A 569,931-nucleotide genomic window follows, 5' to 3' on the forward strand; every position below is an offset into this window, starting at 1 on the left:
ATAGTTGTATTGCTACATCGCCTATTTTATTCACAAGATTGCTCAATATATCCTTAGATATGTGTGGGTGACATCCTCCTCACAAGTATATATGTAACCTCTGAGACAGTAGACCATATGCATAGATACTCCTGTGGCTTCCTTTGATTAAGAAACTAAGTAGTTGTAGCTGTATCATCATGACACATGTATGTCAGTTGAGTGGATAATGAGGGAAAAGTCCCCTTCTTTGATGTACTACTTTGTGTTATTCTCAGCACCACTCCTGTGACCAGTAGCAGCAGGCATATAATCAACTTTGATCTCCACTTCTTTTACTTAATCATTTTCTGTCTCACCCTCTCTCGCACACATACAGACCCACACAGAGACATGCACCCTCATTAAAATTAAACCAGGTGTGATCCTCTTACTTTCTATTAGTAGTCTGCAAGTTCAAATTCAAAGTTAGATGTTGAAGTAACAGAAAACTTGTTTACGAGGAAGTGAAATTGCTAACATTTCAAGTTTCTTCTCAGGCTGTTATATTTTGAGCCAGTGGTTTTCCTGGAGCACCACACAAGCTAGCGCTACTCAAGAAAGGCAAGATAAGATCTGAAACACCTCAAGCAGGTGTATCAGTTGCTGGTTCACCTCATTTCCTGGCACATATAAATGTCTTAACACCTCCAAACATGAGTTAGACAGTGTCCCATCTTTGCCTCCATTGCCCATTCAGGCTTGCAAACACTTCCCCTTTGCTATGGATAGCCATTAATTTACTTCCCCTTGGGTCACACAGTCTATAGCTATTGATCAAACAGCCTCCCAGCGCTAATTTAGTGCCTGTGGTGACACATTCTGTCATGAGGGAAGCAGGAAGGCAGTATTGATTAACATACAGTTCTGCTAGGACCACTGCTGCAGCACTCCATGGCAAGGGCATAATTAACTTCCCAAAGCTCTTAGAGCACTGCATTCAGCTCTGCTCTCCTTTGCCTCGAGTGTTTCTGCAGCTCAGTGCATTGACCACAGAGACAGTTATCAGGACCTCAGCTCACAGTGGAGTCATTAAATCTAAACATGTGTACTGGTGATACTCGTAGACAGTACAAAGAAGCCATTTACTCAGTTCCATACTAACATATGCACATAGTCCCATTAGTGCATAAAGATGTCTCACCAAATGATTGCTAAAAGCTAATAATTTTGTCACTGAGGTGATTATAACTATACAGATATATACACACACACACACACACATATATATATACACATATATACACATATATATGTGTGTATATATATGTATATATGTGTATATATGTGTGTATATATATATATCATTATGAGCACAAGTACAAATAACAAGTGCTGTATGCAGAGATTTCTCAAATCTCATCTCGCATTTTTTTTTTTGCTGCTATGCTGCCCCCTAGTGACATTTGAGGTATTAATTCAGATAAACATTTGCACACTTCATGTTTTTACACAGACAGCACCCCAAAATCACAACATAGTACACATATGATTTTTTTAAGGAGGGCTTTAAAAAATAAAAAATAAAAATAAGAATGAAACCTGATATATTCAGCACATCACAACACATGGCTGCCCATCAAATATAAGCAAGACTTAAAACATTTCTGAACAAAATTATCAATTATTATTATCAATATTTTTAAGTTATTACATTAAAAGAGTTTTGCAATTTTTATGCAGATCATATTAAAATTCCAATTAATAAAAACTGTAAACGCTGACCTCTTGTGTTGACAGAATTTATATTTAATTTATAAAAACTTTGTAAAATGTATAAAACTACTGATAAAAGTCTTATCACCTTCTTTGTATTAGTTTAATTTCAGTTCATACGGTCCGTCATCATTACAGATTTGGTCTAAAAAGGCACTCTTTGAATAACTACCAAGGAATTCTGACATTCAGGCCTGTACTGTAGTGCACAAGCTTTTAGCCAATCTCATATGATGGCATCAGTGCAATATTGATGTGTGATTTACTTACCAAAAATATGTAATTTAATTTTTTCTACTTACAAAACAAGACAAAAAATTAACACCGTGATGTCACAGTCATTATCAGTGTTGCTGTTATTTATTTCATTTTTTTAAATTGTTCTCCCAAGTTCTGTCAATCAGGACGAAAAAGTGAACATTATAACTGACAAACCAAAATATTTTTAGCACAGAACGTCTCCAGAACACAGGACTGAACATAAGGTCATGACTGAGACCTCACAGAGTTAAATCAAGGCTTAAAGTTCCAGCACTTGCTGAACCATGTTAATTACATTTAGACTGTGCTCTAGAGACCCTGGATCAGACATTAAAAACTGTACTTTCCACTACAGTGCAATCTTAGAGATAAAGCTTAAAGATAAATTTCTAGTAAACGGAAATTTTTGGCTTCTCCTTCAAGAAAAAAATAGAAATAAAAGTCATAAATTATCAGCTGTTTTGGGGTCAAAACACAACCAACTTGAGTTACCAAATAAGTCCTTCCCCACTGAAGTTATTATAGACTTGTTACCTAGATTCTGTTTATAGCACTAGCTCAAAGGCCCCACTTATAACGTCTAAACTCTTGTGGGTTGCCAGCTTCAGTTTGGTTAAAAATATAATCAAACCTTCCTCTCATGGTTAGACCAGCTTATCCTTTATAGCAGAGGTAGGCAATACATTTTCTCAAGGGGCTACAGGAGTGGGACTGTGGATGGCCACACAAAATAATTGCAAAAAATGGCACGTTTCTGCAAAATGTCCACTTCAAACAGAGTGATATTTCTACTTTGGTTGTAGTTTAATACTTCATCTTCTTTTGTCTTGATCAGTAAGATTAATCTAGTCTGTTTTGGTCTTCTCAAGTGCATTAAAGTCAGGGTCAGTGGCTGACAGTTGAGTTAGACTTCTGTCTACAAACCCCTCTGAAACCCTAACACAATAACTTTACGTGTGCCTCGCTGGAAACGTGACTAGACTTGACATCAGCACAGCTGTTGTGACTGGCCTCTTCAGTGCTGTGAATTCCTCTGCATGTGCATTTTCTGCTGCTTTTTCACCGCATTTTTTTAATTTAAATGTGAAGGACTGCCTCATCAATGCCAAATGCAAGACCTTCATCTTAGAGCTCTGGAACGCCCTCGCCTTTCTTCATAAAACTAAAATTTCTGCTCTCAGGTCCTACATTTGTTTTAGCACTTTGCCCCGGCTGAGTCACCTGACAGCTGTGGTAGCCTATGTCACCTCTCCTCCAATAGTGCAACAAACTGTCAGTGATTCAGTACTCTTGCCCTGATGAAGTTAACTATTTGAGTTAAAATATCAACAAAATGGTTAATTTTTTGCAACATCTCTTGGTGTTGTTTAAGTCAGTGCTCACCAAAATATGTTGGTGCAAAATACCACCTCAGCTCCAGCCTATCCAAGCATGGAGTTACTCCATGTGCCACTGTCATAGTCCCTTTCATTCTGTGCAGTGCTGCCAGTTCAATTTAGTTACTGTGACTTTCAGGTATTTTGTTAGCACCCTTTTTTGTCCTTCAGTGTCTCTTGTGTCAAGTTAATCTTATTTCTCTGTCCAACGTGTCTTACTTCCTGTTTTATTTTGGTAGCTATTGCTCTCTGTGCTTTATATTAATTGTAGCTTTCCTCCAGTCTGTGTTCCCAACCTATACCTTCTGTATATATTTTTTCAGTCCTCCTATGACACATTACCTGTGTGAGCTGTGCGTTCCCTCACTCTGTATATTTCTTGCCTTTTGCATTCCCTGACTCACTCTTTGGAGTTTTTGACTTTGTACATTTTCCTGATCGACCTGCATTAAATACTCATTTTTAAGTTTGACTCCTACCTCCTGCATCTTGCATTTGGGTCCGCTTCTTTTTATTATTAGGAAATATTAGCGCAGCAACTCTCCAAACTTTGCTAAAAGGCTCAGATGTCTCTGCATCAGTCATGTGCTTGTATTTGCAAATGCTTTGTAAACCTTAAACACAGCAATATGCTCTCACCACCAACGCATGCAGCTTTACCTCTGACTTCAGTAAATAAATATTTACAAATCCAGGTCTCGTTAAAAAAAAACTATATTCTGCATCAAATATAATTTTTTAAAGAATATTCCTTTCAAAATAAAATTAACAAATTTTGTAAAAGAAAAAACTGTAAGCCATTCTCTGTTTGTTGGATGAAATGGGACAAACTGCGTGATTTATACTTTTTCACCTTTGAATCCTAAATTCTCCTTAAACTCTCACAGGCTCGACAGGGAGAACCAAGGGGTCAAATTTGGCCTGCAGACTATAGGATGTCCAGGTGTAACCTACTAATCCGCTGACCAGATCAATCAATCAATCAATCAAAGCTTTATTCGTCACATGCAGGTTGCCCTGCAGTGAAATAGGACCCCCCCCGACCTTACACATATAGCACAAACATCACATGGGGATACAGGTCAGAGATTGGTAGAATCAGAAAAAAACATTGAAATGTACACTACACTGGGGAAAGTACAAGAGGAAAAAAGAGACCCCTACTCATGCTATGCTTCCATGGTAGGACAGCATGAGAACAGGAAACAAAAAAACTCCTCTGCACAAGAAGCACATAAATGTCCACAGCACAACATTGTGAAGACATGACAAGCCACAGGGGTGGGTGGGGGTTGAGGAGTAATCCGAAGCGAACACAGCAGCCACCCTGCACAGCGCTACCATTCCAGCGCGGCACACAGACCCGCCGTGCTGCCCCTCCAGGAAACAAGCATCGAAGGCGTTTGGAAGGGAGGGGGGATGAGTGTGTGCTTATCAGTGTAAGTGTATGTGTGTGCGTGTCCAGAGTTCAGCGGAGACAGTGTCCTTCGCTCTATCAGGCTAAGTAAACAGTCTGCCAGCCAACCCAGGTGGCCTTCATGGGACGGGAAGAATAGTCATCACACAGTCGTTATCAGGGAGTTGTTTTGGTGGGCTCCAGCCTTGGGCCTGCAGCTGGCGCCGTGGTGTCCGAATGTTGAATATTGTTAATTTCTGTTTTGTGAGCAGCTCGAATTTTAGCACTCTGAGACAGGTCCCTCAACTTCGCGTTGAAGAGCTGCGAGCCTCCCCATGATGGTATCAAACTTCAGTTCCAAGGTGTTGTCAGTCTTTTGATTCTGAGACTTCACAACTGCATCACATCTGTCACACATCTATAGAACCTGTATTTTTCTGCTTTCATATTTGTAGGAGGAATATGTCTGCTTCCTGTTCATTGGACCAAGCCTTTTCAAACCCATTTCTTTTGTTGATTTAAAATTAAGTATTAAGTATTCAACTCATAAATGTAGTGACCTAAAAGGCTAAAAGGCTGCATCTACGATAGATCCATTATACACTCTTTAACCCCACAGACTCACTGATGTATACAATGAACCTTACAGCATAATGAACCAATCGTTTTAAACAATTACTCGCTCCTCAGCCACTCCTACCCAAAATAAAATAATTTTAAAATTCATCTGGTGAACAAAGCCACAGATTTTAGTTGCATTCTTTGTAAAAGGTGCAATGGGTGACTTACTGTATGGTTTTGAAGTCGCCTACAGGTTAAGTGGCTCGAGTTGTTAAAGTATAAATGCAGAGTTTGAGATAACAACAGCTCTTTGGATGTAACTGGGATTATAATAGAAATGGCCCAAAGTCTGCTTATTCCAGGCCTTGTATGTGGTCAATGTGTCAGAGGTGGCACCGAACTGAGTAATTTTTCAGACGCCAGGTTGTCAAGGTTTTGTTTTTCCGGCAGGTGAGCCATAACATTCAGGTCTATTGTCGGAGTCATAGCTGTTTTCAGTCTCTGGGGATTAAAGAAGGTAAGGTTTAAGCAATCATCAGTTTGAAAGTAATGTTCAAGCAAAGATTTAAATAAATAATCAGCAAAAGGACTATCCGTAATATCTGACTGTCACTGGAGCCACTAACCCATCACCGAACATTGCCCTTTTTATCAGCATGATTCAAAAGTCAATGGCCGTGTTTGTTCACAAACATTTTACCGCACTACTGTGAAAATGTGACACTAGTTCCCAGAAGATTAGGCAGACTGACTTTAGTCATGTTCTGATCCACCAGCAGGTCAACATTTGAACAAACATTTTAAAAAACAAATCTTTGATAATACATAAGTTTCTGTCACATCCAGGAACAAAGCAATGCCACTGGATTAGGTTTAAAGTTTGCTAATTAACATGCTAGAATAAAAAAAGTAAACATATCAAATAAATAAGCCAAAGTCTGTACAATCATATTTGCTTACCTGAAGAAGGGATCCTTTATTGTTATAGATCTCTTGTATTGCACCAAATGGGATCCATACTATAGAGACCAAAGAGACGCCCCAGCCAACCCATTCAGCCCACACTGGGTACTCGTACTTCCCATAGTGAGGAGGAGTGTACTGAATAATGCTGGAAACCAGTATGCACTATATAGAGAAATGAAGAACAGTCTTATTAACTACTTTACTGGTGGTTTTAGGTGCATTATTTAAACAGGACTCACCAGCACCAACATGGGGCAGAGCAGCAGCCAGCAGACTCGGAAGTAGATATTTGGACTTTTTCCTAGCATCCTCCTGATCATTAAGGAGATACGTGGGATACCTGAGAAAAAGAAAGAGTTTAATTATTTAACCCCTTCTTGCAAAGCGTTTTGGCAGGTGTCCACAAAAATATTAAAAATAACCCACAAAGCAAGCACAATCGAGCCAGATATGGCATGCCATCGCATAGACAGTGCCATCTATGCCAAGCCCAGCCCATATCTGGATGACATACATCTTATCATGCCAGAAGTCAACCAGCAGTGCCGGCTTGTTGCCAGATCTGGGCCAGACCTGCTTGCTATGTGGGTATGGCCTCCTCCATGTCTCCTGATGTACTGGCCTGTATCCTGGTAGCACCTCCATGCTCTGGACACTATGCTGACAGACAGAGCAAACCTTCTTGCCAAAGCTCGCATTGATGTCCCAGCCTGGATGAGCTGCACTACCTGAGCCAATTGTGTGGGTTGTAGACTCCGCCTCATGCTACCACTAGAGTGAAATCACCGCCAGCATTCAAAAGTGACCAAAACATCAGCCAGAAAGCATAGGTACTGAGAAGTGGTCAGTGGTCACCACCTGCAGAACCACTCCTTTATTGGGAATGTCTTATGCTAATTGCCTATAATTTCTATTCCATTTGCACAACAGCATGTGAAATTGATTGTCAGTCAGTGCTGCTTCCTAAGTGGACAGTTTGATTTCACAAAAGTGTGATTGACTTGGAGTTACATTGTGTTGTTTAAGTGTTCCCCTTATTTTTTTTAAACATAAACGAAAAAGTGAACTTCATGTGAATTTTACCAAAGATCCAACAGATGGCAACAACCTCAAAGAAAGCCAAGAACACAAGAGAAACCACAGCAGTGTAGTGGTCCATCAGCTGAAACACGTAGATACCTCCCTGTAAGTAAAAGACAGACCTACATGACAAAACAGTGACTCTTACCACATCCCCAAATGTGTTTCCCTGAGAAGTGTCTTACATACTGTACCTTGGTAATGTGAGGAATCCCCAGTACAAAGCAAACAAAGCACACAGCCAGGACCAGCAGCTCTTCTCTCTTCAGGAACGGCAGAACTTTGACTCCAAATTCATCCTTTATGTATGTCACAGCTACCTCAACTGTGGCAAACTGCAGAACAAAAGATTTAATACAAACTTAATGGTTATCTGCAGACCTTGGAGTTTTAAATCATAATCACAGTCATTCAGATGTCGTACATATTTCTCCTTGTTTAGCCTGTCTGTCTTACTGTCTGTGTTGTGAGTGGCAGATATGGCAATACTCAGCCCTCAGTTCTCTAGCACTCAGCCTACCAGCTCAACTCAGACAGACGAGCATTCTCCAGGCTTCTCAGCCTGCATGCTCTATCTCTCTTGATCCATCTTAGCTTCATCTTAACACTTGTATATTTACATTCAAGCCTTTTATATTAAAGCAAAAGTAGTATGGTAATAAAATATCCAAACAGTAAAGGCAAACCACAGTGAGGGTAAGAGACCTCTTTTGATACAAGTGTGCAAATGTTTCCTTTATATTCAAAAGTGCAAAAGCTAAAGTTTGATGTAAAAAATTAAGTGTACAGCGCTGCAGATGTTTAGATGTTTACCTGACTGTCCACGCCCAGACACAACAGCATGATAAAGAAAAGTGGGGCCCATAGCTGAAAGACTGGCATGGTTGAAAGAACTTCAGGGTACACAACAAACACCAAACCAGCACCTGAAATATAACACAACAGAGGACTTGTTGCTATTTTACAATGCAGACATATACAAATGCAGGATATCCGTTGCTATTCCAGCTTAAGTTGGCTGTGCTGTACTGAGCTGTACTTTAAATGTGTGTTATTTGGAGCATATTTTGAGTTCTGTTAAAATATAAACTGGGATCCATTCAGTGACATGCACATATTTCTTTGCTTGGCAAGAGTTATGAGATAAATATTTAGCTTAGCTCAGTTTATAGTGAAGTAAAGGGCTCAGACATGTTTAAGATAACCCTAACTAAAGTGTAACAAAGCACAACAAGGTCCTTCATTCATGACATGAGCTCCTGAACTCCCTGGAATCATATAGCTAGACAATAAGATTTCGCCTGCACGTAGAAATTAGCGGCAGCTTAAAGAAGCACACTGCAAGACTGTAGTTGGAGACTCGGGAGGACGAGAGAACAAAACTAGTGTACAGTGAAAAAATATTTGCCCCCTCTCTGATTCTTAATATGTCACTTATTTGCAACACTTGAATGTTTCAGATCATCCAATACGTTTAAACATTTGACAAAGATAACCCAACCCAAGGAGTGAGCCCAACTCCTGAAAAACATCCCCACACCGCAATCCACTAACCTTTACACTTGGCACAATGCATTCAGTCAAGTACCGTTGTCCTGGCAACCACCGAACCCAAACTCGTCCATCAGAAACGCAAAAGCGTGATTTGTGACTCAAGCGAACATGTCTCCACTACTCTAGAGTCGAGTGGTGCTGTGCTTTACACCACGTGGGCTAAAGCTCAGGAGGTAGCACAAGTCACCTACTGACCAGAAGGTTGGTGGTTCGATCTCCATCTGCTCCAGTTTCCATGCCAAAGATACTAACCCCATGTTGCTCTATGAATGTGTATGTGTGTTAGATAAAAAGCCCTTACATAGAAAAACCCATTTCATTGCCCCGTAGTTCTGTAGCGATGGAAAGTTAGCGACCCATTCTTTCAGTCGTGTTTGTAAAAGCAGTCTGAATGCCTAGGTGCTCGGAAGTTATTGGAATTCAATGATTTGGATGGGTGAGTGAATACTTTTGGTAATATAGTGTATCTAACCAGCACAAACTGCAATCAAGCATTCTTGTCTAAGGGGCACTTATTAAAAATTACAATTTGTGAAGAAAGTTCAACCAATTAAGAGCAAAGTGATTTTTCAAAGTGAATCAGACCTAAACATCTGATGACAGCTGACAGGAACAATTTGACATTGAGATCAGAGGATTTTATCTGAACACACGCAATCTGTCTTTAATAACTCACTGCTTGACTGCTGATGCTTAAATGTTGCTTAAACACTTAACAACACTTAACTAAATTCAACTACACTCTCTCACACAGGCATGTATACACAAGTTATGTACTCAAAAAGGGCACTTGAAAGATTTAGTACTGTTCATTAAGCTGAGAAAGTCTTGCAGTTTCGACTATAGTATGAAAACTGAATTTGCCACAGTGCAGTTAGATTACTCTACTTACAGCAACAGACACACAATTGTTTGTACAGGCAGTTGATGAATAGTACTCCTTATAGTGAATACAGTGAATTTTCCTTATATAATTAGTCGGGAGCCACTTTAGGAAACTGCATCCAGATGTGCACATCCTGAAATATGCCTTTATTTTCCATGGAAAGAAGAGACATGTTCCAAGGACAAGGAAAACAAACATCAGCTCTTAAAACAAGCCTGGGATCTGTCTCCAGTCTTGAACTATGATGATCTATCTCTCTTCTTTTTAAAGTCCTCAAGATAAAACAAAGCTACAAGTCTGATGTTGTTTTCAGCGACTCACCATCTGTAGCTATGTTGTCCACTGGGAGGTTATGTATATGAGACATGTAACCGAGAGCTGAGAAGATCACGAAGCCAGCCAGGATACTAGTGAAAGAGTTGGCCACTGATACAATCAATGCATCCCTGGTAAAGAAAAAGGACAATGTCTGTGAAATGTAGTTTATTGCTCTCGTGTTATTGTCAAGCTCGCACTTTATCAGAAATGTCTGAGACCTTCAGTGGTGCACATGCAGCATTAGCACCCCAGGATCTTTAACAGCAAAGCAAATTTTGAAAGAAAATACAATTTGTTCCATAAATAATTTAACTTTGTTCCCCACCTGCTGTTAGCAAAACAGCTATATAACCACATGCCCTCAAATCACAGGCAACCAAGACCACTGCTGTTCATCAAGGAAACTGTCAAGTTTACAGTAACATGCTGTGTCTGTATTAACTACAAGAAAGAGGGTGATACAGCATCTTTTAATTTACTGTGTATTGAAGTCAAGTGAACCCACACTGTTCTTTTTCAGCATTTTGTGTCCATCTTATTAAAAAATGACTGCTTTTTCCACTCTGTTTGAGCTTTTTTTAGACAGAGTGTTATGAATGCTTACCTGAGAATGTTGTTGTTGAACTTGTTGTAACTTGCCATTGAAATCATCGAGCCAAATGCTATTCCAAGTGAGTTAAACACCTGGGCAGCTGCATTAAGCCAAACCTGTGATATAGACAGAGGAGAGCCGAAGATTGATACGAGTATGGTTTCATTTGATTTGGATTTGAAGGCCATGGAAATGTATTTTCTTTATAAGCATCTTCCTGCAGAGGTGAACAGTCTTGAGTGAAATCAGATGAGAAATCTATACGTTGTGATTTTCAGCGAACAAAGTCATGTCAAACATCTTTGTACACTGCCTGCAGTTTAGGAGCTATTGTTGCTAATAACTAATTACAAACAATGAAACTAACCATAATACCCATTAACATGTGACCTGTTGTGGTGGTCTGTGGTGGCCTGCACTGGGGCGCTGGCAGCAGGACCCCTGATTGTTGTCTGTATGATGGACGTAGTGAAGGAGGACATGCAGAGGATTGGTGTGACAGAGGAAGATACTACAGATAAGGTGAGATAGAGGCAGATGATCCTTAAAGGACCCAGTCAAAAGAAAGAGAAGAAGAGATATTTGTCATGGTCTTCCTATCCTCACTGATTTTCTGCCAAGATTTGTTTCTTTTTCTCTCTCTCCCAATTCTACTTTTTCTGCATAATCCATCATACAACATGTAATCAAATGGAAAAGTCTGTTTTTAAAACTTGTTTTATTAGTTTAAATTTTTTAACTTTATGCATCAAGCAAAAATGTTATTATATGCAACATTCTCTGACTGGAAGAAATTTGTTTAACATTTAAACCTATTTAAACCTATTTTCTGCACATTCCAGCACACAAAATAAAATATTTTTTGTGTTAACACTTTTGTCACTTTTTATGGAATCAAACTTAAAGTAAGGTCAGTACTTCCACGCTTTAAACGCTGCACGCTCATACTCTCTCCTGCACTCGATATATTATCCATTGTTGATCTGCACACAGCTGTTGTCAGGAAGGTAGCACTCGCTTACATCACTGTCATGAGACATTCTCGCAAAAAACTCACGGTTTTAGTAACGTAGTAACGCAGCGTTCCTACGGGAAAGTAACGGTAATCTAATTGCAATAGTAATCCCTTATTTTACTCGTTACTTGAAAAAAGTAATCGGATTACAGTAACATGTCGCCCATCTCTGGTGGTGAGCCAGTCTGTCTGAGAGTGTTTGCTTTTAAAAATACATATTTTCTCTTCTTACAGTCATGTGAAAAACAAGGATTTCACAGGAATAACTACACCTATGATTCAATAGCTTGAAGCATCTTTAGCAGCGATAACTGAAGTAATTTTTTCTTTTATCAATTTCTCACATCATTGTTGCAGAATTTTTAACAATTATCATGTTAAGGAAAGACTATAGAGTTGTAGTTGTTTGGGTATTTTTTTGCAGCAGTTTCTACTAGAGATGGACCGATCCGTCTGATACTGACCTAAATTACTGGATCGGATATCGGAGAGAAATAAAAAATGTAATCGATCCATTAAATATCAAAAAAGCACTTCACAAAACTTATGACATGGCATATCTCGGCTCATAACCGTAGCACGTCGGAGCAGTGTGCCTCACGTGATAGAGCGGCTGTGGCGTGCGAGACCTGCCTCTCTCTCTCCCTCCCTCTCCTGCTGCTACTTCAATCATGAAACTGATTAATGATCAGCTGATCGGCTTTTCTGTCGTGAATCCGTCTCTCTTGTTTGTTTATCGCCCACTTCGCACCAGAAAGAGGAAACCAGAGGCTGAACAACAGCAGCACGTTTAAGCTTGATAATCTGTTGTTAGAATGTATTTAATATTACTTTCTACTCGAGGATCTTTTTCTACGTAGCTGACGGCTGGTAACTGTGCAGGGGCGGATCTAGCAAAGTTTAGCCAGGGGGGCCGATAGGGCATTAACAGGGAAAAGGGTGCACAAAGACATACTTTTCTTTCTTATTCTCATTTAAAATGTCTAGCTTTTAATAAATAATTATCCGAATCTTACACCCAAAGTTTTAATCTGATGTAAAATGTATAGAAGTCCATTACTGTATATAGTGACTATTAAGTCTAATATATATACCCTAGTAAGCTATAGTACTTTTTCCTTTGGGAAGGTACCATCTGTGCAGTCTGCAGTTCTGTTGAAGAAAGATGTTGAATCTATTTAATTATTCTTGAAAAATAATTGATTTCTGTGCATTTTTTTTCACCCTGCATCAAATTAAAGTTGATTATGTTGATTAAGTATCATGAGGTGGAGGGTGGTTCCCTATTTTTTCTTTTTTTGCTGGGAGTTTGCAACCCTATTAGTTAGGTTGCTTATTCTTTAAAATACCAGAATAGGGAGGATGGAGTAGGTTTAAGTTTATTAGATTGATCAGTTTTGCTGAACTATGAAATATTTTGGGTGCAGTGTATTTTTTGCATACAGGTATAACAGAATAGCTTTAGTGTTTGTTTGTTTTTAAACTTGCGTATGAACTTATAAAAAATGCAGCAAGATATTAAAAAAAACTTTTATTGATTAAAAACACACTATATCGGATTCATATCGGTATCGGCCGATATCCAAATTTATGATATTGGTATCGAACATAAAAAAGTGGTATCGTGCCATCTCTAGTTTCTACATGCTTTTCTTTTCAAATCACTGTATGTGGCCAAGGAACAATCTCAACAATCTCAACGTTTAAAGAGTCCATGGCTGAAATAACCTTTTCAGGTCGGGTCTGGCATGCTTTAAGATTGACCCTTGAACAGACACAAGTTAAAAGCCTACTCTTTCAAAAGGGACACTTCAAGCTTCAAAGAAAGAAAAAGGTGACTTGATTTGTTTTTGTACGCAGACCAGTACAAACTAGTACAAATTGGGTTTTGGTACCAATGTTTAACCAACATCCCAGAGATAAGTAGTCTCACCTTCACTTCAAACAGTTTGCTCCACACCGGTGTGACAAAATAGAGGATACCATTCTTGGCTCCAGGAAGCTGCACATTGTTGATGAGCAGGGCAAACAGGATGAAGTATGGAAACACAGCAGTGAAATATACTACCTATAGAAAAAATGGCAAAAAAACCAAATGGTGAATGTCAACTTGAAATCCCCCTAAAAAAAACCTTCATCACAATCACCATGACACAGCAAAAGTCATTTTTCTCACCTTTCCTGTGGATTTAACTCCTTTAAATATACATAAGTACACAATAACCCAAGCAAAGACAAGACACCCAAAGAGTTCCCAACGAAGACCACCTAATTCTTCAATACCGCGAGTCTTTTCCAGAAGTCTGTTTCTGTGAAAAGGAAAGAAAAACATGCGACTAAAGTATCTTCAAATACCCAGAAAATTCGAGATAACTGCAATTAGAACATATTAGTAAAGCCTGACCAGCATGCAGTACAATGCACTCACAGAGAGAAGAAAAAACTACAAAACATTTTGAGTTAAACAACAAAAACTGCTTTAAATTTGGTCAAAGACACTTTGCTAATGACTAATGACGGTTTTCAGTAACTTTAAGAAGAAGAACACAACATGATTTGAGCGAGCACTGCTTATACAGCACAAAAGTGCCATACAGAGTGAGCTGCAAGGAAGTGATGTCTTCTCACTCAAAGAACTGTTGGCTAGCAGACTGCAGGTGGGTATCATTGCCAGGAAAGCCACTCGAACAATTTCCAACAGCATTCCAGGTGTTGTTGCAGGACTTCCAGGGCAGAGTCTCCATTCCGAAGGAGTTGAATAAATAGTAAAGTGCCCAGCTCATGAGCACATTATAATAGGTGCAGAAAACGAAGGAGATAACAACTGTGGCCAGACCAACACCTGCAGAGTGACACGTGGGGATAAAGAGAGTAGTGAGAGACAGCTCTACAGGAGTCGTGCCAACTGTGGGAAAGAAGCTGTACGCGTTGCTTTATTCTCATACCCAAAGCATTACTGAGTGCCATATACTTGGGCCTGATAACAATGGCATATATCTTTTGTAGAACAACCAGAGAAGAGCCAGTATCATTAATAACCTCTGCCCAGTTTCCCCAATACACAGCCACAGACGAGACAAATTCCTGGGGCCTTTGAGTAGAAATTACGCCTTGTTGTTCAGCAGGTGAATATAAAAGACTACTGAGTGAGGTGAGATCAAAGCCATTCAGCAGATGTAAATTATTCAGTCTTTTAACACCTGTGGTTCTGAGCTGCGTGTCAGGTTTCAGACTGGGGCAAGTATATGTGTAAATACCAAATGCAAGTTTCAGCCTCCTCCTCAGGGAATTCAGAACAATGACTCGGTTAAAGAGCTCCCATCTGGAAGAGGTATACAGGGTCATTAATTAGCTGAAATATCAGCCCTTTTAAATACAACAAAAAAATCTGTTCATTTGCTGAGTCAGACCGTTTTATGTGTCGAGATCAATGGTTAGAAGACTATGCTGCCATCTTTCAGAATACACTTATTTGTGCGCTTTGGGAAAGTCACTTAAATGACAGCTAAAAGTCTGTAATTTAACACTTGTACAGTTGCTTTTCTTCATTTTCTAGTCTGTTTCCTAAATAGAGACTGTTGGTCATCTAAGCAAAGGTACTGAGGATTAAGAGACACAGTTTTGCACCTTGAGATTTCCAACTTTTGCACTTTTTTTGTCTGCCAGTTGTTTTTTTATGGACTTTTTGTGAATTTCTGCTGTTTATGTAAGATTAAACATTCACTGGAGTATTTTTTAACACTTGTGTCTGTACTTCTACTTAAGTAAAGAAAGCCTGTATTTCTGCCACCTCTGCACAGCTGCTGCTCATTGTCGAAAGGCTGGAATGCCACGCGCCACAGATCCATGTCTGTAAAATATACATGTCTCCATGTAGTAAAATGTGGAGGGGGAGGCAGCTGAATAACAGCTCTGAGCAAAGGAAAACCCTCTAATCTCCAGGATCAGTGCAAACCACTGCTTAGTAAGTGAGCTCTACTTCCTTTTGTTATCACCGGTTTGCCTCTTTCACACTAAATATTATTTCATATTATATTATTTCACACTGCCAAAAAATCTGAAACAGTTCAACTAAAGAAAAGCAAGGCAGAGTAATTAAAGTATTGCTAGGATTAAGGATTAGTGGATAACTCAGACATGGGTATATTTGCTATATTTGTGGGAAGCTGGGAAGCTGCATCATGGATCACAGGTACATGACAGTAAACTGCACTCAAATTGCACAGGTGAGTCATTCAGAAGAATATACAAAAAAAAGACTACCTGCTTTGGGCCCCTGTTTAGCACAGAGCATTAACCACGAAGAAATGAGCGATAAATCAAGTGAAGGACCCAAACGTTTTGACCGGGTAGATAATCTCTGTCCTTAAGGAGATAAGAAAACTATGGAGAAAAATCCTCAAGTTAGAACAAGAGAGAAAGCATTGTCATTTCACACCCACAAGTAGAGATTGTTGATGGCTGGTCTCTTGTTTGATTTAGAGGGATTTGGACAGACTGTTGGTCCTCTCAGAGTCCATACTTTTCATTTTCTGGAGATGTAAAACTGTGGGAATGTCTCAGCTTCTATATTTTTTTTAACAACAATCGAACTTTAAGGAATATACTGATCCACTTTATTGGCCTTTTTAATGAACTAATGCAGACTCAGAGAGAACATCTTCAGTCGCTCGTGATTGACTTAATTATCACGGATTTTACTGACGTCAACTTGATGGTTTGAAAGGTTCAATCATACCTCACAAAAGTTAAAATACATGCAGTCACAGAAGTTGAAAATTTGGCTAAACAAGTTCTCATCCATCAACATGAAAAAATATGAAAGAAAATAAAGCAGGATTTATTCAAACCAAAGCATTAAGACACCTGCATGCCTTCACCGTGGCTAAATATGGATAAATAATTTAAATATTTATCTGAGATCCTTTTTTTACTTTACACTGAATGGTAATGTGGGCTTCATGGCTGGAGGAAAGCAGAAAATCCACACATGAGGTCTGTCATGTTTTACATAAATTATTCCCGTTTTTCATGATTGTCAAGTTTTTAAAAAAAACTTGCTTCTGTCAGGGTGTGGCAAGATTTCAAACCATCTCACTCTCATACATGGGTTGACTGCACTTTGTGCTTGGTTGTCTTTATAAAGTGTGTTGCTGTTTGTGTTTCTTAACCCCTTTGCAGCTTTAACTCATCCTTGGCTGAAGACTTTTCTTTTTTCCATTTCTGTGTGTCGTCTGATTCATATGCTATGTTTTAATGTTGACAGCAATTATCTTTGAAATAAACACAGATATAATCTTGTGTTTTCATTGTGCTACAAATTTTAAATACATCAAGCTTGTCTGACCTCTTCTACAGTTACCTGGGTTGGTAGGGCAGTCCATTTTAGAACTCACTGTTTAGACTCTGTATTGATCAGCTGGAGTTTCTGGTGCTGTTGGCTAATAATTAAATATTTGTCTGCAAATATATGAGTTGGACTCTTGGTTTTGGATTTTGAAATCTATTATAAATGCATACGAAGAAAAAACGTGTTTTAAAGGTGGTCCAACAACAAAAATAAATAAGTCCTGGATAGTAACTTACCTTTCAACAAGGGACAGATTTTGGCGAAAGCATGCACAGGCCCTAAACGAGTATACTGCCCAACAGTAAACTCCATGAAGAGCAGAGGAATGCCACACACGAGCACCATGGTAAGATAAGGAATCAGGAAGGCACCTGAAGAAAACAAAATTTAGCAGGTTTACAGCTCTTCTGAATAAACCAGCTGCAGAAAATTCCAAATAAATACTGCTGCCAATGTCCAGATGACAATTGTAAGCTCACAGTGATTGTTTTATAGTAGTCATATATTTATAATAACTAAGTAAGTAACTGCTGAATATCCTCTTTAACAAAATCTAGACAGCTTCTACGCTGTTTAGAAGTTAGTGTTTGTTCCTTTGCTTGCTTGTTTTGCTGATCATTTATGGTCGGTGGTTCGATCCCAGGCTGCCTCCTTGCTGCATGCCAAATATCCTTGGGCAAGATACTAACCCCATGTTTGCCTACTGGTGGTGGTCAGAGGGCCCGGTGGCGCCAGTGTCCGGCAGCCTCGCCTCTGTCAGTGCGCCCCAGGGCAGCTGTGGCTACAATGTAGCTTGCCATCACCAGTGTGTGAATGTGTGTGTGAATGGGTGAATGACTGAATGTAGTGTAAAGCGCTTTGGGGTCCTTTGTCATGGTCCTGGGTCGGTGACCCAGCGCTTTAAGTTTATTATTATCATTTTCCAGTTCATCATGATTATTATTGTTGTTTGAGTTCTACGTGTTATATTCGGTCTGTATCTCTGTCTATGGTGTCACCCCGTCTGTTTGTGAATCTGTTTAGTTCAGGGTCTTGTCTGGTGTCCTGTTTTATTGTGAAGGTCTGTGTCATATGTGAGTGTGTTCAGTTTACGTTTCCCCTGTCTCGTCAGCTGTGATTTCTCCCAGGTGTGTTCCCCTCCTGTCTCTCATCCCTTGATTACTGCCGTCTGTGTATTTAAGCCCTGTGTTTCTCTGTGTCAGTGTCGCGTCGTTAACGTCTGTTCACCCTCAACTTGCTGTGTGTTCATGATTTCCAGTCCTCCTGCATCTCAGTTTAGAGTTTTGTTTGCTTTTGTGAGTTTTATTTTATGTTGAAGTTTTGTTCCAGCAATAAAGCTGCATTTTCAGTTGAAACCTCGTTTCCTAAGAGTCCTGCACCTTGGGTCCACCACTCCTGCCTGCCTGCCACACAGCCAACCATGACATCCTTAAGGACTAGAAAAGCGCTATACAAATGCAGGCCATTTACCATTTTACCATTTATGCAACAGAGTACAATTTCCACTAGAGGCAGAATTTGCTTGTATAATTTTTTTGTGATGATTATCAAAAAGCATACAGCTGATGCTCAGTTTCTATTTCTTAAATGCTGGTGTCAAATATTTTATTATGATAAATGATTATGATATTTTATACCAGAGCAATGTCATTTCAGCCCCAGATTTGAACGTTTCTGTCACTGTGCTTAAGGAACCCACGCACATGCATGTGCCACTTTTCAAATGTGCATGAGGAAAAATAGCAGGAGCTGTAATTGCGGGTGTAAAAGTTTGAACAAAGTGTATCTGAGCATTATTGACGAAATAATGATGAAAAAAAGCATAACTGAAAACATAACTAAAAGTAAATCTGAAATGTACAGAAAATGTATTTCTTTTATGTTTGTGCCCATTTCTACTTATTTATTGAAGTATGAAATATTAAAGTCACTAAGAGTTAAACCCTTTTTATTGTCTTTGCATTTTCTCATTCAATTTTATATTACCAGTTATTTTGAAACAAATAAAAAAAAATCCATAAAAAACAAATCAGTAAATAACTAAATAACCCTTGCTGACCACTTCAATGTTAATCTACTGTTTAACAGACTACACAGTCACTGTTACATAACTGAAGAATCACGATGAATGATGCAGTGCAGGTAACCAATCATATCATATGATGATTGTTAGGTATTTTAGTACCATGGGAGCATTTACTGGATATTGTTTTATAGTGACATTATACAGGAAAACTCTGTCATTCAATAAGGCCCCTTTGTTTTAGTTATTTTTCTCTTTGACCCAAGAATTGATGTGTGAGAATCACAGGCTGGTACAAGGTTGAAATACCACAGAGATCACTCCCTCAGCTACATTAGTTTCTAAATCTCTTAGGAGACGCCTGTTGAAGGCCAGATGGTTTGTTTCAGAATTCACTAATGAAAGAACTCTTTATTTCGTGCCTTGAAAATATGTCGCTGAGATAATCATAATTGTAGCTGAACTGATAAACTATACAAAAGGTGCTTCTTCACCCAAGGGCAGGAAGACGCTCCCTTATCTTGGTCTGTACTGGTTTAAACTGAGAATCTGCTGACTCGTGAATTTTTCCCTCTATATAAACTGTTGTACTTGAGAATAAAGTTGAGTCGATTTGGGAAGACAACCTGAAGCAGTCTCTGTTTTCTTGTTCTCCCAAGCTGCTCCCGAGCTCGTACTAACACGCTGAATGGCATGCTTGAATGTTACTTGAGAATATATTTGACTGTGTTACAGATTAAGGGACAATCTCTGCTGATAGACGCCCACGCCTCGGAGGAAGCCGATCCACGGATTAGGCCCTGGAAGCAGTTTCCTTCAATGATGATTTTTTTCAGTCCCGCCATGCAGAAGCCTAATAAACTAAAAAAAAAAACTGTAGCTGCTGCTATGTTTACGGTCTGCTTCGTGCTCCGTGTCTTTAGCACTCTTACCTCCACCGCTGTTGTAGCACAGGTACGGGAATCTCCAAACATTACCGAGTCCCACGGCGTAACCCACCGTGGACAGGATGAACTCCAGCCGGCCGCTCCATGTGGGTCTCTGAGCCTCTGCGGTCATCTCGAGATCTGCAGTACCTGATTCCCTGCTATCAGAGGTTTCCCGTGAGTTCTCCACACCAAAATCCATTGTAGCTTAGTGATGAAGGTAAAGAGGGTTTTATTAAATCAAGATGATTCGTGCTTTAATTTGTCACAACAAATAAGTTGACTAGATTTGGTGGAGTGATGTAAAGACAAGAGAAAAATGAACTTCTAGAGGGTCTGAACCAAAGATGTCTGAGGATAAAAGGGGATGATATGCGCTACCAAGACAGCAACGACATCCCAACAAGGACTCCTAACCCAGACAAGTGTCATGTATGTTAAGGCAAAGCCCACTCCTTGTGTAAGCCTGCCTTTTCACCCTTTTGCCGGTGTTGCACAACACCTGGCTACTGTCAAACAAGTGTGGGTGTTTTGGATTGGCCCGTTCCCTTTCTTTCCAAAATAAAGGTCCAGAATCCCACCCTTTTCGTAATTGACAGACACATAAAAAGAACCATTAACGAAGTCTTCTGGCTGGTATCAGCACAAAATAAATATGAATGTGATTCAAAATATTCCACATCAAATGAGGAGAAAGTTTTAAACAGGGAAAAAAGAACAAGCTGCCACCCACGTGGAGTACACTAGCCCAGACAGTGTGTCACAGATTAGTAGGCAGAGGACTCACTCGCAGGACTCTGAAGTTTAGAGAGAAGGTGAGGGTTTATTTGCAATGTGACACCAAGTGAGAATATATACATATATACAGTGGAACAGATAACGCGGGGCTCCAGGGAGTAGGGCGGGGTCCGAAGGGAAGGTCCAAGACGGGGGTACACACTCGCTCTTCTTCAACTTGATCCGTAACTCACTCCAAATGTCCACACCAAAAAGCTCACGCTCACTCACACACATCCACAGAAATCCAGACGGCAGGGAAGACGGGCAGGGAGTCTAGAAGGCCTGTACACAGAGAAAAAAAAACAATGTCAGGAGGAAACTCTAGGAGATCAAAGTGAACAATTTCCTACACTGACGCTAGGTAGTGTGACGATCCAGCGAGGAAGCAGCCTCTCTTGCCATCTTAAGTAGTCTGCCAGGATCAGTGTGAATGAGCCACAGGTGCGTGTTCAGGGCGGGTTCAGAGGCGGGGAATCAAGGTCCAGTTCCGCCCTGGTGGGAGAGGCTAAGACAAAAAATACACACACCACGACCTCTCCAGATCTTGAGAACCATGACACAGTGGTAGATCGTCTTGCATCCCTCTTTTATTTTGAAAGGAACCCGTTAACTCTATTCCTGCTCCCGCTCCGCTTTACTGGCCTAATGCGAGTTTGAATCGTATGAATAGATCACTGGCTTTGTTCGGTGTAATATTTACCATGTAGACCAGTTTCCTTTACTGGCATAGGGAAAAACTCATAAAGAGGGATTACTCTAGCCAATATAAAGTTGAATTGAAGGTTCTTTTAAAGTGGTTTTATTTATGGTCCTTTCTGCTCTTTTTACAAAATCTATATTGGATGAGTGTGTGCAGAGTTTTATTGCTTAAAAGCAAATACACTATTCTACTCTGTTCTATAGGGTTTATGTTCCGTAAACGTGTGCCACAAGCTGGTTGAACCGCAGACTGACCCGAAGACTAATTTAGCTGTCAAGTAGCAGCCAATCAGAACGCTCCCTGCTTGCACGAGGAGACTGTTGGTGGTTGTTGGGAAAAGGGAATGGAAAGAGAGCATTGAAGGACTGTAGCATTGATTTATTCCTCAAAGATGACGGTGTGCTTTTGTATGTGTATGCGTGTGTGTACATGTATGCAAGCATGCATGTTGGTAACCAGTAAGCAAATCCAAGGCTTGCTTTCCATGCGCTTAACTGCTTATATTGTGTTTCTGACAACCTAGCTTTGTCCAACTTTGCAACATGTCAGTTGGTTGGAATGGCCTCGTCGGATGGTTTCGTTCCTGTTTATTAGCTTGTAAATTTTGACATTAGAGCAAGTTCATATGCTTTGCACAGTTTAGGCGTTGCATTGCTTTTTTGTTGCATTGTTTTAATGGACAGCAGGCAAGAACTACCGTGTAGCACCCCACATTATATAGAGGCCTCCTTGTTGCGTTTGGGTTATTTGTTTTTAAAGTTGCAGTGTTAAAAATGTCATCACTAGATTTCAGTAGATTGCAGACTGCAGTCAGCTGTTCTGTTTTCTTAACCCTCACAATTCAAATACATACTTTTTGATGGCTATCTGTGGTGAATGTAAGCTGCCAGTCCCCTGTTTACCTCGGCTGTTAGTAGACTGCAAAGCTTTGTGAAAGGGGTAAATAAATGAGAAGAAATCAATTAGGAAAAAAATATAATGTTCATGCACATTTCATGGGTCAGAGCCCTGACTTCAGTGCAGGAGATGAGGCTTGAGGTGTGTTTTCTCTTTCCTTCACGTTTTCACTTTTCTGGTGAAGAGCTGCCCAAGATATGAAGGCAAGGTCTTTCATATCTTGAGTCTGAAAGTACAGCCATGAATTAAAACATGCCTCTGCATTATGTTTAAGTTCACTGGCAAAAAGAGAAGTTTGTGTCTAAATATGTTATATTGCATGTTTACACAGCAGATGTAAACTTGAGGTTACTCTATTCCGTAACCCCTGTTCTCTGATAACATGAGTGAGGTGTCTCACTATGGGGAACGCTCTCTCAGCGTTGTCCTCAGAAGCCTCTATATCATTACTCCAGCCAGTATTGGCTGGCAGTCGTGACGCTTGCGTCAGGGAGGGGCCACCCTCCTCCCTATAAAAGGGTGTGACGCAGCGTCACCCGTCATTCAAGATAAGCTCACCTCTTCCTCGCTTCGTGCAAGGAGGGTGATCTGGTGAGACACCTCACTCATGTTATCAGAGAACAGGGGTTACGGAATAGAGTAACCTCAAGTTCTCTTTCAAACATTCGTTTCGGTGTCTCACTATGGGGATATGCAGACTCCCGTATTGCCAGATAAGCCCATCTGAACGACTGACTGCCAATTTAGGAGGTCTTGTGGGGACCCACACTTAACACAGCGTGGGCTAGAGACGGTGCAGTGACATCCAACCTGTAAAACCTTGCAAAGGTCAAAGGTGAAGCCCAGCTCGCAGCTGCACATATCTCTTCTATAGAGACACCCCTAAAAAGGGCCCAAGAGGTTGCCATCCCTCTGGCAGAATGGGCACGAAGTCCCTCCGGGGGGGGCAGACCCGTGCTGGAATAAGCCAATTGGATCGCCTCGACAATCCAGTGGGAAATGCGTTGTTTGCTAACGGGCTTGCCAAGATGTTGTTTAGCCCAGGAAACAAACAGCTGATCCGACCTCCTGAAAGCCTTCGTCCTCTCTATATAGGTACATAAAGCCCTAACTGGACAGAGAGCATGTAGGCGCTCCTGTTCAGGGGAGGAGAAAGGAGGAGGGCAAAAAGCTTCCAGCTCCAATGGGGTGCATTGAAGATAAGGATTTTTGGGCACAAAGGCCGGATTTGGCCTGAGTGTGACTCTAGAGTTATCCCGCGTGAATCGGGTGCACTCTTTGTGTATTGACAGCGCATGAATATCACTGACACGCTTCGCAGATGCGAGAGCCAGGAGCAATGCAGTCTTCAAAGACAGGATTTTTATTTCCACCTGGTTTAGTGGTTCAAATGGTGGCTGTGAAACTGCCCCCAGCACCAGGGATAAATCCCACGTGGGAACGAGAGGTTTAGACACTGGGTGGAGCCGCCGTGCCCCTTTCATGAAACGGCAGACTAGCGGGTGATGGCTCACCGGGCCATCCACGAAGCCCACATGGCAGGCTGAAATGGCTGCTAGATATACTTTAATTGTGGAAAAGGCCTTTCCTTTATCTAACAGTTCTTGGAGAAAGGAGAGAATTGTTGTCACAGAGCACTGAAAGGAGAGAGTGTGAGACTTTCCACACCATTCCTCAAATACCCTCCACTTGTTCTCATACAATGATCTTGTGGAGGGGGCTCTAGCACTCTGAATAGTGGCTATAACACCCTGGGGGAGTCCTGCCGTACTCAGATTCAACCTCTCACGGGCCAAGCCCACAGGGCGAGGCGCTCGGGGTGAGGGTGAAAAATCTCCCCCCTGGCTTGGGAGACTAGGTCTCGTCGGAGAGGGAGAGGCCAAGGTTCGCTCCACAAGAGGGGCATGATCTCCGCTAACCAATGGGACCTCATCCACCTTGGGGCGATCAATATCATTGTTAGCCCTCTCTCTGTCACTCTGGTTAGAGTGGGAGAAATTAAGGCCAGTGGAGGGAACGCATAAAGCAGAGCATGTGGCCAGTTGTGAGCTAATGCGTCTACCCCTAGCGGAGCCTCCTGGTCCCTCAGGGAGAAATACAGTGGACACTGAGCGTTCTCCCTCGAGGCAAACAGATCGACCTGTGGCTGGCCAAAGCGGGTCCAGATTTGGGTCACCACATGTGGGTGTAGGGTCCAGTCCCCGTACTGCGGGTTTCCCCTGGACATTAAGTCTGCTCCCAAGTTCAGGGCTCCTGGAATGTGAGTGGCTCACAGTGACAACAGATTGATGCTGCTCCACATGATCAGTCTGCGAGCCAGCATGTGCAAAGGACGGGAACGTAACCCGCCCTGTCTGTTGATGTATGCCACAACAGTGGTGTTGTCTGTTCTGATCAGAACATGGTGGTTTCTCAACAGGGGAAGGAAGTGTATCAGTGCTAGAAAAGCTGCTAGCAATTCTTCTTGGGCACAAGAAAATACCTTGAGTAAAAGCCGCATTGGCTCTGCTCCTGGGGTATTTCTCGTACTGCTCCCTTTGATAGCAAGGTAGTTATTTCTTCTTGCAGGATCCTGGCTGATTCGCCTTTCGCAAGAGAGAAAATCACTTTGTGAAATCTGGGAGGGGTGGTTGCGAATTGCAAACGATAGCCTCGCTCTAATGTCCTCACAACCCATTCTGGCGCAGCGAGAGCTCGCCATCTCTCTATTCTTGCTGACAGCGGCCCCAAAGATAGGCGCTCCACAGTAGACGGAGCTCTGGCTCCCTCTTGTGGTGGAAACTGGTCCTTCTGACCAGACCCGACTGCTCATGCGCGAGCGGCCCTCGCTTGACCAGCGCTTATGGGGCCGGACACCACTGAGGGAATCAACCCCGGTGGTGTCTGGGTGCGTGGGGACATTATGTTTTTCAACATACTGTAACGTTCACAAGAACCAGACGGTTGGGGTCTCAGTTTGTCCGTTTATTCGGCACATAAGCCAGCGGGTTGTTAACTCAGGTGGAAGCGCTCTCGAACTACACCTCTCTTCAGCCTGGCACACACACAGAACAACCAGGTCCCCCCACCCCTTCCTGTACACCACCCTCACTACTTCCTGCAGCCCAACCAAACATGAATCTTAAAGGAACAACAACAGTGTGCAGAGAAAACCAACATGTCACTGTCCAGTAACACTTAACCATCGTTACACTGCCCCCCCAGCAATAAGTTCCTCGTCCCCGAGGGAACGACACAGTCTCTGAGGCGGGGCGGTAGCCTACGTTCCCTCCTTGACCTCCTGAGCCCCTGAGGAGGATGCGGAGCTTCGGGGCTTTGGGGTGAAGAGTCCGAGGGGGGGGAACGCAGCCCCGGTCGGGGGCCCCTCTGAGCAGGGTCATGGACGCTCTGTACACGTCCCTCTGGAAAGGAGGGGAGGGACTGTCCTCTGTAGGGGGCCATCCGGTCTCTGTGCAGCGCTACTATCCTCCCCCTAGGAGGCAACTGCACCCTGTAAACAACCTCCCCCACTCGCTCTAGGACGCTGCAAGGCCCCACCCAGCTGCTATCCAGTTTAGGACACCGTCCCTTCTTCCTCTTTGGGCTGTAGACCCACACCAGCTCCCCAGCACGGAAGTGCCTCCCTTTAGTGGTGATGTCGTAATTCCTCTTTTGGCGCAGGCCTGCCTTCGCCAGCTGCTCTCGGGCGTAGGAATGTGCAGAATCCAGCCGGTCCTGCAGCTTCCTTGCGTAGTCCCGGCCCGGTGGTGCCTCTGGCGCGTCCGGGGGTTTCCCAAAAGCCAACTCTGCAGGAGTTCTCAGCTCTCTCCCTAACATGAGCAGGGCAGGCGTACATTGGGTGGAGTCCTGCACTGCCGACCTGTAGGCCATGAGGGTAAGGGGAAGATGGTAATCCCAGTCCCGTTGGTGTTCTGAGGTAAGGATGGCTAGCTGCTGGGCCAGCGTCCTGTTAAACCTTTCCACCAGCCCATCGCTTTGGGGGTGAAGTGGGGTGGTGCGGGTTTTCTTAGTCCCAAGGCGTTCACACCTGGCAGCAAATACCTTGGACTCAAAGTTACGCCCCTGGTCACTGTGGAGGGTCTCTGCTGTTCCAAAGCGGCTGAACATCCCCTCCACTAATACATCAGCGACCGTCTCAGCCTCCTGATCTGGGATGGCGTATGCTTCCGGCCACTTGGTAAAATAGTCCATGGCCACAAGAACATAGCGGTTTCCTCTGTCTGTGCGAGGAAATGGGCCCATGACGTCCACAGCTACTCGCTCCATTGGGGCTCCTGCTGGTTGCTGCTGAAGCTGAGCCCGGGACTGGTCTTGTGGCCCTTTGTGTGAGGAACATGCATCACAGCTGCGGCAAAAGTCCTCCACATCCCTCCGCTGTTGACCCCAGTAATAGCCCTGGCGGAGGCGGCGAAGAGTCTTGGAGACCCCAAAGTGGCCAGAGCCAGTGCTCCCATGGCAGGCTCCCAGCACAGCTGACCTCAGCGACCTTGGCACCACAACCTGCCACCTCTCCTCCCCCGTGGCAGGATCCTTCCAGGCACGCTCCAACACCCCCTCCTTCAGCCTGAGAGCTGCAAACTTGGCCCACAGCCCCCTGGTACAGATGGAAAACCCAGTGACCTCATCCCAAAGGGGTTGCTCCCCCTTCTCCAGCCACTGCAGGACCGGCAGCAGGTCTGTGTCTTGTTCCTGCCGTGCCCTCCACTCCGCTGCATCCACCACCAGAAGAACCCTGCAGGCGAGCTGTGCTGCTCCGTCTATTGTCGTGAGTTCCCGCTCTATTTCCTCTCGCTTCTCACAGTAACGGCAGCCAGCTGCAGCACATGGGCGGCGAGAGAGGGCGTCTGCGTTAGAATGGTGCGTCCCTGCTCTGTGCTCCACGGTGAAATTGAAGGCTTGGAGCTCCTCCAGCCAGCGAGCCACCTGTCCCTCTGGCTCCCTGAAAGACATCAGCCACTGAAGGGCAGCATGATCAGTTCTGACAACAAATGCTGTGCCGCACAGGTAGTATTTAAAGTGTCTCACCCCCCGCCACCACAGCCAACAGCTCTCGTCGTGTGACACAGTAGCGCCGCTCGCTCCTGTTCAGGACCCGGCTGAAGTACGCCACCACCTTCTCCCCTTCCGGTCCAACCTGCGACAACACCGCTCCCAGCCCCACATTACTTGCGTCAGTGTCCAGGACAAAAGGCAGGGCGGAGTCAGGGGGGGCAAGGACTGGGGACTCTGTCAGCGATCTGCGGAGGGTGTCGAACGCCTGCTGACAGTCCTGGGTCCAGATGAAGTCACGGTCCTTCTGCAGCAGGTGGAAGAGTGGTGCGGCTATGGAGGAAAAGCCCTTCACAAACCTCCTGTAATAAGACGCCAGTCCTAGGAAGCTTTTGAGCTGTTTCTGGTCTGCTGGTGTGGGCCACTCGGTAATGGTGTGAATTTTTTCCTCCAAAGTGCTGATGCCCTCACGACCCAGCTTGTGGCCCAGAAACTCCACCTCCCTCCTCATGAAGTGGCACTTGTCGGGATGCAGCTTCAGGCCTGCAGCCGCCACCCTCTCCAACACTTGTCTCAGGGCATCCAGGGCAGCATCAAAGGAGCTCCCGTGCACTAGAAGATCATCCAGGTAAACCAGACACCGTTGCCGTGGGACGCCAGCCAGCACACTGTCCATGAGCCTCTCGAAGGTCGCAGGAGCGTTGCAAAGGCCAAAACTCAGGACTTTGAACTGCCATAGTCCCCTGTTAGTGCAGAAGGCTGTCTTCGGTCTGGATTCCGGGGACAGTGGCACCTGCCAGTAGCCACTCCGCAGGTCCAGGGTGGAAAACCAGGAGGACCCGGCTACTAAGTCGAGGGACTCATCAATCCTGGGAAGGGGGTAAGAGTCTTTCTTCGTCACTTTGTTGAGTGGTCTGTAGTCCACACAGAAACGCATCCTAGGACTTTTTTTCTTAGGCACCATCACCACCGCGGAGGCCCACGGGCTATCAGATGGTTCTATGATGCCCGCCTTCATCATTTCACACAGCTCCCTGTCTGCAGCCTCCTGATGAGCCAGGGGCAGGCGGCGGGGGCGCACTTTAATAGGCTGGGCATCCCCGGTCTCAATGACGTGCTCTACCAAGTGTGTCAAGCCAACATCACTTTCTTTCAGGGCAAAAATGTCACTAAACTCTTTTAGTACCTGCCATAGACTCTCTTGCTGCTGTGGAGTCAGCCCCTCACAGTTCTTTGACCAGATACTCCTCACTGCTGAGAGCCTCTCCTCCTCCTCCTCCTCCGCTCGCTGTTCTGCTGGCGGGTCTGCAGGGGTCTCTGCGGTGGAGGTGGACGCCGCGGCAGATGCTGTGCAGACCGGGGGAGGAATAAGCGGCACCTTCTTCCCATCAGGGAGTACGAGGAGGCCTTTGCCTAAGTCCAGTACACCACCAATGGCTCGTAAAAAATCCAGCCCAAGGATGCAGGCGTCCTGCACGTCAGCCACCCAGGCAGCATAAGACACACCGAGGTCCCCCACCTTGAACTGGAACACTCCCTTCCCTCTCATTGGGGCCAGATCACCGGTCACAGTCTTAAGTTGCACGTTAGTCGGTTGTACAGCAGCTCCGGTTGGGACAATATCGGGTCGGACCAGCGTTGCATTGGATCCCGTGTCCAGCAGGGCCGTACAGGACACCCCCGCAATCGTCACTGGAACATGGCAAAAGCCGCCAACCTGGGTCCAGCCCACAGTGATGGCCGCACCGGGTGGAGGTGGCGGTGGTGTGGGGATGTCGTTCTCCCAGGCCCGTGTACTCCCGCCTACATGGGCCCGTGGGCGTTTCCCTGAACCGCTGCAAGCTTGGGGCACTGCCTGATGAGGTGTCCGACTTGTCCACATCCCGAGCAGCTCTGAGGTCGGCGGTGTGGGCCAGCCCGAGGGGAAGGCGACTGCAGCGAAGCTGTCTGCACCAAACTGCACAGGCCCGCTGGCGTCTCCATCTGTTCCACAGGTGCTGACACAGCCCTCACCACGTGTGCGTCGTCAGCGCCCCCAGAGGATCCTGCAAGCATCTCCCTCTCCAACGCTAGCTCCAGGGCTGCACTGAGTGTGGCCGGCCGAGCAAGCTGAGTTTGCATGCGGAGCTCTTTAGGGCTCAGGGCCTGCAGGAACTGGTCCCGAGCTAACTCCGCCTGCACTGATGGTGGCATGCTGTCATACGCCCTCCGGCAAAGGCACTCGACTTCATGGGCCAAAATGCGGAGGGGCTCACCTGGCAATCTGCGTCTGTTGTGGAACTCCGACCTCAGCAGCACTGGTTGGTTATACTGCCCGAAGCGCCTCTGAAGTGCTCCGACCAGAGCATTATAATCTCCCCTCTGCTCCTCGGTCAGCAGCAGCAGGCATGCAGCTGCATCCTCACACAGGCACAAAGCCAATTGGAGAGCTTTATGTTCCTCAGACCAGCCAGCTGCAACAGCTAACAGCTCGAACTGTGCGATAAACACTTCCCATGGCGTCTTGCCGCTGAACTTAGGCGTTTTTATATTCGCTGCAGCTTGCTGGGCGCCGCCATGTTTGTTTACATCACGTGACGGCGCGCCAAGCGAGGTCGACTCCTTCCCGCCGGAATCGCGGCCGCTGTGCGAACAGTTCCCGAGCCTAGTCAAACCTGGAGAAAATCCAGCCTCGGCAGACAGCCGCAGCGCCGTTTCCCTCACTCCATGGGCGGGCGAGCGCGGACGAACCTCCCTCTCCTCCCTCTCCTCCGTCTCCTTCTTAATCCTGCCCGGCAACATCCTCGTCTCGTAACGGCAAGCGTCGCCGGCAACAGGGTCTCGGGCGTTCTGGGGTTCTTTTTTCTTTCTTCACTTCTGACACCAATGTAACGTTCACAAGAACCAGACGGTTGGGGTCTCAGTTTGTCCGTTTATTCGGCACATAAGCCAGCAGGTTGTTAATTCAGGGGGAAGCGCTCTCGAACTACACCTCTCTTCAGCCTGGCACACACACAGAACAACCAGGTCCCCCCACCCCTTCCTGTACACCACCCTCACTACTTCCTGCAGCCCAACCAAACATGAATCTTAAAGGAACAACAACAGTGTGCAGAGAAAACCAACATGTCACTGTCCAGTAACACTTAACCATCGTTACAATACTTTCTGTGTTTTTCACACATTTTTCCCGTGCCCTTGGCAACATGCCTGGATGCAACGGGTGAGTTTTTTTAATAAACAGTGTGTTTTGTGAGACAGACATGCTTGATTCAGCTGAACAGTGTTTCGTCGTCTCTTTTTTGAAATCCGCTCTGTGGGATCCAACTCGAGTCCCAGGCGCTGAAAGGTGGAGGCAGAACACACTTCTCCGAACGGGCTCCGGAACTGAGCCCTGGAGTGAACTTGGAGCCCGGGCTGGTCCGGCTCCGATCTCCCCGTGGGGGATGTTAGGCAGTCCGCTTCTTCTTGCGGTCCGACTGCTTGGCTGGTGGTGGGGCACCCTGAGCGGCAGCAGGCGGGACGTGTTTCTTGGGCCAGTGGGTCTTAGGGTTCTGCGATCCTAGAGGACCCTGGGCCGCGACCTGCGGGGCTGGGCGGCGAGGGATTTTAAACGTCGGCACGCCGGCTGGACGGCTGGTGACCTGAGCGAACGTGCGGCGACCGGGTGGAGGCGCAGCCTGGGTCTTCCTAGGGAGACACAGCTGCAGGGCCTCTCCCTCTTTCTTCTTCTCCTCGCACTGTCTTTGCATGGTGGCAACGGCGGTCCCGAAAAGCCCAGCGGGGTCGATGCTTTCGTCCAGAATGTCACGTTTTTCTCTGTCCGAAAGCCCCGACAAGTTCAGCCATCTTGCCCTCTCCTGTAGGACGATGATGCTGAGGGCTCTGCCCGCCGCTTGTACTGCTGCTCTAGTGAGGTGGAGACACTGGTCCGTAACTACGCCCAGCTCTTCCCACAACTCGCTAGCATCCGGGTTCGCAGCAGCCTGGTCCTGGAGCTCCGCCGAGTAGGCTAGCAGGAGCGATGAGGCGTTCAATGCCCTCGCGGTGGTGGCAACCGATTTATACGCCTTGTCAGCCAGGGAGGACTGAAGGCGTTCGGCCTTGGAGGGCAGGGACGGACCAGATGACATGGAGAGTTTCTGGTTCGGGTGGAGATGAGAAGCCACCAGATTCTCCACTGTGGGAATTTGGTAGATGCCCTTCTCTTTCATTCCAGCGCAGTCAAACGCCGCCGCTCCCTGCACGGGGTTGGGTGACGAAAATGGCTTTGCCCAGCAGCGTGTGACCTCGTCCACGCATTCGGGGAAAAGCGGCAGTACCTGCTTAGTAGTGCGCTTTGCTTTGGGGAGCCTTTTACCCTCGTATCGTGAGGTGGAGGTCTCCGTTGTCACCGCGGGCCATGGGATTGCCAGCTTTTCAGCTGCCCGTTTTGCCACGTCAAATAGCTCCATGCCGCGGGACTGTGTGCCGGGGTTATCACAATCGGCCCCTTGTGTCGCAGAATTCCGACCAGAGGGGGCAAAGAAAACGTCGTCATCCTCGTCCGAGACGAGATGTTCCGACGCTCCCTCAGAGGATTCGCTGAGTAGCTCATCATTAGCCTCGAGGGAATCAAGCATAGCTTCGCAGCTGACCTCGGCATCATCCACCAGCGGGAGGACGACATCCATCTCGTCGCCCCAGCTGGTGCCTGGTGTGGCGGACTCAGTGTGCTCCATCGGTGGGCCGATTGGAGACAGCATTGAGTCCTCCTTCGACAGGCTAGCCTGGCGGGCTAGCCTTCGGCGAAGGCTTTTTAGGGTGAAGCGAGCGCAGTGTTCGCATATACCCGGTGTGGAAATAGCCGCTTGGGCGTGTTGCAGCCCGAGGCACATCACACACGCGTCATGTGTATCTGAACCTGAGATTTTGCAACCGCAGGGGCAAATTCTGGGCAGCGGTTTGCAGTCTGCCATATTAAGGAAGCTTGGTGTAGCTAGCTTGGAATGGCTGGACGGCTAACGCTGATCCTTTTTTTTTTTTTGTTTCTTCTCTCGGTCGGGTAGCTATGGTGAGGTAGTATGACCTGGCTAGTGTGGTGGCTAGCGCTTGTGCTACTTGGCTTGGTGACCGTGTGTAGCAAAGACAGCTCTCCGACCTGGCTCTGTGGTGAAGAGCAGGCGACTCGAAACGCGAGCCGTGCTGGCGCCCGGTGACCAAGGTGTTAGCTTGCTCGTGTGGACAGTTAAGCTAGCACTCACGTTCGCAGTCAGGAGAGATGAGGTTTCTAAGAAGCGAGAAGAGGAAATTGAATGACGGGTGACGCTGCGTCACACCCTTTTATAGGGAGGAGGGTGGCCCCTCCCTGACGCAAGCGTCACGACTGCCAGCCAATACTGGCTGGAGTAATGATATAGAGGCTTCTGAGGACAACGCTGAGAGAGCGTTCCCCATAGTGAGACACCGAAACGAATGTTTGAAAGAGAACCTAGTTTATTATGTCATTTGTTTCTTGTTACAGAACCAACACACACAGAAGGAAGACCTGAAGTGTAGCTTGCTCCTATTTTTCAATACAAGAACATCTGCTTTTTAATTACCGCCCCCAGAAGGTAGAACTGCGGTAACTCTTAGAACAGGGTACTCCAAACAGAAGTGGCTTAATAATAGTGTTGTGTCAGGATGTGTATGGCAGCTTCATTGTAAGGTCCATCATGACTATTACAGTGTAACAACAAATACTGCCAAATATAATGTTTACCTTGTTTAAATAACAATGAATGGGCTTTCACGCAGCTGCATTCTAAAATCAAGAGCCAAAGACTTAATAATAAGCTTATCGTGAATATCGTCCTGGCTACTGTAAATTCTCCACTCTCAGTTTATTCTACCTTATCTCAGTTTTTCTCCATTACTTTAATGCACTGTTAACAATAGCCCCATTTTCATTAATATGCCACACAAATATTGAACCATGTCCCACGCTTCAAAACAGGAAATTAATGTTTCAGCCACAGTCAGTGAAACTGAGGAACTCATGACGCATTCATGTTCCTGCCTGTATACTGGCCCTTTTACGTAAACTGAAGATTGAAGACACAGTTCTACAGTTTTCCCAGTGTTGTGTGGCTTTATTTCGAACATGTTAAAATAACATAACAATAACAAAGAAAACAAAGAAACAAGCAGAAAAAAATCAATGTGACTGTACTGTACTGTACAATGGCTATTTCTGAAGACTACTTAAAAAATAACAAGAAAGCTTGGCTGACAGAGGCCAGGCTGTGCTGAAGAATAAATGTGGATATCAAGCTTGTTGAACTGCGCAAACTGTTTTTTGCTCATATTTCCATATATATTTGCACATGTTTCAATAAATCACTACACCTATTCCCCATTTTCCAAGCAAGACATAATGAAATGAGGTGCGGCATGAGATTTCACAGCACTGTACTAATACTGACAGATGTTACAGTGAATAAGCCACATTTTTTTTTCAATAAACAAAACTGTATAAATTTTAAAATCTTAGTACATACCAGCATTTGTGTTGAATGCTTTGAAACTAAAGCTCATATGTGATTTAAAGGGAAACTAACTCTTTAAATTCAATCGCCTAAAGGTCAACTATGAGTCATGAATCATGTTATTGTAAAAAATGCTTGAATGCTTGTCTTCTGAATTTGGAAGTGTAAATTATAAAAGAAATATTATTCTGCATGGAGCAGAGAAAAGCAAAGAAACAACACGCGCACTTTGCCAGTTTAATGTGTGCTTAAATCTTCTCATTAGGTCTAATACCCTTTCAGTAAATAACATTCATTGCTATTCTGCCTGTGTTGAAATGGTTTTAAAGAGATGATGCCTACTGATTTCAGATGTTGCAGTGAAATTATTGTTTTGCCCAGCCCAGTATTATCAGTGAGCCTTGGCTATATAACAGAAATAAAACAATTTAGAAGCACTTTAAAGGCTGACTTGTTCCTACAGTTAATCCCATGTTTTCCATTTAAATAGGAAAAGTGCAAAACACAAATTGTAAAGCAAACCATTACTGATGATATAGCAGTCATTTATCTTTTATAAAATTTTAAAATAATTAAATGGGAATTTTAAAACAGAGAAATCCTTTGATACAACTGTAGAACTTCAGGAAAGACACTTGTCTTGCGTCTTATTGTACTGTACTTACTCTTTTGCTTTAAGAATGCAATAAGATCTGATGATTATATTATCCTTAATATATTATGACGTCAACACTTTAAAAGCATCCCATCGTTTTTATGTCGCGACAATAACATACAATAACGTTTCATTTCTATCCACAAAAGCCTAGCAACCACATAGCAAATCGTTGTGTAGTGCGGTGATATTGGCAGTAGATGGCGCCACTGTTTTTCCTTTCGCGTTTGGGGCCAAATCTCAGTTTTCGCCTTCTTCCAGGTGCGGAGGTTTGGCCTTTCCGCTCTCCGTACAGGAATGTGAGCACTGCATTACGTCAGTCATCCTGCCAGCGGCGAGAGAACAGCTCCGTCCAGGAGGTCTCAGCTCACTGCTTTCTCTCTCTCTCTGTGGAGGATTAAAGGCGTTTGTGTTTTCTTCCTGCTGTGTTTAGAGGTGGGAATCTCGGACGGGGAAGAACGAAAGCGTGAAGCGGCTCATGACAACTCTCCTCTTCAGTATGAGGAGTTAGTGAAAAAACAAAAAAAGGGACCTGAATATCGACGACACTCTCGCGGAGTAGATGGAGGAACCAGGAGGTAAAGTGGTATTCCACACTGTACCTTTACATTGAAGTGATGCTACATTGCAGTGATGTAAAAGAGCACCATCTCTCTGTCTGAAGCGCTCAGCTCACGCAATGTTTTTACCTTTAAAAACTGGGCTTTTTGGAGACCGAGCGCAGCGGCGCGATTGTTTGCTCGCTCAAATCCAGATCCCAGTTAAACCAGTATTGCAATTTTCACATGAGGTTTCTGCGCTACACCTATTTACAGGGGAGGCTCGTTTCTTTCTTTGCAGATAAGTGTTACTGTGTGGGCTGTAGAGGAAAGATTCAAGACTCGTTTCAAATGAAAGTCCTCCAGGACACTTGGCACAACGCCTGCTTCAAGTAAGTGGCTGCAGATCCTGATTTTAAGGACCCTCATTACTGTCATGAGCACAGTTTTGTCACTCATACTCCGATGGCTGGAGACTGTTTGTGTATAAGGAGGTGTTAGCTCGCGCTGACACAGACAGTTGTTTGTGTGGTTGATTTTGTGTGTGTGTTTGTAGTTTACTCTGTTTGGATGTACTTACAAATGGACCTGTGGATAATCCCAGAATTTTCTGTTCTGTCGCCTAAACACAGACTCGTGTCTGTTTTCAACTGTTCTCCATCGTTTTTGTGCACAAAATGTCCTCTGTAGAATGTCATTCGGCAGTCCCAGCTGACAGATCGCCTCCCCAGGAGAACTTTGCCCCTTCTGCTCTTAAGCTTAATGATTGCCGCCGTGGAGATGATGTGAGCTCTCTGGTTCGTACAGGTCACTGACCATATTTTTGTGTGCAGCAGTAAACCTGCAGTTTGATGTCAACATACTGCACATGCCAATATTATATAACACACAGAGGGTTTTTCCCCATGGAGATCAGTTGAAGGTTGTTGTTTTTTCCCTCCGTGTTAAATAAGGAAGCTCAGGTTGTTTAACAGGAATGACATGCGGTATTTCAGCTTACTGCGGGATCGCAGTTGCATTTGCTGGGTTGTATTTAACTAACTTTATAAAACTGATCAGCCAAAGCTGGCTGACTGAATCTGTGAAATATTGCTCATTAGTGAATGTTTTTTTTCCCCTCTCTCTATCTCTGACTGAGAAGGTGCACCTAGCACACACAAGTACACCCAAAAATGTGTTTGGGAGTGGATCAGGGTTCCTCTGGCACTAAAAATAGAACACATTTAATATTTTCTAGGTTGACTGAATCTTACAGCTGAAAAAAAGGGACTCTTAAGCCAGTATGTATGTGGCAGTGTCCTTGCACAACCTTTGATTTCACTCTTTTAAAGCACACACTTCTCAATAACACACAAAGCCTATTTATCTCAGCAGCAAGGTTCCTGACGCAGCTGCGTTACTCACCCTTGATGCTTTCCCTCCCTTTGTTCTTTTATACCTTTTCACATTTTTGGAATTCCTGGTCATTTCTTTGTCTAATAACTTCCCTTCTTTAAAGTTTCTGCATATATGAAATATTTTTCTTGGGTGTTTGTTTTGTTTTTTTTCTAAGCACCATTGTAAGCTGATGCCATCGTCGCTCACATTCTTTGCAAGACATAACTCGTTAAGCAAACAAAAATAAAAATGTCCTTGCAGATGTGATACCCTGTGGTGGTCCCATTCTCTATTGTCAACATGCTGCCCCTCTGCCCTCCGTATACCTCCACCTTCTGTAACATTCTTGTGAGGTGGCGTCACTCTTGTTCCAGTAAACCTGGCAGTGTTATTCAGGCCTATAGGTAATGGCACGTTCAGCTCTGCAGCGTTCTGCATTCCTAGACGGCAAATCAGAGATGTGAGCTCTCTGTCTCAAACACTACAGAAGCCTTTGTGTTGTTGGCTTTTTTTTTTCTTTTTTTCTTTTTTTAGACAAAACTATTTCCTATCTTGTTCACTGCTTTCCACCTGCATAACTGCAGATCTTATTGCATTTTTTCTATGGTTAAAAATAGTCTTTCCCATACTGGGGAGAGTTGTTTAACCAAAAATAGAAGCCACAGCTAGATTTGTACAACGCTACTATTTTTCTTTTATGCCTTCATTTACATTTTGGTGTTGCCTCGTACTTATACATTATAGACTTTAAATTCAGTGAAATTCAACAATTGTTTTGCTTTCAAGGAAAACAACCCCCCCAAAAAGCCTTCTGCTTATGTACACGTTTACAGAGCACCGGGTGCACACGAGCATTATTTAGAAGATGTGGATGAGTGGATGTTTGCGCCTCATTTAGCCTACCTGTGAAGACATTGCATCTGGATGTGCTGTTGGAAGCAGGCCAGCCAGTGGAGGCTGTAAAGGATGCTTTGGAAAATGTGGAAAGTCTTATGTCCTTCTTGTGGAGGTTACTTAGGTACAAGCAGCATTGCAAGTACTTCTCCTGATGGCTGTGTCCTCTATTGGCATAATAAAAGTTGAAGGTGTTGACTTGGCCTCCAAATTCTCCATATCTGACTCCAGCCGAGCAGTTGTGGGGTGTGTCCAGTATAAACGGGTCTGATGGAGGCCCAATTTCACAACTTTGAGGACTTAAAGGAGCTGTGGTGAACTTGTTGGTGCTGATGCTGTTGCACACAGTGAAATACACCTTTGTCAGGCTTTCAAGGCCGCATGTAAAAGATCATCTCAGTGTCTATTTCTATCATTACTGCCACACTTTAACAAAGGACTCCAACGGCAATGGATATTTAAGGAAACAAGTAATGTTTACTGTGTAGTGTTTGTGCAGCCAACGTGACTGTAACCACCTGAGTTAAGTGCACACGCCCATTCAGCACCATGTATACGAGGAATTTAGGTGTTTTTATAAGCTTACTTGCATTACTTAATGTAGATGGTAAAAGGAACAAAGTGTACAATACAATTTTGTATATGAATGCTTTTTGTTCAGAACAAGTTTTTCTTTGTATGTTTGTTTTCTCTCCTCCACCGAGACACACAGTATGTTGTACATTCAGTATTTTTAAAGAAATACACCTTTTTTTTCTTCTTCTTTGTAACTATTGTATCTATTGAAGGGACAATGAGTGTTGATACCTCCAGTCGTTGTTGGTGCTGTGCTGACATTACTTGTCTGTGTGCTACAGTTTGACAAATACTGAATGTTTCAGGCTGATGGCAATGTCTGAGTGCTACAACAATCAAATGTGTATTGTGGCCTATTTATTTATTTTTAACTTAGTCACTTTATTAGTTACATCTTGTCAGTAATAGGTTGGACCTGCGTTTGTGTTCATAACTGCCTTAAGTCTTCATGGCATAGATTCATCTTCAGAGATTATAATCCACACTGATGTGATAGCATCACGCTGTTGCTGCAGATTTCTCAGCTGCACATCCATGATGTGACTCTCCCGTTCCACCACATCCCAAGGGTGCTCTATCAGGGTGAGATCTGGAGATTGTGGAGGCCATTTGAGTACAATGAATTCATTGTGATGTTTAAGAGACCAGTTTGAGATGATTTCAGCTTTGTGATATGGTGCGTTATTTCACTGGAAAAAGCTTTACTTTTACTTTCTTTTTTTTATTATTTTAGAATAAGAATTTATAATTATTATTGTGTGTGTTGTATATTGTAATATGTCAGGGGCAACCTTTTGGGAAATCTGAACAGGTACTAAAACAAAAGCACACAACCTTTTTAAAGCTGAAGACGCCGGACTCCATCAGGCAGCTAGTAATAACATTTTTACCAAAGCAACAAATTCTAAAAATTAGGCTTTTATTTGATTTTATTTTGTGTGAGTTTTCCAAGTTCGCAAAATCATTTCCGAATATTTTTTTCAATTTAAGTAGTTTAAGTTAACTAATATGTTTTTCACTTCTAGTAGTTTTTAGTTTTGTTTTAGTTAACTATAATAACCTCGTGTCAGACTACCATCCGAATGCTGCGGCAGAAACTGAGACTCATTAAGACCGGGCAAAATTTTAAAAGTTGGCACTGTAATTGTATTGCAGCAGAAACGAGTCAATAATAATATAATGCAGCATCTGTATTTTCTCCCACTCCTAATGATGTTTGATAACGTTATTAATCATTTAATGAAAATGCCAAATTTGTGTAATATTGTGTCACACCCAGACATCAGATGTTTGGCCTTTTAGTGCAGTTGTGACCACAGCAGCTTAGCAAGCGTTACTCATGCAATCTTGACTTCAGGATAATTGTTCTGCTCTGTTACTCCTCATCACAGCACAGTGTGATACACCAGGCTGTATCTTGTGTCCTTTTCTTTTATGTTGCTTTCATGTCAGAGGAAAAAGGTTTGTTTCCTGACACAAATATGGATCTGTTTCATGTCACGTCCTCTCTGCCTCAGAGCCAGCTGTTCCCTCATTCTCCACTTTTCTCTCTGCAGCACAGACACAAACATGTGGTCTTTCCTCCAAAGGACAGCTCCTTCTTAAGTAATGCCAGAAAACTCTGAAATATTTGGAGTCTGTGCCAAAGTCAATAATCCTGGATGAACTATACCTACAGTGGAGAGAACAACGTGATACGCGGGTCTCAGCTGAAGACTGGAGCCAGCACCAAAAGAATAAAAATGCGTACGATAAGCATTTAAAATAATGTTTTTGTCTTCATCGAGAATCTGATGCTTTTCATCTACTGTAACTGGCAAAATAATCATGCTGGGAACCACTCTAAACTGAAAGTAGTTGACTGTTTAATATTATAGCCGTTCCTCTACGCAGCCAGTATATTATCTCACATCTGCTGTTAGTTTTGTGCATAAGTTCGAGAGAAATCAATGCAGTGAACAGCTTTTTCTTTCCTGTTCAAGTCCAAATAGTCGACTGTCCTGACGTCTCTTTTTCACTGTGACTCATTTGTCTACATGTCATCACCAATACATCAGGATTCTTCTTCAGGTGAATGTGTAACCAAGGTGGAGAGGGGGGAAAAAAAAAGCTTGAGGAATCATTTGCAAAGTCGGGCAAAAGTGGCTCCAGAGGCTTCAGTAATCCGATCTCTCATAAAGTGGCTCATCCTGGTTCGGGCCCTGGCAGTTAAATCTGCTGCCATCATTTTTGCATAACCAGTGCAGCTTGTTCAAGGAGCGCTCAGTGCCTGCAGGTGCTTCCCAGTCTGCTGGTAACTTCAGCATTCTTCACTCTGAACACTTTGTCTCAGTCTCAGGCATTAACGTCCTCTTACCTCTGCCAAATATCAGTTTCGATTAGCAGCTAGTCATTTAACAGGAGCAGCAGTTGGCACTATTTATAATGGTAGTGCTAGCTTTTACTATCACGCTTTGTTAGACTGTTGAAGGAAGAGAAGTACAATGAGAGACACTCAGAAATCCTAAACCCCAGGATGGGTTTCTGAGCTAATGTGGCTAACGGCATGACTTGTTAGTATTTAATATGACCTACTTAAGAAAATGAACTGTAATCAAAAGCTGTATTATAGCCCAACTGGATAATTTGAGGACTTTGCCTCTGTAGAGTCTTATCTTGAGCCTGCTTATAGGTTGTTGTCCTGAATCCCATTAAGCACTGAATAAGGACTTGGCAGCTATAAAGGCACTGCGCAGTCATCAAGTAAGAAAAGTTCTCCCAAATCCAACATCTGCTTCTTCAAAAGTGGAGCATTTTTATTTAGTTAGTTACTTTTGTGATCCCTGCCTCTCTAACAGTGCAAGCCCCAGGGCATTTCAGCGACAAGGTATTCGTACTGTTGTACACCTTGTAAAACAAGGCATGTTATATGTGTGGAATTGACAATTGGCAAAGCGATCAGAATTTTTGTTACAGCTTTTCTCGTGTGATGCTTTTACTCAATTATTTTATTTTAAAGACAGTTCTTGAAAAAAAAGTTCCATATTCTTGAGACATTCATTGATAAATCAAAAATTACACTGAGATTCGTTAATATTTTTTGGTACATCACCAAGTATAAATGGTATAAAACACAGATATGGCACTGTGGTGTCACCCTTCGTTTTTGGACTCCACATTTTGAAGCTAAGCTGTAGCCATGTTTTTGTTTGTTTGTTTTTTTTAAGCCAGCTGTTACCTTTATACAGTTGAAGGGTGGAGTGCGATTCAGCAAACGTGGTTCACATGCTGCATTTATAAATTGTGTGGGTGCAACACAGACACACCTATCAGCTTATTAGTTCTAAGCAGTGGATTAATGTAATCTTACTCGCCAAGCAGGAGCACAAGCTTCTAGAATGAGCCAGCGAGCACGCAGCAAGCCATATCATTAGTCAGATAATCCATTTAAAAAGCTCCAATAGCACACACACAATGAAGAGGTTCAATCCAATGACCACATAATTTCCTCAGGGATTAATAAAATATTCTGATTCTGATTTCGAAGGTCTAGATGATGCTGATAACAGATAACTGAATTATATCCATGGATGAGTTCTAGAAAGTTCAGCCCCAATATGATTTTCAAAGCTGTGAAGTTTTTGTCACCCTTTTTGGCTACTTGAGGAGTTGCAGTTTTTGCTACTTCTGCATTCGCTGAATTTTTCAGTTCCAGACGTTGACCCTTGATTACAAAGGCAGAGTGAGGAGGGTCTGCCAAGTGCAACAGAGTTAATGGACGTTTCACAGGACGCAGCACGTACAAACAAAAGTCCAAAGTTTTCATTCTTTATGTTTCTTGAAATTTTAAAAACTGCTAGATTAACAAGCAAAACCGATTTTATTTATCCGTGTTTGCTTATTTTTGATTCATTTTTAACTTGTAGACATCAAAGTCACTTGTAGCACGTTTGCAACTGATTAAACTTCTGATTAAAAACGTCAATATTTTTGCAAGAAACTGTCCACATGGCGTTATCACCACAGAGTAAAGGTTTTAAAGTCAGCAGCATCATTGAGGAGGCAGATTTCACTGGCTGACTGCCCACGCTGCACCCCTAGGTATGTGTGGCTGCCCTGACCTCACAGGTGGTTTACTGGATGAGAATTTAGGGCAGTTTGGATTTTGTTTTTTTGGTTTGTTTCCTACGTTGTGCATGAGAAACTGTTCAAAAAACACACTTTTTTTTTTTTAAGAGATATTGCGGATGCTGAAGTTAAGATAAGAAACATTAGAAATATTGGAAAATCTAAATGCTTGGCTGCTTTTGTGCACAGTCAGTATTCTCTATCAGCATCTTTGGCTGGCTTTTCCCCTGCTGTGTCTCATATGTGTTGTACATCCAACATCCATGCAGTCAAACAGGCTTTTGAGACTCTGAGCGCCTTCATGTCATCATAGACATCTGCTTCACATTTCAAAATCCATTCTGAAATCTTTTGTTCTGCCTCCGTAACCCTGAGTGTTGGTTTTTTTCTGTCTCCTTAGATGTTCTGTGTGCTGTGACCACCTGACTAACTGGTACTATGAGAAGGACGGCAAGCTGTACTGTCGCAATCACTACTGGGAAAAGTTTGGAGAGCTCTGTCATGGTTGCTCTCTGCTCATGACTGGACCTGCGATGGTAAGTCTGCTGCTTTCATTCTTTTACTCCATTGTATGGAGGGTCTTTTGTTTTTCTTTTTTTAAGCTGTCGCTCAAAGACACTGGAATCTGAGCCAACACCTAATCAGCCCAGACTCCACTAATTTTACATCTCCAAGCACTCTATGGCCTGTAAAAACATTTAGATAACATTGTTAGTTGCTTTTGGCTGAGACAGCACATGTAAGCTCGGGTGTGGTATGTGAAATAGATGCACATCTCAGGCAGTCAGGATGCAATTAAAGGTGCGATCAGGTTGCATGTTTTTTTTTGGGAGGGGGTTGTGTCTTGTAAATCCAATAGAAGTTTTTACACAACATTGGCTGGGCTTCTTTTAATGCTTACATGACACGCTGACCTGGCCTGGCACTCAGCCCTCTTGTGTTAAAGACTTGAACATAACAGAGTTATCCATACTCTGGTGTAGAATGAGAATTACAACCCGCCAGATCGGTTTTTTTGCTCTTTGCGCGTCTGGTACGTTTTGTTTTTTCTTTTGGAGACTCTCAACACTGGGTCGAGACTGTTTGACCACTGCTGTTTGCATGTGATTGCCTGGCTTTCAGCGTCTGTCTTGCCATGATCTTATAACACCAGTTGCCAACCTTTTCCCTGCCTACTTAAATAATGCCAGAAAGCCCACAGACCATGTTAGTACGCTCTGTTCCTGTTTCTGCTTACTGCTCCAGATTAACGTGCGTTAAAAGGCAGGGGGCAGTGTTTTTTTGTGGCAGTTATTACATTTACAGATGAGTGATACTTCACATGGGCTGCTGCTGGACTTTGCAGAATGCGGTCTAGACTTTACTTGTGAATTACTTTCCCCCCCCTTGAGGCCCCATTATGTTCCCTCTCAGTGCAGAACTTCTCCACAGTTCTCTGTTAATGCATGCCACACTCTGCCACTCACATTATGATCCGTACTGATGGTATAAAGAACAAATGCGCCTGCTTTTTGGGGTTTGTTTCTCCACAAAGAGAAAATGTAATTGATCAACTTGCCTTTATATTTTTTATTAAAGTAAAGAAACTGACATCCATTAAATTTAACCTAAATGTCAGGCAGCATCGATTTTTTTTTTTTTATATATCTACAAATCAAAAACCTAAAACTGAGGTGGCCACAAATGGGGTCACTTCTCTAGCATGGAGCCAGGCTCAAGTTTTTCTTTTTGCCACCAAGCAACACACATAATGGAGTCCTCTATTTGGTTCTGGCATTCTGCTTCATCAACCAGCAAAGCCAAGTGTTTTTGGCAGGGCATAGCTGGCACCGGAGCCTCTCAGCCAGAAAGAAAATCATTGTGGTCCATCAGCGGAGGAGGGTCATGCAGCGCTGCTGCTTGTTAAGTATTCAAGTCCAGAACACTATTGTTTCTGTCCTGGTCCAGCTGATTGTTAGTTCATTGATTCTTTGGAGATGTTTTTGGAATTCAGAGCACCGTATTTATGATCAGTTTATGCAATCCCGCTTTTGTTTTCCACTGCCATATTTTTCTGCCCACAGCGGGGTCACCGTTAATTGTCCCTCACTTTGATCTGGCTTTGCCAAGTTTTTACTGCTCCGCACTGCTGTCTGAGCCTCAGGCAGGTTTGTGGCTGCTCTTAGTCACTGGTGGATTTTCTGTTCCTGGCTTAAAGGCAGGGAGGTACTGACAGACTCCTGATATGTCACAATGATTTGGCTGACATCACTTTAATCTCTCTGCAGCAGCAGGGAATCCTTTCACAGCACGAAGTTTCTGACTCAGAGCTGTGGCAATAATGTGGGAAAAATACTGAGCAACTCCCCATGTGCTTATTGCAAATAGCTGAGATAACTAATCCATAGTCTTAGGACTTTTGTTTGCATCAAAGACAAACAAATATCAAAGCTTTTGATTTATTTTTTCTATTCCAAAACGGTGAGAAAATCAGAGTTGCTGCTCTTCTGCTGGTGCTCCCTTTAAAGGTCACCATGGCAGATTATCTTCCTCTGTCACACCAACCCTCTGCATGGCCACCTTCATTACATCCATAGTTAAACCAAGCCCTGGCAGGGTCCGATATGTTTGATCTGGCAAACATTTTATGCCGTATACCATTCCTGACGCAACTCTCTCCATTTATCCGGGCTTGGGGCCAGCACTAGGAGTACCCCCACCGCTACCAAGCTCTGCTCACAGCTTGAAAGCATTAATATTGAAATCTAAAATCCCGTCCATTCTAGCACTGTTTTGAAAAATCTGTCCACACAAAGAGGCCACATCAGGAGCATGTCGAAACAAGAGATGATGATATAACCCTAAATTTCTAGAAATGTTCTCCAATCAGAAGTGACAAATAAGAACGCGGGACACAGGCTGATGGCAGAAAAAAGGGGTTAAAGGTGCACGGTTCTGAGGTTGCTTTTATTGTCCACTTGTAAACACAGAAAATCAGTTTCTCTAAATCTTTATCCTGGAAGATTTTTTTTTAAATCTCCTTTTTCAGTGACTTAGTCCATTCACAACGACCGTTTTAAGGCCAAAATGCATAAAACAAAATACCCATCCACATGTGGACGGGGCCTGAAACACATGGCTGTATTGGGCAGGTTTTGATAATTGGCGGTCTGGTCTAACAATACCAGGTGAATGTAATCTTTAAACCCTCTCAAGTCCCACTGATCCCCCCCCCCCCCCCCCCCCCCATTAACTTTCAATCGCTTTCACTTTATCCTCCTCGCCTCCTCCTCCTGTTTTTTCTTGTTGGGTACAGTTTCAGCACTTACTCCCATTGTTCCCAGGTCCACTATTTCAACTAGCGGGAAAACAAGAGCGCCATCCTCTTCCTGTTTTGGTTTCACAATCAAGCCTTCATTTTTGTACCTGGTTGTAGACAAAACTGTCCAATGTGTGCAAGATTGCTAGGCAAACACTTTAAGCCCAGGCATTTTTGTGCAATCGACTTGTATTTCATCACAAGTTAAAACCAAAACTTTGTCTATTGCCTATTTAATTACATAAATAGTCCTGAAATCAACATTTTACTTGTTTGCAAAGGGTAGACATGATCTCATCTTGCATGAAAGGGATGAAAACGGTGTGATGAAACTGAAGTCCTGCATGCATGTCAGAAAGGGAAATCGATGACTGATACTCAGGCAGTGTCGGTGAGAAGCAGCTGAAAGTTTCAGACCATTGAAAGGGAGAAAGCCAGTAAGACGAGTGTGTCAGATCCCCAGAGGGTGATGTCATAGCAGATTCCAGACAGGCTGAGAGTGAAGCAGGTGTTACGGCTATGTCACCGCTCACGGTGGGAGGGAGGAGGGCAGAAAACAACACGCAGCTCACAGCTCACCACCAAAGCACAACAGAACAAGACACCAGGCTCGTCGCGTTACTTCTGAATGGAGAACTAGCCCGTTTGTTTCTGCTTCCAGGTGGCTGGAGAACATAAGTACCATCCTGAGTGTTTTGTTTGCTTGAGCTGCAAGGTGGTCATTGAAGACCGGGACACCTACGCTTTAGTCGAGAGGTCAAAACTGTATTGGTAAGTCACCTGCACTGGATTTCTTTAAAGCTGTTTGTTGAGAACTGCTTAGAGCAGCAATTGTAGGGCCTTAACATACGTGTCTTGGTATGTAGGCTGATTTTCATAGTCTATAAGTAAAGGTTGTAAACTCATTTATACACCACTCCGACAGCCGTCCCATGAAAAATTAGCCAAGTGCTTCCAGCTAACGCCACCAGAGTAAACTGTTTTTATTTTTTTCATGCAGTGTCTTTAGAGTATTTAGTGAAGCCAGATATATTTTTACCTTCATGTTTAGAGTATTTTAAGTTTTTTAATTAACAATCATTTTCCCAGCATTCCTAAGCACTCAGATACATAGATATAGATAATGGGTATTTTATTGATCACACATGGGTAATTAGTGTACATAAAATAATATGTACACTATAAATCTAAGAAAAACCACAGCATAACTTCACTCATGCCTGATGCGGTTTCATCAGTGTGCCATATCTAAACTTCTATTTAACAGCCATAAGCTACACTCACGAGTGTTAAAACTTGACTATATTGGAAAATTGCTTTGATCCAGGAGTAGTCACAGCTTGGAGTCATATACTGTACCTTTTTTTTTTGGTCAGCTGCCTGTCCCACATGATGATATAAGACTTAAAAATTTACCCAGAATGCAGTGTTTGAATTTTTATATCCAGTGAGTTATCGCAAAAATGGATAAAGCAGCCGATACACCAAAGCTTGTTTCTGTAACTCTATGGCACTGATATTAAATTGGTGCAATATTGATAGTAAAGCAAAAAGCTGTTGAGCAAAGATTAGATTTTACTTTAGGTTGCAACACTTGGTTGGTCTAAACTAAACTTGATCTTATGTGTTTTTCAACCCTGGACATTTCATGTGGTTCTTCTGCTGCGATTCAGTTTTATAGTCCTTTAATTAAAAATCCTTGTCCCCTCTTTTTCTAGAACGTCTTACATTTAATTGTACTGGCCAATGCCAGGAATGTCTTAAAAAGTTAATGTTCACCCTCAAGTATGTTTGCTCACGATTAGTTGGTCACTTCTGCATGACTTCCTGTTACTCTGTGCCCTCCGAACCAAACTTTAATAAAATGTGCTTCTGCATTCTCCTGGTGTGAACAGCGGAAAGTGCTACAAGCAGGAGGTTCTCACACCCATGTTGGAAAAACGCTCGTACGACTCGGTCCTGGACTCCCTGCCCCACACGGTGACCCTCATCTCGATGCCTTCTGCAGCCAATGGGAAGAGAGGCCTCTCTGTGTCAGTGCTGAGGGATGTCAATGGCTCAGCGAGTGTTCAGGTCAAAGAGTAAGTGGGACCTCGTGATGTCTGACTCCATGCCTGTCCTCGAGGCTCTGTGGGAACAGCATGAGTAATGCTTTACGTAACGTTGATTATAGGTTGACTAAATAGCAGGTGTGTGTAAATAAGCCACTGAAAAAAAAAAAGTACTTATTGACAGATTAATAATATATGGGAGTTTCTCGAGTCCTGGTGTCCTGGTGGGCAGACAGGACCGGCTGTTTTTAAACCAGCACATTTATTTCATAGTCCTCACTTACTCATGCTGCTGCTGTTTTTCAGGGTCAGAGGAATGCTTATTAGTCCAGAGGTTCGAAATGCCATCCATGTTGGAGACAGGATTCTGGAGATCAATGGCCTTCCTGTGGCGACATTGATGGAGCAGGAGGTGGGCTTACATATTATCTCTGATACTTATGGAGTCATAAGTGAAGTCATTCAGCCAAAGCCGATTAGTTTCATCGTTAATGCAATTCCTTGAGTACACTTTCGCATAGCAATGTTGTTATACAATCGCTGCACATTTGATTTTTGACATTCTTCCCATTCCTCGATCGTTTTTACATAAGCTGGGAGACAAAGGTGTGTAATGACTGCACTTATAGGCTCATTCCCACAATCTCAGCGTTTTTGTGTTCGACTGGTTGGTTCCTTTTTAATATTTTTGTTATGTTAAAGATAACGAAAATATCAGAACAGAATTTCACCTGAAAAATAAAATAATGCATTAATGAAAAGAAATGCGCAATAAAAGGAAACTCATGTTGGGCAACAACATGAAGTAAGTGACATCATCATGAGCTTATGAATAGTTTGCTGCTGTTGAATGAAGACTAACTCACAGAACTTGATTTAGCTTCTTACTTTACTCGTACCATTAGCTGGTCATCTTTACCTGTCAGACTCTGCTGTGTCAAAGGGTGAACAGAGACACTATTATAACATTGCATGAACTGGGCTTTTAGTTTCCTTCTTCCTCGAACAAAGCACATGGTGCTCAACACTGGGATGGTTGTTCCCTTTAAACGTAAGCATATCTAGACACTCTGATCACAGTAACTTGGTCACTGCTGTCAGCATGCATGTCACATGTCCTGCAATTTATGTGGTGGGAGTGTTACCACCTACAGTGCTGGACTTGCGTCACACAGGCTGAGCCAGTACAAAAACTATGACTGCACCTCAGATTTCACCATCAGTTGTCATTTGGATAAGCAAATACCAGACTTAAAGAATTGACGTTGAACCAGGGCTCTTTGACTGATGCTTTTAAGCATCAGTTTTGAATATAGTTATAAATTATACTGGTATTTATTTATTTTTGCAGTGTTGTTTAGGAAGTTTTATTACATTGCCATCAAATCATCCTAAGGGTGAAGGATGATAGTTTACAGGAAGTAATTGTGGGATTTGTTGTTAAAAAGCCTGAAAATAGTGTAATTGTGGAAAATCCATTAACCCTAGTTAATAAATATATATATGTATAATCTTTTTTTTTCTAACCAGGTGGATGATCTTATTCACCGTACCAGTCACACGCTACACCTTCTAATAGAGTATGACCCAGTCAGGCATCGTTTGGACCGGCTAAGGCTGGAATCACCAGGGAACCGGCTAGGAGTCCCAGCCACCTCCCGCATGCGCATGTCCTCACCATCTGACACGGTGCTGGAGAGGACAGATGTGGTTGACGATGGCACACTGAAAAGGAGGTCTTTAAGGTATGTTACAACAACCAAAAAGCATGCAACTTCCATATTTTGGACTCTGTAATGAAGAAGAGATCAGGGATGCGAGTTATCATTAATGAGCTATGTTGTGTTTCAGGCGCAGTAACAGTATATGCAAGTCACCGGGACCAACTTCTCCTAAAGACCATCCATTTATTACACGAGACATCGGGCGCTCGGAGTCCTTGAGATCCTCCGCTAGCTGCTCTCACCGCATTTTTCGGCCATGTGACCTCCTACACGGAGAGGTCTTAGGAAAAGGATTTTTTGGACAGGCGATCAAGGTGGGTCCTTTACTCTTTTACTCCTGCCATCGAGCAAGTTTTGTGAACTTCATGTAATTCATGTGTTCCTTCTGTCGCAGGTGACTCATAAAGCCACAGGCGAGGTGATGGTGATGAAGGAGCTGATCCGGTGTGATGAGGAGACCCAGAAAACGTTCCTTAAAGAGGTTGGTAATCTGCAGCAGGAGCCTCTGATTAGTCACTGAGAAAGCAGAGTCCACTGTCTCTGTATGGAGCTGTTTATTAATACACACCACTAAAGGCACGGCACATGACCCAGTAGTTAACTCTTTGTATTTGTTGCTGTTGCCAGTGTCTTGTGGAAACGCATTAGCTTGACTTGTATTTTATTCAGTGCTTTTTATCCCACAGACTCTGGTGTAAATCAATTTGGGATCATCTGCTTATAATAATCTGGAGCTTTTTTTCTTTTTTTTTTCTGTCACACGTTTAATCTTCAGGTCAAAGTAATGCGAAGCCTTGACCATCCCCACGTTCTGAAGTTTATCGGCGTGCTATACAAAGACAAAAGGCTCAATTTGATTACTGAGTTTATTGAGGGCGGCACGCTGAAGGATTTCATCAGAGACATGGTGAGTCTAAAAAGCTGAAACACTCCTCACCCATAGTGAAGCAGAAAAACAGTGCCAGGAGTTATGTAGGGAGGGGAGGGAGGGTGGTGACCTGGAGTAAACTCTGCACTGATACAGGGCTCTGGACTCTATAATTGGCTGGGTTGCGTATCAACTGACCGGCACGTGGAGTGAGAAAAGTTATAGAAAGTGTTCTCAGGTGAAACTTGGAGCAGTCGCGCTCCGCCCCCCCCCCCACCCCCCACTGCCAACGCCTATTCAGCACACGCCCCACTGAGGAGAGTGAGGGTGCTTTGTCCCTAATGAGGCTTAAAGCATGTGGGGGAGGACTATTTTAGATTTAGTTTATTTTATAAAGGTCTAATTTCATTTAACATAGCTGTCTCCTACTTGGTGTAAAATCATTATATTTAACGCTGTTATGGTCTCTCAGAGAGCTTCTGTTTGTCTCATTGCTTTTTCTTTTTCCTGACTAACAGGACCCGTTTCCATGGGAGCAGAGGGTGAGCTTTGCAAAGGGTATCGCTTCTGGCATGGTGAGTTGGCCTCCTGCAAAGAGCTTACTAGCTGCTACTGTCACCTGACTGTATGTGTTCAAACAACCACATCTATTAGATATTAAGTGCCACAAATGAGCCGGAAAATGAAACTAATGAATTCAAAGAAAAAATGAAGTTGAAAAACTATAACCATTAAGCTACTGTGTAACAAAATGCTTAACATAGCTGTAGATCAACCGCATGCTGTGACAAAGTGCAACCCTTTTATTCATCTTGTAAAGATCTGATGAAATCCGCGTTTAGAAGATTTAAGCAAATGAATAATTTATTTTTGGATTTACTTTGGATTCTCTGTGCTTACTTGACATGACTTTCCCCCTTTTGTTTTTAGGCCTACCTCCACTCAATGAGCATCATCCACAGAGACCTAAATACTCACAACTGTCTGGTTAAACTGGTAGGTGGCATTTCATCTTCTTGGCATTATAAACCCTGTTCTCTCCTATCCTGGGTAACTAGAGAAGCCTCGCTTGTAATCATTCAACAGGACAACACTGTAGTCGTTGCTGATTTCGGACTGTCCCGACTCGTAGTAGAAGAGAAAGTTAAACCTCCACCTGAAAAACCTACCAATAAGAAGCGTTATAGACGGATTGATCGAAAGAAGCGGTACACCGTTGTGGGGAATCCTTACTGGATGGCTCCAGAGATGCTAAATGGTGAGTGGACATTAAAAAGGGGGGAAAAACAGGAATGAGAGCTTAATTTGTACCCATTTTGTAATTACATTTATTTATCTGTTATTTCAGGTAAACGTTACGATGAGAAGGTGGACATTTTCTCCTTTGGAATTGTTCTCTGCGAGGTAAGACGCTGATTTTTACTCAGTTTACTCAAAGTAATGGCTTAACGAGCACATTTTGGGGTTAGATGACAGACCTTGCATGCAATTAAGCCTTTCAAAGTAAGCACTGATGCATTTATGTGTGAAAGCATTGTATGCACATCACTATCTGTTTAATTGACTGCCTACTGTTTATCCTCCTTACTGTGATTCAGATCATTGGACAAGTCTACGCGGACCCTGAGTGCCTCCCCAGGACTTTGGACTTTGGCCTAAATGTTGGCAAGTTTGTGGAGAAGTTTCTCCCTGAAGACTGCACACCAGCCTTCTTTCCTTTGGCTGTAGCCTGCTGTGACCTCACACCAGACAACCGGTGAGCCACAGCTTTTGTTTTAATGTATTACAGATTTCATTTAACTTGTTATGAAAAGTTAATGTTCTGCAGAGTTGCTGACCGGTAAGGTAAAGTTCTTAATAACCTGAAAGAGTCAAGAGATGTGGCCATATGAGAACTGTATCTGCCTTCACTCGAGACGGTATGCGGCCTTTTAATGAAACTGGTTGTAGGAGGAGGAGTGAAACAAAAACCCTTTCAGATGCCATCTCAACCTGCTCGCTGAGAGACACGCCTCTGCTACCAGATTGCTTCCTCATGTTTTCTCTCAACCTTGTCAGTCTGGTTTTAGCCTCAAACCCCTCTCTGTGCCCTCGTTGACCATTCCTTTTTCTCCCTTTTTTTATTCCTCAGTCCACCTTTTCAGAAGCTTGAGGACTGGTTTGCAGCTCTGTCCCTCAATCAGGAGCTGGGAATCCCCCTGCCAGCCGAACTGGATGAACTGCATCAGAGCCTGAGTCGACTTTATTGGCCTAAAGACGGCTCTCCAAACCAGAGCTCCGATCAGTCGTTAACCCCAGTTGCAGCCTCTCCAGATTGCTCGAGCACGACAGACAATGGCACCTAGGACTTCTGCCTGTTCTGTCTGTATTTACTTTAGTGACACCTCTGACCTGCTGCACTGTGGATGTGTAAAAAGAGGAAAGTTGTATTGAACCCGAGCCGTATTAAAACTGGATAACCTGAGGTAGCTGGATCAATCTGTGTTTTTGGGACTTTAACCCTGTGAATACCAGTGAACTGCAAAGATAGTGCAAAAACATTTCAGAATTACAAGTGTTTACTAATTCCTCCTGTGCCACTCATTACAAAGAAGATTGTTCACTCTGTATAAAGACAAAAGAAAAACGTCCTCCTTGGCAGAGGGAAAGACTCTTTCTTTCTAAGGCGGAGGACTTTATGCTCCCACGTGACAACAGTTTTATTTTCTGTCGGGTTTCTTTTGGCTCTGGAGTTGTTGTTGCTGTGTGTGGAATGCACAGATCGGTCCTTGCCCAACAGAGGAGTCACTTCACTTCAGCGGCAAAGAAAACAAAGATCCTTGACAGTCTAGCTCATTGGCATGTTCAAATAAACAGGGCAGGACACACAAAAAAAAAATAGGTGTGACCTTGGGCAGCAAAGAAAGCAAAACACACCGTTGCTGCTGAGAATTCACACATGATGGCAAAGAAATGTTCAGATTATGTTTATTCCAAGCATCACTCATCTCATTTTTGATCATGGATCTGTGTACTGTCTAGCTTAATTATTTTAATTATTTTACCAAAATGTGGAACGAACACCGTGCAGATGTTTTATTTCTGTCGGGGGGGAAAAAAACGGGACAAAAGCTCTTTTGCAGTTTAGGACTGTTAATAATGATTGTCGGACATAATCATGCAAGAGCTGACTGTTTGGAAAAAGAAAAGAACTGCCTTTGTACAGGACTGGATATTTTCTCCACTGTATATAAGTATGTACATATTGTAGCACTAATTTGACGTCTTGTTTTTTTTTCTTCTTTTTTTAATGGGACTTCTAGATTTGTATATTTTAGACATTTCGTCAGCGAATGACATTTTGGCCTTTTTTGCTATCATCATTCAGGGTACTGACAACCAGCTGTAACCACTATTATTTATATTAATGTAGTGTTTCATAAATAAACCTTCTGAAAGTTGCATTTTTAATTGTCATTATTCAGGTGCGTGGCATCAAACGCACTGAAGAGCGACGACACGGGGCGCCTAAGTTTGTGAATGCAACAACTCGAGAATGAGGCGATGTATGATTTTCAAATTCATGCATAGGTGCAGCTGTGACCTCAAAGGCAAGGTCAGAGGTTAAGTTATCTAAAAATCTTGTGAATGCAGTGACTCAAGATGGCAGTCTCCTGGGATTTTCATTTACCATACCTGAATCTACTTAGGGCTGAGGGATACTGGTGGCCATCAGCATTTTATTTTATTTATTTTTTGTCTCAGAAATGTAGTTTAATAAGCTCATTATTGTCAACTTAGGTCTTTAGTTTTAAGATCTGCCACTGGTACTCCTACTCATGGCTGTTGCGTGATGATCTACAGGGAGTGCAGAATTATTAGGCAAATGAGTATTTTGTCCACATCATCCTCTTCATGCATGTTGTCTTACTCCCAAGCTGTATAGGCTCGAAAGCCTACTACCAATTAAGCATATTAGGTGATGTGCATCTCTGTAATGAGAAGGGGTGTGGTCTAATGACATCAACACCGTATATCAGGTGTGCATAATTATTAGGCAACGTCCTTTCCTTTGGCAAAATGGATCAAAAGAAGGACTTGACAGGCTCAGAAAAGTCAAAAATAGTGAGATATCTTGCAGAGGGATGCAGCAGTCTCAAAATTGCAAAGCTTCTGAAGCGTGATCATCGAACAATCAAGCGTTTCATTCAAAATAGTCAACAGGGTCGCAAGAAGCGTGTGGAAAAACCAAGGCGCAAAATAACTGCCCATGAACTGAGAAAAGTCAAGCGTGCAGCTGCCAAGATGCCACTTGCCACCAGTTTGGCCATATTTCAGAGCTGCAACATCACTGGAGTGCCCAAAAGCACAAGGTGTGCAATACTCAGAGACATGGCCAAGGTAAGAAAGGCTGAAAGACGACCACCACTGAACAAGACACACAAGCTGAAACGTCAAGACTGGGCCAAGAAATATCTCAAGACTGGTTTTTCTAAGGTTTTATGGACTGATGAAATGAGAGTGAGTCTTGATGGGCCAGATGGATGGGCCCGTGGCTGGATTGGTAAAGGGCAGAGAGCTCCAGTCCGACTCAGACGCCAGCAAGGTGGAGGTGGAGTACTGGTTTGGGCTGGTATCATCAAAGATGAGCTTGTGGGGCCTTTTCGGGTTGAGGATGGAGTCAAGCTCAACTCCCAGTCCTACTGCCAGTTTCTGGAAGACACCTTCTTCAAGCAGTGGTACAGGAAGAAGTCTGCATCCTTCAAGAAAAACATGATTTCCATGCAGGACAATGCTCCATCACACGCGTCCAAGTACTCCACAGCGTGGCTGGCAAGAAAGGGTATAAAAGAAGAAAAACTAATGACATGGCCTCCTTGTTCACCTGATCTGAACCCCATGGAGAACCTGTGGTCCATCATCAAATGTGAGATTTACAAGGAGGGAAAACAGTACACCTCTCTGAACAGTGTCTGGGAGGCTGTGGTTGCTGCTGCACGCAATGTTGATGGTGAACAGATCAAAACACTGACAGAATCCATGGATGGCAGGCTTTTGAGTGTCCTTGCAAAGAAAGGTGGCTATATTGGTCGCTGATTTGTTTTTGTTTTGTTTTTGAATGTCAGAAATGTATATTTGTGAATGTGGAGATGTTATATTGGTTTCACTGGTAAAAATAAATAATTGAAATGGGTATATATGTTTTTTGTTAAGTTGCCTAATAATTATGCACAGTAATAGTCACCTGCACACACAGATATCCCCCTAAAATAGCTAAAACTAAAAACAAACTAAAAACTACTTCCAAAAACATTCAGCTTTGATATTAATGAGTTTTTTTGGGTTCATTGAGAACATGGTTGTTGTTCAATAATAAAATTATTCCTCAAAAATACAACTTGCCTAGTAATTCTGCACTCCCTGTATGACAGTTGCCAATCCACGTGCATGGTGCTGACCTGTGAGTACAGGTCCCACTAAAGAACACCAGGTCCTCATGGAGTCTGTTTCTGACAGTTTGGTCAGAAACATGCACATCATCAGCCAGCTGGAGGTCATTTTGTAAGACTCCTGTTGTGCTCCTCGCGTAAAGGATTTAGATTCCGTTACCACCTGCAAGATTGTTCCCTTTCAGTGCACGTGTTGTCCCTTTTCATTTGTACCAGAGCAGGTGGAATGGATCCACAAAAGTTTAAGTTTTCTGATGTTTAACTGATTTTGTCCTATAAACAGTCAGCTAAACCTAAGCCTGTGTTGTGTTTAAGAACTGCCAGCAGGGGGAGCCAGTGCATAAAAACGTCCTTCCTTTGAACAAATCAGCTCTATTGTATTGTTTTCTTTATTGCAATAAATGTAAGAAAGAACATAGTGAGTCCAACACACCTTATAAGTTGTACTTTTAGCTTTTTTTTATTTTATTTCAGTCTCGGCAGTGAAAATCTGCATTCATAAAAATACAAGTTCTAAATCCAAACGCTGAACAAAAGTATTTTAAACACACTGCTACTATAAACAATGATCGCAGCCAGCGCACAGACACTTAAAATAACGGAGCAGCAGTAACTAAACATTACCAGTGATACGGATCCAGCAATAATCACAAAACAAGATGCTCTGGAGTGATTGGATCATAACAAACAACATAGTAACGCAGTGAAAACTACCATTGCAAAATCTTGATGATGTCTAACGTTTTTAATTATTCTCAAGCAGTCATTTTAGTCCTGTTTTTTTAAGACACAATAAAAGCCTCAGAAGGGGAAACGTACAACAGGCAACCATACACATGCAATCATGTTCTCGAGTGTTTTTATGTGAACACCTAAACTTTGGACTGTTTCTACTATCTACTCCATTCCTGTGTCAACTCTAAAGCATCGCAGCGCACACCTCAAAAGTGTCAATCTAATCTAGACCTCTTCAGCTACACTGCCCTGCACTGCAAAGACAGATTTTTATGTTTTGTTTTGTTTTCTAAACGCGTCTGGTCTGTGTTGCGGCAGTGCTATTTCGTCTAACTACTGTCTCTCGTTCATCCTGAGGAGACTCTGGAAAATTTCCTGTCACTCCTTAACCTGTGAAAAAAAAATAGCAAGTCTTCTTTTTCACGTCTTCCCGGGACCACCATCGATGTTTTCAAATCAAATTTACCTGTCGGCTGAACACGAAAAACAAATCTCCAGGAACATTATAAAGGAAATACATTCAGAAGTATCATGCTAAGGCAGTTTTTTGAGTTATAGGCCTTCCCTTGTCTTTAGTGGGCCTGTCTTACCTCACACTCCCTCATCCTGTCTCAAGAGGGAGACTATTTTTGGACCACATCTGTATCACAAGTGTGCACGCAAGAAAAAGCGGTCTTTATGCGCACAGGTTTCTTGTCTGTGCCTCCCCGCCAGCACAGCCAGCAGGTCACTACAAATCAAAATAAACCAGATATCCATCACATAATCAAACCTCCCTTGAAAAGCAAAAGGTTATGAACATTTTCCCCGTTCCAAACAACACCTCTTTACACACTGGTGTCATTACGTATTATTATAAACACTGACTTGATATTCGTATTGTTATTTAAGAGAATAGCCCTTATTCTCTTGGCTATCAAAAGTATCAGATATGAACATTAAAGACCTCCAGACGTGCTCATTAACAACAGATCCACTGTAATGGGTTTCTAGTTGTTAAGGCTGTGTCCACTGTGTGTGAACTTATCTTGTTTGTGCCTCACGTGTTAAGAACAAATACAGAAAGGACAAAGCTTCATTCAGTTCAAGTCTCCGGAGACAACACTGCCCCCTGCTCCTTTAAAATAGACATTACTCAGGGAGGTGGAAAGGAGAAACAGGGAGATGGGAGTGCTTTGGTCCATAAAAGAAAAGAAAAATCATCAGGAACTAGATGCCCGCTCATGCTCCAGGGGTACCGGCTTGCTGGGCCATGAGAGGGTCTCCGCCATCCGCGTCGTCCTGCACGGGAGTGGTCTCATGCTCTGCTGTGATAACAATGGTGTTTTCATCTACAAGCTCACAGGTGGGATTGGAGAAAGCCGACAGGGGCAGGGTGATCCTCTGCATCTCACGCTCATAGACCCGCTGCTCATGCTGCTTCTTCAGGTCCCGACCCCTAAAGGCAAACACAAAACATAGATCGGTTATGATATCTCTTTATATATAGTTAACCCTCAAAAGATGAATCTGCAATAACTGATTTTTCTAAATGGATTTTTGTTAATTAACAGTAGCATTTGTTCATTCTCCCTTTTAACTCTTAGCTATCATGCAAACAACCAATCACAGTCAAGTCTTGTTTTGTTTTCAGCATCATGAAAATATCTATCATTCGCATGCACTCAGAAGCCTTGTCGCTGATCCTACACACTGTATTTCTGGGCGTCACCCGAGGCAGCATATTCACGATAAGGGTCTTCAGAGAGCATACTGTACGTAGATAACACAGCCTGTTACACCAAGCGCTGCATTGTCAGCAGTGGGACAGATGGCCAGAGGAACCCAGAACTCACAAGCTGGCAGGGAGTTTATCTACTCCAAGGCAATGCAGCGACGGGAAGCAGCACGAGGTGACCTTCTGCTGATCTGAAGCCAAAACAGGCCAATATACGCCTATCTGCCTGCTCCTGTGCTGTCTTTGCTCTGCCTTGAAACACTTTATATCACCACAAAGTCTTTAGACTTCTCACAAATTTCCATTTCTTTTCAGGACCAGAGGGTTAGCGATACACGAGATGTAAAAAAAAGATTACTTGTACTTAATGCTACAAAATGAATCAGTGCACTCCTGGAGGTAATCCAAATGGATGGTGTTTGGGGTAGAAGGGAAGCCTCGAGGGGATTGGTTTCCTTGTCAATAAGCTATCTATTCCCACTGCAGGCTGTTTCCACTGGGATATAGTGTGCAATCTTTGCCTGGAGAAGTCTGGGGTGAAATCTTTCCTCAGCTCTTCTTTTAGGTGGCATAAGATAATGCAGAGTCAGTCAAAGACAGCGAATTGCAAAGAATGTAAGCATGTCTCCCACTCATCAAACCCATTACTGGTGGTGATGCTGCCAGTGTATGCTGAGGCCACTTATAAACCCTTTGACATAATATGCTTCTCCTCCTTATTAGTAATCACTTCCTAATAATAGAAAACGAGGACGGGGCAGCGCTAATCAGATAGGACAGCGCAACACAGATCCGGGAGGGCATTTTGTGTTTGCCAAAGGGAACCCGAGTTCCCTCTTTTGTAACATCGGGGCTAACGTTTTGCACGTTACATAACTGTACGCTTCCTGTCCCATTCAGCCCCTCCTGCTTAAAATAAACTGCAGGCATTTCATTTCATGCCACGTTTGCCCTCATGTTCTGTTGTGGTTTTTGTGAGAAAGCTCATAAAACTGCTGCCTTGCTTCTGAGAAGAACAACAGAGACCATCGGTAGGGAATCTGTTTAATAGTCGATGGCCTAAACTTAAGAGTACGCCGATGACACGTGATGTCGTGTGAATGAATCATTCCGGTATTTCTCCTCCACCTTTCAAAGCTATCAAAAACACTACAAGCCGGTTTAAACTGGACGATGCAACTCTGAAGGATCGCATTTTGGCTTTATCTCACATCTAAGTAGCTCACCATCCATGAACAGACAATCCTGAACATCCTCATGCACACAAATCCCTCTGATACTGAACCAGCTGGCCTGCTGTGAGTAAGATGCTCACCTCTTATAGAAGTAGCCCAATGTGATGCCCACTCCAAGGACGATTATAATCCCCATCATGATGATAGCAAGGACATATCCTGAAAAACAAAAGGAGAAGAGGAAAATGGTTAAAACAGAAGATACAGATATATAAGAAAGACTTTCAGCTCCTTTAAAAACTAAACTGTGTAATTTATAATTAAAACGTATTCAAGCTGCAGGTTTGTGCACAATGCCAGCATCATACATGTTTTTAAAGTACAAAAAAGCACAGCATACCAATAGCGCCAAGGTCCTTCTTCTTTGCTGGTCCTGTACGAACTCGCTGGCTGATCCCCATCACTGGCTGCAGAGCTGGAACATCTCCCCGCGAAGCTTTGGCTGGCTGAGCGCTCTCTGTGGAGGGAGTGGTTGCTTTTGTACTGAGGGATTCAGTCTTTGCTGGTATGGAAGAGTATTGTTCTAAACATACAGCAAAACAACCTTTTAGTGGTCTTTCCCCAAGTCATGTTTTGCCATATAACAGAAGTAATAGGTTGTTTTTTTTTGGCCATAAAAAAACTTTTTAGTATACTGAGGATGCTTGCTAATCTGTGAAGGCACTATTAATGCTAAACATTGCACAGTGACGTGTAATGTAAAAGTAGTAACAGTCGTTTTGGAGAAACATATGCTGCCATTCCAGAATGTGAAGTCATTGCATGTTTGAAAAGGCAATTCCAATGAACATCCTGCAAAAACTACAGCAGCATGTCTGCGTAGTAAAACACTCTGGGTCTGAACCTGGAGTTTTTCCATTTCCTACCTTTTATCTCTACTTTTACATGAAGTAGTTCACTTTGGCAACCCTAACCCAAGAATATGTATTTATGCTTTTAAAACCTAATATATAGTTTTATTCTTTAGTGTGTGGCGGTACTTCAATTTGACCAGAAGTGGACCATGTGGTGTCCAATTACTGCTGGTCCAACAACATTACCGCTGACGCAAAAACAGCGGTAATGTTGTGGCATGACGAAAGCTCTGAGATTTCTCTCAACAAACTGTTGGGATGTAAATCAATAGGGGACTGACGAGCACGTGCCTTTTGGGTTGTTTTTTTCCAATGTACCAGACACAAACAAGCCCAGCACAGCCAACTGCCACTCCAACAGATGACAACGTCTGCTCTTTAAATCTTTTGTTCCCCGTTTCCTCCACAGAACTTGTTTATCAACTCTGCCCCAGTTAAAGGGCAGGAAGTCATAAACTGATTCAGCCAATTAGCTGCTGTCTCCGTGGGAAAAACCTCTCCTCTGTGCCAATAAGCTCGGTGCTGGGCGTGGTCAACGGCTTTCCCCAAACAGAAGTTTGAGACGCGTGCGCTGGTGCTTTGTTATTGTATGACTTTTGTTGGCTCCCCAGAAGAGACGGAGACAAAGGTCACGCGTGATTCCTCGGAGTAACTTAACAGCGCCCAGCTGACCTACTACACTCTTAAAAGCAAGTCATCACTGATCCATCTGCAATGAGACTGGAACAAGTTTTAGACATGTGCTAGATGGAAACTTTGTTTTTTAAGTGATAAGAGTTTCCAACTTGGCTGCACACTTTTTGCATTGACTAATAAGTTTTACCTCAAGCTGAGAAGCTAGAAAACATCATTATTAGCAAAAAAAACAAAAAACCCCCATTTCTACTGCAAGGCCAGACAGTGCAGCTTATTTTTGGCCATGTTTCTACAAATGTCGAATTTGTTGTGCAAATGGAAGTTGTACTGTGCATACAACTCGTATAGTATTAATAATTACCGCTGTGTATAGGGTTTACCAACCTTTGCATGTCTCAAGTGCACAGGATTCTCTCTGAATTGCTCCATCTGGGCCAGCAATGTAGCACCAAGGCCTCTCAGAGGCGTCTGGGTTTCGGCAGTAATTGTGATCTCCAACACCTACGGGAGGAATGATAAAAAAAATAGCATGTGTCTGATACCATGCCTTGTAGAAATAAAGGCCAATCTCTACATGTCTGTCCCCACTGTGTGGATTCATTAATCATTAACACTACTTCATCACAGTACAATGAACGGCCTGGTATGAGCACAAACAAAGGAAAAGAGCAACTGGTGCATAAAATAGGCCACTTAACACCATCAACAGGCACAGATGCTGAAAATTCACATCTTTTATTGTATTTCACAGCCTTTCCTCTGATTTTGCCATGTCAGCACCTCAGCCAAGATGTTCCATGCTGTTTGTTATCCAGCACGGAAACTGTTGTGCCCAATAACTGTGGGCATTTCAAATCTGACTTCATTTTAAGGGGGGCATTAGATCTAATATAATTTTGTACCTTTTTCTGAATCTGGATGGATTGTAACATCATAGTCCCTTGTAGTATTGGTCCAGATTAGGCAGCTCAGACCTGAGGAGGAGTTCTGTTGTTCTCCTCTGTAGTCCACACCATGGGATCTCACGCAGTCTGAGCGAAACAGCAAAACAACAAGTGAGCGCAAGACATGAACTTATTTGTGCAAAGAAAACGAAAGGATAGAAAAATAATATAAACATTCACTCGGAGCACAGCTTTTAGAAAAACAAAAAAAGAAAGAGGAATTCAACACACACATACATAAAAATCAGTCTATAAAGCACAACTTTACCTTTTTGGTCTCCATTTGATGCCCTGCTCTCCACCAGAGCCACGCTCAGGAAAACAACGTGCAAAGAGAAAAACACTTTGCAGAGCTGACGGGCTGATTTCACAGACAGCATTTTCCCTCTACACCAAAAATGTATATATATATATATATTTCAATATATACAAAGTGTTTCCGATGGAGGACGAGCCTGTGCTGGATTCAGACACACTGCCCCTCTTGCTGCAGTCCCAGCCCTTGTTTTTGTCAAGACGAGCTCTCAGCTTACTTCGTAAACAGCCTTCTGCGGTGGTGGTGGAGGAGGAAGAGGTGTCCTTTGCAGTGCAAACCTCAAGGTCCTAAAGCCTCACCAGATTCCTATGCAACGCACACACACACACAATGAACATGCACAATGAAGAGCATACCCTGAAAAATAATACGTGCAGCCTTGATAAGAGATTGTTTTGCTTAAGCTGTGAGGAGAACTTATTCCCCCCCCCCCCCCCAACTATCAAGCCTCGATCCTGTTCCTTAACCAAGACTATTTTCCACACTTACAGCCTTTTCTCTGGTTTCCTATAAATAGCTGCTCTACTTTTCCATTTCCATGAAAAAAAAATTAAAAACTTTTCCATTTTTAATCCCTCTCCAACTGCAAGGTCTTATCTGGCTCTAACTACTTGGTGCATTTATCCAAACTCCCTCTTCCTGTTTCCCATGCTTCCTCTCCACCCCAGGAGGCTTTCTTTTTTTTTTCCCCCTCCCCCATTGTTTTGTTCTTTTTTAGGTGGATATTGTCAGAAGTTGACTCTGCTGAACCTAATAAAGCAGGGCTGCCAGTTGTCTCTTCCTGTGCACAGGGAGCTGTATGCTCAAAGCAGAGTGGAGGCCTGTGCCATTGTTGGCTGACTAATAAAGAGGGCAGCCAACCCGTGACTCAGTCAATGTTCACTCTGCCACTTTTCAAATATATGCTTACTCAGTTTTCAGGCAATCACCAGAGCAAACAGTGAACATGTGTGCCGTACGCTCCAGTACACTCTGGCCTCTCTGGATCTAATCATTTTGTCTCATTGAGACTATCTATGTCATAAACACTTGCACTTTTTATCAGCACGACTTTCTCCAGAAATGAGCTGCTGTAAAGAATTCTCCTAAGAAATTTCTCTCCATCGTGGTAAGGAATCAAAAAGTCAACATGACCATTCGATTATAGTTTCTCCAACCTGATGAGGAAGACTTCCTTACCTTCAGAAATGTGTCTGAGCCCTATCTGAAATCGACTAAATTATAATAAATATGCCTTGTTGGAGATTAAATGAAAGAAATCTGTGAAAACACATGTTGGCATTGTCTGCATTCATCTTTGTTCTCCTCCACAGAGACCTGCTGCGCTAAATGTTCACGTTAAAAGGCTAAACTTCCTGAAATGTTCCAGCTCATGCATATAAATTAAACAATTAAACTACTAAATCTGAGTGATCTGAAGCTTTAGGCTGTGTAAGGTTGACCATTCACATTGACAATCCAGATGCCTGTGCCTAATATTTGATGATTTAAAGGTTTGGAAAATGATAGTAAGCAGCACTAATCATATTAATGACTAACATTTTTCCAAAGTATCACCCTTAAAAAAGTTCTTGATTATATAAACTGCATAAGCTTTTTTTTTTTTTAAATCAAGATACAAGAAGCTGTCATTTCAGATTTCATATAAGATTTAAGTCATTATAAAAAGAAAACAAAACTAAGTGTGGGTATTTTCTCACTGCAAACGCAAAGATCAGCTGGGTCCCTGTGGTAGAACAGTGGAAAAACATGACGTCCAAACAGTGCAGTGCACACACGTCAGTATTTATTTACACATCACATAAAAGAGGCTTCGCATACATGGTCTTGTTTCACGTTGCCATAGTTAATCATTTCATTACCAAGGGCACGGGCTTACTGAGAACCCAGAGACTGTCAGTCACAAAGGCCGTCAGAGGCTTTTCTTGAAGCAGATGGTCATTTTCCAGTTTCATGCACACTTTGCCTCCAGGAGGAAATCTCTAACCATCATGACCTTAAACTCACTTCTCATACTTTGTTTTCAAGTTTAAGGGGAATAAAGGAGCGTTCAGTCAAAAAAAACACAATTAAAATAGCTTTTCATTAAAAGTACACTTTTATTTTCAGGCATGTGAAAAAGCTTTCAAGAGTTAAAATAACAAGATTATTAAAAAGTAGGAAAGTAAAGTGTGTTTAAAACTAAGGAAGGGAAGCATGGTTTTGTTTTTATCTGCAGCTGCAAGCTGTAGGCACTATTTAAACTCTTAAAGGATTCTAGATAGAATGATTATGTTTGTCCAAATATGGCCCCCACACTTGTGTTCTCCTGCTTCCATTATTTAAAATGAGCCGGTATCAACACGGCCCACACGGTTTCCTTTGAGGCTCACGCTAATCTCACAGTACTCAGGTGTGGATTTTGCCATGGCTCATAGAAGACACATTGCATAAGTTTAATCTACGAGCCATTAATACAAGCTTATAGTCATTACTGTTGCATAACCTAGATGCACACAAGTGCAGCGCTTCATATATGCACAGTGCAAGCACATATAGAGGTAGGTTCAGATACAAATAAACTGATAATGCTGCACTACTAATCATGTCCAATGACAGCATGTACACCCGCTTTGATGTCCCTGTTTATCTAATAACAAGAGCTGCCCATCTCAAACAAAAGCAGTGATGTAAGACTGCTCAAGTGTGCGGTCTATTGCAGGGCAACCGCCGGCTCTCAATCACATTCAAGTCCATAATCATCAGCCCTCATGTGGTTGGAAAGGGAACACTTATCCAGGCAGAAGGCCTCTAATGGAACAATAAAGCATGCACTGTATTCCCCTGGTGGGTAGCAGGCAGATAATTTCTCCAGATGCTGTTGCATTACATCACTGCATCACTCTGAGCCTCACTGCTGTCGATGCTCAGACACAGCAAACTTGTAGCTGGGAAACTGTTTATGGTGATCAAAGGCAGACCTGCTATTCTAGTGACTGTAGCTCTACAAGAAATGAACCAACCCTCAGAAAATGTTATTAAACTTTATTAAAAGGCATTGTATCATTAACATCCCTCTAGAGATTAGGAGGAGCAGCTGTTTTCTTTTTCTTCTCTTTTTTTTTTTAAGCATATGTTCAGTTGGCATGAAGAGCCTGGATGGTCTCTTTTCTGTAGAGCAAATATTATAATGTCCAGAAGTGGTAGCAGCTCTTACATAACCTTGTACTGCAGCATCAGGATCTGCAATACTCATTCACGCCTTGGGCCTTATACGAGTATGCCATCATCATCATTCTTCAAGTGTCTGCAGGTAATTTTATCCACAGCCACATCAGCCAAAAAGGCTCTGCTCATTGAGCGCTCTGTCGTAGTGGCAGCTCTCCAGCCACAGCAGCTGTCAAAGCAGAAGGAAAGTGGACACCGTTCTGAGTGAGTAGACTACAAACGTCCTGTAAATGCGTGTTCACGGATAAAGGATCACAAAGGTGTTGTATACAATTAGATGTTTTCAGTAGTCGGAGGAGGAAGGCAGCCCTGGTCAACAGGCCACACAGGGTGCTGTGGAAACGGGGGTCCACAAGGAGAGCCAGCCATAAGGGGGTCAATGATTCAGCTATAGAAAGAATAAATAATTGAATTATAACATTGAAAATTCACAAATATGCAAGAGTATGTATATGGCGTTTGGCATGCTAATGTGGCACCTGGCTGGACTTCTTTGCAGACTGCAAGGCCGTCTACCACCTGTGCAGCATTGTCCTGTGCCCATGAATTCAGGCTCCGTGCCAGAGAAGAGGATTGAGAGTACTTTTCAGCCATCTGTAGCAGGTAAGGCAGTACATGCACGGACATCACAGAGGGCTCTGCAAACACATTGGCCTCATCCTGCTCATACAGACTGGAACACCTGAGAGAGGGAGCAATAAGCCACACGCAGTTAATATGGTTATATGGTTACGTTTGTACAAATGCATTGATTCAGTGATGAAACGTACCCCTCCACCGAGGCATGTCTCAGCACAGATCTGAGGTCAGACTGAGGCAGGTGACACATCAGCACCTCCAGTGTGCCAGGAGCATCCCAGCACTCCTCTAGCAGCACATCCAAGAGGAATGGCAGAGCTTGATTGACCTGCACAAGGTAGACATTCCTCTGGCTTTGGCCTCTTCTTGCATGGTGGAGCACGGAGGCGAAACAAGCCGCTTTAATCCTCACCTCCTGGCTTTGGTCCTGCAGCAAGTAAAGGCCTGTGTTGATCAACCTAGGAGGGAAGATTCAGTGTTCTGAAGTCTTGCTCATCAGAGTGCATCACCTGACGACATGCTTTGACTTCCTTAATACCTGATCATAATGGGAACCAGAGTGCTGCATTCTTTCATTGTGTGGCTCATGAGTGGTGCTCCAGCCACACACAGAGCTTCAGCGCATGCTATCCTGAGCACTTCAGGGACATCTGGGGCCCAAAGGCATTCCAAAATACCACACCAGCGCTGGATCATGGATATCTTTAGACTGATTGGCAAAAGAAAAGAAGAAAATTAGGGCTGCAGTGAGACGTACTCCAATATGGGACTTAATAAAGAAATAAAGTGGGGCAATAAAATGTGTAAAAACCTGGATTGTGGCCAATGGGACAGCAGCAGGCTAGCAGCAGAGAAAGCCTGGGATAGAAACTCTGGCCCGCCTCTCTGGTCCTCCAGGTCCCTAAGCAGCAAATCCAGACACTCAAGCAGAACTGGCTCTTCCAGTGGGGCCAAGAGTACAACACGCTGGGATGAAGCGGTATCACCTCTGGCCATCACTGCCACCAGGGCTGCAAGGTAGCTCCTGCAATACTCCACACTGCGGCTCAACAACGCCTCCCTTAAATTTGCCTGGAAGTGGATTTGATTGTAAGACGTTCAGGTTCTTTTTTGTCTTTTAACAGATAATTTCTCTTTATTTTCAGTTTACTGAAAGCAGTGCTTATGCATTGTTACCAAATCAGATGAACAGGTTAAAAAAAACTGCTGGAAAATAAACACCAAACCACAAAAGAATCATCTTTCCCACTGTCTGCAGATATTCAGGATCTTATCGGATCTTTTTTAAAATGGGTGAGTAACACTGGCAGGAAACAATGCAGTTGGTTGATTTAGCGATAACATAACACACAAGTGATATAAAGGGAATATATCCTCAGCACGACTGTGCTAGAGTCGCCCTTTTTCCAAATTATAATAGTGTACGGGCACACCCTTTCTTTTGCCAGCTGTCAACCTCGGCTGGCATTATATTTAAGATTATCTTTGGCTCAAAGGTTTCCTCTCATTGTATTATAAGAAGGTCGTTACAAAAAAAGCTGCTCGGCTGGTTTTGGGAAAGTCTGCTTTCTCTGTGCTGCCTCAAGTGTAGGGAACAAATCACGTTTTACCTGCAGCACCCTCTGGACCACTTCTTTCAAGCCAGTCTGCCGCAAACTCTGCCCATCCAGGACCCATGCAACCAATGTGAGTCTAAGATCAGGGCTCGCTGAAGAGAAGTTCTCCCAGATTTTGCATGCCCACTGTTGATCTGCACATAGAAAGTGAATGGCTTTTTCATGGAAGGATGACATCCCAACCTGTGGAAACAGGTATAGACAGGCTCAATACAGAGCGGATTAGGCAAAAACAAAGAAAGACTTGTGGTAAAAGCAGCTGCAAATATATTTTCTGAATCAACTAGATACTGAGTGACTGAGATCAAGAGAAGAATCCTTAAAAAAAATTTAATTATATTGATAACAGTCACATTTGTGCTTATTTTATATAAAATGAAGGAGCTACATTTGCACCAGCCACATGTATCAGGCTTTGGAAGACCTTTTATGGGCCCAATAAACGGGTTAGTAATTCACACACCTGAAGACTCTGCTGAGGTGTTTGGAGGTGACGCAGGAGTGTGCTGCTGAGATCTGAAAGGTAGGTCTCACAGCAGAATCTTCTAAGAGCATCGACCACATCGAGATAGACTGCTCTCACCAGGGGGCAGCGTTGAGCTTCAGTCACCATCCACAGTGACGCTATTATCCTGCTCAGCACCTCAAACAGGTTATCTGAAGGGGTGCTGCTAATGGAAACGCAGCAGGATTTCAAAACCCGACATTCTGATGAATGAACAAAGCCCTTTGAAAGCCTGAAAGTGTGAGATGAAAGAATAAAGAGCTCTTTTAAGTCTCACCTGTTGCCGCAGAGAGCTCTTTCTAGAATAGCTTTGATCTGCAGCAGCTGTCCATGGAGCCGGTTGTGAGAGCACTGCTGCTGTGGACTGGGAAGTTGAGATGTCAGGTTGATGAGGATGTTCATGTACTCAGAGGGAGGAGTCATGGCAACCAGAGCCTTTGAGGCCATCATTCTCACACTGTAAATCGGACTGGCAGACAGCTGGAGTAAAGGAGGCAGGAAGTCTGACAAAGTTCTGGAAGAAAGGAGGAAAGCCAGGAGATTCACTTAATTAAATATTGCTCAATACAGAGATTTATTAATGTGCAACTAACATATACCAGAAATGTATAAATGAAACAAAATGCTGACCTATACAAGGAACATTTTGATGAATATACTTATTTTTATTCTTGTCAAGAATTCCAGCAAAATGAGATTGCTTATTTCTAAATGTTTTATTCTTGCTCTCAGTAGTTATGGTAGATAGCTATAGCTACATATTTACTGTGCAGACATGAGAGTAATATTGATTTTCTTATCTGACTTTAAGCAAAAAAGCAAATGTGAAAACTTCCTAAAATGCCTTCCTTAAATCGCTGGTCTTCAGTGACATTGTAAAGTCACTGTAATGTTTCAATCTTACTTCTAATCAAACTGTTTAAGAGAAATGTAAACATTACACACTCTTCTGAGTCTTGAACACCGGGCTGGAGTTGGGCTAGCAGAGTGAGAACAGGGTAGAGCGAGGGTTTGAGATGTAGCTTGGCCTCATTGGGTGGACCCTCGAGGTCTTGTGCCGACCCTCTCAGCTCGCCCAGGAGGAAGGGCTGGAGTGCAGGATAGTGGAAGAAGAAGGCAGCAGGAGACATAGCATGCTGCGTGGGGCCAGCCTCTTCAGAGGTCGACCGCTGGCCGAGCATTCGTGTGCAGAGAGAACCTGGAAACAGAGGATATTTAGGGCTGAACTTAATAGCCATATTCCTCAATAATCAAAATCGGTTTCTTCTTTAAAAGGAAACTGAGGTATTACATATTACATATATTTGTACAGATATTTAAAAATGGAGAAAACACAGTAACAGTCATGATGAAAAACTACAAATACATAGTAAAACTAAAACTCTAAATGAGTGAGTGTCTCACTGTAAAGTTGCAGAGCAGCGTTCCTCATGGCCCAGCAAGGAGAGCTGAGCAGAGTGAGTGACAAGATAGCTACATCTGACGCAAACTGAAGGATAGCTGCTCCCAAAGCCGTGCTCCGCACCAGAGCCTGCAGGGTGTGCACTGCACACACCTGTAAGAGGAAAGCACAATTATTCCACCACCTCTGCTGTTTTTTGTTTTGTCTTTTTTAATTACAAAAACCAACATCTTCCCTCTGTAGCTACGCACCTGTGGCAGGTCCAACGTTTGGTCCCAGTCATCATTTAGAGGAGTTCTGGCTGTTTCCAGCAAGGTTTGCATACTGTGGGCTAACAGTGGTCTTGCTTTACTCGCTTCTTCTGCAGACAAAATGCACAGGATCAGCATAGGCAACCCCGCAGCCCGCCGGGTCACAGATGTAGAACGAAGACACTGAACAACCTGCAGTCCCTGTAAACAGAAACGAGTGGAAAAACTCAATCTAAAAGCCAACAATCCGTGTAAAGCTTTCAACCCGGGAATGCACCATCACTTACTTTTTTCAGCATTTGGGCTGGGATATCCCTGAGCTCTGGATCACTGCTGCTCAATAGAGAAGCGCAGAACTTTGTGAAACCTATACAACATCCCTCTACTGCCCCCTGGTGAGGAAAAAATATAGTTTCATAAAGTTTAGAACATCCAGACTCAGTGCCTCTCAGTGGGCTCTATAAAACTTACCCAGTGACGGCATTTGAGAAGAATATTCTTGAATATTTCTGCAGCTTTGATTAGATCCTGTTTTGTTAGAAGGCACTTGCTGGGTTTGGATTGTGTGAGAATTTTCTCCACCAAAGAGCCTAAAAATATTCCTATTTCCTAATCAGAAAACAAATAATGCACATTTATCAAAGTGGTAAAAACATCTTCAACGTTCAGCAATCAGTTTGTGCATCTACATCTACAGCTATACCTTGAGGGAGACCCAGCAGCAGGTGAGAACAAGGCTGTGCTCTTCAGAGAGCAGGACACACTCCTCTCCCTCTGCCTGGCCACCTGCAGATGTTTGGGCTATCAGAGAGCTGATGGCATTTCCCATATCACAAAAGGAAGGCGGTGCATCTAGGACGAGACAGAGTAATTTCTCGAGAGGTGTAGAAATAAATCTCAACTAAGTGAGAAGTGTTTCTGCAGACTGTTCTGTTACCCTTCTCGCTGGCACATGCTTCCGGATCTCCGTAAAGAACACCGAGCAGCAGCAGAGAGATGTTCTCCAGCAGGCCCAGCACCTCCATGCTCAGACTGGGGTCAAGTGTGTCATATACACTGTTGGGTGTCTCAAGCAAACACCTCTGAAGAGCACTTAGAGCACCTGCAACCCAATTCGTGACAGGATTTAAAGGACTGAAACTTTTTTTGAGGTTTATCTTAAATGTCTCTCAGTCTCACCATGTATAGGCTTTTCTCTGGCAGCAAGCATCATGTCTGCCTTGGCTGTTAGATAGTGCTCCTCGAGCTCCTTCACCAGGACTTTAACCATGCAGAAGGCCTTTGAGTTACTTTCCCTACTGTTCAGCCTGCAGCCCTCACACTGGTGTTTTGATCTACAGTGACAAAAAAACGGAAATTAATTTTCTTCCTGGTGTCCCCAGAAAAAAAAAATGGCACAATGGATCCGATCGTCACACCACAGTGAATCTAAATAGTCCAATCAGAGTCCAAAATATACAACGAATAAATGTCATCAGTGAGAATGAAGCTGTTTTTAAGCAGTTTGTTCCAGTTTGATGTACATTACAATTATCAATGCTAAAAACAAAGCTCTGTTTTTATGTAAAACATTGCATGTCTGGTTTCATAATACTGTGTCTCCTTAGTTCATATTACCTGTGAATACAAACAAGTATTTTCAAGCCACAAAAGTTTCTTATATAGAAGACTAAACTGCACGCCATCCTTTCTGCACTGTTCTTCAATGAGCAGTGGCAGCTCTGTTTTGAGTGAGCTGGCTCTTATTAAGCGTGAGGTGAGAACAAAGCTTCTGGTACGTCTGTAAATTTTTAAAAAATCACATGTTCTTCTAGTGGAAATGTCTTTTTATTTTAGCAACTATATTACTAATCTGAGTTAACCCTGATTTATGTTTTTTCACAGAGTTTGGGTGTTCAGTAACTTCCCCTGCCAAAGAAATCTCACTACCTGTGAAGCATTTTCTAAAGTTCCTTTGTATTATCAGCAGGCAATGCAAACTGTTCCTTTGACTGCCAACTGCATCTACACAATCAGGAGTTTATGGACCTACAGCATCATTTAAAGAATCTTATCATTTCAATTCTCCAAAAGCAAGAAAAGTACTGTAGCATTGGAAATGCTACAGTATTGTGCAATAGTGACATATTGCAGGGGACCAAAACACACCACTCTCTAATAGACTGCAACTCTTAATTAATCAACAGCTTGTGCTTTGAATCCACATGCCAAAAAAAAGAAATATAATAAGAACGACAGCCTTTAGAGAGCAGTTCTTACTTCTGAAGGAGGATCTTCATCATCAGTGCTCCCATTTGGGCCTCCTGCACCCGGGGACTGCATAGAAGCTGTTTAGTTCTCGTATGCAGCACTTCAGTGAGATCATCTAGAAAACTGGGTGGAAAAAATCTCAACAATAACCCAGCAGCGAGCTCCCGAATCTGGGGGGGGGGGGATTCCTTATATTCAGCTTCGATTGATTTAAACCAATTAAAATTTCAAGGTAAGAAACGGCATCTCTACCTCATTTGTAGAATCTTCCAAACAGCTGAGAAGTACTAGCTGTTTCGTCCTGCAGAAGAAATCCCACTGTCCTCTCTGTCTGGCACAGCTAATGAGAGAACTGATATTTGCTGCAAACATGTTCCACAGATATCATTAAAAGCCAAAAAACAGGAGGGAAAAAATCTGTTAAGTGTAGAATATCAGCATCACATTTTCCAAACGTACCCGGAGGTTGTCCCTTCTTCCTGTCTGGGCTCCAGGTGTCTGTGCAGGTCTCCAGCACTGCTGAGAGCAACAGCAATGCCGTCTTCTTTCTCTGATAACTGTGTCCTGGTGCCAGATAGGTGTATGGAAGCTGACTCAGCCATTCCACAAATCCTATATGACATATGAAAAGAAGAAGTCACTCACCTACGCACTGTTCAAACCTGTTTGAGACTGCCTATCAATCAGAAGAAGCTGGCTTAAAGGAACGATCGCCTTAAAGGGAGGAGAGTTTGTTTCATACAGAGGACCACCTGACTGCCCTGGTGTAGGTTAAATGGGGATTATTTTGAATTGTGAATCATGCAAAGCTACTCTAGTATAGTCTAAGGACAAAAATGGGGAACTAGAAAGGTCTCATTCAAAAATGATGATTTTCTCACCTATTCCCTGATCTAAGAGATCCTGTGTCCTTTCCGAGTGAGAGGATTCTCCTTTCTTTTTGCCCTTCTGTCCTCTGACATATGCCAAACAGCCATCTCTGATCCGAATCAGAAATTTCTTCACTCCAGCCTGAAAATGTTGGCGAAAAGGCGAGGAGTCGCAGTTTAGATTCTGAGGTATGAACGTCCTCATGATCGCCATCTCCTGCGGAGTTGGTGTGTCTTTGGTCTTCGGGCAGCAGCAGAGCAGATTGAGAGCAGCAAGTCGTACTTTGTCATCTGCAGATCCTAGAGCTAGCTGGAGGGTCTCTAAGGTGGAACTACCCTGAAGGGCCCAGAGGGAGTCTCCAGTTACAGCTCGATAAGAGCTCAAGATGCAGGCCCAGGCGTGGAGGTGACCTGGGGTGTATGGGTCCAGGGAGGCCAGCATGTGGTCCACAGCAGAGGGGAACACCTGGAAGGTGCAGGGTAATAACTGCGTTGCACTGTTGTTCTGTAGAAGAGGCACTTCAGATGTCAGCGCCTCATGAAGGACAGATTGCCAACGCCGTGCCCAGTGACTCGCCAGATCCAGCTCCGCGTGTGAAGAAGAGCCATCACACAGCTCTCGCCTCTGCTGCTGGATCAGACTTTTATAAAGCTCTGACCCACACGGTGCCAGGTGATTGGTAGACAAGCACTTCAGGAGATGACTGGATATTTCAGGACACTGATCCAGCAGCTGAAGACAGGAAGGGCAAAAGAAAGACAGAAAAAGTAAACAAAGACATGGCCAATAATGACTAGCTCACAACCTTAATTAACACTGTAACTGCCTTTAAATTCTCACCTTGTCAGTACCCAGATACGGCAGCAAGGCGCACAGGCGATGATACTTAGCTTTGGCTTCCCAAGGTAGCTTCATTATTCGCTCGAGCAGAGTAAGATAAAGAGCCCTCTTTGTGTCACAGAACTGTTTACAGTCCATCTCATAGAGATCCAGCAGCAGAAAAAATGCACTGCGAGCAGTTTCTGACACCCCGTCCACCTGCAAACACACAGTACGACAACCCTGGCTGTAATATGACTTTATTATTCCAACATCAAAATGGGCTACAGGGCCAGACCTTTGCCACATCTGGGTCAGTCTGACCACTTGTCACTGTTTCTAATCCCTGCATATGCCCCCCTCAAGAAAACTGCTCTTACCATCACAAAGAATATTACCATATGGCCAGAGGGTGCCTCTCAGCAGCTGCAGGACTGTTTTGACAGGACTAACTGGGATATCTTTGAACATCAGGACTTGGAAATGTTCACAGACAGTGTCCTCTGCTATATAAAACACTGCATAGGCACTGTTACAGCAGTCAAACGGATCCGGGCTTATCCCAACCAAAAGCCCTGGATGACCCGGGAGGTCAGGCAGCTGCTGAAGGAGAGGAACATTGCGTTCAGGTCTGGCAAAAGGGATTACTACACCACAGCCCGATCCAACCTGAAGAGAGGCATCAGAGAGGCAAAGGGGGACTATAGGAGGAGGATTGAGGACCATCTGAACAGTAATACCAGCCGGCAGGTGTGGCAAGGCATCCAGCACCTAACCAACTATAAGATCAATCTCGGCGCTGCGGACGGTGACCTGGAGCTGGCAGAGGAGCTGAATATCTTCTTCGCCCGCTTTGAGACCAGGGTACCGGAGGTATTGGAGCCACAGCAGCAACACGCCACCCATAGCAGCACCACCCTCAGCCTGGAAGAGCACGAGGTGAGGCGCATGCTGCAGGCTGTTAACCCGAGGAAGGCGGCGGGTCCTGATGGTGTGCCAGGTCGAATATTGAGGGATTGTGCAGAACAGCTGGCTGGGATCTTCACCAGGATCTTCAACAAATCCCTCGCACAGGCGACTGTCCCACTCTGCCTGAAGTCCTCCACCATAGTCCCCTTGCCTAAGAAGCCCCACATCACCGGCCTGAATGACTACAGACCGGTGGCACTCACCCCAGTGGTAATGAAATGCTTTGAGAAGCTGGTCCACAGACACATCACAGCAGCCCTGCCCCGCAGCCTGGATCCACACCAGTTTGCCTACAGAGCAAACCGGTCCACGGAAGACGCTGTAGCCACAGCACTCCATGCTGCATTAACTCACCTGGAAGAGCATGGTAGCTATGTGCGGATGCTCTTCGTGGATTACTGCTCAGCTTTTAACACCATCCTTCCACACAAACTGGTGGCCAAGCTACAAGACCTGGGGCTTCCATACAGCACCTGCATGTGGATCAACAGCTTCCTCTCGGGCCGTAGACAGCGAGTCAGAGTTGGCCATCACACATCCTCAGCCCTGAGTCTCAGCACTGGCTCACCCCAGGGCTGTGTGCTCAGTCCACTGCTCTACTCTCTCTACACACACGACTGCACTCCTCGCCACCACAGCAACATCTTTGTGAAATTTGCAGATGACACCACAGTGGTGGGGCTCATTTCCAAGGGAGACGAGTCTACGTACAGAGACGAGGTGGAGCAGCTGACGTCATGGTGTAAGGCCAATAACCTCCTCCTCAACACTTCAAAAACCAAAGAACTCATAATAGATTTCAGAAGGAAAAAGGCAGAGATCCAACCACTATTCATAAATGGGGACTGTGTAGAAAGGGTGGCAAGCTTCCGCTTCCTGGGAGTCAATATAGAGGAGAACCTTTCCTGGAGTGTGAACACCTCCGAGCTGCTGAAAAAGGCCCAACAGAGACTGTACTTCCTGAGAATTCTCAGGAGGAATAACATCACACAGAGACTGCTGGTGTCCTTCTACAGAGCCACCATTGAGAGTGTTCTAACTTACTGCATATGTATTTGGTACACTAGCTGCACAGGGGCTCAGAGGAAAGCACTCCAAGGGATCATTAACACCGCCCAAAAGATCACTGGCTGCCCTCTCCCCACACTGGAAGTTCTACACAACGCCCACTGTTTTAAAAAGGCCCAAAACATCATAAAAGACACCTCACATCCTGGCCACTCCCTGTTCGAACTGTTGCCCTCAGGGCAATCAGAGCAAGGACTAATAGACTCAAACACAGCTGTTATCCAACTGCAATAACACATCTCAATACTACAAAAAAATGTCCATCACGCCACTCTTGTGTTAATCTATGCACGGCCTGAAGCATGTGTGTGGGAATGTATGTGAATGTTTTACTGTTACATCTTATTAGTATTTTAAGTATTCTTATCTATTTTATTTATTGAATTTTATTGTTTTATTTATATTTTGATATTGCTAGGGATGATGCAATGATCGGGGACCATTCTTCATTTCGTTGTTCTCGTGACAATGCCAATAAAGTTTCTGATTCTGATTTATTGAGCAGCTAATATGACATCAACCAAGACAGAATATAAACAAATTTGATTCCAATTACAGTCTATTTTAAGTCTTTTGTCTATCAGACATAAAAATATACAAGACAAACATGGTTACTAAAGAATTATAGAGGAGAGGAGCAGAATATGATAGGATATTTTTTCTGCTCCCCTTTCCTCTGCCTATCCTACTCCTGTCCTCTGTAATTCTTTCCATATTGCCAATTTTGTCTATCGAAGAGTTTGAATATTAAAAACGTCCCACTTCACTTAACAATAATAGTTCTGTTCTCACCGGGCTTTCTGCATTGGTCCAGATGAGGTGAATGAGCTGCTGCAGCAGAGTGCAGTTGTCAGGAAGAAGGCGAACACGTGTCGCCTTCCACAGATCAGCCAGACATTCTTTCACCTTCTTCAGCCATAAGTTTAACACTGCAACAACACCTCAGGTTTATGTAGGCCACAGAAGTGTTGCAAAGCATGAACAAACAGCTTAGGCAGCAACTCACCTTCGAAGGCAAAGTAGTGACAATCCAGCTTCTCCTCGCACAAAGTAAACACCAGAGGAAACAAACCGTGCAGCAGCAGGCGATTCTAAAGAGAAAAGTTTGGAAATGAAAGCAAACACAACCACAATGCATGCTCTGAGGTGGACTTCAGGTAGATTTACTTCTGGGGCGTCCTCATGTGAACTGAGCAAAATGTGAGGTCGACAGCAGGTCAGGAGACCTCTGCAAACAGCCAGTCTGGCCACTCCATCCTTCTCTGCAGGGTCGCACTGCACCCGGAGAACACCGACAGCCAGCAGCCAGGGCTCTGAGAAATAACAGGAAGTGGGAGCTATTCAGCAACGAGTGTCCACACACTTACAGTGTGCTGTAGAATCTGTGATAACACATTGTGTGCATAGTTTCTGATCAATTTTTAGACATAGTGCAACATATATTACATGTATTGGCAGATGTTCGCTTGGGTAAATATCTGTTCAAATTCCAGTGCTTGATTTGCTTCTACATTCATGTCACTGCTTCCATACCCAAGTGAGAGACCTGTAGCAGACTCCAGGCTGCAGCTCCTCCAGCTCCGTTCTCTGAGGCTGTGTTGATCAGCATGGCCACGGCGGTGCCGGCAAGAAGACGAGTGTCTCTGTTGCAGCACTGCACGACAGGACACAGTCAGCATTAAGCTGTAACAGCTGACATTTATCCCGTAAGTGAGTGATTAATTAATTCTTTAGAAACCTGTACAAGTATTATGGCCATAAGGGTCTGCAGGATCTTTTGCACTGGGGCTCTCTGTTCCTCATCCCACACCAGAGGAGCAACATCACTGGACAACAGCTGGAATATCTGCAAACACACCTGCAGAGATTACAGTTCTCCGGTCAGTGACAGAGGTCACGCAGTAAGTTGATGATGATCCACACTGCTCCTCGCATACCTTGACTGTAATGTAGCACAGCGGTCCATCTCTCAGGGATTCTTGCTGCAGTGCGACAGGGAGTAACTCAGAAACTTTGTTCAGCATGGACATGTACGACTCTCTCCACACCTCACGGCCAACAGTGCTGTCTTCCAGGAACATACAAGCTGCAGACAGTGTGTGTATATATATATATATATACGCACAGGAACAACAGTTAAACACAAGTTAAAGGTGGCAACTTACTAAAAATAAATGTAAGTTTAAATTTGTTCTGACCTCTTTGCAAATCCTCAAAACACAAAATCTGAAATGAAGACAAGGTCAAAGTTGGCTGCAGTCCTTTTATGGAAATGTGCGACAAACCAAAGCGAAGTGAGGACTCTGTACCTGGTCACTGTGGACTACGGAGTGGAAACACTCACGGGTCTCTCTAAAAACCAGCTGGTGGTCCACCTTTGCTAAATGTTGCAACATCTGTTAAGGAATAAAATAAAGGTGTAAATGTGCCTTTCTGTCTTTAAGCTGCGAACAGCCACATCGGACACAAAGTAAAGCCAACCTGGTCCACTTTGCGACAAGCTGTGGAGATGCCGACCATCTGCAGCTGCGTGGATATGAGCAGCCTGACGAGAAGTGTGAGATGGTCGTTTTCTAAACCAGACAGCTGTGCTTCAGAAAGTTGTCTCAGCAGCTGGACAGCTTCCTCCAAGCAGCGCTCCTTGCATCTCTTCACGCCGCTCCTGTTCACGGAAGCGCACTTATTCAGCCAAACTTTTCAGAACAGCATGCAGTGTTTTAGAAAATAGCTATGCGTGCCTGAGGTGCAGCTGCTACCTGGACGATTCAGACAGTTTCTGAAGAAACTGCCTCAGAGTCCGGCTGACGTTCTCAGCTGCTTCATTCTCGGAGATCACACAGTCCTGCAGACTTCTCAGCAGCTCTTCAAACCCCAGCATCATCACATCGATTCCACAGTACAGATGTGTACTGTTTCCAGACTCCCAGCGAGCACGTTGATTTACAGGTCACGTGACAAGACTCTTCTTCTACTATTTTTTAGAGCAGCTGTCATCGCAGACTTACAGCCACATGCTGCCACCTAGAGGCCGAAGTGTTATTGTTGCTATCCATAGATTTTCAAATTTGAAATGTACTGGTTTGCAAAAAAAAAACAAATAAGCAATTAAACAAAACAACAACAACAACAAAAAACCAAACAAACAGAAAAAATAGTGACAAACTTTTATTATTGGATTTTATGTGTAGTCTTGTTTTGTGACACACACAAGTGTGACACGTCTTTAATTACTGACCTTTTGCTAAATATTATATATACTGTCCTCAAATGTTGATCTATATATTGTTAATATTTTAAGTGTTTCTAGTTGATTTTGTGATGTTACTCATTATTCTGGTACTTTGTATCCACAGAATCGTGGGATGTATTGGCGAAAAATAAAATCAATCAATCAATCAATCAATCAATCAATCAATCAATCAATCAATCAATCAATCAATCAATCAATCAATCAATCAATCAATCAAATATAATGTAATATTTTGGTATGCTTTTCTTCACCAGAGGCCAGTGAGGTTCTGAGTGTATAGGTATAAATCACTCCTGACCAGATGATGTCGCTCTTTCCGTTAAGCGAGATCCTCTCCGGTCTCATCGTGGGCTGTGATTGGTTAAGGACGTTGCTAGGACATCACGAACAGTTTACAAATATGTCGACTTCCTGAGGCAAACCAAATGGCTAATGTGGTCGTATTATTATATTCTTCGTTCTTTACACATGTTTTACTCTTCGCTTGCGTGGCTTACACTCAAAACATTGTCGGTAAGACCTTATATTTAATTTGCTTTGAAATAGCTGACGGTACCTTCGCAAAACCTACCTGAGAAACGAGCAGTTGCTAATTTTTTAGTGAATTTTTGTAGCTAATATGTGACATAACTGTTTTGAAAGTTTTCCAGCCTTCCTTTGTGATTACAACGGGACCAGTGGTCACTGCAGTTTTGCTGGGAAACACCTCGGGTATCTCTCTTAGCCTGAGGACAGTTTCTCCATCCAACACAACAGGTAAAAGCTCCAGGACACCACATATCCTCTTTGGTCCACCAGCCCCCCAGCATCCCAGCATGGTCTGGCAGTGATATTGTTGTACTAGTTTAACTGCATTTTATAAATTCACAGCTTAGAAACTCGAAAAATGAGAAGAATTTAGCAGTAGTAGTTGTCGCGGTTCGAATTTTGAGGAAGAGACATACGAATGAAAGTCCATAGTGGGTCAACACAAATTATTTTATTAAAACACATATGTGGTGAAGATAGGCTCTGCAAAACATCAAGCTCCATCTTCCCCTTACAATAGGTGGGTGTAATATTTATACTTATGATGACCAGTACCTCGCGTCACTAAAACAGAACAGTTCCTCTTTCAGTTCCTCCAGATGCATCCTGTTATTCTACTTGTCCAGACTTCATCTGTGACCAGGCCAACTCCAGTGCAGCCTGCTGAATGCACACAGGCCACATGTAGTAAATTATACTGTAAACATGTAGGCAACCTTTCAATAGCTGAACTTTGCTCCATTGATCGGCCAGACATCGCGCTGCCCGTAGCTTCAAACCATTAATTAACTTACCCGAGCGTCAACCCTTTAATTATGCAATATGTGTATAACATGATTACAGTTGCACCTGCAATGAAAGATTATGTGCTTATGCTAACACCTGAAATACAGACTTTAATATAACCTCACCAGTTTCAATAAATGTGTCAATGAAATGATAACAATGATAAATCATAAATGATGCAACAATAATAATAAGGATTATGAATAGTGACAGTAAAATAATTTTGGATGCATTTGGTTGTTGTTGATGGTTTCCTTTTAACAGGAAACATTGGTTCTCCATCATGTGTAGCAGAAGAAACAAATTGGGTCCTCACAAGGGAGCAGCTGGGAAAGGTAAGAGACTTGTCCTGTCCTTTTTGTGGCATAAAATGGAGAAAATACACACCAGAGTTGTTAGAAGCATGAAGTTTATTTCAAATATTAATTAATGAATTGATCTGAGTTAAGAATGTACAGTGAACAGATGCAACAATGATGAAGTAAGACACAAGCACCTGAGTTAATTACAACAAAAATTTAATTTCATAAAGTTGATCCTTGGACATGCATTTTCTTCATGGTCTTGTTTGTCTCATTTGGTGTCCCAGACTGCAGTTCGAGTTCATCTAAGACTGAATCAAAGTCTGCATTTATGTGGCAACAATGATACAAACACAGACTGCTGTGAAAGAGCATTGTGCATCCTGGAAGCCCTTCAGGTGTCTGCCTGTGTGGACGGTACACCCCAGGCATCGCTGCTGATCCAGGCTAAGATACATGCCCTGTTGGTTCCTGCTAATCCAGGATCTGGTAATTCAAATGAATCTTGTGTCTCACTGTAATGTGCTTTCATTTAAAAAAAAAAAAATTAAAACAACAAAAATTGAAATCTCCATTTCAGATAATAAAACAGTTATTCCAAACCAAGTGTACCAGCCCCTGGGCCCTTGTCCTTGTGACCTGACATCCGGAGCGTGTGACATACTCTGCTGTTGTGACACGGTAATATTTTTTAAAAGACAGGTGTGGATGTCAGACAAATATTTTCTTCTGTGTTGATCATCAAGTGATTAATTTGTGACTTCCCCCTCAACAGGATTGTTCCAATGAAGATTTGAAGCTGTTCTCATCCCATTGTCTGCCAGGACCCTTTGGTGGGCAGGTCTCTCCTGCTCCAGATTATCAGTGTTCTGTGCAGTCCACAGGAAATTCCCCAGATTGGTTTCCATTTTTATGTGTCAACTCTCCCCCTGAAAACAACCCTTACCTTGGTCACTTTTACAAGGGAGACACAATGTGAGAAAGGTTTAAATATATTTCAGTCTTGCAACTTATCAAGGAATTTCATGTTTCATGTTATCATCATTTGTCTTTCACCTGTCTAGTGCACCTAAGCCTGGTCCATCATTCCAAAGTCCAGTTTTACCAGCTCCAGTCCCAGTTGATGTTTATATTCAAGGAAATCCAATTTTCACATTAAATGGCCAATACTTCATTGTTCCTCAGGTTAGTGTTAGCGTGTACAGTGGCCCCTCGTTTATCGCGGGAGTTACGTTCTAAAAATAACCCGCGATAAGTAAAATCCACGAAGTAGCCAACTTTATTTTTTACAATTATTATAGATGTTTTAAGGCTGTAAAACCCCTCACTACACTCTTTATACACTTTTCTCAGACAGGCATGAACATTTTCACACTTTTCTGTCTTGTTCAAACACTCTCAAAGTTCAAACCTTGTAGAAAAATAAGTGCAGTATAATAGAATGAAACCAAAGGGACCCGCAGGTGATGACATTTCGTCGACATTGTTGTGTTTGTTGGGGAGAAAACTTACAAACATACAGTACAGCACTTCAGAGTCACGCTGCTAGCGATCAAAGATTTATGTAAATTTGACAAGCTGAACGCACTTTGTACTGTACAGGAGTAACGCCACGAGATTGATTGACAATGGTCAGCTAATCGGGACACAGAACACAATACGTTGTAAAAAGACAAAAAAAGCACGCAAAATTGCACCTCAAAAAAATCCAAGAAACAGCAAGGCTGCAAAAGGTGAACCGCCATATAGCGAGGGACCAGTGTATTTAATGCCTTTTATTATAGGAATGTTTTATATGTAAGTATTCCAAAGCAGTGACAGCTAACACTTAATGTAACAACTGTTCTGTTCAACAGAAGGTCCTTGGACTTTGTGTAAACAATGCTCCTGTAGCATTTCTGAAAAATTTCAACTATGAGTGTACAACTCTGCTGCTCTCCTGTCCAACTGGATATCCTCTACAGACACTGTCAGGAAACCTAAGCATTAAAGTGAAGAATGGACAAGGAGGTAGTTTTTAAATATAATAAATTATAGAAAAGCTTTGAAGTGTTTTAAAGCTATCTGAATGTCGAGCTGTTTAAAAATGGTTTTGTTTATTCCTGTATTTCAGGTGATGTTGTGGTGGATGTAACTGATGAAGTGGCTGCTGATACGAGTCCATTTATTTCCATAATAGATGCAGTTGCCCCCTCAGGTATCCACATTACATTACTGCATTACTAACATAACTCAAATGTTTAATTGACCTTAATGTTGGCATGTTTGGGCATTTTTTTCAAAAGATGAGATGCTGGTTTGTGAAAATTTGACGTTAGCGCTGGATTACAAGTTTTACTGGAGAGAAAATGGCATCACAGGCATCACGCTGACAAGGACTATTGGGACTATCATTTTAAATAGTCGTGGTAAGTGCTATAACGCTTGGCCGTTGTTTAGCTTGACTAATGGTTCTGACTAATATTGTTTTCTTTTCCTGTAGTTTAAACTCATTTTTGGTACTCTCTTGTCTTAACAGCAACATTAAGCACAAAGTATTCTGCCACATTTCTAAATGGAGAATTTTCTGGCGAGCCAAACTCGGGCAACCCAGGTAGGACCAAGAGGAGGTTTTGTATAAAATAAAGTATTTACAGTGCCTGGGAATAACATGTGTACACATTTTTAATGACAGGTTACCAGGTGGGAAGGCCTGTTGTTGCTGGAATTGTGGAAGCTTTGGACAGCAACAAAGGCTTAATAAAACGGACATCAGTTAATGTTTGGAAACCAGGTAAAACCCATAAAGATTGCTGATTAGTAGATGACTGCATGTAACCTACATACTGCCATATAAAAAAGAAGGTTTTCACAGGACTCTGTGCATTTATGTGAAAAACTATCTCATGATTCAGGAGCATGCAGAGCCATTTTTAGTACCAAAAACTTGAAGTGATCATTTTCTTTATGACTTGATCAGTCTTTCACATCATTGTGAAAGAATTTTAGTCAAGCCTTCTGGGCTTTGTTTATACACAGCTCTCTTTAGTCCTGTCACAGCATTTCAATCAGGGTGAGGTCTGGACTTTGAATGGTGCGTTGCAGTTAATAAAAAGTCTTTGATTAGGAGCCTCTGGGTGCTACTCACCCTCTTCATTACTATGGAACTATTAAGGGGGCACTTAGTTTTCCACGGGATTTCACAGAGTCCTGTGAAAATGTTATTTTTTACTTGACTGTAAGTTTCAGTCCAAACAATTTGACTTACTGTACATTGAAGATAACCAGTCCTCTCCATTTTCTGATCTGGCTTCCAGTGAGTGATGGACTCTGTTCCACTGCTGGGATGAAACCGGTTCTGTTTGGAGAGAATTCAACATCAGGGTGTTTGCTGCCTGTCAGCCGGCAAAATCTAACTCAGTGTAGCCTTCTGAGGTCAGTGGCTTTGCATGATTACTTCTCTAATGTATATATGTAGATATATGTGTTTTTTAATATAGTTTCTTTCCTCTTTAGAGAGACTGTTACTAACCTACAGGCAGATTTGATTGCAGCCACATATGTGGCAAAGAGTGGAAACCCAGATTTTCTAACTATGGCAGATTGGATAAACATAAGTTGTAAGTACACAGTGCAAAGAAAGAATTTCCTTTTTAAAAAAAAAAAAAAAAATTGTCTACTTTTTAATTATATTAAACTCCTTTTTGCCATTCTTGTTCTGCCATAGTATTTTTTTTATGGGTCTAAATGTTTTTCACAACATATAAATTCCAGTTGTGACACTGAACTCAAGCACAGCAATGAAAAACAGCACAAGTACATGTTACGATATTCCGGCCCACCTGCATATCCATATTTGGAGTGTTACCACCAGCGTGGTAGAGGGTGTGCCTCAGAGGGAAATTCGTGCTTTGCAAGTCAGGTATGTATTAGAAGGGGCTATTGATTATTGCACATAATGAGTCACTTCATATAAAGAATTCTGTTCTGTTTTAGCAATAGCCCATCTAACTGGGCGCTGGACTGTGGTGGAGGTGCTATCTCTTCATGTGTGGACCCAGAGGAGCCTCAGTTGTTCTCCATCACCTCCTCTGTCACATTTATTGACATTCCTATCAACACCAGACCAGCGAAAACCAGGTGCCTAATCCAGCAGAAACAGTTTTTATACCAGATACAGATTAAAGGCCGATTAAAAACTTCCTGTGTACTTTGTTTCTAACAAAGTGTTGCTTTGTTAATTAATTTTTCCCTTAGGTTTTACATAAACTTCACAGAATATGACTGTAACAGGAATGATGTGTGTTGGCCTGAACTCGCCTTTCCCATCACCAAGTATTACACAGGTGAGAATTTGTTAAATTCTAGAAACTGTGCAGTGTTTTTACTCTTTCCTTTTGGACGTTATTTAATCAATTAGGAAGAGTCCTTACCCAGAGAATAATTCCTCTGTATTCTATTTGTGGTTTTAAAATAATTTTATCCATTGTTAGACCTAAAAGCTTAAACAAGAGCAACACAGGCTCTACTCCAAATTACAATGTAATATTCAGTGTAATTGTACCAAAATCAGTTCTAGATTAATAGGATTCTGGTTAAATGTATCTTTAAATGCATTAGTGAATAAAACTGATCCTGAGGTGGATAATAAAAAAAAAACTCTCATGTGTTTCACTTTTTCCCCCTAGAAACATTTCTAAAAGTTTGGATTACTGAGACTACAGTCAGTGACCTACTTTCCCTTTATCCTTCACAGGCGAGCCATTTTCTCAGTCGCTGGCTAAGGGCATGATCTTGGTTTTCTTCTTTATCGTTGCCTCAGTTCTTGGCACCCCGTGGAGACAAATCAGACAGGCGTGGAACAACTCTGCTCACTAAAACTCAGTGATGATGGTTTAAAGTGTCACTGAGGATAATGACACCTTTTCCTTAATAACATAGTAACTTACATGTTTATCCCTATGATTGTTGTAGGAGTATAAACTGTTGTATTTGTGAACCTTTTTGCAATAAAAATATTTTTCTATTACTTTCTCGTGCATGGGACTTGATTCCTGGTTGTTGTTTTTTCAGATTTCAGTTGTTCTCACATGGCTCAGGGTCATCACCCAGAAGCAAAATATTATTTCAGCGTCACACAGACAGGCAACAGCTGTAACACAGTTACTGTTCCTTAGGATTATAGACCTGGGTTTAAAGTTATTTACTATATTTTATAGTAATAGTAATTTAAATTACCTCAAAGTTGATGTCACAGCGTGATACTGAAATAAATCACCAGTTCAATTTAAATTAAGAAGCAGGAATATTAATAAAAAAAGTATTTATTTGTGAGACAATGTGCTGCTGACAGTATTTATTAATGTGGTATTTCATGCTGTAAGAGATAATCATCAAATCATTACTGAATGCCGCCTACAGGCCAATATTTATTGCAGCCACAGATGTGCATCAGATATGGCTTGTACATACTCTGTGACAGCCAGTTACCAATATATGTGCTAAGATTGCTAAAAATGCAAATGCATTGTATGAATAATGCAGTTCAATAGCCATTTTGGGGAAGTGCATATTCAAATGTAATTTTTAAGGAGGATTTCATTCTCTCAGTTTCTCTGTTTTTTCAGCAATACGTAATAAACTTCCTAATATTTTCAGTTCACTTCAGCAGCATCACAACCATGACTCCAAAATGGTTTTAGAAGAACCTAAATGATAAAATATAGATTTATTCTGTCTGTGAAATCAGATTTATGCGACCTATTTTACCTCCTGTAGAAGCTTGCTTCTGCCACTGAAAAGAAAGCCATCCACAAGTCAAAATTTGGGGTACAGTGCTGTGAAAAAGGATTTGCTGCCTTCCTGATTATTTTTTTTACTCATTTGTCACATGTGTTTCAGACCATCAAATAAAATTCAACTTTAGACAAAGAAAGTAAAAAACTTTCTTTTTCTCAAGTAAATACAAACTCTAGTTCATTCATAGAAAAAAGCTATCCAAACATACCTGGCCCAGTTCTAAATATGCCCTCAAATCTAATAACTGGCTGTGCCACGCTTGGCAGATCTTTTTTTTTTTTCAGATCATTGTCCTGCTGCTTAATCTGAGCGCTCTTGAGCTTCAGCATAGTAACTGATGGCTGGACATTCAGAGTTCATGGTTCCATCAATTACAGCAATTTGAACACGTCCTTAAGCAGCAAAGCAGCCTCAGACCATCACACTGCCACCACCATGTTGGACTGTTGGAATGTTGCTCTTTTTTTGAAATTCTGTGTTCGTTTTAAACCAGATGCAACAGCACTCAAACCTTCCAAAACGTTTTTGAGAAAACTTTTCTCAAAAGTCTTGGGGATCATCACCATGTTTTTTTTTGGCAAATGTGAGACAAGCCTTTGTGTTCTTTTTTGGTCAGCAGTGTTTTTCTCCTCAAACTCTCCCATGCATGCCATTTTTGCCCATTCTCTTTCTTACTTTAATCATGAACCCTGACCTTAACTGAGGCAAGTGAGACCTGCAGTCCTTTAGATGTCGGTCTGGGGTCTTTTTTGACCTCGTGAGTGTGTCATCAGCACGATCTTGGAGTAATTTTGGCAGGCCAGCCACTGCTGGAAAAGTTCACCACTGTTCCATGTTTTCTCCATTTAGGGATAATGGCTTTCACTCACTTAAGTCTTACAAATGGCCTTGTAACACTTTGTAGACTGATAGATGTCAAGGACTTTGTTTCTCAGCTGTTTCTTTAGAACGTGGCATGATGTGTTGCTTCTTGAGGTCTTTTAGTGTACTTCACTTTGTCAGACAGTTGGTCTTTTTAAGTGATAACAGATTCTGCGGGTGTGGCAGTAATCAGGCATGACTATGGCTTTTTGCCACTGAATCTAGCTTTCAAAATATTGTGGTTAATCACAGTTAATTCACGATTTAACAAGTGAGGACAATTACTTTTCTCATATGGCGAGGTTTGGATTGGGTTGGGATTTTTTCACTTAATAAATAAAAGCATTATTTAAAAACTGCATTTTTTATTTACTTAATTTGTCTTTATTTATCAATATTAAAATGTGATGATCTGAAACATGTAAGTGTGAAAATTATGCAAAAATAGTAAGGAGGTGGAAAATACTTGTCATTAATACTTTGTTATGTAAAAATGTCAACTTCCTCTGAAGTTTGAGTCTTTGCGTTTGGCTTTTTTTTTCAGTGGTGTAAACAACCTTCCATATAATTCTTGAAAGAATCCAATAAAAAACTTCTAAGAGGTCGAAGTTTTTGTCTCAGGTCATGAACCTTCAGTCAGCGTTCAGGGTTTAGCGTTATATTGACTGTGTTGTGCGCAGATTCCAGGAGGCTGCCGTCATTGGTCAAAGGTACACTGGGTGCCGTGGAAGTTGATCGCATTCAACAGTGTGAAGTGCAGTGACGTGAGTGTTACGGACGTAGGCTAAAACTTCGTAAAGTCTAAGACTTTTCGCCACGTACTAGGATTTAGCGGTCGTAACACTTATTATTTCTTAGCTTCACATTCAACTTTACTGAAACATTTTTCCCCATCCAAGAGTCAACAACACGGCACTTGGCTAGCCAGTTAGCTAGCTAACAGCGATAGTGTGCTGTAATGATAGCTATGTAAATCAGGAGTTATGTAAGGGAAGTCTAGTTTTATCACCTGAGCCACATCATGACAAGGGCTACGGACTACTCGACTGAACATTGCTAACATAAAATCTGGAGAAACAGCACCGTTTAGCTTGCTAACATTAGCCCACCCGCGGAAGAGGGGAATATCAGATAGAACTGTCACGATGGCTTCTCTGCTCCGTGGTGAAGAGATGTGTTTGGCCCAGCTGTTTCTACAGTCTGGGTCCGCGTACGACTGCATCAGTGAACTTGGAGAACTGGGGCTTGCAGAGTTCAGAGATGTAAGTACGAAAACAGACCGCTTTGAATCTGCTAGAAACAGTAATTCATCACTTAAAAAGTTGTAGCTGAATTTTTTGACAGTAATCTAAAAGTTCTCTACAGTCATCAAATAATGCAGTGACGTTTGCTCAGTACATAAAGTGAACGCGGAAGTCACCGGCATATGTCTTAATGCTATCAAAAATGGGATCATACATAGACTTATTGCACAGTTTTTTAAGTTTATTCATGAGATATGTTCAGAGTCCTGCATGAGAAGGTGCTAACGAACATGTACTTTTCACCTGTTTCAGCTCAATCCCACTGTTAACGCATTCCAGAGAAAATATGTCAATGAGATCAAAAAATGTGAAGAAATGGAGAGGATCCTCGGTAAGCATATGTTAGTCTTTGACATTTTAATAGTTCTTGGCTGCTTATGGTGGGAAGAAGATCTCCTCACTGAAGGTAAATCGAGTCATGGGAAATGTCAGCTGGTTGTAGATTTAGTTGAATGCTTAACTCGGTTAACCAAACCCTGGATTATTAAATTAGGAAGAGAGTAGCACACTGTCAGACTTGTCTTCAATTTCAGTGTTTTTCAAAGGCTGGTCACGGTGTTTGGAAGCGGTTATGATAGTTTCATAAAGTTAAAAATCGCTTGTTGTTTATAACAGGATACCTTCTGAGGGAAATCAAGAAAGCAGATATTTCACTGCCAGAAACAGATGTGAACCCAGCAGCTCCTTTACCCAAGCATGTCATGACTATAATGGTTAGTTACTATCTTATTATTATTTTTATCATAATCATCATTTTTAGTATTATTATTGCTGTCATGTATTGCTAAATATTACACGTTCCTATCGTTTCTCAGGAACAGCTACAGAGGCTAGAGATGGAATTAGGTGAAGTCACCAGGAATAAGGAGAAGCTGCAGAGGAATCTGCTGGAGTTGACAGAGTACACACACATGCTGCGCATCACACGCAACTTTGTCCAAAGAAATGCTGAGGTTAGTGTTTGTGTTGGCTCACCTCTTGAAAAACCCACATTCTCACTACGATGCCACATTGTTTTTCTTTCATGGCTCAGAAATTAGTGTGCTGGCTGATTTCATTTCAGTTGCCTTCTTTACCCTCCTGCGTCTTGTCTTCACTTATAGCGGGAGCCCTTGCAAGTACAGTATGAGGAGTTTCCCTTCCTGGAAAAAGACACATTGATGGACTACAGCAGCATGCAGAGGCTAGGAGCCAAACTGGGGTGAGGGATACATTTCTGTCAGCCTTATCAGTCAGCATTTTATTTATGTTATACAAAGTGAATGCTCCACATGAATGAGGACAGATGCACATTTATTTTCTTTCTAAATAGTTTTCTGTTTCCTTTTCTGTCTGCCGCTGCTCTTCTTACTCACAGATGCACTTTATACTTAGAACACCCACAAACAAACAAGCTATTCACAAAATGCTCTGAAACTGTGAGGCAGCTGTGGCTTTTTGAAAGAACTGATTAATGAAGCAAAAATATATTTAGACTTTGTAAAAACAGAGAGATAGTGTGGTGGGGCACAGATTTAGTTGAATGTGTAGTGACAATGAGGGCTCAAAGAAAAGGTGGCTAAACTTACAGTGCTAGTGCAGTCAGGATGTACTTGGTGTCATTCCCTTTATATTGATACATTAAATTTTTATTTATATTTAATTAATTTAATTGATCTTGATAGAGGATGAGGTCTGACAGCTGCTCGTTTGTCTTTTGCAGTTTCATTTCTGGCCTTATTCAGAGGGTGAAGATCGAGGCGTTTGAGCGAATGCTTTGGAGAGTATGTAAAGGCTACACCATCCTTAGCTATGCTGAAGTCGAAGAGTATCTGGAAGATCCTGACACGGTAGGTTAAACATGATTTGGATTCCAATTTACTTTTGTTATATTTTGTTATGTTTTACGGTGTGACGTAAAAACATGAGACAGAAAGAAACAAAAGAAGCTTCCTTTTAAAATTTTGCCTGTATCTTATTTCCTAACTAGGCTTGATTAAGGATATTTGACTTTGTACAACAAGTTAATGAACCAGGTTTATTTGATTTAAATCAAATTAACTGTAAGTTAGCTTTAATAGCACACTAAAAACTTTAGTACAAATTGATTTTAACATCTTTGTCCACATGTAATAATGAGAAAACATTAGGGCTGAACGATATATCGCATTTGCGATAATATCGCGACATGATCAAGTGCAATTTTCTAACCGCAAAGGCTGCGATTATACTCTGGACATGTCCAAATTCATGGGCTGCATCCTCCTGAGGCCGCATTTGTAGACCGATTACGTCACAGCGACGCGCCGAAGGCTGTCCAAATTACTACCATATCCCAGAATTCATAGCGCGGCCCAGCCAAACTCCAGTTTCCAGCAATGGCGGCCGCTACTAAGTTTTAAAATTACTCATACTAATCTTTCTGGGTCACAAAATAAACTTTTAACATATTTTCAGGCGAGAAAGTAGTTGTGTAAACATCAAATATCTGCTCGGTTTATCAAGATATCCCATATTTGCAAAAGTGCTTCGACGTTTTCAGAGGCGTCTGCTACCCACCAGCTCGACAGCTAGCCGGGAGCTCGAGGGTTACTGATGCGGCCGAGAACGGCACAACTCCCAGCACATCATTTTCAGATCACCGCGGAGTTTCGCTGCTCGGGTTAAACGTAATATATAAGTCACTTAGACAACCTAAAAATGTTATTGTTGGGCTTTTTTCAGTGTTTTGTTTGTTCGTGAGTAAATCGGTTTGGCTGAGATTAAAGTTATTAGATTAGATAAAATAAAACTATTAATCCCCAGGGTGGGTTCCTCCTTGGTTTTCACACAGCTGACTAAACGTCAAACAGAAAACTTATTAAACAGAAGTATGAGACAGTCGAGAATTTACACCAGTGTCTGGTTATATTTTAGATAGCAAGAAGCAGACGGCCGAGTTTATTAAACTTGACCGAGACAGCGGTGACGCTAATCAGAACTAGACCGTCCAATTTCACGCCTTTAAATTTTAAAGGCGTGTTTGTGTGTGTGTTTATACAATTGCTATTATGTTTGAACTTTATGTGTAATGTTACTGACTGCAGAGATCAGTAAGATGTGTGTATTTTTTATTTATTAGTTTTATTTATTTAATATTATTTTTTAATTGAATGACTGTCTAGTAGTTCACAGATGTCGAAAAACTGAGTGTGGTAAAGCCACTGATTTTGTTTATGTATATTTCTGCAATCTGCACATTGTACTGACTTTCATTTTAATGTTTACACCAGGGTTCCTTGTCAGCACTTTATGCTCAGATGTTTGTAAGCTAAAAATAAACTATTGTGTATGTTCAAATATACTGTTGTGATTGAAGAGGTTAAATAAAAATGTCAGTCATCAATTCATGCATCACCTCATGTCATCATAACAGAGGTCTGTCTTCCAGGAAAGAACAGTTTAAAATTAATGTAATATAGTATTGGCCATACTATATGATGTATTGCTTGTCTTTGTTTAATAATACAGAAGACAAAGACCTTAAAAAATAATCGCATATCGCATCGCAATCGCAATATTGGGGCAAAAAATCGCAATTAGATTATTTTCCATAATCGTTCAGCCCTAGAAAACATGCTTATATACCTAAGTAACTCTCCCGCTATGCACATTACTTTCATTTCATGGTAGAAATGGGAAATAAACTCCCATCTCTTTTTCTGTCTCCCCCCCTCCCTTGCTGTGTGCACACATGGTATTGATGTTATTAAATATTACTGAGAACAAGTCCGTCTTGTTTTGCTGGAGATCAGAGGATGGAGGTGGGAGAGTATCGTAGAGAGTTGTGAATCATGGATTTGCTCCTCTTGGTGACCTGCATGTGTGGTTTGGCAAAGATTTTATGTAGGATGTCCTGACTTCCTGACACAACCTTCCCAGTTTATCCAGACTCAGGACCACCCAAAGCTTAAATCCCAGATTTGTTATGGGACAAAATAGTAGATGACTCTTTTGAAGCTCTTAAGTATTCTTTACTAGTTGTTGATATAAACAGTGAGTGCTGTGATGTTGTCTATTCATAGTGAGAGATACCACTAATCCACTTGGGAATTTCCTCTGCTTGACCAGAGGCATGACCTCACTAATGGAATGTCAGATGGATTTTTACTGATGGAAGATCGGAAAGGCGTGCTAACGCTCATCACTAAACTCCACAAAAAGAGAGAGAGAGTCGTGCTTTTTCAAAAATTGGGGTTTTCAAGGTCAAAGAGCTTTCAGGTCATCAGCTGTATTTCCTCTCATTTTTTTTGGTAAACAACAGCTGATTGTACAAATGCATCTAAATCAGTTTTTTGTTTTCCTTAGATTTTTATTAAAGTTACATATATAAGTAAAACCTGAAATCCTTCTCATATTAAACTTGTATTTTTTGTGTCAGTGGTGTCTCCTTTATTTTTTTACACTTCCTTTTTCTGCAGGGTGAGCCTACCAAAAGTGTGGTGTTCCTGATTTCCTACTGGGGAGACCAAATTGGTCAGAAAGTGAAAAAGATCTGTGACTGGTAAATATTTCACAGGACTCGTTAAAAGGCTGGCATCTGTTTTAGACTCTATGTCCAATAGTAGTAAGCTATAAATAATGGCATACTTTTTTCTCTCCACAGCTACCACTGTCACCTGTACCCCTATCCCAGTAACAACGAGGAGAGGGACGATGTTGTGGAAGGACTAAGAACTCGCATTCAGGACCTGAAAACTGTATGTCTGTTGTTTGCTTAATTATCTGATCATACAAGTGTTTAGTTAAGGACAGAAAAAGTTATTATGTGTGACAAGAGAATACTCTTTCTTTATGTTATACACACGATTTCTGCTTTGAACTTCTTTTCACGGTCAAAGAACAAAATGAAATGGTTGATCTGTTTTCTGAACGATTAACCTGGCTGTTGTTCTTGTTAGCCAGTGAGCAAAACTGCACAAACAGCTCAGCTCCTAACAAGAGCATTGCACTGTGAATCCTTTGGTAGCATTAACCCACTGTGACTGAAAGATGGAATTCCACTCAGCCGCTGTAGCACATGATCAACATGAGGCCTCAGCTGAAACTTTATACATGCCACTCTCTCTTTATCTCCCCACTGCTTTGTCTTTTGCCTTTTTTATAGCTTTTTCCTCTTATATTCACACACAAACACTCACAAAGGTCTAAATTTGAACATGTTGTTCTTTTTAAATGTCACATACATCATCTTAAAATAAAATAAAATGTTTTGTAACTTTTAATCTCTCTCTTTTAAAAAGAAATTCTTAATAATCTGAAGCTATACATCACACTAACAGTCGTGTTTACCTGTTACTGTATCCAGGTGCTTCATAGGACAGAAGACTACCTGAGACAGGTCCTGATCAAGGCTTCAGAATCTGTCTACATCTGGGTCGTCCAAGTCAAGAAGATGAAGGCCATCTACTATGTTCTGAACCTGTGTAGTTTTGATGTGACCAATAAGTGTTTGATCGCAGAGGTGTGGTGTCCTGTCAGTGACATTCCTGCACTGCGGAGAGCGCTAGAAGACGGATCGGTGAGGAACTTCAGCCTGACTGGAGGCTTTTCTGTTTATTTAACCTTTGCTGTTGTTTAAAGGGCTTGGTTTTATTATGATAAAAGCAAATGCTGTGTGAGGCATCAGTCTTTGCCCCACTTTATTTAAAGAAAAACACATTTTGCGTTGCTTGGGTACTGAGGGCTCACTATTGATTCATTTTGCAGGTTGAGAAGTGTAAAAGTGTGTATTTGTGAAAAAGAACTACAAAGATGTGTTACTGTTAATACATGTTTATGTATAGATTTTAAAATACATATAAAATATAAGTTATTTAGAGCTGGCGCACTTTATAGATCTAAAAACGGTACATTATACTGTCTGTACGGCTTTTTAAAAATGATTTAGAGTTCTGTATATATTTCTTATATGTACATTTGTGGAGAAAAGCTTCTTGTAATCTACTTACATGTTACATGTGTAACTTCCCATTGATGTTTCAGAGGAAAAGTGGAGCAACAGTTCCTTCCTTCGTTAATCGTATCCCCACAACTGACACTCCTCCCACCCTGATAAGGACCAACAAGTTTACCTCTGGATTTCAGAATATTGTAGACTCCTATGGAGTGGGCAGCTACAGGGAAGTAAACCCTGGTAAGTGAGATTTGTACCTGTCTGTCTGTCTATCTCACACACACACACACACACACACACACACACACACACACACACACACACACACTCACACTCTCACTATGGGCCCAACTAATGTATCAAAACAGCACTTTATAATTCTGAATGTTTGAACGATTCTGTATTGAAAGTAAGAGCTGACGGCTACATCAGCACGCATTAAGCTAAGGGGGGCGGGTCCTGAGATATGAGGTGCCGTAAGGGACATTATTACTGAAACGCTCCCTCACACACTACTGAAACGCTCTCACACACACTACTGAAACGCTCTCACACACACTACTGAAATTTTAGCTCTCACACACACTACTGAAATTTTAGCTCTCACACACACTACTGAAACGCTCTCACACACACTACTGAAATTTTAGCTCTCACACACACTACTGAAATTTTAGCTCTCACACACACTACTGAAATTTTAGCTCTCACACACACTACTGAAATTTTAGCTCTCACACACACTACTGAAACGCTCTCACACACACTACTGAAATTTTAGCTCTCACACACACTACTGAAATTTTAGCTCTCACACACACTACTGAAACGCTCTCGCACACACTACTGAAACGCTCTCGCACACACTACTGAAACGCTCTCGCACACACTACTGAAATTTTAGCTCTCACACACACTACTGAAATTTTAGCTCTCACACACACTACTGAAATTTTAGCTCTCACACACACTACTGAAACGCTCTCACACACACTACTGAAATTTTTGCTCTCACACACACTACTGAAATTTTTGCTCTCACACACACTACTGAAATGCTCTCACACACACTACTGAAACCAGAGGCATTTCCGCTGAACAGGAAGTTGTTTCCTGACAAGGAAACTGATGATTTTTTTTTTGTAACGGTATAAACAATGAAAGGTGGTGGATTGGCCAGATGCTGGCCGTTGTGTAAAAATTAGTCCGTTGTTTGGTGGCGGATATGGCGGAGCTTCCCCAGGTTCAGTAACATTAGCAAGTGGTGGAGGCCAGCAGGTGGATGAGGGAAAGGGGAGGCAGGAGGAGGAGAGACCTGAGGCGGCCGCTGGTCCGACTGTCAGGTGAACTGAACTTCAGGTAAGAAGTTATGACCTGCAGTCTATCTGGGTCAGATATAAACCAAGTTTAGGTGTAGTTTATTTTCATTGTGCTGACTTTTTACAGTCAGTTACAATAACTCGTACTGCGTACTAGCTAGCATGACGGAGTTTCTATACAGCTGGGTGGGTGCTATGATGTTACTGATAGTAAACTTTATTTTATTCATAAGGTTAGTTAGTAGAGTTGCCAACCGTCGCCTAAAAAGACGGAATGGTCTTGTATTCAGAGAAAACATCACGCGTTTCGTGTTGAGCTGAAAAGGAGCACAGTTTGTCCCGTACTTCAGCTAGAATGGAAAAAAGACACAAAGCTGGAGTTATTCTGTCGTTACGCTGCACAGCTGCCTCTTCTTGTCTAATTCTCTCCCGTTTCTACTTCAATCATGAAACTGATCAATGATCAGCTGATCGGCTTTTCTCTCTTGTTTGTTTGTCGCCCACTTTGTGCCAGAAAGAGGAAACCGCTGGATCTCGCGCTAAACAACAGCAGCACGTTTAAGCTTGATCAGCTGTTGTTAGAATTTATTTAATATTAATTTCTAGTATCAGTTGATGTTTGCTGGAGCCACAGCTGTAAAGCTGCTGGTCATGATATCGGTTTGTATATCTGGTGAGAGGGAAACATGAGGATGAAACCAGGAGATGTCCTTACTGAATCATCAGAGCTGAACAGGTGATGGAGAAACAGGTTTACCTTTTAGGTGACATGAATGAGTTGAAGTTATGAACTGTTTCTGAGAGACAAATAATCCCAGGATCCTTTTCTAAGTAGCTGACAGCTGGTAACTGTGCAGGGGCGGGTCTAGCAAAGTTTTGCCAGGGGGGCAGGTAGGGCATTAACAGGGAAAGGGGGGCACAAAGAAATACTTTTCTTTCTTATTCTCATTTAAAATGTCTGGCTGTTATTAAATAATTATCTGAAGCTTACAACCAGAGATTTTATCTGACGTAAAATGTATAGAAATCATACATATACCAACAAGACTGTACATCACTGTCACAACAGCGTTTGTTTTCATTCAAAGGCTTTATGGCTTTAATACCTGGTGGGCTGGTCTCTAGTCAAAATGCCCGGGCCGATTTTTGTTTGTCCCAGTCCAGCCCTGGGCACGACACGCAGTGAATTAATCTGAGGTGCATTAAAAAATAAATGGCCGGGCCAGCGGTGCACATCGCAAATAAGCTCACATAGAAACATTAGTTGTGCCGCTTCTTAATGACGGTATCTTAGCTAACAACCCCAACTACCAGATTCAACTTGTAATTGGCTAAAAATAACTTGATGAGAGGGATGTTGTTAGCTTTCCACGTTCCGAAACTTCAAAAGCTTCAGGAGCTTTCCGCTCCATCAGCACCACGGAAATACACGGATACATCCGTAGACTTGAGACAGAATTCACAATACGTTTTTGGGACTTTCAGGTGTATGGACCAATGTTTTCTTTTCTGATCAAACCAGAAATCTTTAATGAGCAGCTGGATTTGTCTCGCATTAACTGGCCGAGTTAATGCCAGTTAATACAACATCAAAATGCAGCTGATTGAAATGAAAACCTCGACTCTGTGGGGGTCAAAGTTTGCAGAACTACAAACGCAGCTGGAACCCACAGCTGTGCGTGTTCATGGAGCTTGCATTTTCACCTGCTGGACATCACTACCTGGCAAGTTTAACTGTCTTCAGAACATTGCAGAGGCCTTATTGACAGTATTTGTTTCTACATATCTGTGTGAGCAGATTTTCTCTCACATGACTGTCCTCAGGTAGCTGTCTGAATGCTGGACACTCGGAGACCTGTGTCTGTGAGTGGGAGACCAGAGATCAGATTAACATGTGTATTAACAAACATGCCATATATCTACAAAGTTGTTCTATATAGTGTGTAACTGTTAATATAGAGCGTTATTAAATTTATTGCTAATGCAATCATATGGCACATTGACTTCTGAGGAAATTTTTAGATGGCACTCGTCATCAGAAAGGTTGCCTACCCCTGCATTACACTATTACCTAGGCAACCACAGCCTGAAATGGTCTGTGCGTGATAAGCAAATTGCTCCCTGTAACAATGCAGGCAACCTTCAGATTAGCTTTTTATGATATTTTAGATATAGCATGATTTATCTTAACTTAGTATTAGTAGTTTTAGTAGCTATTTTTCTGTTACTTTATAATAAAGAGATTTTAAAAATCCAAATGAGTAATAATTATAAAAAAAATAAAGGTTCCAATGATCCAAAAACCATTTAATAATAGTATAATAATGTATTTGTAATACTATAGTAACCTCATTATAATAAATATCTGTACTTTATCTAGATTAAAAATGGTAGTATGGTGATAATAATAGGGTAACATGCTCATAATTATAGCATAATTAATATAGGTTAATTATTATAGGCTCCTATTAGACTAATATGTTTAAAATTGCACTAAAATTCTTGCAAGTCAAAGTTGATAACTATCATATTTTATTGCAGAAATGATTATCCTTTATGAGTGAAACATACCCTTTTGTTTCAATGTTAATATTTATATGTGTAAAAATTGGTGGAAGAGTCACAAAATTATATGTATATATGTGTATATATGATGTGACTTCTTATGTTGAAATGCAGTTTTTACAGGTGTTTCAGTATAAATGAGGCCTTCAAAACAGTTTGTTGTAGCTGCAGTGACATTACTTTACTATCAAGTTATTACATTACAGTTATATTAATACTAATGCCTTTGTTGTCCACCCTTGTACTATCGTATTTATTTTTAAAAAGCTTTAAATGATCATTCACTGTGCTTTTTTCCCCCTTCTGCTTATTTTTAGCTCCATTCACAATCATAACTTTCCCATTCTTGTTCGCTGTGATGTTTGGTGACCTTGGTCATGGCATTCTCATGGCTCTGTTTGCTTTCTGGATGGTTTTGTATGAAAACCACCGCAAATTTAAAAACACCAGGAATGAGGCAAGTACTCCAAAGTTTTTTGAAAATGCCCTTTCTAAAGTTTATTTGTGTTGCATGGGTAAAAGCAGTCTCTCAGAAGTATAATTAAGTGATTTTAATGTGCACGTGCAGATCTTGAACACATTCTTCGAGGGGCGTTATATCATTCTGATGATGGGACTGTTCTCTATCTACACTGGGCTGATATACAATGACTGTTTCTCAAAATCTCTCAACATCTTTGGTTCTGGATGGAGTGTGCTTCCCATGTTTAAAGGAAAGTGGAAGTAAGTACCTTTTAATAAGAAGAACTTCATATAACAGGAAGTTTACAACTGTATCTTTAGAGATAAGATGAATATAAGATGAATTTTGTAAAATCAGTTTCACAATCACAGACACTACTACGGGTTTCATTTTTGCCCTACAGCAATAGTGTCCTCTGTAAGAATTGCCAGCTAACTTTGGATCCACATACTCCAGGTGTTTTTAAAGGGCCGTACCCTCTGGGAATTGACCCGGTGAGTAGACAGTTTTAAGAGCTAGCTTAAAAATATGATATCATGTCATATATATACTGATCAGGCATAACATTACGAATACTCACAGGTAGAGTGCATAACAGTGATTATCTCTTCATCGTTGGACCTGTTATGTTGGTGGGATACATTAGGGTGCAAGTGAACATTTTGCCATCAAAGTAAATGTGTTAGAAGCAGGAAAATGGGTAAGCATGAGGATATGAGATGACTGGGTCAGAGCATCTCCAAAAGTGCAGCTCCTGTGGGGCTTCCCCGGTCTGCAGTGGACAGTATCTATCAAATGTGGTCCGAGAAAGGAACAGTGAGAGCAACAGTGTTAGGCAGTTGGTCATAATGTTATGCCTGATTGGAATAATGGATTTTATCATTACTTTTTATGGTTTGGTGGTTTATAACGTGATTCATCTTAATTTTTGATATTTTGCACTTGAATCTTTTTATTGACGTGTGAAATTTAAATCCTGTTATTTAAAAAGGTTAAAGAAAATCAGTCACCAGGATGTTGTTGATACAGTAAACTGGATCAATTCGTAACTGATTAAACTCATTAAAAGCAGTCAGTTTGCTTGATAACCAATTTCACTCATACATTATCAGCCACACATTCTTCAATAAAGCAACATTTCTGGTGTCAGGGTTGCTGTTATTGAATCACTTAGGTAAAAGTAACCTTATTAGACACGCAACAGTAATAGTCTTATAATCCTCATGTTGGTAATGTATCACAGTAATAAGCAGAGCTACTTATTCTGTTTGCTCCAGTTAATCCCTGAAGTCACCAGTAATAACATGTCACCTTTCCTTTGTAAAGATTTGGAACTTGGCAACGAACCGGCTTACATTTCTTAACTCCTATAAGATGAAGATGTCAGTGATATTCGGGGTCATACACATGAGCTTTGGGGTAATCCTCAGCACCTACAATCATCTGTAAGTATTTACTGTTTTCATTACCCTGTGAAAGCCCTTAAAGAGCCAGTATTTCGCTTTGGAACAAGTTGTCATTTTAGCTGCTGGAGCTGGGAAAGAATAGAGACGTGTGTTCGCTCTTGTAGACGGCAACAGAACCTTTAGTTTTCTTGGCAAAAAATGTTTATAACTTATGCTCCTTAAGTAACATGATATCGTTTTTAATAGTCTGCCTTCTTTTTGTTTGTCAAAAAAACAGATACTTCAGGAAGAAGTACAACCTGTACTTGGTGTTCATCCCTGAGCTCGTGTTTATGCTGAGTCTGTTTGGATACCTGGTGTTCATGATATTCTACAAGTGGCTCGCCTTCTCGTCTGTGGACTCCAAAAACGCTCCGAGCATTCTCATCCACTTCATAAACATGTTCATCATGCAGGATGATAGTTCATTGAAGCCCCTTTACCCAGGACAGGTAAGCAGCTCCACTCTTTCAGCTGTGTGTTTACGTGCTTAATGAACACATTCAGTCTAGTGTTATTTAAAATATCCTACAGAAGTCCCATACCTTCATTATTTAAATTATTTATTTATTTCTTCCAGAATGGTCTGCAGATATTTCTGGTGATCATTGCTGTTCTCTCGGTGCCTGTTTTACTCCTGGGGAAACCCATCTACCTTTATTGGCTAAAAAATGGAAGTCACCGCTTGGTAATGTACAGGGTAAAGGTTTGAGATTCATGCCTGCATTTAAAAGATGTGAAAAACATCACCAAATATTTTTCCTTGGTGTAAATTTTCAAACACACTTAGTTTGTCCGTTCGATTTTAGGGATATGAGCGTGTGCGACGCAGCAGTGATGAAGATCTCTGCCTGATGAGGGCTCATGACATGGAGGAGGGCAGCAGTCACAGTGATCTGTCTACTAGTGAGGATCACCATTCAGAGGAGGTCAGTGTTGCAAACAGCTTGGTACCTTTTCATCTCGTATTTGCTCATAAGCAAACATTTTTACCAGTTGCTACATTCATTTATCTTTTTTATACAATAGTTTGACTTTGCAGAGGAGATACTTCATCAGTCCATTCACACCATAGAGTATTGCCTGGGTTGCATCTCCAACACAGCCTCTTACCTAAGGCTCTGGGCTCTAAGCTTGGCACATGCCCGTAAGTACAAGATCATTAATAATTATTATGTGTTCTAAAACAAAGTGCTTCTTCACAATGTTACAATGGACTTTGCTCTTAATTGTTACTTAATTTTTCAGACTTTACTAGGTTAGTCAAGTATCAAGTTGTGGCCTCTATTCCAGTTCCAGTATTTCTCACATAACCTGTTTTTACATTGTCCACATTTGTCCTTTCTAACATGCAGAGAAAATGATTAAATATGCAGGCTATGAGATGGCCACTCACTAGCAGTACATTCAGCAGACTATTAGCTGCCTTGTTTCATTTGTTGTCAGAAGCTTGCATGCACTCTTCATGGGCATGAAAGGCATTGTCATTTTTGGCTGTTAATGATTTCTTTGAACTCTAATCTTTTTCAAGGTTTCATAATTGTACAGGATACATTTTTAAGGACTTAAAAAAAACAAGAATAGTTTTGAATAGTTTGAATAGTTTGGCTAATCACACAGGGTCAAAAGTATACGCAGAGGCTTAAATATATACCTACGTCGCCACTAATGTTTGGTTAAATGTCCTTAAGGAAGCTGCGACTCAGTCAGAGGCTTTTTGTAGCCGTCAACAAAATTCTGGCGTAAATCTGGCAGAATATTTGACACTTCTTGGCAGAACTGGTGGAATTCATTTAAATGGGTCGGTTTCCTGGACAGAGCTGGCTTTTAAGCATAGTCCACAAATTTTCTATAGTGTTGAGGTCGGGGCTTTGGGAAGACCATTCCAGCAGCTTTATGTTAAGCTGTTTTATCAATTCCAAAACAAGTTTTGCTGTTTTCTTGGGATTATTGACCTGTTGGAACACTCATTGGTGTCCAGGTTCACCACCCATGACCATGACATTAATGTCCATGATGAGTGAGTGTAAAAAAATTTTCTTGACCTGTGATTTGCCAGAATTTTGTATTTCTCTAAATGGATGCTGAAGTAGATTTTATTATTTGCCATCACAGAGCTGTCAGAGGTGCTGTGGGCCATGGTCATGCGAATAGGACTAAGAATGGACACAAAACTTGGGGTTGTAGTCCTGGTGCCATTGTTTGGCCTGTTTGCTGTCCTCACTGTGTCCATCCTCTTGGTAATGGAGGGTCTCTCTGCGTTCCTTCATGCTCTTCGGCTACACTGGTAAGACAAAGCACTAAAGTACTGTGTGTGATAGGATCAATATGTTCTGAAGTATCTGTTTTCGTGTTTATAATTTCGGTTTCTCATCTTTTTATCCACAGGGTGGAGTTTCAGAATAAATTCTACAGTGGGACTGGCGTCAAGTTTTGCCCGTTTTCCTTCTCTCTCCTACCATCTTGCTTTGAGCAGGATGGGTTACTGTGAAGTGACTATTGAGAAATTGTCTTAGTTGGTAACCAGAACCAAAACAAGCCAACAGGGTTCTGTACTTGTGAAGACCTTTTCCAGAGGTATGATCAAATAGTTTGGATATTTATTCTCATTTTTTATTATTTACATTTCATGTAAAGAAATTTATGGCGAGATTCAGAAATTCGTGTAACTTTCGATTCTTTTGTGTCAGGATCATTAAGTTTCACTGCAGAGTGTTTTTCGGGTGAAATGTTAGCCTCAGATTTAACATGCAACTCATCAAATTTTTATAAGGTACAATTGTTAATGGTCATTGATGTCACTTGCATGGAGAGACAAATCTTCCAAATGCAGGATCAATATAGGAAAATGTAATGTATAAAATTTTAGTATTAGCCGACATTAGCAGTAATAAGAAAGCGAAGGGCCGTAACATTTGGCTACTTAGAAAACACCTTTGGGATAAATATGTTGGTAGTTTTGACCTTACTGTGGACATTTGTGATCTAATAAGATGGAAGTTTATTTATTACTTTGTGTTTCCTCATTTTCTTCTTCTTTAACAAGCTTTTGTCATTCATTTCAGCATCCTGGTTTATGTGTTTATATTAATTTTTTTTCCCCAAGGCGTTTTTGTTTTGGCAGATTTGGTTTCCACACAGTAGAGAGTGAGCCAACCTCTCATTTACATTGCTCGACTTTATTGCACTGACTGCCTTACCAAAATTACCACCCCACGACAGCATAATGTATCATCCTTAATGCCCAGCTTGTAGTACCAAAACAAAGCAAAGGATCCCTGACTTGTAACTTTTGAAAAGTGCTTGAGCAGGTGTGTGAAGGGATGTAAATACTTTTACAGATTAAACAAAAAAAAAATTACATATATATTTTGTAATGTATCAGAATTGCAGATGAATGTTAAGGAATGTGATTATTACTTTCATGCATTCACAGTGTTGCCTTTGCACCTCCTACTTACTGTATAGCTTAACATTCCTACCATGGAAAAGCTCACATCCTTTGACTCAGCTCTGCTGGTCACGAGCCTTTTACTTTCAAACATCCTTTGATGGGTGAAGATTGGAGGTATTGTACTCGTGCCAGGCACTAGTGTTTGCTTATTTTCTAAAAGTGTACTGTTTAGGATTGGTATTGGAGTTGGTAAAGGGAAGTTCTGTCAGTATGTTTTTCTTTTTCTTTTCAGTGGTTCATTGTAATGTCAAATCTTTGAGACAGAATTAGCAATCTTTGTTTTGTTGAATCAAATTGTTTCATTATTAATTGATTCGTTAAAGCTAAATTGTTAAAATATAGATTGAAGGTGTATTGTAATTTCTTATGATGCTACCCTTTTAATATCATGTATTTTCTGATCATACACTTCAGGTTCTAACTCTTTTACAACAAACGTCTGTTCTTTCTTAATGTCAATAAAATGTATTTGAGGTTTGTTTGTTTTTTCCTCTTCAAGCCCTTAAATGTCTTCCCTCCTTGGGTTTATACAAGCCTTACTGAAGGGATTCTGTCAGGTCATGTTTCACATCCATGAGTTTTATGTAATGTAGTTACAGATCCAAGGTATTGTGGCACTAACACCACTGACGTGGACCCGTGGTTGGTGTGGTTCAATAGGTAGCCTTTAGGGTCTTTACTCTTTTTTTTTTTTTTTTTTCACCACAAAGGAATAACGGGCGGATGGAATATTGTCGTCATTTGTGTGCATTTTGACTATTTTGCTATATACACCAGAAATTGAAATTGACCCTTACAGTCAAAGCTCCGGGAAATAATGCCTCTCACCATGTACGCCACGAGACGTTTGGTTGCCGAGGCAACGCAAAACACCGTTTACGGTGAGTTTCAGAGCTCGAAATCGCTGCCGACATGATGATGTTAACTAATGGTAAATAGGTGGATAAAATATTGTGGAAAAATATGGTGCACGACGATTTACGAGTGGAGTGGATCCTACAGCGGGTGTCTGCTGGGTTTAATTTAAGGAAATGTCCCGACTGTTTCGATGAACTGCTCAGTCGGAGAGATGGAGAAGAAGAAGAGAAAATTATCCGTTATTTGAACTTCGTCTCCGAGGAAGACTCTCCATCGTGTCTTCTGTTTTTCAAAACTGTTAGAGAGGAAGAACGTGAAGTAGAAGTTCCCGTCGGTAAGTCCTGGTGCTTGTGCCCTCACTAGGGCTATCAGTCACCCGCAGGTCAGAAAGCCCAGTGTCTCTGAAAGCTAATTCAAGTTTGCAAAAGTGAATAAAGTTTCGATGAACCCGTATCCTTTTACTGTATTGCTTTTGGGTTAATGTAGGATGTTTTTACTGGTACCTTTTACCATGTTTCAGCATACTCTCAGAAAGTTTATTACTTATGTACACTCAACAAAAATATAAACGCAACACCTTTGTTACTGCTCCCATTCCCCATGGGATGGACGTAGAGACCTAAAATTCATTCCAGATACACAATATAACCATCCCTCCCAAACAGTGGTCACAAATCAGTCCAAATGTGTGGTAGTGGGCACATCTGCCATATTGAGATAATCCATCCCACCTCACAGGTGTGCCACATCAGGATGCTGATCTGACATCATGAGTAGTGCACAGGTGTACCTCAGACTGCCCACAACAAAAGGCCACCCTGGAATGTGCAGTTTTTTGCGCTATTGGGGGTCTGGGGACCCAGAACCGGTCAGTATCTGGTGTGACCACCATTTGCCTCATGCAGTGCAACACATCGTCGCATGGAGTCTATCAGATTGTCAATTGTGGCCTGTGGAATGTTGGTCCACTCCACTTCAATGGCTGTGCGAGGTTGTTGGATATTCGTGGGAACTGGTACACGCTGTCGTATACGCCGGTCAAGCACATCCCGAACATGCTGAATGGGTGACATGTCCGGTGAGTATGCTGGCCATGCAAGAACTGGGACATTCTCAGCTGCCATCTGCCCTGAACAATGTGAACCATGATTCATCCGTGAAGCGCACACCTCTCCAACGTGCCAGACGCCATCGAATGTGAGCATTTGCCCACACAAGTCTGTTACGGCGACGAGCTGGAGTCAGGTCAAGACCCCGATGAGGACGACGGGCATGCAGTTGAGCGTCCATGAGACGGTTTCTGACAGTTTGTGCAGAAATTGTTTGGTTGTGCAAACCAATTGTTCCAGCAGCTGTCTGGGTGGCTGGTCTCAGACGATCTTGGAGGTGAACCTGCTGGATGTGGAGGTCCTGGGCTGGTGTGGTTACACGAGGTCTGCGGTGGTGAGGCCGGTTGGATGTGCTGCCATATTCTCTGAAACGCCTGTGGAGACGGCTTATGGTTGAGAAATGAACATTCAATGCACGGGCGACAGATCTGGTTGACATTCCTGCTGTCAGCATGCCAATTGCACGCTCCCTCATTGCTTGTGGCATCTGTGGCATTTTGCTGTGAGACAAAACTGCACATTCCAGGGTGGCCTTTTGTTGTGGGCAGTCTGAGGTACACCTGTGCACTACTCATGATGTCAGATCAGTATCCTGATGTGGCACACCTGTGAGGTGGGATGGATTATCTCAATATGGCAGATGTGCCCACTACCACACATTTGGACTGATTTGTGACCACTGTTTGGGAGGGATGGTTATATTGTGTATCTGGAATGAATTTTAGGTCTCTACGTCCATCCCATGGGGAATGGGAGCAAAAACAAAAGTGTTGCATTTATATTTTTGTTCAGTGTAATTTAACAACGCTGTGGACATTTGGACCGCAAGACAACATCTAACAATAATGTTTACATTACCAGAAAAGAAAACTGGAGATCCTGAGCCAGGTGGGGCAGAGAACACCACCGACTTCATTACAAATGATGATAGGGAAAGTCATGTGAGATCAAACTTTAAAACTGATATAATTATTAATGCATTATTGATTGAGAGGCTCAAGATAGTTAAGGTTTAACATATTTCTGGTTTGGTGATTTCAGAGGACTGAGATAAATCTGGTCTATCACACTGAGCTTCACGTAGCTGTCAACCAGTACCCACAGAGATTTTTGAAATCTTGTGTCTTCTACTTTCTCAGGAACACAAAGGGTGAGATGCCAGTTCCTCATCGTCATACTTAAACATGTTCAAGCCTCTTATTTGCTCTCTTTAGGGGTCACCACCCTGGATCACCTGGCTCCATTTCCCCCTATCCCTAGCATCTTCCTCTGTCACACCAACCCTCTGCACATCCTCCTTCACTCCATCCACAAATCCTCCCTGTGTTTTTGCTCTTTTCCCTCTTCCTGTCAGCTCCATATTTGACATCCTTTTCAGATTAAATCCACTATTCACTCTTCAAATTCATTCTTCTGCACATGTCCAAACCATCTGAGTTTTGCTTCTCTAACTTTATTTATCCTTCTGATGTACTTATTTCTAATCTTGTCACTTCTAATGTTCCATATAAAAAAGCAATAAACAAGATACTGTGTTGTTGTATTATAAAACAGAGACTATTGTTGAACCACTGGACATGAATGAGGTCAATATCATGATGCCCTCGCTGTTTGACATCGGCATGCATTGTGGAAACCCTCTTCAGGTGCTGCAAAGCAAACTTGCCCATGTAAGAAAAATAAGAAATACAACTGATCAGGAGCAACTTTTGTTAGTAGGACTGAAAGTTGATGTCACAGCAGCATACTAGCTTTTAATCTTATTATTGTATATGGAAAAACATCAGATTTTCTAATGAATATTTGACTGCATCTCCTCTCAGGTCTATATACCCATGCTTACTGCCAACCAAATGGCAGTAGCTGGAGCAGGTGATCAAAGTGAGGAAGTTTCTCATCAGGAGAAGATGAATGGGAAGAGTGAAGCAAATGAAACAAAGAGTTTAGTGAAGCCAAGTGGGCAATTTATTATTCGTGATGAGTTGCTCAACATAACGCATAAACATTTGGGACTGCTGAACACGACTCTCCAACACCTTCAGCTTGAAGGTTCGTTTAATTACTTGAACCAAGGGCTTGCTATTGTTAAAGGCAACTCACCATGATTTTTAATTTTTATTAGAGTATATAGATTTGCAAGCAAATGCTTTTTCTTCTCTCAGTTTCCAAGCAAGAGTATCGACTAGTACTGATAAATGTCTACAGGACATTAGTTATTTTTTATGCCCATTCACAAAAAGTGATTCAGTCTAAAAGCATTCTACATGTCACAGATGGGATTTTACTGCACATTCCTGAGCTGGAGTTGGAAGACCTGCCTTCGAATCCAGAGATGGTAGAAAGCTTGGAGCAGTGCTTGATGAACTGGCAAACGCAAATAACCATTGTTATTGAGGAGCAGAAAAACAAAAAACCACAGGTTTGTAATTGTAATTTCGTGTTCTGAGATTCAGTCCAGGAACTAAAGCAGGAGAAATAATTTTTCTGCTAAATTTATGCAATATTGTCAAGAATTTAAGAAATACCCATCGACCTAAAAGGAAAACTTTCAGTTAAAGAATGTCTCAACTGCACCTGGTGACATGCAGTCGCTAGACTCAATCATTCACTCTCCATTTTCCTCCAGGCGCCTGGTCCTTTGGCTGAGATAGCACTTTGGCAGGAACGTGCGTCTGTCCTTAATGCTCTGAGTGAACAGCTTAATCATGCTGCAGTAGGGAAGATCGTGGAGGTGGTGACCAAAGCAGGTGCAGGCATTGTTCTTACACTGGAGGGAGCGATTGCTGAACTTACTAAATACCGTTTGGAGTCAGATGAGAATTTACGCTTCCTCAAGACACTAGAAAGGCATTTCATGGTAAGAACATTATTGCTGACTATACAAAAGAAAGGTAGTTACATGAAACTAAAAGGTTCCATGAATCTATAAATTTTTTGCAAGGACAAAAGGAAAAGGAATCAAAAGAATGATTGTGGATCTGTTGTGTTAACTTCTCCTTCACTTTTATCAAAGCTACCATTGTCTGTTTCAGAATCTGGCTACTGGAGCAAATTTTGGTGTGATCTTGGAGACCATCCCTCCTTTAATGGAGAGCCTGCAAATTGTATGGATGATCTCCTACCACTATAACACGAACGATTGTATGGTCCCCTTAATGGAGCGAATTGCCTGGCAGCTGTGTGAACGTGTGACTCAAGCCATAGATGTCCACACGCTGTTCAAGTATATGTGGACCCATTTACATATTCTGAGACTTTTTAATTTATAGTAAAACCAAATTTATTGTTCAGTAGTCAAACAGAATCATTTATTCAAATGTGATGTTTTCTTGTGTCAGTATAATAGTGTGTTGTGCCTTAAACAGAAACAACAGGGGAGTTGCCAAATCCAAGGTCTACGAAGCTAAGCAGGTTTTAAGTCAGTGGAAGACATCCTACTTTGAGAGGCGTGCTGAAATTGAGCAATTGAGCAAGGCTTCACGTTGGGAGTTTGACCGTAAGAAACTGTTTGAGAAGACTGATTACATGGCTTCTGTCTGCCAGGATCTGTACAATGTTTTGCAGGTTGGTGTGAATATTTATATGTATAAAATACATATATAATTCATAAATACTGACCTCTCACACAATATCTGAAGATTTGAATGTGTAAAATAAACTTCAGATTTTTATTTCTCATGTGTTTGTGTTGGGTAGATTTTGGAGGAGTTTTACAATATCTTTGGCCCAGAGCTATTGAGTGTGACAGGTGACACAAAACACATTGATGAAGTGCACCGCACAGTGGAAAATCTGGTTGTGCCCCTTGAGGAGGCCGTTTTTAGTCCTTTCAACATCTCTAAGATGAGCAGCTGGAAAATGATCATGCAAGACTTCAACACGGCAGTTCAGGTGGGTTTCAGATATTGCAGAAGCTGTTTGGTTGTTCTAAATGCACAAAGTAATTAAACAGCTTGGACAAATATAACTGTGCAATATTTCAAGCTGAATGCGTGTGTCTGTTTAGGCTATTGAGGCAGAAGCGATGCACTTTATTGATGAGTCTTTTAAGACACTGCACTCTTCAACTGATGCCTTTGACATGCTGCTGAAGTTTAAACACATTCGCACCAGAGAGGTCATCAGTAACCATCTGATGAAAAAGCTTGACGATATCTTGGAGCAGTACTGCAAGGAGGTAATATGCTATTGAATAAAACATGCTGGCATCTATTTAACATTAAAGTTACTGTTAAAATCATTTTGAAGCTTCAGCTGAGGAACAGTCCACCCAAGACAATGTGACTTAAGTTGGTGAGCATGTGTGTATAAAATAATGCTACAGCTAACTAAAATCTACTAACAAATGACATTTATTCTTTATACCTTTGATCTGTCAAGCTTTGGCTAACTTATCCTTATAAAATCTCGACGTAAACGTTTCATAAAGGTAAATACTAAAGTTTTGTAATTTATGTGAGTGACACGTCATTTTGTTGGTGTGGTTGTAGGTGGACAGGACATGGGAAATTTTTGAGACAATGAAAGACAAACCACCGTTAAATAAGAATGAGCCTCCTGTGGCTGGGGCAATCAGATGGGCACGATTTCTATTCCATCGCATCAAATATGCCATCCTCCCCTTCTTGAAAGTGCCGGAGATGTTGGACTGTGAAAAGAACAAAGTGGTGAGTTATTTCAAAACGCTTTATGTCACCATTAATGTTAAACTGTTTATACACTAAAATGCTTTTTAAAACAACTTTCTGTGATTTTCTTTCTTTCTTTTTCTTTTCTTTCTGCTGTAGTTTGCTCAGGCCAGAGAGAAGTATGTAGAAGTGGCAGAGCAGCTGAAGGACTATGAGGCAGCAAAATATGAAAGCTGGATGGCGGAGACAGAACATAATTTGCCTTTGCTAATGAAAAAACCCATTTTGGCCATGGTTACCAGTAAAAACTCAACTCAAACAGAACTAGTATGTGTCTTTTGCTATTTCCTCATAACTGTTGTATCTTATATTGTGTGTTTGTGAAGGTTCTCTTATATTGTGTGTTAAGACTCTCTAAAATTCCCTGCATTTTTCTCACTTTAAGGACGTCCCGCCACCTGAAAGTTGCACACCAAAGGGTTTGCGATACATTGTGAACTTTGCTCCGGAGATCAAAGAAATAATTTCTGAGGCTTACAGTCTTGAAGCCCTGGGCTACACTGTGCCTGATCTAGCTCAAAATGTTGCACTTCAGGAAAACAAATTCATCAGGTGATGAGACTCACCCGTAACTGACTAGAAAACTCAAAAACCAGTACTTGATCTCCTTTCTCTCTTGAACTGTTTCGTCCTTCATCTTAGGTATGTCAGTGATCTGAGCAAGCTTATCAACCGCTATCACTCTGCATTGGACAGTTTGAATGAAGCACATGTCGTCATGCTGGCTCCACATATAAAAGTAGTCAGAAAAGGCATCAGTTTGGGATTCAAAAGACTCAACTGGAATTCCTTGGGTACTATTCATACAAAGGCTGACATCTCTGTTTATGCTTGCTGTCAGATGAAATTACTTTTGTATAAAACTGAAATCTGCTAATGTTTGGTTTTAGGCATCCCAGATTTCATCAACCAAAGCCTTCAGACTGTAACTAAGTTTGAGTTTGTCGTCAATCAGATTCATGAACATGAGAAGGCTATTGATTCTAAGTTGCAGTCCATGATGATGGCCAACTTACTGAAATTTCCATCACCAGATGCCTCAAACGACTTACCAGGTAGATGTATTAGAAGTATACTATTAGTTTACTGGAAATAAAGAATTTGTGCATACATTATTTTAATAGTTTCATATTTTTTCCTAAGCTATTAAGGGGTTCTGTGAACACATTGAGCGAGAGCGAGTCAAAACTGTGACGATGCTTGCCAAGAAGTATGCTGACATTGGAGTCCTTATAACTAGAATAGAACAGCTGAGTGTGGAAACCAGCACTGGCAGAGCCAAATGTATGGTAGATTATTACCAACACTGGGAACACAGAATACTGGACACTCTTACAAAGATGGTGCAGAGGTAATGAGTAATGGTTTTGAGCCTGCATAGATTGTGAGTGGTAATAATCACCACATTTCTAACAAGTAGAATGCTGTTAGTCTTAACCATTGCAACATCTGTCATGTTTGTTTTCATATTCAGAAACATTCAGGCCTTTAATATAGCGCTGATGGGAGATAAAGCTCTTTTTCAAATCACCGCCATCCTGTCTGCACCTAAGATTGTGTTGCAGCCCCAAAGCAACGAGATCTACCGCCTGCTCGTGCAGTGTATCACAGACTGTGTAGTTAGCACCAAGGTGGGCTCATCACAGTGTTTTGTTTAGTCTTTTTGTCGCTGCATTAAAAAAATAAATGATTTTCAATTTACCACTAATAATATATCTTAACTTTGGATTTATTTTTGTGTTCAAGCAATTTGTGCGTTGGATGCATGGGACCTGCATTAAGTGCCCTCCACAACATGTGGGTGCTGAAGATAAGCTGGTGACATTTAATTTCTACAGTGACGTGTCCCAGCTTCCTCAGATCAAGGAGAGCTGTGTAACTGTATCTCAGAACATCCAGCGTCTGCTTTTCTCCATCGATCAGTACCTTTACCACTGGAAGCGCTATCGGGTTCTTTGGGAAAAGAACAGAACCATTGTCAATGAAAAGTTTGCTGCAAGGAAGCCGTCCTTTGTCATGTATGATTATAAGCTGCAGTCCCTTGCTCGTATCAAGCAGGAAGTGATGCTCGAGCCTCAGTTTAAGAATGAGCACAGCGTATGCCTAAACCTGGAGCTTCTGGCCCACACTGTGAGCGAAATTGCTGAAGCCTGGATCAGTTCACTTGGTAGCTTACTCAACAAGCCTGCTAAAGAGGACATCTTTAACTTGAGAGATGAATTCATGGTAGTTAATCATAATACACAGTTTGTGTTTACAGTCTTTATCCTAAATATTCTTTGGCTTTTATGTGATTTATCTTTTTTGTGATTATTTTGTACAAAAGCAACTGTCTAAGAAGCTGAAACAGAGTCCTGACACTTTTGACGACCTGAAGTCTGTCCTTGGCACCATCTCAGCCATCAAGAACATGTCATTAGAAGTGGAGATGAGAATCACAGATATCCAGGAACAATACAGAACACTGGCCATGTATAAAGTGGAGGTACTGTGTCTTTTTACAGAGAGAGAGTGTGTGATCAGTTTGTCTGTCTGTTAGCAGTCTGTGCAACTCACTTTTAATTTTTTCAGTATGACTCCCTAGAATGTCACAATGATGCCATAATATTTTACAAAATCACACACTGCAGGGATATATTTTAAAATCTCAAGTTTTATAACTTATAGAAGCCAAAGACTTCAGTCATTTCTGTTCCAATCACATGGGTGGAAATAGGAAAATGTTCAATTTTAGTATGTAATGCTTCAAGGTTATGGGTTAAAGGTCAGGGTTCTGCAAATTAGGAAAAAGTTTATTTGAGTTCGGATCATATAGTTCTTTAAACTAAAAAAACATTTATTTCAATATAACATTATATGAATTCACAATGAAAAAACAAAACAAAAAATACTACACTAGTTTTCCATATTAATATTGATATCAGCACAAATGATCTATGAAAGCAATGCCGGTGACATTATTGGGGATTTCTATATTACCGATACTAACATCAGCATGGAGTAATAAAAAGAAAATAAAACATCAACATTTCTTTGTATAGCCCTTGCCCTTTGGGGGGAGGCTCTGAGTGCTCTTGTATAAAACCTCAAAAGTGATCTTGTTTCCCATTTTAAAAAGTTTATGTCTTATGTGCTTTAGGCAGGTGAGGATGAATGGGAGCTGGTGGCCTGCATTGGCCAGATGTGGAGTGACCTTTTCATAGAAGCCAGACAAGTAGACCGAAGTCTGAAAGACATCAAGAAATCATTTACTGTGGTAAGATATCAATCCCATACAATGTTCTTAAACCTAAAAATAAACAGAAATGTTCTTGTCTTACATTTATGATTGCCACACTTGTCTCCCATCCACACACCCAAAGATCACAAAGGAGAATATCGAAGAGTTCAAACAGGAGTTGTCTGTGTTTGCCGAAAGCTTCAACATGCATGGTCCTGGAGCTGTAGGAGATGATTTGGAGAAAGGTACTTGGGCACTTAGATGAATGCTGCTGTTGCTGAGTAGAGAATAGTAGTGCATGGTAAATGTTGAAATGTAGTGGAGCAACAAGCCCGTGTCACTTTTATTTTTGCAGGACTGGCCATTATGGGAAAATACGAGGCAGATCTTGCAAAGATTGTAGCAGGTCAACAGGAAATAACTAATGCTGAAAAGCTGCTGGACTTGTCAGTCACCACTTTCCCAGAAGTTCTGAGCATAAAGAATGACATGAATGGCTTGAGACAGATATATGATATATATAAAGCTCAGCAGGTGGGATATGCTTGTAAAACACCAGTGCATAATACACATAAATGTGATCATTAAATTTTTTTTAAATTTTTATATATATATATATATATATATATGCTTGTCCTGTCATCTTGCAGGATGCAAAGACACAGTGGTCTCAGACCTTGTGGATAGATTTAGACATCCAGCTGCTACAACAGGGCATTGAGGGTTTCATCAAACGCTTAAGGCTGCTGCCCAAAGAAGTGCGGGCCATGCCTGTGGCCTTTTTCCTAGACGGACGCATGAAGGAGTTCAGAGAGTCTCTGCCTCTTTTACTGGACCTGAAGAATGAGGCCCTCAGAGACAGGTCTGTCTCAAGATTGATACTAGTGAGAAACCAGAATGAATATAATACCCCCCCAAAATTTACAGTTAATAACGTAGCTGGATTTGTTTTATTGTCACTTAGGTTTAAATTTATTGCTCCTAGCGGATTGTTCTGCAATACGCATAATATTGACAATAAGTAGAGTATTAAATACTCTACTTATTTAGATGTAAACTTTTGAATTCACGTGTTCAAATTATCTATGTCCAGATAAAACAAAAAAACTGAGAATAAAAATGTCTTTATATTCAAGGCACTGGAAGGAACTGATGGAAAGGACTGGCACCAGCTTTGAGATCAACCCTGAAAGCTTCACACTGGAGAACATGTTTGCTATGGAGTTGCACAAATATGCAGATGTCATAGGCGACATCGTCACCTCGGCTGTAAAAGAGCTTGGTATTGAGAAGGCAGGTTCTCTCTTTTTTAAAAACATTCTCAAAATGGAATAATCTGCCAGTTCTATCAGTTCATCAGGGAAATGACAGTTACTTCTAAAACATGTTATCTGTATCTGGTTCCAGGGAGTAAAAGGAGTGGTAGAGACCTGGGAAAACATGAAGTTCAATGTTCAGCCCTATTTCAAAGGCACTCAGGAACGTGGCTCCATTCTGGGTGCGGTGGATGAGATCTCACTGAATGTGGACAATGATGTCATGAACTTACAGAGCATGGCTGGCAGCCGCTTTGTTGGACCCTTCCTTGGTACCATACAGCAGTGGGAAAAAAATCTGTCTGTTATTTCTGAGACTATTGAGGTGAGTAAGACTGGCCAAATTTTCCTTCACCCTTAGGCTGATCCACAAAATACTTATAGGAAAAAAAATACGTCTTTCACAGGTCTGGTTGCTCGTGCAGAGAAAATGGATGTACTTGGAGAGCATATTTATAGGAGGAGACATTCGCTTGCAGTTACCTGAGGAAGCAAAGAAATTTGATAACATTGACAAAAGGTTTAAAGACGTAAGTGTTGCTATAATATTGGTCTTAAAAAATTAAAGTACTTTCTTCTAGACTTGTCAAAATTACATCTCTCTTTGTTTGTGTAGATAATGAATGACACAGTGAGGAATCCAAACATTAAGCGCTGTTGCCTGGTTCCCAACCGGCTAACAGACCTGCAGGCCCTGAGTGACGGTTTAGAGAGATGCCAGAAGAGTCTTAATGATTACCTGGACTCAAAGCGACATGCATTTCCTCGCTTCCTCTTCATCTCTGATGATGAACTGCTCAGCATTCTGGGGAGTAGTGACCATACCTGTGTCCAGGAACATATGATCAAGGTATTTGGCAAGTACAAGCGATGGTGGAGTGGTAGACAAGACCTTAATTTTTCAAAGTATAGATAGGGAGGCTCATTGTTTCCAATGTGTGTTTTTTCTTTTGTCTCACAAGATGTATGACAACATAGCATCTCTGAGATTTGACGTGGATAGCAATGGAGAGACAGTAGTTGGAGCCATGGTGTCTGCTGAGGGTGAGGTGATGGAACTAAGACAGCCTGTCGCAGTGGAGGGCAGGGTGGAGGAGTGGATGATGGGGGTGCTACTGGAGATGAGGAAGACTAACAGGCTCATCACAAAGGAAGCGATCTTCCACTACTGTGAAGACCGGAGTAGGTATGTGTAAATAACATGCACCAGAGAAAGAAACCGCTTGTGTTGTTATTTTTTTTTTTTTTGAATATTTTCGTACTAGCCAGGGGTTTTTTAGTCCTCATCAATCAAAATGTTTGTTTCGAAACACACAAGGTCATTTCTGATGGTTGGCATGTCTTTGTCTTGAGCAAACTCTACAATACCAAGGTGATACTGGCCAATGTATATGCCCCCAATGTGGATAATATTGAGTGCATTTTCTCTTTATTGCCTGATCCGAGCTCATACTCTCTAATACAGGGTGGGGATCTTAACTGTTGGCTCCCCAACCCCATAACTTTAAGTAAATCTCCATCGTTTGTTCAGTCCTGTCTGTCTAATTGTGGTGTCTTTGACACCTGGCACTGTCTCAGTCCAAACTCAGTTTTCTCACAGGTCCACCATACCTATTTTAGGATTGATTATTTTATTATTGATAATCAGTGGCTTTCATCGGTCCGCCCCTGTGACTACCAGAGCATAGTGGTGTAGGATCATAATTTTATAAAATTCAGCGAAAAAACATCAATCTTTTGTGTTTCAAACGAATACTACAAATGAATCTTCTAACCTGATTATTTGGGATACATGAAAGACGTTTCTGAGATAGCAAATAATTTCTTATTCAGCAAACATGAAAAGGCCAATACAGAGCAACTTGAATTACCCAACCAAATTAAAGAAATGCTGTATTTTCCCTCCACTGAGACCTGTGGGTATGTCCCCTCCTTACATGCGGAGAAGGCATTTGACTGTGTGTAGTGGGAGTATCTATTGTTACAAAAATTCTACTTTGGACCTAAATTTATTTATTGGATAAAATTGCTATATTTCTTCCCTAAAGCCTCAGTCCTTTTGAACTTCCAACGGTTACAGCCCACCAACCTCCAACAATGAACCTTGGCAAGGGTGTCCTTAAGCCCACTACTACTCTTTGATTTTGCTATAGAACCATTGGCTATCACACTCTGAAGCTATGCAGATGCCTCAGAGATTTGGAGGAGAGGAGTTGTGCATAAAGATCTCCTGGTCTTCCTAGTGGATCTATACCTTCTATGTTGTCAATTATCATTCAGTTTGGCCAGGACACATTTGGAACTTACATAAAAGTGAACTCTTCTGGGTAAATGGAGGAGAGTCTGGGCCAGGATACTCAAACTTCCCATTTAAAATAGCAGAAAACCAATTCACATATCTGGGCAAAACTGTTACAAGGAAGTACAAATTTTCTTACTTCACTAAATAATACAAAACAGTTTCTGACACAGTGGTCCCCCCTCAGCTAAAACTCTGTTAAAATGAACGCTCTTATTCAATTAGCAATAACAGCTAATCGTTCCACCTGGTGTGGAAATATTTAGCAAAGTTCCATCGCTACTCTTTAAGTTTCAACAAGGAAGGGATTCTCTTTTTCTCTCTCTCTCTCTCTCTCTCTCTCTCTCTTTAAATATATAATTTATTTATGTATGTGGATCGTCATTTATTTATATGTATATAATTATATAGAATATATACATATAATTCTATTCTTATTCTATATTATTTATTCTACATATATTTCTCTTTTTACGTAATCCGGCTTGAGGATGGGGTTAATTTTTGGGAAAGTTGTGGAGCATAGAATTGCACACTTTACCTTAACTATGTTACCTCAACAATAATCAAGTCTAGTTTTGTTCATTCTTAGAATTGAAGACCACTTTGCATTCAATGCTTTTTTGGATTTCTTTCTTTTTTTCCCTTCACAAGCTCTGCAATGTTGTCTTTTCTATTGTGTTTGTTATAAATGTGTGCAAATGTTCTGTTTGGTTAAACTTAATAAAAATATCTTTGAGAAAAAAAGTTTTTGATATTCGCTAAGAGGCACAGTGATGACACGTTTGTGACCGAAAGAAGTGCCTGAGTGTTTTTGCCAATGTCTGCGTGTGCAAGTCTGGCCCTCAGGTAATCTGTCATTGCAATGTTTTACAGGGTGGATTGGATGTTGCTGTACCAGGGCATGGTTGTACTAGCTGCTAACCAAGTTTGGTGGACCTGGGAGTTAGAGGATGTCTTTAAAAATGTGAAGAAAGGAAAGAAGCATGCACTTAAGAACTATGCTGAGAAAATGCACAAACAGATTGATGAGCTGGTGTCACGCATTATTCAGCCTTTGAAGAAAAATGACAGACGAAAGCTCAACACTGTGCTCATCATTGATGTCCACGCAAGAGACATAGTGGACAGCTTTGTGCTAAAAAGGTAAACTTGACTTTTGCAGGTTTGAACATTTGTTTGTGGCAGTGTGTTTTAAATAGTGAAAATAATAAAAGAACGACATTTAAAGTTCAGTTTCCTTCCAGCATAATGGATGCACAAGAATTTGAATGGGAAAGCCAGCTGAGATTTTACTGGGTCCGGGAAGATGACAACTTATTTGTGCGCCAGTGCAGTGCATCTTTCTCCTATGGCTACGAATACATGGGGTTGAATGGGCGGTTGGTTATAACCCCACTGACAGACCGGATCTACCTCACTCTCACACAGGTCTGGGATATAAGCAAATTTTTAATACCTAAGCATGTACATTTTTTCGACTAAAACATGCCTGTCCATGTGTATTTGGGATGAAGGCACTGTCCATGTACTTGGGTGGAGCTCCTGCTGGACCTGCTGGTACAGGAAAGACAGAGTCCACCAAGGATCTGGCTAAGGCTTTGGGCCTGCTCTGTGTTGTTACAAACTGTGGTGAGGGCATGGACTACTTGGTAAGAAGCTTTTCTGGGATTTAAAAAAGTGCAGTCATCACTTGTCATCACTCTAGCTTTTTACGTGAATGTCCTCTCCCTTTGTGTCCAGGCAGTGGGCAAGATCTTGTCTGGCCTTGCACAGTGCGGAGCTTGGGGCTGCTTTGATGAGTTCAATCGTATCGATGCCTCAGTGTTGTCAGTGATCTCCTCCCAAATCCAGACTATCCGCAATGCTCTCATTCTACACCTTAACAGGTTTTATGTAAGTCTGTTTAGTTATGTGGGACCAGCAGTGTTGGTCAAGTTACTTGAAAAAAGTAATCAGTAACTAATTACTGATTACTTCCCCCAAAAAGTAATCCCATTACTTTACTGATTACTATTTTCAAAAGTAATTAATTACTTAGTTACTTAGTTACTTTTTAAAAACACGATTTACAACCTGAAGAGGTGATAAAGCGATAGATCTTTCAGCCCAATTCTACTTTTTCTACATAATCCATCATACAAAATGTAATCAAATGGAAAAGTCTCTTTTTTTAACTTGTTTTATCAGTTTTAATCTTTTAACTTTATGCATCAAGCAAAAATTTAATTATATGCAACATTCCCTGACTTGAATAAATTAGTTTAACATTTAAACCTATTTTCTGCACATTCCAGCACATAAAATAAAATATTTTTTGTGTTTACACTCACTCTTTCAAATAGATGCAAGTAAAACACAGGAGAACATAAATAAAGTCAAAGACTCAGCGGTGCTGTTGCTCTATTTTCACCTGTAAAGCAGGACTACGGTAGGCGGAGGTTTACCCTGGTGCAGGTGTGCCGCGGTCAGTTGAAGAATCCGCGACTTCCTCTGTGAGTTTCCCATTACGTCATGGCGCACTCGGTGCTTGCTTGGAAGTTTAGGGGTTTTTTTCGCTGTAAAAAGAAGTTTTCTTCCCACGCACAATGGACGCTAATGTTTTTGTCACTTTTTATGGAATCAAACTCAAAGTAAGGTCAGTACTTCCACGCTTTAAACGCTGCACGCTCATACTCTCTCCCACAATCGATATGTGATCCATTGTTGATCTGTAGACAGCTGTTGTCACTAACGGCGCACTCGCTTACGTCACTGTCGTGAGACATTCTCGCAAAAAATCACGGTTTTAGTAACGCAGTAACGCAGCGTTCCTACGGGAAAGTAACGGTAATCTAATTACTGTTTTTGCAATAGTAATCCCTTATTTTACTCGTTACTTGAAAAAAGTAATCAGATTACAGTAACATGTTACAAGTAACGCGTTACTGCCCATCTCTGGGGACCAGTAATAAATATATATTTTTCATGTATGCATTATATATGTATTACACCTAAACACCTTCCATCTCCCTATACGCATCAGTTTGAAGGGCAAGAGATCAACTTGGATGACCGCATAGGAATTTTCATCACTATGAACCCTGGTTACGCAGGACGTACAGAGCTGCCTGAATCCGTCAAAGCTCTCTTCAGGCCTGTGGTGGTCATTGTGCCGGACCTGCAGCAGATTTGCGAGATTATGCTCTTCTCTGAGGGTTTCCTAATGGCCAAGGTACCACATGCACCCATGAACTTGCATTTGATTTCATTTGCACATGCTGTCAGCTGTACTGCAAGAAATGCATCATAAACTATGTACACGCACAGGTTATATTGTATTACTTTATATTGTTAAATAGTACAAAAAATGCATATGAAAATAGATAACTTGGAGATTTTGACTTTTGACTGATAATAGTGTTATTAATGTGTCTCTACTTCTGTTCTTTTCAGGTGCTGGCAAAGAAAATGACCGTACTTTATAAGCTGGCTCGTGAACAGCTGTCCAAGCAGTCTCATTATGACTTCGGCCTGCGCGCTCTCAAGTCTGTCCTAGTGATGGCAGGAGAGCTGAAGAGAAGCTCACCTGAGCTGAGCGAGGTACAGAAAAATAACAAATAAAACTTTTTCTTTTTCTTTTTTTTTAAATTGACAGAAAACCAAGTTGCTATTTGTGACTTCTCAGGTAAAAGTTGAAGGTTGATTTATCCTAGGAATATGTTGGACATTTGTAAAGGTTACCAAATGCTCGATTTGTCCTGTATCATCCAAAATTTCTTTTTTTAAGATGACACAGAGAATGTAAGATAGAGGTGCAAATCTTATATTTGTTTATCAATAGTTTAATTCTTATTATTTTACACAAAAGTTGGAGCTGTTATTTGTACTGAAAACTGTCCTTCATTAAACTATTGTTACATAGCCCCCATGTTCAAAAAATATTTGTGTGCAACAATTTTATAGGTTCGTTTTTTATTTTTTCAGTATTTTCAATACTGAAATATTATGAAGTTGATGTATAAATGCATAAATTCTTTTTCATTCATTCCGTCGTTCAGTTCATGTATTTATGTCTATCCCTCTGACAACAGGATGTGGTGTTGATGCGGGCTCTCAGGGACATGAACCTACCCAAGTTTGTGTTTGAGGATGTCCCTCTGTTCCTCGGGCTGATCTCAGACCTGTTCCCTGGGCTTGATTGCCCCCGTGTTCGCTATCCCAACTTCAATGATGCTGTGGAACAGACCCTGGAGGACAAAAAATATGTCATACTACCCAACCAGGTGCAAAGTCTCATATTTGATGTTGTCTATCAATTTCTAGCAAAGTTTTGCTGTTTAAATGTGTCAACAGTAAACTGTTGCATCCATCTGTTGTTTCAGGTGGATAAAGTGGTGCAGATGTATGAGACAATGATGACACGGCACACTACAATGATTGTGGGTCCAACAGGTGGAGGAAAATCAGTGGTGATCAACACATTATGTCAAGCTCAGACAAAGTCAGTTTAACTTTACATCGTCTCTCTGATCTTTTGTGTGAACAGTAGTAACTTTTAATCTATCTCACCATCAGAATGGGACTGCAAACCAAACTGTATCCTCTGAACCCTAAAGCCATGAGCGTGATTGAACTTTATGGTATTCTGGACCCAGACACGCGAGACTGGACTGATGGGATTCTATCCAACATCTTCCGTGACATTAACAAGCCTACTGACAAAAAAGACAGGAGGTAGACAATATTTTTAGAAGGCATGTAATCATCCATTTAGGATAACAAGAAATCATTTCTGTAAATCACCTGCTCTTTGACAAACAGGTACATCCTGTTTGATGGGGATGTGGATGCTCTGTGGGTCGAAAATATGAACTCAGTGATGGATGACAACAAGCTTCTGACTCTAGCCAATGGAGAAAGGATCCGTTTACAAAGTCACTGTGCTCTGCTGTTTGAGGTTTGTCTGAATTTCAAGATTTCTGTTAGTAGAATACAATTGCCTGGATTGTGCCTCAAAGAAAGCTTAATGTAAGAAAACTACCCACACAGGTTGGAGATCTGCAGTATGCTTCCCCAGCTACTGTTTCCCGCTGTGGAATGGTATTTGTTGATCCTAAAAACCTGCGATATACCCCATTCTGGCAAAGATGGGTGAACAGCAGACCTGATAAGGTTTGAGAAACAAAATCACTGTTTAAAATGCATACTTCTCTAGACTTTTAAATACTGTTGTCTCTTTTTTTTGTCTAGGAACAAGAAGTGCTTAATAGTCTGTTTGAGAAATATGTCCACAGCTCTATTGACATGATTGTGGATGGTGTTGTTGATGGGAAACAAGGAGAGAAACTTAAGACTGTTGTCCCCCAGACAGATCTGAATATGGTAGGATAATCTCATCCACTGTAAATGCTCCTTTGCACTTGATTGTATTTAAATAAGAAGAAATGAATGGAATTAATGGTATAGTCTCATAACCTGAACTTGAACTAACTATGCATGATATGTGTGTTTAGGTCACTCAGTTGTGCTTAACACTGGATGCACTTCTTGAGAGTGAAAACAGCACTCCCGAAGTCCTGGAGTGTTACTTTCTGGAAGCTCTGTACTGTTCACTTGGGGCTACATTGCTGGAGAGTGGTAGGATCCAGTTTGATGAGTTCATCAAAAAGCTGTCCTGCCTACCTACAGTTCATGATGAGAAAGCCCTGGCTGGGCCTGGCGAGATCCCAGGTAAAAGGGGACGATTTCTTCTTATTTTATGGTGAAAATGACCATTCATTCTCTTGGGTTTATAGTGGATTGATTAATGATTTATGGAGAAAAAAAGAACTATGATAAACCTTTTTCACAGGTATTTGTGCCAGTTTTTAAACTGTTTTACTTAATATTGTTAACGAAGTGACTTCATCCATATAGGATGCCTCCCAACCTTGTATGATTTTCACTTTGATGGAACACAGGGGAAGTGGGTTCCCTGGAATTCTCTGGTCCCCAAATACATCCACAGCCCTGAAATGAAGTTCATTGATATCCTAGGTAAAGGTCTTGTCTGTATACTGTGAAAACTGGGCAACATAGGTGTAAATACATGCATCATGAATTATACATTTCTGCCTTGGTACCTTCATTCTCTCTTTAGTGCCAACTATTGACACAACAAGAACCAGTTGGATCCTGGAGCAGATGGTGAAGATAAAGAGGCCGCTGCTACTGGTTGGAGAGTCTGGCACTTCCAAGACTGCCACTATTCATAACTTTCTGAAGAATATTAATGCAGAAACAAGTGTAAGTTGTACATCTTACTGTACACACAGTATGTACATATATTTCTTTGTCATATGGGTTTAAATGTCTTTCTTTCTGTTCCCAGAGTACTCTTGTCATCAACTTCTCCTCCAGAACAACATCATTGGATCTGCAGAGAAACCTCGAAGCCAATGTGGAGAAAAGGACTAAAGAGACCTATGGACCTCCCATGGGGAAGAGACTCCTGATCTTTATGGATGACATGAATATGCCAAAGGTACCTGTTTTAAGTAGTCTTTTATTCTTTAAAGTGCGATAGTGCTTACATGTTTGAAATGACTGTAATACACTTGTGCAGGTGGATAACTATGGCACACAGCAGCCTATTGCGCTTCTAAAGCTGCTTTTGGATCGAGGAGGCATATATGACAGAGGAAAGGAGCTTAACTTCAAAATCCTCAAGGATCTTGGCTTTATTGCTGCCATGGGAATGGCAGGAGGTGGGCGAAACGAGGTGGATCCTCGCTTCATCTCACTCTTCAGTGTCTTTAGCGTCCCCTTCCCTACAATGGAGTCCCTCCACCTTATCTACGGTTCTATTTTAAAAGGCCACACCAGAGTGAGTACCTCTTTCACATATAAATCAAAACATATTGAAATCTCAACCATCTGCATCACTTTAATTCTCCAATTTGTACGTGATAAAACATTTTAGCTGTTTGAGGACACCATACAGAAAGTTTGTGATCAGGTCACGTCCTGCACACTGGAGCTCTACAACACCATCATCAAAGATATGCCACCCACTCCCTCCAAATTCCACTACATCTTCAACCTGAGAGACCTGTCAAGAGTGTACAATGGACTCACCCTCACCAAACCGGACAGGTCTAATCTAGCATATTCACTCTTGTGACAGACTGACAGAGGTCTGTGATCCTAAATGTCTTTCCTTTCTCTGACTTACAGGTTTTTGACTGTAGCCCAGTTTGTACGTGTGTGGAGAAATGAGTGCTTGAGAATCTTCCATGACAGACTCATTGATGAAACTGACAAAGCTTTGGTAATATTTACTAATAATATTAGCAGATGTTTAATGTGAATTCTCCTTTTTAATGACTAAAGGCAAAACTGTCTTTCTCCTGTCTTCCTCCACTAACCCCCAACGGGTCGTGGCAGACCTCTCCATGAGACTGGTTCTGCTTGAGGTTTCTTCCTGTTAAAAGGGAGTTTTTTCCTTCCAACTGTTGCAAAAACACTTGCTCAAAATGGATCATGGATATTATTGTTGGGTTTTCCTCTGTTTTCTTTGTGTTATTGTAGGATCTTTAGCTTACACTATATAGCGCCTTGAGGCAGCTTTTGTTGTGATTTTGCACTATATAAATAAAATTTGTTAAACTGAATTTAATTAAAAAGGCAAATACTAAGTGGGTAATTGGTTCCATGTTGGATGTAACAATAAGACTCAAAATCTACTGATAGATACTGATACTGAAGATGTGTGTTTTTTTCCCCAAGGTCCAAAGGCACATAAACAACATGACTGAGGAGCATTTTAAGTCAGACATGGAGGCAGTTATGAGAGACCCAATTCTTTTTGGAGACTATAGGACAGCCCTCAGTGATACTGAACCAAGGGTGTATGAGGACATACAAGACTATGATGCTTCAAAAGCCCTGTTTCAGGTAAAGTTATTACCTTAACCCAAGTGGTCATATGGTTAGATTGATTTGTTTATTTGTATGTTTGTTATCAGAGTTACTCCAAAAGTATAAATGAGTTTGCGTGAACATTTTAGCAGAGGTGTGGCTTGGGCCAGGAGATATTTCTGTAAGGATTGTCTGCTAATGTGAGCTAGGACAATATTTAGTTTTCACGTTGTATCTTATACATACCAGGTTAAACAAATCTTGATGTTTTCAAGAAAATGTTACAAACTATTCTGGGGGAAAATGTTCATCTTGGTGGAGGTGTGGGGTCTCAGACAGAAAAGTGAAGTAATACTGCCGGTTTGATTCACTGGGATGAGCAGCCAACCACATGCTGCATGGTGGAGAGTGGCTGGCCCGTGTTCAAGTCTGAACTGTGGCCATTTGCTGCATTTCTCTTTCTCTCTCCCTCCACTTTCCTGTAGCTCTTCTCTGTAACTGTCTTATAAAGTCAACAAAATAAAATAATGTAAGAGTATGTTTTGGCATTTGTTATAGTTGTTATACTCCTTTAACAGATCACTGTGTTATGTAATTCTGCAGGAAATCTTAGAGGAATACAATGAGAGCAAATCGAGGATGAACCTAGTGCTCTTTGACGATGCTCTGGAACATCTGACCCGGGTTCACCGCATCATCCGTATTGATCGCGGCCATGCTCTGCTTGTTGGTGTGGGGGGCTCTGGCAAGCAGTCCCTTACCAAGCTGGCTGCCTTTGCTGCTGGCTGTGAGGTGGTAAAATTCATGATTGGTGTGGCGAAGGGCAAATGACTGTCACTAACAAGTGTCATATACACTAAAATTACATTTTAAGCAATGCAAATGAATTTTACTAACATGTCTTGGGATGTGAAAGCTGCAATCTTGTAACTGTAAGGCTACTACATGAGGGCTTTCAATGTTAAGCAGTGCTAAACCTTCTTCACAAATACATTTCCAGCTTTAGATTTTTGGATCTGCTTTCCCCAGGTATTTGAGATAACGCTGAGCAGAGGATACAGTGAGTCTAACCTCCGTGAAGACCTAAAAACTCTGTACTTGAAGCTTGGCATTGAGAATAAGAAGACCGTGTTTCTTTTTACTGATGCTCACGTTGCTGAGGAAGGCTTCTTGGAGCTCATTAACAACATGCTTACCTCAGGTTGGATATGACTATAATCTCCTGACCTCCTCACTCTCTATTTATCTCTCTTAAAAGCTACAGCTGCAGTGCTCTCACCATGCACTCTATTTATAGGCATTGTTCCTGCATTGTTTCCCGATGATGAGAAAGAATCCATTCTCAACCAGCTTCGAGACGAAGCTCTTACAATGGGATCAGATCCCTCTAAAGACAGTGTGTGGCAGTACTTTGTCAACAAGAGTGCCAACAATCTACACATTGTTTTAGGCATGTCTCCAGTGGGAGATACCCTGAGGACACGCTGCAGGAACTTCCCAGGTGAAATATTTGGTCAGGCTTCAGTTGACTTAATATAGTTTATAAATTAGTTTTATTAACCCGACGTACTTCTTATTTCTCCCAGGACTGATGAACAACACTGTAATAGATTGGTTCCTTCCATGGCCTCCGCAGGCATTACTTGCAGTAGCTCAGTCTTTTCTTGGTGTGTAATTAAACTTACTTCTATTATATGTATTTGTCGTGGAAAATGTTTATTTTAAAACAGGTGTTTCAGTAAGACAGTTGAAATGTTATATTATTATTGTCCTTCCACAGGTGAAAGTCCGATGATACCAGATGCACACTCTGCAGCTGTTATAGATCATGTATGCATGGTCCACGGCTCTGTGGATCACTACAGCAAGCTATTCCAGCAAAAACTCAGACGCTGCAACCATGTAACTCCAAAGAACTACTTGGACTTTATTAACACCTATTCCAAACTCTTAGAGGAAAAAGACCAATTTATTCTCGGTGAGGGAATGAAACCTGTTGTAAATGCAGGGTTTCTGTTGGAGTTAGTGTGCATTAGAGACCGTTAATGTGTCTTCTTCTGTTCTAGCTCAGTGCAAGCATCTGGAGGGAGGTTTGGATAAACTGAAGGAAGCCAGTGAACAGCTGGCTGAACTGAACGTCAAGCTGGCAGATCAGAAAGTTGTCCTGGCTGAAAAGTCCACGGCATGTGAAGCCCTGCTGGATGAGATTGCCGCCAACACAACAGTAGGTTAGTAAACACTTGCCTGCCGTATGGCCTTCATTAATACAGTATCCTGTAGTCTTCAAATGGAAATTAAGTGCAGTTAGTTCAAACCACTTATCAATAACTTTCTTTTCTAGCTGAGGAAAAAAAGGTTCTGGCAGAAGACAAAGCTAAAGAGATTGAGGAGCAAAATAAAGTCATAGCTGTTGAGAAGAAAGAAGCTGAGAGTTCCTTAGCTGAAGCTCTGCCAGCATTAGAGGCCGCACGTAATGCCCTGCAAGACCTGGAAAAATCTGATGTAACAGAGATCCGGTAAACTGTGCTCCTTATGAAGAACATTCTTTTCATTCTGTTGTAGAAATACATTACATGTAAATTACATTTGGCTCTTGGATAACATAAACCCTGAAAAGGAATACTGGACAGTGCAGAGCGGTTCATTTTCAAGAGACCTTAATGAGTCGTCATTGATGCACAGCCATTGCTTATCATGACAATTAAGTCCTCTTTTAATCAGTGTTTTCCCTTTATCGGCTTTTTCCTGTTGGTCCAATGTGAAGATCATTTGCCAAGCCACCCAAACAGGTGCAGGTGGTTTGCGAGTGCATCCTGGTGTTGCGTGGCAACAAAGAAATCAGTTGGCAGTCAGCAAAAGGGATGATGTCAGAAGCGAACTTCCTGCGCTCCCTGATGGAGATGGATTGTGATGCGATCACTAACAACCAGGTCAGGACAGTCAAGGGTAAGTTGAATTTACGTTGAGTACAAAAGTAAAAACAAGTAATGGTGCTAGTATACTGTGCAAGAGAGTGCTAATTGAATTTGACAGATGCTCCACTTTTTGTTTTCTTCTCTTTCTGGCTAGGCTATCTAAAGAACCTCCACACAAGCTTTGAGGAAATGCAGGCCATCAGTAAGGCCGGCTCAGGAATGCTCAAGTTTGTCGAGGCAATCGTGGGTTACTGTGATGTTGCCAGGGAGATAAAACCCAAAAGAGAAAAGGTTATTAAGTTTATTAAATCGCCATTGAATTTTCCTGTTTTGGACGAAACACAGCTTAAACTGATGTATTGCCTTCTTATTTTCAGGTGGCTCGCCTAGAGAGGAACTTCTTTCAGAGTAAGCGGGAGCTGGAGTGCATTCAGAATGAGCTCAACAACATCCAGAAAGAATTGCAGACTCTTAGTAAGAAATACCAAGCTGCTATTTGCGAGAAGCAGCAGTTGCAGGAGGAGGCTGAGGTGATGGAGAGGAGACTGATAGCTGCTGACAAACTCATCTCTGGGCTGAGCTCTGAGAATGAACGGTGAGGTTGAAAAACATGCAGCACTTACTAACCAACCCTTTAACAGGTTGATTTTTAATTTTAAACCCCCTGTTTTTTCTTTTTCCCCCCTGTCTCTACCAATTATTTTTCACCCCTTCTACATACTCCCAACTTAGGTGGACAAATGATTTGGAGGGATTGAAGCAGCGGCGTGTGCGTCTCTTGGGTGACTGTTTGCTTGCTGCTGCATTTCTGAGCTATGAAGGGGCATTCAGCTGGGACTTCAGGAATGAGATGGTATACCAAAAGTGGGTTAAAGATGTGCAGGAGAGAGGCATCCCCTTGAGCCAGCCTTTCAAAGTAGAAAACCTTCTTACTGATGAGGTCGAAATCAGCAGGTGAAGTTGTTGCGTAACTTGCTAATAAATGCTGTACAATCTGACTTTTCTCTATCAAATAATGACAATTAGTATGCTAATTAATGGCCTAACTATGTGTCTACCCTGTGTTAGATGGGGCTCAGAGGGTTTGCCTCCAGATGAATTGTCCGTGCAGAACGGGATTCTCACAACCAGAGGGAGTCGATTTCCCATGTGTATTGACCCCCAGCAACAAGCCCTCAACTGGATTAAGAAGAAGGAAGAAAACAATAACCTCAAGGTACGGAAAGATTTAATGCTCATTGATGTTCTGGGATGACTGCTTTATGCAGCCTCCCATTACTGACAGCCCCTGTATCACCAGATTCGACAAACAGAGGTTTATGACTTGCAGACCTGAAAGTGTGATCATCAATTTTGTCCCAGGTCTCATCTTTCAATGATCCTGACTTCCTGAAACAACTAGAGATGGCCATCAAGTACGGGTTCCCATTCCTTTTCCAAGATGTGGATGAATACATCGACCCAGTGATTGACAATGTCCTGGAGAAGAATGTGAAAGGAGCAGAGGGAAGACAGGTCATCATGTTGGGTGACAAAGAGGTCGACTACGATCCCAATTTTAAACTCTACCTCAACACTAATTTAGCTAACCCTAAATACTCTCCATCTGTGTTTGGAAAAGCCATGGTCATTAACTATACTGGTAAGATGTTTTTGCGTACTGGTCAGATTTCATCTGTATCCTTAAACCACAGGGTCTAAATTGTATGTTTGCTTCTTCCCCATCTTTTTGCATCTTTTTACGTACAGTGACCCTTAAGGGTCTGGAAGACCAGCTGTTGAGTGTTATCATGGGGTTTGAGAAGAAGGAGCTAGAGGAGCAGCGAGAATGTTTAATCCAAGAGACAAGTAACAACAAGAAGCTGCTTAAAAACCTCGGAGACACCTTGCTCAGAGAGTTGGCCACATCTACAGGCAACATGTTGGACAACACAGAGCTCATTGAAACACTGGAAAAGACGAAGCTGAAAGCCAGTGAGGTTGGTATTGGCTTATGCATAAAGAGTAAAAGTTGTGGCGGAATATTATTTAACTGAAGTCACAAATCCCAGTTTGTTTGTTTCTTCATGTTTGACATTGTGATCATCAGGTATTTGAGAAACTAAAGTTGGCTGAGAAGACGTCCAAGGACATTGATAAACTTAGAGATGGCTACCGTCCTGCAGCCAAGCGTGGCGCTATCCTGTTCTTCGTGCTGACAGAAATGGCTGTGGTGAACAGCATGTACCAGTACTCACTTGCCTCCTACCTAGAAGTGTTTGACTTTTCACTGCGGAAATCAGTGCCAGACCCCTCCCTTCCCAACAGACTAAAGAACATCATGAACACTTTGACATACAGCGTTTATAACTATGGCTGCACAGGTAAAATATTTAAGGTGGAATAATAGTGAACCATGTGAGGGGCAGGAAAAAAGTCTGTTTTTAAAGGAATTTATAATTATTTTGTAGATTTTATAACCCTAACTGAGTTCTTATCCCCAGGATTGTTTGAGAGCCACAAGTTGCTCTTTTCTTTTAACATGACCATCAAGATCGAGCAGGCAGAAGGGAGGGTACCTCAGGAGGAGTTGGAGTTCTTTATAAAAGGTGAGCTATTCAGAGAAGTACAATATAGTACATACAATAGTGATCAACTATGCACACGAAAACACAATGTTCAAAGCACATTTCCATCTCGTGTATAAAGGTAATCTATCCCTGGAAAAAAGCCAGCGCAAAAAGCCGTGTGATTGGCTTGCCGATCAGGGCTGGGAAGACATTGTGAAACTTGCAGAGCTCTTTCCCGAACAGTTCAGCTCTCTGCCTGATGACATCGAGAAACATCCCACTGAATGGCAATCTGTAAGTGGCCACAGGGACAGAACTCACTACAGCCATACCTCTGAATCAACTGTGAGTGTAACTCACACTCTTTTTCTCTTCAGTGGTACGACTTGGATGGACCAGAACAGGCTCCGTTTCCCATGAAATACAAGGGGAACCTGTCTGCCTTTCAGAAGCTGCTGTTGCTGCGCTGCTTCCGGGTTGATAGAGTCTATAGAGCTGTCACTGACTATATCACTGTTATCATGGGAGAGAGGTGAAACTTTTTGTACTGTAATTTTTCATTTTTTGACTATCCTTACTCAGAGGGAAGTAGACTGAAAAACAACAAAATCATTTATATCAAATCAGTATTTGGTGTGAACTCTTCACCCATAAAAATACCAGCTTTTACAATTTTGTTTAGTTGTTTAAGGTACCTGGCAGGTAGTTTTTCTTTTAACTCCTACGAGAACAGATTTTTAGGAAAGCTCAGTGCAGGGTGACACTTTGTACTTCTTGTTTCCCTGGATGGATGTCTGAGATCGCTGCAGAGTTTTAGTCACACATGTCTTTGATAACACATGGCTAAGAATCTAAAGAGCTGCGGTAAAGTTGCTAAAACTTTTGCACAGATCGTGTCATTGTGTATACAGTATATACAGTCTGTACATATAATCCACTCCTGTGAACAAAGTATAGATGACTGTGTGAATATTGAAACATTCTGCGCTTACAGATGTTTCTTATTGTATTTCTGCTCAGATATGTTCAACCCCCTGTGATCAGCTTTGATGCAATTTATGATCAGAGCACACCTTTCTCCCCCATTGTCTTCATCTTGAGCCCTGGCTCTGACCCAGCCGGTGACCTCATGAAACTAGCAGCCAGATCAGGCTTTGGAGGCAAGTTCAAGTTCCTTGCAATGGGCCAAGGCCAAGAGAAGGTACTCAATACTTTTTTTCCTATATCACGGCATATCTATATGAATATATGGATTACCAAGTAATCACATTGAATAACATTAAAAAGGGATGAAGTTGAACATAATTGTTTTCTGTACCCGGGGTAAAGGTGGCACTAGATTTATTGGAGAAGGCAGCCTCTCGAGGTCAGTGGCTGATGCTACAGAACTGCCATCTGCTGGTAAAGTGGCTGAAGGAACTGGAAAAGGCCTTAGAGAGAATCACCAAGCCCAACCCTAACTTCCGCTTATGGATCACCACCAACCCCATTAAAGATTTTCCCATTGGCATACTTCAGAAATCTCTAAAGGTGAAACACACATTCTCTTTACCTTCAGTAAAGACTTTTTGTAGATGTTTGTAAGTGGAAGGACTTCCTCACATTGGTGCTGTATTTGAATGGTTTTAACTGGGAATATGACATAACTCCATTTCCAGTAAAGTCAGGTGATAAAACAGTTACACATTCCCTTTACATGTCAACTATCTTTTATAGAAATTGATGTTTCATGGCAGATGAGACTGCATTAAGAACCTATTAACATGTTAATAGTAGAATATTTCTATTGTACTGGAAAAAGAAGTCTTAAAGGACTGCTTCTAGGAAGCAGAGATGCTTCAGAAGTAACAGATGGTATGACAGTATTCCTTCATTGTTGTGTGCAGGTAGTGACAGAGCCCCCCAACGGCCTCAAGCTTAACATGAGAGCCACATACTCTAAAATCTCCCATGAGGCCTTGACCACATGCCCGCACCCTGCGTTCTCCAGCCTGGTGTTTGTTCTTGCCTTCTTCCATGCTGTGGTGCAAGAGAGACGGAAATATGGAAAAATTGGCTGGAATGTCCCATACGACTTCAGCGAGTCTGACTTTTCTGTAAGTTGCACATTAGTCTAAGATTATTTTGAAAGTATGTTTACACTACCGGTCAAATGTTTTAGAACACCCCAATTTTTCCATTTTCTTTAATTGAAAATTATGCAGTTTAATGTCTCATTGAACTCTGATATAAAAGAATAGTACAAATAAGGAACTGGAGTTAAAAAAGAAATCATGGAATTAATTTATAGACAATAATGTATTCTAAACTTTTGACTCATCTAAGTCTCCACCTTTGGCAGATATAGCAGCTGAACACACATTTCTTTCTACAATAGAAATCAAATATTCTTCAGAAAGTTCTCCCCATATCTGTTGCAGAAGTTGATGCAGAACAACTTTAAATTGTTAACCCATTTTATGTTCCCTGAAAAAGGCCTTTTTGTATAATTCTAAAATGTACATTATTTTTCAAATTTTAGTCACCTTACCTTTTTTTTTTTTTTTTACCTCTGGCAGTTCACCACTTACCTTTGTACCATTTCAAGCTATTCATTGGACTTGAATGACTTGAATTGCAATAAATAACTGGAAGAACTAGGTTGCTCTAAAACCTTTGACCGGTATATTTTAAATTAGTTTATGAGTGGTATAATATTTGCTGTATTTCACTTTTCAGTAGTTTAAACATAGTATCTGTGCTCTGACAGGTGTGTATGGAGATCCTGAACACCTATCTGACAAAAGCTCATGACCAAGGAGACATCAATATACCCTGGGGAAGTCTTAAATATCTTACTGGGGAGGTTAGTGGGGGTGAATTCGTTTATATTGTACATTTGAATAGTGTGCATCTGTTATACTACTACTACATGCTGTAAGTTTGGTGTAATTTATAATGTTTTGTCAGGTAATGTATGGCGGCCGAGCAATAGATAGCTTTGACCGCAGGATCTTGACTGTCTACATGGATGAGTACTTTGGAGACTTCCTCTTCTACACTTTCCGGCAGTTCCACTTCTTCAACAACAAAGATGTAGATTACAAAATCCCTCCAACTGGACCAAAAAACGTCTATGTTGGTCAGCAGTTGTTTTCTTATTTCTCAAATTCTCTCACTCATAAAAAGGGGAGGGGGGAAATTTTCTGTCATCATTTAATGCTTTATGCTGTTAATGTGCTACAGATGAGATTGAAGCCATGCCACTGGCAAACACACCAGAGGTTATGGGTCTCCATTCCAACGCGGAGATAGGATACTACACAAATGCAGTTAAGGAGATGTGGACTCACCTGATAGACCTTCAACCTCAGACAGGTATGATTTTGCATCTTTCAGCTCATCCCTTGAAGTAATATATCCTGTTTTTCAGAAGTAGAAGCATTTATTTATTTCCATATGCTTTCTTCTTAGTGGCTGATAAATACTCTCTCATATCTCAGGTGAATCTGGTGGACACATCAGCAGGGATGAGTACATCAGCCAGGTGGCCCAGGACATTCAGAACAAGCTCCCGCAGTTATTCGACATGGATGTGATCCGGAAAAAGTTTGGCATGGACATTTCTCCGACCTCGGTGGTTCTCCTTCAGGAACTAGAGCGCTTTAACAAACTGGTGGTCCGCATGCAGCTCTCTCTGGCTGAGCTGCAGAGGGTGAGATGGAGGGGCTGAAGACCCAAGATGCTCAGTAAATTAATCTGCAGGTGTTGTATACTTGTGCTTTGCTCCGATTGGGATTTGTTTAGATTCTCCTGTGTGCTGTAGGCCTTGGCTGGTGAGGTGGGGATGAGCAGCGAGTTGGACGAGGTCGCTCGATCCCTTTTTAATGGTCACATTCCGGTCATTTGGAAGAAGCTGGCACCTGACACTCTTAAGTCTCTTGGTAACTGGATGTCCCATTTCAAGAGGCGATATGAGCAGTATAACTGTTGGGTAAGGATGACCCCATTTAATTTTTTTTTTAAATAATTTTTCTACCATAACATTTTACAGTTAACAAATGACTTGTGCTTTGAATATACTTTCAAGTTGGTGTATTTTGTGCTCACCAGGTGAATGAGGGCGAGCCAAAGGTTATGTGGCTATCAGGATTACATATCCCTGAATCTTACCTCACTGCTCTGGTCCAAGCTGCGTGCAGGAAAAATGGGTGGCCTCTGGATCTCTCAACACTGTACTCAGAAGTTACCCATCACCAGAGTGAGGATGAAGTCGCCGAAAGACCCAGACAGGGTAATAATCAGAGCTCATCACTTGCAGCATGAGCAGCGAGTAGTTGTAAAGACTGACAGTCTCATTCCCTGCAGGTTGCTTTCTGTCCGGCCTGTATCTGGAAGGAGCCGACTGGGACATAGAGAAGTGCTGCTTAGTGAAGAGTAAACCAAAAGTTTTGATCGTTGAACTGCCCATCCTCAGAGTCGTCCCCATAGAGACGCGCCGCCTCAGGCTACAGGTGTGGACAGCAAGCACAACAGAACTCCACACTAATTTATAGCTCATTATTGAATGCATCTATTTAATGATATTTTTGTGTGTTTTGCACCTCAGAATACGCTGCGGACACCTGTCTACACCACTTCGTTGCGGAGGAATGCAATGGGTGTGGGCTTGGTGTTTGAGGCAGACCTGTTCACCACCATGCACCTTTCTCATTGGGTACTCCAGGGAGTCTGCTTGTGCCTCAACACTGACTAAAGACAACTGTCAACGCCACTGAGCTGATTACTTGTAGCATAGTCAGCTGAAAATGTTAGTTAACGATAGCAATGTCTGCTTCCTGCTTCATGTAGAAAAATACTTAAACATAGCCTGTGTAATACATTTTATTTTATTGTTGTTTTATAACTTTAATTATTTGCCTCACTAGATGGCAGCACATAACAGAGGCAGTAGCTTCAGGCTGATCAACATCTCTAGGGATTTGTCTTTGAAGCTACGGTTGACTAATCTGCTGAAATGTTAAGGCTGTGAATGAATAAATAAATGGTTTTTACTTGTGTCGTGTAGGCTCAGAATCCCATTCGTGCTCTTAGAGGTCAGCAGATGAAAAATATTTCTGCTGATTTTGTAAAAAAAAAAAAAAAATCATAAACTGCTGCGTGCAGTGGAAACTTTAACAGTAACCAGAGGCAACCACAAGCAACTTTTTAGCTTTTCTCTGCAGTATAGGTAATGGGACATGTTTTATTACATCGTGCAAAGAGAAGATCCTGCACAGCACTGAGTAATCGAGGCTGCTGATGTGAGCATGCCAGCTCAGGTGAAGTAACCTCTAAAAACTCAGACGGTCCTAGAGGATGTGGCAGCTGGTGCAGCAGTGACGTTGCAGGTGCAGAAATAAAACTTGCAACAGTTTGGAGCCATAACTCACGCAGTATACATCGTGAAGCCCCAGGTATGAGAGTGGAGCTGTAATCATAGTAAGACTAAATTGCTTTGAAGTCTTTATAAGCCAAACAACCAGCAGCATGAAATTGTTTTAGTTTCTTTAGTCTCTTCCCTGAAAAGTCCCAACCTGGTACACGATTACAATGTTTGTCATTACCATATTCTGCAGCCTAAAAGGATCTCTCTAAATGACAGAGGGGCAAAGGTTGAACAGGCCCCATTCTCACCTTCAACCGACACAAAAAGAGGGAAAATCAGGACATGTTTATGACCAAACACTGGGTGGGGGCAGGAGCAATTGTGTTTCCCTTTTTGAAAAGAGGGAATGAATGTTGTGTTGTGTTGTTTAATGAACCTTTACATCACTGGATGGAACTTTAGTAAAAGCAGACCTAAACAAACAATGGGCAATCTGGCTGTTTAACTTTGTACAATAAAGGGGAGGGAAATCATAACAGTAAGAGTAACGACAGAAAAAGAAAAAAAAAAGAAACCCAGCTTGCTTCCTTAGAGGTCAAAATTATTTTCAGCTGCTCATGACTGCAGGGATTTACATTAACCCTAAACTGCTCTAGTTCCTGCTTGGCACCATTGTTTGCCCCGAGTGGCCTCGTAAAAGCGCCAAGGGTGCCCAGGAACAAATCCCCTCCCATGTGTGGTGATTGGGAGCAGGTGGGCTCATTAAGAGCCAGTAAAGTCAATGCACTGTTTTCCCCATTCTCCCTGTGGCATGGTGAGGAACAGGAATTAATCCCAGTCCTCTTCTGTGACTGTGAAAGTGTTAACATTATCTTTCAGTAGTTAAGAACTTAGCACAAAACTTTAGTAGACTGTATTAACAGGTTAGATAAGCACATTTTGCTGCCTGCAGCATCTTTTGCAGCTGGCCAGACTTAAGCCCAAGGGCTGCAATCACCACAGTCACAGACATATACAACTCATGTCCTAGTTTTTGGTTGCAGTGCCAGGTGTTTACTTTGGAGAAGGACCACAGATCTGTGGCTACTGGCTGTCCCAGATGCAATGGGCAGTGGGAAATGACACTAACCTCAGTTTTCTCTAACCACTGGGTACTGATGGCTTTGACAGACTACACCTGCTGAAAACAACTCAGGGGCAAACACAGACAGACAGACAGACAGACAGATAGATAGATAGATAGATAGATGTTGTTGATGATGTTATAAATAGGTTAAACTAACTGCGTTATATTTTAAATAAAGAAAGATGGTTGCATAGTATTCAAAATGTTCAAAAAAAGGTTTATAACAGATGTGATTAGCCTTAGCTGGGGGTTTAAACTCGTCATATCCAGTATTATCAAAACTTTTCGTTTCTTTTCTTTAAACATTCCGTTTTATTTGGTTTAAATGGGGGCCTAACTCTCACTAGCACCGCGCCTGTGATTTCAGAGGAGCCTTGAGAATCAGCAGCCCATAATTCATTTAGTGCAAACAGTACAATGCGTTAAGTGCCGTCGCTTTGTCCTCTGTGAGAAGTTGAAACGGGGCAGGGTAAAAAGAGACCCAGCAGGCTGTGCTTTTAAAAGACCGGAGGAGACTATAAAACTGGTTTCATACCCGCTGCTGTAAAGGATCGGCACGATATGAGCGCAGACAGACGGAGGTAGGCAGAGCACACTCAGGGAAGGGAGGACAGCACGCATTTCACACTCAGAGCATTCATGGTTCATTTTTATAAAGTCGGATCTCTGTCACAGACAAGCGTGGGTTTATGGGCTAGTTCACACTCAGCTCTATTACACATACATCGGGGTTTTTTTTTGTGTGTGTTTTCTACTTTAGTGAAAAGGATGAGCGTCTTCTCCAGTAGACCTGGCGCAGTTTGACACGTTTCCCGAGCTGGAGTCACTAAGCGGTCTGTTTTCCAAGCGGGGCCTCATTAAAACAGTTCTGCTCTTACTTTTGATGCCACGGAAATGGGATCGCACCAACGAGAGAGCGTGTCCGCGCTTTGCAGGAAAAGTTTGCTTTGGACAGTGCTGATACTCTGGCTGAGCACGCTGGTTAACGGGACCTGGAAGACGGGACTTTACAAAACCTATTCAGTCGGGACGCAGCTGAACAGAGACCAGACAGCAGCCACCCACAGCTCAGTCTACCAGAAAAGGTGAGGAAAGTACGCACAGCTGTCATATTGCACACAGAATACTTATATTAAGTTTTGTTTTCTATCTTGCTGCCACTGCATGCCTCCACGGATGTACTCCCATCTCCATCCATCTACCGGGCGCTATTGTCTTCCTGACAGTTGGTTTCCCTTTTCCTGTGCTGGCAGGCAGCATGTTTTTACTCTGCTGAGTCCCGTCCACACTCTTGTCCCAGCTCACACACCTCTGCTGCCCCTGTGGCGTGTTATATGCTCTCTATCCATACAGCGCCTTTAGCCTCACACACAAAGCCCGCTCTTTTCAGCATCCCAAGGGTGAAGATTTCAAAAAAAGAGTGTTAAACCCTAAGTTTAAGGAGTGATTGATTATTTGTATCTCTATAATAAAGCGTGAAAACGTTTATCTTAAAGGATCACTGAATGAAAAGGGGGATAATAAGGCTTCAGAAAATGATGGATCATTCTGTGTAAGGGCAATCGAGTTGACAAGGGTGTTGAAAGAGAGTCACCAGACTAAACACGAAGGCAGGAGGGCTAACCGGCTCTGCTTTCCTCCTGGACAGAGCCAAGTTTAGTTGGAGACTAGCCACTGATTAATGATGAGAGGACGTTTCCCCATCTTGCAAATATTTATGCTGTCAGCTTGTGTGTGTGGGCTGAACGTGGCTGGAGGCTGAAATCCCTTCTCTCTGATGAGGTCTTTTGGGTGTGTTCAGGTGGTTTTCAGCGCCCCTTCGGTCACTCCACTGCCTCACTTCTCTGCTCAGCTCCCCCTGCCACTCAGAGCCAGAGGTTTGTGGACATGTTTGCTAAACACAAGCAGCTGGGACTCCAGCGCAATCTGAGCTTGTTTTGGGGGAAAAAAAGCAGAGGGGGATGAGTTTACAGTCAGTTTGCTGCTGTTAGTGTAAGTGGCCGTGCAGGAAAGGCAGGACTGAAAGAGGGAAAGCTGCTGTTGGTGTGAGTCAACCACCTTGTTCAGAGGTCACCGGGTTTGCAGTGACATGAGAGGAGCTGAAAGTCTCAGTCCACCTGCTGGCTGGCTGGCCTGATCGGTGAAAGCAGCAGTTTATTGGGTGTCAACAAACAGTAACAGCGGCGGTGTGATTTCAGAGATCAACCTCGGCGATGAAAGCAACCTGTCATTAGGGTTCAGGTGCTTAAAAGGAAACGCATATGACTGTTAGTGCACTGGGAAAGGGAAACCTTCACTAATACCAGCACTGTCTTCACACAGTGATTAGCACAATCAAAGGGGATTAACATCTTGTGGGAATTTTCTTTGCTGGTGCAGTCACTCTGTGAAAGAGCTGATAAAGCATTCCTTCACCATCTCTCTTAATGACTGCATAGCTCAGTAAACTGTGGGGTCACTGAGGGAGATGCTTCTTTAGTCCCTGTCTCGCCCAGTTCTTTATCCTCCCTCGGAGGACTTGTCATGGTCTGACAGGCAGTCTGAGCCCTGTGGCAGTCCTCATTCCTCGTCCATCTTGACCATATCCATGTTCACTTTAAGCATGGGAATGAAGACAACTGAGATTCCAGGATCTGCACGGCTTCAAGCAGAATGGCTGTGAAACTTCAAATGATGTGTATGCACAGGGAACCATTATTTGGATGGATGTCAAGAGGCAGTCACCAATTGTTCAGCTCCAATAATATCCACTGGCCGTTGATTACATTACTCAATTGAATTTGTTGCCTTTTTCTGTATTACATCACTGTCTTATCTTCTGTTTTTGGACGTGTCACTGGACAAAATATGAGATTCTTAAGACAGGATCTTGAACTCTTTTCTTCACGATTTACAGATTTTCATGTGTAATATCAGTCTTAAAACAAAGCATTAATTGTGGCAGCTCATCCTCCACAATGAGAAAAAAAATTGTTGGATTCCTGCTTATCAGATTGAATATTTGCTCATTTCTGTGGTTGTAGTCTGAGTTGCTTCAGTTTTTGGACAAAACAAGACATTGATGTCATAACTTTTAGCCGATTTTGTTTCCCGATGTCTTAGAGATTTGATACTTAGTATGAGCCTAATACCAGACCCCATATTGCATCCTGTGCACTGCAGGTGAGCAGTCCATAAAGTCAGCATCTCATTCACGGTCAGTGGAGCAGCTCAGCTCGACATGATGGTCCATTCACACTGAGCAGTCAGGATTCGTGGCGCTGTAGGTGTGATATGAGTGAATCCTTCATTTGAGTGGAATTCCTCTTTCACTTCCAGGTTCAAACACTTGAAGATGCCACAGACTGAAAACTCACAGGTGTCTGCACCTGAAAGCTCAAAGGAGACAAAGATAGATGAGAGTTTTCCTTGTTTATTCCATGCTGCTGTAAGGAGTCACTTAGCCCTGACCTTTAAGGCCTCGCTTCGGTGCTTTGATGCTCGTCACTGTCCGCTGCGCATGGAAAGCCCACGGCAGCTTTGAACCTGCAATATAATACCCCAGCAGCCGTAATGCTCTGAATTAATGTATAACAATTGTTCAAATACAAACTTAATACAACCTGTTTCTTTTGTTTGTCATTGAACCTGCAGGCCATGACTCTAGAGCTGCAAAGTTTTTTTTAATTTCACCTCGACTTGTTCTTGCTGTTTTCCTCTTTGTCGTTGGTTGTGGTGCCATATTTATCTTATGTCTCCTCTCAATCCCACGGGAGCCACACTGCTTCATAATTGCCATCTCTGTCCCCACCGGAAGCTTCCTTGGATGACCTCTGCGATAAGTTGACCTTTGTCTCCTCTTTTCTCGTCTCCTTCCCGTCCTCTCCTTTGTCTGGCTATTTGCCACATCTGTCTTTTGTCCTTTGTTCTGCTCGAGTATTTTCCCACAGATAGAAATCCAGAGGAATTCCTTTTGCATTTCAAACATATCTCCGAGCGTTCAGGCCGGCTCCTACGATACGTGAATGAATGGGCGGAGGAAAGGGAGTTACTGTGGTGTTTTTAATCAGAGTCCCATCAGCGTTTTGCCCACATCAGCCTACTTGTCTGTTCACACGGCTTAACCCCTACCTTCTTCATCCCGGTGCAGTATGCTGAAGTAGGCGAACCGCCTCACTAGTGTGAACACGGGAAAATGTGGTCTGCATAGCGTAAAAGGTGAATAGAGGGCACATGCGGTAACGACAGCGCAGCATATAAGCGAGTTCACAAGCTTTCTGTCAGCATTTGCATACATTTAAGGATTCAGCACTTTTTTTGTTCCCCTCCAATATTTTACTGTCTTGGCGTCGGCAGCGTCGAGGAACAGATGGGCCAAAGCTGTGATTTCTCTTAACGGTTGGCTGTGGCTACATGTGACTGTGAGACATGGTTGATGATTTATTTAGCTTGGGCCCAGCATTCAGAGTGTGCCATGTGTGCTTAGAGACCTGATACTCACTGAGGGCCTGCTTGGTGTTTTTGCCAATGAAACAGCATGGTGCTGGTGGGTTTCACACTTCATAGAACAAGGGTGCCTCCAGTAAGAGGAAGGTGTTGACTACAAAGCATTTGAGATTGAAAGACTAAATGCACTTAGAGCCTGCGTCCCTCATATGCATAGATAATAACACAGTTATTGTTAGGCCTCCCCAAATCTGCTTGCTGTAGTGGAAGTGTTTGTCTTGCTGCATCGCACTTATTATATATTATATGAATCGGCTGCTTTTGTTCTTTCACTCATTTAAGGAAGAAGGGTCGGCATTTCCTCCTCGGTAATTGCATAAGAGCAATGCAAAGAGACAGGGAGACCATAAAATCCAGCGCCCCCTTCCCTCCTCGTACCCCCTGGTGAGACTCTTGTCCGTTCCCAGGTGAAGCCTCTTCTCGGCCTGGGAAACTCAGATGTTTATCTGTCGGGTCTGGCAGATAAGTGGTGGGGAGGAGTTGGGTTTACTACCCCCTCATCCCCTCCCCCTTCCTCCCAGCTCTACCTGACCACAGCTTCTTCAGTGTCTGAAATTTTCCACCAGTGATTAGAGCAATTTTTTCTGGACCAGGGAAAGCAATCATAGGGTAATCATACAGATCCACCGTCATTCTAGTAGATGTATGGCTGATGGATACGCTATGATACACGAAGGGTGGGCCTGTGTTTGAATAACATGTGGCGGAAGAATTCCTTTCCCCGCTTTACTTATGATTAATTCAAATAATGTCTTACGTTTTGCTGCGTTCCTTCGCTTTTTCCAGTAAATAATACAAAATCCTTTCAGTCTGCAGGCTTAAATACTTGCTACATGAATGGAAACAATCAAGATCGCTCAATAATAAAAGAGACGTTGTCATGTGATAAGGGAAAGTCGCTGCAGCTGTAGACAAACATTTATCAGCGGTGCTCCCGCGCTCTGGCTCAGGTATGTGTGTGTGGCCACCACGACATGTGGGAACGGTTAATGGGAGCCGGTTCAGGGCTGCTTCGCATCCTCTCCCTTTGGCGGTTTTTCTTTAGTGTAAACTGTCTCTCGTGCACACAAACATATGGTCTCCCATATTGACAAACAGACTTTGGTGGGAACACCCACCCACTCTTGCACATGTTGGCAGCAGAACAAAAAAAGTGTAGTTTCATGAGCTCCCTTCCTATGCATCTATTGATAATGTTGTAAACACAGGCTGTAGTAATTGTTTCCGTGCTCCTCTTACAGCCACATGAAGGTAATGAGGATGTCTGTACACATCATTCTTAATAAAACCATTCTGATAATGTGGTCGCTCATCAGCCCGAGAGCGTCTCTTCACATTAAAGCCAACAGTTGTGTGTTTTTTCCTGTTCTGATATGTAGCAGAGAGAGAAGAAAGCTAAAGGCTTTCTCTAAAATGTTTCTCATAGCGCCTGTGCTATCAAGAACAGATCTGCTCCCTTTAAAAGGGACACTGAGCTCTCGGTGAGGATTAAGCTAAACCAATTAGCTCACAGTCTCTTCAGATAAATCGCACTTCCTTTAATTTTAAGCAGTCTCACTGAGACATTGATAAAATTTCGCATTTTGCTTCTGGAGGTCGAACTCGTCTGAATGTAATAGCTGCGGAGCGTTCTCATCCTCACTATCAGATCTCAACCTCTGACCTTAGCATCGTCGATATCTCATCGCAGGCTCTCCTCAATGAATTATGAAGGCCTTCCATTAAAGGGAGTGAACTCATAACCCAGCATTAACCCATGCTTAAATACCTTCATCTTTGTATGAGACTTTGTCTTCGTCTTTATCCCCTCCTGAGGGACTTTCGCTCCTCCAAGGTCCCATACAAATGCATGTGTACTGATAGAGGAGAGACCCCTGTGCAAATATAACCCAGTCCTGCAAACTCTGTGACTGATTAAAACCGAGTGAACACGGTGAGGAAGTTCCCAAACAAAGGAGTTGAGGGGGGGCTGGAAGGACAGAATGAAAACCCGCGGGGAGACCGCAGTGTTTTTAGTGTGACAGCACTTGTTTGAAGGTGTTTTGGAAATTCGTTCTCCTGTGTTTAGTTTAAGAATCAGACTTTTTACTGAGTCTAAAAATAACAAACTGTTGAAATCCTGCTGTTGTTTTATTCTACATTTCTGACTCTGTTTCTTTCGGCAGGAACTGGTGTCCTCATACGGTCACTAAGACTGTGACCTGCCAGGTGCAGAATGGGACAATCCTCCAGCGGGTGTACCGGACATGCCCCTGGCCACAGGGATGTGCAGGAGGCAGGTGAGAAGACAGAGGCATCTTACCAGTACTGTTACTGTTTCACAATGCTTTTACGAAACCTTTAAAAAACCAAAAAATTTTTAGCACCGTATGATCTGAACTGGGTAGAAAAACTCTCATCATGAAATGTATTCAAGACGTGCAAGTTTCTGCTCAAAACTGTTCCAGTTCCCTGGAATATAAACACTTTGGAAAAACATGGGTCTCATGGCTCTTTAGTGAGCCACATGTTTACAACTTTAAAAAGAAGAAAACAGTTGCCTGCTATCAAAGCAGAAAGCTTGGTGTAATGTGTAATTTTCTGTTTTTTAATTATACTGGGATTAAAATAGCAGAATAGTTGTTGTTTGAATGCTGTTTGAATCACTTAGAGGATTAGCTTTAAAACTTGTTACTGGAGCTAATGCTCTATTAAAAATCATATTAAGTTCAATCATATTAGCATACATAGCATATATATATATATATATATATATATATATATATATATATATATATATATATATATATATATATATATATATATATATATATATATATAGCAGTGGTATTCATATAGCTCTCCTATAATTAGCATAGTTCAGGATGCCACGCTGCTGCTCCATATGCTGTCTTTTAATTGAGATAAACCTAAAAGCTTTTATATAATCTGACACTTACTGATGGGACACATTGCCTAGAAATTTCTTTTTATCATTTAATTGAGACTGTGCGAATACAAAGACTGAAAACCTCACGATAATATCTAACCTTACCAGAGAGAGGAGATTTCCTTTCATTTTCCTTTAAAAATGTTATGTGTGTGTGCGCGCACGCGTGTGTGTGTGTGTGCCCATGTGCGTAACGGCTTTTGATTTTGTGTTTATTGTTCAGCTACAAGACCGTGGTCAGACCTTCCTATAAAGTGGTGTACCGCACTGTGACTTCCCTGGAGTGGAAATGCTGCCCGGGATTCAGCGGTGCTGCTTGTGAAGAAGGTGAGTGAAGACAGAGGACGCAGACACACTTCAGTTATACAACAGCTGACGGAAATGAATCGAACAGAATCGCCATCTTGCACTGAAAAATGATCGCAAGTTTGACTCGTGTCAGTAGCCCCCCCCCCTCTTTATGAGTCTTTGATTCGTCACCATTCACGTCCCTCTGGTTTGCATCGCCGTCTTAAAGCCTGCATTTCCAATATGCTTGTATGAGTGATTTCCATTAGGCTTACATAAGGCTACTTCTGTTCTTTGAATGAAATTAAGAAATAAGATCCCCCAGCATCCCACCACTTTATTAATCACTTTTTATGTCTTCATTCCAAGAGTCGCAGCACCAGTAAGGCTTCCTTCTTTACTGCGACTTTGAATTTTATTTTGCAGATTGAACTGAGTTTTTTATCCTCAAAAGAGCTATGCAAGTGCCGTTTACATTTTTAGACCACGGTAGCTGCCCACACACACACACACACACACACACACTCCTAGTTCATAATGACTTCCCCTGGCACCCGTCCTCAGGTTTCTGCAGTCTGGGGAGAAGGGTGGAGTGGTCTTTTTATGCTGGGAGCAGGACTTGAATGGGTGTAACATAAATTAGTGGACCGTGCAGCACAAAGGGTTAATGCGATGGCCTTTTGTAGTGCCGAAAATAGAGGCTGTTTTTCTCTCTTATACTTTGAGACAAAAAAGGAGAATTTCTACCTGAAACTCAGTGAACAGAAAAAATGATTTTTTTTTTCAGACTGATTATGGTAAACACTTGATCTTGTCCAATAAAGTGGGTTTAAAATAATCTGTTTAATTTATTTACTCAGTAAATGGCTAGTATTCCCACTTGAAGTAATTTGGTGATCACAGTATGCAACAGTGTTGTAATGCATTACAGTTCCTCCATTCAGAAGTCAGAAAACAACACACTTGACCTCAGTTCAGATGGGAAACAAAGCAGTGGCAGTCTTCTTTTGAGGAGCATAGATTAGTAAAGGAACATCGCGATGGTAAACGGCCGGCTCTAGTTTATGTTTTTCTCATTAGGAGAGGAATTTGTGCAGATATGGGGTATAAGCGGGCTGTAATGTTACTTTATTAATTACATGACAATAACTGTGTAATATAATGTTGAAGTAATTTAAGAAGTAGGCAGAAAATTATTTTCTACAGGGAGTTAATAGGTAATGCATTTGTTGTAGTAACTGTAGTAACTAATGACTGCTCCCAGGTGCTTTCAGACCTCCAAGTGGCCTCTAGTCTGCTGTAGTGTGGCTTCGACTGCTTGCTTGCACTTGCACACACCATCCCACCTTGGATATCACACTTGTTTCACACCCTCCCTACTGTCAAAGTCAAAAAACACATTCACAGTCAGACAACGCAGACTTTACCCAACAAAGGCAGAGGAACACACAGTGAAACGGGGAGGAAATTATCCAATTAAGTTGTTGCTGGAGGAGATTCCCCTCCGGTTGTCATGGCAGTAGGGGGCTGTCGAGCCGACGGGGATGTCGGGATTAGCCACTTATCTGAGCCTCGTTCCGGGTGGCTCAGATCACAGGCGGCGCTGAGTGGAAGTGACAGGTCCCATTCACAGGGCCTTTACTCTCCGGCACCATGGATCCTATCCAGGGCCACCAGTGCTTTGTTCTGCTCTTGCCGCGTGAGCAGAACCCCTTGCCAGCACAGAACCTGATACCCCGCTGCCGTCTGCCTCGTCCGCCCGCTCTAAGGAGAAATGCAAGCCTGCCACACGGGCAAAGCTGGTGACCGGATTGTGCTTAAAGCTGTTGCCACAGTGTTGCCAAGTGAAGTTAAAGCTGCACTAATAATTCAGTAGGTGCACGTTTCAAATCCAGGCTGTTAATACCTGCGTGCGGCTGTTTCCAGATGGCTGTGAGCACTTTTTAACTTTTAGTTGGACTGAGTTGAAAGACTCAGGCTTTAAAAAAACAACTCTAAACAAACATACTACTTTTGATCTTATTTGAGTCGCATAAAGAGCAACCAGGATGTATATACCTTTAAGGATCACTTTTGGAATTTTATTATTTGCTATACATCACTCTTACTCCTCTGCTTGTCTGCTTTTCACAGACTGTGGAAAATGTGTGTGATCCGCTCATTTACTGCCCTGCTTTTAACCTGCTTTTCCCACCAGGCCACCCCAAAAAGCCTCTAGCCATGTCTGACTCCCAAGGACGGTCTGCATTTCTGCAGATCTCAACAATGTCCAAAGCAAAAAGACTCTGGGGCTGGGGCTACGTTTAGGTTGAGATGCAGGAAAGTACAAAAAACACTGATAGGAATGTGACCGATATGATTGTGCTTTAAATAGGGATGAGAGAGTTGTTTTCTCTTGTGTTCCTCTGTTCTCACCCCTTGGCCTGCCAGCTGATAGGTCAACATGTATAAATCAACGGCTTGGTCCGTAGTGAAGATAACGAATTAAGTTTTGGGCTTTGCGTGTTCAAATCTACAGGCGCAAATAAATGAGAGTTCATTAAGGGAAGAGATCATGCATGCTGTCATCGAGTCATAAGCAGGCTTATGAGGATTTTTGGCATGTCGCATTAGGAGGCTCCAAAAGCAAAGCATTACATCACACCCATACAGACACACAAACGTACCCCATCAGAGTCCAGGCAGGGTAAGATAACACTGCATTAGACAGGCACCTTTCACATTTGCTGTCTTTTTCTTCCTTCCACACCCCAACCTCAGGACTTGGCTTGAATACCGGTCCAATGGTGTAATTACTGGGTCCTAATTGTTTTCTGTGAGGTTTGGGAGATATTGTCTTACTTCTTGGTCTGGAACACAATGGTCTTTATCTCTGAGTCTGAGAAAGAAAAAAGAAAAAGAAGACTAAGTATTTACAGATGTAGGCACTTTCATAGGCTGCCAGAAACGGGGATTTAATGTATGCCTGGTTGGCTTTGGCATTCCAAGTAAGTAAATGCTTGTTTTTAGTTGGGATATCCCAACATATGCTACATCAAGCACAAATATCAAAATTATACCCAATTTAGAGGCAATTATGTGGTATTAGAATATCAAATTTACCCCTCAAAAGTAATATTATTACATTAGCTCTGGCTCTAATGTAATAATTATCTGAAATGCTAGTGTTGCACTGATACCACGAGGGGTGACTGTGCGCTCAGGAGCCACGGATGTAAAATTCATTGACATTTTGAGCTTTTGGCCTCGATCTGCTAATTTTGATGGAGCCTGAAAAGTGTGGAAATGACACTAAGAGACAGGCGTTGATATACTGACCCTGATTTGATTTATTGAGGAAAGGCCTTAAAAGAAAAATAGCTGTGGCTTATCGCAGGGGGGAGGCCGCTGAGGAGCACAGCATATGGGGGAATGTAGACTTGAATTAGCACGGCTGTCAAAGCTCTGCCACGGGGGTCCCCATCAAACAGTATCTCGCAGCCAAGCGGAGGCTGTGGTTTTTGGGTTGCAATTATGAGGTGGCTGGGAGGCAGAAGCCCGCTGTCTTGTAATAAGCCATAGAAATGTAATCTGTGTTTTCACAGCTCAGGGCGGCTTATCACAAGCCTGCACGCTAAACCCCGTGCTTTAAACATCAGTCGGCTGCAGCTTGCCATTAGCAGAGGAAGAGTGGGAGTGCGTGGACGCCGGTGTATGCGTCTATCTGCCTGCCAGAGTCAACGTGTGGGTGGGAGAGCGAGGCGTTGAGGATTTCTATGCAGCTGTTTGCTGTGATTAGCAGCTTTAATGGCAGCAGGCTTTTTGGAGCTGTGAGTGTAGGGACTTCAGCCTGAGGTCAGAGGGGAGGAGGCTGAGCAAGAGCAGGTGACCAAAAGGCCCCCCCATCACCAGCACTATCACCCCACACACTCCCACTCCTGCTAGACCACACAGTGGAGCGCTATCAAAGTCATATCAAGCAGAGATCCCCTGCGTTTGCCTTAGCAGGTGTTACACATGTTATCCTTTACTTGCTCCAGTTCATTCACAAAAAAAAGAAAAATCCCAGACTTGATGTCAGTCACCCCCGCATCAGCGTTTATGCACTCAGCAGATGAGATCTACAAAGACGCATGAATCACTTGAATGTAGCGAGGCAGGCTGCAGTCAACGTGCAGAAAAGGCCACAGCAGCTGATATTCGCTGTTATGTAAATGACCAGCACACAAGTGCTGAGCATAAATTGGAAGCAGCTGACATTAAGCAAACTGGGCTGAGGCTTCCAGAAGAGATTCGGCATCCAGCCCCTTTCAGCCGACACTGCTCGGCTCTGAGGAATTATCATAAAAGTGATTAAGTAGAAAGAAAAACACAATCATTAGCTTGCTTTGTATTATCTGTATGTGATTAATAGTAACAACTCTTTGGTTGCTGTTTTAAGAACTGGCCAGATGTAAATTAGCCCACAAGTATGGCTCATTTACAGTTATTTTTCTGTTGATTAATGAGCATGTATACCTTTTAAGCAAACACATATATACCTGCAAAAATGACCAATCAGCCAACTTAAATAACAAAACCAAACAGAGTAGGAAGGTCTTTTTTCTTTCCTCACGTCCGGCCTGTCTTTCCTTCCATGCTGTCTTCTCCTTATGTAACGGTGTGCTGGTATTTGCTCAAGGTTTGTGGGGAAAAAAATCCAGAAAATTATAGTTAAATCAGTTGCGGGGTTCGGTAGTTAAACTGCAATATGCACTGATAATTTTGATAATATTATTACAGCATTATTTTTTAAATGTCCCATGAAAACCACCCTCAGAACACACACACAGACACACACAGTACAACAAAATGCTTTCAGGCTGTAACAATAATAGTCATGAGAATTATAATTATAAATTCCTATGCTCTTGTTGTTTTTTTTTCCTCTGTGTACAAAAAAGTTTCGATACAAGGCGAAAAAGACAAGCACACAATGGCAGGATATTATTTTAGGTGGATTTATTGTGCATTATATTAATCATCTAAGTGTTTTATCTGTGTGAAAGCCCGTCTGCATGAAGAACCATGTTTGATTTTAATACTTTATGCTGCATTAACGACCCGTGTCTGTTGGTAAGTCTAAAAAAAAGAAAGATGGCAGTGAACTTCAAGAAATGCAGATGCACAGCTTTTGCACTGAATCTTTCATACTTACTTAGCCTTGAATCTGAGTTAAGTTTTATGTTTCTGGCTCCTGAACTGGAAATGCCTCTTCTGCTTACTGATTTATTTATTGTTTCCCAAGACTTCCCTCAGGAGTACATTGAAAACAGTTTTTCCTGCAGTCTGAAAGAAATAAAGTGGGCCGAGTCAGCAGTGCAAAGAAAAAAAAACTTTTAAGGCATCAAACTAGACACACACACAAGTCTCAGCAGCTGTGATGTTCCTCTGTCGCCAATAAAGCGGAGGCATTTCCCTTCACCTGGTAGTGTGAGTGGACCGCTGTGCTGACTGAGTGACCCACAAACATGCAGGCACTTTACAGCCTGACGCGTCGCACAGTCAGCAGCGGAGAGAAGAACGACGCTCTCCTCCTTGCGTGGCTGAGATAAGACCAAGTGAACTGGAAGCAGAAAAAAACTCCCCAAACTTTAAAATCCTGCCCTTTTTAAATCCTCTTCACTAGCAGAGGTGTAGGCTCTGCCTCCATCTCTGATCCTCTTGGCGACTGATGTGATTAAAGCTGCATTAACCCCGTCTGCCACCCCCCCCCACACACCCCCACCCCGTCCTTCAACATATCTCCATCTCTCAGCTTGCAGGTATAGAGTGGAATTATGTAGGTACTGTATAACACTGTGCTACTGTGCTTAGGTAGGCTCTGAGGAGGTAATGAAACGTTTGATGTCGGCGCTTAGACAATGGCAGCATTGATGGAGCAGGTACGCTCGGGATACTGCTGGTTCCATACAGCTGTGATGAGTTCAGGGCCCCAACTGCTGCCTGCAGCACGCTCAAAGCTGATACCCTCACTGACTGTTATGGACTTGCTTTAAATCATCTGTAAACTAATGCATAAAATCCTGAATATTTGACGTCCCTTTTTATTCAGCTTCGTATTTGCCAGATATTGCTTTTAGGTTCTCTGTTAGGGGTTATATTCATTAATTTCCTGGCAGATTTTGCAAGGCATCTGCGTTCCAAGCCATTTTTTATAATATGCCTGCAAGTTATGATAAAAAAAGTCCATCTTTTTAACTCTGTAAGCCCCTAAGCAATATATTTTTAAAACGTCTCCCTGAAGTGAAGAAACACCCACAGTCAGAAATGTGAGGCCAAGAATAAACAATGTTGGTGTCTCGGGAGAGTTTTTACATGCTGAGAGTCTCTTTGTCTTTGTATGACTCAGTAAACATTAATCTTTACCAGACCTATTATAAAAATGTGAAACTCTTAACAAATGTGATGCACCAGAAATTCGCTCCTTTTATGTGGTGAGCTTAAAAAATGGAAACAGGTCAAGTTTTAATAACAGATCACAGTAACAGGGCCTCCAGAGTGAAAGGGGATAAGGTGATTTTGAGTATGGGTGCTCAAATATGGATAATATGGGTAATTATTATCTTAAAGGAACATTATTACATTAACCAATTCATTAACGAAACAGTCAGAAATCAATCAAAGAGGCTTAAGATGATGTTTTTAATTACGTTTGCTCTGTGACCGAACACCTATCCCACAGATATTTGATTAATTTTTATATAAGGAAAACAAAAACCCTTCATGTTTAAGAAGCAGGAGCAAGAAAATGTCAACAATAAATTAGTCACACAACTTGGCGCTTTCATTTTCTTGCTGCGCTCAGTAAAACCTGTAAAACCCAGTTTGTCTCCCCCTCGCTCTTCTCTCATCTCCCTGCATAGCGATATCCAGACCACAGGAACATAAAAGCACGGCATAAAAAAGTCGCTTTTAAGTGATGTATTCGTATTTTATGCTGCATCAGTCTGCGGTTTCCGTACACTCCCAGTAGTCCTTATAATCTAGCTCCTCATTTGTCACTGTTATAAATTCATAAACATTTACAACACCGCCACATAAGAAAACCTCGAGTGTTGTGGTGCAGACCTCCAAACATTCTCCCACTCCCACGACTGCTAAACCACAAACAGATCACCACATCACTTAGATCCTCCGCGGTGACATCATTTATGGCCTCTTGCCCTCCAACCCTTCTGGTACGGGCTCAGTTTCGTAGCCACTAAACGCTGCACACTTGAATAACACGTAGGATTTAAAAGCCATTGCCCCCGTCTGACTTTTGAGCGCTGCTCTGAGCTGGTCGCTGCGTATATTTCCATTTGCTCATGGTGGTTGATACGGTGCTCAGTGAGGATGAGAAGAGCGGTGCTGATGGCTGTGATTAGTCCTGGACTGAAGACGAGGAGAGAGACGAGGTTTGGATGAACTGCACCAGCAGTTGTTCTAATTAGAGACATGCCTGGTTGGCTTTCAGAGGTCAGACCTGACAGAGGAGCAGGCATTCTCCTCGAGGAGCCAGGCATCTTGACCAAAAAGAAATTACCTCACTTCACTGGTTATGAGAGGAAAAGGTAGAGGATTACAGAACTTGCCTCTAGATATCAAATATCAGACATGTAAAGGTGAAACTATAGATGGCTGGCAAGCTGTCTTTACAGCGCAGGTCACGTGCCATCCATTATATTCTGAAGAAGGCACACATATCCAAACCTGGATGAGTAACCACGAACAAATATGCAGCTCTAAAGGCTACAGGCTCATATTTAATGTAGCAGTGATGAGCTGGCCATCCATCCAGTCTGTGCCCAGCCTCTCGCCCTACGAAAGCTGGGATACGCTTCACTCCCCCCTGCAACCCTAAGCTGGATAAGTGATGAGGAAAATGGATAGGTGGATGAGTTTAAAGGCAAAACTGTGGCTTTAATGTTGTTATATTGTGAAGCACCCTGAATCGCCTTTGTTTAAAGATGTGTGCTTTTTAAGATAAACTTACTTTACATACAGTGTACTAAACCTATAGTTGTCCCTTGCAGCAAAGTTTCCATAAGTCATGCATTCACAGGTCTGTCTAAACTTTAGAGCATGTCACTTTGTATTGTTTTGTAAAGAGGCCACACCTCCTCTACAGTCAGCTGCATATTTTGTTCAGTAAAAAGAATGAAAATGTACGCTGACCTTCTCCTTGTTCAATTGACCACACCTACCTTATTGACCTCCTGGGTGCACTTTGTTTAGGAAGTATATTTAGTCCTATTTTTGTGGCTAGCGTAAGAAGTTGTGGCACTGATGCTGGGGGCTCAGAGCCAGAGAGGCCCAGCAGGGTGATCTCATTAACAACAGGACGTATCCCCGAACCTTTAAACCCAGGCCTGCATACCGTCCGCACCACTGCCCCCTGGGACTCATCCAGGGGGGCTTTAACAGCCCCGGTGTTTTCGTTGGACCCCTGCCACGAGCAGAGCGGCGCTGCACATAATGACCCTCCCCGTCTCCCCCGTCTCAATTGGGACCATAAATACAGTTGAGAGAGGATGCCTGTGTGTTCCTGCTTCCTCAGGTGTTTATGGCTCTCTGACTCGCTCACGCTGAGCTCGCAGCCAGGGCCTGGCAGCATACACACACTCACGCCTTGCACACATGCAGACAGGCATCAAAACCACCTGCTCTCTCCAGCTCAGACACATTTCGAGGCTCGTATGTGCAGACAGGTGCGTGACGTCCACTAAAAATGAATGTGGTCAAGTGCTGGTCAAACAAACATGAAAACAAACAAAAAACCCATAAAAAACAGCTGCACTTACTGAGTCACTGAATATATTTGGGACAGACACACGCTGACTGTCTCAATCTGTTTCCGCAGACATACATTCTGTATATCAGTTGCATGTGTGCCTTATGACGGATGGGATGATGGGGCTGTAAATCACTGCTGCTGTGCTAGATTAAGCTCATTCGCCTACATTCGCTGACTGTAGGACAAAGGAAATACGATGATGTCATGGCCCTTTTATTTCTCTTGGCTGCCCTCCATGTTTTCTTCCTAAAGGGCTCCATGTCACCTGATGGTGATCGGCTGTGGCCCCGGGAGACCCCGCCCAGTCAGTTTTGTGGAGACAGCTTGGCTGGCAGCCAGACCCGACAGTCATCAAATTACTGGGAAATAACCGTAACCACGATTTAACTGTAACAGTAGTCTGTGTTAATGTGGATTTAAAAATGGATATATGATTTAACATTCACTTTAAGCTTCACTACATGTGTGGTACATTGTACTTTAATTATAGCAAAGCAAGCAGAGGCTTTGCTACGTAGGTGTGTGTTTCAGAAAAGAAGACCGCTGAGCCTTTTGTCACTTCGGTTTATGTTATCATTGCTATGGATGATCTTGTTTTTTTTGTAGCTTTCAGTAGCTTCCTACCACTGCATGAAAAGGATGTCAGTGATGAGGTGGTACAGATGTCTAGAAGAACAGGTGTTATTTTTAGGTTTTGTTAAATACAACATGATGATATTTTGTAACTTATGGTCCTCATTGGAGTAAAAAAGGATGATACAGCAGGGTATGCTCCAGGAAAGGCGCTATTGTTTGAGCGCTCATTTTTTTTCATTTCAGAGAAGTCGGATCCAGATGAGAAAAGACTTTATTGATCCCACATCTGTATTTGTGGCCGGTCTAGCTGGTTATTGAGATGGACACCCAGGTATCTGCAGACTAATACAATCTCAATCTCAGTCTCCACTCCTTGAATGTTCACAGCTGTAAACTGCGTTTCAGTCAGGTCTGTCCCTTGCAAGAAATTCCAGTGGCAACAGCCAAAATATCAATGACATCCATCTTTGTGTACAGTCTATGGTCGGATATGCCTGACTCACTAGACAAAGTTCAGTTTTTGCAATGTGTGTTTGCATAAACAAAGTTACATAAGTATAGATCTGTGAGATCATAGTCATGGTGCTGTTTATTGTTTCCGTTAACAATACCCAGTGGTACGGTACTGCTATATCTCAGAGAACACGACCCTGTTTTCTGGGATATCACACAGGCCGCAGCATGTACTGTCCTCACCACTGGGGTCAGGGCACTGTTTGAGTGGGGAAATATCTTTTCCTCATCATCTTTAGAGCTTTAAAAGATCTGTAGACCTGTTGGGAGGAACACACAACACACAAACAAGCTGTTTACACGAACTTCTGACCTACAACAAGCTGCATGCCTTTTAAAACACATGCTTTACTTCCCTACTTGGATGGACAAACTGTTTTCAAGAACAGAAAGTGTGAAAGCAGAATTAGATTCAGTTCTTGAGGTCAGGGTGCAGCCAAAGGTGTAGGCTGCATTAAAACGGCCTGCTTGTTCCTGAAAGTAGAAAACGGTTTCATCTTTCCTGGTGGCAATAAATCCAACATTTTTGCTTTTATTGCTCGGAAAAGAAGGAGGAAAATTGTAACAAGCACACGATCAAATATTTTCACTATATTTTAAGGTTTTATAGCGTACGTAATTAATTAAGTCCCAGATGAATCAGTCATGGAAACAATTATTAGCTGCCGCTCATTTTGTGCAGTATATATGTTACATGTTTCTTTATATTCTGTGTTCATAGGTTGTCGCTTTACTGTGTAACCCCTCTATAAATCTGGCTTTCAGGTTCACGCCTCACAGGGGCCACAAATACTGAAATATGCCTGAGGTCATAATGTAGTTTGGATAAAAATGTCTAGCAAATGGCATATGCTTCTCATTTTACGCGTTATACAACTACGAAAATAAGAGAGAACAGTAAAGGTTTAGTGCTGCTGTGAACACTCTTTGGATGCTCATTGTGTTTCTGTGTGTGTTTTTCATTTGTATACATTGTCTGGATACTTCTTTCAGTTCCTATCTGAAATTGTGTGCTATCAGATATCAGACACCATGGCTGTCTAGTTCAGAGGATCTGGTACCGAGCCACTTCCAGTACACAGATTGGCCGCTCTGAGCCTTTTCAGAGTGGTTACCCTCTTTGGACATCCCCCACTATTACATCGTATTTACAAAAGACCAAAAGGATTATTCTCAGTTAATGCTTTTTATATGAACCCTTCACTTTGCCTGTGTAAACCGAGCTACTCAAGTAAACAGAGCTCCATTGAAGCGGTGTTACTAAATCTGCAGCCAGATGGGTCCTCGACCCCAAGACAAAGTGGAGAATTACAGTTTGTCCTGAAAGTCTGAGCTCAGCTCTGACCCCCTCCCTCTGAACTGGCCTCGCTCATGATGGTGGCAGTGGAAGTGGTGGTGGGGGATAATCTATTCCCTCGCTCTATCATGAAGAAAGAGATGAGTGTGTAAAATGAGAATGACTTTACTGGTGAAAGGATGGCATAGCTCCAGTGGGACACGTTTCCCTGAGTGCTGCCAGGTAGGAAAAAGCAGCAAGAGAGAGAACGGAAAAGAGGATGTGTTTTTCTTCCTCTCTTGTTGACACTTGCAAAGAAATGGGATGGCACTGTTCTTTTAAGCCAGATGAAGGAAAGCTATTATAAGGGACATTGGGAGAAGAGGGAAAAGAGAGTTTTTCTTAAGTGGAAAGGCCTGTTTGTGGTGCTGTTAAAAGGACAAAGAACAGACTCGAGCATTAACCACGATGAGCAACATTCATGCTCTCTATAAACACAATGTTCTTTTGAGGTAATTTATCTTTTCATAATGTTGTTGAACTAAATACAAAAAAGTATCAAATTAGATTTGTGGATGACTTGTCTTTGTATGCTCTGTCTGACCCTCTAACAGTCCACACACCCCTACCCCATGGGTGCAGGCGGGTAGCCACAAGGACGCCGAAGGGGTGAAAGGATGGAGAATTGAGGGGTGAAGTGTTTGTGCTCTTCGGTGGAATAATGGCATGTGTTGTTCCTTAAAAGGCAGTGATAGGAACTGTGATAGGAAATATCTTGACATACTCATTCAGTCTCTGTCTTAGGTTTCTGAGTCACTTCAGAGCTTTATGTAGTTCGCTGGCCATGCTTTGGGAGTACAATGTATCTCTTTCTGTCCCACAGTATCAGTAAATCAAAAGAATGATTAAAGCCAACTAGTGCCTCAACCTTAAGGAGGATGATTGACTGAGATATCCAGGAAGAATTGAGTGCGCTCTTTGTTACTAACAGTCCTTTGTTCCCCTGTTTCCTCTTCATCTACGCTGTCAGGCTGAAATCTGCGGCCAGCGTGGATACCTGCCAGAGATACATCAGACTAATACTTTCACTGGGGATGTGTAATTTGCAATGGAGGCCTCACACACTCCCCGGGCTGCTCGGGGATGGGAGAGGGCACGCTGGGAGATGAATTACAAACATTGCTGTGGATCTTTCATCCATCAGAGCAGCAGTTTTTTTTGCCAAGCTGGAATTCCTTTCCTCTGGCTGCACCTGACAGTGCAGCAACCTTAGCCTGAGCTGCTGCCAATTCGCTATTTGTTCCAAAAGCGCAGCTGAGTTTGCTGGAGCTTTTCAAGAGGTTCTTAGTCAAGGCTGAGGCAGCTTCTGTCAGCAGCAAGCAGCTGCCCTCCTCTGTGGAAGCGGCTGAAAGATCAGTGTCAGGTGCCATGCAGGGAAATCATCAGCATCTTGACTAACGCTGTTCGAATACAAGTTGGGTGATAAAAAGTGCTGATTTTGCATAATATTGAATGCAAAAATGATATGAGAAATAAGCACCCAGAGGACTAGATTCATTGCATAGGATTCAATACCTTCATTATATAGAGACTGCACACTGTTTTTCTGTACTGTAGAAAAGAGAAGTGTTAGGTCAGATGATTGTACATCATCACCGTTCTTCACAATGTGAGTGTGGAAACAGGACAGCAGTATACACTGACAGCATGAGAACCTGAATAATGGGAAATCAGTGCAGTTTTGCTGTTTCAGTTGCGATGTATCCTGTGATATTGGTGCTGGAAGTTGATCATAGCGAAAAATACTTTCTGGTTTTAGACTGTGACCCCTCGAGTTGCTGTAAAATTGATTTGGGTTACAGTTGCCAGAAGATATGCTTGTGAGTTTAATTGCTGATTCTTAATTAGCCGTATTCTGTGTATTTGAGATATAGCAAGTCCGAAAAGGCGAAAGGGTGAACGTGTCTTGTAGGGTAGATTAGAAACACACTGCACGAATGCCGCTCCATTCCTTTTCCATATTTGAAAATGTTTGTGATTTTACCCCGTGGGACTGTCCTCACTGGGAAAGTAGCAGGACTGGATTGTTTGTTCGAATTGCCCAAAATACTCACATGTATGTTTATGTCTTCTAAATTATTGCAGCAGCAAAAGCAGAAAAAGCGTGACATTGTTGAAAAAACTATCAAGAGTCAGCTTTTATAGGCAATAACAACAGTCTGACTCTGAGCTTTTAGTATTTAATGTTAGTCACGGTGGCGACAAATTAGAAAACGGTCATGTTAATCGTTTTTCCAGCTGTCGTGTGTAGCTGTGTTAGAGCCACAAAGATCGAGGCAGATCAAAACAAAGTTTATGTTTGGCTTTGAAAGCAACATACTCGTTTATTAAGTTTAGACCCTTTAAGTCAGGGGTGCTGAAACTACAGATAGCCTATAAAGAAAATCTTTTTGTTATTGTAAAGAAATTTAAGTACTTTATGAAAGTGTGCACATTACATGAATTCAGTTTCTAAAACTGACAAATATCCCTCAGTGTTTTCACTTTAGGCCAAGATGTTCTTTATGTAACTGAATAAAAAGATGACATGTTCTGTTAATTCAAAGAAAATTTCCTTTTTTTAAAAAACAAAGTGGAACCATATTGAATAAAATATCAAATAATCCACTGATATATTTAGGATGAAAAACCACTTAATTTATAGTTTTTTTTGTGGTGTGTTGTACTTATTTTGTAAAGCAGGCCGCAGGTGATGTTTTTGGCAGTAAAAATGATGACGATGGTTCCTCAGTTGGGATGTGATCCATTCTTAAGCACTAAATGCTGTGAAAAGTCCTTACTTCTTTGTAATTTTCACATTTTGCCAACCCATCCAGTCAGCCAGTTTGGAGCTTAGGCCATATATTTGACACCTCTGCTTCAAGGGTTTGCCTAGAAATCTATATACCTGTTGCACCAATTCTACCAGTACAGCGCTTACCATAAATCTCAGTGGTTGCACGAAGGTCCTGGAGACACAGAGCTTTCGTTTTCATGACTCAGGCGGTTCACATAAAGAAAGTTTATCACTAAACTTTTGCCGTTATGAAATCAGCCCTGAATCACCCTCATAACTCTGCAGAAACAGGGATGAGGTCTTGAGTGCAAAAACAGTTTAAAGTGACTTTAATTTTCCACTTGTGTGAAGTCTTGTTATCTCACCGCTCAGTGATGTCATGTGTAATACTGAAGCTGACATAAAACCTTAAACTGAAATACTTTTTAATAGTGGTCTGTTGTGTGGTTTGATGTAGATGGGCGTATAATGAGTTCTAAAACCTGCTTTGCCCTTGTGATTTTTATAGGTTTCCTAAGTAGTTTAACACTCGGTAGATAAAACAGAAACAGCCCACTAAGTCAGCACAATTAGCCCTCATGTATCGTGAGCAGATGGCGGAGCTTAATCTTCAATAAGAACTTTTATAAATCAATTAAAGATGATAAATTTGCAGAGAATAGAGCGTGAGTAAGAGCTCATAGGAGGTGTCGACGGTTGCAGTTGACCGCTGTGTTACTTTAAGACAGCAGCGCTCTGGATTTAAATCCCTCCGTCTTCACTCTTGTTTTCTTCAGACACACTCTTTCCTTATCTTGAAGTCCCACAGGCTTCATGTAAGACAGCAGGACACATTGATCCTTATTCACTGGAGCATCAAGCGTTTTGAGAGATCTGATCATAGTTACACACATTTTCATTCTAGAAACAGACTGAAAATGTATGTGAGTGGTGCGCACTGGAAACATGCACACACTCACACGGGAGACCTATTAGACAAGCCAGATGTTTTATCTCAGTACGTATGTGTCAGAACACTCGGCTCCCTGTGAAGGAGGAGTGTTAAATCTCTGGAGCGGGGAGCTCGGCACGCCGAGACAGCTGCTGTGACCGGGACCGCTCTGACGAATTACACCGCACTGACCGCTGAGGGCTTCACCTGTACTTGATTTAGCTGTGAAAGTCACAAAAGACCCCTAATATCATAAGTCTTTTATAGACCCTGCGCGACTTCTCCCTCGCGACTGTCTGGAACTCGGTAATGAAACTTTATCTTCACCCGACTGTCAAAATGTTACCAATTGTCTCTAAATCACGTTTACGCTGGCGCAATGATGTTATAATTACTGAAATAACAAAGCTGCGTTCATGATGATTAATACCCTGGTGATGAGTACTGGATGTGATTTAAAAAAATGCCAAACAATATCATGAAATATTGAAATGAATCATTTTATTCAGTCCAGATGAGTGATGCTGTTACCACCTAAACAGACTGCGCTGGTATACAAGGCTGTAATTTGGGATTGTGGCCTGTGCATGTGCCCCCAAATCCCAACACAGCTCTGAGCCTCATTGCAGATTTACTATCTGATGTAGGATCTGACTTATTAATGATTAAATACATGTAAAATGCAGTAAGTTTACAGCATAATAATGGATTTATATAACGCTTTTCAAGGCACCCAAAGCACTTTACAATGCCACTATTCAGTCACTCTCACATTCACACACTGGTGGAGGAAAGCTACAGTTGTAGCCACAGCTGCCCTGGGGCAGACTGACAGAAGCGAGGCTGCCATATCGCGCCATCGGCCCCTCTGGCCAACACCAGTAGGCGGTAGGGTAAAGTGTCTTGCCCAAGGACACAACGACCAGGACAGAGAGCCCAGGGATCGAACCGGCGACCTTCCGGTTACAGATACGCTTCCCAACCCCCTGAGCCACGGTCGCCCCGTTAATGTGCATTTGTTCTGAAGTTCTGATTAGCCCATTAACTGAAAGCTTGAACTGAATACGTTTATAAATAACCAAGCATTCCCCATTTACATTTTTTTTCATAACTGATGCATTATTCGATAACCTCGTAGGCTGAGGTCATCGAATCAAAACCTTTTAGTGTTCCTCCACACCCACTGCAGAACTCGTCTTTCCATGCTGTTGCACCCAGACTGTGGACAGACTGCCTCTATTTCTACAGAGTTTGGACTCTGAGGAGACTTTTAAAAAGCAGCTAAGGACTTTTAATTAGACCAGGGCTTAAATGCAATGCTCTATTACAATGCATTTCTGATTGTATTGTGTTTTGCTTTTGTTTTATTACTTTATTTGTGAAGCACTTTGTGGCATTCGTCTGTGAAATGTGCTACATAAATAAACTTTTACTTACTTATAGAGTAACTACAGGTACAGAGTACTGTATTTTGGCTTTTTAAATTCACTTTTCACATTTATTCACATTTCAATTCACATTTATCTTTATGTTTTTCAAATACATCTCTAATCCTCTTTTTCTTCCTGACCCTGTCTAATAACCTGTTTCTTCCTAAACGGTTGCAGGAGCACTGGAGCATTTCCTGGCTGTCACCAGAGTTCTTATAGTTTTGTATTTTCAAATTGGTTCTTTTTATTTCGTTGTTACTTCCTGTTTTTTTTTTTTGTTTTTTTTGTTTTTTTATAATTGAAGTCTTTATTTGTTTTTAACATTTCACAACACTAAAACAAACAAAACAACCAACAAACAACAACAGAAAAAACCCCAAAATAAAATATAATAAAAAAAACAAAAAAACAAACAAACAAACAAAAAAAAACAAAACCCAAATCAGTTAACTCAAATCTTTAAGTCATTCCCTTACTGAGTGCCTACACAAACAAACAGTGCAGCAAGCGTACAACATGACTAAAGATAATTGCCCTGACCAAATAAGTTCCGTTACTTCCTGTTTTTAATTTGGTTTCGTTTGAGTTAGCTTTCATGGTAGATTTGCTCGTATCAGTTTGTTTGAAAATATTTTGTTTCTGTGTTAGTTTTAGGTTTTTTTTTTTAAGCATTTTTTGTAGTTATGGCTTGTGGCAGGTGCAGATTTAGAAAAGTCAGAATAAGTATTACATTGAAAACACAGAACTTGACTCGCAGTCTTGTAGACATTCAAAGTGTCAGTAAACATGTGCATGAGGCAAGCTGCAATAACAGATTTGATTAATTTAAGTTTCAGTTAGTGCTAGATTTGAGTCTAGGTTTGTTTGTTTGTTTATTTGTTTTGCTTTTTTTTTTTTAAAAGAGCAGTTCTGATTCTAGTTTGGTCATATTTATAAGTTAAAATAACAAATATGCGCTGATCAGACTTCTCAGATATTAATACCTACTAATTTGGCTTTCTTTTAAAGACTTCTCTAACTTCTTCTTCTCTAGATTGATGATTTGTTTAAGCTATAATTGTATTAATATCGGCACAGAGACAGGAAAACTCTGATGGGTGTTTTCTTTGTTGTTCATGGACTAAAGAAGCAGGGCTTTGCAGCCCTAGTTTTTAGAGGCACTAATGTTTCTGAGGCAGTTTGCCATGAAGTTTTTTTCCCTTCTTCGATCAGCAGTTTCTCACAGCGTGGGTGTGAGGGAGTGCAGGAAGGCTGTTGATGAAAAACTTTGTGAATGCCAGCAGGGAGGAGTATGAAGGAGAGCTTGTGTTCCTTTGTAATGCGCTGCTGAGATAAGGGCCGAGTCCACCGCAGTCCCCGCTGGAGTCCCCACGGGGTCAGGTGACCCCTGTTGACCTGAAGCAGTGATCACACGGTGTGATTTATTAGGTGGCAGGAGCAGTGTGACTGATGGCTCGGCACTGTTGGCTTCGAGTTTGGCCTGTTGTTTCTTAAAGTGCTGTAAAGGCCGAGATGGTTCTCCCACAGTTTGATCTGTTATCCTGTAATCTGCTTCCACTCCCTGGCACGGCTGCTTTCATCCTGGTGTGTGTCTGTCTTCACACAGTCGGCCCTCTCTGTGGGCATGTTGTATTCAAGTGCTTTTCAGAGATAAGACCCTCATTCTAGTGTGATGGCAGACGGGTTGAGGATGAAGGGAGTGAAAACACTATGAATAGGAGCGGCTCATCTTCCTCCCCCTGTTTCCTTTACTCATCTCCACTCTGATCTTTACACCTTTTTCATGTTTCCCTGCAGTTTTCTCGTGTCTCCGGCGCAAACTTCCAGCTGCATCCGTACCACCGAGAGCAATGGAGGATGGCTGTCACATTAACTTTGAAACACTCTGTCACATAGCAGCTTTTCTGGCTTGGCAAACCGAGGCACTGAGAGAAAGAGTTGGACAAAAAATAACATTAATGTAGGAATACTGAGAGTTTTCCTGGACTGAGTCATCCAGCAGCCCCCACTGCTGTGACGAGGCCAAAAAGTGAGCACAAAACCTAAATCCCTACATCTGCTCCACACCTTGCACCATAGGTCATTCAGCAGTTAATAAATCTGTCTTTGAAGGATGAAATACTCTCAAGTAAAACTGTTAATTTTCATTTTTGGGTGCGTTTCATTTCCCCAAACTAACTTTTACACCGTCCACTGCTGCTGTACTCAGTTCATAGTAGAGTAGCTGTTATACTTCATGATAGAAGAACATATACCATTCTCAAACATCCTCGTCCCAATACCTGGAATAAATTGGAACATTTCTCTTTTGATCTGCAGCTTCAGGACCTCTCTAGAAACAAAGTATAAAATAAAAGAGATCTCCCGTGCATCTGTCCTTTTGTCCTCTCCACTATCTGCTCTGGATGGCCCTCTTTAGCTTATCATTCCTTTGTAGAGCTCACAGAGCACGCGCACTTATCACCAATGGTGCAAAACACAAACAAACTTGCCCCCATGAGGGCCCACTTTATTCCCGTCTGTCACATCAAGCAGACATGAGACAGGACGTGATGGTGGAGTAACAATGAGCAGACCTGAGGTGTCATCAGTGGGTTTTTATAGAAGTGGGTGTGGGGGTTGGTTTTGCTCAGAGGAGAGACAGATTGTGCAGATGCAAAAGAACATCTGTGTGGAGAGTACAGAGGGTGCACGATGGGTTTTAGCCCCTGTCTGTGCTGATAGAAAAAGAGGAACACAACATCGGAATAACTCGTTGCAGCTTAAGTGGCGTGCACACACAATAAACAAATTTTTGTTTGCCAACGCATGCCTGCGGTGATTATTCTTATCTGTGGGGTTGTAAAATCCTGTGAAGGTCATTTTGTTTATTTCACAGGTAGTTTCCAAAACATGCCGTACGTGTTTGTCGTCGGGATTGAGATGCTGCAGATAACTTTGGCTATACATAGGTTCGTTTTTGAAATTCCTACACGCAATAATTAGTCTCATCCTTTCACGCACCGTGTGTGTGTTTTCTTCTGTTGTTTGTGGTTTTTGTCTCTGAGGTACTGCACATGCAGCCCTAGTTTCCACTAATTTCCCTTTAGTAGCTGAGTATACTCAACGATGTACAGTTTATTTTCAGTCAGCCTAGAGGGCCTCGTCATATTAACCTTTTAAATTTGTTCCGTTTTTATCTCTGATAAAAGACCAGAACTCTTTACCATCTCTGTGTGTTTGTCTTGCTGTGGGCTATGTTGATAGTTCAAATGCTTTGCACATTGTAATGTCATAATAAAGACTTCCTCTCCTTCCTCTGTGTAGTTCCTAAATGGATTAAAGAAAAACCTCCAAACTTTTTTGAAGGGGGCAAAGGTCGTGAGCCGTACAGATCTCGCGGGGTGTTCTGAGGCCGTTGCAGATCAGCCGTCGTGTTTGTTTTGTCTGTCTTCTGTTTTCCTGGATGTAAGTTTAGCCACCGTAAAGCCTGCGCTGCTGCGCGAGAGATCAGGAGAATGAAGTCCAGATTGCTGTGCAGTCTGTCGCATACATGTTTCATTTATATCTTCCTCATGAAAGGCTCTTTATGCTGCGCAAACTGCAGGAGAAATGGGAAAACGACCGTTCGGATCTCTTGTTTGTGCATTTGTGTAACCCCGGTGAGCCGCGGCCTGGCATGCCTGCATTATTGCAGGGGTTAAAGTCTTACCTCCTGCGGGCCAGCCATCAATCACCAGAGCGGTGTTTACAACAGTTCCAGATTAGAATAGGTTTGACCCCCCACCAGGTGCGTGCAACCTGTGTCACCGTCTCACGTCTCAGCCGCGGTGTCGTGTTCCCCGGTGCCTCCCTGCGAGTCCACCTGAGCGCAGGCTCACCGTTCCACTGCTATCACCCTGAACCCAAAAAGCTCAGCCAGCTTTGATCCCACCCTGCGGCCCCTGCAAGTAAGTGGGGTCTAATCCCCAGAAAGCCTTGGAAAGACACAGAGGAATGCCTGGCACACAGCACACCATTCACCCAGGGATTAGACTGAGAGGAGCTCAGTCTTCACACAGTCATTTACTCCACTCACTCCGTGGGAGTGTATATACTGTATACAGTTGAGTTTATCTTGTGCATGTGTAAATTATGCATACACTTATGCATAAACAGGTTAGGTCAAATAATCTTACACGATTTCTAATTAACTAGGAAATCATAGTGAAACTAGTAAATAATCCTTTACAAACCATAAAAAAAGATAAATAGAAATGTTTAGTAATTATTACATATGTGATATTATATTTTTATTGATGCAATTTGTTGTTGTTTGGGTCAAACTTGTCCATCTTCTCATCAATAATAAGACAATATTAATTCCACGCTGATGATATTAGCAGAGTGAGCCTGTTTGCACACACACGCTGCCAAATACTGCTGTTTACACCAAACTGCTGATGTCTCAAAACAGAGATGTCGTCTTTTAATAATAGTGTGATGCAGCAATAGTGAGACTGGCCTCATTTCTAACTCTTCCTATTTTAGCCCAAACCACAATCTTTTCCTACGCACTCTGACCGAGTAGTTTCAGTGCCCAAATCTAACAAAAGGACTAAATAAATGCAAACAAACAACAAGCAAGATTAAAAATAACTAGTGAGTGAAAACAGACAGCTGTTTGATTTATGCCGCTGTCACCACATCTGCCTATTTACAAGCTCTTTAAATCAAGTATTACGAAAGTCAGTTTTCTTGCTTATAGCAACAATACAAATAAATAAATTTGACAGTTAGAAATTACTTCATAATTTTATTTTTTGTCAGCAATAAATCACTGTTAATTCAAAATAAATTAGAGCGCCACAGTTGTCCTGGGTTCGAATCCAATGGCTGGCTGGGATCTTTATGTCTGCGCGGGCTCTCTTTGGGTTAAATTGGCTGTAGGTGTAAATGTGAGTGTGAATGGTTGTGTTGTCTTTAAGTGTTAAGCCCTATATGTGCGGGCTGTTCCCTGCACTTGCCCTCTGACAGATGGGATACGCTAAAGCCTCCATGCAACTGAATGAGTGTTTAGGAAAATAAATAAATGATGATGATTGATGAAAAGTTACAATGAGGTGTTACCATGAGCCTTTTCAGACCAATGTGAGTTTCTGATCCATAAAAACCCCCTTAGAGGCCAAACGATCTGCACCAAGTCCAAAAAATTACATATGTAGTAACAGATCCATCTGTATCTTATAAAATAAATAAAATAGTCAAATTGTTGTTTAGCAGAATCACTCAGTGTTTCATTACATCAGACAAAATACATGTAAACCAAAACCTTCAGTTACTCATTTATTGTTTTCGTTTTTTAACTTGTGCAATAGAAATGTTTAAAATACCACAATATGTTTACATGTTATTGAATTATAGCCCATTTTTAGGCAGTGGAAGCCAAATATGACAGGAACAATGTTTTATTGGTGAGATTACTGAGATTTAAGCTAGCTTGTGTTACTTTTCCCGTTTAATTCCTGTTTCCTCATGAATTAAATACGTTTGTGTTTTTTTGTCATTTTGGATCCTGAAGCTGTTTCATAAACATCTGTAATCCGTGTAAAATGAACAGCAGCTGATCTCCATCTGGTTTCATCCCACCACCGTTCTTCTGAAACTAAAAATGCCATCCTGCTGTCTTTAATTACAGTTTCATTTTTTCGCTTGTATGTTACAAGAAGAGCTCGCTGTAAGCGTCTGATCTGTCAAAGCACAGAGGACGCTGTAGCATCCGCTGAATAGCTGCGGGCCACGGACCCACACTGTCGTGGTCAGCCTCTGTCACGTGCGCGTGTGTTTTAACAGGTGCAGAACTGCGCATAAAGGTGTAGCGAGGTAAAGAGTGATGCTTAGATTTGGCATGAAGAGGAAACGGCGTGCAGTGGACTCATCAGTCTGGAGTGTGAAGGGAGGGATGTTGATCCTGGCTCCGTGCCGCTGCTTCCACATGTGTGACTGCATGTAATGGAGTGATGGCGTATCAGTTGGTGGATTTGATGCGATCTAGTGGAAAGTGTGTGTCTGATGTTTTTCCCTTTCTCAGCTGGAACCACGAAATTTTGTGATCATTCCTTGGTTGAAGGGAGATTTCCATTTGAGGAAATGGTGCGAGGTGGCCAAATGAGGTGTTTTGAGATTCTGCTATGCCAGGTTTCTATCTGCAGGACTTGACAACATGCAACTCAATCAGGTCCACAACACACATCTCCCGACATGCACAACATGCAGCAGGTTGGACACACGAACACAGTTTTGCTTTTAAAAGCCAGGCTTCCATGCCTGCTTTACCTTAAATGCTTTACCTTTTATGGCTCTGAATTATTGGAGTGCAGATTAGGTAGAGCAACATTTTATTAAAACACTGCAAAAAAAAAAAAGAAGAGTAATTTGCTTAAAACATACGTCTTACAACACATTGTCAAGAGTGTTTGTGGCTGTTGGTTGCAGCTGCAGGTTGGGTAAAAGGTTGGCTGTCATAAAACACTGAAACAAAAGAATTATCCAGATGTTTATAGCAGTACACACTTTGTTTCAGTCTCAATCACCAAAGCCCAGTTTATATATACTTAAATTCTAATTTCTTGCCTGATAAAACATGTCTAAAGTCATTTTTGGGGGGATATTTCTGAACTAGCTTGTGGCAAAGTGCGGATATGATCCACATACAAGTGAGCATGCGAACATCTGAGTGACAAAACAGGGGCCTGGTCTGAAAATTAGACAGACACTGAAATTTAAAAAAACAGAGCAGTTGCTTTCAGAAAGTGACAAACGTTTAGTGAGGCGAAACCTTTTCTAGAACTACAGCCAAATTTTATTCCCCGTTCAGGTGCTAAAACCATTAAAATTCTCATTGTAAACCATAATTTCACCCGACACAATTACTTTGTTTTCACAATAGTTAAAAGTAACAATAAACGGGCGCTGCTATAAACGGCAAGACTCAGACTGTTTTTATCCAACAGTTTGTCTTTCTAAACACTGTTTATATTGGCGATCGAGCATATTTATGATGAGAAAATGATGCAAAGATGTTCTCAAAGATTCCTCTGCCTCTGTCCTGCTTTAAAGTATGTGGTGAAACAGTGGTATTTAGCTATTTCAGTGTGTTACATCTAGCATTTTTCACCCTGTCAAACCTCAGAGCGGACTCCAGTACCTCCACAGTAACATGAGCCATGCTTATGGAGGCAAAATGGAGATTAGGGTGTTACGTGAGAAATCCCAAAGGAAACTGACAAATCAAATGATTTGTTATGGTGAAGGAAGCGGACAATGCACTCTGGAAGAAGCTGAATCATGAGGAAAACTGAAACAATTGTGAAGAAAGATTTGGCCCACTTTTTACCACACATGTCTGCTGCTCTCGGTTTGTTTATAGCCCTGCAGACTGAGGCAGCTTTATGGTTTGCTATTGAAGGAGAATATCGTCCTGAGGGAAGCTGGAATATCTACAGTCTGGCAGTCGCGTCTTGGCTCTGGATGGACAAGTGCTGTCACTATCGCACAGTCATTGTGTTCAACTGGACCATTTGTATTTGGTTGTCATGGCTCCTTCTGCATGGTTGTCAGAAGAGACTCAATTGTTTTTATTGTTTACATGGGTGGTTAAGGAAAAATATCGGCTATTGAAACCTCGCTCTTAAGAAGACTTACTCTCATGTGTGCTCACACACAAATCATACCACAGCAGGGAAATTGTACTTGGCTGATGTGGCAACAGGCCTCTGAGCCATAATAAGTGAGCTTTCAGACTAGCCTTGGACAAATAAACTGTGTGCTGGATGGGACTTGTCCTTCAAACAGAGGGCAAAGGATTTACTCACCGAGCACAGAGTGTGTACAGCAGAAGACGTGAGCCAGGACGTTTGGCTGAAGCGTTGTGGAGTAGCCTATGCTCTTCTTGGCTGTAGCTGTGGGCACAGAGCTTCTGTATTATAATGAGCAGGGTCAGAGTAGAAGGGCCTTGCGGCCAGGAATTCAGCAGTGTGTTTTTGCAGAGAGCTACAGAGTGTAAACTTTACCACTGCTCTGCTGTTATTTTAGCCATTGTTCACTTCAGCGTCTTTTATGTTTAGTCTTAATAGCCTTTGTTTGGATATATCTGCTCCTCCAAGATTTTCTGTGTTTAACATCTCATCTTGCATGAAATTGAAGCTTATTCGGTGCTAGCCACTAAGGCAGTTCATGTGAGAGACAGTGAAAAAAACAGTTAGGTCATTACATTTCATCCAACTAATGCTGCATTGCTTCAACATTTAAGAGCTCAGCCTGTATGCTGTTTCTGCAGAATGTGGACCTTAGAAAGTGTAAATGATGAGCGTACTTCTGGGTCTGAAAAGTAAAGCCAGCAGAAATGTCTTAAATCTGCATTCTTTCAGAGGCTCTGGTTTAGCTCACTGGGTTGAGTAGGTAACCCATATGTCATAGGCTAATGCAGAGGCCCAGGTTTGAATCTGTTACAAAGATATTCGTGTCTTCCCCCTGGGGTTTCTCCCCATTTTCCTGTTGCAATAAAGGCTAAAAGCACCCCAAAATCCATTTGCAAAGAGAAAGGCATTCTTCCTAGTGACCAGTAGGGGGAGACTCCTCTGGTTGCAGAAAGACTTCTGTGTATAGAAGACTTTTGTGTATAAAACAACCCTCAGCTCCTTCCTCTGTGAGCTCAGGAAACACTTTTCTGATGACTTAATGGCCTCAGTCACTATTTTCAGATCACATTGAGTTCACAACAGCTGCACTCAGTCACAAGGCAGTAGCCAATAAGCATCCAGTATCCTCGGTTTCTCAGTGCAATCCATCCCTTACTAGTTTCAAAACACCAAGATGGCAAATGATGAGAAGGGTGCAGCTTTTACTTTGAAAGGTAAGAAAATTAGAGGAAAATTAGCTTTAGTGTAACATTTTTTTTTCTGTAGTAAACTGTGTTAAGTTAGGCCTCAGTCACACAGGGTTTGAGACAAGTATGCCTCCGGTCACTAGTGAAAAATGTGTATTACCTGACTGGTTCATGAAGGTTGCTGCCTGTCACTGGGTGAAATCAGCTGCAAAGGCAGTACAGCATCAAAAAACCTCCTTGTGATTCTTATGGTTGCTAGCGGGTTGCAGCACACACCCATGGAATAGAAGAGATCACCTTGTCTACAGAAACTTTACAGAATTTCCTTAGATTAATAAAGTATTCTGATTCTGATCGATTGCCATTTACTCTCCTAAGCTTTAGTGAAACCAGAAAATGTGCAACAAAAACCAGAAACGAAGACCCTGTGCCACATCACTGCAATCAGCACATTTCAAAACGATGCAGCTTTTACTTTGAAAGGCAAACAGTCTCCGTTTCCAGTTTGTGTTGCACTTTTCACTGTTTCACAACTGCTTGGAGAGTAGTTTACAAGTGTTTGCAGACAAGTTGGTGTTTTCTATATAAACTACTGGTGACTGCTGCGACCAAGACAATCACGAGGAAGTTTATGGTGGATTCTTTGTGACCAATTTCATGCCACACAGCCATCCTCTAGTGGCAGCTTGAAGAACTGCAATTTTTGCCATTTTTGTGTTGACAGCATTTCTAACTGTGAATTAGGGTTTAATGATTATAAATTGAATGAAACTTAAATAGAAAAAAAAATACTGGACTTCATTGTGATGATGCCTCCGCACTCTCACATCCCAGCAGTCACGTGGCTGAGCACCTTGATATCACAGCGGACAGAATCAGAGCAAAATTGCAGTAGAAGCAAGCTGTTATAGAGCTTACTGTAGCACTGAAGATATTTAAAGCTTGTGTAGTCAAAAGCAGTATCTTTGAGTGAATAAGTCAGAGCTCGTGTGTGTTTGTATGTCTGACTAATTCTGTTCTTGAATATTTTCAGAGCTATGGTTTGTTGGTCTCCTCTGGCTGAGAGGAGCGGTGGGGTTTAATTGCTGTTGTGTGTCAGAAGTGTTTTTTATGGAGAGGTCACAGACAAGAGAATCAAACAGTGCTGGTGTGTAGCCATGCTGTCCTGTTTTCACTCGTTTCCCTGGTGACCGCAGAGGAGAAGAGAAAGTTTGCACATCACTGAAAGGGAGAACGTCGCCAAGCCAAAGTTTACTAAGCAGCTTTTTTTGGGTCAACAAGGATCAGGAGGGAGGAGCTGAGCTTCGTCGGACTTCTGCGTTATTGCGTCTCTCTTAATAAAGCTGAAGGGTGTGAGCTGGATTGTCAGCCTGTGCCACATGCTTTTATTACACATCTGCTGCTTTCAAGTGGAAATGTTTAAAGACTGTGGGGCAGATTTGTAGTGCACCCTGTCCCGACCACATACTGTCTTAGGTCAGCATGCTGCAGTTTGACAAATGCACCCAGCACTAATTTTAGCCACTTTACACAAACCGCAGCATTGTTTGCTTTCATGGCACAGAGAAAATTGTTTCCATTGTGCCATATGGTGATGCTTTGTTTTCTTTGTTTGTGTGTGTGCATGCTACTTTTACTGCAGCAAATAATGTTTATTCCTTTTCTAAATTCATTTGAATTTTTGAGGCTTTACATAAACACCAGACCCGTTGTCTTTTTGTGGCTCTCTCTTTAAACACACGCTGCCTCTCCTGCTTTTTTGGACAATCAGGCAGCGTCTTGCAATGAGACAGCCAAGACACACTCACCCTTAAACAGGCAGTTAACAAACTGTGGAACAAGAGCTGCTCTGCTTAGTAATTAGAGGTGAACTTGGTGAGTGACTGGGAAACAAAGCTCAATTTTCCTCTAACTGGTATTTAGAAGTGCCTTGCAGGTATTCTCCAGTATCCAGTCTAAGCTGATGTGGGACAGATAGCTGCAGGTCTCTCGTGATGGAACTTACTGGAAAATGCAAGAAGCAGGAAGCTTGATGAGAGGGAGGGAGGGAGGGGAAGTTATGCCACATCCTGTGCAGAGAGGTCTACCTCACAGCTGTCCGTGCCAAGTGTGACCAGTCTCCTGTCCCAGAATGCCAATGGGAGCACATGTCTTTAGGCTAGACAAACACCTCTGTCAGCAGACCGCAGTCACCCCACCAGTCAGACCATTCAGCCCAGCACTGCTCTGTAATTACACACCTCCGCCTGCTGGGGAGGGAGGTGAGAGGGACGGCCAGACTGAGATGCAGACCCCGTCACTGACATCAGCATCACTACAGGCATGTGCTGTAAAAACAGAGAGCGATAGGGAGAGTAAGCGAGAGGGACAGTGAGGTAAAGACAGCCCTGTGTGGGACAGAGAAGTTGGCGGAGAGGCGGGAGACCCTCCTCCTTCCTGTGAAAGATTAGAGGTTTTGTGTGCAAGCACATCTGGATGGGCTGGAGGAGCTGAAAGGACTGATGTGAGAATTGGCAGAGTCACAGCCCAAAGAAAACTTCTGCTCAAACTGAGCTGCATCTGCAGTATATGTATGTGTTTGCTTACAATGCAGGACTGTTAAAGAGATATCTGTGCAGGCATGCTTTTTTTGGGCAACTCCAAATCACATAAAGCACAATAATGGCCTTACCAAGTGAAAATGTGGTGATTTATGTATATACTTATATAAGCAGGCATCAGAGCGTCTTATAACTGCTCCCTTTCTTGTAAGGGATCAATTTGAATTGGCAAAAACCCCCAAAACAAATTAAATAAACCAGAATAAAATAAATTAGAATAAACTGTTTCCACAGCAGTATAGACTAGAAAAACTGCTGGAACTGGACTACCTTTTGCAAGAGAGTGAGCTAAAAATTTCACAATGCAGTCTAATTTATTCTCTGTGCACAATACGACTTTAAGTTTCTTTTCCCCAACTCTACAACAGGATAAAGTTCAAACTGCTTTAGTTTGACTTTCAGCGCAGAGCTGTGTCCTCCTACCTCTATGCAGTAAAAGTAATTACACAAACATCGCCATGCCTCACTGATTGCTTTCTTTTATTAGACTGTAATTCTGATCCTGAATGCTGAGTTTCTGTCTGGAGCATCAGAACATTTTCTTTACGCTTTTCATGGCACACAACTGAAACTCATTTCTGTTTCTACAGTTGCAGCCCTCTTCATTCTGACAAACCAACACTACAAGTGCACCAGTGTGGAAATCTCACAGCAGAGAACAAGTTAAAACTCTAGTACACTGTAAATTACAGAGATTTAACTCTCTAAATTTGTTTGGTAACAGGTTGAACATACAGGATGATTTATGTGTCCTGTTTAAAAACTAAACTAACTGTTGAGGACAAATGCAAAATGAAGCATCACATATTAAGTAAGGCATTTCATTTCTTTCGTTAATTTGTTAAAAACACATGTGACTAATATAAACAGAAAGCATGTCAGACTAAATGCAATCGATTATTTTCATCTTGATGGAGGTCCAGCTCTGTGGAGGGTGCGGTTAGATGCTGGGGTTCTGGTGTGCTGCCTTCCACTGCTCTGCGTTTTTGTGTCTGCACTGATTGATTATGTGAGATGCGTTTGCATGAGGCTAAAACCTTTAACCCTTCACACTCTCACCGCAGGGTCCCTGAGGCTGTAGCGTGGTTTCTTTTGCAGCGGGCCTTTCGATCACCTCAGCTAGATGTGTAAAGAGAGACCAGATGTGGGCTGGCTGCCTCCGTGTTTTCAAACTTTGCAATGTAAAAGTTTAGATCCAGTCTTGCTCTGTTTACCTCTTTTTTTGTTTCCCCCCCCCTGTTTTCCTCCATTGTTAGAGGCAAGGCTGCACTTCCTTCTTACCTGCAATTATGACTCAGACTTGGAGGTAGAAGACACAGAATGGCAATTCTGAAGTAAGGAAATGACGATGTGCATCCCACCTTTAAGTCAATCACCTAATAAAAGACACCTGCCACCCTGGGAAGGCAGAGTAAACAATGGCGCTCAGACACCAGACTGGGACCTGCCAGCCTTAGCAGGGAGGGTCTCCTTTAATAGACTTATACATAAGTTAAGACTGATTTGAGCCAAGCATCAAGAATGGATTTGGATATTTTGCTAATATGATCCTGTTACCAGTGCAGTACAATCCCAGCTGGCGAGAGATAGATAGACCCCAGACTACAAGGAACTCACTGGAACTCATTGGAATAATTTGAAGGGAGCACTGGTTTCTGTGGCACTAGACCGCAGACCACTGTGACTGAATAAATGTAGCTAAGTGTAAAAATACAGCATTTAATATTGGCAAGGACAACAAAAGTATATTTAATGTGGATGTGTCTCCTTACAGGAAGATTAATATTAAGATTTGGATCAAATGTTTGTCTCTACTTCATATCTCTCAGTTTATAGTTTCACATTTTTGTGTCTTTTGTATATTTTTTGATGTTCAGAAGTCACAAATACTGAATATAGTTTTTTGGGGGAAAGGAGCATTAGAGGTAGTGGAAGTGGAAGAAGAGCATGAATGAATCCATATCAGATTAATGTCTCAGAATAGACAAAAGAAACTGCTTGCTCAGCAAACATATGTTCTGAGCAGCCACCTTGTTCAACTTGACTTATTTCTAGGAGTCGGTGTTCTCTGCGGGTCGATGGTGTGTGAGTGTGTTTATCTGAAGGCGGCAGTCTTCAGTCTGTCCGGGGTCAGAGACAGAGACAAACGCCTCCCCCGGCCGGCTGTCAGCGCCTAGTCACTAATGATGCTGCAGCGCTGAGCTCAGCTAATTGACCAGACAGAGATTGATCGGATCAGGACCTTGTACTCTGCTGTGTCTGCTCGCTTCAGTGTGAGCGCGTGTGTTTGTGTGTGCGTTTTGATGTTTTTTGTTCACGGCTGCCTCCACACCGTGGACTGTATCTCCTAACAGGAACGTCCAACTTTGATGCATCACAGCAGGATGCAGGGAAACAGTACGGACAACCCTTTAAAGGCTCCTCAGGCATATCTTCATATTTTCATCCACCATCTGCTGACAAAACTGCGAATGCTTCACTCGTACGTTCATAGAGGTAGTCAGTCCGCAAACTGTGGAGAACAAATAAACCTCGGGAGGTTATGAGCTTCCAGGATCAGGCAGTCAGTGCAGCTGGGTGTGAGATGTGTGTTTAAAGGCTCTGGTTGGCAGGGCTAACTGGCCTCTTAGCATCAAGTTTATTTTCACAGGGAGAGTATCACTGAAGGAATGACCTTGGTCCATTAATAACAGAGCCCTGTGTGTGTGTCTCTTTCACACTCACACAGACAAAATGCTACATAAGAGCTCACACACACACACACACACACACACACACACACACACACACACACACACACACACACACACACACACACCTTAGATCATAGAGATTCTGCTAAAGCCCTGTTCATTGTGCATTTGGCGCCGACTCAGTTTCAAGTAATAAAAATAAGTTTTTAATAAAGCTGCGACCACAAAAAAAGGTGTTACAGTAAAACAAGTTTTTAATGCTTTTCTGGGATCCAAATTGAAAAGCTGCATTCTCTTAACTTTTCAATTTTACTGAAAAACCAGTTCAGTTTCAGGTCTTTCCCCTTTTGGCCCCGTTTGCACTTGGCATACAGTAAGCGTGTCTCTACTGTTGGCTCACAAAGCAGTCTGTTACCCTGGCAAGTTCCCACTCACTCTCCTTCTGTCTGCTTCAATGTGTCTTACTTTTGTTTTAGACTATTTTAAACATACTTTCTGTCAGTAAAATCCAAATGCAGTGACCGACATATTTAAAGCACATGCATAACTAAATGTTAGTGCGTTTTGTTTCTGTTGGAGAGTTTGGATATAAGATGCAAAGAGCACAACACGATTAGTTCAGCTCCAGTGTTGTTTTTTGTTTTGTTTGTGGTGGCGTGAGGCAGAGGAAATACAAGAGGGAAAGAAAGTCTGTTAGGGTTTCAACCGATGTTTACAAGGTTGCATGTGCGGCTTGGCAGACTTATTGCCCGGATTTAAGCATGCAGTTTCAATGGTCTAGCCTTAGCCACCGGCCGCATGCTTAAATGTGTGCGCAGAATCTCCCTTTGACTTTTGGATAACTTCAGAACTCCTTAATAAATGTCAGATTAGGTCGAATAACTGATTTGTTTTTCAGAACCCTCATTAAAAGTTGTAACACTTTTGCCTCGATCCTTTTGCTCGTTCTCGAAAATGCACCCTCACTTTAAAATGGGAAAAGATAACCTTCTCTTTGTGACCTTTGTTCATCTCTCCCTCATGTTCCTCAGAGATTATTGCACCAGAAGCATCAAAGAAAATCCAGAAAGGGTTTGTAAACTCACTCAACTCTGTGTGAGATTTCTGTGCAAAAGAGAGAAAAGCTTAACAAGTGCTGGCTGATGTCAGCCTCTGGTCTGCTGAATTCTCTGCAGGGGTCTTTCTCTAATGAAGAACTCTGAGTCTGTCACTGATTGGAACCCAGTGCAACACGGGGTAAAAAGATCAGATGCATTCACACATTTTTTGATCCCCCTCTCACTGGGGCAATTAGCCCAGTAAGCTCAAACAAATAGGGGATACGATGAACCGTGTCCATCAGGGGCCACTCATTAACTGTGATGAAGTTATTGTTGGCCAGCAGAGCGATGGAGGCACTCTTGGGGCATCCCAGTCATCCTCACTCTTCAGGTCTGCATGCGTGCACGCCACAGGCTTTGTAGTAAAGTGATACTGTCTGAGGGGATGCTAAAGGAAAAAAAGGGGTCTTGAAGATTTCAATATTTGTTGTTGCAAGACCGAGAGACAGAGAAAGTGTGCAAGAGGTGTGTGGGAGGCTATAGTTCTTGTGCCAAAGCCGGCATAATGCTTCATACAATAGCTCGAGTGTGGGTGAGGGGATCTTGGCGCTTGAATGTTCTTTACTTTAGAGGGAAAAGACGCGCTGTCAGGAGGGGAGGAGGGAGAGCTAGATTTCTTATCCTGAGCCCCCCCCACACCCCCACCTCCTACCTTTGTAATTGAATGCAGCCATCTATATGAAGTGGGCTTCACAGAGAAAAGCCTGCAGGATGTGCATGCACATAGACACGTCTCTTTGTCTCCTCTGCCTTCCTCCGTGTAGACTGAAGTACGCTGCAGAAGAGTGAAGCAGACATCGAAATGTCCTCGTCTCTGTGCAAGGTTTATGCTGTTACTGAAGCATGGAGGAGTTTTCTACAATCCGGAGGTCATTCCATAACATTACATGGTTTGAATCCATCTACACTTGTAATCCTCTGAGAAATACCCAGAACCCAAAACAGTGAAATCATGAGCACAGAGGTCGAGGAGAGGCGGGGCCGGGGTATTATTGGAGCAGTCTCACTTTACCCTAAACCATGTGCTCTGTGTACTTTTCATACTCCTCTTTTGCCCTTTCACTCTCCCCTCTTTGGGTAATATCTGAACTCATTATGCTTTTTACGTCTCAGGTTTCAAAACGTTCATTCTTCCTTCATGACAGTAAGCGCTCTATTTTCCTTTTCCGGGCCTGCAGTGCATAGAGACAGATTATGACATCTCGATGCTACAAAACGCGAAGCTGTTTAAGAAAAATGCCGTTGTCCTACTTCACCTCTGTGTTGCAGGTGCTATTTCATGGCTTCGTTCAGTGTAGTACTTGGCGTCGACTGTGGCCGCTGGCCACTGAATGGAAAGGCATGCTTCCTGGTGGCTAATGAGGTGCTGAACCCAGCCTCTTGTTTGTATCAGGAGCACCTGGGCCAACCACAGCCAGCCCAGGCCAGACAATGGAGTCAGTCTAGCATTTCCACAGAGGTCTGCCCATTCAAATCATCTACAACCCTGGGACACAAACTCCCACACTTCATAAAATGAAGGCAAAACAGAATGCGGACCGAGACTGCCCCATTCTTTTTCAACAAGGAAACTATTGTTTGTCTTCACACGCCCTCTTTCCCAGGCCTTGCGATGCTATCCTCCTTAAAGGAACGAGGCAAAAGTAAAAGAATTCGGCTGAAATGCAGCACAGTGTTTGTTCTTTGGAAATGTAACACATACAAGAGCTGCAACTGTCACTGTTAATTTCCCTTTCTGAGCTCTGTCTGGCTCACCTGGAGGACAGAAACAGCACAGAGGTCTTTTCAATTTCATGTATGTGAAACATCTTGATAGAACCCACAACACAGTCTGTAACTGAATTCTAGGAGTGATGACATTAGGTTAAACACAAAATTGAATGCTGAATCCTACAGTTTGGCGGTGAGAATCAGAGATGAGCGTTGTCCTAGTCCAGGGTTAGACAACTCCAGGCCTCAAGCACTGGTGTCCTGCAGGTTTTAGATCTCACCCTGGGCCAACATACCTGAATCAAATGATTAGTTCATTACCAGGCCTCTGGAGAACTTCAAGAGATGGTGAGTAGGTAATTTAGCAATTTGAATCAGCCATGTTGGATCAAGGATGCATCTAAAATCTGCAGGACACCGGCACTTGAGGCCTGGAGTTGCCTACTCCTGTCTTAGTCTCTTTACTTAAACCAGATGATGATGTATGGTTTCCTTTTCTTTCCCAAGCAATCATTTTAGCTCTAATGCCACTGGTAAACTAGAAAATACACTCACTAACCACCTTTGTGCAAAGGTACTGCTTATAAGGTTGGGGAAACCTGCAGTCAGCTGAGACTGAAGAAGTCACTGGGATGAGTGGCGAAACGTTTCCCACTGAAAATGCTACGTCCAGATGAACAGAATTAACCTTTTGGGATCTAAATATTATGTTGTCAAGCTCAGGAAATTATAAAAACTTCAAATGCAAAACACAGAACTGACATTTATTCCACTTTGTCTTTTGGTTTAAACAGATGCAGGAAACCGGCTTGTAGCTCAAGAGGCATTAAGAAAACCATCTACTCTACGCCGGCCACCTGCACGCACGGGAGAAGCAATCTCCAGTAAGTAACTGTGAATACGATATTATTTTGACTAGACGGCAATTCTCATCTCAGTTTTATTCTTGTAATGCCAAACCACAACAAAATTAATCTCAGGATGCATAACACAGTGAGGAAAAGATCTTTTAGGTACAAAGGTAGGGAGATGGTTTAAGTAAGAACTTGGTAATTTAGTTGGTAACAGAGGGAAGACAACAGCTCCCGTTTAGGAGGTAAAAACCTCACAACCAGGCCCAGGGTGGAAAACAAAGATATAACAATAACAATCAATAGCAGGGTGATGGGGTCAGCACATTGCACATGATACCTATAGAGGACAAAGAACAAACCGCAGGAGAAAGAAGGCACAAAGCTAATGACATTTCATCACACGGGGAGTGAAAAGAGTAAAAGAGCAGTGCTCAGTGGATCACGTGAGGTCAACCAGCAGCTTGAGCCTTTGGAAGCATAATTGGGGATGATTCAGGGTCACCTGATCCAGCTCTCACTATAAGCTTCATCAAAGAAAAAGTTTAAGCCTAATCCTAAAAGTAGGTATGCCACATCTTTACATGTCTGATTCCTCCAACTAAAATCTGTTTTTCAGATTGTCTCAACTGCAGTCGAATCACTGCTATGAGCGACAGGCTGAACACGCTGGAGGAGAAGGTGAAGACTTTTACTTGTTCAGACGCAGCATGTGAAACGCTGAGGAACGTGACTGGCCTACATTAAACAATCGTATTGTTTTAATTACCTGCGCTTGTTTTATGTTTTCCTGCACCAGGTCCAATTACTCACAGCTCCGGCCTCCATATCGCATCGCCACCTTCAGGGTAAAGTGGGAATTGCTCCAGAGACCTCGTTACTGATGGGGGCTGTGCCCGCTCAGGGAGCTCCTGGTGAGCAGGGACCTGCAGGTAGGTGTATCCTGCTCTCACGTGTCAAGTTTAGGCATTTCCATTTAGTTCCGTCAACGTTTACGTTTAATAATTAAGTCAGAAATCATTCCTTGCAGCTTTTCCTGCTCGCTACCTGCACACCTCTGCTCGTATCCTGTTTCACCCAATGCACACGCACTTATTTCCTTTAACAAAAGTCAGAGTGCAGCTCTCTTTCAGCTCTGTGAGCGTCCTCTCCTTTCCTGGAGTTGAGCCCAGCACTGGCTGCAGCTAAAGACGCAGTCATCAGTGTTGTTATACCATCAGCAAGAGAAAGATTTGATTTACTGGACTTTCAAATTAAAGACTTTTATTTGTCTTAAATGAGACAAACCTGGAGAAATTGAGTGCTGTTTGGTCTACCGCTCTGGCTGAGTTACTCCCCAGTGCTCATCCACTGCTCCCTGTGTCAAAGAAAAAGCTCCCTGATCCATTTGTAAATCAGAAATATAAAACATCTTTCTGAACCAGTTCCTTCTCCCCACAGGATAAACCATTTCTAAACCAGCACCCTGTGAGTTTTCCTCTGGTGCCACCTTCAGGCCAAAGTGCACTCTTATGTAATGCATAGTGAAGGCTTGGTTTAGATTTTCCTCATTCTGCCTGTTCTTCAGCACCACTATGTGTGGGGTGTTGCTTAACTGTTCTGGTGGAGGTTCTGCTGAATAAGACCTTAATAGATTCTGATATAAATGAAATCATTTAATGTCTTTACGCTGTTCTCTGCAGGTTTTATACGACTGTTTCCAATAATGGAAGAGCTGCAAATGAAATCTGACGTGTAAAATTGCTTCCTTTTAATAAAGTATTCCCAAAATCACTACAACCAAAGCTTTACATAAACCCCAAGAGTTGCCTAGGTAAGGGAAATCAGTTTCCTGTGTTAGAATTAACTAGCCCTTTAAAATGTATATAAAATTGGCACTTTAAAAATGTTTTATTTTCTAGCTAAAACATTTAATGAGCCCTAATACTGACCTATAAACACAATGACACATTCTTCCTGTGACTGTTTGCACCTCATCCTTTGGTGGATTATACTTGGATTGTTTTTATCAAACCTCTCCTGTTTTAATTTCAGGTCCTCAGGGTGAAAAGGGAAGAGATGGGCTTCCTGGCAGAGATGGTAAATTGTAACTTTCAGTTGATGTAAAACTACTTAAGATGTAAACCAGTTAGGGCTTTGCGATTACTCATGGCTGTTTCCTTCTCTTAGGGAAGCCAGGGTCTCAAGGGCTGCCAGGTCCTATTGGGCCTCGAGGTGGGGCCGGGGCAAGGGGCCCGTCTGGAGCCCCTGGATCAAAAGGATCCCCTGGACCAGCAGGTAACGGTGGACTCAAGGAAAAGGTCTTTGTTAGCAGAGATAAGAGTAACAAATAAACCTCGTCCTGTTGTAAAGTTGCATGTGTGCCACTAAGAGAGAGGGTATGTCAGATCAGCTGTTTAGTTATTGCCTATCTAGTCACTATTGTCTGTGGAACAATGGCTAACAAGAGGCCAAAGGGCTATGAAAACAACAGGAGAGTATCTCCTCCTGACCTGTGATGTCCATATCCAGAGCGTTTGTCTTTCCCTCAAACCTCTCAGTCGGCGTGCAGACCCTCCAGCACTAAATGCTGGGACAATCCAACCCCCCTTGAGGCCTGCTGGTAACTTACTGGAATTTGAGTATTTTGCTGGTTGGCTTTGAAAATCATAGGTTTCTAAAAAGTGCATGCTCCAGAAGCAAAGTAGCAAAGTATTTGTTTTCTGACTGTATATAAACTCCCCAACATGTGTTGCTTTTCATGGTCGGCAGCCAGAACAGACACGGGATCATAAATCTGTTCCACAGATTCAGAGTTCAGTTGTTATGTACAAATAATAAATGACCTGCGGGGAAAAACGTAAATCCGGAGGCAGCTGTGACTTGAATAATGAATAAAGTAAATGGCGGTCTATAAGTGTGTCACAACATCTGCTCTTGCTATAAGCTGTTATTCCTCTGCTGTGGATCGTGAAGGGAGTGCCTCTCCTCTCAGGCTAACATGTGACCCCTGCTCTCTGCCTGCTGCTGGGTAAAGATGAGATTTGGAGCAAACGCTGAACTACAAACCCACCATGTGACTTCAATTGAAATGAACACAAGCGATACGTATACGAAATCCCAGAGCCTTATGATTTCCATATGCCCCTTTGGTGTTGGTGTTTTTCTATCTCCATTACTTCATAGGTATCCAAAAGCAGCGCTGTGGTTTTCTTATTTTACTGTACTGATTTTTATTTTTGTTTTTTTAACACTCAAAGAGAAAGATAAACACAGGCCTGGAATGCATCCAGTGTCATGCTAAATGTAGATAAATATGTTTCTTAAGCCAGAGGTTGTGGGAAAAATCAAAAGTGAACAGCTGTAGTTAGGAGAAGTGATGTTGTATGATATGATACGAGCCCTGATAACTTACAGGAGAGTCGTATTAAAATGCTGACTAATATTTTGCCATATCATCCCATAGTTGCTCTGGGGAACCATTATCCTAGAAGAAAAACTGAAATTGTTTTCCCTAATATGTCACAAAGGCTTTAAAGAGCTGCTTTTTCTGGCCCTCTGAACACTGTGCTGCATCTTGCAGCTTGCGATCTTCATGAAGCAGCCAAAGCAGCTGGTTTTGCTGCTGTTTCTTTACTGCGATCAGTAAAAATGTCAAATCAGATGCAATATATTATGCTGAAAATCTGTAAATAATGAAATGTCATTTAGTATATATACAAAAAAGGTGGTGGAGGGCGAGAGGTTGTGTTCAGCATACAGCCTGACCTCAGAGGAATCCAAACAATGAGGTCAGATGTCACTGTGGTGCTTTTTTCCATCTTCAAAATAACGCTTGGGGGTGACGAGGGTCCCTTTTGCTTATGCGCACTTACAGATTTGCCATTTTTGTGTATGTAGAGAGCATTTAATTTACTGTGAACCAGTCCAAGCAACACTTTGCAGAGTTTATTGTGTTTATTTGAATTTCCCATTGTAAAGATGCCAGCACTGGTAAATTAAAGACCATCTTCTAGTTAACTATAGACAAAAGAAAGTTTATACACCTCTCCTGTTCAGTCTAGCTCCTGATCTTACTCCACATGTAGACACAGACACACACTCACTCCTAAGAGACACTATGTTGCATCACTCAACACTTTATCTAATCTTTTTCCTCTCTGTTGTTTGTCCTCTTGTCGTCACATAAGCCACAGTCATTTATCATTCTGCCATGAGCTGTGCCTCTTCAGAGGAAACTCAGGTCTTATTTCGCTGTGACACATCCCTGCTGTACAGAACGTCTGTCACCATGGTGATTTTTCTGTCATGCCTACTCCCAGGCCCCCGTGGTCCAACAGGACTGCCAGGAGGGAGAGGTCTTCCAGGCCCGCCTGGCCCACCGGGGCCTCCGGGCCCTGCAGGTTCCCCAGCACCAGCCAGTGCCCGCATCCCAGAACCAGACCACAGTAAGACCCTGCGCAACTAAGAGACCTCATGTAGTTATTATGACACTAATTCACTACAAACATTTAAAATACCCATTTAGGTTTTTGATAAATCGAATCATTTCACGCTGTTAAGGAGCAAAGTTCAAATTCAGTTTAGTAGAACTAGTAAAAAAATATTTTTTTATTCTAAACTTTTTTTACACCTTTTCGCTTAACTGCTGTTAACTGCTGTGCTACTACCTAGTAATGTAGCCATCAGCTGTCAGCCTCAAGCAAAGATGGGGATTTGGGGTACAACACTTCTATTTAACTCCATAAACCCCAATTTATTTTTTATTTTCAGTCTCTTTATTGTCAAACTAAAGCATCTCCATCTCAAAGGACGTCAGCTGTTAGGACTTTTTAAAAACAGCCCACTTCCGCTTGATTTGCTGTATATTCCATTTAAATGTGACTTTATTCCTTTTTGTTTATAAAAATTGGTTCTGCTCTTTTACTTTGGTTCCAGTTATGACTTTTCATAACCTATTATTAACGGACCTAGATGTCCAAATGGTAAATAGGTCCATGTCAGATGTCACCACCTTCTCGCATGAATTGGTGTGTTTTTGAGCCAAACCAGTCACTGTTACTCCACGTCCAAACAAAATCAGCTTGTGTACGCACACAGATTCAGGCAGGGTGACATCAATTTTAAAGACTTCCAGCTTGACTCTTTAAACTAATGTTCACGTGTCTATAGCAGCCTTACAAAAGAAACAAAGAGAATAGGAAACAGGCAAGATGACGTTAATCCTTTAACTGCTACTTGCTCCTTGTTGTCTACCAGCCAAGTAGGACAGAATCAAAGAGTGTTAAATGGAGTCAGAGACAGAGAGATTGACACAGACTTCACATGCTGGGATGAGAACCTGTCCACCCCTGATGTCACTCAACAGCTTCCAGATGTAGGTCGCTCAGGCAGCTGAGGGAAAAGGTGGGGGTGGAGGGGGTGACAGACAGATGGGGGCCCACACCAGCTCTTCCAAGGTCAGCACACAGGCGGGTTTTATACATGGGTTCAGTGGTAAAAACAAAATATGCAGCACACCCGTTTGCAGGCTCCGGGTTCCTGTGTGGAGACGCAGGCTAGAGGTTGGCATGATTATTTCCGAAACTGTGGGTCATTTCTTTCACATCAAAGTAACAGCAGGGAACATAAGACGGGGGTTCTGTGCAGAGCTTCCTTTGGAAAACACTGGATTATTTGGCTTCGACATCTGCATCAGGATGTTGGAATTCCCGTCTGCAGGACTGGAGAGGGTTCCTAAACCAGCGGCCAACACGTAGTACTTAAGAACAGGACTGTTTAAAAGCATGACCTCAGTGTTTGTTAGTGGTCGAGCAGATTTTCATGTTACGTCAAGCCACAGATTCCAGTTTGTTGTAAGCAGGAAATGAAGAGTATCAGATACAAAAAAGCAGCCCTGATTTTTTTTAGTGGTGTGCAACAAGAATCAGGCAGCTGAAGGATGTTTCTGGGTTCTCTTCCTCCACCTTCTCTCTAATTCTCCTGAGGCCTCATGCTGTGATTGGACCTGTGTTTCCTGACAGTATAAAATGACCCAACAAACGTACATTTCCTCTAACATTCACACATGAACCACCCTCTTCAACTGGCCCTTCCTCTTCGAACACATGTGGCTGTGCATGCACAGTCAGTGCTGTTCAACAGTGGAAACTTTTTTGTTATGTCATGTTGAACTTTTATATACGTATCAAACTACAGTTTAGTATATTTTACTGCCCTGGCGAAGTCGTGAGATTGAGTTTGACTGTTTATTGGAGTACACTGCCCTCTAGAGGTAAGGCTGATTTGTCACACAAAAACTTAACCATCCACTAAGATGCCTAACAGGGTGCATGTAGTTGGATCAAGAAGTTCATGTTTCTTATTATGAGATATTTTGCCATTTTGCTTCTTTATGAAATGTTGGTGAATGACCAATTTCTTATTTGGCACAGGCAAAATATGGCTCGCTTATCGAGCTTGGCTACCAAATTAGAACCTAATCAAAAACAGCACAATATGGAAATATAACCAAAATATAATTTGTTCTGTGGAGCTCATTGGGAGGACAGATGATGTTACTCATATCACAAGTCTCCTTTTATAGAATGAAACACATGACAAATAAATTCAACTCAGTATTATAACTGAGGAAAATAAATTAATGGTATTTTAAGAGTTTGTTTAGATGGTGAAGCTACAAAAGTGGATTTTTTTCTGCTTAAAGGAACTCATTTTAACTTTACCAATAGCTTCTGCTTTCCTTTAAACACACGTGCATTTTCTGTTTCAACTTCCAGATCGTGGAAAAGACCCTTTCTTCACCAACACCTTCCACGACTCTCGAGGGATACCTGTTCCAGGACCTCAGGGGCCTCCGGGACCTATTGGTGAGCATTAAACACTCTTAACAGCTTTATTAAAAAATATTAAACTACAGGACTGAATTCAAAGACACCACAAAAATCAAAGTGAAAAATTATGCAGCAGGTTAGTAGATTTTGCCAAAATATCAACAATAGTAGTTTGTATGGCCCCCCACGTGCTTGTATGCATGCCTGAAAACACTGCGGCTGCTAATGAGAAGACAGACGAGGTCCTGGGGGATCTCCCCCGTCTTCTGCACCAGGGGATCACTGAGGTGCAACGTGGGACAAAAAACATTTAGGTTTAGGTCAGGCCAGTGTGCAGGGCTCAGTCAATGGTATCAGTTCTTTTATTCTTTTATCCTCTCCGAACTGCCTGCATACTTCCCCTACATGAGGTCATTGTAGTACACCAGGAGGAACCCGGGAATCACTGTGTCAGTGTAGGGTCTGACAGTGGGTCATAGGATTTCATCCTGATACCTAATGGCATTCAGGGTGTTGTTGCCTAGCCTGTAGAGGTCTGTACATCCCTCCATGGATATACCTCCTCAGCTCATCACTGAGCCACTACCAAACTGGTGCAATGTTACAGGCAGTAAATGTTTTTCATTCTTAACCAGATGTCCAGAAAGAAATAAATATCCTTCAAAAACAAGTCCACACACTGATGACTACACTCAGGTGTGGTCACAACTCTGTATACACTCTAAACAAACTCAAATATGCAAAATGAACACAGCTCCTTTGCATATCTTACAGTTTGAATGAACAAACATCTTGTGCAGTATCTCACTGTGTTATGATCTTTTTCTGTGTTATTATATTTTTATTGTGTACAGTTTGGACACTGACACAAGTTTTGGTTTTCTACCTGTTTTCGGAAACATTCTATAATTCTAATAATAATTCTAATTATACTTCTATAATGGACATGGACAAAATGTGTAGACGCTTTCATTTCAGTTTTCTTTTAAGGGTATACGAAGCCAAAGCTCTCCATGCAGGCTGCTCAAGCCATCTTTAAGCTGCGAAAACAGAAAAACCTATCCGAAAAACTGCCACAATGGCAGGAGAGGCAAAATCTATAGTTTGGTACATAATGAGAAAGAGAGAAAGCACTGGTGAACTCAGCAATGCAAAAAGACCTGGACGTCCACAGAAGACAATAGTGGTGGATGATTGCAGAATTATTTGCAGGGTAATGATAAACTCCTTCACAACAACAAGTGAACAACACTATCCAGGAGGCAGACATTTTGATATCCAAGTCTACCATAAAGAGAAGACTGCACGAAGACTGCGTGACATCCAAAGCAACCCAATAGTTTATTAAAGCAAAGAAGTGGAATATTGTTGAATGCCCAAGTCAGTCACCTGATCTTAAAGAAATTAGGCATGCATTTCATTTGATGAAGATGAAACTTCGGACAGAAAGGCCCACAAACAAACAAACAGAAACTTAAAGCTACTGCAGTAAAGGCCTGGCAGGACATGAAAAAGGAGGAATCCCAGCATCTGGTGATGTCCATGAGTTCTAGACTTCAGGCTGTCATTGATGAATGACTGAGCTTTCAGTTATTAAATATGTCCAATTACTTTGAGCCCCTATAATGAAGGGATTGAGTTAGAAATGCTTTAGTTCCTCACATTTTTATGCAATCTTTTTATTCAACAAACTGAATTAAAGCTGGAAGTCTGCACTTTAACTGCATCTGAGTTGTTTCATTTAAAAGTCAATGATTGTCTCTGTCCATATTTTTATGGACCTAACTGTATATACTGATGCCTGTCAGTGATGCTTTTTATATTTATTTCTTTTAATATGCTTTTCATAATCTCCACTGATCTTTCTTCTCCATTTTGAAGATAAAGGCTTTGATAACATAAACTTATGAACACCTACAGGTTCTGTGTGTCACTATGTCAGGTTAAAAAGGTGTAAAACACAAAACTCTTGTGCTAATATAAATCTTTTAATCTGTTTTTCAGGTCCCCCAGGTCCTAAAGGCCCGGTAGGACCTCCTGGTCCAGCAGGACAAAATGTAAGTTTGCTCACAGCACAGCAGTGCACGATAGTCGCTGCATTAGATTTGTTTTTGTACAAATTTATCTGTGTCATTTTCAATTTCCTCTCTGCCTCAAAACAGGGAAAACCTGGAGTGCCTGGAACGCAGGGCCCCGTGGGGCCAAAGGGAGAACGTGGGGAGAGAGTGAGTAAACTTTGGCTTAGATTATTGATTTGTTGGATGGAGGCACAGCGCATGTTAATTACATTTTTGAAAATATAAAAAGCTTAGCTAAAAGACAAGTTTGTAGACATATTCAGAGAAAAGTAAAAAAGCACATGCAGTGCAGTGCGGTACAGTAAGACAATATTAGTTTATTATTAATATTTATTAACATGTTCTCAATGCAGTTAAAGAACATAATATATGCAAGACAATCAGATGATTCAATAAGCAAGTACATGTTTATTTAGATTTATATGTGCGGTGCTTAATGTCTTCAGACTTTTATATCTCATACAACGATCAACCCATAAATATGTCACTTTGTGCGTTCTTCTCTTGCAATAATGATAATAATATAAATATTAAAAACACAAAGAATTAACATTTTATCTTCATGGTTATGTGTTCCTCATCATAATCCCCATCATTCAGAAACTACTTGAACCACTTTTAGCAGTAATAACTTGAAGCAACTGTAATCAGCGTGAAGAATTTTGGCTCACTGTTATTTTGTTGATGCACAGCTCTCTTAAGGCCCCGTCACAGCATCTGAATCAGGTTTTTGACTTTGTCTGGTTCATTGCAACACAACGATTCTTTTCTCTTCCAGCCATTCTGTTTCAGATTTTCTTCGCTTCTCGGTTTTGTCTTGCTTCTGAATTTGGATTTGTTTTTGTTACATAAATAGTGATAGAATGTAATCAGGACTATACAATGATGATTTTTTTTTCTGCTATGCTCTAATATGTAAAACCTTAGAGGTGAGAGAGGATGTACTTTCTTTTTCACAACCATAATGTTAATGAGAACTATCGAAGGGGAAAAAGCTTTAGTTTGTTTTTTTGGTTTTTTTAAGGGACTCTTTCGAAAGATTTAGCTGTTTTTTCTTTGTTTGACAACTTAATGACACAAGTCTTTGATTTTTCAGGGACCTTCAGGTTACCCAGGAGAGAGGGGCTTGAGCGGCGAGCCGGTAAGCCACCTCTGCATGTGGAAAAGGGGAGAATATCAACACCCTGTCATATTGGGTTATTTTAGTATAAACTACATTCACCAGCAGCACTGTAAACCACATTGACCAACAAAGCTGCAATCAGAGAGAGAATGTGCTCTTTCTTTTGATGTGAACTGCTGCATCACACCAATTTTTCTGTTAACATTTCTTCACAGGGAGCGCCAGGACCAAAAGGAGAACCGGGAGAGAAGGGATTGCCGGTAAGATGCCAGCTGCTGGTAGTTCACAGTTCAAATGGTGACACACAGCCTGAACAAGAAGTCGTAGTCAGGAGGTTTCAAAAGTTTTAATATTAGGCATGAAACGTATGCTTAATCCTTACATTTCTTTCACTTGTTTCTCATTTTACAAGAGCAATCCAAATGTAAGATATTTTTATTCATGTCATCATCTCTTCACTGTGTAGCCAAGTTCTCAGTTTATGCTTTGATCTGTTTGCAGTCACCATATTTGTGGTGGTGATTGACCACAAAGTGGTGATTGAGCAGCATCTTTTTTTCTCTCAGGCTCAGACTTTTCAGACTGTTGATTGTCACGTGGTCTCTGCTTTACTTTGTTTATGTTTGATCATATATGACTGTATCGTTTGATCTGTGTGTGTTTGTACGTTAACGTGTTTTTGTTTGGTCCTCGGGGTGTGCTCTGGACTGCTGTCCTCTTGACCCTAAAGCTCCCTCTGCAAGCTGCTGTCCCCATGGCTACCTTTCACAGTCATCTTTTCAGCATCTGACTTTGGCATATACATCTAAAAATACAAAAACATACCAAGAGAACAGCTCGATGCGGTCATGTCCTTTTAAAGGCAAAATTCTTTATTATTCCATGTGAATTAAAACAAACTGATTTCACAGACTATCGAATATTCAGTGACTCACAGAAGAAATGTGCGAAATGTATATGCCAAATCACTCCATATGTGTCAGTGGTGGGTGGTGTTGGTTTAGAGGTGTTGATGTGGTGTGAGTGGAGTGGATACAGCTATCCCCTTTTCTCCCCCAATGCAACCTTGCATGAATTTGTCCTAAATTGCTATACTGAATAAACTATTCTCTTATCTGGATGTGTTAATCAACTAAAAGTATATCTAATGACTAATAACAGAGTGCGGTTAAAAACAGAAAAAAGGCAAAGTAGATGTAAACTTCCAAAGAGTGTCTGTGAGGCTGCATTAAAGCCAACAAGCATAATATGTTTACTGATTTTTAGGAGGTGCGGCTTATTGATAGATTAAACTTATGACGTGATTGTGATGCAGGATGAACGGTCAGAGGATCAAGACTCATCCTGAGGGGATTTTGAAAACCTGTATCGAGCATCATGGCGATTAACCAATAATGCTAAGATATTTTACTAAAACGACAAATGCTCGCCTCCAGCTCATTCAGGAGATGATTCACAAACTAGAATTTGTTCTCTGGAGACCATCAGTGTCTTAATAACAACGTCCTTTGTCCCAAATCTGACATAGTTTAATCTGAATCAGAAATGCTGCTGCCATCTCTAAAGTTACATTGTTTATAATAACTTTGCCTTTTTTCTTTAAACATAAGGTTGTATTAATTGCTGCATTTTGTAGTGGGAATCACCCAAATCATCAGCTATTGTCTGCACGCTCTCTTTTGTGATGTCTACACTTTTAGCTGTCTCTGTATGCTCTATATTTCTTTTTCATCTACTTGTGTTCTGTTTGAAGGTATGACTCGTGAATTGTTAGCTCATCCTTTAACAAAAGACAACAGACTTGAGAGTAAATCTAGTCTGGCTTCATTCTGTCAGGTGATGGTGGGTTACTGTTGTAACCACAGTGCTAAGAATGAAACTGTAGCGCTAAAGCAAACATATTTTCCTGGCTGAACTGCTGCCTGACAAAAAGATGCAGATGGCATGATCAAATGCATATCCTGGAACAGTGTTATGTCACCAGCATGATGCAGGTCCATAATGTGCATGCTGATGTTGCCCAGCCCAGCATGGCAGAGACTGACTATATATGGAAGCATGCTCCGAGTATGAGGGCGGCGTAGAGAAATACAGGGAATGGATAATATCTGACAGTGCTGGGCAGATGTGTGGACTGTTTTAACCTTCTAACTGCTGGACTGTGTTGAGAAAAATGACTTGCACCTTGGCGAGCAGTTCTTTAGCTTGTGCTCCTTACCTTGACGGCTGTATCTATCTTCACAGGGGGACGGAATACATCAGATCAGAGAGGCGCTGAAGATCTTAGCCGAGAGGGTTTTAATCCTCGAGACTATGATCGGTATTCATGGTGAGTAGGAGGCCTGCGGCAGGGTCAGCTTTAGGCAGCGGTCAAAGGTGGGCGACTCAAACCCCCACTCTACCTACCGAGGGGTGGGAACAGTCACGAGCAGCCCCAGGACTCGGGCTCGTGTTTCCACACCCTCACACAGTCCCCCCCTGTCACTGCTCTCTGATAGGACATTAGCTTGCAGATGTTCCACAACTTGCAGGCAGACCTTGAGCTTCTGACTCGCAGGGTGACACTGCTGGAGGCTATCATCTGGCCAGGTAACGCTGAGACATCCTCACCCGCAGAACTGCTGGCCCCCACTTACCTTCTTGACAAGATCTAAAGTGTTAGAAGCTAAAAGCAAATTCTGATAATCAGTAACTGAACTACGAAATGTTGTTGTAGATGTGTTTTAAGAAATGCAATCCTTTAAATAAGCTGTTTTGGTACTATGACACATGTGAGCCTACAATCTTCTGCCAAGGTTTTACTTATAGATGTTTGTGGATTTTTCTCTTCTCACAACTTTAAGTTTGTCTCACTTGGTACACTTCTGAGCACCAATAATAATTAAAAAATATAAATATTTACCTAATATTAAAGAATTATCAGCTTGTTTCATAGTGAAGTAGAAAGACTCAGAGGTCTACACCCTGACAATAAAATGATTGAAAATAAAAATGTGCCAAACTGTCACTGGTTTTGGCTTTTCCAGTGTGATGAATTGGTGCTCTTCTTTTTTAAATTAGCTCATCTTTTGGACTCATTCTGGACCATTTGAAGGGTGCTGGAAAATTAAGATGGACATTTTTCCAACAAGTTTATAAGAAACACACAAAGCATATTAGTCAACAACATATTAGTCAGCTGCAGCTTGCCTAAAACAAGTTAAGAATCCACTTATAGGTTTGGATTAGGACTACAAAGTGCACACATACTGGTGGAGACGGAAGTGCCGTTCCAACTGCTGTCTTTCTTCAACAGAGCCTGATCTAGGGTCTGGGGATGGACCGTTTGGCACATCCTCCCCTAGTTTCTACAGAGATAAGCGATCAGGTTCAATTCCACATCGACTTGCTTCTCCTCTGTCCTCCGACACCAAGGTTCGAGGAAAGTAGCCACCCCCTGGCTCACCCTGAGGATCACAGGCGGGGGGAGAGGCTTGACTTCCCCTCCTATAAGTTTCATCAACACTCAACAGAGTTAGACGTTAACTGACACCCTCTCTGGGCTGTATCATCTAATATAGGATGGGGGACACCTCAGGGAAACTCCACTGGTACTCGACAATGCCCTGCTCCATCGGGAACCTGAGAACTAGTTCGAACCCCATCCATCGCCATAACCAAACAATTTACCTTTACACAATACTTCCAGCTGCTCTTTCTGTTTTTCATTTGTTTGGCTACAGAACTCCAAGCCTCACAATTAGGATGATGAAAAAATCTGAATCTTCTGTGGTGCTCCTCGAGCTACAAACGGTCCTGGAGAATAAAGGTCATTTAGAGTAATCATGTGAAAGAGAAGTCAGATGTGAGAAAAGTGACTGGATTTGAGTTTTTGTTGCTTTCACAATATAACTGCAACCTAAACAGAATTCATTATTTAAGCACATGGAGTCTGTACAGTTTGCGGGACACGACTACACAAACAAAACTCCTCCTATAGTATGTAATTTGTTATGCTTCTATCATATTGTTTAACTCAATGTTATGTAGTGCACTAAAAAGATTAAGTGATCCGTTCACTAACTGAGATAAGTGCTGATAACGGTGATTTGTACTGTTCTGGTCCCTCCCCTCCTCCTCTAAAGTATGTACTGATAAAGCGTTTCGACATTTAAACTTGGTAAACGTGCACAAACATTTGCATCTTGTTTAAGCCTCCACATATTTAGAAACAGCCATAAATGATGTTGCAATCTGGAAACATGTTGAAAGGAAAACAGACCTCACAGGATATTTCATGATCTTTAGCACACACACACACACACACACACGCACACACACATATGGAGAAAATGGCAAAACTGTTACGTTAACTTGAATATACTTTTACCACTGTTGTGCTGGTAAACTGCTTATACTGTTATGATGAAAAGACTTTTTTTTCTGCATTTATTGTGAAACTATTTAAAATGAACTGTAGTTTATTTTGTATGCTGTTGTGTAACCATTTCATACTTTTAACTTTTTTCTTGCAAAATGTTTTACAGTGTTAATATAATCCTGTCTAGATGATCGGTGTAATAAAATAATGTCCACTGTTTTTTATTTTTTTATTTTATTTTTTTCTCTTTTTTACATGACACCAGTATTCATTAAACACTTTGATAAATAAAATGACATCCACTCTTTCCACCATACATTTATCTTTGCATATACAGAAAATCTAAACTCTGCATCTACACTCACGGCTGTAATTGTTGTTATCAATAAAATAGTTTTTCAATTAACCCATGGGGAACATACTGAAGCTCAGCAAAACCCAAGCATAACTTCGGTCCAGACTTGTGAGGCGAGTTAGGTGTTTGGTGGCAGTGGGCTCTTCCCCTTAGATACCACCACAGCTTGTTCTCCGATGCTGTCTTCTATAAGCAAGGAGATGGCGCCATCTAGCTGTTTTGATGCTGCTAGAGCCACAACAGCTTTTTCTGTGGGGAAGCCCATCTTCTCCAGCTGCTGAAGACTAGGAGGAAACTTTGTGTAAGTATATATAAAGTACTGTGCAAAAGTCTTGAGCCACCACTCACGACGCTGCGCACCGTGCTAAGTTTTCAGCTAATAGCTTTTGGGAATCACCTCATTGGTGCAAAACTATTTTATATTTGTCAAACTGTGTTTTCTTAGGGAGTTTTCAAAGATTCAAGCAAAAAAATTGAGCAAATGACAAATAATGTATTTTTGTGACGGGGTGCTAGTAACAAAGTGTCTAAGCACAACCTTTTATATGCTCGAATGATTGATAGGTCGGTGTTAAATGGTTTAAAAAAAACAAGAAAAAAGAAAAGCCATTCCTGGATTAAATAGAAAATACAGGGAAAAGCAGCCAATGTCAGAAGACCTTTAAACATTGCTCAAGACAACTTAAAAGAAAGTCTGGAAGCACACTGTAAAAACAAAGAGGGATGTCTCAAGACTTTTCCACAGTATTCTATGAGAAAATCGAGTAGTACTAGGTTTAAAAAAAAAAAATACATACACACACATCTGCATACTGACATAAAATTCAAGATATTAAGTTATTACTAACCGCAAAGAGGAAACCGATGATTTAGGAACCTCCACTTTTGCACCAGGATCATCGGGAGCATCCTGTAATGAGGCCAGTATCCCCGCTCTAAGCATCTGCTCCTCCAGCACCTCTGCCTCAGCAGTCACAGTAGACTCCTCCATTATCCAGGCAGGCAAAGGTTCAATCCATGAGCGGTGGTTTGAAGCAGAAGGTTGGTTCATTGGGACAGCAGCTGACTGATCTACGGGTATCGTCTGAGAAACTGGTTGAGATCTGTGACAACACACGAGGTTAAAATGTTCAGAATAAACACAGGTTAAGACCAATGAATGTTCATTGAGACTTGTGATGTGAACGAAATGAGTCACACCTGTGTGAGGTAGCGTAGCTAGGCAACCTTAACCTGGCTGTGGTGGAAACATACATCCAGTCAGGGATGAAATCCAAGACTCTGGACTCCTCCAGCTCCTGTAACATCCCGATAAAGGGCTGATGATCTGAGCGATACATTAAGTATTATATAGAAAGACTTATGAATATGGAAATGAACATCATCAAAGATTTAAACCTGGAGAAACAAATTGAGAGTTCAAGAAAAATAAGAGAAAAGTGAGCTAATAGTAAAAGTCCTAATAAGTCAAAAAACAAGTAAAATTGTTTCTCTATAAATCACAATATAATGCTTTTGGTTTCAAACAATTGCAAAATCGGGGTAGGATACAGTTGTGCCCAATGCATATTGCACAGAAGTGAAGCAGAGCTGGTGTCCCGGGCAGCAGCAGCAGACCAACCAGCAGAAAAAGCCACGGGAGAAACCAGACAGGCAGACATCTCAGCACCCTCCTCTGTGTCACCTGTCGACACTGTGCTGTAAATAAAGCAAGCTGGACGGCAGAGAAGCCAAAGATCCGGCTCGCCTCACCCCCACCAATAAAGAGGAGCAGGGTGTAAAGAAAAGGTAGTGCGATGATTGTCAGGGTGGAGAGGACGAGTAAGGCGAGTGTCCCCCAGCGGCGCTCCTGACAAGATCCAAGCAGCAGCACCAGAGCTACACTGACCAGCAGAGAGGGCAGCTCATCATGGCTGAGAGCATACAGGAACACATCTGAGGAGGGGAAGAGGTCATGCATATGTTTTGATTTTTACCAATTCTTGTCTGTGAGATCTGAACTCAAAAAAAGGGTTACCTGTGAACCTCGGGAAGTCTCCTCCTGGACCAACACTGAGACTTGCCTGGATGCCCCCAGCATACATCAGTAGCATGAGTGTTACCAATAAAGAGGTCCCCAGGCAGAAGCCAGGACGACCTGATCCAAACCAGAACCGCACTGACGACATACAGTCCAGCATTATTCACGATTATTCACGATCAGCTGTAGTTTCTCTACTCACTTTTTGGAGGGTTTGTTTTTTGCTATAGTGGCATAATATTGGTAAACAAACATATGCTGGTTTGCATAACACGAAAAATAGTTTGTGGCATTAAACTGAACCCATTATTGTCCTCACAGCATTAAGACAGCCCGTCAAAGATCCTTCAAACTGAGGTTAGTGCCTGCAGAAATTCCACCAAAAGACATGAAATATCTAACTAGTACGACAACCTCTAATTTCTTCTGATCGTATATAAAATAGCCATATCCTCAAAGCGTATGTGATGAAATATTTTAAGGAAAAAAAGAATAATCAAAGCATAACTAATAAAGTCCTACAATTATAAACAAATCTCCAGTGTGAAAATATTCAGAAAATGAAAGCAAACTTCCGCGTTACGTCTTTTTCTTCGCAGTAAAACAATAGCATAAAGATGCACTACCCCCACCTGCTGGACATACTGCTAGCAAGCCGTCAACCACCAGCAGGATTTAGATTATTATTTGAATGAACTGTTTTCAAAGACATTTTTAAAGATCTGGCCAAGAGGGCAGAAGAGATGGAAACAAATATATGAAAATTGTTCTATAAAGATTTTTTTAAGTGGCCCACGAGAACTGGTCTAGTTACGATCTATTACCCAGAGTGGGTATAATCACGCTAAGTCATAAGGATACTTGAAAAACAGGTATTTATTTTACTTCTTGTATAACCCCTCCCTAAATCACGTTGACTTCCGAATATTTACAAATCAGCGTTTTTTATGTTGTTTAAAATTTAAAAGCACAGACTATGCGGCTATTATTGTAAACGTACGTGTCGATTTGTGTATCTAATCTGTAATGCTCTCGCTACAGCAGCCCCCAAACAGTATCGCGTTATGTCGCGAGATTTCGCGGTTGCCGCGAAGAGAAGTGCGTTTCTGCGGCAGCATTCTTCGTCCATTCGTCTCTTGTAGGCACACTAAAATGGCGTCTGCTTCGGGTGAGTAAAAAAATTGCGACAATTGCTGACTTTTAAAGTAAATGTTGGTTTTCATTGAAACATTAATTTACATGAATGTATCCTAATTGTGAGTATGTTTGCATAGTTTGTCTTTTTAGCCACTTTTCTTCATTGAATAACATGAACTTAGTCGGCTCCGCGTCCGAGGCCTAGACAAGTTAGCTCGTCGAGTCTTTGCGGTATTTACGCCGGATGTTTTTTCATTTGTGCACACTGCGTTTTTCCGCATATTACCAATTTAAAACTAATCCTGTTTAACGGGTGCGTCGATCTCTGAGTGGTTTCGTTGGCTGTGAAGTAGTGTATAGGTTTAGTGAATGGTCTAGTTGTCTCCGTTTTGAATGGCAACCTAAGAACGGGCCTGTAACGTGCGGCTCGCGCGCTAAGATCTGAAACTATTGTTTCTTGTTTTATTTTTTTAAACTAACCCTTTTTCCCCATTTACAGATTACAGCTCCTACAACCAGACCGGGGCTCAACAGGGGTAAGGTTTTTCAGTTACCTTTATTAAAATGGCTTTGAGATTTTTAACCATCCAATATGACCTAATTCTTTCGAAGAAAGGAAACAAAGCGGAGATTAGGGTGGATGCAAATGTAAACCTGTATATATTTTTTAAAACCAATATGCAAACATGGATTACTTTTGGTCGTTTTGTAACCTTCTTTAGATCGTAGTAAACATCTTTTGGATAAAGACCATTTTAAACAGCGCACAGCATGATATTTTTTTCAGGCAGTACCCGGATTTCTGATGATCCTAAAATTTTGATGCATATGTTTACAGGTATGCTTCCTATGCTGCCCAGCCCTCACAGAATTATGGACAATCTGCTCAGGTACCATTATTGATTTAATTGTGCAGATTTGATCAAAGCATGCCTTGTGCTTAAAACATTTAATGATTGTGGGGGAAACTTGGGATGGTTATTTGTTTACTGCTGGCAGTCATATAGGTTGTTTGTGCTTTAAGCAAATGGAGCTTTTAAATAATGCTTAGTTGAGGTTTATTGTGCCTAATGGCTACTGTATTTGGTCTTTCAGCAAAGCTATGGCCAGCAGAATTATGGCTCATATACCCAACCTGCTGCAGCAGCTGCTGATAGCAGTTACAGTCAGACAACACCTGCAGCTGGAGGCTACCCCCAGCAGCAGCAACAGTATGGATCTGGATCATATGGCCAACCAGCATCAGGTCAGTTTTTGTTTTGTTTTAATTTATTTATTTTTAATTATTCTGTTGTTAAACAGTCAAATTACAATGTGAACAGGAATGAATATCAAATATCTTTTTTTTCTCTTTGTGATATGTGATGTCTTTTGTATAGCTGGCTACCCTGCTGCCCAGTCTGCTACTCACAGCTATTCACAGTCAACCCAGGGTTACGGAGCCAGTGGTTATGACAGTACTCCTGCTGCTGCTGCTCCAGCTGCCTCCCAGTCTTATGGCTCTCAGCCAGGATACACGGCTCAGTCTGCCTACCCTGGTTATGGCCAACAGGCTGCTCCCACTGCCCCTCAGAGGTATGAACATCTCATCTGACAACAAAATAACACGTGAATTCCAGAAGAACATGCTTATCGGATTACTTACATTTTGTCTGTGCTTTGTCTCCATCAGTTACAATGCTAACAGCCAGCCGGCTACTTACAACCAGAGTAGCTACTCCCAGCCAGCAGCATATGGTCAGCAACAACCTGGTTACCAAGGCCAGCAGGCAGGCTACAGCCAGCAGCAGGGATACCAACAGCAGACCCAGCCACAGCAACAAGCTCCTCCTGCTTACCCTCCCCAGGCCGGTGGATCATATGGGCAGCCTCCAGCCAACCAGTACAACCAGCAAGGTGGACCACCCAGTTACAGTCAGTCCGGCCATTACAGTAAGCTTTGCTTTCCTCCTGCCTAAACAGCTGCTCTCTCAACTAAGCGCATCTGTTCGATTCCACTGTGATCATTCTGTGATGACTGCATGTTTTGATATTGTTGTTCCTCTTGTAGACAGTTACAGGCAGGACGGGCAGGGTGGAGGTTCTGGTTATCCAGGCTCTGAGCCTACGAGGTACCCTGGAGTAGGGGACAGCAGGGGCCTTGGAAGGGACTTTGACCGTGGTGGAATGATGCATCGTGGGCGTGGAGGCATGGGGCGCGGCATGGGGTAAGTGTCTTTCTTAAGCACTTAATCTCACATTTATTCAGTCTTTGCAGGTGCCGTTGCCATTTGAGGCAGAGCTGAGACAAACCCTGCTGTAACGTCAGAATAATACAGGAAAACATAATGGCAGTCTTGTAAGGGGAATTTATTAGCATTTGATACTGATTCATCAGCAATCGGTGCTAATGAATTGCATATAGCTAGTATAATACATGCAGTGGCATATGTTGTATATGCCAGCAATAAGAATGAGTTTTGTCTCAACCCTGCCTCTCTCTTGGTCAAAGGTAAGAAGAAGAAAAAAGTGCCGATTTTGATCAGAGACCTGTGCATAAAATTTAGGTTGGACAGCTTATATCCTAGACCACGATTTGATTACTGGGCAGTATCAACAGTATAGCATAGGAAAACGTAGTTTCAGATTTCAACGTTTGTCAGGGAACATGGTACAATCTGTAAGAATATCTACATAAAGACATACAGAATTCTAACCCTACTTTCTTTAGTTTCCCACCAGTTCAGTTTGTCAGCATGCTGAATTATTCTCTGTAGAGTGACTAACTGGAATAATACAGTTAGATGCTGGAGTCTAGTCCTGTAAGGTCATATATTACGACAGGTATTTTAAGAAATGTATAAATGGACGCTGGGCTCATGTAGCACATTAAGTTCCATTTCACATGCACGTTTGTGTTTTACTAGAGAGCAGTATTTGGGTCAGTACATTTTCTTGATAAGTTTTATTTATTATTCATTTTTTGGCAATTCATTGGTGGTTTTTCAGAGTCTCATAGGTTTCTAAAGGGCAACCGGTGACAATATGTATTTGTCCCCATTTCATTGGGTTGAGAAAATGCCAAAAAAGGCGGGAAATGGCACTTTAAATTAATCTAGATGTTTAAATGGTTGTTTAAAGAAACACCTCAAAAGTAAATGACATCAATTACAAGAAGACAGAGTAATTAACCATCTATTTTAAGAATTTTTGTCATTTGCCGCTCTGACATTACTCCCAAAAGTAGTTTCTCATTTGATGTCATCTCTTGGACCAAAGTAAGTTTTTGTTTTTGTTTTAAAAAAAATAATCTCAGGTTAATAATCTCTTTCAAGGGTTACTTTGATGTTCAGATTTATTTATTTATTTATTTTTTACTAACCATTAAAGCAAAAAAACAAAACAAAGGACAGTAAGAACGGTAAGCCTATATTAATGGCAAAACACTCAGAGGGAAGTTTTAATAAATTTCAAAATCCTGGTTAATTTTCTGATACACGTGGTTATTTTCCAGCCATATACTGGCTGTTTTTTGGTGTTTTTGACAGCTTGAGGAAAGAAAAATGTAGGTATAGTGGTTTTTTGACGTTGAAGGCATGGGAAAACAGGGCTTATTGAAGGTATGCACAGACCCATCTGTTCCAAAAAATATATAAAGATTTCTCATGGGGTGGTTAGTGTGGATGCATTCAGTCCAAAGTGGATTTTTGTTTTGTCATTAGTCAAATCTCAAAACAGCTTTTGGGTGCACTATACTTGTTTTAAGGGTCTTGTGAAAATGTATTTCTCATGATAAGGAAATTGGAACACATCCTGGACACTCTCTCTGGTACTTCCATTTAATAGACAAGAAAATTGTCTACAGATTGAGCATCGGAACAGGTTTTCTATTGTGCAGATGTGATTTTTACCAAGTTAAAACGGTTACAGAGACACATTTCAGGTGTTTGAAGTTCATCAGAGGGTTGTACCGTCATGTTGTACTGCACATTTGGTTTGGTTTAGAAGAGCTGTTTAAAGGTTTAAAAATACTATTTAAAATTCATACTTGCGCTATCAAGTTTTACATCAGCAGCCATTAACGTGACTATTGGTAACATGACAGGGGTTTGGGTTTTTTTTGGTTTTTTTCCCTTCTTTTGGGAAAGAATCCTGCCCAAAGCTTGAATGAGCAGTTTTGTGGCAGAAATGCACGGGCATCATCGGGTGTTCATTTCAGGTGTCCATTTTAAGGTGTGTTTAGAATTTTTCATGGTTATTTTTCAGTGGCAAAAGTTGTTTTTTTTTTTTTGGGGGGGGGGGGGGGGGGGTTGTTTTTTTTTCTCCTTCCTTTCCTTTTTAAGAAAGAGGGTTCTGCATGACATCTCTGGTTTTTGGTGGCGCAAATGCACACACACAGACACTGAAGTATTTCAGCAAATCTCATACAAGGCCACACTTTAAAAGTATAATATAAACAAAATAGTTCTCAGTTAGAAAGCATAAATAAGATTACATCATTGTATTTCAGATGCAGTGTAGCAGGTTTCTATCATTAAATTTGAAGATTAGCTTAGGTTTAGCTTTGCACAGGTATATTTATATTTTCTGGGGGGAGGTGGGGGGCACGTTATGTCATTCTGAAATGTTTTGAATTGTTTTTGTGGTTTGGAATACAACTGTTTGATCACTTTCTTTTGAGCACATTTTTAACATGCTTTGTCACATTTATACCGTACAGGTAACAGTGAGAGCCATTTAAAACCATCTTTTCTCTAAAAAGTATCTGTACTCAGTACAGAGCCGCCAGCTTAAGCAGCAGAAGGAGCTTTAACAAAGATTCAAGGTCTGCCATTTTTCAAGAACTGAGGATGGTGGTTTTTATGAGCATGATGGGTTCTTTAAGCGACCAAGTCTTTGTTTTTAATTTCCCTTGGTAAACTATGTTTAAGAAGAAGAAGAAAACGAAAAGTTTTGGTGTTTTGTTTGGAAACATGTATACTTGTATTTGTTTTTATTACCTGGTGAATGTAATCACCAGGCCTTCTTGTGAAATTTCAGATGCATTGTCTTATTTTACATGTGTAATATCTGCTTGTGCTGTAATTTTCCTTAGAAGTAATGTTAGTGCGGCCATAGTTTGTTTCTGGGTAAAACTGTATTCCGTCAATGCATCTGAAATCTTTTCTATCTGTGTACAAATGTTTGGGTTTTGTCACAATTTAAATACCAGTAAAAAATGTTAGTTTTTTATTTATTTTTTTTCATGTGTATCCTCTACTAAAAAATGTTTCTGAAGTTGTTTTTAGCTAACTAAGGAATGGCGCATAATTCCTAAACTAATACCCTCAGTTAGATTATGTATTTCTGATTATGGGGAATTTTTATTATGTGAAAGTTGCTGTCCGGCTAGTTAGAATGTTTTGATTACTCCCTCAATCAAGCCACTTTGCTCGAGCCATGGAAGTGGCTGTAAAAGGGAAATCGCCTTCATATCTCCATTTATTCCCCCATAGCAGCGCTGGAGACAGAGGTGGCTTCAGTAAGCCTGGTGGTAAGTTAACGAGTATTACACTGGTTAGTCCTTTCAAAGACTTAAACTTTTTTTGAGCAAATATGCCTCGAGTATTGATGTGACATACTTTGTGGTCGTCAAAATTTATTTATACAAACACATCTGAAAATATTGGAAATTATTTTTTTTCCCATTGCCTGAGACCATTCTCTCTGGGGTACTGTATAGTTCAGTCACTGCTTATGGTTTGACACTTGAGTTTTCAAAAGGTTAATCACAAATTTCAACTCGAATGCGTTTTGTTACTGCTTTAAGAAATCTGAGCAGAATTCATGGGGTTTTTTGAGGATTTGCTACTGGTCTAAGAGGCTTTTCAAATGACACACAAATATTTGCCAAAGGGTCCAAGGTGTCCTATTTTCAATTCAATATATCACTTGTGGGAATTGTGTGTACCTTAAGGTGCTATTTTCAACTTTTCCCAATATGGCTGATGCGTCTATAAGGGAGTGTCTGGATTATGTTTTGTAGTACTCTTTAGGTGGAGTTTACTAAACAAGAGTTCTCAACACTGACTTGTATCAATCTGTTTCTTTCCTCCTGGCTGATGGACCACAGGACCTATGGGCGACAACGAGCGTGAGATGGGTGAGTCACTAAACTCCTGTTAGGTTCCTTGAAATTGGTGTTTCATAAACTCTGTACAGCTTGTTTGTTTTTTTTGTTTTGTTTTTTTTGGTTGTTTTTTTTTTTGTTTGTTTTTTTTTAAATAAGCAACTGTTTAAAAACAAAAAAAAAAATTGTAAATGGGTTTCCTCGTAGGACGCCCAGAGGAGCAGGATGACTCAGAGAACAGCACAATTTATATCACAGGATTGACTGAGAAGGCTAACCTCGAGGAAATGGCTGAATTCTTCAAACACGTCGGTCCAATTAGGGTAAGAACACTTTATTCTAAATGTAGTTGCAAACACACCTAATTAACAATAAAGTAAATGTTTTTTTCCTTCCCCTCTTCTTTCTACACATCAAGATTAACCGCAGACTTGGCCAGCCTGCGATTAACATATACACAGACAAGGACTCTGGAAAGCCAAAGGGGGACGCCACTCTGTCCTATGAGGAGCCAGTTTGTGCCAAAGCAGCTGTGGAGCATTTTGATGGTACATTTCATCGACATCAAATCTTTATTATTATTAGTAGTAGTAGTAGTATTAATATTATTAGTAAACAATTTCTTCTTTCTTTAAATATTAGGAAAAGAGTTCCAAGGCAGAAGACTTAAGGTGTCCATGGCACGCCGAAAACCCATGATGGGTGGAATGAGAGGTGGTATGCCTATGCGAGATGGCATGATGGGACGTGGAGGTAAATTTTGGTAGTGATGGACTGTATTTTATGCTGTTATTGCTGTACTTGTGTAAATCTTAATTGATGGTAGTTTGAATTTAGATAAACTCACACAGGAGCCCTGTAGCGTGTTTTATGTGAACTGCATGCTAAAATAGCCTGAGTCCAGCTTCATGATTTAAAGGTGCTGTGATTTCCCTATAATATCAGGTATGATGGGCCGTGGCGGAGACCGTGGTGGTTTTGTCCCACGAGGTGGTCCACGTGGTATGGGCAGAGGTGGACCGACAGGAGGCAACATGCAGCAGAGAGCCGGTGACTGGGAGTGTCCTAATCCGTATGTATTTTTTTCATTGTGTACCATCTTGGTTTTTTGATACTTTGTTGGTTTGTCAGAACTTTTTAATTCATGTAATCTGTGCTTCCAGGGGTTGTGGCAATCAGAATTTTGCCTGGAGAATGGAGTGTAACCAGTGCAAAGCTCCCAAACCAGAAGGGTTGGGTGGTGGCCCTCCATTTCCCCATGGAGGTGACCGTGGCAGAGGTGGAATGGGAATGCGTGGTGGCAGAGGTATGGACCGTGGCGGTCCAGCAGGAGTCGGAGGGCCCGGTGGACCCGGCGGCCCTGGAGGATTCCGTGGAGGCTGGGGAGGTGACCGAGGTGGATTCAGAGGACGTGGTGGAATGGACAGGGGAGGGTTCCGTGGGGCCGGCCGTGGAGGACCACCGATGGACCGAATGGGTGGCAGAGGTGGAAGAGGAATGGGACCACCAGGGGGCAAGATGGATATGAGGTAGGGTTTAGGCTACCTGAAACGTGAACTTTAGTGCCAGTCTTATTACTCTAAGTAATTTTATGACTACCTTCTAATGCTGAATTTGGACATGGAACTGAAACTGAAGTGTTTGCTGTCCTTCCTTGGTTTTGTTTGCAGGGATCATCGTCAGGAGCGCAGAGACCGACCTTACTGAAGGAGAAGCTCTTGATCGTTTCTCTTGTGGAATTTGATTTTTAGAAGAATTTTCTTTTAATTTATGGTTCCGAATTTTGATGGTTATAGAACTGCTCTCACGCAACCTGTGCAGTTACATTCATATCGTTTCCATATTTTTTTTCCTCGTCATTAGTTTACCCATGTTTATGCTAAATCTTGTATTGTGCATGTTTTGTTCTTCCTGTTATTGCTTTTTTCTTTCTTTTTTTTTTTTAAAGATGCAGATTAGGTTTGACTTTGTGTTGTAAAATCCAGTATTTTTCATTCATTAACGAACTGTCCTTTCCCATAACTAACTATTGTATGTTGATAAATGTGGGAAATAAAATTTTACTTAATTAATGTTGAGGTTTTTTTGCTTTTACTCAACTGTACAAATTTTAAGCACCTAAGTAATTTAAAATCATAAAGGGACCTCTGTACACATTCACACTACTTACATAAAATAACATCTCTGAACTGTACATACTCAGAATTGTTAAACCAAAGATTTTGGCACTTCAGTATTTCTTTGAGGCTCTTTCTGCTTAAGGTGTGTTTGGTATGTTCTTTGAGGAAACACGATGTTAATCTTACTCAAATATTTGATGGGGATTTTAAAATCATATGATGAATGAAGAAATTTATTCCAAAAAAACTGGAAGCAGTGTCGTTATTGTAAAAAAGGTATTTCCTAAGGAGCACAGATGAATGTTTTTGGTAATTGAGAGTAGAGATGGCACGATACCACTTTTTTATGTCCGATACCGATATGAATCCGATAGTGTTTTTTTTTTTTTTTTAATCAACAAAACTGTTTTTTAAATATCTTGCTGCATTTTGTATAAGTTCATACTCAAGTTTAAAACAACAACTACACTAAAGCTATTCTGTTATACCTGTATGCAAAAAAAAATATTTCATAGTACAGCAATACTGATCAATCTAATAAACTTAAACCTACACCATCCTCCCTATTCTGGTATTTTAAAGAGTACTTAGCATAAATATTAAGCAACCTAACTAATAGGGTTCCAACTCCCAGCAACAACAAAAATAAAAAAATAGGGAACCACCCCTCACACTCCACCTCATGATGCTTAATCAACGTAATCAACCTTAATTTGATGCAGTGTGAAAAAAAATGCACAGAAATCAATTATTTTTCAAGAAATATTAAATAGATTCAACATCTTTCTTCAACAAAATTGCAGACTGCACAGATGGTACCTTCCCAAAGGAAAAAGTACTATAGCTTACTAGGGTATATATATTAGACTTAATAGTTACTATATACAGTAATGGACTTCTATACATTTTGCATCAAATTAAAACTTTGGCTGTCAGATAATTATTTATTAAAAGCTAGACATTTTAAATGAGAATAAGAAAGAAAAGTATGTCTTTGTGCCCCCTTTTCCCTGTTAATGCCCTATCGGCCCCCCTGGCTAAACTTTGCTAGATCCGCCCCTGCACAGTTACCAGCGTCAGCTACGTAGAAAAAGATCCTGGAGTAGAAAGTAATAATAAATAAATTCTAACAACAGCTGATCAAGCTTAAACGTGCTGCTGTTGTTCAGCCGCTGGTTTCCTCTTTCTGGTGCAACGTGGGCCAAAAGCAAACTAGAGACACGGACTCGCGACAGAAAAGCCGATCAGCTGATCGTTAAGCAGTTTCATGATTGAAGTAGCAGCAAGAAGAGGCAGTCGCTTGTTAAGCTTAACGCAGGAATGCTTTACAAACATTCAGAGATGGACTTACACACTTGCTTTACTTCTCTCGGGATAACTTTGTCGGAGATGAAATGCCGGGTTGCTAGCGAAGCTCCACATGCTATCCAGACCACTGACAGGTCCCCATGCCACAGCCGCTCTATCACGTGATGCATACTGCGCCGACGTGCTAACGTTCTGAGGTGAGTTACGGTGTGTTGCAAGTTTTGTGAGGTGCTTTCGTGATATTTAATGGATCGGATTACATTTTTTATTTTTCTCTGATATCCGATCCAGTAATTTAGGTCAGTATGGGACCGATACGTAATATCGGATCGGTCCATCTCTAATTGAGAGATGACATTAATGCAACTTGGTTACATTCGCATAACTTGGGAAGGCAAATTCTTCCCGTAATTAAAAAGTATTAAATTGAATCTTTCCCACTAAATTTTGGGCATTGAGGCTGGTCAGGTTTTTATGGAGTCCTTGTGCTATTGCACACTTTGTATTTCATCTGCAATGTTTTCTGAAGGGTTTTGCACATCAGCACACACCAACCAGTTTGGGTGTCATTTGTGCCAGTTGAAAACAGGATACACAGCCTACAATTTTAATGGGTTCACCTTAAGTTGGACAACAGAAGATTTGGAGTGAGTATTAATGAGTATCCATTCTGCCTTGCATCAACGGTTCAGTCTGGCAGGGGTGTAATGGTGTTAGGGATACTTTCTTGGCACACTTTGGGCCCTTTACTACCCATCAAGCATCATTTGAACACCACAGCCTGCCTGAGTCTTGTTGCTGGTCATGTCCATCTCTCCATAAACAGTGTACTCATGTTGCTGTGCCTGAAATGGCATCCAGTCACCAGAACTCAGTCCAGTAGAGCACCTTTAGGATGTGGTGGGACCGGAGATTCACATCACGAATGTGTTTCAGTGGTAACCCACTCCACCCTGCCTTCCTTTCAGCCTGTTTGCAGGCATTGGAGGGCTGGTGTAGTTCACTTTCCATCAGTGATGCTGGAAACACCTGGGCCCAGTGTGCCAGAGCTCTATAAAAGCCCTCAGAGCTTTCTGTGGCTCTCCTTCCTGAGGCATTCCTGAGCATTGCATACACAGGTTTTCCACCCTGGTACTCGTTAACACCATTGATTGTACTGACTACGCATTTGTGTGTATCTCATTTTTTGTTATGGGGAAGTTTTCATCACTCGCTTTACAGTGAAATGCCTTGAACAAAAGGTGACCGAGTCAGGCTGTGAGCCCTCTGTAGGCCCAGAATAGCGTTCTGTTTTGTTATTTTTCCATTAATGTAGACGATGTAGCGCAGTTGCAGGTCTGAAAAGCCTTGCAGTTACTTTTCTTGCCAGCAGGTGGCGCGGGTTAGATTCAAACTTTGCGTGAATCAGTGCAGCTCAGAATCAGATGAGAAGTTTTACATCAGTGACAGAACTGCAGTAAAATACAGGAAGTCGTGTAAGTGTTTAAATTTTTAAAGGATGGATAATTCAAATGTACTTCTGGTCTTAATAACACTGTTACTTTAAATAGTTGCTGCCATTCACAGCAATAAAATTGTAAACTCTCAGAACAAAATTCACAAAGAGCCAATGGTTAAACTATTTCTTTGCTCGTTTCTCTTTTGTCCTCAAACTTCAATGACACTCACTCTCATTACGCTGCTTGTTAAACTCAGAATCATAGCCCTGTGAGGCCTTCAGCCTAAATTAAGCAGCACTGCTAATCACAGACGTTGATCACTGGCACATTTAAAACAAAAAAAAGAAAAACATCTGTGAAACATATGGCTGCTGAGTGTGTTGCTGTTTTCATTTTCATACACTGCTCATGTTACCACTGCAAACTCCTGCCTGCTGGGGTTTTAGTGTAGTTAGGATTTGATCCTCAGATCACCTCTAATACTTCTAGAACCTCTGAAGACAGAAATCATTGTGGATCTCACAGCATGTTTAAGTCCTCATGAGTGCAGGACACAAAACCTACTTCAGCTCCTGTTGTTCTGGTTCTCATTCCAACCTTTGACCTTGTGGCCGAGTCGGGGGGGAAAAAACATTTTTTAACTACTTGATTATAAAGACCTGATATTCAGTCTCACAAGATTGTGCATCAGTAAGGATCTGGACTCGGAGTCGTGTTAAAGATAAGATGCACTAATCAAGATGGTGTCTGTGTGTCTCTTTTAAACTCCGCCACTCTCAGTAGTGCCTTGGCAAAAGCAGCCACAGCTGACATCTTCAAGTCTTTCTCATTGGCTGCGGCTGGTTGTTCATGTAGATTAATTAAGTGCTGCACTCTCTCTCGTTCTCTCTCTGCACTGACAGAAAAGCTGATTCATCCAGGCCCAGAAAATGATCTCATCAACCCCACCTTCTCCCTCTTTTTCTCTCACTGTCTGTCTCTTTCTCCATCTCTCTTCCGCTCCCTCCCTTCCTTTCATTCTCGCTCTCTGTCTGTCTTTCTTAAACGGACACATCCCTCTTTTTAAATGAAAACAAGCCCTCCTTCTTGGCAGCTGGTTGCCTAAATTTAAAAAGACACACTCGAGGAGTGAAGAAGAGAGCTCAGTGTGAGTTAGTACACCGAGAAAGAGATGGTGTAGAAGAAGTAAAGGCCTGGTCAGACTGTTTTTAACTTATATGTATTTTATAGGTTAATAATTTAGGGTGTATGTAGTACTCAACAGTTTTCATGGCATTCACGACACTTAGAGTTCTATCAGTTTTGCCATCCAGTTTCTGTTCATGTTTATCATAGTATTGTATTCCTCTTAGTTTATCCTGCCTCCCCTGTTTTCCCCGTGTCTTGTGATTCTTTGCCCAATTTGTTACTCATTTCCTGTTTTACTTACTAGTTACTAGTTAGTTCTCTCCTGTGTTTGATATTAAGGTTATGTTTTTGGTAGTGTTTATGTGTGCTATCATCATTCTGTGTGTAAACACAATAGCTCAAAACGGTGCGTGGAGCTATTTAAAACTGTATCTCGCTGCCGTTGTTTGTGTTGACAACAAATAGGTTATGTGGGTTACTTTGGACCTCTGACCTCTTTTTCAGGGTCCAAAAAGTTCAACATTTTATAAAATGTCTTTTATATTTAAAACGATTAAAAGTCTACTGCCTTTAATTGTACTGGCAACTTTTAGGGAGTTTTACTAGTACATGGGGAAGATAAATATCATATTATAGTTGGCATCCAAATGTGTCACATTTGACCTCTGACCCCACTTGAACATTCCGCATTTGCACACTGTGTGTGTTGTCCTGTTGTACTTTTTTCTTACGTTTCTGGTTTTTCCCATTTGTTCCTAGTTTTGTTTAGTATTTCAGTTTTGGTTTTACTTATGAACTTTAATCGGCCAGAATAAAAGGCTCACTTTTGGTCTGCCTTTGGGTTCACTGCAGTCATGACAGACCTGCATATCAGATATCAGATCATAATAAGAACATTCAACAGCATCAAGAAATATTAAACACTTAGTCTGAGCCTGTAGGATTTGTAACTTTTTCAAAATGTGTGCTTTAAATTTTGCCTTTAAAAAAAAAAAAATCTGCTTCTATAGTAAAAGATAAAAGTCGAGCCTTTTGCACCAAAGTTTTATCCCAGTTCCAGCTCTTATGTTTAACTGGAAAGCCTTTAGTATTTAACAACAACCAAAACAATATGTAATGTGCATTACTACTCTGGGCTTAAATAGTTTGAGGTCACATGGGGATGATAAGAAGAGAACTCAAACACACTTTAGGCAGCTTTTTCCAGAGTTAATGCAACACTTAACCTAATTCAAAAGTGCCTCCTAAAAGTTCTCCACTGCCCTGCCCTGTAATCATCTACAGTAAAACCCCCACAGTGTTTCTTTCGTGCACAGAGTAAATCATGTGCTCTTTTATTGACTGCTTTGTATTTCACTCAGCTGCATGTTTGACTAGACTGATCACTCTTTTGTTATTCACCACTCTTCTCCTGTTTGACTACTTTGATTTGGGCTGTGCCTAAACAAATTGTAACCACACACTCATTGCAAAACTACAAAGCTTACAAAGCTGGCACAGGTTGACTACTTCAGGGTCATCATGAGTTGTAAGCATATATATCTTGACTGTGCAGTCAGAAGGGTCCAATATGAACGCTTTATTTGCCTTTTGGGTGATTTGATAAAGAGACAAAGATTTCATTATTGAGAGATGATGATGATGGTATTTCTGAAGATTTCCATTTTTGTCAGCGGTAAAAGTAGTTTACCGCTGACAAAAGATACTGCATAGCCAAAGTACACTGGAAAATCTATTGTAAAGTTATCTAAGTATGATCATTAATATAAACAGTATTAAAAAATAAAGCACCAATTCATAAAAGGTGCACATAGCCCTTCACGATTTCTGCACTACTTATACTACTAATGCTTATGCTATGCCAAGATTTTTAATATAAAGTCCTATTTATTTATTTATTTATTACTGTTACAGCTTTTTCATTTTATTTTTTTATCATGGATAATTAATAGTTCCAGTAATAATTGGTTTGTAAAAGAAAAACATATTTTTTTCTGCCACTTCAATAATGAGACTTATATTTGCATTATTTTATCTTACTGGTTGGTTTAATTTGATTAAAAAACAAACAAACAAACATTTTATTATTATTCATATTGAAGTTATTCCATAAAGGCCGTGAAGCAGACGAGCAGAAGTCGAGAGTGGCGTGGAAATAAACCGACAGAGTAGCCTACTTAGACTACACCACTGATTTCCTTTACTGTTAAACAGCACTGAGGGAAACAGGGGGTTAAGTTTTCCTCTCTTCCGTTTATCCCTCATAATGGGATGTGCCACCGAGTCGCTGTGCTGGTCTGAGCCACAGCAGGTCAACATATTCAGCGCAAGAGGCGGCGCATCATGGGCCGAGCCTGTTCGCAGTGAAATGAGTCGAGGACTGCGCGCTGCGGAGTGCGTTTCATTTCACTCTGCTCCGGCTGACCGCCTCGCACACTGATATGGCGACACGTGGGTTTCTGTGGGCGCGAGGACCCACCGGCCACAGTCTGGATTAACTGGTGGTCTCGCGCGGGACTTGGCGATGCGTTCGTTAAAGGAAACAAATTCCGCAGATATCCGGAAAACGCATCCATGCGCCACGGCCGCTCCGCATCCCGATGTGCTCGTGACGATACAAAGCCTGGCTTCAAGGAGCTTTCATGGCACGTCGGCGTGGGTGCGTTCACGCGGTTGTTTTGCTCTTCTTTGCGCGTGAGGCTTCGGAGCGCAGCTGTGCAATGAGACTATCGGGAATTATCAAGTAGACTTAATTGATACATAATCCGACAATATGGCTGATCAGAGCAACATCCAATCCGCCGCATCCAAGAGTATCCGGCCCTTTAAATCCAGCGAGGAATACCTGTATGCCATGAAGGAGGATCTGGCTGAATGGCTTAACACCCTGTATGATCTGGATATCACTGCGGACACCTTTATGGAAGGACTGGCGACGGGCTGTGTCCTCTGTCGGCACGCCAACAACGTGAACCGCGCCGCGCACGAGTTTCAGCTGGAGTATCCCGAAGCTGCACAGGCAATGAAGCTGCCATCTAAAGATGTCGGCTTCCAGTTTCGCAATGTTGTCCCCGGCTCGTTTGTAGCGCGGGACAACGTGTCCAACTTCATCACCTGGTGCAGGCAGGAGCTCTGGATCAAAGACGTCCTCATGTTCGAGACCAACGACTTGGTGGAGAAATGCAACGAGAAGAATTTCGTTCTGTGTCTCCTTGAGGTGGCGCGACGTGGGTCCAAGTTCGGTATGCTGGCCCCCATGCTGATCCAGCTGGAGGAAGAGATCGAAGAGGAGATCCGGGACCAGGAGAGCCTGCGGATCGATGAAGGGGAGCCAGCTAAGCAGAGCTCGCCCAGCAGGTGTTTCAGCCGGAAGGAAAGCAGTAAGAGTGTGGAGGATGAAGAGGAGCCAGATCCAGAGCCCTTCATCTGGCAGCAGAAGAGAGTTTTATGTGACATGCGAAATCTGGATGAACTGGTGAGTTTAACAAATGAAAACCCAAAATGTGTCATAACTGCTTTATGAGGAAGGTTAAGTGCAGCCTAATGATCCCTCTGCTCAATTCCCACGCTGTTCAGTCTTAAGTGTGGAAGTGGATTTGCAGGAAAGCTTTATTCCTATTACCGGTATAAATGTATAATAGAGGTTTTCCATCACGTGGCCTCGGTCTACAGCAAATATCAACCGGTCTGTTTTGACTGGTGCTAAAACAGCGTCTAACAGCTCACAGAAGACCCATTTTCTCCCACAGTAAAACACAAAAATGTGCCAAAAGTGAAATACTTGCTCTGAAAGTACCATGTCAGTGATATAAAGAACACAGGAGCCTGATAGATCACCTGTGGGGGGGTGCGTGCAAACATCTGGGTTTGTTTTAAGACGTGCTGTTAAATTCCTTCAATTCTGGAGGGCCTGTGTGCCTTGCCCTCTCCTACAGGAAAGCGTTGAAAAGTCACAGGTCAAATCGGCTGCATTCTTCTGGAAATACCGGTCCTGCATCTCAAGAAATTCCCTGAGACTTAGTATTACTTCTTTCTTTCATTTAGCTTGACATCAACACAATATCACAAGCTTCCTGATTATGTGGCATTTCTGTATCTGCTCAATCAAGATGCCGGGAATGTCCCTCTGGGCAGTTTTGCTTCTGAAACACTCTCTCTTCTCTGCAGTCAAACCATTAACTCTTGTCATTCATTGTGCTGAACTGGTTGACCTTTGACAGAGCATGCTGCACATGAACATGTGATGGAGGCAAAGATCTTACCAGCGCAAAGCTAATGAGCACAGCCCAGCACAACGCACGCTTGTTAGGTTGTGAGTAGGGGGTAGCTGTAATATTGTCATGTTGATGTCTGTCTTTGACACCAAAAATGTGAGGGACACCAGAGAGGGAGGAGGGGAGACAGTCAGCAGCCACACTCATGCAGAGCCATTTTTAGTGTGTGACCTCCAAAGAACAAGAGAGCACGTGGAGGAAGATGTGCGCTGTCCTTATCCCTCGCTCATATGACTGAGGGTTATACAAGCGAGCTACATTTTTGGGAGAGAATCATCACAGGAAAGTTACAGATGCTCATCCCCATTTTTCCGTTTTGCCGTGTTTTACACTGACAGCATCCCTCGGCTGTGATCGAGACACAGATTTGACTGTTTTTGACTGGTTTAGGGATGGAATTATCTGTTATCATCTGTGTGATGAATAAACTCTCCATCCTCTTAAAAAAATTGATCAGGGCACTTAGACCACAGGCTGCAACATTAAAATAGTACACTATCATCAAGCATGTTGTATATTGTCTGCTGAGTTGTATCTAGTAACACATCCTGTCTAATTACATCAGCTGTTGGTGGCAGACTATGTGTAATATATATTTCCACTGAATACCTCTTTATTTCCTGCACTCTGACACAGGGTCTTTACCAGGAAATAAAACCCACATTATCATCTACATAGTTTGATCAATATCTGCTACCCAGTTCTAGCTGCAAGGCTCAAGACCTCTTCTCCCTCTATAAGCACAGTCACAAGTTTATCCACCAGGATACTTTTGTATTTACAAGAGATGAATCTAAATTCACATTGACTTAATTTTGTTTCTACATTACAAATAAATAAATACATAATTTATCAACCTCTCCACAAACCGCTTTCCTATGCATACCCAGTAGCATTATTGATAAAATATCATCAATTAATTATCAGCCTCTTATGTCATGAAAGATCCTGGTAATGTGAGCGTTCAGCGTCCATTTAGCTTCTATGTATTCTTATAGAAAATATTATTAATGTGAGGTAGTGGAAGGAGCTAATACCCACGCACAATCACTGATTAAAGTCAGGATATCATCTTTTCATGTTTACCCGTAATACTTTCAATTAAAAGCAGGAAATTGGAGCTGCGCTTTATATCTATGAAGAAATGTTTATTGTAAGGCAGCTTCACATGAGACTGGGATACAGGATATTTATTTATTGTTCAATTATGAAAGAATAGATCACACTTTCATATAAAGTCTCTGAGCTAAGAAACAGAGAAATACCCTGCCACAGTACCACACAGTGTTGGTGTGGATGACTCTCTGTGTCTGTGATGGAGCACGTCTCTCGCCCAGTATCAGTTGGCATAGGCTCAAATTATACGGTCCTGTGGGATAAGCAGTTAAGAAAAAGTATGCATGTATGGATGTTCTTCAACACATTGTTTAGTGGTTAGTCAATCAACTTAATCCTATTACTGAGACAAAGCAAGTGTGGTGGTAATAGGATTACATGTCGTTATTCTAATTAGTTAAAGTATACAGACAGGCCACGATAACTCAAACTACAGCTCCCTCTGTGGCTCTTCAGCAATCACAGAAGTGTCACAGAAGTTGTAATTTGTCCCTGACTACTTGGCTTATGCAAGAATAAAGTGACTCAGTAAACAAATGACTCGCAGTGCAGACAGTTGATGTGTCACATCAACTACATGCTCTATACAATAGGCATAAGCTGTTGACATTCCTGGTTTCAACACACCCTCTCCAACAGAGTCTGCCACTAATCTGTCAATGTTAAGGTTCCGGCTGATGCTCCAGTGCTCCACTTTGATGTTGGGGAAGTAACTGACTAAGACTTCTGAGTGCAATAAATGTTCCTCCTCTCAGTCCCAAAGATGTTCAGACAGCAGCTGGCTCACACAGATGAGCTGAATATACCCACACGTACTGTTTATCCTTTGCATTAGGGGCTTTTCTGTCCTATCATCATCATACAGGGATTATGAAAAAGACATTGATTGGCTGAGGCAAAAAAACCCCCCAAAACACACATTGTACCCTCACAGATATCATTTAGTCTCTTTTCCAGGTCTCTGTGCTTTTTTCTTATTTATTTTATTTAATGTTTTTTTTTAACCAGGTAGTCTCTTGAGATTAACATTTCCTTTTTCAGGAGAGACCTGGTCAAGTAGGCACACCATCACAGCGTTACAACTTAAACATCGAAAATTACATAAAAGAAGATAAAACAAGTCAGAGTCAAAACAATACAAATTCAAGGTCCAGGTTCTGAGTAGCAGTTACACACTTCAGCTACAGAAGTCTTTATGAGAGCTCTGAATTCTTCCAGGGAGACGAAAGCATTCGGCTTTAATGCGCTCTGACCAAGATGCAAAATAGCCAAGTAGAGCACCACAAATCATAGCAGCTGTTTGAAGATGTTGAGGGTTTACACAGATATAAAAGGAAGCTGTACATAAAAATATAACAGTGAAGTTGTCTCTTTAAAACTAGCGAAGGCCAAGAAACCAGATTATAAAGTACACAGCGACAACAAATTTGATATGACACTTAAAAAAAGCTGCGAGTCTAGACAATGAAACGTAAGCAGCGTGCAGATGCCACCATAATCAACGACATTTAAGAATGTCACCTGTAGAAGTTTTTTTTTGCCAACTGATAAATTAAAATTGTCCAGATTTCAATAATAAAAACCCAATCTAACCTTCTACTTTTCACAAAGTGCCCAATATGCACTTTAAAGGAAAGTCTGTCATCCAACCAAATGCCTAAATATTTATAGGATGACAGTCTTTCAGTAAAATCTCCTCCTAGGTGTTTTTCATACGCGAGTATTTGCATGTCTGAATAGTAAAATATGCTTGTTGTAGCTATACAAACTGCAATCTGTTGATTCCAAATCATTACAAATTATGGATGCTAACATGCATTGTTTACGCTACCTAAGCAGTTGCACATTGATTGAGCTTAGAAACAAAAGATTTTTTCCATTCACTCCACATCTTTGCTTCTTTTTGCTTACTCATATAAACTGGTTCATTTCTTTTCACACCCCGGGTTTCAACATTCAGTCTTCGTTCAGTTTTTACACTGAGCCCTCGCAACCCATCCCCCCACATCTGTCCCTACTGGAGATGATGAAGCAAAGAGTGGATCCGTATGTCTCATTGGGTGCATGGAAGGAGGAAATGAATAGCTACTGTTGGCAGTGAGGTAATCAAAGGCTGACATCTTGATCTTTGGATGGAAACATCAGCAGGGCAAAGGGGGAGGGTGATAAAGACATAACGTGTGTGTTATGACTACATGCATGGACACTGCTCCGTTAACCATATGGTCTCATTCGTGCATTCGCGGTATACAAGGGGGGGGGGGGGGCATGATAGAAAATGTGCCTAGAGTGACTTCACTGTACACTCCGTTAAACCTGACTAGAATGGATGTGGCTCTGGGAGGGAGAGCTACAGTAGAGAGGGTGAAATGGAAAAGTAGGTCATGCTTTGCATCGGGTCACACTCAGATGCTTTGCCGAGAGAGCGAAACACCCTTCACTCTTTCTCCTTTCTTTGCTGAGTGGACTTTGCTTTTAAAGGGGTGCGCTGTTATCAGAGGTTATTTGGCACAGTAATACTTGCCGCCATCTCGTTTCTCATCGCTATTTTCCAGACAGCCCGGTGCACATGGAACAGCTGAGTCCTCAGTTTTGCATAATGCCCACTTTATGTCTTTATTGTTGTACTTGATGCTATCAGCTGATCGTTTGCATGTTTATCGCTTAACTGGGTGTCCGTCTGATCTGCCTCTTTCTGTCTGTATGAACAGTGATTCGCTGGTTATTTTCTGCACCCGCCTGCAGCCTCTACAAGCTGGTCTCAGGTGGGGATTAAACATAAATTCCTCTAACCTTGCCTGCCACAAGGAGAGCGCTGAGTGTTGTTGATCTTCATCGAGACAAACCAGCAAATCAGCCCAACCTTGGCCGGATAATTCATTTTCATGCACTGAATGATGATATTGCTCTTTGACTGGAGCAGCTGAATAATGGTGTTATTGCTCTTAGATCACATGATGCCCATCAGACTCTTATATTGCTTCAGCCTAAGTGGGTGCTTGTCATGTGGCCAAAAAAAAGGCATTGATTTACAGAGCACGATTTCCTTAAAGCAGTAAATGATAGCTATCCTGTAGCAGGTATGATTACACTTTCACCTCTGGGCAAACATACAGTACAGTATAAAACAGCAAAAAACATCTACTGAGATCTTAGGAGCTCACCAATTAAAACATTATATGTTAAGCACATATTTCCAGTTCTGTTTCATAAAGATTAACAAACAAATCCACCATGTTTATGAGGTGGAAATGCTTTTAACCAGGGCACTAAGCTAAGCCAACTAGCTGCTGCCTATAGTTTTGCATGCTTACTTTCCCACTTTGTTCCAGAGTTGTTGTTTTAATGCTGCTTTTGACAGAATACAGTACTGTATGAAACTTTAATGTTGTGCTACCAGGAAGCCAAACTTCTAACACTGACCTATAAATAGTTAAAGCATAAAAACTTAAATGATGAACCAGTGTTGTGTCTACACATAACAGACAACTTAGCAAAGAACTAAGAACTTTGAAATGGTATCTTTAGACACGTTGATACTGGCACGCTAAAGTACCGTATGCCAATCTGATTTAAGTCCGGACTTTGACTACGATGCACCACCACACTGCCACGACCGTGTTTGACTGTTAGTATGAAGTTCTTTTTAAACAGATGTTTTAAACCAAATTTAAGGAAACACAAACCTTCTAAAAAAACCTTTGGTCTTGTCAGTCTACAGAATATTTTTTGTGGGGATTACTTTTTCACACAGGGCCTGACAGGTTATGATAACCTTTTCCCCTCAATAAATGAAATTGTTCTAAAAATATCATTTATCTTTGTCTAATTGTAAAATGAAACACAGAAATCTGACAAATACGCAAGGAAATAAGAAATCGTGGCACTGCAGGTCAGAGATAAAAAACACTCCTAATTGTAGGCGAGCTTATCAGCAATCAGACCTCAGTGGTGCTGCACTTCCAGTCCCATCCCCTAAGTTCCTCCCCGGATGCAAGTGTCCACTCTGCGGTACCGCCCTGCGTCATTATCAGTTATTTTCCACAAGGAAGATAAGTGATATACAACTCAAGACTGAGAAATAAATAAACAAACACATCAGTAAACGAGTAAGTTAAAAACATAGTAAATACTAGACAATAAACAAAGAAATTAGTAGAAGAGCAAGACTGTTTTTGTGAGCCTGAGATGGAACGAAAATTACATGTAGATTTATGATATTTTCCAACATAATAGTGCTTCTAATGGTAACAGATGTAACGGAGGAGCAGTAGAAAATACAAATGTTTCTGAGTGGGTTTAAAGGTTTTGCTAGAATGTGTTGCATTTATTTACCCTCACGGCAAAACGGTATTAAAGCCTGTGTGTGTATATGCACTTTCCCTCAACAGCACAGCAGACTGCTGCCTTCAGAATGATTGTAAATGTGTTTATTCCTTTTCTCCTCCCCATGTAAGGGCATTAGGTGACCTATCTGACCCCAGGGCACTCATCCAACTGTTTTTCCATTTCTTCTCTCTGCTGGTTAGGCTAGGCTCTTACTCCAGGAGACTAACTGTGTCTGAACACTCTTTTAGTTCATTCCCCTGGGCTACAGGTCCAACATAATTAGAAAACATAATTATCATTCATTTAGCCATTCATCACCTCCCTCCACCCCCGTGTTGTTTTAACGAGATCGTTTGTGCGAAAGCTGTTCCCAGTTTATGAGAAAGCGTGGTTGTCCACGGACAAGTCATTTATACAGGCTGTCGGGGCAGCGGTTTAATAGGTGGATAAGGTTTGAAGCGCTTGCTTATGGGTGGTGAAGCAATAACCCTTCAAGTTCCAAAAAATCTCCCTTACACAGCAGGAGCCTCTTGTGGCCTAGTTTTCTTGTCTCTTATCTGACGGCATGCTTGTTTCATCCCGGGAAGCTTCCAGGCTTCGGGGCATGCAGATAAGCTAAGAGAAGAGTCTTGTTCTGTCATTTGGAAACATCACCTCGGAGCGACATGCTCTTTTATTAACGCTTTTGTATCACCGAGGGCTCAAAAGTCGAAATCTAGAAACGCCCTGTAGAAAGAAATTCCTGGGAAGTGAGTTGTAATGTTCACTTTTTATTGTTGGAATTTAGCAATGAGTATCCGTCCCTTTATACTCATAAAAGGGACCACTTACAGGAGCCAGCACACCTATGTTTGGTGAAATGTGTGGCCATACGTGGGTGTTGACTCATGAAGGGAGCAGACCATTATTCAAATGGATCTGAGAGTACATCTGAATAAAACCCTGAGCCACAAAACCAGAAAGAAAAAAAATCAAACCTGGTGTTTGTGTGTTTGCATAACAACCACTGGCTTCAAACCATACAGCAACAAATAGTAGAAAAAAACTGGAAACCCTGGACATTCCTTTGTGATGATGACATTTTGTTCAGATGCAAAGTCAAGTCTCAGCGTTGCACACTTGTCTTTATTTGAAATCAGCACAGAATATGCACAGAAAACAAAACCGAGACATCTTTAACTCCTCCGCTCCCATTTCCTCTGTTCATCCTTTTCTATGAGTTGGCCTTGCAGTGTTTGCAGGTCAGGAAGGAAAGGACTGAGGACACTGTTGACTCATACTGCGCAGATAGGACAAGATCTGTGCTGTGGGATTGTTAAAAAGAACACGTGATCTTAATGTTAAATTCCTCAGAGAAACAAATACAGCTTTTCAGTTCAAAGGAAGCATCACAAAACCTTCTTGAAAATATTCTTTTTTGTCTTCTTGCAAAACCATCTCTGCATTCCTATCTTAAGATAGATGCAGGAGATTTCCAGTATTGGGGCATGCTGTGAATTGTTCCCTCATCTTCCTTTTTTTTCTCTCTCTTCCTTCTCAAACATCTGCAGCTCTCGCTGGAAGCGTCTCTCGTGAGACCAGCAGGCATCCATAATTTCTCCCCCAATTCTTCCCCAGTGTTCCAGCTCCACTTCCGCATGTTTCCCGCGTGACCCCATCTCTCGCCTCCCCTTTCATCTCACCCCCACCCCCCACCATATGCAATGCATGCCTGTGTCCGTGCGTGTTTTAGTTTCAGTTTATCTGTCATTGTTGACACAGCGAAGACATGGGAAGTGCAAGTATTTCACAGCAAAGAATCCACTGACTAAATACTTTAAATGCAAGGGCTGCTCTTTGAATGGGTTACTATTAAAAAACACTTCAAATGTACATCCTGCTCAGTGCTCAATGTGACACGTTAAGAGGAAAACCTAATCTGAACAGGACCAAGGGAGAGAGACTTTACTATGGCTGCGGTGAAAAAAAAAGAAGGGAAACTGTATGGTCAGAAAGGGAAGGATAATGCTATGTGTGCGTCTGTTGCCATAGCAGTCTTTCCATTAACACACAGACTAGGGTTTTTCCAGATAGGCCTAGTCCACCTACTGACAGAATGAAAGAGTGGGTGACTGGGCGGACAAAAAGAGAAGCAGCAAGCAGCTGTAGAAATGTAAGCAAAACCAAAAAAAAAAGAAGATAAATATAGGTCTGGTCAGGCAGTGCACGGGCTAAAAATAGAGGCTGATCTACAACAAAGCAGACGAGAGAAGTAAGAAGAAGTAAAGGAGCCTCGATACAAACAGGTGAGAGGCAGAACAGAGGCGCAGGTGAGATGTGAGGCTTAGCTCTGAGGCCTCCCTCTTTAATTAGCACGGGATAGAAGAAGGGTGCTATTTCAAGAAAATAACAAGGTGACACCTTAATCCTCTGAATACACCATACCGGTTATGCGGTAGGTAGAGCGAGCACACACACACATACACAAACAAGCAATATCCCTTGAGCCCTGCGGATAGCATGAAAGGTGCAGTAAACAGCTAAAGCGGAGAAGCTACAATCAGGTATTTGATCAGATTAATATCTACATGCATCCCTCCCCTTGTTTTTACACCTATGAAGCAGTTATTCATCCTTCATCCTGCTTCTGTGCTCTCCTCGGTCCACTTTGCAGCTTTACTTTCTCTCCCTGCTGCGCGACAAGTGCGCACACGCCTTTGTCTGACGGAGACGCCAAGAAAAACATCAAAGTTGTCCAATCCAGCAAGAGCGGCAGGCCTGCGCAACAAAGCGAGCGATCTCACTCCACCCTGCAGTTGTGTCTGACTCTGCTTGCCTAATAAGCACCCGTAACCACAGCAAGGGCACCGGCTCTGACTCTCTCGATTCAAACCCCATCTGGCAGCACCGGCCTGCTGACATCATCGCCACTAGTCTGGTTTCCGTGCTCTTTTCTTCCCTCTAGTTGATGATGTCACAGAGACAAACACGGTCATGTAAAAAGCCAAGAGAGCCAGAAAGGGAGAGTATTAATTTGCACATCCAGTGTGTATTTTGTGTTTGTGTTTTTCTTGGTTTTTTTGTGACATTTAGCGGTGAACTTAATGACCAAATGTTCTGAAAAGACGAGGTGAGAAAAGGCTTTTATTGTGGTGGGACAGAGGGGCGCGGTGCTTGATCACCCAGTGGGGGGATTGGAGAGAATATTTTGGCAGGAAGATGACACACACACACTCCAACACACTCGTCTACTTAGGAAGACTGCTCATTTCTCATAACGTAAAACAGAGGCTTTGTGCTTTTGACACATAACACTCACATTCAGCAGCGCGTTGGTCATTGTTGCAAGTTTGTGACTAATCATGATGTCATGTTGGTAAAAACAGGAAAGGATCATTATCAGCTTCCTCTTAGGTATCAAACATCATGTGTGGCTCATCTGAATGTTAAAAATGCTTTGTTTTTGCTGCTGTAGCTCACCTGGCCTGGGTTTGATCGTGCCCCCGCAGTCGCTCCCTGGTGTCCTGTTGAATAAATGTTAAAGTGCCCAAAGAATAAATAATCCAAAATCTAAAAAAATCCTTTGTTTTTGTCCTTTACAGGTTCGGGAGATTTTGGGGCAGTGTTCCTGTCCAGCTCAGTTTCCTATGATCAAGGTGTCAGAGGGGAAGTACAAAGTGGGGGACTCCAGCGCACTGATCTTTATCAGAGTAAGTCATCGCCAAGATAAACCCTAGCATCATCAGATATTTGTCACTGTGATACACATCTTTGTATGCTTTCATTTTACTTATTGTTGTGTAAGAATACCCACATTACTAGTTTTGTCATGAGAATGTAAAAAATGTTGAGAGGGCACTTTTGAAAGTCAAAAACATCACAAGTACTCAAACCTAATGACTTACTACTCCTTTTACCTTTATGTTAATTTAATGTTTGTTAGACAGTTGTTCATTTGAATGCCATTTTATTAAAAACACACTTAGGCAAACAAAAACTACTGTGATCAACCAAGTTTTACATAATTGTGCACAGATCCTGTCCTACAAAGGATTGCCCTCAACATTTCTGCTCTTCCCAGGAGCTTATCTCAGAATTCTGGGGTCTGTACATAAGCAGCCTCTGTGGGCCCCCTTCCTGTCCCCATCCATCCTTTCCTATCTCTTTGTTTTGCTTTTTTTAAACACATAAATAAGCCGACGACTGTCCACAACAGTTTGGGTAGCCATTGATCCTGTCGTTTCTTAGCATGCTGTATTCATCTTCTTGCTCACTGATGCATAGATATAAGAATGGAGTTTATAGGACTGATATTAACTACTTAACCTGCTTACAGCACAGTCCTGTTTTGAACCTTAGAGATCAGACCAGATCACCACATCACACCAGAAAAACTGTAAATAGTATAATTACCTTAATAATCCTTAATTATTATTAAGGATTAATACCTTAATTATTATTATTAAAAATAATGATGAAAATTTCAATGAGCATCCAAACTTTATTTGTGCTCACATTCAGCAGCCAACTATAACACTATAATTACAGTAGCTTAGCTAAGTAGGCCTAACATAAGTATGTAAGAATCCATTAGATTAAATTAGGTTTATGATATGTGCAGTGACATGACATATAATAGCTGGAGATGCCATATATTGCAGTCTAATGGTCATTTGGACATGTAGGCCACTGGCTGATTTAGTAATGTTTGAAAACATTCAGAAAGGTGTACACAGGTATGTTGGTGTTTAGCAAAAGCTAAGTAAATGCCTCCATCGGCATACGAGTGAATCTGATTTAATATCTGTCTCCTAATATTTCTGGAACCATCACTTTGTTGTCACGTTGTCAGATGTGAAAACTTCAGAAATCAGTTTCAGAAATCAGATGACTGATTTAAGTTTTATTACCAAATTACTAAAAATAAATAAATAAAAATAAAGCATGAGCAGTTATGCACCTGGATTAGGACGATTTCTTTTAAGGTTTTCAGAGCCAGGTATGTGGCATGTGTAGTTCGACAAAAACCTGCATTGAAATTTCAGCATTTTGTTATAGAAATGGTCTGATTCAGGTTTGTGGTGTAAAGAATGAAAAACTCCGTGAAGGGAATAATATGCAGCAGTTAAATGGGTTAAGGGTTGGAGTTTCTCCTGGGATGTTTGGATTTCTCTGTGAAACGAAATGTCAGCGCCTACATGTCTGTGCCCCTGCTAGTGGGAGGAGCTTATAACATAGGGGTAAGCTGCAGGGAAGAATAGTATATATTCATATTTGTTTCAGCTGACAACGACCACATACTATAGAGATGTGGGACAAATTAAAAGAAAAACCTGAACCCTGGACCTCTAACATTCGGAGAGCTCTGTTCTGCTGGGGAGGGCAAGACAGCAACGTCATCAAAAGACATAACGAGGGCGCAAACTTTTGGAAGAATGGTGCTGCTCCTGTTTCTCCTGTGCTATAGATTTGGAGAAATAATGCAAGTGATGCATTGAAGCTGTTCATGTAGCATGCATGTGATGGTCCAACATCTTACTAAGTCACCTGTTGGCTTTTCCTTTATTTTGTCACATGTGCGTGTATATTTGGCACATAGCACAGCGGGCATACAGCAATTACATGGAGCCATATGGTAGCACCATATGGGATCATTTGTTGGTTCATGAAGAGCAAGATAATATCCCAGCAGAAATCCCTCAGCTGTTTGGCTGAATTAAACTGGAACAGTACTATGATTTCTCTCTCTCTCTCTCTCTCTTGAGTGTTTATGAACTGCCTTCATCTGGCCCACTCCCAGGATTGTACTTTTTCCATCCAGACACAAATAGAGGTTTAGGTCACTTCCTGAGTTTTCCTTATCTTGGCTGTAGCCTGTTTCTCTTGGACTGTTGGTCTCGTTTTCAGTTCAAAAGCTGCCACTAAACCCACACCAGGCCTCAGAGGACAGTGCAGGAAGGTCGTCTGATACCAAAGATTGATTTGGTGTCACTTACCTAACATGTACCACAGCCTGATAATGGACTCTTTGAACGGCTTTCCGGGTTTGCTGTAGGCGTGCCTGACTGCTCTAATGCCAGTATTTATTTTTTTTCACTTTTAGAACCACCACTTGGCCCACACTAGGAGATGTAATGTAAAATATATGATTACATTTTTGGTAAAATTATCTTTGTTTAAGAAATTGAGAATTTTTTTTATACATATTGAGTTATAGATAAAAAAAAAAAACAGCTTTCAAATGTGTTGTGTGTAATGTGTCCTTAATTTAGAGACTGTGAGGTTTGTAGTTGCTTTCCCACATACAGGTTAGGCCAGTCCTACACCAAAAGGAAAAATCAATGCAGATCCAGGACTACAAAACTGAGCTGTTGTGTTTAAAAATGGGTTGACTCGTCAGTGTTTTACAAGGCTCTTCTCAGTGTTGTAATTGTGCTCTGTGGGCATTCTCCTTGGCCTAGAAAAAAAGCCAACACCGTCAATTTATATAATGAAATGTGACACATGTTTGAAAAACAAATTGTGTGATGTACGTTAGTCATTGTGACAGCCAGGAGTAACACACCGATCGCACACTCAGAAACACCCACATACAGCTACACCTCACTCATCCGGTTTACACATTCAACATTCAACAACATCCATAAAACGGCTCCAGCTCTCAGTTTGACAGGACAGTTACGGAGAAGACAAACGGAGGGCAGCTTTATGGAAGACAAGACGGCACCAGTCCATTCCTGGAACAAGGGGGAATGAGGCGTGGTTGTACCATGGGGGTGTTTCTGGGTTTATTTACATGTCTGCAGCAATCAGAGCTCCCTGGCTGCTACAATAAGCAAGCTTCCATTTCCAGATATGTGGACTCAGCATCAATAATCAATTTTCCAGCATTTTTGTTTGAAGATTTAAATTTTTATATAGCATTTTTCAAAAATATCATTTCCAACCTTTTTCAATCCCTGCAGCTCTGGTAGATATGAAGGATAAATGGGTTCTTTAGTCTTCATGTGAAGACACAAAAAACACTTTGTGATTACATTCAGCTAACCATAACCATCAGTTGTGGGTAGGACACTCTCCTTTCTACCATTTCTGCATAGCTGTTGGCCTAGTATTGAAACCATTCATCCACGTGTCACTGGGAAAAGGACCCAAGTCCAGGACATGGAAGCAAAAAGCATTTATTCACTGACAAAGAATCTGAAAATCTGTGAGGTCCAAAAAGGTAATCCAAAACAGGTGCACCAGAAGGAATGCTATGGAGAAGTCATGGAGTACATACAAATGCAGTGTTACAGATTAATCAGCCACGGTTTTACCCTCTGCTTCTGAATCTCCAACATTAACATTTTGTCATTAGTTGCGTGGGTCAGTATACACATATATGCAATTAATTAGTGGTTATAAAGGAGGAAACTGCCATTAGAGGCTATTACTAATACACTGTCAGATTATAAATGTGAGTTTAATGGCATTTTAACACAGGAATCTATAGACATTATTTGACTGGTGATAAGACACGGATGCAAAACAAGCAGACACAGGTGACAGTAATGAGATCGAGGCAAAAACATGAAGTGAGAGCTGAACGAGACAAATGAGAAAACTAACATTCAGATTAAAAAAGGAAATAACCAAAAGATAGAAGTAACAATGAAATACGATGAGTAGCACTAAACGTGATGGCAGACACATGCAGAAGGCTCGGGAAGAAACGAATAAAAACTAAAGAATGGCAGTTTTATTTATATTGTGCATTTCATTACAAGCAAATTAAATATGCTTAACACAAAAGAACCCAAGTGTAGGCCTGTGTAGTTAACAAGATTTTTAGTCTGTTTTTAACTGTATACACAGATGTAACTGATCTCAGGTCAGCAGTCAGCTTGTTCCGAAAACCATAACCTCGGTAAACAGAAGCACCGTCGCTACACTTACGTTTAATTCTAGGAAGAGTTAAAAGATCTGCCCCTGATCACCTGAGAGGTCTGACTGACTAATGAATGACAGGGAGCGTGACATGAGCACTTTCAGTAACTGCTGACGTTTATTATGTCTGAGTACGGTTTATCCTTTATGTTATTTAAAAATAATTCAAATATTTATCTGTGCTTTTATCTAATAATATCATCGGTGCACTTTTTTGATTTCTGCCTTCTGCTCATCCGTTAGTTAAGTCGCTTTTAAAAAAAAATGTTGTCAGATTGCTAAAATTGTAATTTTCAAATGTAATTTGAGGGTTTTTCGGATTAGTTGAGCTGTAATAGCACCCGATGTCTACTGCATGAGTATTCCCTGGAGTATCCCTGGGTTAAGTCATTGATGTAGTCTAACCTTTTTATTCAACTCTTTCAAAAAACTTATAGTGGGATATAAAATTGAATCACCATGTTGAAGTTATTAAATTCATGCTTCTGAAAACCTTTATTGATTTTTAGCTTGTTTGAAATAATTAATAATTCATGGGATGAAAACTGAAATTTTATCCTCAAAATCAGGGATGTCAAACTTAAGGCCTGGGGGCCAGAATCAACCCGGTAAAGAGTCCAATCTGGCCCACTGGATGGCTTTGTAAAATGCAAAGCAGGACAAACTTAACTTATAGATTTCTGTAACTTTAAACATTTAGGTCTTACAATATATGGCTGAAGAGTCTTGCCAGTTTCATTTCTGTAGACTGACAGAAAGGGGAGATCAAAGTGGAGTGTAGTAAATGTAGCAAATTCGATGTGAAATGAGTTTGACATCCTTGCTCGACATGCTTTTATTAGCCACTGAGAACAGTTAAAAAAAGTCACTGTCGTCTCAAAATATTAGACCTCCCCCTCCTCAAAATAGATAAAAATACACACAGTAACCTTCCCCTTTATTGACTCCGCATAATTCGAATGCAGTCCTTGAGATGGTGTGTGACGTGTTTTATAAGCAGTTTAATCAGCATAAGCATGTGTTCGCCTGTTGCAGCAGCCATTTAAAGTAACATTTAAATTTGAGAATGGGCTTTGTGTGTTCATGAGTGTGCTTTGAGCCTTTTACTTGTCAGATTGGCTGTGTGCATGCTGCTCCGCCTTCCCCCTGACGCCTATCTGGGGATGACAGAGATTACACATATGCTCAAGCAGCTACAAGTGCACCCAACACGCTTCCCTTATTCTTCTGATGGGAGGAAACGGGCAGTCGCCTTAAAAGCCAACAGACCCCTATTCAGCTGGCGAGGCTGTAAGAAGAATCTCGGGCTGAAAACAGGGAATGAAGTCCTAAAAGCGAGTGAGCAAGCCAGCCGTATGAACACGGGGGGCTCAATAAAGCATCTTTGTCCTTGAGGGAGGTTGCTCCCTAGTGGGAGGCGATACATTCACAACAGATGAAATGAAGCATGAGCTCAATTTTTTAAGTCACCAGCATGATTTAAGAAGACGCTGGTTTATCACGCCCCCGCAATGATGACAAGAAGTCTCTGTTCACTGTTGCCATAGAAACAGGGATTGGGTCTCTCTACTGGTGATACCCCTCCGTTGGTTGGGAAATCTGGCAGCTGAGCGCTCTTTTAAAGTGGAACATGGTCCCTAAACATCTATTCAGCCTCAGTTGACTCCTCAGCAGTTCTGCGGCATTCCTTTTTAAAGGGGAAATGCGTAATAACCTTACTGAATATGGAAACGAGACAAAGAGAAGTGAAATGAAAAGAACTATGTGATGCTGTAGTTTGTGCATTTGCGTAAAATGTGTAATCTCTGTAATCATGTTTCAGCATCTCACATGATAAAATGGGGATTATCCTAAACACACAGTACCTTTCTCTTGTTAGGAGACGACAGTGAAGTTGCTTTGTGCAGAGCCTGTAAATTAATACAGCACAAATAGCATTTTTAGACCCCTAGTAATTTTCTTTGTAGTCATTATACTGCAGTACAAATTGAAATTTATCGTATGAGGCTTTTAATATCTGGTGCCATCATGAGAGCTTGTGCAGTTTTCAAAGTAAAATCAGCAAGATGCTTTTATTGGGATGTTTTTTATAAAAGACAGAAAGTTTCTCATCTCAGAATAGGAGGTAATGTACAGTAAAGAAAATTATTACTTCGAGTTATTGCAGCTAAAGGTCGCTCTACAAGCTGTTGAACCATGGGAAGTAGTTAGTTTTACACAGGAATGCGTGGAGTCCCATAAAAACTTTGTTCACATGACTGTATCAGTTTAACAAACAAGAATGTATTATGCTTAAGAAAATGACACCCAGTTTTAAAAGTTGGTAAAAAAAAGGGGGATAAAAGTTTCACTGTTCAAAAAAATGTATATAAAGAAAGGAACAAGAAAGAGAAAAAGGGAGAGAATATATAGCAGAGATATTATTGTAAATTAAAAACAAGTCAAAATTTTCTTCTGCAGAATTTCCAGGAACAGTCTGTCCCTCGCTTTTTTCAACCTTCTACCTTTTTGATCTTTTTTTTTGTAACTGTTAATACTGCAGTGATGAATATGATGATATATTAAGAACATTGCGCAACCCTGCTTTTCACTGCTGGCTCGCGATGGCCTCGCAGCATCACAGAAAGCATAAACCTGTTACTGACATAAGGCCAAAGCATTGGAGAATAAGCAGTTTATGCTTCCACGTCTGATAGAGATAAGCAGATCAGCTGTTTTTACGGATTTGATGTAGTAGCGGAGCAAGGCCAATGAAATGACTTGTAGTGGATTGGCGGGGATTGTGCTGGGGAGAAGGTGGCGTCAGACTTCGTCGCACATGTCTGTGCCCTCTCTCTGACCAGGGACACGGAGATGCGATGCTGTGCAACGTGTGATTTGGTGGAAATAAACTCTGTGCCGGCTTGCACAGATTCGCCATTATGACTTTGCCCTCTGTGGCCTCAAAGACAGGGTTACAGCCTTCAAAACATGTGGCTGGCAGACTGTGTTACACAACACAAGGTAGGGGGATGCATCCACGGGGCTGTCACATCAAGCTAGCAGTGTTGCTTCGGTGAAGGCAGCTTCTGCCTGGAGGGAGTGAGACTGATCCTATGGAAGTGTGCACCTCATAGAGGGGAGGAAGGGACATATCCACCAACCCCCTCTGTGTTATGGCTCTCCTGGCCCCCTCTTCTCATTGCCCCTCTCCCTGATAACTGAAGTCTCAGCAGAGGGGGACAGCAGGGGTGAGTTATTTCCATGCAAATTCACCCTGCTACCCCCTGAAAACACGGGGAAGACAGCTGAGAGGCATGAGCGAGAAGTGGCCAGAGCACACTTCGAGCTCTTTGTTATGCTACCGTACTTTGTTTAATTGTGGGTTGGCATAGTAATGAATACCCCTCATAATGGCAGCAGCTGGGGGTGATGCTGGAGAAAGAGGAGTTGTGGGGAAAGGAGAGATGGGGACACATGCAGGGGCACATCTAGAGGTTATGTAATACTAAGGGCCAGCCAGGCAGCCTTCAGCAAGCTGCCCTGTTTGTGGAATATGTTTACTCGTGTGTGTGTTGGCGCAGTTTACTCAAAGGTTTAGCAATTTTTTAATGTATGAATATGCATGTCCATGTTTTTTCTCTATTGACGTCTCTTTTTTTTCCTATTTTTCCGCTACAGGTCCTTCGTACCCATGTGATGGTGCGTGTCGGAGGGGGCTGGGACACATTAGAGCACTATTTGGACAAGCATGACCCGTGCCGTTGTGCTGCTTTCGGTGAGGTCATTTCCTATTCTCCACTAGCCCCTTAGAAAACACATTTATTGTCATGGCTCGGGTTACATAAATCATGATACATTACAGATTATGATTCACATCTGATTTGCTGTGTTCCGACTACGGCAGACATTGTGGATCATTGAAAAACTGTATTTGTCATTCAAGCCCTGCGGATATAAAACCATGATATAAGAAATTCTAAATTTCGTCTTTGCATCTATCAGATTTTTACTGTTTGACTTATTTTTTGAATAGTTATGTCACCCATCAACAGTCAGTCTGTGTCATACCGAACCTCGAGGCTCTGACTTTTTAATAACTCGTCTGCTACATGATCCAACAACACATCTGTACAGCAACTTTGAACTTTTTTGCTACTTTAATTAGGACACGTTCATGCCTAAAACTCTGAGAGAGTATACATCCTGATCTAAAGTAAGAGGCCATGCTGAAGATAATAGAGTTATAAGCTGTTCTAAGTGTTTTACATGACAAATCATTGTCTGATTGGCTAGTTCGACTAGTGAGTCCATCTTTGTGGGCAGCAGCTGCTGTAATTTATCTGCTAATAAAGAGCTAGATGCCACAGTAGTGTATTTCTTGACCACTTGATGTCTTTTATCCTTGTACAGGCTGTCTGCCAATGTTGGTTAGAAGTCTTTCCAAACCACTTGTTGACAATCTGTCTCCACAGCCCACCGCTACCATCAGGCTAAAGCTAGTGGCCAAGGTCAGGGAGCCCAGAGCAAGTCCTCGAGCGCCCACTCCTCCCGCTCCACCAGCCCGGGTCCACACTGGCGAAATGATGGCATCGCACCCTATAAACCTTCTGACAGGCGGTCCCTGGAGCCCCACTCTGCTCAGTGTGCCTCGTCATCTTCCTCTGCACGACCAGGCCGACCTCAGAACTCTTTAGAGCTCGACTCTGGCGCAGCACGTAGTCTTCTCCCAAAGCCGCCAAGAGATCGCTCAGAGCCCCGCCACTTTAATCCTCTCAGGTGAGTGCGTGTGTGTGTCTACCCAAGTGTGCAGGCAAGTGTGTGGGTAAGTGTGATACGATGATAAGAAATGAATCTGCTATGGGTAGCCTGGGAGAAATACTCATTTTTGTGACCTGTGATTTTGTGTCTGTTGACAGGCACACACACACACAGACACACACACATGCACACACAAAGAGTGGCATACACACAACAAATACACCAGAAAGCCCCAGATTAGAGCAGAGCAGATTTCTCTAATCTCAGGTGACATTGCCCTGATAAATCTGTAACACACAACCACCCTACAGCACCTCCTTGTGGCTGCAAGGTAGAGATTATAATGTTTAATCAGCTCTCTTAAGGACTTGTCAATTCCCTTTCATTTTACTAATTCGATTTCTAATCATCTATCATGGATTCGATACTGAGGGAACTGTTGCTTCAGCTTTTTTTTTCTTTTTTTTTTACATATAAAGGCAAACAGATGATCCGTAAAGTCAGTGTCAAATATAACCACAAACTTCTGAAGCGCCCTATCAGAGAAAGGGTGGTAATACTGAGATCTTTATCAATGGCGTTTATTATATGGATATAGAGACAATAGATAAAATAAAGTCTTCTAAGTCTTCTAAGTCTAAAATCCATGAAGCTGGAAAAATGTTCCACATACCTCTGAATATGTCAGAGTGTGTGGGTGCCTTTGTTTAACATAATTACGATCTGAATGGTGGTTTACTTTGGCTCTAAGCCAATATCCAGCTCATTTCTGTTATGAGCGATAGCTCAGACCAGACGTCAAGGCAGCAGCTCATTTCAATTAACTCTGTGTGTGTGGAGAGTCCACTTTCAAAGATAAAGACTAATCTGACAACTATCCCTCGACAACTGGTCAGCTAAGTGGAGAAGTAGGTCAACAGGTGGGCTCCATGCAGATAAATTAGTAAGCCTGAATAAATACAAATATAGTTTCTGAAGGATAACCACAAAAGTCAAGCATGACGCCCAAAAGTCTCTCTAAATCAGTAATTAAAAGTCATCACAAAGGAACACAGTGGGCTGTTGTGCTGAAATGGTCTTATAGGCTTTTTAAGTTGTAATAAATAATGTGTCTGCTTTCTTTTCATGCTGCTTTTATTTTTTAAGTGAAAATTCAAGTTATGCTCAGTAAAACATGCAAATACACTTTATTAATATTATTTAAGAAACAGACTGAGTGCTGTATAGAAAATGTAAGAATGCCTGAAATCTTCCATCAAACAAATATCAAAGCCTTTGCTAGGTCTTTAAATAACCAGCAGTATGCTGTTGATCAATACTCATGGGATCTATTTAAGTTTCTCCTTCCCGTAATGTGAACTTTGAGCTGATTAAACAGTTAAACCCGATGGTCCTGCTGGTGCGTGACAGTGGAGTGTGTTCTGGTCAGGAAAGCGCAGTGGTGTGTGTTGGGCTAGAAAAACTATGAGACCTCTAATCCTGCCCCCACTTGTTCTCATCTTTGCTGTAATCCCTCTGGCTGTCACTGCCCACTGTTCCAAGAAACACATGAGCCTGAGGTCGGACACGCTGTCTGTGTGCACCAACGGCAGGTTGGAAATACTCAAAAATCCCTGCATATTACACATTATAGGTCACATGCTGGTACAAAGGAATATGGTGACTCCGAAAATCTGGGGGTGTCTTGGGGGTTGTATACTACCACAGGCGTGTAGACTGTACCGCCTGTGGATATGAACACAAACTCAATAAGAAAATATTACTTTTATAGATGTGGTAGGTATTATAAATATAAATGAATCTGTTTCTTGCTTATGTTCCAGGAACAAGGAGACGATTACACCACTAACAAGACGTCTGTCTGGTGACAGTGACTCCTCTACGGCCTCCTCTAAGGGAGGAGGAGGAGGAGGCGGGGGGCGCCAGTCTCTTGGGGGTGCTTCACGGCGCTCGGGTGAAGAAGTAGTACTGCTTGTCAATCGTAAAGAGGGGAAACATATGATCGAGAGGCCTGTAGCCGGAAGTCAGAGCCCATCCCTGCGTCCCTCACTCCCTCGTGCACGCAGCCAGTCACGGGAACGCTCTGCACTCACACCGATACTCAAACCCAACCCACCTCAAGATTCCTCTGAAGGAGTACGGCTGCCTCGAACAGAAAGGGGCCGCTCTCTTGGAAACGAGGGCCCAAGGAGGCTTCTTGGTCCACGGTCCCACAGCCAGAGTAAGTTGACCAGCCGTACTCGGTCCAGTGATGCCAGCCCAGGACCCGCTCTCTCCTACAGAGATCCTCAGCCTCCACCTTCAGAGAGACGAGAAGATCTTCGGGCCAAACAACTGCCCCCATCCTCTCCGAGAATGGCTGCTGGGTTTTCCAAAAGGCAATCGTCCTCATGCTCTAACTCACCTATTAAAGGGGTCCAGAGTAACAATAGCAGTAGTCCCAGCAAGAAGACCATAACTACTCCTAGGCCTCCTGCCCCTCGCTCACCCTCCGTAGGAAAAGGCAGATTGTTACCACCTGTGACATCAGGGGGGCGACGTTCACCACACTCATCTCCTCGCAACTCTCATCATCATGCCGCTCGCTCCTCTCGGACCTCACAGGGCTCCCGCTCTGCTGGGAGAGGCCACCATAAGAACGCATCCGGTCTGGAATGCCAGGAACCCGAGGAGGAAGGGCTGGGCTTTGGCTTCCCGTTGCTGCCAGCGCTAGACCCCCAGAGGGAGCATGATCTTTATCGCAGCTTTGAGGCCGAGTATCTTGCCAATACACAGCAGGCTAGAGCAGTGTCTAATAAAGCTCCTGGTGGAATCACCTTGCAGCGAGCTGGGATGCATCCGGCAGCAGTACTCACTGATCTTAATGTCAATGACTCTGCCTATTCCTCTTCCAACTCATCCACCTCCTCCTTGAATGTGGGGGCCAAGATGGGAACTCTTCCTGACCTCAGGGAATCCAAGAGAACTAACCCTCGTCACTTCCCACTGGAGGACTCCTTAAATTTACTTTCTGGACACAATTTTGGGGGACCACACAACTTTAGTCAAGGAGAGCCTGAACACTGGGGGGAGTGTGGAGGGGGTCACAAGAAGCTCCCAGCTATCTCCAGCTCCATGGAAGAGAGAGAAATCACTTCTTCCTTGACTGGCCTTCAAGACACAGAGTCAGATAGTTTGATGAATGACATTTCCTCGCAACCTGCTTTTCAATGTGGGAATATGAATGGAGAACATGGATGTTCTCCTCTTGAAGGGGGGATGATAGATCAACAGGGTCCTCTTGGCTGGAGCACACAGCCTGAAGGAGATGTTCCACTGGAAAATCACCAGCCAGACTTACCTTATGACATGGAAAATGGTGACGGGAGTGTTGACCTCCCAGCCTCTGAGGATTGTCCATCATCTCTTCCCCTTCCCCTCTCTGAGGACTGCTCCTTCCAGGATTCCTCAAGTGAAAACTCTTCCATGTGCTTCAGCTTGAGCGAATCCCGCTCCGAGTCACCTCCACCAAATTTGCCCTTGACTAATGGGGACGCTGATGGAGAAATGCTGGAGGCTAAGAAAGGGCCAAAGAGAGCAAACAGGCTTGACCCAATCCCTAAGCACAAACTGGGGACCCGATTCAGGCCCCGCACTGACAACAGGCCCGAAAACGGCCCCTCGCGCATACCCACCCCCGTCAGCTACAGAGACCTGCAGGCGAACAACACTCTTTCCCCCTGCCACACCCCACCGCTGTCTCCTCAGAGCTCCCATCCTACCAGTCGCCAAGCCACATGCAAGGGCCTGCACCAGGCCTTCGCTGATATGATCCATCCTCATCCTCGTTCCTCAGCCATGGGCAACAAAGACTGCGCCTACCCTACACAGTCAGGCAGCGTGGACACTGAAGCTTGGATGTAGCACAAAACGAAACTGTGGGTAGTACACGGGAGGGGGGTTGTTGTCATGAATTTTAACTACTGTGTTTAAAAAAGAGAAAAACAAAAAAACCCAACAAGATAAAAATGGGCTACGGACAGACTGTTTTCACTGCATGTCAAACGCTCCTTTTTTTCTCCATTTAGGTTCTCCCCTGAATAACTGCAGGGCTTCACATTGCTTTTTTGCACTCAAGCCAAATTATTTATTACCAAAGGAATGGTCTTTAAGTTACTGTAATTTTTAATTTTAATGTGTGCATGGGGATGCTTTTGCCAATCTTTTTTTTTTATTTATAAGTCACTAGTGAAATTCTCACGGTTGATACACAGAAATAGAAACCGAGAGCATATGTGCTGCCATGTGCCTCACCAAGGGGGCATGGTAAAGTGCCAGGGGTTGATGTAAACACTAGTCCTTGAGTCATGCAGACTGGCTCCCTCTTGTGGTTTGCCATAGCACTTCTGCTTGCCTTATAGTGAAAATACTGGCATGATGACTGTGATGTTTTCAGTCTGTCCACATTCATATATGACTCACTATACTCACATTACAATATTCAGTAACATAGACTAAGGTACACTCATCTCTGGCTCTATGAACATTATGCGCACTACCAGTTTCTGTACAGTTGTTTCATGTTATTATTTAACAATGTCAGCTTTTCATAATAATAAGCTGTTCTAGACAAGATAGATGCTTTTTGTTTGAATGCTTAATGTCTCACCGGTTTTTAAGATTATGTTTAATGCAGTAAAATTTTAAAAAGTTTAATTTAAATGCATTGAGTGTACAACAAAAATATGAGGAGCATGGGGGAAGGTTATATTATTTTATATAGTTGTCACTGACATTTGAAATGTTGAGTTCCTCCTCTGACCAAACTGTACTCTGGAATTAAATGCTAAAGAGAATGAATGTGTAAATACATGCTGAGAGTGGGTATTTTGTAAAGACAAGGCTTGGAATATACAGTCTAATGTACATATTCACTGTATTCAGTGCTGTGCAGCCTTAGCTATGCAATACTGGTGTTGAAAATGCCTTGAAAATTCCCTTTGCCTTAAACAATTTTTCACAGGTTAATTTTTTTTTGAATGTTTTTAGCTAAACATCACTAAAATCTGTTAGGTAACACTACATTGCCATCTTTAACTGTTTCTAATAATTGGACAGTTTGGGTGTGAATGTGAAGGAGAAAAAAACATTACCAGCCAGTTTCATTTATAAGTTATACCTGAGGTGGATGTGCAAATAATGAAAACCATATATATGATGTATTTCTTCTGAATACCCTCGGTTGTTTATCGCCTATTTAACAGATGGATTTCAATAATATGCCGCAATTTATGGTGACATCTAGTGGCAAAAAAAAGAGAGAAATGTTTTATTCAGTGGTAGAAAATGTTGTCTTGATATGATACTGAAATGTCCTGGTGCTGATTAGAGCCAATAATGGTCTGGTATGACATGGTATGGTTTGATAGATGAAGACTGACTGGCTTTAACTCGAGTGTCTGCATGTGTGCAGGGGTGCATGAATAATGGATACTGTAACTGGAAACTGAGTCTACTTTGTGAAGCTCTCACACAATCGTCATCAATATGACAAGCCAGACTCCAGCTACAGAGCCTGCATTACTAGCTTTTTTGGTATTTTGCATGTGTTGAAGGGTGTAAAGTTGGAAAGCGGTTGTACTGTTTAGTGGGCTGCAGAAACCATAGAATCTCAAGAGCTTCTGAATTTGAGTGAAGGAAAAACTGATATTAATATTTGATGATTGTTTTCCACACAATGTGGAGGCAAAGAAAAGAAAATGTTGATAAAATCGTTTTTGCTGGACACTAACAGAGCATGGCCTGGGAATGGAGAGTGTGTATATCTTTATGTACATACTGTATGGGAATATGTACAGATTTGAAGTAAAGAGGGAAGTAGTGCTGGTCTAATTTATTTATTTATGAAATCAGCTTTCATGGGCTCACATGACATCTGTTTCTCAAGTTCGAGACAACAGACAGAATCAGTGGAAATGTTGTTAGTTAAAAATGAGAGTGATTTGAAGGCAAAGTGAACTTATTTATATGGTGTCCCATCTCTTAAAGATACAGTAATTTTATCATGTGTTGACTCCTCACTGCTACAAATGATTCATGATGTATCAGTATTGTTAGAGCGACATTGATTGCAATATGTAGCCGGTGGGCAGTTTAGCGTGTATAAACACATTACACATGTACTCTTAATTCTTTTTATTTTACATTTGTTTTGGCTTGTTCGAACACCGATTTGGTGTTTTAAATGTACAGGCTAACTGAGCCATGACTTCTACGATCTTAAAACGATTGATTGTCCTAATCCGCTCTTTCTGCCTACAGAGGATTTTATGAAATGTTCATAAACATTTGGATTTTGCCCCAATCAGCAAAATCCGAATGTTTGTGATCAGATGCCATTTTCACTAAAACTTTGGTTAAATGTACAGATTGCTTGACATTGTGGAATTTGTGTGTATGAAATAGCAATACTACAATGTTTCACTTTTTTTTTTCTGAATTTGAAAATGCTGTCAAATTGTTCTTGTAATAAATCTTTTGCTCTGAAGTTTATGATGATGCTCTGGCCATTTTTTCATGTGTAGCTTTTGGCACAGCAGTGACTGGATTTTCTGTGCTACAGTGCATGTCAGAGAAAAGCAAAGAAGTGCTTCTGTTATTCATCATGCACAGTGTTACTCACTATATTTTTATACATAATAAATAATTTGTTGCATAAGTAAGACACGACTAAATATGGCAATGCGTCCTGCAGATTTTGCTTCGTGACGTTCAAAATGGAGTTAAAATGCTGCAGTTGTTTCTCCTCACAATGTGCTTGAAATGTTCAATTTTTATTACTATTTATTTGGATAAAATAATTCAGCTAATCCCTATATAGTCTTTTATAATTATAAGTTCAAAAATATTGTAAACATTTTTGTTTTAAACTTTTGTTTTAAACCTTCCAGTGTTTAGTCAGTCTGGAAACTAGAGCCTTAGGAGCTAGAGCCCATCCCAGCTGTCATAGGGCAAGAGGCACAGATAACCATTCACACCAAGAATTTAAAATCACCAGTTAACTTGACATGTCTTTAGAATATGGCACCCAGGGAGAGAATGTAGACCATTCAGAGATGACTGGACAGCAGGACCTTTTTGCTGTCATGCAACGGTGGACCAAAGTGCTATCTTTTTGTAGAAATTAGTATTTGGTGATCCTCATTTAACGCCTCATTTATGCACATAAACACTTGCTATCTCAATACAGTATAAACTGATACACAAAACACTGGCATAATATTATCAGTCGAAAGGTTTAGGCCATAGATTTTATTTATTGTATTTAGGTAGTGTTTTTCCTCAACTTCCCAAAAAACTACTCTGTATGTAGATTTAAGTAGCCGGATTGGAGCTAAAAAGAAAAGCGCACAGCGTTGACAGAGTTCCTGAATTTCTTTGTCTCATTATGACCAGCCCTGCATGAATGAGAGCTGACGTTGCCTGCCTGTTGTTATTTTGTTAAAAGACGGAAGTAAATCAAGTAGGAGGGGACGAAGGCCATCACAGTAACTGCTACGCTTGTCACGGTAAGATATTTGTGCTTGCTGAATTCACTGTATGGCGAGTTTAATTTTAACGCCAGAAGGTACGCTAATTCGTTGAGTAAGGTCTTAATTACCCCGACAGATTAAGAGCTTAACTGTCCCGGCAAAGGCTTCCTTAAGTCCCTACTTAGAAGGTCATGTCTCAGCTTTGCTAGCCAGAGAAGTGGTCAGGCGCTAGCTGACACTGACAGGCACACTGCACCAGGCTGCTATCCTTTAGCATTAGCTTCATTCATCTACTCTAACTGCTGCAAACATGCAGGAGTGGGCAAATCAGTTATGCGTGAGTAGTGGATTGAAATGCACTTTCAAATGCGCAAATATCGGCTGCAATTTAGCTCATTTTGGGTTAACTACTCAACTACGTGTGCCTTCTGTCGTACAGACTCGAGCCAGCTATGCTAATGCTGTTCTAGCCTAATGCTAGCCAAGTAGAGAACATTTTCTCAACTTTGTGTTTTATCTATCTGTGTAAGGACAGCTTTTGTTAAATACTTATGTTGTAAGATCAGAAGCTACGTAAGAGTACACGAGAGTTTCGGTGTCAATTTAGGGCGGTAGCAGTGTGCTTTATCGTACAAACGGATCGTAATCGGCTAACGTATTGCTAACTACGTCGACAGTTGGGCTCAGTTTTGGTTAACTTATGGCTAGTTAGCGACTTGTCGGATGTCGACTGGTACCTGAAACCCGGTGCTCTAGTTAATGTGTTTTTCAGTACCATTAATAACAAGTTAACATGTCAGTCTAACAGGATTCATTCATAAATGTAGACGTGTGTTGAAGAGCCTAAAGGGTTATTTTGCGGAATATTGTGAAGGAATTTTCTCTTTCTGTGTTCTACCATTTGACTGAACTGAATATAAGTGGGATTAATGAAATCATTATGGGTTTGTTTATTCACTGCAGCAGTGTTTTTACATATTTGTAACACAGTAATAATAGATATTCAGTGCATAGTCAAGGAAACACTAACTTATTTCCATATCAGAAAGACTTTAAAGAGACAAATTCCACATGTTAGTATGAACAAGCCATATATATGTTAAACATAAACTGCTGTCCAGTTAAGCTACTAGTTGTAGGTGGTTGAGTTTAAATACCTGATGCCAACCTAAACATTGGCCAGTGCTTAAGAAAGGTGAAGGGGATGGTGCAGGCAGGGTGGAATGGGTGTAGTTGAGATGTCAGGGCTGATTAGTGACAGAATACAACAGAAAGAATGTATGGTGGGATTGACAAACAGACAGGAGGCCAAGCTAAAGGTGGCAGAATTAAACGTGTCTTTTCATTTAGATTGACCAGGATGGATAAGATTAGTAAAGAGTACATCAGATGGACAGCTCAGGTCGAGCAGCTTGGAGTCAAAGTTAGAAAGAAGGCTGAGGTGTTGTGGATGCATTGGGAAAAGGATGTTGAATATGAAGCTTCCAGGCAGGATGAACAGACGGAGACTATAGACGAGATTTATGGATGGAGTGTGTGACAGGAGGATACTAGGGATTGGGTGAGATGGAGGCAGATGATCTGTTGTGGAGACCTCCTAAAAACGACCAGCTGTCCATAAGCCAAAAATGTTAAAATTTCATGTAAAAACACAGGTTTTATTTTTCCAATAGTATTTTAATATTTTACAATTTTCTCTGAAATGTGTCAAGCAGGCATCTTTGTACCTTAAACTTAAAAGAAAAGTAAAAATAAAATGAAATGGTGCCTCGAGGGCAACGGGATGAGGAAGTATAGCTAATGATACCCAGAAGAAAACATTTAATGTTGGCTGACAAGAGTTATTGTTGGCCCCATACATGCTGACCAAGATGATTTTTTTTTTTTTTTGTAAAGAGAAGATATTAGTGTCTGATTTCTTAACAGAATCCATTGTTTTGATTTCCGATAGATCCCTACCATTTATTCAGAAGAAGACAGGAATTCCTTTTATTTCCCTGTGCTTGCATTTCTAGTATTTCCTGTTGTTCTCGTGATGCTCCAAGTTTCCAGTCAGGAAAAGATTTCGCTATCATCTTTCTCATCCTGTCATTCGTTTGCAGGAGAATCGACAATTTGGATCCAAGATGACGGACTCCAAGTACTTCACCACTACCAAGAAAGGTTTGAAACTTTGTTCTTTAGAAGATTTAACATGGTAAACTCCTTAGTGCAAGATTATAATTATTGTTGTTGGTACCTACACATTATATTTATGCGAGTGCTTTGGGATGTTTTTTTTCTCGCTGATAAAAAAAAAAGTTCTGTAGATTCCCAGTAAAATGATTTGGCATGTATTTACTAACTTCAAGTCTATGAAACCAAGCACATTTACTTGTTTCAAGAGCAAGCATACTGTGGTATAACTAGGAATGTTACCGAACTATAAGGTAGATTTAAGTAAGGAAAAAACAAACAAAACAAAACAGAAAATGTACCTAAAGATGTCATCTCACGGCTTTGTATCAAAGTTGTTCCCAAGAACAAGAGCTTTGGCTTTTGTATATCAGATAAGACGTAGTGAGAATTAGCTCTCAGTGAGATAACTGCTAGGCCTCCTTGTATTTCAGCAGCTCCCCTCACACAATGTTGCTCTGGGAAAGTCTAGAAGCCCTCTTTGTTCTCTCACACAGGGCTTAAGAAATATAAACAGATGCTAGTAAATGATAGTGTACCAGACTCCTTGGTTTTTAAGGATTACCTGAGACATAAGAACAAGTTTCCTTCAAAATCTCCCCCCCGTTGGATCTGCCTGATGCTGTGTTGTGCAGTGTGGAGCTCACATGCAAAAGAGACTTTGAGTATTAATTTGCCTGGGAAACACTGAAGTCTGCCGATTCAAATTTAAGCTTATAATTTGCAGTTTTCTTGCAGTGTGTAGTTTGTACCCTAATTAGGCAGCTGAGTTAGACTGCAATAAAAACTAAATTAAACGTGATTCTCAAATTAAAAAAAATTAGAAATTCTGTGTACAATTCACCACAAATAGGCAAACACACTCCTTTTGTGTTTATATTTTACAGACACTGTATACACTCTGCTTTAATAACACTGTTCTTTACTAGCTTTGTGTTTACACAAAGTCCTGCGTTTCCTCATCTCTGCACATGTCTGAGATAAGCTCAATGTAGCACAGATGTGCAGGATGAAAAAGACATGTTTGATATCTTTGTACACCCATTGTGCAGATAATGACATTATTGTAACTGTAATGTGGCTGTTGAGTTTAGTATAGTAATGTGATTACAGTGCAATGCTAATTGTAGGGCAACTGTATGAATTGGTTTCGCTAAACTGCTGAAAGGTTTACAGCAGCAACATAAGTGCTTCTGTAAACATTTGCTGATGAACTCATTCACTCTCCAATGAAAAGATTACATTTTAAACTAATTATGGTTTTAGATAATTCAAGGAAATAATTGTTAAGGAAATAGCAACCTCCCAGAAGTATTTAGATGAAAACTACAGGTCTAGGTGTTTATTCTACAACCCACTCCATTGTTCTGTCTGTGGGAGAAAAAGCTCTTGCACCGCGTTCATTATGCTTACAGCTGACAGCCAGTCAGCTTTCTGACAGAGAATTGTAAAATGTCAGCCAGTGCGTCCACTGTCTAGTTTGCACATTTTAATGTTGGCAAAGCACTTTCATCCTATTTGTGTACCAGTTGGATTACGCAATAAGATGTTTCTAATTAAGATGTTTCTAAAAGATGCCCCTCCCCCCACTGGGCTCCCAGGCCTATCAATCACACATTCGCAAAAAGAACAATTTAATTATTGCTAAATACTGTAGTTCATTTAATAATAGTTTATATTTTCTATTATACATCTACACATATCAGAAGAAGGGTGTGCTTGAAGCTTTAAAATAAATTTAGTGGAGTAAAATAGAAGTGCTTTTCAGCCAGTTTGCTTCACAGGTCACTGACCCAAACAGGACTGGTGTTGACCAATCAACTCGCCCAGCATTTTTTTTCTAGCCATGGACATTTATACCATTTCATGTTTTTAATCCTATCTCTGTCTCTTGTGTACAGGGGAGATCTTTGAGCTCAAAGCAGAGCTCAATAGTGATAAGAAAGAGAAGAAGAAGGAGGCTGTAAAGAAGGTCATTGCATCCATGACGGTGGGCAAGGATGTCAGGTGAGTTAGAGGGGAAAATATCAGTGAAAATCATGTCTACAAATGTAGAGTAGAACTGCATACATGAGCTCTCACTGTGAGTCATAAGTTGTATAACAGCTCGTCTCTCCTTCAGTGCTCTGTTCCCAGATGTTGTGAACTGCATGCAGACAGATAACCTGGAACTGAAGAAGCTGGTCTACCTCTACTTGATGAACTACGCAAAAAGCCAGCCAGACATGGCGATCATGGCTGTTAACACCTTTGTGAAGGTAAAGCTCAGTTTGTCATAAATATGTAGATGCTGTAAGAAATGATCAGCTTTTTAGGTGATCTTTGACTCCTGTTTTTTGTTTTTTTGTTTTTTAAATTAATCAATTAATTAATTAATTCAATTTTGGGACAGAAATATTGTGGACCATTTTACATGGTCAAGGATTTTGATACAAACAAGAGTTAAATCAAATTTAAAAATTGCTTGTGTAATGCAGGATTCTTTAGAAATTAATAAAATATTTGCAACAGAACTTCTGACCTCATTAAATCACCCATTAGGACTGTGAAGACCCCAACCCTCTCATCCGGGCTCTTGCTGTTCGTACCATGGGCTGCATCCGTGTGGACAAGATCACAGAGTACCTCTGTGAGCCTTTGAGAAAATGTCTGAAGGATGAAGACCCATATGTGAGGAAGACGGCTGCTGTTTGTGTAGCAAAGCTTCATGATATCAATGCCCAGTTGGTGGAGGATCAGGGCTTCCTGGACACCCTTAAAGATCTCATCTCTGACTCCAACCCTATGGTACGACTTTTTAACGAAGCCTTTTTAGCTGGCTGTTGAGCCAGCCATGTTTCTTGCATGTGACAGAGCTGCCTACAAGCCATAGCTCTATCGTTCACTGATAAGCCCATTGTTGGCGTGCAGATGTTGAACATGATGTCAGTGATCTCTTTTGTAAGTGGGCATGGTTTTCTTCCTGTTAGCATTTATCTGTGGCTTTGTCTTCATTTGTAGGTTGTCGCAAATGCAGTAGCAGCGCTGTCTGAGATTGCTGAGTCTCATCCCAATAGTAATCTAATGGACCTGAACCCTCAGACCATAAACAAGTTGCTGACAGCTCTTAATGAGTGCACAGAGTGGGGACAGATATTCATTCTTGACTGTCTGGCCAATTACACACCTCGTGATGACCGGGAGTCCCAAAGGTAAGGAGACGGCTTAGTCCTTGTGCTTGTCATTAAGTTCTATTCACTGTGGATTAGTTTTAATTTTCTGCTCTTCCTTTTCCAACATTAATAACACCTGCTAGCATCTGTGAGCGTGTGACCCCACGGCTCTCGCATGCCAACTCTGCAGTGGTGTTGTCAGCGGTTAAAGTTTTAATGAAGTTCATGGAGATGCTGCCCAAAGACTTGGACTATTATGGCACTTTACTGAAGAAGCTCGCTCCTCCACTGGTTACACTCCTCTCTGCTGAGCCTGAGTTGCAGTATGTGGCGCTGAGAAACATCAATCTCATTGTCCAGAGACGGTAAGCCTGAGGAGAGGGTCTCTTTGCCACGTCTTTAATAAACTGTCATATTTCAGTTAGACTCCTTTTTTTTTTTTTTACTTTGTAAACAAGCAATGTTTAATGTGTCATTGCAGCCCAGAGATCCTGAAGCACGAAATGAAGGTTTTCTTTGTCAAGTACAATGACCCCATCTACGTCAAACTGGAGAAGCTGGACATTATGATTCGCCTAGCATCTCAAGCCAATATTGCTCAGGTAAGAAACCCACATCTATAATGCAGCATTATCTAAGGATGCTCCCAAGAATAAATCTATTTAATAGAATCCAGTGAGTGACACACATCTGTCCTGCTGTAGGTGCTGGCAGAGTTGAAGGAATATGCCACTGAGGTGGATGTGGACTTTGTGCGTAAAGCGGTCAGAGCCATTGGCCGCTGTGCCATCAAAGTTGAGGTAAGCGAAGGTGATGTCATCAGACGCTTCATTGGTTAAATATTTGTGTTAGCTACATAGTGAATGCCTAGGTTTGTGTGTTCACTTCGCTGGTAGTTGAAGATCACAGTGCTGTAAATAGTTAATCTACTTGCCACCAACCAGTAAGACGGAGTTTCAAACACAAGGTGGTGCTGTCATCATGGCATTGTTATGTGTTAGTTCCTCAGACAAATTGAACTACAGCTTATTAATATTTCCATTTTGGGGAAGTATGAGTATCCAGCACAGGATTCAATAGAACCTGTTACCGTTGACATTTAAAATGTGGTTTCATTGTGAAGTGAAATTAATCTTCAGTAAAACCAATGAAATCATTTTCTGCGCACTACACAGATGTTATCTAGCACTGTGCATCAGGAAATATTCATGACTGTTTAAAAAAAGAAATCCAAAACAAACAAAAAGCAAGTGTTGATGAACCGCTCTGCTGCTTCATGCTGTGCTAGTATGACTTGGTGGAAGTCCTGCTTTAACCACTTGCAGGCTGCAATTTCACCATAGACCCCACACTCTGTATTCTCCTGCTCTCCTCTTTCCTCTATTCTAACCCTTTCTACTCCATTGCTGATTCCACGGCTGTCAACTCGGTTCTGTTAGCACCTCGCACAGAGAGCAAACATCAAATCCTGTGTCAAACTGACTCAACCTTCATGTCAAGGATCATCACTGGTGATGAGAGCTGGGAATCTGGCTGTGACCCAGAGACCGAAGAGCAGTTTTCAGTAGAAGAGCCCACACTGTCACAGCCTGAAGGCAGTGCATCAAGTCCAGAGTAGCATGCCAGCATATTAACATTCATAGAGTTGTACACCATGAATTTGTCTCCTGGGATCCAACTGTCAATGCAAAGTAGGGCTGGGCCATATTATACCGTTCACGGTAATACCGGTATAATGTTAGGCAACGATAGGAAAATGAAATATCGCGATAGAATGGGAGTAAAACGCGCATGCGCGGTGCCTTTGTTTTCATACGCACATGGCCGATTGTTGAGTGAAACAGATGAACCAGAATTGGTTTGTAAAAACGGTGCAACTTCCGTGATGTGGAACTGGTTTGGTGTTTGTCTGTCAGATACACAACAAAGCACATTTTTTGCAGAACATGCAAGCGGCCGTTGTTACTGTCATATTTGTCGGACTAAGATGCTCTTAAATCTGGGAGTAATCTGGGTCCTAAACTCCGTATCTTCAGGTCAAACAACACTGCAGCATCACTTAGAGTTAAAAACTGTCTAAATTCTTTCATCTTTAATAAAACGATCAGCATTGCTGCTTTACCAGGTGTAACTATAAAGTTTAACTTCCAGGCATCCATGAAAACAAAAGTTATTACATTTAACGGAGTTAGAAGTTAGCAGGAAGCTAGCGGAAGTTAGCTCGCTAGTTTCGCTAGTTACCTAAGCATGATATTGCATGTTCTGACTGAGAGATTTCTGAAAAAAATCAAACGTACAGCTCTGCTATCACTTCCAACATAAATGAAGACAGGAAACTAAACAGCAGTGATGTTTGTAGGGTTACTGAAGTTGGGCTAGCTGGTATATAATGATGTGCTACGTGATCGCTAGCGACACAGCTATGTTAGCATAACATAAACAGTGAAGCTGGAGGACGAACACTAACACTTTTCCACTTATAAAAGTTAACGTGAAGATTCTTCATGGTTAGAGACAAATGCAATCGCATGGCAGGATGCTGTAAACGGACCAAACTTCAGTCAGGAGAACAACTGAGATAATCCATCCACAATGCGAGGTTAGTCATTAATATACTGCAACAACATGGGAACAGAGCAGCTGCCAGAGAATTCAACATTAATGAATCAATGGTACAGAAGTGGAGGAAGCAAGAAGAATGAGTTTAATAAAGTTTGATTTATCTGACTGCTTTGTTTCGCTTAATGTGCCTTATAATCCCGTGCACCTTATGGTCCGAAAAATGCGTACTGCACACTGCAGTTTAATGTTGCAAAGCACCTCTTTTTAACTTCAGTGGATATTATACATGGTTATGCTCAGGATATGTCAGCCCATTTCTACTGGAAATGCCTTTTGGTTAAACTTTCAGCAAGGAATTTGCATTTGCACTGTTACATTTTTTATAAAGCTTTAATGTACATAAAAACCAGCTTCTTGTTTAAGTGAAAATAAATGGAAGGTTGTCTTTTTGCGCTAGTAATGTTGTGGAGTTGTATTTTGTCTCGCATCAATTATATCATCGGTTATATCGTTATCGCAAATTTTCAAATATATATCGTGATAAATATTTTTGGCCATATCGCCCTGCTCTAATGCAAAGTTCTGCTAAAATGACCTGAGGTGTCTGAGGGACAACTTTCAGCAGACACGAGCTGAGCTGTGGTACATAGCATTGCTCATGCAATTGTGCACCCACCAACACAGTGACCACCCACTAACCCTAACCCGAAATAAAATCTTCTTTTAAAAAATGTACTGTTTAGACACAGTGGATGAGATCCAGCATGTTTAGAGTGAGACTTTCAGGGAGTAATACAAAAGTAGCAGGACTGTAGAAAGCGATGTGTCAAGGCTCAAGGAGATGTCCTTCAAGAGAATCTCATCCACATTAAAATCAAGTACAATTTTTTTTTTTTTTTTTTTTTTTAACAAGAACACTTACTGAACTACTTAATCTGCACACCAGTCATTTTTTTCTTTCTCTCTCTCTGTTTGTTAGCAATCAGCCGAGCGCTGTGTCAGCACACTGCTAGACCTCATCCAGACTAAGGTCAACTATGTGGTGCAAGAGGCCATTGTGGTCATCAAGGACATCTTCCGCAAGTACCCTAACAAGTAGGTTTCTTCTTGGACATGTTTGTTTTCACATTTTCCACTTTACTTAAAACTCTCTCTGTGTTTATATGAATAATCCTCACATTTATCAAATGTATGACAAAGACTTATAACCCTTATTTACATATGCTGTTATGCACATGTAGTCACCTCATCATTCATTTCCTCTTGATCTTTAAATAAGCAATGAAAACCTTTTGATCATAAAGACAAAGTGTTTCCCTCTAAAAACCTGCTTGCAGTCGACGGTACTTGATTGTACCTGGCTCAAAGGGTATGTTGGTTTGTCTGGAGTCCAACTTTGGCTGTGGATTCAGGGGAGTACCTACACAGCTGCAAGGCTGTGAGCCTCTAAGGGAGCAGCTTTGCAATGTTTCCAGATCAGCATGCCTTGTGCGTTGAGCGACACGAGTCACTGCCCAGGACAACCTTTGGATTTTCTATTAATTAGGCATTTGTGCTGTAGCATTTTTTTTAATGAAAGCAATATGTAAATGGACTAAATTATTATCAAGCATTTTATGCAGATCAGAAATTCACCAACCACTGCAGAAAACTTCATAGTTTGGCATGTTGCCTGCGAAAGACAAGGAAACAGAGCTAAAAGGAGAGTGAATAATACATTTACATTTGTCAGGGTGCCAGAAAACACGACTCCAAAGCAGTGTTAATGTTGTTCTATGTCTGCTGGATATGAAAGTAGGCAGTTATTTGCTACCACGTATTACAAGCCAGACATGTGGTTGTTTGATCAGATTTTATTATAGTTGTTCTAAGAAAATAACTGCAATTTGCATTTTGTCAGTCTTGCGTTTAAGTGTCTCTGAATCTGATGCACTGATGCTTTGTGTCACTGTTTGCAGGTACGAGAGTGTGATTGCCACTCTGTGTGAAAATCTGGACTCTCTGGATGAGCCGGAGGCGCGTGCCGCCATGATCTGGATTGTAGGAGAGTACGCTGAGCGCATCGACAATGCTGATGAGCTGCTGGAGAGCTTTTTGGAGGGTTTCCACGATGAAAGCACTCAGGTGTATTTAGGAGGGTGTGGGGAGGTTGTTATTTGAAAAAGTCAATATTTAATGGAAGCTGCAGTAATAATTTGCCATCAGTGCTGGGAGTAACAGATGCGTCCTTTCAAGCAGGAAATCATTAAAACCACTGGTTAGCTGTAGCAAAGGATGAGAAAGCATAAACCATTTTGAAAGTACCAGAGACCTTTTTTTCTTTTTAGTGAGCTTGCTCAATGATTAAAATAAGAAAAAATAAAGAAACAGTGGAACAAAATTTCTTGTGACTAACCGTGATTAATGAGAAGGCTTTACAATATTTCAGTGTGTCACTTCTTATATGTGGCTCAGGGGCGTATTTGTTGAAACGCCAGCCTTTACTCTGAAGATCTTTCTGCCACAGCTCACTGTCGGATTACACAGCTTTGCTTGGTGTTAGACTCTCCCTAAGTAATTGATTGATTCCCATATTATTGCCTTGGAAATATATTCCATTTTTATTATTGACTGATGAAGGAAAAAGGACACGTTAAGCGCACTTACTCATTGTGTATTCTGTGAACATTACGCAGACCTAACACAAGGGACTGTATTGTCTGAGCTAACCAGTCAGATATTAAACAATTTGTTTTTTGTGCTGTGCAGTGCATGTGTAAAATAGTCTTAAACTATTTACTGCTAGAAAGGTGTGTCATTTATGTAAAACATGTTAAAACCTCACTGCGTGTCTTAAACTGTCGCACAGTGTTAAGGTACATCTTAATGATCATTTATTCACTTGCTTTTAAAAGCAGTGCGTGAGCATTTGTAACACATTTGGTGTTCTCACTGGCCTCTAGGTGCAGTTGCAGCTCCTGACTGCAATCGTCAAATTGTTCCTGAAAAAGCCAACGGAGACCCAAGAGCTGGTGCAGCAGGTGCTAAGCCTAGCCACACAGGTGAGGGGGGGGCGGGGGAATAAGCAGTCTACGTCATACATGCTATTTTTCCTGTCAGCGCATCCTTTATTGTCTGCTTTTTGAACTTTGTTGCTTATTTCTTTTTTCTTTTAGTTGTGTCATTTAAACGTTATTAAAAGGGGCTTCCTATTTCTGTTCCAAAATCCAGACCTTTTATAATCCTCTCACAGATTTACATTTATTCATTTATTTTTATTTTTCCAGTACTTGTGTATACTATTGGCAAACATGCAAAAAAGAAAATGGTAATTTCACCCCTAAGTCCAATTTTTATGCACACAAACATTTATTTTTTCTTGTAAAAGGCTAGCAGAAAGCAGCAATGTAGAGACGATGTGCCTCGCAACTTCAAAGAATGAATATATTGGCTATTCACTGAAGTAACTTTTAAGCTTACTTGATTTTCTTAGAACCCTGGGAACTTTGTGCTTTTCTATGCTGAGAAAAAAAGTACAGTGTCAGATTGCCTCATACATTATCCAAATCTTACCACTACCCTAAGGCAAACTCTGTTTTTGATATCTTTGTATAACTTCTGGGCCAAGACAGAGTCGAACATTAAGTATTTATTAAACATACAACATAAAGACATTCCTTATGACTCATCCCTTTTTCACAGGACTCTGATAACCCAGATCTAAGAGACCGAGGCTACATCTACTGGCGTCTGCTCTCCACAGACCCTGTGGCTGCCAAAGAGGTGGTTCTGGCTGAGAAGCCGCTGATCTCTGAGGAGACAGATCTGATTGAGCCTACACTGCTGGAGGAACTTATCTGCCACATTGGTACTCTGGCCTCTGTCTACCACAAGCCTCCCAGTGCCTTTGTTGAGGGCAGCCGCGGAGTTCAGCACAAGAGACTCCCTGGCAGTACTGAATCGTGAGTCATAGACTTTAATTACTTTGACACTGCAGGCAGAGGGCTTAGTTTACTTGAGTGGAACTGCCCTCTTAACTATGGTGTTTTGCTTTCAAGAAAATCTGCTGAGTATAACTTGCATATAGTGCCAAGCTGTGGAGCATTTCTTTGTTTGTTCCTTCTTTCGGATGTAATTCATTACATCCATCTACCATTATTCATATGAACTCGATTGAGTTTTATCAGGAGTTTAATGACAAATTAGGGGCTTCATAATAACCAAAGTTGTCATAATGCATATGGCTTAAACATCATTCCCCCCCCCCCCCCTTGCTTTTACCAGTGGGGAGAGTGAGAGCCCTGACACAGCTTCTGCTGCTGCAGTTTCTGATGCCCCTCCGGCTGTCATCCCATCCCAGGGAGACCTGCTGGGAGATCTTCTCAATCTCGACCTGACACCTCCCACCACCACTGGACCACCACCACCAGCCTCTAGTGGCATGCAAATGGGTGCTATGGACCTTCTTGGAGGAGGACTTGACAGCCTGGTATGTCTTCTGAACATGATTATTTAAGTGAAATTGAAAGGCTGTTTATTTCACCCAGAGGTTTAACATTAAAGACGCCCAGTAACGATAACAGGGGGCCAAGCAGCCATGTAACATGCATACAAGCCGCTTCTGGTAAACAATTGAAGTGAATGTTGGTGCACTAAATGGAGAAGTGTTGACTGATTCTTTCCACAAAGTTTTATGGCTGTGCCTCAACTGTAACCAGTAGGTTGCAGCTGAAGATCCATTTATGCGAAAAACAGGGAATCACTTTGATAAAGCCAAGTTTATCAATGCTCATGGCTACTTTTGACATACTGGATTTTAAGAAGTTTCAAAACATTTTTACAGGCCATTTTTTTCCAATTGGGACAGATCCAGGCACATTCAGATTTTTCAAAATCTCAGTGTTTGATATATTGCCACCAGACTTGATGTATGGACTCTCCATGTCATCTGAAAGTTGTCTGACCACTGATAGAACAACACATTAATAACAGGGGGGAAAAATTGACATGATGAGCTCAAGTTGCCATGGCGACTGCTTGGCCTCCCCCTCATCACTGCTTGCAGCTATTGTATCCTTGTATTGTGTCCTTTTCTACCTTTTGGTGCCTTTTTTCTTTTGACTCTTGTATTTATTCCCTTTGTTCAATGCTGCACCTGCAGATGGGGGATGAGTCTGAGCCGGTAACTACGTGGAAGGGGAGGGCTTAACATTTATAAACCATATCAGGCCATTATAGAATATAAAAACAGTTTTATTATGTTGTTGTTTTGTTTTGTTTTGAGAATGTACCTAAATCTCTTCATTCATCATTATCATCTTTATTGTCCTGATATATGTCGTAAACATGATGTCAAATCCTTAAGTCCATCTCTGGGCTCTGTGATGTCTCATCTTTCAATCAGCCGCCCATTCCCCTGCGGATGGACACTCCTCAGTCACCTCAGCTCCCACATCAATCCCCATCGCCCCCAGATTACAGCCCCACTGAGGTTGGTCCAGGGGACCGTGCTGGACCACTAAAGGCCAGCACCAGTCTTGAACCCTTCTCTTGTCCCCTGTTGTGCCACCGTGTCCCCTCTGAATAGTCATCCCACAGTGATATTAGTCTGTTTGCACTTTGCACTGTCAGTCCCCCCCCCCACCCCCCCACCCCCCACCCACACTCCCTGTAGGTGAGATTTTAATGACTCACACCTGTGTTTTTGGTCAAATTTCTTTCCGTGCACAGTAGTTTAGCTTTGTCACAGTGTGAAGTCGCAATGACAGTACACCTATTTATTGAGCAGCAGTTTAACAAAAAGCTCTTGGATTTCAACAACCAGTAGGCAGAACTTGTGGATGGTAAAAAGTGAAGTACATAAAAGGAGTCTTACTGTTCTTTTATCTCCTTTTTGCTGTTACTTGATATAATGATATAAACCCCATAGCTGTCATCATTCACTGAAAGACATTTTAGACTTCCACCCCCCACCCCTCAATCCACCTCTTTAAACTTGTCAGAAAATAATTTAATACTGCACTAAATAACTTCAATTACTTCTGTGCTTTTTCATTCTGCTCAGCTTGGAGGAGACCTTGGTGGAAGTCCTGCTGTAAGTCATTTTTCAGAATTGTTGTTGGCCTTTGATTGCTCAGTACAAAGTGACATTGAATGTGAACATGTTGCTGTGTAACCCACAGATTGGGGCTGGTTTTGGTGCTCCCCCAGCTGCAATGCCAGCCTCTTTCAGTGCCCCTGTCAGCGGCGGTCTGGATGACCTGTTTGATCTCGGAGGGGGAGTTGGTATGCCTATGGGAGCCTACAGCGCCCCCAAAACTGTAAGTTTATATAAGCTGGGGAAAGATAAAAAAAAACAAAACAAAAAAAACAGAAGAGATCCTTCAGAAAATAAATGATCTTGTCTCTGTTAAGGTTTGGCTTCCAGCTTTGAAGGCCAAGGGCTTGGAGATATCAGGCACTTTCGCCCGCCGTTCTGGGGTCATCCAAATGGAGATGACCCTCACCAATAAAGCTATGAGTGTCATGACTGATTTTGCTATACAGTTTAACAGAAACAGGTAAGACCAGCTAATAATCCGTACAGGATTTTCACAAGATTGAAGCTTGATACGATAGACCTTGAGCAAACCCTGCAATGGATGCTCATGTTTGCCTTTTTCTCTTCTTTGTCTCGCTTAAGCTTTGGTCTCGCTCCAGCTGGTCCACTGCAGGTTCTAACTCCTCTCAGCCCAAACCAGAGTATTGAAGTGACTCTTCCCCTCAATACTGTGGGACCTGTCATGAAGATGGAGCCTCTTAACAACTTGCAGGTATAACCTTCACTTGTGTTCATTTCCCCTGAATTATTTATGACATTGCTACTTTTTGTTTTGCTTGAAATGACAGTGTTATTCTGTCCTTGCTTCTGTATTCGTTTTCCATGAATCCAAACTTGGCTGAACTTTTCAGCGTCACAGTGGCAGTAACATAAGCTATCAAACACATGACTGGTGTCGAGAACAAATCGGAATAAGTGGTTACATATTTCCACTGTTTTTGAATTTTCAACACTTTATCGTCCTGAAATTTGACTTTATATTATGACACCCATTGCATAGATTCAGTAAGTTTAAATGGATTTGGCATGGTTATTTAAGGTTTTTCATAATTAAACAGAAACATTACTCGGCTTAATCTGTCAAATTCTAAATTAAAGTTCACAAAATTTTAACTTATGAATCATTTAACCTGATATATCCAGTGGACTTCACATTGTCTTTTGAGGCACTGACCCGAAGATATGACCATATGTTCTAACTGATTAGTCAAGTTATACTGCTGAATTCCCACACTGTAAACTGTAATGTGATTAAAGCGTAAAACAGACTTCAGAGCCATAATGATTTGTTGAAAATGTTAAAAAAAAAAAAAAAAAAAAACCCGGCAGAGCCTGTCTGTTTCTTGATTAGGGCGGCTCTTTTAACTGGCCAGCATGGTGGATGGGTGCTGTGTGCAGCTGGAGAGGGAAGATAAGAGCGCCTTAGGGGGCGATGGAGGTGGGATTGGTCATTAGCGGTCTCACAGCACATGGCTCTTTTGTTTCTCCTGGCCTCAGTAGCCTCGCTAACCTTTCTGCGGTGCTGCCTCACGGCCCCGCTTTGATGGTTACTGTTGTGGGTTTGACATCTCCTGAGATATGTGTTGTATTTTGTTGTGATGAAGGTGTCACATAATATTCCGAGTGCTCTTTTAACTATTTACGTGTCGAAGCAGTTTGTTTCTTACACTCGTACGCTGGCAACATCTGGACACAGCAGTTAACTGAGTCTCATCCAAATAATAATAATGCTGCAGTGGAGACTTTACCTGAAAAATGGCAAGCTACTCCTGCGTCTTTTTGTCCATAAAAGGGGACTTTACAGAGCTGGAAACTATTGTGCTGCCAGTAGATTAACTTGAAGGCCGTGTAATAATGTGTCAGATACTATTAGACTGGAAGTTTGTTTTTTCTTTATTTCATTTCTCTACAGTAGATGTCAGACCCCCTCATCTTGGGCATCTAACCCTTTTTAATAGACCGCTAGATCAGAATGGAGCTTTGTGGTCTTTTTTTTTTTTTTTTTTTTTGTGCTGTCCTGTGTTGCAGGAATAAGGAATAAGATGCCCTGTAATGAATAATTCATGAGCCATTCTTCTGCCATGCTCTGTTTGAACTCGCTGTTCTTCTTTCAGCACCTCTTTGTTCAACAGCCCGATCAGTATCACTGGCTGACGCTTGTTACTTCGTGTGCTCGCTTTCAACCACAAGTCGCTAGAGTGTTTCTGTGTCCTGTAGTTTTTCCTTGCATAGACTATGAATTGTCTGTTTAAAGCCTGTGGCCAACACATTTTTTTTATAATTTTATATGTGGTTGTTGTTTTGGACAGTTTTCAGATTTTATTTTTAACACTGTCTTCTGTTGTGATCTTTCTCATTTTCATGTTTATTTATATCTTGTTGTAAATCATATTTCAAGGCTGTTTGTAGACTGTTAATTTGATTATATTTAGATCTTTGGTGATAAGGTGAGGGGCCAGTTATGAACACGACTTTTAGTAATGATGTTATAAAGTGGAGTCCAAAAGTTTTTTTTGTTTTTTTTTGTTTTTTTCCCTGTATTTCTATGTCCACCTGCCAGTAGTGGGAGTTTGGTGCTTTAGGAAATGTTCAGGTGGATGTGATGTGCTCATTAAAAGTTGAATCAAGTACATAAACTAGCAAATATTCCTTGGTTGCTATAAAAATAGCTCCTTTTCAAGTTTCCAGGCTTGTAGCATTGTGATAGTGAGAAATGTGCCTTCAGAACTAAGTGAAAGTGTCAGAAGTCAATTTGTTATTCTGAGAGATGAGAGGATTTCTCTGTGTCAAGTCATGTCTGAAAGTTTCTGAGGGGGTCGTACATTACACTACTCTAAAACAGGGTGCGGAAACTGGATCAGTTTCATCCAAAGCATGGTGAGACGCAGCGTAAGTGAGCACACCATCACAAGATCAACAAATCAAGTTTTGTTTTTTGTTTTTGTTTTTTTGTTTTTTTTCACTGAGAGGTAGAAAAGCAACTTCAGCACTGATGCAGAATTTCCTGAATAAAGAATAAAAGGCTTGAAAACTTGTGTCAAAACAAGGCTGTCTAGTACTCAGATGTTTTGCAGCTTTAAAACATTTGTCAGGAAGAAAAACAAAATCAAAACACTCGGTTAGCTTAGAAATAGCAGTGGAAGGAAAAAAAATACTATTTGCTATTTACCATTTCCACATTTGTGGCTGTGACAGAGGAGTGTATGTAAAGAGAGAAACCCTGTGGGCTGCATCTGTGTAGTTAAGGATTTGTACTGCTGCAGCCATAACCCACCTTAGATGTTTTCCACAGTGATCTGAAGACCAAGCAACGGTCCCCGTCCTGGACCTTCCTCCTTTGTCATGTTATGTAAACTCCTGAACATTTGCGGGTACTTGAACACTGAGGAAGCGAAGCCTCGGTGTGCTATCAAAAACGACTCTTTGTATCATTGTCAGATCACGCTGGGATAAAATGGTTTATCCGCTTTGAGCAAATGTGTCCATTTCCAAGTGGCTCCAGGGCTGCTGTCATTAAAGTAAAAGGAGGCAAACTAATACGTGGTTATTCTGAAAATTGGAGATGGAGCTTTTCAGTAAAATTGTTAAGCTGGTATTAACATTTTGTAATGAAACATTAAGGATTAAATTTGAATCAAATTCTTAATCGGAGCAGTGGCCTCAGACTGTTGGGCTCCACCGTGTTAATACCTCCGTATTTGTGTTTTTGAATGCACAAGTTATCGTAACAACTTTAGCTGGTTATTTAGTAAACAGTGCACATAAGCAGTAATGGTCATCCTTGGAGGGCACTTGGAATGTAATTACTCATGTAATGCTTCATGCTTGTCCTCCCTTCCCCCTCTTTCGATGTAATCACTCTTGCAGGTGGCTGTTAAGAACAACATTGACGTATTCTACTTCAGCTGCCAGTACCCCATCAGCATGCTGTTTGTAGAGGACGGGAAGATGGGTGAGTGTTCCTTGGCAAAATCTCTTCACTTAAAAAGACCGAAGCCCATCTGACGTCAGTGATAGACACGTACGTTAGTGTTTGAGTGAAGGTGACTGTTCGGCGCATGTGAAGCAGTCAGTGACGTAGATGTATGCAAGTGTCCAGCTGCTTGAACTCACTCACATCTCGGGGCTGCACAGCTAGTACTCCTCGATTGCACACCAGTGATATTTTCTGCCTCTTTTTTTCACGTTTTGTTTCTTGATGTCATTTGATTTATTCTGTGAAAACGTGTTGGCATTTCTCTCTGTGGAGCTTTCTGATGGGGCTAGCAGCAGGACTGCAGCCAGAGGCTGAGATTTAATGATCCAGAGCCTGAACAACAACAGGAAGTCTTGTGCTAAGCTGCTCACTCATTACTTGGACTTTTTGTTTTTTTTCCCCTCTTTAATGCAGTATGTACATTTTCCTTTACGAAAAAATCGACTATGCTTTCAGATGTGCATTTGATTGTGTGCTCTGACAATGCACTCATCACTAATTATATCTCCTCCTCCACAGAGCGGCAAGTTTTTCTTGCTACATGGAAAGACATTCCTAATGACAGTGAGGCCCAGTTTCAGATCAAAGACTGTCATCTCAGCTCAGGTAAGAAGGATGGTTGGAGAATGGAGAGTGCACTTGCTTAAAAAAAAAATCCTATCCAGACATATTCAGTAGCTTCTGTAGCCAGCACAGTCCACAGCTCAGAATCAGATCCTCGGTAATGAAGCAAATTGTATTTGATGGGAACTCATCAGCTGCAGTCCCTATTTATGTGTGATAATTTAGTTTTACACAAGTGTGAGAGCAGCTGAACTGGAGAAGAATTCCTAATGATGGCCTAATGGAGATTTTCCCCCCAAAGATTAAATTTCATCCTGATGAACATAGAGAGAGCATTTCATGTCCTGCTTGGGCACAAGAGTGAGACGATGGCTGAGGGGAAAATTCTAAATGAGTGGCTGCGTCTCTGTTGCACTGACAGCCTGGAGTGAAATTTTAAGAAATGGAAATAAAAGAAATCCGTAATGATTTGGTGCGTTTTAATAATGGTTTTAGTCGCTGATCGTGGCAGAAGTCAGTGAGTAACTCCATATTAAGTAATTGCTAAACTAGATTAAACCTGCAATTTAAGAGTGTTTCATTATGCTTCCTCTACAGATGCAGCCTCTAACAAACTGCAGGGTAGCAACATCTTCACCATAGCCAAGCGCACAGTGGACGGTCAGGACATGCTGTATCAGTCCATGAAGCTCACCAATGGCATCTGGGTGCTGACTGAGATGAGGGTGCAGGCAGGAAACCCAGTCTACACAGTGAGTACTGCTGCCCTGCTGCCTGTGCTGTGGTACTTACTCATGACCAGGAATATGGCTCCTTTCAATATTTTGATGTTGACAGTAAATTATCACAACTACAGCATATTCATGGGCATTTTTTTCTGCTAAAGATGGTCCTTGTAACCTGTTCTGGGATAACATAATAATAATAATAATACTACATTTTATTTATAGGCGCCTTTCAGACCCTCAAGGTCACCTTACAGTAGCACGTAAACAATACCATAAAAACATAAGAAAAATGTGTATATATAGCAAACATGGTAGATAGAATCTAGACATAAACAGTCATAAAAGTCTAAAAGCAAATATAAAAACTGAGCAAGGTAAAAATGGCCTAAGACAGATCAGGTGTATGCAATTCTAAACAGATGGGTTTTGAGTAGTGATTTAAAAGTGGTGAGATGGTGTGTGTGGTCCGTAGAGCAAGTGGAAGTCCATTCCAAAGTCTCGGGGCAGAACAACTAAAGGCTCTGAGTCCCATGGTAGTCAGGCGAACAGGTGGAACAGACAGAAGGGAAACTGAAGAAGAGCGGAGTGTACGAAGGGGTGAGTATGTATGGAGAAGATCGGATAGATATGGAGGAGTAAAGTCATGAAGCTCCTCAGAGACAAATTGACATAGAGGTGAACTGGGAGCCAATGGAGCTGTTTAAGAACAGGCGTTATATGTTCAGTGGATCTAGTTCTGGGAATAATACGAGCAGCTGTATTTTGAACCAACTGCAGTTTATGGAGGGATTTATGAGGTAAACCATAGAGAAGAGAATTACAGTAATCCAGACGAGATGTGACAAGAGCATTGACAAATATGGCGGTACTGTGTGGTGTGAGTGAGGGACGAAGGCGGTTAATATTACGGAGAAGAAAGTAGGAAGACTGAGTGATATTATTTATATGTGCTGTGAAGGACAGAGTGCTATCGAGAATGACACCAAGACTCTTAACCTGAGGGGAGGGTGTGACAACAGAGTTATCAGTGGATAACGAAAGACTGGTTGGAACTGTAGTCAGTTTTGATCTGGTGCCTATTAAAATGAATTCTGTTTTATTGCCATTAAGTTTAAGAAAGTTGTGAGAAAACCAGACCTTGATTTCACTTAAACAGTCAGAAATGGATGTGGGTGGGAGAGTAGCTGTGGGTTTGGAGGATAGGTAGAGCTGGGTGTCATCTGCAAGCAGTGAAACTGGATGTTATGCTTCCTAAAAATATTACCTAGGGGTAGGAGATGGATGATAAAAAGTAAAGGACCCAGGACAGAGCCTTGGGGTACACCGGAATTAACTGGAGTAGATACTGATCTGTGAGGGAGTAATTGAACAAACTGTGAGCGGCCAGAGGGATAAGAAGTAAACCAGGCGAGTACTGTACCATTGATGCCAATAGATGCTAATCTGTGAAGGAGGATGCAGTGGGAGATGGTATCGAAAGCTGCTGTAAGGTCAAGGAGAATGAGGATGGATATAAGTCCAGAATCAGCTGCAAGCAAAAGATCATTGGTGATTTTTACTAGGGCTGTTTCTGTACTGTGACATGAACGGAAGCCGGACTGAAACTGTTCGTACCAGTTATTTCCAATGAGATGATGATGAACCTGTGCAGCCACTATCTTTTCAAGAATTTTTTTCTAGGAAAGGGAGATTTGAAATTGGCCTGAAATTATTTAGATTGGAGGGATCTGAACCATTCTTTTTCAGTATTGGAGTTATTATTGCAGTTTTAAGAGAAGAAGGAACAGAACCAGATATAAGAGAGGAGTGTACGATATTAGCAATCAGTGGGGCAAGAGACGGGAATGAGAGTTTAACAAGATTTGTTGGCAATGGATCAAGTTTACATGATGATAACTTTAAGTTAGTAATTATGGAAGATAGCTGAGTTATTGTGGGAAGTTCAAAATTGGATAGAGAGGATGACAGTTGAGAAGGACAAAAAATGCAGATAGAACAATTGACCATTTCACAGGACGAGGGCAATTGTTGATGAAGATTCTCAATCTTGGTGTAAAAAAAACAAACAAAAAAAAGAAAAGAAAAAAATCCATAAATTTGTTGCAAACTGTGGCAGAGCATGTATGTATGGCAAAGGTATCTGGGGGTTTAACAATATTATGCAATATAGAAAACAAAGTGCGAGTGTTTCCTTCAGCAGATTCAATAACAGAGGTGTAGTAAGCAGGTTTAGCATGATGAATAGCTTCTTTATAGTGTTGTATATGACTGAGATACATGTCCTTGTGAATAGTAAGTCCTGTTTTCCTGGAGAGACGTTCTAGGCGGCGTCCAGTAGCTTTAAGTTGGCGAAGTTCAGATGAGTACAATGGCGCAGAGTGAGAGAAAGAAACAGTTCGAGTTGCACCAATTAAAAAATAAAAACATGTAAATTGTATGCTAAATGACCTATTTTACTTTTTTTTATTTATTTTTTTTATTCATACTTGTTGTCACATAATGTTTTTCAAATTTACTTTGGTTCATTTAAAAGAAGCATTTACAGATTTTAAAGAACTGCTTGTTTCATACACAGTAAGGCAGTATTATACAAGCTAATTTGACTAAAAAATAGTCCTATTCCCCAGATATTCTAAGCTTTGTTGGAAATTTGATGGTGCTGTAAATGTCCCATTTTCTAAACAAGCTCTATTATTACATTTATTCACATTAACATTATTGGGCAGCTGTAATTGATGCCCTCCATAATAACTGAAAATTCCCATTTTGTTATGTTTTGAAATATTCATAACTGATGAATCAGACAGACTTGTCTATCAGCCACATCCTGAATTCTCACAGTCATAAATAACGCCGTAAAGAGTGAATCCTCCGATTTGCACTTTTAGCAGAAATTAAAGCCCGGTTAGAAAATTAAATCGGTATGATGGAGTTAAATAATAGTGGGCACTGCATATTACAGATGGAGACAAATGACATTAATATCAGATCTGACCAAGCAGAGATGTGACGGGGATTAATGTGAAGTACTGAGCAGTCGATGTGCACTAGGGACAGGGATTGGATGGCGATGTGTGGTAGTGGGAGAAGTTTGCCTTCGGGCTTCCTGTCAGACAGCTTTTTTGCTTTTTTGCTTTTCTTTTTTTTTTCACTTGTAGTTTGATTTAGGTTAGGCAACAAAACCGCTCGGGCGGGTTCAGGAAAAGATTGGTTTGGGGCAAAATACACCGTTTAAAACTACGTCTGACCGACACGAACCGGTCTGCGGGAAGGAAACTTCTCTGATGTGCGTGGAGGGCTGTGGAAAAACACTGGCTATGACTTACCCGTGGTGACTCATCTGTGTGCGCATACATGTGTTGTTGTGCAGTTGTAGGGTTAATTGTTTGTGTGCTGTGTTGTTGCATGTGTCTTGCTTTGTCAGCACGCTGCAGTCGCCACTCTTGATGGATTGTTTTTTGGCTTAGAAATTCTGTATAACTCGCCTAGAACGATGACCTTGGTGTGACTCTCCTCCCTGCTCATCACTCAGTCTGCTTTCAGGTCATGTTTTATGTATAAGGTGGCATTAACTGTCTTTTTGTTTTCTTCTGTCTAGACTAGGCAATTTGTTAGTTGCGTTAAAGTCTCAGAATTTTGAGGTGGTTTTACACCCACCACGGTTAAGCCTCTTTGGTCAGATCACATCCTGATGTGATACAGGACAAAATGTGACTGAAACGGGGAAAGCAGAAGGGGTTTGTTTTCTACCTTGTACCCTCTGATCTCCACATGGTTTCTCGGTGTGACTGTAAGTGCTTTTAACAAACGTATATTCAGCAACGATAGGACCAGACTTTAAAGTAAACCACACGCACAGTATGTATCCTGACGTTCGTCCCTCGGAGCGACTGCCTGCTGCACGGGCCCCGCGCTCTCTTGGCACAGAACATTAAAGCCAAGCTGCCAAAGCCTTTTGTCGGCAGCTATTTTTAGACCCGAAGAAGCAAAGCCGTAACACTGTTTTCTGGGTTCTATTGCACGTCTGAAGATGAGACATGAAACTGTTCTAATTCACTGACATTAGTAGACACGTATGGTGACATGCTTGAGTTTTGCTGCTGCTTACACATGCAGTTTTTAAGGGTTGAACATAGCTGCCCTATTTTCCTCCTATCTTAAAAGTTGATTAGCTTCAGCTCTTCTATGACGCTGTGTCCCAATTCCACATCCCATGCTGCTTCCTGCTCGGTTTTATTCTACGCTTCACTAACAATGGAAAAGTGAGTAAATACTGGAAGCCGTGTGTGTGGAACAGTGTTTTTTACATAGTGGAACAGTGCTAAGAAGTGCTGAAGTGTCCTACACAAGCCTAGGAATGATTATGAGCACTAAAGAAAATCTACCTGCAAATTGGCAGCATTGTAAATGTAGCATTTGAGCTGAGGGTAGCACATTAAGGTGTTAATTCTTTATATGAGCAACATCACAGTCTATTGTGTGTTGTCAAATTGTTTTCAGAGTGTATTTTGCCATTATGGCAGCTGTGGATTTAGGAAATTGTCTGTCGCTCCCAGATTTCATTAGCCTGGGAATCAGACAAATCTGAGAGCTCATGCTTCATTTTCGCTGGCACAGTGTGTCTCGCCCCCTCACCCGTTCACTCAGATTTCCACTCACTGTTACCAGTAATGGTGGCCTAATTATAGCCATTTTTGATAATGCGAGGTGGCTTTTATTTGATGACCAGCATCTTTGCATGCTGCATCTTGTTTGTTTTTCCATCGCCAAGTCCCGTGTCATACGTTTGGCTGCTCTCAGTGTTGTACATTGGTCCGCTTCCTGCATTTAGGTCCGTGTTTGTTGGCAGTGCAAGTTCAAAACTGAACTGAGATCCCAAACAGGTTTGTACCTGCGTTTCTCATGCGACACCAAGCTGACGTTCTCATTTGACTCTCTCAGTTAGGCTCGTGTACACTTTACCGTATTTACAGTGGCGAATAGGGATGCTGCTCATCTTTTTGACATCACGCATGGTCTTATCTGCCATGTCCTGTCCCCATGGCAACAATGTGACCAGTGTTGTGGGCTGACTTATTTATTTATTTTTTCTTCTACCCACCACTTTAGCTGGTAAATCTGAGGGGTTTTGGTAAATAGAGAAGTCTGCTGAAAACGAAACACGTGAGCAGTTTCTCAACATAAACGTGGATGAAGAGTTTTCTTAAAAATCTCTAATCAGAATTGAATCTCTAATAGAAGGGTTTGTGTATGTCACTTTGATACCATTATGGGTAGCATTATAAATCAATGCAACAGACTGCTGAATTATTTTGGAGATTTTACATGAATATTGCATCTAAAATCAAATTATTTAGATAGAATTTTATTTCAAACATGCAAAAATAACTGAAATAACAAGAGGAAAAAAACTTAAAAATCATCAAGTTTTCATGTGTATATTTATGTCTACAGAATGTGTGTGCTCGAAAAGGAGTAGGATGAAGTTTACTTTTCCTCTTCCTACCCCCTTATTTCAAATTTCATTGCTTACAAATCCATATCCAGAATTCAATTTTATTTGATCCATACATGTTTAACTATGTACAAGTCTAACACATCGAACATACACAAATAAAACCGTTTTCAGCACATAAACCAAAACAGTAACAAACTACATTTTTACATAAACTAATCACCCTGTGTTTTTGTTAAGTAGACGTACATTTCAAAGATGAGCTACAGTTTCATTATTTTATTTTTCCAATGCAAAGAACTGCTGGGCACATCTGCACATGCGTTCAGTTCATCTACATCAGAGTGTCAGTGGGGCACGGGCTGCTGGCCTGCTTTTGCTTTGAATGTTTTTGTTTTACTTGTTTCAGACTGTGAATTTGTCAATAAATACTCAGCTCACCGACTCCACTGTTAGAAAAACGGCCTCAGACATTCCCATCTCTCCTGAACCCTCAGTGCAGTCTGGTTTGGGTTTTTATTTTTCATCTCCGGCCTTTTCCCCACACAAACCTGCTACCAGCACACTGATGTAGATTAAATGGGTACATCTTGGAAAACAAAAATCCTCAGACAGTGTTTGTCTTTCTGTGCATTTTTTCCCCCTATTTTCTTTGAGCTCATGAATGGCTTCCACCATGATGTAACCTTACCTGCTGATTCTGGCCTGTGTGCTATGTTGTATCTGATCATTGTTGTTGATATCTAAAGAGAACCTTTTTTTCTCCTCCGTTTTATTCACACTTATGCAAATATCCAATCTGCTGCTGTTCTGTCTGGGTCTGCCTTCTGTTCTCACTCACAGTCCTCCTCTTACAGCTTTTTGATAAAAATCCATCTATGGAGGATGGATGACATTTGCAGACGTAAGAATTTCCACACATCAATTTGAAATAATCTTCTGCTGAGCTTTTTGAACCTTTGACCAAAACCCCGGCACAACAACTTGGAGTTTAAAGCCCAGTTGTTTTTGTTTTTCAGCTCTTTCATATCAAAGTATTTAGACGTGAGCATTTCATACGAATTTCAAACTTAATTGCAACACAACAACAGTTTTACTTTAATGTCGTTGCCTTTGATTGAAGTGGATATGGCACAGTTTGATTAGTGTTCCATGTAAAAATCGTTTTCTTACACTCGCTGGCCAATTCATTAGGTACATCGGTTCAATTATCCATTAATGCGAATATCAATTAGCCAATCGCATGACAGCGACTTGACGCATTTAGAAATATAGATGTGGTGAAGACGACCTTCTGAGGTTCAAACTTAGCATCAGAATGAAGAAGAAAGATGATCTGAATGTGGTATGGTTGTTGGTGCCAGACAGGCTGGTTTGAATATTTCAGAAACTGCTGGTCTGCTGGGATTTTCCCACAGAAGCATCTCTGAGATTTGGCTGAAAAATATTCAGTTAGCAACAGTTCTCTGGGCAGAAATACCTTGTTGATGTCGAAGGAGAATTGCCAGACTGTTCGGAGCTGATTAGAGGGCAACAGTAACTCAAATATCCACTCGCTACAACCAAGGTATGCAGAAGAGCATCTCTGAACCTACTATGGATTATAGCAGCAGAAGAGCGCATCAGGTGCCACTCCTGTTCGCTAAGAACAGGAAACTGAGCAGGTTTGCACAGGCTCCTGAAAAATTCCACAATAACTGATGGGGGAAAAATGTTGCCTAGTTTGAGTCTCAATTTCTGCTGCAACATTCAGATGGTAGGAGTCAGAATTTGGTAGAAACAACATGAAAGTGTGGATCCACAGTTCAGGCTGCTGCCGGTGCATTGATGTGGAGGATAGTTTCCCGGCACACGTCGAGTACCAACTGAGCGTTATTTTCAAACGGCCTCCAGAGTCATCAGATCTCAGTGCAGTAGAGCAGCTTTGGGATGTCGTGGGATCGGAGATTTGTGTCACGGATTTGCAGCAACTGTGTGACGCTGCCATGTAAATATGGATCAGAAACTCTGACAAATGTTTCCAACCTTTTGTTGAATGTTACTGTTCTTTTAACAACTGTTGCTAACAATGCATCTAACATTTAAACAGTCTCGGTTATTTTAAATAGTTCAACAGTCCACATGCTTTTTGAAGACAGGCATATCATACTGTATCAGTCTGTCTTTGCTTTGCCTTATTGCAGTGCTGCTGTGCTTCATCACAGTGTAGTGGCTCCAAGTCTCCTTTATGCAGGTTTTACAGCAGATCTGCATCATTTTCAGACTCATTAATTACTCCAAAAAAAGCACATCCTGCTGGTATTTATGCAGTGTTATGTAAAGCCCGAGACTGTCTTGAAGAGCGATCTCCCCCTCTCACTCAGTCCATCAATAATAGACACAAAGATGTATTTTTCTTCCATTTCCTCATCCGATAAAACAAACATTTTAGCAGCAGGCTCTTGGCTGCAGACTCGAACACTGCAGTTTCTCGCAGTTGCTCTCTAACCAGCGGCTTGTTCACAGTGGCTGGAGCTTCTGCGTTTCGTCACATCTTCCTGATAGGAGCGTCTAAATGTTGCCAGCAGCAGCATGCATTAATAAAGAGCCTTGAGTGTACCAGTGCAGCACTGAAGGAGCTGTGCACTGTTACTGCTTCAGCTGACTGCAGCAAGCATTCCACACTCCATCACCTGCCTTTGATATTAATATTCAGAGTCATAGAAGGGGCCTGGTGTGAAATTCCCATCAGTCACTCATCAAATTCATTACTGATCGTTTTAATTATAATAATGGTGCCAAGTGTCAAAGTGTTTGCTGTGTAGTGTTGGTGCACTGAAGAAAAAACAACGGTGAAATGATAAAATGTTAGAAGCTCGGGTCATCCTGTCCTTTTAGAATAAAGCACACAGATCCATTACTCGTATTCAGGTACAGATTTAAAAGCAAAATGTTAAAATGCAGGACTAATCTGGACACGACACTCCAGGATTTAATTACTTATCTTCGAGTGCCGTTTTGTATTTGTCGCTGGAAACTAGAGTCACCTGGGGTCGGCGCTTATCGTAGGCGTGCTCGCCATATGACCCTTCAGACTATTCCAGCTCCACTCTAGCGGAACAAATGTGATTCTAAGAAATGACAGTGATTAAAGCCAAAAGGCTCGCACTCTGATGATTTGTGAGCGCCGTCAGGGCAAGAAGAATGCAGGTTATTCTCTTCACTATGCCTTTTCGCAGAGACGTGGGGGTTATTAAGGGTTCCACTCGTCTTAGGAGAAAGCGTGGCTGGTTTTCACTGCGCACCAATTAATTAGCAAAACACTTTTTAGATTATTCAGAATCACTGTCTTTTGCAATTATTACACTTTTTTCTTTGTGTGCGTGTGTGTCCGTCCTGCAGCTGCCTTATGCTGCCTGTAAATAGTGTATTTCTGGATCTGAGGAAGTGACATCTGCAGAGTGATTGCAGTAAGATGGGGTGGAGGATGGGGGGGCACTTTGTGAAGCGCCATCTAATCCTAAACCTCCTCCCAGCTGAGACTGACATCAAAGAGAGAAGAAGCCTTCTCTGTTTTCTCCTGAGCTATATGTTTCTGTGTGTACGTCTGTCTGTGCTTTATAAGGCTGAATGTGGGTGGGGGTAGGAGTGGGTGTCATCTGAGGCCTTTTTCCTTATAAGGTGGAAAATTAGGAATTTAATCTTCTATAAGTATAAAAGATGAGGTCATTTATTCACCATAAATCCAGGAATCTGGAGAAATGTTATGTGAAGTTGCCCGATGAAGATATCAGCTGAACAGCAAAGATTTAAGATCAAACAATAAGTTATCGCCTTTTCTGAGGTGCTTTATATAACCCGCAGCAGGCCTTTAAAAACCTGCTTTTTGTTCATGCGTCAGTCAAAGCACTGCCTGCCAACAGACTGCTTTATAAATCAAATCATGCTCACCCTAACTTGTCTCCCTCAGGTCTCTCTGAAGTGCAGAGCTGCAGAGGTTTCCCAGTGGGTGTTCCAGAGCTACGAGGCGGTGCTGAAGAACTGAACAAACAAGCCCGTGCATCCACCCAGCCGCAGCCCTTGCAGACTACCATCTCTCTCTCATTCTCTCTCGCCTGACCCACGAACCACATCACAGCCTCACGCAGTGCCGGGAGCCGCTTCCCGCTGCGTTCGGTCGGGACACTGCGGTCCTCATGTTACCCAACCATTTCATCAGGATGGTTAATGGGTCTATCGGCCCTTCCTTTCTTGCTTGCTTTCTTCCTTTTTTCCCCTCCAATGCTGCAGAGAGATGTGGTTCACTCTCTTGGCTGCCCTTATCCTGTCCCCATCTTTGTTCACACCACATGCTTCGGTTTCAGGAAATCATCCCACATCCCCTGTTCTCCCCTGTCCGAGCCATCCTTAAACAATCTTTATTCGTTTTTAGGGGTGGGGGGCAGACGGCCGTGAATGTTTCTCTGCATGAGGCTCCTTTATCATTTTCAAGCCCTGCTTTTTTTCTCTCGCTCTCTCTCTCGCTCATATATATATATATTGGAGTCTATTTTTAGCACCTGTGATCAGCAGGTGAATCATCACTTTCACCATATTTATTTAGGGGTTAATTTCAATTAAGATGTCAGACAGGAGAGGCTTTGACTGTATTTTAGCTTCTCTCTGGATCTTAATAGAGCCACATAATTACATCTAAAAAAAACCCATTACACTATTGTTTTTGTCTTTTATAGTTTTCTTTTAGTGTCTGGTTATCAGGGGGCTCGTCGTCTGTCCCCGAAAGCAGAATGTGTGTTTCCGTGTGCATGGAAACTGTGTGTTACTGCGTGTTTAATTTTTCATCAACATCGCAACATTTTATAGACTAGCAGCAGTTGTCCTCGGACTACTCTCTTACTCGGTCATTCCATGGTTAAATTTTTGTTCGTAGTCTTGTTTAGCGCACATGCTGCAAACTGGGAGAGAGGCTCAGGTGGCGAGAGTTTTATAAGTGTCGGCGCTCTCTGCGTCAGCAGCGCCGGCCACCCCGGGCTCTCTGCCACTTTGCTCTCCGTGTATCCACGCTGCAGCTCTCTCGAGGTCCACGCCTTACCTGACATGAAGGCTCAGGTGGAAAATAAAGCAAAACAGCTGATGCCATAGTTTGTAACACTTCTGAGTCACAAACGCACATGTAGGTAGCAGGCAGCGTTCGCTAAAACAAAGCTGGATCAACATGCGGCGTCTCTGTTTGAGCTGCAGGCTCCGCTGATTAATTGGATTCCTTTTAGCGAGCTGTTACAGACTGTACCGGCTCTACAGGATCAGCACGGAGGCTGTGTATTCTGAGTGTGTGTCTTTGTGTGTGATGCAGCTGATACTTATGACATGCTGTACAAAAAAATCAATGTTTAATCAGATGTTTGTTTTTTCATTGTGTGTACATCATTTGAAGAACCATTAAAAGTCTTGATTAATTCACGTGTGTGTGGTTGGTTTTTTTAGTTTTTTTAAGTAGTTGTATATTGTCACAGATTCCGTTTTAAAAATGCAGATTTTTTTATTCCCTTTCCTGTTGATGCTGAAGTCCCAGTGTTAAAGGATGTGAAACATTATCTCAGTTTTATTTGCGCCGGGGGGGGGGCCTGGAAATCGATGTGCACCGTTTTCACACACACGCCATAATCGTTGATGACCTTTGCGGCATTCAGCGCTTTTCTCTCTGGGCGCCACAGCTCTGCTCTGGTGTTGTTGACCGAACGGTGTCCGCAGCTTTGCACACAGAAGTCAACAGACTCAGTTGTGCTCAGCCTCATTCCAGCAGTGAAATCTGAGGTTTATCCGTCAGAGTGCACCCTCCTTTTCCTGAAAGTCCAACCTGCTTTGGAAAGCTTAACCAAGATTTCCTCTGCATGATCCAATTGTGGTCACAAGCACTTCTCAGCTCGGATCTCTGATTGCGTGAATCATAAGGTCAACAGAAATCACTAACCAGAGCAAAGTGAAGCTGTGAACAGTGTCAGACTTTCTTCTGCTGCTGTAATGAATGATCCATAATATTGATCCTGTTACTTTACTGTCTTTTAGTAAACGTCTCCTCTCTATGAGAGCACAGTCATTAACTACCAAATCACAAATGTAATTTGTGTTACTAGCAGGGAAGTAATCACAGTATTTTATCTCTTAAATAGATTTTCTGAAGTGTTGGGAGGAGAAATCCCTTCTTTTAAACTCAGTTCTTTTCTTCTTCTTTTTTCTTTTAAATGTATCCAGATCACTTCCACTATTTATGGTCAGTCCAGGAGTGTCACACTCATTTTAATGTCGTGGACTCAGTTTCAGTGAAGCTATTTGCTCTAAACTGTTCACCTTAGTTTGATTGTAAAAAAAAGTTTAAATACATGTTTAATTTCTGAGCTCTCTTAAGAGATAAAGAAGTGCAATTAAAGCAGCAGGTCTTTATTTATTTTTTTCAATGTTATAAAGAAATCTTGCTGTGGAAAATCAAAGCAACTTGCAAGTATGGACTGACTGGGATTACACTGTAAGAAATAGAGGTCTTTATCCTAAAGTTAAAAAAACAAAACAACTGTCACCACCAGAAAATGGTGTTAAAGACGGTGGAAAAGGAACATTTCTGTTATTAAACACTAACACCAACAACCTCCATTCACTTAATGGTTTATCTACTACTCTGGCATATGGGGTTACATCTGTCAGTAAGAAGATTGAAACGGATGAAGAGACCGTTAAAGGTATAAAATGTATGTCCTGCTTTTTAGAACTTTCCACATTTTCCAAAATGTAGCTGAGCTCAACAATGTGGCAGCTGGTTCTTATGTAGCGCTTTTCTACTCTGAGCACTCAGTGCTTCATACAACTTATCTCATTCTCACCCATCCACATAAGTCCTTTCTATCTAGCATTCATACACAGTCATACAGCAGACAGCAACTTTGGTTGGTATCCTTCCAAGGATATTTGGTATGGAGTAGCCAGCGACCTGCTCCACCTCCTGATCTACAGCCACCCATCATCGGCTCTTATGTGTTCTGAGAGTAATCTCATACATTCGGCTTACTCTTTATCTTGACATTTTCCAGATTTGGCATTTATCACTCGGTGGCAGCACGTCTATAGTCCTCATTTGTGATGTTTGATCATCGATTTTCTGATAAAACATGTTTGGAAAGACAAAAATATCTTTACCACCGTAACAACATACTGTCATTTATTTTAGCTTTAATCTCCTTCTTGTAACACATTTAAATGTGGATTTATTGAGCTTTTTCTTTGAAATATTCTGTTTAAATAACGTTCTTCCCTAGTGTCCTTTTTTAAGACATTTGTTCTGTGATATATTTATTTTATTCAGCCAAGTTGTTTTTCATATTTTAGCTGCTGTAACACGGTCAATTTCCAGCTTTCAGGACCAATAAAGCTTTTATTTTATGTTCATTAAAGTAACTCAAATGCTTTCTACATATTTTAGGCTGCCGAGTTGTCAAACATCTCCTTGGCTGATATTTAACCAACTTCAGCATGTGACACTTGCTTTGTTATTTTTAAAGGTCCTTTTTGTAAATACCCTTTCCAAATTTCCACTAAAACTCTCACCATCGGGGGCATTACCAGTGAGTATGCAGAAAAAGCTTCTGTTCTTTTAACTTTTGATATTTCTTTTTAACTACTCCCATTTCCTCAAGAGCCTTCGCCTATTTTCCATATGTCTGTCTTATTAGTACCTTTACACATTTCACCAGTAAAACCCTAGAAATTTTGCTCCAACTGATTTGCATTCAGACATGTGTAAGTAAAAAAAAAACAAACCCCCCCCCCACCAACATTAGGTTTGGAAAACTGGATCTAAAACGCTGTACTTGTTAATAATAAGAACTAATCTGCAGAGGTGTGAACTAAAACATGCAAACTTGAGGTGCAGAGGTGAAACATCTTCAAGCAACTCAAAGAAGTCCAGACGCTTTTCTTTCCAAGCTCCTTAGACTACGATGACCTGGATGAGTGAGAACCTTCACAGACATAAAGCATGCAAACCTTTCACAGAACAGTCTCACACTTCTCTGGAGCTCATCTCAGTTATTCTGAGGAACCATAAACTGAATTGCGTTTATTGCTCAGCTTTGTCTGTGGTGCTCCGCTGTCAGCCGTGATTGATTCGAACACACCCCCCCTCGCGTGCCCCGGGACCCTGTCCGGTCATAAGTCACCTCACAGGTATGATGTTCAGTCCTGCGCCGCCTCTCCGTGACCCTGGCGCGGAGATGATGTATAGTGTGTGGCCTCTTCCACAGCTATTTGTTTGCGGCGTATGGGAGCTCAAAGCTTTCGCACGCCTTGTGCACTACGTGATCCTATTGGACGAGCGGGGCAGTGGATATTGCAAATGATGATGAGGGGGGGAGAGAGGGGAGGAGGTGGAGAGCTCCTGTCTTTCCAACGGCAGACACGCAGCGCTCCTTAAGACTCCAGATGCCTTTACAGAATACGCGCCGCTGTTTTCTGTGCGAGTTGCCTCTCCTGTCTTAAATCGATCGTTGTGTTATCGAAAACCAGAAGATTATGGGGATCGCGTATTATGCGGGAACACGTGGAAAGCTTATGAGACGAGCGGCTGCGCGCCCGTCCTCATTGTGATGGAGGAGCGCGGTGGTGCATCGCTGGGGATGAGTGAGAGGTGCGGAGGAGATAATCAACGAAGACACTGAGAGCTGTGCGTTTGGACAAGGTCATCGGAGCCCAGCCTTGGCAGGATTATGTCCATGTGGAGGCGGCAAGGGCGGACTTTTATGCTTCCTCTCCGGGGACGAGGTTGCCTGGGGTGTCCCCTGAAAACCAAGAGTTTCTCTCCTTGCGTTGGCTCACAGAGGCGGCGAAGAGCCCATCTATTGGTGGCTGAGCTGTATTTTTGACTATCTGCGTGTCTTGGAGATAAAAGTTTCCCCGCTCTGCTCGACGGGTGGGTGCTCTATTCTCCCACCGACTCTTCTATTGAACGCAGCTGAAGCCAGTTAAGGTGATTTAGTGGGTGCTGGTTAAAGGGGCAGCGGCGGCGGGTGGGTTGAATTCCACCAGAGAAACAGCAAGAAAAAAAAAGAAAAGAAAAAAGACAAAATAAAGATTTATTTTTTAAAAAGCGGCGGCCAGCTGTGTTTCTGGACTACCACATCTGCCGTTGTTGTCGCCGCTGTCCATGGTGCTGAACTCGGGCTCCAGGAATGGTGGAGACGTTGAGTATCGCAGTGATCGGTGCTCCCGGAGTGGGGAAAACTTCTATAATCCGCCAGTTCATCTATAACGACTTCTCGGAGGTGTACACGCCGACCAGGACCAGATATGTGTACAGACCCTCCGTCATACTGAACGGGAACATGTACGAGCTGAAGATTTTGGACGTCCCGCCGATCTCCTCTTTTCCATCAAGCTCCAGTCAGGTATCACGTCTCTGTCTCGGGAACTTTATCAGAGGAGGATTTAGACAAGCTTAGAGAGGAGGGGGTCCATTCTCTGATTGAACCCGCTTCTCATTTATTTAATCACTGCTTAATCTTACAAGTGCCCGCCTGTTCACAGCCGCTAACATCCCTCAAAGGCAAAAACACCAAACATTTTATTTATTTCTCTTTCAGTATCAGATGTCCCTAGTCTACTAGTTGCTATGGAGACCTGGCTGACTTAAAGCCTAAGAGCTTCACTTTGGCGTTTTTAAACTCTCTTTGTCTCTGTCTTTCAGCCCGTTTATGAAGACAATATGCAAACTTGCAATATGCAAACTTGCATATTGTTATGTGTTAATCATAACATGTCTTCTACACACTTCTAAGAAACAGCAGTGCTGCTGCTGATATTTGTGTTGATTCTGCAGCATTGTGCTTCAGGCATGGCCACAGCACCTGGTTAAAACTCCCTTTTTAAAAATAGAGCAGACTGCCCTTTTATTCCTGACCACAGGTCAGATGCCACCCCTCATTAGATGGAGGCACATCTGGTCGCAGGATCATAGCAAGATGAAAAAGCACTGTGAATGCTGCGGCTTTGCAGTCACTTTTTTGGAGCAGATTTTTGGCTTTCTTTATTTCTTGACAAGAATTGGAGGTGCTTGAAACGGTCCTCGTGGCCATACTGAAAGCATTATTAGATCCTCTAACTTTTTTCACCCTCCCGCCTTACAGATCCTTTGTTAAACAGTCACAACCAAGGAGGAGACCCACAGAGGCTTCAAAACACCACAGACTTCTGAACCTCTGTTTTCAAAAACACAGCCAGTAAAAAATAAGAACAAAAAACCAGAACCAAGGATGTGGGAGAGCTGCTTCACCTGCTTCTTCAACTGTCTGAATCAGTCTAGGGGATAATCTTTTAAATCCTCTTTGTGTTATTATTCCGCTTACCTTGTGTGAATCAGACATATTAAGCATTGTTTTAGTTATTTTTTTACATGGAATAAGAAGTGCGTATTTTGGCCCTTGACACTTAGAGTGAAATCGCATTAAATCCTCTCTTTATTGGAAAGACATCAGCTCTCCGCTTTCCCTTCCCTCTTAGTGGCCAAATGTGGAGAGTAGGATCTGTTACAGCAGCTGAAATCCTTCCAATCTACACATGAGCATGTGAGAACTGCTTTAATATCGCCTTAAAAATGTGACTCTATCCCTCGAGACAAATGATCCCCTTGTTAAAGTCCTCTTTGTCATTTTTCCCAGCCCATTAAGTTGCTGAATATAATGCGTCCCTCTCTTCGTATGCATGTGTGCGGTGCTTGAAACGGCGCATCCCACTGCAAGTCTCTGCTGACGCGAGGCACGTGTTTGACTCTTGTCCACTGTGACCTCATTGGAAAGACCGAAATCTCCAAGGTCACCACAGCAAAGCCATTGATTTGCTGCTGCTGACTGTTTCTCTCCTTCCCTCCCTGTCGGTGTCACAGATAGGCCTCCCAAGAACAGCTGCGGATATCTACCGCCGGCGAAAGTGCCACTGAGAAAATGAGATCAAGCCAAGCAGGAGACAACAAAAGCACAACGAGAAAGAGAGACCTCCCAAAGTGCTGGTTTTCTGTGCGCTCACAAAGCTGCGGCGTTAACACAGAAAACATCTGACAGGGCAGAGCAATCATCTTGTCGGAGTTATACAAAGCTTCCCTACTAGATTTAACATTTTATTGGAAGGTGTTAAGAGTTCTGCAGACTGCTTACGCTACAGATTCCTGCTGGGAAGGCACTGAGTTTCCTTTTTTCCAGCTAAAGTGCTTTGAACTCCCATTAAGCAATAAGCAGGAGCAGCTGCAGGAACAGGGGACGAGGTGCATCTGATGAGTTCAAGTGTCTCAAAGGTTGAGTCACATTTGAGGGGTTTCCTCCTCATTTGATTGTCTTTGGTTAAACATTTCATGCTAATGTCAGAGTGGTGGTGCAGGCTCTTTGTCGAAGGTATACCAGCAGAGAAATCCATTAGCTGAGTGTTGCCACAACATTTCCATCTGACAGATTTACGGTTACTCATTTGCTAAGGAACAACACCTGGAAGGCCCGCTGTGCTTTGTCTCGCTCGTTCTTGCTTCCTCTGGTGCTTCATCCTCTATTCACAGCGAGAGACACGGGGCATTTTCGAGTCACTGCCCTCATCTGCGTTTAACCCTGCGACCACAGAAATGTAACGGGGATCAGGGGCAGTTGGATGTAATGAGGGGTGAGTTGAGCCAGCACAAAGAATCCTGATTGAATTTTACTTGCTGAAGACAGCAAATTAAATAAAAGCACACTTCACTGTTAGAATACAGTCGGGGAATAAGAGAGGAAGAAAGGAGAGAGGGGAGGGAGAGAGCGGGAATTTGTTTTGGTCAATTAGAAAGTTTAATGGACACCGTTGAAGCCGGGGTGACCAAATGAGGTTTTATATTGTCCTATAAAATTTGTGATGAATAAGCTGCAGAATAGAGTGAGTCAGTACGCCTCCGCGCTGATGTAGCCCGGCAATTTCTCATCAGTTCAGATTATTTTATAAGAACAGCAGTGGCGTTCTAGCAGGCGACTTGTGACCTCATTTCAACAACATACAGAGACATTAAAAAATCTTTTTTTAATGCTGGAAAGAGGCAAGATTTGTATCATTTTTCCCGTGAAGCTGGGTTGGTGTAATGATTTGTTTGCTTTGTGGCGTGTGTGTCTGTTTCTGAGAGTATTGCATTGAGAGAGCATCTGTCCTGGTGTGTCAATACGATGTGATGACAGATGGATTTAAGCGTGACGGAAGATTCAGCATGATTTTTTCTTGTTCTTTTCTTTTCACTTTCTCTTCTTTTCCCTTTTTGTTCTTGCCATAATGTATCTCCATGACTTCCTCCCACACAAAATGCTCCGTCTCCTGCTCTCTTTGGGCATTTTTCTCAGCTATCTCTGTCAATACTTTCATATATAACAGCGAGGAAACTATCGTATTTCACGCTTGCAGATGCAGCAAGAAAGATGTGTGCGTCTGTGAAGTGCACATATCGGTGAAGCGTTAAGTGCTGACAGGATCTGGAAGTGAAACTGAGCACAAATGTATAATAATCATAGTGGATCATTCATTTTGAATTGCATTTAATCTGTTTTTGCTGATATATACACAAATATCATTATACTATCTGCAAAGGCACAGTTTTTGTAGTTTTCCCTGTGCACACCTTCACAGTTGATTTTAAATGAAACATCCAGAGGTGATAGAAGTGCAGACTTTTAGCCTTAATTCAAAGGGTTTAACAAAAATGTTGCATTAACAGTTCAGCAGTTACGGTTTATACACAGTCCCTCATTTTCAGTGGCTCACAGTTAGTTCTACATTTGATTGACGAGCGGTTTCATGGCTGGGTGAGGCACGTTCACTTGTTATTTCATAATAAATGAAGCAGATAGAATATCTGAAGTGTTGAATTTGTATTTCGTAGCTTTTCACCGAAATTTTAAATATGAGTCTCAAATAGATGTCGGTGCAAGTGAAAGACATTGTCACTGAAACAGCAAAATTATCCTCTCAGAGAGAGAGCAAAACGCCAGGATCGGTTAAATCAGCAATCTTTTATGCCGTTAAAAAAGAATAAATGCTCAGAAAAAACACAGAGGATGATTGCAGAATTATTTCCATGGCTAAAGAAACAACTTTATAGCACCTAACAAAATTAAGGATACTCTTAAGGAGGTAGGAGTATTGTTATCGAGGACTACAATCAAGAAACACCTTCATGAATGGAAATACAGAGAATTTACAATAAGGTTCACACAGTTACACTGAGGAACAGGAAGGCCGGATTAGAGTTTGACAGAAAACATCTAGATGATAAAAGATGAAACCAAGATTAACCTGTACTAACATAATAGAAGAAAAAAGGTCTTGAGGTCTTGTGACCAAGGCCTGCTGGCTGTCCGGCATACAAGGTTAAAAACTAAAGGTGACAGAGCGTTTGTATCTGTGATCCCAGACTCTGGAACTCTCTGCCATTGAGTTTGAGATCTGTGGACTCAGTCATTTCTTTTAAGAAGCAGTTAAAGACTTATCTTTTTAAAATTGGTTTTGGTTGACATTGGATGATGTATTTTTGAGCCTCTGTGAAGCACTTTGTGATTTAATCTGAAAAGGTGCTATATAAATAAAATGTAACTTTACTTACTAATAGAAGACAAAAGTATTGAGCATTAGAGAAAAGGTCATGATCCAAAGAATACCACGTAGAAACATATGCCTGGCAGGGGAACCAGGACACTTTGTTGGTGATGTGATTGCTGAGTGAAGCTGCAGGATTGACTGTGAAGTGTACGGGGCTACACTCTCTGCTCAGATTCAGACAGATGCTACAAAACCCATCGGGCAGAGTTTCACAGCACAAACGGAAAATGACCCAAAGCAAACTGTAAAAGCAACCGAGAGTTTGTCAAAGCAAAGAAATGAGATATCCTTGAATGGCAAGTCTTCGCCTGATCTCAATAGTGCAGCTTTTCAGGTATTAAATACAAAACTCAGAGCAGAGATACTCACACACAAGCAGCAGCCAAAGGCAGCTGTAAAAAAGGCCCTGCATCTCAAGCAAAGAAAGACAGCATTACCTGATGTCTATGGGTTCCAGACTTCAGGCTGCAAAGAATTAAACAAGCTGGCAACCCTTGTATTTGCACTTATATAAGAATAAAATTAAATCCATTATGGTTGTGTACAGTAGTGTAAAACTGTGCCCAACAAAATATGGACCAGACAAGCCTTGTAGAGATGACTCAAACAAGCGTGATCAGCAAAACACACCCTCATCCTCAGTGCTAATTACTGCCAAGTCAAATCTGAATAAAATTCTGACATTTCACTCAACAAAGCTGAAGCAAAGATTCCTTGAATGGGCTCTTAGTACAGTTAGATTTAATTAATTGTTAAGTACTCGCAAGCCATGTTATTTGTTCTAGATCAGTGATTTGAATTAGAAGTAGCCTAGCATGCTAGACAGCTAGCTAACAACCAGTTGGCGTTTCCCCCTCTCATTCAACTATTCCCTTAAAAATGCAAAGTTCAAGTGGTAATAACAACACAGTTGGTGAGTTATATTAAAAATCACCTCTGGTGCACTTATTATGAACCTGTACTAATGTAGCACTTTTTCGCTCAAAGCGCTTTCTTACTACAAGCCTCATTCATGCAAGTGCAATGAGAGCTAGTTAAACATTCACACTAGGGGTGGTGGTGTTTGTAGCTCTGGAAGATTTGGAAAGGTTGGTGACTCCATACCTGGCTGCATGCCTAAGAATCATTGGGCAAGTAGCTGGAGCTGAGTTGCTCTCCGATGCGTGAGGAAATCCAACCACTGACCTCTTGATTAGTAGATAACCTGCTCCACCTCCTGAGACACAGTCACCCCAAAGGATGTGAAACATCAGCTACTGAGACTGTAAACCATTTTATTTAAAATTGTATTCATATTTCCATTGTACAGTTAGGCCTTTAAATTGTGAGTCTAAGCAGATTAACTTGCTTCTCGAGGCCGCCTCAGTGGGCCTTCGAGTAACTGCACTTCAAGGTGCACTTCAACTGGTTTCATTTTTCAGCCATGGAGGTTGTGCCTCGGGTCAGACCCAGCAATTGGTCTTGATGTTAAGCTTCCAGCTCCTGGCTTTATCTTATTAGTATTTAACAAAGTAGGCAATCTTCTCATCTAACTCTCTGGCAGCATGCAAGGATATCTGCAAGGATATCTGTAAGGACAAGAAAGACATAGAGCAACGTTACATATCTCTCAGTTTCCCAATCCAGTCTAATTCTTGAGAATATCCATTTTTGACCCCTCGCCAGCATCAGCCAGAGTCTCCTTGTCACCTGAACACTGGAGACTTACAACAAAGGGCAATAAATGGTTTTGCTGGTCCAGGTCATTACTTTGAAAAGGGGACTTCCATCCCTAAGGGATGTAATGGATTTTAATTCCAACTCAACCAGCGTGACCTGTGTTTGACATATCTGTAATAGCTCAGCATTGGCCCCAGCCAGGTTACACCGGCCGCCCTCCTGCACTGGATGGAGTATTGATCCATCGCAACCACTCATTACGTTCAAGCTGCCTCCACTAATATCGGAGTCATGGCGGCTTTGCCATAGCCTGCTGAAAACTGACCACGGCCCTGCAGTTGTCAGGGAAACACGCTCTGTTTGGGTCTTGAGGAGCAAAGGACGAGCTGCTCTTTTTCCACGCTGTGGTAAGGCGACCGACTGGAGGACACAGACAGTGGCACCACACTTCACAGTCACGCTCCCGCAAGCACATTCTCACATCCCGGCGAGCACACACAAATAAACATGCCCACACATGCCGTTTGCATTCATTTGGTTACCGCGTATCAGTGCGCTGCCTTTTCTTTACTGCTCTGTTTTGGCCTGGGCCTCGTGTTTGGGGTTTGGAGAAGTAGTATTGCTGCTTCTGTGCCGGCTCCTCCTCCACATTTAAAAACAGGACTTGGACGACAAAGAGATACGAGATGAAAACACAAGCTGCTATTTTTAGCCCCGCGGGATGTGAGGCTGCAACCACAAGCCACCGTGCTCGCCTTGCGTCGTCAGCTGCCTCAGTTATCATGAGCTGTGATGACAGCGAACATCTCTGGTTTGTTCGGGAAACACAACAAATCTTGCACTGGAGCTGTACTGGACACTTTAGGATAGACTCCAGTAAGAAAATGAATTGATGGAAGAAATTAGAAATCATAAAGAAAAAAAAACCACTCTTGCTGAAAACACTGTGAAAGACCAGAGAAAACTGCACTTTACACCAGTTTTCACAACACATCGTCCCACTTACGCTTTTTACTTTTGATGGCAGTGATCTTATTGCCATCTCTGCGCCTGATTGGCTTCATTATCTTCCTGCTGATCTGTGAGGCTGTTTCTGCTCCTTGACACAAACACCCCCTCCAAAATGAATAGAGGCAAAGCGTCCCTCACTGCGTTTTATCATTACAAGTTAGGCTGATCCTCGCCTGTTCCCTCAGCCTCACCTGTCACAAATTATCAGTTCATCTTCATTGTACAGATTAGCTGTACAGCATGTTTAATTTGGATGCAAATCCCCCCCCAAACCTTGACAGCAGTGTAATTAATTTTTTTTCTATTCACGTTTCTATTTTAGGTTACACAAGCTGTGTAAGTGCTGGAAAAAGTGTAGAGTAAACACCACATGGAACAAATGACTTAACGCTGTACAAAATGCTGTAGCAAATCCATCAACATTGCACTGCTCCACTACGGGGTCACATTAGATTGCATGCTAATTATAAGCATGCAAATTAAAATGGGGCCTGACAATCAGCACTTTGATATGTGAGCTTTCAAAGCAATATGGGCACAACATCATCAGAGCCCCGAGGTTCAGGTGCGTCAGTCAAAAAGCATCAAATACATCAGAACGGAATTTCACTGAAAATCATTGAAGCATAACATAATAAACAGCTTCAGGAGAGGCAGTGATCACATGGGGAAATTGATTTGTATGTAAATTCTTTTAAAAATGTGTTCACAGGGATTTAAAAAAACTGTTTTAAAAAAGAGCTCAGGAGGAGCAAATCGAACAGCAGCCACTGTGTGAAGTAAATCTACACTGAGTCTGTGGAAATGTTCCAAGGTTAAATCAGTGATCTTAACAACATAATATAAACTCACTGGCCATTTCATTAGGTATACCTTTTCAAGCGCTCTCAAATCTCTATTGGCCAATCACATGGAAGTGTGTCTATGCATGAAAACATGTTCAAACCGAGCGTCGGATGGGGAAGAAAGGTGATTGAAGTGACTTTGAATGTGGCATGGTTGTTGCTGTCAGGGTAGTCTGAGTATCTCAGAAAATGCTGATCTACTGGGATCTCTGGGGTTTACAGAGAATGGTCAAAAAAGAGAAACTACCCAATAAGCTGCAGGTCTCTGGGTGAAAATCTCTTGTCGATGCCAGAGGTCAGAGCAGGTCAGATGCAGTGAAGAGTGAAAAGTGGGTTAGAAAAGTAAACTGTGTAGTAAAAGATCCAGAGGACTGAATGACAGTAAAGGTTGCACGATCTGATATCGTCGTGTTGGTGTTGTTCCCAGATCAACATAGTAAATGTTGCTCCAGGATCAACATTGCAAGTGACCAATCAGAATGTTGTGGCGTCATACCTTTGCGACTTCAGGAAAAAACGCCGTAAAACAAAAAACTGTACTTAAGCTGCGAGAAACCGCCTCTGTCCGCCGATCAACGGACCCAGACCCTGACCCTAACCCTTTAATAAACGCTAAGCAGAATTGATATTGTCCTTGCAACATTGGAATTTCATAAATGCACGAATGGCTTGGCGCGCCAAAGAATAACGTCACAACAATGTGATTGGTCACTTGCAACGACACCAACACGACGATATCAGATCATCCGTAAAGGTTTGACTTTTGCCACATTTCTGAGGTGAAGGAAACAAGGTTGGATGAGCTTAGAGTTTTAAAATTCAGTTGTTGTTCAAAGATGACACCAATAATCCAAATAGCCGGAAGCTGATATCATTGCACTACCTGATGACACTTTTGAGCTTTGGGAAATATGCCGGTACTTTCCAAGCATGAGACAAGTCCAACTTCCTGAAAATCTTTGCTGGTGAATGTGCCAAAACTGATTTCTGATGTTTGTATATCTTTGCTTATATTGGTAAATAGACTTTAGTCAACAGAATTTATTAAAGGATTATATATAAAATTATCTTTATGACATTATTTTACCAACTTCATATCACTCTTTAAAAGTTATATATTTTTAACATCAATGACACTTTTTAGCTGGATAAATAAAGGATATATAAAACTCACTTTCTACCTTGTGACAGGAAGGTTATTTGTGGCTCAGAATGATTTGATGACATTGGTTTGACATGTGCTTCACAGATTATAGGCCGACAAGTCATTTACAACAGCTTAAATGTGGGTGACCATCTTTTGGCACAACACCAGAAACTTCAAAGTGATCACAAGAAAAGAGGTCTTGGGCCACACAAGCCCCTTTTAAGATCACAACCTGTGCCGCTTTTCATTTCATTTAAAGGAATATAATAAACCTGAATGTAATGTGTTGACCGGTGAGCTCCAAATGTGGCAGAAAACAGATTTGGGTTTTTATACAGAGCCCAGCTTTCCACGCTTCCAGCATTCATGTTAAGCCAAACTAAGCAGTTTCTAGTTCCAGCTTCATAGTCATTATTAGTCATTCTCATCCCCAGCTACTAAACTGTATTTCCCCAGATGTTAGACTACATTTGAAAGATCCTCATCACACCGTTGTCTAAAGTGCAATGCCGTTTGTGCATTACAGCAGTCTGCATCTAATAAGAACAACCCTGTTTATTGCAAAGTTAATTTCCAATGTTTGTCTGTTAAATTATATTAAATTGGATTGAATTATGTTTCACTGAACTGAACTGAGGCGGTCTCACAGAGTCTTGGCCCTTCATTAGCAGTGTGTGGGAACACCAGAGGTTATGTCTGCTCATCCCTTGATCCGCTGTTGCCTTTTTCATCTTTTCAACATTCTCCCAGGCCTGTGTTTGTGTTCTCATTTCCTTCCCTCAGTATATCTTTTTCCCCCAGCCCCTGAACTTCCTCTATTTGCCTCTCCCTCTTTTATCAGATCAAATGTTTATACATTAATTTCATGCTGTTACAGGCAGCAGGTCGGCAGTGGTGAGCCCAGTGATACACATTTGGATAGAAGGATGGTTCCTCACGTTTCTATTAAAACGAATGGCCCTCAGTAAGGTGCAAATAGACCCACGTGCACTGTGTGCTTTGATTACATTTTGAATTATGCTTTGAAAACCATTAGCATGAACAAAATGTTGCTTTTTTGCCACATCAGAGCACCGCGTTCCCTTTTTTCCTCTCCTGACAGAAGGTTGTGCGTTTTCTTTCCCCCAGCCTCCGTCTTTGTCCTTGAACAGCGTGCAGTGTTTTACTGCGGGGTCATCGTGTTTTATGACTTTGTTCAAAGCTGTAAGATTCCCAGAACCATGTCTACTCGAGGAATTCATACACTGCACTTTGTAACTGCAAAGGGAAGCAAACTGTGACAGAGCAAAGTTCTGTTACATAAAGAGGGGAAAAAAATTAACCGAGGCTGATGGGATTATCGTTAGTCTTTTAATCTGTCATGAATCAAAGTATTGGATTGAAATTTCTCTTTGATGATGACGCTGGTGGCAAAGTCATCAGTTTGTCCTGAAGGGGAAATTAATGTCCGCACCCAATTTCACAAGAACGTATTCATGAGCCGATGAGCCATTTCACTCAGAACCACAAATAACCTCATTGTGGCATTTGAGGAAATGTCAGACTTTGACAAAGCCATTAGGACACACTACCTGGGAACCTTACACATCTGCAAAGTCTTCCATCTAATACGTCAGCATACCCAAGAGACCATGTCAGTTCTTAAGCTTGACTAAAACGGGTCTTGGACGTACTCATATGTTTGCATATTTATGTGTTTCTCTACATATCTGTCCTTTCAGGAATGGCTGGATTTGCGCTGCAGAGGTGTTCGTAATGCCAACGCATACATCCTGGTGTATGACATCTGCTGCGTGGAGAGCTTTGAATACGTCAAAATGATCCGACAGCAGATAGTAGAGAACAGGTATGGTCACAAACACTCTCTGCTGACAACGCAGATGTTCAACATACCGTCCAAAAGCTTCAAACCAGGACTGTCAAACTCATTGGACATCATGCATCACATACATACAGCCTGCTTTGATCTTAAGTGGGCCAGACCAGTGAAACTACATGATAAATATATGAAATTACAGAAAAATGTTTAGTGGTAGTTAATTTACCAGACACTCCTTCGATTTTTTTTATTTTAAAATATTAAAGTTTTGTGTTATTTTAAAATATTAAGCTTTTGTTAATTTACAAAACAGAGATTTTCCTGTAAATTAAGCATTTATCTATTGGGGGGGAGGAGGGGGGTATTTTTTTCCATTGGAAATTCTTCGTCCTGGGCCTTGTGTTTGACACCCGTGCTTTAAACCCTATATTTAATTGAAAACTGAACCACAATGACGCTGTCAAGACTCACAGGCATTACTGTTTTCTAATTTAAAAAAAAAAAAAATCTAGGACAGGGACAACAAAAGACCAGAAATATTACGTAATGCTGAAAAAAAAAAGCTGTTGGAATATCTCAGAGCTAATTAGGTTAATTAGCAACAGGTCAGTAACATAAAAGAGCATCCCACAGAGGCTGAGCCTTTCAGAACTGAGAATTAAGAGGACGGTGGGTTTACCACCCTTTTTTTTAAAACAAATAAATGCATAAGAATAATGTTTAGAACATAAAAATTACAACACGTTTGGGGGATTTTATCATCAAAGTACAAAATACCAAAAAATAAAGGCCCAGCATGTGAAAATGTGGAAAAGAAAGTTTTAGCTTGTAGAGCCACCTTTAGCAGCAATAACGTAAAGTAATAGTTTTCTGTGGGATTTTTATACAGAGCCCAGCAGGCTCTCACTTTGACTTTTTTTTTTACTTTAGCTCCACTCTTCTTTACAACTTTGCTTCAGTTCATTGAGGTTTGTTAGCATTAGCTCTGTCAAGAGTCCACCACAGCAGTTCAAGCAGGTTGAGGTCTACGCTTTGCCTGGAACATTGCAGAACTTTGTTTCTGTTCTTTTTCAGACATTCTGTTGTAAATTTGCTGCTTTGCTTGGGATCGTTGTCCTGTTGCATGGCCCAATTCCCAATTAGCTGTTGGAAGACGGCATCTAGAATACTTTTCTACTGAATACTGAGTCATTGATTGCAAGGTAAAACAAGCCCAAGGTGACACTTGACGGTTGTACTAACTAGAATTTGTCAAGGTTTCCCTGAGCATTGCACAGTCTGACCTTGGAGTGAAATAGTTCGGACATACACTCCTGGAAAGACTGTGACATTGTCTTAACAAACAGCTACATTTGACTAGCAGCACCTGGCTGTTTCTTACCATCTTATTTCCAGTGGAAGCAGTAATGATGTTTAGTTTTTCACAGAAATTCTAGTGTAGTCGAGTCATGCATAGGATTGGACTATTCAGATTGTTATCAGTGCACAGCTTAAAAAGCCAACATCCATACTGTAATCGTATAGAAGATCATTAGTGCACATGCCATAAGTAACTTACACCTTTGAAGGCTCCGTATGCACGTTTTGGAGCAACGTGTGCTGCCATCCAGAGGGGGTGTTTCTCAGGAAAGGCCTTGTTTATTTCTTAAAGAGTGCGAAACCAAATTCCACTTGTATTACGGCAACATGGCTGCATAGAAAGATAGAGGCAACAAAGTATTAAACATGTCTCAACCTTTTAAAAAATATGTTGCTGAAATCAAATTCAATAAAAAAAATTATTTCAACAATTCATGTGTTGTTTTTGTGCTGTTTTCATTTGAATATAAGTTTGAATGATTTGCATTTCATTTTTAACTAAATGTAATACAACAATCCTGCTTTTTTTTGTTAAACCGCTGACACACAGCTTGTTATCCTTCACTGATGATTTGTAATGAAATCATCCCGTCACCCGTCTGAAGACAGCACACAATTTCACAGCCTGTCACAAAGCTGTACAATTACATGATGGTGACAGTGATTTTTAGGCTTCTTGTGGTGGTATCTTTCAATTTAGCGTGCGCGCTCGTCGTGATGACAGTTCACTGTCTGATGACATTTGATTCTTGTGTGATGCCTAAACCCACACTAGTAATTTAAAGGCTATTCTTGGGACAGTCGTACATTTAGTGTACAGAAGGCCCACAGATAACATACAGTAAATGCTTCCTGGATTTGCTTTGCACCCCTGCTGCATATGGGGCCAGAAATCCCTCGCTCTCCAGTCGTCAGCTGCATGCATATATTTACATATAGAAAGGTGCATTGGGTGGCTTCATTTGTTTGCCATGTTGTACAACACCAAACTGCCTCTCCACAGTTGATGCCCACTTTCTTGCAGCTCTGAACGTGTAACCACGAATGTTTATGATCTAAGACAGAAACCTATTATCCCCAGCAACTATGGAAGAAATGGTGAATGTGAGAGGAATAGGCAATAGGGGGAAAATGTGCAATCATGGAGAGTCTAACATCAGACTGGAGAAGGAAAGGAAAGGAAGGGGAGGAGAAGGGGGCAGATACTGTAAGAGGAATCATTAATAATCGAGTTTTGGAGGAGTTTTTTTTACTCTGTGTGTCAGCTGTCGAAAAAAAAAAGTCTATTGTTGAAATGTTCCTCAGAAATCTTTTATTATTCTGGTTCCCACTAGCGAGGAGCCTACCTTCAGTTCAGTGAGGCTTGTGACAGTGTTGTCCTTCCATCATTCCTACCCCCCCCCCCCCCGCGCCCCCCCCCCCCCCTTCTCATGAAGGGATGCACGCACACCGCCTCCCACATTCAGTACACCTCATTGTGCACAAGTAGTCAAGCCCGAGCAGATATGCAAGGAGATATTTTTAAGGCTGTTATGTGAGCACAACCTGTGAAAAGGAGAAAAGTGAGATGATTGCTGCCGTGTGGTTGTTCAGCTCCCAAGTTTTGAGAACTTCGCCTCGGGGCTTGAAAATTGCACCGCTCATCTCTCTCAGGCTGCATCGCCTTCTCTTCGGCGAGCCATTTTATCCATCTGTCGAGGCAGACGTGCAAATATGCAAAAGTATGCAAAAGTCTTTGTCATACAAAAGAAGCCATCATTCGTTCTGAGAGAAAGAGCTAAGTTGTGTATAAACTGTTTAAACAGTTTATACACTTGTCTTTTCTAGATGTTCTGAGTTCAACATCGGTTGTTACAGCTTTTCCTAAATAGTTTATATTCTAAGGCTTTTTAAAATTATTATTACAAATCATTAACCCAATGACCTTGCCTCCTAAATAAGCAGCAAAATGAATATTATTGTTATCATCAACACTTCATTTTACTCTAAACTCCTGCAGCTTAATTTCCCACACTGCTGCACTAAACTTCTTTTCATTTAAACACTTCTAAACCATCACTAATCACGGTTAATTGTGGTCGACTTGAAGAGGTGCTGTATGTTTTTCATTAGTGCTGCAGGACTAATCTTTATATTTGCAGGTCTTACTTTTAATAATCTGCACGTCCTCTACAGAGAAGAAAACTGTCAGTATGACGAGAGGGGCGCCTAGGTTGTTAGTGTAACATATTGGGGGTATTTATATATTAGAGTAGTTTTGTAATATATTTTATTATTTATTATTGGTACTTTAACTTGTTCGTTACTGCCTTCGCGCAACTGTGACCACATAAATTCCATTGGGATTAATAAAGTATTCTGATTTTGCTTCTGAGTTAGAATTTTATAACACATCCCTCCGGCTTGCCGTACATTTTCCCACTCAATAATGCTGTAAAGCCCTCACTGCAGCATGCGGTGGGAGGCCCCTTGAGCCTGTGAGTTTTAATCCTCCAGTCCACCCCCACACACCTCAGAAGGAAGGGAAAACTATGCAGAGACAACAGCTGTGACAAACACCAACACGATGGCTTTGCTGGGTTTAAAAAAATAAAAATAAATAACACAACCTTCTTTTCTCATACTCCTGCAGGGAAGGTAGCAGCAGCGAGGTGCCAATCCTGGTGGTGGGTAACAAGAGAGATCTGCAGCGTCAGCGCTTCATGCCTCGCAGGGCCGTGTCGGTTCTGGTGAAGAAGACATGGAAGTGCGGTTATGTGGAGTGCTCTGCCAAGTTTAACTGGCACGTAGTCCTGCTCTTCAAGGAGCTGCTGGGGATTGCTGTGGCACGGGGGATGCGCCAGAACCACACCTCCATTCGTTTGCAGGGGGCGCTACAGAGGAATCGCTGCACCATCATGTGACCCTCAGAGCTCCCTCCACCCCTGCCAACTCAGGAGTGGAGCGGCAGCAGAGAGAAGGACTTTCTATCAAAATGGCTGGGAAAAATAACCCCGTGGCCTCCTGCTTTACTGAGCTGATTTTTCTTAATGAGGTTTATTAGATTCGTGCGCTGTAAAAGACACTCAAATTACACACATGGTCATCCAACCACTTCCTAGTCAACTGTGTAGAAACAAGGAAGGAAATGGGAAAAAGAAAGCAGGTGACAAACAATACAAAAAGCATAGCACAGATATGTTTCTCACATCACAGGTCAACATTTCAGGCTGCGCTTCCCAATAGGAAAGGTCTGTCGCTGGGCCTGACAGGGCAGAAGCTGTGTTTGTGAGAGTCAAAGCGGACAGGCAGCAATATCATCCAGTCTTCCTTTTGAATTTGCCACACTCTGTAAGGTCAAAAGCAGAAGCTCACATCTAACATCACTGGATTTATTGGGATTTGTGCATGAGACCGACAGGCAAAAAGATGGAAACGATAAAAAGTGAGAGCGCTCATTTTCTGCGCCAGTTATCTCAAAAAGTACATAGATAGATATGGTTAGGTGGTGTTTAATTTTAGATTCTGAGAAGTAGCCATGCATTTTTGTTCTCTGCCCCATCCTCTATTAGAATCTTGGCCGACAGTAAAAGCTGCTTGTTCACAGAAAGGCTGTTTTAAGGTTGTCTTGCAGCAGAAAATGCTGCAGTCCCTTATCATGTACTGTAGGACTTTAATCTGCTCCCTCCCCTCACCCAGTGTCTGTTTCTGATGAATACATTAAATCCAGGGAACGGGGAACCAGCAGGAGGCTCCGGAGCCTGAAACAAGAACCTGTGTGTGGAGTGCGTGTGTGTGTGTGTGTGTGTGTATGTGTGTGTGTGTGTGTGTGTGTGTGTGTGTGTGTGTGTGTGTGAGAGAGAGAGAGAGAAAGAGATGGAGAGAGGGAGAGGCAGGTTTATAGTTGACATTCAGGCAAGCAAAGGACAGACGCGGCAAGATAACAGACAGATGTTGAAGCACTGGATTAGAAAGGAGCAATAAACACACACGGGGATGTCCAGACTGACTATATGTGCCACATTATTATATTAAAAATGCCTCGCTACACACAGTCAATGTAATCCACTTGCGCTCCAGCAGAAATACACACGCAGAACTCGGTGGCTTCCATATCAATATGTGAATACTATCTAATTGGTCATATCGTGAAATTAACAGCAACTCTTTTCATTTCATTAGGCCGAGGTATGTGAATATGCCAGCACTGAAAGCAAGCAGATCTATTGTATATACACGACTGATTCATAGACTAATTGAGTTGCATGCTTTTGTTGGTAGAGGCAACGGTTCAGGGTTTAATTGCACTGATGTGAAAATGTGATACTGTGTTTAATTTTTGTAATACATGGTTTTTTGACGCTGTAATGAGCAACTGAGTGGAGTGAATGTGGTCGTTTTTCACCGGCATGTGAGAGCACAAGCTCACGATACTCTACCAAGGTGTATTGTTGAACCCTTCAGTCGGGCCAAATGTTTGTGTTAGATTTTTTGTTTGTTTGTTTGTTTTTCTAGTTGGAAAAAAAAGAGAAATATGTAGCAGAGATAAACTAGAAAGCAACTGCGTGTAGCATGAGTTCTCATCATTTCGTTTGTGTGCATTTTCAAATAAAAAGGGCTACTGTTTTTTATCACATACATCACTTATGTTGTGTTATTTTTACAGTGTCAGTACTGTAAGTAATTTTGTTTGGCTTTTGGTTGCTTTTTGTTTTGTTTGTTCTTTCTGACACATGATTATTAAAAGCATTTGAGAACAACAACCTTGCTCTGGTCCCTTTTTTTTCTCCTTTTTTTTTTTTTTTTCCTTTTGTGTCCCGTTTGGAACTTTAGCCATCAGAATTGTTGTCTTGAGGCCAAGAAAGATGCCAAGCGGATTTATTTTACCAAGTGGATCATCATGGCCTTGCCATATTGGTCCATTTGATTGACCTTTATTATAATTATGAATTTATTTTATTTTCAGTTGCTACAAACGGGACAGACATGACTGGGGGATAGGACAGGGAGAAAGAATGAAAGAAAGAGAGGGAGAGAAAGAAAACCAAAGGGGAGAAGAGACGGTGAGAAGGGGGAGAAGAAAGAAAGAAAAACAAACAAAAAAAACAAAACACCTGGGTCACCTGTATGGAGAAAAAAAACAGAAGAGAAAGCAAACAACAAAGAGCAACATAATAAAAAAAAACGGCACCATCACAATAAACTAGCTAGCAGTAGATATCAGTAGATACTAAATAATAAACGATATTGTGCAGCACGCAAGATAGACAGCGCACAATGTGCTTTGAGGCAGCAGCCAAGAAAGCTGTAGTCCGCGTCTGTGAATACCCGTGTGTACACCTGTGTGCATACCTGTGTGGATCAGCATGCTTGTATTCCAAAGGTTTCTCCATGTAACGATCTGCTAGAGAGTGTGGGGGGCCACAGCCCCGTCCTCCAAGGTATGAAGCAGGTATGGAGGAGATCAAAAATCCAGACATCCAGAGGCCCCCAGAACACAAGAGACCAAGGAAGACCAACAGAGGGGCAGCCGCGCCACTGTTCCAGTAAGAGCTGAGGAGAGTCCCAGATGAGGGTTCACTCAGCAGCCGCGGAGCAGAAGCCAGGGGGAGTTGCAGTGACGCGCCCGTGAGCTCCGCCGGCAGCCAGCCGTGCCTGAGTGACCGAGCCCCAGGCCGAGAGGCCGGGGGCACCCCACCTCCGAAGTGGCCCGAGCGAGCCCCAGGCTCCAGGCCCCGATAAGCGGCCGCCAAGGAGTGAGCCGGTGTGTACCCGGACGCCCACCCCCAGACACAAAGAACCACCAACGCACCGACACCTGAGGGAGTCCGCCACTGGCAGGGGAAGTGGCGGGTGGAGATAGGCCTCCAAACCTTGGAGGGCCTGAGATGTCCCCAGAGAGGTGGCGTCTGATACCCAACCTGACATATAGACACAGACATACAGGCACACAGACACAAACATCCATCCCCACCCTCATGCTCTCATATGCACTTACTCCACACTCAACCAACGTGGAGACAGACATAAAGAGACGCTGTACACACGATCACACTCCCCAAGCGTACTCTACGAACCGGGTCTAGGTACCCTTGCCCCTGGAGGGGGGAACTGCACCCAGACCCAGGTGGTGTTACCCTTTTCCCTGCGGTGGGGAGAGGCAGACCGCCCCGACTCCGCAGCAGCAGGGAGGCCCCACACTCCAGACCGCAGCTGGACGGCCAACTCCTCCTAGCCCCCCCGCTCCAGCAGGCCGCAGAGAACGGGGGTGAGAGAAGACTCCAAACCTCCCTCCACCCGCTCATTGTAGTGTTGATGCATGTGTGTTCTAAGGTGCAATTAAAACCCAGGAGGGCATGGAGCTACCTGCCAGAGAGCAGCAGGTAAGCGCATAGTCCCCCTTTTTTTTCTCCTTGTGTTTTTCATGGCTTCACCACATTAGGATCAATTCTACAACATTGCCATCTTGTGGTAAAGCGATGTTATCAGGAACCACATCAGAAGCATCAAACACACTTCCAGTTACTGGATTTTTGCTCAAACATGTGTCTGACGCCCCCCCCCCCCCCACACACACACACTAGTTTTAACCAACTCAGTTCATTTAAGGTGGCATTGTGATGATATATCCAGTCTAGATGGACTGAAAATTAACTGAATAAATGTTTCTGTACTGTAAAAGGAGGCCTGCTGTACTGAAAGACATGCGTTTTCCAAGAGGGACCTGACTAAATACAACACATAACAATATGACAAGTAAAGAAAGACATACACCTGACATTCAGTACACACAGTTGAACACAAACATGCAAATCATATAACAGATAAATAACAGATCATTACAAAAGCAGTCACACTGACCAAAAGAGCTATTCTCTCGCTCCTTTAAAGTGGACATTGTCATCTCCTTCTGTAGGATATTATTCCAGGAAACAGAGGCCACAGCTTTACAAGCCTTTCCCCTTTATTCCATTCGGACTCTGGGGACAAACATTTGTATAACATTGTGAAAGCGTAGACTTATGCTCGTTGTACTGGTGATGGTGGGTGGAAAAAATGATTATTTGGTTCTATCTGTGGCCCTGTTTATTGTGCATATATATCACGATCCCATTTAGGTGACAGCATAATACAAACTAAAAGAATAAAATGACACAGGTTACCCTGGGCAGTCCGGGGATTTAAGATTAAGTAATAACACAGCAAACCCCCAAAGAGCAGGCAGTAGCTCTGGGGCAGGCTTTCTTAGTCATGTGGTTTATTTGTTACTTCAAATGCAGATTGCTCTACACTCAATGTGTTTTTTCACAAGTAAAAGGGTGCCAAAAGTGTCTCACCCTGATGTGCACCGGTACCACTGATTTATTAGGACCTGGATTATAAGCAAAGGCACAGGCTGGATTAATAACACTGATGATTAACTTGGTTTGTCTGCCCTACTCAATCTGACAGCATCAGATCAGAATTCAGGAGCCAAAACCGCATGTCAAATGTTTAGGAATGTTTAGATAACAACGTCACGTGGTGCGGGGCTGAATTATAGACTTGAATTGATAGAGCGGACACTCCCCCTCAGTGCAACCCCCTCAATGAGTGGCCGGGGTAGCGGCCGCCCTCTCCCTAAAATTGGTGCCACAAACTGTTTATCGCTGTCGTAATGTAAGTAATTTAGTTTGATGGCAGCCTTGTCAGGTTACGCTGAGACCATGTAAGGGCTCTCCCTTCTATCCAGCCCAGCTCTGTGCTCTGAATCCTCTGCAGTCTGCATCAGCAAAGTGTCTTGGCATCACTTCTCGTTCTTCCTCCGGTGTCCATTCCGGCGTCATGTGAAGGGGGTTTACGGTGGTTTCTCTCGCCCTACACCGGACCCTCTTCCGTCGATCTCATTTGTCAGTGACAAGGTCCTCGCCCTGGTGGACCATCTGGGGCTAGTGTCCCTGTCTCCGCTACTCCCGGTTTATCCAGCACTCTGTGGCGTGCGGCGGAGCCGAGGATGAGCGAGCAAGGGAAGGGCTCGGCATCCGCCTCTGCCGCGGCCCCGGCACCTGGGTCGGATACTTACAAAGGCTGGCTTTTTAAATGGACCAATTATCTGAAAGGCTACCAGCGGCGGTGGTTTGTCCTCAGCAATGGCCTGCTGTCATATTACAGGTAAATATCGCACGCATGGCGTGTATGTTTCCTCCTCCCTCCCCCTGGAAAATGTAAACGCCACTTGTGCTCACATTTCTGTGTCGGCGCATCACTACAGCTGGCTGCCTCAGCTGTTTAGCAGCAGGCTAGAGCTAGCTACCGGAGCTGTGACGGAGGAGAAAGTCAGGATTTTCTTTAAAAGACAGCTGGGCGCGGAGACACAGTGACACAGACGGGGACATATAGGGCAGCTAGTCCTTTAAATAAGTGGGAAATCATGTCACGGCAGGCGCAGACGTTAGCCAGCACACCAAGCTAGCACGATAGCCTCCTGTCATCAGCTGTCAGGCGGCTGCAGATCCAGCTGTCCGCCCGGGGAGACCGACACGACAGGGTGCCCGGCCGCTTTTAACACACATTTAATAACCCTTCGCCCTGAATACTTCTTTTTATGTGACTTTCACCGTCTCAAATACCTTCGCCACATGACCGCCACGTTACTTTTCAGAGTGCATTCATTCATTGCATCACGGTCACGTTACTGAGCCCAGCCACTTAGTATGATCGCCGTAACGGGATACTGTGCGAGAGAAGGTCGCTATCGTTTATCCGTCTGTCCTCGCTCCTATCGCACAGCCAGGTAGCTGCGAGCTAGTGTTAGCTGTAGTAGCACCTGTGGATCAGGTGCTTTCTCCGCGGGAGTCATGTTTCCGCAGGTGCAGGTGTTCAAGCTCATACATGAGCTCTCTGAATGGATCGTAAAGCACGCCAGCTCCTAGGCTTATTTCAGTTAGTAACGTGGATTTATACTATAGCACTTCAATTTAAAGCCAGTCAGAATCAACAAATCTCCTTGGCAACAGCAATGAGAATTACAGACTTGCTTCAATTAAGTTTGTTATTTTATATAAAGCCAAATCAAAAGAACAGTCGCCTCAAATCACTTTATATCATAAGCTAAAGACCCTACAATAATAGAGAAACGCCCCAATCATATGACCTTTTATGAGCAAACACTTGGTGACAGCGAGAAGGAAAAACCTCCTTTTGGCAGGAAGGAACATCAGGCAGAACCAGACTCTGGAACAAAGCTGTACCTGCTTTGTGTGACATAATCTTCACAGCTTTCCCCCTAAACCTCTTTGATATACTGACAAAGATGGTGGGACAGAGGCAGAAAGCCAGATCTTGAGCTGCTGTTTGGTCATGCAAAATTAGTTGATTTTCACTTTCACTGCTTGGCTGTTGCATGTTTAACCTGTTTGTTTGCTATTGCTGCTGCTTTTGTCAACACTGAAACACCCTGCATTATTTGATGTACACAGACGGTTTCAGCAGTTTGTACGTCATACTGAGGCCTGTCATGTTACCAAAGCATTTATATCAGTGGGATCTTTTGGTCATAGTGTTTTCCAGCAACAGATGTTCGCCCTGTCTCTGACCCAGTTTCCCTAATTAAAGAGTGAAGGTGCACCTAATGGCATTAACCTTCCTCTGCTCACCATGCTGCGAGTCAAAGCCTTGACTGTGAAGTTTAAATGCTTTCACAGTTTAGATGGCTCTAGCATGATGTGTTAATGCACTCTGTAATTGCTTGCAGCCATAAAATAATGCAAATCATAAGTTGATCCCTCTGGGTTAATGTCTTTTTCAAATGTCATCTTTAATTGGGAGGTTAGAGTGCTTGTTTAAAGGGTCCCCTGTGAACCGTCTGTGTACATCAAATAACGCGGCGAATGCTCATCAGTACGATTTTGCCTCCCCGGGCTGTGAAGCAAACTTCTGACTCACGATGTTTTCCTGCAGCTCCAAAACTAAAAATGGAGATTGAATAGGGAGCTTTCTCTACTCTGTGTGCTGGCAGAAACACAATCAAATCTCTTTTCAGACCATTTCATGCCACACTTTCTGAAACAGACTCTTTGTCTTTTCGTGCCAGCGGGGTTATTTGACAGAGGTGTGGTAGATGCGGCCCCACACCTGCCCGTGCTTGTGGTGAAAGGAAAGATGCCTGTTGCCTCTACCCTCTATTAATAGTCCATTATGTTGTAAGGTGACTGCTGTCCCCGGAGTAAAGGTAGCCCGTCGACATCTGAGCACAGAGGCAGCGAAGCGAACGAGCTGTCCCCTCCACTGCTGTCTTCCTGGCAGACCACACTGTGCGTGTCTGACTTCAGGCTTTGTGTTGCGCCTTCTCTGGCTGACTGTCTGCGCTTCTTTTGTGAGTGAAGTAAAGGGGAAACAGTCAGTCAAATGTGACAACGTGTTAGGTTAAAGTGTTTTCTGACTGTTTTTTGTCTTTAGGTTGAAGCATCAGAAGAAAGACGATGTCACTTTGCATCAGCGTGTTATCTGATTTAATGGAAATACAATTCACAACACATTAAACCGTGTCACACACTTTAAAGCAAAGACAACTTTCATCAAACCTCATGTAGCCTGTCCTGCATTTAATCATTTTTGCTTTGTTTAATAATTCGCAGGGTCCACCCGCCCCCTTTAAAAAGGGTACTTTGTATTTGTGATAAATCAGTACTGACAGACGTGGCAATTAAGACTAGTCAATGCCCCCAAAGGTTTCCTTTCATTCAGGCCTGCTGTTGATAAAGCAGGGGGTTGGTTCTTTGAGCTGGTGCTGCGACACAACTGCTGGGTTATAAGAAACGGTTCGTGGGCTGACTGACGCACTCAGTACTTGCTCCTGGTAAATTACAATGAGTTTTATAGAGATTCAACAGGGCGGTAGTTATTGATTGGTTAAGGCTGTGACACTGCGGCTCTGTCTGGCTTTTATTTCAGCCTCAGAAATATCAGGAGATATTTCCCTTCTTTTCTCAATGAACTTCTTTAAAAAAAAAAAGATGCATAATTGACTATTCCTCACAGTTTTAATACTCTCACCTCTTATAGTATATCCAGCTTGGTGTGTTAGGGAAGATTACAGGGTATTAAAGCTTTGAGTGCTATTGGAGCTGCTGTATCAGTAAATCCAGCCTTGCTCTTCATACTAGACCAGGCCTTCCATGTTTCCTTCTCAGCTGCGGGAGAGTAACTAGATAGTATCAATTTAAATGCTCGGTGGGGGGGCGGCACCTCTTGCGTCCCTTTGGAAAGTCAGGTTTTGGCGTTACAGCTCACACCTCTCAGCTCCTGGGAGGCGGGGAGGGAGCGGGGAAACTGGCCAACCTTCGGCCCAGCTGGAGGGTAAAGCCTGGCCTGAATCCTGTTTACTATTCCGACACATCAGCAGAGTGGCTGGAACAAGAGATGTTGCTGCGCTGATCTAATCTTGTTAATGGGCTCGTTTTCTGGTATTTGCACCAGGCTAAAGAGTGTACATCTCTTAGTGTGTGTGTTTGTTTGTGTGTTTATGTCAAGCTGAGGGCAGCACAGCGATGTTGAAGAGATCAGGGGCTCTGGCCACATTTTCATTATCTCATTGTTTTGGTTTTTCAGCAGGTCATGTCACACCATCCGTGCTGCAGTGTCATTGCTTTTGGTTTCCTTATCTTTCTTTTCTTTCATTAGCATGACATAGTCGCCGGCTTCTTCCCTGTCTTGTGATGGGCCCGCAGCCAGAATAACAAACTTGTGTACTGTGCGTTCTCATGCTCAGGGTACTCCCTTGCCTTCTTCTGTGTGCCTCTTCATGCTTACGGCCGTCTGTTCTGTGTTCTTCACTGGTTGTTGTTTTGTCATTACATGCTCCAGATCGGTGGATTTGTGTTTTATGAGGATTTGTGCGCAGGGGACCGACAGGTAAAGCACTGCATTTCTCTCCTGGCTGAGCGCAACATGCAGGACCCCTCGCTTACCCGCAGCAGCAGCCCACATTCACCTTCCCCCTATCCCCTCTGCTAGTGCCTTAATGCCTCCGTGGTTCTTTTCGCTCTTTCCCAGCTTCTTTTTTAGTTTCCTTGACTGTATGATTTCATGGCCTTTGCATGGCCTCACCTCCCCATAGGGCAGAAGCGATCAGTGTGGCTTCTCATCTTACTCATCAGCAGCACATTCCCTTTGTTGACCCACTTAAATCCGGCACTCTGCAGCTGAGCTCGGCTGAAATCTGGGCTGTTCAGGATTGCCGGCTGCCCCTCCGCGCTGCTTCGCATGGCCACAGTGCGGTGTTGTCTGCGCAACTGATGTGCACCGAGTGCCAGAGGAAGGGTACACTGAACCGCTTGTTCTGGACTGGCATTATAACAAGACTTGACTTCAGCCTGGAGAAGCTGTATAGGGGAAGCCACTGCCTGGCAGAACTTTTAAATACACTTCAAACTCTCACTCAACAAGGCGGCAACCACCTTGTTAGTGTCAGCTGAGGCCGGAACTGTTGGGGAGCTTAGTGCTGCTGAGAGGCAGCTGCTTGTGGCAGGGAGAGCTCACTGAGGATGGATGAAAGGATGTTAGGACCCACAGACAAATTCACATGATTGCACGGGTGCGTCAAAGGGGCCGTTTCCAAGGGTATGAGCAGGCAGACATGTGACATGGAGGGCTGAGCATCTCTTTGTTTCATTTGACACAACCTCTGCACTTCACAAGAGCGAGTGGAGCATATGATTTTGCTGATTAGTTGCTGCTCCCCGGTTGAGGCTGTTAATCGGCAAAATCAGCAGTCTGTGGTCGGGCTGAAAACCTGCTTCAAAAGGCCACGAGGGTCTACCCATGCCCTGCAGTTCAGTTCACTTAACTGTGACAAAATGTCAGGCAGACAGTTTTCAAATGCAGAATGTTAAGTGCATAGTTTTTGTAGAGTTTTTTTCTTTTCAGTTATTAAAAAAAACTAGTTGTATTTAAACGAACCTCATTGAAATGGATTTTCCTTTTAATTCAGTTCAATTTGATTTCATTTATATAGCACCAAATCACAACAACAGTCATCTGAAGACACTTTATATTGTAAGGTAAAGACCCCAGAGAAAACACCAACAATCAGATGACCCCCCTATTAGCAAACACTTGGCAACAGTGGGAAGGAAAAACTCCCTTTAACAGGAAGAAACCTCTGGCAGAACCAGACTCAGGGAGGGGCAGACATCTGCTGTGGTCAGCTGGGGGTATTTTCTGTATTTGCCTGTTACATATTTTCATTCAGCCACACTAAAGGAAAGTATCAAAACATGTAAAGGATGTATGTTTTTCAGCATAAAACTACTGAAATAACTAATGTTTGCATAGATTTCTATTAAGTACAGTTTTTTTTTTTGTTTTGTTTTTTTTGTTTTTGCTTTACTTATATGCAGAGCAATTGCGTTGATGTGCCCCTCCCACCCGCAAAGGCCCATTTTGAGCTAGAAACAGCCCTGGAGTACACTTTTGTCAAAGATTTACACAATACATATAGTCATCAACTCATACAACCCACTGTTCCCTTTACCCTTTGTTCTAATCTCTCGTCCTGCTGCTTTGGTTCTGTCTCCCTACTATCGCTCTGTCATTTTTACCTCCTCTCACACTCTGTTCTCTCTTTGTTCACACTGTTCTTCATTGTTTGCCTGTGTTCGCTCAGACAAAGGCCTTGTTATGCGCAACAGTTGGACTTACAGGCTACTCAGATACCCACAATTCAACACACTCGCAGCAGGGGCAGTCAGGTCACGCTGAGTGAATCAGGAGCTCCATTTGTATGCAGGTGTAATTTCATGTATAAGGTTGTGTTTATTGAGTGAAATAATGTGAACAGTCCTGAAAACTGACTGACACGATCACCGTGGATACCTCCCTGCTTGTTCTTAGTGGCCACATGCCTCTTCCACTCTCCTACTTGCACCCCTGCTGTAATGGATATGAACATGAATTTACAGTGTTAGGATTGAATGATGTGATTGTAAGACAGGGGAAAAATAAAACAAAACAAGTTTTCAGCTTTTTCTACTTGGCGTTTTGTTTGCAGGACACAGGCAGAGATGGCCCACACGTGCCGAGGAACTATAAACCTTGCAACTGCACACATCGACACAGAGGACGCCTGCAATATTGTGCTGAGCAGCGGCGGCCGCACTTACCATCTGAAGGCCAGCACAGAAGTGGAGCGGCAGAGATGGGTCACGGCACTGGAGTTGGCCAAAGCTAAAGCAATCCGGATGATGAACGATCAGTCTGGTAAGGACAGATGTAGTAACCGGCTGCCTAAATAGAAAAATAGCTCTGCAACACATAAATTGTGGGCAAGATGGCTGTGAGCTGGTGGTGCAAGGTGTTACTGGTCAGAATCCGATAAATAACAAGCTGGACTGAGTCAGTTTGAGCAAAAAGAACAGTGTGCCTTTGTCTTGTTTATCTCAGGTGATTTCACTACTGGTTAAGCAGAGTTCTGCACAGTTTTTAGGCCAGTCTAGAAATTTGGATATATCTGTTTTTGTTCCTGGTCCCCGGTGTCCAGTGCTATTTGATATTCATCACAGCTGTCCTGCTTCTTTAATGTCATTCACATTCCGTTATGAGCCAGGAGAGGGCAGCGCTGTCTGCTCACTCAACAAACTGGAGTATGCTAATAAGACTGTGAGAACCAAGCTTCCATTCAACCTCCTGTCAGCAGAACACTCTCCTTTCCAAGGAGACTTATTCTTGTGTGCTTGTATTAAAGGTTTCTGGTCAAAGGCTGTGGGAAAAGTCGAGGAGAGCCGTTTTTCTTCACGTTTCACCCTGGCATCGTCCCAGAGCCTCTCTGCCTGGATGTTTTGTTTTGCAGACAGGGCCTAGAGAGACTGAGACAGGCTATATATTGCTCTGGCCTCCATTTGAAAGTCAGATCACTAAATATAGACTTGGGCAGGAGGGGGATGTGAGAGCTTTTCAGCTCATCACTTCCAGTAAGCAGGACAGGAATGCTTGTATATTTGTATTTTGAAAAGGTTAGGCTATTGAACAGCTTGGCTGTGTGTGTTTGCGTGTGCGTGCATTTTTGGTGACCAGTTCCATTATGCTGATGTCCAGCTAAAGCTTTTGTGCCACTGCAGTTTGATGTCCTTTATTTTCTTCACAGAACATGACCTTCTTTGTGTATTTAACCAGTTTTGCTCAGCTTGGTTTCCCTGGTGTCTCATTGGTAGTTCATAATCCAGAGCGGGTGACATAGACACAAAGCAGTTTCCATTTAATGGGGATTTTTGAAAAAATACTATGCAGGAAAGGTTTGTAAGACACAATGTGATTTTTATTTTTTTATATATGAAGTTGAGACAAGCTTCGATAGGTGTGACACATTTACAATTGCAGTGTAAAGGCTGTTTTAAAGAGATATTTGTAAAACACTAGCAACGTTTTTATTTATAGAGGAATATGAAAGGTATTATAAAAACATCCATGTAACCCTGAAGCATTTTACTACATATTTTACTCTAATGTAATTATACAAATAGTAGATTTTCTCATTTAAAATGGAGGCAATCAAAATGACAGTGATGGCACATGGACTGGTTCTCACAAGATCAAGATCCTGAACCCCAAACTGCCCCCATGCATCCATCAGTGTGTGAGCGATGAAGCACTCACTGTATGATTATGTGCATAAATGCCATGAGTGGCTTACAGTGTTGTAAAATGTTTTGAGTAGTCTAAGACTAAGAAAGTGCCATATATTGCCAGTCCATTTATATACACACGCACAAAATCAAAGAGGTACACACTGCGACTTTTTAATCCATAGTGTGTCCCAAACTCCTAAAATGCTGCATCCTACAGCTCCCATAGTGCAACACAGCATTCTTTTTGTGCCTCTTCAGCAAAGTCCTTTTAAATTCAAGCAGCCAAACAGCTCTGGTCATTTATTTGGCCAGTTATTTTTGAATTAACTTTAATTTCAACGCACATTAGGATACAAAAACTGCATATAGTCCACTTAAAAAGTTTGCTGACTTTGCCCCAAAGAAGTTTTTAAAGACGTTTGTTTCCTACTGTAGAAACGTTTTAACCACCACTTTAACAACACGTCTTGTTTTCACAGGCAGGCTTTAAAAGTCTCAGGTCCAAGCTGACATCACCACAAAGATCCCGTTAGCGGTTATACTTTAAGTCAAGGCCCATAGAAGGTGTTTAAATAGGCTGTGTAATAATTCAGAATGTATGCTCGTTTTAAAACAGGAAGTCACAGGAAAAAAAAAAGCACCTGTGTGCGCTGCAGTAGTCACTCAGGGTATGCTGTTGCTTTCATAGCACATGATAGAGAGTGAAACTGTCAGTCTGAGACTTTGTTAAATGGTTCATATACAATCGTAGAGCCTGAAATCAATATTTGCTGCATAAATGCTGTTATTACCTGCCAAACATTAGACTTTGTAACTCGATGATGCAGTGAGTTTGTTTCAATTTAAATATCTGTCAACTTCTGCTGAGTGTATTCATATCGTCTTAACTTGCTGCATGTCAGTCAGGAAAAAGTGTCAACATTATATTTGTGGTGAGTTTTGTTTCCAGCGTAATGCAGAGCATATTGTTCTTTATCCATGAGCAAACATGGATCAGTGACCAGGCGCCTGCATTTACTAACTCGCTCTTCCCTCTCTGTCTCCTCGGGGGAGCCACGAGCACAACATGACTTGCGTGTCAATACAGAGCAGAACTGACAAAGTGAAATCCTTGACGTTGCCTACTGTTACTTTGCTTAGACATGCAGTGCAGTGTAATTTTTAGGCCCTTATTCTTTAGGTCTTCTGTATAATTTACTGGATTTCAAGTCTCTCGCTGTCAGCCGGCAATAAGATTGATCTTGTGTAGACCTGACCTGATCTTTCAGTCAGTTGCCTTAATGAATGCTGGTGTCACTTCTGCTGCTTTTCCATTTGGCTGACTTTTCTCGTGTGCGTATTGTCTTAATTTAGGCTGAGATTGGCTTTCTAACTGAGACTACTTGCTGAAATCTAAGGCATATGAGCTCAGCAGGTGGCAGTGTTTCCCTCACTTCACTGTGACCTCTCTCCTGGGTTGCTCTGCCTTGTCTTCACGGCTTGTGAAAGTGGGATCACAGCCTGACACTGCCGAGCCTGTAAATTTAGCACAAGCTATTATTTTTTTTCTTGATAAATTTTAGTGGATAGTAAAATGGTTTACTGGAAGTTTAAAAAGAAGAAGAGGAATTCACTCTTGTAGTAGTCATCTACTCGGGTGTTTCTCTGAGTGAACTCAGACAGATGCAGATCAGGTTGGCATCGGTATCAGACACCAATCCATCAGGCGTGCAAGAAGATGTGAGTCTGGAGTTTTCAAAAAGCAGTGCATTGATCTGCACTGGGTGTCTAATCTATAAGCAGTACAACTTACTGACTCTGGTGACACATAAACTGGAAGTGGATCAGTTATTTTTCTTTCTGTCCCCTGTTGCATTATCTTTAGTTGCAAAGAGAGAGCTCTGTCCAAGGTCCTGAAGCCTTCAGCATATTTTCAAAGGTGAAGAGAGCACTGATCAAGTATTGCCTTTTAAACATGCTTCTCTCAGTTATTTATTTTCATCAAGATCACCTCTCCCTGCTCCCCACCTCTTGGTGTGAACTGACTACATTGTTTTTTTTTTTTTTTAAATTTTTTAACCCTCTTATATTCTCACCATCCCTCGCGCTGTCTGATTTTCCCGCCCCACCCCCTCTCCCTCTCTCTCCCTCTCTCCGTCTTTCCCGGCTCTCTCACTGAGCAGGTTGTGCTGCTTTGCATCCAGGGTTTAGGTCGGAATGGAATAACCATCATCATCTTTCTTCAACTCTCCCCTCTCCACCTGCTCTCTGTTGCTTAAATAATTGTGATTGTCCTGCCAAGTAGTGGGTGATGATACAAGCAGCATAAGGTCTCCCTCCTGTAAGTAAATGGCTTTTCTTCCATTTGTGTTGTCCTCAGGAATCTGTGTGTGTGCACACTCAGACTTGGATATCTGGTTAGGATGATTTAGATCTTGCTGTGTATTTATCATGTGTCAGCTATTGTATTTGTGTTTTTGTTTGTTTTTTGATCATTTGAAGTGATAACTCATCAGTGTGGAACTAGTGGTGGTTTAAGTGTTATTTCTGTGCTTAGTAGGTGACATTGAAGGTGTTTAAGCAGAATGGGGAAATGATTAATATATAATATATAGAAATTGAATAGAAAGCTGTGCATCATTTGACGTTTAGGGTAAATGAACCTTTTAGGGCAGGGAAGGAGACTGATTAGAGGACAGTCATAATGTGTGCAACATCAGCCTACATGGCAGTAAATCTGGACTAGTAATGTGTCTTTGCATCAATAACTTGATGATTTTGTCTAGTATATGATTTTTATTATTATTTTTTTATTGGGAAAAAGTGTTTTTCTTTTTTTTTTCTTTTTTTCTTTTAGCTCTTATGTTAAACATTCACATTTGCTGTTATCACCATAGAGCCAAAAACTACACCTTGACATATTTGGTGAACAAAACACAAAAATAACAAAACAATTTCCCAATTATGCTGCAGCTGCTTCATCTGCAATGAGCTCTAGCCATGAAATGCTACTTTCTGAGCCTGTGAAGGATGTTATGAAATGACAGATGGTGTGCCTATTATCTTCATCAATTAAGTTCTCCTGTGGCTGTGCACTGAATTGCTTCCCCTTGTTTGCCTTGGATGTAGACGGGTGTGCTGGCTGAGGTTGATTTGCAAGATCAGCTCAGTCCCCAAAGACAAGGGAGATGGAGACGGAGAGATCAGAGCTACTTTCAGGCGTGTGACATAACAAACACAACTGAAGCCAGGCTTCACAGCGAGCCTAAAAGCTGTGGTTGTCCAAACAGTCAACCAGGCAGAAATGATACGAGTCTGATAGTCTTTTTCTTTTCTCCTCTGTGTTTTCTGCCATATTTAACTTCCTGTTACCTTTACAAATGATTACAGACAGAAAAGGAAACCGTATGAAATCAAATCTTTTACTGCCTCACGGTGGATTTAACCTTTCTGCACTCTGGCTTCCTTTCCAGCATGGCCTACATAATGCCGGCCATGCTGACACATTGATTTTGGAGTTAGACGCCACCTGTCTTTTCTCCCACTGATGTGACATTCTCTTTAAGCCCCCACTTTGTGATGTTTTTGTTTTGTTTTTTTTTTCACTGTAAACAACCTAAACTGAACGAATCCATTGTCATGCGTTGACTTAAAAATGCATGGCATTGTCTCTTTTTCCTTCCCGTCTTCCTCTGCCACTGTATTTTGAAACAGTTTGTGGTAAACAGTCTCCTTTTTAGGATAATCATGCTGAACGAACTCTGAATCACCCTGCCTGTAGGTGACTGCTGTCTGGAAAGAACAGAGATGGCAATTTACTCTTCTCTTAGTCAGCAGTAAAGATAACTTTTACTGGGCAAACACGTTGCTTTGGGTCCTGATGCTAAATCAGCACGCTTGGTGTTTGAAATTGCTGCTGTTAAACTGAAGCAACCTAAGTCTTGTAAGTGTTAATTTGACACATCTGTATACCTTGGTTGTAACAAGTGGTTACTTGAGTTAATGTTGCCTTCCAAGCATTTTTGCCCAAACTTCCGCTCACTGGTTTCTATTTTTTTCTTATCATTCTCTGTCATGTGGGAAAGTCGCAGGAAATCAGCACTTTATGAAATCCTTAGACCAACCTATCTGGCACCAATAACCACGGCACATTCACAGTGACTTAATTGACCTTTCTTCCCAAATTTGACTCTTCAGTGCCATGACACATTATTTTTACTATTAAACTGAAGCTGATATATCCAAAACTAATACCTAATCATTCCAGTTGCTAGAGTACGATTATGCGCTGTCAACCATCAGTTTAATCTAACCCAGTAATAAAAACCTTGTTCTTTGTGGCCACTTACAGATTACAGCTGAGCAGGGGTGACATAAAGCAGAACGGTAAATAAATTTTTTTAAGTCTTTGATTTCTTTATTTATTGATTTGGAGTTTCATTTTCAAGCTTCAATCCTAAACCTACATGATTATCGTTTTTATGAATGTGAAGGTAAGCGATCTGAATGGAAAGACATCTCTGCATTCGACATGAACTCCCATTACAGCAAGCGCTATAATGAGTTATGTATTGCAGCAACATGTTGTAGCACCACAGGACACCATGACAACAACATAGACCTTCAGCAATTTGCAGTCACGAAACAAAAAGAGGAATTTTAGCACAAGTGTATTATTCATTGCACACACGCTGACTCAGTGTTTTGACAGCTTGCGACCTCTGATTTCTCTTCTTTCATTTTTTCTGTTCTACTGGGAAATAAAGGTATCTGTTTAAAGAGATGTCAGGTCATTCAATGTGATAATAAGTCACTCAAGCTCTGAAATCAACCATTCAAAGAATCTTTTGATTGCTGAAATGTTGCCGGTTTAGAAAGAGTCCTGACCTTAAGCTGATTAAAGTGTACACACAAGACAACCCACGGATAACGCTGAACTGAAACTTGGCTTCTAATGAGCTGTGGTTTCAAAAACCTGACCTGTCAGTAGCCCTGGTCAATAGCCGTTTGACTGAGCGCTATGCTTATTAAGATGGTTCATTATTTATTCTCTGTGTCTGTGCTGGAGGAAGATCCTGGGCAGGAGTATAAAAAATATTTACATATAGATTAAATCAAACACTTAAGTCTAAAATAAGATCCTAAAACTCCAGAGTATTTCAGACTTTACACACAGAGACTATCGCGTGTGTGTGTGATAGACACACTGAGATAATTACGTAGCCTCTGACAGAAGGTTAGTCCTCTTTGGATAAGATTATCTCTTCAAAATTTTGAATGCATTTCAAGACACGTGTCAAGATATTCTTGAAATAAACCGTGCCTAAAAGTTTAAAGGCACACCATAGATGTACTTGCAGTGTCAACACTAGCATCTGCCATGCAGAGATCATACCTGGAGTTTATTGTCAGTGGGGCTGGATGATTCATTGCCCCAGCGTACCGAGAATCTGCTTTAATTTCACTCTTCTGCGTGGGCCATTCATAGCGTCTGTTTGCAACCGTTAAATCGTTAAAGTGACGTTTGGCCGTCTTACTATAAGGCAGTGCAGGCTGAGACAGGAAGCAATTAGTCTTAACTCTTACATTTGTGGTTAATTAAAGATCTTCCACCTCCTTCGGATGAGTGCGTTATCATCGCTACAGGAGCCTCGGTGCATTAAGAGGTCTTCTTTTGGCTTATATTTCACTAAAGTCAAATTTTGTATTTCCGGTTCTTAAATGTAAGTGGTCTTGTTTCCCCGGCGATGGCGAGGAGGTACAGTGTATCGCACAATGTGGTCCTTTATGTGGCTCAATAACATTTATGTGGCTTCTAGTGCTTCAAATAATCTCATATTCAGCATGAGACTTTTAGAATGCCATCTTACATTTTTCCCACGTTGAAACGACTCTCGCTCTTGAAATGTTTTACTGGTTTTAATGAGCTCTGCGCGTCCAGGCCGTGGAGGCTGTGTGTGTTTGGGTTACTGCTTCCTAATGCAGCAATTAGACTAATGAGACTGTTACTTATGCTCTTTAAACACCATCGTTCGCTTTAGTTTGTCTCTCAGATGCCTTGCCCTTCATCTGTGTGTCCTCCAGGAGAAAATAAACTTTCTCAAAAGAAGATCATTTGATATTTGCACTGAATTTCTGAATGTAAAAAATCTGTTAATAATTGTAATATTTAGCAGCTATTAGTTCGATTCAGGTGCCTATATTAAAATATGTATTTATTATCGTGGATAAATTGGATCTTAGATTGATTTACATCAAGGGTGATGTCAGAAAGCTTAATACTAAGGAAAAAATGCGTTTATGAAGCTGATGCATATCACTCCAAGCCAGCAGAGGGTTGTGCTCTTTTTGCATGGCTAAACTGAACTGCAGTGAAGTAAAGAAATGATGAAGGTTAAGTGTGAAATTAATTGTAGTTTCATGCTTCATTCCCCCCTGAACATGCCCCAAGACACTTAGATGACATTTTTTATTTACAGTCCAACAGTCTTTCCTCGTCAGCACTTCTCTCACCTCACTTACAGCCTCTCTCCTGTTCACTGTTTGTGCTGTTACCAGATATTTCTGCAGAACATCTACAACAAAGGTTTTACAGTAGGGACTAGTAGTGGTTTTAATCAAAGGAATAACTTAGGCCCTGAAATGGACCTATGCTATTCTATAGAAACAATGCACATTTTTCCAATACTAGCCTGGAAAAGTAAACTCTTTGTGAGTCATTAATAACAGTTTGGGCTGTAAAAGATTTTGAACTTGTGGACTGGAGTTTCAGCTGATCGTAAAATTGCATAAAATATGATATAAATACTTTATTTGGGAGTGGTTTTATGCAAATAATCTTTGAAACAATTACACTATAATTAATGAATGTATCCTGTATGTATCAAAATGATAAATTTGGACCCAAGTGCATGGCTTTAATGGGATTATTGATGCAACATCTGAAGTTTCACTGAGGGCTCGCCACAACACAGGGCTCTGAATATTTGATTGGGACAGCTTTTTTTTGTGTTTCCTGACCCAACCCTCTCAGAGTTTTATTGGGATCATTTGCCTGTTAGATAAATATGTTAACCACTACAGTCTGGAGCCGTTGTTAATAGAATGGCTTGATAATTAAACTGGAATTAAATTAAAAAGACAAGCAGTACTGAGAACAAGTAGGCATGCAAAAAGAGCACTGGGTACGTGTATGTCACTGGTAAAGAGGCTCTTAATCCTGAGTTTTCCTTATTGAATCTTTACCTGTATAGTTTGGTGTTAAAAATGTCTGTTGTTTTGGAAGTCAGATGGTGTTGGGGTGTAATTTCCCTTTTGTTCTAAATGACTATTAATATTGCTAAATTATATTATAAAGATATCTGAATAAAGAAACGTTTGAAATCTGTTTGATTCTATTGTCCAGTGAGCCGCAATCTAGGATCAACAATGTCATGATGTAATTATGGTAAAAGTAAATTGATGAATGCAGAAGCAGGATGTCGAAACTGCTTCATGTAGGTGACTTTGATGTACAGCACACTGTGACGCTCACACTGGCAGTAATATTGCAACCTTCACTTTATTTTGAAAAGTCATGGACTGAGGACAGTTATAGTAGCCGAAATCATCCTACAGCATGAATTCCTCTGTGTTGTATAGTGACACTGATAGGAGGTTAGATTTTAGAGTGACTTCATAGTCAGCTGCAAGATGAGCACTTTAATGATTCTGATAAAGGATTATGACATTAACACTGGAGGGATACATCAATCAGTAGAAGTGGAAATGGACATTTTATTGGGGTTATTGCTTTTGACCTTTATGCCCTTGAGTGGTTTCCACAACTATGACACGTCCTTGTGTCTGATCATATGCTTTTTATTTACAAACCCAACACTGTGTTTTGCAATCTCTGCCATTACAATTTGTGAATAATTGTTGCCTTCTGTCATCAAGCTGCCAAAGCATCAGGCAGGCAATAACAGAGAGGAAACGGTGTATATTGGGCTCAGTTGTGTAGATGACTGCTGGCTGCCGAGTCCTATCTCCTCTCTGCTTCACTCACTCCCTCTCTCCCTCCCTCCATCTTCAGTCTGCACTGCACAGAGAGAAGTATGTGGAGGGGAATTGTAAATGTGCCGAGCTATGGGAAAGTGTGTATGCAGAGTGCACGAGTGTTTCTGAGAGACAGGGACAAGGTATAAGAAAGAGGAATTACAAGCGGGGTGCCCGCTTCGCTCCTGGCATTATTGTAATTGTGTGCTGCATGTGCGTGAGTATGCATGTAACTGTGTGCACGCTGCAATGCTGAACAGGAAAAGTTGCTGCTTCAGCCCACCCTTCTCTGGGATTATGTAGCATCTGAGGGCAACACTGCGTCTCGGGAAGCGTGGCGTGGGATCGGGCCCGCAGAGTGGGATGAAGGGCCGGCGCTGCTGGGAGCCGGGGACCATCCGCTCCCTCTGCAACTCAGGCTGCCTGAGTTCACTCAACCAGGGTCAGTACAGTTTTGGCTAAAACTACAGCACGGCAACATAGAGCCGTCACACTCCTCGCGGTCCAACAGCGAAAGCTTCCTCATTCCGCCATCTGCTCGTCATCTTACGTTTGAAAGATAGCTGTCATTCCTCCATCCATCTCTCCCTCTCTCTGTGTCTCCTATCTGCTGTCTCGGCTCCCTACGCTCCCGCAGCCTACTTTAACAATGCAGCACCTCATGCTGTAGAAAGAGCGGTGTGTCATCTTTCTTGCCCTCTTAGCTGCATGCAGTCCTTTCTTCTCTTACCCTTCTTTCTCCTGTGCTGCTCTTACTCACATTCATTTCCTCTCTCTTCTTTGCGCCTGCTCCACCTTACATTTGCATATGGATGAGACAGAGCATGCCAGGCCTGCGTATTGGCAGTGTGTGTCTGTGTACACATATTATGTGTGTAGAGTTCACTGCACCATCACAAACTGTAAACTGGGAGGTCCTGTGTATCCCAGGGTCCTAGAACCTGTTATTTACATATTGTAGTAGGATGGTGGATAATAAGTCTCTGTTATGTCTACAGATCAGTATAACTTTGTTTCCCCCATTTAACACTTATAGGAAATTATAGCTATAATATACTGGTAACAGATTTCTTGCAGAACAAATGCATGTGTAAATGACTACATGGTTATCTTTGGAGCAACAATGCTAAATTTCTCAGCCATCGCATCTCCCCTCAGTATAAAATGTGTCTATCCATTTTATACTGTCTCTTCCAGGTCTCTCACTTCATCTATTGCTTTCCTGCCCACGGCAGAGTTGGACAGTGTGGAGTTGAACAGCTGTGCTCTTAAGCCCTGGGCTCCCAGTCCCCGCGCTTTGTCTGTTTGTTCACTCAAATGAGGTTGGCATAAGTAGTGTAGCTCCTGGTGTTTTATGATCTAATACAGTGCAGTCCTTTTCATACTAGACTTCCACACATTTTCTGTAATGTGAATGCAAGTGATGAAACTGCATAAAGAACAAGAGTCTGGATCAATGCATCACAAATATCTGGTCCAAAAGCAATAAATTGGATTCCTTCAAGGACAAACTAATAGTGCTAACAGTACTGAAAAGTGTTTAATGGAATAAATCAAAACCCTACATCAGAAACGAAATTAATTTTAAAATACAAATATAAAATGCTTGTTGCATTGTACTTTAAATATATGGGTGTGTACTATTAGTGTCATATCTCCCAAAGCCTCAGAAGAGACGGTGTTCACTGATATTTTGAAATTTGAAACGGGGATATTAAAGAAATGAAGGTTGATGTAATGTAATGTCTGGGATTGTCTGTTTTGATGTAATATTTAATTAAATGTAGTTACTAATATACACCCACCTTTTTTTTTCCTTTCTTTTTTTTTTGTGAAATTACCTCTGAGATGACAAAGTGTTGGACACTAAAAACAATGTACTGTACTTCAGTAAACTTATTTGACCCATGTTGACAGAAAGAGAAACCATAAAGCTGAAACTGTCCTGAAATCTGAGCATCACAGAGACTCTGATATTTATTCATTTGTGTTGCAAAGACATGTTCATCCCTCCTTTTTTTTTTTCTAGATGCACTTCTTAATTATGCCAGTGAGCTTACCAGCACATGCACTCATGACTCTTTATTAGGTACATGTTGCTGGTACCAGGTTGGATTCCTTTTTGCCTTCAGAACTGTTTTAATTCTTCAGGGTACAGATTCAATACAGTGCTGGAAACATTCCTCTGAGATTTTGATCCATATTAACATGATCGCATTGCACAGTTGCTGCAGATTTGTTGGCTGACCATCCATGATGTGAACCTGCTGTTCCACTACATCCCAAAGGTGCTCTTTTGGATTGGTATCCAGTGACTATGGAGACCCTTTGAGCCCAATGGACTCCTCTTTATGTTGAAGAACCCAGTTTGAGATTATTCGTGACACTGTGCTTGAAGCGGCCATTAGAAGATAGGATAGGTACACTGTGGTCAAGTGATGGACATGGTCAACAAGAATACTCGGACAGTGGGGTTTAAATGATGCTCAGTCAGTACGAAGATGCCCAAAGGGTGCCAAAAAATATCCTCCAAACAATTACACTAGCAACAGCAGCCTGAACTCTTGATGCAAGGCAGGGTGGATCCTTGGTTTTAGGTTGTTTTTGTCATATTCTGACCTAACTATCTAAAAGTTGTAGCAGAAATTCAAACTCAGCAGACCGCAATATTTTCCCAATCTTCTTTGTACAATTTTAGTGTCCCTATGCAAATGGTAGCCTCAGTTTCCTGTTCTTAGCTCACGAACAGGTGTGGTCATCTGCTGCTATAGCCCATCTGCTTCAAGGTTCTACCTGTTGTGCATTCAGAGATGCTTTTCTGCACACATGTGTTGTAACTTGTGATTATTTTAGTTACTGTTGTCTTTCTATAAGTTGGAATCAGTCCAGTCATATTTGTCTGACATCAACAAGGCATTTTAATCCAGAGAGCTGCTGCTCAGTGGATGTTTTCTCTTTTTCGGACCATTCACCTATAAACTATAGAGGCGGTTGTCTTGATGCATGCTTAATCATCCAGGTAAGGAAATCCCAAAAAGTCGATTCTGTTCATCGGGACATGGTGTTTTCAGTGGGAGAAATGTTGGATGTTTCATTACACATCCAAGTGACTTCTTCATTCTCAGCTGACTGCAGGTTTCCCCAACCTTATAAACAGTACATTTATATAAAGACTGAAACTAGCACCATTGAATGAACAATGGGCTGTGAGGTGAGTTTCTTGATCATTAATATACAAATTGTCATGATCATTGATCAATGACCACGAGTACCATTCACAGAGATTTGGGGAATGGCCGCAATCACAGCATTGTAAGATGGTGAAAGATGTACCCTTAGGCCCCCTCCTCGATTCAGAGATGGTCTTTCCCTTTTCACATAAATGGCCTCTTTGACTCCCCGCTCAAACCAGCCTTCCTCCCTGTTCAGGATGTGTACATCCTTATCATTGAAAGAGTGTCAACTGGCCTGTAGGTGTAAATAGACTGCAGAGTCCTGGCCTGACGAGTTAGCTCTTCTGTGTTGTGCCTCCTGGCACTTAACAGTGTACGCAATATAATACTCTGTTTGTGTTGGGGGACCAGATCTTTGAGGTGGACCAATTTTTGGCGCAGCGTGTTTTGGTGTTTAAAAGCCACAGATATGCAGTGTTTGGAGAAAATGCATCGCAACTGTTCCGATATTCCTGACACATAAGGAATCACTAAGGGTTTTCGCTTAGGCAATAGTTGTTCTTCTTCTTTCCTGGAACAGCTGGAGCTTTCTTTAGATGTTTTCCAAGCTTTGACAAATGTCCAGCTGGGATAACCACATTTACTCAGGGCCTTCTTGATATGATGTTCTTCTGCTTCCCTGGTCTCTGTATCTGTGTTCGGTCTGTATTGTAGTGTCCTGATGACACCCAGTTTGTGCTGCAGTAGACGATGAGAGTCAAACCTTAAACCTACGCGTGTGGATCAGTATTTACGGTACACTTCGACTTTTAAATGTGCACCACTACTGATGGAAATCTCACACCTAAGAAGCTTGTCATTTTTCATATCATCCCTGGTGAATTCGATGTGTTGGTCCATCGAGTTACTGTCTAGAGGTGGTTCTGAGGGAAAATCCCAGCAGATCAACAGTTTCTGAAATAGATCACTCCATCTGGCTCCAACAGCCATACCACATTTAAAGTGACATAAATCATGCTTCTTCCCTGAGGGTATCTTAACCATGCCCCAAATTCATGGAGTCAATGCCATGTGATTAGCTGATACAGTAATGAGGAATATAACAGGTGTATGCAATAAAGTAGCCAGTGAGTGTATATATAAAAACACACATAGATATAAATAAACATATAAAATAAAATAATCTGAATTGTCTGTTTTTTGTTGTCAAGAAATTATAAGATTAAGAAAGTTGGCCTCCATTGGAGTCGAGCAATATAAAGACATGTTTTTAGAAGTTTTCTAAAAATTATTAAGCCATAGTTGTGGAAACCACTCAGTTCACTGTAACAGGGCATTGCTGAAACAAGCAACAAATGCGGCAGCCCGAGTAATAAGATCGTATTTTACCAATATACCACATGACCCACATATTTTGTTGACTGCTATGCCAGTGTCACTGTTTGTAGGACAGTTTTGGTTTTAGTTGTGAAAGGAAATGTATTCCTTATTGTAAGGATGAATTTTAATGCCAACAATGCTGAGTGTAATCTAGCGACCTCCTTATACATCTAATTTAAATGTTCACGAAGATGATTGGAAATAACAGAGAATGCCTTTTATGCCCATATCATTTCCAAAAAAGTAACGACACTTGTGAGCCATATATTCATGAACTATTTTACCTTTTAATTGTAACATTAGTGCCTGACTGTAAGATGTCTAATGACTCAGTCAGTATTTAGGAGAGATTGTCGTCCAATAAGATTATGAAGCTTTAGAGCATGGCTGCCTCACACTGTCATCTCTGTTTCCCAGTAAGTATTTCCTCTTCATATTTTAAAAACACGAAGATGTAGTAGAAACTCCACTAATCAATGCATGATGTCATTGTGGCTACATTTTGAGTGGACCATTTCCTGTGAATCACACTTGTATCTGGAGATGCTTCACGACTAATTAGCGAGACCATTACATGAAAACATGCTGGATTTCATGAAAATCTCAACTAGTGAGTTTGTTGCTGTTATGTTTAAAGTATATATACTAGCTGTGGGTCAAACTGAAGAGCTTTCATAGACCGCCCTCCTTCTCTTCATGTAATGGCCTGAGCAGCATTTTGCATTGTCATAAATGAAGGCCTTATGTGTGGGAACATCTATTCACGAATACATCCTTTCAATTTTGCAAATATAGCACACATTAGCCTCCAAATAAATCACTGCAGACTGTTTCAAATGACAAACACAGGCTTTGCATTTTGCTGTTGAGTGCCATTTTTTTTTTTTTTTTTTTTTTTTTTTTTTTTAACTGCTGCAGTACCCTGATATCCATGTCATGTGTGACTAGACCTGCGTAGTAGAGCTCAGTTTGTATTCTGAGGTTGTAGGATAATTAATGACCTCAACCTTCAGACTGTGCATGCAGTAAAGCTGGAGCTATTTAACTCTCGCAGGTCTGATGCACCAACTGGGAATTTGTCAATTGAATTTACTCAGCATACCACAATATAAACCTATAGTTTAGTAGTCAGCAGACTGATTGTTTTCTTTCTTTCTTTCTTTCTTTCTTTGTCCTAGCAGATTATGTTTGTAACTTCAAACTCGTGCACAGTTGCTGCAGTTTGGCGTTAATCGTTTCTTTTGTTTGCTGCTTTCTGAGAGGGTTCGATCGGATGCACCGCCAGGGCTGTACTGCAGAGCTCTGGGGACAGTGATGGGTTACACTGCACAGTTTCTCATTTGCTTGTGGAGTGCCATGCTACTGGTTTTAACCTGCTGTCTCCTCAGTTTATCTCCTTGTGATGTATCTCAGGGGAGGTATGGAGCCAGTTGGCAATTACTGGCCAGGATTACAGTTATCTCCCCTGGGACTCATCCTGGCTCTTTGTCTAGCTTGTTCCCTCCACTGTTTCTCATTTCTTTCTTTACTCATGCACACTCCATCAAAATACCCAACAGCAAAACTGTCATCCCTCCTTTCTCTGCTGTCTGTTCTGAAACAAACTCTTTATGATGGAAATTGAGTGGTCTCAAGTTTACACGTCTTGTGATAAGAAAGGGCGTGTTTTCAATACATATAATACAAAAATCTGGACTTTTCATTTAAAACAAATAATTTACAAACACGAACCTTATAACATGTAATTGCATTACTGCATACTGTACATAGAGACAAGTAACTGATTATGGGAAAAACATGACCACTAGCTGACATCATTCATGTCCTCTCGTGCTCGTACAGGAGAGGATGACTGCAAATCGATACAAAGTTGTTCTGAGGGATCACCTTTGCCCCATGATGAAACATTAACCTTAAGGAAGTGGACTCTTCCAGGATGACAACGCCCTAATCCATAGGATATAAGGAGTCACTGAATATTGTGACAAGTATGAAAACGATGTGAAGCAAATGCTAATGCAGATGTTGAACACCCATGTGAGCTTTTAGGCAACAACCTCTACCACCTTCATCAAAATTCCAAATGAGGGAATATCTTTTTGTAGAAAGGATGCACTGCCAGGGACTTTAATTCATTTTTCAGTTGGCCCAGTTAGTTGGTTCACCTTTAAACCCTGAGAAGGTCTTAAAAAAATATAAGTGCTTTATATCATTTGAAAGCACTATCAACTTACCCCACAAAAAACACTCAATCTAAAAAACCCCCCAGAAAATCACTATATGTTTGTTACCATCTGTAAAAGAGGCATACTTTCAGTGCTTTTCCCTATGTTCCTAAAGAAGGAGTGTTCATGTTTCTAAAAGAGACTCGTATCCCAATTTGCTAATGTTTTCTGCAAAGTGACAGGTTTAGCTTTAATAAAATAAAAATAAATGTATCTTCCCTCTATGTGGATATCTGAAACATCAGGAAACATAAAGGGCATTTATGTTGAAATAAGAGACTGTGTCAGGGCCCGACAATAACCCGTTGTCCAAATGTATTGTCTCACACAACTGATTAGATATCAGGAAATTACCCTCTTTCAGCAAATATGGCTATTTTGACTGGACCTTCATTAGATCAGTATGAATAATAGAAAAAGAGTCCTGAAATATAACTTGACATTTAAAGCACACAACAAATTCTTTAAGTGCTATGATTATTTGAATGTAAGGTAATGCCACAGCTGCCCTAAATTAACAGTACTGGTAATGACCTAAATCATTTTTCATGTTTCTGCAATAGTTAATCCTCCAGTTTGTGCAAGCTTCATATTCCAAAGTATATTTTTAATGAAAATTTCCATTTGTCATCTCCTATGTGAATTTTCAAATTTACTGTTTTAATAAAAAAGCTGAAAAAATGGTAAAGCACATTATTATTTTTGATCAAAATGCCAGTTTACAGCTATTAGCTTGCATTATTGAACAGAAAATAATTGTCTTGGTGGTTAAATGTTGCACTTCATTCATTTCTGTCTAATCAGAGAAGTCTGGTGTAAAATTTTGTAGAAAAATCATGAATTTACTGAATCTCCTGTGTTTTCTTGTGTTCATAACAGGTGATCTAATACATTTGTTGAGCATGTATGTGTCAGCATGACTCTGTTTTGGAATTAAACAGTTTTCACTTCCTAATGTTGAAATGATGAATTCATTCTTTTTTATCGTCATAATAAATTCGATACATGCTGCAGGTTTCAAACCGGCCTCCACAGTCAGCTGCTCAGTTGTCATTGTGACTCGTAACCCCCCCCCCCCCCCCCCCCCCCAAAAAATGGGGGAAAAAGTTGTTTTTTTCTCCTCGATAAAGCTATTTTAAAAACAAAAACAAAAAAACTAGTTGAATTAGCAGCATGTTACCATCATTAATCCAGAGGGACAGTGCATTTTTCACATTTTCTTTCTTTCTTTTCTTTTTTTTTTTTTTTTTAAATATACGTCTGCATATTATGCCACAGGGTAACTTCTTGACAGCCACAGGCCTGGCTCCACTGATCTGACAGCCTACCCTCAGGGACTCGCAGAGAGACGAGCCCTGACAGTGAGATGGCAAACTACTGCTCATCCAATTACATACTTCTGCTGCCTATTCTCCACCTTCCACTTCTTCCATCACTCAAAACTTGGGTGCTCACTACAAAGATTGACAGTGGGGAATGAGTGAAGGACAGAGGAACCGTATACATATGCAGAAGCTAGCTGCTTTGTGTCCATGTAATGAAATGTTGTGATTGGACAAGCTATGACCTATACAGCAGACATGTGTGTAGCTTAGTTTATGCTAGACACAAATAATTGTTTAAATTTGGTCTGAGAAGGAGGATGAAGTAGGTAGACTTGGAGGTAGACTTACATTTGTGTTAATGCAAGGTTGTTCGAGGTAGTAGGCTGTGGGGGAGGTACTGAAGGTAGTTCACCCTTGAAGCATGACTGGCATGGTAATGACTTTGTTCTGAGAAACCATCTATCAACATCTGCTGTTGTAAGGGAAGTGGTTGGAGATGTAAATAGGTGGGCTAGGCAGTGGCGCCAATACATAAACAACATAGATCAGCATTTTAGTGACGTGGGTTTATTGTAAAAGCCATTACTAATTTGTTAATTGAAGTCCAAGTGATACCCACTTGGTGCCAACCCAAAGGATTTTCTTCTACAGTATTCAGTCTTGTCAAGTTGTGCTTAACGTTTTGTTTTTGCTGCATAGATCTGAAAGGATATTACAGAAAGGACATTTCTACTACTTGGGGGACACAAACTTTGTTTTCTGGTTTCTGCTTAAAGGTGCAGGGTGTCAACAGAGTAGAACCCAAATCCAAAATCTGAATTAGAATGATTTTTGGTTGGAGAATTTATTTTGCAGGCGGTGTACTGTAAGCAGTCTCTTCTGCACAAATATGCTTTGGTACATGTGACAGTTTATTTTTAAGTGGCATCACTGAGAGCTGTTGAACTCTTTGGCAGAATGGGGGTAAATAATATGAGCCAGGCATCACTGCAATTTTGGATGTTTCTTTTTCCAGCCACGTATTTGAATTTAATATCAAATGGTCCCAGCTGTACATCTAATTTACCAGTGGAATGGGATCACCACCAGTTAGTGAAATCCCCCGTTATTTAAAATTTGCTCAGTGCTCTCCATGGTCATGGGCTTCTTTTTTTTCTTTTTCTTTTTCTTTTTTTCTTGTCACAGCAGCTCTCAAGTTATCCTGATATTATCCAGAGTCTATGTAATTTCACACTCTTAAACGTGGACGTGAGCATTAGTGTTTGGCTTAGTTAGTGGTGACTTTACTAGGGTGACCATATTTTGATTTCCAAAAGAGAGGACACTTGGCCCAGTCATGAAGAATTTTAATAATACTGTTTGCTTAATTTTTTTTTAAAAACATATTTAAAACATGCATTATCTGTGTGGTTAATGAATGGTGAAATGTAAAAGATTATGACATTTTTTTTTAAGTCAACAAGTGCAAAAACAAACAAACAAACAAAAAAACCCTTAAAAACCTCTGGAATGAAAAAATGTTACAGAAATAATGCCTCATCTGTATAAGAAAAATTACCAGTGAGGTATTGTGCAATGGTTTCTGCTGTCTCATTTGGCGTTTCTAACCTCAATTAATTTTGTTTGCACGCCACCATTCTTCCAGTCAAAGTATGATTGGGAATATTTTCTCTGTTCCATGGTTACTTAAGTCTGAGAAATGCCACCGTACTGGATTTCATAAAGAGCTTCAGGAGTGACTTCCACTGAGTGTAACACTATCACACCATTGAGAATAGCTTCAGTCTTAGTGCGGGCACTGCTGAACTTTTTAGTTTGGAAATGCTTCTGATTTTTTTTTATGGATTTTTAAAAAAATTTTTTTTATTATTATTATTTTTAGTAACACACTAGTGCAATCCATGGATCTATAGCTATTGGGATGCTTCATAGTATGAAATGCCAGTGCACCCTCTGCTGCAAAAACAGCATACATACAACAGCATCCTTGTTTTTCCCAGGTGTAACAAAGAACTCAATCAAGTTACCAGATGAAATTTCTCGCACAGCCTTTTTATGTTTTTATGTGTCTAAGTAACCTTTGTAAGACACACAAACGTCTGTGCCAGCTCTGCACACAGTGCACTACGCCTCCCATTTATTCCGACCGGAATGGTACGAGGGAAATTTCTTTTGCAGTTTGTCTGAAAAGATGCACTTGTGCTTTGGCGTCTTTTGAGCGCGCCGCTGCGCGCTCTGTCCCGTCTGTAAGCGCGGAACAACACTTAACACAGCAGTTCAGGGATGACGTTGCACATATCGGTCCTCTGTAGGATTATAGGAAAACCCGGACATTTTCATCCATCTCGAAAATCCCCCCGGACGCCCTGGACAGAACGTGAAAAGTGGACATGTCCGGGGAAAAGAGGACGGTTGGTCACCAGTGGTTCTTAACCTTGTTGGAGGTACCAAACCCCACCAGTTTCATATGTGCATTCACTGAACCCCTCTTTAGTGAAAAATATGATTTTTTTTTTTTTCTCAAATTCAAGACATATGTTTTTTTACTGATGCACAAAATGAGCCGTGCATGTCACGGCGGAGGTTCTGCCAAACCCCTGAGACCGACTCACGGAGCCCCTAGGGTTCGAGCGAACCCAGGTTAAGAACCACTGCCCTAGACTTTACCATCCCAGCAAACCTGATTTTCAATGAGAAAGGAAGTTTCATGATTTTATTTGATTTCATTGAGGCAAAGTCTCCAATGTTTTGTGCATAACCTCAATGATTTATTAAGAAACTTGAGGCCCAGATTCATCATGCTATGCTTTTAACAGACGTTCTTGAATGTTGCTGTCGGTCCACAAACTATTCTCTGTTCAGTGAAATCATAAATGTAACATTGCTGTTAAGAAATATAGTTTTTTTTTTTTTTTTTTTTTGTTAAATAAAAAACCTCTCAAACTATATAATCAAAAACAAAAGTTTTGAACATGCAGCAACTTAATTATCCAATTCCATAATATTTGAAAATGGCGAATTGCTGCCTTGTGGGATCGAGTTCAACGCCATACCAACTCAGCCACTAACTTTTTAAATCAGTTTAGAGCTGCACTGACATAGTCATGCTTTATCAATTTAGGGCTAATTTCATTAGCCTGTCCATATCTCTCTGAAGTTGCTCTTTGGGTCTTTCAGTTCACCTTTTTCACTTTGTCCTAGTTTTGTTTGCTCTGCAGTTTTAACACACAGTCCAGTCGATTTTGTGACTTTACATCGTCAGCCTTTTCCTTTTCTTTTCTTGAGTTTCTCTGCAGTGACTTTGCTGAAATTTTGTGTAATTGGAGACCTACTGTACTGGTAATGGGAGGATGCTGGTTTCATTTTCCAACCTAGGTTTCTATTGGGATTTGTTATCGCTGCAGGGGTGCTGGGCTGGTCTTTGACAGGACTGCTTAGGTTTTATCTCTTTTCTTTCTAATGACCAGGCAGCTGAATTTCTGAAATCCTCCTGAACATGTTTACAAAGTCCCACACGCGGTAGAGATCAGTGGCTGTGTGTGTGTGTGTGTGCTGCATCTTACTGGATGTACTTTGGTTACCTTTGGATTAAAATGGACACCCAGGAATTCCAACATGGTGAGATTTTTATTTTATTCTGTATTCATCTTTTCTAGTTGTAGTACAGTAATGTACTACAACTAGAACAGAACAGAAATTTTTCATTTTGTCTATTTAACTACTGCAGTAGTAGTTAAAAAAAATGATAGCACTAATAACTAGGGGTGCAACAATACACAAAATTCACGGTTCGGTTCGATACTTTGGTGTCACGGTTCGATATTTTTTCGATACAAAAAAATGTTCATGCCTTTTTTAATTTGTCATTTATTAAATTTTCACGGCACATTCCGCACCACATCTCTGTGCGTTCATCATTTGTTTGAAGCCAGCTCACCTCCTGCAACTACTTTTCCGAGAATACATGCTTCTTTTGTGGTTCGGACTCCTTCTGACATTTCTTTGGAGATGGAGGAACATCACAGTAATTGTTTAAAGGAGCTTGCTTCTTCGACATCTTTCTAAACAAATGTCTGTCCTCCTCCTGAAAATCTTATGTATGCAAACACGTGTTGCAACTTCTTATCTTGTGCCCGTTTTTTATTTTGACAGCGAATGCGCACCTGCGGACCACTTATGTGCAGCCCTGGTTATTTAGCTCGTCATATTGCAGCCACAGAAATTCTTTTGTCCATGAAACCATAAAGCTGCACTTTCTTTTTGCCTTATAGTCTGATTTGTCATAACTTCTCCATTTTGTGGTAAGCTTTTCTTTGGCTGTCACTTCTTCACCCTGACCTGTCTTATTTGGCTCAGCAGAACTGAAATATTGTGGCGAGCTCAGACAAGGAGGAAACGGAGGTATCATTTGGTCTTGCTTCCCGTGAGCTAGCCAGGGAGCACAGCCGTTTATTGACATCTGCAGAAGAACACTGCCGCTAGCTAACTGCTCAGCGCAGCAACAACAACAACAACACACAGGGCGCCCTCTGACCCCGGAAGGACACACCGTCGCAGCGAGAGGGCGTCACCCGTCACTATGGCAACATAAACAAAACATAACTGTACAAACAGAACCCCGAACAGCCCTGACCCGCTAGAATATATATCCTGCTGCTTTTACACACGCACTCACATAACGCTCAGCGATTCTCTGCGCGATCAACCTCTCACATGTTTAAGCTGCGGGAGATTTCACTTGTCATGTTTGCATAGTAAGCTAACGATTGATAAGACTATGTCAGAGGAATTGGTGCGCAAATTATCATCACTCACCAATCAGTGCTGTCGCTCTCTATACACAGTTCACGCGATTGCAAAGTGAAAGCAAAAAACAAGGGCAAATTCAAACGCGATTTCAATATGTCATATTGACAGTGGCTCACCGATGCCAATGACATAATTACCCAGCTACATTTCCGAAAGAATGCAAAAGCATTGACATATATTTTTCCTTCCTACGATAGGCCGACGGGCAGGGCAGAGATAGATTTTGGTAGCCCGACTGGAAAAATCTCTAGCCCCGGGACGTCGGGCAGGCGATTTTGCAAGCCCTGTATCTGATTGAGGAATCACTCATCTTTGGAAAAGAGAGTTTATTACAGAGAAATGGCTCTTTCCAAAATAAAAGCTATACTATACGCTTCTTCTGGGCTATATTCTCAGCAGCATATTAAACATATCAGGTCACCATAAGGAGAATCATGTGCTAACGGCTGTCTAAATGACTCAGGTAAAGTTTGTAGCATGCGTGCTTGTTGTTTTTGTCTGCTTCCACTTGTCTTTGCACTAGGATGATGTCGGTGTAAATGTGCAGTCATATTTGTTGTGTTCCCACTAATGCTGTCAGCATAAATCTCGTTGAAATGACGTTAACGCCACAACACGGCAAATCTCCGTTAACAAGCTACCACGGATCGCCCGTGCATGGGGCTGGACGGCCAACACGTTAACGAGCTAACTGCGCTAACACACTAGCTCCCACCCATGTAATTGAGCATTGCGTGGCACATCCAACATACTGTTTTTACTTTAGTCCATGACGCGCTTACCTTCAGGGTCATACGTCACATGAAAACCAAAATAGTTCCAAACGCCAGATCTGAATGAGGGTGGGGGAGGTTCAATTTGCCATGTTGCAAGGAGAGCTTAACTTCTGTCTCGCTAGCTTGCCCTGCGCTCAGTGAATCTGCGTTCGACTACTCCGCCTAGGCTGCACTGTCGAGCGCAGATCCACTGAGCGCTCAACACAGACAGCATCGTCAGAAGGAAAGTTGATAAAATAAATAAAAAAATTATTTTGTATTGTTCGATACATATGTGTACCGAACCGAAAGCACTGTATCGAACGGATCAATATCGATACGAGTATCGTTGCACCCCTACTAATAACCGTAACCACTGCAGTCACGGGAGGGACAAGCAATTAATTAGCAGTTGACTGCAGATTTCCCCAACCTTATAAACAGTACCTTTGCACAATGATGGAAACAGTTTCTTGGTCATTAATATGATCAAAGGTACTGTTTATAAGGTTGGGGAAATCTGCAGTCAACTGCTAATTAATTGCTTGTCCCTCCCTCCTGCAGTCAGCTGAGACTGAAGAAGTTACTTGGATGAGTAACGAAACATTTCTCCCACTGAAAATGTTACGTCCAGATGAACAAATTCAACTTTTGGGGATTTCTTTACCTGGATGATTGAGCATGCATCAAGACTTCTTTGTTTTTGTTTTTTGTTTTTTAGTAACAATACAACCTAGAAAACATGTTTATTACAAAATACGTTGATAACTTCATCTGAGGAACATGAACTTCAACAACTCTTCTTTTTTTTTTCTTTTTTTTTTTTTTTTAACTCGTCTACTTTAATCCGTTGCTCCAGACTGCTGGGTTGTGGTTCGCTCTGCGTAGTGGATAGCTTTAGCTTTAGCCACTTGGTCTTTGTTAGCTTCCTTAAAATACTCATATTCTGCTAGATGAAAGTGATTTAAGTGTTTTTGTGGTGGTTCATTGGCTACTTTGGTGAACTTAATGTTTTGCTCACAGTGATGAGTTTCTACGCAAATGTTAGCATGTGACTGTTAGCATGTTAGCACAACTAACTAGCTTACCAGGAAAAAAATTCACAGATCCCAGTCAACTGGTGAATCTCTATTAAAAATAACATTAAGTTATTAGGTCTGAAAAATGTTGCTGTTATATAACAAGTTATTGTTATTAGTACTCAGTGCTGTATTTCACAAAAATGAGTCCAGTAGTACAGTAAATGGAGCATAGTTTTCAGGCACTGAATATGCATCTGTACTACTTTTTTTTTTTACTCTTTTTTTTTTTTAAATCTCTGGACAATGCTGCTAGTCAAATTTGAACTTTTGAAGTAAATGATGTACAGTGGGGCAAAAAAGTATTTAGTCAGCCACCGATTGTGCAAGTTCCCCCACTTAAAATGATGACAGAGGTCAATAATTTGCACCAGAGGTACACGTCAACTGTGAGAGACAGAATGTGAAAAGAAAATCCATGAATTCACATGGTAGGATTTGTAAAGAATTTATTCGTAAATTAGGGTGGAAAATAAGTATTTGGTCACCTCAAACAAGGAAAATCTCTGGCTCTCACAGACCTGTAACTTCTTCTGTAAGAAGCTTTTCTGTCCCCCACTCGTTACCTGTATGAATGGCACCTGTTTGAACTCATCATCTGTATAAAAGACACCTGTCCACAGCCTCAAACAGTCAGACTCCAAACTCCGCCATGGCCAAGACCAAAGAGCTTTCGAAGGACACCAGGAAAAGTATTGTAGACCTGCACCAGACTGGGAAGAGTGAATCTACAATAGGCAAGCAGCTTGGTGTGAAAAATCAACTGTGGGAGCAATCATCAGAAAATGGAAGACATACAAGACCACTGATAATCTCCCTCGATCTGGGGCTCCACGCAAGATCTCATCCCGTGGGGTCAAAATGATCATGAGAACGGTGAGCAAAGATCCCAGAACCACACGGGGGGACCTGGTGAATGACCTGCAGAGAGCTGGGACCAAAGTAACAAAGGTCACCATCAGTAACACACTACAACGGCAAGGAATCAAATCCCGCAGTGCCAGACGTGTTCCGCTGCTGAAGCCAGTGCATGTCCAGGCCCGTCTGAAGTTTGCCAGAGAGCACATGGATGATACAGCAGAGGATTGGGAGAATGTCATGTGGTCAGATGAAACCAAAGTAGAACTTTTTGGTATAAACTCAACTCGTTGTGTTTGGAGGAAGAAGAATACTGAGTTGCATCCCAAGAACACCATACCTACTGTGAAGCATGGGGGTGGAAACATCATGCTATGGGGCTGTTTTTCTGCCAAGGGGACAGGACGACTGATCCGTGTTAAGGACAGAATGAATGGGGCCATGTATCGTGAGATTTTGAGCCAAAACCTCCTTCCATCAGTGAGAACTTTGAAGATGAAATGAGGCTGGGTCTTCCAACATGACAATGATCCAAAACACACCGCCCGGGCAACAAAGGAGTGGCTCCGTAAGAAGCATTTGAAAGTCCTGGAGTGGCCTAGCCAGTCTCCAGACCTCAACTCCATAGAAAATCTGTGGCGGGAGTTGAAAGTCCGTGTTGCTCGGCGACAGCCCCAAAACATCACTGCTCTCGAGAAGATCTGCATGGAGGACTGGGCCAAAATACCAGCTACTGTGTGTGCAAACCTGGTAAAGACCTATAGTAAACGTTTGACCTCTGTTATTGCCAACAAAGGTTATGTTACAAAGTATTGAGTTGTATTTTTGTTATTGACCAAATACTTATTTTCCACCCTGATTTACGAATAAATTCTTTACAAATCCTACCATGTGGATTCATGGATTTTCTTTTTCACATTCTGTCTCTCACAGTTGAAGTGTACCTCTGGTGCAAATTACTGACCTCTGTCATCATTTTAGGTGGGGGAACTTGCACAATCGGTGGCTGACTAAATACTTTTTTGCCCCACTGTATGTCTGGGTCTACCAGGCTATTACAACAAAGCCCCCAGGCAGAGATCCATGTTCCATCTGTGTAGTGTAAATGGTCTTGAAAGAGGTGATAGTGTCTTTCCTTTGAAGTCACAGCCAGCTGCCATGTTCTTATGAGAAAGTGTTTCTCTTTCCACTCACCACTACTATGACAGTCTTCCCGTCAGCTGCATAATGAACCTTTTCAACGTGACAAAGCATACTCTGCAGGCTCGGGTGTAGAAGCCCGCAGAACAGCATTCTACAGACATTAGAGCATTAGAGGGTCAGCAGGGTGGATTAGAGGGTGAAAAGAATTTCTCTCCACACTCGAACTTTTAACCTCACTAATACAGGAATATATTTTCTATGTCAAGATAAGCAGTGTCCCTCTCGTCCTCATTTTCGTTGCTTTTCAGCCTGTCTTCCCCTCCCATTCCTCCTCCTTCCATTTTGTCATCTGTTTTCTTTGCTCCAGTGGCAGCAGTAATTTTAGATGCCTCTCCTCTGGTGTGCTTGTTGGGATGTTACAGCTTTTCAACATGCCATAATGTGTCGAGAACAAGGACGCTTCCACCTAAGCTGGTGCTTTTTGATTTATCCCCACCATATGGGCTTGTTTTTGATTTATGATGATAGAAACGCCCAGCACAGATGTGGGGAAGTATTCGTGTGAAATCAGATTTGGAAGTGAATATATCTTGATTTAAAAAGTTCCCTGGTGGTTTTTTAAAAATGCTCTATAGCAGAGTGTCCTGGTGATCAGAAAGTTATGGGGACATAACGCATAAACTACAAGATGAACTATTTGATAGATAAAGTACCACACAGAAAAAAAAAATAGGAACGTTGGCTGTGACATACATCAAGTTCTCTGTCCAGAATCGATTGTAGGCCTAAAATCCTCCAATAAAATCCTTCATAATAGAGTTTGTTCTTCATGAAGCTTGTGTATAAATCATATTTGTTCCTAAAGCTTTATGGTTCTACTTCCTTTTTTGGATTTGCTTCTTTAACGATGTTGCTAGGCTGTTTGTGGACTCGTGTTTTTGCCCCTTGGTATATTTCCGTCTTTCTGTGCGTGTCCTTCTGCTTGCGGTGCATGTGTATATGCGTGTCACACAGCTGACACTGCAATACTGTTCTCATATGTTTTCTTTAACCTTGAGTAACCTCTGTTTAGACATATCACAGGGTAAGGCTGCTGCTGCTTCAAAGGTTCACAGAGCTCATGGTTACAGATAAGCTGTCCACATTAAATGGCATTATAAAACTTACACTACACTTTTTTTTTTTTTTTTAAAGAGACTGGCAAGAATTTCTTTAACTGTTTAAGGGACAGTTGTTTTCAGACTGTCCCTTAAGAAAACAAAATAACTGTAAGAACTGTGGCCCAGTAACCTCACATCTTTTCTCGGTTAACACTACAGTGTCTATAAAAAGTTAACTGTGTCATAGGTTGGACAGTGACATTCACAGAACAGTTGAGAAATCAGATATTTCTTTGATTGCACAAGTTCATTAGATATTTAGGAAAACTTAAGAAATGTATTTTCAATTAGGTATTAATTGTTCTTTATTTTTATGTGACCCATGCCATTTAGATGACTCAGGGGACGAGGAGCCCACGTCCCAGTCAGACCGCAGCGAGATCCAGGGCACCCTGAAGATACTTATCAGCAAGCTCGATGACCTCAGCACGTGTAATGACCTGATCGCCAAGCACGGGGCGGCCCTGCAGCGCTCCCTGAGTGAACTCGAAGGCCTGAAAGTCCCTGTGGAGGGAGGAGAAAAAATCAAGGCAGTCAACGAGCGAGCCACCCTCTTCCGCATCACTTCCAATGCTATGATCAATGTAAGTAGCTGTGACAGACCGCGCTGCAAGACACGGCAGGGGTTAGCAGTGAGTGATCTGTGTCCCACATGCTTTGGTATGATCAGTATGACAGGAGTGCCAGTCCTGGTTTGTGAGCAATGAGAGATGAGATCAGTTCACAGTGTAGTGTGTTTAAAGAGACCAAGGCTGCAGGCATGGAGGTCGACCAGATCCTGATACAAAATACCCTGACTTGTGGGGGACACAAGTCAGGGTACTCCTAGTGGCAGTTCCAATCCTGCCTAAATGGGGAGGGTTATGTCAGGAAGAGCATCCAGGGCCAAATCATCAAGAATAAGATTTCCATACCAGATTGGTCGGATTTAAAATCATCGCCTCCGTTGCTGCTGGGCATGGATGAAGGGGAAGGAGAACAAGGAGAGGGTTGTTGAAAGAAGAGGATGTTAAGATAAGGAGAGATTGAGGTAGATGATTTGTTGTATACATCATTTAAACACTAGCACCTCAAACCAAATGGGTGCCTCTGGCATACTTTCCTCCCTCCATAAACAGATAGAAATATTGTGTACAGAGGCAAACAGAAGCTAGCCACAACCATTGATGAGTCTCTACAGGGAGTGCAGAATTATTAGGCAAATGAGTATTTTGTCCACATCATCCTCTTCATGCATGTTGTCTTACTCCAAGCTGTATAGGCTCGAAAGCCTACTACCAATTAAGCATATTAGGTGATGTGCATCTCTGTAATGAGAAGGGGTGTGGTCTAATGACATCAACACCCTATATCAGGTGTGCATAATTATTAGGCAACGTCTTTTCCTCTGGCAAAATGGGTCAAAAGAAGGACTTGACAGGCTCAGAAAAGTCAAAAATAGTGAGATATCTTGCAGAGGGATGCAGCAGTCTCAAAATTGCAAAGCTTCTGAAGCGTGATCATCGAACAATCAAGCGTTTCATTCAAAATAGTCAACAGGGTCGCAAGAAGCGTGTGGAAAAACCAAGGCGCAAAATAACTGCCCATGAACTGAGAAAAGTCAAGCGTGCAGCTGCCAAGATGCCACTTGCCACCAGTTTGGCCATATTTCAGAGCTGCAACATTACTGGAGTGCCCAAAAGCACAAGGTGTGCAATACTCAGAGACATGGCCAAGGTAAGAAAGGCTGAAAGACGACCACCACCGAACAAGACACACAAGCTGAAACGTCAAGACTGGGCCAAGAATTATCTCAAGACTGGTTTTTCTAAGGTTTTATGGACTGATGAAATGAGAGTGAGTCTTGATGGGCCAGATGGATGGGCCCGTGGCTGGATTGGTAAAGGGCAGAGAGCTCCAGTCCGACTCAGACGCCAGCAAGGTGGAGGTGGAGTACTGGTTTGGGCTGGTATCATCAAAGATGAGCTTGTGGGGCCTTTTCGGGTTGAGGATGGAGTCAAGCTCAACTCCCAGTCCTACTGCCAGTTTCTGGAAGACACCTTCTTCAAGCAGTGGTACAGGAAGAAGTCTGCATCCTTCAAGAAAAACATGATTTTCATGCAGGACAATGCTCCATCACACGCGTCCAAGTACTCCACAGCGTGGCTGGCAAGAAAGGGTATAAAAGAAGAAAAACTAATGACATGGCCTCCTTGTTCACCTGATCTGAACCCCATTGAGAACCTGTGGTCCATCATCAAATGTGAGATTTACAAGGAGGGAAAACAGTACACCTCTCTGAACAGTGTCTGGGAGGCTGTGGTTGCTGCTGCACGCAATGTTGATGGTGAACAGATCAAAACACTGACAGAATCCATGGATGGCAGGCTTTTGAGTGTCCTTGCAAAGAAAGGTGGCTATATTGGTCGCTGATTTGTTTTTGTTTTGTTTTTGAATGTCAGAAATGTATATTTGTGAATGTGGAGATGTTATATTGGTTTCACTGGTAGAAATAAATAATTGAAATGGGTATATATTTGTTTTTTGTTAAGTTGCCTAATAATTATGCACAGTAATAGTCACCTGCACACACAGATATCCCCCTAAAATAGCTAAAACTAAAAACAAACTAAAAACGACTTCCAAAAACATTCAGCTTTGATATTAATGAGTTTTTTGGGTTCATTGAGAACATGGTTGTTGTTCAATAATAACATTATTCCTCAAAAATACAACTTGCCTAATAATTCTGCACTCCCTGTAACTGCTTTTTTGTTTGTTTGCATGTTTTTGTTTTTTTGTTCTCTTCTGTTCTCTGTTTCACAATTTTTCTCTTTTGTGCAGTGAAACCACAGCATCTTTATGTAGCAAATTGTTGTTCGCTGCTATTTAACGTTCAAAATCACATGTAGCAAAACGCAGGCTCCAATATGACCAAGTTGGTCATTACTGCCAAATGTTTTTTCTGATTACGTGTATGCTCTACTGTAATCTGGCCCAGTTTCCATTTCCTTTACAGTGAATATTGTGGTTTTAGCTGTCTGTTAGTAATGGATGACAGTTCATATAGAATTGAGGTCATGCAAACGTGATACTGGATATGATAGTGGGTGGGGGTGACAGGAATAGCCCCAGCTCCCCACTCTTCTCAAAACCCTGACCCTCCCTGCTTGGTGAGGAATGTTAGAGCCTTCTGGACTACAGTTAGACTGACAGACCTGGTCTGACTAAAGACAAATCATACAAGGTTGGTCTTTCTTTCCGCTTCTACGAGTGGCTTTGGTTTTGATTGCTATTTGACTTCTAATGCATGACTTTCAGTTGAAGCTTTTTTTTTGTTTCGTTTTGGTTTGTTTGGGGTTAAAATAATTTACTAAGATTAGTTGCATTTTTGGTTGCAATTAGTTTGAACTTATCAACTAATGTTTTATAATTTAAAAATAAAAAGTTGTAATGAGGATCGCACTTAACATTGTGTAAAAGGCCAGTGCTCAAAATGATGAGCCCGTTATTGTTTTTTTTTTTTTTTTTATTAATTGACTGGACAAGCAAAAAAAAAAAAAAAAGATCCTCTTGGATTGCCAAACTCATTAAAATGCCATTTGGCTTGCCAGGAATGTGCTTTTAATGAGAAATCAATGTTGGTCCAAACTCCCTTTAGTGCAAGGATTTCTACTGCCACATTTTTGGCGCCTACAAAGAGGCATCCTGAAACTTTATTTTACCCATGTTAAAATGGTGTTGACATGTAAAGTGTGAATAAGGAACAGAGGAGAGAGAAGGTGGATTGAGGAAAGCTGGAGGCCATGATGTAAAGGTACAACTGCACGCTCTTATTAATCTGGCCTTGGGAGAGGGTTTAACTCTAGTTCGTTCAGCAGTAGCCTGACTCTAATGGCACATTTACATGCATTTACACACGTACTCTTTCAGGGTTATACAATTTACACATGAACATCAACTTTAACCAAGTTTACTTTAATCTGCGCTACATAGTTCCTTCTGCAGAGTTCACCGGGACTGTGTGACTCTTGGTGTTTAATGTCAACCCTCACTTACATACATATGTACTCCTGCTTGTTCATTCAGTTTTTTTAGCCTTTATCAACCCCGTACTTAAAACACCAGAAGTCACATGCAGTCTATGCTTATAGTGGAGAGTCAGCGTTTAAAAAAGTGGAACTGTCATATTTTCTTCAGGGGGTGTTTGAGTTTCATATGATGGTTATTGTCTGGGGAAGTGGCCCACATCGTCACATGCATTTGGGACATTTAACTGACTCTAAGACATTAATATTGAAACATTTGTGCAGGGCTGTTTAGGGTAAGAGACTAACCAGGCATGGTAAGGTGATCTGATATTTCACTTCTTGTGTTATGATCATACTGCTCTACTAACATTTTGGATTAATGACTGTGTAATTAGGAAATTTGATCGTCTTTAATGATCAATTTCTAGTTTAACTTATTTTAATTTAGCTTTAAAAATGTAAGTGTTTTTCCTTGCTCTATAGTTTGTTAAGATAGTTTGTTGTAAGCCTGTTAATAATAGCGTGGATTTTTTTTTTTAATTTACAAGTGTGTCTTAATAATTTTGGGCAATATCTGGTTTTTCAGTATTTTTAAAATGAAGCTCAAGAAATAATCATAATTTTGTTTTGGGGGGGGGGTTATTAGCCTTATTCAAGAGTACCGAGTATCCTTACACAGGTGGGCATAAATCAGTAATATGACCAGGATGAAATGCATGAAAGCATACATTGCTCTGGTCAGTAGGAATGTGAAAGGCTCTATGATATGATAATGATTGTGCATCACAGTCAACTGCAACACAATTAACTTGACTTTTTTTGTAGCAAAAATTATTTTAAAAATGTGTATTTGTAAGGAATTAAAATATTAGGCTAAATGTCTTAATGTCCCGGCCTGTTACTCTGACAAAACCAGACATCCGAAGATGTAAGTTATGAACATCTTTGGCTATTATAAGACTTTGTTGTCCAAATATGAATTGGAGCAGTGAGAAAGTAATAGTTGGTAGTTACAGCTCCCCTTAGCTTTACTGGGTATACTTGATAAATAAAATACAAAACAAAAATCTGTTGTTTGAAACTATTTACAGTACCTATACCACCACCCGGTATACGGTTAATACCACAGCTGCCCTAAGTTAATAGTGTTGGTAATTACCATTCTTTGTGTTTCTGTAATGATTAATCCACCAGTAAGCTCAAGCGCTTTAATTGAAATTGTATTTATTAATGCTAAGATATAATTGTTGTTATCCATAATTTCCAAATGTACTGTTTTACAGAAAAGCTGAAATAAATAATAAAGCATGTTGGGTTTAAAAAAACAAAAACAAAGATACAAAGTCGCAGTTGTTTGTATCCATTTCTGAAGAGAAAAATTTGTCAAATTTAGTTAAATCTAACTTCTCAGAGAAATCCAGCGTTCCGGCTTAAATTGGGTATTAAAAGCGTAAATTTACCTAAAAAATAACACCATAAATTTTTAGTTTCAAATAGCTGTTTTTTTGTTTTTATGACAGGTGGTATAATACTTCTGTTGAGGGCTATATAGTCATAACTTTTTTTCCCCAACAAAACAAAATCCAGACTGCAGTTCCATCATACTAAGAGCCCAGATGAATTGAACTGTGTGACACTTTTGCCCCGAAGGTTTTTAACCTTCAGCCACTATTTTATTTAAGTGGCTTAAGCTACCTCTCAGCAGTTCCTCTCAATCTCTTCTTGTGATGACAGTGTACCACAGAATAAAGTCAAGTCAAGACTTCCATAACATTTGATTTGTGGTTGCTTTTAAAGCCATGTTTGAAAAACAGCTGGATAACCCCACGCTGAGAGATCAGGGAGCATCACATGACATTTTTAACATGTATGGAGTCAGCTGAGAGGTGTTACTTGGGTTCATTGACCTCTGTGCTCAGTGAGCGTCAGTGGCAGCATGTGCTGACATGTAATATGTGGTGATCTGAAGTAACCTCTCTGTCTGAGCAGCAAAAGCAGAAGAGACACAATGATACCCCCTCTTGACGCAGATATAGAGCCTTATGCAATCAGAGTGTTAAACGCAGCTCATCAGTCACTGATGTTTTCTATGTTTACAGTTTGCTCCAAGGCGCATTTGCCACAGCGGGGAGACGGAGTAAATCTCGACAGACAGCTAATTAACATATTTATGATTGCTCGAAAACCTTATGATAAGCAGCCTTGATTACAACACATGACACAAATGCATTTACGGCCCTTTCCATCCAAATCTTCTTTCTCTTGTATTGTTGCCAACTGTGAGGAAAAGTGATACAGGATTTTTATCCCAACTGATTGTTTCCATTTTGTTAAAAAAGTTGTTTTTAACAATTCCCCCCTCACGATGTGTTTTACATTGATTTATTTTTCACTCCTGTCTTCTGATTATCTACTCGTGTGTTTCTGTTACCCAAGGCGTGTCGAGACTTTTTGGACCTAGCCGAGACTCACAGTAGGAGATGGCAGCGGGCTCTGCAGTATGAGCGAGAGCAGCGTACCCATCTAGAGGAGACCATTGAGCAGCTAGCCAAGCAGCATAACAGCCTGGAGCGAGCGTGGAGGGAAGCACCCACGCTTGTTTCCAGCGCACCCAGTGCCCCTACCACCAACAAGGGTGAGACTGGCTGTCTGTTAGTCGCTCCTGTGGACCTTAGCACGGGACTCATACCAATAGCTAAAGGTCACACGTAGCCTTGGGTTTAGTATTATAGACTCTCCTCATGTGGAGGACAGAAGTTTTGAGCTGTGTCAGAAGATTTTAATTAGACAGCAGTTAAGATGTAAATAGTACTTATCTTAAGAGTCTCTTTGGTTAGTTTATATTCTCATGAGTTTTTGGCTGGAAGTGATCTAACTTTTAGCTATGCTCTAAAAAAGTTACACAGAAAAAGCCACAGTTTATATTTTGTAAAAACAAATTGAGCACCCATGAACTTAACCTGGGGACCCATTTCCAGCCCTCCTGTGATCTCTGTCTCTGCTGTTTATAATGAGGGTTTAAAACATAGTTGAGTCCCTCTTCCTTCCTTTAACCTTAAACGCAATTGTTAATTCATACAGAGGATAATTATATTTTAACCACTTAGGCAGAACATCAGAAACACCAGGTCCTGTGGGAACCACAGTTTCTTCAAACTTTCATTACCTTTTATACTATTTTTGCCATTTGTCACTACTTGCTATCATAATGGCAGATATGAAATTTGAACCTTTAACACAGTAAATGGTTAGTTTAGAGTTTTTATTATTTATACATTATACAGAGCTTCTACACAGCAAACATACTCCCTCCCCTTTCCCTCTTTTACCCATTAATTGTACTTTATATAAACATTTGTGCTTCTCACTTGGAAGCTGGTTAAAACCCATAATGGATCACTGAACACAGTGAACGTACTGAGTGCTAAATAGTCAGTACTAAATATAAGAAGCATGCCCTGAGGTACTTGCATCATTCAGGCTAGTTACCCAACAGGAACACTGCCAATTTTACGATTAAGCTAATTATTCCCCGATTAATCACCACTGGTATGTGATTATATGCCTGTCTCTCCTGAACACTGCAGAATACAAACTCACTGTTTTTCACTGGGATGTCTGTGTGGACTCATAAATGTATATGTCCACTTGAAGGGAGTGAGAGGTCACGGAAAGAGGAGGCAAGTGATGAAGATGAGGATACTGAGTACTTTGATGCCATGGAGGATTCCCCTGCGTTTATCACAGTGACTGCCAGTGAGAGCACGCAGCACAGGTCAGTCTCACACAGGAATCCGTGCAGTCTCTGCTCTCTTTTTATGTATTCATTAAAAATGCACTGTAAGAAAAAATGGATATGAGAAATATAGTTTAACCATGCACGCTCCAAATTGTAAAAACTGCGAGTTTGACGCTGGGTGACGTCTGAGCGGGGCTCTGACGATAGCTGATGGCATGAGAAATCGAAGAGCGGCGTGTCCTTTTCTGTCATGTGTTCACTTTCGGTTGTACAAATAAAAACCAGCCTTAGACTCTCACAGCGGTCGGTTTTCCTGCAGACAAGTTACCCAATTTTTGTGTCATGTGACATATCCGTCAACTCCAGTTTCACAGTATTCATCTGCAATACTCAGCAATCTCTCCCCTCCCTTGTGTATATTGTGTTTGCATGTGTAAAGGGGAAACAAGAGCGTGAGGGGATTTTGGCGAGATTGTGTCCTGCGTCGCTGTAGAAAATACTTTCATTTTGTTCCAGGCGATCTCAGAGTAATTTGAGCGGAGCGAGCGGAGGCCATCCCGGTGACTGGAACCAGGACGACCATGTAAGTGTCTTCCCAACATGCCTAAATAATGGCACTGACATTTGTTAAAGGAGCAAATATTTGTAATCTCAAAATAGATTCATTTCTGCTGCTGCTGCAAAGCTCACACCTCATTGATTTATTTATGTAACATCTTCACTTGCTGCTTTCACAAGTATCCTTCCCTGCCGTGCTTAAAGAAGGATGCAAGGATACGCACACAAACTTTGCCAGTGGTTTGAATCATTTAGTACTCAAACATCTGTTCTTCTTCTCCCTCAGCTCTTTCTAATATTTTTCTCTCTCTCTCTCTTACACATCTGTGTCTTCTCTCTTTTTCTCCTGTCTTTCTCTTGCTCTGTCGCTACATCTGGAGATATGCTGCCAAGCTGTCCACAAAATTGAAAGTATTGTCTCAAACTTGTATATCCACCCTCTTCTCCTCACCTAATCCCAGATGTCTCCAAGCTGTAACGATGTGTCAGGAAAGGAGCTTCAGCCGCGCAGACAAAGGCGGAGTCATATCCCAGACAAACCCAACTACTCCCTCAATTTGTGGAGCATCATGAAGAACTGCATCGGCAAGGAGCTTTCTAAAATCCCCATGCCTGTAAGTGTAGGCGTGCTCCCGGTTCTTCTTGCTGGCAGGTAAATCTGTAAGGATTGCATCTTATGAGTTTCTCTCCGTTATCTTCCTTTCAGGTAAACTTTAATGAGCCTCTGTCGATGCTGCAGCGCCTCACCGAGGACCTGGAGTATCACGAGCTTCTAGACAAGGCAGCCCGCTGCGACTCCTCACTAGAACAGATGTGCCTGGTCGCTGCCTTCTCTGTCTCTTCCTACTCAACAACGGTCCACCGGACAGCCAAGCCCTTCAACCCCCTCCTGGGCGAAACGTACGAGCTTGATCGCTTGGAGGAATTTGGCTACCGCTCGCTGTGTGAGCAGGTAATGGCACAGCTACAGAGAGATTTTGTTTGCATGCTTCCTGATGTGCACGCACAGTTATTCAACACACACACACACACACACGACGGTACACAAGGTTAAACAGAGCCTTTGTGTTTCTGTGTCCTCTCAGGTGAGCCATCACCCACCTGCAGCTGCACATCATGTGATTTCCCAAAGAGGCTGGACCTTATGGCAGGAGATCACCATCGCCAGCAAGTTCCGAGGCAAATACCTCTCCATAATGCCTCTGGGTAAGACCGCTAACAAACTTCATGCGTAAATAATAATTATATGCCTGCTGTGTTGTGCTATGTAATAGAAAATCATGTAAGTAGTGAAATATAAATCTTCTGAGGTGGAAATGCATTGCCTGTGCTCTGAGCATTAATGTGCTGGATGACAGATTCAGAAGCACAAAACCAAACAATAATGCGCAACTGCAAATTAGCAATAAAGCAGATGTGAGAATCTGTCTTTTGTCGCCGTGTGTCCCCAGGTGCCATTCACCTGCAGTTCCACGCCAGCGGGAACCACTATGTGTGGAGAAAGGTCACCTCCACAGTGCACAACATCATTGTGGGCAAGCTGTGGATTGACCAGGTCTGTTTATTATGTTTAGTTTATCGACATCATGCCTTAATACCACTGAGCTTCCTGAAAAGCCCGTAGATATTTTCTTCTAGCAGAAGTGTGTGGCACAGACCAGCAGAGTAGGACTGAAGAGGGGAATCAACGTAAAGCTTTTTAACAATTCAACAAGTAGCTCCACAGTATCCGGGGATTTGTCTTTAGCTTTGATCTAAATAACAACCTCTTGTTTCTTTGAGATGCCCCAGTTATAGTGTGGAGGGAGGTTTGAGGGGCAGGCTTCACATGTGTCTATTTGGAACTATAAAACCCCATCCACCTCCTCCACCTACATTTTTTTCCCTGTCCTGCTTTCGTGTGTCACATCCATCTGTCAGTGTGCATTTGTGTTTGAATGCTCATTTTAAAGAATCCATGAAGAAGAAAAACACAGATTATATCCACTGGAATATAAGCTCTTGTGTATAATAACAAAGCGTCAACCTGTTCCTAACATGAAAAAGTAAAAGTACAAATATCCTAAATTACTGAATATTTGTAGTATTTGTTTCTTAAAGGTACTCTACAGACTTGAAATACATTCAATTTCAATTCAGTTTTTTTTTTATATGGCACCAAATCACAGCACTCACCTTAATGTGCTTTACATTGTAAGCTAAAGACGCTACCATGATAGAGACATAACCAACCCCATGTCCCTCTATGAGCAAGCATTTAGTGAAAATTGGAAGCAAGGAAAGGAAACGATCTAAAAATAAATTACTCACATTAGTGTCTGTTTTCTGATCAAATGTACAAATGCTATCAGTTTTTTTGTCCTTTTGAGTGTAACAAAATCACCAGCTCTGTGTTGAGATAAATGTAGTTTTGTCATCTCTGTATTGTATTATTGTCTTCAGTATATTCACCTTCATTCTCTTTGCATTGTTCTGCCACTCGGCTGTCCTCCTTTGCAGAACGGGGTCACCCAAACAGCTTCATATTAACCTATAGCTACACTCTCTGTGGTTGGCTATAGCGGAGCACAATTGTCAGTAATAAAACAGCTGAAACAAGCGAGGCACTGACAAAGAATGTATTTTTACATCACAATCACACCAGCATAAACCTTCATTTTCTCCGCATGGTGGCTATTTTTAATATTTTATTTATATATATATATATATATATATATATATATATATATATATATATATATATATATATATATATATATATATATATATATATATATATATATATATAATTTTTTTTTTTTTTTTTTTAAAAACCACAAATAAATAGGATTTTCTGAAACATTTTCATGGTTTGGGCTTTACAGGGTTAAGCATGAGACCTTAAAGGTACATCCCACTGCAGTGTCCAGCACTGTGCATGCACATCCTTGCAGGACAATGCAAGGACCTGCTTACCACATGTCTTGTTTGCAGTAACAAGAGTAGTAATTCTACACATAAGCACATTGTTTTAGTTTGTTTAGTGTGTGTGACAGATGGACAGGTAGAATGAAATAGTGGTGGATTTACCTTAACTGTCATTCCAAATTGAATCTTCTAAGTCCTGACTCACTGTGAAACTCGCTGTGATATGTTCACTGGCTCAAATGTCATTGTTCTCTCTTTCTTGCTCTCATTCTGTATTTTTTGCGTGTCTGTGTTTGTGCAGTCGGGAGACATTGAGATTGTGAATCACAGGACCAAGGAGACCTGCCAGCTCAAGTTCTCTCCCTACAGTTATTTCTCCAGGGATGTTCCACGCAAGGTAAACTCTTTGTTTTCCACACTCTGCTGACACCCAGCCTGGGTGTGACGTTGCGGTGTGGGGTTCATTTGTGTGATGCTGCCTCCTGCTGGACAATACCAACAAATGTATTGCTTTGTGTAATAAGCTTAGTGTATGAAGTCAGATCTCAATAACACCCTTTTGTGTTGTAACACTTACTTAAATAAAGAGCACATTTATTTGTTTGGAGCAAATTTAAATGTAGTCATGTTCTACTGATGGGACTGGGTATTTACATACCTAACATTACTTGGAAAGAGCAGCTCTGTGCTTGTGTTTCTAGCTTCTGTTTTCTCTGTTTTTTTCCAGGTGACAGGTGTAGTGGCAGACAGCGGGGGCCAGGCTCACTACATCCTCTCTGGTACGTGGGATGAGAAAATGGAAAGTGCCAAGATCGTTCAGAGCAGCCGAGGAGGCAGCGGGTCAGAGGGCAAGCAGAAGATGGTCTACCAGACTCTGTCCCCCAAACTGCTGTGGAAGAAATACCCGCTCCCGTAAGCCAACAGCCATAGCTGAGTAAACAGCTGCGATGTGTGATAAATGTCATGGAACTCCACAGTGTACCTTATGCCAATTCCTTCTTGCCTTGTCAGGGAGAACGCTGAGAACATGTACTACTTCTCAGCTCTGGCACTGACCTTAAATGAGCTGGAGGATGGGGTGGCAACGACCGACAGCCGTCTGAGACCAGACCAGAGGCTGATGGAGGACGGGCGATGGGATGAAGCAAACTCCGAAAAACAGAGGCTAGAGGAGAAACAAAGAGCAGTGAGAAGGAGGAGGGAAGCAGAGGCCTCAGACGCTCTGGATGAAGGTATGAGACTGAGAACAGTGAGAGTGAGTGTGTGTCTGTCTGCGTCTAGTGATGAGAAAGGAGAAAGAAAGCAAGAGTCAGGGCATAAAGTTATTTTATGCATGTATGGTAGTAAAAGTCCCAATCATTATTAGATTAGACAATGTCAGGTGGGAGCTGGAGCATTATTTTACTACAAATATCATTACAACAGATAAATCACTGAATTAGAAAATCCCTCAATAGAAATATTTGATTAAAAGGGATCTGTGGCATGCTGTGCTACATAATCAAGGCTGAGCTCATACCCAAGTATTAGATCAAATGATTAATAAGCAGTAACTGAATAATTTACCTAAGCTTCTTGAGCTCTATAATTTAGATGTAAGAGTTTTAAGAGTTCACGTTAAGAAAGCAGGGCTCATTAAGAAAACTAAGAAGAGATGGTTATAATAAATAAATAAAGAGTTTAAATCTTACAGGGACCTCAGCAGACACTTTTCATCCTCGTGGCATTCCTGTCTGTGTGTTGTGCGTAGGCTAGATTGTTTTTGATGTACCCATGACTTGTCTTTCTTTTCCTCCCTCTATTGATGGTCAGAGTGTGATTATGACTCTGGTGAGTGGGGGTTGCCCTGTACCCCTCCGTTGTGCATCACTCCCACATACACACACACACACACAAACACACAAACGCCATCCTCTGTGTTACTCTGTGTGGTCTGCCTCAGTGTTGGGAACTGCATGAAACCCTTCTCATGTCAATTTCTCCAAATAATGACTCAGGAAAAAAAAAAACACTTTTTCCTGCACACATGCAACATTTTCATTCAGAACTGGCCTCGGTAACATGTTGCATTTAAGAAAATGATTTAACATTACAAGTATTCTCAGTGTGCTCTGGTGAAGCCACATTAGCAAGTGATTAGATTGGATTTCTTCCTGCATTGCCATTATGCTTTTTCTTTTTTTTCGATTGGACACTTTTCTGGTGCACTTTTCTAGTTTTTTTTTTTTATATGCTTGTTTTTCGTTTTGACTGCTCTTTTTATGAAAAAGATTCATTTTTTAGTTCAGGGACTTCCAAAAGTTTGAGTATAGCTCCTTCACCATGAGCCTTTCAGGTTTTGACATATTTGCACAATGTGTGCTCATTTGTTTCTTTATCACTACTATATGCATTGTATGAAGGTGAAATGATCTGAGTGTGAATAGCCTGCGAGTGTGGCTTCTCCATTAGAGGATAATCGGATCAAACCAATGGATTAATACCTGTGATTTTTTTTTTTTTCCTCCCTCACAGGTAGAGAATATGAAGGCTACCAGCCATTGTGGTTTTACCAGAGGAGGGACTCAGTTACTGGAGAGACAAGCTTTGTGTACAAGGGGGGTTACTGGGAGGCAAAGGAGAGACAGGACTGGAGCCTGTGTCCTGACATCTTCTAACCCAGGAACCTCCTCTGGGATCACACCTAACCTCATGAGACAGTGAACCGCTCCACCTCTGGTCCTTAAGCATCGGAGCGAACGAGCACCATGTGGACCTTTTTTTTCTTTTTTTGTGTGTGAACATGAGAATGTGTATGTTTCGCACACTCTCAGATTACACTGTACCTCCAAATGTACACTCTATGGGCGTTCCCCGAGTAGTCCTATTTGACACTATACTCAAACAGCCGTGACAGAGTTGTAACAGAGTTGTAACACCACACAGTAAAGCTAACCCGCTCAGTCCTGATGCTCTGGTGTGCCGGAAATGCTACCCACAATGCACTTTTCTGTGTTCACTCCACTACAGAGTTTCCCAAATTGGATAGAAACCCACATCAAAGCTGCTCATGATTATAAACTGATTAAAAAGAATAAAGAGGGACATAAAAACAGAACACACAACAGTATTTCAATATTTGTAAGAAAAATGTCTTCACCCTCAGTTTTATTCAGTACAACAGAGATTAACCTGGGCCTACTTTATTAATTAGCCTCCTCATTTTCTTTATGGTAAACATTTTAAGTGCTCATTATTTGCCTCTTTTGATATGTTAAAGCCGGGCTTAGAGCAACCACCGGTCACAGGGAAAACGTGTGTTTATTTCCCAACCGGCTGATGAGTGATCGCTGACAGTTGCTGTGAGATCGACTGCTAAAACTCCATTCACAGGCCTAGAGACCAGTCGGTCACCCCTCCTCCAGGAACCACTGGTTACTAAGGAAGCGTGTATATTACGAGATCGGTTGGCAAGTGGTTGCAGGAGGTTGCAGACGCTTGCATGAAATTGGTTCATGCAAGAGGTTTTCGGTGCTGCATTGAAAACCTCTTTGTGATTGCTGCTAGCATGTGCTAGCACTTTGCCTCAGTCACCAGCAGTTTGCAAGGGGGGGTGTTGACTTTTTTGCCAACTACTTGCCAAGTGGTAGCGAGTGAAAATTCACTGAAACCATAAAGTAAAAGTTGCACCTTGTATTGGTTGCAACCGCCAGATGCAATTTTTACTTTCACTTCTCTGGTCTGTTTTGCCCTTTTCAGTACAACTCTGAGAGGGTTTCGCTAACAGCCAAAGCAGGCACAAGGAGCCTGTGGGTATAGCATTCTCTGATTTTTACCCGACGATAGCAAGCAAGCTGGTTGAGGGATACACATTTTTCCGTAGCAACCGGCAGTTGTCAGGGGGTTGCCAAACTATGTCTGTGACTGAGGTATAGAAAGTAATGGATGAAGACTCTGAAATAGTCACAGCTTTGATTGCATGTGTTATAAACTATGGAGAGTCAACGTGTTCAGTAAATATAAAAAAAAACATAATTAAATACAGAGAAATGAACGTACAAATAATCACATAATTAACTACAGAAAATGTATCTAATATAACCATAAAGTGAGAAAAAGAATCAGACTAACCTCTGTATCTCGGCTTACAGGTTTTACTTTATTCAGTGTTAAATATTTTATTTATAAATAGGTTTATTTTCATCAAGAAGTCTGAGGACAAGTGGGGCAGAGCCCATGTGATTGATTTGTGATATAACGGGCTCTAGAAGTCAGAATTAGCTGACAGACTCGGTGTTGTTATGGAAGAAGATGATATTCTGGGGGGAAAAGTTAAAAAAAAAATTAAAGGTTTGGTTAAAGTGGTTTTTGTCTTAAAAGCTGCTAGAATGAAATAAAACCAGATATTAGGTTTTATGATGTATTATCTTTTTTTTTCTAAATTCATGTGTGTTTTAAATTTTTATGGTTCTGTTATACATTTTCTGTATTGGTTCGTCAGACGGATTCATTCTAAATATATTTGTATTTCATTTTCAACACATTGAGTCTCCATAATCTACAGCTGTTTGATCCACTAGAGATTGGTTTATGTCAACTAATGAAATATGCATCAAGGCAGTAATCCTTTTTCCATTTGGACTGGATATTAAGTTTTCCCTTTAGGGACGTGCAATTAGTCTGTTCATGTTAGTTATATTAGAAATATGAGCTGTCTCTATGCTTCATTGGATCTCAGTCATCTTAACATTTTCCATTTGTGACTCTGATTAGGAAAAATTATATAGTAGTAGTTTGATTATAACACATTAGTGCAACTGCAGTGGTGACATTAAAACACTTGTATCACTGTCACGGTAATTTCCATCAAAGACCTGAATAAGCACTTTTCACTGTGGTTGACTAGAGGTTAGTACATATCTCTGTGTTGATGTTGAGAAAATCTCACTCTGTACATGAACACTATCTTGTCCTCTGGTGCTCTCCCGTGGCAACACTTACCATATCATCAGTGATCGATTTAACTAATATCATCTTCAGTGATCGTACAAAGTATTAAGTCTGCGCCCGATCACTGAGGCATTAACAAGTAAACATTAACCCGGGAACACACCGGTTTCTTCTCACTAGTTCCACAGCATCCATCCCTCACTAGTTTGTAGTCCAGATGTTTCCAGTGGAGTTACTGAATTTGAGACTGGAGCGGGTACTCCAAGGAACCCACAGTGGCTTTAGTTGATAGGAGGTCAAAGGTTATAGAAGCAGACAGGGCTGGTTCCTGTAGCGCTCCTCTTTGCAGTCAGCTGTAGCCACAGAGGACAAGCCAGAGCGGCCACTCCAGGCTCTCTGCAGCTCATTTGCCATTTGTGGACTTGCTGATCTGGGATCAGCTCACAGAGGTACACTGAGTCTTTTGCCTTTAACTGACTGAATAAGGGAACGAGTCCCCTGACCTGTGCACTACAAGTCTACAGTGACAAGAGTTTTGAAGAAAAAAAAAAAAAAAACAGTCGATATTTTTTTGTAATTATTGTTAGGAATGTAGAATTTGGAGGTATTGTATCTACCATCCAGCCTATTTGTGTGAATATTTTGTGATAAAACAATGATATTGTAAAAGAAGAATTATACTAATGTGACTATTGAGTTCTCTGTACAGCAGAGGTTAAGGAGGGGGTAGAGGGGGGACTAAATGAGCCTGAAGATAGACACTAACTCAGAGGTGTCCTCAATTTGGCCAAAAACTGTGTTAACACACTGAAAATAAAGTTGTTTTTTTTATATAGTTCTTAATACTAACATGTTGTTAGCTGTGGTTCAGTTATTTCCTCTGATGTGTGGGTCATGCAAATGTAAAGCACACACACACACACACACACACACACACACACACACACACACACACACACACACACACACACACACACACACACACTGGAAAAGAAATTCCTTCACACAAGGAAGAAATGCTAGGATTTAGCCGATAGAGTGAATTTTAAGTGTGATAATATGAGCTCTTAATGTTTACCTGTCTGATTCTTTAGCAGTGAACTAATGATAGTGAGAAGTGAATTCTGGCAATTTTACTCATTTACACAAAAGGTTTTCTTACAGTTTGGAGTTGTGGTTGTCATGAGCATGGTCACTTGTTAAAAGGAATAATTTAGTGTTTGGAAATTAATTTTGTTTTGAAATTTGCTGGAGTTGGATGAGAAGATGAAGCCTTCTCTTGTTGTAAATATGAAGCTACAGACGGCAGTTTAGCTTAGCTGTAAAAACACTGGAAACGGGGTAGCTCGGCTCTGACCACCCATCAGTCCCTCTAAATTTCACCTCCATCTTTGCTGGAAGTTTGCCACTTTGGTGCCAGGAGGAAGTCTTGCACATAACTAAAGATGGAAGTTAAACCTAACGTACCCAAAATTTGGTACCAAAATCTGTCTTGAAAAATGAAACAAATAAGATCCATGTTAGTTTATCAGATCTCCAGCTGCTGGTAGCTTATATCCTGTTTCCAGTCCTCTTAATCCTAAAAAGTGACTGCTGCCTGTAGCCTTACAATGTGTCCTGTTGGAGAGAAGGAGGCACATAAGCACATTTCCCAAAGTGTTGAGCCTTTTCTTTACATTTTCTTTCTGCTATCCTTCTTTTCTATTTCATAAATGTGTATCAAAGACTTGTCATTGTACATCGCCACTTGAACATGATGAAAATGTGGAGGTTCCCTGCAGATTTACTTTAATAAATTGTGTTTGAGATTATTTTATATTTGAGAATACATATTATATTTTGAATGATAATGGAGAGCTCATCTTAGGTTTAAATCAATATATTTCCAAACAAAAAGATGACCTCAGTACTTGATGGTGACTTGCCTACTGAAGTTGTCCCTTTTAAGGGCCTGTACAGTATCGGACAGCTGTAGCAATAAAGCGGTGGAGGTGTAGATTTGTTAGTTTGTGGCTGTTGTTCGTTCAAAGACTCGTTGTCTGCCTCGTTTAGAAAGGGGAAAAAACACAACCAAAGTGTAAGAGAAGAGTGTGTTGTAGACTAAATAATCCTCTTCATCTGCCTTCCCGATCTCAGAGGGTTCAAATGTAAACCCTCCCCGTCGCTGTTTATCTCATCTCATCTGAACCTGATGCTTAATTCACTACGATGTGATTCTTGGCTTTAATTTTCTTGTTTTTATTTTCTGATCTGATTTCTTCCTTCTCAATGGGTGCCATTATTCCTATATTGGTGTTTTCATACTATTTGTGTGCATAGCGAGTTTGATTTGTGTGCACGTGCAGCATTACATATCCTGCTTTTCAGTGCTGCTCAGTTTTGAGGCAGAAATAGGCTGATGCTGATGATGACGACGAAGATGGGGAGATTTTTCTTGCCTTGTCTAAACTAAACCTTGCTTCTTATTCGACAGTGACTCGCAGCTTTGTGGTGAGATTATGGTGATATTAACAATCCATACGATTGGTAGAAATTATGAGATGTTTCACAATAGCGACCTGGCACAGGATTGAGGTGACTGACCTGCCTTGATAACTCTTACTCCCAAATACACAAAGGTGTATTCAGGTGTTACTGCGTATTCAGCTGAGGTTTTTCTTTTTTCCTCCCCCTTTTTAAAAAAAATAAAATTGTGTATTTTCTCCCTTAATTTATACTCGTATAACACTGTCTTTAAACAGCAAAGACAAAACGGTGAAAAAAGAAGATAATAAAGTTGTTATTGTTGACACTGGATACCAGTCTCTTCTCATTTGTTTCTTCTCTGACCAAAGGATGAGTTGAACTGGCAGAACAGAGAAATGTTTGAGTTTAAAGTCGATGTCCCACTAATGAAACATGACACTCTAAACAGTTTTTATGAAAGTGAATAAAACATTATTTGTATCATTGCTTATTCCAATCATGAAGTGCATATTCAATGTACTGTTTTCTTGGGTAGACAACAGAAGCTTTCTTTAAAATGAGAAAGGTGAGAGTTCTTTGGAGTCAATGACTTCCTGAAGATTAGAACCCATGAACATGGACATCCATGGACTCCCTTGTGATGCTCTGCCAGGCCTTGTTTGTGGGTTTCTCTGCCTTCATTTTTGTCTTCAGTGACTGAAAAGCTCCTCTATTGGGTTATCAGGTGACTCGACCATCTATTAATATCCCATTTCTTTGCTTTGAGAAACTCTTGGGCTGTTTTTACTGTATGTTTTGGGTCATTATCCATTTTCACAGCGTAGCATCATCAGATCAGTTCTGCAGAATTGGAGTGAGTCTAAGCAGAGAGTAAAGCCCTGTGCACATCACAGTTCATCCTGCTGCGTCTATTAGCAACCACATCAATAAACACTAGTGACCTGGTTCCACTTGCAGCCTTATGCCCATGCCATATACATACAGTGGGGCAAAAAAGTATTTAGTCAGCCACCGATTGTGCAAGTTCCCCCACTTAAAATGATGACAGAGGTCAGTAATTTGCACCAGAGGTACACTTCAACTGTGAGAGACAGAATGTGGAAAAAAAAAAAATCCATGAATTCACATGGTAGGATTTGTAAAGAATTTATTCCTAAATTAGGGTGGAAAATAAGTATTTGGTCACCTCAAACAAGGAAAATCTCTGGCTCTCACAGACCTGTAACGTCTTCTGTAAGAAGCTTTTCTGTCCCCCACTTGTTACCTGTATGAATGGCACCTGTTTGAACTCTGTGGGAGCAATCATCAGAAAATGGAAGACATACAAGACCACTGATAATCTCCCTCGATCTGGGGCTCCACGCAAGATCTCATCCCGTGGGGTCAAAATGATCATGAGAACGGTGAGCAAAGATCCCAGAACCACACGGGGGGACCTGGTGAATGACCTGCAGAGAGCTGGGACCAAAGTAACAAAGGTCACCATCAGTAACACACTACAACGGCAGGGAATCAAATCCCGCAGTGCCAGACGTGTTCCGCTGCTGAAGCCAGTGCATGTCCAGGCCCGTCTGAAGTTTGCCAGAGAGCACATGGATGATACAGCAGAGGATTGGGAGAATGTCATGTGAAACCAAAGTAGAACTTTTTGGTATAAACTCAACTCGTCGTGTTTGGAGGAAGAAGAATACTGAGTTGCATCCCAAGAACACCATACCTACTGTGAAGCATGGGGGTGGAAACATCATGCTATGGGGCTGTTTTTCTGCCAAGGGGACAGGACGACTGATCCGTGTTAAGGACAGAATGAATGGGGCCATGTATCGTGAGATTTTGAGCCAAAACCTCCTTCCATCAGTGAGAACTTTGACGATGAAACGAGGCTGGGTCTTCCAACATGACAATGATCCAAAACACACCGCCCGGGCAACAAAGGAGTGGCTCCGTAAGAAGCATTTGAAAGTCCTGGAGTGGCCTAGCCAGTCTCCAGACCTCAACCTCATAGAAAATCTGTGGCGGGAGTTGAAAGTCCGTGTTGCTCGGCGACAGCCCCAAAACATCACTGCTCTCGAGAAGATCTGCATGGAGGAATGGGCCAAAATACCAGCTACTGTGTGTGCAAACCTGGTAAAGACCTATAGTAAACGTTTGACCTCTGTTATTGCCAACAAAGGTTATGTTACAAAGTATTGAGTTGTATTTTTGTTATTGACCAAATACTTATTTTCCACCCTGATTTACGAATAAATTCTTTACAAATCCTACCATGTGGATTCATGGATTTTCTTTTATTTTTTTCACATTCTGTCTCTCACAGTTGAAGTGTACCTCTGGTGCAAATTACTGACCTCTGTCATCATTTTAGGTGGGGGAACTTGCACAATCGGTGGCTGACTAAATACTTTTTTGCCCCACTGTACATATATATGAGGGAACAGACTTCCTCTGGCCATAAAACTTTATACATTTTCCAATTATTTTCCAGCCTCTGAAAAGGTGGGACAGTGCACAAAATTGTCTGTAATTCCTAAACAGTTCATGCAAAACTTTTGAAAAAACAAAACAAGACACTGATTTTAAAACCACTGCAGTGGTTTACAGAGGTAAAACTACAAGAAATATTAGTATTTAGATATTTAAGTAATTGTCTTTGTTCAAATAATTATGGAATAAGTATAATTTTGACTTTCTGTTTTTAATTCCGTTTAGTTTGTTAGTCTATAGAGTTGATTTTCGTACTTGTTTAGTTTTTATTAGTTTCATTGTTAGTCTTTATTAACTCTATTAACTATTATCGTTATATGTCAAAGGCAAGACTTAGGAAAATCTGGTATCAGATTTTTTTTTTTTTTAAATGAAAACGGTAGACTCAGTCTAGGATGTCTATCAATTTATTTTTAACCAAACTAACGTACTAGAGCTAAACACACTACCTCTATATTTGTTTTTGTTTGTTGGTTTTACAAATTCAGAAAATATTTTTTATGCGAGTGAACTATTTTTAATATCCTGTTTTTAATTTAGTTTTTGTTAACTATAATAACTTCGTTTACCGCTTTTACTGCCGTAGCTCGCGCGGCTCCTCAGGGCTGTTAGCTTGCTGTATCTCGAGTTGTTTGACCGTTTCCATGGCGGCCTCAATTTCCCGTCAATCAACTCTCCCGGCAACAGCAACAGCTGTGCCAGTCAGAACCGCTGAGACATGTTCGCCATCGACTTAAAACGCCCGTCTTCTTAAAGTAAGTTAGTTCTGAGTGTTTGTCGCGGTCAGTGTGATGTTTTTTGTTTTCATTTGATAACTCAGAAACATGAACGTTTAACCAGGGAGCTTCAGACAGATTGGCCAGACGCTTTTGTGTTCAATACATCTGATTTGTGGGCTCATTCGCACTATGAAAATATCACTCTGCTTATAGGAAAGGCTCGATTGAGTCTTGGCTGCGGCTGAAAAAATAGTCCCACAAGTCACAGCTAGATGTGACACTTTAATACTCAAGATATTTGTAAGTAACTTTCACAGCTCTTGGACTTGATTTTCAGACGGGGAGATCCGGGGATTTATCGTCAACTCAAGTCAGTTTGGCTTGCTAAGTGGTCTTGGTTTCCTGGACAACTGGGTAACATACCCCCCCCCCCCCCCCCCCCCCGCCCGCCTCCCTCCCTCCCATCACCGTACTGCCACACACTCCTTATAACTTTCCTGTTAGCCCTGTCTCCTATGTTGTCTCTCAATGCCTGCACTTTTGTCTTCACGTGCAGGACATGGCTGAGAGGAACAATAACGGAGCAGACAGACATGCAGAACATCCCCAGAAACTTCTTTACACTGGTCTGAAGGTTTAAAAGCATTATTATGTATTCCTCACTCTTATGTGTGCAGCCATTCATATACCCCCTTTTCTCTGCCCTCATAGATCTTAACGACAATAGCAGTGTGTTTGGATTTGACCACTGCGATCGCCTCCTGGATGCAATGGATGCTCAGCTTGAGCAATTGCAGGTTTGTGACTCTGTGATTGTCACTTTTCTTTGTATGTTTGTCTCTGTGCACATGTAGGCAAATTTAAAATGATAATAAAAATGATAATAACATAAGCAAGTATGATTAATTTATCCAGGTCCTGCCCCAGAAATGTGAGCTTAATTGCAGCAGTGCAGGTAATTTATATCACAATAACAGCTCTATAAGTTTGTGTTTTCCATGTAATATTATGTAATCTTTTTTTTCTGTGTGTGGTATTTTTCTAGCTCCTCTTGGTTGGAGTCAGTCTCTGGGCAAAGATACGGGCCTGGAAAGTACAAGTGAACAAAATGGTACCCCCATGTCTGGTCTAGATTTGATGAGCGCCCCAGCAGTGCAGCAAAGATATGGTAATATTTTAATATTAGGGCTATTCACAGGAAAAGTTTTAAATTAACAATGTTTTTAACTGAAAAGGCCTTATTTATAGTCTGAGGTAAATATCTTACAACAGTGAAAATGATTAGTACTAGTGGTGACATAATTTTTCTTTCAGCACAAGCGACAGAAATGCAACCCTGATTTCCAAAAAAGTTGTAACTAAGTTTAAAATTGAAATATACAACAACCCAACTTTCTTGGAAATTATGTTGCTAAATGTATACATGCTTAATATGAAGCTGCTTAATATGAGAGTTGGTCAGGCCCCTGTGTTGTCTTCATAGGTGGCCTATAATTAAATGATATATATGTAAAGTATTGTGCAAAAAATCTCAATCCAACACTCATTTCTTTAGATTATACTTCCAGACTTTCTTGGAATTGTTTTAAAATGGTCTTGGGCAATAGTTCTTTATATCTTCTGCCTTAAATACTGTATGTATGTTTTCAGTAAATCACTGAAGCAAAATATGAAGAAATTAGAGGTGGCTTAACACTCTTGCACAGGACTGTGTGGTCTATGTTGATCACCATAATGTTAATAGAGTGGACTTTTCCTTACACCACTTCTCCTCTGCTCTACCTCAGAAAACACTGAGGGCTGCTCGAAAGATCCTGTAACTGGTGACAAAACTGAAAAGAGGTTAGACAGGAGGGACAAAGAGGAAATCGAGTCTTGTAGAGAGCAGGTCATCTGGAGGCTGGAGAGGCTACTTGGAGGCACCTGCAAGGAAGGAGGGCTGGCCGAAGAAATTGGCCCTCCTTCAGACAGTATCTGCACCGAGGACTTTGCTACACGCTTCAGAGAGGAGATGGTAGAACTGACTTTTATAGATGTCAGTATGCAAATGTCGGATAAAGCAGAAGTGACTGGGAGTACAAACATCTCTGACAGCGGCGCTTACCAAAGTAAACAACATGAACGACATGTTTATGATGTTGAAAGAAGAGGTTCAGAAACGACTGGGGAAAGCAGCGATGACACACTCACTCCTCAGCATTCCCTGACAAACCAACCACGTCCAAACAAGAAGAGCTGTGTTTCTCATAGCGCTGGAGCAAATATATCACATGCTGGTGTGAAAGCAGGAGCTTCAGAGACATGCAGATTACCACAGCCTGAGGATGACAGCAGTGGTACAAGTCTGTATCTATAGAATCTTTGAAAGATAAGCTTTCAGGCATGTTTTAACTTTGCTTAGTCAAAGGGGTGAGGATTGAGAGAAAAATGATCCATCTGTTCTTTGGCCATATGTCTGTCCATCTGTGTGTTCGACATGTGATCGAAGGCACGTTCTCTACAGATGTTTGACTGTATGAAAATCATTTTGGCAAAACAAAAATGGTGCCTGAATACCATTATAGGTTGAGGAGTGTTATTACTTCTACATTACTACATTACTTCATACATCTATGAATGGTTATAATTCATACCCAAAGCATTAAATATATCACATGCTCTCCCTCCACTCAAATACCAGAACTCTGGATTTGAGCTTTTGAACTTGAGGCCAAACTTTCAACTCAGCATGCACATAACCTAATGCAGTGGTTCCTAAAACGGGGGCAGGGAATTCAATGGCTTCAGGGAGTCACTGCATGAAGTCATGTGCGACCATGGAGAATAATGTTGAATGGATTTAAAGTTGCGCGAATGAATGAACATAAGTGCTAGTAGAGGCCTCTGATGTTAGCTTGGCTGGATTGCTAACTTTTCAAATAGAAGTATGAATGAAAACGTTTTATAACCATTGATAGATGTAATACAGGACACCTTTACGCCTTACGTGTACTGTCAGCTGTAGTTTTTTTTTTTTTTTTTTTTAATATATAAGTCTGTTTTCTTCCCTTTTCATTTCAGGCTTCCACAGCACAGAGTTTTTAAAAGACCCTGAAAATGTCAACAGCAGCTGTTCTCCTAAGACCAGGTGCTTGGCAGGTACCACACACGTTACACTGTATTACACTTGCATTTACAAGCACAGCCTACCACACTGATGCTTTTGGGATTCTGTTTATTTGAAATAGTGATTGTGGGCTGCTTGGTTCTTTTCCAGGAGTACCTGTGCTGAGCTTTGACACGGTGTCCATTGACAGCGACCTTGATACAGTCTGCACGGAGCAAGTCAGGCAGCACATTCACAAGTGGCCCGGTAAGAAACAGAAGATATGGAAGTGAACTAGTTTATAAATATGTTTAGACACAAAATATCAGAGTTTGAAAAGTGAAACTGAAAAATTTAAAGGGTAATGAATGATAATTACAAAATCTTTAAATATGAAGGATAATATCTACAAAAAGTATCCACTCTTGTTAGGATGGCACTCTCTCATTCGGTCTGTCACAGAAATTAATGGCCAGTGTAGCAACCAGACTGACATAACAACACAAGAAGAAAGTGAATCTCGGTCTACATCAGGTAAGAGCTGACTACTACTATTTTATTACTATAAAATACACAAAGTAGTAAAGTGTCAAAATAATTTTCTTGTCTTTATTCCCAAAGTACAGAGATCCCCATATGGACCTGTTTGTAACTGTCAACGTAACAGGAGAACAGCATATAGGTAAAATAAATCAAAGTATCAGCTGCATCTATGTTAGTGCACACACAATAGCCTCAGGAAACTTCAATATGACAGGTAATGCACTAAGAGGACAAGGTCTGAAAGCTCTTAATACAATAAAGAGAAAATTTTAATAACTTCCAAAATCCAATTAAAATCTGCCTTTAAATATTTGGTTGTGTCTTTCTGCCAATTGTGCTGTAGGATAGTTGGTTGTATGGTGGGGAAGTTTGGGTTTAGAGCTCTACCCATTGGGACAAACACCCAACAGTATCTCTAACACATAAAATTCTGCAAATATATTTTCTATGCACACAGAAAAATGCCAAAAAATGTCCGTCAAGCACACAAAATTTTTAATTACCCTAATATCAGCCCTTAAGCGTAAGAGATGAACCCAGAAGAAGAACCTTTCATGTCAGCTGGTGATGATTCTGAAGTGCTTCCTGTCAAAACCCAGTTCTGCAACAACACTGCTTTCCAAATATCAATCAGAGTAAAACAGTGCAAAGAAATCTATGTAAAACACTGGAAAGAAGAAACTTAAAAGCTACAGTAGACAAGAATGTCATCTGACCTTAAACATAGATTAAGAATTAGCAGAATAGGAAGGAACACTTACTTTAACAAATTAAGTTCTATAATTCCAGATGTCAGTCACCTAAACTTAATCTCAAAATTAAAAATACTCCTAGGGCAAGTTCTCCTTGTTTTTTAAATACTTTTTCAGATTTGTGTATTCTTCTGCTCTCATGTGTATTCAGACCTGCGAGTTATTTTAGTGACACAGATGAAGAAATGAGCTGCTGGAGCAGCAAGTCCAGGCCTGAGAGGACACTGGACAAGATGCAGTCTGAATGGGTCAAGGTGATTGGCCGACTCTCTGACCTCCGACAAGTAAGACTAAACCTCCGGGGGAAATTTATTCTATTCTGTGTCGGTTGTATAAATTCACTTGCATGCATATGTATGAGATGGTGCTTAGCTTGTTTGTGTGTGGTTTAGAAATGTGAGGAAGAGGAGGAGACGCTGTGGTTGAAGAGGGCTCAGATAAAAGATGTTGAGGTCTGCCTCTCTGAACTTAGACAACAAAGGAAGGTAAAGTCCAGCATTTTCAAATGTTTTTCAGGAGAATGTTTGCTGAAGACTCACTAACGTGTACAAGTAATGGTTCGTGCTGCAGCATGCCTTGCAGGAGTTAGAGCGACTGACTACAGAGACGGCACAGATGGAGGAGGAGAAGAGGACTTTGCAGTCTGTTCAGAGAGACAGCAGAGCAGAGAGGAAGTCTGTTGGGTATAAAATCTCCTCCTACTAACTGTCTCATTCAGAGCCATGTGCATTAACACGGCCAACATCAACATAATATTTGTCTGCATAAAGGAGAGTTTTCTTTATTGATAAAACATCATTTTGCTGCAGCCATGGTAGCTGGCAGCTACAGAAGATGCTGAGGCAGAAAGAATCATGTCTTCTCCAGCACAGAGACACCCAGGAAGATTTTACAGTTCAGCGTCTGTGTAAACAGACTCCAAAGGATGGATCCTGCTTCAAAGCAGTAAAAAAACAAACCTAATCCTGTAGTTAGTGGTTCAGTCCTTGGTTTAATTTTGTTCTTATGTCATCACTTTCTCTTTTTATTGTTCAATAAACAGAACAATGTCATAATGTCGGTGCTGGAGCAGGAAGAAATGGAAAGACAGCTGGATAATGCCAAAACAGAACTGTTTGCTGAGCAGCGACGTGCCAGAGAAAAGCTGGAGTCCATGCAAGAGGTATCATAGGCTGTTTATAGACTATGTAGTAACTCCAAAAATACAAAGTTATAACTAAAAATATTTTTTGGTTTAATGGGACTCATTTTTTATACATGTAAACATGAAATTACATTAAATTGTGCTTTTCTTTTTATAGTCTGCATTCACTTTACGAACAGAAATATTTATGATCTTCAACAATCCAAATGGAGAATCTAAACTTTAATCATAAAGTTGTGGATTTATCATTTTACAATTTTATTTTGGGCTTCTTTATCATTGGGATCTCAATTTCAGTGAGGGTGCTGAATGAAATTTAACAGACAGAATCCATTTTTGTTTGAGTAAAGGCAGATTTAGTGTCTTTTTTAAAATGTCTCTGAATATATTTTCCTTTTGGAGCAGAAATTGGAAGAGACTTGTGAAGAGCTCCAAAGGGCCACAGAAGCAGAGACGTCACTGAGAAACAGATGTGCTTGTTTGGAAGAAAAACAGATGCAGAAAAAGGGGCAGATTGAGGTAGCTTTTTTTTTTTTTTAACATAAATAGTGTGTGTGTGTGTGTGTGTGTGTGTGTGTGTGTGTGTGTGTGTGTGTGTGTGTGTGTGTGTGTGTGTGTGTTACTGTTGCTGTCTCTTTTCCTGTTAGGCACTGGAGGCTCGAGTGAGTGGGCTGCAGGGTGAGGTGGGAGAACATAAGATCAGGGTGGTAACTCTGGAGAAAATGTTGGCCCACAAAGAGCTGCAGCTCCTAGATTTCCAGGAGCAATGCAGTGCCTTACAAGCAGAACGAGATGGACTGAAGGTGGAGCAACAGCACTTGAGAATGCAGCACCACAAAACCCTGAAGGAAGTTGAAGAGCACGCCCACAGTATAATGGTAAGTGCTACAAATCCTTTTTTCTTGTTCTATAAGTAACTTTACTAATATGTTTATATTATTAACAGCAAGCCCAAAAGGTTTATTGTGACAGGTTACTGATTTCTCCTCAGTTCATATTCAGGCTAAAAAAAAAAAAGTATTCCTTTGAAAGTACAGACTAGAGAACTGTTTGGTGAGGGGTTGTATCTCAGGTATTCTGTAGTGTCATAAATGCATACATTTTATGTTGGGTGGCGTGCCATCATTAACGTTATTGCACTACATATTATACTACTAGTAAAATACTTTGTAAGGTTACTTCTAAGAGGTCGTCCTCTCTTAATTTTGTAGCTAAAAGAAGAAGAATTAATTAAGCTACAGAAATCTCTGCAACAGCAGAAGGAAGAGGTAAAGAAACATGAAGAGGAGTTGCATGTAGAAGCATCGGAAAAGGTACTGATAATCCTTTGACTAACATATGCAACCTTTCTAACATAATTGGATGGTATGAACAGAATGCTCTCTTTTCCCATTTAGGTGTACAAAGCAGTGAAGGAGGAGAGGAGGAAGTGGGAGGCAGAAAAAATGGAAGCTCTGGAGGTGCAGCGTGGGATACTGGAAGAGCAGAATGAAAAGCTCCTGGAAAGTTTGAGGAGCGAAATGCAGAAAGGGAAGAGTAAAGCATTAGCTCTTCAACATCAGGTCATGGAACTAAAAACAGTAAGGGATCTTCCACTTAGATAAATCTAAATACATTTTCTTTCCATGTTTGTATGATTTTGCTTTTATCTCTAAGAAACTGCAGGAGCTGGAAAAGGAAAACTGTACACAGTTGGCTGCAATTTGCAAGTCACTGAAAGAGGAGCACCAGGCGGAGCTACAGATGGCGCAGGTGCAGTGAAACCACATGTTCAAACTCTAGATGTGATGTGACATCTTAGAAAAGTTGACCTGGTGTGCTCTGTAATCATGGCAGAGTCATAGGACAGTTCTGCAGCTCGAGAAGGATGTCCAGCTGGCAGTTAAAGAGGCAGACAGGCTCCGGGTGATGCTAGAAGAAAGGGAGAGCAGCCATAACCAAATCACATCTGAGATGGAGCAGCAACACCAACACTGGACCGAGCAGCTAGCAGCAGAGTGCCAGCATCTCAGCCTGTTAGTGGAGCAAAGTCAAGCCAAACAAAGTGCTGGAAAACTACCTCCCAGGTATAATTTTATGCCCAGTCTTCACAGCTTGTTTGTAATTGGCTTGTAATGCACATATCTTTGTCATTTGCAGTTTCACAGTAGCCGAGGCTTTTATGAACCTAAAAACACTACGAGAGCAGCTGAAGGCTTTTATTAGCCAACTGCACCAAAAGCTAGACTCACGGAAACAAACCAACGAGCAGCTGAGAAAAGAAAAGGTATCATTTGAACTTTACAGCACGCTAAATGTTTATATGGACATATTCAGTAAAAATCTCCCATTTTTCAGGAGCAAGAACTGAGCATCCAGAGGCAACAGCTGAGGCTGGAGAGAGATCAAGCTTTGAATTTTTTAAAGGAACGACTCATTCAGGTCTGAACCCACATGCTTAGACAAAACACACACGCATAGCATTAGAGGAAATTTAACTCCCTGTGACATTTTTGCAGGAACACATTGAGGAGTTGAGCAGCTTAAAATGGGTTCACATGAGTGATGGAGGAGTTCAAGGCGGAGGAGGAGTGGCAGCATGTCTCCGCAAGCAGTTAAAGGCCAAAGACTCTGAGCTCAGGCAGGTTCAGAGGAGCATGGCTGAGTGGAAGGGACAGACCGCAGCTCGCCTGGCACTCAAGTTTGAAGAAGAGTTGACGGCTGAACTGGAACGGTAACGTGCTCAAAACAAAAATGGCATCCTCCAAACTAAACCCAGAATGCAGCCAGGTCATATTTTTCTTTTTGTGTTGCAATAATTTTCCAAAGCTGCTGATCTTGAATCAAACAATACTGTGACATGTATACAGTTTTTGTGCTAACTTTTGTCATCCCACAGGTGCCAGGCAAAGTTGTTAAGGGGCAGGTAATTTTGTGTCTTGGTAAATCAATGTTATACTAACCAGCTGTACAAGAGCATGATCTCACCTCAACTCAATGTGATGCGATGCTTAGACCATAGATCTAACATTATACATATACAACAGATGTTCATGCAGTTATGTTATTTACCCAACAACCAACCAAATTCAGGTTTGCTTTTTCTAGGAAGGCACCAAGACCACAAGATGTTAGGCAGAGGGAGCCTGAAAGACCTGAGGAAGAAATGGTAAATGGTTTGCGCTTCCTGTGTGAAACCCAAAACGTTTGTGTCCTTACTCATTGTTTATGCTATTAAGAAAAATCCTGGTATCATTTTTCTTTTAAGGAATACCAGAAATCTCTCAGCTCTCCCTCCCTCCAAGCTCTGAACTCCCATCACAGCTCCTCAGACATGGCTTCCTTTAAGCTTATACGTTACCTCCATAGCAAAGTGAAGCAGCTCCGTGCTGAAAATCAGGCCTACGGGTGGAGCTCACCTCCTCCCGATTTATCAGGATCCTATCTTGAAACAGTGAGTAAATTCTTCAGTATCTGGTTATTGTGAAGTGTGAAGTGACTTTTAATGTTTCCACTTGATGAAGTTTACAGTAGTTATAAATTTCAATACTCCAAGTACTACTTGTAATTTAAAGTCAAGTATTTTTGTGAAGGTTTTGTAATTTTTTTTCTTAATTTTCTAACCCACAAAATTATGTCTTCATTCATATTTAGTCTGACCAAAAAAATGCACAATGAAAAAATACAAAGCTTTACAGCAGTTTAAGGCTATTGATGGTGGTTCTCTGCACTCACATTTCCACAGATTATAAAATAAACTGATAAAACATTAATTCAATTCAATTTTATTTATATAGCGCCAAATCACAATAAAAGTCGCCTCAAGGCGCTTCATAGATAGAGAAAAACCCAACAATCATATGACCCCCTATGAGCAAGCACTTTGGTGACAGTGGGAAGGAAAAACTCAGTTTTAACAGGAAGAAACCTCCGGCAGAACCAGGCTCAGGGAGGGGCGGGGCCATCTGCTGCGACCGGTTGGGGTGAGAGAAGGAAGACAGGGTAAAAGACATGCTGTGGAAGAGAGACAGAGGTTAATAACAGATATGATTCAATGCAGAGAGATCTATTAACACATAGTGAGTGAGAAAGGTGACTGGAAAGGAAAAACTCAATACATCATGGGAATCCCCCGGCAGCCTATGTCTATTGCAGCATGGAGGGGAGGGAGGATTCAGCAGGGAGGATTCAGGGTCACATGGTCCAGCCCTAACTATATGCTTTAGCAAAAAGGAAAGTTTTAAGCCTAATCTTAAAAGTAGAGATAGTGTCTGTCTCCCGAATCCAAACTGGAAGCTGGTTCCACAGAAGAGGGGCCTGAAAACTGAAGGCTCTGCCTCCCATTCTACTTTTAACACAAATAGCATGTTTCTTTAGAAGAATCTCAGACTAGTATCAGTCATGCATACAGCCATGCTACCCATGTCTGATGGGAATATTAAAAGCACTAATTGTTTTCCAAATATTGATATTAACTGCTATTATTGTTTCATTCACAGATCCCTCAGAGTACAGACACAGATGGGAGTTAAAGCAACACAAAACCTTACACTGTGTGAGCGACTGCACACCAGTAATAGAATGCTCTTCAAATCAGCCTTATTTAAAGTTGTCCCATGGCAACAAATATAAATCATTCACTGTTCTAAGATAGGAGGTTAACAAGCAGGTCACAGTGACATATGGAACAACTGGAGATGTGGTCATCACATTCCTCTGTGCTAAGGCAGTAAGGTTTTTATAGCTTGCAGTGAGCTGTAAACGACAGGAGCTGACATTTCTCTGAAGACTAACGATCATGTGAGTTACCGTACATTAAATAACCTCATAAAGCTGGCAGGGCTTTAACAAAGTCCTTAGAAAATGCTTAAAAATACATTTACAGTTTCTGCAAGGCTGAAGCAAAATGTAACGTATTAAAGGCTTTTGAACCTGTCTACTTGTACTCGCTGTCCATTAATCTGAAGGGTTCAAAAATATGGCTGAATTTGGAAAGGGTGTGAAGTATGATGATCACTATTGTAAGAGTCAAACCAAATACAAACAACTATCCAAATATTTGGGTAGAGCTCCATTTACAGTATGCATGCATGGTAAATGAATTGGTACTTACAGTATTATAGCGCATTTTACTATAAGCCATGTTCACACACACAAACTTGCCTGATTCAAGCACTTTCATCCAATGAAAACTGGGCAGAATATACACATGAAAACTGTACATTTATTAAAAAACAAATATAAAGTTTATAGCACCCAATGGCTAGCTGAAGTTCTGGTCATGTGCATATGAAAATACAGTCAAACCATAAAAATCTGCATTTCCATGACTTTATAAATTCCTCCAAGCTCCCCTAATGGCATACTTGCTAAGCAATAGAGATGATCTCTCCGCCAGAAGTATTACTACAAGCAGGAAGGCATGCCACAAGCAAATGTGATGCTCCACGCTGATGTTTAAGAAATATAATCATATTTACAACACATCAGCGTAGTGCTGGCCAGGCTTTGGCAACGTAAAAGTCGTTTCACTTCTTACGGGAAACATCAATACTGCGAAGTATTATGTAAGGCTACTTGCTGACAGACCTTGGAGATTATGTCAGTTATTATGTTACAAGATCAAATGGGATTAAAGTCAGAAAACATAAATTACTGCCAAGAAAATGATGCGCTTCACAAACTGTTCAAAACTTCACAATATCCTTATAAAGACAAACTGACCAGCCTGAAGTTGTTCCACATCTTTTTAAATCTTTTTACTTTGCTACGAGTCTCCAGTCTTTCACTTTGGCATCACTTTGTGGAGAAACACTATTACATTTCCATCTCCTCCTCTCCAGAGTTGTGGGCCACAGAGAAACTGTACAGAGGAGAGTGTGTGTCTGCTGGTGGACTTGAGGTGTTAAGGGGACTGGGAGATGGACATGGAGTTGGAGTCTGCCGACACACAGTCTGTTGTTTGCGCTGTTTTTGTAATGAGTCCTTAAGTCTCTGACTGAAGGGATCTTCTGGTGGCCGCCATAGCACCAGCTCCATACAGGAACGGCTCCTAAAGTGTGAGAAAGACGAAAGTGACACAAATATTAGCATCCCTAAAGGAGTGCAACTGCGCAGACTTCTTAATCAAGAAACTCTTGCCAGTTGAAAACAATATTTGGAGTCCGTCTCACATCATTACTCATATTTTTATTTTTTTCCTTATGTTGTAAATTTGCCTGTACAGTCTATTTCTTGCTTTTTATATTCTTAACTTTTGTGTGAATCTGCATGCTCCATCTGCCTGTCGCTTTGCTGCTAGAACACCTGAATTTCCCCAATGAGGGACAATAAAGGATATATCCATTTCTATTTATTACTTAAAAATCACCATTAAATGTTCCAATAACAAAATAAACATACACAGACTGGGCTACTGTGTGGGGGAGGATGTCACTGATGCCCTGCCGCAGGCCCTTCTTCAAACTGTCAGACATCACCAGCACCGGGCGTCTCGGAGCTGGCTCTACATCCAGATCTTCATCCTCATCGTCCTCCAGTGTTATTCTGTGATACATCAATAGTACATTGTGGGTTGTCACTCTTTCTTGTGATGTAACCCCCAAACTCTTCACCAACACTGAATGCCAGATTTAAGAAAAACCCCACTTTGAATTATATAAATGTAAATGTTATGTATTTACATTGTTCTTGACAATGTAAATACATACGTGAAAATACAAAACAGTCTGAAGGGTGATCTGTGGGCCTGACATATACATTGTATGCACATTATAAACAGAGACCTGTGCTTACAGAGGTACGTTCAGGATTGACCTCAAATACTCAGACATCAGAACTTTTTACTGGGTTACATCACTATGGTTACTTATTCTACATACCAAAACCTGCTTCGGGGCATGTACAACATACCCAGGATTATGTTTCCATTATCTGGTTTCACTTAACCCATCATTCGCAATCAGGATAATCAAGCATATGAAGCTAAATCTCTAAGCCAACCCAATGTTTCCCCTGCATGTTTACATGAAAGGGCTTGGCAACATCTGACCAATCACAAATATGGGTTGGTGAACTGGCAATAGAATCAACTCGTTTTACAAAGGAAGATACAACTATCATGCAGAGGTTAAAGACACAATACACACCATAATACAGCTGCTGTGAACAAATGACAAGTTGTGTTTTGTTCATTTTTTTTCTCCCAAATGTTATACATTGCATACCTGTCTTCTATCTCCTGAAGTTTTCTCTGTGCGGCCTCGATCTCCATGCAGGAGCTCTCCGTCTCAAGTCGGAACAGGGAAGAAGAGGTCTGCGGCAAAGTGGTGTTATTAGATGTTGTGCAGGACTGTGGAGGCGCAGGACAGGCTTGCTGTGCAGACTGAGAAGAGCAGCTGTTTGCACCAGACCAGTCACACTCTGTGCTAGTGCTCAAATTTGAAGGAGCAACTTCTGCCTCAAACATTAACCTCCTCTTTTTGGCACTGCAACCCCTGATAAAACAATCATATAGTTTAACACTTGTGTAGGGCTAAGACAAGCATTACCAAATGCTTTTATTCTTTTCTTTTTTTAATAATTCATCTCTCACTTACTCATCATCTGCTCTCCTCCTGTGCTTCCTGAGGCATCTAGTCTCCCAGTTGCTGTGGAATAGAGGCACAGAAAATGCCTGTGTCGGGCTCAGAAATAAAAGTATATTTCAAATTAAGCCAAAGCTGTCTGACAAATGTGGTGAAAACAAACAAACAAACAAACAAATAGTGCACTGTGCATCAGTTACATACCTGTTAGAGACTGTCGCTGTCTGTACATCCTCAATCATACTTGAAGGTCCGAGGTCGAAGTCGGGAAGGCTTGTGGGGCCTGAAAAGGAATACATGGCTGGCAGGCAGCTCAGCTCACTGCTTGGGGGCGCAGGGTGATGCATGCTGGCCCAATCGATGAAATGTTTTTGAAGAGCTACGCGAGTAAGCAGCTATTAACGACTCTGATCTGGAAGATCAGTATTGATACCAGTCAGTTAAGCCGATAAAGGTTTTTTTATTTTTATTTTTTTACAAACTACATGACGCACATGTTATTTGTTTACATCGCGCTAGCTGCCTCCTATTTAGCTAGCTATAACGCTACTGGCGTTAGCATGTTAATGATAAAACTGTGTGTTATTAATAGATGAGAGGTAAACACACGACAGCCTCATCCCTGCACTGAACAGCCACTCTGCACAAGTTAAGCAAAAATATTTGGCGTTAAAGAGCGAGTTGTGCAGCTGCCCTGCCCCATTGCCGTTTTTGTTGTTGACAAATGTGTTTAGTTAGCTCGCCTCCGTTCAGAGCTTATTTATTCTCCTTTAGAGAGTTCCCATTTTCACACAAAAATAGTTTTTACAAGCTAAAGTCGTACTAACCTAATCGCATGATACCCCCGTCGAATAGAAAAAGATCCAAAATTAACTGTCACCGTGCTCTGTGGACTTCTTCTATGATAGGCTGGGTCAAACTGACGTTAGCTCCTTACTCTGAGTCGCGGCAGAACAGTCGTCAAGGTTCTACAAAGTGCGCATGTTACGTTTAGTGGGATTGTGGGAAATGTAGTTCCAGTGGATGTACTACAAACTGTAGTTTCCGAAAAAGAAAAAAAAACGACAAAAAAAAAACCGTCGTGGAAATGTAAAAGTGATCTCTAGTGACAATAAGACGGTGTTGGCATTTTATTTTTTAATATTAGAGATTTTTTTCTTAATTTCCGGTCAGCTGACGTTTAAAGGGACCCTCTCGCGTTATGATTGCAAATGACCAGTCATGTGACAGTGAAATACTAGAAGCTGTTGTCCCAGCTCGTCTCGTCACTCGGCTGTGATTTTTCACTTTGGACGATCCGTGGAGGTAACACGCTACTGTTTACAGGATATGTCAAAACAACGCTTTGATTTTAGAATCATGTGATACTTATTGTCTGCTGTGATGCTGGCACACAATCCATGTCACTATAAATTAGTTATTTTTATATTTATTTTCTATTACTTGTACATGCCTTCCTCAAAGATCCTTGCATTTTTATCACCCGCAGTGACTGTATATCTGTTTTACTTTTACTGTTTTTGTTTTTAACTTTAACTGTTTAGCCGAGTTGATTCATTTTCTGTGTGCCTGATTTTTGTATGTTTTAACCAGCAGGTTATCCAGAATGATAACTTTGGTGATAATCTCAGCACTGATTGGTTTTGCCTCTACCAAACCATGTGGTAAGTAGGCCGACTTTAAAAAGACCTCTTTACAAATTAATTTAAAAAAAGAAAAGAAAACTTAACTATACTAAACTTCCTAAAGCTGCACTAACTCTGAGGCAACCCAGTTTGCAAATACACTTACTGACGAGTCTGGACATTCACAGATGTTGCAATTGCGTATTTAATGAATGTGAGTGATACATTGTGTTGCTTGTTTACTTAGTTGTGTAGGATTAACAGTGAATGTGGCTCCTCTTTGGCCTTGATCTGCTGAGAGTGTTGAACGCAGTAGTGATGATTCTGTAAATTAGTCCTGCTGATGCAGCAGCTATGGTTTTGCAACACTTTCAAAAGTTCATGTAAATGTCAACAGCAGCAGAGCAGAGATACTTATAGGTTTTGTTTGTGTCAGGTGACTTTTTTTTAAACCTATAAAGTTAAATTCCAGATACAGAAGGCTCCAACACTGAGCTGCTGCTTTCACTCAACAAGAATCTCCTTCGCTCTCTGGAGAGCCAGGAGGGACTTCCTAACCCCAGTGTCCACTTGGCATTACGCCTTTCCAATAACCACAACCTGGCCAAGGAGAGCGAACACCTCAACAGACTAAAAAATGAATTGCACAATGACATTCAAAGGTACACACACACACAACACACATTTATGCACACTTAAACACTTTCTATGAAGTCCTCTTTCTCCCCAATGTTCTCTACTGAGCCTTTTTTCCTCCTCTCAGCTCTCTCTCTAACAGTCAGCCTGTGACTGGTGTGCTGGCGCTCTACAACCTGGCTTTAAAGTCCTCCTGCTATGATCTCAACACGGTCAGCTTCACTGTAAACGAGAGGAGTGAAGCACTGCTGACACACCTGAAGAACCAGATGGAGCTGGAGAAAGAGCACATTGCCTGTAAGGTTTTTGTTTGTTTGTTTGATTTTTAGTTTCTGAAGGGCAATCATTGTCATAAAATTTTTTTCAGCAATCCTCTCCTCTTTGATGTGCTACAGTATCTGACCAGAGTTTACCTAATGTAGAGGACGGGGGTCATATTTCATAGTTTGTGAATTTAGCAGGGATAGAGTAACTTTCTGTCTAATTTCATCCAGACTGAAATGCCTCATAATTTCTCAAACATTGCTGTGAAGTTGTGGTTCAGTGTAATTTGGTTTAATTTGCTTCTTCTCTCCTGCATTCAGTCAGCCACCGCCCTTTGACCAACTATTACCAGTACTCCCTGGGTGTGCTCGCTCTCTGTGTGAGCGGCATCAGGGTCAACAACCATGTGACCAACAAGCTCATCAAAGCAGCAGAACATGAGCAGTTCAAACATGGAGAATCTGAGAGTGTGGGTGGGTGAAACATGCCTTAATGGTGTCTTTAGCTGTTAACATAAAGGTGAAATAATGATGCAGGAGTCACCCTGCTATTACCTACTAACAATCATGGTTTTAGGATAATTTAGTTTACCGCTGATGACACGATGACACATGATGGAGTAAACATATATTCACTGCCGTGTTATATTTCAGATCAAAATCCACTGAGTTTGAAGCTGAGGCCACCTGATGGATATTTAACAGGAAGCTCTACATACAGTTTAGCTTTCAGTTGTTTGTCTATGCCACAGCTTGCTCTGGCAAAGCGGTTACCTCTTGTAGTGCTAGCTTAGCTTTCACTAAACATCTACATTAGTATGCTGTGAAAATGCTAAAAGCTTTTCACTTTGTATTTTAGCTTTGAATACAGCTGTAATGATGCAGTTGTGCTAATATTTTATCCAATTTTTCTCCTCAGATACGTATGCCATGGCTGGAATGGCACTCCAGTGTGTGAAGGACTCTGGTTCTCACATGCAAAACGCTGCTGGGCTGGACACCGCTCTTAGCAAGATCAAGCAGAAGCTTCTAGCCTCCCGCAGGGCTGATGGTCATATTGGTAATGAATTCAGCACAGGCCTTGCAATTCAAGTAAGGATCCTCTCTCTCTCTCTCTCTCTCTCTCTCTCTCTCTTCAGAGACTTCTACAGAGCAATATCTTTGCAGCTGAAGTGTGTTTATTTGATGTGTTCAAGGCCCTGTTAGCAATGGGCAGTGAGGTTGCAGAGTGTGCCGCCTCAATGGAGGCCATGAGGACAGCTGCTAGAAGCAACGCATACCACAACCCCATGGCCATCTCTCAGACTCTGCCTGCTCTCCAGCAAACATCCTACATGGCAGTTAAAAGCAAGGAGTGCCTCACTGAGGATAGTATGTGCAGCATCATTTCTACCCTCTTTGGCCACTTTAGGTTGTGTCTGTTGCCATTCTAACATTGTTATATGTGTACCTTCCTGCAGACACTCTGGTGCTTGAGCCCTTAGATCCTGTAGTGGTTTCACCAAACCAGGTCAAGGTGAATGTGATGGTGGAAGTGGTGACATCCAGCGGAGCAGCAGCACTTTACTCGGTGCATGTGCCAAAGGGCAGCTCCCTGCTAGAGGCTCTTGAACTGCTCAAGGAGGAAAATGTTGGCTTCACGTGAGTTCATGCAATTGTATTTTACCTTGCGCGTGATTGGCTGCAGTGAGTAGTCTGACGATGCTGTGTGGCAGGTTTGAGAAGGAGTCCAGCCTGTGGGGACCTTTCTTAAGTGTGGTGAATGGAGAGCAGGCCAGGCAAAGTGACCGCAGATACTGGCACCTCTCCTCAAATGACACTGCACTCACTGAGGGTGAGTAGACACACACATGCATGCAAACACACTTTAGACTGTGACGCACAAACGAGGATTTCGTTGATCTGCTTTCACTGTGTCTCTCTGTCAGGTGTCGGTGATTTCAAGATCGAGGCGGCTCAAAGGATCACCATCAGAAACACGAGCTACTGATGTTCCAGCCAATCAGTGATTAGATGATCAGCACTTTAATCTTTATGAACTAATGATTACACCTAAATTGTCTCTTGGCATCATATATCAATAAATCCCACAATTACTTAACAGAATGTTTGCATTTTAAGTAGATATGAAGATTGAACAAAAGTGTAATTAAGAGCTATTTCAACAAAGTTTGTGTTGAATATTTTTACTTTGGAAAACGTTTTTATGATTATAATATAATTAGTATGAAATGTCAAATAAAATGACTTTTGTGATTATGCTCTTTTGAAGACTTTTTTTTAAGGACAATCTATTTGTATGCTTTTTATATTGTTACAAACAGTATAAACCAGTGACAGTTCATCTGAATTTATTTATTTTCTATTTTTTTGGATGGCTTTTCAAAAGTATGTAGTTTGAATAAAAATAAAATAATAAAAATGCAGAATAAAAAAAAATGTAGTGCCTGTTTAGCTTTCACACTGCGTTACTGCACGCTGACTGCTGAGGTAAATCATTGTCTTACAGGCTAGGTTGTTTGCACTAATAAACAGGTGCCATGAATCTTTGTTAACATGGCTGGAGTAGATGTGTCAGTGCACTAAGGTTGAAAATGGCATCTTTCATATTCATCTGGCAAAAATAATTTATAGGAAAGTTTGTATCTATTTATTAAAGATTGGTTGAGGACCCTTTGCCACATGCATTGGCTGCATATAAACATCATTATATTACAGTTTACGGCCATATGCACATCATATATTGTAGGGTATGGGCCAAATTTACTAAGAAAGCTAGTGGAGTCGTCTGCGTGTGATGGGAAGGTGTGACGCTCACTAATATCTGCTGATTACAGGCAACGAGCTAATTTTCGAACGCAGAAGCACGTGCTGTCCGTGGTCCTGAAACGTGACAACAACGTGAAAAATCAATGCCATTACGTTGAGTGTTTAATATGTTTAAGGCCTTTTTGCGTAAAGAAATGGTGCTTTGCAACACTATGGGACGGTAAGAATTTCTGACAGGCGTTCAAGAAAATTAAAGAAGTGACTTTTGTTGGTGTTTCAGGTTATCTTTGATTTCCGCAGCAATCAGCATGCTGTTTGTCAGCAAGTGATGTGTTTTGATGGAGTCCATTTAAAAATGCATTATCAGGTTTAGTGAAACACTCTCCCTTTTAATAGCCTATACATGCATCGAGACCTATGTAACCATCTTTGTTTAGTTTGAGTTTAATGCTGGCGCCCTCATACCCTGTGCTGATGAAATCAAACAAGTTTTTCTACAAAGGCACACGAACACAGGATAGTTTATTTATTTTATAATTATCTTTAATTTTGATTTTTTTTTTTTTGATTGTTTGTTTGTTTTACTTTATTGTAGACACGCTGAATACAAACTACCGGATTACGCTAACTGGACAGGAAACTTAAACTTAAATCTCGTAAACTGGGAATTTCTTGGCCATTTAGCGAGATTACACCAGTGCAAATCTCTCAGTACATGTAAACAGAAAACTAAGAAAACCTACAATATACATATTTAAAATAAAAACAAACCTCACAAACATGACGAATGTAAGTACCCCCACCGCCCAAAAAAAACCCCAAACCCCCCAAAAAACGCTAAGCACCGAGGTTGAAATGCGTATGAAAATTTCACTGTGTGAAAAATAAATAAAGAATAAATAAATAAATAAACAAACACTCGCGTTGTCACATGAGAATGTACATTTATATACTCATTTAATATTTTTAAAAAATATTTGTAATAATTAAATATAACTGTATTACTATATATATATATATATATATATATATATATATATATCACACATATGCATTTATAAGTAGTCACCACCTCAAACTGTGCTGTCAGTTTACACAAACCTCGTTGTTTATGCTAAGCAAAATATTGAAATGCTTTTATTGCGAAAGTACACAACGTGAGCCGGAAGTGGTTTTCGTTGCTAATGCTACTGTTTGTAGCATGTGTAAAATAGGTACATGTGTTTTGAGCCGGTAATAGTCGTTTTTGGTTTTTTCCCTGACCCGAATTAAACGGACGTTGACCATTAATTCAACATTATAGCGGTGTTAGCATCCACACCGCTATAACATTAGCTCTCCTGTGGTTACTGATGACCGCTCCTCGAGCTTACCTCACGTGGGGCTTCCAGCTAACGTCTGTCTTAACTTGATGCAAACTTTCATAACAGGTTCTGTAACTCATTTACCCACCGAATGACCTGCGGGTTAATGTGATTTTCCGGTATAGTTGTACTACCTGTCGGGATGTCTGCGCCTTGTCGGTACGCTCTGTTCAGCATATATAATCAGCGAGCAGGTTTCACACAGGTCAGAAGATTGACATGCATCCAGTGGAAGAGCTCTGACTCCCTGATGAGAGGTGGATACACAGCCGTACTGAGAGCTATGGCAAATAAGAGAGGAAGCCTCACTTTATTTTCTTCGAGGTGTCTGTCAGGTTCAGCTGCGGATGCAAAAGCTCGGGTGAGGAGAGTTTCTATCGAGGGCAACATCGGTAAGAGTTTACAGATTGTCCCAGTTAGACGAATCTCCTGTTGTATGTCTCTGTGCTGATCTCCTGCATTACCTGCTTTTTAATAACAGCTGTTGGAAAATCGACCTTTGCGAAACTCCTGCAGTCAGCTTGTGCAGACTGGGAGGTGGTGGCAGAACCTGTCAGCAAGTGGCAGAACATTGAAAGTGAGACCTCAAAGGTGGGTATATTCACATCTTCATCTTTTTTGTTACACAAATTAAAGGAAGGCAGGATAATGCAGCTTACATTTGTCTGCTCGTGTCTTTGACAGGGCCAAGGTGTGCCCCCACAGACCACAGTCAGCAACCTGCTGCAGATGATGTACCAGGACCCTCAGCGCTGGTCATACACGTTCCAGACGTATTCCTGCATGAGCCGGCTCAGAACACAGCTGCAGCCTCCACCTGCACGCCTCCTCCAGTCAAAGGGAACACCTGTCCAGGTGTATGAGCGTTCAGTCTACAGCGATAGGTGAGTGAGTCACATTTACCAGAAGTATTTTCAACAAAATAAGCAAAATTTTGACAAGGATATAATGAAAATTAATTCTCCTGTATTATGTTTTCTCAGATATATCTTTGCTCTGAACATGTTTGAGCTGGGATGTATCAACACTACAGAATGGGCTGTCTACCAGGACTGGCATTCCCTCCTGGTGGAGCAGTTTGGACACCAGGTGGAGCTAGAGGGCATAATTTACCTCAGCGCCCCACCAGAGGTATGGCACATGAAATTCAGTATTTTGTGCTCTGAGTGGAAGGTAATTTAGTGTCACACAAACAGTTTTGCATGTCTTTTAGAAATGCATGGAGCGCCTGCAGCGTCGGGGAAGAGCAGAAGAGGAGGGCGTGAAGCTGGATTATCTGGATAAGTTGCACTCTCAACATGAGAGGTGGCTGGTTGAGAAAACGACCGAGTGAGTGAGAATAAGATTACACAGCTCTGATTATCTTTTGACTTTTCCCAGTGCTGTTGGCTGTTTTGGGGTGATACTTTAAGGTATATTTGGTCTTATAAGCCTTTTTACAGGGGGTCTCAACCCTGCAAATACCGGGGGTCAACTGTACAATGAAGAAGGGCCTGGGGCTTGGTGACATAATTTAAGGTTTAACCCCAGATTTTCTGGATTATGTGATTTATTGCCATTGTAATTTATGGCGCACGCCTAACCAGAGGGGTGTACTACGAAAGAAGTTCAACAAAGCCAGGCTGTTTCAGGCATCATGTGATTCCTCTTCCACACAGAAAGAGCCCTATAAGTGGCACTTACTCCAATCACGGATGTTATCAGATGATATTCATAAAATAGTGTTACAAAAATAACAGTAAAATGTGACAAATAAGACAAGACTTTAATGCTGCAGAAAATCGTTAATCTGGTGAATTAACACAGTGTTAAGAATTTTTTATTTTTTAATATGAGTTAATAGATATATTTTAATGCTGAGGGCACTCTTGTTTTTAAGGTGATCATTCAGTTTTTTTAATATAATAATAATTATAATATAATGCCAAATCACAACAGTCGTCTTGAGGCACTTTGTATTGTAAGGTAAAGACCCTACAATAATAGAGAGAAAATTTCAACAATCAGACTATGAGCAGGCACTTGGTGATGGTGGAAAGAAAAAACTTCCTTTTAACAGGAAGAAATCTCTGGCACAACCAGGCTCAGGGAAGCACGGTCATCTCCCACAAGAGGTGAGGGGAGAAAAATGGAACAAAAGACACATTAGAGCTCTGGAACATAAGGTGAAGTTAATTTGGTCTATTAAATAAACATGTCCTGCGTTCTATTAGCTGCAAAAGTAAATTAGAGTCAAGCGTAAAGACCTTTATACATTTTCTGCATGACCAACAGAATACTTGCATCCAGTTACCAGTTGTCATGCACAGTTAGCTCCACCTTGTTACTAAGGTAAAACATGTTCCCCCAGCACTCTGCATTGCACTCAAAGCTGTAAAGAAACAAATAAGTGAAAATTGTGGCACTTCCAGGTGATTTTAATGAGAAACTCTGAATGTGGTATGTGCTCAGTGTAGGTTAGCATGGCGATGTAGCCAGGTAAAAAGAGACTCGCCTTTGTGATACTGAGAACTCTGACTTTAAGCTGGAGATAGCCCGCTATCCCGTTAGTCTCCCTCTCCATTATGCTTACAAGTAAAAAATATAGAAGCTACACAAAGTAGTGATATCTAGCTGGTCTAAACTTTCTGGTGGTGGCACAGTGCTTGTGTTCAGGTTCCTTGCAGCTGTTTGCTGTGAACAGCTGACGGTGCAGCAGTGTGTGGTCTGCTGTTAATGTCATAATAATACAGCTTTGTTCTCTCCTTTCAGAATCCATTTTGAGGAGCTGAAGCAGATACCCGTCTTAAAACTTGATGCCAGCGTGGAATTTAAGAGTGACCCAGAGGTGCAGGAACAGTTTATCACAAAGGTGTGCTTGAATACCTACTGAATGGCATTTATTCCTAAAAGGTGCTGTGCCAGAGTTAACCACACGAGGGCACTGCTCTGATGTTGCGAATCACAATCTTCCACCCTGGGGTGGGGCATGTGAGGGTGTTTGAGCCAGTCAGCTGACATGTTTTTGTATGGATGATGTTTAATGTGTTTCTGATATGCTGTGATCCTAGTATGCCTGTTTGTCCACAGGTGAAGAACTTCTTTGATGCTTTATGAGAGGAGCCATCAGCAGCAGCACAGTGGGAAACAGATGAAACCAGTCAGACCAGTCAGACCTCCATATAAAGTCTTTATATAAATTAATACACAGACCTCTTTTTGATGAGCTTCCGGACCATATAATGTAAAACCCTGACATTTTTTTTGGATATGAATGTGTTACTTTAAAACCTTGTACTATTGGTTACTTTTGAAACACACTTTGCAGTTATGAATGTTACCTCTTAAACTGTAGTTTACTGTTTATGTCTTTGGAGCTGTCTCTCTGAGTCAGCACATTTTTACAGCTTCTATAAATTATAAACTAATCCGTACTAGAACTGAAATCACACAGTGTGTGTCTGTGTACTATTTTATAAACATATTTATAATCCTAACTCGTTGGAAGCAATTAAGACAAATGTTTCTTGCAGCTTGTTAATAAATAAAACATGTTTTTACATTTCAACATTGAGTTGTCATTTTATATTAGTCATTTTATTCTTATAAACTTTATTTGCATTAAGGAAATAGAAAGGTGCGAGTTGCTGTGCAAGATTTTAATTGTTTTTAAATTGATTTCTGAAAGAACAGTTCATTTGATGGGACAATGACCTTGGATAAATGCTTTCTTCTTCTGTTTTTTCTGGCCCTCTGATGTGCTCTGATGATCAGAGGGGCTGTTCGGATGCCTGGAGTGGCCAGGGGTCATCAAAGGGCAGCTGGCGGCTATAAAAGGCCTGCCTGGAGCTCCGTCTGCTCAGAGCATCATTTGAGCCTGAGAGCAGCTGGAGTAAAGGAGGAGATCTCTGCTTCTCTCTCTTCTCATTCCGGTGTTCACTTTGTGAGTTTCAGCTGAAATGGAAGTCCTCATAGTCTTCATCTGTGCTTTTGGAGTGGTTTCTTCTGCCCGGGGCCACAGATATCACACGGGACTCGAGAGCAGTTTGGCATTCAGAAATCTGTCAACCGATCATCGCAGAGGATACCCTCTGTACATGATCCAGCTGTATCGCTCCTTCAGAAGTGCTGATTCCTCCTCATCTGTAGCTGTCAGCGATGTTACTGCACAAAGCGACAGCCTGTCAGTGCACAGTTTTGATTCTGTCAAAAGCCTGATGGCCAGAGGTGAGTAAACAGCTGAATTATGTTTTTCATGTTGCTCATTGGTTGTTAAATTTGCTATTTATTGTATGAGTTGGTTTCTCTGTGCACTGAATCCTCCAGGAGCTCATTGACTGGTCGATTGTCTGTGCTATCAGACCCTCCCTTTTACGACCCAGCAAGTGTCAAAGTGCTTATTCGAACTTTAAAGGCTTGCCCTGTTTTATGTGGGGAGGTTGTATATTAGCCCTCAGACGTCCTTGCACAGGGGGGTCCAATACACATCCTGTCCTGTTCACCCTCTCACTCCAGTGTTTTGACATTTGTCCACAGATCTGGTTTGTCCAGATTCATCCCAGACTGCAGTGTGTCAATCTGAAGTCTCACTTGCGTGTCTCATTTTCAGGCTGCCATCAAGAGGGCGAAAAGTGGACCGTCACATTTGACATGTCATCCATCTCTACCAGTGAGCTTGTCCAGCTGGCAGAGCTGCAGATCAGACTACCAGCTTTCTCTGCCTCTGAGCGTGCCACTGTGGATTTATATCACTCCCGGAAGCAGAGCTGTGACCTGGATGACACATCGTGCCAGGAGGAGCGTCTTTTCTTAGGGAGCTTTGGCACATCGCCCAGCAGCACAAAGTCCTCCTGGAAGGTGTTCAATGTGACCAGTCTTTTAAAATACTGGCTATACCAGGGAGACGAAGTGCAGAGCCGAGAGGCTTCGGGAGAGCCTGAGACTCAGTATGGGAGTGGTGCTGGGGATGGAGTGGAAAAAACCAGAAAGTCTCTGTTCACAACTTTAGGACTGAGGCAGAGAAAAATCCGCCATCCAACCACAAACCAGGTCATGATGGTGATCTTCTCCAAACATAAGGAGGGCCATGCAGCGTACAGTCTCATTCACACTGTGGAGAACTCCAAGTATGTGTCCATGGACAAAGAGGGCAGCGACATTCAAAGTCGGCGCCACAAAAGGAACAGAATGGAAAGGATGCGAGTAGCTGGTGTACTTGCACCTACTGTGGCTCCAGCACCATCAGCAGCAGCAGAGCAGGTCCAGAGACCGCTGTGCCGAAAGGTAGACATGTGGGTGGACTTTGACCACATCGGCTGGGATGAGTGGATTGTGCATCCGAAGCGCTACAACGCATATCGCTGTGAGGGAGAGTGCCCTACACCCCTGGACGAGTCTTTCAGTCCCACCAACCATGCATACATGCAGGTAAGCAGATTAAAGAGTTTCACTGAACTATTTCTAAACCTCAAAATAAAAAATCCTATAGTTGCTCATTTATTCATGTAAATTATTTCATTTTCAGAGCCTCTTGAAACATCACCACCCAGAAAGAGTGACCTGCCCGTCCTGCGTGCCAACGCGCCTCAGCCCCCTCTCCATGCTGTACTTTGAGAGCGATGATTTGACTCTGCGGCATCACGAGGACATGATTGTTGAGGATTGCGGGTGCCACTGAAGCCCCAACCCATCACCACCCCAGCTTACACCTAAACACACAAACCTGCTTTGTTTGTGGTCTATTAACTGAACATTAACCGACCATAAACTTTAACTCAGATGTTTTTTTAATTGCTTCGATGTATAAATGAATACTAAAATATCAATGTTATTGAGATGAAATGACTCAAAGTATATATATTGCATCCATACTGGGTGATAAACTAATGTTTTTCTATCTTTTGTGTTATTTATGCATTATCATGTAAATTCTGTACATAAAATATGAAACGTATATTAAATTTTTTTTATTTTGACGGAAGTGTGCTGTTTTATGTTGTTTTAAAATATTTTTCTTCACCCGTTCTTATATATTTTTATTTATAAGGTGAACATTTTTAACAAACCCTTTATTAAACATTAAAAAAGGCTCATACACAGTCACAAAGGTTTTTTTCCTAATTCAAAGTTAAATGAAAATGTATTTATTTAGTTAAAAATAAATCACGCCTAATTTATTTGTAAAAATTAAACAAATATATATCAGCACCACCAGTTTATCTGGTGTAAGCTTTAAATAGCATTTCATTTGTTGCCACTTCCATTAAATCTACCAGCAGTAGCTACACAGCTAAACGGGCACACTTTGTTCTTAATGTTCCTCGGATGACAGATCTGTTTGGGTTAACAAATAAAAGGCAGAATGTGCATCCACCTCTTAATCCGTTGCTAGCAGCCAGCAACTTAGTATATTGGCCTTTCTCACCTCCGCAATCCACATCTTGGTCCTGTTAAAGTGCACACATCGTCAGAGGTCATTAGCGTCGTCCTCCCTGGCCGGGCACGCTGGGTGGAACAACACAAACCACACTGAAGGATGGACCGGTGGGTGAGAAAAGGCAGTAGTACTACTTGTTTATCCTGGTGAGGAGGGGGTTGGACAGCCAGGAAGCTAAGGTGACAAGGAGATCATTCATGGGAGGGAGTGGAAAGACTGCACCTGAAGGGTGACGCTACTGTGGAGGAAAGACAGGCCGGACTGGAAGTGATCAGCTGAAACTATTCAACCACACATCCACCCAAGACAAGACCAGACCGAGTAGTATTTCAGGATTTGTCCACGTGTTTTTCTTTTCTTTCCTGTTTTTTTTTTTTTTTTTTTTTTTTTTTTGCAGAGGTAAGTTTTGCAATCAGGACCTTTTGTTTGCACTCACTACAAATGAACCCGGAGCGCATCCATTTTTTAATCCACTCAATGATTTGAGCTTTATTTATATTTATTCTAATGATGATTCTCTACAGAGCCGCTTACACCACAGGCTGAAAGTAGAAACGCATTTGTGCAGTTCCGCACATGCAAAAGTATTCATAACGAAAGAGTGTTTCATTGCTACAGCACTGTGCAAAAGTCTTGCACCACCCCTTATTTCTTCATATTTGGCGAGGACAGTGGGAAACAGTTGCAGTGATTTTTGCATTAAGGCTACATGCAAACACACATACAAATCCAGCAGCAAAAAACTGAATTCTAACGAATTTGAAAGTCAATATTTGTTATGAGCACCTTTATTCTTTGACACAGCCCGAACCCTTTTTGGCAGCTTTCTTGTTATTTCTTTAGTCTTCAGAAATATCTCTCCAGGCTTCTTGAAAGACATTCAAAGCTCTTCTTTTATATTCTCTGTCGAGATCCCACACTGCTTCAGTTTTATTGAGGTCTGGGCTCTGTGGTCAGTCAGTGACTGATTGTGTATCACAGTGTGTTTCTCTATATGGCATTGATTTTACTCCATAATGTATCAAAAAAATCTGACAGGACTTTTCTGTGTTCAGAATGATTTGTTTTGATGAGATTTCCAACACCACACATAACTCCAAAACCCATGACAGAGCCTCCACCCTGTTTCACAGATGGCTGTAGACACTCAGTGTTGGACTCTCCTGTCCTCCTTTGTACACAGTGATGACGATTTGAACCAAGAAATCTGTATTTATCACTCTGTCACCCCTGTTGACACTGATCTTCAGTCCACTTCTTGTACCACAGCCTTTCCTCCACTTCCCTTCTTAAATAATGGCTTCTTCACAGCCGCCTTCCGCTGAGATCATTCCCGATGAGGCTTCAGTGGACGGTAGATGGATTAACTGCAGGGTCAGATACATCTCTGCGTCAGGTTTTTGCTAGATTATCTATTTCTTGGGAACATTACTTTCAGATACTGTTTATTTGTTGTAAAAAATATTTTTTTTAGGGCTGACACTTCTTGTTTTGTCCTTTACGTGTTCAGTTTTATCAAATTTCTTTAAAGCTCTGGACACCACGCAGAGAAATACTAAATTTTCAGCTCTTTTGGAATAACTTTGTTGGTGCAAAAAATACAATGTTAACACAGGCTGTTAAACTGTGTTATCTTTGGGATTTTTCATCGAGACAACTGAAATCTGTTTTAGTAACAAAAGCTTTTAACAAAGTGCCAAAAGACACAAATTAAAACTGGTTCTTTGTTCAAGAGCATTTTAAAACGTTATAAGAAAGTCTGGAATCAAAACTTAAAGAAATGAGTGTTGGCTTTAAACTTCGCACATTACTGGATGCAAGAATTTAAAAATGTGAAACATCTTTTAGATCAAACAATGAGAAGTTCAGTGAAACACCATCTATTCCGGCACTTTTATTCATAAGCACTTCACAGTGAAGTGAGCCAGTGACAGAAGTGGAATCGTAAATGTTGAATGGAAGGAAGGAGTTCCTGCCTGATGTGTTGTACAGTTGCATATTGACCTCTCTGTAAACAGCCCACTGACTGAGGTTATCAGCCTCCTGCGAGCTCCACGTGGAATTCCTCTGAACCAGAGCGACGCAGGAGGTGCAGCAGGCTGCAAGACTTGTCACTTTGAAATGTACATTAGCTTTTCACTTAAACATCTAAACCGCTGACACGAAACAAAAGCATTATTTAAGTTCAGACGGCGCCATTCAAGTTAAAAAAACAAACAACGGATTTGACAGAAAGACTCAGTGAACACATGACGCAGAGATAAAGTCTGAATGGTGTTTGCTTTAATTTCTTTTTTAAAATCACCCTAAAATAGCGAAATATCTGATTCAAAATGTCATCAACAAATTTCTGTTTTACATTCTTTACACTTCAGGTGAAGCGCTCGTTTATGAGAGCAATACTGGAAGACCGTATCTAAAGAGAGGTTGTGCGAAATGCACTGAAATAAAAGCACATTGAGTGAAAACCGTTCTGGAATGGTTAGAAATTCGGACAATTCGATTCTCATTTTCACTGACTTGTTTTATTACCGAGCGATGAGGCATTGTTGGTGTTAAGCACTTCTCAGTGTTCGTTTTAAACTCGCAGCCACTACCTGAAGGCACACTTTTTGTTACACACAAACCAGGCCGAAACCTTGAGGCAGACAGTGAAAGTGTAATTACAGATCCAAAAAATGAGGCCGTCAGAGATAAGATCCTCTGTCTACATGGAGTAGGTGGTGGTAGGGGAGGAGACGGTACCCCTGTCTTCACAGCACTTTGTTGGGCTTCACCTAGATGTCCATTTCAAACTGTGCGTCATCACCTTTGAAAAGAAAAATAAGTAAACAATAAATGTAGGGTGGAGATGGATGATGATTTGTAGGCTTCATTGCTGTATTGCTTGCATGGGTTCTACATCATAATGCAGAAAATAGATGGATGGACTTTAAGTGCAACATCCATCCTGTGATGTGTGTATAGGTGTGAACATACCAGCAGCGCTACTGTTCGGAGCAGCGGTGTTGTTGTTCAGTAGTTCTCCATTTTGAGTCTTCTTGCTGGTGTCCTTGGAGGCAGGGCTGGTCACTCCTGGAATGACTGGCAGGTTGGCAGGAGGGGTCCTGGCCAACGGAGAACTGCGACAGTCCAGCAGGAACTTGCGTTCGTAGATGATCCTGGTACCTTTTGTGTTCGTAGGTGGGAAAAATGAAGGATGATTATCAGATGCGCAGCATTGAGAGATCAAACAGAGCACTGAGGCCACACTCGCACTGACTGGGATCAGCTGCTTCATCAAATTCCTGTATTTTAACTTGACCTGTGTGCCACGATAGACGTGATTACAATATGAAAACAGGCATTTCTTCAAAATCTTGCTGTCTGTACCTGATCTTCACGCAGTAACTAGAAGGACGTTGCAGCATATATGTGGCAATGTTATTACTAATTATGCTGCTGCTCTCTTACGGCTGTTGTTATGATCTGTAACGCTTCAGCTGTTGTATATTATGTATACTGTCGCACAATGAGCCAGTCTGAATGAACACAACACACACACACTCCTTGGCAGTGATGTGATGGCTTCCAGTTGTGATAACGAACCAACTGACTTACTTTCTGATTTAACGCAACTAAACTTGAAGAAAAGCTTCGTGACGAAAAGCTTTGTGAACAGCAAAGTGTACAGTTAATAAACACAGTTTTAACATTTGGTGCAAAAGGAACATGTGCCCTTTTTAAGGCAGTATGTTATATTTGCACATTCGCCTAACAAGTTCTCTATTTTCAGGACTGCCCAAATCATCAACATGACAGCTTCAGGTCATTCAACCAGATTCCTTACAGCTACACAGAAATCTGACCACATTACCCAGTACTGAAAACCCTTCATTGGCTTCCAGTACAATATAGAATTGCTTTTTAAATCCTTCTGTTATCTCACAAATCTCTCACCGGCTCATGCCCTGCTCATCTGGTGCAGATCTTGTAACTATTCCCAGAGTCAGACCTCAGTCTGAGGTTGCTCTCATTACTGGGGTCCTGCTCTTTGGAACAAGTTGCCTGCTGATCTGAGATCAACTACAACTGTGCACATATTCAGAATCCTCTTTATTTACCTGGGCTTACACTTAACAGGTGCTGTTGTTTTGTTTATGCTGTTTTCACTGCCATAAAGCCTCATAAACCTGCACAGGTATGATTGTGTCTTCTTTTTTTCAGCAAATGATTTATTTAATCTTGCTGTCTGCTGCTATCAGACTCTTTAACTCATCCACTTGAGTCAGATCCACATGTACTGAACCAGACTAAACATAGCTCACTGCACGCTGTCACTTTTTGTACACCACAACGTATGCTTGCACACCACCTGTGTGCTTACAATACCTGTAATATGCCAGAAACATTAGTGCTAATACCTTATTTTATATGAAGTGTAGAAATATATATATAATAATATCTTTGTTAACCACATTGAGGTTACATGTAATGAAATGTGCTATATTAAAAAAAAACGTTTTTGCTAAATATGCTACCTGCATTGATATAAATATATTTTTACTATACTATTCTTTATAATCTCCCTTAAAAGAAATGTGTCCTGACCAATTAAGGGAATACATCACAATATGAAAATAAATCATCGCAGCAGTTTGATACTGGTTTTTAAAAATAGTTATATCCGTTTAATAATGACCCAGTGTTACTTTTATAAGGTAGTTATTAACACTGTGACGCACAAAACCCTGGAAAAAGGATGAAGTGACACCTTTTAGTGTAATTACACAGTGTTACTCTAACCTTTAGATTACCTTTACTGAGTTAAACCTCGTGTCTGCAGCAGGTTTAGGTGGACAGCCCTCAGAAGCAGGGACCTCTAGAGGAATTTAAATGATCTCTACAGTAAACCAAAGGTGGAGCAGCTCTGCTGGCTGACCGTGTGACAGCAGTGCGTAGAAACCAAACTTTAGACTGCAGCTAAGCTACAGACAGACTCTCACTATCTTAATTAAGACCGTCATGTCTAAACAACCTGTTCCTTCATTACTTCAGAGTCCGCATTTCTTTGCATTTCCTCTTTTCAAGTAAACACTTGCTCGCTAGCTTTAGCGGTTAGCTTAGCAGAGCTACAGCAGACCTCATGGAGTTAGCCTAAGCTGCAGACAGAGAGAACGGCTCCAAAGTGGATAAGAGTACAAGTCATGTGTGTCCGGGAGTCAGAGCAGATCTCCTCGGCACTCTTGAATGAATATGACAAATAGCAACACTGCGTACCGCCGGGGGTCGTGCTGAACAGAGTCCCTCCCGGGGTGGTGGAGTAGTCGTGGGGCATGTGCTCCGCGTCGTTGATCGTCACCCTCCTGATCGACGGGATGGCCTTAGCGGTGGTCTTCTGGCAATCGGTGGACATCTTCTCCCAACTACAATAAACTAATACTAACTAACTAATTAACATCAAACAAGCACAAAGTCTTGGTTTTATAAAGCCACGCCGAGCCGGGGTTTCGGGTATGGCTTTGACTCAACTAAATGACTACTGTCGGATAAATAAAAATAAATACCTCGTTTTCATAAGTGCAAACAGTGGAAGGCTGGACCTAAAACAGTCACATTACATCAAGCACTCACACACACGAACTAGTGTCCAGGATCTTTGTTTAAAAGGACCTGAGCACACGTTCCTCCGCTCTCACTCTGCCTGCCTCAACATGCACACAAAACAACACAGCAGGCTGCAGGAGAGAAGGCTCCAGAGGTGCACAAAAAACAGCCAACTGCGCCCCCTGCTGGCACTAAAGGACTGCGCACTCTGCGATGTTCAAAACTTCACCGGCTGTAACTGTCATAATAAAAACAACATAATAAGACGTTTTGTTTTTTTGTTTTTGTTTTTTAAAAAAAGGTGTTTTTTCAAAACAAGTCGAACAGCATTATTTACAGACAATAGACACATTAATAAGATGATAACATACATACTGTCCTGTGCAATTCCTGGGTCAGCACTCGTTTCTTTTTCGCTTCTCTTCTATATTTTGCTTGAAAAAATGGAAATACGTGTACTGATTTATTGAAACACGTGCAAACATGCATGGAAATGTTTTATATGAGACTAAAATAGATGTTGCGCAGTTCTGATGAGCTAATGAGCGTGAAAATCAATAAAGCGGTCTTCAGGAATAGATGCCCAAAGTAAATAATAATAATGGGAGTCACCTTGTTTGTGAAAAAATACTATTATTCCTGCAAAATTGTTTCTTTGCTAAGTTGCGGGATTGAAGGACAATTCCGAAGTAAATGCATTTTTTCTTATTTTTTAATGAGAAGAAAAGGTGTTAGCAGATGATTCCACAACCGAGAAGCCTTAAAATTTAAACCTTTAGCTTAAAGGTTTGAGGAACCTAAGATCAGGAAGTTGCAGAACCGATCCTCTACAAGCCTCAAACGTGACCATCAAATGTCAAAATCAACTCTAATACATACTGGGAGATTTTAAAACATATGTGATGTGTCACAAAAAGAGAAAAAAAAAGATTTATAAAATTGTTTCCACAAGCCGGTGTAAGTGTTGCTTCCATTTGTTCGTTTACTTTACTTCCTCTGTGGCGTTTCAAATGAGCATCTTCCCTTCCTCCCTTTTTTTTGTTCTTTGTAAAGGTCCAGCAAGTCAAGATCATCTTCATACAGCATGCACAGCTACACACCTGAAATTTCAGCATGTTTATAAAACTGACTTGTGATGACTGTCATGGATGACGTGCCACACAGAAAATCACACACAATATACACAAAGACATTTCATTTCTTTATTAATTTTGTAAATGTTGAGCTGGTGTACAGAGTAAATTGTCAGTAGATGTCTTCGGATTTGATTGGATTAAAAGGCTTTTACATATTTTAAATCCATGATTGACTCTCCATAACAATAAAAAAGCAGACAAAACAAGTTAAAATACCCACAAGAACCCTATTTATCCCCATTTTGCAGGCATTACCCAGAACTCAACAGTCTCTTGGTAGCTACAGCTGTATGATGCTAAAAGTACATCCATAACATAACTAGAATCCCAGTTGACAAGTAAGGGTGCATAGCATTCTAAATAAATATATATATTTATATATATATTTTCATATATCTCATATATATAGCCTTTTATGTTAAAAACATTTTCTGTGCATGTGCGCAGTTGCATTCCTTAGTATTGAGTAATATGCTATTGCATTAATAATGTCTTCAATCCATTCTAAAGGAATATACATGTGTTCTCTAGTTTTTGCAACAGTTAATATTTTTGCATGAACTTGGTGCATGGCATCATCTCAGTAGTCCCTCAGTGCAGTGCTTTTTTTCTGATGTAACCTCGACTCTCTCTCGCTCTCACTTAGTCGGACTCCCGTCTGACCACGTCCAAACGGTCACCACGTGGAAGTCTTAAGATTGGCTCAGTCTCATATTTGGTAAAAGGGCATAAAAATGTCAGGGGGTGGGCTGTGTTGAGGGAAAATGCATGTCCTCTTGAAGACTAGCCTTCGAAGCCACCAAGCCTCCCCCATAACTCCGTCTATCTTCTTTAACCAGTTCCCATCTGGCTCTGAGCCTGACATCAGCAGAAAACAATCTAAACATATGAGCCCTTAAAGAGCAAATCATATGCTGTGATTGATATAAGGGGGCACAACTTTTTTTTTTTTTTTTTTTACATCTGACCTTTATTAAGCTAATAAAATAACAATAATACCTCATGAAGGGATATTTGTTAACATGTCAAAAAAGATTTTTTTTAAAAATTCGAGGCTTTGCTCTTTAAAATCTACCACCATCTGTGCATGTTTGTGATGAAATGAGAATGAAGTCATATTTATGATAATCAACAGCAGACATTGAGCTGAAACAATAGAGTGAATACCCTATTATCTACTGAAGTATAGAGCCAACACGGATGACTACGTCATAACAAGACTCACAGTATACCAAGACTTTACATTCATCATCTCATGGCTGTGAGAAGCCATACTAAACACTTATTTATGGGTGCTTATTGCAACATTTTTGTGACTTACATATTTGTCTATAATAAAAGCATTCAATGTCTGACGCAACATTTGAAAGAAATGCATGTATTGGTTATTGATATAATGTGAGATGGCACACTTATTGAGGTAAATAAACCTTTAAAAATATGTGATTTAGAATTACACATATAGTCTTTGTCCATTTGCAATATTACTTCCTGTGATATTATCACAACTTTAACTTGTCCCAATATCCAGGACTGAGTATGTGATATTTAAATCACACCACGCGCTCACACACTCGCACACACGCAAAACACACTCAGGATTTCTTTCAAGGTGCATATGAATGTTATTAAGGTTTAAAAACAGGCTGAACACACCTACATTCCCAGATGAGTAACAAAAACAAACAGCGGGCACTTTGCAGATGCAATGGCTGGCATGGAGCCACACCAGTATACTTAAAGTTTTCTTTTCTAGAGAGGCAAAAGGATAAAATGCAGGACGCTAATGTACTGACATCATTTCTGAGTAAAGTGAGAAGTAGAATAAAGCTGAAAGTTCAGGAAGAACGCAAGCTGTGATCCTAAAATCCTCCCTCCTCTGTCACTCTCTCGCTCACACACACACACACACACATACACACACACATGAATAATCCTTTCCATTTAAAGCAGTTATTGCTTCTACTTCTGGAGTACAGTTAAGACAGCAAATCGTGACAAGAAGACTAAAGAAAGGAGCGGAACAAGAGACATGCTTCTGGACGGGTCAGGCTCACAGTTACGGGTCAGTATTACAGTTTCTCATCACAGTGATTGGTGACTGTCTTTGCTACACACTGAAGAACCGCCAAGGAGACAAACATCGAAGCTCAACATGTCCTCGACCCTAAACGCAACGCACATCGCTTCATCCAGTAAAACTAGTGCTACATGATTCCGTTTCAGCTACTTTACCCTCATCGAGTGACATCTTCTGGTGGCTGTGAGATGGTCTGTAAGCGCACCTCGTGGGGTGGTGTCATATACTGTGCGATGAGGTCAAACAGACGCAGCTACTGTACGAGCTGAAGGTGGGATCCCGCATCCCAGTGGAAGGTGGATGGGACTGCTACATCTACTCTGAGAGGCTGACTGTAGAGGCTAGGGGATGAGAGATGGAGGTTGGGTGATAAGCAGAGGTATCGGGATTTTAGCTCAGACATTAACACAAACCTCATGAGGATACAGCACAGTGGGGACAAGAAAAAGGCAGAGGAGTAGGATGAAAGAGCAGGTTAATCTCTTGTGATAATCTTTCACTTGTACATATATATCTCTTTACCTTCCTCTCCACAAGGCAAGCCACTTTGATCAAAGTTTGGCGGGGCAGGTTCCTGCTGTAAACCCGCCTCCCAAAGCTGAAAAATCCCCACGGTACAGGAAATGACTTAAAGAACATCTTCCTCTACAGTCGGACATGTGGAACGGAAACAATGAAAGCGCGTGAAAATCACAACGAAACATCCGGACACACACACACGCACATACACACGCAAATCCAACGATTTAAAACAGGCAGAGCGACACAACGGTATGTTCTTTTACCCACAAAGATCTCAAGATATAGAATAATAATATATAGATTCTGAGCAAATGAAACCAAACAAGAAAAAAAAAAACAGGGAGGAATTTCTCATGTACCTGAAACAGCAGCATCAGTTGCATCGCATAGGGATCTAGTAACAGAAACAACACGCGTAACACACAGTCACGTAAGAGCATTTTAGTGCATACAATATTATGTACACAACACTGATATCCTGGGGCGATAATTGTAGCTTTACTGGACTTAGAGACCACTCGGCCAGGTGTGAAACTAGTTTGTGGTGCTGATTGAGTGCAGCATGGAGGAGGAGGGGGTAACAGTTGCCTAGAGATGACGTAATTCTCAGTATTTTAGTGTCTCTTTTTCTTAAGTTAAACTCTTCACCACTGGGTTAGAAAATGGGCCGGTGGTAGCCTACATTGCATGCCCGTCCCATTAAGCGGTGTCTCCTCCCCATCCCGCCCCACCCTTTTAACCCGCCCCTGCATTCCCTCGGTATTTGTAGTTAAACACAGGCCATGCGGCAGCAGTCACTCATGCTGATACAGATAACAGGAAGCACGTTTTGGTTGCTAGTTTCTTTTTTTTTTTGTTGTTTTTGATTTTTTTTGTCTGTCTGGTTTTTGTTTTATACGAAATCATGCTTCTAGCCTAGTAGTAGATATTTTTTTCCCACCATTTCTTTAAAAAAAAAAAAAAGTAATAAAAACTACAAGAAAATCTGTATCCTTTTTCTTCTGGTGCGTGCTGATAGTTGCCATAGCCACCGTGGTTGTCTTTGAGTTGGTTTCTCTTCATTTCCATCCGTTTGCCTTCTGATGTGTGGTCTTCCTCCCGTCAGCTGCTGCTGGTCATGTGTTCATGTAGGATGGTTTTGGTGAAGGGGTTGAATCCTGCGGAGAACTCTGAGGAGAGAGAGAGAACTGCAGTGATTTACAAGCCTCTCGATCGTCCTGCTACCGTGCAACACAGGTGGCATGCAAACAGCAACAAGCCAGTGCTAATGTGAGTGCCTTTGAATCCTGGTTATGCTACTATACTGCTTTATAGTGACTGAACGTTTTTCAGTTCCCTTCAGCTGATCCTCGTAACGTTCAAAGACTCAAGTTCTGCCAAAGATTTACACGCAAATGGGGGCCAGCAGTGGTTTAACATTCAGCAGCGAGTCACTGGAAATATCAACAAGCTCAGGAATGTCATGGCATTTACGTTAGTGAGGGCAAGACACACACACGCACGTACGCACGCACACGCACACACATTATAGTGGCTCCATTTCTCCACACAAGATGCCTTACAGCTTTGACCTTGGGCGCTGTCATTTTACGATCTCTCTTCACTGAGTGCACATTGCACCAGCCTTTTTACGGTGTTTCTTATGGACAATTTTATATATATATATCATAGAAAGAACAGACTTGATAGGAAATTTTTAATTATTCATACATTTTACTTCATACTCTGATGTAAATACGGCAAAGTGTTTGTCAGGAGATCATTCCTATGGTTTATTTAAGCTAAACTCAAGAGGTAAAAAACAAATAGAAAAAAGATGACATTAAAAAGCATTATTGGATCATCAGTCATTAATATATCGATTAATTCCAAACACTAACTGTTTCTAGATAGTTCATACACTCACCGGCCACTTTATTAGATAGTGTTAGCACAAATATCTAATGAACCAATCACATGGCAGGAATTCATGTAGGCAAGGTTGCTAAAACCTAATGAATTTCAAACTGAGGATTAGAATGAGGAAGAAAGTTGATTTAAGTGACTTTGAACGTAGCATGGTTATTCATGCCAGATGTGCTGGACTGAGTTCTTCAGCAACTGCTGATCTTCCCATTCAAACATGTGCAACGTTTACAAAGTATGCTTGAAAAAATGTTAGGTTCTCTGTGTGAAAATGTTTTGTTGATGCCAGAGGTCAGAGGAGAATGGCCAGACTGTTTCAAGTTCATCAGTTGTCTACAGTGTCTCAAATAACCACTCGTTACAACCGAGATACACAGAAGAGCATCTCTGAACACACAACATGTCAAACCTCAAAGCGGGTGGACTACAGCAGCAGAAGACCCCTCTGGGTGCTGTAGTTTTTAGTTACTGTCAGTTAAAAACAGAAAAGTGATTCGCATTGGCTCTCTAGAGTCTAACAATAGAAGTTTGGAAAAATTTCTTGATTTCTGCAGCAGGATTTGAATGGCAGGGTAAAAATTTGGTGTAAACTCCATGAAAACATAGATACATCTTGCCTTGTATCAATGGATCACAGTTGCTGCTGGTGGTGTAATGATGGGGGACATTTTCTTGGCACGCATTGGGCCCCATAGTATCAAATGCATTAATTAAATGCCACATCCTACCACAGTATTGTTTCTGACCATTTCCATCCCTTTATGATCACAAGGTATCCATCTTCTAAAGGCTGATAATAACAAAGCTCAGTGGAGCAGGAGATTCACATCATGGCTGAGCAATTAACAAATCTGCAGCAACTGTGAGATGCTGTCATGTCAATATGGACCAAAATCTCTGAGAAATGTTTCCAGGATCTTGTTGAATCTGTGCCCCAAAGAATTAAGGCAGTTCAGAAGGCAAAAGGGGGCCCGAGCCAGTATTAGCAAGGTGTACCTACCAAAGTATCCGGTGAGTGTACATCACCTGGATTTGTACTAACTAAAACTCCAAATCTAAATCGATTGCAGTTTGTATTAGACACAGCAGACATTTGCAAGAGCTACCAAATCATTTTTCAAGCATTTAGAGTTTTCCTGACAGCACTTTTTTTCCCCTAATGCACACACACACAAAAATTACATCTGTATCTTTTTCCTTTTTATATGCGTTCATGTGTGTCATTTATATTTGAACTATTAAAGATTTAGGTGTCATTTAGCTGCGCCAGCGTCACACCATATGTCATAACATTAGTAATTATTGAATTAAATGTACATTCAGATGCATTTAATCCAGACAGACTGGATTAAATGGTGTTGTTCACAGGTCAGAGGAAGCACTGTGGGTCAGTCCCCTACCTGCGGGGACGCAGCACTCAGTCTGCCTCACTGCTTAACTCTCCGCAGACTGGCACATTTCACTATCTGAGCACCTTTCTTCACATCCACAGTATCGGGCTACATCAGAGGGTGGGGGAGGGGGTTGACCGCAGAAGAGGTGCGAGGATTTAGAATAAGTTGGATGACAGGAGCAGAACAAGAGGTTGAGGTAATATTAGTAAGGGAGGGTAAAACAAAGGAGAGAGAGAGAGAGAGAGAGAAACAAACCCACAGAGGAGGCAGACAGTGTCACACGAAAAAAACGAGGGCATACAAACAGGGAGCACAAGACAGGAAGTGAAACAGAAATGTGAGGGACAAAAGAGGAAATAAAAAGAGGAAAAAAAGGAAGTAATAATGTATAAACAGTCAAGCAAGGACAGAAGTGGTGGGTGGCAGATGGAAAGCCAGGTGGTGGTTCAGAGTAATGTCAGATAAAATTTGCAAAGAACTTTTTGAAAAGCGTTCTTAAGCTTCAAATGGATGGGCTAGGCCACATAACACAGCAGTTTCAGGAAATTTCACACAATCACAACAACCCTGTTAATCTCTGCGTCTGGTGTATTGAACCTCAACTTACTCAATGCAATTAATATTTGACCTCAACTTGGTTTTTGACTGATTAAGGCACACTTTCACAGTTAAAGGACTATGAACCTTATTCAGTTGCTCAGTGAGATAACTGACAGGGAGAAAGAAACACTGCAAGGAACCACTATAAGTTCATTCACTCATTAATGTGCAAGAACCCCCCCCCCCCCCCCCCCCCCCGATGAACTGCATTTGTGGTTTAGTGATGACCAAAACAGTGAAACGCTCATGAACTGATCTACTGTGAGCCTCTTAAAAAATCAGAGCACCTGAGCAGAGTGGATCCAGTTGTTCTCTTACATGCAGATAATGAGCATGAGAGCGAAGTATATGGGTGGAGATTAATGTTATGGGAAGTCAGCAATCAGGCAATTAATCAAATACACGTCCCTCTGTCTTCTGTTGCAATTTAGTCCTGACACATAGTGGAAAATGCCTAACCTTTATTTTCCAAGATCACAAACAAACTTGTGCTTATGCAGGTTAAGTTGCACAAGGACCGTTGGGGGATGCCTGGGAATCCACAGTGAGATGAAACGTTAAAACTTACTGCAGCACAGACCCCAGATACTACATGGATTTAAATGAAACAGGGTATGTATCATCTGATCTAATTCAGAGCATTTAGGCTTTGCAGGCTGGCCGCACACCCGAGGTCATCACGGAAGCTCCAGGCGAGACAGAGAGCTTCGTCTGCAGATCAGAAGCCCACCTTGCTGCTGTCCCGACCCAAGACGGCGTAGCTCATGAACTGCTCAGCATCGGCGTCCAGCTCGTTGGCGTCCTGCAGCGAGCCTTCCACGCTCACCTCCTGAAACCCCTCCTCACCTGATCCCTTCCCTCTGCGCACCACCTTGCGCACGATCTATCGCAGACACACGCGCACACAATCGCACACAGAAGGGTGGGAGAGAGTGATGGGCGAGAGCAGAGAGTGTGGAAAAGGCAGTGAAAAAGACTGGATCGGTGAAATATGCTGGGGGAAAACAAAGCGTGGATTTTGCAGTGTCATGTGCGATGAACAACTTTGTCATGATTATTAGTTTAATAATCGTTCCGTAAAAAGATCCGTGAAAGTGTTGTGATGATAAAACACGATAAAAAAGTGAAAACGGAGACATTCGTGTTCATGGACGCAATTTAAATGGCTGACCTTTTTTGTGACAATGTTTCCATGTTCATCCGTGAAATGTTCCTCGCTCACTTGCTCCCCAGGAAGATCTTCAACCTCATCACCCTGAGGACAGAGAAAAGCTTTTTTGTAACCATAAACGTTTTGAACTGTGGCAATAAAGGCAGTTAAAACAGCCGTTGCTGCAGCGCTGTTTGCATGGCAGATAGGTGAGGAGCGGGTGAGGTTGCTTGTGAGAGAGAAAGTAAATCTAACAGTGGGGATCTTATCACTTATAGTTACAATTGATGAGGTTCATTACTACACAACAGTGTTACAGCCCCCTGTAATAGCAGCATGTCTTTAGAGCTATTTATAAGTTCAAAGAAATTCCTGAAGCCGGACGCTCGGCCTAAGAACGAGTGAAGGTCGAGCATGTGGAGGCCTGTATGAAACTCTAAAATTGATCTTTATCTCAATTTATATCACACATGAAACTAAATAATAATTAAAAAAAGAAGTGACAAACCTAAAGGGTGCAAGTCCAAAGCTACAGCTTATGTAACACCTACCCATAATAAAACAATCAACGTGTAAGGAAAAGTAAATCAACTACATCTTTAACCTCAGATTTAAATACAAAGTCACCAAAAAAGAAGAAACAACCAACTATTCATGTCAAATCCAGCTATATATGAACTATTTGTATCTAGAGCATCAGTTATCATACAGAATAATTATGTTATTTCTATACAACTTTTAAGCAGTTTCAGTATGCTGTGCACTTTAGGTTTAATCTGTGTAACAGATACACAATGAAATTTCATACTGGCTCCGGCCTTGGATTTTTCAGAAACATAATATCCTTTTCATTTGTATTTATTATCCCTCATTTTAAAAGCTTTCTGGATATTAAGGGAAATTTATCTATTATATGCTTTGTACATAATTTCAATTATATCATAATCCACCAAATCTCAGTGTGATTTTCAGTGTACTTAACAGAATAAATAAAAAATGTGCTGTTTTATAGAGTTTGAGATACAATAAGAAGGAAATGGCAAAGAGCCAATGAGAACTTTTTATAGAACTGGAGTCCAAACTTGTTGAGCTGAAGACAATCTATTTATAGTATATCTATAAAAGCAGAAGATATATTTAGTTGCATCCTCAGTCATTTGATATTGTCATAGAAACAAACAAACATTGATGAAATCCCATCATTGTATGCCACGATTACTTGTGTCCATAATGCTGCACCTTCCCACTCCTCTCAGTAAAACCAGTCAAATAACTCACCACAAACCTATCCTGTATCACTTTCAACTTTTCTTAAATACACTGCATCATCCAAGAGTTCAGCAGCAGTGATTCCCCCCTGCTCTTTCATTTCTTTTTTCTCTCTTCTGCCACTAAGATCCTTTCTTCAAATTCGTGGATCTCAGTTTTGTTGTACCTTAAGAATGACTCTACGGCGGACGATTCTGGTGGTGACGTTCTCCTCTTCGTCGGGTACTCCCTCGATTTCACCAAGCTCGTGGTCCAGCTGAGTGTGTATGTAGGTGAGCACCGACCGCACCGAGCCACTGGCTATGTGGAGGACATTCTGACAGCTGATCACCAGGAACGCCAGCAGCACGAAGCTAAAGAGGAGTTCGGTAACTAGGGCCCACATTGCCCCACTTTGATCCCCAGTAAATCAACACGGTTGGCACAGAGCAACGCACGACTGCAGCCTCAGTCCCGTAGCTGGTGGTGACTCCTGCTTCTCACACTTCTCTTAGCTAAGGGAGAAGGTAACAGCTGCAGCCCTCTTTTGTCACTGGTTCAGCCAAACTGGTGTTTTCATTTCATTTCTGCCCTCCGTTTGCTGGGGCCGTGGGCCCTTTTCTCCCCACGTCTCTTTCTCCTTCCTAGCGTCGAGTCACAACTATCCAGTCAAAGACACCAGATCCAACCAAAAGCAATCTTGGGAGGCTTCTATTCCCACCTCCCTCACTTTTTGACCATGTGATCTGTGAGCTTTAAATACCTCCATCAGAACGGCTCTGTGCGCTGTGGTAAGAACACTAAGAAACTTCTCACACATGCTCTAACTACAGCCTACACAACAAATTTCTCCTAAAACAATCATAGAATCTATTATGCAGCTGCCACCGCCTCCAAATTACGCTAAATGTGCTTTTTGGGTATCATTATGACCCACAAGAGGCATGAAGCCCACAAAGGCTCTGAAAGGCTCTATTTTTGTTCTCTCACAGTCTCACAGCTGAGATTGTCCCATACAGTGTGATGTGTCTGTGTTGTGCCAGAAAGTTAACATGTGGGAATGACTGGGGTTGGGATCGTGTAACGCGGGTTGACGAGTGAGAGCGCTTTCTATATTTGGCTGGACACGCTGTTTGTGCCCAAATTGGGCCTAAGACCACTGTGTGTGTTCTTGGCTGTGTGTTTACGTTTGCTGTATGATTCCAGGATCGACATAACATAATTCTGATTAGTGAGGTTTTAAATGGTGACTTCTAGAAGAGGAAGTATGAAAGCAACCGCTTGTGTGTATAACACTGTAATGATTTTGCTGTATCACACTGTTTCTCCCAGGTTTACCTCTGCTGGAGCAGTTCGCCTTTTTTGTTTACACCACAAGAATTTGCTAAATGCAGTTTAACTATAAATACGGTTGTTCATTAATTTGGTTCAGACTAAAATGTTTGCCAGACATGGTAAAAGGAGTAATCCTACTCACTGTGACCACTTTAAATTTGCACGGGTGGTTTAACGTGCTCACCTGGCCCTTCAGGCGGACATCATCCCAGGCCCTCAGCTCTGGTACCCTGTGTGGAAAGCCCAAACCCTTCTCAAATGGTTGGGTACCTCTGAAGTGCCCCCTTAAGATCTCAGAGTGCCCCATGTCCCTCACAGGCTGAAGCAAGGCCTCCTGGGACATTCGGGAAGGGTCTCCATCCACAGCGTTACGCACTGATGACATCATGGTTTCCATGGTTTGCCTGGGTTTAGACTGATTGCCCACCCAAGCCTGAGTAGGGTCAGTGACAGGGATCCATCCCGGGCCTGTCTGCTCCTGCAGGTAAGAAAGGAAAGATCCTCCACCACCACCATTTCCCCCATTGCCTGACCTGAAAGGAGATCAATGAATTCATTAGGAGGTGGTACATCATAAATATTTACTGATAGTGTTTTATAGCCCCAGGTTATATGACGTCACACCAACTGAGAGGCATACAGAGCTCGTACTCACCTGTCTCCATTCCGATCTGCAGCACTGCTCAGACCAGTTGACTCACTCAACCGAGCATACACCCTTTGCTGTCCTGCAACAAGAGAAAGCCCTTCCTCTGAGCCCATCCCGCCTCCTCCTCCTCCTCCAGTTCCATCACCACCAGTCGTGCTTGTGACGGCTGATGCCTCTGAACTCGCCTCTGACCCCTGACCATTGTTCAGCCCGTTAAGATTGATCCCAGCGATGGTACCCCCGAGCGAAGCTGGTGTGGTGGTGCTGAGCGAGTCAACGCCCATCTCTGAATCGTCTTCGGGCAGCTCAATGGAGCCACTCAGCACCCCACCCCCTCCGCTGGCTGCGCTGGCCTGACTGGCCGGCCGACCTAGACTTCCATACGGCAGCCCCAGCAGACCCTCCGAATCGTCAGCATTGCTGCATTCCAGCGAGGAGTCCTCCACAGCCACCAAGGAAGGGCTGTTGCCTGAGGGCCACACCTGTACATCAGACATCTCCATCAGGGTGTCTTCTTCTGTGGTGGCAATAGGTGCACAGTCCAGGCTGGAGACCTCCTGCCAGTAAGGCTCAGCACCCAGCGGGGAGGGCAGGCTGTACTGCATGGAAGCTGGTGAGAGAAGCTCTTCCTGCGGCAGCCCATAACCTGGAGCGAGACAGAGAGAGGCACACTGACACCCGGCCCCCCGCCTCGCTCCCCACCTCACCCCCCACAGCATCAGGACCCTGGGAGGGGGGGTAAGTTCCCCTGGCCAGTAGCTGGGCATTTAGGGGAGGAGTAGAGGAGGCTGAAGGGACAAATGGGAAAGGAGTGGGGATGGAGGGAGTGGAGGGCCAAGACAATAAGAGCTAGAATAAAGGTGCAAGGAGCTAAGGTCATGAGAGCAAGGGCAGCTTTTAGAAGAGAGGCTGTCAAGCTCAATCAGCCAGCGCTGACAGTAGCAGAGCAGCAGCGGTAGCAGCAGCAGACACAGCCAGCTGAACCAGTAGGCTGAGACTGGGGTTCGAGGCCGGCAGTGGCTGATGCTGCTCTGCTGGCTGCCACCTGCAGGGAGACGGAGAGGGATTATTGACACCTGTCCAGCAGGGACACACAAACACACACCCACTCTGTCTCACACCCACACCAGCACTCACATACGCTCACACTCGTATATGCATGCACTCAAACCCACTCAGAAACAGGCAGGTTAATACCGGTGTCAGGCTGGATGGCATGCTCGCAGGCAATCGCATTTTCTCGCATACACGCACGCATTCTTCACACAGCTGCTCTCTCACTGACTCATACTGTTTTTACAGTGCATTCAATATAACACAACTATGTAAAGATAAAACATAGTAGTATTCAAATTTATGCAAACAAATTACAACAGACTTCAATTTTCTTCTGCTAGGAAAGCCACAATGTTGCTGCCTCAAACAAATTTCAAGTGCAAATATATAATTTAGTAAAACTTTGTGTTAGTAATGAGCTGCGGACTCAGGTCACTCCTACAGCCGTCTTCTGAACAACCTTCGATAAAATATGTTTTTTTTTCTTTTTCTTTCTTTCTTATGAAACCAGACCTGGCACAACTGAGTACAATGTCCCAGAAAGCATTAAAAAATATTGCAGTAGTAACTTCATGTAACATGCTAAAAATGAAAGAAAATCTAGATGAAGACTACACCTAAGGCTATTTTGCGAATATTAACATTTATATTTTCTAACCTGATTATACTAAATTTGTAAAGAGTGATAAACCTTTACAACATAAATATGTGAACAAATTGAAAAAAATGGTAATGCAGGTAAAGCAAAACATGAGTATCAGTATGACTGACCACTAAAGGACATACTATCCATATGCAGTACATAGATTACAGGAAGCAGAGGAAATGATTCTCCTTAATGTTTGACTCAGAGAGAGCGAGAGAGAGAGAGAGAGAGAGAGAGACCATGCGTATGTACTGTACAGTGGTAAGAAAGCTGCAGAGTGCAGGCTGCTGTAACTTGATTCATGGCCAGCAGTAGAGTACTGCTGAGAGTGCAGGCGATATTTGAGACACCAAGCCATCGAAAAGACCCTTGTCCTACTTTCTTTTTCACATCCCAACTGCTTTCAGTTATGTACAGTTGATGATAAACTCTGACTTCTAGTTTGTGATGTAGTTCTTTGACTTATGAAGATTTAGTCTAAACCAGATACAGAACATCTATACACTGCAGGCGTTTGATTTTCACTTGCAATCAAATTTATAGTACTTCAGTGCTACTGTACAAGATTCAAACAATCATTTGGTGTTTATTTAGGTCCCACAAGATACCAGGGCATCTGCTTTAAGAGGTTTAAAGTTTAGAGGCTTCAATTATATTCACTTTTAGTCTTCAAATGCATATATGATTGCCTGATGCCTGAATATATGATTATTAGAATTAAGATCTAATGACAAAGAACTCAAAACCAAATCAACCAAATAAACATGACTATCTATCTAGCTATCTATCTATCTATCAGGATATTTTGTGTTTGTGCTTTGTGGTAAGACCAAAAAGGAGGAAATAAGAATGTGAATTTGTAACTAACTGAGTTTGTCATCCCTCTCACTTTGTGGCAGTAGATTTGTAAATAACGAGAAAAGAAAGAGATCTGGGGAGAAAATTTGAAATAATAAAAAGTGTGAAATATGGAAAATGTGTCTGACAGATGTATGTACAGAAACATATATATATATATATATATATATATATATATATATAAATAAACGATACAATTTTTGCCCAGTAAACGGGCACATATATGTATGTGGAAGCCACGAAACATTTAAAAAACACGTAGAGATGCTCACACCGATACACGCACACATACACACATAGAGACATATAGACTTCACAGTAATCAATGAGCACATTTAGAAACAGTTGGAGAACAAATTCAAACTGAACATCTCAAAACTCACAGAGACATCAAAGATAGATAGTTGCACAACATAAGATGGACACGGTTTACGTAGAATTAGCGACACACAAAACGATCACAGCATTCATACATGAACAGCAGACACAGTTCACAAAAAAAGGTCTGTGGCCTTTCTGTATCCCCTTTTAAGACAGATCATTGAGGAGTAACAGAGACAGACTGTAGTCATTCTCAGTATACATGCCATGCAAAGACACATGTCTGTTTGTCAGGCAACGTTAGGCACTGATGCAGCATTTGAAGCTTTATCTCCAACAGTCCAGTCTCAGAGCGGGCCCTCCATGCAAACACGAGGGAGATGAGCAATGAGCGAAGTCTTGTTCACATGCCGACATGCAGGAGAGCAGGGGAAAAAAGGGATGGGAAAGGAGGGAAAGGAAGGAGTGGGAAACAGAGAAGAGCAGCAAGAGAGGAAGAGGAATATAAAACAGGGTGATGAACACAGACAGAAACAGTGAGAGAGAGTGAGGGTCACCTCCCCCCTCCCAGTGGGTGCTGAGTACACAGTCTGTGTGAGGGGTATCTGTCACAGAGTGGACACTTAAGAAAGGTGGGGTTTTCAAGAGTCAGGAAAAAAAGAAAAAAAAGAAAAATGCATTTGTCGCAAAAAATAAAAGCTTAAGATGTGGGTCAGAGGTCAACATGAGGTCAGAGTTCGGAGAGGAAGTGAGAAGGAGGAAGAGTGGGGCGGCTAGGCTGCAGATGACCAGAGAAAAACAAAGAGAGGGACAGAGTCACAGGGAATGAATCAGGGCTCCCAAAAGCACATTCGGTGCACCAACGCTACCTCTAAAGACTCAAACTAAGTCCCATGCAGACACAGGCAGACAGAGGTCTAAAGGAAAAGGGGTTACTCTAGTATGATCAAGTGTATGCTTTGTTTAGTAACCTGGAGTCGCTTTTGAATAAACCTTTGCTTGCTTTTTATTTCAAGTTTGAAGGAATATTTTCTGCAAACACAGTACTTTAAAAAATAGAAATCGCGTTTGTTTTTGTGGTGATGGGGAGTCTATAGCGGACCTGATTTTAAATAATCACTGACATGTTTCAATATCCATGAATTTCCTTCCCTTTCTGTCCAAAGTGTCAGATGAGAAGATTGATGCCACACATTTCTGCAGTTAAAAAGCAGCTGGTTAGCTCAGCTTAGCATAAACGTGGAGAAAAAAGTGAGGTATAGTTAGCTTCTGTCCAGATGTGAAAGCAGTTCATTAGTGTCTTTTTTTTTTTTTTAACTTTGTCCAAAGTTTATAGGTCTACGCTGTGGTTTTACTGAGGTTACCTGGTTAAAAATAAAGCCAGGGTTGCTAGCTGCTTCTTCCAGTCTCTTCTCCCTTCATGCTAAGCTAAGCTAACATGCAATGAGACATTATCTTCTCATCTAACTTCTGTGAATAAAGTAAAAGCTGAAAATAATTATGTGCGCATTGTTCTTTATTTTTCACCACAATATTTTTAAATACTCTTTTCTTTTTTTTTTGTTGCTAGTTTTTACTTTTGCTAGTTTCACTCTTATTCACTGAAAAGTCATGCTGGGTGCCTCACTCTATTGATGTGACTTTAGTAAATACTGAACTAGATCGTAAATCATAAACCTCTTGATTCTTTTTTTTCCACTGTAAAATAAGTCAAGTAAACAATATCCAGTTTTTGAAATCCGCCAAGTCAAAGCAGGAACGACCTTTGGGAGGCAAATAGCCAAAAAGACAGACAGACAGACAGAAGAGACAGATACAAAGTTATCAGATTCACTGCAGCTGTGATCTGAGCGTCTCCCTTTTCACGCTTTAGCCATCATGGTCACATCCGTATGCATTGTTACATCTCTCTTTATTGCTCCAGTTTTCACGGAGAGGACCTATCACCTGTCCGACTAACTCATCATCTGCACTCGAGGCAGAGAGGAGGAGCCAGTCCAGGAAGACGGGGAGCTCACAGCAGGCCAGATGTGAAAATGGAATCAATAAGATGTAGGGTATGCACGTGTGAAGGAAACCATGAGGAAAAGACTGAGGTCTGACAGTTGGTAAGAAGGCCAAATGTGCGAGGCTTTACTTGTGATCTACATGGACTCATCATGTATGACAAGGTGTTTTTATAGAGAATATGTCATGCTAAATGACAACACATTTTATAGAATTTTTTTTATGATGCATAAAATTATTGTGAATTAGAATTGGAATTAAGCTCAGAACATCTTAACTACCAAACAAGCAAGAAAAAGACTAAACTCTGAGGATAGGAGAATGGAATAACTGAACCAATACACCATTAACCCCCTGAAGTATACCATTTAATTAAGGTTTCCTAGGTACTTCACTGCATTTCTATATTACCCTTTTTACAGTAGGAGTGTCCTGAGTCCCTCTGTGTGTTGCTGAGGTAAAATCCTGCAAAGGTTTGAGGCAGCTTTAAAACACAAGAGCATCACAGAGATTAAATAAGAAGGACATTGGGACAACAGAGTCATTTAGAGGGAAACAAACTTGACTTCATCTTCTGGGGAGTTTGGGGAAAGAGGTGCATGTTTATTGGAAAAGTGGCTGGAGATCAAGGAAATGGGACAGAAATGAGACCAGGCCATGGGATCTGGGGAGGGCGCTTACCATTGGTCATACCAGGGGACAGATGGTCTCTCTCGCTGTGTCGACGTCTGTTGACATCACGGGATCCTTGTCTCACAGGCTGAGGTGGCTGGCCCTCCAACATGTTGATGATGTCCATGCGGTCAATGCTCTTCAGAGCTGTGTACAAACTCTCCACTGCAGTGAAAAAAAGGAGTCACCGGCATGCATGGAAGAAAGAAGAAGAGGGGTGGGTTTCTAGAAATCATAAAAGTGTAGCTTTGAGTGAAGTGAAATGGCAAATGTCTACAGCAAATTTAGATTTACTGACTCTTTGCCCTCTTGCCCTCGAGAGTGGCCCACAGGTTGAGCAGTGCGGAGCTCTGCTCCAGCAGTGAGTTTGGATTCTCCACACGAATCTTGTTAATGTCATCCACACTCAGCTGAAGCTCACGTGCCAACTCTGTTTAGAAAGTGACAGAAGGAAGATCAAGAAAGCAGGAGAAATATTTATATAATTTGGCGTATGAGTCACGCCGATGAGGCGTACACAGAAGAGAAGGAACAGTCTCTGTAAAATAGCCACGGCTCTTGGCAGAGAAAATAATTAGTTTCATTGGCTGGGCACCATGTGTTAACTTTGTTTAATCAGCAGCATGCTAGCAAACTTGTCAGACATAAGATAAACACGGATGGTTTACCGCACATAAAACAGATCCACTCACCAGCCCAGCTCAGTCCCAACTGTTCTGCAATTACAGCCATCTTCAGCTCTGTCCTTTCCATAGCACTCATTGATGCTGCAGAAAACATAAATATAAAGCTGAGATGCTTAATGATTCTAGGCAGGCTGGAAATTAAGTGCTATGATAAGACATAATGAAGCCATCATCATGTATTATACATTATTCCCTAGAAGGTAGACAGATCTAGTTACATAAAGAAGTGAGAGTGAGAGACTCGTACCCATTGCAGGCTCATTTAGAGCACTGTATCTTTCTCTTAAAGCCAGCGGGGTGAGAGTTCGCCTTCGGTCTTCACTCCCAACAATCTGAAAGAAAACATCAATGCAGTCGGAAATCTCGGAAGAAATGTGAACAAATACATTGAAGTTGTCTTTTAAAGCTTTACCTTGATACATGGAGGCATAGCGATGTTGAGGTTGCAGAGCACATGCTGGCTGTCTTCATACTTGGTGGATTTGCGAAGGAAAGACAAAAATCCAGTGGGCTCTTTACTACTGTCCCTCACCTTAGACGCAGAGGTTAAAGGTTAAAAAAAATATATGACAGATGCATGAGTAGAGAAAGACCTAATGGAGTAACAAAGAAAATAAAACTGAAGACAAGTCAAAAGGCAACACCTTAACAGAGACAGGAAGTCGATTATCTCTGAAGGCCTGGAAGCTAAAGCAGCGAGGCTGTTGGGTGGCCTTCCTCACCGGAACAAGATTCCCTGAACACTCCAGGTGAAGTGGCATTCCTTCCATAACCTGTAATCACAGAGGCATTAACACATGTACAAAGAAGTAATCCAATAAGCACAACATGGCCCAAGAACTCGATTGTCCTGTGTAAGAAGGTCTCTGAACTGACCTCTATGTCCCTGCTGCGAGCCACCTCTGTGAAGTTCTCATGCTGCTCCAGAGTTTTATCCATCTTGTCATCAGTCATGCAGTAGCAGCGCAAACGGCCCTCGCGTAGCTCATTCATTTTTGCAAACACCACAAACTTGGCCATGTAAGGTACGGCCGACAGCTCCCTGTACAGCAGGTTGGCAAAGGACACAGCCTCGGCTGTCCGAGGACAGTCTGCGAGCCAGAATCTGGGAGAAAACGATCACGTTCAGTCACATGCATCTGTTCTTTGTCTCTTTATAATCACAGCCAAGCTGCTTACTGCAGTGGTTGTAGATGGCAAAGAATTTGAATAATCTTTCTTTTTTCTGTGTTATGATGACAAATATAATTTCACTGCACATGCTGCTATTTGAACTTACCGTGCAGAAACATTGGTTGTGAAACTGGCACATTCACTAGCATAGATAAGCTTAGTAGTGCCAGTAATGTCCTCCCATTGAGCTGGGGCTGTACCACCTGGGAGTCACAGAGAATGAGAGAGAGCACACCGAGTGATCAGCAGTCATAAAGAGTAAGTCTAGTGATGGCAGCATTTTAAACCAAGTATTTTAACCAAGCCTGACTATCAGCTGCATACACAAATCTTTCTTTGCTTTGGAAGTAAACTGCTGACATTGACACAAACACCCACGTGACAGCTGTGGCATGGAGTACCTATGACAGAGCAGAGAAGACGCAGACTGGTAGTATCACCCTCCCCAGAGTCTCGAGGGCTCTCCCTCCAAGATGGAGGCAGGGGAATACGTAGGCCGATTGGTCGGTGAAACTTGCGCCTCCGAGGCTCCACCGTGACTACGGGGCTAAAGTTTGCTTGGTTACCGAGAAGCTTTGCAACCAGCTCATCTGGAACTGGCTGAGCCTGAGGTTGGGAGTCGATGATGGCAAAAGGGAGCACGCAACAGGGGGCACGGTTTTGATGAAAGGGAGATTAAATGAAAATAAATAAATATGAAGAAAGATTTTAAAAAAAGATCAGGATGCCATGTGTAATGAGTTGATTGTAGGTGGATGATGAGACAACAGAAGTGGATAACAGAAAGGACAACCAAGTGGGGAAAATTAAAGATGATGAGAAAGAGAGAGAAAGAGAAATAAGGCCGCAGTGAACAAACTACTTCAACACAGAAACAATACATCTGAAAACCAAATAGTAACACAAACTGGTTGCATGACTTTACAAGTATATTTTTTATTGTAAAATGTAACAAAGTATGTTAACAAGAAGCTTTTACAATCATTAATACAGGAGAGATATCAAGTAAAAAGGCACTGTGGCTTTTCACAAGGCCATTGATGACGCAATTACTACAACAGCATTTTAGTTAAACAGATATGTTCCTAAAATATAGCCATGTAAGAAAATACTGAACATTATATTTCACTAATATTCAGTTACATTCACTATCAGCGTTGTTAGTTTGCAAAACCTATCGAGCTCAGATTGAATTCACTCGTGTGCCTAAAAGAAAAACAATTTCATCAAAACAGTAGTAGAAGGTCCACTTTTCATTTTGATTTACTGAAACATGATTTGGAGTCACACAAGCTGCTTAAGCTGCCGATCTATGTATGGAAAGAAGATTTTGAATGAGGAATTAATGCAATCAGAATCTTGAACTGGAACAAAAGAACATGCAGCAAAACAAATGGCAAAACAGTCGGTATTGTTTAAGCAACCAAAATAAAAATCACATGCAAACGAAACCTTGAAATCCCAAATATGCACGTCTGAGAAACAAATAGATGCATACGGCGAAGAATTAGGAAGGCAGAAACTCGAATGAAATCAATATAGTTTTATGTCTGATGACTGGATTGTTGTTTTTAGAGAATTAATGTACAGTTTAACTGTATTTTTAAAAGTAAAATCACATTACTGAATGTATTTTAGTCTTACAGTTAACAGCCCAGTGCCATGATATGTGACTCCTTGATGTGTTGGGTACATGCAGTCCTATGTCTTATATGTCCTCTTAAAAAAATTACTGCTTTACAGAATGTGGTGCTAAAGTTGAGCTAATAATTATTTATATTTTTTTTGTTTAGACAGCAAAGGCACTAAAAGACTCAAAAGGCTCAAAAATAGATATAAACTTATATGGGCTTATTTTTTAGATATCTTAATTTAGTGTGTAAAATGCTAAGTACAGAGAATATGGTCAAGAATACATTAGCGAGAAAGACGTCACTGAAATCAGTCCAGTGTTATACAAAGGTGCCAAGTGCATGCAATGTGTGAAATGTAAGGCAAAAAGGTCCTCCCAAAAAAAAAAGAAAAGAAAAAATGGACAAACAGACAAAAACAGTAAAGTAAATCAAAGAAACTTGGCACAAATGCTCATAAGAATACATCATTACACAATCAAAGTAAATCCAACATGCAACACAGGCATTAACGATTCTGTTTCTCCTCTCCTTCCTTCTCCACTTCGTTCCATCTCACCTGCAGCCCCAGACGGACTCGTTTGGTGACTGCTGTCTCGGGAAACGTGGCCTGGACCATCGGCACTAGTTTACTTGTCAGGGAGCCTCCTTCCGGGCCAATCAGGTCACTTTCTTGTTGCACTCGTGACACAACGGCAAAATAAAGGGGGAAGTCGGTAGAGATGATGCGGCGGATTCGCTTCTTCCCAAGTTCTTCTTGGCTTTCTAAATCTGAAGGGAGAAGAAGTGGTTGCGTTTGTTTAACAATGACACTAGGCCGTGGCTTAACTGAGTGTCAGCCTGAGATCAGCCTTTAAACTCTTACCCTCATCCATCCCGTTGAGGATTGTTTCTAGCACCTCGTCCCCGTAACGGTTGCGGTGTTCTTTCCAGACCGAGCCATTCTCACTCCTCAGCACTACGAGCTCCCGGTCACCACGACTGAGAGCAGCAAAGTGGGGGATCTCCACAATCACCGGTCTGCCACACATACAGAATTACACATGAGTAGAGAAACCCTTTTCTAACAATACATAAAACACTTTTAAAAAAAAGAAAAAAAAAGAAGCTTCCTCACCCCAGAAACTGCATCCCTGCAGGACCCAGGGAAATGATTCTGCTGGCCAGCCCCTCTCCCTCCACCAGTGGAGGGGGGCTGGTCAGCTTCTGCGGCTTCACCAGGCGGCAGGTAATGCGGGTGGGTGCAGCACACGTCCGCGGAGGTATGATGACACGCAGACCATTATGCCTGCTGCCTCGCATTGAACCGCCACGCGCATCCACCATAAAACTGACCAGGAACCTGTTATCGGACAGCGATTGTGACGGTTAGTTTTCCGATCAGATTGTAAGCAGAGATGAAGTGATTCTTATGCTTGCAGTGCTGACCCCGTGTGTATGGGACTGGCGACTGGGCTGACATTGTCTGACGTCTCAGTCGCAGGGCTGCTGGGAATCAGTGAGTCCTCGTCGTATTCTTTGGGCAGTGGAAGTGGAGTGTGTTGCTACAACAGACATAAACAAATAAATGATTTAAATAACTAAAAACTTTTATTACTTATTTTAAAAAAAAAGGTATGAGAAGCGATATGATGGGTACTGAAAACCTGTGTTTATAGTCACTAAAATTCTAGTTTTACAGGGAATGTTGAGAAGACATTTTGGCAATGACTAAAAGGAGGGTTTTATGTCATGTTACAGAAATGCTGAAACAAATGAACCAGAAATCAAAACTGTGTGTTTACACATTTTAAAACAACATATTTTTTCGTGTATATGAAATATGTCTTATAATAACTCTGAAAGTCACTTACATTTCTTATACTAAATAATATTCACTGCCTTCTTAAAATTATGCGTGGGAATAATTTTTAAAGAGGAAACTTTGACTCTGCCATTGCAGCACTTTGTTCTTTTCTGTTGTAGATTTGCTGCTGTGCTTGGGATCATTGTTTTGTTGCATGACCCAGTTTGGGCCAAGCTTCAGCTGTTGGTCAGATGGCCTCACATTTAACTGTAGAATACGTTGGTATACACATGAATCGATGATGATTTCAATGACTGTAAGTTGCCCAAGGCCGGTGGCCACAAAGCAAGCCCAAATCATCGCCGCTCCACCACCCGCATGACAGGTGGATAGTTTGACCTTGAGTTGAATTTGCTGGGACGTCTATTCCTGGGAAGACTGATGAGTGTGTTGAATGTTTTCCACAGAATGACCAACTCCAAATTGTTTGGAAATAGCCTCATAACCCTTCCCAGATTTATGTTTAATGACTTTACTCCTGAATGCTAGACCAGAAAACTGCCAAAACCTATGTTTTTATAGAGGTGCTCACACTTACTGATGATCAATTAATCAAGTGCATTTAATTGAAAGCACCTGGCTGCTACTTATGCTCTTAATTCCTATGGAAAATATATGTAAGGGTTTTCTTGTTGTATACCCTTAAACTTGCTTTTTCATATAGCTGTACAATGCAACTATAGGTTGATTCATACTTGATTTTAATAATTATGTTGGCTTTGAATGGGGCCATTTTCAAGAGTAAATAACAGTATAACACATAAAATAGCTATAAAACCTTTTCCCCCCTGTTTTTTCCCCTTTTTTATGCAGGAGCAGAAAGAGGTAGACTAATACTAAAGAGTCTGGCTTTCTCTGCTGCTCCGATTTTGTCATCTGATGATTTTATGAAAGTGCAATAAAAGCATTTACTATTTTAGGTTTTCTGTATCTCAGTGATACTGCTCTGTAGTACCTGATCTATCTCATGTTCTCTCAGGATAACAGGCTCTGGAGAGACACGAGGGATCCGTGGAATGGCTGGCGAATAATTTCTGTTGTAGGAAAAAAGGAAAAAAAAAAAAGTCAGATTTAAGACATTTCTTTGCATCTCCTCCCAAGTGTTCATCCTGGTGTTTAATGTGTGTGTGTCTATGGTGCAACCCCTACGATCCATCCACCTATTAGCTTAAGGTTACTAGCTTGGCTCTCTCCCCTGCTTCCCCGACCAGCCCCCCTTACGCTGTGCCCAGCCCTCTCTCGTACTCCAGTGATTTCTTGGGGGAGAGGAAATCGTCATCATGGTCTTTCATGTCATCCATCTTCATGTACCTGGCCCCTTCTGTCCCCAAGAGCTCCTCTCCTTCAGAGAACAACATGCCAAAGAGAGCGAACAGACCGTGGTCAGGTTGGTGAAACAGCATCAGAGAAAGAGAGAAAGAAGAGAACAGGGTTGTTAACCAGCTGTGAGAAGTGTTAGACAACATGATATCCCAGCTGATGGCTCTGCTATGTGGTGGTTAGACTGGTGAAATGAAACATCGGTGAAAATGATCTGGCCTTATTATAGCGAGTCAGCAGCACAAACACAAACATATTTTTATCCAGGATACAATAGTAGAATTAAAGCTGCACAGTTGTTCCCACTTTTTGAATAGAAAGGAGTAGATGAAACATTTTCTCCACACAAAACTGGAATTTAAGGGAAATTGTGAAAAAGATGAAATATATGACACACTGGTGGAAAAAACTAAACACAAAGGGATGTGAGAACATGGTTTGAGTGGGAATTTTTTAAAGGACCCAAAAAAGTTGCCTTTCACTGAGAATCTTCTCTTTTCTAACTTGGAGAAACACTGCTAACTGTAGCAACAGAGAAATGGATCAAGCTTTTGGAAATTTGTTCCGGAATAGGAAAAAAGGCATCCATTATTCTGACCTGATTCATTTTTATATGTTTTTGACTAAAAAGCAAAAAAAGGTTTTGTTAAGTGAACTCTAATTTTGAAATCATCACTGAGAGTCATGAACTGATTGTATGAGATGATCTTCCCATGCCTTGTTATCATAGAGGGAAAGACAAGAACTAACTCTAAGTTGAAGGAAGTGTTTTCCATGTCAGAATCCTTTAAGCTACTCCCAACAATAACGGAGAGGAGAAATAATCTTTTATTATTAAGTACAAGTCCTGGATTTAGGACATGACAAAGAGATTGAATGCATCGCCTGACAACAGCAGCCTGTTAAGAATTGAGACCATCAGTAAAACCTTTTTGTACCAGTTTGGGGAGAGCACTTAAGTGATATTCAGGAGAGGTCACTATGTGGGTAAAAGTACTGTTATCAAATAGATAAATAATTGACCAGTACAAGAATAATACAATATGCAGAAACCAAAAAACATCTATGGACGTAATAAATGGACAACAAACTGTTAAAAACGGGTTGTTAAAACTACAAGCATATATTCACTTATAATAAAGGGTTAGGCTATAAAATGCCTGCAGTAATCAACAATCTGCTGTTATTATCAAATAAAAACCAGTAAGCAGTAAATTCGACTTCTATTAAACAAAATTGCCACCCCTCTGGCTTTGGAATTAAAAGCTGAGTGAAAGACATCACCCACTCATCGACACCGGAGACTAATGGGATCTCTAATGGGAACGAGATGTCAGCATTTCAGTGTTTCAGATGAGAGAATACCTTTGACAGTCTAGCTGGATTGTTCATACCTTTAATATTCAAGCTCAGGGGCCTGATACAAGATTCAGCATCTGGGTTTTAAGGTGTTAATTTAAGGTGTCACAAGAATGGGGACAAGGCAAAGAGGGGGAAATGAGCAACATAATTCCTTGATGGGGTTGTGTTTATGGCTAATTGTTGGACAAAAGATGTGACGTAGGATGAAAGGAGAAAAAAACGTATTACTGGAATAAACAGTGAAGTGGCCTGAATTAAATGGAAGAAAGTTTCAGTTGTTTTTACTACCTACTATAAAGAATTGTGATTTTTACAGTGGGTTCAATGTAGGAATTAAAAATAAAATTGACATTCTGTCAATTAACAAAAACTTTTTTATAATTATAAGAGAGACTGCGCAATGAGCTAATGAGCTTCCTTACAATTTAAGCCCCAAACAGCATTTCGTTATCATGTGGAAAAACTGAGATGTATTCTTATATTAAAATATCTCTGGGTGTGGTTAAACTTCTTCACTCCTCTGACCCACGAAAGATCAGAGCGGGCTGCATGTGGCCTCCAATGTAAAATGAGTCTCACATCCTTGCTCTAACAGAACACTTCTGCTCCTATAGCTGATCAAATTGCTGGTGAGGACAATAATAATAAACCATCTTATACTATAATATGGGAAATATGGGTGGAGTCACTGCTACAGAGAGCCGATCTGAGGACATCAACAATACAGCAGGACACTGTGGGCAGCTGATTCAGATTAACTGATCTTTACTACATCTGAATAAAAAGATAAAAATGTGCTCTTGACTTTGGAAAAGTTCATAAAATCCAGCTAGAGACAACACTGTTACTGATGAGCAGAGGGTGCATCAAAGCACGGAGCAGCATAATTTAATTTCTAACATTTTAGACAGCCGCTGCTTCAGAGAGTGATGCTGGAGGCGATTTGCTCTAAAAGAGATGAACACAAACACAGAGACAAGCAGAACAACAGAATTTCACTCCACGTATAACACCAACAGTGCAAGTTGCTCTCTGCTGTCCTTAGAACAAAGCACATATCTAGAAGTGAATTGAGGTGCTCTTCAGTTACTTACCCCCCAAAACAGGCGATAATGTTAAAGTGTTAATCAGCATCAAATGGAAATCTTCTCCGTGTGCGTGAATTAGTGACTGCAGCAGCCTGTGTGTCTGCATGAGGTCCCAGAGCCACAGTGATGTCGTAGTTATCATTACACCACATTTGACTCCATGAGTGCGCTACCCACAGGTTCACAAGTTAGCTCATGTCCTGCGTATCCTCTGTCTTGTGTGCCATGCATGTGTTGAGTAGGCGAAGCAGTCTGCTAATATCAGTTTACCAATCCGGATGTGAGATGTGTCTTTAAGACGGCGACTCAGCTACTTTCTATATTTAGAGCCACACTGACAAACTGTTGGTTGAATTATCAGGGGCCTAAAAATATCAAGACATGATATCCCATGACATTATTGTCAGCGGTATTGTAAACTTCAGGCGTTAAACCTGAGAAACCTTAAACCTGTCATAAGTGATTTTTTTTGGGCCACACGGGGGCAGCAGAAAATAGCTGTGACCTGACCAACGGTTCATCTGTGACACGACACAACCATAGCATTTTTTTTATCCTGCTTTTCTTTTTACTCATAATTCTACGTCCTCTGCTTAATCATGCGCGTAAATGTCTTTTTGTTTAATAGCTCCGTAGCTAACAGTATTCTGCAAAAGTCTCAAGCTATCTCTCATTTCCTTATATTCTGCTTCCAAGTTTCTAAAGTGGTCTTGAACAGTAGTTAGGAGTAGGAACTTTATTTGATTCTATTTTTTAAGCCACTGATGTGGGGTGGAAGAAGTGGAGGACAAGCCTAAAAACCTACCTATAGGAGTGAAGAGTAGCTGAAAGTCAAGTCCTTAAGTGACATGAAAAGATCCAGCAAAGAGCTGACACAAGACCTGAGAGCATCTGACCCTTCAGGTGATTCATCTACTGTTCACCTGAACAACACGTCGTATGGAGTGATGAAATTTTTGGGCTCTATGTATGTACGGAAGACAGGAGATATGATCCTGAGTGTCTGGATCCATCCGTAAAACACGGTGGAGGCTCTGTCATGGTTTGGGGCTGCATTTCAGGTAGTAGTGTTAGTCAACAGAAAAGTACTATCAAATTTTGATCCACCATGCAGTACTCTCTGAAAACACCTGATTTTCAGCATGACAATGATCTAAAACACAGAAGTGAAAAAAAGGCAGCCAACATCCAAATAAGAGTTTTGAATGTCCTAGTTAGAGATATGACAAGGGAGCTGCCTATGAGAGTTCAGGCTGTGTCAAAGAATAAAGGTGGTAATACCAAATACTGAGCAATTGTAACAAGCTTGAAAATCAAACTCTGTTTTTGCCTTATATACCGTATATTACACATACAACAAGCTGGCAAAGCAAACCATTAGCTGAAAGTGACTCTAACCATGAGGGCAACAGTGGTGTGATAATCATAAGCAACTCCTATTAGAACCTGGTCATGTGACATATTATTAATGCTAATAGACCTTTGAGCATTTCTAAGAATCTCTAAGCCCCCAACCCAACAACCAATCAGCCAGCAAACACAGGTCACATGACAGAAACACAAGACAGTAATAAACGATGCAATACATAGAGGCAGATTCACATGGCGATACGGTTACAGTCACACATGTTTCAAATGAATATTAAAAATATGTATATATGACACTAAAATCTAAGTTATTAAAACTCACAAAGAAGGTTTTTTTTGTGTTTTCCTAACTAAAGATTTATATTTGATTTAATATTATTAACAATGAAGGGCTTATGTCAAAGGCACCTGGAGAGTCAGAGAATGAGCGTGTTAGCACTGGGACATATCGAGGTTACAGACATGGGTGCTATGGGTGCATGCCAGTGAGAAACCAGAGCCACCACCACAGAGGGGAACGAAGGAGAGAGAGAAAAGCAGTGGCACAAAGATGGCGTGAGTCTGAAATGGAGCCACACACGTAAGAAACAGACATTCATACCTAATGTTAGCTGTGCAATTCCTAAAAAAAAAAAAAAAAAGAGCAAAAGGCAAAAAAATGAGTCGTGAGGGGAAAAATGTTTACATCATCAAACAGTTACAGTGTTCCTGCTGTTTTATTTCAGTGATAATAATGATAATACCTTCATCCTCAGACACATCCAGTATTTCATCCACTGTCTCTGGGAAACTCATGCGATGTTTCTCTGTGGTCGTCTTTTGGGCATGGAGAAAAGAAAACAGTTACCGACAACAGCAAAAGGGAAGGTTCAACTTTTCATACAATATGTTCCCATGTGATTATCACCACCCCTTTTCTGAACATCTCACCATGGAAACTGTCTCCTCAGTGACAAGTTTTAGGACGTCAATCACCGAGATGTAGCCTAACCTCTTCGCGATAGCCAGAGCTGACGTGCCATGCTAAAAGAGAGAGAGTGGGACATCGATGAACACCAAACTTTACGAATGAGGATGACGAAGAGATAATCGCACTCACTGTAGTGGTCTCATTGGGCTGGGCGCCATGCTTCAGCAACAGTGTCACAATATCCGTGTGTCCCTGTTGGGCTGCCTGATGCAGAGGAGTGTAACCAAGCTGTGAGAGAAAAAATACACAAAAGTGTAAAAGTCGCTGTAAACACTAGAATTTCTGTGAGATTTCTAAAGACCACGTTCACGGTAGTCAACAAAAGCTAAACTAAGCCAGATGTGAAAAAACACAGACTTATGAACCAAACGGAAATAAAATAAAACTTACATACGTACATACAAAACTAATAAAAATAAAATGAAAATATTGTAGGAATGTTTTGTCAGTTTGCTTAAATTTGTGATGAGCCTTGATGCCTGAGTTTACTGAGACTGAGACATTACTGTAAGTGATGTAAAAGAAAAATACCCACTACATTATATTAAAAAATAAAGGAAAAGCTTAACATTTTAAGCAAAAATAGACTGCAACGAGCAGCCAACTGAGAAAAAAAAACAAAGAATGTCATATGTGAAAAAGCTGATTAGTCGGTTCATTGCAGCCCTACAGTACATCCCACCTTTTCTTATAGTTGCTTTTTTCCTCTAGCATCTTCATATGAATATGGATAAACGCACACCAGCTTGAAACAGTTACTCTATGTATTACAGCAAACCATGTTTTCAAACATTTATTCCCTTATGAGCAAAAAACTCCTCTATGTCCTATTAAATCATTTTACACTAACAGCGGGGAAACCCAGCCATCACGAGCTGTGTGTTAACACACTGTAACCGTGGTTACTGACAGACTGTACTGAAGCTCTATGACTCATTCCCATCCGGCTTTAGCTGTAGTTTTCGTCCAGAGCCAGAGGGAGGCACTCACCCTTGTTTTGCTGTTCACGTTGGCCTGTTGCTGCAGGAGGAACTTCACCATCTTGATGTTGCCATAGTGACAAGCTACATGGAGTGGGGTGTAGCCCATCTGAAAGTGGAGAAAACACAGTGAAGGTCGTAACCGGGATCGTAATGATCCCACATGGAGGTTGAGTGTTTTATGAAAAACGTTTTAGAACTGCATACTATGTTTTTGAAATGGTTAAAGTGTTTCAAGAAAAGAAGATTGATTCAAAAATTGATACAAAAAAAATTATTTTAGGAATTAACAAACAGCGATTGGACCAAAATATAACCAGACAAATCAAAGCTACTCAGACATTTTCTCTTTCAGCTCAAAGACAAAACACCGCGTGATGAAAAGGTCTTACCCGTGTTGCGGCATAGACTGACGCGCCCTGCTTCACCAAGATATCAGCGATCCCAACGTGTCCTTCCTGTGCCACCAGGTGGAGGGGTGTTAACCCACTCTGTTTGTCAGGGTGAAAAGACAAAGGTCAAAAACAGCAAAAACAACATAGACTATAGTTTATTTTACAGTAACATTTCTTTCATTTTTTAAATTTTATCTGTCTTTGCCTTGTTGCCGAGGTTGACGTTGGCCTGTTTGGAGATGAGCAGGGACACCATGTCAGGCCTTCCTTCCTGTGAGGCCAGGTGGAGAGGTGTGACACCCTGTAGTGACTCAGCATTGGCTGATGCTCCATACTGCAGCAGGCTGTTGGCCACCTCCACCTGGTTCTGCTTGGATGCTATATGTAGGGCAGTGTAGCCATTCTAGAAAACAGATGTGGTTTTCTTTTAGAATGACATGAATTCACACACAATACTAAACCATCTGCCTGACCTTGTGTCTATATACGTGTATTTTTAATTTGATTTACCCTGGCTGCACTGTGTGGTGATCCTCCTTTGCTAACAAGAAGGTTAACAACATCCAGGTTGTTGTGATGTACAGCAACGTGCAGCGGAGTGAGACCATTCTGTAGAAAGGGATTCAAACATTAATCAGACTGTGGTAGTTCAAACAAGGATTTATTTAGTTCTTCTTCCAAACACGCAAGCCCATTATGATTTCCTCACTTTTCCGGCAGCATTTGGGTTGGCTCCTCTTTCCAGAAGCAGCTCTGCTACGTCCACCTTCCCATACTTGGAGGCCACATGGAGTGGAGTGAAGCCTTTCTGCAGACGCACCAACAGGAAAGTGTATAAAACATCAGGTAGGGGTTTTTAGCATTTGGGCAGACAGTTTAAAATTTCACAGCAGAAGGTTGAGCAGGAAGTCTTTACCTTGGTCATCTTAGTCTGTTGAGCCTCCATGTCCAGGAGGATCCGTACAGTTTGCACATGACCTTCCCGGGCCGCGATATGCAGAGGTGTGTGTCCTGCTGTGGTGGTGGAGTTGGGGTTGGCCTTTTGCTCCAGCAGAAGCTTCACTAGCTCCTTGTGGCCCATCCGAGCTGCACAGTGCAGGGGTGTCTGGTCATCCTGTACAGGAGGGAAATTAGCACGTGGATGCAAAACTCGGTCAGCTTCATCTGCCGGTATTCGTGTATCACATTTATTTACAGGACGTTTATGCTTCGGTGTGTAACATCTCTACCTTGGCTTTGGCGTCCACTGGGGCTCCATTCTGCAATAAAAACTCTGCCACCTCATAGTGTCCTGCCCGGGATGCCATATGGAGAGGTGTTTCCACTTTCTGTTCACACACAAACCAAAGAGTCAAATCAATAATGCTCTCAGGAATATGAATTGGTTATTTGAGTTGGACTTGAAATTTCAGTTAGGTACCCACCACATTAGAAGCACTGGGAGAAGCACCTTTCTGCAGCAGGATCTTCACAATGTTGAGATGACCCATAAATGATGCTACGTGCAAAGGGGTTAAGCCGGACTATAAAAAAGGGAGCACAGGATTACAAGAATTAGAAATGATCTTGGGGATTTATTAAATCATCTATATAACTTCACATCTATCTATTTGAACTGTTCTTACCTCAGTCACAGCCTCTAATGACGCCGAGTGTTTGAGCAGGAGATCCATCACACGCATGTGGTTCTTTTTACAAGCAATATGCAAAGGGGTAAAGCCGTTCTGTGAAAGCAAACAGTTATCATTACTACCAAGGTAAAGAGCAACTTTGACTCGTATGACTTAATAAGCTGATCTGGCCTTATTAGAGTATGTTTGTCACTAACCAGAGCCCGAGAGTTGGGTTTGGCCCCTTTGTCCAGCAATACTTTGGCCATACGGTGGTGACCGCAGTGTGCCGCCACATGCAGAGGGGTGAGGTGGTCCAGTGTGATGTCATCAATCTCTGCGTTGTACTGTAGAAGCTGTTTGACGCAGTCCATGTGGTCGCCCTGCGCTGCCATGTGGATTGGAGACAGGCCATTCTGCAAAATAAATAAATAGATAGATAAATAAATATGTTGATTCTTTATTATCTCCAATGGCAGGAAGAAATTTTTCAGATTAAAAACAGAAAATAAAAAAAAAAGCTCCCAGATTTGTACTTATGACCAAACGAAAGAGTGAAATTCAGAAACACTGTAAGTCATGCTGAAGCAACAGCTTCTCAAACCAAAGCAGGTATGTTGGGCACACATGTCCTCTCTCTTCACATTTCATTTACAAATATAAAAGGCAAGACCACAACCATTACCCCACTCATCAAAATACATCAATTTAGATAGTATGCCACAGTAAGCCAAAGGATTGAGTCTTTCACAATCAGTTGAAAAGATGACGGTTTTTGAATTCTTTCCCGTCTTACTGTTAAAAATAAAACCTTTAAGAGACTTAAAGAATTTTCTTGACGCCTGTAGGGGTTTACCTTAGTCTTTGCATTAATGGGGGCTCCATGGTCCAGCAGGATTTCTATAATCCTAACATGGCCATTTCTTGCTGCACAGTGCAGAGGAGTCAGCTCATCCTAGAGGGGAGTGATTGTTAGTGATTTAGTTAATGAACCATCTAAGTAGGACAATACAGTCAGAGCTTTGGAAACACTAAAGCTTTGAGATGAGAGCTTTGGAAACCTTGGTCTTGGCATCAATCTGAGCCCCTCTGTCCAGGAGGAGTCGGACCATGATCACGTTACCCCGTCTGGATGCAATGTGCAGAGGGGTGATACCGTTCTGTAGAACAGACACAGATGAGTTTAGACAAAAAACTAAAAGAACAGAGAGCAAGTCATGTGACTGACCTTCAGTGACAATTAGTTTTCCCCTACCTTTGGGGTGAAGTTGACATTGGCTCCTCTATTGAGCAGCAGTTGAGCTACGTTCAAGTTTTCATAGTGCGCAGCAATGTGGAGGGGTGTGAATCCAGTCTGCAGGGACACATAAGGTTAACACCATGCTACTTTCATTCCCTTTGCACTTAAGAAACAAACAGCTAAAACACACCAATTACAGACATTCCTGTTCCATTCTGTACACACACACACCTTGCTTAGCACATCAGGATTGGGGTCGTTCTGCAGAAGCACTGCGGCTGTGCGTGTATCATCGTTACGTGCTGCAATGTGCAGCGCAGGGAGGCGGACCTTTCCTTTGGTGCCATAGTTGATGAGCAGGGCTACAACATTTTCATGCCCCTGCTGAAGAGCCACGGCGAGAGGAGTGAATCCATCCTGCAACACACCGGAGAGAACCAGAAGAGAGGTTGACTCATGGAAGGAAAATGAGAGCGATGTAAGGAGAGAGGCTAATGAGAACAAAAACGGAATGAAAACACAGCGGGTGTGGATCAGCAGAGATAGGACTGAGCAATTTGGGAGATAACTCTTCAAAAATGTCTCTCAGCTTAGTGGTACCTCAGTTGGAATGCTCTGATTGGCTCCATTCTCCAGAAGAAACTTCACAACCTCTAGATGGTTTTCTTGTGCAGCCATGTAGAGTGGAGTGAAACCCTTCTGTCTCAGAAAGACACAACAGGCACGCACACACCCACAACAGCAGCAGAGCAGACACACAAGCACAGCACCAGAGAGACAGTCACAGATGCACACACAGAGATGTAGACAGAGAGGGAACAGCAACACACAGAAATATTGGAACAGAGACACATGTTAACAGATGGAATTGCAATAGTTACTACAGTGGTTTCACAATAGTTAGCCTGAAGAGAAGCCTCTGTGGATTCAGTGACGACTGCTTTGAAAGGCAGCTCTGTCTCACCTGCGACTGAGCGTTGACATTGGCCCCATAGTTAACCAGCTCTTGGACCACCTGCTCCTGCCCTGCCAGGGCTGCGATGTGCAGGGCCGTGTTCCCTTTCTGGTAAAACACAGAAACATGAGAACACAAGCAAACATTTACATGAAATATTACAGGTGAATTCAAAGTGCAAAGTGTTTTTTTGTTTTTTTGAGAACTGGCAGCATTACAAGGTGTTAAGTTATCTGTATTGGTGTTGTTCCTGCATCATCACAATAATGTTGCATCAGCATTGCAACTGACCAGTCACGCTGTTGTGATGTCATAGCTTCGCAGTGTGTTAAAAAAAAAAAGCGAAGAAAAACATTTCTTTAATTTTTTTATAAAATTCTCTTCCAGAACAAATGGTAAGCATTTCAAGTGTTATCTTTATTACGTTGTACAACATAAAAAGAAGTATTATCAAGTCAGGTTTGCTGTTTACCAAATTTTGGTTACTAAGTTTGGTTTGCTCGTGATAGTATTTCATAGCATTAGCTAACTTCTTGGCTAATGCTAACTAAACTAATCAGACAGCGTTATTGGTTGGTTGGGTTGCAGTGTTGATCCTGGGCCAACGTTATGATGATGATGCAGGAATAACACAAACGCATGGATGTCAGCTTGTGCTCATTACGACTATAAAAGATCAGACATTAAAACATTTTTTGACAGGGGCAGCATGTTCCTGCAGTCCTAGCTGGTTCATCACCAACCTCACAGCAGCAAATGACTCAAGGAAGAGTCTTCTTGTCTCAAAACATTAGGCATGTTTCCGAGAAATGTATCTGATATTAAAGCATCTATGATTTTTTTCTTTTTTCCCCACAAGTGATTTTTGAGGGGTTAAGGTTGCAACACTTATTTTTACCTTCGTGGTGGTTTCCAGTACGATCCCATTATGGAGTAGCTCCAGCACCATTTTGACGTGGCCTTCTTTTGAGGCCAGATGAAGCCCATTGAGCCCATTCTGAATGAAAGGGAGAGAAGAGTAGACCTCACACTGAAGGGTCCTACACACACTAAGAGCAGTTTCCTCTAATGGAAAAAAATAAACCAAACAGACAGTATATATATATATACACACAAACACTTGAAGACCATGCCAACTGACACTGTTATCACAGTGACTGAATCACTCACAAACCATAGCATGCACATACTTACACTGGACACCATGCATGCGGTACTCTCAGAATCAGAGTGGCCATTAGCAAAAACACTGTCTACAGGGATGAAAATCAAGATGAAAAATCTTTCATTTGATTAATGATCATGAAAGGAGGAGGGTGACGGGAGGGAGATGGCAGGCCGCTGGTCTCGTGGCCGGGAAGAATACGAGCCGTGTGGGATAGGTCTGACCTCACACAGCCTTCCTTCAGCCGCACAGGACATGTGAGGTTGGACCTTTCCCACACCACTGATATTATTCCTCTGAGTGGAGAGACCACAGCACACCATCACTCTACTGCAGACAAAGGAGGGAAGAAAAGGGGGGAGGTAGGTAAAAAAGGTAAAAATAAAAATCAAGACAAAAAGGAGGCGAGTTAGAAAACAGTAGATAAACAGGCAAAGAGAGATGGCAGTGGAGGATCAGTTAGACTGAGAGGGACAGGGAGGGAAGAAAATATAGTGAGGGAGGGGCTGGAGTGAGGCAGCGTGCTGGCGAGTGAGCCATGGCAGAGGTATCCACACAAAGAAGGAACAGTTAAGCCTCCACCTGGCCAAATTCCCACCATACTGACTCAAACTGTCACACAACCACTGAGGTTTAAGGGACAATCTACAGCTTTTGCCAGATAGCCTGTCGCTCTGTGCGTGTTCCAGCAATGACAGCAATGGCAATACACATAATAATAATAATAGCTTACATTTGGTCGAAGCTATTGGTGTAAGCCATGTGAAGTAAAAGACTAGGTTTGCTTGGTTTTTATCCAAAAAACAATGTAAAACGGTTTAAAATAAGACACAAAGCAGACACCAGTTATTCCAATATGTCATGAATAAATTCCACATTTAGGGACCGTAACTGTAAGTGAAACACGAATGCTGTAGATTATCTCTGTAGGTCAAAAACATTTGATGCCAAACAGTAAAAAGACAAAACAACTTCATGTTGAGTATCTACAACACAATGAAATGAAAGTGTGTCATTCAGGAAAACACATCTACCAAGGTATCGTAGTTTTTCTGCATGTACATAGTCACATTTTTAATCAGTGGGGTGTATCCCTTTGTCATTGTAGAGCCGTTTTCCAGTAATGGTCGGGACAGTGCCATTTTATACAAATAAACCTGTCATTATGTGGGGTCTGTTGCGGTGATGGTGAATAGGGCTCACAGAAATCCTGACAGGAGCATTACCGCCAAATAATTAGAAAGTGCTGAGGGCACCATACAGTAAGCGAATGGAAGGGAAACCATGACTAAGTTAGATTAATGAGCCATAGTATTCTCTCGTGCACACATACAGGTTTTGGCCAAGTTTCTGTAGCCTGCGGGCCTCACTCCTAGCCCACTAACACTATCTCTTCCTGGACGCTGTCAGCATAAAGGAGGATGGAAATGGGGCGAAGGAAAAGCCCCTGCCCCATTTATTACCTCCTCTGGAGACCCTTTAAAACCCGACCTGTCACCTTCAGCCACTGATTAACAGTCTAACCGAGCGTACACATACAGTGCACTGGATGGCACACAAATTTAGTAGTCAGTTTAGAGACTTCATGCACACTGAACACAACACACATATGCAGTAAACATTGGTAACACAGAGAAAATCTGAGGAGAACATAATTGGGTTAGGGATTTTATTTTAAATGGCGCCACCTACTCGTTGTATCTATCCCACTGTAACCTATAGGAGAAACTTAAAAGTACTGCAGGTACTACTCAGTGCAGAGCTACAAAAATACCTAATTTTATTTCATTTTTGGAGACACTGCTACTACACCATCCATTCACACTTTTTTATAGTGAGCAGTCCACCAATATCCTAAAAATTTAATTTAATGAGTTAGAAAGCAGATAGTGAGCCAGGAGACTAAAACCCTGGCAGGATTTGACTGTGGGCACATGAAAAGTAATAAATAAAGTTCGGTTTCTACATATTGTGCACTACAGCACAATATGTTTAAAGACCAGGTTTGCTGATAAGCAAAATTACATAACGTGAATTAAGAACCAAGAAAACCACGTGCAGTCTGAATAAAAGTGACTGGCAGGTAGTTAGATATGCACGCCAGTCTAGATATTTAATCTGGTGAATGAGTTCTCTCACCTGATTGGCTGTATTTATATCAATGCCATTTTTGATGTGTTCCAAGGCCTTGTCCAGGTTGCCAGAACGGGCTGCTCGGAGAAAACTGTTGCCAGCATCTGCCTGCAACAGAAACAGGGAGAGAGGAGGAAAGAGGGGGATAAAGGGGTACAAGAGAAAGTGAGAGACGCATAAAAGTAGAGGACAAGAGAGGGAAAATGGAGAGAGAGAGAGACAGTGTTTGGTTATTTTTGGGAAAAATGCATTATAAGGACTGAGAGCGATAGCGTGATGGCAGTCGTCCATCAGTTTTCCTCTCATTTCACTCCTCCCTTGGGTATTTTGGACAGTGCAGTTTGAAAATCTACATCGTGAATCTACACATATGGGTGTGTTAGAGGGTTTGTTGGGCATGTAGGCAAATGTATTAGAAAATATTGGCCACAAGTCTTTCTTTCACTCAGGTGATAAGGCAAGTGTGATGACACCAGTAGTCTGTGGTGTATTTGTGATGACAGCAGATTGTTGGCTCTCTGTTGGGAGTGTGTGTGTGTGTGTGTGTGTGTGTGTGTGTGTGTGTGTGTGTGTGTGTGAATGAAAGAGACAAAGGTAAAAGGAGAAAGGACAGAGAGTGTGTGAGGCTTTGGTGAGCTCTGGCTCACAGGCCGGCACATGGCATGTTCTCTGTTTTTGTCTGTGTTGTTTTTTTCTGTGTCTGAGGGCTTCATGCCTCTTCCAGGCAGGAAGCCAGGCAGGGGTGCCGCTGAAACAGGATCACTCATGTGGCACGGGGGGGAAGCAAGGGAGAGGAACAGAAGCAGGAGCATGAGCGACCGAGGGAGAACCACAGGGAGAAAGTCGACTGCAGCAAAGCCCCACACCTTTTTATTTCATTTACATAATCTCCTCTCTTGGCTATCCCTTCCTTACATCCTCTTCCCATCTGAATGGACATCTCAACATGCTGGTCAGGAAGAATAAACAGCTGTTCACTGTATGCATTTGCATAAGCACAAATAATAAAGTTATTGACTGTACAAATCCCTCGTTTTTTGTTCCAAAAGAAAAACACCAAATGCTGCTGCACACTACAAAAGATGGTTTCCTCAGTGCTTTATGCTGTGTTGACTATTGTAGTGACAGGGTTGTTGGTCCTCTTTTGACAGAGAGAGAGCAGGCCGGGGTATAAAAGAGAAAGGATCCACATGCCTGAAGTAGAGGCATAGCAACAAATGACACCACACACCCTCAGCATGACACCAATGGCACAGCGCTGCGCAAAGAGAGAGGTCACTTTAAAACAAAAAAGAAAAAAGAGGAGAAACGACAATGGAAGGGAAACAGAAAACCTTTAAAGGAAAAGCTGCTTCCAGCTGACTGTGGCAGCAAAACAACAGTCCCGAGTATCAGAGATTGAATCTACTCAGTGGCAAAGTTTCCACTTATCAGATGAACCTCGTGCAGCAAGCAGCACCCTGAGCGTGAAGTATTAAACACTGGGCTTCTGAGTACACCCACTCCTCCAGAGCCATTTGCTCTGGAGTTGCAGTACAACTTCTCATATACATGTGTGTTTTAAAAGGGAACGTGCCAGTTAGATAGTCCCACAATAAAAGAAAACAAATCATGGATGTACCAGAAAGCAAACTGACTTATAAATACATGATATCATATCTAGATCTTAATTCATGGCAGTTATATTTACTGAAAAAATATCAAAATGACATCAAAAAGCAATAAAAATAAACATAATACACTAATAATTAGGAATAAATCATTAGTTATACGTGACAGCTTTAATACTCACAGATCCTAAGTTAACTTGGTTCACCATCTTCCTGCTGAGTTACTCCAAGACTTTCTCATCCTCTTTCACTTTGAAGAAGATAACAACCCACAAACCCCTCCCTCTACACAGCTACGATCAGACTGACCTCCACATACAAACACCTGTCACTGGAGTTCTGATCACCACACTCTAAACACACGTGCATACCTCCCTTTATTCATTTCATTAATGTAATTCAAATAGAGGTTGTACGTTTAATAATTGCCCATATCTCATTTAGTTAAACTTGCGCATGTCTATGCAACAGCTAAATATAAATATCAGACGGCACAAAATTTACATAATGTAACAGAGTGCATGTGAGGTTTCTGTTGCATGCGAGGTTTGCAGACCATGGTGACACACAGAGACACTCTCATCAAAGTAAAGGCAAATACAGCTGATGCAAACACACACCCAACACAATATACATGGTCTCACAGCAAATGGTAACACCATAGTGACCCCGGCTGAGGCCCCTCTACAGTTGTCCAACCCATCTGCCACCCACCCCATTGCTTCTCTTTAAGGTGAGGCTTTCCTAGTCCTGCAGGCTCACATGTGTCTGTATGTTTCTCTAACTATCTGCTTGCGTCAAGAAGTGAGTGTGTGGTGTGCTAAGATAAAGATGCAGGGTAACCGCACCCATCTGCCAAACTCAGAGACAAGCAGGTACAGAGCTCATACACAGAGCAGAGAAAACACATGCAGTCTAAAAGCTGCTGTGTGGTTTTTCTCGTGTTGCACTCTGCTGGATCGTGTTACGAGTTAGATGAATGAATCCCTCCACGATTATTCCCAAAGAGAATGGACGAGCTTACGACTCCTAGGCTGCGCAGAAATGAGCAGACACATTAATCATACTGCTTGAAGCAAACGACGCAGACAATAACCTGTTCAGAAGCTCCACGGTTAACATTAGCAGTATCAACGCACGGTGTCATGCAGTGTGCATGCAGCTGTCCTCGGGCTGAGACAGTGCAAGGCTCGTTATAATGAAGCTCAAAATTACCAAGTAAAATTATTCCCCTATCATCACTCATCACAGAAAATCCTCTACCCTGAGCTCCCCTACTCGCTCTGCCCCTATCTCAGCTTTTCTTTCCTGTTGCTTTCTTTCCCTCCTCTACCCCCTGCTCCTTACCCGTCTATCCCCCCCCACCTTCGCTTGCCTCCTCTGCTGGTTTTGCAGCAGACAGGATGACATCATCCCCTCGCCAGTGGACTGCAGTGTTCAAAGACTCAAAGTGTGCATATGTGCTTGTATGCACGTGTCGGATATTAATTTCTTATCCCATTGACTGAGGCCCTAAAACTCACCTGAACATTCATTATTTTCTTTTTGCAGCTATTTCACATTAAAGGGTTTTTATGACCAGTCTGGATGAAGTCAGACTGAATGGGGAAGTAAAAACAATGCAAGGCATGAATGGGAAGTCTGCCTGCTGGAGAGTACCAGATACTTCTAATAGAAATCTAACAGCATAATTCAGGAAAACAGCCATTGTGACCCCTTAAAGGTTAGTCTGTATCTGCCAAAAACTTTTATTGCACCCTTTTTTTCTTTTTGATGCCTTTAGTGGTGGATCTTATTTATTTTAGGAATCACTGATTCTAGACTGGTTAGCCCGAGTCTGGCCTAGTCTCAATGCTGCGCAAAAAAAAAAGAAAGAACTCAAAATATTTTACGAGTACAATCAACAGACAAATCCTGAATCTCTTCCACAGGATGTCAACAAAATAATCAGACTTATAACCAGTTTCAGAAAATCTCAATATTTCTATCAAAATTAGCACAAAATCTACAAAACAGACACAGTCCCCTTCCTCTCAAACACGCTAACACACGCATACACACACTTACACACAGGTGTGCAAACAGCACAGTATGAATCTGCAGACACAGCACCAGGTGCAAATCATAAATATTTTAAGTGCCACCACAGCTATTTGTGCTACCAGCAGAAAGGTGAAAATAAGGTGCCTGCGTATGTTCAGTGTGTCACAAGTACTGCTTTTCTTGCAATAATAATTTCCTGAACTTTAAACAACATGAACTGTGTAAGCACACCAAACTCTAGATGATGTCTAGTGTTTTTCCCTTCCTAAACTCAGTGCCTCGATGTGTTTGGGCTAACACTGGAATCTGGGAGTTTCTGTACATTTTCAGGGGACACTGAAAAACATATGGAAATTCCAAGCAAAATGCTTAAACAGCAATTTCAACAGTATTTTCTGCTGACTTGCATTTGCTCAGAAAATCTTTTTTTCCCCCCCTGTCCCTTTTTCTGTGCTCTCCCTCTTTGCTTTTAGATCTCAGGCTGCCTGGAGTGCTTGAGCAGGCAGCAGGTTGTTTCTGTCTGAAGAGATGTAGCAAGTGCAGAGTCTGTCAGATGGAGACCCTCAGGACTGCTGGGTTCTGGACACATTAACAGGAAACGAATGAGAGGGGCACAACTGGGATGAAGCTGTTACATTCCCCAACTCAGCTCTGTCAGTCTGCATGTAAATGTGCCCCCCTGTCCAATCATTTGTCTCTCTGCGGATATTCCTTGTATGTGACAAAGCGTATTGTCCCATTTTTACTATTTACTTTCTCACACTCCGAGCCCCCCCTCCCACTCCACTGCCCACTGTTTGTCCCTGCCAAACTCGATGATTGTCTCTTTATATTTGGGCCTGCTGAAGCCTCTGCATTTGTAGATGAGATTGTCATGGTTATTATTGCCATGGTTATTGTGATGTTTTTGACAGAGGACAAAGGGAGTGAAAGCCATAGGATGACGATAGGTTTTGTAACTGATTGCAAACACACACTCTCACACACACACACACACACACACACACACACACACACACACACACACACACACACACACACACACATATATATTATATCTATATCTATATTTATTTATTTTTAAATCTACCACTGTAGAACTGCCTTTGTATAAATCTTTGTTGTACACTGAGTATTGCTTCAGTATTGCAGCTTAATCAATCGCTACAGAAACCCAGTAAACCTCATGTTGTAGGTTTTTTGTTTTGTTTTTTTTGCTGGGCTTTTACACTTTTTTTTTTTTATTACATTTACATTACAACTCCTAATTTTTTTTAACTGGAAACATTGTATTTTTCTTTCTTGACCACATTTATATGACTGTAATAGTAACTACTGCCTTTTCCCTGAATTTACCTATAAAATATGCAATAATTTTATATGGACTTCATGTTTTTCTCATAAATTAAACTACTGATGCGCAAAACCACACATTTTTTACATCTTAACCAGCTGCTGCATTAAAATGCTTTCTAGATGTTAAAAGTAGCAGTTAGAGATAGCAAGAAATGGGTCTTCTTCATAATTCATTTTTAAAAATATAGAGTACTTTTAGCTAAGTAAAATATCAAACTTGTAAGTAAACATAGCCTTACCCCTAATGATATATGATATTATATTATATTATATTATATTATATTATATTATATTATATTATATTATATTATATTATATTATAAAGAAAAATAAAGTGACTTTTGGAATATAATCAAATAGTTTTTTAACTAAAACACGTCAGTTAAAATTCATCTATGTTTGCTCCCTTATTGCCAAGACTCCACAAATTTTATATTCAGATCAGGGTCTCTTTTCATCATTGATGAAGACTTGGATCTCAGAGAGGATAAAAGCCCAACTTTACTTTATATATTTACCCTTTATTAGTTACTTTTTCTATTTGGCAATTCACTTTGGCAAGGTCTAATTGTACAGACACTAATAGAAGTGGAAAAAAAAAACCTCCAGACAGTGGATGGTTCTGAGAAGTTTAACCTTCACTGACTGCATGGTGACTATATCTGTAGTTCATCCTCACGCCAATAAACTACACATAGAAGCTGCATCGTCAAGAGTAAACTCTTACAATCACTTCTTCTTTTACTGCAGATAAACTCCAGGAAACACAAAAAAAGCACACGAACTCAAGTAGTAAGGCCTTGTGAGTCTGTGCCCTGTGTTGCCATTACCTGCACTGGGTGAGCACATGAAAGCCACACTTAAAGCTCTCATTAACCGACCCTCTAATCAGTTTTACCGACCTCTGGTTTACTTACCGCAGCTAATCCTGGTACAATCTGAACATCAAACAGACAAATTAAGTCAAAAACAAGATTAAGGTTGGAAACAGAACATGACACACACCCACATGTATACGCACTTACACTAATCTTGGGTGCACATGCATGACAATTTTCAAAGATACTCCCAAGCAACCAAACTCACTCCCACGTCTAAATAGGCTGTTTTTCTAGCACTCAATCACCTCTATAGATGTTTGATTAAAACCGCATGAAGCTGGTGTGTAGTCCATAAAGAACAGATCAGATTCTCAATGAGCAGAATCAATGTTTACTCCTCCAGGACTTGTGTTACTTTTTCTCTTCTTAAAAACAAGGCCCTGTTCAGGACTGAAAAGGAGAGGCAGTGAAAGCAGCGCTGAAGACAACGCTCCCAAACAGTTAATGTGGACAGACAGAGAATAAGAATGGCACTTTGCAAACAGACAGCCAACAGAGAGAGCCGTGTGCTGAATAAAATGAGCTGAAACAAATACCAATACATCAATATTCATGTGTGAGATAAAGAAAATATGAAAGGAAAGGATTTAAAACAGGGAGCAAAGCCAGCGAGAAAAAGGTACTGGACCATCACAGTGTGATGTAGAAAGGTTAAGAGAGGGAACGCTGGCAGGTGCATTACAGCTGAGAAAATGCAATGATTTTACAGTGGAGCAAAATGCTATTAAAAAAGACAGCAGAACGAGTATTAGAGAGACATACAGTCATATGAAGAGACAGGAATAGTTACAGGACAAGAGATACAGTACGAGTGCAGCAAGAAGAAGGTGAGACAGAGAACAGCAGAGTCTGTGTACTCACTCCAAAAGTGACGCTCTTGACTGGCATGCCTGTTGGCCCTCCACTCTCTCTTTCTTACGTTTTCTGTTTCTCTCAAACACACAGCTGTCTTTTCTGTTGCCCCCTGCAAGTGCTGCGGTACAGGGCACGTAGACCCCCATCCAACGTAAACACGAAAACCACTCACACACACATATACACACGCCCAGACACACACACTTGAGTAAGCATGGTGGGTGGAGATATTGGGTAGGGTGGGGGTTGAGGGGATGGGGGGCCCAGGGGTTTATCTCTGGAGGAATGCTGCCTGTATCTAAGGACACACATTTCACACGCAGCCGAAAACAAATGGGCACCCCCACACTCTGCCCGTGGATTTCCTGCCTCCATCCGTGTTCCTTCTCGGCTCCATTTCCACTCATAGTTTGAACTATCCTTACTTTTCTCATGTACCCCACCCGTTTCGTGCCCTTTTTCGGTCTTCCATCACACTCTGCTCTGCTGTCCACCTCTTCTGTCCCCTCCACCTTTCACATTTGTTGCACCCCGACACTCTGTGTCACCCCAACTTTATCCCTCCTTTCTCCTGTCCCTGCTTGCCCGCATGTCACGCCCATCGCTGTGTCTCCTGTATGTTTTGTGACAGCCAGACAATCAATTTTTTTCTAAGACCAGGCAGAATACCAGAATAGTGCAGAGTTACTGTGGCGAATGGGTGTGTTTTTTCCGAGTGGGTCCGTTTCAGTCTGCGAGGTGACTTACAGTGACAAAGCGCCCGGTGGGGGGGTTGCTGCCACCGCCCAGTGACAATGGGGCCAGACACATGGGGTGGAGGGGTGGGGGGGAGCACGGAGGGGCCAGGCTCTCAAAAGGCCCTGCCTCTTTTAATAAAGCGTCCGTCATTCCTCGCTTGAAAGGACCTCCTTTTCTCTCCCTCTCCCCTCCTCTCTCCCTCTCCTGGCTAAATGCTGGGAAAAGCACATCGCTGCCAAAACCATGCAGAGAGATAAATGCTAGTAGGAGAGATGAAGGAGGGGGCATGGCAGAAAGGAGGCTATACACTACTCAGTACCACTGGACCGTGACCTGGGCAAAAACATCACGTGGGACGTCTGTGCTGTCCACAGAATTGAGTTTGGACAGTGACGAGAGCTCCAGTGAAAAAGAATGTTGAGGCAGTGGACAACAAGTACTAATGCCCATGAAGACATGACAAATTATCCCATGCTTCTCCAAGAAGCGTACTAAGCCTACTCTTGCCAAGCCAGCGTAACGAAAATTATATGAGGGGAAGAATGATAACCTCTCAGATCCTTGTTGATAAGACTTTTCCCCCAAAGGTGTGGCAGAATTAAGTGAGTGATGAGACCCACCTGAGTTTTTCTCAGCAGGTGCAGTCAGCTTAAAAGTGTCATTGTTACTCATGACACAGTAAGACAATCAAGTAGTCAATAGTTTATGAGGTATTATAGTAGGATTTTTGATTATGGTGCTTTGCAGGCTTTCCTGCAAGACTTTTCTTCCTTTTTAAGTCAACTGTGTGACAGATGTTGTGGGTCAGAACTCACCTGTTCTGCTTACCGGTACTAACCATACAGCTTAAATCTGTAAGAGCACTCTTGCAGGTGGCCTCATAGCGAACTAGTGGCCGACCAACTTTTCTTGTCCCTTCAGCCAGCTGCCCATTTATCAGGGTTTGATTGGCCAGTCATCATCCATGCGGCAAACATGGCCCATCCAATATAGGTGATTTCCAAACAATTTGATCTTTATGTCCTCTACGCTGGCATTTTCTAGGACTTCCTTATTTTAGACAAAATGATCCCATTTGATTCGTCACATAGACCTCAACCTTTAAAAGCTAATAACACATGAAGGATTCAACAAGGATAAATATATGTAAAGCATTGCTGTGCTTTATTTCTAATGCAGGTGAGAGTTTTTAAAGCTGTGTTATCAATCATTTAGTCCCCATCTAGGCTGTAACTCTTACACCCTTGCACAAAGATGTATTCTTATTTATTCTCTTAAAGAGACAGAGATCTAACTGAGAGTGATTTCAGGTCATTGTCGAGCTCAGGCCACACTGCTGTTTTGTAACAGGGTTGATTTAAGTTGGAGACAGACATGCCCTCTGCACCCTGTGTCACGCTCCTCTTGTTTGCAGGATAAAGGGTTGCGACTGTCCACGTGTGGTGCTTGTGGTGGTTTATTGCCCGTGTCCTGATGCTTCAGAGAACAGTGATCAGAGAGAAAAAAAACTGTAAAGAAAAAAAGCCACACACTGTAGTCTGTACCTATTCTCACTATTTCACATCACAGACCTAAAGTTAGCATTTTAGGATCAAACATATGAAGTAGCAATAGCAGTAGGAACTATACTGGTGGAAACCGGAGAGGATTCATTTGGAAAAAAAGAAGAAAAAAAAATCTTTAAGTAAAAATAACAAAATGCATTCTCTGAAGGCAACATTTTCAAAGCAGAAAACACGTGCATTATCAGTCATAATGACAAAACTCTATACCATATTCTCTTTGAATTCCAACATAATGCTATTTCTATGTAAGGTTGCACAGGTTCAGAATGCTGTAATGCCCCTCTAGTGGCAGCACAATGCTCTGCAGCTTTGGCCAGTAGCAGCTTCATATCAGGGATGGGGTGGGTTGGGCTGATACTGCAGCCTTGGCAAAAACCTTACAGTCTCTCTCTCTCATACACACCCACAAGTACACACACAAAACACACACATTCAGTGGCTTATCCTGTACTTCAGCACTTCCACACATTAAGCTTGCCTGGCTTCTGAACTGAGAAAAGAGCTATTTAATTCAGCATAGGTAGCTCACGCTCATATACATACATAGTCAGGCGTACGGTCACCTGAACAAACGCACATGCGCCTCAATGTGACAAAGCCAGACTGACCTGTGGAAGACAAAAAACAGGAAGTTAGAAATACTCGAGGAAGGATAGCAGAAAAGATGAAAGCAATAGAGAAGAATGACAGCCGCAATATGTCAGCACAGGACCGGGCTCCTATTAATCTTCATAAGTGGACAAGTAGAGTCAGGGAAATACAGAGGGAGGATGTGCACGAGGCGAGAGAAAGAGAATCACTGTGGAGAGAATATATGTCTTCACAACTCTCCATGTCTCCCTCTCTTGTTTTGTATGTACGCAGTGCCGGAGCTCTTGCTGAGAAAATAAAGCATCTTGACCATCACTCACTACTGGGTTTGAGTCAGCCTCAGACAGAATCCGAGCAGCCAGACCATAATTCAATCAGTCTGATTAATAGACATAGAGGTGAAGTGGCCTGAGTTTTTAAACTCTATTCAGAACTAATGTACTGTCCTGAAACTACAAGATATGAACCCCACCAGGACGACGAGTTCACCTTCCAATGCTGATTTAACTCAATTTAAGTTGGGCATAATGCAATAAGATTGTAAGACCCTGAAGAATATAAACTCCATTGTTCCTCTGAGAAAGAGAAGCAGAGCAAGAAGTAAAACACTACATAACATTTTATTGTTACTTAGCTTCTGTCTTTAATGTCTAATTATTTTAGAGCTTTCTTGATGAAGGTTACAATGTGACAATAAGAGTTTCATTTTTCTTTTATGTAGGCAAACTAAACTAAAGCCATTTTTAAAATAATAAAAACAATAATAAGAGGGCAATTTCTTGTTATTAATCAGCTAACTCATACAAAGACATAAATACCGTTCAAATCAGCAGGTTACTTTTCGGAAATTTATCTTTAACAAACTTTGTATATTGTTTATGTGGTAACTGCATAGTTACTACACTGTTGTGACAGCTACCTAGCTAGATTGTTACTGCAATATCTTCTTCTGTTTTCCATTTAATTTCCTGGTATGTCAGATGGTTACATAACAAAAGGACCAAACTCAGCCAAATGAGTTCAGTTAATGTATGACTGAAAAAAGTAGAATTACAAAATAATTTATTAATACACTTTAAAAAGGATTATATGCAAATGGAGGCACACAGTGACTGCCCGTGTCTTTCTGCACTGGGGTATGTTTTAAACCGGTCTAGGTCTTGTAGCATGTCATTAACATTTGTACAGGGACAGTGACATTTCCAAACATTCGTTTTCGGTTTGCCTTGCACCATCAGTCCCATTCCTCACCCCAGAGAGAGGAAGCAGCAAAGAATCCAAAGATGAAAGAGGAGACGAGTGGAAAGAGCAAGAGGTGTGCAACAAAGCGGAAACAAAGGGGTCCGGTGATAAATAAACACGCCTTGGGAGCGTCAGTGAGTCTGTGCTGCAGTGGATTTGTGCACAACATCTTCATTTGTTGCACAGTCTTGTTGACAGTATGACAGCATAATCTGCATTGCTTTGCTGAGTCAGACACCCACAACTCTATATGCATAAACTTCCTGTGTTATTGAAACTAAACTGGTGGAGCGACTGCCAACAGCAGTAAATGACCCATTCATACCCAAATACACAGGCTGCTCTTGATTAAAAAATGAATACATATTTGATGTGTCTATCATGTCGTTTTCCACTTCAGCATTTAATATCTTGCCTCTGGGGACAGATGTTGCAATTAAGGGAGACGCTCTTATCAATCAGTGCAAGTGGAGTCCAAAGAAGTCTTTTAAAGCTGGAGTCAATCACTCAGCTGCCTCTACTCAACAACTTTAGCACTGCCTTACATTTACAGATCCAAACACTCACACACTCATAGAAATACCTGCATCAATTAACACCACACACACACACACACACACACACACACACACACACACACACACACACACACACACACACACACACACACACACACACACACACTTTCACCCACAGCGCATTACATGCAGGTGCACACACCCTTTTCATTCAGCACACACACATACCCCAATCAACCACAACATTAAAACCACCACCTGCCTAATATTGTGTCAGCCCCCATCATACTGCCAAAACGGGTCCACAGGACCTCTGGGGGTGTCTGCTGTGCCAGGCACTGGGATGTTGGCAGCTGATCATTTGGATCCTGTGGGTTATGGGTTGTGGCCTTTTTGTATTCGGCTTGTTCTGACGTTCCTGGGGATAATTAGTTGGATTAGGATCTCGGAAGCTTGAAGCTAGGTCAATACTTGGGGTTCTCGGTCCTAACTTTAATTCCTGTTCATTTTTAGGCTGTGGCAGAGGTCAGCGTTCTGCTGGGAAATGCTGCTGCCATTGCCATATGGGCTCTGCTTGGTACAAGTGGACAGTTGGTGGCATATATTTAAGTAAGATCTGCATAAAAGCAAAAGGAGATGCATTTTCCCGAAACTGAAGTATTGATATTTCTTTCTCCTGTCAGTAGCTTTAATGTTGTGGCTGAGGGGTGTACGTAGCTCACAGCAACCTTCCATAATGCAAGCATTCAATTCGGGCAGCGGTATACTCAAACTGAACAATGTCGTGCAACGTATCATCAAACAATGTTTGTAGGGAAGTTTAGATGTTTATATATTTTCTTACAACATTTGGGGGTGTTGAGAGATGCTGGTAATTAAAGTAGGGTGAGTGCATTTAAACCTGGATGTACAATCAAATGTGGCAGATATGCAACTCTGCCCAAACCATTAGGGGCCCAAGGCAGACACAAATTTCCATCAAGCTCGTTTTGCCTTTTTCTGAAGAACCAGGTTGAGGTGGCCATAAACATCAGAAATGAGTCAGAAATCAGAACTTCAGAACTTGTACTTATAAACAACTTTATTCTGAAATTTAAACCAGATATCTGTAAGTCAAATCACTTTTTTTTGGCTCTTTAATTTGAACTTCTGGTAGAGTTGGCCTAAACTAAAATACAGGAAGAGACTGTTTTACAATAACGGGAACTGATTTAATGACACAATCTACTGTGTTTATTAAGATATTTTTATGGTGATGAATGAATGAAAATAAAATGCTGCATAACAAAATGCACTTAGAGTGTCTGAATTTGTTTGAGCATCTTATTTACTTCCTTGTGATTAAAAGCTGTCGAGGTATAGCTATAGCCTGTTTTACCTGTTTGTAAATTCAAATGAAACCATATGAAAATGACTGAATATCACTGGTGTAGAGAGCAGAGAGACTGGATTTCCTCCCCTGGTCTGCGCTGAACATTCACGGGGTTCACATGAAAATGTCAAACAGGGAGATTCTGTCTGTGAAACACTGAGGCGATGTATCCTGGCCATTGTTAACGTATATATATGTATTTCACTTTTTCACTTTTTATTTCAGTCTTTCTCTGCTGGAAGTATTTTTAGGCAGGTCACCAGGTCTTCATCACTGATAATGCAGACAGTGTGGAAGTAAGAATATGGGTACATGTTGAGGACGGGGAAGCCCACCATTACACCTCCTGTGTATAAAAGCATAAAGTATCTAACAAACTGTTGAATTCAGAGGGCTTTCAGCGGGCATTTTCTTTTTGGAGTATACTTCCACCTTTAACCATGCACTCTGCACATTCATCTTAAACACATGCACATGCACGCATGCATGCACATTAATTGTTGCTCACATTCTCTTTCTCACTGTCTTTTTGTCAGGTAAGGATACATATAAATAGTGGTGATGATATCTAAGATGCCTTTGGGTTTAAATGGACACAAACAAAAACAAATAGTGCAGTTGGAAAGTCCAACCAATGTAAAAAAAAAAAAGTATATAAAAGAAGTAGTGGGTAAAGGTATTTGAGTTATGGAAGTCATCATTTGAAGGCAAATAATCCCATAAACAGAGGAGTGTAATATTGTGGGGTTAAGCTAAAAAAAGAAGTTTTAAAAAACGTGTGAGCAGAAAGAGACATCTGGTCCTGGCTTCATTAAATCTTTAAAAGTTCAGCCTTAAGGTTATCATGTCAGAAATGTATGTTTACACTTACGTAGAATGGAAACAACATTTTGATTTATAAAAGATTGGATGAGGGACATACATATTCAGTGACCTAGCTTAGTATGGCTCCACTGAAATCATTCTTTACAGGCCAGATTGTTCCCGTGAGGGATCTCACTATAGCAAAAAGCCAGAAATGATCAGTTCCTAATGGGTCAGCAAGACGAGGAGAGTCCTGCTCTCCTGTCTCCTCTTTAACGTTGGGCTGAGGCCAACTGAGACATTACACGACTTCTGCAGTCTGGCACAAAAGCAGTAAACCTTTAATCTGAATTCTGTGAAGCTGGTATCAGTAACCCTGGGACAAAAACCAGAGTTACAATATTTGAATGCGCCATGGCCTTTCACATGTAAATTACACTCTGCCCCCCTAGCCGAAACAAATTACAGCCAACTGCTGGTGGCTGGATATGAATGGGCTTCCTAATGTAGTCTACATCTACAGTGGGCCAGGGAGCAGCTGGAAAAAAGAAACTGAGACGGAGGAGAATTTATGTGACAGAGCAGGGTGTGATAGTTTGCTTTATTTCATATTAAATCTACAATGCAGCCGTACTGTGACGAATGGGGCTTGGCTCTCTGAGCATCTGTCTCCAAGGACTCACTGAGGGGTAATTAGAGCTGTGGGATGATAAGGGATATTCTCCAGCCCGGCCCAGCCCAGCCCTATCAATGGTGGCACAAGGGTTGGGGCTTTACACAAATCTGTGTACAGGAGGGGGCAGGGTAGGGTGGAGCACTGGATGAAGGGCTGGATTTTTTGTAAATTACATCAGCTCAGGGTAAGAGTCATGGTTTGTGGGACCTGTCTGAGTTTTATATCACCAAGCCAATCTGCATGATGCTGCTTAATGCTTTTGGACTTATTTGGGGTGACAGCTATGAACAAAACTAGCTGGAGTGAGCTTGCAGCAATATACAATGTAGGTTCATTCATTTTTGTAGCTTTGGTTCTACTGATTAAACATGTGCTAAAACTAGGTCTGACCAGGTCATAAAACAAAGTTACTATGATTTCAATATATGACACACGTCCAGTTCACTGCTAATTGTGAAGTATTTGCATAAAAGAAGCAGTTATTCAGGTTCACCCAGAATGTAAAAAGTCTTTACATTTCATTGGCTGGTTGTTCAGTTGCAAGAATTATTTTTACACACCAGCAAAGCTTTACAAAAACAAAACTGGGGGGAAAAAAGAAGCTGCTTGTAGCCAAACTGTGAGAAAGACTTTATGTCATGTTTAGCACTAAACAAGTTAACCTATTGTAGCTGTGAGTCTGATTCTGAATTCTGATTTCTCTTCTTTGCATTTATGTTTAAGACAGTTTTTCAAATGTCCTCCAAACGAGACTCAGACCGATGTTATAAGGCCCAACATAACAGCAGAAATGTGTTTACAGTTTGGCCTTTTTTTACAGGCTTAAAATTCGTTCTTAAAGTGTGCAATAATAGATGAGTGGCTGTTCTGACAAACACGCAGATGCTAGCAAAGATGACTGAAGCTGTGAGGCTTCTGATAGGCTTCTTCACTAACTATGGAATCGCTGAACTGGACCTTTTCAAGGTTTTGGTGTCTTTTAGTGCCTTTTGATGCAATGACCTGGCCAGATTTATTGTTTGCTATATCTTTAATTGCACATGAGTGCTCCACTTTTGGCTAGTGAAATTTTATTATTATATTTGGATGTTTATTTGTATATATTTTTGTCTGTGTGATGATCATCACATGCAGTTACAAGATCTATATGGATGCAAATCGCTAATAAAGCTTCATGTGTTAGCTTGCCAGAATTCCTGACTCCTAAAAATCATCATAGCAGTGGCCAAGATGCAAAAATGAGTTTTTTCTATTGGACTTTTATGTATATTGTCTATGATTAAAACAAACTAATTGTTTAGAACCTGAATAATCAAAATCCTCACATTTGTTGCTTTGTTAGATTTTGTCAGTTTTATTACATTTTCAGACCTACAGTGTTAGAGACTGATAAGTGGGAAGCAGACATCTTTTTGCAGGAGCTTGGTTTATGCCACTACTGCTTTCCTCTGCTGCAATAGCTAAGGGCACGTGAGAAGACTTTTACTCAGGTAACAGGTGCTTAAATGTTCATGCTTACAGCCAGCAATCACACTAACCCTTCCCAAAAAGACTTAGGAACTCTTTATTGTACAACCCACTTGATGATTATTATGTTTACGTAAGCCATCAGGGTTTTTCCAAAGTGGTAATATTTATAACCAGATAAACGCAACGCTATATGGACAATGACTACAAACCTAACAATATATTTCTAGCTGTGACAGAGAGAAATAAATAAATAAAATATCAGCTTTCACACATTCAAACAAAAGATAAAAGAACATTCAAAACAATAAAGGAAAAATACAACTGGCCAGTGCACACGCATTCAAGAGCATAACCAAGGGAAGGACTCCATATTGTATGCTGGGCTGCTTTTCATGATGGTGTGTTTTCTTGACGGTGTTCAATGTGCTCAGCTCACCTTGTTTTTTTAAATATATTTGTTCTTAAGTCGCTGCACTTCCAAATGGTTTACGTACTTAACTGTGTAAGATGAGAAAAGTTTAACTGGGTTTCTGTGAAGGGTAACCCAATAGTGCTCCAAAGTGTTTGGGAGCAATATGGAGGTAAGGAGAATAGCTTTAGGAATTTCACACGGGAGCAAGGGGGAGCTAGGATCTGAGGGGAAATCATCAGGGGCAAGAGTCGTCTGGAGCAAGTTTCCCAGCAGCCTTATTGCACTTAGATGATCTTTCCTCCAACAAGGGACAACGGATTCAAGATCATCTACTAGATGTGGTGCAATAACACCTTGGGCAAACCTATCCCAGACTGTTTAAACAGATAAAAACAGACAAAACACAGGAACAGCACATGACAAACATAGTGACACATAAAATACGCACAGACACAATACACAACACTGACACATCAAAGGCACGGGCAAAGGCAGGCAACCAGGCAAGACCACAACACTGACAGCACTTAACAGGAACATCACAGGACAGACATTCAGACTTTCTTCTAATACACAGATCGAAGCCATGCAAGGACGGAAAAGCATGCACACAAACTCACAGGACAAAGAGATCAACTCCAAAGCACATCCCCGCACTCTCGCTCTCACACACACCCACACGAACTTTAAACTAACCCTAAACACGAACACAGAATGACACAAGCATATTTTAGAAATCAGAAGAACCCACAGGAAAAATACTTGGACTGTTGTCTGTTATCTCTACTGTGAACTGTTGTGCAAAGTACTTTTTTTTCCATAGCAGGAAGCGCATACCTATTTGTAACTCGTATGAAGCATTTTAAAAGTACATCAAAGCTATATTTTCCCCGTGGACTCTTGTCTTGTAATATGCTGCTTGAGAACATTAATTTCAGAGAAATCACAGAGACGATATCCAGATTAATATCCACACAAATACACACTAAGGTTATATGTATTACGTTTAACTGAAAAGAAGGAACGCAAAAACAATAACAAACCAAATCAAATAAATTAGGAACAGCACGTTAGTACGATACGTCAAGCAAAGACAGGAACAAAGAAAAAGCTCCAGCCTGATCCCACGACACCTGACTGAATCAGCTCACATCACAACGGCAACACTAGAAAGTCAAAGGAATCAGAACTACAGTACCATAAAGCAACACATCACAAAAAGAAACAAGAGAGATAAAGATAAAAAACAACAACAACAGCAGAGCAACAACAGTGACACAAACTTTAAGTGACAGATACAACATTTGTCATAAATACATAATATATACATATAGATATAAAGAAAGAGGAAAAGCCAGATATACGTGTTGCAGATATTTACTTCATCATCATAGTGCCATACTCCTTGGCCATCCGGCATCTCAGAGCTCACACTACTGTCCTGATCGATTAGCCAGCGATGCACGGCGTGGGCCTAAAAGGACATACGACATAAAGACAGAGCCCGGTTAATCGCAGCAGTGAGAAGCAGAGATGGAGAGACAGAAAGGAAGAGGGAGGGTAGAGGAGGAGAAGCAGCACGGACAGAAAACAATGACAAGGAAATGATCAAAAGATTCAGGAGGAGGAACAGGTGAACATCAAATTGAGACACGGAGAGAAAACTAGGTGGAGCGAGAGGAGGACGAGGAAACCAACCCCACCCTGCCCCAACCTATCCCATCCCACCTTGCTTGTCAAACCCCACCCCAACCCCAGGAAAGAACTCCCCTGTGGGAAACAGGCCAGGTTACAATGAGTGGTATGAGCGAGATGTAGCACGACACGAGGTGGGAGGTAGGCAACACCGCTATGATGGCGATGGAGGTGGGTCTGGTGTTGGTGGTTTTTGGCTCACAGATGGATCGAGTGCGTCACTGTGGGAGAGCTGCAACTTACACACCGGAGTGAGTCGGGATTCCTTCATATCACACTTGTGCGAGTGGCACCGGGACAAAACTGCAGTGTACTTACCCTGAATGTTCATATAGAAATGCGTAACCACACAGAGTATGTGCCGTACAACACAACACCACAGGAAAAGACACCGAGCAATCTTAAGCACAGAAAGAAAAATAACATAAAGACACCAATGACAGTGTGAGTGCCTCCACATTAACACAGATACATCAGTAAATCCACAAAGGTGTGAAACAGCAAGAGTGGCTCAGCCAAAAGTAATTTAGGAAAACAGCCAACAAAACTGCATGAACTCTTGACCAGATAACCAGATAACATTTGGGTTTTTTTTCCAGGACAACTGTCTGCTCCTCTCAGAGAATCAAAGTACAATAAAAGAGACAGTGTCCCAAACTTCTCCAGACAGACAGATAGCGAGACGTCTGCTCAGACTCCTTCAGCTAACATTTAAATCAAGCACATACTGCAGCCGGTCTAGTCCCGGTCACCCTGAAACACACATACAGGATCTCATACGCATGCACCAAACCCCATCTGTTACCCTCGACTGTTGTCGTGTCAGCACCAAAAACAACCGAACACAGCTCCTTTTGCGAGGCTTGCTGCCCCATGTGGCAGAAATACTTGTCAAAATATGCAATGGGGTGAAATCGCAGAATGCAGGGATTAATTACCCTGTCATAGCTGCTACTGCACATTTACTATTTACTTTACGCAAGCAACTTTACAGTTTTTAAGATGCAGTGATGCAGGCTGTCATACCAATGGGCATTTAGCACATAAACTGTCGGCTGTCGGCATAAACTGCCCGGCTACTTTAATACTGAACGCAGAGAGGGAGAGTGAGGGCGTTACATAACCACATACGAGGGTACACACATCATAAAACACACTCCCGGGCGGCTGTCTTGTTTAAGCCTTCAACAAACCCATTTGACTTCCAAGAGATCTGTAGCCTAACCACGTAGACTGGCTCCTGCAAATCTCGCCCCAGTGCAAACTTGACTTTAAATACAAAATCAAAACACAGTCCAAATGTATTTTATACTGTAACTTGGTGTTAACCATGATTATAATTTAAACCCATATTCTAGCATGCGAAAAAATCCCTTTAAAGGATAAAACCTGTTTGTTTTTCCTCATGCGTCATATTTGTAAGGAATATTTGACACGAGAAGCAAACAGACACAGAGGGGTCAGGACCTTCTCCATCAGGTTTTGTGACTGCAATGACAGATACTGTTAAACACATAGCAGGGAAGAGGAGGGCACCACACAGGAATAGACAGAGCCAGCTCAAGGGTATAGTGAATCAAACGGTGACAGCAGAGGCCAAAGCCTCTGTTAGGACACCTGAAAATAGACAAAAACTAGCAGAAAAAGGCAGCCAGAAGGCACTGTAATTTTCGCTTTGCAGGAGCCAGCTATAAAATATAACTGCCGTATCGGGGCTTGGTCTCAGGCCGTACATGGGAAAGCAGGTGTGGAGGAGATTGCTTGCATATGTGTTAATGTCTGTGTGAGTGTGCATGTGTGGATTTGATGCACAGGGGCGTCAAGAGTTTGTGGTGAGTTACTGAGCGTGTCAGCTTAGAAGAATAATTGGATTAAGTAGCAGACGGCTAGTGATGACAGCGAGAGGGGAGTTGAAGGAGTTGAGGGGGAAGAAGAGGAGGAGTAGGGTAGACAGACTGAGGCAGAGGGGGGAGAGAGGTACTGATAAGTAAGTATAACAGGCCACTTGCTGTGGAGCCTCTGGGAGCCACGGGACAGTGAACAGACACGCAGAGGGAGCTCAAACCGTTACGCTGAAGATTAGAGCAATAAAGGAACAACACTCATAGTCTCTGAACAACTAACTAGCAGCCTCTCGGGATTTAGCATGCTTTACATCAAACTCCAAGACCAAAAGAAGACAACCGATTTGAGTCATGAAAGAGAAAGTAGATATTTATTTGCTTTCTATATGATAAAGAGTACCGGAGCAGAGTCGTTCTGGAGACTGTTACCCTTCCACATTTGCAGATTGTCCTCCACAGTGTCAGCTGGCGAGGCAGCACTGATCATACAATTTATGACCACAGCCAAAGGAAAAGGACTGTGAGTCCAAGAAAGCGTTGTATTAAAGAGAAGATAAGTATGGAAACCGTGAATCTACTCGTTAAATCCACAGACACCGCAAACATAATTCAAAATTCCCTTTATGATTGTTTTGTTTGTTACCAAAGGTGATTTGTAACTGTAGGTTACTGAGGTACAACGTCTTACAGTCAGATGACAAAATGACACCATTAAATGAACAAGACAAAGATATAGACTACATCTGCTAAACGATGGCTAGTCAGCTGTTCATGGACTTACATGATGCAGATGATTACAATCAATCACAGATTGGTCCACTGCACTTCCAGTTACTTTCCCACACAGGCTCTTACAGAGTCACCATCTCGTAAACTGGAAGAGGTTTTAAATATACAACAATTCATAAAAAAATGTCAACTGTTTATGCAGTCGGATGACTGCTTAAGTGAACTGCACTGTCACTGTTTTTTGCTTCACCAACCAGTTAAGGCATCAGTCACGCAAGCCTACTGGTGACCGATCAGAGACACCATGGTAACCACCGGTTGCTAGGGGAAAGTTAATATCCGCTGACCAGTTGTTAGGTGAAACCAGTGGAAAAGTGGTATGTGGCGCTGCACCTAAAACCTCCTTGTGATTGCTTTGGCTGTTTGCTTTCATTGGCTGTAGTTTCTATGAAAGACGCCAACTTGTCTGCAAACATTTGCATACCACTTGCTAACTGGTAGTGAAAACTGTGAAGAGCACAGCACAGATTGGAAACTGAGACAGCTTACCTTCACGGTAAAAGCTGTGTGTTCTGAAACATTTTAAGAACAACTATCACTCTGAAGGTAAACGTTCTCCATCTCAGGTTTTCCCTAGCGACAGGAGGTTGAGATTTAAACCTTTGAATCAAATGAAATCACTTAAATTTTCTCACAATCTGCAGATAAATTCTTGAGTTTAGCCCAAAAACCTGAATTGTGAAGTCACAGTGATAATAAAGCATGAATTCTTCTTGCACTTTTTAGTACAAGACGATACAAAAACGTGCTGTTTATTGCCCATGTTCAATTTTTTTTCACTCACATCTTGGTAACTGTGACTTCACAATGAGTCTTAATGATGAAAGTCTCAAAATAAAGAAAACCAAAGAAACATTTAACTCAAAGTTCAAAGATGAACTTTTCTTTAACTTCATGATCTCAATGGCTTGTGTACTAAAGCTTGGAAACAAAAACAGAAGCAAATTAATCATTATACTCGTAAAGAAAAAAAACAGGTTGCTTGTACTATAACGGCATTTTCTCAGATTCCCCGATTTAAAAAAATAATGAAATCAAAATCAAGTCAAGGTCAAACATAAGCAGCCAGTCTCATTATTAGCATATTTGAAATGCTATATAACTGACTGAGCTTGTGTTCACTCAGCAGAGAAGTGGTGTGCACAAAGCTTTGCTCCAATTTAATAAGCATGCTACACATAAAGAGCTGCTCTCTGGTGCTCAGTGAATCTGCACAGCTTCAGTATCTCTTTATGAAAATAGTCCATATGAGAAAATTACCGACTCATTAGGAAGCAAGTACCTTTCTCAAAAGAGCTACTCATTGTTCCCGTTTGTTTTGGTCCTGAAGTGCAGCGGCTTCTCTCTTGATCGTCCACCTTCCTGCCCATTATCCCCGAGTACAGAATAAATGTCAAGTAATCAAGCTCTTAATGTCACAGGTCAAAGTAGGCCAAGAGTTCCTTGTGAAAGGCTGACACAGTATCTAAACTAAATGGATCTCTACTAAATAATTCAAACAATCAAGCAAAGTTATAACAAGAGCACATTTTCATTGAGGTGGCGGATGGCAGAGCGCTACTAGGAATACCGTAAGACACCTGATTTATCTGGTCTCCGATTCTGGTTTCAACACGATCTAAACGACCACAGCAGGAAAGCATAGGGGACATGAGATGTGATAAACAACACAGGTGATTAAAGAGGAGAAATTGGTGTGTGGAGCTCAACGGAGAGTAGAGAAGTGGGAACAAACAAACAGGAAACCTTAGAAAATGCACTGAAAAGGTTAAGCAGATTTAGAATCACTTTTTTTCTGCAGCTATTTCCAGTAAGGCTGGCTGATAAAATACAAAAATTTTACATACAGTGGCCACATGAATCAATGCAAATATGCTCCTTTAAAATCAATCAGCCATATCACCAATTTGTCTGTGTTCCTATTAAAGAGGGAAAGGCATGCTTAACAATGTCATAAAATGATCCAATTATTATTTTACTTATGGTCTCAGAGCTCACACTCGCAAATCCCTTGTTATCTAGAACCAGCTGCTCTTGAATATTCCCAGATCCAGGTTTCATGTATAATTAATGTTGTTAGTGGCTGTAATACATATAGTATATTTTATATCGCATGGACACCAGTTTGGTCACCTGAAGCTGTTTAAAATGTGCTATACAAATAAACTTTAACTTGACTACATATATATGTTGCGCTGTCCTTACAAAACAACTTAATCCTCAAGTGATGCAATGCTGTCATTACAGATTTTTTTTGCTGCTCTATATAAAAAAGGACAATCTTATAATCCCCTCCAAACAAATAAATAAAACATTGCTGCTTGAAAGAGCCGGGCAAGAGGTTTTACATGTTAGCAAGCATAAATGAGTGCAGATATAGAAGAGGAGTCTTCCAGAGTAAGAGAGTAAAAAGTCCATCGAGAAAGAGCGAGAGAGGAGGAACAGGAGAGTGCTGCAGATCTCAGCCTGATTAATAATGCATCGCAGGGAACTGCCAGCTCTGTGCCCAGCAGCAACTAGCCTGAGCTCCATCAGCAGAAGAGAGGCACTTTCTGGAGGGACACAGGTGGAACTGCCAGGTGGGATGAAAGGAAAGGTTGGTGCAGTCCCCTCCACCTCTCACCTCTATCCTCACTTTCTATCTAGCGCTCCATCTGGGTTCATATTCTGTCTGTGTTTGGTGCGCACTGGTGTGTGAGCATGATCAAAGTCACTCTCTAAATCCTTTAGCCCCCATTTCAACTTTTAACTCACACATTCAGATTTCACAAAGATGAAAAAAGCGCAAATACTGGAGAGTAAGACAGACACAAACACAGCTCAGGAATCAGTAATGCTGTTGGATTTTTAAAAAAGCAGAGGTTTATGATTGTGACTGATTATCGACCTCATAAGGTGAAATTATATCAGTGTTGTGTGCAACCCAAGTGTTAAAAAAAGGCTTTATTGCATGTTTAAGCAAAGGTCCCCAGCTACCCATGTGCTGTAGCTGTGTTTTCCTGGTTTGACCTAGCCTTCACTGTCACATTTAATTGCACTGGATTGCATTACACACTAAGAAGGTCTCCCTTTCTGTCCACACCTTCTCAAATCCTCCTCTCCTCCCGTCTGCTTCTGTCCCTATGGAGGTCAGAGGTCATCAAAGCAAAAAGATTACAAAAGATTAAGAAAGAAAGATCACAGCACACAGACTCCAGACTGCTTTGATGTCCTCTGCAGAAGAAACAAAGTGCACCATCTTCTGATCTTCTGTTTTATTTCCTAATTTTCTTTTTTCTCTGGGGATTGTTGAGGCGGTTAGTAGAAGCTTCTGTTGTAACAAGAAACAACCTTTTGAGCACTCGTACGTGTGACAGCGCCATATATAATGTAAATAATTATAATGGTGCAGCAGTGGTAATGAATACTGTAATATTTTAAGTTCTGTTAAAGTAAGAAGGTATAAAAACAAAGAAGACACAAAATTGAATAATGGGAGGGTAAGGGAAGCTATTTTAAATGAGATTATGGGTTTTATCAATGACATGACATACCCCTCCCCTTCTATTTTTTCCTCTTCTCACTGAAAGCCGTTGCTCGTCCATCACATATTCTTTATATCCAACATTTCATTACCATAATAGAAAACATGCATGGAAAAAAAAGATAAATTCAAAGAGACAGCGCAGCCAAAATCCTGGATTTGAGGGGCTTATTTTCATCTTTCTTTCTTGTCTTCTATTCTTTTATGTTGCTCTTTTCTTTTCGCTCACAGAAATGGAAAGAGACATGCCTTTTCTTCCAGCCTGTGCCTCATTATGATGCTTTTCAGGTCTGCTCTTTTGTATGGGGCCAGCCCAGAGCCATGCACATGCATAGCGGAGCAGCCGGTGGATTACCCAGGCTCACGTCAACACTTCAACAGAACCACCTACCACTCCAGCGAACGCCGCTGCCAAGTGTACCATGAATGTTATATGCTTTAATAAGTGTAGCCAAAAAGCGATGCCAAGACTAAACCAACGGGAGCTGCAGCTGTACCACAGACATCAGCATGGACAATAGATCTAGGTCTTTAAACCAGGGCACAGCCGTCACAATGCCGGACAGAATGCATCACAGTTCAGCGATGGTCTAGTCACATGGAGCATCTAACAGTCTCTAACTGAATGCCAATAAGATTGGATTTTTTTTTCGTTACTGAAAAGCCTGAGGTCATTGTCTGCTTTGAAGCTTTCAGCTTATAATCAAACATTATTCATCAAACGTGGTCAAATGATGCATTTTAATAGAAAAGTCTGGAGGCAACGCAAAGCAAAAGAAATGATAGACGATAAAAAAGAAATATGATAAATACAGGTGGTCGGTGTAAAGTTAAAAATTGCTGTAAAAAGCAAAGAAAAAGACAAAAAAAATCCTGCTGCGTTTTTCAGCACTGAGACGCATAACTCTGGATTTATCTGTGTCAGCAATTTTTCACGTGGTTACAAGAGCAGCTACTCACATTATGAGGTGCTTTCAGGCAAAGATATCCCCGCATAAAGCTGTATATCCCTGTGCAAAGGAGAAGCTGTAAAACCAGTGGCATGCTAACAAAGAGAAAATATTACCAACTAGCTGGTGAATGCAGAGATTCATTTAGCGGCAAAAGAGCTCTATAATATGCTTGAAGCAAAACAGAGGAAAAACTAACTTAATGAAAGTTTAATATGCAAAAATGACACATTTTGCTCTCACACGCTGGTACAGGAAGAAATACTAGGCTGCATTTTCTAAGAGTATGTGTGCATGTTCTTATTCATGTGTGCATATATTTTACGTGTGTACACCTGTGCTCAGCAGTTATCCAAACAGAGCAGGAGGATTTGGCGCTCATTTGTCACACCTGCACTATCGCCTTCTGTGGCTTCCTCCTGGGACAGAGAGACGGATGCTCTCTCTATCGCTGCTACATGTAACGCTTGTTAAACCCCTTAGCTGTAGCAAGTCGCCCTTTCTCCATCTCACGACTGTATTTTTTTGTTTCAGCACGCACGCATAGACTACACAGACAAAGTAAATCCATGCATGTAAACACACATATGGTCACTGCACAAATAGAATATTTAATATGTTTTGAACCCACAGTTTTGAGGAACTTTTTTAAGCGTTCCAAACATTCAGACTCATCATTATTAAAGAGAACTGCACCTGTTTTGCTCTGCACATCTAAGCCTGACTCCAGGAAATCATCACTTGAGGTAAATGACCAGATATCACACATCTCCCTCAGGAGCCACAAAGGTTTCATGCAGACATGCTGTAGCTCTGTCTTTTACCAAACACAACTTAAATGCACCTAAAGTAAATCCTGGCATCTGGAATTTTCAACACTCCTGAGACTGTTCATATAATACGAGTGCAGGCAAAAAGCTGACATAGATGGCCGCAGTGCTCTTAAGATGAAACTTTATTGTGAGCATCCTTGATTAGATTCACACTGGGGAAATTGAATCTGAAGGGTAATATTCTCAGGAGGGAAAACGGACAAAAACTGCAGCCAGTGAGCTATGAGGGTGAGAGACAAAGCATTAAGTCTGTCAAACCCCACAGAAAAACTGATTTGTCTTCCAAACTTTCTAAGAAAGAAAAGCATACAAACCGAGCTCTCACATCAGAAACTGTGACAGGGAAAGAAAATTACATTCAGAAAGCTTTAATGTGACACCTACAAGTTTGACGGAAAGCTTTCGCCATTTGCATTGTTGTGTTTGTCTGTATGGTTCATTCATAAGATAAAAAATATAGCAGTGAATTATCACAAATACTCTTCCTGACAGCTTTATCATCAACTGTGTACTTTTACTCACTGATTGGATTCCCACAAAGCTGGTAACTAGCTTTCTTGTTAACAATTTAATATAGATTTAAAAAGACATATAATTACCTGTTCAAGATGAAAATCAAAGTCAAAAATAAGCATCAGAATGGGGAAGAAAAGTGATTGAAGTGACTCTGAATGTGGCGATGGTTGTTGGTGACAGATAAGCTGGTCTGAGTATTTCACAAGCTACTGATTTACTGGGATTTTTCAGATTTTTATACTCAGCCTACCTGAGTATAACTGCTGCCCGTGTCCATTAGGGCTGTACCATATCATATCGTGCACAATAATATTGATATAAAAGGTACTTGAAAGGCGTACCTAATAAAGTGTCTATTGAGTGTAGAAACACTATTTTGAAAAGGAAAGGAGAGAAATATTCTGTAGACGTACTGAGGTGAGACTAAAGTTGTCCCTCCTGCTGTTACCAGTCTGACTTTAGAGAGACTCCTCCATGTGCCAACTCCTGCTTTATGTCTGTGAGGCTGCAGTACTGCTGCCACTGGTAAAGGTTTCTGTGCTTCTCTGCATGTGTGAGAGCAAGGATATGAACACACAGGGAGTCATGATGAAAACGCACAATGTTACATTAGAAATATCATCAAGCTGTAAAAGAGTCTGAGAGGAGGACACAACAAAATCACCCAAAAAATGGCCCACATTTCTGCAGCTCAGGGCGATGCCACAGCTGTGACAGCCACAGAAAGCTAGTGCGTTTATTACTTCTAGTAGACCTCTGCCCATGTGAAAGAGTCTAAGTGCACAATATTAGGCGATATATGATGGGTTTGAAATGATGGGCAATAAAGATTTTTGGGGATTCGCATGCAGCCAAATTCTTTAGAGGAAATCGAGACAGATTAATAGAAGATAACAACAAAGGTATGCAAAAGAGCAGCTCGTAACTGAATCGGCAGGAGGTATGTGTTTGAAAGACGTCATTGGATTGCTTTACTGATCAGCTGGTGAAGATGAAAAACAGATCAAAGGGTGGCAATCTGTTTTTGAAACTAATTTGAATAAATCATGACTATTTTGTTTGTTTTCTGTGGCAAAGAGAATAAAAAGAGTTTTACATTCAAAACATGTAAAACTGAACATAGCAAGTAACACAACAAACAGTCGGTACTTTGGGGAGTGACTGGTTCATTTTAGTGGTAGTTTCAGCATCACAAATATCAAGTCAACTGTCATTTAAGTAATTTAAGCAGTTGTACAAGTCCATGTACCGCAAGTCTGTATTTTTTTTTTAAATAAAATGTACTCTGACTCACTGTATAAGGACCACAATTGTACTGCATGTACACCTCTCTTTGATTTCTCGCCTTTTACGGTGCATCACTCTTACACTCTTTCTGCAGTCTTTTTTCACATATCTATCTGCAGTATTGACACACACACACACACACACACCGATGAGCTGTTGCAAAGCCGTTCATGAAGAGGGCACGTTGAGCTCCTCACTGCAGTTCTTCCCTGACTCTGTAGTCAGCACAAACGGCACGTGGCTTAAATCCACACCCATGTGAGAAACACAGGCACACTCTCATACCTTCACATTCAACTTAACAGTGCTGCAGCCACGCACGAGCCTGCACAGATTACCTGCGTGTAAATCAGCGTCCTCGTAAAGAAACGTCTAATTGCTCACATGCAGTCACACACAGCGAGCAAGCTGAATGCATCTAAAAATAGCAACCCACTGGCACCCCCACCATCATCACTATTCTATTCATCATCCCTTATCAGCAGTGTGGGGCTCAGTTGTTGGACAGTCAAACCGCTTTCATGGAGCTTTCCTAGTCTCTCCATTGGCACAGACAGTGATATCACCATACCCTCTTTTCAATTCTTGTCCTCCATCTCTTCTCTCTGATATTTCCGTCTTGTATCCCTAAGCCCCTTCCCTTTTCTTTCCCCTCATCCTCTCTTTTTCTCTCTCTGGATTCTTAGTGGGAATGACATTCACTAAAGTGCAGAAAGAAAGATGAGGGAGAACAGGAGGTGACATCCCAGAGGACAACTTTTACCTTGGATGAGTAGACCTATAGAGACAGAAGATGTCATAACTACTACTAACATAACAGATAAAAGCAGATGCATCAAAGAGATGAATAAGGGAGTCCTTTTTTTTGGAGAACCAACCCTGAGAAGAACAGCTGGTTTCTGTAATGGAGTAATCTGCTTATATCAAGTGATTAATCTTTACAGTAAGTCTGAATTATCAGGAAACGCTAAAAAAAAAAAATAAAAAAAATTTAAAAAAAAGGACTGAGATGACATTTTGGTATTGTTTGATGAACAGCTACAACTGAAAAGTGTTAGGTATACTGACACAACATGTATCAAATGCTCAGTATTGAGAAGCATTTTTCATCCACTTTCCCAGTTCCAGGTTGCGGGCAGGGGGACTGGAGGCTGTCCCATCTGTCACAGGGCGAAAGGCAGGGTACACCCCCTAAAGGTCAGCAGTAACACTGAGTTACTTCTGACAATTTACCTTCAGAGTGCCTTTAATAAATTATTATACTCAATACCCAAGAACATCATCTCCTGGTCAAAATGGTCGTGCTATGATTCCCAAAACTGAACCATAGACGGACGAATGATGATGTTGTTTCATCTGAGAATAAACATGTAGTAAAAATGACTCTTACAAAGTGAGAAACATGGTTCAGATTAATGCAAAGAAAAGGTTATATGCATTTGTGTTTGTTCTTTTTCATTTGTTGTACAGTGACGTTAACACACTGCCACTTTCTGGCTGTAATATCAGCATCATAAACTCAGGGATGCTATCTAAGGTCGGGCGATTGGACGAATATATTGACTATTGATGATAGGCTTTCACTGATCATTTTCACAAGGGCAATTTATTTAATTATGTATTTATAATACATGCATTTCTATTACATGTCCAAAGACATGCAGTTAGTGGGGATAGGCTAATTGATCAATCTAAATTGTATAGGTGTGAATGCGGGAGTGAATGTGAGCACGAATGGTTGTCGGTCACTGTGTGTTGGCCCTGCGACAGACTGACAACCTGCCCAGGGTGTACCCCGCCTCTCGCCCAATGACAGCTGTCATAGGCTCCAGCATCCCCTGCAAACCTGAAAAGGATAAGTGGAAGCGAATGTATGGATGTATTTATTTGCCCATGAGTACGTTTGCTAAAAATGTTGGGTGAAGCTCAGAGAAGCAGCCAACGGAAAAAATAATAGCGCTCTTCCAGCTGTGAGCAAATGCACCCTCCCCAGATGGCGCCCAAATGTAGCGATTCATTTGCTCAAACTCATGACAGACAGAAAGAAAGGTAGTCGCCCATGTTCAAAAAAAAAATGTATTTAAATTTAAAAAAAAAAAAACCATAATGGTGGGGAGGGAATCAAAGAGAACTGTGCTTACAGGCCGATCCAGTGTTTGTCTGTCTTACACACTTGACCACACAACAAATACAAAATAAAACAAAAAGCAAGTTAAAAATCCAAATGTCTCTTCCAGCGAACATAAAAAATCTCAGACGTAAAGTTAGGTCTTTTGTGCAATCTCAAATAAGTATATAAATAAGTAAATAAATAAATAAATAAATGAATAAATGAATAATCCAAAAAGTAATTAATCCTGAAACAAACAAAGAAGATAAAATATTCCCTCCAAACAAAACGTATAGAGTCTAAATGCGCAAAGCAGTCCGTGCACAATTACATTGCTCCGCCCATCAAAAGTCACCTGCTCGAATGTATCGCCTATCATTGGTTATTGGACTGACGATTGACAATTTTTCCCTTTTTTTTCTTGCTAGAACATCTAACAAGCATGTCTGGGAAAACCTTCATTTTGGGATTTCTTTTGTCAGTTCACTACTCTGACAAGATACAAGTCCTCTGCAAAAGTGTTATCTAAAAAAAAAAAATCCAAAACAAATCCAATTCCACACCCAGACTTCAAAGATTATTCATCGCACATTGTTCAGCTCCACAACATGTTTCACAAAATGCGGCGGGAAAAATGTTCTTCCTGGCTGACAAGCGCAAACAAAACAGAAATAACCGGAAAATGAAAAATACCTCATCGGAGTAACAGCGGGTTATAAAAAAATAGTCTTTGCTTTAAAGTTATGCAGAATCGAATAGTTATAAGACTAATATATCACTTGATTTGGTGGGTTGCCTACAAAATGCAAATATGATTTCAAAATACAATTTACTTGTTACACATGATTGATGCTTATAAAATAGAGCAATGATGATACCGCAGTTGCACCTGGAAGAAAAGAAACTGGAAAAAGGAAAAGAAAAGAAAAAAACAAGTCTGAATCATTTTATAACAGCCAGAAATGATGCATGATGTTGGCTGCAGGTGTGAATCGGCTCCAAAAGTAGTTTAATAAACCTAATGGTGAAAAACGAGGTGACAATAAACTAATTGGCTGACAGAGCTCTTTTGAAGAAGTTTATACTTCCACTAAAATGAGGCGCATCCATTTTAAGCTGTCAGATTAGCAGTCTGAAGAGTCTGAAGTTCCAGCAAACTCTGCATCTTATGAGCCTTTTTTTTTTTCTCTGCAGTACTGTCTTCTCGGTTTTTGGACATCATCTACGTGCAGATCCTTTACATGGTGGCCTTGAGAAATGAAACAGGCCAATATGGACCTCAAAGTAAAAAATGACTTCAACAAACCCGTGACGATCCTTTTTGGGGGATCAAATAGTTCATCTAAATGAATATCACCGTTTCTACAGATCCCTTTGTGTCACACCGACAGTGAACTCACAAACCCCTGTCACTCAGTATCTAAATTAACTTCCCCCTCACACTATTTGAAGATGAAAACACACATACAATAAGCTCTCTCCACTAATGCACACCTGTGGCCTGAGAAGAAAAATACATTTCTGTTCTCACAAAACATGTTTTCCCCTTTTAAAGGAGACACATACCGACCACAAAGAAGTCCCTAACCCTCAGCAGGACCCACTGAAACAGGAAGAGAGCACTTGAGTTGGGATTTTTTGGGTAAGTGTGGCTTAAGGGGGTTGTCCACACTGAAGACGTATAAAGAGGCGCACATGGAAAGGCTGGGGTCAGTTCAAGGGCTAAAGAGAAAGAAAAGCAGCAGAGAGTAAAAAAAGATTTGAGCATCTTAGAAACTGGAGAGCTGCGAAGAAACAGGGGGAAAAGTACAAAGGAGAGGGGAGAGAGCAGTAGGTTTTTGGATGTGATGAGAGTGCACATTGTAAGTGAAGTTGTACACGATAAGAGGGGTCAAGAGGGAGAAAAACAGCGAAAAGGTGATATACTGTTGGCCCTACAGAGGCGGCGTGTTTTCACTGGGAAACACAATGTGTGGGAAAATACTCTGAAAAAAAATTATCATCAGTGAGAGGTGGGATACCAGGTACAAATATTTTGGATCAAAGTAAGTGAACTGGCAAATCAGCAATTAGTTCTGTAATTCAAAATGAGAAAGGAAACAGCGTGCTCTGAAAAAAGCTGCGAGCTTCTGTTGGAAATATCTAAGACATGGTACGACAGAGCAACATCACAGGAGTGTCCCGCTCAGTGAAGATAACACACAGCAGTGCTAACAGATTAAAATTCACAGGAAATATCGAGATTTAAAATATCAAACTGTTCTTTTATTGCAGAGCTTTTAAACTGGGTAGAATAACAAAAGCTCCCAACACTGTGCAACAACTTTGACTGCACTCTTCTTAGCAGGCTCAAACACAATACCTTTAAATAGTGATAACCTTAGACAGGATGAAAATGTAAATAAATAGAGCGTTCAGGTTGAAGTGTCACAGTTTGGTGTTTGTGTGAATTAGTAGAGGATAATGCTGGAAGCAGCAGGTTAACATAATCAAGACAATCACAAGGAGGGAAGCTCAAAGTAAGACACACGAAGCCACTAATTATGAAGTAAAACAGGAAATAACAAGAGAACCCAAATAAAAGCACTGAGGAGGCAATAATGATAATAACCTGAAGGCAAAAACCAAAATATAGTGTCATAAAAACAAGAGTAATAAAAATAACAATAATCAAATCAGTGAAGTAAAATAAAAACAAATCAACCTTAAATAGAATCAAAACTTAAAATACTAAGACATAGAAAAGAAAAACCCCTCGTACATTAACTAATTGAAAAATATGTGTTCTTGATCCAATTTATAAATTGAAACGTCATTGTGAACATATCCAGGATGGACTTCTTTACACTAAGAGAAATCAAACCAGAACTAGACTTCTGTAGTAGCTCGTCTGGTTTACAATCCATCAGACTTCACAGACCTGTCACTGACCTCGACCTGTGCGCAAGTTTCACTCAAATCTGACCAATACCCTGGAAGAAATGGTGATTCTTAGTCTTCATCACTCCTTCAGCCAAATGAGCTAAAAATGTAGAGACTTGAGATCACTTTGAGTTCTGTGTTGGCCATGAATTAATATGATTTTGATAACACTGATCTGTATACTGTATACATACAGATTATTTGAATAAGGTGTAAATAGGAGTAGCGTACTGTCAGCGCTCTGCTGGTCAAACTATGTAATGACGCCTCATAACGCACGATTTGAGAAAATGGGTACATTCACTCTGTGTTTTTGTTTTTTGCTCAGATAACTGATATTTCTTTGAATTATCAAATTATCATTGAACAAAAATTTATGAAACTTAAACCAGTTATAACAACAATAAACTGATTCATCACCAAAAACTAATACCAACTGTGATGAGTTGGTATTATTCCTTCTTACTTGCTTCAGTGCAGATAAATCTGTGGCAATCAAAACAAGCATCCTTTACTGAATTATATTAAACACTCGGCGGACACTTTATTCAAATGGCTGTTTGCACAAATACACAATCAGACAATCACATGGCAGCTACATGCATACGTGGTCGACGACACCTGCTGAAGTTCAAACCAAGCACCAAAATAACAGGTGCAATTTCCGTCCATTAAGAACAAAGTGAAAGTGAAGCTAAAATTCACACAGGCTCACCAAAATTGGTCAACGATTTCAGTTTCGATTTACAGATGGCAGCACGAGAATTTGGAGTGATCGACATGAACGCATGGGTCAGCAAGCGTCAGACAATTGATGGTGATGATGTAAAGCTTCTTAGTAGCAACTGAACATCATTTAAATGCCGCAGCAGGCGCATGCCAATATCAACAGATTAAATAAGGAGGTCTATATATCCGTCAGCATCTCTCCGGATCATAAATGCCTGTATGCATCTGCAGAGGCAAAGGACGAAACTTACCTCTCCTCCCATTAAATCATTCATGACCCCGCAGTGCTGTGGACCACACAGTGCCAGACCTGCCTCCACTAATCTGTCTCCACTTTGACAGTAAGCGCACACACCATTAGACTCACTGTTTTAAGCTCTGCAGTGAAATACGGCTTCTTGGACAGCAATTACAAATGCTCATCCAAGCAGGTAGACATTCAAAAAACTCTCAGGCCGTCAGTGCTTATTTGTGTCTTCCTGCTCCGGCTCCATACACCTGTATCCTCCGCTCACCTCCCTGGCAGTATCCCTCAACAAAATGTCTAAATCTGCTCCTTGCTCTGATAGTCTCTTTCACTGCCTGGCACTTCCCTCACTATCAATCAGTCACACATGTCCATATTCATGAGGTCTGCAGAACATCTAGAAGGGCACACTGGGTACCAATCCATGGATGTTCCCTTAAATACCGTCCTTCTATTTCTGTTAGGTTGTCCTAAGAGCAAATGAACCTTCAAAGCCCTGCTGTCCTTAACTATGTGCTCAAAGACATTTTTTAATTCTGTATTTAAAACAAGAAACAACCCAGAGGAGAACCTTTACTTACAAAAAGCCATCACCACTCTGTCCTAAATAATATACTGTGGTTATTTATAGGATGCACCCAAGTTGTATATGCAGAAAAGATTAAGCCATGGGTTGAGTTGCAGAGAAATAGCGATGATTTACTAACAGTGAGGCAACTTTTGCACCATATGACAAATAAGTCACATCATTTAGATCATATACTGTCAAAATAGCCACTGATTTAAAGTCATTTATACGTATTAGAATCAGTCATCATTCCATTTAAAAAGTTTTACAGAACAACTCACTAAATATTCCATTTTGCTGAGGTTTTGGGGAAATTATATGAATTTTTAACTTCTTTACCCTTCCATCTTCCTGTCTATCAAGCCCATGACTGAACGAGTGCAGAAATCTTTAATGAATAATTGATGACTCTGCGTAACAGTATTGCAGAACAGCGTTGAATTGCTGCACTGGATCAGAGGGAGAGGCGGGTGTGAACACAGCTTGTGTGTGTACTGCACGCTCTGCTGGTATCTGGGGCAATGTGTGACACCGTGTGTGTCGGATAAAGATGGAGTCCTCCAGGCATCCTACGCAACACAACACAACGCAATCAATTCCTTGTGAAGGAAGTGCGAGTCCTTCACACTTCCTGTCCTCTTGCCGCATTTCGAAGATGATCTCTGACCCGGCTGAGAGCGAGTGACTGCATCACGCTGTGCTGTCAGACTGCTTTAGATCCCGACCAAGTCATAGTGAAGCTGAATGTAAACGAGCTCTGACCTCGCTCTGACCAGCAGAGGGAGCTAAGACCAGCTCATCCCCGCTATTAATCCATCCTCAAGGAATGAAATACGTCAATCCTGATAATCCAAATCACACACGCGCATTAGATGCAGTTTCTTCAGGCAATCAAGGACAAACATCTGGATGGCTCGCCAGATTTATAGCGCCGCATCTCAGTTGTGACACCACATTCATTTCAGTACACATCTCCCTCCAACTTCTATTGTTCTCAGACTCATCCATGCAGCACCATCTGAAAATGCAACTAAGAATATTTCTCATTAATCTTACTACAGATGTCTAAATTGCTGTGCTGAGCCGCATCTTTGGTGGCAGCGCATATATTCATCCTTACTTGCAGCCATACAGTCGGTTATTGTTGCACCCACATCAGTTCTAGTGTATGTAGGTAAAGAAGCTGAATTTGGTTGACAGTTTTAATCTTCCAGTGGTTCAATACGCTTCAGTTTTACAATAAATAACTTTGCTGTGGACAATATATATTTTCATCAGGTTTACTAAAGTTTAGAAAAACAAAACTTAAAACAGATAAATATGACACCAGTGCTGTCAGCCCACAACAAACAAACAAACAAAAAATCCCAAACTGTGCCTAACATTACAGAGTTATTTGGGATTAAAACAGTTTAAGCCACACAGAAAGGATTTTCACTCAGCAGAACTGCTTGCTGCACACCGAGGAGATTTTCACACTCACGCATACACCTCTGCTAAGTAGTGAGGTATTCTGAGCACATTACACAACAGCAGGGCTGAAGTTCAAGGATGTTACAAGCGTGTAAAAAAAACTAGCATGCGAATCCCGAAAATAAGCACACAGAGGAAATACTGAATCTAGTTCATATTTGGACATTTGGTTCAAATAAGTGAAAGTACACACTTAAAGCTCAAGTTGAGAATTTAACTGGTTTAGCCCAGCTGCATGCTGTGAGGTTTACTATATCGTGCAGTCTGGCACATTAATATTCAGCTCGATGTGACGCATGAGAGAAAACAGGAATCCTGTTAAATATAAATAAGTTATCGAGATAGAAAAGGTTTGAAGAATACTGAGAAAAATGAAAGATCGGAGAAAAGGGTGATGGGGGAAATGGAGCAGTGAAAACAAGGGAGTAAGTGTTGCGATAGATTCAGTTTCATCGACTCAGCAAAATGCAGAACTGACTGGGATGAAGTGACGGTGCGGGATGTGGGGCAGGAAAACTGGTGAATGATGGGAGAACAGCAAGTCTGTGAGGGAAGTTTTTTTATGATAACCTTCAGCTTCCTGAGCAAGGACAAACACGAGAGATGAAGGATAACATGAGAGGGACATGGATGCATTTTGCATTTTAAACTGACAGTTTAAAAAATTTCACAGTCAATAAATAAAAATAATAAATGCTGAGTCTCGTTTAAAGTACTAAACACTACCTACACAATCTCAGACACTAAAGTGAAGTCAGATATCTGGTTTATTCAACCAGCTGGCTTAGCCTCAGTAATATCAGTTTTTTTACACCATGCCAAATTTACCACTAATAACTCTATTTGGGAATCACGAATACTCTAATGTAGAACTTATTTTGGCATTTATTGTAGATTCAAACATTTGATTAAAGAGAACAATTGATGTGTTTTGTGACAAGCTGGTAGTAACACTGGCACTAAGTAACCTTTGGTTCTTTGCCAAGCTGTCTGCTATGTGCAGACACAACACCAGTTTATCCCCTTGAGTTAGGTGGGGGTTTTTTAATGCTTGAATGATTCATAGGAGAGTCTTAATTGGTTTAACAAATGAACAAAAAAACCATTCCCCTGAATGCCCTTTGAGGGACGTTCGGAAAGCCTGGAGAATTATTGTTCAGTACGGCTTCGACAGATCACAAGAAAGTCTGGCTTCTTGGAACTGTAGTGGCTCAAGACTTTTGCACAGTACTGTCTCTGTATGTATCTGTCTGTTGAACATGGGGTTTTGCACTATGTAAGTGAGTGCATGTTTGAGCAACTCTAGGTAAATATGTATCTGTGTAAGTGAATGCATGTTTGCATATATAAATTCTAAGCATGTACACAGGTATGAATGCACATGTGGGACAGGTTGTTTGAAAGGAACGACTCAGTAAATGACTGTTGTCATTTACTAATAGAGAGGAAGACGTAGACCTATACAAGTTTATAGCTCTTCCCTTTCAAGTATAAAATTTGATTACATATACAATATCACCCTTTTCCCTAACAAATATGAATTACATTTTGTTCTTTTAAATATTCTGAATAAACTTTATATATTAGGTTTATAGTAGAAGACTGAACTGTACAGCTGGCTCATTCGATTAAGTCATGAAATTGTCTTAGATTCATTTTGTCCATCAGCTTATGAGTGAATCATTTGATCTCTGAGGAGAACTGCTCCCATGGAAAGGCAGCTCTATACAAAGTTTTTATATTGTTTATCTAAAGCTCACGAGTTAAAGCGCTTACAGCAGTAACACCAGACTTTGTATACCCATCTTAACCATTACAAACATTTACCAAAGATGTCAGTCATATGTGTTCAGTAGATACAGACATGAGCTCCGTGAGCTTTTTATTCCATGACTATCTGCCACACGCTCTACAATTGGAAAGAATATACAACATGCTCACTCTCATACTTTCTCAAGCCTTTCACCAATATGTAGCAATTAAAGGTCTGTGCCTAAGGAAGTGCTGAGGCCAAATTCAAAGTGCTCTATGCTCTGACAAACATTTTCTCCATTACCACCACACTAACTGTCCTGCACTGCTTAAGGCTACACTATATTGGTTAAGACTCTGTAAGGGAGGAAAGGATGAAAAGAATAGTGGCTGCAGAAGTGAGGCAGTCTATGAGTAGACTAAAAAAAGAGCGGAAAAGGAGATGGGGACACGATGAATGTAGCGTCGTCTGTATCTAACTCCAGCCATCAATAAAAATGAGCAAGAGTTCTTTATGGATCTGTCAGGCTCTTTGCATGCCGGTGAACAAACCAGATTTTCAGTGCTGCATGTAGTTGTAATGGCACTCTGCTATGGATGTGTGGCTAAGAGCATGTAATGTTACTGTGCAGGCAACATTTAGAGGACTGCGTTTCTGTGTTTCTGACAGACATAATTAGATCCGTCACTGGGCCAGCTGTTGCCGTTCAGCAGGGTCAGGATCATGACCCCCCCCCCCCCACACACACACACACACACACACACACACACACACACCCAGAGTAGCAGAGCGATCAAGAGAAGGCAGATCAAACTATCACTGAGAGCAGAAGTTTAGCTTTACTTTCATTTTAAGGACTTTATTCACAAATAGCTTGAAAAGGATTCTTGAAAAAGACTCTTATGGATACGGGCATTTTTAAAATCATGATTTATTAAGAAGAAGTGAGCTGTAGAAGTGGGAATCCAGAAATTATCTGAGGAACACAAAGTGAATGAGATATCATCTTTTCTATCATGATTAGAAAGTCTCTACATTAACACTAGGTGGCGACGTCCAACTCCATTACAGAGCACTGTGCTGACTAAGGGCTGGCTGACAGTAGACGTGTGTGTGTGTGTGTGTGTGTGTGTGTGTGTGTGTGTGTGTGTGTGTGTGTGTGTGTGTGTGTGTGTGTGTGTGTCTCGAGTCTACAAACATGTGTGCTTACATGTGATCAAGTACGAGGTGCTGCTGACCTTGTAAGGATGCTGCACACATGCAGATTCTCCTTCACCCTGAGCTGATACCAGTAAAGTGTCCAAGGACTCACCGCCCTCCTCCTCAGTGTACTTTTGAGGATGGGTTAAAGGCAGCTTAAACAATATAACATATAAGATCTAAAGTTTTACAAATGTGTGTTGTGGGAGTCGATTATTCCCCGTCTACACACACCACACTTCCGTTTTCCTGCTGACAGAAAACACCAGGCTGTCGTTACAGTAAAAGTGACTCCATCCCTCCCTCCTTCCTCTCACTGTTGCTCACTTAATCTCCCTCGCTTCACTCTCTCTCTCTTTCTCTTAATGTGGATCTATAGAGTTTAGCGCAATCTCAGAAACTGAGAGAGAAGAGAGGGAGCTGTTAGGAATCGAATCCATGATCTTGCAGTGTTGCAAAATGCTGCAAGCAACTGTGGCAGAGAGCGGGGAAGAGGGTAGGGGTAGTGGTCTGCACTAAAAGGGGGGAAATGGTAATGGGATGGATGGAGGAATTTACTCTAGCAGGGACGAAGAAAAGAAAGGGGGTGGACACCTTGCTCTGCATTTACTCAAGAAAAATCTCTGGGGTCAGCCAATTAGAGGCCGGGTGACACCGCTATCCTCCCAGCTAGCCTGTAAATCCTGCTCCACAAGACAACCCACGTGCCTCTGTTCAATGAACACATGGCCTCGTAAAGAGACACATGAGCAAGAAAACAATTAAACACATAGACATTAAAAAATTAAAAAAAAAATCAGTTCTAAGTAAATAATGAAATCACACAAATATGGCCAAATATGAATTCAAGTCAACATTTAATAGGATCACTACCATAGCTGCCCAAACCTGCCACGGTACTATGGGTGACTGTAATATGACTGTGATGTGTGTTTACATGAAAATAGTGCATTTGAAAACTAGACAATGACAAGCAAAAGTTATTTTAAGAATATTTTGCACATTTATAGGAAAATAATAAAATAATATCACATTTTTTCTACTAATCAGACTCTTCACTAAAGTCATTGCTAAAGTAGCCTTGGCAGCTATGACTGTTTTTCTTGGGAATGATCATACAAGCTTGCACTCTTCTGTTTCAAGTTTGCGTCATTCACCTTGAACTGCTCATGCTTGTAGGGGTTGAGCACTGGTGTCGGTGTACAGACATTTTTCAGTCTCTCAGGAAGTGATGCCGGGCGTAAACCACTCCATATGTGTTTTACTTGTGGTCATTGTCTTGTTGAATATAAACCTTCACAGCTGTCTGACATACCTACCTCTTCACAAAAAGATCGCCAATAAGGATTTATGTATATTTTTCCTTCTGTCCTCACTAGTCTCCTGACCCCTGTCGCAGAAAAGCATCCCCACAACGCGATGCTGCCACTGCTGTGCTTGGAAGCAGGGATCGTATTGATGAAGTGATGTTTGGTGCCAGGTTTCCTCAACACACAGATGTCTGCAGGCTCCCACCAGCGTGTCATGTGCCATTTTGTTAGCAATAGCGTCCTTTTGTCCACTCTACGTGCCCTGATGATTCTATAAGGGTCTCCCATCTCCACAAAGGGTACGCGCAGATCATGACCCTTGGTTTTGGTTTCCTGTCTTGCCTGATTAATCAGTTTGGCTGGGCAGCAATAGAAAGACCGATGATTCCTATTTATCTCTTATTTGCAAATAACAGAGGACTACCTTTCAATACAATCCTGTCTTCAATCTGTCACAGACAATCAAGTGTGATTGTGAGAGATTTCTTTCTTTCTTAACTATGTGCATTAAAATCATTTAGTTACAGGTGTCTGTAAGTTACAGAAGTATCATAAAGACCATTAATAAAAATAGGATTATGATTATATGAGGATTATTTTCAATGAATATATCTAAACACATCAAGAAGGTATTTTAGCTTTGTCTGTTTTAAAATAAGTTTAAAAAAAGGGGGGGGGGGGGGATGTTAAAATGACTGAATGCAGTGTGGATATCTAATTGGATACATTTGTTTGTGTTTGCCAGCATTTAGGTATGTAAACGTCGGCGGTTTCTGCACCATTTCACACCATTAACATGTGTTGTACTGACACCGTAACTCTACTGTGAGTGGCGATGATTAGAGCTAGTGCTTACCAAAGAAATATTCCCTTAGAGAAAAATGCATAAATATTTCATCACAAACGTTAACTTAGTTCTTTTAGAGCTTTTAATCACATGAAATAATCTTCCCTAGTAGATTGAGATGCTTAAGTGGAAGTGTAAACATCTGTTTACAATGCTTAAATGTAAACAGATGTTTTCAATTTTTTATCATCCAAGGATGATTGTGTTATAAACCAAAAAAACTCCAGGGTGTTAAATTGACCTTATGTTAGAATTTTTTAAAAATTTGTTTCTTTGGTAGCTCCGATCAATATTTTACAGGCTTGTAAATTACCCAGAGTAATCACTGTACTCGAATGGAAGTAAAAATATTTGCTGTTTCAAAGGTCAAAAATATTCTTATTCTCAAACTTTTACCAGTCAGTTTATGAATATCAGGAAAATGTGGGCTATAATAATAAGAGCTTTTAATACCAGTTTTGGATACAAGAAACGTGGAGCTAAATCCAAAACGGAGTTTGCTTTGCGATCCAAATGCTCGTGTCTGATCAAACAAAAACACTTCCCTTTCAGTGTAAAACTGTGGCGCTAGCATTTTAGCATCAACACATTTGTACCTTGTACACAAGTGTGAGACTGATTAGTGAAAAGAAATAACACCATGGCCAAATGGATTGTCTGTGCTTTAACACTGAGTTTTTGAGTATTTGAAGAAGTTTCTTTTCTTTTCGGTACTCTCTGGTTTCTTTAGGTTTTGTTTGTCTGTAGTTGTATTTACTGATAGGTTATACTTGAGTCCTAGTTACTGTTTCCATGTGTGGAGATTTTTAGTGCTTTGTGTGTTTCCCTCTGTGTCTTCCTCCTGTGTCTTTCTGCTTAATTTACGTTACTCACGAGTCTGTGTTTCCTTATTTACTTCCTCTTTTAGTTTGAAGTTATTTGTTTCTTGCATTCCCCTTTATTTCCCATCTTGTCTCCTTGTAATGGATTGCAGTCACCTGTGTGATTACCCTCATCTGTGTCTCATTCCCCTGGATAGTTCCACTTCCCTGATTACCCTTGTGTATAAATCGTCCCGTCTTTCCTCTCAGTCTCGTCACAGAGTCTGTTTCCCCCTCCTCTGTGTTTTCCTGCATTACTCCAGCATTTCTGAGAATTTACCTTTGTTTGTTTGACTATTACATCAGCCAAACAAACAACTTGCTTTCTGTTCATCCCGTCATCCCTCCTGAGTGTCTGCATTTGTCTCTCACTCTACATATGAGATCATCCATATAAACATAAGAATTATAAAAGAACTGTTACAGACTCAGCAAAGAAAAAAAGTACAGTACCTAAGTAAGTCTGAATGAAGGTTATTATGGCTGTGCCGTGTGTCACGTTTTGCTCTCAGATTGATCAGTGTCCATTCTCCTGGAGAGGAGAGCAAAACTGTGCATGCTGGGTGGGGTGAGAATTAAAGAGCAACAAATCAAAGTGACACCACTTTCCCTCCAGGGGATTCAGATGAAGAGGGTTACGAATGGCTAAGCTTTTAATAACAGGTCCATGATGCTACAATGACACACGAGGATCAGATGACTCAAGAAATCTGCACTCCACTCAGTAAGATTTGTCATAAGGGAGCATATGGCGATACTCTGAGACACCAGCCAAGGCCTGGTCTTGTACCATCTTCATATCTAACTCCAAAAGAACACTTACTAAAAGAAAACCTTGAGCCCTTGTTGGGCTTTTTTTTACCATACTACATTTTATACCACCTGCAGGTTTAATCCAGTCAGAAAATTCAGAACCCAAAGTTCAGAACTCAATCTTCTCCTGCTCATCTTATTAAATGAACCAGACATTCTCTATTGTCCGCACTCAGAGAACGGGAACAGAGAATTATAGCTGGGAAGCTATGCCGCTGTAATGACCTAGTGTACCTCTGTGTTTTGAATTGAATTATTTCTCTTCCCTCCGGTCGACAGAAAAAAAAACAAGAATCATCATATCAATTGGGTAAATAAGACACCAGCCATCCAATCCAGAGGAAAAAGGTGCAGAGTCACCCTGGGGTCACCCACAGTCCTCTGATATTTCACTCCTTTTTTGCTTTCACTATCCTTTTCTCCAGCTCTAACCCTTGGCTATATTCCTTCAGTTTTATCACTCATCTTCACACCAAACATTCACAAACAGTCACAGACACATATGGTGCTTCCCACACACACAAAGCAATTTGACATGTTTACCATAAACAGACAAACACACATCTTTTAGCTAAAGTCTAAAAACTGCATGCTTACAATGACAATCTAAGATGCTGATGCTAATGCTGTATGATGTTTACAACATTGGCCATGTTAGTTTGGTATTAAAGCATGCTAGCACTGCTAACAAGAGTAAGTTGCATACTTAACTGAAGTTTACACCAAAATAAATTCCATCAGTATATATAGGCCTACTCTTAAATAAAAACTATAAACATCAGATTGCCACTAGAGAAAAAGTCAGTAATTACTGTCCTCATGTGAACATGAACTGCAAACTTCATTTACAAAACAGATGAAGATGCATTAAACTGCATTAAATTAAATTACACATGGCTAGTTTTGTAAAACTCAAACATGCAGGACGAATAAAATCTTTTTCTACTCAACAAAGTAAAACAAATCAATATTGTAAATGATAGGCTGCACATTGCAGAGGCTCTCATACATCTCACTGTATGAGATGCTGCAGAGTCTGAGGATATAAAGGCAGGAATCCGAGTACCTGGACATGAAACCGCACTAAGCTCCCTATCCCACCCCCTGTCCTTTCCTCTCTCCTCTCCCTCATCAGCAAGAAGGAGCTTAAAGGGAAAGAGCCTTTCCCTTTTCCACAACAAGCTGTCCAGCAATGACTATCACATTCCTCTCCGAGGGTATCACCTCATTCTTTCTCTCTCTCGCTCTTATTTGGGAATGATGAGGATCCATTTCAATAACCCCGATCTCTCAATTCCTGTTTCAGGCAGTTACGTAACGGCTACACTATCAGAATAACAATTGAGAGAAGAGATTAGCGCAATCGGCCAAGGAGGGTGATAGAGAGAAGATGGGGGGGGCTGAGAGGAAAATCTAAGGAAGCCCCTCTCAATATGACACATCACTTCATGTGCAGAGGGAGCATAAGCACACAGAGATGCTGCTGCTCGTAATTTTGGAGGTTTACACACACCTCTGTTGGAGACAAATGCTTTTCTGAAAGCACTGCAGTCCTACGTGTCAGCTCAGCTTCATTTACAATCATCAGCCAGGCAACACACCAATAAATGGTCTCTGCCTCCCAGGCTTATGGTGATTATCAAAAACATGCATCAAGCTTTTGTTTCTTACAGCAGGTGCAGATGATTGTGTCATCCTTTTTTTTTTTACCCAAATGAAAGAATGAATCACGGCAGTGAGGTTGAAGCTGGCAACACGGTGAGAAATCTTGATCCCTATCAACAATTTAAAAATATCCACGGGCTTTGGAGTTTGAGGGAAGCCGAACTCCTGCAGGGATGAGTGCCTGCTGGATGCTTGATGCTATTTTACTCGTGTTCACTCAATTATTTTTTTCTATTTTAACAAAGAATGGATGCCATCTTTTTTGTGTAGGGGAGCTTTCATCTCTAATGAACCTGAAAGAGTGTGCTTGGGTATTTGCTTTAAGAGTCACTTAGTCTCTGCTAGGTCATAAATAAATTTCATCATGTTAAAGGGGGAGAAAGGGGGAAGCAGAAGGCATTACTTGGTGAATTGGCATCACGTGCCCCATTCCTGCTTTAATTAAAGGAAAGTAGGTTGCGGCTCCTGGCCACCCTGCCCCAGCAGTACTTGCTGTATAGCTGAGAGCTGGACTCAGTCAGGCTCATTCCAAGGCTCCATCAACATGACTGAGTGCCTCAGACTCGGCCTGCTGAGTCATCTGTCTGAGGGGTTCCACAGGGCCACCCGGGCCGCAGACCCGCACACACACACACACACACACACACACACACACACACACACACACGTATTATACTGGATTAACACACATACAGACATGCCTGAAATTTGAGTTTCATGGTCTAATACAATGATACCATAAAGCAGTTCCCTGTCGCGACCGGTTGGGTATGACAGGAGGAAGAAAGGACATAAGACTCGCTATTGAAGAGAGCCAGAGATTAATAAAAACTAATGATTAAATGCAGATTATAGGTATGTAAACACATGGTGAGTGAAAAAGGTGAGTGAAGAAGACACACTCAGTGCATTATGGGAATCCTCCAGCCTTTTACACTTATTGCAGTGTTATTATTGCAACTAAGGAAGGATTAAGGGTCACCTGATCCAGCCGTAACTTTCAGCTTTGCCAAAAAGGAAGGTTTTAAACCTAATCTTGAAGTATTTAGACTCCAAACTGGGAGCTGGTTCCACAGAAGAGGGGCTTTAAGGCTGAAGGCTCTCCCTCCCATTCTGTTTTGGAATAAAACCAGCAGAGAAGAGCTCTATTGGGGTAGTACTAGGAGGTCTTTAAGGTAAGAATGGGCCTGATTATTCAAGATCTTATATCTGAGGAGTAGGATTTTAAATTAGTTTCTGGATTTAAAATATTGGAGTATTTTTTAAACTGCTCATCTCCTTAGCCTTCTCAAACACTGGGCTAAAATGGCTTGTTGATTAGAGAGGTCAGAGGAGGATGGCCATACTAATTGCAGGTGGAAGAAAAGTGACAGAATTACATCTACAGGAAAACACAACAAAAGTTTACAAAGTGCCTTGCAGAAATTAGTCAATAAATAACAGTTTTTGTGCTATCCTTAGTGTTTAACTCTTGTCTTTGCCTTGAGGTGGTAACCAGAGACTTCAGGTGGTTATTAAACACCAACTCTGGTTGTCCAACACTTTGACTGTCAGGTAGGAAAAAAGATACACAAAGTTTAAGATTTTAAAGTGGACCATTTGGGATACGTTCACCAATAGGTGTACCAGGCTATGACAGTCACACAATCAGGTTCTTTTACTCTGACTTTGATTTTCTAGCTTCAAACATCTGACATCAAAGCAATAAGTCGTCTGCTTCAGAATAAGTACATTTCGGTTTATCACAATAACTTCACTTTGATCACAGCAGCTGTGGTAAAGGCACACAGGGATGATCAGCAAACAGGTGCTAGACCTGGTACTGATGGGCTTAGTTGCTTCTGCAGCACCTCTGCCTCTGCACGTCTGCCACACATAAACCCCATCAAGGGCGCTGCTTTCTCTTCAGGTGGGGAGGGTAAGGGATTTTGGAGGGCAGACAGAGACAGGGCTGGAATGCTGATCTACTGCTGCCTTTTCTGTTTTACACAAAAATTGTAGCATGAACATGGGGCACCGAGGTAGCACTTTCAACACTGCAATACTCCCAGGCAGCCATATCAGCTGCACAAGTGCTGCATTTTGAAGAACTCTACGCTGCAGAATTTTAGTCCTAGGACGGCTGATGAGCTGCTACAATAGAAAGTGTTTTTTCTTGTTTTATGTCAGAAATAAATACAACTTGGGGTTTTGAACTGTTGGTTTAAACAAAGACATCTGATAGCCAGCGCATACGCTTGGCACCTTACTTGATCTATAAATGTCCAGTTAAGCAAATGATAGCTTAGATATTTCTCTAATTTATAGAGATTTACAATCAGTGATGTGATAAACAGTTACTCCCAGTAAATGTTGATTCAGACATTAAGAAGCTGACTTCTGTTGTAATTTTTCTTTCCGTTCCTGGTATGCAAAGGTAAATTTTGAAGTTTTGATTTGACTTCTATGACAATAAACTAAATAAGTGAAGTGACTCATAATAACTAACAGTGCTTAAAGGCAACGAGGAACAAGGAAAATGGATTTCAATGCACAGGGTTACAGCTCTAAAAATCATCCTGAATGGATCCAGTGGGTACATTAACCATTTGAGAATTAATAAGTGATCCCATAACGTCGAAAATTACTAAGTAAATCAACAAATTATCAGAAAAAGTCCAACTTCAATTCGCTTAGTTGATCTTTTTGTTAGGAAACTACAATTACAGTAGATGTTACATTTTTAATCTTCTCATAAATGCAAGAATACTTTATGATAATTAATATCAAAAGTGCAATATCAAAACTGATTCAATCTTTGAGCACTTAAGACTGTTTTTGATCAAGATGCTGTTAAAGCAGAGATACTAAAATGAAAAGATAAAAACAAAAATTGCATTTACAGGAAAAAGCTTTTACTCATCTGCTACTACAATTAAGCTGAAAATATATTTTCCATGCAAGGGAAAATAAGGCTAATAACTATAAATGAATAAATAAAAGGACGTTTTATCTTTAATACCCATTTAGATATACACTAAATTTCCAATGTTTTTTTTTCAGTGAACTTGGAGCAGTCCTTAAACTCTAGAAATGTAAACAGCCCACACTAAATGCACTGTCTGGTGTCCAAGCAATGCAACAAACCACTATTTCATACTTCAGGGCCACTGTCACCAGTTCAGCCACTTCACATTAAAGCAGGTATAAATGTAGATACAAACGCACACATTGAATGAGGTGAAAAGAGGTGCTGACTGGGACAATGGGGCTTTGTTCACATCCTGACAATGCTCATTTTTCAAGAGGAGCAAACTCATCAATAAAAGTAATTTGAGGACAACATTATAAACTGCTCAGCAACTGACCAGTTCTGCATAATGCCACTACACTGAGAAGCCAGTTAAAAATGCACTTTCACCCTATAATGACGAGGACAGATCATTGTGTCCTCACTGGGACACGGTGGGAACAATCATTAAGGTCAACGTACGTCAAACCACCCAAAACATCTAAAAATTGAACCAACACGGAAGATAAATATAACAGTTATGTTTTTAAAGACAAATAAATAAATGTTGCTAAAAACTGATGCAATTATACTCAGTAGACTCAAAATGTACCCAAAGAGCAGTGAACATTGCCTCCCTTTCAGAGCTTTGTACTCCGTCTATTAAAGTAAAAATACCCAAAGAACAATAAATGATCCTTTACACCATAAACTGAATCACTCCTTAATCAAAGAAGCTAAGAGTGAGTTTTCATACAAACAAATGTTTGATTAAATTGCCCCCAAACTCTTGCTTAAAGGCAGCCGGAAAAATATGATGATCATTCATGAGTGTTAAATGTTCAGAAATAAAAAATGCAGTCCTGCCACAAAGAGTTGACCTTCTGTACAAAGCAAGGATAGAAGCACTCCTGAGCCACCAAAAAAAAGAACAGGTGTTGGCTGGTTTCTTTGTTAGCTACAAAGTGGGATAAGGAATAACACTCACTGTATTACAGAGTGCAGAAACTGAAGAGGTAGCTACACGCATCAGAAAGGAAACAAAGGAAGATGAAGGGAGAAGAGAATTTCCCCAGTGTTAACATCTGTTCCAGAAACCAGGAATGCTATAAGCCGGTGTTTAAAAAAGGAAGAGAGATTGAGAGGGGAGGTGGAAAGGAGTGAGGAAGCTTATTTGAAAGACTTAAGCTGCATGGTTACGTAAGTGATATGGGATCCTCTGAAACTACACTCTTTCAGTCAAAGTTATTCTGCATTAGCACCGTCAGACATCTCGTCCATGTTTCGTCCAACGGTTAGAGCTGCAGGCTCTCTCTTCTTAAACCTCATCCTTCCAGACATGCATACGCTGCACTCACTCACACACATACACATACTAAACATGCACAAAGGCATCTGTGCACTGGCATTCACCCTCTGGTTGTAATGTCCGTGTGTAGCTATTAAGTACAAAGGCTGTGTAAATATACACATGCCCTGTGCTGTATCGGGTCTTGATGAGTTAAACAGGTGAAGAATGTGATGAAACTTTAACTCCAGAGTCATTCCTTTGCATCAGTCACTGCAGGCTACGCGGTGCCGTGTGTGTCTGTGCAACGAGTCTGACTCTCCAACAAAAACAGTTAAATAGCGAGCCCCTGCTGACAGAAAACCACCCAGGTGTATCTGAGTCATACCACCTTCCATTCACCTAAAGCTCTCTCTGTTTTCCTCTGTGTCTTTTTCTCAAATACACCTAATAACCTTGTCACCCTACCTGTATAGAACACACAAAAAAAAGAAAGAAAAATCGGATCCGTATATCAGCCTTACAGTCCTGTCTTCCTTCTGTGGGAGAGTGGAAGCTGTACTGTGTTCCTGTCTCTACTGCATCAGCATCAGATTGGTTTACAGCCAGCCTGGCACAGAGCTGGCTCACAGGGCGGCTGGACTCGGTTACCGAGGACCAATTTGCCATCAATACACAATCTGCGGATGACTCATTTGCATTAATGAGTTTGAGCAAAAGGCGACAAGCAACCAGAGGCATAAAGTAGACTGGATGATATTTCTCTGCAGTCGGTGACTGGCGGAGCAAAGATTTATTGTTTACAACGAACCTTGCCAGCTCTGCCTGGTACTTCTCAGTCAGAAGCCTGCAGGTACTGCTCTGCAGTAATTACAGTGCCACACAGAGAAAATAATGGACAGAAAACAAGAACATGCTTTTGGAAAAACAGGCAGGTTATGGTCCTCATGGAAGATCAGCACTTTAGTCAGATTTTTGCTCACTAATACCTTACTGCAGTGTAAAAAAAACGAAAGAAAAAAGAAGAGACGGAGCACAAGACAGAAATGTGAAGAGGGACTGTCACACAGTGAGAGATAGAGTACTACTCTGCCTTATCAGACGGCTCAGACAGGACAGTCAATAAAGCAGGTATAAAGCAGTCCAGAGGAGTAGGAAAGCATGCAGTGTGTTATAACGTTTCCCCGTGTCTGTATGCACAGGACATACATGTGTGCAGGGAGACTGTGTACACACAGTAGAAACACGCTCATCACCAGGTTTCCATGTGTGCCCCAGCACCCCTGACCATAGCATGACAGAAGAACAAGAAGAAGTGAGGGGGGCGTCTCAACCTTCCTGCCCCCTTCTCCAGGCTACACCTCCCCTCCTCACGCCAACCCCATCGCCCCACCCCACCCCTGACTACCCCACCTGTGAATATCCCAGTACCTTGCGCTTTTTATCCCGTGACCGACTCCTCTTTTTGGCCCTCTCCTCCTCCTTCTCTTTGCGCTCCTGCTCTGCTAGAGCTTCTAAATCCTTGTTCTTACGAAGATGTTTGGCCGCTTGTGCCATGGCGTTGGTAGTCGGGGTCTCGGTGGCGTTGGCGTGTCCAGATCTTACAGCAGTGGTTTGCGGGTCGACGGCACTGGCACTTTACCTGGCGTGGGCCAACACTAGCGCTGCCGCTGTGTGCTCCTCTATGGCCCTGCAAAGTGTGCGAGCGTGCTCACCCTCTGCCTCCTCCTCCTCTTCAGCAGTGCAGTCACACACACACAAACACACCGGCAGTCCTCATCCGTCTGCTGTGGGATGCTACTGCAGCGCAGCTCTCTTTCGCTCTCCCTCCCTCTCTCTCTCTCCCTCCTGCTTTGATGCTTGCACTCTCCTGCTCTCTCACTTCTTCCGTTCAATTCCTCTGCTCTCCTCCTTTCTGGTCTCCATTCGTTTCTGTGGAGAAGAAAAGGATAACAGCAAACAAACAGCTTTTCCTTCTTTTTCAGTTGTTTTCCTTCCCTACATCTCTCTTCTGTTCACTGCTTTAATGCATTGTGAAACTGCTTCGACCCACCCACCCTGACACACACACACACACACACTAACATGTGCGCGTCAACAAAGATTAAAAAGGGATGAACTGACAGTCAGTTAAGAAATAGCTTGAGCTGCTTTAAATCAAAGTCAGCTCTTCCTCCTCACATTGCATTGATTTCGTTTCCTTTTCCAGCATTTAATTTCTCAGTATCTCCTGGTCCTGCTGCGTATCCATCTGTGTAGGATCACCAGGTTGCACAGCGAACCCGTCGTCCCCACAGCCAATCACACCATCACTCATAAACATACACACAGTCCACGAAACCAGAGAAAAGAAAAAACAAAAAAACTAAAACATGCATGAGGGAAAAGCTGCCTCTTACTTGTTTACCTCTCTCTCCCTTTCTCTCTCTCCCTCTCTCTCTCTCTCTCTCTCTCTCTGCTCCCTCCTCCCTCTCCACTGTTCAGGCGCTGCAGCAGACAGAATTGGTACCCAAGCAAGGATGTTGGTGCAGTATGCTTTTGTATGTAAGAATGATGCTGGGAGCATTAAATGTCTAAATTCCCCATCATTGCTTGACTGGCTATTGTGAGTTCCTGATTCCCTCTCCTTGAATCTCCTCTCACAGTTTTGCATACAATAAAAGACAAAGGGCACTATATTTACTGTAGTAAAAACAGCTTCTCATGTACACTGTGAGAGCGAGCATGGAGCTGGCACCTGTTTACTGATATTGCTCTCTCCCTCTTCCTCTCTTGGTTTCTCCTCTCCCTCTCTCTCTCTCTCCCCCTCATCTTTCCTCCACCCCACAAAACTGCTGACGCAGGCAGAAACGATCATTTAACATCTCTCTTTGCCCAGCTTGCTATACATCACACATACAGTTCACACTGATATTGTAGACACACAAACACAGCACACACATGCCACCACATGTGCTTCAGTGCCCCCCCCCACACACACACACACACACACACACAGGAGAGGGACAGCTGGTGAATGGTGTTTTTTTTGTTTTTTTGCAGCCAGCTCTTAATTTTTGGCTTATTTTATTATCCGTCATTAGTTATTTCAAAACAAGTCATTACAAAACACATAAAACAGCCAAGATATCATTGCACACTTCTTTAATCATATTTCCTATTTTTACATTTCTTATCAGCTTCTTATTTAAGGAGTGACTTGTATACACTGATTATCTTTGAAAATAACACCAATTTGTGAGGCATTTTGGCTGCCCCCAGTCCACATCTCTGCACTTGCTAAGATTTATCCATAACTATGTTTTTCTCTGCTCTCCAGCCATGGCTTTCCCTGATCTGATAGCAGCTTGCTCTCTCTCCACACTGCAGCATGCTAATGAATAGGAGTGGTGATATTCTCCTCTGTCTGCAATGCTACTAAACAAATCACTTGCTCGTGTGCCCTAGCTATGAAACAAACACAAACACAGACAGGCTGACAGCTTTGTGACAAGAGATCCATCACAATACTGAACCCCTGGGGAATGTGTCTGAATGAGTCACCAGCAGGACTGACTGCCCTGATAATAAGGAGGGGTTTTTTTTTGCTTGGGCAGCCAGACTGGTATTGTAAACCACTTGTCAAGTGAATGGATGGGCAGTTTTACATTGGACTTCAACACACCTACTGTGACCAGTTATAGTTGTATTACCATTCAATGCAGTGCCTAGTCAAAACCTGTGTACAAGAGGGCATCCCATACCCATGAAATATGGAAAATCTTCCTGATTAACAAACAGTGTTTCATATTAGACAAAAGGTTCTGACAGAGTGCAGTTTCACAGGACACATGTAACTGCTTTATGCTTAAATCAGTAGAAACCGACAGCAAACAGATCAATCTAAATAAACACGGCCTGCTTTAGAAAGTAATATAGGTACTTATGGTTATAAGATAATCAACCAATCACGGCAGGTTTATGATCTGAGGTTGCTTCAGCTAGTCAAAGGTACAGCAACGTTATGTGCCAAAAAATGGGGTCACCTGACTACCTGACTAATCAGAATGATCACGTTTTGTTCCCTGATTGCATGGGCATGTTCAAAGATGATGATGTCAGAATTCACTTGACTCAAATTGTGAAAGAGCGGTGCAGGGAGTGTAAGACATCGTTTATCAACAGTCTCCAGACCTTAAACCCACTGAGAGTCTTTGGAAGAGTTCACGCAGTGGTCCAACTCTACATCATCAACACAAGATCTTGGTGACAAATTAATGCAACTCTGGATGGAAATAAATGCAGTGACATAGAATAAGCTCACTGAAACAATGCCAAAGTGAATGCTTGCTGTCATCAAAGCTAAAGGCGACCCAGTGAAATATGAGAGTGTGAGACTTTTTTTTTTGGCTGGGAATTGCATTTTTCAACACAAATGATTTTGTGGTTTCAGCTGTATACAAACACACTTTCGAGTTGACAAATATGATGAATATGGGTATAAGGTGCAGACTTTAAGGATTCTATGAAAAATATTACAATAATCACTAATTAATCGTAACCATTTATCCACATTTTCCTATTTTTGGATAATTGCACAATTCTTTCGAAAGCTGTTTCATGGCCAAATGGGAGCCGTTTCTTAAATATTTCTTCATAAATTTAGAAAGGTCTGTAGTTGTTTCAAAGTGTGGCATTTCCATTTGGAAGCTGTTGAACCCACAAATATGCAGCAAAAGAGCTCAAACAGGAGATTTCTTGGCCACACAAACACAAAGAAAACTGTCAGATAGGTGGGGCATTATGAGGGGCTGCATCAACAGTTCTGTACATTTTGGCGGAAGATTGAAGGAACCTCTTCACAACATCTATCCAAACGGTTGAACCTGTACTGGAATGTTAGGTAGAGAAAAATAAAGAAAAGGCTTGGATCTCTTTATTATTTGAACTACTAATACTACATCACCTTTAGGAGGCAGTGTGATGTATGGGTATGTATTGTTTCCAATGGCGCTGGGTCACTGGTGTTTATTGATTATGTGACACAAGACAAAAGCAGTCAGATGGATTGTGAAATGTACATTCCTCGGATTCAGCCATATGCAGTAAAGTAATTGCATGGCACCTCACAGTGCAGATGGACAACGGCCTGAAGCATACTGCGACAGCACGCTGTGAGTTTTAAAGGTAAAGAAGTGAATTATTAACAATGCTCGGGGTCTATTAGCTGGTATGACCCTACTTGTTTCACTTTGTGCATCAAAAACTCAATACAGAAACACCAAAAAAAACAAATAACTGAAGACAGGCAGGATTCTTAAGGGTTAAATCTACAACTTTAAATAAACACTGTTATATAGTGTCCAGTTAGATTTAAAAAAAAAATAGGGAACTGTGTAGAAAAATTTACTATAATTCCTGATTAGTTATGCAGTATTTGTCATGGTCCTCGAGTCCTCCTATGCATCTCCGCCATTTCTCTCTTTACCCTTTGTTTTCCTTGTCTCTCTCTCTGTATTTGTGATTTCTGCTCTGTGTGTAGGTGCGTTGACCTACTTTACAGGGGTGGGATCCTCTTCTGGACGCGCCTGTGCATCCCTATGATGCAGTGCTTCCGGCTCCAAAGGACCTGCCCCGGAAGAGCCTGGGACCCCAAACTTGGATTGACCATGGAGAATAACCGATGCAGCTCTGTTGTACCGATCTCTCCTTGCTAGAATGCCTGAGATGCAGGTGAGTGCCCCTAGTGACCCATTTAATTAACATGCATCTTTGTCGGCCAAAAAAGAGCCCCCGGCAGTGACAGTATGGATACTGGTGGGCAAAACTGAAAATAATTCATCCCTACTTGATTTGCTTGTCTTTGCTAAGCTCTCCTTCCAGTCTCTTTCACGCCCCCTGCAGGCTCTTATTAACTCCATGCTTGAGCAAAGCTTCCAGGATGGGGCTCTGGCTGCAGAACTCAGCCTCCCCCTTAAGCATTACCTGAACCTCTTCATGTTTCCTCCCTTGATGGCACCTGTCGCCCAGATATCAGTCATCGCATACTCCCTGTAAATCATCTTGTCTGGTAACCATAACGAACACATTCAGCTATACATTTCTGAAGCACCTAATAATCCACTCATCCTTGGACACCCATGGCTCAGCAAACATAACCCCCAAATTGACTGGGAAAATAATGCCATCATGGGATAGTGTCTGTCTTGTCACCAGTTTTGTTTCAAGTCTGCTTTTCCTTCTACAGCCCCGCCAGAAAACTACCCGAGCCGCCTGACCTTTCTGTGGTGCCTTTGCTTACCATATCTTGCAAAGGTATTCCGCAAAGACCATCTCTTCACCTCATCAGTTGTACAACTACGCCATAGATTTTTTTCCCAGGAACACCACTTCTAACAAGTAGGTTAGTCTTTTCAAACCTGAAGCTATCCATCACTAGCTCACTGGCATTATCCGTCCATCATCCTCTCTTCTTGGGGCAGGGCCTTCCTTTGAAGTAAAGGACAAAACTCTATGTACATTGATTTTTGAGGACTTGATGACATCACTGCTAAAAAATAAATGCCCTTTGCCATTTCTCAACTCTCCCTTTGTGTTATTACAGGGAGCTACTGTGTTCAACAAGTTGGATCTTCAGAATGTCTATCATCTGGTACGGATCCAAGAAGGCGATGAGTGGAAAATTCGGTCTAACACCCACTTAGGGCATTCCTGTATAGTTGGTTAACTTACCTGGCAGAGTGAGTCCCTGTTCCAGAACACCCAGCAGGATGAACCCTGGCAGCGGTCCTGCTAACTAGCTGCTCATTCCTTTGGCTGAAAAGTTGTTAGCTCTCCTGTTAGACTCTTTCAACCACTACCCACACCTGGATGTCTCTGGCCTCATGGCTCCCTGATCTTCATCATTGGCCTTCCACCAGCTGCAGGTAACACAGTCATTTTAAACACTGTAGAACGATTCTCTAAAGCAGCACACTTCATTACCCTTCCCAAGCTTCTGTTTGGAGACAGCCCAACTCATCACAGACCACATGTTTCGGCTTCATGGGATCCTGGTGATAGTTTCTGATCGGGGTCCATAGTTTACTTCTCACATGTGGAAGGAGTTCTGCTGTTCGCTCGGAGCCTGTCACTGTCATGGTCCTCCTGGACGAACCTGCAGATTGTCTGGCAATCAGCTGTCTGCCATTTAAGCTGGGGTCTGACCTTCAGCCTTTATCTGAGCGTTATCTAACTGCGGTAGTCTTCACCTCACCTCTCCATAAGTCTGTTTCAGTTTGGTCACTGAAGATTTCTGTGTTTCTTCCTGTGACTAGGACGGCCCAGCAGATTTCTGAGTATTTGTTGCTTGGTGGCGTTAGGACAGGGGTGGGCAATCTCAGTCCACGAGGGCCGGTGTCCCTGCAGGTTTTAGATCTCACCTTGGGTCAACACACCTGAATCACATGATTAGTTCGTTACCAGGCCTCTGGAGAACTTCAGGACATGTTGAGGAGCTAATTTAGCAATTTAAATCAGCTGTGTTGGTTCGAGGACACATCTAAAGGAACCTTTAGAAGGAACCTTTAGAACAGAATCTCCTAACGGTTAGGAGATTCTGTTCGGGAGACTCAGAGGATCGGGGAATGGGATTCATAGAACCTTCCTTCTACGGCAAGTCATATTTTATGATCTTTGCCACATAGCCATGGAATTTTGACATGCTCGAACCATTTTTCCTGAGTGTATATAGAAGGCAGGAAAAGGTGGTTAAAATAACTGAGGAACATGGGAATTTGACACCAAGCAACTGTTTCACAAAAACAATCAAACTTTAGTATACCAGCTGTAATGCCATGCTCTACAAACATGATGGACCACTTCCAAACGTGCACGAATGTAAGTCATATTTTTTCGTTAATATGCTCTGTATTAATATGCCTGAAGAGTGTAAAAACACAAGAATAAGGCTTTTTTTTGAAAAGGCATTTTTTGTGCTTCTGAGTGCACCCAGTGAATAAGGACTGCCCCCGGGGGTGGTCCTGCCTAAGACACAAAGGGACAGGTTGTGTGGACCTAGGGATAGAAAGAAACACACAGCTACTGCCCAAGCTCCCTTCAGTGTGACGGCCAGCACCCGCCAGCACATTACCCGCTCCACTGCTCCTCTAAAAACAGTGTACGGGACCCGGCAGAGGCACATACACACAAACTCACTACAGTGAAAAGAGACAGAAGAGAGAGCCTATTCAACACATGGAAGCATACTGTATATAACCTTGCTATGCAACGCAGGAAGTCAGTCAAGTATTTTGGACATGTGACATTTCTGAACTTAAAACTTGACCCCTAATTATTTGCTGGAAGCAGGTGAAACTATATGGCAGGTCAAAAGGTACAATTAAAAAGTGAGAAGACAGTCCTCAGACTGAGCTTTCTTCCCACTCATGCTTCAGAGACACAGCGCTACACTAATTTCTACAGTCATGCTACAGGTGAAACTCTTGGGACAAAATTCTAATTTCCTGCTCTAATTTAGTCTCTCTCAACTGGGACAAGTCACAGAGCCGTTTTTCAAACAAAGGCTTCATCAGATCAAACATGGCAGCAATGACAGGGAAGCTAATAATGTTGTTTATTGCTTTGCATCAGTCATATTCAGGGTCATTGATAGCAACAGCAGCTCATGTACAGATACAGCTAACTGTGCTGCTGGTTTTCAATATGCTGCTCGTGTTGAATCCACCTCAACAGTTCTAATACGGAGAGTCTCCAGTGTGTTTGCTGGCAGCGGTCCACAGCCTACAGTGAGAAACAGTATTCTGCGAGCCTGTGCCATCCTCTGCACCATCGACTGTGGAGTTATTTTAGCAGCAGCGTTAGTCACTTTCAGCCAAAATAAGATGAGGAGATGAACCAAACAGCTGCTGTGCTTGTGCTAAAACAATATGGGTGAATACTGAGGACCATTTTGTGATTTCAAGCAGATCAAAGGATCATAATGCTGTCCTTTTAGCCATGTGAAACAGCTTACGGCTGGTAGTGAATTGAAAAGGCAACATATATAGAAGTTAAACAGCACCCTCTATTGATGAGTAAGTAGCACTGCAGTAGACAAAGATGTAAGACCCTGTTACAAACCTGCTGTGCATTTTTTTTTATCATGAGGGGGATTTAAAAACAACATACTTTAATATAATAATATTGAAAAGAATGAATTTGACTGAAATTTTAAAGAAACAACAGTGGAACCACTGCTGAGGCAGAGATATCAAGTATGGCAGAAATGGGAGTAATCCATAAAACTACACCACGGCTCATAGTGCCCCCCGTAGGAGACTTTTACAATAGTGTGAGGAAGCTCAACACTGCACTGCAGTACACAGACAAGTCAGAGCCACAACATGGGACTGCACGGGTCAGCACTGCACTGATGGGAGAAGACATCTTTCAGATATAATCACAAGACCAAATGAGCAGGTTGAATTCTATCTAAATGTAATAACAATGATAAAAAATGCTTTACAGTTTGAATAAAAGGAACACATTAAAGCAAAGCCAGTTTATTTATATAGCACCTTTCAAACACTTGCTTTACAAGATAAAATTAAAACCAAAAATAAATGAGGTAATAAAGGCAGAAATAATACGAGTAGTAGTAACAGCAACAACAATAAAAAGAACAAAAATAAAAATATTCTTATATTTCCCGGTACAGCTATCTGTTTAGTTTAAACCACTTGTGAATCAAGCTGTTTTTAGCTTCTTTTTTAAAAAAGTAGTTGAGTTGTTGTAGAGGTGGTTCCAGCTGTGGGCAGCATAGCAGCTAAATGCCTTATTACCCTGTTTAGTTTCAGATCTGTGCACTACTACATGACCTTAACGTCCTACTGGGTCTGTATCCATTAAACATCCCAAATATATTTTTAGAACTCAGGTCATGTAACGATGCATAAACCGTCACTAATACTTTAAATTCAGCTCAGCATTTTACTTGGAGCTGAGAACTGGAGTGATATTTTCTCTCTCCTCCTTGTTTTTGTTCTAGCTTTAAAGATAAGTACACGCCTTCCAGCATACAGACACATAAGCAACAGTCACACACTCATTCCAACATATACACTTCCATGCATGCAGATAGATCCAAACTAGAATATTGGTTAACATCACGCTGACAATTTCACTGAAGTAACACTTTCAACTGATTTCAAATGCATGAGCACACGTTGCTTTTGACTGGTAAATATTCTCTACAATATAAAACATTTTTCTTTTTTTGTCTGTTTGTGTGAATGTGAGTAATGAAAATGAAAGGAAGCCAAAGTGCATTCTTATGGGAGTCTTCTTCCTCTTAAGTATTCTCCTTTTTATCTCAATAACCTTTAAATAGCAACTTATTAACTTTTATTTCAGTTGCTCTTTTGACTAGTAATCATTTGGGTTTCAGTGGAGAGGCATTCATCAACGGGCACATCTCGATGTTTTTGTGAGTTTCAAATAACTGAAAACATGAAGAAAACCTTTCATCTGCCTCACTCGGTTATTAAATGTTTTCCTTTCTTTATTGAAGTTGCTTTGTTGTCATTTCCATCATATTCTCCTGAAATGCAGCACATAACGAAGAACACCTTGTCCCTCTAACTGTATGAGTAAAACAAAATTCAGGTATTGCTGTTTAAACACTGAAGTTCTGCGTGTCTTTATAAGCAAGTCTACATTTTCAAGTGAGGTGAGCAGGGTTACAACATACAATAAATCAAGTGATGTGCGACACCAGCACAGCCTAAGGTGTCAAAGAAAGACTGAAATGAATCAGAAAATTTGTTCATTGAACTGATATACACTCATGCTGTTAGGTACACCTTATCAACTGCTTGTAAGAGCAAATATCTAATCAGCCAATCACAAGACAGTAGCTCAATACATGTCGGCATGTAGACACAGTCAAGACGAGCTGCTGAAGGTCAAATGGGGAAGAAAGGTGGTTTAAGAGATTCTCCAATACAACAATCTTGGCTCATTCTCAGTAAAAACAAATATCCTGTGAGTGGCAGATCTTTGAGTAAAAATGGCTTGTTGATGCTAGAGGTCAGAGGAGAAATTGCTTTGAGCTGATAGAAAGGAAACAGTAACAGTATCAGAACATCTCTGAGATCACAACACATTAAACATTGAAGCAGATGGACTACAGCAGCAGAAGACCACACCAGGTGTAACTCCTGTCAGCTAAGACCAGGAAACTGAGGCTACAGTTCACTAAAGCTCACTAAAACTGGACCACAGAAGACTGAAAAAATGTCGCCTGGTCTGATGGGTAACACTAGAGTCTTAGATTCAATAGAGAGAAGTCGCTTGCTTTGTGCACACTGCTGAAAAAAAGACATCTAGCTAAGTTCATATCTGCTCTGTTTCATCAAAATCCCAGTTTCAATAGCTGGGCCCACATCCTCATTTTAGGTTTGACAGCGTTTCAGAAGGTAAAAGTGAACGCTTTGACATGAATTGAGCTGTGGTTTGGGGAAGGGGAAGGGATTGGCAATGGCTCCCGAGCCTGGCAGATCCCCATGTACTAAATACAAATGAAGAAGTTAAAGAATTGAGAACAAGGAGGGAGGGATGGAGGGTGGGGCACGTAAACGAGAATGACCAGCTTGCAGAACTGGAGGAACCTATATAGATGACAACCGGAAGGAGCGTGTTTGGAGGCGTGGTCCTGCTCCTGAAATTCCGATACATAATCTCCAAATTGCTGAGGAACAGAAACAAGTGAGTCTGGGAACACTCAACATGAGGAATCCAAGTCAGTTGCACTCATTCTGACAACATCTCCTCATCTGATTGCAAATAAACACCCCTAAAAGCAACTATCACAACTGCAACAGCCTTTTTTTTTTTCAGTATGAAACTTAGTAAATTGTGCTGATAAATTGCATTTGTGTGATTCATTTGAATGTCCTTCTCTTGAAAGGGAAGTCCTGCAAATACATATAAGGTAAGGCCAGTATAGTGTGGCGAAGTAAGATGTGTGATTTGTAGTCCATCTTCTGCACGTTGTAGTTTCAGCACCCCAAACACCTGGTGTCACATTGTTAAGGACACTAATGTAAAGTTGTCCTTTTCTAATTCTTTATCAGTTTTCTTATAGGCCTTTCCTTGACCTCAATGACCTTTTTATTGAGGTCAAGGAATCTAATTTTTTAGATTTATTTCGTCCACATAATCCAAATACCTTAATCCTAAATGGATCCCAAGCAACTGCTAATGACATTAATGTTTAGAGTGTTTTGCTTGTCCCCAGCAGTTGTTATGGCTGGTGGAGCATGAAGAGAAGTTTAATCCAGTTAATTCAGAAATCTGAAACTTTGCTTTGAAAAATCTCTCTCTCACACACACAAACACACACAATGTGTCTCTCCTTTTCTCTCCTCTCTACTGGATCTGTACCAGCAGAAACAGCACTGATTTGGAGAGCCATATGGCAGGCAACAAAGCGAGGGTAGGCTTCATGTCCACACTGTGCTGTTGCTCGGGCATCCTGCCACCTCATCTAAAGGGCTCATCGGACTTGGCTCAGCATTTGAGGGAAGTATGCAGACCAGGGATCAGTGTAAATACGCCACGAGTGACACTGACATAGCAGTGTCACCAGCTCGGTGGTGAGAACAGCAGTTCAGAGCAGTCGTAGAGTTTCACACTGGGAAGTGAATATCACAGTCTCACCGAATGGGAATACACAGCTTGTGCTGACTGAGAACCACCACTGTTGTGTGCTGTGAGCTCAGCAGCGTGCAGGCAACACAATACTGTGCTGTTCCCAGCTGTTTGGCCTCGTCTGGTGATTAAAACAATTACATTATGTTCGCTAGCATTTTATTATGCAGGGGGGAAATTTAGAATTGTATTGCGAAAAATAGCTTACAGAGACTTTCTTAGTTTTTGTGGGTTATTTTAGTGAAGGTCTGACTGAACAAACAACAGCAGCTGTGGGAAAAGTGGTACAACAGAAGAAGAGTGACACTGTTTTGTCTTCCATGGTATATTTAATAAGGGATTCAAGTCTAATAACAAACTTTTCCAATAAACTTTTTGTCAAAGTTACTCTCTGACTGTTCTGTATTCAGCGCCCTGAAATGCAACAATCAGCAACAGGGGGCGCTCGTGCACAGGAAAGCGCACTATATCAATACACATGGTCCATGTGGATAAATTCAGAAGATTTTTTTTTAATACTTGTTTTAAAAGACACTTAAAATAGTCTTTTTTGTCTCTATTTTGTTTGGTGTTTGTTTGGCAGACACTTGAGCTTCTGAGCAGACGTTAAAGGCTGCAGGAACTTCTGCAGGAACTTCTTTCCTTCTAGTTTCCAGCAAAAAGACGTTTTTTAGCACAACCATGCTCTGTTTCTTCCTTACACGCAAAAACCAATCCACGGGCCTCTGTAGTGCACTATGCACCAACCACAGGAGCTGGTAGCTTTGGGATTTCTGCCCCTGTTTTCACTGTTTTGTAGCATTTTCAGAGTCTTCCTCTATCGTCATTATGTTTATGTACAGAGACATCCACTTTCACATCATTTAACAAGCTAGTGCAGTGATTAATGTGACTTCCCTGGCACTGCCTGACACAGAATTTGAGGAAAAGACTTCAGAAGAACACTGAACAAACAAACTTTCTTAGGAATTAGGCTCTCTGTCTTTAAAACATCAGAAGAACAGCTCTACAGAAAGACTAAAGAATTGTACCACTGTGTATTTTTCAAAAGACTGATTGGAGCATTTTTCACATAGGTCTTGTCTACTGAATAAACACTGGGAACATAAAAGACAGTTGGCAGGCTTGTGTGATACTTTAAATCACAGTTACAACTGCTGAATGGCTTACTTCTGCCATCTAGTGGCAGATGAGCAGTATATATAACAAAGCTATGGTTAAGATTGTTGAGTGATGCTGTCTGAACTTCTGACTGAAACACCAATGTTATGATCAGGGGCAGGCTATCAGCTGTGTAATCGAACAAAAGCCTTCTGCTAGTATTAGGATCTACAATTTATGTAACGCAACACCAATTCCAAAAAAGTTTGCACAGGGTCATGTTTACCACTCTGCCTTTAACAAGTCTGTAAACATCTGGGAATTGCAGAGACCAGCTGCTGGACTGTTGTGAGAGGAATGTTGTCCCATTCTTGCCTGATATGGATTCTAACTTCTCAACAGTCTTTTGTCAGCTTTGCTGTATTTTTCATTTCATGATCGATCAGATTGAACCTGTTGGCAGGCAGATCAGTTCAGCACTCTTGTCTAAATCCCTGCTGTTGTAATTGATGCAGTATGCAATTTCGCATTGCTTTGCTGAAATATACAAGTTCTTCCCTCAAAAACACATCTGAATGGGAGTATATGTTGTTGTAAAAACGATGTACCTTTCAGGATTTTGAGATGTGCTACCTGTCAATTGCATAGGTATTAATGCACCCCCATGTGATCAGACATGCAGGCTTTTGAACTGAGCAGTAATAACAATCCAGGTGGTCCCTCTCCTCTTTAGTTCAGAGGATGAAATTTTGATTTCTTGCCTTCAAATCTTGGCCACAAGATCAGCCACTGTTTTAGTTTCTGCTAGCATGGGGTGGCAATCAGCTTGCCCACACTATCATATCATTCACAATACCACCACCATAATTTTTTACGTGACATGAAAGTGCCAGTAAGATAATATCAATGATATAGCTACAGCACGCAATTATATTTCCTTGCCTGCACAACAACGAAACAAACCCAGACATGTTTGACAGCAAGAGCTGCATTTCAGCCTCTCACAATTTAGTAACAAGGGCACTACATCAACAAACTCAAACAAAACACAACGATTTGCAAAATACACAGGAAAATTTTTTCCATTAAAGCTAGAAAAAACTGCAAACTTACTCATTGCAGTTTGCTGCATTGAGTACAACTGGGCTAAAAAGGAGGAGATACTAGCAGCTGGTGATTGTATACCAAAAGTAAATAAATGACGCAACCAAACATTGCTGGAACACTTGCTAGCTGCACTCCATACGACATGAGGAGCAAACGGTGGATGGAAATTACTGATGTGGTTACATGGTGGTAAATGAGGGCTTTAAGCAGCTGGTTAAAAAGCCTGGTTTAAGATACATGTAGAGAATAATTTTCAGTGTTATTATGAAAAATATTGTGCAGACTTCTGAGGAGTTACAAGATTAGTTATTGTTATTTTGAGAGTTAATAAGTTCTATTTTTACTTAAAGGTTAAGAGAGAATATTTGCAACCTGATGTCACGGCAAAGCGTGTAATGCACACGCCGGTCCACTGTTTCTGCATGTGTGTCCATTTCACGCTTTGGAGAGACAAAGCATGAAGGATGGAAAACACCATTCATTTTGTTTGCACTATTAAATTTTGCTCCTTGCAAGATGAAGTAACTAAAAAAAATAGTGTTCAGAAACATCTCTGAACTATTGTGAGATATTTTTATAGCTATATCGCCCACCCCTACTTTAAACCAGCTTAAGATCAATTATTTACATTTTATCTACACTAATCTTTATCATATCTGTGATAACGTCCTGTATCATTTGCTAGTGATATTGTACAAAATAAAACTAAACCACAGAAATGTTTTATAACTGCCTATGCCTGCCACTGACAGGTCCATAAGATTTTACAATATGACATATTTTTGTATTTTTGCCTGTACATCGCCACACCAGATTTTAAATCAGTTGCTCTCCAAAAACCTATGAACATAACTGTAACTTTATGTTTGTGCCCATAGATTTTTATTACAAATGTGTCATCAAAACAACATCAGCAATAAAAAAAAGAATCTAACCACAGATATTTCTAGAAGGAGAAGAAGAAATCTAGCTACAATGAATATTTCATCGGCTCATTTGATCATCAACTTGAACATATTTATTGAACTGGCTTTTCCCTCTCACTGGTTCAGTTAACAGAGTTTGACTGACCGGACTGGAGACGCTGGAGGGGTAAAGAGGGAGTATTAAGAGAAGGAAGGAAATAGAACAGGAAATGCAAAGAAGGAGGAGGGCCGGAGGCTGGTGTTGCCCCAGCAGTAGAGACCGGTCCCCCGGAGTCCAATTCCCTTCCTCTTATTTTTCCACTCCTGTCATTTCTCATCTCATCGTGTACCCTATCGCTTTACCTATGTGTATTTTTGTTTTCCTTACACATGCCTTCTACACATGCCTTCTGTGGACCCACTCCATCCTCTTCACAGCTCCATCCATCTTATTGCTCACAGGTGGTGAACTAACACTATAAAAACAGTCCCTGCTTGCATGCTCTCTCTGTAGTCGGAGCTCGCTTGCCTCTTGAACTTGTTGAAATGAATCTGTTGCTGTAACAAATAGTGGACATATCCTTCTAGTTTGAGTCACATTAAAGCCAAACAAAACAACATCTGCTGCTACTATTTAAAACCCCCGACACCTCAGAATACAGGAAGAGCCTCTGTGGAACGTTAGAGAGTAATTACTGGATATCTTTTACAAGATGTAACTAGAGCCAAAATAGACAGTGCTCGTGACACCCAGCTAGTCCTCACTTTGTCCCAATCTGTTCTTTTCGATGTACAGCCCGCCTCCTCCCACCTGTCTCCCATTATTCTTTTCTAATCAGGCGTCCATGCCAATCAATTTTATCGCCATGACAACATTTTGCATGACGCCCCCTCCAAACACCGCCGCCACAGCCACCGCACACCCCTATAAACAAAAACAAAACAAAATAAATAAAAAAAACAGAAGCTGGATTCCGACAGCTCAGGATTGATGAGGGGGAGTCCTGTCAAAGGCCAGAGATTAGATTAGGAGTGAAGGAAACACACACACACACACACACACACACCACAGCTCAGAGGCAGCAGGTGCTTTTGGTTAAACCTTAATTACATGATCTCTGATTTCTCTAATTGATATGGTAATGACTATGTAATTAATGCAAAAGCAGAAATACCAGCAGCTCACCTAATGAATGGATTTATTTGATTAGATATCCTTCTGCATATTTATGCATGCTGGTAAACAGAGGACACCAAAATACAGAAAATGGTTATTTGGGGCGGTTGTGATAGTGTTGCTACTGATGAGAAGCCACTGCTACAACACTGATAGAATTTACACAGGTAGAAATTTGAGCACAAATGAAACTACTAAAAAAAGAAAAAAAGAGTAAAACTTTAACTAAATACATTTGCTGCTTTGAACTGTAGCTCAAAGCAGCTGTAGCTGTAGACTAACTAGCACAAAGACTGTTTAAAAGAAGAGCAAAGGAGGCAAAGGAAGAGGAACTCCAGCCCTGTTCTCTCACAGGTAGGTGGTGCTATGGGGCTACCTCACACTCACAGTTTATGAGCCACAGTTTGCATAAATGAAGATGATCATGAATGGTGCTGATGAGCACTCTCCAGTCTTCAAATCACCAAATATATGTACATATTTTTTTATTCAAAGTCTACACGCTGCTCCAATAAATCCCAAAGCTCACAGACTCTGATGCCTTCACCCTTTCGTAGACGTATACACACTCAACTATAACTTCACCGTGACATCTAGATGTGACCCAGCTGCATTTACTCTCTGCTTTAGCAGCAAACCTCACAGGGAGGGAGGAGACCGGATATTTGGGGAAAGATTCCAGTATGAAAAGTCACCTTCTGGGGATGAGAAATCATCTCTCCCGCTTACATCCAAACGCCCGCACTGCTCGCTGACTTTAAAATATGTCTCCATATATCTTCTCTTCATGTGAGATATCTGGGGGTCTGCTGCATGGGGTGGGAGGCAGGAAGAGGTCAAGTGAAAGCACATGTGGGCCCAGGCCAGGTCTGAAGAACGGAGACCTCGTGGTTCTCCATTTTTGTGTATAAGGTATAACCACACAACCCAGACACTCCTCTGGACGCTATTACACCTGTGTGTGTTTTTTATATTATTATACAACAATAATAATAATATTCATTCATATAGTACTGTTTGATTGCATTCATTTTTTTTTCTAAGAAGTTAGAAGTACTAGAATATAAGTAAACTAAATAAATCATAAAAGTGCGGTGAAACTGCTTTGGGTTTTTTCATCAAATTAGCAACTTAGATGATAAAACACTGGAACAAATGCTAAAAACTGGCGTGTTCTGCTGTTTCCTTTGGGTCTACAAACCTCAGCTTCTGTACTTGTATAAGTTTTCGGGGGACAATCTATTAAAACAACAACGACCACACAAAATAACATTTTACACTAGCTTAGCTTTGATTGCGCATGCCTCCAGTGTTGTAGCGCACGACGCGCTGGTTTGCTGAGACAGACAGGAGAAGACCTAATACCATTAATGAACGGTGGAGCGCTAGTTGGTTAACTAACTTACCTCTGAATAATGTGTTTCTTACGGGGCCACTCGGGCCACGGTTGATGGATGGCCTTACAGAAGCCGGGTCAATTAGCCAGGCTGGATTTCCCTGCATGTCGGCTGTAGACAGCACCGGGAGAGCTCCCAGCTCTGTCACACGGGCCTGGCGGTAATTAATCACCAGCGTGGGGCCTTCTCACCTCACACAGGCGCGCAAAAGCAGCCAATACATACGTTTGGTCCAAATTACATCCCCACTCTTCTAATCTGGCTAATTGTCAATAACGCACCCAGAGGAGACGAGGGATCGTTACATAAAACAGAGTCCGACCATCAAACGCGGACCATCCCCAACAACACGGAACAATGTACAGTAAGAAAAAAAGAAAGAAACCACGTTTTATTGTAGCAATAGCTGCTTTAGTTAGTTTATATTTGCTCAACAGTCTGCAGTAAAACTTCTCTGCTTTAATTACCTGAAGATACAGTCTGTGGGACAACCAGGTTGGGACACTGGTATCAAAATTCAATAACAGAACATCAAACACACCAACAACAGCGTTGTTGGTGTGTTTGATGTAAATGTTTCCATTAGTCAGGGTTTGATTAAAAGCAGCACATACAGAAGTTCTACATGGACTCAAAAGCAATGAGATGAAAATGACCGATGACCTTTAAAATGTATTCAAAACTGAATATTTTCTTAAATCAGGACCAGGAGCTCAGTGTCAGCATGACAGGAGGGACATGTAATCACTTTTGAATTGAAAATTGTCTTGGAAATGTCATTTTAGCTACAGCTCTCATCCCAAAAAGCTGTTTCTCTTTCTCTCTCCCTCACACACACACACACAGGTAGACAGAGCACAGATTGAGAGGCAGGGACAGAGACGTCACTCTGTGTTCACAGCATAAACTCCTGTGGTCTGGACAAAAGCAGCAGGCTGGCAGATGAGGTTTGTGTCTGGGGGCAGGGGAGCAGTGTAGCACTGCTGTGCTCTGTGTGTGTCTGTGCACAGTGTGCGTGTTGTTCTTATGAATTTGTGCATGTGTGTACGTCTGAGCGTGTGTGTGTGTGTGTGTGTGTGTGTGCATGCATTTATGTGTGTACCTACATGTGAATGCACACGTGTGTGTATTTTGTTGGGGGGGGGGGGGGGGGGGGGTTGGTCTCATGGGGCAGCTCTGTGTCGGTCCCATCTGCCACCCCACTCTACTGACACCCAAGGGAATGGCAGAAGGGGTGGGGGATTCATTTTGGAAAAAGGAATCGGGGTCCAGTGGTCTAATGGGCAACAATGCTGGTTTTACTGATGGGCCAAAGGCAAAGGACACTGACTGGGTGTGTGGAAGCCAATCTACCCATCTATTTGACAAAACAGTGGGCCACCCCTGTCAAGCGCTGCCTCAGCCTGCCTAATAAGGCACGCACACCCATGAAATTATGCCTTATATGAGAAAGGGGTGTATATTTTACACACATGCACACATAGACCTGGGGCTAATGTCAGCCCTAATGCATGGCCACGCTGTGGCCAGAGGGCTAATTGGGTATATAAACACAAACACATCCCTTGAGAGGGAAGAAGGCAAGGGTGCATTTTGTGCTCACTCTTTTGTGAGGGTGACAGTACTTTAACTAAAACAGCAGTATCTATAATAAAAGATGACGCAGTTGCCCTCTAGCAGTTATGCTCATTTGCAGCTGTGCTCTGAGTGTAATGTGGAATGACTTGGTGGCAGGTGGCATCTCATCCTGTCTTTATCCAAATTGTGATCAGGAAACAGTAAATGGTGCTGCCGCACTCGCATCAGCAGCAGCAACAACATAACAGTCTCGTGGAAGAGCAGCATATGGCTCCTGCACCACTGGACAGAAGGAGCACTCAGCAAGATGAATGCTGAGGTGCTGGCAACAAAGCTGACTTTAACTTGTCAAATTAACAGCATATCAAAGGAGAGACAGCAACAGGGAGCGATGATGAGGAAGAGGCAGCTGCAAGTGCTACTTGATGGTGACAAAGACTGCATGGTGACTTGCAGAAACATCGACTCGCTGCTGAGGTCAGTGTCAGATGTTTGAAGTCGGCGTGTCGCTCACTGTCACCGAACAGAGTTTTTGAAACGCAGTTCGACCATATGTGCTCAGTACAAACACACACGGCACATGCAGACATGCATGCGCCGGGTGCTACCCTACCCCCTCACTGCTTTGAGGGCTATGTTAATGAAACAGTTGCTGTTTCCTGGCATAACATTAATTACCCGATCAAAATAGAGTGGGTAATTAACTGCCCTTCTTTACCAGTGCTAATTACATTAACAGAGAAGGGCCATTTGAGGGAGCAAAAGAAAGGGGAGAAGGAAAGTAGAAATACAGCGGTACCACGCAGAGGCTGAAAAACAAGACAGTGAGGCAAACGCTTGTATGTATGTTTTAAGAGAGAGAAAGAGACAGAGAGGAGGAGGCCTCATTGGAGGGAGACTCATGTGGTTCTCACTTGGGCCCCCAGAGGCTTGGTCCTCAGAGAAAAGCAGGCTTATTGGAGAGAAGAGAGATGGAGAGAGGGGGGTGTTGTTTATCTTGACATGCTCTACTCAGTCTTTAACGCTCGCATCACAATTAAGATGCTGCGGCTCATCAGCTATGTATACAAAACAGTGTAACAAGCTGCACGGGCACACAGGTGACGGGCGCAGTCAAAAATAGATTCAGCACAACCTTGAGTTGTGGAGCACTGTGGTAAAATCTTAATGTCCAGTAAACTGTCTGATAATCCAGTGTGTGTGAAAATGAATGCCAAGACAGTTTACAATTTAACGCAGGGCAAGAAACAAAGCAGCTTGTATCAACATCACACCTTTTTTTTTTTCAGTATCCATTTTATTTGGAGCACAAAATATAATTACACCTTGAGATATACAAATCACATTTGCAACTATTTTTTGTATCATTTCAAAGAAAGATGGCTTCAAAAACATAATATTAAATTGCTAATAATTTTTAAATAAATAAAATTAACCAAACTCTAAAAACAATTTTGCAAGAGTCATCTGTTCTTTGTGTTCTTTGTTTTTCGAGTCCTGAGAATGCAGTTTGTGTCATACTGAAAAAAATGTAAGTAAGGAAGTACAAGTAAAAACAGAATGATGAGGGTCAGTGAACATCTAATACGCCCGCTTCTTTTCTTTCTTTTTGAGCATTTGTGCTTTTATTTACCGTACTGCATAGTGACTAGAGACCTGTACAGGGCTGAGACATTTAACATGGATGTGTAAAATGTAAAAGTCACAGTCGTATATATTTAAATTTGTAATGTGAAGTGAAAAAGTACCAGGGCATCGGTGTAAGAGAGCATGCATTTAAAGTGAAATTAAAAAGGGATAAGGCTAACTAACATTTCCTTTACACAAGGAGAATCACCTTCTGCAACATATATATCATTATGCAAGATCCTGCAAACTGGGGATGTTTACTTAAAAAAAACAAAAAACGAATTCATCTTCTATGCTGATCATTCATCAAATTCATTAGTAACCGCTGAGATAAATTCATGTCAGTAACAGCTGGAAAAAGTATCACTGTATAAAAACACGTTTATATTATTACCTAAACTAACAATAATAAGTTAAATTGCTTGTTTTTAAATAAATCAATATATGAATTCCTTTAGTAATAACCCTTGAGACAAAGAGCTCTCCCTTGAAAAACCGTAACGATCAGAACAAAAAATAAAGGGTTTGTTTTTCTGGAATGTAAATTGTCTTCAAAAAGTCTACTACAAAAAAACCTCTCACTAACTCACAGACGGTTTACACACATGCCGTTTAACGTGTCCATACGCAGACAGAATAGCACCCTGCTTTTTAGAGCTGCAACTTTTTATCTGAGTTGTCTGTCGTCCATCAGTGTTCAGTGCTCTCGTTGTGCGTCCTGTAAAACTCTGGCCATGGTTTTGCGCAGGTGTTGAGGAAAAAAGGTGAATACTGCATGTGATGGTTGGTCAGAAGTCAACACAGATGCTTTTGAAGCTTGAGGTGAAATTCAAAGCAGTCTTCATCTGTTTCTTTTCCGAGGCTTCATTACACACACACACGTACACAGCCAAATGTGGTCCAGTCTAGTGCTGCTTGCTAAGGATGGTCTCTGTGGTTGTGGGTGGATTATTCTCCTCCGTGTCTGCAGTGGATAGCTGGTCTTTGGACATTTTCATACCCCGTGCTGTTCATCCAGACGGATGAAAAAGGGACTAAGAAAAGGCGAGCATACGGGGTTGGGGAGGGAAGATATACAGTACATGGTCGCTAGTGATCAATTTTCCATTCTCCCTGCCCTCGTAGTGCCAAAAGAGGGGCTAAGTGAAGCAGTGGTCTGGGGTAGATTGGGGGTGCTTTGCTACATCGGGGGAACAACCAGGCCCGTCATTGCTGGAGAGAAAAAAATATACAAAATCTATGATTCGACTCAGTCAGCTCTTGCATTATTCTACATCCAGCAACTGTTTTCTGTCTTGTTCAGTCAAAGCTTTCGAGTTAGTACAAGGGGTTAGACTGCATTCATAAGTTCAGACAGGGGGGTCAGATAGTGAGTTGGATGACTACCTCTGAAGCTGTTCCCCCCTGAGGCGGGGCAGGCAGGGGAGGGAGAGCCTTGGGGCCTGAGGACGGGAGCAAAAGCACTCTTCTGTTTAGCAGCAGACGGGAAGGAGGAGAAAGGCAAGAGAGAAGATGAGGAGCTGGAGCTTCCTGGTATAGTGGGGCTAGAGGGCATTACTGTGGAACAGAGAGCAACAGTCAACTTTAAGCCTGAAAGTCATAACACATCTGCTTTGTTAAGTTCATTAATGAACACTTGAAGATATTTAGAAAGTTTTTAAGATCTTACTGTAGGGAGAGCCAGTGGGGGAGGCACTGTTAAAACCAGGAGATCCAGGAACACCTAGACTAGACATGGGAACTGTCCCATAGCCTCCAGTCATCCCTCCACTAGTGCCATAGGTTGACTGCTGGGGAGTTGAGGCTGACGGGTAACCCCTTGGAGACAAACTGCTCGAGTTGCGAATGTAACCTGGAGGGGCCGTGGAAAAGTTGGGTTACATTTGAGCTTTATTAGCTTCAAAATCAAACGTGAAGGATGACTTAAGGCTCAGTTTGCTCACCCTGGCTGCTCTGTCCTGGCTCTCCGATGCTCACACCCAACTGAGAGGGATAGGAGCCCAGGCCCATGACACTGCCGTGGGCTGGTGAGCTGGGCAGTGCCTGCAGCTGACTGTGAGGACGGGGAACACTGTAGAGCGCCTCGGCAATGTCAGCCGCTCGTTTCAGTAGCATGTCCTACAGGAGGGCAAATAAAATAGAGAGCAATGGGTCAGGCTCACAGACATATAATGCAGTTTGGCCAACATGTTATTGCTGTTAATTAATATATCTTTAGCTTGGCAGTAAACACAATATCTAATATCTAATTAATGTCTAAAACTGTGAATGTCTCCGCTACACCCAATTAGCCCATTAGCTACAAGTTTCATACGGTGTACCAACCGTGCAGCTGACAGTTTTCTGACTCATACTGGTGCTTTCATGAGTTTTCATTTCATGTGCAAACTGAGAATCAGCAGCTGAACAGCCACTTGACATCCACAATCTAAAATTGTACTTTTTTGCAATGTTTTTTAATCTTTTAGCTTTCTGAGTGCCACACCTCTTTGGAAGATGCAGTCGTTATAATGAAATGTTGGAAACCATCAGTCATTTACATTAGAAATTCAGTCTATAAATCAATGCTAATTGTTAATATGTAAAAAATACAAAATCACAGTCACATGTGTACATTATTCTGGGCTTCAATACAATATGTAAAGAAAATTTCCACCAAACCTGATTACTGTGTGGATTTCCATACAAAGCTTCCACAAGATCTGCTGCTCTTTTCAGGAGGATCTCCTGCAAAAAACAAAAGAACAAAAACCAAATTGAATACAATAACCTCTTTATGACATGTGCACTGTGGTTTGAAAGATAATCGTAATATAGTAAGGTCATATATGTAGCTTTCTCTCACCTTAGCTAGTTTCTCTGGGTCACCAGGGTGCCGAGGAATAACCTTCTGAAGACGCTGAAAGCCATAATCTATGGTTGGTTCATTAAGAGCTAAAAAAGGAAGGACAAAGTAAGTCAAAATCAGTCTCAGTTTAAAATTCTTGTGGATAACATGGACAAATAGAGCACAATGATGTGTCTACATACCTGTGTAGATAAAGCGCCCGGGTGCTCCTTTGCAGAATTGCTTAGATTTATAAGACAGTGTGACTTCCACAACCCCGGGAATGTGTCTCGGAGGTGTCTGGACACGGATAGCGTGTGGTGTGATCAGCTGGGGAACAAACACAGAAACTGTGTCACAAAATGATAAGAAATTCAACATGAGGACTCCAGCTAAACATTGGTTATTTATTTCTGCTCCTTGTAAAAAAAAAAGACTATATATAAAGATTGACAGAGACATATTATGTCAGTGAAGAAGAATTTGAATCGTTCTTCTTTGTAATGACCAGCGGGGGATGTTCAGGAGAACGATCCAGCTGAACAGAGGCCTAGGAAGCAACTTTAATTCTTCCTTCATTGATGAGGTCAATAATAAGGTTCCTTGTGCATCTGTGGTCACTATTGCTAGTTTCAGAGTATGCTTTAGGGAATGACTACTCACTTGCTTGTGATATCTGGATTTCAAAAATCAAGAGCATGGTAACAGCCAAAAAACCCAACTAAAGGCTCCAGAGCTGTAGACCCAGACCATGGTGTGTAAAAAAAATCAGTTCAAGGTTGGAAACAACCTGCATAAGCTTGTTTGAAACTACATACAAGGCCAGAAGTCCTGGTCACGAGCCATGCACATGACTTTTACTCATGGTCTGGAGCTCAAGTCAAGTGTAGCTGGACTATTTTTTAGTTCAGTTTTCAAAGTGAAACTGGCATTTGGCCAGGAAAAGACACACAAGTGGCAAATTTCAAGCCATCAAAAAGTGGACTACTATCATTAGCTTAACCTCTTAAGCCCCAACGCCCCCTGATACGGGGGCAAAAGGCAGGAGATCAGTTAGGCTTGGGGCTTAAGAGGTTAACTCTGTGACACCCTGGTGACATTTGTCATGCTATGACAGCTGCCACTGGCATTTAAAGAAATATCCTCACCACCGTGTCCTGTAAATGTTCAGGCTACTTCTACAGTGCACAGTCTAATTTTCAGTACACAATCAAATTTTGTGTAGGCTGCACCTGAGTAACTGAAATAATGTGATAAAGCATAAGTTTTCATTTTTAAATATCTACCACCATTAGTGTGATGTTATGAAGATGCTCTTACCTCGCTCCATACGAGCATGCTTCCAAACACCACTTGTAGCCCGTCAAAAAAGTTCTCCCCAATGACTATGACCATTGCACCACCGGTGGTCCAGCCCTCACTCGGACTGATGGCTTTGATACATGGGGTAGCTAAACAGAAGAGCAAAGCAAGATTCACTTCAGCGGTTTCAATACAGGATGTTCAGCAGTTGAGAAAAGAAGATGTGCAACGGAAGTGGAGATCTGATGAAGACTGTTTTAAAGATGCTCTGTAGTTCAGGATTGTGCAAAACAAGTTCTAAGATAAAGTTACAAAAGCTAAAAGCATTAGTGCCTGAATATTTCAACTTAATTTTGTTTACGATGTGATTTTTATCCACAATGAACTCGAAGAGCACATTGGAAAGATATACAGTGTAGGTCAGCAGACACAGCAGCTCAAGCAATGGACGTTAAATGAAAGAGATAAAAACAAATCTCTATTAAAAAAATAAATACGTTATGAAATGTATTTATGCACAGAACCGGAGTAAATGTTCTTGGTTACCTTTGACCACTGTTCAGATAAATAAGTTGTTCTTAGTTGAGATGTGATGTTGAAGATGGAGATCCGTTTCCAGGTCTACAACTGTAAACTTTGTTCTCAGGCTTACAATAAGATGGTCTCCACTTATATACGCATTTTCACTTTGTGGTTCTACAAAGCATTTTGAAGTGTGTTTCTCCTTCACTGTTTAGAGACTAACAGCACCGTAGCTGCAACACAAGGTGCTTGCCTGCCCTGTGAAACAGACTGGGTTTTGATAGTCTCGCATATGGAGCAGTAAGATATCAAACCACCAGCTCTGGGAGGAGTAATTTCACTTCATCACCTAAGCCTTGGTCACCCACATAGCACATTGTTTATTAGAGATGACAGCATTATCTTGAGTTGAATATTTTAGGACACATTGACAAGTATGGAATAAATGCTTTAATTAGTTCAGTTAATGACCTCAGCAGTTATGTTTGATATACCACGGTGATTATGATCGGACGTTATGCAACTCGAGTACCTGCTGTTCCCTTATGTTCTGTGGATGAGTGTGTCTTATGCTTCTTGTGAGTGATGCAGCAGACATGTAACACAGAAAAAAAAGGTACGGTAAATGAAGTGTGACGCGATGGCGTAATTGTCTTACCATATTCCATCGTATTCTCGACAGACTCGCCTGGCTCCAGTCTTCGAGCTCTTCTGCCATGTTTTGAGTTGTTGTGGACAAACATGTTGTCAGACACGGCTAGGACGTGACCGTCTACACTCACAGTGCTGCACAGGACCACCTGAAAGAGAGGAAAAGAGCCATGAGGAAGATACATGAGCGTCTATGACCCACTTAGACAGCATGCTGCGAGTCACAATCTCAGGTTACGACAGTAAAATCCCTGAGCAACGATTTGTTTTAGTGTACAGGTGATAGTCATATTTCTTAATAGGTAATGTGACATCCCCAGGATCTCCATAATATGTCTGCATTCTGGGGATGACACTGTTCCCGCAAGCCTCCACTCCCCCATCAGGTCTCCATATGGCCTCTCCTGCACTAACTTTTTGATTCATAGAGCATGCAGCAGGCTCATCGTTGTCTCCTCGTGATCCTTCAATGACAGCAAACATATGGACCAAATCTCCCATTTTAGCCAGCAGTTAAGGTAGTGGATGATATATTGTGACCCTAATTTGATTTTCTGGTCTCAGCATGTGTGTGTCCCTTCCCACATCATGAGGATGACATACAAATAATTAATGAGAAGACACTTTTCTCTTTGGAAAAATTATGAGTGTTGATGCTAATCCTGAGCGCAAAACTGAGTTTCCGCATGTTTATGAACATTTTTTGACAGTTAAAGGGAGAAGATCAATGAGAAAAGAATTTGAATAAACCATAATGTTTTTATTTTTATTTTTTTGTTTATTTTTTTTTAGATATGTCAGAAAAGATCAATCTTTTTACTCCCTTTGAAATAAACACATGGCAGTAATTTTACAGGTGAGGGAACACGAGGAGGGAAAAAAGGAGAAAAGGCATATGATCCATAGGTGGTGGAAAAAGAAGGGCAGCTATAGGAAAATAACTGTAAATTATCGATCTAGCGTCAGACTCCTGTCCAGCTCCGATCACCTTTTAACCCGGAGATGACAGTCTCCAAGTGCCTGCGTGCTCATAACTTCTCAGCGTGTGTCACCTCGCAGGGGATAAAGCAAAAATGGTGCAAGACAGCAGGACGAAGACAGGGAAGGGACAGGGGGTTTGCTGGGAGGAGGAGAATGCCAGACAGAGGCCGCTGCTGCTGAAAGACGGCAGAGGAAGTGAGGCGGGAGCGTCCCAAGTGACCACTTCCTGGGTCACGGAGCATGACCTCCTCCATCTGGAGCCAATCACTCAATTCTTGACAACTTCCTGAAACACCTCAACCTATTTCCTGCACTCCAGCACCCCCACGACCAAGCCCCCCTCCACATATCCAACTCCTTTCACTTGTCTTTCTGTCTTGCTGTCTTCTTATTGATTTTTAACTTTCACCTTTAACTCCCACCTTCGTGTTTTTCTCTGCATAACCTCTCCAAAGGAGGAGTTTAAGGTAAAAGTGTGACAAGAAAATTCAAAAACAAAATCCTCTATCTAAATTAGAAGACACGAGGTGACATTCTCATTAATCCAAAACCTTTTGTTTTTTAGTGCCACGTTCCCCACTTCCATGCAAGCACACACTCACACACTTGCTGGTTTCCCTCCGTGTACTTGTACCTGAAATCTCCTCATATCCCTTGGGTTTCCTGCTGTCTTCAGACAATTCTGGTTACATTTCAGGAAAAACTTCAAGAAAAACCTGCAAAGGTAAATACAAGGACACATGTTTGTATATTAGCAACAAAAAAAGCATCACACAAAAGAATCTTGATCACGTTTGTGATTATTTGCTACCCTGTAACAAACTGGCAGTCTAAGAAGACGCTAATTATTTTTCCGAGACAGGTCTTGTGTGTGTAAGGTTGTGCGGATGTGTGCGTCTCTGCTCTGTACACATCTGATTACTGTTCTGTCTTCAATCCCAGCTGTTTAGTTTAATAATAAAGTCAATGTTATTACACTTTAAATCAAGTAATGAGATTTTGAAGCACAGTCCAGTGAAACAGCCACGGTGTTTCAAAGTACACTGGAGACAGTGATGTATGCCAGGAGACTCAAGGGACCGTGGTATCCCACAATGCCGTATTTGAACCCCCACATGGGAATGGAGAGGGAAATGAAGTACAGACAACTATAGAGAAAGTGAAACGAGGAGGTGGGAAGATGGAAGGTAGCGATAGAGGCACAGGCACTAGTATGGACATGAATTTTGTTTTCAAGTATATGTGTCTCATTACGTATGTGAGTCTACTTCTGGGTGTGATAGACTGTGCAGACACAGAGTAGGTGAGAGAGAGAGAGAGAAAGAGGTGCTGATAGCCTCTGCTGCACCAAAGGAAACCTGAGAGAAAGGTGGAATAAATAGGAGAGAGGGAGACTGTGGAGAGAGACTCCAAATCCCAGGTGTACGCAGTTCGGCAACATAGCCCGCTGCCATGGCAACGCAGCTCTGCCGCAATCCCAAAGTCCCCATGCTGAGGCAAAGACAGCGGTGGGAAAGAAAAGGAAACAACAAGAACACATTCCATCACTGAAACCCAGCGCGGAGCCAGGAGAGAGACTTGGCGAGGTGAGAGGCAGGAAAGTATATAAAGAGGACAGGTGCAGACAGGGCTCAGGAGGTGGAGGACTTAAAGAGAGGACATGTGTTAAAATACAATAAAATAGGAATGAGCTTTGCGCTGATGCAGGATTGTGATGTAATTACGCTTCTTCACTTCACAGTAAACACATCTGCCACATCTCTGCCGTGTCTGTGAGAAACACACCCATTAGCACTCCAATAAAACAAAGAATAGCAAAGCAGAGAAAAATGTTGCACAAGGATCCAACGTATTTCTTTTGGGGGGTTTTTTAGTTTGGGGGGGGGCTTCATGGGTAGCTCCAATCCCACCCACACTGTGTTTTCTGCAAGTATAAGTCATCTTAATGTAGAGCGGTTGTTTGGAGAGGAACTTCATATTGGCCCCATGGCCCTGAATCCTCCCATCGAATACTAATCTCTCCCTCATTCTGTCAGTTTTTACTCGCTATTCTTCCATCACTCGCTCCAACTTCCTCCCTTGCGAACAGGACCTGGCTTCTAACTCCGTTCCAACAGTGTGTCCAATATTTCTTGATTTGAGCTATTTCGTCAGAGGACAATCAATATTGTTGTTGGCAGAGGGCGATTGCAATTTATCACTTAGATCTTAGGCCTCCAAACTCAAAGCTACGCTCAGTTTGGGGTGGAAACATGTAAAAGGGCACATCTGCAGGATTTTAACATACATGCAGCAGTACATGTATGTTAAAATCCTGCACAGGCAGAGTTTTAAAGTCTGGTTCTGGACTCTACAAGTGGACAATAATCAAAAGTGTCCCGTTTCATTTTACTGTGTCTACTGAAGGTGATACAGAACACATATTGATTATGTCCGGGCCAATGCTTCTTACACTGTGGCTCATTTAAAGGAATATAGAAGCCTTATGCATTAACCATTACATCACAGGAATCACATTTCTGGTTCAGTAAGCAGGTCCATTGTATGCCTGTGGTTTGATAACACTGGTTTCCTCACACAATCCAGTCGTAATCACTCACTTGACTGACTGACATGATAAATTTCTGCTGTAGTGATGCATCAGATACCAAAATCACAACCTAATTCAAAGGCTGTCTACACCGATCTCAGGCTTTGTGCACTTTCTGAGGGTTCTTGACCTTGTTTGTTGACTTCTTCTCATCATTCCTTGTTTGTATGACACCGGATGCCTCACACATGCACGCTCACAACCACACATCCGCATGCATGCATACATGCACACTCTAATACACTGACACACACCCCTCTGCTCCCCTCCCAAAAACCCATTGAGTCAACTTTTCACCCCCCCCAGTTCGGACGCACACAGCTGCAAATGCTGAAATTAAAGCGAGACATTGACGCATATATTAGCATGCATTAGCCGCTTCCCCCTGCCCACTTAACATGCAAATCTCCCAGCCCCGTCGCCTCGCACCTTCTGCCACACATTCATTTGCTGAATTATAATTAGACTAATCTTGCATAATTAATAAGAAGTCGAGGACCCTCTGTTTTTATCCCCTCCTCTATTGTGGTTGCAAAAGTTTAATATTGCTGTTGTTTGTTTTTGTTTTGGTAATGTAATACACCCACACACCTCCCCGTGCACACAGAAGAGACGAAGAGAACACGCTAAGAATTGGAGGTGATCCTCATGTCACAGGGAAATTGCAGAGAAAGGCTATTTTCAAAGAACTCCACCAGAGTTATCGTGTTTATATTTAATAGCTGCCTTGTTACACATCCACAGATTATACTGCTCCATAAAGCAGGTGGGAAAGAGAGATCCTGTTTTTATTAAAACACTGTCAAGTGGGTAACACAGTGCAAATAAAACTAATGGGAGGTATGAAACAATTTTTAAACTGTCTGCCTCAATAAATATTTGTTTTAACGACTGACAATTGAAGAAGAACTGCAGACTATAAGATAAAGCATTATTGGTAATCTTGTAAAAATGTATTTTAAAAATAAAACTTCTTAGATTAAGATTGCTGTTCCACATTAGTGGCAAATTTCACCCTACAGCATGCTGCAGTCAGCTATGAGAATCAAGTTTTATCTTCTGCAGCGTCTTCCCTCCACAGACACGCTTAAAACAGGAAACACAAACAAAACATAGAACCAAGTCTTAAACTTTGGGATCATTTTACACTAGAGCGCCACAGGGAGTGTGTTTTTTTCTTTTCTGTCTTCACTTCTAAATCTCTGTCAAGGCCTCCAGTCCCTTTGTCTACATCTGCGTCAGTTCCCAAGACTAAACACAGACCTCGCAGCATGAGGTGGGCATCCCAGGAGTGACAACTTGCTTTGCTAAAACTAGATCAGTGACCAAACTCCAAGTCGTGACACTAAAAACAATAAAAGAGTAACAGTTTTTTTTTTTAACACGTTTTCATTCTTTACTATGCTTGGTTTCACATTCCTCAGTCGATTTTAGCATCTGTTACACATGTAAGCATTGCCCTGCTTTACACATGGCCTTAATTATCCAGTGAGCACCTAAGCACCAAAGGACTTAACAAAAATTTTCATAGGCATTCATCAGCACTAATCACTGTTGACATAAACTGCCTTTTCACATAGTCGTAAAACACATCACCCACTATGCTCGCTGTAAATGAACTTTTACTGGTTGCAGTGGCTCTTCAAGCAATCTGATTCAAGCGTGGCTTTAATGAAGAGTTCAAATTAGCCAGGAGCACAGAAAACACTCCGACTCTCACTTTCCTGGGGTTGGCTTTAGTTTTCTAATTTTGGGTCAGTGCAGCAAAAGTGACAAATTTATGCTTTAATCCAAATATACGAGAGGAGAAAACTTAAAGCAAACTATGGGGAGAGGGTGACTGTCATCATTTTTGCTCAGCAAAAGTGGGATCCCTGCTGCTTGGTGAGAGGCGAAAAGTGGAGACGGAAAAAGAGACGCTCTTCTTCATCATCTTAATAAATGTAATTTTTGACCCAGTCTGTAATCCCTAATATTCAAACTAAAAAAGGCTGCAAAATGCAAAAAAGATGAAGAGGCGGACGCGGAGGAAGAGAGGAAGAATGTCGACGTCCTGTATGCAGGGCCATCACTCATCAGACATCCCCTCCATCACCTCCCCACCGCCACCCTGAAAAAACAAAACAGTGTCCTGACATCGTGGTGGAGGGGAGCTGAAAGGCGGGTGGGGAGGAGGGGAGGAAAATTAGGAAACCAGATGTGAAGCATTAAAACATACTGACATGCTGAGGGCCTTCCTCTGCCACACTCACACACTGAGAACACTAACTCGTACAGCAGGCTAAGATACATGCACGCATGCATGTGTATGTCTCACACACACACAGGCCATAAAACAACACACACGTACACATGCACACACAAAGACAAATACTGACTTGAAAGCAGCCATGTGTGCACAATCAATCATGCAGAATTATCCACATTAGAAAAAGTGATGCCTAAAAAACAAATGCCTAAAAAATGTAAGCATGCTAGCTGATTTTTAATAAAACACGCGTGAAATGGGCCAAAACACGCTGCAGCTCATGGCTAGGAATGAAGATTTGGATAAATTAGGGAGGATGTAACAATTTTTCACTGTAAGACAAAAATCTACAGATGGGTCATCATGCATCACTGTATGGACATGCATCCAATTAGGACATATATTTTGGCTGAGAAATGGCTGGGGGAGCTTTGTTTTCCTTCATGAGGGGAGCTGTATTGGGGGGGGGGGGGGGGGGGGGGAATTGGAGCATAGTAGATGTGTATGTGTCAGTGGGGAAGAGTAATAAATACCCCTGGACCAGGGTCCCCTGGCAGACTGGGAGCTAGACTGGTCACCAGGGTTAACACCCGGGGCACCTGACCTCTGACATTGCTAATGGGGCACAGAAAACCCTCCACGAACTGATACCCCCTCTGTCGCATACCACCACAGGACCTTTCACACCAGTCGTCCCCAGTCCGCTCCCCTCCTCCTCCTAAAAACATACAGGGATATCTGTGGCATCACCTTCACTGCCCTTTCACCAGCAAATGCCACACAAATTCCCTACAGCTTGAGCATCTCTTTCATTTTCTTTTTTTCGGGATGCTTTTTAAACATATATGCAGTCGTCATCATCATCATTAAAAAAAAATAAAGCTTGACCCTCATCTGTTTCCACAAGTTAAATACAGATGAAGGCTTTATCTACTAAATGGATTGTCACTGTAGGACCCTGATCTCATTTGACAGCAGTATTTATCCTGTGTGAGCTGGGAAGATTATCCTCCATTGGCCAACTTACTCATGTAAAATAAAACAGTGTGAATATACCACACATCAACTTAATGCTGTGTGTTTTATTTATCCGTTCTTATCCCTACCTCAGGTAATTACACATCACTAGAATTATTTTGCTGCTATAAAACACAGATTTTATTCAGGCTTCTTCTTTTGGCTGTTTGTGTGAAGACAAAATGCAGGACTAAGAAGTTGGGCTTCAAAAAGGAACATGCTAACTTTCATCAGATACACCTTAAAGCAGACAGCGAGCACATGGATGAACTCAGCTCTTTATAAATTTGACTGGTGGATTGGCTGTGTCCCTTTTGGCCTCCTCTCCGTTGCCTCCCGGGCTGGCTTCACCCCTGCAACCCCAGCCCAGACCTACCCCGCCTCTAAACTTGAGAACTGTGACAAAGCCAAACATTTTAACCACTGGTGCTGATTTATAGAGCTGGGTAGCGCTGTAAAACCTTTAGGCTTGCCACTGAAAAAGTGACTGTAGCATTCTGGAGCTGGGAGCTTAAGAGGGCTGCGAGGAGGAAAGTGGAATGATGGGAAGGGTACTCAAGAGGCACTTGAGAGGTTTCTCTTGGGTGTAAAAAGTGTTTTACTGCATAACCTCTCACCAGCTGCTAAATGTGCATTTCAACAATTTAAAATGAATTAATGTGTTAGTCTCTCGAGCTTAGCCAAAAGCATAGCATAGAGACCATCCACATGGGACTGCGGTCAGCCTGCCAAATAGATAGATATGGATAGATATTCAGAGTCTAGAGAGCATGAATTCACAACCAGGACAGGGAATAGAAGTCCCATCAGTGGCCTGACCTCTCCCAGCATGCTTGGCGTGTCCTGAGGGACGAGGATTCAAAATATACTCTCACAACTGTCAGATGGAGACACGTAGCACCTTCTTCAACTGAATAGATTTCAAATATGCCAGAAGGTCATCCACGACGCACCAAAATCTAATCTTACCTTTTCAATACCCTTTCAATCAATCAGCAGCTAATAAGATTTACCAATAACGTGTATAAAGCTTGGCCCAAAAGAACAATGAAGCTGGGATGGATGCCACTGAGAGGGAGAGGAGAGGAAAGAGAAGCAACAACAGAAGGAGAAGAGATGTCTTCTTAATTAGCCAGTAATGATAAGATCTGACAAACAACATCTGTTTCCAGAAAGAGAGAGAAGGGAGGGTGGGGGGGGGGGGGGGGGTGTAAAGAGGGAGAGGGAAGAAGAGGGCGAGAGAGCGGGATGGGAAGCAGCACGAGAGAGAGAGAAACTGCTGAGAAACCTGTGAAGCCTAGACAACAGGGACCTGCTTGTAAGAAAGTAAAGGGGGAGCGGAGGGGATGTGTTTGGGAGGGAACGCTGTGTAGCGTGACACAATGGAGAAAGGAGGATGAGAAGTATAGCAGAAGTGAGAGAAAGACAGACAGGGGAGAGAAATCTGACAGGGTTGAGGGAGTCGAAAAGCCAGGACGACTATGACAGACAGGAGAAGGAAAACAGATCAAAAGGAGAGAAAATGAGGAAGATAGACAGACGCAGAGAAAGTGAGCTGGATAATGGTGCTGAAGGGAGAGAGGAGGAACGTGCGAAGAGATGGGAATGGAATCACTCAGAGGTTTCAAGGTGCTGTAATTTACTGTCCATGGCTAATACACAACAAATGTGTGGGAGCCGTGGACTGCGAGAGGAGAAGGGGAGCAGAGTGGTTGGGGGGCCAGGAGGGTGGAGGCTTTAGGGAGGGCATGCAGACTGTTGGGGCTCTCAGCATGCCTGCTGGGAGCCTGTCAGCAGTCACATCACCCCTTGCCCTCAGCCCTGACAGATTCATCAGGACCATCCCACACCCTGCTGCATGTATCCAAAAGATTGCAGCGACAATTGTTAAACTGCTTTTTCCATTTTTAATTCACATTTCCTGTCAGACTTTTATTTGTTAATGTTATGTTCGATCCAGCAATCATCCCCACATCAGACAAGCCACCGAGTTCTCATGAGATCTCGTGAAAACGCTTCAAAAACTTCAGGCTTTTAGCTCACTCTCTATACTTTTAAGCCCATTTTGGTTCTTTGCTCGCTGTTTGTTGCAAGACAGTTAAAAAAAAATTGTGTATTGCACACGGTCAATAGAAAGTGTGGGTTATTTTCTTATTTGTAACTAAAATCAATCATGAGGTCAGCAAAAAAAAAACATAAGAAAAAACTTAACTAAATCAAACTAAATCTCAAGGGGAACATAACCTGGGTATAGCCATGACTATCGGATATGATGTAACATCTGAAATAGCACAAAGACAGCAAATTGTGACAGTTAACAAATTATTAAAGATTATTATTAAAGATAATGTGCAGTATCTACATTGTGCTCTACACATTAAATTTGCTTGAGAATGGCTAATAACGGTCACACCAAAGATTTTCTTATTAAGATGGAAACACACCATGGACTTGCCTTCAGTGGGAAGGTTCTCTGCAGCAATCCTGCACTCATATGCTCCATGCTACTCCATGCTTGATTTTTTTCAAGCAGCTTTGATAAATGTACTGAAGTTCTTACGAATGAAAAGCTATTGTATAAGAACTGTGTCTATACACAGCGTCTTTGCCTGTCTGTTTCCTTCATGGACCGCAGGAAGTATAACTTTTGCCTGTGATACTTAATCAAATTTTTTATTTTTTTTTTAAATCCTGCAGAAGTGTAAATATTAGTGTTTGGAAATGCTTTCAAAAAGTGAGCGTCAGGGATTTCAGAGAAATCTAACTCCTAAGAAAAATAAGAGTCTTTCCAGATCCCAGATAAATAGACAAACAAAAAAACAAGGTGGCCTGTGGGGCCGGCTTAGCACCAGGGGGCATTGTTAAGTCATTAGTGAAATTTAAGCCTTTAACCACAACCAAACCCAGTCACCCCCAGCAGCAGTGTCCAGCCAAAGAAAACAGCCCCTGTTACCAAATACCACTGCTAACTGGCCTTTGACTCCAGCAACCCCCCCAACACACACACAAACACACACAAAAGATTCTAGATTCTTATGAAAGTCCAGTGCAGGAATGCTTGTTCGCTTGCTCATGATCTGAAGTGCTGCTAAATCACTGTAATTTGCCCACTTGTGATCCTTTGAGTGTCCCTGCTTAATCCCTTCACTGCTCAACCAAAGGTGAACCTTATTAGTGGCTAGACAAATGGGAGGGTTTTCCCCAGCATCCCACCCCTCCTCGAAATTCACATTCATAAATATCCCCCCCCCCCCACAGTTCATCCATTGGTAGTCCGATCCCATTTCCTGTCACAACATCTCTCCGTTGCTGTCTGTTTCCTACTGCCCCCTGTGTAGGCTCTCAAAGAAAACAAACCAGGCCTACTTCTTGTGGCAGAGTTCAAGCCACAACAGCCAAATGCTGGCCGTATCAGAGCAAAGGTGACCAAACACAAACTCGGCCCATAACCTTCCACTCATTATACACTTCCTGTGCATGCTGGAGTCCCGGGTATTTCCAGGTCACATGACACCAAAATGTAGAGAGCTTGAGACTTACCAAAGGTCCCTGAACTCATTTTCAGCGGTCTTAACTCTGAGTGTGGCTCTTACTGTTTGATGCGGTGCCTGTCAGAGAATTTGATATTCTAGACATTGCATCGTCTCTCCCTGTCTGTCTTTGTGTCATTCTCCTGCTTGCATTGCCCCAAGGGAGGAGCCATCCCCACAGTCCTGTGCCAGCTGCTCAGTGGTCCAGCCTGCGTGCCGCTCTGCTGTGTGAGGCGTTGTGCACTAGAGCCTCAGGGCTCTGTCGCCACGCTGCCTGGACCCCTGCATGAGGGGCTTGCTGACAGAGGGTCTGGAGGGACTGGACAGTACCAGCTCACCAGGGAGAGTCCTGTGACAGCGGACTGAGGGGGGCAGACTTTGTCTCTGAACATGCATGTGTGACAGACAGGTAATTTATGCAAAGATAATAATGGCTGCTGTATCCGTAACTAAGAGCGCACACATGCTTCTCTATGACATGTTCAGTTTCTTTAGTGTATTCAACAGCAGCTTTAAAGCCAAGTCTGCACACATTGAAAATGTTAGATTTTGAGGCTCACCTGTAGCTGGACTGCCACTTACTGTCATAGAAACTGACAGCTTAAACACCTCAGCCAGCTACAGCTGCACTCAGAGTATGTGAAGGTGTATTTGTCTCAGTTTGCAACAACTTCACCACCATCATCTTCAACTCTTTTCCAGTCAAAGGATCAAATAAAAGTAACTGAGAGATCCAACTTTGAAGCCATGTAGCTATGATATTATGATCTTAGCGCTGATTGCTCGGGTTCAGGATGGCGCGTATGAACACACTTTGAGATATTTGACTGGACTTCAATAATTTCTTGGCAAAAAGATCTGTGACTTCACAATAAAAATGTGAAACTGAGTTGTGCTTTCCAAAGCGTGTGGGTTCAGACACTACGTGCACCATTTCCAGCTTTGGACCAAACCTCAAAAAACTCATCCTAAAATAATATGAGAGGAAAAAGGTAAAGACAGCATACAAGTGTACACAGAGTGAATTATGAGTTTTAATTAAGTACAGTAAAAGGCAAATCTAATACTGGATGCATGAGAAACGGTTTCCTAAAATGACATTGTTGTCTCACACATAAAACTCTCAAGCGTGTATATGACGACCTAACGGGGCGAGTTGGCGGTAGAATTTGAGTATGCATCTGGGAAAGGGAAGGAATTCGACCTCTGACACAGTCCAAAAAATGTTGCTGCATTTATTCTTTGGCTGATAGTTTAATGTTCTTTTCCCAAAGACTTGTAGTTTCTATTTTCTTTTCGGTTGAAGAATGAGGAGGCCAATATTCCCCATCATTAGTAGGACAAGGAGTAACTTTATGTGACCTGCTGTGAAATCAGGTAGGCAGCAAAGCCCTGCAGGAAGCACAGAGGGAAGTAGTCTGCATCATCATGGGTTTTTAAAGAAAATATGACAGGCAGGCACACGCAGGTGGAAAGACTAACATCAAAACAGATGGTCACACTGTCTGTCTAATACACCACAATGGCAGGGAGCAGGTATTTACATACAGCAACAGATATTTGAATAGTTTATTGTCAAACTTTCCAGACAGCGTCGAGCCATAAAAAACAATAAAAATGACAGAGTTTAACAGCTCACAAGCACCGCAGAAGCGAGATATATAGAGAAATGTGACATAAGATTTATACCAGCATTAAGAACTGCTCACTAATAACTGCAATAATGCACATTGACCTGAGGAAATTTGTAATTGAGATGAAACTAAACCAATTTTCTGTATATTGATCAGAAAGGAAACCCTGCACGCACTCAATGAAAACAAACCTGTGGTACATGCACACAACTAGAACCAAGACTACAAACAGATCAATACAACCCACAACCTAAGATTAAGAATAATGGATCGTTCTCGGAGCTAAGCTCAAATAAAGTCATTTCTCGAGACTCATATACTATAGTTTTAATAAATAAAAGAATAAAATAAACTCTAAATGCATCCTTCTGAAAAACAAAAAATCTGGGTTTAAGCTGCTGCTGATGAAAGTGTGCACAAGTATGTAACAGTCCTTGTGAGCTCATTTTCAGTGTGGGGGAGGGAACAGGCATATTGACAACATTGGAAAATTCCTATTGATTATTCGTCTTTTCTCTGAGCACCGGCTTGTTAAAAAAGGGCCCTCTTGGAAACACGATCAATTAGTGAGATAGTGCTTACCATTGATCACCCCAGTGCCCCTCACAAGACTCCTGCCTTACAATGGATCCCTCTACACACTCTATATGACCAACTATTGATCTCAGCTTCTTAGCCAAATATAAAAGCACACACCCAGAGCTGCCCCCCCAACAAATCCCATTCAACCCACACAGCCTAATACTAATACTGACATCTGCTTGTCTCCATTGTAAACCCCACAGCTCACTCATAAAGACTGAGGCCCAGAACCAATATAGTTTCTCTGAGGTCAGAGATCAGTTTTGCAATAATACCACCATTAACAGATCTGCCTGGGTTGAGATTGAGAATGAGCTAAATTTCAAACAGTGAAAGCAATCATCCAAAAATAAAGAAATAAAAATAAAAGAAATACCAGTATTTGAATTTTGACCTGAAAGCACTCAATAATTTTCTGTTTTGCTTAATAAATGACCTTAAAAATGACCTGTCAAAATAATCAACCACCAGTTTCTGAAAAAAGATTCATTCTCGCATGTTTATTAAAACAAGCGAAATGAAAGAAAAGAAATGTAATGTAATAAATACATTGATTGCATGAGCTTGAAGAATTACATTTATAGTAATGAGCCCAGAGGCATTGATCCAACTTCCTATTGAACAATCCACTCATCTAACCAATCAGAAAACAAGTCAGGCCATCAGTCAAGGATAAGTGACATCCTGCAAACAGAGATGTCACATTAGGACTGCGAGTATAACAGTTCACCTATGCAGCTGCAAAACTAGCAGACACAGCAGGCACTGGGGCGTTAGATAATTCGCCCCCAAAAGCAACTCGAGTCATCTCTTTGTCAACTCCTGCCCTTGCCCTCTTCATCCCTCCACCCTCTGTCCTTTCACCCCTCCCAGTGGATCAGCTGTGATCTCCTCTCTCTCCCCTTTCACTCAGATCAGGATTAGAAAGAAGGGAAGGTGGAGGGAGCTGCAGCAGTAGCAGCAGTAGCAGCAGCAGCAGGAGAAGGGGGAGAGAAAACTGAAACAATATGGAAAGGAGATTAGAAAAGAGGGGGTTTGGGCCGTTTGGGGAATTGCAAACTCCCTTGTGCTTGGGTAGGTGTCCTAATGACACTGCCTAATTATGGCAAAATTAGACAGGCTAAAGGGAGGGTGGAGGGGGGTGTTGGTGAAGGAGATGGTAATGTGACGGAGAAAAGAAAGAGGAGCACGGGAATTAAGCAATAGGGAGTTAAAATAGTAAGCATGTGAGAGCAAAAGGGCGAGAGGGGTGTGCAGAAGCACAGATACAAACTGGGGCAGGTGGAAAGGGAGCAATGCACTGAGGGTGCGAGGAGAAGGAGAAAAGAAGGAAGGAAAAGGGTAGAAAGCAGTGGTGGTGGAAGGGAGTGGGCCCCAGCACGCTGCATGTTAATTGGAGAACAGGTGTTAGGGCTGGGAGCAGGAGGCTGATTACTGGAGCCACAGAAACTGACTGTCTCCTCCACACACACACACAGAAGTGCACACACATACACAAATGCGCATAGGCTTCAGACACACACACACACATGAATAATTTAAGACCCAAGCAAGGACTAGGGGAAAAGGTCAGTGTAGGGGTCAAAGAGACACACAGACAATCGTACATAGATCCATATACATACATAAATAAACATCCCCACAAGCATGAAAATATACATTCGTTTGCGTGCATGCAAACGATGCATATGTGTTATAAACTTCCTCCTAGTTGAGCATACATACATTGAGCATATGGAGAAAAGTAAGGACACCTCTGATTGGGCAAAGCAGTATTCCACCAGCTTAGCAGAAATTAACTGGCTTCTAATAGGTGGGTCCCTGAGGAGGGGATTTTGTAGGCTAGTCGAGAGGGAGAAGCCCCCATCAGGACAGGATATGGCCAGTGTGATTAGAGAGTACAGTAGGTCAATGATTTAATTTAAATCAATCCTCAGAGCTGCACATCAGCCTGCACACACACACACACAGAAAGCCACAAAGAAATATAGACTGTTTTTGTGTTGTTTTTCCTCACCAGAAAATCACCAATCTACTTAAAAAGCAAATTTCAAAGCAGTTTAGCCATGTTAGGAGGAAGTATAAAAAGGGTGCGGAGGGAGCGATTGTGAGAATAATGTTCTAGAGTAAATGGGAAAAGCAGCTGCTCCAAGGTATTCTGGGAAAATTCATACAACAACAACAACCCGATTTTTCCGTTATATGAAAACTATCTTCATCTGAGATCCTCTGAGACACACTGTCAACAGCCAGCCGGCTTGAACTGAGGAGGGGAAAGAAAAGGGTCCTTGATATATGTGAAGTGAGTGCTTTCTAGACAGACAATTGCAGGGAAGGAGAGAAGGAAGGAGAGGGCAACGGAGGGAGTGAGGGAGAGAGAGGTGATGAAGGTTGCCCCATGACATCACACAGTAGGTATTTCACATACGGTCTGCTTATGAGTATCAATCACGCTGGTTAATGCCAGGCAGACAGTGTGGGACCTCCAAAAGCCCTTTAGACGTGAAGACTCTCACACACGCTGATTACAGGGGTGGTCATCTCCCTTTAAGCCTGATAACTGGCCCTCGGGGTGAACATTAAGTACATATGTGAGCCCGTCTGGTGGTGTGAATGATCCACATGCTTCTGATAAAAGTAAATCTGTGCTTTTGTCAGGTCTCAGGTGCAAATGAGTGACCAAAGTGAAACAGATCCCAGCAAGCTGGAAGATAGATCAGCCGATAAACAGAAAGCCGCAGACAGAAAGACACATGGGAGACAGACACGGGCGCTTTTCACTGGATGTTACCGCCTGTTTGCAGTGATGTGGTGTAAATTGCCCCGGAGAAACAATGAACATACTTCCCATGGAGAAGAAGAACAAGATTGACATGTGATGCATACACGCACAGTTAGGTATTATGTCTTAAATGAACAGAGAGCATGTGTAAGCTTCTTCTACAGTTGGTGCAGAGGGGACTGTTGTGAGAGTTTAGATAGTATAGATAGGTGATGGTTTGAGGTGATGGACACTGTGTGGGACATGCTTGGATTTTATTACCTGTCAATGATGACTGGATCGGACGGCGTCTCATTTCGATTGCCACAACTTTTCTTCTCACAGCAGCGACTGAGTGGGCGGTTAAAGAAACAGGAAAGTGGAAAAAGTTAGCGTAGTGGGAAAAAAAAAAAACCCATCAACAACAACAAATTAAACAGGAGGAGCCACCATTTTTCTCTGACCCATCCACATCCATAGACCCCGGCTGCTCTGCCCCACAGTGGGCCGTGATCCAGGAACACACAAAAGCAGCATGGGAGGGGTGGGGAAGAATGGACAAAAGAATAAAAGAGGAAGAAAAGGTACAACAACACACCCTACAAACAGTGAGGGACCATTGAAAAAGTGAAAAGCCAGCTAGGCAATCTGTCACATTGATTTTGAAATCAAACTCAACCCCCACGCAGCTTTACTGCGCACGCACACCGTCCCATAACATCCTACCATTCGTCAGCGGTCTTGTCCGAGGAGCCTGCTGGCCGACCAGTCCCCCTCAACAACCCCTCCCAAAGCCCCCAACTCCCCTTCACTGCATAACAAAAGTGCCCCCACCCCTAACCATCTGCCACCCCTACACCTCGCCTTACCCCTCTCGTGTCCCAGCTTGGCCCTGCCCTGCCCCCCCCTCCGCCCCCCTGTCAGACGGCCTCACTCCCCAGCTGTGACGCTTGCCCTCTGCCTCTTCGGCTCTGTTATTAGCCAGCTGTGAGTCACATTCGGGCATCTGCTGGCTACACAATGGCAAAGCTCACTCTGCTTCAGCCCTCCTCCTGATATTCCAGTCCCCCTAGCCTTCTTCCTGTGGCCCTCACATCCTATAGGTCAAGGCCCACTTCCAGACACTCTTAAAGTTCTTCTACATCCACAAAAAAAAACAGCTACCTAAGCCACGACCAGCCTTCTTAAACTCGCTCTGCTTCCGAAGTTGCTCTTTGGCACTGGCTGCACCACCGCACTTGTCATCCAGTGCCGATGAAGTTCATGCATGTCTAAACATAATTTTTATTTCCATGAGCCAAAAGCAGATTGATCCCCTAAAGTGTTTGCTGCTGTCAGTTGATTTCTGACTGCAAAAACCACAGGCCCGAGAGAGTGGAGCGCTCCAAGACGGAACGGGAGCTTAACCAGGGACATGCTGCCTCACAGCAGACAGCAGCGGTGGGTTACAACTGTAACAAGGATGATGATGGACAACCTAGACTTACAGTTCAATAACAGGGTAATTTTTTAAAAAGTACAGCCCCAAGCATCACCACAAAACCCATTTAAAGCTGACTGAGACAAAACAAAGTGAAAGAGTGTAATGGATACAAGTACTTGACATTTGTAGGTGCAGGTTAGTGTGTGTGTGTGTGTGTGTGTGTGTGTGTGTGTGTGTGTGTGTGTGTGTGTGTGTGTGTGTGTGTGACACTCACCTGCACATAACCTCGTGTGTGAGCAGAACTCGACACATTTCTGGATTCTTGTTTTGTCCCTCATACGATATGGGCTGAGAGGAAGAAGCAAGGGGCAAAGGGTCAGACTGAGTTTCATGTAAAAGTAAATTAACTGCTGTTTCTTAAAACTCTAAGAGGAATCCCATTCAAGGGAAAACTTTAGGAAAGTTTAACAACCTGTTTAGTGACGGAGTCGATAAGTCGTGCATAAAGATCCTGCTCAGTGCGAACCCCTGCAGGAAAAAAAAAAGAAGATGTCACTTTTTATAAAGTGTTTCAAGCATGAGAACAATTCTGTTACACTGAAATAATTGTCATTCTTTAGTTGGATGTAAGCTGCGGGTAGAGGCTACTGAAGCTTGAAAGAGACATTTCTATTGTGCTGGAAACCTCCAAAGAAGAGATGCTCATTTTAAATTAATTGCAAAACATAACCGATCTGTCACATTAAGCGCTTAAACTCTCTTACCTCTCCTAACCACTCAGCGATAAATCTCTGTGGATTCTCAAAATAAGATGGAAAGATTTATGATAGAATTTTTTTTCCACAGTATCTGGATAGGCTCTAAGAAAAAAAAGCATTGAACTCTGTCCAGCCAACATGGAGGAACAAGATTGGCATGCAGTTCAAATTTCCTCTCTGATGGTTTCTGAGGGGATTGAGTTATTTGATGTTTGATGATTATTACTCATATTCGACTCTAAGGCCACAATTTATAACCAGAATCTCACGGCTTGTCAAGCTGTTCCTTTTATGGTTGTTCCTGTGTGAAGCTATGACTGGCAGGAGACATTCTGCTGCGTTCGAACGGGAGCTGATCGGCTTATTAAAGAGTTTAAATGAAGAAACAAACGGGTTGTTTCTTTTTTAAAACATTTCTTCTTACTTGCATGTAATCAGGTGTGTCTCTTTAAAACTTTGCCTCAGGAGAAGGAGACAACACGCACTGAACTACTCCCTCAGAGGAGACCACGCTGCCTGTGAATTTTTTCATGGAGAGTTTGGAAAGTATTGCCTTTAAAATGTGCTCCTTTCATCAAAGTCTCGATTGAGATGCCTTTGATAACGCTTGGGGGAAGGGGATGAGAGGAAGTGCTTTTAGTGTACTTGTATGTATGCGTGTGTATCAGCGGGTTGCTCTGGAACGCGTCTTTTATCTTCTCTCCCATGGGTGCCACTGCGACAGACTTGGGGCAGCAGTGGCTCATGGGAACCAAATTTCTGTGTATCCCCCCTGATCTGCTGTGGAAGCACCATGGGGGAAGTGGAAAGAGGAATCGAGGAGCTGAGGAGGTGTTGGGATGGGGAGGCAGCGTGCACCTCATTTCCCTATACATGGGTCCATAAGTAACAGCTTGAAAAGCTGAACAGTAAATTGTATAAATCTAGTGATAAGAGCTAGAGGGGAAATTAAAGGGTAAGTCAAGAGCAGAGCTGTGTCAGGTTTGTCCAATTTTTGCTCATCTTTGAACCTACTCACCATTGCTGTAGAGAAGCTGCAGCTTGTAGTGAGTACCGTTGTTGGTCTTTTCTCCCGTCTGCTCCTTGCAAAAAGAGAGGCAGGTGTACAGACAAACGCAGAGAATACAGTTAGGCTCGCTGGGGTACAGATAAGCACAGCTGGGCATCAGTAAACAGGGTTAAGCACAGTGAGTCTTGCCTAATCCTGCAGCTCGCCCTTCCCATGGAGCAGCATCGAGATCAGAGAGTTGTAGGCTCAAAGCTCATTTGGGACCCTGTGTTGTGCTCATAAGCTGAGCACTTAACCTTGAGTCGGATATTCTTTGTAGAGGTTGAACTGTCATCTCTGATACAAATGCCTAAAAAACCCCTCGGATCAAATGCAGTGGTCCTCGCTGCAGTGAGGTAGCAGGCATGGCTATATGCACTTGTGTGTGTGAGGGCAAAGTGTGTTCCAGCGAGTGGAAAGTACTGCGTGTGAGACTGAGCAGCAGTCGACCTTGACAGAAAAACTTCCTTTCTGCTATCCCTCCTTACACCCCCCTGCCCTACACTCTCCGCTAGCCTCTCACTTCTTCCTTCTTCCCCCCCTCTTCTGTGTTCTCCCTCTTCCTTTCTCTTTCTCTACCTCCACTGGTCTTTCTAAGTGGTCTCAGAGGAATGCTCTCTGGTCCAATAACCCAGGAGGCTGGCATCGCAGAGATGAGCGCGAGAAAGGAGGCGAGAGAACAAGAAGGTTGGGGGAGTGGAGAAACTGGGAAATGGAGACAGTTGCAAGGAGAGGAGAGGAAACGGGGTGGAAATTAAGATGCATGAAGATAAGATGAAAAAGCTCCAAACTTAATATGAGAACACACCTGGAGATAGATGGATGCCCAGCTTCATAACTTTTGTAAATATACACAGAGGGATGTTTACTTCACCATAGCATCACTCTACCTCTGCGCAATTACAAAGCAAAAACAGATGCCAGGGTAACCATGCAGAAAATGAACCTCTCCACTGCCGTCATATTAGTCTATGGTCTGTGTGGCACAAAGGGGAGCACGCCAACAGCTTCGGCCCCGGCATCAGGATTGCTGCCTGCCTCACTTCGAAGCTCCAAAAACCCAAAAGTATGCTAGAACTTTAGTTGTTAGGATAGACTCCCCTTGTCTTTTCCACAGAGTGCAGTGGTTGCCAGAAGTTCAGGAGATTTGTGCCCCCTCACCACAAGGCAAAAACATCCATTAACACTGGGTATAAGGCTTTACTCCAGGCATATCTCAAACTCTTTCTGTCTTTCTCTCCATGCTGCACCCTTCTTTATTTTGGTGTTGTCCAACTTGAGGAATCCCCCCACCCCATACAGCAGTATTTAGAGTATGGGAGAGAGGCATGAAGGAAAAGGAGACTTTGATGATTAGTTCACTGTATAACTTAACAGGAGCGAGCATAATTTGCATTTTAAAAAAGTAGTGATGTCCTCCTAATGAGGCAAGCTGCTAATTAGTCATTAGATATTCTTTTTCAATCCCACATCATCAGCTCATTGGGGGTAAAGCTTGTGTAAACATGTAGCCGTCAGCTGTTCGATATGCTTGGCTTTACCAAGGATGGGGGAAATTAAGCTGAGCACCTGGTTACGGCTGAAATACTGTATATTACAAATACATGTGGATAATCTCTAATGTCGTGCGATTTTGATTAAACACGTTAAATATTAAAACTCGATGTAGAATTAACATCTCTAAGCTTTCGGTAACAGTCACACACCTTTTCGTGCTCCACAAAGTCCACAAACGCAGTCCTCTCCACTTCCACAGGTTGGCCGTGTCTGTCGTAGAGCGCCAGGACAAAGTGGAAGAAGTTGGACTTGCGGAGATTTGAGGGCGGCTGCTTCTCGAAATGAGCTCTCGACAGGGCCACTCCACTTAGGACACAACCGGAAGAGACAGTCAGCTCACGCTTATCACACTGAATATTATCATACTTTATTTAATTAAACACATTTATAGCATCAAATAGAAATACTTGTTTTCCTTTTATTAAATGACAATTAACAAGCTTTCTATTATTATTATTATTATTATTATTATTATTATTATTAACAACAACAACAACAGTAATAATAATAATAATAATAATAATAATAATAATAATAATAATAATAATAATAATAATATGGACAAAGAAACACAGCAAGCATGCTAACAAACTAAACTAAAACACTTTTCTCTATTTGCAATAAATCTTGAAAGTTAAATTAAAATAGATTACATTTACTATAGCTTTAATTAATTAAAACATTAAAATATTAAAAGCATATTTATCATCGTGCATTTTTTTTCTTCAAAGTCTTTCTTTGATCCATACATTAATTGTAGATTATTAGCATAAGCCAAACAAATAAAATAACTAAACTGATGGATAATTTTGCATACATTTGACCCTTCAAGGAGAACCAAATATGGACTAGAAAAAAATACAGAAAAAACGTCATTATAAGCCAAACTTACTCAAACTTTTTTTCTTTTCTTTTAACTTGAAAATTGAAAAGTGTCGACGTCTTGTTTAAGTGAAAATTGTGTCGATGGCGGAGCATCATAGTTAAAATATACATTAGGACAGTGAGTGTTTAATTAACGCGGATTAAAGATTTGGACACGTGAAACGCTTGTTTGAATTCATCTTAATAAAAAAAAGAGACTGTTATGAATCTGCGGGCTGGTTCAGAGCAGGTTTGACTGTTTGTTAAATTTTTCTGTAATTTTACTTTTGTCTGAAAAAGACCTCAAATCACACTCGAGTGCACTTTAGATTTTGTCTTGACAACTTCAGTTTTTGTTTCTAGTTGAACAAAATAAGTGTCGATTAAAAAACAAACAGCCATCTGCTTAAAAAATCACTAAAATACTTTAAAAAATGAATAAATAATCCTGATAACTGTTTTCTATTTGCTCTATTAAAATATGCGCGCTGCGCTGTTTAGCATGTTGCCAACTTTTCATCTTGAAAATGATTCTGCTTTCTTCATGACTGTTTCTTCAACATTGAAGTACAATACGGTTTGTGTGTTGTAAATATATTTATATATATATATTAATTAATACATGTGTGCAGAAGCTGACTGAACATCTACGGTAAGTAGAAGAAAGAGCCAACACTGGAAAATCTGTCATTTCTGTTTTTAAAAAAATCAGAGCTGTAAAGTTTGTGGCAGGTGACGATGAAGTTGCCTTTAAGCTGAAGCTAAAGCTGCTCTGGGAAAAATATGTATTTCGTTTTAGTCACAAACAGCTTTAACAGTGATCTCCGCTCCTGTGAACGAAAACTAATGACGTTATTAAATGCCTCTAGCCTTTATGTACAAATAAATAATTGTTAGCTGTTTTGCATTTGGGGCAAGTTTCATTATCATTTCAAGCATTATGAAAAATGTTTGTTGTTATTTTTTTCGTCACTTTTAAGGAAGTTTTTACGAGTTTGGGGGCAGTGAGTTTTATAGGGGACTGGTGTCATATTTTGCAACAAGTAGTTTGCAGCTCTTTTCTCAAAGGTTGCCTCTTCTAATGTTCGACCTTAAAATAATAATAATAATAATAATAATAATAATAATAATAATAATAATAATAATAATAATAATAATAATAATAATAATAATGTCTCCATCATGAGCAGTCAAACAAGCATGGGCGTATCAGATGAGAGGATGGTGAGAACCTAAAGTCAGCAGATCAGCTGAGTTTGTTCTGTACCTTTGCGCTGCGACGTTCGCATCCACAACCCCAACATTGCGCACCCACGACCGGACTGGATCCATCTCCTCTCCAAGACCTCTTTCTTTTAATCCGCTCACTTCACGAATCAGATGTTCCTGGATTCCAAACATTTACACCCTGCTCCGATCGGCTGGTAACACTTTCTTGAAGCAGTTGAAAAAAACACTGAGCTAGGCAGCTAAAGCACTTTGGCACACAAGAAAAGGTCCACTTCAACGCGCTGCGCTCCTCCAAAGCGCCACAAACGAACTGAGCATTTACAGAGCTTTGTAGGGGGAAAGAAGTAACCGACGCTGTGTGATGTTTCAGGGGCGTCTCATTAAAAATCCGAAAGGACTTTCTTTTATGGTTCAAATGATGAAAGTAAATATATCCTTCCACTGATGTGAAGCATTCTCCAAGCGCACATCTCCACCGTCAGTCCGAACGGGCTCTGTGCGTTCAGCTCCGCAGATATCCGGGAGCGAGTCTCGAAATATTCTTTAAAGTATGAGTGTGCAGAAAGTCTTCCTTTGTCACAGGGCCAAATCGAATCAAACCAGTTGATCCGAGGGCCAGGAAGCTTGTAGCGAACGACTGTGTTGAAGCATGAATGAGACCCTCAGCTGGGATGGGGCGTGGAGGCGGGGCCTCGATGCCATATGGGATTGTTGAAATGGGTGCTCTCATTGGTGCAAAGTGCATCCCTTGTTTGGTCTGCTGCCAGATTCAGCATCCAACCTGTGACTCCAGCAGCAAACTTTTTTAAACACAGAGAAGTTTCCCTAGATAAAAATCACATAAAACCACAATAAAACATTTATAATGAAGAACCGGTGTTAATTTAAGAATTTAGTGTGTATACTATATTTCACTTTTTTTTTCTTTGTGTGTGTGGCAGAAGTAGGAGTGTAGTCATCGAAATCTTTTATTAAAAGGTACGTGAAAGGTTACGTTAGGGGGGAAAAGAAAAAAACTTTGCTCACTTTAAGAATTTCTGGGCGCTTTTGTGTATTTAAAAAACAATTACTGGCGTTTGGTTTCAGATTGTCTTGTACATGCTGCGCAGCTATACTGCCCTTAAAAGCCCGTACAGCCAGTTCTGTTTGGTCTATTCATTCAAGTCAACATTTAACACAAGTGCGCTCTCGACAGGCACGCATTCAGCAGCTCGACCGTCTGCTCCTTTGAACGCGGTGATTCCGCTGAGGACGCATCGCATCAGTGTCAGCAGCAACAATGGCCGTCTGGTTGGTCCATCAATCTCCGCCAGCAGCCGACGACGCTGCACTCTGATTGGCGTTTGAAGCGCTGCCTGACAGTGCCCGAAATGAGTTCTCTTAATCAATACGACAGACTGTCTCTACAAATCCAACCTAGTCATGAGACCCGTTACAAATAATGCTGTTAACAAACATGATTACCATCCTCTGTAGTCCGCAGAAAAAATGGAATACATGAACTTACGAGTTTTGAGAGTCTGACAAAGTTTCCTTTGCTGCTCCATCTGATGATTTCGTTACTGGCTCATATTAAAGAAACCAAGCACAGTGCTGATGGGTTCATTTTACCATTCGTGCTTTCTGATCTGTTATTACTTTCATTAAAGTCAAATTTGGGTTGTATGTCCAATGCTTTTGGGTTACATTTGGGGGGGAATAAAATTAATTTCCGCTTCCATTCGTCTGGCTATGAAAAGGAAAGTTACCCCCCCAACGCGGGCTCTCTGCCCCTTACCGAGACTATTGTCTCTATGTGGAGTTTGTGCGCCTGGACAATGAATGTAAATCTCCCCCCTTGGATCGCGCCTCAGCTCACCATCTGCCAGCGCGGGACAAAGTCAGATGTTCCCCCAATTATGAAAGCAGTCTTGGGGAATCCTGCTGCCGAGTCTCCGCCCTGTCGCCGTCTCCCTCACACACTTTTCCTAAAATGACTGACAGCTCTACTTAACCCTAAAACCATGACAAAATCTATACATGATGACACAGAGGCGAAAGATAAAATTCCTGTAGATCTCAAGGAAACGACAAGGATGTGCTCTTTAAATGTTAAGATGTAGATTGTATGGAATTGACGTTTTGTTGTATGCTTGTGTGTGTGCGTGTAACGATCTATTTGTTTACTATTTAAATGACAAGTTTTTAATAGTTCCTCTGGTGTAAGTGCTACAGAATTTGTCATCGTGATGGGCCACGTGTAATGTTAAGCAGGGGAGGATCTCGAAATTTTTAAATGCAGGCAAAAAAAATGATAAGAGGATGACACAAAGCTCTTCTGTGAAAATCCTCTACATGTGCATGGAGTCAATAAAGAATCCTCAAAAATACTTTTAAAAAAGTATTGTATCATTGACTCTTTTAAGAAAACCGATTTTAACTATAATTGAGAAAAAAAGTTCCTCCAAATAAATGGAAAATAACTTAAATTACTGTACAGGAGTATTGTCGATTATAATTTAATGTTCATGGTTTTAGGCTTTTGTGCACCTTGAGAATTGAACAGAAGAAAAAGACCATGCAGATCATTAACCGAAATCTTCCTGCTGTAACCTGTGTGTTTGGGAGTTCGTCTAGTATTGACTTGTCCGGCCTGCCCCGACTCTTCAGCCCCGCAGGTGTGAGAGGCTCGGCCGCGATTATCGCAACCCGCAAGACTTTCTAAATGTGTGGCTTTTGTAATTCGGTGAAGCAGGGAGCCGGAGCGAGAATGGGGGATTAGTCAGACCGCAAACGTCTTTCTAATCAATTTAACCCACTGAGACGGTCAGGCCGTGCGTTTTAGGGAGGAGCTGGGGAGAGGTGTGGAGAGGGGGGGTTGGTGACTGCTAAACCAAACAATGGGGTATCGTGTGCCGTTCGTCCTCCCCAGAATTCCCCTGCTCCCATGGGACAACCAAATCCACTCTGCACGGATGGCACCGTGTCCTGGGAGGGCAGGAGGGGCGTGGCTTGTGCGTAAGGGGGAGTCGCAGACGCTGCAGCTGGTTTCTGTCCCTCCTCTCCACTGTGCAGAAAACAACAGAGCTAATGCGACCCTCCACGTCCCTAATCGATCGCTATATGTTTGTTTATTTATTTAGGAAAGGACGCAGATCCCCGGGAGAAGTGTCGGCATCTGCAATTGAGGCCACTTTTCTTTCCTTAAGCACATCACCCAGCTAAAGTTTCCCCAAACATTCGGATTAAGTTCTGTTTAATGTTTGTAGGGGAGACCGGGGATAGTTGTAACGTGGGTCAGTTGTAACACTTCCAATTTCTCCAATCAGGGCTAAGTTTCAAATGATGTGACTCATCCTGTGCATGCCCAATTCAGTTCTGCTATCACATGTGAAAAATCAGCACATTTTGTCAAACACAGACAATTTAACATGAAAAAAAGTGATTTGTATGCCAAAAAGTAAGTTTTTCTACTTTATTTCAATTTGTAATAGCATTATCTGCTTTGCAGTTAAACTCATCAAACTTAAATTATGTTATTTGTATGTCTATGGGGATGTATTCTGTGTAGGTCTTTAGTGCTAATGTTTTAGCCGTTGGCTGTAATGTTAGCTAGTTCATGGCTATAGGAGTCTGGGTCAGTTGTAACAGCAACAGTCTGGGTTAGTTGTAACAATAATGCAGATGTTGCAACTTACCACACTATTACTTTAACTTATATTAAACAAGTTGGGGCAACGACATCAGCAGAGAGAGGTTCACTGGTCGCTTTTGTATATGCGGTTAATACCATTGGCAACACAATTCCTCCACTGTTTGTGTTCCCACACATACATTATGCAGACCACTGTGTCAGAGATGGACCAGTAGGAAGTACTGGTAGTGGAAATAAATCAGGATGGGGGCAAGAAACAGATTTCCTCATCTTTCTGAAGCACTTTGCAAACCACACCAAGGTAAGCCATGATAAAAAGTAATGGAATTGCGATGCTGGTGAACAACTACATTTTTTCAGCTTCATTGTTATGTTCAAAATTGGTGCAAGAGTTGTAGGTTATAATGCCCACTGAGCCAATGAGGCCAAACTCAAGGAAGACCAACCAAAATTAATGAAATATTCAGTTGCAGAAAATTCCATAACTTGTCTTTTTGGGGGGTTGGAATATGTTCAAAAGCTAGATTTCTGCATTCTGTCACACACACACATAATTACATAAATGGCTCTAAGTGCATTCATGTGTTGAATAAACAAAGATTACACGTTAATCTTTTGTTAGTACCCTTATTTCATTGTGTTACATTTTACCCCAGGATATGTTACAACTAACCCAGACTATGGGGTTAATTGTAACATTTCACTCTTCGTGTTTGAGACCATACCATGCAATGGGTAATTGTGCTGCAGAGAAAATAGCTGCACTATTTAATAGCAGAGACATGTAAATACTTTGCATTACATTTTGAATCCACTACCTTAAACGAGCTCCAATTTACAGACAGAAATGTCAAAAATGTTACAACTATCCCCGGTCTCCCCTATATAGAATAAAATATTGCAAGCCAAATGGAAAACAGGGATTGGTCCATAGCTAGTTTCAATAACACAGAGAGAAGACCGTCTGTTTGTGCGCGAAGATCTGAATAAATCCCCCACATGACTGTTATAGGCTGTTTGATCAAAATGGGTTTTCACTGCAAATTGGCTTCATGATATCAGTGCAGTTAACATCTGCCCAACACATTACTGCAAAATTTTCATCTCAACTGCAGATGTTTGGACACATCTGCAGTTGAGATGAAAATTGAGATGAAAATTTTTAATAGTGTAAAATGCACGGGTGTTGCATTAACGCTATTTTACTTTCGCTCATTAAAGTGTAAAATGTGCATCCTTTGAAAGTAAAAAACAAAAACAAACAAAAAAACAAAACAAAACAAAACAAAACAAAAGAACTATTCCAAACCTTTGCGATAAGTAAATGTAAAACAAATGATTAAAGAATGCTTTTAAACTCTCAGTCTCAAAGTGGTGAAGTGCTTTATGTAAATTAAGTCGATAACGTACCTCCTATTTAAAATTTGATTTGAGCTCTTTATTTGAGAAATTTTGTACTTGTTGTCAGGCTGCAAATTCTGACATGAACTTATAATAGAAAACCCCTTTTTGAATGCGGACCACTTCATGGGAGCGTGCGTTTATGATCTGTAATAGTTTAGATAATTTATTTTTACAATAAGAGAAACTTGGCTTTGAAAAGGATTTACCAACTACTGAATTGGGTTCATCTCTTCAGAAACACGGGGATAAATACCGCCAGAATATATTATATTTTCTTTTGCTTTAGTCATCTTTGAAAGATCAATCTGCTTTGTTTCTTTGTTCTAATGAAACTATCACAAACTTTCAAACTGTTTAAAGGAAACATTAAACGAAATTAAGTGTTATGTTTTTAAAGAATCATCTATTTTCATACAGATTGAGTTAAAATAACTCAAGAATCAGCATAATCACAACATTCTAGTAAAGTCAGTGAATTTGATCCACGTGGTTGCGCGTCTGCCTAGTTTCCTGTAATTTAAAAGCCTCTACGACAACGCCATCTCCTGGTCTGCATGGAGCATTCAGCTCTGACTTTCAGAGTTGGACGGATCAAAAGAAAACATCTAGTTGCTCATTTTAATTTTCATTTATTAGGAACTGAAAGTCATAAATGTTTATGAATAAATGCATGATCTTTGAAATATCTCTTATGTGGTTTAGGAAAAGGATGAAAAACAATAAATCTTCAGGAATTTAAAAGACAAGATTGAACAAATCATTCACGATTAAAATGAATCTTCACAACAAACTTCTTCATCCCTTTTTGCAAGCACAGGTATCAATGGATTGTACATATTTCTTCATTAAATGAAAATCTTTAAAACATTTAAAGAGTGCAACATATTAACCACAGCATGTTTCAGTTGTTTTATCTTTAACCTCCTAATACCCCAACTCTTTCATTTTAAATTTCTCTTTGCTATTTGAGATTTGTAGTGTCATAATTGAACTCTTTATTTGGTGTCTGAACACAGCAGCATTTTTCCTCAGTACAAAATCAAAATGACAAACAACAATGGTGCCTGTTTGAGCAATATGGCTCATTTGAAAGAGCAAAATTTAGTGTTGTGGTCTAGACAACCCGAAATGTGATGTCCCCATATGTGGACGCCAGGTCAAGGAGGTTAAGGGATTTAGATTGGGGTCACTTTAATCTTAGTAACCTACAAAATGATTATAATAGTTAGTTAGAATTATCATAACCTAAAGGCAGCCTTTTAAAAGGTGCAAGTTAAACAAAAGACATGCAAAAAAAACTGGGCATTGTTGTGAGGATGCTGTCTATTAGTAAACATCCTACACTTCAAATAGCAGATGCCCGTTGAAGTAGCTGTTACTAGTGATGCCATTGGCACTGTTACGAGCAACCAGCCAGACCCTGTCACCACGCCCAAGCTGAACATAAATGCTTCCACTGGCCATCAGGTAACCGGTATGCTTTGTGGTGAATGAGTGAAGAATCCGGTTCCCGTTGCGCACCAGATCCACATTGGCAGACCTCTGGAAAATCGTAAGGCTGAACTCAAACTCATAAACACCCGGGGTCTCACATGTAAAGATCCCATTCTGAGTGTTGTAGCCGTTCTGTCCATTGTAGATCACTTCACGGAAAATGATTGGATTGCCAGCGTTGGGGGAGTTGCTGCCAAGTCGCATTGAGAAAGCAATGTTCCGTTGGTTTTCAGGGGGGCTAGGGGTAAAAGGTGGTTCTGTTTCTGAAAAATAACATAAGTGCTATTATAACGAAATAACCTGTAAACTTGAATATAAGCTACATGTAATACTTTAATATAAATTTGAACATGCATGGACAATATAATATAGAACAATAAGTGAGAGGTTTACCTGGATCTTCTTCTGAACTTGAAGATTCATCTGAATCTGAATCTTAAAAAAAAAAAGGTAAAAATCAGTATGTCCAAAATCCTTTAAGAGTAGCTTAAAGTGCTTCACTGATTAGTGACATGCAAGATAAGCAAAAATAATTATTTCCTAAATAATCCAATGTCACTGACTGTCTGGAGTCTAATTTCACATCAAGGACTCACCACCCTCCTTCCATGGATTGAGGTCGAACTTAGGGATGTTCTCGCACTGGGTGTAGCCATTCCCTCGAGGCCGGAACAGGAAGGGGTTTTCAGGGACTTCAGTGATACCGGTATTGTCGCAGATTATACGAGCCATTGATGTTTGCCTCAGTGACCGTTTCTGAGCCTCAGTGAAGACTCCATCATTCTCCCACCAAAGTCTGAAATGGGACAACGTTTAAAGTTTAAAGACCAAATCCAACAGTAAGGCTAACACAGCCCCCTGAGCCTCAACAGTGTTCGCTTTGTTTTCCTTCTGCTTACCGGTCTCCCTGACGGATCTTTTGGAACTGAGTTGCGATCAAGCAGGCAAACAGAGGTCCCACTCGTCCTCCATGGACAAATGGCTCTGACACTCCTCCAAGCCACACATCAATGTTGTCAGGGGTGCCATAGAGATTCAGCAGCCTCTGTGCCAGATCTGTATTGTTCAGCACTGCAGCCAGGTCCTCAAGAGTTTGTGGCTGCGACAGTCCACAGAACTTGCGCCACTTGTTGTAGCCTGAAAAGGATTAAGCACAGTTTAGGACAGTTCATCTTCTATGCATGTTCATCAGAGGCCTCGAATGATTAAGCAAACTTAATTATATTAATCAGTCAAAAAAATCTATCAAAATGTGTTTGTAACTTAAAGAAGTCCAGACGCTTTTCTTTGCAAGCTCCTTTGACTGTTTGTATAGTACTTTCCATGCAAGGTAGAGTAGCTTAAAGTCCTTCACTGATTACTGACATGCAATGATAGGAATTTTTTAAAGAAAAAAATGAAATTGCAAAGTTTCATTAACAATACAAGTACAAATAATATGAATAATATATAATTAGCTAAATAACTAAGTAAAAAAAATACCTTAAAATAACATAAAGAAAGAAAATAAAGATTATTGTAGCAAGTAATTTCTATCAAACATACTCAATCAAATGAATCAAAAAAGTAGGTTTATGGTTTATATTTAAGGACTGCAGTTCTCTCTTGTCAGATTGAATATACTTATATTTATAAAGATTAAACAAATACCAGGGACTCCGTGGTCTCTTCCTCTCTGCATGTTCAGTGAACCCAGATCCAGTGCCACCCTAGAGGAGAACTTAAACAGCCTGTCCGTCAGTTCCTCAGACATCATGTGCTGCTGAGTGTTCAGTTTGGCTGGGCGACCCACTAGCCCTCTCATGACAGGGTCCACACCACCTGAGAAACACACAAAATCATTTCAGTTTTGAAAATCCTCGACGATAGAACTAAAAAGTTAAAGATTTCGTCTCTACCTTGAAAGATCATTCTCCATGGTGTGAAGAAGTCTCTGTGCAGCAGATTGCTGGGGTATTCAGGGTGCTGCTCGTACTGCTCATCAAGACGGGAAATGATTGGCTGAATCATCAGGTGAGCAAAACGGAAGGCAGCTACGCCAAATACATTGGCGATCCCGGGATTCACGTCTTCATCGTAGCCAGGGTAGGTGGACAGCAGCTCTGCAATGACGTCTGGACCAACAATGTGATGTAAGAAGTCTCTGAATGTCATCACCTAAAAGACCAAAGAGAAACTCAGCAGTGTAATTGAATAATGAGTGTAATTAAAATACTTCAGGAAGTCTAGCTCCTCACTAACCTGGAAATAGGCGCCCACAATCTTGCGAGCCTCCTGATAGAGTCTCTCTCCATCCCACTGTGGATTGAGACAGGCCAGAGCACGTGCGAGTCGGTTGTGTTCACGTAACATGACAGTGTGCAGAGCGGTCAGTGCGTTGTTCTCAGTGGCGCGATCGTCACCTTAAAATTACATGATATTTGAGCGGAAAAAACAAGTCTTGTTGGCTGTGTGCACTTGAGAGATTTGAAAGTCAGTGTATTTGATGGTACTCACCAGCGAAAAAGCAAGGCACCTCCTCCGCATTTGAGTTATTCGTAATGCGAGCTCGAGTGGCACACATGTTGATACTCATAGAGCTGAAGGGTAAAAACTCACGGCCGGTATCATTAAAAATGTCATTGACCCTCAAAAGACCCTTATCTGAGGTGAGGTCCCGGAGGGAGTGAGCTTTGGCGTCGTCTGAGCCGTAGACTTCACCTGCATCAAGGAAGGACGTGAGAGTGTTCATCTGTTCGCGGACTGTGCTTGCACCGAAGTTGAAGCCAGTGTTTCCAGAGCCACAAGCTGGTGCTGAGCGGGTGAAAGGAATGCACTCATCCTCTGAATTACTGCCGAACCGGGGGTCATTTTCAGGAATCTATTTGGAAGACAAGACACACTCAGCATTCACTCTGCATGCATTTGAATGCAAATATGTATTTCCCTGAGTAATGCAGTGGCACTGACATCAATGGGGAAGCAGGGCTCTCTGCGCGTGCAAGTCTTTCCACAGTCAATGCCGTCACTGAATGAAGCAATGGAAGGAGAAGTAGGAGTGAAGGTCAGGTCATGATCAGTGAACTGGGCAAAGATTGTCACCAGGAAAGTGTAGAGTGGATCGCTCTGCACGTCAGCGGTAGGTGTTGGCAAAATGCGGTTGGACACTTCTCTCACCTGTGTATGAGGGTGTAGAAAATGAATTCTGTGTAGAGAGGCTTCATGAACATATTTCTTTAGAGCATTTTGGAGTGTGCCCAGTAAAGATGAAATTCTAAAGTGTCTTACCAGGGGAAGAATGTGATTGTTCACTTCTTGATCACGGGTCCAGCCTTTAGGTGTAGAAGTGCCATCCTCATACTCAGCAGGGAGAAAGCGGAGAAAAGGTGTGTTGGAGGCTCCCCAGCGGGTGTTTTTCCTACATGAGAGAAGCAGATACACTATATTGTATAAAGATAAACAACATCCAACAAAAGACCTCACCCAAGTCCCAAATTATAGGCATCACTGTCAGGACAAAATGGGAAATAATTATTCTGGAAATGATAAATGATTGTCTCACATGTTGTTGCACACACCGCTTGCAGTGCGATATGTGTGCAAGTTTTGAGTTGTCCTACAAGAAGGGATGCGGTGACGTGGAGAGCAGCCTGTCAGTTCAATGAGGGCCTGTAGATTTTCCTTAGAGATCAAATCTGAATAAGACAGACGATGAAAATTAATTAACTTCAACATTTAAGTAAAATGGAAAATTTACCAATTGAAATTTAAATGAACATTTTTAAATACACACCTGTGGCATTGATGGAGCGCTTGTGACGCTTTTCAAGACTTTCGGTGATCATTTGCAAAGAATTAGCCAGGTAATCAGCAGAGCGCACAGCAATGCGGGATGCTCCTCTGGGCTGCTTCATTAGCCGCACAACATCAGCGTAATGTGCGTTTCTTCTCACGCGATCCAAGCTCCTGTGATGTGTGAGGAATTCATATTTGTTAAAGTTTCAAGTAGGATACCTTGAAAAATACTTTGATTTTTGCTGTGCCCATTGGTTCAGGGTCTGAAGATTTAGCTGTAGTTTAAGAGGTCTGGAGACTCACTGTTGCCTTGAATAACGATAGGCTGCATCCACCTTTGCCTTTGCTGCCATCACAGTGTTTTCAATGAAGCTCTGACTCAAATGTGCTGATAAAAGAGAAAATGTTTGCTTTTATTCACTCCTTGCTTCACTGACTGCAAGATACTTTGCTTATTGCATGAAAATGTTTGTTACACACAGATATAAATGCAGAAGAGAAGAAGAAGCATGAAACTTTTACATTTCTTTGTCATCTCATAAATTAATTCGAAAATATCTAAAGCAAATGGTAGAACCATGTGATCATTTCACTTGAGTGAGGAATGCATCAAACGTTATATGCTGCTGTCAGAAGACAGAGTTAGTACTCACCTTCATTGACCTGGCATTGCAAGCACAGGTACAGGCCCACAGCCAGAAGGCAGAGAAACCGATTCATCTCTGAGGAAAAAAGTAAAATAAAATGTAAATTATATATATATATATAATTATATATATATATATATATATATATATATATATATATATATATATATATATATATATATATATATATATATATATATAAAACTGGTTCTTCTTCAGGCATGTAACCTTTTTGCTATTGTTACGTGTGTGTGTGTGTGTGTGTGTGTGTGTGTGTGTGTGTGTGTGTGTGTGTGTGTACAAGACATATACCTTCTGTATTCTGATGTCCTGTGGCATCCACCAGCAGCTGTCAGAAGTCTGCGCTGCTCAGGTGTTTTATAGGGCCAGTGCACAAGTACGTCATCCCATGCAACATCTGCAGGCAGGAATTTTGCTCGGAATTTTCTCGTTCTTACTTCCTGCCCGTCACCTTTACAGGCGGGTCTTCCTCCTTTGTTTAGTCATGGTATTAAAGAATAAGAACAACATTTTCAAAATACTACCAATAATTGAAAGCGTTTTGATTAAAAAGAGGGAGAAAAATCTCACAAATAAGTGTCTTTACTTTTTTAATTCATACATTTGTTTGTGTCTCCATTAAATAATTTTTGAGAGAACACAACATTTCACCATAAGTGTTGTATTATCATGGATACACAGATTGTAGTGTACACCATTTATTCTCTCACATCGGTCCTTACACTTGGGTCAGGTTGTTTTTACCAAACCAAAAAAGCTGATCACATTTGCATACCGCTGCACAAAATGCACGATTTCTGTTGTGTAACACGTAGCATCCAAATGTTGCTTTAGGTAAAGTATAAACTTGAAACCATTTTGTCTGCTTTTTATTTTATTTCAGTCAACGATAATTTTTTGCACAATGCTCGTCAAACGATGCTGTCAGATAAGCAATAAGCGATGCCAGACAAACATTCTCCAGATTTAATGACAATGCGCACAAACAATGAACTAAGAAAACAACTTCCTGCATACTAAGAATTGCAATAAACTAAAACATTTCCCAGTCAACACAAGCAGTGACCGTATATACGTTAAGTTACTTTGCGAATTTAAAAGGATATTGGATATTCTTATTTCCATTTACATTCGTATTGTTTATCCTACTAGTCAATGTCCAACAAAAAGAAAATTGTGTCATGTTGCAAAATTTGCCTTTGTGTGTTTTTATGTTCATTCTGTAATTGTCCAACACGTGCACGGTGAATAAAAACCATCATGTACATTGATGTTGCTACACATCGGCCTACTAACTTTTCTCGTGGCCACGCAACCAAATAAGCTAAAGTAAGATGCACAATTTCTGCAAAACTCATGTATTATCAAGTTAAATTGGCGATTGTAAATAGAGGAAAGTATATACTTTTCGAAAACGAATATGCGCCTGTCTATGTGGCGACCCGTTGGGCGACCAGGATCTTAAAGAAAAGAAAAGAAAAGAAAAAGAAAAAGAAAAAGAAAAAGAAAAAAGCCGCCCATCTTTGAGAATCTGTGCTAATCTTAGCGTACTGAAATTCCTCCACTGCCTGCAGGTGAGGTTACATCTCAGACAGGTAGATCGTGTCATTGAGTCAGCTCGGAACAATGCCTGTAACTAATCAAGGTAAGGCCATCTCCTATTGTTCAGTCTCGGGGAAGGAAGATGTCGCCATTCATCAACTTCATTCGCAATTAAAACTTTCCAGTTTACCTGGACAACGACGTGAGAGTGAAACGGGATTAAAATCTAATAGGCTAATAATAACTCCTAGTCTTAAACAGCAATATGTCTGTTTAACTACAATTTAATAACTACGTGGGTTACATTTTTATTTAAGTACTTTCATACTTAAGTAATTTCATACTTATGGTTAAATAAAGCAAAACGAATGTTCTGCCTTGGTTCCAGTGGTTATTAAGACAGATTAAGATAAACAGCCTGATAAAGTAAAGAATTTAATAATCGTTTTAAACTAAGTCTCCCTGCTGGCACTTTAAAGGTCAAGCCGAGCTCTCATTTTAAACCCATAGCTGCATCCTTGCTGTTGGGGTGCGGTGCGCAGTAGCCTTGCTTGATTTTATTTGCTCAACAATTTACCTGTCCAAATATTCACTGGCGACAGCAAAGCATGAACACGGGCGATTAAAACTTTTCACAATTTGTTTAAAGAAAGTTTCTCTTGATTCATAAACAGAATGTAGAAAATATGATTTACGAAAGAATTATGTCGAAAGCAGAGAAATGACTTGTTTCCCAAAGATCATTGTCACTTTTTGTGTCACTTTTATGTCACAAAAAATCCCTTTTTATATATTTGACATACATATTCGACAAATAATATTAGCAAAAACGGCAAGGCAGTATTGTACAATTATTAATGTAACACATTAATGGAAAAAGCTGCTTTGACCTGTGCTTCTTTGCAAACTGCTTTCACGCAAACATGAAAAACAAAACAAATCCATCCATGTTGAACTTTCGACTGCTGTCAGAAGTCTCTTTGCTAGCAGATATGTTTCCCTTTTAGTCATCCTCAGGTGCTGTTTTGAGAAAGTGATCCATGCCTTAATTTCATCCAGGCTTTTTATTTTTGACAGCTTTTATTTGACCATTAGGCTGTCTCGGATAGCTGCAAAATGTTGAAGCTGGTATCTTGAACCACACATGCAAGCAGGACCACATTTTACCCCTCCTGGTTTATTTGTACTGGCTTGAAGTTGTTACCTTTCCGTTTAACTTTTTGCTTTCAAAAAATCATTGAGGTCAGCTGACCAGATGCTTGTGGTTGTATACAGAAGCAGATTAAAACAAAAAGAACTTTGCTGTAGCTACAAGTAAACTCTGGAACAGCTTGCTCTACGCATCTGACCCCAACACTGCATGGTGGAAGTGTGGTAACACCATTGCTTCACAGTAGAAGGTCCTGGGATTAGGGTTATCTAGTTATCAAATTTAGTCTGGTGCCTTTCTGTGTGGAGTTTGTGTCGGCCCCCAACCCACCCACCCATGACTTGCTTGGGTTCTCTTCAGGTGCAGCTTCCCTCAGTCCAAAAATGTGCCAGTTAGGTTAACTTGTGAAATTACCATTTCTCTCCACTCATGAAAGCTGGAAGAGATATATATAGTACTATCAAGAGAAAGGCACACAAATGAAAAGGCACACATTGGAGAACAAAGGGGTTGGAAGTAGTGCACTTGGTTTGATTATATCATTTAATAATTACATTGGCTGTGTCTGGATTTTTACTGGGATAAAATAGATGTTTGTGACCACAAAAAAACATACATGGCACTCACATTATCAATCTGCCTAGTCTATTGTAAGCTTACAAAACATTCAGTTTTAGGTACTTAAATTGAGTCACTGGGGTTTTCTGCACTCTGTTTCCTCAAGCTAAAAATAACATGAATTCATTCCAACATAGAGAACTGACTGGTCCTTCCACAGGCATGTAACCGCTTTGGTATTGTTACATGGGCGTGTGTGTGTGTGACAAATAAGACAAATGAATAAGAATTCATCCATCCATTCGCTTCCGCTTGTCCTTTTCAGGGTCGCGGGGGGCGCTGGAGCCTATCCCAGCTGTCATAGGGCGAGAGGCGGGGTACACCCTGGACAGGTCGCCAGTCTGTCGCAGGGCCAACACACAGGGACAGACAATCATTCGCACTCACATTCACACCTAGTGACAATTTGGATTATCCAATTAACCTATCCCCACAAGCTGCATGTCTTTGGACGGTGGGAGGAAGCCGGAGTACCCGGAGAGAACCCACGCAAACACGGGGAGAACATGCAAACTCCACACAGAAAGACCCCAGCCTGATGTTGGAATTGAACTCAGGACCTTCTTGCTGTGCGGCAACAGTGCTAACCACCGTGCCACCGTGCTGCTGAATAAGAATTATGTTTGCTTAATGTGTGAAAGTTTGTTCTTATTTAGACTCAAGTGTGGTAGCAAGCTGGAATATACAGTGCTCAGCAGCATAAATGAGTACACCCCTTTACATTTGTCAGAAAACCTTTAGTTTTCTTTCAGAATCAACATTTTCTATGAGATGCTATAATACAAAATACTGCCATAAATGTGGGCCACTGATTGCAAAAAAAAGATTTGTTAATTTGCACACACACAAAAAATGATTTTCCTAAAAACTCATTCAAGCCCATGTTGTAAAAATGAGTACACCCCAATTATAGTCATAGGAGAAAATCCACACAAGACTGCAAAATTTGAATTAACAGGCATTCAACCACAGGTGAGTCTAATGATTTATTTAAGAGGTGTCCAGCAGACAGGTGACGATAAAAGGGCATTACTTAACAAAGAAAAGCTCTTCCCATTTCATGCTGCCAGCAATAGCTCCACATGGAAGAGAAATATCACAAAATCTGAGAAAGGAAATAATTTCTTTACACAAAAAAGGTGAGTGCTACAAGAAGATCAGCAAAACATTACATATCAGTCAAAGTGATCCAAAAATTTAGGAAAGATGGAAGTGCAACCATATTACAGAGACGTCCAGGCCGTCCACAGAAGTTAACATCTCAACAGGAGCGTCTCCTAATGAAAAGGGTTGAAGAAAATCACCATGGAAGTTCACTGCAGTTAGCTAAAGCAGTAGAAAGCCAAACTGGAGTGACCGTTTCCCGTGACACCATCCGGCGCACATTGCAGAGGAATGGCATGCATGGGTATCGTCCATGAAGGAAGCCTCTCCTAAAGTCCATACACAAAAAAGCACACCTAGAATTTGCTAGGGCCCATGCTGAAAAAGATGAAGACTACTGGGACTCTATACTCTGGAGTGATGAGACAAAGATCACTGTTTTTGGAACAAATGGTTTCAAAACGGTATGGTGTCATAAAGGTGAGGATTTCAAGGGGAAATGTATGGTGTCTACAGTGAAACATGGTGGTGGTAGTGTCCTTATGTGGGGCTGCATGAGTGCTGCTGGTGTTGGGGAGCTGCATTTCATTGATGGTATGAACTCAACAATGTACTGCTCTATTCTGAAGGATAAGATAAGATAAGATAAGATAAGATAAGATAAGATAAGATAAGATAAGATAAGATAAGACTTTATTGATCCCACAAAGGGGAAATTTTTGCATCACCTCAGCTCAGGTACAGATATCAGAAGGAAATGCAAAAATACAAATAAGTACAATCAATGAAAAAAGTAAGATAATACACTATATACAATGGTAGCATACACAGTATGTGATTATGAATATGGTTGGAAATATGGAAGACATAAAATATATAGCTTGATATAGCTATTGTACCACTACTATTCCTTTTTATAGACATGTACACACACACATGTACACACTAAATATACATATGTATACATTAGGGGTGCAACGATACTCGTATCGATATTGAAACGTTCGATACAGTGCTTTCGGTTCGGTACGCATATGTATCGAACAATACAAAATTTTTGATTTATTTTATCAACTTTCCTTCTGACGATGCTGTCTGTGTTGAGCTCTCAGTGGATCTGCGTTCGACAGTGCAGCCTAGGAGGAGTAGTCGAACGCAGATTCACTGAGCGCAGGGCAAGCTAGCGAGACAGAAGTTAAGCTCTCCTTGCAACATGGCAAATTGAACCTCCCCCACCCTCATTCAGATCTGGCGTTTGGAACAATTTTGGTTTTCATGTGACGTATGACCCTGAAGGTAAGCGCGTCATGGACTAAAGTAAAACAGTATGTTGGATGTGCCACGCAATGCTCAATTACATGGGTGGGAGCTAGTGTGTTAGCGCAGTTAGCTCATTAACATGTTGGCCGTCCAGCCCCATGCACGGGGCGATCCGCGCTAGCTCGTTAACAGAGATTTGCCGTGTTGTGGCGTTAAGGTCATTTCAACGAGATTTACGCTGACAGCATTAGTGGGAACACAACGAATATGACTGCACATTTACGCCGACATCATCCTAGTGCAAAGACAAGTGGAAGCAGACAAAAACAATAAGCACGCATGCTACAAACTTTACCCGAGTCATTTAGACAGCCGTTAGCACATGATTCTCCTTATATGTTTAATATGCTGCGGAGAATATAGCCCAGAAGAAGCATATAGTATAGCTTTTATTTTGGAAAGAGCCATTTCTCTGTAATAAACTCTCTTTTCCAAAGATGAGTGATTCCTCAATCAGATACAGGGCTTGCAAAATTGCTAGCCCGACGTCCCGGGGCTAGCGATTTTTCCAGTCGGGCTACCAAAATATATCTCTGCCTATCGTAGGAAGGAAAAATATATGTCAATGCTTTTGCATTCTTTCGGAAATGTAGCTGGGTAATTATGTTATTGGCATCGGTGAGCCACTGTCAATATGTGACATCGCGTTTGAATTTGCGCTTGTTTTTTGCTTTCACTTTGCAATCGCGTGAACTGTGTATAGAGAGCGACAGCACTGATTGGTGAGTGATGATAATTTGCGCACCAATTCCTCTGACATCATCTTATCAATCGTTAGCTTACTATGCAAACATGACAAGTGAAATCTCCCGCAGCAAGCTTAAACATGTGAGAGGTTGATCGCGCAGAGAATCGCTGAGCGTTATGTGAGTGCGTGTGCAAAAGCAGCAGGATATATATTTTAGTTCTGCTGAGCCAAATAAGACAGGTCAGGGTGAAGAAGTGACAGCCAAAGAAAAGCTTACCACAAAACGGAAAAGTTATGACAAATCAGACTATAAGGCAAAAAGAAAGTGCAGCTTTATGGTTTCATGGACAAAAGAATTTCTGTGGCTGCAATATGACAAGCTAAATAACCAGGGCTGCAAATAAGTGGTCCGCAGGTGCGCATTCGCTGTCAAAATAAAAAATGCGCACAAGATAAGAAGTTGCAACGTGTGTTTGCGTACATAAGATTTTCAGGAGGAGGACAGAGATTTGTTTAGAACTCTTAAAGATGTCGAAGAAGCTCCTTTAAGAAATTACTGTGATGTTCCTCCACCTCCAAAGAAATGTCAGAAGTCCGAACCACAAAAGAAGCGCGTATTCTCGGAAAAGTGGTTGCAGGAGGTGAGCTGGCTTCAAACAAATGATAAACACACAAAGATGTGGTCCGGAATGTGCCGTGAAAATTTAATAAATGACAAATTAAAAAGGCATGAACATTTTTTTTTGTATCGAAAAAATATCGAACCGTGACACCAAAGTATCGAACTGAACCGTGAATTTTGTGTATCATTGCACCATATATACCTGCACATTTCCATACACATGGAAGGTCCATTATGCATGAAGTGGTGACCGTGGATGTTCACAGTGTCCAGTGACTTATGACATCATGATTGAGGAGTTATAGAGTCTAACTGCTGTTGGGATGAATGATCTGCGAAAGCGCTCCTTCCTGCAGTGAGGGTGTTTCAGTCTCTGATTAAAGGAGCTGCTCAGCCCACTCACATACTCGTGCAGTGGGTGATGTGGGTTGTTCGTAATGGATGTCAGCTTTACTAACATCCTCCTCTCGCCAACCTGCTGAAGTCTCACACACAACCTGTTGAAAGGGGAGGGGGCAGGTTGCTTCCAGATACTGCACATTTCATTCATAATGTCAATCCAAACCCATTACTTAGACTTACTTTCGCTCATTAAAGTGTAAAATGTGCATCCTTTGAAAGTAAAAAACAAAAACAAACAAAAAAACAAAACAAAACAAAAGAACTATTCCAAACCTTTGCGATAAGTAAATGTAAAACAAATGATTAAAGAATGCTTTTAAACTCTCAGTCTCAAAGTGGTGAAGTGCTTTATGTAAATTAAGTCGATAACGTACCTCCTATTTAAAATTTGATTTGAGTTCTTTATTTGAGAAATTTTGTACTTGTTGTCAGGCTGCAAATTCTGACATGAACTTATAATAGAAAACCCCTTTTTGAATGCGGACCACTTCATGGGAGCGTGCGTTTATGATCTGTAATAGTTTAGATAATTTATTTTTACAATAAGAGAAACTTGGCTTTGAAAAGGATTTACCAACTACTGAATTGGGTTCATCTCTTCAGAAACACGGGGATAAATACCGCCAGAATATATTATATTTTCTTTTGCTTTAGTCATCTTTGAAAGATCAATCTGCTTTGTTTCTTTGTTCTAATGAAACTATCACAAACTTTCAAACTGTTTAAAGGAAACATTAAACGAAATTAAGTGTTATGTTTTTAAAGAATCATCTATTTTCATACAGATTGAGTTAAAATAACTCAAGAATCAGCATAATCACAACATTCTAGTAAAGTCAGTGAATTTGATCCACGTGGTTGCGCGTCTGCCTAGTTTCCTGTAATTTAAAAGCCTCTACGACAACGCCATCTCCTGGTCTGCATGGAGCATTCAGCTCTGACTTTCAGAGTTGGACGGATCAAAAGAAAACATCTAGTTGCTCATTTTAATTTTCATTTATTAGGAACTGAAAGTCATAAATGTTTATGAATAAATGCATGATCTTTGAAATATCTCTTATGTGATTTAGGAAAAGGATGAAAAACAATAAATCTTCAGGAATTTAAAAGACAAGATTGAACAAATCATTCACGATTAAAATGAATCTTCACAACAAACTTCTTCATCCCTTTTTGCAAGCACAGGTATCAATGGATTGTACATATTTCTTCATTAAATGAAAATCTTTAAAACATTTAAAGAGTGCAACATATTAACCACAGCATGTTTCAGTTGTTTTATCTTTAACCTCCTAATACCCCAACTCTTTCATTTTAAATTTCTCTTTGCTATTTGAGATTTGTAGTGTCATAATTGAACTCTTTATTTGGTGTCTGAACACAGCAGCATTTTTCCTCAGTACAAAATCAAAATGACAAACAACAATGGTGCCTGTTTGAGCAATATGGCTCATTTGAAAGAGCAAAATTTAGTGTTGTGGTCTAGACAACCCGAAATGTGATGTCCCCATATGTGGACGCCAGGTCAAGGAGGTTAAGGGATTTAGATTGGGGTCACTTTAATCTTAGTAACCTACAAAATGATTATAATAGTTAGTTAGAATTATCATAACCTAAAGGCAGCCTTTTAAAAGGTGCAAGTTAAACAAAAGACATGCAAAAAAAACTGGGCATTGTTGTGAGGATGCTGTCTATTAGTAAACATCCTACACTTCAAATAGCAGATGCCCGTTGAAGTAGCTGTTACTAGTGATGCCATTGGCACTGTTACGAGCAACCAGCCAGACCCTGTCACCACGCTCAAGCTGAACATAAATGCCTCCACTGGCCATCAGGTAACCGGTATGCTTTGTGGTGAATGAGTGAAGAATCCGGTTCCCGTTGCGCACCAGATCCACATTGGCAGACCTCTGGAAAATCGTAAGGCTGAACTCAAACTCATAAACACCCGGGGTCTCACATGTAAAGATCCCATTCTGAGTGTTGTAGCCGTTCTGTCCATTGTAGATCACTTCACGGAAAATGATTGGATTGCCAGCGTTGGGGGAGTTGCTGCCAAGTCGCATTGAGAAAGCAATGTTCCGTTGGTTTTCAGGGGGGCTAGGGGTAAAAGGTGGTTCTGTTTCTGAAAAATAACATAAGTGCTATTATAACGAAATAACCTGTAAACTTGAATATAAGCTACATGTAATACTTTAATATAAATTTGAACATGCATGGACAATATAATATAGAACAATAAGTGAGAGGTTTACCTGGATCTTCTTCTGAACTTGAAGATTCATCTGAATCTGAATCTTAAAAAAAAAAAGGTAAAAATCAGTATGTCCAAAATCCTTTAAGAGTAGCTTAAAGTGCTTCACTGATTAGTGACATGCAAGATAAGCAAAAATAATTATTTCCTAAATAATCCAATGTCACTGACTGTCTGGAGTCTAATTTCACATCAAGGACTCACCACCCTCCTTCCATGGATTGAGGTCGAACTTAGGGATGTTCTCGCACTGGGTGTAGCCATTCCCTCGAGGCCGGAACAGGAAGGGGTTTTCAGGGACTTCAGTGATACCGGTATTGTCGCAGATTATACGAGCCATTGATGTTTGCCTCAGTGACCGTTTCTGAGCCTCAGTGAAGACTCCATCATTCTCCCACCAAAGTCTGAAATGGGACAACGTTTAAAGTTTAAAGACCAAATCCAACAGTAAGGCTAACACAGCCCCCTGAGCCTCAACAGTGTTCGCTTTGTTTTCCTTCTGCTTACCGGTCTCCCTGACGGATCTTTTGGAACTGAGTTGCGATCAAGCAGGCAAACAGAGGTCCCACTCGTCCTCCATGGACAAATGGCTCTGACACTCCTCCAAGCCACACATCAATGTTGTCAGGGGTGCCATAGAGATTCAGCAGCCTCTGTGCCAGATCTGTATTGTTCAGCACTGCAGCCAGGTCCTCAAGAGTTTGTGGCTGCGACAGTCCACAGAACTTGCGCCACTTGTTGTAGCCTGAAAAGGATTAAGCACAGTTTAGGACAGTTCATCTTCTATGCATGTTCATCAGAGGCCTCGAATGATTAAGCAAACTTAATTATATTAATCAGTCAAAAAAATCTATCAAAATGTGTTTGTAACTTAAAGAAGTCCAGACGCTTTTCTTTGCAAGCTCCTTTGACTGTTTGTATAGTACTTTCCATGCAAGGTAGAGTAGCTTAAAGTCCTTCACTGATTACTGACATGCAATGATAGGAATTTTTTAAAGAAAAAAATGAAATTGCAAAGTTTCATTAACAATACAAGTACAAATAATATGAATAATATATAATTAGCTAAATAACTAAGTAAAAAAAATACCTTAAAATAACATAAAGAAAGAAAATAAAGATTATTGTAGCAAGTAATTTCTATCAAACATACTCAATCAAATGAATCAAAAAAGTAGGTTTATGGTTTATATTTAAGGACTGCAGTTCTCTCTTGTCAGATTGAATATACTTATATTTATAAAGATTAAACAAATACCAGGGACTCCGTGGTCTCTTCCTCTCTGCATGTTCAGTGAACCCAGATCCAGTGCCACCCTAGAGGAGAACTTAAACAGCCTGTCCGTCAGTTCCTCAGACATCATGTGCTGCTGAGTGTTCAGTTTGGCTGGGCGACCCACTAGCCCTCTCATGACAGGGTCCACACCACCTGAGAAACACACAAAATCATTTCAGTTTTGAAAATCCTCGACGATAGAACTAAAAAGTTAAAGATTTCGTCTCTACCTTGAAAGATCATTCTCCATGGTGTGAAGAAGTCTCTGTGCAGCAGATTGCTGGGGTATTCAGGGTGCTGCTCGTACTGCTCATCAAGACGGGAAATGATTGGCTGAATCATCAGGTGAGCAAAACGGAAGGCAGCTACGCCAAATACATTGGCGATCCCGGGATTCACGTCTTCATCGTAGCCAGGGTAGGTGGACAGCAGCTCTGCAATGACGTCTGGACCAACAATGTGATGTAAGAAGTCTCTGAATGTCATCACCTAAAAGACCAAAGAGAAACTCAGCAGTGTAATTGAATAATGAGTGTAATTAAAATACTTCAGGAAGTCTAGCTCCTCACTAACCTGGAAATAGGCGCCCACAATCTTGCGAGCCTCCTGATAGAGTCTCTCTCCATCCCACTGTGGATTGAGATAGGCCAGAGCACGTGCGAGTCGGTTGTGTTCACGTAACATGACAGTGTGCAGAGCGGTCAGTGCGTTGTTCTCAGTGGCGCGATCGTCACCTTAAAATTACATGATATTTGAGCGGAAAAAACAAGTCTTGTTGGCTGTGTGCACTTGAGAGATTTGAAAGTCAGTGTATTTGATGGTACTCACCAGCGAAAAAGCAAGGCACCTCCTCCGCATTTGAGTTATTCGTAATGCGAGCTCGAGTGGCACACATGTTGATACTCATAGAGCTGAAGGGTAAAAACTCACGGCCGGTATCATTAAAAATGTCATTGACCCTCAAAAGACCCTTATCTGAGGTGAGGTCCCGGAGGGAGTGAGCTTTGGCGTCGTCTGAGCCGTAGACTTCACCTGCATCAAGGAAGGACGTGAGAGTGTTCATCTGTTCGCGGACTGTGCTTGCACCGAAGTTGAAGCCAGTGTTTCCAGAGCCACAAGCTGGTGCTGAGCGGGTGAAAGGAATGCACTCATCCTCTGAATTACTGCCGAACCGGGGGTCATTTTCAGGAATCTATTTGGAAGACAAGACACACTCAGCATTCACTCTGCATGCATTTGAATGCAAATATGTATTTCCCTGAGTAATGCAGTGGCACTGACATCAATGGGGAAGCAGGGCTCTCTGCGCGTGCAAGTCTTTCCACAGTCAATGCCGTCACTGAATGAAGCAATGGAAGGAGAAGTAGGAGTGAAGGTCAGGTCATGATCAGTGAACTGGGCAAAGATTGTCACCAGGAAAGTGTAGAGTGGATCGCTCTGCACGTCAGCGGTAGGTGTTGGCAAAATGCGGTTGGACACTTCTCTCACCTGTGTATGAGGGTGTAGAAAATGAATTCTGTGTAGAGAGGCTTCATGAACATATTTCTTTAGAGCATTTTGGAGTGTGCCCAGTAAAGATGAAATTCTAAAGTGTCTTACCAGGGGAAGAATGTGATTGTTCACTTCTTGATCACGGGTCCAGCCTTTAGGTGTAGAAGTGCCATCCTCATACTCAGCAGGGAGAAAGCGGAGAAAAGGTGTGTTGGAGGCTCCCCAGCGGGTGTTTTTCCTACATGAGAGAAGCAGATACACTATATTGTATAAAGATAAACAACATCCAACAAAAGACCTCACCCAAGTCCCAAATTATAGGCATCACTGTCAGGACAAAATGGGAAATAATTATTCTGGAAATGATAAATGATTGTCTCACATGTTGTTGCACACACCGCTTGCAGTGCGATATGTGTGCAAGTTTTGAGTTGTCCTACAAGAAGGGATGCGGTGACGTGGAGAGCAGCCTGTCAGTTCAATGAGGGCCTGTAGATTTTCCTTAGAGATCAAATCTGAATAAGACAGACGATGAAAATTAATTAACTTCAACATTTAAGTAAAATGGAAAATTTACCAATTGAAATTTAAATGAACATTTTTAAATACACACCTGTGGCATTGATGGAGCGCTTGTGACGCTTTTCAAGACTTTCGGTGATCATTTGCAAGGAATTAGCCAGGTAATCAGCAGAGCGCACAGCAATGCGGGATGCTCCTCTGGGCTGCTTCATTAGCCGCACAACATCAGCGTAATGTGCGTTTCTTCTCACGCGATCCAAGCTCCTGTGATGTGTGAGGAATTCATATTTGTTAAAGTTTCAAGTAGGATACCTTGAAAAATACTTTGATTTTTGCTGTGCCCATTGGTTCAGGGTCTGAAGATTTAGCTGTAGTTTAAGAGGTCTGGAGACTCACTGTTGCCTTGAATAACGATAGGCTGCATCCACCTTTGCCTTTGCTGCCATCACAGTGTTTTCAATGAAGCTCTGACTCAAATGTGCTGATAAAAGAGAAAATGTTTGCTTTTATTCACTCCTTGCTTCACTGACTGCAAGATACTTTGCTTATTGCATGAAAATGTTTGTTACACACAGATATAAATGCAGAAGAGAAGAAGAAGCATGAAACTTTTACATTTCTTTGTCATCTCATAAATTAATTCGAAAATATCTAAAGCAAATGGTAGAACCATGTGATCATTTCACTTGAGTGAGGAATGCATCAAACGTTATATGCTGCTGTCAGAAGACAGAGTTAGTACTCACCTTCATTGACCTGGCATTGCAAGCACAGGTACAGGCCCACAGCCAGAAGGCAGAGAAACCGATTCATCTCTGAGGAAAAAAGTAAAATAAAATGTAAATTATATATATATATATAATTATATATATATATATATATATATATATATATATATATATATATATATATATATATATATATATATATATATATATATATAAAACTGGTTCTTCTTCAGGCATGTAACCTTTTTGCTATTGTTACGTGTGTGTGTGTGTGTGTGTGTGTGTGTGTGTGTGTGTGTGTGTGTGTGTACAAGACATATACCTTCTGTATTCTGATGTCCTGTGGCATCCACCAGCAGCTGTCAGAAGTCTGCGCTGCTCAGGTGTTTTATAGGGCCAGTGCACAAGTACGTCATCCCATGCAACATCTGCAGGCAGGAATTTTGCTCGGAATTTTCTCGTTCTTACTTCCTGCCCGTCACCTTTACAGGCGGGTCTTCCTCCTTTGTTTAGTCATGGTATTAAAGAATAAGAACAACATTTTCAAAATACTACCAATAATTGAAAGCGTTTTGATTAAAAAGAGGGAGAAAAATCTCACAAATAAGTGTCTTTACTTTTTTAATTCATACATTTGTTTGTGTCTCCATTAAATAATTTTTGAGAGAACACAACATTTCACCATAAGTGTTGTATTATCATGGATACACAGATTGTAGTGTACACCATTTATTCTCTCACATCGGTCCTTACACTTGGGTCAGGTTGTTTTTACCAAACCAAAAAAGCTGATCACATTTGCATACCGCTGCACAAAATGCACGATTTCTGTTGTGTAACACGTAGCATCCAAATGTTGCTTTAGGTAAAGTATAAACTTGAAACCATTTTGTCTGCTTTTTATTTTATTTCAGTCAACGATAATTTTTTGCACAATGCTCGTCAAACGATGCTGTCAGATAAGCAATAAGCGATGCCAGACAAACATTCTCCAGATTTAATGACAATGCGCACAAACAATGAACTAAGAAAACAACTTCCTGCATACTAAGAATTGCAATAAACTAAAACATTTCCCAGTCAACACAAGCAGTGACCGTATATACGTTAAGTTACTTTGCGAATTTAAAAGGATATTGGATATTCTTATTTCCATTTACATTCGTATTGTTTATCCTACTAGTCAATGTCCAACAAAAAGAAAATTGTGTCATGTTGCAAAATTTGCCTTTGTGTGTTTTTATGTTCATTCTGTAATTGTCCAACACGTGCACGGTGAATAAAAACCATCATTGATGTTGCTACACATCGGCCTACTAACTTTTCTCGTGGCCACGCAACCAAATAAGCTAAAGTAAGATGCACAATTTCTGCAAAACTCATGTATTATCAAGTTAAATTGGCGATTGTAAATAGAGGAAAGTATATACTTTTCGAAAATGAATATGCGCCTGTCTATGTGGCGACCCGTTGGGCGACCAGGATCTTAAAGAAAAGAAAAGAAAAAGAAAAAGAAAAAGAAAAAGAAAAAGAAAAAAGCCGCCCATCTTTGAGAATCTGTGCTAATCTTAGCGTACTGAAATTCCTCCACTGCCTGCAGGTGAGGTTACATCTCAGACAGGTAGATCGTGTCATTGAGTCAGCTCGGAACAATGCCTGTAACTAATCAAGGTAAGGCCATCTCCTATTGTTCAGTCTCGGGGAAGGAAGATGTCGCCATTCATCAACTTCATTCGCAATTAAAACTTTCCAGTTTACCTGGACAACGACGTGAGAGTGAAACGGGATTAAAATCTAATAGGCTAATAATAACTCCTAGTCTTAAACAGCAATATGTCTGTTTAACTACAATTTAATAACTACGTGGGTTACATTTTTATTTAAGTACTTTCATACTTAAGTAATTTCATACTTATGGTTAAATAAAGCAAAACGAATGTTCTGCCTTGGTTCCAGTGGTTATTAAGACAGATTAAGATAAACAGCCTGATAAAGTAAAGAATTTAATAATCGTTTTAAACTAAGTCTCCCTGCTGGCACTTTGAAGGTCAAGCCGAGCTCTCATTTTAAACCCATAGCTGCATCCTTGCTGTTGGGGTGCGGTGCGCAGTAGCCTTGCTTGATTTTATTTGCTCAACAATTTACCTGTCCAAATATTCACTGGCGACAGCAAAGCATGAACACGGGCGATTAAAACTTTTCACAATTTGTTTAAAGAAAGTTTCTCTTGATTCATAAACAGGATGTAGAAAATATGATTTACGAAAGAATTATGTCGAAAGCAGAGAAATGACTTGTTTCCCAAAGATCATTGTCACTTTTTGTGTCACTTTTATGTCACAAAAAATCCCTTTTTATATATTTGACATACATATTCGACAAATAATATTAGCAAAAACGGCAAGGCAGTATTGTACAATTATTAATGTAACACATTAATGGAAAAAGCTGCTTTGACCTGTGCTTCTTTGCAAACTGCTTTCACGCAAACATGAAAAACAAAACAAATCCATCCATGTTGAACTTTCGACTGCTGTCAGAAGTCTCTTTGCTAGCAGATATGTTTCCCTTTTAGTCATCCTCAGGTGCTGTTTTGAGAAAGTGATCCATGCCTTAATTTCATCCAGGCTTTTTATTTTTGACAGCTTTTATTTGACCATTAGGCTGTCTCGGATAGCTGCAAAATGTTGAAGCTGGTATCTTGAACCACACATGCAAGCAGGACCACATTTTACCCCTCCTGGTTTATTTGTACTGGCTTGAAGTTGTTACCTTTCCGTTTAACTTTTTGCTTTCAAAAAATCATTGAGGTCAGCTGACCAGATGCTTGCGGTTGTATACAGAAGCAGATTAAAACAAAAAGAACTTTGCTGTAGCTACAAGTAAACTCTGGAACAGCTTGCTCTACGCATCTGACCCCAACACTGCATGGTGGAAGTGTGGTAACACCATTGCTTCACAGTAGAAGGTCCTGGGATTAGGGTTATCTAGTTATCAAATTTAGTCTGGTGCCTTTCTGTGTGGAGTTTGTGTCGGCCCCCAACCCACCCACCCATGACTTGCTTGGGTTCTCTTCAGGTGCAGCTTCCCTCAGTCCAAAAATGTGCCAGTTAGGTTAACTTGTGAAATTACCATTTCTCTCCACTCATGAAAGCTGGAAGAGATATATATAGTACTATCAAGAGAAAGGCACACAAATGAAAAGGCACACATTGGAGAACAAAGGGGTTGGAAGTAGTGCACTTGGTTTGATTATATCATTTAATAATTACATTGGCTGTGTCTGGATTTTTACTGGGATAAAATAGATGTTTGTGACCACAAAAAAACATACATGGCACTCACATTATCAATCTGCCTAGTCTATTGTAAGCTTACAAAACATTCAGTTTTAGGTACTTAAATTGAGTCACTGGGGTTTTCTGCACTCTGTTTCCTCAAGCTAAAAATAACATGAATTCATTCCAACATAGAGAACTGACTGGTCCTTCCACAGGCATGTAACCGCTTTGGTATTGTTACATGGGCGTGTGTGTGTGTGACAAATAAGACTTCATCCATCCATTTGCTTCCGCTTGTCCTTTTCAGGGTCGCGGGGGGCGCTGGAGCCTATCCCAGCTGTCATAGGGCGAGAGGCGGGGTACACCCTGGACAGGTCGCCAGTCTGTCGCAGGGCCAACACACAGGGACAGACAATCATTCGCACTCACATTCACACCTAGTGACAATTTGGATTATCCAATTAACCTATCCCCACAAGCTGCATGTCTTTGGACGGTGGGAGGAAGCCGGAGTACCCGGAGAGAACCCACGCAAACACGGGGAGAACATGCAAACTCCACACAGAAAGACCCCAGCCTGATGTTGGAATTGAACTCAGGACCTTCTTGCTGTGCGGCAACAGTGCTAACCACCGTGCCACCGTGCTGCTGAATAAGAATTATGTTTGCTTAATGTGTGAAAGTTTGTTCTTATTTAGACTCAAGTGTGGTAGCAAGCTGGAATATACAGTGCTCAGCAGCATAAATGAGTACACCCCTTTACATTTGTCAGAAAACCTTTAGTTTTCTTTCAGAATCAACATTTTCTATGAGATGCTATAATACAAAATACTGCCATAAATGTGGGCCACTGATTGCAAAAAAAAGATTTGTTAATTTGCACACACACAAAAAATGATTTTCCTAAAAACTCATTCAAGCCCATGTTGTAAAAATGAGTACACCCCAATTATAGTCGTAGGAGAAAATCCACACAAGACTGCAAAATTTGAATTAACAGGCATTCAACCACAGGTGAGTCTAATGATTTATTTAAGAGGTGTCCAGCAGACAGGTGACGATAAAAGGGCATTACTTAACAAAGAAAAGCTCTTCCCATTTCATGCTGCCAGCAATAGCTCCACATGGAAGAGAAATATCACAAAATCTGAGAAAGGAAATAATTTCTTTACACAAAAAAGGTGAGTGCTACAAGAAGATCAGCAAAACATTACATATCAGTCAAAGTGATCCAAAAATTTAGGAAAGATGGAAGTGCAACCATATTACAGAGACGTCCAGGCCGTCCACAGAAGTTAACATCTCAACAGGAGCGTCTCCTAATGAAAAGGGTTGAAGAAAATCACCATGGAAGTTCACTGCAGTTAGCTAAAGCAGTAGAAAGCCAAACTGGAGTGACCGTTTCCCGTGACACCATCCGGCGCACATTGCAGAGGAATGGCATGCATGGGTATCGTCCATGAAGGAAGCCTTTCCTAAAGTCCATACACAAAAAAGCACACCTAGAATTTGCTAGGGCCCATGCTGAAAAAGATGAAGACTACTGGGACTCTATACTCTGGAGTGATGAGACAAAGATCACTGTTTTTGGAACAAATGGTTTCAAAACGGTATGGTGTCATAAAGGTGAGGATTTCAAGGGGAAATGTATGGTGTCTACAGTGAAACATGGTGGTGGTAGTGTCCTTATGTGGGGCTGCATGAGTGCTGCTGGTGTTGGGGAGCTGCATTTCATTGATGGTATGAACTCAACAATGTACTGCTCTATTCTGAAGGATAAGATAAGATAAGATAAGATAAGATAAGATAAGATAAGATAAGATAAGATAAGACTTTATTGATCCCACAAAGGGGAAATTTTTGCATCACCTCAGCTCAGGTACAGATATCAGAAGGAAATGCAAAAATACAAATAAGTACAATCAATGAAAAAAGTAAGATAATACACTATATACAATGGTAGCATACACAGTATGTGATTATGAATATGGTTGGAAATATGGAAGACATAAAATATATAGCTTGATATAGCTATTGTACCACTACTATTCCTTTTTATAGACATGTACACACACACATGTACACACTAAATATACATATGTATACATTAGGGGTGCAACGATACTCGTATCGATATTGAAACGTTCGATACAGTGCTTTCGGTTCGGTACGCATATGTATCGAACAATACAAAATTTTTGATTTATTTTATCAACTTTCCTTCTGACGATGCTGTCTGTGTTGAGCTCTCAGTGGATCTGCGTTCGACAGTGCAGCCTAGGAGGAGTAGTCGAACGCAGATTCACTGAGCGCAGGGCAAGCTAGCGAGACAGAAGTTAAGCTCTCCTTGCAACATGGCAAATTGAACCTCCCCCACCCTCATTCAGATCTGGCGTTTGGAACAATTTTGGTTTTCATGTGACGTATGACCCTGAAGGTAAGCGCGTCATGGACTAAAGTAAAACAGTATGTTGGATGTGCCACGCAATGCTCAATTACATGGGTGGGAGCTAGTGTGTTAGCGCAGTTAGCTCATTAACATGTTGGCCGTCCAGCCCCATGCACGGGGCGATCCGCGCTAGCTCGTTAACAGAGATTTGCTGTGTTGTGGCGTTAACGTCATTTCAACGAGATTTACGCTGACAGCATTAGTGGGAACAAAACGAATATGACTGCACATTTACGCCGACATCATCCTAGTGCAAAGACAAGTGGAAGCAGACAAAAACAATAAGCACGCATGCTACAAACTTTACCCGAGTCATTTAGACAGCCGTTAGCACATGATTCTCCTTATATGTTTAATATGCTGCGGAGAATATAGCCCAGAAGAAGCATATAGTATAGCTTTTATTTTGGAAAGAGCCATTTCTCTGTAATAAACTCTCTTTTCCAAAGATGAGTGATTCCTCAATCAGATACAGGGCTCGCAAAATTGCTAGCCCGACGTCCCGGGGCTAGCGATTTTTCCAGTCGGGCTACCAAAATATATCTCTGCCCTGCCCGTCGGCCTATCGTAGGAAGGAAAAATATATGTCAATGCTTTTGCATTCTTTCGGAAATGTAGCTGGGTAATTATGTTATTGGCATCGGTGAGCCACTGTCAATATGTGACATCGCATTTGAATTTGCGCTTGTTTTTTGCTTTCACTTTGCAATCGCGTGAACTGTGTATAGAGAGCGACAGCACTGATTGGTGAGTGATGATAATTTGCGCACCAATTCCTCTGACATCATCTTATCAATCGTTAGCTTACTATGCAAACATGACAAGTGAAATCTCCCGCAGCAAGCTTAAACATGTGAGAGGTTGATCGCGCAGAGAATCGCTGAGCGTTATGTGAGTGCGTGTGCAAAAGCAGCAGGATATATATTTTAGTTCTGCTGAGCCAAATAAGACAGGTCAGGGTGAAGAAGTGACAGCCAAAGAAAAGCTTACCACAAAACGGAAAAGTTATGACAAATCAGACTATAAGGCAAAAAGAAAGTGCAGCTTTATGGTTTCATGGACAAAAGAATTTCTGTGGCTGCAATATGACAAGCTAAATAACCAGGGCTGCAAATAAGTGGTCCGCAGGTGCGCATTCGCTGTCAAAATAAAAAATGCGCACAAGATAAGAAGTTGCAACGTGTGTTTGCGTACATAAGATTTTCAGGAGGAGGACAGAGATTTGTTTAGAACTCTTAAAGATGTCGAAGAAGCTCCTTTAAGAAATTACTGTGATGTTCCTCCACCTCCAAAGAAATGTCAGAAGTCCGAACCACAAAAGAAGCGCGTATTCTCGGAAAAGTGGTTGCAGGAGGTGAGCTGGCTTCAAACAAATGATAAACACACAAAGATGTGGTCCGGAATGTGCCGTGAAAATTTAATAAATGACAAATTAAAAAGGCATGAACATTTTTTTTTGTATCGAAAAAATATCGAACCGTGACACCAAAGTATCGAACTGAACCGTGAATTTTGTGTATCATTGCACCATATATACCTGCACATTTCCATACACATGGAAGGTCCATTATGCATGAAGTGGTGACCGTGGATGTTCACAGTGTCCAGTGACTTATGACATCATGATTGAGGAGTTATAGAGTCTAACTGCTGTTGGGATGAATGATCTGCGAAAGCGCTCCTTCCTGCAGTGAGGGTGTTTCAGTCTCTGATTAAAGGAGCTGCTCAGCCCACTCACATACTCGTGCAGTGGGTGATGTGGGTTGTTCGTAATGGATGTCAGCTTTACTAACATCCTCCTCTCGCCAACCTGCTGAAGTCTCACACACAACCTGTTGAAAGGGGAGGGGGCAGGTTGCTTCCAGATACTGCACATTTCATTCATAATGTCAATCCAAACCCATTACTTAGACTTAGATCCTCCCATGCCTTATTGGGCATATCGGGCAGCAAACGAACACCACCAGGTTCGATCTTGTGCCCGGGCTTCAGCTTCTTCCAACGATATGTTCGATGTCTTTAGGTCTTGATGGAATGACCTTCGCCAGGTGTTGTGTGGACATCCTCATGGTCTTTTAACACCCAAGAGTTGCCAGCGCATCGCTGTTCTTAGGATCAGTGTGTCATCCATATGACCGGCCAGTCGGAGTCTTTGGCATGCGACGATGTTGTGAAGTTTGACGGCGCCACTCTGAATTGTGGTGGGTGCTATGGAAGGCAAATCGACGAAATTGATGGTGAGTTGTTGCTGGTGCTCAACGCACTGTTCGATAATGTTTCTTAAGCCGAAAATCTTTTCTGTGCACAATCGTCCGCTTCGGAACCCAGCTTGCTCCTCTCGTAGACATTGGTCGAGGGCACTTTTGGGCGGACTCCACAGTGGCATCGCTTAGGCCAGTACAGAGGTCTTCAACATTTTTCATTTCTCCAAGGAGGGTGAAATGATTTTGCAGCTCTAAAGTGAAGGCGTTGACGACGGTCAGGTCCTTGAGCTTCTCTATTGTGAATTGTGATTTGGCTGTCTTTGGTTCCAAAATTTGAGTTTGACTTCTGCTCCGAGTAGGTGGTGGTCAGATCCAACATCCGCTTTTCAATTCGACCTCCATTTTTGGCTGATGCAGATAAGATCAATTTCATTGAATATACGCCCATCCGGTGATCGCCATGTCTTCTTGTGGATCTCTCGGTGCTGGAAATATGTATTTCCAATGCTCAGCCCATTGTGCTCGCAGAAGGATACTAATCGTTCGCCGTTATCGCTGAGACCCATTGAAGATGCATGCGGTCCAACCACTGTCTCCAATCGGTCGCTGCCCATCTGGGCATTGAAATCTCAGATGAAGATCTTAAGTTCGCTATTCGGGATGTCATTAAAGACGTCTTGTCGCACTGACCTAGTAGGTGTGGCTGTTACTCTTCTCTTCCTCCTCTTGCCCACTACCTGCTCTGTGCTGCTGCTTGCGCGTGGCCGCTGATTAGACCTTGTGCCATCTACAACTAAGCGCGGCCTGGTGCGCGCCGCTCCACCAGGTGAGCTGAATTAAAGCAATCAAGGACTGGCATGCCTAGTAGACCTTAAAATGCATGCAGCAGTCATTTGACCCGGGTGCGACATACTGAGAGGACAGCAAACAAAGCACAATCCACTTTCCACTGTGAGGAAGACTTTGAGCTAGACGGGCTATCGGTAAGCTCTTGGACTCATATTTTCTGCTTATATGCTTGGGAACTATGGAAGCTCAATTGTGGAAATGTATTTATGCTTTGGGAAATAGTTACTGCATTTAAGCTTAAAAAATTATATTGATATTTAAACGAATGTTTAAGTTTGAATATGAATATGTAGATAGTGTTTCCCACATATTTATGTTAATTAATACTAAAAATAGCTACCCCAAATCCTTGGTTAAAGTCTCTATTAAAATATTTGCAAAACTTTAAAATGTATACTTTAAAAATGTAATTGTTTATAAAAAGTATAAAAGGCAAGGCAGACACATTTTGTGTATTTAAGAACCACAGTTTATTTCATCTTCGTTTGTTTGACATTACCCTCTGTGATTAAAAAACCAATGAATGTAAAACTAACTTAAACTGGGTTAAATGATAGTTTAGCTAAAACTAAATACTTTTGTCTATGTTAAATGGCTTTACTGTATAATGCATTTAATTTATCTGAATGATTAATGAAATGTTCTTTATTTTTTTGTGTTTAAAGGTTTTTCACCTATCTACCTATCCACAAAAGCTCACCACAAAGACGGAGAAGACTCCACCTGGGGGCCTGGAGGAAATCGCAACTTGCCGTTTGCCTGTCCAACCAATAACCAAGAAAGCAGCATGGCTGAGTCCAAGTCACTAGAAGAGCTGAAAATAGAGCGAACCACTGCAAAAAGACTGTTTTCCAGACTCACCAACCATATAATAAGGACCCACATGGATATGTCTGTAGAGGAGCTGCAGGATTCCTTCAAGAGACTCACAGCAGAGGGCTCCAAAGTGATTGGCGTGAATGAGGAGCTTGAGGCCACCTACATCACGCAGTGTGAAGCAGAGGGCACACCGGAGCTGATGGGCCAACAGAGAGCAGACGTCGAGAAAACGGAGAAAGAATGTAAGCAGAAGTTGAAGGAGGCGAAGCACCTGATCAGAGAGACACTGTGGAGATCATATGGTGAAAAAGAACTGACCCTTGCTCTAAAAGCAGCAGAAATGGTGTGTGAGAACGTCATATCCACTCAGCCTGATACACCCCTGGAGGCATATGAATTTATGCTCCACCATCTAGAAGAACTGGTGAAGAAAGCTAAGCAGGTACACCAGACATGGAACCGCTGGGCTCCATCTGCTGAGAGGCGAGATTGTGATCGTTGACTAATGGAGCTCGAAACCTGCCTTCCAAAGCTGGTGTTAGGGAAGGCAGCCCTGAGCAAAGCAGAGAGGATTAAAAGAGATGCCGACCAAGCAGTTGTCACAGTCCACAACGCAGCCTCGGTCGCAGCCATAAAACTGAAAGCCACAGCTTTACCAAAGTTCACTGGCAGCCAACGTGAGTTCTACAGATGGCAGAAGGAATGGGAGGCTCTGCAAAAGCAAGGTGAACCAACCAGGTCCATGGAAGTAAAGAAATTCCAACTTCTCGATAGCCTCGATGATAAAGTGGCCAAAGATCTGCGCCTGTCCACATACACCTCGGCTGATGAGATCTTCAGTGTCCTTGAGAACCGCTATGGAAATCAAGCCTCCATCGCCATTGAAATCATTGAGGAGCTTCAAGCTATCCCTCCTGTCCGTAGCAACCAGCCTAGAAGAATTATAGAGCTTATCCACGCAGTTGAAAAGGCCCTCTATGATTTGAATGAGCTGGATAAAGCTAATGCCATAAAGAACCTATTAGTAATAAAGTCTATTGAAAGCAAGCTGCCTGAGTCCCTAAAGAAAGACTGGTTTACCCACGCTGCTGATCCAAAGAATGCTGTGACTCATCAGAACCGGTTTGACAAGCTGCTCGCATACCTCCAATCTCAAGAGTCCATCTACGAGCAGTTAGACCAGCTGAGAGATATCGACCCTGCCAAGGAGAGAACAAAGTTCCCAATAAAGTACGCCCGTACCAAGTCAGTTAAATCCAGTACTGATCCAACAGGCTGCATCATCTGTGGGGACCCGAAGCACAAGAGAAAGCTCTACATCTGCAGACGGTTTAGAACCAACACAAAGTTACAGGAGAAAAAAGATGCAGAGCAGCAACTTGGAGCCTGCAAGAGGTGCCTCGAGATCCACGACGAACCCTGCAGAAAGACAACTTACCTGTGTGGAAATCCAGAGTGCAAAGACCAGCATCATTACCTTCTTTGTCCCTTGCTACGACCCTTATCACAAAGGCCCAAGTCTGGTCTGGTGAGAGCTGTGGGGAGGAGGTACACAGAGGTTCAAGAAGAGTTCATGTCTTTTTTTTTTTTTTTTGCCTGTCCCATTTGGTTCTTTAGCCATCAGAATTGTTGTCTGAAGACCAACAAGGATACCCAATGGATTTACTTGGCCAAATGGATCATTGTGGCATTGCCGTATTGGTCCATTTGATCAACCTTTGTTTTTATTATTTATTATATTTTATTTTCAGATGTTACAGACGGGACAGACATGAGTGAGGGATAGGAAAAGGAGAGAGAAAGAGGAAGGAAAAGAAAAACAGAAGGGGAGAGGGACAGTGAGAAAGGGGGGGAGAAAAAAAATCTCCTGGATCACCTGTTGAGAGAAGAAGAATAGAAAACAAGCAAAAAAAAACCAAAGCAACATACTAAACACAACACCATCGCATTAATCTAGCTAAGTGTAAACAGCAGTAAATACTAAATATTCAATGTTGTTGTGCAGCACGCAGGACAGACAGCGCACAATGTGCTTTGAAGTAGCAGCCAAGAGAGGTGTAATTTAAGTCTACGAGCAGTGAACATCCGTGTGCACACCTGTGTGGATCAGCGCGCTTGTATTCAAAAGGTTTCCCCATGTAATGGTCTGCTAGAGGGTGTAGAGAGCCATAGCCCCGTCCCCCAGGGCATGAAGCAGGCATGGAGGAGATCCAGGCCCCAGGCATCCAGAGGCCCCAGAGTGTGAGAGCCCAAGGAGGACCACCGGAGGGGCATCCGTGCCACCCTCATGGGAAGGGCTGAGGATCCCCAGACGAGGCGTCACCCAGTAGCCACCGAGCAGAAGCTAGAGGGGGCTGCACCGGCGTGCCCGCCGGCTCTGCCGGCAGCCAGCTGTGCCAGAGTGAACCGAGCCGCAGGCCCAGAGGCCCAAGGGCCCCCCGCACCCCAGGGAAGGCCTGACCGAGCAACAGGCGCCAGGCCCTGCCAGGTAGCCACCGGGAGTGAGCCGGTACATACCTGAGTGCCCAGCCCCAGACACCAAGAACCACCAATGCACCGACCCCTGAGGGCATCAGTCACCGGCAGGGAGTGTGGTGAGGGGAGATAGGCATTGGAGGACCTGGGAGTTCCCAGAGAGGTGGAGTCTAATGCCCGACCTGACATATAGACACAGACAAACAGGCACACACAGACACAAACATGCATTCCCACCCTCATGCACACATATACAAACACTCAGTGTTATGCCTTTTGGTCAAAAGTCAGTAGTTAGTGCATAGTCTGATTAAGTTACATAAGCAAAGTGATAGATAAGTTCAAAGTTAAGAAATATTATAAGTGATTCATGCTAAAACAGTTAAAATGTATGGGTTCGTAATTTGCTCAGAGTGAGACATCGTTATCACAAGCGATCTTTGTATTGTTGTAAATGCTGTTAAAATGTTCTGTGTGGATTTCATGGTGTAGATGACTGATTTATAATAAGTTACATAATTTCATGAATATATATAGTTTGTGTTGAAATGTCTTTATTTGAAATGTACATGTGTAAGGTGTAAGAGCTAGTGTCTCGTGAGAATACCCTTAACGAGAGTACACGAGACTTTTCATGGACTGCGAGGGAGCAGATGTCTCTCATGAAGCGATTTTAAGCTAAAAGTTTACTAAAAGAAAGGGCAATACAAGGACTTAAGGACCTCTTTTCAGGACAAGCAGCCAACGAGGTATTTGTCATTTGAGAAATGTTTTTTATTTGTGTTTGGACTTAATATGTGTACTGTAAAGTTGCTAATTGGTTTGTACTGTTCGCTCGTGACCAGTTCTCACGGCGTAATGGCGTATCGGCGTACTGGTGATGGTGAAGCTGAGGAGAGAAGGCCCAAGTATTAAACGCCCGTTTCAAAGAACCGACCTGTGTCTGTGTTGTCGTGAAGAGAGCTACAATTGTATGTGCGGAAATGGGAGCGAGGGAGCGCTCTAATCATTAACCTATCTTTGACGTATTTTCTCCGTTAATGCCGTGAAAAGTGCTTCGGCAGTATTAAAAGAGTGAACGAGTTCATGTACACGCTAAGAGTGCCCTACACGCTTGTACCTTGGGAAACGTTCGTCTTTGTGAGTATTAATATGTTCAGAGATAGCTTTTATATGTGTTTACATGGAGTGAACTGCGATGCTAATGTAATGCACGTGTTAAGCTAGGCTAATCAGTAAGTTTGTCATTAAGATGTGTATTAGCTAGCAATTTATTTTCATTTTCTGTATATTTCAGTTACAAATAAGAAATAGCAAGGAGAAGCCTTGAGAGAGATAAGGCTTTAAAGGATCTTCATTAAAAGCAAGAAAAGCAAGCCTTATGTGGAAGATCTCCTCTATTTTGTTCGCTAGCTGTCTAGCTTCACATGGTCACGTGTCGTGAGGGCAGCATACTCAGCACTCACCCAACGTAAGGATTGACATAAATGGACATGTACACACAATCACACTCCCCAAACATACTCTATACCCCGGGTCCAGGTACCCTCGCCCCCAGAGGGGGAAACAGAGCCCAGACCCAAGAGATGTTACCCTTCCCCCCGGGGTGGAGGCAAGCAGACCGTCCCAGGCTCCGCAGCAGCAGGGAGGCCAATCGGACAGCTAACATCTCCTCCCAGCCCCCCCGCCCCGATGGCTAGCAGAGAACGGGGGTGTGTGAAGACCCCATACCTCCCTCCTCCCGCTCATGTGTAGTGTTGCTGCGTGTTGTTCTAAAGTGCATTTAAAACAAGGGAGAGGATGGTGCTGCTGCCAGAGAGCAGCAGGTGTTAGCACGGCCCCTCCCGGGAACCCTCGATGTCTACATGGATTTAAAATTGAGAGGTGGGCACCAGCGCCAGAGGTAGGTTTGAGTACACAGACCGTCCACTGGATGCCGTTAACGTGCCCACCCTCAAGGCCCTATATATATGTGTGTGTTATGAGAGTGTAAGTAATACGGATGTCTAAGTTGTGAGATAAAATTGAGGCACAGGTGGCCAGAAGGGGACGGGGGGGGGGGGGGGGGGGATGTCTCCCCTGCACCCTTGTGACACACCCGCACCCCAAGGCCCTTCCTGTGTGGGTGAGTGTGGTGGAGCGGGAAGAGGGAGGTAGCCGGGGATGGGGAGGAAAAGGAGGGAGGGGAGGATGCCCCTCCCTAGGGCCAGCTCCCCTGCTGACCCCAGTAGGCACCCCCGTCCTCTGGCACCCACCAAGGCAAGGGAGCCCAGGTCCATCCAGACCGGGGCCTACGGTAGCACTGCCAAGCCCCACAGGACCCGGGGCAGCCCACCCTACCCCACCGCAGAGGAAACTGTACCCACCCCAACATTCAATCGTCTCCCAGACTACACAAGACAACAGACACCCAGGTTAAGTTTATTCTCTCCCACCTGCAGAGTGGACTCCTGCAAGGATGGAAAAACCTCCCCGCCAGTTGAAGAGCCCCCCAGTTAGCCCGATGCACAAGAGGCCCCCTGCGCCAGGGCTGAGCCCCCGTGCACCCACCCGCTCACAACCTCGGTGACACACCGACAAGGACCGAAGCCCCCAAGGCCCAGCCAGAGCCCCAGCACGGAGGTGAAGCACCCCCGAACCCCAAACCCCCACACCTGCCCCGGATCCACTCAGGGGCAGCCAGGCCACCAGGCCAGTAACCTACGTCCACCAGTACAGACCATCCTCCAGCCCCGCTGCACGCAGCCACGAGGAGAACAACCTCTAAGAGCGACCAGAGCCACTAACCAGTTTATGAACACAACCCCCGGGTTAAGCCCTCCAGGGATAACGTCTCTAGGGGTCCCTCCAGGCGCCCTAAGCCCGTCCCAACTCCATATCAACCACAGTAGCTAAGGCGGGACCAAACCACGACCCCCTACCCCCGCTAGGTGATGGAGCCGATCAAAGGAGCCCAGAGGGATTGATCTAATGTGGTGACAGAGGCTATATCGAGACTAATGTGATCTATTAGAAGGTTTCTATATTGGCTAGAATTAAGATTATTTTTATTTTTCCAGTTCATGAGGACCGTTTTCTTGGCGATGCATAGAGCAGTAAAAACCATGTGGACTGTATTAGTTTCTGTAGTGACCTCATCCAGTTTTCCCAACAAGCATACTAAAGGGGAGGTTGGAATTTTACATTTCAGACACTTTGATAAGTCTTCACATATCCATCCATCCATCCATCTTCATCCGCTTTATCCGGGGCCGGGTCGCGGGGGCAGCAGCCTAAGCAAAGAGGCCCAGTCCTCCCTCTCCCCAGCCACCTCCTCCAGCTTATCCGGGGGAATACCAAGGCGTTCCCAGGCCAGCCGAGAGATATAATCTCTCCAGCGTGTCCTGGGTCTGCCCCGGGGCCTCCTCCCGGTGGGACATGACTGGAACACCTCACCCAGGAGGCGCCCAGGGGGCATCCTTGTCAGATGCCCGAACCACCTCAGCTGGCTCCTTTCGATGTGGAGCAGCAGCTGCTCTACTCTGAGCCCCTCCCGGATGGCCGAACTTCTCACCCTATCTCTAAGGGAGAGGCCAGCCACCCTTCGGAGGAAGCTCATTTCTGCCGCTTGTATCCGCGATCTCGTTCTTTCGGTCACTACCCACAGCTCGTGGCCATAGGTGAGGGTAGGGACGTAGATCGACCGGTAAATTGAGAGCTTCGCTTTTACACTCAGCTCCCTCTTCACCACGACGGACCGGTGCAGCGTCCGCATTACTGCAGCTGCAGCCCCAATCCGTCTGTCGATCTCCGGCTCCCTTCTCCCATCACTCGCGAACAAGACCCCGAGATACTTGAACTCCTCCACTTGGGGCAGGAACTCATCCCCGACCCGGAGTGGGCACTCCACCCTTTTCCGGCTGGGAACCATGGCCTCAGATTTGGAGGTGCTGATCCTCATTCCCGCTGCTTCACACTCGGCTGCGAACCGTTCCAGTGCGAGCTGGAGGCCCTCACCCGATGAAGCCAACAGAACCACATCATCTGCAAAAATCAGAGATGAGATTCTGAGGCCACCAAAGCGAAAGCCCTCCGCCACTTGGCTGCGCCTAGAAATTCTGTCCATAAAAATTATGAACAGAACCGGAGACAAAGGGCAGCCCTGGCGGAGCCCATCACCCACCGGGAACGAGTCCGACTTATTGCCGGCAATGCGAACCAAGCTCTTGCAACGGTTGTATAGGGATCGAATGGCCCGTAGCAATGGGCCAGACACCCCATATTCCCGCAACACCTCCCACAGGACACCCCGAGGGACACGGTCGAATGCCTTCTCCAAGTCCACAAAACACATGTAGACTGGTTGGGCAAACTCCCATGCACCCTCAAGTATCCTGGAGAGGATAAAGAGCTGGTCCAGTGTTCCGCGACCAGGACGAAAACCGCATTGTTCCTCCTGTATCCGAGGTTCGACTAACGGACGAACTCTCCTTTCCAGCACCCTGGCATAGACTTTCCCAGGGAGGCTGAGGAGTGTGATCCCCCTGTAGTTGGAACACACCCTCCGGTCCCCCTTCTTAAAGATGGGGACCACCACCCCGGTCTGCCAGTCCACAGGTACTGCCCCTGATCTCCACGCAACATTGCAGAGGCGTGTCAACCAGGACACCCCTACAACGTCCAGAGCCTTCAGGAACTCGGGGCGGACCTCATCAACACCAGGGGCTCTGCCACCAAGGAGTTGTTTAACTGCCTCAGTGACCTCGCCCCCAGAAATTGGCGGGTCATTCCCCTCATCCCCAGACTCTGCTTCCTCCTCGGAAGACGTGTCAGTGGGATTAAGGAGGTCCTCGAAGTATTCCTTCCACCGCCTGACAATTTTCTCAGTCGACGTCAGCAGCGCTCCGCCAGCACTATACACAGTGCAGGTAGAGCACCGCTTTCCCCTCCTGAGATGTCTGACGGTTTGCCAGAATCTCTTCGAGGCAGTCCGAAAGTCTTTTTCCATGGCCTCTCCGAACTCCTCCCACACCCGAGTCTTCACATATCTCGTGCCAAAACTTCTGCACTGGTGGACAGAACCAAAGAGCGTGAATGTAATTGTCTGGTGTATTGCCTTGACAGTGTGAGCAGTTGTTGGAAGATATAAAGCCCATCTTGAACATCCGATGACCTGTATAGTGCACTCTATGTAGTATTTTGTCCATCCATCCATCCATCCATCCATACGCTTCCGCTTATCCTTTTCAGGGTCGCGGGGGGCGCTGGAGCCTATCCCAGCTGTCATAGGGCGAGAGGCGGGGTACACCCTGGACAGGTCGCCAGTCTGTCGCAGGGCCAACACACAGGGACATACAACCATTCACACTCACATTCACTCGCACATTCACACCTAGTGGCAATTTTGATTATCCAATTAACCTATCCCCACTAAGTGGGCGGCACGGTGGCATGGTGGTTAGCACTGTTGCCGCACAGCAAGAAGGTCCTGAGTTCAATTCCACCATCAGGCCGGGGTCTTTCTGTGTGGAGTTTGCATGTTCTCCCCGTGTTTGCGTGGGTTCCCTCCGGGTACTCCGGCTTCCTCCCACCTTCCAAAGACATGCACTTAGTGGGGATAGTAGTATTTTGTATTGTATTAATTGCAGACTGGGATTTTTAATCAATTTAAAGGTTTTTAAGCATACCTGAGACCAGAAGTTTTGGTCTAAGCTGACTGATAAATCTGCTTCCCACTTTGCAATAAGAAGGGATATTGATTCATCTAATTTAGAAAGTGTTCTGTATATTTTAGATAATAATTTGGGGGATTTAAGAGTAAGGAAATGTGCCGCACTTGGTGGTGTTTGTAATTCAACTTGACTGAGGTTAAATTTCTTTTTTACTATGGATTTAATTTGTTGATATTCTAAAAATCTTTTCTTGTTGATCCCATATTGTGCAACTAGTCTGCCAAATGGAATAAATTCTGTTCCCTCTAATATATGTTCTAAGTATTTAATTCCTTTACAACTCCATTCTGGGAAATTAATCATATTATTGTTTTGTAATATGTCAGGGTTATTCCAGATAGGTGTACGTTTGCATGGGATTAATGAAGACTCCGTTATTTTTAGAAACTCCCACCATGCTGTCAGAGAAAAGCTGATGTTGATACTTTTAAAGCATTCATGCCTTTTGATGTTTGAGCTAATAAATGGTAGGTCTGAAATCTCTAGATCCTTGCATAGTGCCTGTTCAACATCTAGCCAGGGCTCATCTAAGAAGGTATGTTTTAACCATTCTGAGATTAACTGAAGCCTGTTGGCTAAGAAGTATTGGTGAAAATTAGGCAGATCTAATCCTCCTCTATCCTTGGTTCTTTGTAGCGTTTTTAGGCTGATACGTGGGGGTTTATCTTTCCAAAGGAATTTGGAAATATATGAATCCAGAGATCTGAACCAATCTTGTGATGGTTTGTTAGGGATCATCAAAAATAAGTAATTTATTTTTGGCAAGATCATCATTTTTATAGTGGCGACCCTTCCCATGAGCGATATGGGTAAAGATTTCCATCTAGTCAGATCGCCTTCTACTTTCTTTAGAAGTGGGATGTGGTTTAATTTAGTTAAGTCTGAAAGCTTAGGAGAAACACTAATACCTAAATATTTAATATTTCCAGATTGTAGTGGGGCAGAGGAAGAATTATGGAAGGAGCAGTTAATGGGAAGAACTGTAGATTTTGGCCAGTTAATTGAATAATCTGAAACTCTTGAAAACCAGTTTATTAGAGTAATTACCTCAGAGAGGTTGGTTTGTGTGTTTTGCAGAAAAAGCAACACATCATCCGCATAGAGACTGATTTTATGTTCTATGTTCTTACATTTTATGCCCTTAATTGTTGTAGCCTGTCTAAATGCTGCTGCTAGAGGTTCGATAAAAATTGCAAAAAGTGAAGGGGAGAGTGGGCATCCCTGTCTGGTGCCCCTCAGGAGACAGAAGCTGGAGGATGTCTGGTCATTTGTTCTGATACAAGCTGTTGGGGAATTGTATAATATTCTTATCCAGTTTATGAAAGAGTTTCCAAAACCAAATTTGTGTAGAGTTGCGAATAAAAATTTCCAGTTAACTCTGTCAAATGCTTTTTCTGCATCTAGAGATAATATTATGGTTTCGATGTTTTTATTGTATGAGTAGTCTATTAAATTAAGTAATCTACGAGTGTTTGTTGAGGAGTGCCGACCTTTTATCAAACCAGTTTGGTCAGGATGAATTAAGAGGGGGGTTATTTTCTCTAATCTCTGTGAGAGAGCTTTGCAGATTATTTTAAGGTCTACATTTAAAAGAGAAATTGGACGATAGCTTGAAGGAAATAAATGGTAAAAAATGGTAAATGGCCTGCATTTGTATAGCGCTTTACTCAGTCCTTAAAGACCCCAAAGCGCTTCACACTACATTCAGTCATTCACCCATTCACACACACATTCACACACTGGTGATGGCAAGCTACATAAAGGGTCTTTGCCTGGTTTTAGCAGGAGACTAATGTTGGCAGAATTCATATTTGGTGGTAGTTTGCCATTTTCCTCGATTTCCTGCTACATTCCGTGGAATACTGGTGCCAAAATTGTCCAGAATTCTTTGTAGAATTCTGCAGGGAAGCCGTCTGGACCTGGAGCCTTATTATTGCGCATACTTATCAGGGCTTCCTGGAGTTCACCTAGCGTCAGTGGCGAATCCAGTGCCATTGCTTGACTGTCTAATTTTGGAAGAGTTACGTTGTCAAGAAACAAATCAATTTCATTTTTAGATGGGTTTATTTGTGGTGAATATAAAGTTTTGTAGAAATCCCTAAAAATGTTGTTTATTCTTCCAGGGTCATACATTGTGTTCCCCGATAAATCTTTAGCAGCACATATAGTTGTTTTTTCTTTCTTTATTTTTAACTGGTTAGCTAGAAATTGACCTGATTTGTTACTGTGTTCAAAATTCTGCAAGCGAAGTCTTTGTACAAGGAATTGTGTTTTTTTTATTAATAATTTCATTTAATTCTAGTTTTGTTTTGCGTATTTTGTTCAATGTTTCCTGATCTTGGTCGCACGCGTAGGCTTCTTCTAGTGATTTGATGGTTTTTTCTAATTCCTGAATATTTTTGTTTTCTTCTTTCTTTTTGTGTGATGAGAAAGAAATAATTTTACCTCTCATCACAGCTTTCCCTGCTTCCCATAGAACAGAAGCAGATATTCCGGGAGTGTCATTAAAGTCTAAATATGAAGTCCATTCCTTTTTAAAATATTTAATAAAGAGTTCATCTCTAAACTATCGCAAGAGCTAGCGCAGCAGTGTCGGGAAGCTTTCTGCAACGTCTCATCACGAGCCTTCAACTCCATGGCAGCAAAGAGAGGTCTACTGGAGGAGACTGGTCTAAAAGAGTACCCTGTGATCCTGATGCTCCTTGATGTCATCACCAATGATGGGCAGAGAATTGGGACACTAATTGATCTAGCATCTGACACAAACTACATAACCCATAAATCTGCAAGTAAGCTCAAACTTCGCAGTGAAGACGTCATGCTTGTCATCCAGGGTGTCGGAGGTATGAAGGTGTCTGTGGTAACCAAGCGCTACCTTCTCAAGATCCGTGTCAACTCCTCGAGAGGAACCTTAAAGCCTCACCAGTTAGTCTGCTATGGTCTTGACAAGATTGCTGAAGTCTCTCCAAGACCTCATCAGACCCAGAGATATCCAGCTTCTAATCAGCCATAGAGAAGGCCAGCTGGTGCCCCAAAAGATCCGCTCCATCGGTGACCTGGTGCTCTGGGACGGTCCACTTGGCAAGACAATTGGGGGCACGCATCCAGACCTCTTTGAGGAAGTCACTTTGATGGCCCACACCTCCAAGACTCACTTCGCAAGATCAATGAGAGCTGCTGCATTCAAGTACCAAGAGTTCACTAAAGACCTAGCTTCCTGTCAGCATCCTGGTCACCCCGAGACTCTATCCACCACAGCTACCAGCAGCAGAGACTTTCTGAAGTGGTGGAGGTGGGAAAGCATCGGAGCCGCTTGCCAGCCGAGATGTGGAGGGTGTCGTTGTGGGAACTGCCAGCCAGGGGGTAAAGAAATGACGTTCACAGAAGAGAGGGAGAGGGAGATGGAGATCGTGAGGAATGGCCTGACTTGTTCAACTGGAGATGACCACAGCAGTGAACCACATTGGCATGCCAACTACCCATGGGTAGAAGATCCAGCAACCTTGCCAAATAACAGGAAAGCGGTAGAAGCAACATTCATCAGAACCGAGATGAAGCTATCTAAAGAACCTGAATGGAAGATGGCCTATGCTGCACAAGTTCATGAGATGGTAAACTGCAGAGATGCAGTGAAGCTGTCCAAAGAAGTCCTGCAGCGTTGGACTGGGCCAGCATGGTATATAAGCCACCTCATCGCGCCAAATCCACACTCGGTCTCTACCCCAGTGAGGTTGGTGTGGAACAGCAGCCAGAAGTACAGAGGCCTCAGCCTGAATGACATCCTCATCAAAGGTCCTGATGTCATGAACCCAATAAGAGCTGTCCTGCTGAGGTTCCGAGCTGGTGTCTACGCCGCCCTTGGTGACATCTGCAAGATGTACAACTCCGTCTGGCTGGAAGATCGAGAGGTCCACTTGCACAGATTCTTGTGGCGTGACACAGAAGATGCAGGCATAGAAGACTATGCCATAACAAGAGTCAACATTGGAGACAAACCTGCTGGTTGCGTAGCCCAAGTCGCCATGAGAGAAACCGCAAACCTACCTTCATTCAGTCACTTCAAAGAAGAGAAACGTGTGCTGGAAAAAGATGCTTATGTCAATGACATCCTGACATCACACAATGACCTCGACCATCTGAGACGCCTAACAGCCAACATCGAGCACATCCTGAGAGCTGGAGGATTCTATATGAAGCCTTGGGTCTACTCCAGTCAAAGTGGGAGGGAGGAGTCAAAGAAAGAGTTGCCTCGATCAGAGCCAAAGACTATAATCCTGCCGAACCAGCTGACGGAAGATGACAACAAAGCCCTTGGCCTTGGCTACACCATCAATGATGACAAGCTTCATGTCATGGTTGCAGTGAACTTCTCAAAGAAAAGGAGGAAAATGCGCCTTGGTCAAGACGTGCTCAGAGAAGAAGTCAGAGAGCAAACAACTGATCCACTCACCAGGCGAGAACTGCTAAGCCAAGTCTCCGGCCTATATGACCCACTCGGTCTTGTGACTCCCGTCAAACAAAAGGGTGCCATCCTGGTAAGGAGAGCTTTCCAAGAAGCAAAAGTAAAGTACTGCCTCGAAGACACATGGGACGCAGCCTTGTCTGAAGGTCTCAGAGAAGATGCCATAAAGCTTCTGGAAGAGTATGCTGACCTGAAGAAACTGCATTTCACTAGAGCCCTGACTCCACCAGATCACTGTGCAGAGCCCAGTGCCATCACGTTCTCTGATGGCAGTGAACATGCATATGGCGCAGTGATGTACCTTTGCTGGAGCTGCAGCCATAGTGTCATCGTGAGTATCGTGAGTACTACATCGTGACTAGTACAGTCCAAAGCCAAACTGACGCCTCTCAACCACAGAGGCGATCCTGTTAAAGCAGAGATGTGCGGCGCCGTCGTTGCTGCCCGTCTGAAGACCTACTTCCAGAGACACTGCAGAATCCAGGTCAAAAAATGGTACCACCTCGTCGACAGCCAGACCGTCTTGGGTGCAATCCAGCGTGAGAGCTACGGTTTCCAGACCTTCTTCGCAAACCGCGTTGGTGAAGTCCAGAGTAGCACTGATGTCCAAGATTGGTGGTGGATTCCCGGGTCAGCAAACATTGCAGACATTCTCACCAGAGGGGCCAGTCCAAATGCCCCGAGTGGCAGTCGGGTCCATAGTTTCTCCAACTTCCTGAAGATGAGTGGCTGAAGAAATCTGCCGGAGAAGTCGCTGCCCAAGCTTGAGAAAAGGTCACAAAGCTACAGAAAAAGACTTTTGTTGCGGTCCTTACCAGAATCCACATCAAGGCAGCTCAGGACTCAGCACACGTAGAGTCGAGAAGACCTCTGGCAGGAGTAGCAACCCAACACCTAATCGACAAAAGGCGATTCAGCAACCTGAGAAGGCTGATTGGGACCATGGCGTGGGTCTGGAGGGTTGCCAAAAAGTTCATGAGATCCAAGACCAGAGACCAAGAAAAGTGGGAGGTAGTACCATCTTCGGGTGTCCTCACAGTCAGCAAGAGACGAGATGCTTTTCGAGACCTTTGTCTAGCAACACAAGAGGGCGTCAACTTACCAAGCACCACAACAGACAGACTAGTCGTTTACAGAGACCAAACAAGTGGACTTCTAGTTTGTGGTGGCAGAATCCAGACCTTCAAAAAAGACCGCAAAGCCGTTCCCCTTCTACCATACCAAGCCTGGTTATCCACCCTCCTTGCCAGAGAAGCACACAGCGAGGGACATGGCGGAGTGGCAGGAACCTTACTGCGGATGAGAATGAAGGCTTGGGTTGTCAGAGGAAGAATTATTGCCCAAAAGGTCGCTGACCAGTGCATCATCTGCAAGAAGGCAAAGGCAAGAACCTGTAAGCAAGTAATGGGAGACTTACCTGAAGAGAGGTCAAATCCTGCTGCACCATTCGAATTCACATCTGTCGACCTGTTTGGACCCTATCACGTGAGGGATGATGTCAAGATGTCAAGAGTGACCATGAAAGTTTGGGGAGTTGTGTTTTGCTGTATGGCAAGCCGAGCCATTCATGTCGAACTAGCGAGCACACTATCAACAGAGAGCTTCCTGCTTGCCTACCAGAGGTTCACTTCTGTCCGAGGCCATCCCCGAAAAATCTTGTCAGATCCTGGCACAAACTTTGTCGGCGCCAAACCTGTAATAGAAGAAATGTATGCTTACCTGAGACAACAAAACAAGGAGTCGCTTGAAGAATACTCTGCCAAAAATGAGACCAGAAGATTCTTCCCGCTGACTCACCTCACCAAAATGGGGCCGCCAAAGCTGCTGTCAGAGTTACCAAGAGAGCCCTTCATACTCTTGGCAATGCAGAGGCTCTTACCTTCAGTGAGTTTCTGACAGCACTCCAGCTAGCTACCAACCTTGCAAATGAGAGACCCGTTGATGCCAGAATTCAGAGCCGAGAAGATCGCATTGACGACATCACGCCGAATAATCTGTTGCTTGGTCGAGCCACACAAAGTTGGGACTTCAAAACTATCGACTTCACAAATTATCCTTTCAAAAGGCTGAAAGAAGTACAAACCATGGTCAAAAACTTCTGGAGGTCCTGGAGCCAACTCGCTGGACCAAACCTGTTCATCCGCAGTAAGTGGCATACTGCAGAGAGAAACATTGCTGTTGGAGACATAGTTTGGCTCTGCGACCAAAATGCCCTTAGGGGGCAGTTCAGACTCGCAAAAGTCATCAGCGTGAATCCTGATTCCAGAGGGATCATTTGAGATGTGCATGTGAGGGTCTCTCCAAGTTCCAGCATTGCAGTCAAGAGTCCAAAATCTGCTACCAGAAGTCCTGAGCTGGGCACCATTTTACATCGGGACATCCGGCGTCTTGTGGTCCTTTTACCGGTGGAAGATCAAGCCAGGGACCAGCCCACCTGAGTGCGATCTTTCCAGGCAGTGCTGAGCAAAGATCGAGGGGGAGGTGTCGCGCTGACCTAGTACCGTATTTTCACGACCATAAGGCGCACTGTGCTAAAAGGCGCAGTCTCAGTTATGTGTGCCCTTACTGTATTTAACACACACATAAGGCGCACTGGACCATAGGGTGCATACAAGTACTGTATGCGTATTTAAAAATAAAGCGGGAGCAAACCTGAATTCGGTACCTTACTCACATTTCTATTGCCGGTAATCGTCATCATCAACAACACACAAGCATACAAGTGTGCATATTTAAAAATAAAGCAGGAGCAAAACTGAGTTTGGTACTCACATTTTTATTACCAATAATCGTCATCATCAACAACACACAAGCATACAAGTGTGCGTATTTAAAAATAAAGCAGGAGCAAAACAAAGTTTGGTACTCACATTTTTATCATCAATCAAACCCATCGAAGTCCTCATCCTCTGTGTCTGAATTGAACAGCTGCGCTAAATCTCCATCAAACATGCCAGGTTCACTGTCTTCACCGTCAGAGTCACTTTCCGTGCCGTGCGGCTCCTCGGAAACGATGCCGGCTTTTGCGAAAGCTCGAACAACAGTGCCAGCAGACATGTTAGCCCAAGCATCTACAATCCATTGGCAAATTGTGGCGTAACTCGCCCGGCGCTGCCTTCCACTCTTAGTGAAACTGTGGTCTCCACCGGTCATCCATCGCTCCCAGGCCGCTCGCAGCCTTACTTTGAACGGGCGGTTCACACCGATGTCCAGCGGTTGGAGTTCCTTTGTCAGGCCTCCCGGAATGACAGCAAGCTCACAGTTCATTTGCTTCACAAGTTTTTTCACATCGGCTGTGAGATGGGCACGCATAGAGTCACAGATCAACAGCGATGGTGATGCGTGGAAAAAACCACCTGGTCTCCTTACATACACCTCCCTCAGCCAGTCTTTCATCATTTCCTCATCCATCCAGCCCTTTTCATTTGCCTTAATGATGATTTCTGCTGGAAACTTCTCTTTAGGCAAAGTCTTTCGCTTAAAAATCACCATAGGCGGCAGTTTCTGTCCATTAGCATGGCAGCCAAGCACAACAGTAAAAGAAGACTTTTCATACCCCGTTGTGCGTATCGCTACCGTGCTGGTCCCCTTCTTCTCCACAGTGTGACTCACCGGGATGTCAAAAGTGAGCGGGACCTCGTCCATGTTTGTGATGTGGCTGGGCTGGATGTTTTTGTCGCCGATGTGTTTGCTGCAGTAGGAGCGGAAGATGGCCAGCTTTTCCTTATAATCCGCTGGAAGTTGCTGCGCTACCGTAGTCCTGGTCCGGATGGAAAAATGGCACCGTTTCATAAAACGAAAGCACCAAGACGGACCTCCTTGGAAATGTTCAATGTTCATCTCTTCAGCTAGTGAAACTGCTTTTAGCCGAATGGTGACCGTCGAAACGCTTCTCCCGCTCGCTCTTTGCTTATGTCCGCGGAAACTCAGCTGCGTTTTCTTGACCTGCCGGAGCTTGTTTTCCGGCTTCCTCCATTTGCGAACCATCGATTCGTTAATCTTAAATTCTCTCGCCGCTGCTCGATTTCCATGTTCCTCCGCGTAGCTGATGGCCTTCAGTTTAAACTGTGCTTCGTAAGCGTGTCTCTTTGCCATTTTCAGGGTTGTTAAAACAACGATGTCCTGCATAATGCACATACCTGTTCTTTTATACAGGTATGTGCGATTGTCCCGGTATATACGATCAACGCCCACACTTCACCCTTTAACGTTCTCATGGTGTTCTCTACTACGTCCTCCTTACAACACATAGGGCGCACCGCGCTATAGGGCGCGCCGCACTTTTTGAAGAAAATCTAAGACTTTTAAGTGCGCCTTATGGTCGTGAAAATACGGTAAGCTCTTGGACTCATATTTGCTGCTTATATGCTTGGGAACTATGGAAGCTCAATTGTGGAAATGTATTTATGCTTTGGGAAATAGTTACTGCATTTAAGCTTAAAAAATTATATTGATATTAAAACGAATGTTTAAGTTTGAATATGAATATGTAGATAGTGTTTCCCACATATTTATGTTAATTAATACTAAAAATAGCTACCCCAAATCCTTGGTTAAAGTCTCTATTAAAATATTTGCAAAACTTTAAAATGTATACTTTAAAAATGTAATTGTTTATAAAAAGTTTAAAAAGCAAGGTAGACACATTTTGTGTGTTTAAGAACCACAGTTTATTTCATCTTCGTTTGTTTGACATTACCCAGCTCTGTGATTAAAAAAACCAATGAATGTAAAACTAACTTAAACTGGGTTAAATGATAGTTTAGCTAAAACTAAATACTTTTGTCTATGTTAAATGGCTTTACTGTATAATGCATTTAATTTATCTGAATGATTAACGAAATGTTCTTTATTTTTTTTGTGTTTAAAGGTTTTTCACCTATCTACCTATCAGCTATCTAACTAGCTAACTACCTGATTGACTGAATGAACTTGAAACTGGTCAAAATAAATTGAGTGAAATTCAAAGTCTGGTCTTTTTCAAGTGTGGGCACCTCACAGACAGAGAACACTTGACACGTCTTGCAGCTGATCTTAGAAATAGTCCTTGAAAGCATCTTCCGTATTGTCCGTCGGCGCATAGACTTGCACAATAGTCGTCTTGGCGTGTACAAATCCGAAACGAGCTGTGATGATGTGGTTGTTAACAGGTTTCCAACCGTGAGTGCTCTCGCGGCTTCTTTGCTCAAAACGAGCCACACTGCATGTTCATGTCGATCTTCATGACACGAGAACAAGATTGTCTTGCCATCGCTGGTAATTTGGCCGCTCTCTGTCCACCTCATTTCACTGATTCCAAACTCCTTCAAAACTCCTTCAAAAGTTGAGCCAGCCATCCACTCTGATATAACGTGCGAACGTTCCACGTCCCAATTCTTGTGATGGTTTAATGTTTCCATCGGGCGCTGGATGCCGTTTTCAGTTTCTTCCAGCACCATCATCCCGTTTGAAGTAGAATTCCCGCCAGGTTTTCCAAAACTTCTGCTTTCGTTTGTCGTTTCTGTAGCGGTAGGGTTTTTTACAGGGGCGGGTTGCTAGCCTGATGCCCAACCCTTCTCCTTTCTCATCCAGGCTTGGGACTGGCCATGGCGGAGTTCCAAGCCCGTTATGTATTTATTCATTATTTTTCATGGGTTGTGTGAAATCCCAGAAAAAAAATATACAAGGTGTAGGTCTATTAGTCTATGTCGTGGAGTTGTTGATACTGGAGTGCAAAATTACTAATGGAAGATGGACAAGAACAGTTCAAAGCCATCAGGTCCTCAGTTTAGAAAAAAAGAGAAAAGAAGCAGAGAAACAAGCAAAAGATACAGGTAAGCAGATGTGTCATTGAATAATGGTAGGTATTATGTATCCTGAAACAAGATAATATTCATTAGTAGGGCCAGGACTCCGCAGACTATTTACACCTACAGGCCAGTGGACACTCTTTCAAGGATGAGGATATACACATCCTGGACAGGGAGGAATGCTGGTTTGAGCGGGGAGTCAAGGAGGCCATTTACGTGAAAAGGGAAAGACCATCTCTGAATCTAGCAGGGGGCCTAAGGGCACATCTTTCACCATCTTACAATGCTGTAATTGCAGCCATTCACCAGCTCTCTGTGAATGGTACTCATGATCATTGATCAGTGGTTGTTGTCAATGTTCATGAGAATTTGTTAATGAGCAAGGAACTGACCTCCCAGCCCATTTTTCCTTCTGCGGTGCTATTTTCTGACCTCAGTATTTTTTATTTCATATATATGTATATTAGAGGTGCAACGATATTCGTATCAATATTGAACCGTTCGATACAGTGCTTTCGGTTCGGTACGCATATGTATCGAACAATACAACATTTGTAATTTATTTTATCAATTTTCCTTCTGACGATGCTGTCTGTGTTGAGCGCTCAGTGAATCTGTGTTCGACTACTCCGCCTAGGCTGCACTGTCCAGCGCAGATCCACTGAGCGCTCAACACAGACAGCATAGTCAGAAGGAAGAGCGCAGGGCAAGCTAGCAAGACAGAAGTTAAGCTCTCCTTGCAACAGGCAAATTGAACCTCATTCAGATCTGGCGTTTGGAATTATTTTGGTTTTCATGTGACGTATGACCCTGAAGGTAAGCGAGTCATGGACTAAAGTAAAACAGTATGTTGGATGTGCCATGCAATGCTCAATTACATTGGTGTGAACTAGTGTGTTAGCGCAGTTAGCTCGTTAACGTGTTGGCCGTCTAGCCCCATGCACGGAGCGATCGGCGGTAGCTTGTTAACAGAGATTTGCCGTGTTGTGGCGTTAAGGTCATTTCAACGAGATTAACCTGAATGCACTAGTGGGAACACAACGACTATGACTGCACATTTACGCCGACATCATCCTAGTGCAAAGACAAGTGGAAGCAGACAAAAAAAAGCAAGCATGCTACTAACTTTAGCCAAGTCATTTAGACAGCTGTTAGCACATGATTCTCCTTATGCTGCTGAGAATATAGCCCAGAAGAAGCGGATAGTATAGCTTTTATTTTGGAAAGAGACATTTCTCTGTAATAAACTCTCTTTTCCAAAGATGAGTGATTCCTCAATCAGATACAGGGCTTGCAATATCGCTAGCCCGACGTCCCGAAGCTAGCGATTTTTTCAGTCGGGCTACCAAAATCTATCTCTTCCCTGCCCGTCGGGCTATTGTAGGAAAAATATATGTCAATGCTTTTGCATTCTTTCAGAAATGTAGCTGGGTAATTATGTCATTGGCATCGGTGAGCCACTGTCAATATGTGACATATTGAAGTCGCGTTTGAATTTGCGCTTGTTTTTTTGCTTTCACTTTGCAATCGCGCGAACTGTGTATAGAGAGCGACAGCACTGATCTGTGAGTGATGATAATTTGTGCACCAATTCCTCTGACATCGTCTTATTAATCGTTAGCTTACTATGCAAACATGACAAGTGAAATCTCCCACAGCAAGCTTAAACATGTGAGAGGTTGATCGCGCAGAGAATCGCTGAGCTTATGTGAGTGCGTGTGTAAAAGCATTTCAGTTCTGCTGAGCCAAATAAGACAGGTCAGGGTGAAGAAGTGACACCCAAAGAAAAGCTTACCACAAAACAGAGAAGTTATGACAAATCAGACTATAAGGCAAAAAGAAAGTGCAGCTTTATGGTTTCATGGACAAAAGAATTTCTGTGGCTGCAATATGATGAGCTAAATAACCAGGGCTGCACATAAGTGGTCCGCAGGTGCGCATTCGCTGTCAAAATAAAAAACACGCACAAGGGTTAGGGTTAAATTTAAAAACTGTACTTTTGAGTTAAAATATATATTTATAATTTTAATAAATGACAAATTAAAAATGCATGAACATTTTTTTGTATCGAAAAAATATCGAACCGTGACACCAAAGTATTGAACCGAACCGAACCGTGAATTTTGTGTATTGTTGCACCCCTAATGTATATATATATATATGCACACACATGTAAACGTGTATATATTTATAAATGTGCATATATTCATACATTTGGACATATATTTATTCTTATGATTCTCACATTCCTGTTCTTACATTTGGCTTCTTTCTTATGTTTCTTGTATTTTGCACACCGCTGTTGCTTTTGAAGCTTGCACACAAGAATTTCACTCACATGCACTGCACCAGTAATGTGATGTGACAATAAAAGTGATTTGGTTTGATTTTTATTTGATTTAATATTGGAGTTTAATCTTGGACCAACCAAATTTTGTTACTAACTTGAGACACTAGCATCGCATCTTCTTAATCTGAAATTACTGCCAGGTTGGCCTGACTTTATGATATGGGCATGTGGTGTTTTTTATATGCTGCTTCAATAAAAGCGAAGCATAATTAATTTTCTTCTTCCTCTTTGACATCATTGTGTTGTGTTAGGTTAGGTTATTTTGTTAGGGTGGAAAATGCAGTTTGGCCACAGGCTGACTGGAAGAAATATTTTCTCACAGTTGCAGTTACCAGTTCTTA

General features: G+C 41.8%; 25 protein-coding genes and 3 long non-coding RNA genes across 77 annotated transcripts; 15 read left to right on the top strand and 13 right to left on the bottom strand.

Moving 5' to 3' along the window:
* Positions 1-4,345: 4,345 nt before the first annotated feature.
* LOC147317410 (sodium- and chloride-dependent GABA transporter ine) lies at positions 4,346-20,489 on the bottom strand. 2 transcript variants are annotated; one of them, XM_086314305.1, is made up of 13 exons: positions 20,045-20,489; positions 17,326-17,460; positions 14,368-14,581; positions 13,916-14,048; positions 13,673-13,807; positions 10,737-10,840; positions 10,136-10,260; positions 8,188-8,300; positions 7,569-7,709; positions 7,378-7,477; positions 6,534-6,634; positions 6,289-6,456; positions 4,346-5,829 (listed from the first exon to the last, which is right to left on the bottom strand). In XM_086314305.1, the coding sequence occupies exons 1-13, from the start codon at positions 20,238-20,240 to the stop codon at positions 5,704-5,706; spliced, it is 1,791 nt and encodes a 596-aa protein (XP_086170431.1). In that variant the 5' UTR covers positions 20,241-20,489; the 3' UTR covers positions 4,346-5,703. The 2 variants fall into 2 exon arrangements, with proteins under 2 accessions (XP_086170431.1, XP_086170432.1); XM_086314306.1 differs by lacking the exon at positions 20,045-20,489 and adding an exon at positions 16,003-16,122 and having other exon boundaries at positions 17,326-17,462.
* A 10,343-nt stretch (positions 20,490-30,832) lies between these two features.
* Positions 30,833-32,260, bottom strand: LOC147317411 (uncharacterized). Its single transcript, XM_086257955.1, has one exon. It carries the CDS (start codon positions 32,258-32,260, stop codon positions 30,833-30,835), a length of 1,428 nt encoding a protein of 475 aa, XP_086114081.1.
* A 2,587-nt stretch (positions 32,261-34,847) lies between these two features.
* On the top strand, positions 34,848-53,422 carry limk2 (LIM domain kinase 2). 2 transcript variants are annotated; one of them, XM_086314308.1, is made up of 16 exons: positions 34,848-35,125; positions 35,388-35,478; positions 42,441-42,576; positions 46,000-46,109; positions 47,234-47,419; positions 47,696-47,801; positions 48,920-49,134; positions 49,241-49,427; positions 49,508-49,594; positions 49,889-50,020; positions 50,500-50,556; positions 50,912-50,977; positions 51,068-51,239; positions 51,330-51,385; positions 51,580-51,737; positions 52,113-53,422. In XM_086314308.1, exons 1-16 carry the CDS (start codon positions 35,110-35,112, stop codon positions 52,324-52,326), a joined length of 1,989 nt encoding a protein of 662 aa, XP_086170434.1. In that variant the 5' UTR covers positions 34,848-35,109; the 3' UTR covers positions 52,327-53,422. The 2 variants fall into 2 exon arrangements, with proteins under 2 accessions (XP_086170434.1, XP_086170433.1); XM_086314307.1 differs by lacking the exon at positions 34,848-35,125 and having other exon boundaries at positions 35,333-35,478.
* A 2,429-nt stretch (positions 53,423-55,851) lies between these two features.
* On the bottom strand, positions 55,852-62,230 carry pik3ip1 (phosphoinositide-3-kinase interacting protein 1). 2 transcript variants are annotated; one of them, XM_086314310.1, is made up of 6 exons: positions 61,800-62,230; positions 61,490-61,618; positions 60,972-61,088; positions 59,438-59,554; positions 59,178-59,256; positions 55,852-57,583 (listed from the first exon to the last, which is right to left on the bottom strand). In XM_086314310.1, the coding sequence occupies exons 1-6, from the start codon at positions 61,909-61,911 to the stop codon at positions 57,367-57,369; spliced, it is 771 nt and encodes a 256-aa protein (XP_086170436.1). In that variant the 5' UTR covers positions 61,912-62,230; the 3' UTR covers positions 55,852-57,366. The 2 variants fall into 2 exon arrangements, with proteins under 2 accessions (XP_086170436.1, XP_086170435.1); XM_086314309.1 differs by having other exon boundaries at positions 59,438-59,620; positions 61,800-62,096.
* Positions 62,231-63,644: 1,414 nt separating this feature from the next.
* Positions 63,645-78,345, bottom strand: LOC147317414 (tRNA (32-2'-O)-methyltransferase regulator THADA). Of its 4 annotated transcripts, XM_086314314.1 has the most exons (32): positions 78,140-78,345; positions 77,865-78,045; positions 77,693-77,779; positions 77,582-77,609; positions 77,321-77,469; positions 77,122-77,241; positions 76,917-77,037; positions 76,551-76,696; positions 76,390-76,474; positions 76,176-76,312; positions 73,368-73,565; positions 72,539-73,259; positions 72,117-72,269; positions 71,910-72,019; positions 71,667-71,827; positions 70,587-70,741; positions 70,345-70,509; positions 70,111-70,259; positions 69,879-70,016; positions 69,695-69,799; positions 69,408-69,608; positions 69,159-69,309; positions 68,700-68,952; positions 68,032-68,268; positions 67,713-67,920; positions 67,244-67,432; positions 66,445-66,704; positions 66,172-66,342; positions 65,825-66,091; positions 65,534-65,736; positions 65,326-65,442; positions 63,645-65,223 (listed from the first exon to the last, which is right to left on the bottom strand). In XM_086314314.1, the coding sequence occupies exons 1-32, from the start codon at positions 78,262-78,264 to the stop codon at positions 65,180-65,182; spliced, it is 5,535 nt and encodes a 1,844-aa protein (XP_086170440.1). In that variant the 5' UTR covers positions 78,265-78,345; the 3' UTR covers positions 63,645-65,179. The 4 variants fall into 4 exon arrangements, with proteins under 4 accessions (XP_086170440.1, XP_086170439.1, XP_086170438.1 ...); XM_086314313.1 differs by having other exon boundaries at positions 63,646-65,442; positions 67,713-67,917; positions 78,140-78,344; XM_086314312.1 differs by having other exon boundaries at positions 63,646-65,442; positions 78,140-78,344.
* LOC147317415 (uncharacterized) lies at positions 64,797-68,976 on the top strand. Its single transcript, XR_015131835.1, has 3 exons — positions 64,797-65,258; positions 65,554-66,650; positions 66,779-68,976. It is a non-coding gene; the product is annotated as an uncharacterized LOC147317415 (long non-coding RNA).
* Positions 78,346-78,778: 433 nt separating the features above from the next.
* Positions 78,779-85,257, top strand: tctn2 (tectonic family member 2). The gene is made up of 18 exons (XM_086314316.1): positions 78,779-79,146; positions 79,276-79,389; positions 80,212-80,282; positions 80,537-80,738; positions 80,830-80,930; positions 81,025-81,224; positions 81,314-81,434; positions 82,106-82,259; positions 82,363-82,446; positions 82,535-82,657; positions 82,768-82,842; positions 82,924-83,022; positions 83,546-83,663; positions 83,745-83,848; positions 84,003-84,150; positions 84,225-84,368; positions 84,486-84,574; positions 84,985-85,257. The coding sequence occupies exons 1-18, from the start codon at positions 79,059-79,061 to the stop codon at positions 85,104-85,106; spliced, it is 2,157 nt and encodes a 718-aa protein (XP_086170442.1). The 5' UTR covers positions 78,779-79,058; the 3' UTR covers positions 85,107-85,257.
* A 2,345-nt stretch (positions 85,258-87,602) lies between these two features.
* Positions 87,603-103,830, top strand: atp6v0a2b (ATPase H+ transporting V0 subunit a2b). The gene is made up of 20 exons (XM_086314317.1): positions 87,603-88,150; positions 88,445-88,523; positions 88,808-88,905; positions 89,008-89,145; positions 89,296-89,393; positions 89,895-90,021; positions 92,632-92,714; positions 92,817-92,910; positions 93,519-93,731; positions 94,196-94,346; positions 98,308-98,447; positions 98,559-98,713; positions 98,857-98,947; positions 99,780-99,898; positions 100,137-100,350; positions 100,479-100,598; positions 100,708-100,827; positions 100,928-101,045; positions 102,014-102,185; positions 102,287-103,830. Exons 1-20 carry the CDS (start codon positions 88,034-88,036, stop codon positions 102,387-102,389), a joined length of 2,550 nt encoding a protein of 849 aa, XP_086170443.1. The 5' UTR covers positions 87,603-88,033; the 3' UTR covers positions 102,390-103,830.
* Positions 103,831-104,195: 365 nt separating this feature from the next.
* Positions 104,196-135,226, top strand: dnah10 (dynein axonemal heavy chain 10). Of its 3 annotated transcripts, none has more exons than XM_086314318.1 (78): positions 104,196-104,544; positions 106,181-106,260; positions 106,361-106,469; positions 106,874-106,989; positions 107,143-107,368; positions 107,593-107,738; positions 107,946-108,176; positions 108,352-108,542; positions 108,685-108,883; positions 109,016-109,210; positions 109,326-109,496; positions 109,810-109,986; positions 110,107-110,274; positions 110,393-110,559; positions 110,650-110,801; positions 110,898-111,062; positions 111,151-111,358; positions 111,482-111,638; positions 111,754-112,233; positions 112,334-112,492; positions 113,147-113,263; positions 113,370-113,472; positions 113,583-113,761; positions 113,878-114,089; positions 114,364-114,524; positions 114,639-114,868; positions 114,951-115,073; positions 115,160-115,393; positions 115,506-115,729; positions 117,719-117,988; positions 118,090-118,273; positions 118,360-118,494; positions 118,586-118,738; positions 119,868-120,056; positions 120,278-120,424; positions 120,916-121,107; positions 121,207-121,325; positions 121,400-121,558; positions 121,646-121,781; positions 121,874-121,996; positions 122,075-122,206; positions 122,338-122,554; positions 122,741-122,860; positions 122,964-123,109; positions 123,195-123,347; positions 123,429-123,689; positions 123,786-123,958; positions 124,040-124,133; positions 124,592-124,759; positions 125,327-125,515; positions 125,753-125,924; positions 126,021-126,224; positions 126,310-126,390; positions 126,504-126,701; positions 126,790-126,951; positions 127,065-127,239; positions 127,488-127,669; positions 127,793-127,929; positions 128,016-128,233; positions 128,371-128,592; positions 128,707-128,854; positions 129,001-129,280; positions 129,388-129,617; positions 129,728-130,001; positions 130,122-130,226; positions 130,327-130,481; positions 130,565-130,719; positions 131,208-131,388; positions 131,517-131,717; positions 132,074-132,283; positions 132,937-133,032; positions 133,137-133,308; positions 133,413-133,544; positions 133,670-133,881; positions 133,993-134,160; positions 134,280-134,460; positions 134,535-134,680; positions 134,776-135,226. In XM_086314318.1, exons 1-78 carry the CDS (start codon positions 104,316-104,318, stop codon positions 134,920-134,922), a joined length of 13,713 nt encoding a protein of 4,570 aa, XP_086170444.1. In that variant the 5' UTR covers positions 104,196-104,315; the 3' UTR covers positions 134,923-135,226. The 3 variants fall into 3 exon arrangements, with proteins under 3 accessions (XP_086170444.1, XP_086170445.1, XP_086170447.1); XM_086314319.1 differs by having other exon boundaries at positions 106,874-106,965; XM_086314321.1 differs by lacking the exons at positions 106,181-106,260; positions 106,361-106,469.
* Positions 135,227-137,064: 1,838 nt separating this feature from the next.
* Positions 137,065-193,374, top strand: emid1 (EMI domain containing 1). 4 transcript variants are annotated; one of them, XM_086314326.1, is made up of 17 exons: positions 137,065-137,241; positions 137,421-137,745; positions 143,311-143,424; positions 144,298-144,401; positions 178,464-178,553; positions 179,140-179,201; positions 179,320-179,452; positions 180,555-180,599; positions 180,690-180,797; positions 182,822-182,947; positions 185,279-185,368; positions 187,337-187,389; positions 187,495-187,557; positions 188,507-188,551; positions 188,749-188,793; positions 191,032-191,122; positions 191,829-193,373. In XM_086314326.1, the coding sequence occupies exons 2-17, from the start codon at positions 137,555-137,557 to the stop codon at positions 191,960-191,962; spliced, it is 1,494 nt and encodes a 497-aa protein (XP_086170452.1). In that variant the 5' UTR covers positions 137,065-137,241; positions 137,421-137,554; the 3' UTR covers positions 191,963-193,373. The 4 variants fall into 4 exon arrangements, with proteins under 4 accessions (XP_086170452.1, XP_086170453.1, XP_086170451.1 ...); XM_086314327.1 differs by lacking the exons at positions 137,065-137,241; positions 191,032-191,122 and adding an exon at positions 190,778-190,862 and having other exon boundaries at positions 137,248-137,745; positions 191,829-193,374; XM_086314325.1 differs by lacking the exon at positions 137,065-137,241 and having other exon boundaries at positions 137,248-137,745.
* Positions 192,938-196,417, bottom strand: rhbdd3 (rhomboid domain containing 3). Its single transcript, XM_086314330.1, has 5 exons — positions 195,266-196,417; positions 194,800-195,183; positions 194,449-194,575; positions 194,097-194,351; positions 192,938-193,532 (listed from the first exon to the last, which is right to left on the bottom strand). The coding sequence occupies exons 1-5, from the start codon at positions 195,426-195,428 to the stop codon at positions 193,367-193,369; spliced, it is 1,095 nt and encodes a 364-aa protein (XP_086170456.1). The 5' UTR covers positions 195,429-196,417; the 3' UTR covers positions 192,938-193,366.
* On the top strand, positions 196,345-204,565 carry ewsr1b (EWS RNA-binding protein 1b). 3 transcript variants are annotated; one of them, XM_086314324.1, is made up of 15 exons: positions 196,345-196,436; positions 196,905-196,941; positions 197,244-197,295; positions 197,501-197,651; positions 197,785-197,980; positions 198,078-198,337; positions 198,456-198,612; positions 201,808-201,917; positions 202,497-202,526; positions 202,701-202,816; positions 202,912-203,041; positions 203,136-203,246; positions 203,439-203,565; positions 203,657-204,022; positions 204,164-204,565. In XM_086314324.1, exons 1-15 carry the CDS (start codon positions 196,421-196,423, stop codon positions 204,198-204,200), a joined length of 1,896 nt encoding a protein of 631 aa, XP_086170450.1. In that variant the 5' UTR covers positions 196,345-196,420; the 3' UTR covers positions 204,201-204,565. The 3 variants fall into 3 exon arrangements, with proteins under 3 accessions (XP_086170450.1, XP_086170448.1, XP_086170449.1); XM_086314322.1 differs by having other exon boundaries at positions 201,880-201,917; XM_086314323.1 differs by having other exon boundaries at positions 201,883-201,917.
* A 6,175-nt stretch (positions 204,566-210,740) lies between these two features.
* On the top strand, positions 210,741-237,386 carry gas2l1 (growth arrest-specific 2 like 1). Its single transcript, XM_086314331.1, has 5 exons — positions 210,741-211,963; positions 221,789-221,896; positions 229,776-229,872; positions 230,570-230,873; positions 232,679-237,386. Exons 1-5 carry the CDS (start codon positions 211,262-211,264, stop codon positions 234,756-234,758), a joined length of 3,291 nt encoding a protein of 1,096 aa, XP_086170457.1. The 5' UTR covers positions 210,741-211,261; the 3' UTR covers positions 234,759-237,386.
* An 885-nt stretch (positions 237,387-238,271) lies between these two features.
* Positions 238,272-268,496, top strand: ap1b1 (adaptor related protein complex 1 subunit beta 1). 5 transcript variants are annotated; one of them, XM_086314334.1, is made up of 24 exons: positions 238,272-238,402; positions 240,469-240,529; positions 242,443-242,548; positions 242,664-242,799; positions 243,083-243,328; positions 243,542-243,732; positions 243,837-244,058; positions 244,175-244,295; positions 244,398-244,493; positions 247,235-247,350; positions 248,214-248,379; positions 249,198-249,296; positions 249,937-250,196; positions 250,519-250,723; positions 251,396-251,416; positions 251,639-251,725; positions 252,299-252,328; positions 252,417-252,554; positions 252,649-252,794; positions 252,917-253,046; positions 256,202-256,286; positions 256,830-256,916; positions 257,472-257,626; positions 267,007-268,496. In XM_086314334.1, the coding sequence occupies exons 2-24, from the start codon at positions 240,493-240,495 to the stop codon at positions 267,079-267,081; spliced, it is 2,955 nt and encodes a 984-aa protein (XP_086170460.1). In that variant the 5' UTR covers positions 238,272-238,402; positions 240,469-240,492; the 3' UTR covers positions 267,082-268,496. The 5 variants fall into 5 exon arrangements, with proteins under 5 accessions (XP_086170460.1, XP_086170458.1, XP_086170461.1 ...); XM_086314332.1 differs by lacking the exon at positions 238,272-238,402 and adding an exon at positions 238,560-238,703; XM_086314335.1 differs by lacking the exons at positions 238,272-238,402; positions 251,639-251,725 and adding an exon at positions 238,560-238,703.
* Positions 268,497-271,442: 2,946 nt separating this feature from the next.
* On the top strand, positions 271,443-289,604 carry rasl10a (RAS-like, family 10, member A). Its single transcript, XM_086314349.1, has 3 exons — positions 271,443-272,467; positions 283,058-283,182; positions 287,147-289,604. Exons 1-3 carry the CDS (start codon positions 272,252-272,254, stop codon positions 287,415-287,417), a joined length of 612 nt encoding a protein of 203 aa, XP_086170475.1. The 5' UTR covers positions 271,443-272,251; the 3' UTR covers positions 287,418-289,604.
* On the bottom strand, positions 277,941-288,247 carry LOC147317425 (uncharacterized). Its single transcript, XR_015131840.1, has 3 exons — positions 287,124-288,247; positions 284,714-284,845; positions 277,941-278,242 (listed from the first exon to the last, which is right to left on the bottom strand). It is a non-coding gene; the product is annotated as an uncharacterized LOC147317425 (long non-coding RNA).
* Positions 289,605-292,123: 2,519 nt separating the features above from the next.
* osbp2b (oxysterol binding protein 2b) lies at positions 292,124-344,957 on the top strand. Of its 2 annotated transcripts, none has more exons than XM_086314339.1 (14): positions 292,124-292,644; positions 298,523-298,731; positions 326,352-326,602; positions 332,465-332,663; positions 333,683-333,803; positions 334,284-334,350; positions 334,787-334,939; positions 335,032-335,277; positions 335,411-335,531; positions 335,777-335,880; positions 337,534-337,629; positions 337,960-338,144; positions 338,244-338,464; positions 339,747-344,957. In XM_086314339.1, the coding sequence occupies exons 1-14, from the start codon at positions 292,487-292,489 to the stop codon at positions 339,887-339,889; spliced, it is 2,274 nt and encodes a 757-aa protein (XP_086170465.1). In that variant the 5' UTR covers positions 292,124-292,486; the 3' UTR covers positions 339,890-344,957. The 2 variants fall into 2 exon arrangements, with proteins under 2 accessions (XP_086170465.1, XP_086170466.1); XM_086314340.1 differs by lacking the exon at positions 292,124-292,644 and adding an exon at positions 296,308-296,385.
* LOC147317427 (uncharacterized) lies at positions 326,315-347,940 on the bottom strand. Of its 3 annotated transcripts, none has more exons than XR_015131839.1 (5): positions 347,681-347,940; positions 338,215-338,397; positions 337,891-338,121; positions 337,395-337,717; positions 336,776-336,880 (listed from the first exon to the last, which is right to left on the bottom strand). It is a non-coding gene; the product is annotated as an uncharacterized LOC147317427 (long non-coding RNA). The 3 variants fall into 3 exon arrangements; XR_015131838.1 differs by having other exon boundaries at positions 337,395-337,714; positions 347,681-347,938; XR_015131837.1 differs by lacking the exons at positions 336,776-336,880; positions 337,395-337,717 and adding an exon at positions 326,315-326,522 and having other exon boundaries at positions 347,681-347,923.
* Positions 347,588-358,666, top strand: LOC147317428 (uncharacterized). Of its 2 annotated transcripts, XM_086314337.1 has the most exons (29): positions 347,591-347,866; positions 348,168-348,244; positions 348,387-348,456; positions 348,542-348,627; positions 348,746-348,785; positions 348,876-348,998; positions 349,618-350,172; positions 350,891-350,968; positions 351,087-351,182; positions 351,348-351,449; positions 351,537-351,597; positions 352,362-352,494; positions 352,603-352,695; positions 352,781-352,893; positions 353,020-353,155; positions 353,253-353,372; positions 353,760-353,873; positions 354,002-354,232; positions 354,566-354,667; positions 354,752-354,934; positions 355,011-355,106; positions 355,191-355,420; positions 355,494-355,620; positions 355,692-355,775; positions 355,853-356,067; positions 356,233-356,259; positions 356,442-356,502; positions 356,602-356,787; positions 357,833-358,666. In XM_086314337.1, exons 3-29 carry the CDS (start codon positions 348,390-348,392, stop codon positions 357,863-357,865), a joined length of 3,492 nt encoding a protein of 1,163 aa, XP_086170463.1. In that variant the 5' UTR covers positions 347,591-347,866; positions 348,168-348,244; positions 348,387-348,389; the 3' UTR covers positions 357,866-358,666. The 2 variants fall into 2 exon arrangements, 1 of the variants encoding a protein (XP_086170463.1); XR_015131836.1 differs by lacking the exons at positions 355,853-356,067; positions 356,233-356,259; positions 356,442-356,502; positions 356,602-356,787; positions 357,833-358,666 and having other exon boundaries at positions 347,588-347,866; positions 355,505-355,620; positions 355,692-355,773.
* On the bottom strand, positions 358,538-362,290 carry ccdc117 (coiled-coil domain containing 117). Of its 5 annotated transcripts, none has more exons than XM_086314346.1 (6): positions 361,747-362,290; positions 361,124-361,202; positions 360,932-361,018; positions 360,560-360,829; positions 359,736-359,879; positions 358,538-359,385 (listed from the first exon to the last, which is right to left on the bottom strand). In XM_086314346.1, exons 1-6 carry the CDS (start codon positions 361,754-361,756, stop codon positions 359,151-359,153), a joined length of 825 nt encoding a protein of 274 aa, XP_086170472.1. In that variant the 5' UTR covers positions 361,757-362,290; the 3' UTR covers positions 358,538-359,150. The 5 variants fall into 5 exon arrangements, with proteins under 5 accessions (XP_086170472.1, XP_086170473.1, XP_086170470.1 ...); XM_086314347.1 differs by having other exon boundaries at positions 360,932-360,982; positions 361,747-362,281; XM_086314344.1 differs by having other exon boundaries at positions 361,124-361,331; positions 361,747-361,860.
* tcn2 (transcobalamin II) lies at positions 362,125-365,702 on the top strand. Of its 2 annotated transcripts, none has more exons than XM_086314341.1 (10): positions 362,125-362,224; positions 362,513-362,583; positions 363,017-363,206; positions 363,308-363,477; positions 363,765-363,917; positions 364,363-364,535; positions 364,640-364,814; positions 364,904-365,084; positions 365,159-365,277; positions 365,372-365,702. In XM_086314341.1, the coding sequence occupies exons 2-10, from the start codon at positions 362,526-362,528 to the stop codon at positions 365,431-365,433; spliced, it is 1,281 nt and encodes a 426-aa protein (XP_086170467.1). In that variant the 5' UTR covers positions 362,125-362,224; positions 362,513-362,525; the 3' UTR covers positions 365,434-365,702. The 2 variants fall into 2 exon arrangements, with proteins under 2 accessions (XP_086170467.1, XP_086170468.1); XM_086314342.1 differs by having other exon boundaries at positions 362,141-362,224; positions 362,516-362,583.
* A 1,678-nt stretch (positions 365,703-367,380) lies between these two features.
* On the top strand, positions 367,381-371,114 carry dguok (deoxyguanosine kinase). Its single transcript, XM_086312908.1, has 7 exons — positions 367,381-367,968; positions 368,058-368,167; positions 368,261-368,460; positions 368,560-368,707; positions 368,790-368,905; positions 370,328-370,427; positions 370,646-371,114. The coding sequence occupies exons 1-7, from the start codon at positions 367,719-367,721 to the stop codon at positions 370,670-370,672; spliced, it is 951 nt and encodes a 316-aa protein (XP_086169034.1). The 5' UTR covers positions 367,381-367,718; the 3' UTR covers positions 370,673-371,114.
* A 685-nt stretch (positions 371,115-371,799) lies between these two features.
* spaw (southpaw) lies at positions 371,800-373,542 on the top strand. Its single transcript, XM_086312909.1, has 2 exons — positions 371,800-372,982; positions 373,080-373,542. The coding sequence occupies exons 1-2, from the start codon at positions 371,984-371,986 to the stop codon at positions 373,230-373,232; spliced, it is 1,152 nt and encodes a 383-aa protein (XP_086169035.1). The 5' UTR covers positions 371,800-371,983; the 3' UTR covers positions 373,233-373,542.
* A 2,710-nt stretch (positions 373,543-376,252) lies between these two features.
* Positions 376,253-379,702, bottom strand: LOC147317433 (eukaryotic translation initiation factor 4E-binding protein 1-like). 2 transcript variants are annotated; one of them, XM_086314351.1, is made up of 4 exons: positions 379,538-379,700; positions 379,251-379,420; positions 376,971-377,159; positions 376,253-376,800 (listed from the first exon to the last, which is right to left on the bottom strand). In XM_086314351.1, exons 2-4 carry the CDS (start codon positions 379,384-379,386, stop codon positions 376,769-376,771), a joined length of 357 nt encoding a protein of 118 aa, XP_086170477.1. In that variant the 5' UTR covers positions 379,387-379,420; positions 379,538-379,700; the 3' UTR covers positions 376,253-376,768. The 2 variants fall into 2 exon arrangements, with proteins under 2 accessions (XP_086170477.1, XP_086170476.1); XM_086314350.1 differs by having other exon boundaries at positions 379,251-379,702.
* Positions 379,703-380,765: 1,063 nt separating this feature from the next.
* ank1a (ankyrin 1, erythrocytic a) lies at positions 380,766-467,866 on the bottom strand. Of its 18 annotated transcripts, none has more exons than XM_086314360.1 (46): positions 467,604-467,865; positions 466,854-467,354; positions 434,593-434,685; positions 417,085-417,186; positions 414,679-414,777; positions 413,790-413,888; positions 413,426-413,524; positions 413,057-413,242; positions 412,841-412,939; positions 412,647-412,745; positions 412,442-412,540; positions 411,804-412,001; positions 411,601-411,699; positions 411,400-411,498; positions 411,205-411,303; positions 410,892-411,089; positions 410,685-410,783; positions 410,486-410,584; positions 410,181-410,378; positions 409,973-410,071; positions 409,591-409,689; positions 408,730-408,828; positions 408,561-408,653; positions 408,374-408,446; positions 408,232-408,252; positions 403,804-403,834; positions 403,448-403,526; positions 402,075-402,190; positions 401,764-401,988; positions 401,512-401,666; positions 401,206-401,417; positions 399,417-399,621; positions 399,122-399,218; positions 398,719-398,947; positions 398,487-398,615; positions 398,255-398,374; positions 398,090-398,174; positions 397,849-397,923; positions 397,455-397,586; positions 397,166-397,321; positions 391,603-392,242; positions 391,132-391,480; positions 388,386-388,469; positions 387,945-388,097; positions 386,621-386,719; positions 380,766-384,484 (listed from the first exon to the last, which is right to left on the bottom strand). In XM_086314360.1, exons 2-45 carry the CDS (start codon positions 466,977-466,979, stop codon positions 386,648-386,650), a joined length of 6,018 nt encoding a protein of 2,005 aa, XP_086170486.1. In that variant the 5' UTR covers positions 466,980-467,354; positions 467,604-467,865; the 3' UTR covers positions 380,766-384,484; positions 386,621-386,647. The 18 variants fall into 18 exon arrangements, with proteins under 18 accessions (XP_086170486.1, XP_086170484.1, XP_086170481.1 ...); XM_086314358.1 differs by having other exon boundaries at positions 403,738-403,834; XM_086314355.1 differs by having other exon boundaries at positions 397,178-397,321; positions 403,714-403,834.
* Positions 467,867-486,711: 18,845 nt separating this feature from the next.
* ebf2 (EBF transcription factor 2) lies at positions 486,712-515,123 on the bottom strand. 4 transcript variants are annotated; one of them, XM_086312914.1, is made up of 16 exons: positions 514,548-515,123; positions 512,566-512,722; positions 510,830-510,887; positions 509,526-509,581; positions 509,328-509,401; positions 507,913-507,981; positions 493,903-493,984; positions 492,295-492,436; positions 491,133-491,263; positions 490,016-490,142; positions 489,831-489,919; positions 489,647-489,712; positions 488,929-489,103; positions 488,655-488,837; positions 488,372-488,542; positions 486,712-488,197 (listed from the first exon to the last, which is right to left on the bottom strand). In XM_086312914.1, exons 1-16 carry the CDS (start codon positions 514,679-514,681, stop codon positions 488,166-488,168), a joined length of 1,746 nt encoding a protein of 581 aa, XP_086169040.1. In that variant the 5' UTR covers positions 514,682-515,123; the 3' UTR covers positions 486,712-488,165. The 4 variants fall into 4 exon arrangements, with proteins under 4 accessions (XP_086169040.1, XP_086169039.1, XP_086169037.1 ...); XM_086312913.1 differs by having other exon boundaries at positions 510,830-510,893; XM_086312911.1 differs by having other exon boundaries at positions 486,712-488,542.
* Positions 515,124-520,256: 5,133 nt separating this feature from the next.
* On the bottom strand, positions 520,257-525,798 carry LOC147317436 (eosinophil peroxidase-like). Of its 2 annotated transcripts, none has more exons than XM_086314374.1 (15): positions 525,776-525,798; positions 525,470-525,538; positions 525,120-525,204; positions 524,815-524,987; positions 524,584-524,716; positions 524,310-524,439; positions 523,992-524,198; positions 523,539-523,902; positions 523,284-523,444; positions 522,941-523,199; positions 522,693-522,863; positions 521,942-522,179; positions 521,639-521,838; positions 521,436-521,471; positions 520,257-521,305 (listed from the first exon to the last, which is right to left on the bottom strand). In XM_086314374.1, exons 2-15 carry the CDS (start codon positions 525,534-525,536, stop codon positions 520,887-520,889), a joined length of 2,643 nt encoding a protein of 880 aa, XP_086170500.1. In that variant the 5' UTR covers positions 525,537-525,538; positions 525,776-525,798; the 3' UTR covers positions 520,257-520,886. The 2 variants fall into 2 exon arrangements, with proteins under 2 accessions (XP_086170500.1, XP_086170499.1); XM_086314373.1 differs by having other exon boundaries at positions 521,436-521,477.
* Positions 525,799-533,911: 8,113 nt separating this feature from the next.
* Positions 533,912-539,546, bottom strand: LOC147317437 (eosinophil peroxidase-like). 2 transcript variants are annotated; one of them, XM_086314377.1, is made up of 15 exons: positions 539,524-539,546; positions 539,220-539,288; positions 538,870-538,954; positions 538,565-538,737; positions 538,334-538,466; positions 538,060-538,189; positions 537,742-537,948; positions 537,289-537,652; positions 537,034-537,194; positions 536,691-536,949; positions 536,443-536,613; positions 535,692-535,929; positions 535,389-535,588; positions 535,186-535,221; positions 533,912-535,055 (listed from the first exon to the last, which is right to left on the bottom strand). In XM_086314377.1, the coding sequence occupies exons 2-15, from the start codon at positions 539,284-539,286 to the stop codon at positions 534,637-534,639; spliced, it is 2,643 nt and encodes an 880-aa protein (XP_086170503.1). In that variant the 5' UTR covers positions 539,287-539,288; positions 539,524-539,546; the 3' UTR covers positions 533,912-534,636. The 2 variants fall into 2 exon arrangements, with proteins under 2 accessions (XP_086170503.1, XP_086170501.1); XM_086314375.1 differs by having other exon boundaries at positions 535,186-535,227.
* Between the last annotated feature and the right edge of the window lie 30,385 nt (positions 539,547-569,931).

Source organism: Aulonocara sp. 'chitande type north' Nkhata Bay, linkage group LG12 (genome assembly GCF_057382095.1).
Source record: "Aulonocara sp. 'chitande type north' Nkhata Bay isolate Kocher_YH1m ecotype deep benthic linkage group LG12, A_spYH_male_GT1.1, whole genome shotgun sequence".
Taxonomy (NCBI): domain Eukaryota; kingdom Metazoa; phylum Chordata; class Actinopteri; order Cichliformes; family Cichlidae; genus Aulonocara; species Aulonocara sp. 'chitande type north' Nkhata Bay.

What these genes read in the sequence shown, in the direction of transcription:
- LOC147317410 (XM_086314305.1), bottom strand. Translation starts at nt 20,240, where the DNA reads ATGGATTTTGGTGTGGAGAACTCACGGGAAACCTCTGATAGCAGGGAA. An exon ending in GGATTCCTCACATTACCAAG is followed by an intron (nt 7,478 to 7,568) that starts GTACAGTATGTA and finishes TTTTACTTACAG; the next exon opens with GGAGGTATCTACGTGTTTCA. An exon ending in TGCCATCTGTTGGATCTTTG is followed by an intron (nt 6,635 to 7,377) that starts GTAAAATTCACA and finishes TCTTTTTCTCAG; the next exon opens with GTATCCCACGTATCTCCTTA.
- LOC147317411 (XM_086257955.1), bottom strand. Translation starts at nt 32,260, where the DNA reads ATGTGCCTCGGGCTGCAACACGCCCAAGCGGCTATTTCCACACCGGGT.
- limk2 (XM_086314307.1), top strand. Translation starts at nt 35,333, where the DNA reads ATGAGGTTTCTGCGCTACACCTATTTACAGGGGAGGCTCGTTTCTTTC. An exon ending in TGGCACAACGCCTGCTTCAA is followed by an intron (nt 35,479 to 42,440) that starts GTAAGTGGCTGC and finishes CTGTCTCCTTAG; the next exon opens with ATGTTCTGTGTGCTGTGACC. An exon ending in GCGAGTGTTCAGGTCAAAGA is followed by an intron (nt 47,420 to 47,695) that starts GTAAGTGGGACC and finishes GCTGTTTTTCAG; the next exon opens with GGTCAGAGGAATGCTTATTA.
- pik3ip1 (XM_086314309.1), bottom strand. Translation starts at nt 61,911, where the DNA reads ATGCTGTCTGTGAAATCAGCCCGTCAGCTCTGCAAAGTGTTTTTCTCT. An exon ending in ATCAAATGGAGACCAAAAAG is followed by an intron (nt 61,619 to 61,799) that starts GTAAAGTTGTGC and finishes TGTTTCGCTCAG; the next exon opens with ACTGCGTGAGATCCCATGGT. An exon ending in GAAGGACCTTGGCGCTATTG is followed by an intron (nt 59,257 to 59,437) that starts GTATGCTGTGCT and finishes TTTGTTTTTCAG; the next exon opens with GATATGTCCTTGCTATCATC.
- LOC147317414 (XM_086314312.1), bottom strand. Translation starts at nt 78,264, where the DNA reads ATGATGCTGGGGTTTGAAGAGCTGCTGAGAAGTCTGCAGGACTGTGTG. An exon ending in TGTGCTACATTACAGTCAAG is followed by an intron (nt 77,242 to 77,320) that starts GTATGCGAGGAG and finishes TAATCTCTGCAG; the next exon opens with GTGTGTTTGCAGATATTCCA. An exon ending in CGTATCTGGGTACTGACAAG is followed by an intron (nt 73,260 to 73,367) that starts GTGAGAATTTAA and finishes TCCTGTCTTCAG; the next exon opens with CTGCTGGATCAGTGTCCTGA.
- tctn2 (XM_086314316.1), top strand. Translation starts at nt 79,059, where the DNA reads ATGGCTAATGTGGTCGTATTATTATATTCTTCGTTCTTTACACATGTT. An exon ending in AATACTTCATTGTTCCTCAG is followed by an intron (nt 81,435 to 82,105) that starts GTTAGTGTTAGC and finishes TCTGTTCAACAG; the next exon opens with AAGGTCCTTGGACTTTGTGT. An exon ending in GCCAAACTCGGGCAACCCAG is followed by an intron (nt 82,843 to 82,923) that starts GTAGGACCAAGA and finishes TTTTAATGACAG; the next exon opens with GTTACCAGGTGGGAAGGCCT.
- atp6v0a2b (XM_086314317.1), top strand. Translation starts at nt 88,034, where the DNA reads ATGGCTTCTCTGCTCCGTGGTGAAGAGATGTGTTTGGCCCAGCTGTTT. An exon ending in GCATTCAGGACCTGAAAACT is followed by an intron (nt 92,911 to 93,518) that starts GTATGTCTGTTG and finishes TACTGTATCCAG; the next exon opens with GTGCTTCATAGGACAGAAGA. An exon ending in ACCCTCTGGGAATTGACCCG is followed by an intron (nt 98,948 to 99,779) that starts GTGAGTAGACAG and finishes TCCTTTGTAAAG; the next exon opens with ATTTGGAACTTGGCAACGAA.
- dnah10 (XM_086314318.1), top strand. Translation starts at nt 104,316, where the DNA reads ATGGTGCACGACGATTTACGAGTGGAGTGGATCCTACAGCGGGTGTCT. An exon ending in ATCTGTACAATGTTTTGCAG is followed by an intron (nt 108,884 to 109,015) that starts GTTGGTGTGAAT and finishes TGTGTTGGGTAG; the next exon opens with ATTTTGGAGGAGTTTTACAA. An exon ending in TGCCGCCAACACAACAGTAG is followed by an intron (nt 126,952 to 127,064) that starts GTTAGTAAACAC and finishes TTTCTTTTCTAG; the next exon opens with CTGAGGAAAAAAAGGTTCTG.
- emid1 (XM_086314326.1), top strand. Translation starts at nt 137,555, where the DNA reads ATGGGATCGCACCAACGAGAGAGCGTGTCCGCGCTTTGCAGGAAAAGT. An exon ending in TGGGCTTCCTGGCAGAGATG is followed by an intron (nt 180,600 to 180,689) that starts GTAAATTGTAAC and finishes TCCTTCTCTTAG; the next exon opens with GGAAGCCAGGGTCTCAAGGG. An exon ending in CATCCCAGAACCAGACCACA is followed by an intron (nt 182,948 to 185,278) that starts GTAAGACCCTGC and finishes TTCAACTTCCAG; the next exon opens with ATCGTGGAAAAGACCCTTTC.
- rhbdd3 (XM_086314330.1), bottom strand. Translation starts at nt 195,428, where the DNA reads ATGCTGGACTGTATGTCGTCAGTGCGGTTCTGGTTTGGATCAGGTCGT. An exon ending in AGACTTCCCGAGGTTCACAG is followed by an intron (nt 195,184 to 195,265) that starts GTAACCCTTTTT and finishes TCCCCTCCTCAG; the next exon opens with ATGTGTTCCTGTATGCTCTC. An exon ending in AATATGCATTGGGCACAACT is followed by an intron (nt 194,576 to 194,799) that starts GTATCCTACCCC and finishes TGTATCGCTCAG; the next exon opens with ATCATCAGCCCTTTATCGGG.
- ewsr1b (XM_086314324.1), top strand. An exon ending in GCTCCCACTGCCCCTCAGAG is followed by an intron (nt 197,981 to 198,077) that starts GTATGAACATCT and finishes TGTCTCCATCAG; the next exon opens with TTACAATGCTAACAGCCAGC. An exon ending in TGGCATGATGGGACGTGGAG is followed by an intron (nt 203,247 to 203,438) that starts GTAAATTTTGGT and finishes CTATAATATCAG; the next exon opens with GTATGATGGGCCGTGGCGGA.
- gas2l1 (XM_086314331.1), top strand. Translation starts at nt 211,262, where the DNA reads ATGGCTGATCAGAGCAACATCCAATCCGCCGCATCCAAGAGTATCCGG. An exon ending in TGCGAAATCTGGATGAACTG is followed by an intron (nt 211,964 to 221,788) that starts GTGAGTTTAACA and finishes TGTCCTTTACAG; the next exon opens with GTTCGGGAGATTTTGGGGCA. An exon ending in GTGCCGTTGTGCTGCTTTCG is followed by an intron (nt 229,873 to 230,569) that starts GTGAGGTCATTT and finishes CTGTCTCCACAG; the next exon opens with CCCACCGCTACCATCAGGCT.
- ap1b1 (XM_086314332.1), top strand. Translation starts at nt 238,677, where the DNA reads ATGCAGGAGTGGGCAAATCAGTTATGC. An exon ending in GAGGAGGACTTGACAGCCTG is followed by an intron (nt 250,724 to 251,395) that starts GTATGTCTTCTG and finishes CTGCACCTGCAG; the next exon opens with ATGGGGGATGAGTCTGAGCC. An exon ending in TGGGGGATGAGTCTGAGCCG is followed by an intron (nt 251,417 to 251,638) that starts GTAACTACGTGG and finishes TCTTTCAATCAG; the next exon opens with CCGCCCATTCCCCTGCGGAT.
- rasl10a (XM_086314349.1), top strand. Translation starts at nt 272,252, where the DNA reads ATGGTGGAGACGTTGAGTATCGCAGTGATCGGTGCTCCCGGAGTGGGG. An exon ending in TTCCATCAAGCTCCAGTCAG is followed by an intron (nt 272,468 to 283,057) that starts GTATCACGTCTC and finishes CTGTCCTTTCAG; the next exon opens with GAATGGCTGGATTTGCGCTG. An exon ending in CAGCAGATAGTAGAGAACAG is followed by an intron (nt 283,183 to 287,146) that starts GTATGGTCACAA and finishes ATACTCCTGCAG; the next exon opens with GGAAGGTAGCAGCAGCGAGG.
- osbp2b (XM_086314339.1), top strand. Translation starts at nt 292,487, where the DNA reads ATGAGCGAGCAAGGGAAGGGCTCGGCATCCGCCTCTGCCGCGGCCCCG. An exon ending in ACCGCTCGCTGTGTGAGCAG is followed by an intron (nt 335,278 to 335,410) that starts GTAATGGCACAG and finishes GTGTCCTCTCAG; the next exon opens with GTGAGCCATCACCCACCTGC. An exon ending in TGGAAGAAATACCCGCTCCC is followed by an intron (nt 338,145 to 338,243) that starts GTAAGCCAACAG and finishes TTGCCTTGTCAG; the next exon opens with GGAGAACGCTGAGAACATGT.
- LOC147317428 (XM_086314337.1), top strand. Translation starts at nt 348,390, where the DNA reads ATGGCTGAGAGGAACAATAACGGAGCAGACAGACATGCAGAACATCCC. An exon ending in CCAGAAACTTCTTTACACTG is followed by an intron (nt 348,457 to 348,541) that starts GTCTGAAGGTTT and finishes CTGCCCTCATAG; the next exon opens with ATCTTAACGACAATAGCAGT. An exon ending in AACAGGAGAACAGCATATAG is followed by an intron (nt 351,598 to 352,361) that starts GTAAAATAAATC and finishes ATGTGTATTCAG; the next exon opens with ACCTGCGAGTTATTTTAGTG.
- ccdc117 (XM_086314344.1), bottom strand. Translation starts at nt 361,266, where the DNA reads ATGCATCACCCTGCGCCCCCAAGCAGTGAGCTGAGCTGCCTGCCAGCC. An exon ending in CTTCAGGAGATAGAAGACAG is followed by an intron (nt 359,880 to 360,559) that starts GTATGCAATGTA and finishes GATGTATCACAG; the next exon opens with AATAACACTGGAGGACGATG. An exon ending in CACACAGTAGCCCAGTCTGT is followed by an intron (nt 359,386 to 359,735) that starts GTATGTTTATTT and finishes CTCACACTTTAG; the next exon opens with GAGCCGTTCCTGTATGGAGC.
- tcn2 (XM_086314341.1), top strand. Translation starts at nt 362,526, where the DNA reads ATGATAACTTTGGTGATAATCTCAGCACTGATTGGTTTTGCCTCTACC. An exon ending in GCACAGGCCTTGCAATTCAA is followed by an intron (nt 364,536 to 364,639) that starts GTAAGGATCCTC and finishes GATGTGTTCAAG; the next exon opens with GCCCTGTTAGCAATGGGCAG. An exon ending in GAGGAAAATGTTGGCTTCAC is followed by an intron (nt 365,085 to 365,158) that starts GTGAGTTCATGC and finishes GCTGTGTGGCAG; the next exon opens with GTTTGAGAAGGAGTCCAGCC.
- dguok (XM_086312908.1), top strand. Translation starts at nt 367,719, where the DNA reads ATGTCTGCGCCTTGTCGGTACGCTCTGTTCAGCATATATAATCAGCGA. An exon ending in TTCTATCGAGGGCAACATCG is followed by an intron (nt 367,969 to 368,057) that starts GTAAGAGTTTAC and finishes TTTTAATAACAG; the next exon opens with CTGTTGGAAAATCGACCTTT. An exon ending in CGTTCAGTCTACAGCGATAG is followed by an intron (nt 368,461 to 368,559) that starts GTGAGTGAGTCA and finishes ATGTTTTCTCAG; the next exon opens with ATATATCTTTGCTCTGAACA.
- spaw (XM_086312909.1), top strand. Translation starts at nt 371,984, where the DNA reads ATGTGGGGAGGTTGTATATTAGCCCTCAGACGTCCTTGCACAGGGGGG. An exon ending in CCAACCATGCATACATGCAG is followed by an intron (nt 372,983 to 373,079) that starts GTAAGCAGATTA and finishes TTTCATTTTCAG; the next exon opens with AGCCTCTTGAAACATCACCA.
- LOC147317433 (XM_086314350.1), bottom strand. Translation starts at nt 379,386, where the DNA reads ATGTCCACCGATTGCCAGAAGACCACCGCTAAGGCCATCCCGTCGATC. An exon ending in GTTCAGCACGACCCCCGGCG is followed by an intron (nt 377,160 to 379,250) that starts GTACGCAGTGTT and finishes CGAACACAAAAG; the next exon opens with GTACCAGGATCATCTACGAA. An exon ending in TCCGAACAGTAGCGCTGCTG is followed by an intron (nt 376,801 to 376,970) that starts GTATGTTCACAC and finishes TTCTTTTCAAAG; the next exon opens with GTGATGACGCACAGTTTGAA.
- ank1a (XM_086314352.1), bottom strand. Translation starts at nt 466,979, where the DNA reads ATGGCACAAGCGGCCAAACATCTTCGTAAGAACAAGGATTTAGAAGCT. An exon ending in ATGTCAACTTCACCCCAAAG is followed by an intron (nt 412,746 to 412,840) that starts GTAGGGGAAAAC and finishes TCTGTTCTACAG; the next exon opens with AACGGTATCACCCCTCTGCA. An exon ending in CACCACACAGTGCAGCCAGG is followed by an intron (nt 410,379 to 410,485) that starts GTAAATCAAATT and finishes TCTGTTTTCTAG; the next exon opens with AATGGCTACACTGCCCTACA.
- ebf2 (XM_086312910.1), bottom strand. Translation starts at nt 514,681, where the DNA reads ATGTTTGGAATCCAGGAACATCTGATTCGTGAAGTGAGCGGATTAAAA. An exon ending in CGAGAATACGATGGAATATG is followed by an intron (nt 491,264 to 492,294) that starts GTAAGACAATTA and finishes TCTTCTGTTTAG; the next exon opens with CTACCCCATGTATCAAAGCC. An exon ending in GCATGCTCGTATGGAGCGAG is followed by an intron (nt 490,143 to 491,132) that starts GTAAGAGCATCT and finishes TTTGTTCCCCAG; the next exon opens with CTGATCACACCACACGCTAT.
- LOC147317436 (XM_086314373.1), bottom strand. Translation starts at nt 525,536, where the DNA reads ATGAATCGGTTTCTCTGCCTTCTGGCTGTGGGCCTGTACCTGTGCTTG. An exon ending in GCGCTCCATCAATGCCACAG is followed by an intron (nt 524,717 to 524,814) that starts GTGTGTATTTAA and finishes TGTCTTATTCAG; the next exon opens with ATTTGATCTCTAAGGAAAAT. An exon ending in ACAATCACATTCTTCCCCTG is followed by an intron (nt 524,199 to 524,309) that starts GTAAGACACTTT and finishes CCTCATACACAG; the next exon opens with GTGAGAGAAGTGTCCAACCG.
- LOC147317437 (XM_086314375.1), bottom strand. Translation starts at nt 539,286, where the DNA reads ATGAATCGGTTTCTCTGCCTTCTGGCTGTGGGCCTGTACCTGTGCTTG. An exon ending in GGTGCCTTGCTTTTTCGCTG is followed by an intron (nt 537,195 to 537,288) that starts GTGAGTACCATC and finishes TGTAATTTTAAG; the next exon opens with GTGACGATCGCGCCACTGAG. An exon ending in AAGTTCAGAAGAAGATCCAG is followed by an intron (nt 535,056 to 535,185) that starts GTAAACCTCTCA and finishes GTTATTTTTCAG; the next exon opens with AAACAGAACCACCTTTTACC.